The following is a 576716-nucleotide window of genomic DNA, read 5'->3' on the forward strand; positions in this document are numbered from 1 at the left end:
ATTACCTTGTTTTCTTCTAGTTTGTCTATTTCTCTTATGTAATATTGGCTACTGTATTCACAGTATGCCCCAGTAGAAACTATAAGTTCTAATTCGCTGCGTTTCTTCTCTATTTATTTAATTATTTTTGCAACAGTATTTTCGCCTACAGTGGGTTGAAACCTATACTAATTACCTTGTTTTCTTCTAGTTTGTCTATTTCTCTTATGTAATATTGGCTACTGTATTCACAGTATGCCCCAGTAGAAACTATAAGTTCTAATTCGCTGCGTTTCTTCTCTATTTATTTAATTATTTTTGCAACAGTATTTTCGCCTACAGTGGGCCGAAACCTATACTAATTACCTTGTTTTCTTTTAGTTTGTCTATTTGTCTTATGTAATATAGGCTACTGTATTCACAGTATGCCCCAGTAGAAACTATAAGTTCTAATTCGCTGCGTTTTCTCTCTATTTATTTAATTATTTTTGCAACAGTATTTTCGCCTACAGTGGGCCGAAACCTATACTAATTACCTTGTTTTCTTCTAGTTTGTCTATTTCTCTTATGTAATATAGGCTACTGTATTCACAGTATGCCCCAGTAGAAACTATAAGTTCTAATTCGCTGCGTTTCTTCTCTATTTATTTAATTATTTTTGCAACAGTATTTTCGCCTACAGTGGGTTGAAACCTATACTAATTACCTTGTTTTCTTCTAGTTTGTCTATTTCTCTTATGTTATATTGGCTACTGTATTCACAGTATGCCCAGTAGAAACTATAAGTTCTAATTCGCTGCGTTTCTTCTCTATTTATTTAATTATTTTTGCAACGGTATTTTCGCCTACAGTGGGTCGAAACCTATACTAATTACCTTGTTTTCTTCTAGTTTGTCTATTTCCCTTATGTAATATAGGCTACTGTATTCACAGTATGCCCCAGTAGAAACTATAAGTTCTAATTCGCTGCGTTTCTTCTCTATTTATTTAATTATTTTTGCAACAGTATTTTCGCCTACAGTGGGTCGAAACCTATACTAATTACCTTGTTTTCTTCTAGTTTGTCTATTTCCCTTATGTAATATAGGCTACTGTATTCACAGTATGCCCCAGTAGAAACTATAAGTTCTAATTCGCTGCGTTTCTTCTCTATTTATTTAATTATTTTTGCAACAGTATTTTCGCCTACAGTGGGTTGAAACCTATACTAATTACCTTGTTTTCTTCTAGTTTGTCTATTTCCCTTATGTAATATAGGCTACTGTATTCACAGTATGCCCCAGTAGAAACTATAAGTTCTAATTCGCTGCGTTTCTTCTCTATTTATTTAATTATTTTTGCAACAGTATTTTCGCCTACAGTGGGTTGAAACCTATACTAATTACCTTGTTTTCTTCTAGTTTGTCTATTTCTCTTATGTTATATTGGCTACTGTATTCACAGTATGCCCAGTAGAAACTATAAGTTCTAATTCGCTGCGTTTCTTCTCTATTTATTTAATTATTTTTGCAACAGTATTTTCGCCTACAGTGGGTCGAAACCTATACTAATTACCTTGTTTTCTTCTAGTTTGTCTATTTCCCTTATGTAATATAGGCTACTGTATTCACAGTATGCCCCAGTAGAAACTATAAGTCCTAATTCGCTGCGTTTCTTCTCTATTTATTTAATTATTTTTGCAACAGTATTTTCGCCTACAGTGGGTCGAAACCTATACTAATTACCTTGTTTTCTTCTAGTTTGTCTATTTCCCTTATGTAATATAGGCTACTGTATTCACAGTATGCCCCAGTAGAAACTATAAGTTCTAATATGCTGCGTTTCTTCTCTATTTATTTAATTATTTGTGCAGCAGTATTTTCGCCTGCAGTGGGCCTAAACCTATACTAATTACCTTGTTTTCTTCTATTTTGTCTATTTCTCTTATGTAATATTGGCTACTGTATTCACAGTATGCCCCAGTAGAAACTATAAGTTCTAATTCGCTGCGTTTCCTCTCTAATTATTTAATTATTTGTGCAGCAGTATTTTCGCCTGCAGTGGGCCTAAACCTATACTAATTACCTTATGTTCTTCTATTTCTATTTGTCATATGTAATATAGGCTACTGTATTCACAGTATGCCCCAGTAGAAACTATAAGTTCTAATTCGCTGCGTTTCTTCTCTATTTATTTAATTATTTTTGCAACAGTATTTTCGCCTACAGTGGGCCGAAACCTATACTAATTACCTTGTTTTCTTCTAGTTTGTCTATTTCTCTTATGTAATATAGGCTACTGTATTCACAGTATGCCCCAGTAGAAACTATAAGTTCTAATTCGCTGCGTTTCTTCTCTATTTATTTAATTATTTTTGCAACAGTATTTTCGCCTACAGTGGGCCGAAACCTATACTAATTACCTTGTTTTCTTCTAGTTTGTCTATTTCTCTTATGTAATATAGGCTACTGTATTCACAGTATGTCCCAGTAGAAACTATAAGTTCTAATTCGCTGCGTTTCTTCTCTATTTATTTAATTATTTTTGCAACAGTATTTTCGCCTGCAGTGGGCCTAAACCTATACTAATTTCCTTATGTTCTTCTATTTCTATTTGTCATATGTAATATAGGCTACTGTATTCACAGGATGCCCCAGTAAAAACTATAAGTTCTAATTCGCTGCGTTTCTTCTCTATTTATTTAATTATTTGTGCAGCAGTATTTTCGCCTGCAGTGGGCCTAAACCTATGCTAATTTCCTTATGTTCTTCTATTTCTATTTGTCATATGTAATATAGGCTACTGTATTCACAGTATGCCCCAGTAGAAACTATAAGTTCTAATTCACTGCGTTTCTTCTCTATTTATTTAATTATTTGTGCAGCAGTATTTTCGCCTGCAGTGGGCCTAAACCTATACTAATTTCCTTATGTTCTTCTATTTCTATTTGTCATATGTAATATAGGCTACTGTATTCACAGGATGCCCCAGTAAAAACTATAAGTTCTAATTCACTGCGTTTCTTCTCTATTTATTTAATTATTTGTGCAGCAGTATTTTCGCCTGCAGTGGGCCTAAACCTATACTAATTTCCTTATGTTCTTCTATTTCTATTTGTCATATGTAATATAGGCTACTGTATTCACAGTATGCCCCAGTAGAAACTGTAAGTTCTAATTCACTGCGTTTCTTCTCAATTTTTTAAATTATTTGTGCAGCAGTATTTTCGCCTGCAGTGGGCCTAAACCTATACTAATTTCCTTATGTTCTTCTATTTCTATTTGTCATATGTAATATAGGCTACTGTATTCACAGTATGCCCAAGTAGAAACTATAAGTTCTAATTCACTGCGTTTCTTCTCTATTTATTTAATTATTTGTGCAGCAGTATTTTCGCCTGCAGTGGGCCTAAACCTATACTAATTTCCTTATGTTCTTCTATTTCTATTTGTCATATGTAATATAGGCTACTGTATTTACAGTATGCCCCAGTAGAAACTATAAGTTCTAATTCACTGCGTTTCTTCTCTATTTATTTAATTATTTGTGCAGCAGTATTTTCGCCTGCAGTGGGCCTAAACCTATGCTAATTTCCTTATGTTCTTCTATTTCTATTTGTCATATGTAATATAGGCTACTGTATTCACAGTATGCCCCAGTAGAAACTATAAGTTCTAATTCACTGCGTTTCTTCTCTATTTATTTAATTATTTGTGCAGCAGTATTTTCGCCTGCAGTGGGCCTAAACCTATGCTAATTTCCTTATGTTCTTCTATTTCTATTTGTCATATGTAATATAGGCTACTGTATTCACAGTATGCCCCAGTAGAAACTATAAGTTCTAATTCACTGCGTTTCTTCTCTATTTATTTAATTATTTGTGCAGCAGTATTTTCGCCTGCAGTGGGCCTAAACCTATGCTAATTTCCTTATGTTCTTCTATTTCTATTTGTCATATGTAATATAGGCTACTGTATTCACAGTATGCCCCAGTAGAAACTGTAAGTTCTAATTCACTGCGTTTCTTCTCTATTTATTAAATTATTTGTGCAGCAGTATTTTCGCCTGCAGTGGGCCTAAACCTATACTAATTTCCTTATGTTCTTCTATTTCTATTTGTCATATGTAATATAGGCTACTGTATTTACAGTATGCCCCAGTAGAAACTATAAGTTCTAATTCACTGCGTTTCTTCTCTATTTATTTAATTATTTGTGCAGCAGTATTTTCGCCTGCAGTGGGCCTAAACCTATGCTAATTTCCTTATGTTCTTCTATTTCTATTTGTCATATGTAATATAGGCTACTGTATTCACAGTATGCCCCAGTAGAAACTATAAGTTCTAATTCACTGCGTTTCTTCTCTATTTATTTAATTATTTGTGCAGCAGTATTTTCGCCTGCAGTGGGCCTAAACCTATGCTAATTTCCTTATGTTCTTCTATTTCTATTTGTCATATGTAATATAGGCTACTGTATTCACAGTATGCCCCAGTAGAAACTATAAGTTCTAATTCACTGCGTTTCTTCTCTATTTATTAAATTATTTGTGCAGCAGTATTTTCGCCTGCAGTGGGCCTAAACCTATACTAATTTCCTTATGTTCTTCTATTTCTATTTGTCATATGTAATATAGGCTACTGTATTCACAGTATGCCCCAGTAGAAACTATAAGTTCTAATTCACTGCGTTTCTTCTCTATTTATTTAATTATTTGTGCAGCAGTATTTTCGCCTGCAGTGGGCCTAAACCTATACTAATTTCCTTATGTTCTTCTATTTCTATTTGTCATATGTAATATAGGCTACTGTATTCACAGGATGCCCCAGTAAAAACTATAAGTTCTAATTCACTGCGTTTCTTCTCTATTTATTTAATTATTTGTGAAGCAGTATTTTCGCCTGCAGTGGGCCTAAACCTATACTAATTTCCTTATGTTCTTCTATTTCTATTTGTCATATGTAATATAGGCTACTGTATTCACAGTATGCCTCAGTAGAAACTATAAGTTCTAATTCACTGCGTTTCTTCTCTATTTATTTAATTATTTGTGCAGCAGTATTTTCGCCTGCAGTGGGCCTAAACCTATGCTAATTTCCTTATGTTCTTCTATTTCTATTTGTCATATGTAATATAGGCTACTGTATTCACAGTATGCCCCAGTAGAAACTATAAGTTCCAATTCACTGCGTTTCTTCTCTATTTATTTAATTATTTGTGCAGCAGTATTTTCGCCTGCAGTGGGCCTAAACCTATGCTAATTTCCTTATGTTCTTCTATTTCTATTTGTCATATGTAATATAGGCTACTGTATTCACAGGATGCCCCAGTAAAAACTATAAGTTCTAATTCGCTGCGTTTCTTCTCTATTTATTTAATTATTTGTGCAGCAGTATTTTCGCCTGCAGTGGGCCTAAACCTATACTAATTTCCTTATGTTCTTCTATTTCTATTTGTCATATGTAATATAGGCTACTGTATTCACAGTATGCCCCAGTAGAAACTATAAGTTCTAATTCACTGCGTTTCTTCTCTATTTATTTAATTATTTGTGCAGCAGTATTTTCGCCTGCAGTGGGCCTAAACCTATGCTAATTTCCTTATGTTCTTCTATTTCTATTTGTCATATGTAATATAGGCTACTGTATTCACAGTATGCCCCAGTAGAAACTATAAGTTCTAATTCACTGCGTTTCTTCTCTATTTATTTAATTATTTGTGCAGCAGTATTTTCGCCTGCAGTGGGCCTAAACCTATGCTAATTTCCTTATGTTCTTCTATTTCTATTTGTCATATGTAATATAGGCTACTGTATTCACTGTATGCCCCAGTAGAAACTATAAGTTCTAATTCGCTGCGTTTCTTCTCTATTTATTTAATTATTTTTGCAACAGTATTTTCGCCTACAGTGGGCCGAAACCTATACTAATTGCCTTGTTTTCTTCTAGTTTGTCTATTTCTCTTAAGTAATATTGGCATACTGTATTCACAGTATGCCCCAGTAGCAACTATAAGTTCTAATTCGCTGCGTTTCTTCTCTATTTATTTAATTATTTTTGCAACAGTATTTTCGCCTACAGTGGGCCGAAACCTATACTAATTACCTTGTTTTCTTCTAGTTTGTCTATTTCTCTTATGTAATATAGGCTACTGTATTCACAGTGTGCCCCAGTAGCAACTATAAGTTCTAATTCGCTGCGTTTCTTCTCTATTTATTTAATTATTTTTGCAACAGTATTTTCGCCTACAGTGGGTCGAAACCTATACTAATTACCTTGTTTTCTTCTAGTTTGTCTATTTCTCTTATGTAATATTGGCTACTGTATTCACAGTATGCCCCAGTAGAAACTATAAGTTCTAATTCGCTGCGTTTCTTCTCTATTTATTTAATTATTTTTGCAACAGTATTTTCGCCTACAGTGGGTTGAAACCTATACTAATTACCTTGTTTTCTTCTAGTTTGTCTATTTCTCTTATGTAATATTGGCTACTGTATTCACAGTATGCCCCAGTAGAAACTATAAGTTCTAATTCGCTGCGTTTCTTCTCTATTTATTTAATTATTTTTGCAACAGTATTTTCGCCTACAGTGGGCCGAAACCTATACTAATTACCTTGTTTTCTTTTAGTTTGTCTATTTGTCTTATGTAATATAGGCTACTGTATTCACAGTATGCCCCAGTAGAAACTATAAGTTCTAATTCGCTGCGTTTTCTCTCTATTTATTTAATTATTTTTGCTACAGTATTTTCGCCTACAGTGGGCCGAAACCTATACTAATTACCTTGTTTTCTTCTAGTTTGTCTATTTCTCTTATGTAATATAGGCTACTGTATTCACAGTATGCCCCAGTAGCAACTATAAGTTCTAATTCGCTGCGTTTCTTCTCTATTTATTTAATTATTTTTGCAACAGTATTTTCGCCTACAGTGGGTTGAAACCTATACTAATTACCTTGTTTTCTTCTAGTTTGTCTATTTCTCTTATGTAATATTGGCTACTGTATTCACAGTATGCCCCAGTAGAAACTATAAGTTCTAATTCGCTGCGTTTCTTCTCTATTTATTTAATTATTTTTGCAACAGTATTTTCGCCTACAGTCGGTTGAAACCTATACTAATTACCTTGTTTTCTTCTAGTTTGTCTATTTCTCTTATGTTATATTGGCTACTGTATTCACAGTATGCCCAGTAGAAACTATAAGTTCTAATTCGCTGCGTTTCTTCTCTATTTATTTAATTATTTTTGCAACGGTATTTTCGCCTACAGTGGGTCGAAACCTATACTAATTACCTTGTTTTCTTCTAGTTTGTCTATTTCCCTTATGTAATATAGGCTACTGTATTCACAGTATGCCCCAGTAGAAACTATAAGTTCTAATTCGCTGCGTTTCTTCTCTATTTATTTAATTTTTTTTGCAACAGTATTTTCGCCTACAGTGGGCCGAAACCTATACTAATTGCCTTGTTTTCTTCTAGTTTGTCTATTTCTCTTAAGTAATATTGGCTACTGTATTCACAGTATGCCCCAGTAGAAACTATAAGTTCTAATTCGCTGCGTTTCTTCTCTATTTATTTAATTATTTTTGCAACAGTATTTTCGCCTACAGTGGGCCGAAACCTATACTAATCGCCTTGTTTTCTTCTAGTTTGTCTATTTATTTCTCTTAAGTAATATTGGCTACTGTATTCACAGTATGCCCCAGTAGAAACTATAAGTTCTAATTCGCTGCGTTTCTTCTCTATTTATTTAATTATTTTTGCAACAGTATTTTCGCCTACAGTGGGCCGAAACCTATACTAATTACCTTGTTTTCTTCTAGTTTGTCTATTTGTCTTATGTAATATAGGCTACTGTATTCACAGTATGCCCCAGTAGAAACTATAAGTTCTAATTCGCTGCGTTTCTTCTCTATTTATTTAATTATTTTTGCAACAGTATTTTCGCCTACAGTGGGCCGAAACCTATACTAATTACCTTGTTTTCTTCTAGTTTGTCTATTTGTCTTATGTAATATAGGCTACTGTATTCACAGTGTGCCCCAGTAGAAACTATAAGTTCTAATTCGCTGCGTTTCTTCTCTATTTATTTAATTATTTTTGCAACAGTATTTTCGCCTACAGTGGGCCGAAACCTATACTAATTACCTTGTTTTCTTCTAGTTTGTCTATTTCTCTTATGTAATATAGGCTACTGTATTCACAGTATGCCCCAGTAGAAACTATAAGTTCTAATTCGCTGCGTTTCTTCTCTATTTATTTAATTATTTTTGCAACAGTATTTTCGCCTACAGTGGGCCGAAACCTATACTAATTACCTTGTTTTCTTCTAGTTTGTCTATTTCTCTTATGTAATATAGGCTACTGTATTCACAGTATGCCCCAGTAGCAACTATAAGTTCTAATTCGCTGCGTTTCTTCTCTATTTATTTAATTATTTTTGCAACAGTATTTTCGCCTACAGTGGGTCGAAACCTATACTAATTACCTTGTTTTCTTCTAGTTTGTCTATTTCTCTTATGTAATATTGGCTACTGTATTCACAGTATGCCCCAGTAGAAACTATAAGTTCTAATTCGCTGCGTTTCTTCTCTATTTATTTAATTATTTTTGCAACAGTATTTTCGCCTACAGTGGGTTGAAACCTATACTAATTACCTTGTTTTCTTCTAGTTTGTCTATTTCTCTTATGTAATATTGGCTACTGTATTCACAGTATGCCCCAGTAGAAACTATAAGTTCTAATTCGCTGCGTTTCTTCTCTATTTATTTAATTATTTTTGCAACAGTATTTTCGCCTACAGTGGGCCGAAACCTATACTAATTACCTTGTTTTCTTTTAGTTTGTCTATTTGTCTTATGTAATATAGGCTACTGTATTCACAGTATGCCCCAGTAGAAACTATAAGTTCTAATTCGCTGCGTTTTATCTCTATTTATTTAATTATTTTTGCAACAGTATTTTCGCCTACAGTGGGCCGAAACCTATACTAATTACCTTGTTTTCTTCTAGTTTGTCTATTTCTCTTATGTAATATAGGCTACTGTATTCACAGTATGCCCCAGTAGAAACTATAAGTTCTAATTCGCTGCGTTTCTTCTCTATTTATTTAATTATTTTTGCAACAGTATTTTCGCCTACAGTGGGTCGAAACCTATACTAATTACCTTGTTTTCTTCTAGTTTGTCTATTTCCCTTATGTAATATAGGCTACTGTATTCACAGTATGCCCCAGTAGAAACTATAAGTTCTAATTCGCTGCGTTTCTTCTCTATTTATTTAATTATTTTTGCAACAGTATTTTCGCCTACAGTGGGTTGAAACCTATACTAATTACCTTGTTTTCTTCTAGTTTGTCTATTTCCCTTATGTAATATAGGCTACTGTATTCACAGTATGCCCCAGTAGAAACTATAAGTTCTAATTCGCTGCGTTTCTTCTCTATTTATTTAATTATTTTTGCAACAGTATTTTCGCCTACAGTGGGTTGAAACCTATACTAATTACCTTGTTTTCTTCTAGTTTGTCTATTTCTCTTATGTTATATTGGCTACTGTATTCACAGTATGCCCAGTAGAAACTATAAGTTCTAATTCGCTGCGTTTCTTCTCTATTTATTTAATTATTTTTGCAACAGTATTTTCGCCTACAGTGGGTCGAAACCTATACTAATTACCTTGTTTTCTTCTAGTTTGTCTATTTCCCTTATGTAATATAGGCTACTGTATTCACAGTATGCCCCAGTAGAAACTATAAGTTCTAATATGCTGCGTTTCTTCTCTATTTATTTAATTATTTGTGCAGCAGTATTTTCGCCTGCAGTGGGCCTAAACCTATACTAATTACCTTGTTTTCTTCTATTTTGTCTATTTCTCTTATGTAATATTGGCTACTGTATTCACAGTATGCCCCAGTAGAAACTATAAGTTCTAATTCGCTGCGTTTCCTCTCTAATTATTTAATTATTTGTGCAGCAGTATTTTCGCCTGCAGTGGGCCTAAACCTATACTAATTACCTTATGTTCTTCTATTTCTATTTGTCATATGTAATATAGGCTACTGTATTCACAGTATGCCCCAGTAGAAACTATAAGTTCTAATTCGCTGCGTTTCTTCTCTATTTATTTAATTATTTTTGCAACAGTATTTTCGCCTACAGTGGGCCGAAACCTATACTAATTACCTTGTTTTCTTCTAGTTTGTCTATTTCTCTTATGTAATATAGGCTACTGTATTCACAGTATGCCCCAGTAGAAACTATAAGTTCTAATTCGCTGCGTTTCTTCTCTATTTATTTAATTATTTTTGCAACAGTATTTTCGCCTGCAGTGGGCCTAAACCTATACTAATTTCCTTATGTTCTTCTATTTCTATTTGTCATATGTAATATAGGCTACTGTATTCACAGGATGCCCCAGTAAAAACTGTAAGTTCTAATTCGCTGCGTTTCTTCTCTATTTATTTAATTATTTGTGCAGCAGTATTTTCGCCTGCAGTGGGCCTAAACCTATGCTAATTTCCTTATGTTCTTCTATTTCTATTTGTCATATGTAATATAGGCTACTGTATTCACAGTATGCCCCAGTAGAAACTATAAGTTCTAATTCACTGCGTTTCTTCTCTATTTATTTAATTATTTGTGCAGCAGTATTTTCGCCTGCAGTGGGCCTAAACCTATACTAATTTCCTTATGTTCTTCTATTTCTATTTGTCATATGTAATATAGGCTACTGTATTCACAGGATGCCCCAGTAAAAACTATAAGTTCTAATTCACTGCGTTTCTTCTCTATTTATTTAATTATTTGTGCAGCAGTATTTTCGCCTGCAGTGGGCCTAAACCTATACTAATTTCCTTATGTTCTTCTATTTCTATTTGTCATATGTAATATAGGCTACTGTATTCACAGTATGCCCCAGTAGAAACTGTAAGTTCTAATTCACTGCGTTTCTTCTCAATTTTTTAAATTATTTGTGCAGCAGTATTTTCGCCTGCAGTGGGCCTAAACCTATACTAATTTCCTTATGTTCTTCTATTTCTATTTGTCATATGTAATATAGGCTACTGTATTCACAGTATGCCCAAGTCTATAAGTTCTAATTCACTGCGTTTCTTCTCTATTTATTTAATTATTTGTGCAGCAGTATTTTCGCCTGCAGTGGGCCTAAACCTATGCTAATTTCCTTATGTTCTTCTATTTCTATTTGTCATATGTAATATAGGCTACTGTATTCACAGTATGCCCCAGTAGAAACTATAAGTTCTAATTCACTGCGTTTCTTCTCTATTTATTTAATTATTTGTGCAGCAGTATTTTCGCCTGCAGTGGGCCTAAACCTATGCTAATTTCCTTATGTTCTTCTATTTCTATTTGTCATATGTAATATAGGCTACTGTATTCACAGTATGCCCCAGTAGAAACTATAAGTTCTAATTCACTGCGTTTCTTCTCTATTTATTTAATTATTTGTGCAGCAGTATTTTCGCCTGCAGTGGGCCTAAACCTATGCTAATTTCCTTATGTTCTTCTATTTCTATTTGTCATATGTAATATAGGCTACTGTATTCACAGTATGCCCCAGTAGAAACTATAAGTTCTAATTCACTGCGTTTCTTCTCTATTTATTTAATTATTTGTGCAGCAGTATTTTCGCCTGCAGTGGGCCTAAACCTATGCTAATTTCCTTATGTTCTTCTATTTCTATTTGTCATATGTAATATAGGCTACTGTATTCACAGTATGCCCCAGTAGAAACTATAAGTTCTAGTTCACTGCGTTTCTTCTCTATTTATTTAATTATTTGTGCAGCAGTATTTTCGCCTGCAGTGGGCCTAAACCTATGCTAATTTCCTTATGTTCTTCTATTTCTATTTGTCATATGTAATATAGGCTACTGTATTCACAGTATGCCCCAGTAGAAACTATAAGTTCTAATTCACTGCGTTTCTTCTCTATTTATTAAATTATTTGTGCAGCAGTATTTTCGCCTGCAGTGGGCCTAAACCTATACTAATTTCCTTATGTTCTTCTATTTCTATTTGTCATATGTAATATAGGCTACTGTATTCACAGGATGCCCCAGTAAAAACTATAAGTTCTAATTCACTGCGTTTCTTCTCTATTTATTTAATTATTTGTGAAGCAGTATTTTCGCCTGCAGTGGGCCTAAACCTATACTAATTTCCTTATGTTCTTCTATTTCTATTTGTCATATGTAATATAGGCTACTGTATTCACAGTATGCCTCAGTAGAAACTATAAGTTCTAATTCACTGCGTTTCTTCTCTATTTATTTAATTATTTGTGCAGCAGTATTTTCGCCTGCAGTGGGCCTAAACCTATGCTAATTTCCTTATGTTCTTCTATTTCTATTTGTCATATGTAATATAGGCTACTGTATTCACAGTATGCCCCAGTAGAAACTATAAGTTCTAATTCACTGCGTTTCTTCTCTATTTATTTAATTATTTGTGCAGCAGTATTTTCGCCTGCAGTGGGCCTAAACCTATGCTAATTTCCTTATGTTCTTCTATTTCTATTTGTCATATGTAATATAGGCTACTGTATTCACAGGATGCCCCAGTAAAAACTATAAGTTCTAATTCGCTGCGTTTCTTCTCTATTTATTTAATTATTTGTGCAGCAGTATTTTCGCCTGCAGTGGGCCTAAACCTATACTAATTTCCTTATGTTCTTCTATTTCTATTTGTCATATGTAATATAGGCTACTGTATTCACAGTATGCCCCAGTAGAAACTATAAGTTCTAATTCACTGCGTTTCTTCTCTATTTATTTAATTATTTGTGCAGCAGTATTTTCGCCTGCAGTGGGCCTAAACCTATGCTAATTTCCTTATGTTCTTCTATTTCTATTTGTCATATGTAATATAGGCTACTGTATTCACAGTATGCCCCAGTAGAAACTATAAGTTCTAATTCACTGCGTTTCTTCTCTATTTATTTAATTATTTGTGCCGCAGTATTTTCGCCTGCAGTGGGCCTAAACCTATGCTAATTTCCTTATGTTCTTCTATTTCTATTTGTCATATGTAATATAGGCTACTGTATTCACTGTATGCCCCAGTAGAAACTATAAGTTCTAATTCACTGCGTTTCTTCTCTATTTATTTAATTATTTGTGCAGCAGTATTTTCGCCTGCAGTGGGCCTAAACCTATACTAATTTCCTTATGTTCTTCTATTTCTATTTGTCATATGTAATATAGGCTACTGTATTCACTGTATGCCCCAGTAGAAACTATAAGTTCTAATTCACTGCGTTTCTTCTCTATTTATTTAATTATTTGTGCAGCAGTATTTTCGCCTGCAGTGGGCCTAAACCTATGCTAATTTCCTTATGTTCTTCTATTTCTATTTGTCATATGTAATATAGGCTACTGTATTCACAGTATGCCCCAGTAGAAACTATAAGTTCTAATTCACTGCGTTTCTTCTCTATTTATTTAATTATTTGTGCAGCAGTATTTTCGCCTGCAGTGGGCCTAAACCTATACTAATTTCCTTATGTTCTTCTATTTCTATTTGTCATATGTAATATAGGCTACTGTATTCACTGTATGCCCAGTAGAAACTATAAGTTCTAATTCACTGCGTTTCTTCTCTATTTATTTAATTATTTGTGCAGCAGTATTTTCGCCTGCAGTGGGCCTAAACCTATGCTAATTTCCTTATGTTCTTCTATTTCTATTTGTCATATGTAATATAGGCTACTGTATTCACAGTATGCCCCAGTAGAAACTATAAGTTCTAATTCACTGCGTTTCTTCTCTATTTATTTAATTATTTGTGCAGCAGTATTTTCGCCTGCAGTGGGCCTAAACCTATACTAATTTCCTTATGTTCTTCTATTTCTATTTGTCATATGTAATATAGGCTACTGTATTCACAGGATGCCCCAGTAAAAACTATAAGTTCTAATTCACTGCGTTTCTTCTCTATTTATTTAATTATTTGTGAAGCAGTATTTTCGCCTGCAGTGGGCCTAAACCTATACTAATTTCCTTATGTTCTTCTATTTCTATTTGTCATATGTAATATAGGCTACTGTATTCACAGTATGCCTCAGTAGAAACTATAAGTTCTAATTCACTGCGTTTCTTCTCTATTTATTTAATTATTTGTGCAGCAGTATTTTCGCCTGCAGTGGGCCTAAACCTATGCTAATTTCCTTATGTTCTTCTATTTCTATTTGTCATATGTAATATAGGCTACTGTATTCACAGTATGCCCCAGTAGAAACTATAAGTTCTAATTCACTGCGTTTCTTCTCTATTTATTTAATTATTTGTGCAGCAGTATTTTCGCCTGCAGTGGGCCTAAACCTATGCTAATTTCCTTATGTTCTTCTATTTCTATTTGTCATATGGAATATAGGCTACTGTATTCACAGGATGCCCCAGTAAAAACTATAAGTTCTAATTCGCTGCGTTTCTTCTCTATTTATTTAATTATTTGTGCAGCAGTATTTTCGCCTGCAGTGGGCCTAAACCTATACTAATTTCCTTATGTTCTTCTATTTCTATTTGTCATATGTAATATAGGCTACTGTATTCACAGTATGCCCCAGTAGAAACTATAAGTTCTAATTCACTGCGTTTCTTCTCTATTTATTTAATTATTTGTGCAGCAGTATTTTCGCCTGCAGTGGGCCTAAACCTATGCTAATTTCCTTATGTTCTTCTATTTCTATTTGTCATATGTAACATAGGCTACTGTATTCACAGTATGCCCCAGTAGAAACTATAAGTTCTAATTCACTGCCTTTCTTCTCTATTTATTTAATTATTTGTGCAGCAGTATTTTCGCCTGCAGTGGGCCTAAACCTATGCTAATTTCCTTATGTTCTTCTATTTCTATTTGTCATATGTAATATAGGCTACTGTATTCACTGTATGCCCCAGTAGAATCTATAAGTTCTAATTCACTGCGTTTCTTCTCTATTTATTTAATTATTTGTGCAGCAGTATTTTCGCCTGCAGTGGGCCTAAACCTATACTAATTTCCTTATGTTCTTCTATTTCTATTTGTCATATGTAATATAGGCTACTGTATTCACTGTATGCCCCAGTAGAAACTATAAGTTCTAATTCACTGCGTTTCTTCTCTATTTATTTAATTATTTGTGCAGCAGTATTTTCGCCTGCAGTGGGCCTAAACCTATGCTAATTTCCTTATGTTCTTCTATTTCTATTTGTCATATGTAATATAGGCTACTGTATTCACTGTATGCCCCAGTAAAAACTATAAGTTCTAATTCACTGCGTTTCTTCTCTATTTATTTAATTATTTGTGCAGCAGTATTTTCGCCTGCAGTGGGCCTAAACCTATGCTAATTTCCTTATGTTCTTCTATTTCTATTTGTCATATGTAATATAGGCTACTGTATTCACTGTATGCCCCAGTAGAAACTATAAGTTCTAATTCACTGCGTTTCTTCTCTATTTATTTAATTATTTTTGCAACAGTATTTTCGCCTACAGTGGGCCGAAACCTATACTAATTACCTTGTTTTCTTTTAGTTTGTCTATTTGTCTTATGTAATATAGGCTACTGTATTCACAGTATGCCCCAGTAGAAACTATAAGTTCTAATTCGCTGCGTTTTCTCTCTATTTATTTAATTATTTTTGCTACAGTATTTTCGCCTACAGTGGGCCGAAACCTATACTAATTACCTTGTTTTCTTCTAGTTTGTCTATTTCTCTTATGTAATATAGGCTACTGTATTCACAGTATGCCCCAGTAGCAACTATAAGTTCTAATTCGCTGCGTTTCTTCTCTATTTATTTAATTATTTTTGCAACAGTATTTTCGCCTACAGTGGGTTGAAACCTATACTAATTACCTTGTTTTCTTCTAGTTTGTCTATTTCTCTTATGTAATATTGGCTACTGTATTCACAGTATGCCCCAGTAGAAACTATAAGTTCTAATTCGCTGCGTTTCTTCTCTATTTATTTAATTATTTTTGCAACAGTATTTTCGCCTACAGTCGGTTGAAACCTATACTAATTACCTTGTTTTCTTCTAGTTTGTCTATTTCTCTTATGTTATATTGGCTACTGTATTCACAGTATGCCCAGTAGAAACTATAAGTTCTAATTCGCTGCGTTTCTTCTCTATTTATTTAATTATTTTTGCAACGGTATTTTCGCCTACAGTGGGTCGAAACCTATACTAATTACCTTGTTTTCTTCTAGTTTGTCTATTTCCCTTATGTAATATAGGCTACTGTATTCACAGTATGCCCCAGTAGAAACTATAAGTTCTAATTCGCTGCGTTTCTTCTCTATTTATTTAATTTTTTTTGCAACAGTATTTTCGCCTACAGTGGGCCGAAACCTATACTAATTGCCTTGTTTTCTTCTAGTTTGTCTATTTCTCTTAAGTAATATTGGCTACTGTATTCACAGTATGCCCCAGTAGAAACTATAAGTTCTAATTCGCTGCGTTTCTTCTCTATTTATTTAATTATTTTTGCAACAGTATTTTCGCCTACAGTGGGCCGAAACCTATACTAATCGCCTTGTTTTCTTCTAGTTTGTCTATTTCTCTTAAGTAATATTGGCTACTGTATTCACAGTATGCCCCAGTAGAAACTATAAGTTCTAATTCGCTGCGTTTCTTCTCTATTTATTTAATTATTTTTGCAACAGTATTTTCGCCTACAGTGGGCCGAAACCTATACTAATTACCTTGTTTTCTTCTAGTTTGTCTATTTGTCTTATGTAATATAGGCTACTGTATTCACAGTATGCCCCAGTAGAAACTATAAGTTCTAATTCGCTGCGTTTCTTCTCTATTTATTTAATTATTTTTGCAACAGTATTTTCGCCTACAGTGGGCCGAAACCTATACTAATTACCTTGTTTTCTTCTAGTTTGTCTATTTGTCTTATGTAATATAGGCTACTGTATTCACAGTGTGCCCCAGTAGAAACTATAAGTTCTAATTCGCTGCGTTTCTTCTCTATTTATTTAATTATTTTTGCAACAGTATTTTCGCCTACAGTGGGCCGAAACCTATACTAATTACCTTGTTTTCTTCTAGTTTGTCTATTTCTCTTATGTAATATAGGCTACTGTATTCACAGTATGCCCCAGTAGAAACTATAAGTTCTAATTCGCTGCGTTTCTTCTCTATTTATTTAATTATTTTTGCAACAGTATTTTCGCCTACAGTGGGCCGAAACCTATACTAATTACCTTGTTTTCTTCTAGTTTGTCTATTTCTCTTATGTAATATAGGCTACTGTATTCACAGTATGCCCCAGTAGCAACTATAAGTTCTAATTCGCTGCGTTTCTTCTCTATTTATTTAATTATTTTTGCAACAGTATTTTCGCCTACAGTGGGTCGAAACCTATACTAATTACCTTGTTTTCTTCTAGTTTGTCTATTTCTCTTATGTAATATTGGCTACTGTATTCACAGTATGCCCCAGTAGAAACTATAAGTTCTAATTCGCTGCGTTTCTTCTCTATTTATTTAATTATTTTTGCAACAGTATTTTCGCCTACAGTGGGTTGAAACCTATACTAATTACCTTGTTTTCTTCTAGTTTGTCTATTTCTCTTATGTAATATTGGCTACTGTATTCACAGTATGCCCCAGTAGAAACTATAAGTTCTAATTCGCTGCGTTTCTTCTCTATTTATTTAATTATTTTTGCAACAGTATTTTCGCCTACAGTGGGCCGAAACCTATACTAATTACCTTGTTTTCTTTTAGTTTGTCTATTTGTCTTATGTAATATAGGCTACTGTATTCACAGTATGCCCCAGTAGAAACTATAAGTTCTAATTCGCTGCGTTTTATCTCTATTTATTTAATTATTTTTGCAACAGTATTTTCGCCTACAGTGGGCCGAAACCTATACTAATTACCTTGTTTTCTTCTAGTTTGTCTATTTCTCTTATGTAATATAGGCTACTGTATTCACAGTATGCCCCAGTAGAAACTATAAGTTCTAATTCGCTGCGTTTCTTCTCTATTTATTTAATTATTTTTGCAACAGTATTTTCGCCTACAGTGGGTCGAAACCTATACTAATTACCTTGTTTTCTTCTAGTTTGTCTATTTCCCTTATGTAATATAGGCTACTGTATTCACAGTATGCCCCAGTAGAAACTATAAGTTCTAATTCGCTGCGTTTCTTCTCTATTTATTTAATTATTTTTGCAACAGTATTTTCGCCTACAGTGGGTTGAAACCTATACTAATTACCTTGTTTTCTTCTAGTTTGTCTATTTCCCTTATGTAATATAGGCTACTGTATTCACAGTATGCCCCAGTAGAAACTATAAGTTCTAATTCGCTGCGTTTCTTCTCTATTTATTTAATTATTTTTGCAACAGTATTTTCGCCTACAGTGGGTTGAAACCTATACTAATTACCTTGTTTTCTTCTAGTTTGTCTATTTCTCTTATGTTATATTGGCTACTGTATTCACAGTATGCCCAGTAGAAACTATAAGTTCTAATTCGCTGCGTTTCTTCTCTATTTATTTAATTATTTTTGCAACAGTATTTTCGCCTACAGTGGGTCGAAACCTATACTAATTACCTTGTTTTCTTCTAGTTTGTCTATTTCCCTTATGTAATATAGGCTACTGTATTCACAGTATGCCCCAGTAGAAACTATAAGTTCTAATATGCTGCGTTTCTTCTCTATTTATTTAATTATTTGTGCAGCAGTATTTTCGCCTGCAGTGGGCCTAAACCTATACTAATTACCTTGTTTTCTTCTATTTTGTCTATTTCTCTTATGTAATATTGGCTACTGTATTCACAGTATGCCCCAGTAGAAACTATAAGTTCTAATTCGCTGCGTTTCCTCTCTAATTATTTAATTATTTGTGCAGCAGTATTTTCGCCTGCAGTGGGCCTAAACCTATACTAATTACCTTATGTTCTTCTATTTCTATTTGTCATATGTAATATAGGCTACTGTATTCACAGTATGCCCCAGTAGAAACTATAAGTTCTAATTCGCTGCGTTTCTTCTCTATTTATTTAATTATTTTTGCAACAGTATTTTCGCCTACAGTGGGCCGAAACCTATACTAATTACCTTGTTTTCTTCTAGTTTGTCTATTTCTCTTATGTAATATAGGCTACTGTATTCACAGTATGCCCCAGTAGAAACTATAAGTTCTAATTCGCTGCGTTTCTTCTCTATTTATTTAATTATTTTTGCAACAGTATTTTCGCCTGCAGTGGGCCTAAACCTATACTAATTTCCTTATGTTCTTCTATTTCTATTTGTCATATGTAATATAGGCTACTGTATTCACAGGATGCCCCAGTAAAAACTGTAAGTTCTAATTCGCTGCGTTTCTTCTCTATTTATTTAATTATTTGTGCAGCAGTATTTTCGCCTGCAGTGGGCCTAAACCTATGCTAATTTCCTTATGTTCTTCTATTTCTATTTGTCATATGTAATATAGGCTACTGTATTCACAGTATGCCCCAGTAGAAACTATAAGTTCTAATTCACTGCGTTTCTTCTCTATTTATTTAATTATTTGTGCAGCAGTATTTTCGCCTGCAGTGGGCCTAAACCTATACTAATTTCCTTATGTTCTTCTATTTCTATTTGTCATATGTAATATAGGCTACTGTATTCACAGGATGCCCCAGTAAAAACTATAAGTTCTAATTCACTGCGTTTCTTCTCTATTTATTTAATTATTTGTGCAGCAGTATTTTCGCCTGCAGTGGGCCTAAACCTATACTAATTTCCTTATGTTCTTCTATTTCTATTTGTCATATGTAATATAGGCTACTGTATTCACAGTATGCCCCAGTAGAAACTGTAAGTTCTAATTCACTGCGTTTCTTCTCAATTTTTTAAATTATTTGTGCAGCAGTATTTTCGCCTGCAGTGGGCCTAAACCTATACTAATTTCCTTATGTTCTTCTATTTCTATTTGTCATATGTAATATAGGCTACTGTATTCACAGTATGCCCAAGTCTATAAGTTCTAATTCACTGCGTTTCTTCTCTATTTATTTAATTATTTGTGCAGCAGTATTTTCGCCTGCAGTGGGCCTAAACCTATGCTAATTTCCTTATGTTCTTCTATTTCTATTTGTCATATGTAATATAGGCTACTGTATTCACAGTATGCCCCAGTAGAAACTATAAGTTCTAATTCACTGCGTTTCTTCTCTATTTATTTAATTATTTGTGCAGCAGTATTTTCGCCTGCAGTGGGCCTAAACCTATGCTAATTTCCTTATGTTCTTCTATTTCTATTTGTCATATGTAATATAGGCTACTGTATTCACAGTATGCCCCAGTAGAAACTATAAGTTCTAATTCACTGCGTTTCTTCTCTATTTATTTAATTATTTGTGCAGCAGTATTTTCGCCTGCAGTGGGCCTAAACCTATGCTAATTTCCTTATGTTCTTCTATTTCTATTTGTCATATGTAATATAGGCTACTGTATTCACAGTATGCCCCAGTAGAAACTATAAGTTCTAATTCACTGCGTTTCTTCTCTATTTATTTAATTATTTGTGCAGCAGTATTTTCGCCTGCAGTGGGCCTAAACCTATGCTAATTTCCTTATGTTCTTCTATTTCTATTTGTCATATGTAATATAGGCTACTGTATTCACAGTATGCCCCAGTAGAAACTATAAGTTCTAGTTCACTGCGTTTCTTCTCTATTTATTTAATTATTTGTGCAGCAGTATTTTCGCCTGCAGTGGGCCTAAACCTATGCTAATTTCCTTATGTTCTTCTATTTCTATTTGTCATATGTAATATAGGCTACTGTATTCACAGTATGCCCCAGTAGAAACTATAAGTTCTAATTCACTGCGTTTCTTCTCTATTTATTAAATTATTTGTGCAGCAGTATTTTCGCCTGCAGTGGGCCTAAACCTATACTAATTTCCTTATGTTCTTCTATTTCTATTTGTCATATGTAATATAGGCTACTGTATTCACAGGATGCCCCAGTAAAAACTATAAGTTCTAATTCACTGCGTTTCTTCTCTATTTATTTAATTATTTGTGAAGCAGTATTTTCGCCTGCAGTGGGCCTAAACCTATACTAATTTCCTTATGTTCTTCTATTTCTATTTGTCATATGTAATATAGGCTACTGTATTCACAGTATGCCTCAGTAGAAACTATAAGTTCTAATTCACTGCGTTTCTTCTCTATTTATTTAATTATTTGTGCAGCAGTATTTTCGCCTGCAGTGGGCCTAAACCTATGCTAATTTCCTTATGTTCTTCTATTTCTATTTGTCATATGTAATATAGGCTACTGTATTCACAGTATGCCCCAGTAGAAACTATAAGTTCTAATTCACTGCGTTTCTTCTCTATTTATTTAATTATTTGTGCAGCAGTATTTTCGCCTGCAGTGGGCCTAAACCTATGCTAATTTCCTTATGTTCTTCTATTTCTATTTGTCATATGTAATATAGGCTACTGTATTCACAGGATGCCCCAGTAAAAACTATAAGTTCTAATTCGCTGCGTTTCTTCTCTATTTATTTAATTATTTGTGCAGCAGTATTTTCGCCTGCAGTGGGCCTAAACCTATACTAATTTCCTTATGTTCTTCTATTTCTATTTGTCATATGTAATATAGGCTACTGTATTCACAGTATGCCCCAGTAGAAACTATAAGTTCTAATTCACTGCGTTTCTTCTCTATTTATTTAATTATTTGTGCAGCAGTATTTTCGCCTGCAGTGGGCCTAAACCTATGCTAATTTCCTTATGTTCTTCTATTTCTATTTGTCATATGTAATATAGGCTACTGTATTCACAGTATGCCCCAGTAGAAACTATAAGTTCTAATTCACTGCGTTTCTTCTCTATTTATTTAATTATTTGTGCCGCAGTATTTTCGCCTGCAGTGGGCCTAAACCTATGCTAATTTCCTTATGTTCTTCTATTTCTATTTGTCATATGTAATATAGGCTACTGTATTCACTGTATGCCCCAGTAGAAACTATAAGTTCTAATTCACTGCGTTTCTTCTCTATTTATTTAATTATTTGTGCAGCAGTATTTTCGCCTGCAGTGGGCCTAAACCTATACTAATTTCCTTATGTTCTTCTATTTCTATTTGTCATATGTAATATAGGCTACTGTATTCACTGTATGCCCCAGTAGAAACTATAAGTTCTAATTCACTGCGTTTCTTCTCTATTTATTTAATTATTTGTGCAGCAGTATTTTCGCCTGCAGTGGGCCTAAACCTATGCTAATTTCCTTATGTTCTTCTATTTCTATTTGTCATATGTAATATAGGCTACTGTATTCACAGTATGCCCCAGTAGAAACTATAAGTTCTAATTCACTGCGTTTCTTCTCTATTTATTTAATTATTTGTGCAGCAGTATTTTCGCCTGCAGTGGGCCTAAACCTATACTAATTTCCTTATGTTCTTCTATTTCTATTTGTCATATGTAATATAGGCTACTGTATTCACTGTATGCCCAGTAGAAACTATAAGTTCTAATCCACTGCGTTTCTTCTCTATTTATTTAATTATTTGTGCAGCAGTATTTTCGCCTGCAGTGGGCCTAAACCTATGCTAATTTCCTTATGTTCTTCTATTTCTATTTGTCATATGTAATATAGGCTACTGTATTCACAGTATGCCCCAGTAGAAACTATAAGTTCTAATTCACTGCGTTTCTTCTCTATTTATTTAATTATTTGTGCAGCAGTATTTTCGCCTGCAGTGGGCCTAAACCTATACTAATTTCCTTATGTTCTTCTATTTCTATTTGTCATATGTAATATAGGCTACTGTATTCACAGGATGCCCCAGTAAAAACTATAAGTTCTAATTCACTGCGTTTCTTCTCTATTTATTTAATTATTTGTGAAGCAGTATTTTCGCCTGCAGTGGGCCTAAACCTATACTAATTTCCTTATGTTCTTCTATTTCTATTTGTCATATGTAATATAGGCTACTGTATTCACAGTATGCCTCAGTAGAAACTATAAGTTCTAATTCACTGCGTTTCTTCTCTATTTATTTAATTATTTGTGCAGCAGTATTTTCGCCTGCAGTGGGCCTAAACCTATGCTAATTTCCTTATGTTCTTCTATTTCTATTTGTCATATGTAATATAGGCTACTGTATTCACAGTATGCCCCAGTAGAAACTATAAGTTCTAATTCACTGCGTTTCTTCTCTATTTATTTAATTATTTGTGCAGCAGTATTTTCGCCTGCAGTGGGCCTAAACCTATGCTAATTTCCTTATGTTCTTCTATTTCTATTTGTCATATGGAATATAGGCTACTGTATTCACAGGATGCCCCAGTAAAAACTATAAGTTCTAATTCGCTGCGTTTCTTCTCTATTTATTTAATTATTTGTGCAGCAGTATTTTCGCCTGCAGTGGGCCTAAACCTATACTAATTTCCTTATGTTCTTCTATTTCTATTTGTCATATGTAATATAGGCTACTGTATTCACAGTATGCCCCAGTAGAAACTATAAGTTCTAATTCACTGCGTTTCTTCTCTATTTATTTAATTATTTGTGCAGCAGTATTTTCGCCTGCAGTGGGCCTAAACCTATGCTAATTTCCTTATGTTCTTCTATTTCTATTTGTCATATGTAACATAGGCTACTGTATTCACAGTATGCCCCAGTAGAAACTATAAGTTCTAATTCACTGCCTTTCTTCTCTATTTATTTAATTATTTGTGCAGCAGTATTTTCGCCTGCAGTGGGCCTAAACCTATGCTAATTTCCTTATGTTCTTCTATTTCTATTTGTCATATGTAATATAGGCTACTGTATTCACTGTATGCCCCAGTAGAATCTATAAGTTCTAATTCACTGCGTTTCTTCTCTATTTATTTAATTATTTGTGCAGCAGTATTTTCGCCTGCAGTGGGCCTAAACCTATACTAATTTCCTTATGTTCTTCTATTTCTATTTGTCATATGTAATATAGGCTACTGTATTCACTGTATGCCCCAGTAGAAACTATAAGTTCTAATTCACTGCGTTTCTTCTCTATTTATTTAATTATTTGTGCAGCAGTATTTTCGCCTGCAGTGGGCCTAAACCTATGCTAATTTCCTTATGTTCTTCTATTTCTATTTGTCATATGTAATATAGGCTACTGTATTCACTGTATGCCCCAGTAGAAACTATAAGTTCTAATTCACTGCGTTTCTTCTCTATTTATTTAATTATTTGTGCAGCAGTATTTTCGCCTGCAGTGGGCCTAAACCTATGCTAATTTCCTTATGTTCTTCTATTTCTATTTGTCATATGTAATATAGGCTACTGTATTCACAGTATGCCCCAGTAGAAACTATAAGTTCTAATTCACTGCGTTTCTTCTCTATTTATTTAATTATTTGTGCAGCAGTATTTTCACCTGCAGTGGGCCTAAACCTATACTAATTTCCTTATGTTCTTCTATTTCTATTTGTCATATGTAATATAGGCTACTGTATTCACAGGATGCCCCAGTAAAAACTATAAGTTCTAATTCGCTGCGTTTCTCCTCTATTTATTTAATTATTTGTGCAGCAGTATTTTCGCCTGCAGTGGGCCTAAACCTATACTAATTTCCTTATGTTCTTCTATTTCTATTTGTCATATGTAATATAGGCTACTGTATTCACAGGATGCCCCAGTAAAAACTATAAGTTCTAATTCGCTGCGTTTCTCCTCTATTTATTTAATTATTTGTGCAGCAGTATTTTCGCCTGCAGTTTGCCTAAACCTATACTAATTTCCTTATGTTCCTCTATTTCTATTTGTCATATGTAATATAGGCTACTGTATTCACTGTATGCCCCAGTAGAAACTATAAGTTCTAATTCACTGCGTTTCTTCTCTATTTATTTAATTATTTGTGCAGCAGTATTTTCGCCTGCAGTGGGCCTAAACCTATGCTAATTTCCTTATGTTCTTCTATTTCTATTTGTCATATGTAATATAGGCTACTGTATTCACTGTATGCCCCAGTAAAAACTATAAGTTCTAATTCACTGCGTTTCTTCTCTATTTATTTAATTATTTGTGCAGCAGTATTTTCGCCTGCAGTGGGCCTAAACCTATGCTAATTTCCTTATGTTCTTCTATTTCTATTTGTCATATGTAATATAGGCTACTGTATTCACTGTATGCCCCAGTAAAAACTATAAGTTCTAATTCACTGCGTTTCTTCTCTATTTATTTAATTATTTGTGCAGCAGTATTTTCGCCTGCAGTGGGCCTAAACCTATACTAATTCCCTTGTTTTCTTCTATTTTGTCTATTTCTCTTATGTAATATAGGCTACTGTATTCACAGGATGCCCCAGTAAAAACTATAAGTTCTAATTCACTGCGTTTCTTCTCTATTTATTTAATTATTTGTGCAGCAGTATTTTCGCCTGCAGTGGGCCTAAACCTATACTAATTCCCTTGTTTTCTTCTATTTTGTCTATTTCTCTTATGTAATATAGGCTACTGTATTCACAGGATGCCCCAGTAAAAACTATAAGTTCTAATTCACTGCGTTTCTTCTCTATTTATTTAATTATTTGTGCAGCAGTATTTTCGCCTGCAGTGGGCCTAAACCTATACTAATTTCCTTATGTTCTTCTATTTCTATTTGTCATATGTAATATAGGCTACTGTATTCACAGTATGCCCCAGTAAAAACTATAACTTCTAATTCGCTGCGTTTCTTCTCTATTTATTTAATTATTTGTGCAGCAGTATTTTCGCCTGCAGTGGGCCTAAACCTATACTAATTCCCTTGTTTTCTTCTATTTTGTCTATTTCTCTTATGTAATATAGGCTACTGTATTCACAGGATGCCCCAGTAAAAACTATAAGTTCTAATTCACTGCGTTTCTTCTCTATTTATTTAATTATTTGTGCAGCAGTATTTTCGCCTGCAGTGGGCCTAAACCTATACTAATTCCCTTGTTTTCTTCTATTTTGTCTATTTCTATTATGTAATACTGGCTACTGTATCCACAGGATGCCTCGGTAAAAATTATATCTCGTAATTCGTCGTGTTTCTTCGCTTATTATTTAATTATTTTTACATCGGTATTTTTGCTAACAGTAAACTGAAACCTACACTACTTTCGTTGGGTTCTTCTGTTCCCTCTAGTTCTATTATGTAATACTGGCTACTGTATCCAGGGGATGCCTCGGTAAAAATTATATCTCGTAATTCGTCGCGTTTCTTCGCTTATTTTTTAATTATTTTTACATCGGTATTTTTGCTAACAGTAAACCGAAACCTACACTACTTTCGTTGGGTTCTTCTGTTCCCTCTAGTTCTATTATGTAATACTGGCTACTGTATCCACAGGATGCCTCGGTAAAAATTATATCTCGTAATTCGTCGCGTTTCTTCGCTTATTATTTAAATATTTTTACATCGGTATTTTTGCTAACAGTAAACTGAAACTTACACTACTTTCGTTGGGTTCTTCTGTTCCCTCTAGTTCTATTATGTAATGCTGGCTACTGTATCCACAGGATGCCTCGGTAAAAATTATATCTCGTAATTCGTCGCGTTTGTTCGCTTATTATTTAAATATTTTTACATCGGTATTTTTGCTAACAGTAAACTGAAACCTACACTACTTTCGTTGGGTTCTTCTGTTCCCTCTAGTTCTATTATGTAATACTGGCTACTGTATCCACAGGATGCCTCGGTAAAAATTATATCTCGTAATTCGTCGCGTTTGTTCGCTTATTATTTAAATATTTTTACATTGTTACTTTTGCTAACAGTAAACCGAAACCAACACTACTTTCGTTGGGTTCTTCTGTTCCCTCTAGTTCTATTATGTAATACTGGCTACTGTATCCACAGGATGCCTCGGTAAAAATTATATCTCGTAATTCGTCGCGTTTCTTCGCTTATTATTTAAATATTTTTACATCGGTATTTTTGCTAACAGTAAACTGAAACCTACACTACTTTCGTTGGGTTCTTCTGTTCCCTCTAGTGCTATTATGTAATACTGGCCACTGTATCCACAGGATGCCTCGGTAAAAATTATATCTCGTAATTCGTGGCGTTTCTTCGCTTATTATTTAAATATTTTTACATCGGTATTTTTGCTAACAGTAAACTGAAACCTACACTACTTTCGTTTGGTTCTTCTGTTCCCTCTAGTTCTATTATGTAATACTGGCTACTGTATCCACAGGATGCCTCGGTAAAAATTATATCTCGTAATTCGTCGCGTTTCTTCGCTTATTATTTAATTATTTTTACATCGGTATTTTTGCTAACAGTAACTGAAACCTACACTACTTTCGTTGGGTTCTTCTGTTCCCTCTAGTTCTATTATGTAATACTGGCTACTGTATCCACAGGATGCCTCGGTAAAAATTATATCTCGTAATTCGTCGCGTTTCTTCGCTTATTATTTAAATATTTTTACATCGGTATTTTTGCTAACAGTAAACTGAAACATACACTACTTTCGTTGGGTTCTTCTGTTCCCTCTACTTCTATTATGTAATACTGGCTACTGTATCCACAGGATGCCTCGGTAAAAATTATATCTCGTAATTCGTCGCGTTTCTTCGCTTATTATTTAAATATTTTTACATCGGTATTTTTGCTAACAGTAAACTGAAACCTACACTACTTTCGTTGGGTTCTTCTGTTCCCTCTAGTTCTATTATGTAATACTGGCTACTGTATCCACAGGATGCCTCGGTAAAAATTATATCTTGTAATTCGTCGCGTTTGTTCGCTTATTTTTTAAATATTTTTACATCGGTATTTTTGCTAACAGTAAACTGAAACCTACACTACTTTCGTTGGGTTCTTCTGTTCCCTCTAGTTCTATTATGTAATACTGGCTACTGTATCCACAGGATGCCTCGGTAAAAATTATATCTCGTAATTCGTCGCGTTTCTTCGCTTATTATTTAATTATTTTTACATCGGTATTTTTGCTAACAGTAAACCGAAACCTACACTACTTTCGTTGGGTTCTTCTGTTCCCTCTAGATCTATTATGTAATACTGGCTACTGTATCCACAGGATGCCTCGGTAAAAATTATATCTCGTAATTCGTCGCGTTTATTCGCTTATTATTTAAATATTTTTACATCGGTATTTTTGCTAACAGTAAACTGAAACCTACACTACTTTCGTTGGGTTCTACTGTTCCCTCTAGTTCTATTATGTAATACTGGCTACTGTATCCACAGGATGCCTCTGCAAAAATTATATCTCGTAATTCGTCGCGTTTCTTCGCTTATTATTTAATTATTTTTACATCGGTATTTTTGCTAACAGTAACTGAAACCTACACTACTTTCGTTGGGTTCTTCTGTTCCCTCTAGTTCTATTATGTAATACTGGCTACTGTATCCACAGGATGCCTCGGTAAAAATTATATCTCGTAATTCGTCGCGTTTCTTCGCTTATTATTTAAATATTTTTACATCGGTATTTTTGCTAACAGTAAACTGAAACATACACTACTTTCGTTGGGTTCTTCTGTTCCCTCTACTTCTATTATGTAATACTGGCTACTGTATCCACAGGATGCCTCGGTAAAAATTATATCTCGTAATTCGTCGCGTTTCTTCGCTTATTATTTAAATATTTTTACATCGGTATTTTTGCTAACAGTAAACTGAAACCTACACTACTTTCGTTGGGTTCTTCTGTTCCCTCTAGTTCTATTATGTAATACTGGCTACTGTATCCACAGGATGCCTCGGTAAAAATTATATCTCGTAATTCGTCGCGTTTCTTCGCTTATTATTTAAACATTTTTACATCGGTATTTTTGCTAACAGTAAACTGAAACCTACACTACTTTCGTTGGGTTCTTCTGTTCCCTCTAGTTCTATTATGTAATACTGGCTACTGTATCCACAGGATGCCTCGGTAAAAATTATATCATGTAATTCGTCGCGTTTGTTCGCTTATTTTTTAAATATTTTTACATCGGTATTTTTGCTAACAGTAAACTGAAACCTACACTACTTTCGTTGGGTTCTTTTGTTCCCTCTAGTTCTATTATGTAATACTGGCTACTGTATCCACAGGATGCCTCGGTAAAAATTATATCTTGTAATTCGTCGCGTTTGTTCGCTTATTTTTTAAATATTTTTACATCGGTATTTTTGCTAACAGTAAACTGAAACCTACACTACTTTCGTTGGGTTCTTCTGTTCCCTCTAGTTCTATTATGTAATACTGGCTACTGTATCCACAGGATGCCTCGGTAAAAATTATATCTCGTAATTCGTCGCGTTTCTTCGCTTATTATTTAATTATTTTTACATCGGTATTTTTGCTAACAGTAAACCGAAACCTACACTACTTTCGTTGGGTTCTTCTGTTCCCTCTAGATCAATTATGTAATACTGGCTACTGTATCCACAGGATGCCTCGGTAAAAATTATATCTCGTAATTCGTCGCGTTTATTCGCTTATTATTTAAATATTTTTACATCGGTATTTTTGCTAACAGTAAACTGAAACCTACACTACTTTCGTTGGGTTCTACTGTTCCCTCTAGTTCTATTATGTAATACTGGCTACTGTATCCACAGGATGCCTCTGCAAAAATTATATATCGTAATTCGTCGCGTTTCTTCGCTTATTATTTAATTATTTTTACATCGGTATTTTTGCTAACAGTAAACCGAAACCTACACTACTTTCGTTGGGTTCTTCTGTTCCCTCTAGATCTATTATGTAATACTGGCTACTGTATCCACAGGATGCCTCTCCAAAAATTATATCTCGTAATTCGTCGCTTTTCTTCGCTTATTATTTAATTATTTTTACATCGGTATTTTTGCTAACAGTAATCCGAAACCTGCACTACTTTCGTTGAGTTCTTCTGTTCCCTCTAGTTCTATTATGTAATACTGGTTACTGTATCCACAGGATGCCTCGGTAAAAATTATATCTCTTAATTCGTCGCGTTTCTTCGCTTATTATTTAATTATTTTTACCTCGGTATTTTTGCTAACAGTAAACTGAAACCTACACTACTTTCGTTGGGTTCTTCTGTTCCCTCTAGTTCTATTATGTAATACTGGCTACTGTATCCACAGGATGCCTCGGTAAAAATTATATCTCGTAATTCGTCGCGTTTCTTCGCTTATTATTTAAATATTTTTACATCGGTATTTTTGCTAACAGTAATCCGAAACCTGCACTACTTTCGTTGGGTTCTTCTGTTCCCTCTAGTTCTATTATGTAATACTGGCTACTGTATCCACAGGATGCCTCGGTAAAAATTATATCTCGTAATTCGTCGCGTTTCTTCGCTTATTATTTAATTATTTTTACATCGGTATTTTTGCTAACAGTATTCCGAAACCTGCACTACTTTCGTTGGGTTCTTCTGTTCCCTCTAGTTCTATTATGTAATACTGGCTACTGTATCCACAGGATGCCTCGGTAAAAATTATATCTCGTAATTCGTCGCGTTTCTTCGCTTATTATTTAATTATTTTTACATCGGTATTTTTGCTAACAGTAATCCGAAACCTGCACTACTTTCGTTGGGTTCTTCTGTTCCCTCTAGTTCTATTATGTAATACTGGCTACTGTATCCACAGGATGCCTCGGTAAAAATTATATCTCGTAATTCGTCGCGTTTATTCGCTTGTTATTTAATTATTTTTACATCGGTATTTTTGCTAACAGTAATCCGAAACCTGCACTACTTTCGTTGGGTTCTTCTGTTCCCTCTAGTTCTATTATGTAATACTGTCTACTGTATCCACAGGATGCCTCGGTAAAAATTATATCTCGTAATTCGTCGCGTTTATTCGCTTATTATTTAATTATTTTTACATCGTTATTTTTGCTAACAGTAATCCGAAACCTGCACTACTTTCGTTGGGTTCTTCTGTTCCCTCTAGTTCTATTATGTAATAATGGCTACTGTATCCACAGGATGCCTCGGTAAAAATTATATCTCGTAATTCGTCGCGTTTCTTCGCTTATTATTTAATTATTTTTACATCGGTATTTTTGCTAATAGTAATCCGAAACCTGCACTACTTTCGTTGGGTTCTTCTGTTCCCTCTAGTTCTATTATGTAATACTGGCTACTGTATCCACAGGATGCCTCGGTAAAAATTATATCTCGTAATTCGTCGCGTTTCTTCGCTTATTATTTAATTATTTTTACATCGTTATTTTTGCTAACAGTAATCCGAAACCTGCACTACTTTCGTTGGGTTCTTCTGTTCCCTCTAGTTCTATTATGTAATAATGGCTACTGTATCCACAGGATGCCTCGGTAAAAATTATATCTCGTAATTCGTCGCGTTTCTTCGCTTATTATTTAATTATTTTTACATCGGTATTTTTGCTAATAGTAATCCGAAACCTGCACTACTTTCGTTGGGTTCTTCTGTTCCCTCTAGTTCTATTATGTAATACTGGCTACTGTATCCACAGGATGCCTCGGTAAAAATTATATCTCGTAATTCGTCGCGTTTCTTCGCTTATTATTTAATTATTTTTACATCGGTATTTTTGCTAACAGTAATCCGAAACCTGCACTACTTTCGTTGGGTTCTTCTGTTCGCTCTAGTTCTATTATGTAATACTGGCTATTGTATCCACAGGATGCCTCGGTTAAAATTATATCTCGTAATTCGTCGCGTTTCTTCGCTTATTATTTAATTATTTTTACATCGGTATTTTTGCTAACAGTAATACGAAACCTGCACTACTTTCGTTGGGTTCTTCTGTTCCCTCTAGTTCTATTATGTAATACTGGCTACTGTATTCACAGGATGCCTCGGTAAAAATTATATCTCGTAATTCGTCGCGTTTCTTCGCTTATTATTTAATTATTTTTACATCGGTATTTTTGCTAACAGTAAACTGAAACCTACACTACTTTCGTTGGGTTCTTCTGTTCCCTCTAGTTCTATTATGTAATACTGGCTACTGTATCCACAGGATGCCTTGGTAAAAATTATATCTCGTAATTCGTCGCGTTTCTTCGCTTATTATTTAAATATTTTTACATCGGTATTTTTGCTAACAGTAAACTGAAACCTACACTACTTTCGGTGGGTTCTTCTGTTCCCTGTAGTTCTATTATGTAATACTGGCTACTGTATCCACAGGATGCCTCGGTAAAAATTATATCTCGTAATTCGTCGCGTTTCTTCGCTTATTATTTAAATATTTTTACATCGGTATTTTTGCTAACAGTAAACTGAAACCTACACTACTTTCGGTGGGTTCTTCTGTTCCCTCTAGTTCTATTATGTAATACTGGCTACTGTATCCACAGGATGCCTCGGTAAAAATTATATCTCGTAATTCGTAGCGTTTCTTCGCTTATTATTTAAATATTTTTACATCGGTATTTTTGCTAACAGTAAACTGAAACCTACACTACTTTCGTTGGGTTCTTCTGTTCCGTCTAGTTCTATTATGTAATACTGGCTACTGTATCCACAGGATGCCTCGGTAAAAATTATATCTCGTAATTCGTCGCGTTTCTTCGCTTATTATTTAAATATTTTTACATCGGTATTTTTGCTAACAGTAAACTGAAACCTACACTACTTTCCTTGGGTTCTTCTGTTCCCTCTAGTTCTATTATGAAATACTGGCTACTGTATCCACAGGATGCCTCGGTAAAAATTATTTCTAGTAATTCGTCGCGTTTCTTCGCTTATTATTTAATTATTTTTACACCGGTATTTTTGCTAACAGTAAACCGAAACCTACACTACTTTTCTTGGGTTCTTCTGTTCCCTCTAGTTCTATTATGTAATACTGGCTACTGTATCCACAGGATGCCTCGGCAAAAATTGTATCTCGTAATTCGTCGCGTTTTTTCGATTATTATTTAATTATTTTTACATCGGTATTTTTGCTAAGGGTAAACCGAAACCTACACTACTTTTCTTGGGTTCTTCTGTTCCCTCTAGTTCTATTATGTAATACTGGCTACTGTATCCACAGGATGCCTCGGCAAAAATTATATATCCTAATTCGTCGCGTTTCTTTGCTTATTATTTGAATATTTTTACATCGGTATTTTTGCTAACAGTAAACCGAAACCTACACTACTTTCCTTGGGTTCTTCTGTTCCCTCTAGTTCTATTATGTAATACTGGCTACTGTATCCACAGGATGCTTCGGCAAAAATTATATATCCTAATTCGTCGCGTTTCTTTGCTTATTATTTGAATATTTTTACGCAGGTATTTTTGCTAATAGTAAACCGAAACCTACACTACTTTCCCAGGGTTCTTCTTTTTCTTTAGTTCTGTTATGTAATACTGCCTACTGTGCCCACAGGATGCCTTGGCGAAAACTCTATATCCTAATTCGTCGCGTTCCTTCCATTATTATTTAATTATTTTTACAGCGGTATTTTTGCTAACAGTAAACCGCAACCTACACTACTTTCCTTGGGTTCTTCTGTTCTCTCTAGTTCTATTATATAATACTGTCTACTGTATCTACAGGATGCCTCGACAGAAACTATATCTCCTAATTAGTCGCGTTTCTTCCATTATTATTTAATTATTTTTACGGCGGTATTTTTGCTAACAGTAAACCGAAATTTACACTACTTTCGTTGGGTTCTTCTGTTCCCTCTAGTTCTATTATGTAATACTGGCTACTGTAAACCGAAAACTACACTACTTTAATAGGGTTCTTCTTTCTCTTTAGTTCTGTTATGTAATACAGCCTACTGTATCCACAGGATGCCTCGGCGAAATCTATATATCCTAATTCGTCGTGTTTCTTCCATTATTATTTAATTATTTTTACAGCTGTATTTTTGCTAACAGTACACCTAAACCTACGCTACTTTCCTTGGTTTCTTCTGTTCTCTCTATTCCTATTATGCAATGCTGTCTACTGTATGCATAGGATGCCTCTGCAAATACTATATCTCTTAGTTCGTTGCGTTTATTCGCTTATTATTTAACTATTTTTACAGCGGTATTTTTGCTAATAGTAAACCGAAACCTACACTACTTTCGTTGGGTTCTTCTGTTCCCTCTAGTTCTATTATGTAATACTGGCTACTGTATCCACAGGATGCCTCGGCAAAAATTGTATCTCGTAATTCGTCGCGTTTTTTCGATTATTATTTAATTATTTTTACATCGGTATTTTTGCTAAGAGTAAACCGAAACTTACACTACTTTCCTTGGGTTCTTCTGTTCCCTCTAGTTATGTAATACTGGCTACTGTATCCATAGCATGCTTCGGTAGAAACTATATATCCTAATTTGTCGCGTTTCTTCCATTATTATTTAATTATTTTTACAGCGATATTTTTGCTGACAATAAACCGAAGCCTACACTGCCTTCCTTGGGTTCTTCTATTCTATCTAGTTCTATTATGTAATATTGTCTACTGTATTCACAGGATGCTTCGGCAGAAACTATATCTCCTAATTAGTTATTTTAGCTCTATTATGTAATACTGTCTACTGTATCCATATGATGCCTCGGCATAAACTATATCTCCTAATTCGTCGCGTTTCTTCCATTATTATTTAATTATTTTTACAGCGGTATTTTTGCTAACAGTAAACAGCAACCTACACTACTTTCCTTGGGTTCTTCTGTTCTCTCTAGTTCTATTATCTAATACGGTCTACTGTATCTACAGGATGCCTCGACACAAACTTTATCTCCTAATTCGTCGCTTTTCTTCCATTATTATTTAGTTATGTTTACAGCGGTATTTTTGCTAATAGTAAACCGAAATCTACACTACTTTCCCAGGGTTCTTCTTTTTCTTTAGTTCTGTTATGTAATACTGTCTACTGTATACACATGATGCCTCGGCATATACTATATCTCCTAATTCATCGCGTTTCTTCCATTATTATTTAATTATTTTTACGGCGGTATTTTTACTAAAAGTAAACCGAAAACTACACTACTTTAATAGGGTTCTTCTTTCTCTTTAGTTCTGTTATGTAATACAGCCTACTGTATCCACAGGATGCCTCGGCGAAAACTATATATCCTAATTCGTCACGTTTCTTCCATTATTATTTAATTATTTTTACAGCTGTATTTTTGCTAACAGTACACCGAATCCTAAGCTACTTTCCTTGGTTTCTTCTGTTCTCTCTATTCCTATTATGCAATGCTGTCTACTGTATCCATAGGATGCCTCTGCAAAAACTATATCTCTTAGTTCGTTGCGTTTATTTGCTTATTATTTAATTATTTTTACAGCGGTATTTTTGCTAATAGTAAACCGAAACCTACACTACTTTCCTAGGGTTCTTACTTTTCTTTAGTTCTGTTATGTAATACTGCCTACTGTATCCACAGAATGCCTCGGCGGAAATTATATATTCTAATTCGTCGCGTTTCTTCCATTATTATTTAATTATTTTTATAGCGGTATTTTTGCTAACAGTACACCGAAACCTACACTACTTTCCTTGGGATCTTCTGTTCTCTCTAGTTCTATTATCTAATACTGTCTACTGTATCTACAGGATGCCTCGACCCAAACTATATCTCCTAATTCGTCGCGTTTCTTCCATTATTATTTAATTATCTTTACAGCGGTATTTTTGCTAACAGTAAACCGAAACCTACAGTACTTTCCCAGGGTTCTTCTTTTTCTTTAGTTCTGTTATGTAATACTGTCTACTGTATCCACATGATGCCTCGGCATAAATTATATCTCCTAATTCATCGCGTTTCTTTCATTATTATTTAATTATTTGTACAGCGGTATTTTTGCTAACAGTAAACAGCAACCTACACTACTTTCCTTGGGTTCTTCTGTTCTCTCTAGTTCTATTATCTAATACGGTCTACTGTATCTACAGGATGCCTCGACACAAACTATATCTCCTAATTCGTCGCTTTTCTTCCATTATTATTTAATTATCTTTACAGCGGTATTTTTGCTAACAGTAAACCGAAACCTACAGTACATTCCCAGGGTTCTTCTTTTTCTTTAGTTCTGTTATGTAATACTGTCTACTGTGTCCACATGATGCCTCGGCATAAACTATATCTCCTAATTCATCGCGTTTCTTTCATTATTATTGAATTATTTTTACAGCGGTATTTTTGCTAACAGTAAACCGAAGCCTACACTACTTTCCTTGGGATCTTCTGTTCTCTCTGGTTCTATTATCTAATACGGTCTACTGTATCTACAGGATGCCTCGACACAAACTATATCTCCTAATTCGTCGCGTTTCTTCCATTATTATTTAATTGTTTTTACAGCGGTATTTCTGCTAACAGTAAACCGAAACTTATACTACTTTCCTAGGGTGCTTGTTTTTCTTTAGTTCTGTTATGTAATACTGCCTACCTGTATGCACAGGATGCCTCGGCGGAAACTATATATCCTAATTCGTCGCGTTTCTTCCGTTATTATTTAATTATTTTTACAGCTGTATTTTTGCTAACAGTACACCGAAACCTACACTACTTTCCTTGAGTTCTTCTGTTCCTTCTAGTTCGATTATGTAATACTGGCTACTGTATCCACAGGATGCCTCGGCGAGAACTATATATTCTAATTCGTCGCGTTTGTTCGCTTGTTATTTAAATATTTTTACAGCGGTGTATTTGCTAACAGCAAACCGAAACCTACACTACTCTCCGTGGGTTCTCCTGCTCTCTAGAGTTCTATTATGTAATACTGGCTACTGTATCCACAGGATGCCTCGGCGAGAACTATATATTCTAATTCGTCGCGTTTGTTCGCTTGTTATTTAAATATTTTTACAGCGGTATATTTGCTAACAGCAAACCGAAACCTACACTACTCTCCGTGGGTTCTCCTGCTCTCTAGAGTTCTATTATGTAATACTGGCTACTGTATCCACAGGATGCCTCGGCGAGAACTATATATTCTAATTCGTCGCGTTTGTTCGCTTGTTATTTAAATATTTTTACAGCGGTATATTTGCTAACAGCAAACCGAAACCTACACTACTCTCCGTGGGTTCTCTTGCTCTCTAGAGTTCTATTATGTAATACTGGCTACTGTATCCACAGGATGCCTCGGCGAGAACTATATATTCTAATTCGTCGCGTTTGTTCGCTTATTATTTAAATATTTTTACAGCGGTATATTTGCTAACAGCAAACCGAAACCTACACTACTCTCCGTGGGTTCTCCTGCTCTCTAGAGTTCTATTATGTAATACTGGCTACTGTATCCACAGGATGCCTCGGCGAGAACTATATATTCTAATTCGTCGCCTTTGTTCGCTTATTATTTAAATATTTTTACAGCAGTATATTTGCTAACAGCAAACCGAAACCTACACTACTCTCCGTGGGTTCTCCTGCTCTCTAGAGTTCTATTATGTAATACTGGCTACTGTATCCACAGGATGCCTCGACGATAACTATATATTCTAATTCGTCGCGTTTGTTCGCTTATTATTCAAATATTTTTACAGCGGTATATTTGTTAACAGCAAACCGAAACCTACACTACCCTCCGTGGGTTCTCCTGCTCTCTAGAGTTCTATTATGTAATACTGGCTACTGTATCCACAGGATGCCTCGGCGAAAACTATATATTCTTATTCGTCGCGTTTCTTTGCTTATTGTTTTAATATTTTTACAGCGGTATTTTTGCTAACGGTAAACCGAAACGAACACTACTTTCCTTGGGTTTTTCTGTTCTTACTAGTTCTATTATGTAATACTGGCTACTGTATCCTCAGGTTGCCTCGGCAAAAACTATATCTCCTAATTCGTCGCGTTTGTTCGCTTATTATTTAAATATTTTTACAGCGGTATTTTTGCTAACGGTAAACCGAAACGAACACTACTTTCCTTGGGTTTTTCTGTTCTTACTAGTTCTATTATGTAATACTGGTTACTGTTTCCACAGGTTGCCTCGGCAAAAACTATATCTCCTAAATCGTCGCGTTTGTTCGCTTATTATTTAAATATTTTTACAACGGTATATTTGCTAACAGCAAACCGAAACCTACACTACTCTCCGTGGGTTCTCCTGCTCTCTAGATTTCTATTATGTAATACTGGCTACTGTATCCTCAGGTTGCCTCGGCAAAAACTATATCTCCTAATTCGTCGCGTTTGTTCGCTTATTATTTAAATATTTTTACAGCGGTATTTTTGCTAACGGTAAACCGAAACGAACACTACTTTCCTTGGGTTTTTCTGTTCTTACTAGTTCTATTATGTAATACTGGTTACTGTTTCCACAGGTTGCCTCGGCAAAAACTATATCTCCTAATTCGTCGCGTTTGTTCGCTTATTATTTAAATATTTTTACAGCGGTATTTTTGCTAACGGTAAACCGAAACGAATACTACTTTCCTTGGGTTTTTCTGTTCTTACTAGTTCTATTATGTAATACTGGTTACTGTTTCCACAGGTTGCCTCGGCAAAAACTATATCTCCTAATTCGTCGCGTTTGTTCGCTTATTATTTAAATATTTTTACAGCGGTATTTTTGCTAACGGTAAACCGAAACGAACGCTACTTTCCTTGGGTTTTTCTGTTCTTACTAGTTCTATTATGTAATACTGGTTACTGTTTCCACAGGTTGCCTCGGCAACAACTATATCTCCTAATTCGTCGCGTTTGTTTGCTTATTATTTAAATATTTTTACAGCGGTATTTTTGCTAACGGTAAACCGAAACAAACACTACTTTCCTTGGGTTTTTCTGTTCTTACTAGTTCTATTATGTAATACTGGTTACTGTTTCCACAGGTTGCCTCGGCAAAAACTATATCTCCTAATTCGTCGCGTTTGTTCGCTTATTATTTAAATATTTTTACAACGGTATATCTGCTAACAGCAAACCGAAACCTACACTACTCTCCGTGGGTTCTCCTGCTCTCTAGATTTCTATTATGTAATACTGGCTACTGTATCCTCAGGTTGCCTCGGCAAAAACTATATCTCCTAATTCGTCGCGTTTGTTCGCTTATTATTTAAATATTTTTACAGCGGTATTTTTGCTAACGGTAAACCGAAACGAACACTACTTTCCTTGGGTTTTTCTGTTCTTACTAGTTCTATTATGTAATACTGGTTACTGTTTCCACAGGTTGCCTCGGCAAAAACTATATCTCCTAATTCGTCGCGTTTGTTCGCTTATTATTTAAATATTTTTACAGCGGTATTTTTGCTAACGGTAAACCGAAACGAACACTACTTTCCTTGGGTTTTTCTGTTCTTACTAGATCTATTATGTAATACTGGTTACTGTTTCCACAGGTTGCCTCGGCAAAAACTATATCTCCTAATTCGTCGCGTTTGTTCGCTTATTATTTAAATATTTTTACAGCGGTATTTTTGCTAACGGTAAACCGAAACGAACACTACTTTCCTTGGGTTTTTCTGTTCTTACTAGTTCTATTATGTAATACTGGTTACTGTTTCCACAGGTTGCCTCGGCAAAAACTATATCTCCTAATTCGTCGCGTTTGTTCGCTTATTATTTAAATATTTTTACAGCGGTATATTTGCTAACAGCAAACCGAAACCTACACTACTCTCCGTGGGTTCCCCTGCTCTCTAGTGTTCTATTATGTAATACTGGCTACTGTATCCTCAGGTTGCCTCGGCAAAAACTATATCTCCTAATTCGTCGCGTTTGTTCGCTTATTATTTAAATATTTTTACAGCGGTATATTTGCTAACAGCAAACCGAAACCTACACTACTCTCCGTGGGTTCTCCTGCTCTCTAGTGTTCTATTATGTAATACTGGCTACTGTATCCTCAGGATGCCTCGGCGAAAACTATATATTCTAATTCGTCGCGTTTCTTTGCTTATTGTTTTAATATTTTTACAGCGGTATTTTTGCTAACGGTAAACCGAAACGAACACTACTTTCCTTGGGTTTTTCTGTTCTTACTAGTTCTATTATGTAATACTGGTTACTGTTTCCACAGGTTGCCTCGGCAAAAACTATATCTCCTAATTCGTCGCGTTTGTTCGCTTATTATTTAAATATTTTTACAGCGGTATATTTGCTAACAGCAAACCGAAACCTACACTACTCTCCGTGGGTTCTCCTGCTCTCTAGTGTTCTATTATGTTATACTGGCTACTGTATCCTCAGGTTGCCTCGGCAAAAACTATATATCCTAATTCGTCGCGTTTGTTCGCTTATTATTTAAATATTTTTACAGCGGTATATTTGCTAACAGCAAACCGAAACCTACACTACTCTCCGTGGGTTCTCCTGCTCTCTAGTGTTCTATTATGTAATACTGGCTACTGTATCCTCAGGATGCCTCGGCGAAAACTATATATTCTAATTCGTCGCGTTTCTTTGCTTATTGTTTTAATATTTTTACAGCGGTATTTTTGCTAACGGCAAACCGAAACCAACACTACTTTCCTTGGGTTTTTCTGTTCTGGCTACTGTATCCACAGGATGCCTCGGCGAAAACTATATATTCTAATTAATCGCGTTTGTTCGCTTATTTAAATATTTTTACAGCGGTATATTTGCTAACAGCAAACCGAAACCTATACTACCCTCCGTGGGTTCTCCTGCTTTCTAGAGTTCTATTATGTAATACTGGCGACTGTATCCACAGGATGCCTCGGCGAAAACTATATATTCTAATTCATCGCGTTTGTTCGCTTATTTAAATATTTTTACAGCGGTATATTTGCTAACAGCAAACCGAAACCTATACTACCCTCCGTGGGTTCTCCTGCTTTCTAGGGTTCTATTATGTAATACTGGCTACTGTATCCACAGGATGCCTCGGCGAAATCTATATATTCTAATTCATCGCGTTTGTTCGCTTATTTAAATATTTTTACAGCGGTATATTTGCTAACAGCAAACCGAAACCTATATTACCCTCCGTGGGTTCTCCTGCTTTCTAGAGTTCTATTATGTAATACTGGCTACTGTATCCACAGGATGCCTCGGCGAAAACTATATATTCTAATTCATCGCGTTTGTTCGCTTATTTAAATATTTTTACAGCGGTATATTTGCTAACAGCAAACCGAAACCTATACTACCCTCCGTGGGTTCTCCTGCTTTCTAGAGTTCTATTATGTAATACTGGCTACTGTATCCACAGGATGCCTCGGCGAAAACTATATATTCTAATTCATCGCGTTTGTTCGCTTATTTAAATATTTTTACAGCGGTATATTTGCTAACAGCAAACCGAAACCTATACTACCCTCCGTGGGTTCTCCTGCTTTCTAGAGTTCTATTATGTAATACTGGCTACTGTATCCACAGGATGCCTCGGCGAAAACTATATATTCTAATTCATCGCGTTTGTTCGCTTATTTAAATATTTTTACAGCGGTATATTTGCTAACAGCAAACCGAAACCTATACTACCCTCCGTGGGTTCTCCTGCTTTCTAGAGTTCTATTATGTAATACTGGCTACTGTATCCACAGGATGCCTCGGCGAAAACTATATATTCCAATTCATCGCGTTTGTTCGCTTATTTAAATATTTTTACAGCGGTTTATTTGCTAACAGCAAACCGAAACCTATACTACCCTCCGTGGGTTCTCCTGCTTTCTAGAGTTCTATTATGTAATACTGGCTACTGTATCCACAGGATGCCTCGGCGAAAACTATATATTCTAATTCATCGCGTTTGTTCGCTTATTTAAATATTTTTACAGCGGTATATTTGCTAACAGCAAACCGGAACCTATACTACCCTCCGTGGGTTCTCCTGCTTTCTAGAGTTCTATTATGTAATACTGGCTACTGTATCCACAGGATGCCTCGGCGAAAACTATATATTCTAATTCATAGCGTTTGTTCGCTTATTTAAATATTTTTACAGCGGTATATTTGCTAACAGCAAACCGAATCCTATACTACCCTCCGTGGGTTCTCCTGCTTTCTAGAGTTCTATTATGTAATACTGGCTACTGTATCCACAGGATGCCTCGGCGAAAACTATATATTCTAATTCATCGCGTTTGTTCGCTTATTTAAATATTTTTACAGCGGTATATTTGCTAACAGCAAACCGAAAACTATACTACCCTCCGTGGGTTCTCCTGCTTTCTAGAGTTCTATTATGTAATACTGGCTACTGTATCCACAGGATGCCTCGGCGAAAACTATATATTCTAATTCATCGCGTTTGTTCGCTTATTTAAATATTTTTACAGCGGTATATTTGCTAACAGCAAACCGAAACCTATACTACCCTCCGTGGGTTCTCCTGCTTTCTAGAGTTCTATTATGTAATACTGGCTACTGTATCCACAGGATGCCTCGGCGAAAACTATATATTCTAATTCATCGCGTTTGTTCGCTTATTTAAATATTTTTACAGCGGTATATTTGCTAACAGCAAACCGAAACCTATACTACCCTCCGTGGATTCTCCTGCTTTCTAGAGTTCTATTATGTAATACTGGCTACTGTATCCACAGGATGCCTCGGCGAAAACTATATATTCTAATTCATCGCGTTTGTTCGCTTATTTAAATATTCTTACAGCGGTATATTTGCTAACAGCAAACCGAAACCTATACTACCCTCCGTGGGTTCTCCTGCTTTCTAGAGTTCTATTATGTAATACTGGCTACTGTATCCACAGGATGCCTCGGCGAAAACTATATATTCTAATTCATCGCGTTTGTTCGCTTATTTAAATATTTTTACAGCGGTATATTTGCTAACAGCAAACCGAAACCTATACTACCCTCCGTGGGTTCTCCTGCTTTCTAGAGTTCTATTATGTAATACTGGCTACTGTATCCACAGGATGCCTCGGCGAAAACTATATATTCTAATTCATCGCGTTTGTTCGCTTATTTAAATATTTTTACAGCGGTATATTTGCTAACAGCAAACCGAAACCTATACTACCCTCCGTGGGTTCTCCTGCTTTCTAGAGTTCTATTATGTAATACTGGCTACTGTATCCACAGGATGCCTCGGCGAAAACTATATATTCTAATTCATCGCGTTTGTTCGCTTATTTAAATATTTTTACAGCGGTATATTTGCTAACAGCAAACCGAAACCTATACTACCCTCCGTGGGTTCTCCTGCTTTCTAGAGTTCTATTATGTAATACTGGCTACTGTATCCACAGGATGCCTCGGCGAAAACTATATATTCTAATTCATCGCGTTTGTTCGCTTATTTAAATATTTTTACAGCGGTATATTTGCTAACAGCAAACCGAAACCTATACTACCCTCCGTGGGTTCTCCTGCTTTCTAGAGTTCTATTATGTAATACTGGCTACTGTATCCACAGGATGCCTCGGCGAAAACTATATATTCTAATTCATCGCGTTTGTTCGCTTATTTAAATATTTTTACAGCGGTATATTTGCTAACAGCAAACCGAAACCTATACTACCCTCCGTGGGTTCTCCTGCTTTCTAGAGTTCTATTATGTAATACTGGCTACTGTATCCACAGGATGCCTCGGCGAAAACTATATATTCTAATTCATCGCGTTTGTTCGCTTATTTAAATATTTTTACAGCGGTATATTTGCTAACAGCAAACCGAAACCTATACTACCCTCCGTGGGTTCTCCTGCTTTCTAGAGTTCTATTATGTAATACTGGCTACTGTATCCACAGGATGCCTCGGCGAAAACTATATATTCTAATTCATCGCGTTTGTTCGCTTATTTAAATATTTTTACAGCGGTATATTTGCTAACAGCAAACCGAAACCTATACTACCCTCCGTGGGTTCTCCTGCTTTCTAGAGTTCTATTATGTAATACTGGCTACTGTATCCACAGGATGCCTCAGCGAAAACTATATATTCTAATTCATCGCGTTTGTTCGCTTATTTAAATATTTTTACAGCGGTATATTTGCTAACAGCAAACCGAAACCTATACTACCCTCCGTGGGTTCTCCTGCTTTCTAGAGTTCTATTATGTAATACTGGCTACTGTATCCACAGGATGCCTCGGCGAAAACTATATATTCTAATTCATCGCGTTTGTTCGCTTATTTAAATATTTTTACAGCGGTATATTTGCTAACAGCAAACCGAAACCTATACTACCCTCCGTGGGTTCTCCTGCTTTCTAGAGTTCTATTATGTAATACTGGCTACTGTATCCACAGGATGCCTCGGCGAAAACTATATATTCTAATTCATCGCGTTTGTTCGCTTATTTAAATATTTTTACAGCGGTATATTTGCTAACAGCAAACCGAAACCTATACTACCCTCCGTGGGTTCTCCTGCTTTCTAGAGTTCTATTATGTAATACTGGCTACTGTATCCACAGGATGCCTCGGCGAAAACTATATATTCTAATTCATCGCGTTTGTTCGCTTATTTAAATATTTTTACAGCGGTATATTTGCTAACAGCAAACCGAAACCTATACTACCCTCCGTGGGTTCTCCTGCTTTCTAGAGTTCTATTATGTAATACTGGCTACTGTATCCACAGGATGCCTCGGCGAAAACTATATATTCTAATTCATCGCGTTTGTTCGCTTATTTAAATATTTTTACAGCGGTATATTTGCTAACAGCAAACCGAAACCTATACTACCCTCCGTGGGTTCTCCTGCTTTCTAGAGTTCTATTATGTAATACTGGCTACTGTATCCACAGGATGCCTCGGCGAAAACTATATATTCTAATTCATCGCGTTTGTTCGCTTATTTAAATATTTTTACAGCGGTATATTTGCTAACAGCAAACCGAAACCTATACTACCCTCCGTGGGTTCTCCTGCTTTCTAGAGTTCTATTATGTAATACTGGCTACTGTATCCACAGGATGCCTCGGCGAAAACTATATATTCTAATTCATCGCGTTTGTTCGCTTATTTAAATATTTTTACAGCGGTATATTTGCTAACAGCAAACCGAAACCTATACTACCCTCCGTGGGTTCTCCTGCTTTCTAGAGTTCTATTATGTAATACTGGCTACTGTATCCACAGGATGCCTCGGCGAAAACTATATATTCTAATTCATCGCGTTTGTTCGCTTATTTAAATATTTTTACAGCGGTATATTTGCTAACAGCAAACCGAAACCTATACTACCCTCCGTGGGTTCTCCTGCTTTCTAGAGTTCTATTATGTAATACTGGCTACTGTATCCACAGGATGCCTCAGCGAAAACTATATATTCTAATTCATCGCGTTTGTTCGCTTATTTAAATATTTTTACAGCGGTATATTTGCTAACAGCAAACCGAAACCTATACTACCCTCCGTGGGTTCTCCTGCTTTCTAGAGTTCTATTATGTAATACTGGCTACTGTATCCACAGGATGCCTCGGCGAAAACTATATATTCTAATTCATCGCGTTTGTTCGCTTATTTAAATATTTTTACAGCGGTATATTTGCTAACAGCAAACCGAAACCTATACTACCCTCCGTGGGTTCTCCTGCTTTCTAGAGTTCTATTATGTAATACTGGCTACTGTATCCACAGGATGCCTCGGCGAAAACTATATATTCTAATTCATCGCGTTTGTTCGCTTATTTAAATATTTTTACAGCGGTATATTTGCTAACAGCAAACCGAAATCTATACTACCCTCCGTGGGTTCTCCTGCTTTTTAGAGTTCTATTATGTAATACTGGCTACCGTATCCACAGGATGCCTCGGCGAAAACTATATATTCTAATTCATCGCGTTTGTTCGCTTATTTAAATATTTTTACAGCGGTATATTTGCTAACAGCAAACCGAAACCTATACTACCCTCCGTGGGTTCTCCTGCTTTTTAGAGTTCTATTATGTAATACTGGCTACTGTACACACAGGATGCCTCGGCGAAAACTATATATTCTAATTCATCGCGTTTGTTCGCTTATTTAAATATTTTTACAGCGGTATATTTGCTAACAGCAAACCGAAACCTATACTACCCTCCGTGGGTTCTCCTGCTTTTTAGAGTTCTATTATGTAATACTGGCTACTGTATCCACAGGATGCCTCGGCGAAAACTATATATTCTAATTCATCGCGTTTGTTCGCTTATTTAAATATTTTTACAGCGGTATATTTGCGAACAGCAAACCGAAATCTATACTGCCCTCCGTGGGTTCTCCTGCTTTCTAGAGTTCTATTATGTAATACTGGCTACTGTATCCACAGGATGCCTCGGCGAAAACTATATATTCTAATTCATCGCGTTTGTTCGCTTATTTAAATATTTTTACAGCGGTATATTTGCTAACAGCAAACCGAAACCTATACTACCCTCCGTGGGTTCTCCTGCTTTTTAGAGTTCTATTATGTAATACTGGCTACTGTATCCACAGGATGCCTCGGCGAAAACTATATATTCTAATTCATCGCGTTTGTTCGCTTATTTAAATATTTTTACAGCGGTATATTTGCTAACAGCAAACCGAAACCTATACTACCCTCCGTGGGTTCTCCTGCTTTTTAGAGTTCTATTATGTAATACTGGCTACTGTATCCACAGGATGCCTCGGCGAAAACTATGTATTCTAATTCATCGCGTTTGTTCGCTTATTTAAATATTTTTACAGCGGTATATTTGCGAACAGCAAACCGAAATCTATACTACCCTCCGTGGGTTCTCCTGCTTTCTAGAGTTCTATTATGTAATACTGGCTACTGTATCCACAGGATGCCTCGGCGAAAACTATATATTCTAATTCATCGCGTTTGTTCGCTTATTTAAATATTTTTACAGCGGTATATTTGCTAACAGCAAACCGAAACCTATACTACCCTCCGTGGGTTCTCCTGCTTTTTAGAGTTCTATTATGTAATACTGGCTACTGTATCTACAGGATGCCTCGGCGAAAACTATATATTCTAATTCATTGCGTTTGTTCGCTTATTTAAATATTTTTACAGCGGTATATTTGCTAACAGCAAACCGAAACCTATACTACCCTCTGTGGGTTCTCCTGCTTTTTAGAGTTCTATTATGTAATACTGGCTACTGTATCCACAGGATGCCTCGGCGAAAACTATATATTCTAATTCATCGCGTTTGTTCGCTTATTTAAATATTTTTACAGCGGTATATTTGCTAACAGCAAACCGAAATCTATACTGCCCTCCGTGGGTTCTCCTGCTTTCTAGAGTTCTATTATGTAATACTGGCTACTGTATCCACAGAATGCCTCGGCGAAAACTATATATTCTAATTCATCGCGTTTGTTCGCTTATTTAAATATTTTACAGCGGTATATTTGCTAACAGCAAACCGAAATCTATACTGCCCTCCGTGAGTTCTCCTGCTTTCTAGAGTTCTATTATGTAATACTGGCTACTGTATCCACAGGATGCCTCGGCGAAAACTATATATTCTAATTCATCGCGTTTGTTCGCTTATTTAAATATTTTTACAGCGGTATATTTGCTAACAGCAAACCGAAATCTATACTGCCCTCCGTGGGTTCTCCTGCTTTCTAGAGTTCTATTATGTAATACTGGCTACTGTATCCACAGAATGCCTCGGCGAAAACTATATATTCTAATTCATCACGTTTGTTAGCTTATTTAAATATTTTACAGCGGTATATTTGCTAACAGCAAACCGAAATCTATACTGCCCTCCGTGGGTTCTCCTGCTTTCTAGAGTTCTATTATGTAATACTGGCTACTGTATCCACAGAATGCCTCGGCGAAAACTATATATTCTAATTCATCGCGTTTGTTCGCTTATTTAAATATTTTTACAGCGGTATATTTGCTAACAGCAAACCGAAATCTATACTGCCCTCCGTGGGTTCTCCTGCTTTCTAGAGTTCTATTATGTAATACTGGCTACTGTATCCACAGGATGCCTCGGCGAAAACTATATATTCTAATTCATCGCGTTTGTTCGCTTATTTAAATATTTTTACAGCGGTATATTTGCTAACAGCAAACCGAAATCTATACTGCCCTCCGTGGGTTCTCCTGCTTTCTAGAGTTCTATTATGTAATACTGGCTACTGTATCCACAGGATGCCTCGGCGAAAACTATATATTCTAATTCATCGCGTTTGTTCGCTTATTTAAATATTTTTACAGCGGTATATTTGCTAACAGCAAACCGAAATCTATACTGCCCTCCGTGGGTTCTCCTGCTTTCTAGAGTTCTATTATGTAATACTGGCTACTGTATCCACAGGATGCCTCGGCGAAAACTATATATTCTAATTCATCGCGTTTGTTCGCTTATTTAAATATTTTTACAGCGGTATATTTGCTAACAGCAAACCGAAATCTATACTGCCCTCCGTGGGTTCTCCTGCTTTCTAGAGTTCTATTATGTAATACTGGCTACTGTATCCACAGGATGCCTCGGCGAAAACTATATATTCTAATTCATCGCGTTTGTTCGCTTATTTAAATATTTTTACAGCGGTATATTTGCTAACAGCAAACCGAGATCTATACTGCCCTCCGTGGGTTCTCCTGCTTTCTAGAGTTCTATTATGTAATACTGGCTACTGTATCCACAGGATGCCTCGGCGAAAACTATATATTCTAATTCATCGCGTTTGTTCGCTTATTTAAATATTTTTACAGCGGTATATTTGCTAACAGCAAACCGAAATCTATACTGCCCTCCGTGGGTTCTCCTGCTTTCTAGAGTTCTATTATGTAATACTGGCTACTGTATCCACAGGATGCCTCGGCGAAAACTATATATTCTAATTCATCGCGTTTGTTCGCTTATTTAAATATTTTTACAGCGGTATATTTGCTAACAGCAAACCGAAATCTATACTGCCCTCCGTGGGTTCTCCTGCTTTCTAGAGTTCTATTATGTAATACTGGCTACTGTATCCACAGGATGCCTTGGCGAAAACTATATATTCTAATTCATCGCGTTTGTTCGCTTATTTAAATATTTTTACAGCGGTATATTTGCTAACAGCAAACCGAAATCTATACTGCCCTCCGTGGGTTCTCCTGCTTTCTAGAGTTCTATTATGTAATACTGGCTACTGTATCCACAGGATGCCTCGGCGAAAACTATATATTCTAATTCGTCGCGTTTTTTCGTTTATTACTAACAGTGAACCGAAACCCGCACTACTTTCCTTGGGTTCTTCTGTTCCCTCTAGTTCTATTATGTAATACTGGCTACTGTATCCGCAGGATCTCTTGGCAGAGAATATATGACTAATTCGCTGCGTTTCTTCTCTTATTATTTTATTATGTATACAGCAGTATATTGGCCTGCTGTGGGTTGAAACTTACACTACTTTCCTTAGCTTCCTCATTTCTCTCTATCTCTTTTATATAATATTGGCTACTGTATCCACAGGATGCCTCGGCAGAAAATATAACTCCTTATTCACTGCGGTTCTTCTCTTGCTATTGAACTATTTACACAGAAGTATTTTCGGCTGCAGTAGGTCGAAACCTATGTTACTTTCCTTAGGTTCCTCTGTTCTCTCCAGTTCTTTTATGTAAAATTGTCTACTTTATCCAGAGAATGCCTCAACAGAAACTCGATTTCTTAATTTGCTGCGTTTTTTTTTCTTATTTTTGGAGTATTTTTGCGGGGTTATTTTCGCCCGCAATGGGCCGAAACCTATATTACATTCCTTATATTAAAAATATATCGCCTAATTTTATGCGTTTTTTGTCTTATTATTGAATTATTTTTACAGCAATTTTAGCACACAGTGGCCCGAAAACTACACTACTTTCCTTGGGCACATTTATTCCCTCTAGTTCTGTTATGTAATATTGTCTACTGTATCCACAGGATGCCTCGGCAGGAACTATATCTCCTAATTCGCTGCGTTTCTTCTCTTATTATTTAATTATCTATACAGCAGTATATTGGCCTGCAGTAGGTAGAAACCTACATTACTTTCCTTAGGTTCCTCTGTTTTCTCTAGCTTTTTTATATAATATTGATATCTCTATCTACATGATGCCTCGGCAGAAAATATATCTCCTGATTTGCTGCGTTTTTCTCTTGTCGTTTAATCAATTTTACAGCAATTTTAGCACGCAGTGGTCCGAAATCTATATTACTTTCATTGGGTTCTTCTTTTTTTCTCTAATTCTCTTTTGTAATATTGGCTACTGTATCCACGGGATGCTTCGGCAGAAACTATATCTCTCACTTCGCTACCTTTATTCTATTATTATTTATTTAGTTATACAGCAGTGTATTCGCTTGCAGTATGTCCAAATCTATACTACTTTCTTTGGGTCCTTCTGTTGAAATTATATCTCCTAATTAGCTGCTTTTTTTAACTTATTATTCAATTATTTTTATAGCCGTATTAGCGCCTGTAGTGGGCCGGGACCTACATTACTTTCTTTGGGTTCTTCTCTTTTCTCTATTTCTCTTATGTAACATTGGCTACTGTATCCACATAATGCCTCGGCAGAAACTATATCTCCTAATTCACTGCGTTTCTTCTCATATTATTTAATTATTATCAATTTTACAGCAATTTTAGCACGCAGTGATCCAAAACATATATTACTTTTATTGTGTTCTTCTTTTTTCTCTGATTCTCTTATGGCTACTGTATCCACATAATGCCTCGGCAGAAACTATATCTCCTAATTCACTGCGTTTCTTCTCATATTATTTAATTATTATCAATTTTACAGCAATTTTAGCACGCAGTGATCCAAAACATATATTACTTTTATTGTGTTCTTCTTTTTTCTCTGATTCTCTTATGGCTACTGTATCCACAGGATGTCTCGGCAGAAACTGTATCTCCTAATTCGCTGTTTTTATTCTATTATTATTTAATTATTTATACAGCAGTATATTCGCTTGCAGTGTATCCAAACCCATACTACTTTCCTTGGGTTCTTTTGTTAATTATATCTCCTATTTTCGCATTGATTATTTTTACAGCAACTTTTTCGCCTGCAGTGGGCCGAAACCTATATTACTTTCCTTAGGTTATTCTGTTTTCTCTACCTGTAACATGTAATATTATCTACTGTATCCACAGGATATCTCAGCAGAAATTATATCTCTTAATCGGCTGTATTTCTGCTTTTATCATTTTTATATCTACATCAGTATTTTCGCCCGCAATTAGCCAACACCTGCGTTGATTTCCTTAGGTTCTTCATTATTCTATAGTTTTATTGAGTATTATTATGCATTGTACCCTCAGAAGGTCTCAGCAGAAACTATATTTCACAATAAGCCGCATTTATTATTTTATGATTTTATCATACTTGCAGCGCTATTGTCAATTTGAGTTGACCGGATCTCACACTATTTTTTTATCTTCTTCTGGTTTATCCGGTCTTAATTTCTCTCGATTCTACTCTTTGTATTTTTACTCTTTATATTATTTCGAAGGCCATAAAAGTAAATGAATAAATCAATTTTTATTTCATACTCCTGCGTCTGTTTTGTTTGTGTTATTCCGCAGATCACCCCTGTTGATTTTACTTCTAATTAGCCATACTACGATAACTTTTCATTTTCGTATGATTTAAACTTCATTGTCCTATTATCTATATCATTATGGAGGCCGCCTTCACTAGTATTTTTTCCATGTAATTTTTCCCCCAGGAGGTCCTCTTAGCTTTGGCTCAGAGGATACGGGTGTGACAATCCCGGGGCTCCAGTCTTCCAAGGGATGTTCTTGATATCTGTCAAGAAGATGTGGGTGTGACTATCCCAGAACCCCTATCCAACCTGATCTATTTATTGTATCTTCTTATATTTTTGTGGACCGAAACCTTCACTACTTTTCTTAACTTCTTCTGTATTCTCTAGTCCTATTATGTAATGTTATCTACTGCGTTTCCTATTATTTAATTATGTTTGCAGTAGTTTTTGTAGTAGTTCTAATAAATTATATTGGCTTACTGTATCCACAGTAGTGCTGGGAGCGCAGATTATATCTCGAAATTTAATGCGCTTGTTTTGGTACTATATAATTTCATCTGCTGCTGTATTATCATTAGCATCATTATCGTTAGCAGTGAAACTGAGTGTGAATTATCTTCAGTGGCTTCTTGCGTTTTATCTTCCCCTGCCCTATTTTTGTCTTTACGGAGTTATCATCTATAGTGTCAGGTGTCAGTTTAAAGTACGTTATTTAGTTTCTATTTTTGGTGTAGCTATTGGGGATATTAAATGTATTTTAAAATCATTTGATCGATTTCAGAACGATGTGCTGTCTATTAATATCCAAAAGAGGTAAAATCAAGGTAAGCTAATTATTCTGAATTATATTTTTTAAATACCGTTAATTAAATAATGATTTAACTGATTAATTAAACCTTATTTCGAATTTTATATTAAAGATATAATATCGTTAAGGACATATCTTTAAAATTGATCTAATAACTCTCCAACTCGTACGTATAGTACGAATATTGTCATTTTCTATTGGTCTTATTAAAACGTAGATTCCTTTAGATTATTATTTTTTGAATTAAATTTCTGTCAAGCAAGCACGTGACTATTTTGTCACTGTATTCCTAATATAAATCCTTATATATCTTCCTCTTTGTTTCAGGTTTATCCGCATGATTTTATTGCCGTTGTTATCGTGTTAACAATTGTCTTCGGGAGTGATGAATGCGATCTATTCGAGACGGATTTAGGACAAGGTTTTTCAGTTATAGTGTTGCAAATTTCGGTTTGCTTCACTATAACATAGGAAAGTAAGGCCTGAGCTGCATAACCACCTGGAGTTCACTCCTTGTGGAGGTGCAGTCCGTTCATTTCGAATAGATTTGCTATAATCGTAGTGATTCGGTTTATTTACAAGTGAAATAGTTGTCGTTAGTTCGCGGTTCGGGATACGCGAGTGATATGAACAATTAGTGAACTATTGTAGTGCCTTTACAGTTAAGCTACTTTCGTGTGGTAAGTTAATTTTACCAAATATATATAAAGATATTTTAAGTGGTGTTATCTGTTTTGATTCAGGGATATCAACTTTCCACATGATTTGAGCAATAGTGATTCGATATAGTGTATGGTAAGTATCATTATATATCATTACCTATTATTAGTTGGCTTTAAGTCGTATAAAACATATTTACGGTTAATTTATTGGTTTTAGAGTGATGGTGTTGGTGGAGAACAAGTGACGGGAGTATATGAGAAGAAATGCTTCATTGAATTTGAACTAAGGTATGATTTAAGATATTTAAAAAGATTTATATTGAAGATATTTAAGAAGATTTATTGTGATGATATTTATGATGATTTGTTTTTCTATTCTAGGTAGGTACGAAGATCGTCGAGGGATAATCAGGGGTGGCTAACGTCCACCCTTGGCACAGATTCGTCATGCTTTGAGTGGCGAAGAAAGTGCACCAGAGGCCTTTGCCATCAGGAGCGGCTAACGTCCGCTCTTGAGGCCGATTCTTCATGCTTTTGGTGCTGAAGCAAACCCATTCGAGGCCATACTATCAGGGGTGGCTAACGTCCACCCTTGACGCAGATTCGTCGAACCTTGAGTGCTGAAGAAAATGCACCCAAGGCCCTTGCCATCAGGAGCGGCTAACGTCCGTTCTTGAGACCGATTCTTCACGCTTTGGGTGCTGAAGCAAATGCGCTCGAGGCCTTACATATCAGGGGTGGCTAACGTCCACCTTTGACACAGATTCGTCCTGGATTGTTGAAGAAAGTGCACCTGAGGCTTTAGCCATCAGGGGCGACTAATGTTCGCCCTTGAGGCCGATTCGTCGTGCTTTAGGTGCTGAAGAATATACTTTCATATTATCAAGTAACTACTTAAAATATATTTATAAATCATATAAGTATCAAAGTCAGTCTTTAATTGTTATTATTTTATTTTTAGGAAGAAATTACAAGCCACTTTTTGTTTGAATACCATCTGGCAATTATAAGGAAGAAAAACATATTAATATATTTTTTAGGTTACTAAGAATCGGTCCAGAGATATACCGGATGTATCTTTTGAATAGTAGTATCCTTTGAATAATATATTTCAAGAAATATTAATTAAAATGTTATAATTCAACATTTCTTGCAGCTTGCCATATTGAAATACAAGAGATATAATTTCGAACGACAAAAAAAGAAATAAATCCACACTGAAGACATTGAAGAGAGAAATAATTCTATAAAGTAGTCATTTCTTCTTCATTTACTATTCTCTTCTTTAACTTTAAAATTATTTAGCCATTGACTGTTTCAGACAGAGGTACATTCAAAAAGTCCGTACAAGGTAATAAAAAGGTAAGTTTAACAACGCATATATTTTAAATAACAGCAAATTATCAAAACATAAGCCTGATGAGTTGAAATGGATTTGATATTATATAATTATAAATTTATTTCAATAACATATGTTCTAATTCTTATATAATGTATAATTTGTATATTTTGACGTAGAAATAATTCAAATTAAAGAGAGATTGTACGAGTAGAAAAATCGATTTTAACATTCAGGAATGTTTTAGTTTTCTGTTATATCTTTTTTTTACATTTCTTTTGCAGTAAATGTCGTGGTGTGTATACTGAAGTCGTCTTTTCTGTTTCAGGTACGTGAACTCGCTTTTCCGTTGTCGTTATCATTATGTAAGAAACCTTTTTCGGGAGTGATGAATGCGATCTATTCGGGACGGATTTAGGACAAGGTTTTTCAGTTATAGTGTTGCAAATTTCGGTTTGCTTCACTATAACATAGAAAAGTAAGGCCTGAGCTGCATAACCACCTGGAGTTCACTCCTTGTGGAGGTGCAGTCCGTTCATTTCGAATAGATTTGCTATAATCGTAGTGATTCGGTTTATTTACAAGTGAAATAGTTCTCGTTAGTTCGCGGTTCGGGATACGCGAGTGATATGAACAATTAATGAACTATTGTAGTGCCTTTACAGTAAAGCTATTTTGGGTGGTAAGTCAATTTTACCAAATATATATCAAGATATTTTAAGTGGTGTTATTTATTTTGATTCAGGGATATCAACTTTCCACACGATTTGAGCAATAGTGATACGGTATAGTGCATGGTAAGTATCATTATATATCATTATGTATTATTAGTTGGCTTTAAGTCGTATAAAAGATATTTACGGTTCATTTATTGGTTTTAGAGTGATTGTGTTGGTGGAGAACAAGTGACGGGAGTATATGAGAAGAAATGCTTCATTGAATTTGAACCAAGGTATGATTTAAGATATTTAAGAAGATTTATTGTGATCATATTTATGATGATTTGTTTTTCTATTCTAGGTAGGTACGAAGATCGTCGAGGGATAATCAGGGGTGGCTAACGTCCACCCTTGGCACAGATTCGTCATGCTTTGAGTGGCGAAGAAAGTGCACCAGAGGCCTTTGCCATCAGGAGCGGCTAACGTCCGCTCTTGAGGCCGATTCTTCATGCTTTTGGTGCTGAAGCAAACCCACTCGAGGCCATACTATCAGGGGTGGCTAACGTCCACCCTTGACACAGATTCGTCGAACCTTGAGTGCTGAAGAAAATGCACCCAAGGCCCTTGCCATCAGGAGCGGCTAACGTCCGCTCTTGAGGCCGATTCTTCACGCTTTGGGTGCTGAAGCAAATGCGCTCGAGGCCTTACATATCAGGGGTGGCTAACGTCCACCTTTGACACAGATTCGTCCTGGATTGTTGAAGAAAGTGCACCTGAGGCTTTAGGCATCAGGGGCGACTAATGTTCGCCCTTGAGGCCGATTCGTCGTGCTTTAGGTGCTGAAGAATATACTTTCATATTATCAAGTAACTACTTCAAATATATTTATAAATCATATAAGTATCAAAATCAGTCTTTAATTGTTATTATTTTATTTTTAGGAAGAAATTACAAGCCACTCTTTGTTTGAATACCATCTGGCAATTATAAGGAAGAAAAACATATTAATATATTTTTTAGGTTACTAAGAATCGGTCCAGAGATATACCGGATGTATCTTTTGAATAGTAGTATCCTTTGAACAATATATATCAAGAAACATTAATTAAAACGTTATAATTCAAGATTTCTTGCAGCTTGCCATATTGAAATACAAGAGATATAATTTCGAACGACAAAAAAAGAAATAAATCCACACTGAAGACATTGAAGAGAGAAATAATTCTCTAAAGTAGTCACTTCTTCTTCATTTACTATTCTCTACTTTAACTTTAAAATTATTTAGTCATTGACTGTTTCAGACAGAGGTACATTCAAAAAGTCCGTACAAGGTAATATAAAGGTAAGTTTAACAACGCATATATTTTAAATAACAGCAATTTATCAAAACATAAGCCTGATGAGTTGAAATGGATTTTATATTATATAATTATAAATTTATTTCAATAACATAGGTTCTAATTCTTATATAATGTATAATGCGTATATTTTGACGTAGAAATAATTCAAATTAAAGAGAGATTGTACGAGTAGAAAAGTCGATTTTAACATACAGGAATGTTTTAGTTTTCTGTTATACCTTTTTTAAACATTTCTTTTACAGTAAGTGTCGTGGTGTGTACACTGAAGTTGTCTTTTCTGTTTCAGGTACGTGAACTCGCTTTTCCGTTGTCGTTATCATTATGTAAGAAACCTTTTTCGGGAGTGATGAATGCGATCTATTCGGGACGGATTTAGGACAAGGTTTTTCAGTTATAGTGTTGCAAATTTCGGTTTGCTTCACTATAACATAGAAAAGTAAGGCCTGAGCTGCATAACCACCTGGAGTTCACTCCTTGTGGAGGTGCAGTCCGTTCATTTCGAATAGATTTGCTATAATCGTAGTGATTCGGTTTATTTACAAGTGAAATAGTTCTCGTTAGTTCGCGGTTCGGGATACGCGAGTGATATGAACAATTAGTGAACTATTGTAGTGCCTTTACAGTTAAGCTACTTTCGTGTGGTAAGTTAATTTTACCAAAAATATATCGAGATATTTTAAGTGATGTTAATTATTTTGATTCAGGGATATCAACTTTCCACGCGATTTGAGCAATAGTGATACGGTATAGTGCATGGTAAGTATCATTATATATCATTATGTATTATTAGTTGGCTTTAAGTCGTATAAAAGATATTTAAGGTTCATTTATTGGTTTTAGAGTGATTGTGTCGGTGGAGAACAAGTGACGGGAGTATATGAGAAGAAATGCTTCATTGAATTTGAACTAAGGTAAGATTTAAGATATTTAAGAAGATTTATTGTGATGATATTTATGATGATTTGTTTTTCTATTCTAGGTAGGTACGAAGATCGTCGAGGGATAATCAGGGGTGGCTAACGTCCACCCTTGGCACAGATTCGTCATGCTTTGAGTGGCGAAGAAAGTGCACCAGAGGCCTTTGCCATCAGGAGCGGCTAACGTCCGCTCTTGAGGCCGATTCTTCATGCTTTTGGTGCTGAAGCAAACCCATTCGAGGCCATACTATCAGGGGTGGCTAACGTCCACCCTTGACGCAGATTCGTCGAACCTTGAGTGCTGAAGAAAATGCACCCAAGGCCCTTGCCATCAGGAGCGGCTAACGTCCGTTCTTGAGACCGATTCTTCACGCTTTGGGTGCTGAAGCAAATGCGCTCGAGGCCTTACATATCAGGGGTGGCTAACGTCCACCTTTGACACAGATTCGTCCTGGATTGTTGAAGAAAGTGCACCTGAGGCTTTAGCCATCAGGGGCGACTAATGTTCGCCCTTGAGGCCGATTCGTCGTGCTTTAGGTGCTGAAGAATATACTTTCATATTATCAAGTAACTACTTAAAATATATTTATAAATCATATAAGTATCAAAGTCAGTCTTTAATTGTTATTATTTTATTTTTAGGAAGAAATTACAAGCCACTTTTTGTTTGAATACCATCTGGCAATTATAAGGAAGAAAAACATATTAATATATTTTTTAGGTTACTAAGAATCGGTCCAGAGATATACCGGATGTATCTTTTGAATAGTAGTATCCTTTGAATAATATATTTCAAGAAATATTAATTAAAATGTTATAATTCAACATTTCTTGCAGCTTGCCATATTGAAATACAAGAGATATAATTTCGAACGACAAAAAAAGAAATAAATCCACACTGAAGACATTGAAGAGAGAAATAATTCTATAAAGTAGTCATTTCTTCTTCATTTACTATTCTCTTCTTTAACTTTAAAATTATTTAGCCATTGACTGTTTCAGACAGAGGTACATTCAAAAAGTCCGTACAAGGTAATAAAAAGGTAAGTTTAACAACGCATATATTTTAAATAACAGCAAATTATCAAAACATAAGCCTGATGAGTTGAAATGGATTTGATATTATATAATTATAAATTTATTTCAATAACATATGTTCTAATTCTTATATAATGTATAATTTGTATATTTTGACGTAGAAATAATTCAAATTAAAGAGAGATTGTACGAGTAGAAAAATCGATTTTAACATTCAGGAATGTTTTAGTTTTCTGTTATATCTTTTTTTTACATTTCTTTTGCAGTAAATGTCGTGGTGTGTATACTGAAGTCGTCTTTTCTGTTTCAGGTACGTGAACTCGCTTTTCCGTTGTCGTTATCATTATGTAAGAAACCTTTTTCGGGAGTGATGAATGCGATCTATTCGGGACGGATTTAGGACAAGGTTTTTCAGTTATAGTGTTGCAAATTTCGGTTTGCTTCACTATAACATAGAAAAGTAAGGCCTGAGCTGCATAACCACCTGGAGTTCACTCCTTGTGGAGGTGCAGTCCGTTCATTTCGAATAGATTTGCTATAATCGTAGTGATTCGGTTTATTTACAAGTGAAATAGTTCTCGTTAGTTCGCGGTTCGGGATACGCGAGTGATATGAACAATTAATGAACTATTGTAGTGCCTTTACAGTAAAGCTATTTTGGGTGGTAAGTCAATTTTACCAAATATATATCAAGATATTTTAAGTGGTGTTATTTATTTTGATTCAGGGATATCAACTTTCCACACGATTTGAGCAATAGTGATACGGTATAGTGCATGGTAAGTATCATTATATATCATTATGTATTATTAGTTGGCTTTAAGTCGTATAAAAGATATTTACGGTTCATTTATTGGTTTTAGAGTGATTGTGTTGGTGGAGAACAAGTGACGGGAGTATATGAGAAGAAATGCTTCATTGAATTTGAACCAAGGTATGATTTAAGATATTTAAGAAGATTTATTGTGATGATATTTATGATGATTTGTTTTTCTATTCTAGGTAGGTACGAAGATCGTCGAGGGATAATCAGGGGTGGCTAACGTCCACCCTTGGCACAGATTCGTCATGCTTTGAGTGGCGAAGAAAGTGCACCAGAGGCCTTTGCCATCAGGAGCGGCTAACGTCCGCTCTTGAGGCCGATTCTTCATGCTTTTGGTGCTGAAGCAAACCCACTCGAGGCCATACTATCAGGGGTGGCTAACGTCCACCCTTGACACAGATTCGTCGAACCTTGAGTGCTGAAGAAAATGCACCCAAGGCCCTTGCCATCAGGAGCGGCTAACGTCCGCTCTTGAGGCCGATTCTTCACGCTTTGGGTGCTGAAGCAAATGCGCTCGAGGCCTTACATATCAGGGGTGGCTAACGTCCACCTTTGACACAGATTCGTCCTGGATTGTTGAAGAAAGTGCACCTGAGGCTTTAGGCATCAGGGGCGACTAATGTTCGCCCTTGAGGCCGATTCGTCGTGCTTTAGGTGCTGAAGAATATACTTTCATATTATCAAGTAACTACTTCAAATATATTTATAAATCATATAAGTATCAAAATCAGTCTTTAATTGTTATTATTTTATTTTTAGGAAGAAATTACAAGCCACTCTTTGTTTGAATACCATCTGGCAATTATAAGGAAGAAAAACATATTAATATATTTTTTAGGTTACTAAGAATCGGTCCAGAGATATACCGGATGTATCTTTTGAATAGTAGTATCCTTTGAACAATATATATCAAGAAACATTAATTAAAACGTTATAATTCAAGATTTCTTGCAGCTTGCCATATTGAAATACAAGAGATATAATTTCGAACGACAAAAAAAGAAATAAATCCACACTGAAGACATTGAAGAGAGAAATAATTCTCTAAAGTAGTCACTTCTTCTTCATTTACTATTCTCTACTTTAACTTTAAAATTATTTAGTCATTGACTGTTTCAGACAGAGGTACATTCAAAAAGTCCGTACAAGGTAATATAAAGGTAAGTTTAACAACGCATATATTTTAAATAACAGCAATTTATCAAAACATAAGCCTGATGAGTTGAAATGGATTTTATATTATATAATTATAAATTTATTTCAATAACATAGGTTCTAATTCTTATATAATGTATAATGCGTATATTTTGACGTAGAAATAATTCAAATTAAAGAGAGATTGTACGAGTAGAAAAGTCGATTTTAACATACAGGAATGTTTTAGTTTTCTGTTATACCTTTTTTAAACATTTCTTTTACAGTAAGTGTCGTGGTGTGTACACTGAAGTTGTCTTTTCTGTTTCAGGTACGTGAACTCGCTTTTCCGTTGTCGTTATCATTATGTAAGAAACCTTTTTCGGGAGTGATGAATGCGATCTATTCGGGACGGATTTAGGACAAGGTTTTTCAGTTATAGTGTTGCAAATTTCGGTTTGCTTCACTATAACATAGAAAAGTAAGGCCTGAGCTGCATAACCACCTGGAGTTCACTCCTTGTGGAGGTGCGGTCCGTTCATTTCGAATAGATTTGCTATAATCGTAGTGATTCGGTTTATTTACAAGTGAAATAGTTCTCGTTAGTTCGCGGTTCGGGATACGCGAGTGATATGAACAATTAGTGAACTATTGTAGTGCCTTTACAGTTAAGCTACTTTCGTGTGGTAAGTTAATTTTACCAAAAATATATCGAGATATTTTAAGTGATGTTAATTATTTTGATTCAGGGATATCAACTTTCCACGCGATTTGAGCAATAGTGATACGGTATAGTGCATGGTAAGTATCATTATATATCATTATGTATTATTAGTTGGCTTTAAGTCGTATAAAAGATATTTAAGGTTCATTTATTGGTTTTAGAGTGATTGTGTCGGTGGAGAACAAGTGACGGGAGTATATGAGAAGAAATGCTTCATTGAATTTGAACTAAGGTAAGATTTAAGATATTTAAGAAGATTTATTGTGATGATATTTATGATGATTTGTTTTTCTATTCTAGGTAGGTACGAAGATCGTCGAGGGATAATCAGGGGTGGCTAACGTCCACCCTTGGCACAGATTCGTCATGCTTTGAGTGGCGAAGAAAGTGCACCAGAGGCCTTTGCCATCAGGAGCGGCTAACGTCCGCTCTTGAGGCCGATTCTTCATGCTTTTGGTGCTGAAGCAAACCCACTCGAGGCCATACTATCAGGGGTGGCTAACGTCCACCCTTGACACAGATTCGTCGAACCTTGAGTGCTGAAGAAAATGCACCCAAGGCCCTTGCCATCAGGAGCGGCTAACGTCCGCTCTTGAGGCCGATTCTTCACGCTTTGGGTGCTGAAGCAAATGCGCTCGAGGCCTTACATCTCAGGGGTGACTAACGTCCACCTTTGACACAGATTCGTCCTGCATTGTTGAAGAAAGTGCACCTGAGGCTTTAGGCATCAGGGGCGACTAATGTTCGCCCTTGAGGCCGATTCGTCGTGCTTTAGGTGCTGAAGAATATACTTTCATATTATCAAGTAACTACTTCAAATATATTTATAAATCATATAAGTATCAAAGTCAGTCTTTAATTGTTATTATTTTATTTTTAGGAAGAAATTACAATACACTCTTTGTTTGAATGCCATCTGGCAATTATAAGGAAGAAAAACATATTAATATATTTTTTAGGTTACTAAGAATCGGTCCAGAGATATACCGGATGTATCTTTTGAATAGTAGTATCCTTTGAATAATATATTTCAAGAAACATTAATTAAAACGTTATAATTCAAGATTTCTTGCAGCTTGCCATATTGAATTACAAGAGATATAATTTCGAACGACAAAAAAAGAAATAAATCCACACTGAAGACATTGAAGAGAGAAATAATTCTATAAAGTAGTCACTTCTTCTTCATTTACTATTCTCTACTTTAACTTTAAAATTATTTAGTCATTGACTGTTTCAGACAGAGGTACATTCAAAAAGTCCGTACAAGGTAATATAAAGGTAAGTTTAACAACGCATATATTTTAAATAACAGCAAATTATCAAAACATAAGTCTAACATAAGCGTGATGAGTTGAAATGGATTTAATATTATATAATTATAAATTTATTTCAATAACATATGTTCTAATTCTTATATAATGTATAATTTGTATATTTTGACGTAGAAATAATTCAAATTAAGGAGAGATTGTACGAGTAGAAAAATCGATTTTAACATTCAGGAATGTTTTAGTTTTCTGTTATATCTTTTTTTTACATTTCTTTTGCAGTAAGTGTCGTGGTGTGTATACTGAAGTCGTCTTTTCTGTTTCAGGTACGTGATCTCGCTTTTCCGTTGTCGTTATCATTATGTAAGAAACCTTTTTCGGGAGTGATGAATGCGATCTATTCGGGACGGATTTAGGACAAGGTTTTTCAGTTATAGTGTTGCAAATTTCGGTTTGCTTCACTATAACATAGGAAAGTAAGGCCTGAGCTGCATAACCACCTGGAGTTCACTCCTTGTGGAGGTGCAGTCCGTTCATTTCGAATAGATTTGCTATAATCGTAGTGATTCGGTTTATTTACAAGTGATATAGTTCTCGTTAGTTCGCGGTTCGGGATACGCGAGTGATATGAACAATTAGTGAACTATTGTAGTGCCTTTACAGTTAAGCTACTTTCGTGTGGTAAGTTAATTTTACCAAAAATATATCGAGATATTTTAAGTGATGTTATTTATTTTGATTCAGGGATATCATCTTTCCACGCGATTTGAGCAATAGTGATATGGTATAGTGCATGGTAAGTATCATTATATATCATTATGTATTATTAGTTGGCTTTAAGTCGTATAAAAGATATTTACGGTTCATTTATTGGTTTTAGAGTGATTGTGTTGGTGGAGAACAAGTGACGGGAGTATATGAGAAGAAATGCTTCATTGAATTTGAACTAAGGTAAGATTTAAGATATTTAAGAAGATTTATTGTGATGATATTTATGATGATTTGTTTTTCTCTTCTAGGTAGGTACGAAGATCGTCGAGGGATAATCAGGGGTGGCTAACGTCCACCCTTGGCACAGATTCGTCATGCTTTGAGTGGCGAAGAAAGTGCACCAGAGGCCTTTGCCATCAGGAGCGGCTAACGTCCGCTCTTGAGGCCGATTCTTCATGCTTTTGGTGCTGAAGCAAACCCACTCGAGGCCATACTATCAGGGGTGGCTAACGTCCACCCTTGACACAGATTCGTCGAACCTTGAGTGCTGAAGAAAATGCACCCAAGGCCCTTGCCATCAGGAGCGGCTAACGTCCGCTCTTGAGGCCGATTCTTCACGCTTTGGGTGCTGAAGCAAATGCGCTCGAGGCCTTACATCTCAGGGATGGCTAACGTCCACCTTTGACACAGATTCGTCCTGGATTGTTGAAGAAAGTGCACCTGAGGCTTTAGCCATCAGGGGCGACTAATGTTCGCCCTTGAGGCCGATTCGTCGTGCTTTAGGTGCTGAAGAATATACTTTCATATTATCAAGTAACTACTTCAAATATATTTATAAATCATATAAGTATCAAAATCAGTCTTTAATTGTTATTATTTTATTTTTAGGAAGAAATTACAAGCCACTCTTTGTTTGAATACCATCTGGCAATTATAAGGAAGAAAAACATATTAATATATTTTTTAGGTTACTAAGAATCGGTCCAGAGATATACCGGATGTATCTTTTGAATAGTAGTATCCTTTGAACAATATATATCAAGAAACATTAATTAAAACGTTATAATTCAAGATTTCTTGCAGCTTGCCATATTGAAATACAAGAGATATAATTTCGAACGACAAAAAAAGAAATAAATCCACACTGAAGACATTGAAGAGAGAAATAATTCTATAAAGTAGTCACTTCTTCTTCATTTACTATTCTCTACTTTAACTTTAAAATTATTTAGTCATTGACTGTTTCAGACAGAGGTACATTCAAAAAGTCCGTACAAGGTAATATAAAGGTAAGTTTAACAACGCATATATTTTAAATAACAGCAAATTATCAAAACATAAGCCTGATGAGTTGAAATGGATTTGATATTATATAATTATAAATTTATTTCAATAACATAGGTTCTAATTCTTATATAATGTATAATGCGTATATTTTGACGTAGAAATAATTCAAATTAAAAAGAGATTGTACGAGTAGAAAAGTCGATTTTAACATTCAGGAATGTTTTAGTTTTCTGTTATACCTTTTTTAAACATTTCTTTTGGAGTAAGTGTCGTGGTGTGTACACTGAAGTCGTCTTTTCTGTTTCAGGTATGTGAACTCGTTTTTCCGTTATCGTTATCATTGTCTTAGAAACCTTTTTCGGGAGTGATGAATGCGATCTATTCGAGACGGATTTAGGACAAGGTTTTTCAGTTATAGTGTTGCAAATTTCGGTTTGCTTCACTATAACATAGGAAAGTAAGGCCTGAGCTGCATAACCACCTGGAGTTTACTCCTTGTGGAGGTGCAGTCCGTTCATTTCGAATAGATTTGCTATAATCGTAGTGATTCGGTTTATTTACAAGTGAAATAGTTGTCGTTAGTTCGCGGTTCGGGATACGCGAGTGATATGAACAATTAGTGAACTATTGTAGTGCCTTTACAGTTAAGCTACTTTCGTGTGGTAAGTTAATTTTACCAAAAATATATCGAGATATTTTAAGTGATGTTATTTATTTTGATTCAGGGATATCAACTTTCCACGCGATTTGAGCAATAGTGATATGGTATAGTGCATGGTAAGTATCATTATATATCATTATGTATTATTAGTTGGCTTTAAGTCGTATAAAAGATATTTACGGTTCATTTATTGGTTTTAGAGTGATTGTGTTGGTGGAGAACAAGTGACGGGAGTATATGAGAAGAAATGCTTCATTGAATTTGAACTAAGGTAAGATTTAAGATATTTAAGAAGATTTATTGTGATGATATTTATGATGATTTGTTTTTCTATTCTAGGTAGGTACGAAGATCGTCGAGGGATAATCAGGGGTGGCTAACGTCCACCCTTGGGACAGATTCGTCATGCTTTGAGTGGCGAAGAAAGTGCACCAGAGGCCTTTGCCATCAGGAGCGGCTAACGTCCGCTCTTGAGGCCGATTCTTCATGCTTTTGGTGCTGAAGCAAACCCACTCGAGGCCATACTATCAGGGGTGGCTAACGTCCACCCTTGACACAGATTCGTCGAACCTCGAGTGCTGAAGAAAATGCACCCAAGGCCCTTGCCATCAGGAGCGGCTAACGTCCACTCTTGAGGCCGATTCTTCACGCTTTGGGTGCTGAAGCAAATGCGCTCGAGGCCTTACATATCAGGGGTGACTAACGTCCACCTTTGACACAGATTCGTCCTGTTGAAGAAAGTGCACCTGAGGCTTTAGCCATCAGGGGCGACTAATGTTCGCCCTTGAGGCCGATTCGTCGTGCTTTAGGTGCTGAAGAATATACTTTCATATTATCAAGTAACTACTTCATATATATTTATAAATCATATAAGTATCAAAATCAGTCTTTAATTGTTATTATTTTATTTTTAGGAAGAAATTACAAGCCACTCTTTGTTTGAATACCATCTGGCAATTATAAGGAAGAAAAACATATTAATATATTTTTTAGGTTACTAAGAATCGGTCCAGAGATATACCGGATGTATCTTTTGAATAGTAGTATCCTTTGAACAATATATATCAAGAAACATTAATTAAAACGTTATAATTCAAGATTTCTTGCAGCTTGCCATATTGAAATACAAGAGATATAATTTCGAACGACAAAAAAAGAAATAAATCCACACTGAAGACATTGAAGAGAGAAATAATTCTATAAAGTAGTCACTTCTTCTTCATTTACTATTCTCTACTTTAACTTTAAAATTATTTAGTCATTGACTGTTTCAGACAGAGGTACATTCAAAAAGTCCGTACAAGGTAATATAAAGGTAAGTTTAACAACGCATATAATATAAATAACAGCAAATTATCAAAACATAAGCCTGATGAATTGAAATGGATTTGATATTATATAATTATAAATTTATTTCAATAACATAGGTTCTAATTCTTATATAATGTATAATGTATATAATTTGACGTAGAAATAATTCAAATTAAAGAGAGATTGTACGAGTAGAAAAATCGATTTTAACATTCAGGAATGTTTTAGTTTTCTGTAATATCTTTTTTAAACATTTCTTTTGCAGTAAGTGTCGTGGTGTGTATACTGAAGTCGTCTTTTCTGTTTCAGGTATGTGAACTCGTTTTTCCGTTGTCGTTATCATTGTGTTAGAAACCTTTTTCGGGAGTGATGAATGCGATCTATTCGAGACGGATTTAGGACAAGGTTTTTCAGTTATAGTGTTGCAAATTTCGGTTTGCTTCACTATAACATAGGAAAGTAAGGCCTGAGCTGCATAACCACCTGGAGTTCACTCCTTGTGGAGGTGCAGTCCGTTCATTTCGAATAGATTTGCTATAATCGTAGTGATTCGGTTTATTTACAAGTGAAATAGTTCTCGTTAGTTCGCGGTTCGGGATACGCGAGTGATATGAACAATTAGTGAACTATTGTAGTGCCTTTACAGTTAAGCTACTTTCGTGTGGTAAGTCAATTTTACCAAAAATATATCAAGATATTTTAAGTGGTGTTATTTATTTTGATTCAGGGATATCAACTTTCCACACGATTTGAGCAATAGTGATACGGTATAGTGCATGGTAAGTATCATTATATATCATTATGTATTATTAGTTGGCTTTAAGTCGTATAAAAGATATTTACGGTTCATTTATTGGTTTTAGAGTGATTGTGTTGGTGGAGAACAAGTGACGGGAGTATATGAGAAGAAATGCTTCATTGAATTTGAACTAAGGTATGATTTAAGATATTTAAGAAGTTTTATTGTGATGATATTTATGATGATTTGTTTTTCTATTCTAGGTAGGTACGAAGATCGTCGAGGGATAATCAGGGGTGGCTAACGTCCACCCTTGGCACAGATTCGTCATGCTTTGAGTGGCGAAGAAAGTGCACCAGAGGCCTTTGCCATCAGGAGCGGCTAACGTCCGCTCTTGAGGCCGATACTTCATGCTTTTGGTGCTGAAGCAAAACCACTCGAGGCCATACTATCAGGGGTGGCTAACGTCCACCCTTGACGCAGATTCGTCGAACCTTGAGTGCTGAAGAAAATGCACCCAAGGCCCTTGCCATTAGGAGCGGCTAACGTCCGCTCTTGAGGCCGATTCTTCACGCTTTGGGTGCTGAAGCAAATGCGCTCGAGGCTTTACATATCAGGGGTGGCTAACGTCCACCTTTGACACAGATTCGTCCTGGGTTGTTGAAGAAAGTGCACATGAGGCTTTAGCCACTAGGGGCGACTAATGTTCGCCCTTGAGGCCGATTCGTCGTGCTTTAGGTGCTTAAGTAAATGTAAATAAGGTATTCGTGATTAAGTATATTAGTAATTCAATTCAATTCATTTTTTAGCTAAACTTAAAATTGTAGTCTGTTTCGAATCTGCTATGGAGATTGCCTTGTATCCTTTTGATATATCCTTTAAATGTATCCTTTGAATGATTCAGGCAAATTTAGTAGCTTTTCGTCTAACTTTATACATTGTAATTGTATGTATTTCGCTGTTTAGCTGTTCCTGATTTTCAAGACAAATTAAAAGCTGTTGAGAAGAGAATAATTTTTTTATAGAAGAAGTTGCAGGTTTAATAGTAAGACGACAATAATATACAAACTCGCTGGTTTTATACTTACTTATAATAATAATTTCAGATTTTATTTGGTTCGACCGGTTCAGAATGAAATATAGAAGGAGGGAAGATGAAGTGTTTTCTGCGGATTCTTGCCGTTCTCAGTTAATCATTAACAAACTAACAATTAGTGTGAGTAATTATTCTGTTATATTGAAATATACTTTAAGTTTGAAGTATATTATTTCAAGAGGAATATACCAGTATATCCAATATTGAATTTAGTTGTATTAGTCATTTTCCGTAACATTAATTTAACTTCTTGCGAATCTAAGTGCCCTTCTTACACAGCTACCAAGCTAGCTACCTTCTATTATCTACACACTTCTTCGTGGAGAGAATGAAAATAACTAACCTCGTGTTTTTCATAATTTATAATGTCTATCAATCTAAACAATGTTATGTTAATGTTACAATATATATATATATATATATATATATATATATATATATATATATATATATATATATATATATATATATAAATGTATTCTGATATATCCATATCTCATAAAAATATACGAATTGACAAACCCCTTGGTGAGTTATCTTTACTTAAAACCCCAAATAGCTGCATATCTTTCAGCTTTTTATGGATACTTTCCAGACTAACAGTTTTCTCTGAAATAATTGTATTAAATTATGTTTCGATTGAAAAGAACTACTTATCATTTTTATAAATGTCATATATTTCATCTCTAATACAGCTAACATCAAGCTGATCGTCACTAGTCACCCGTTTCGGTTTATTTTTGATGAATTTGAGGTTATATTGTTTTTTTATTTCTTGAGATATTGTAATGACTGTGTTCATACTAATATTCAGTGCAGCTTCAACGGACCAAAGAATATGTTCAATAAAAACCGCGGCAATTCATAGTTAACAGAAAAAATGCTTACCTCCTTAACGCATTGTAGTGGCAAGAAGGGATCTCCACGAGAGCGTTTCTGTTCGATATAACTGATTACAGACGCAGTCAGTTTTTGACCCTGACTGGTTAACGGCTTCGACATTTTAAACTAGAGTAATAACAAGCGGCGATTTGAACGTTATTAAAAAAAGTTTTTTTATAACGAATTTACAATTTTCGACAGGCACATATTGATGACGCGAATTCACTGACGTTTTAAATGTTTTAAATACTGTATATATATATATATATATATATATATATATATATATATATAGAAATATATATATATATATATATATAGAAATATATATATATATATATATATATATATATATATATATATATATATATTTCTATATATATATATATATATATATATATATATATATATATTTCCATATATATATATATATATATTTCTATATATATATATATATATATATATATATATATATATATATTTCTATATATATATATATATATATATATATATATATATATAATCTTGCTTTTTAAAATTAACCTATACTTTTAAAATGTTAAGTTTTCAAAATATTTTATGTGTAGGTACACGGGGCGTTGGTAGTGATCCTGGATGCGTCAAGAGCGTTATCGTTGGGGGAACATCGGAGAAATGTGCACAAGATGAAGGACAATGATCCAGACCTGCTTCCAGAGAGCGTAGTAATTGAAAAGGTACGTTAGTATAGAGAATGAAACGGAACTATTTGTGGTAATTAACATTCAGGTACTTTTAGGAATGGTTGTAGTGGTGGTGGTGATGGTTTTTTAGTGCGGAAACGCTTTTTCCATCGAAGTATAACCCCTCCGCTTGTTTCCCATATTCCTTGCTTGGCATGTATTGTGACAATTTGGCGTGTTATGTAGCATTGCTTCTAGTTTTTATGTGTTAAAACTTTTTGTAATAGTTCTGTAGACTACAGCTTACCTTGTAATTTCTTCATGTTATTATTATTGTTATTGTTGTTTCAATATATTCAGTACATTTTGTAATAAATGCTCTGTTAAATTTTGTAATAAAATCTTTTATTCCACATTATATTTTGTTTTATTCACGTCATCTTATTTTCAATAATATATAGATGCCCCACATAAAAACGATATTTTATATGTACGAGTATATATATCTAGAGGAGTACAATTATACAACTGACTATTAAGTGTCCAATCAAGTTAGTTATGTTAGTTTTGTTTCAAGATCTGTTAACGGTACGTAACCATTCACAAGAAAGGAGCAAAATCATCTCCATTTGATTACAGGTCCATCAGCCTTCTCAATGCCATTCCGAGGTTTGCCGAGAGTGCAATACTCCACCCTCTCAACTCTTTCACTCTTTTCGCGCTCACCACTCATCCGTCCATCAGGCTATCCGTCTGGCTGCACACATCCGTCACGCTTTTGACCAATGTAAAAAGCTTGGAGCAGTCATTCTGGGCCTAACCAAAGCCTTCGATAAGGTCTGGCACGATGGTTTGATCGCAAAGTGCGTGCGGTTAGGCCTCCCAGCAGACCTGACTACTCTCATCAAGTCCTACCTATCCGACAGGTCTTTCCAGGTCAAGATCAGGTAAACACTTTTCAGTTGAAAATAATATGATGCTGGTGTAGCTGTGGGCTCCCCGCTGGTCTCAGCCTTATTTAACCTCTTTATTTCAGATCTGCCGAGAAAAGAGCGTCGCAGTGACATCGTGTTTTACGCTGACGATATTGCTTTCTTCGCGGTCACCAGGTTCGAGATTACAACTCAAGGACGTTTACAGAAGCAGCTCGATCATGCGGTCAAGTGGTTCAAATTCTGGAGGTTGCAAATCAACCCCTGAAAACCCAGGCCATCATTTTCCATAAGAAGCGTTACGCAGCTTAAGATCGACACCGCAAGAATTCCATGGTTGGATAACGTACCTAGGTCTCCACTTGGACCGACCGACGAAAAGGTTCGGGGCTAGTAAACTTGCTATCTTCTCTGATCTGCCCTTCTAGTAGACATCTCATCCCCATCAAGTGTTTATTTTACAAGATGTTAATTCGGTTCGTACTCCTCAACTGAACTAATGTCTACTTCAAATCTGTTACATCTAACCAGGTGAAGCGGCTTCAAGTCTTCCAAAATAAGCTTCTCAGGAGAAGGTATGCGTCATGCATTCTACCACCTGGTTTTAGGCCAGAACAAAAAAAAATGAATTCCTGAACTTATATTTTCCAGCAACGTTACTGAATTAGTATATTATTCATATTTGCTTGTGTATGTTTACTGGCATATTTACTGAATATGTCTGAATCCTCTTGTTTATTCATTATGGTCTTTGGAAAGTACCGCGCTGTTATCACAAATGTAGTCATGGTAGTATCTTGCACCTGAAGTTTAGGAGTTTAAATGTTCTGTGGATTGGTACGCTAAAAAATTTTCTAAGGCATCTCATATTAAACATTGTTGGGGAATTGTACTGTAGCCAAGTCTATAGTATTTTTTACTATTTATTTATTAAACGTTATTAGTCGTTGCCGACTAACCTACAATTTTCCAGTCTTCTATCATGTTCGACAACAACGGTGTTATCCACAAGAACTGTAATACTGTCATTGATATTGACATAAGAATGGAGTCTCTCCTCATGTCTCCTCACTATTCTCTTGGTTTCCTGAGTGACAGTCGGTATCTGGAAGTCTCGATGTCCTTCTTGAACTATCTCGGTGCACCTATAATGCTTCTCGGGATTTTATTCTAGAAAACTTTTCGCGGAACATCCCCAAAATTCCATATGCCCATATAGGTTTCAATACTTTTATAACAGCAATTTAATACGTAATGAATTGGTCTAATTTATTGCTATTGGTGCTTGCGCGATCTGATTATATGTGAGCTGAACATACACAAAGTTACTATTTTTTCCGACACCAAAAATCCTAGTATCGTAGTCATCGTGAAATGTTTCATTTGTAGTGTCACATCTATAGAGTAAATAATTTGACCTATAAACTTCCTTGTGGTACACCTAGTTTAGCTTCTTTTATTATGTACTAGGCTTACTCTTGTTTAACTCTAAACGTTAACGATCTTAATAGTTCAGTGTGTTATTTCGGTAAGATTTTCTGTAGTTTAGCCATGTCATGGCTTGTGCTAACACATGGGCTGCAAAGTCCCTATACTAATACATAGATCGCGCTAGTTTTCTTGCATTTACCGCTTGTTCAGTTAGTACTAACATTCAAAAGAAATCTGTTAAAATGTCATGATATTCTCCTCATAATTGTGAGTTATCGTGTTAAAAGTGACACTACTTTTGTTACTTGGGTTGCTGACTTGTTATACCGATGATGTAGATGACAGAGGACGTGGGATGAGGTGGTAACGCCAGAAAAGATCAAAATAATGAACAAAATCATTTTGAATGATCGAGAAACGAAGTTGCGTGAGTTAGCTATCAAAAGAACGTGTTGCTTTTATATTGCATGAACATTTGATTATGAGATCGCTCTATTCTAAATGGGGCTGCGATTGCTCACTGTTGACCAAAAACTATAACGTGTTCATCATTCTTAGCAGTTTTTGGCCATGTTAAAACGTAATAAACCGGTGTTTTTGCATCGATATGTGACTCCGGAATAAAAATTATCGTCACTTGAGTGGACAGCACAAAAGATAAATCGTTCTACAATAGTGGTATTGAAATGTTAGAGGTGTGCTGGAATGATTATGTGGCTCTTGATGGAGATTTCGTTGATGAATAAAGCCAATTTCAACAAAAAAAGTGTTACATGAAATAATATAGCCGAACATACCTTTTTACCTTCATTTACTTTTTAAATTACATCTGTTAGTCTATGCACTTGGTCATTTGCTTGTTGAATGGTTGTTAATAATCCCAATAATCCCAAATTAGTGTTTAGTTATTATGTTTTTTCCTTGTAAGTATATAGTTGCGAAAACTTTTTTACGTGCATTGTTGTAGTCCTTTAAAATAAAAAAATTTTCGCTTTTTGAACTTTGTCAAGTGTCCCTTATAACCTGTCGCGTCCTATTCGTATCCATTTCGGTAACGCATGTTTATCTCGAAAATCGTTCTTCATCCGCCTGATAGGGATCGCACACCCCATCGGGTGTGGGTCTAATGGTATCTTAAAGAACCTCTCGGCCATTATTCGTACACAATAAGATTTTAAAGACCATGGAGGCGCTGTGAAAACGATACGGGGTCGCCCTGAAATTGGGATTGGCATCAGCCTCGGGTACTGGTTAAAATTCATTAAGGTTTAAGAGACCTACCTAGCGAATGTATATACCAGGGAAGAATATATGGAAGCGGATAAAATAAGTTTTAAATTAATAAAGAAACTGCTTATATACTTTATTATAATATTTCGATCGGCTATACACTACACCAAATTGGATAATCCTCTTTTTTTTCTTATGTTTGTTATTGTCAGGACAAAGTTCCAGTGTGTTACACAAAGTCTATCCTAACTTATTCTAAAAACTATTCTAGCCTATTCTAGAGATTATTAAATCTCTAGAATAGGCTAGAATGGGGATGTCTTTCAGAGTACTTCGCACTAACACTCCGAATCACACTATTCTATGGGGATATCGCGCTGAATCAGTTTGTTGAATACGTAATGTGGGGCATCGACGATGATTCACAACACTTTTGGAGTATTTATATATAGACAACTTACGAAGTAAAAACCTCGTTTTCGTTGAAAGGTTTAAGAAATGGTAAACATTCTCTCTGAGTTCCTGCTAAATAAAAATAGAGCTGTCAATAATACATTCATTGCTTTCAAAAATGTAAAATTTTTTCTTAGGTTCTTAGGAAAGCAAAATGTATATTTATGGCTTCAAATTTACATGAAAATAACTGTATTCATCTTGATAAAGGAGAGACCGAATAGAAGGTCATGCATTAGTTTTATCTCCGATGGCTGGACGAAGTTTACTGAAATCAAGGATTTACACCGGACTGCAACAACGTCTGATAATTATCAATTTACGGCTGATCAAGACCGACCAATTCAACAAACTGGAAATGTAGGCAATAGCAAAATATATCATATTTGAATATGAAAGTGATATCCTCGATTGTTCATACTCGACCATAAACACGAATCAGAGACCAAGAAACAAAGAAAACAGTGGGTTTCTCCAGATAAACGCGTAGCAAGGAAAATCAAATTGTGTTTGACTGTTGGTCACAGTTTTGCCGAATATTAGTCAAAAGTTTTGCTTGATCGTGTTTTATATTGTTCTGAACCAAAAACGATCGCATCTGTTGAAGGAAAAAATGGTGTTTCATCAAAACATTGTCCGGATGTATACATGTGTAGTCATCATGACAGAAATCAATAAATTGGGCCACAAACTGCTGTCCAAATACAATTCCTGAGTCTTAAGAAAGATTGTTGTGAATTATGCTGTTCAATCTTTCTGTTTTTTTGGTTTGTAAATAAATTTTGAGGTATTTAACATTTTTGAATTGTTTTATTATTTATTTATCAACAATTAAATGTTTTTCTTTGGTTTTTCTTAACATCCTAAAGAAATTACAAAGAAACAACACGTATAATTAGTAATTTCCATACAGCTGAGCAGAAATGTTTTAGTCGACCAAGAATCTAATAGATGCATATAATTAAATAATTAAGAAATATACTTCCAAAACATATATCTTCGAGGAATCGTCTGTTTTAACGATGATGCCTATCTGTGTGACAAGATAAAGACCCATGTCACCCATTGAACGCTGCGGAATTTATGCTAGTTTTCTGGTTTTCGAGTAGTCCGTTACTCGCCGGATCTAATCCTAATTGAGAAACGATGATAAATCTATTTCCAAGAAGTGTCAAAAAAGAGGCTTAGGATTACGATTTGGGAAGCGTGATGGACTCTGTCACAGTGTATAATATTGTGCGATCAAGCTACATTATTTTCTACTTTAACACCACTAAGAGGTCTTAAGAGCCAGTGCTTTTGAAGATACGACATGTTTATCTTCAGTAGAACGTACGAATTAGGATAGTTCTTGAATAATTAAAAGATTAGTCGTTTCATATTGAATATATTAAATTATATATGTTAAGCAACCAAAATAATATAAAGCGTAAACAATATCGGAATATTTCAGTATCAGTGCATAAAAACAAACAAATATGAATATAAAATGGTATAAAACTAATTATTATTAACTAATTATTAACAAGTTTTCATCACTTAAAATTAAGAGAATAAAATCGATTTTGTAATTTTACAAAAATTTAGAGTAAAATTTATTTTCACTACTAAGCGTTATTATAACATTACCTGGGTAATTGTTGCTGAGTAACCCATGAGACCTTGTGCTTTCGACCATTGTGAAATTGTGCAGTTGCAGAACAGATTGCAACAATTAGTTGTAATAGTTAGTTATTTATGAAAATTGAAAAATACAAGTTAAGCTATAATGAGTTTTAAAATGTTGCTGGTGTTGTTTTGGTCTTAATTGGCAGCAGAAATATATCAATAAATTAATTGTATCTTGTCTTTTGTTTTGGGTTTTAAGATTTTTTATATATAAAAATACTTATATTATTTGTTGGGTTGATTTTTGAAGTTATGGGCCAGTTTTTCAAGAATCTAAAACCAGAGGAAATACAGACTCTTCGGATTTCTACGAGAAATAGATTATCTCCATAGAGTCTAGTCTATGCTGAGGTAAATTTCGCTGACCAAATAACCATTGCCACTTCGGTATAGGTGGTAGGATATGCTGTCCGGATAGGGTCTCTACTTCGTTATGGTTGTGTTTATTGACTAGTATTCGTGTGCATTTTTAAATTGTATATACACTATTTAAATTTTTAGTCCCTCTTGTTTGTGTTATTAATATTATTTTATTTATTCATTTATCCTTTTATATACATACACATTATGTCTGTCCCTGTCCCCTCTATGTCAACACCATACTGTGATATAGTCCTGAAATGACGACGTTAAAGCGAAAAAATCTAGAGAAAATATAATCAAATATAACCCGCTATTACATGTATGATATTAATAAATATGACAAATGATGAAATGAAAATGCTACCCGTTGACCTAATGAAAACTGGAAAACTTTTACTACACTATTATTATGTAAAACTGTTTTTGGGGAATACCTATCCACATCCAGTTATCTGCATATTTTGTGACAAGTTCAGAGCGCAATCTCAACACATGGACTGAAAAGTCTCGGGTGTAACAAGAAAACGCGTTTTCTTTTCAAAATTGTCTTTATTCATCAATGTAGTGTCCATCAAGAGCCACTCTAACATTTCAATACCACTTTTGTAGAACGATTTATCTTTTGCCTCAAAATAGCCCTCAATCGGTTTCCGTCTACTCAGATGACGATCATTTTGATTCCAGAGTGAAGTGATGGATCCATGGTTTGTTACACACGTTCTTGTTTTTGGTTAATAGTGAGCAAAAGCGGTACTCACTTTGAATAGAGCTTTTTCATAGTCAGATGCTCATTCAATATAAAACCAACTCGTTCTTTTGATATCTCCAGATGTTAATCTTTAGCCTCAAAATAGCCCTGAGTCGGTTTCCGTCTACTCAGATGACGATCATTTTGATTCCGGAGTGAAGTGATGGACCAATGTTTCATTTATTGTCACATATCGATGCAAAAATTTCGGTTTGTTACACACGTTCTTGTTTTTGGCCAATTGTGAGCAAAAGCGGCACCCACTTTGAACAGAGCTTTTTCATAGTCAGATGCTCATTCAATATAAAACCAACACGTTCTTTTGATATCTCCAGATGTTAGTTAACTCATGCAACCTCACTTTTCGATCATTCAAAACGATTTTGTGAATTTTTTTATGTTTTCTGTTGTTACCAGCTCATTTGGACGCCCACTGCGTTCTGTATCATCGATGTCTCTACGACCACCTTTGGACTCAGCAAACCAACGTTTTGTTGTTGTTTCTGATGGAGCGGAGCCCTTATAACACTTTTAAAGCCATTGCTTGACTTGAACCGTAATTTTCCCATCAACAAGTAATGTAAAATTAAAACACGAAGTTGTTTTTGATGCATTGCTTTGAAAATAACAAAATTAGTGTCACTCAAAGCACAATAAGTCATAAACTTATCAGTAGAATATCATGAAATCTCAACAGGTTTCTTTTGAAGATTATAACTAACTGAAAAAGCGACGAACGCAATAAAACTAGCGCCAGCTATGTGTTATGCTCGGGATTTTTCAGCCCATGTCTTAAGAATTTACGTAATTCCAGACCTAATTTTAACTATATGTACGAAACCGCCTTCACCTTGTACGGATTTTTATTTATAACCGAGACATCGTAGACGACAACCAAGAGCAATTGTTCCTCGATGATATTATATATATAGTTCGCGATTAGAACGGTGCTCGACTCATGTCTCGTAGAAAATTATCAACGCCGTATCACTCCGCTCAAACACCGGAGGTCAATAACGATCCACACACAGTGTGTGCACAGACGGAGCCGCCGTAAACAAGCCCCGCTTCGTTATCGACAGTTCGGGCCCGACTTTTTCTTTTCTCCGGTCAATTTTTCTCGGGATTACTCTTACGTACCACCGTTCAAAGATCGAGCAATTCGTTTCTCCGATTCGCATCATTCCGACGCTTGTTGCTCGTTTATTTTTTCCTGTGCGGCTTATTGGGTTGTTATACCCGGCAGGGGTGTTTCATTACGTTGAGATATTTGTATTGGTTGAAGGTTACCATTAAGGAGACTTATTTTGTTAGTACTGTAAGAAATACTGTTATTTATTGGTAAATAAAATACAAATATTCAACAAAATATTACGATAGTCACTATCTCGACAATATGCAAGGCATTATAATGGTAATTACAGTAATATATAGTATTCGCCATATATTTGTTAATCTTTGCTGTAAATGTACTTCGATCGCTGTCAGTTATTAACTAATACTATCAGCAGCAAAACTACCATTGAGTAACACTAAATAACTATACCTGTTACCAAAACCCTCTTGAGCGTATTTTCATTATAATCCCACTTCGGACTTGTACGAAATTATTTATTGGTAAATAAAATATAACAATATTACGATTTACGCTAACATTCGTCTATAAACTATGTGAACAAGATGCTCTTTGAGATACTCAAAGAAACTATATTTTCCAGTCAAGGCGTCGGCCTTTTTATACAAAAATTGTTGTTGTTGGCTTAATATAATTACTTAATACAGTTGATCCAGAAAAAACTACTCTGGAAGGCATCCATAAAAACCTAAGGGATATTCAGCTCTTTGTTTTTTTAAGTTTATGGAAAAAGGTAAAGATGTATTGTTCTTCAGTTTGGATGAACTGGATCAGATACATTGAACCATGAACGACGAACAAATGTTAGATAGATTGAAAATTACCAGTTTGCTTGTTCACTTGAATCAAATTTTCTGAATATGGGACTATGACCCAACGCTGACAATTTCCAAGACAGGGTGATGAGAGTGGAAACATCTCAAGGTGAGTATATAATTAATATATGATATGGAAAATATGTATATGCATAGATATGTGCGTAATTGTTTAGAATGTATATAACCATTTGATGAAAATGTGTGATGGGAGAAAGTATATTAACTGTTTTGCAGATATGGCGAATACATTTGGGAGAATGCAATGATTAAATCTAGTTTTATGTATGCAGGATATATTTTAGGGATTAGATTAGAACAAATTTAGGAAAAATAAAGTGATATCACAATGACTTTAAAAGGAAACGCTGTACCAAAAGAAACAAGAACTAAACGTATCAAATATGCATTAAAATGAAAGTAAAATATGTTAGTTGGAGATGCAATTGTTAAATAGGTGGACCTCCAGGGCATAGTATTACATAAAAACCGCGTACGGTGTGAAAGAGTTCAATGTAAATATAATAACACACAACCATAACCTACAAACTATCGTTACTGTATAATTAGTTGCAGTCCTCCGCTAATATATGATTTAGATATAAAGAGAGATATAATTAGACTATAACGTTAAAATAAATAATATTTGATGTTGTTTGGTTTCTAATGTTTGCTTCATTATTTTATTTAGAATAGAATTTTGTGATGTCAGAAAAGTGAACTGAAACTCAGAGTTAATGCGGCAACATTGCGTTGTTTTGACGTCATCAATTTATATAAGGGAGTTCGCTGTTTTATTGGACGCACTATAACAGGTTAATTGAAAACCCGGTCAACCATAGTAAAACACATTTTTTTGGCAAAATTAGTTCGTCGTAGAAGTTTTTCTTAAATACATAATTCCCTTTAAGGATGATACACTGATTATAGCGACCGTCCAACTTTTTGATACCATTTTTGTAGTATGATGTGTCCTTTGCTTCAAAATAGGCCTGAGTTTCGGCGATCATTTTTCTTCCCAGCGAGCATTATTTTGAGATCTGAGAACAGGAAATAGTCGCTGGAGGGCAGATCTGGAGAATACGGTGGATGAGGAAGCAATTCGAAGCTCAATTCATGGATTTTTGCCATCGTTTTCACTGACTTGCGACACGGTGCATCGTCTTGGGGAACCAGCACTTTTTTTCTTCAAAGGCGGCCGTTTTTCGGCGATTTCGTCCTTCAAACGGCCCAATAACGCTATGTAAGAGTCGCTGTTGATGATCCTTCCTCTACCAAGGTAGCCAATGAAAGTTATTCCATGCGTATCTCAAAATACGAGACCTTGCCAGCCAAGCGGGTTCTTCGTGTGCACTCCACTCGGATGACTGAACCAGTGGAGCCATGTTTCATCCATTGTCACATATGTACGCCAAAACTCGAGTTTATTACGCTTGATCATCTTCAAACACTGCTCCGAATCATCGCGGTACCCACTCTGCGCAGAGCTGTCTCATAGAAATATTTGTGAATGATATGATGTACACGTTCAGTTTATATCTTTAGAATGTCTGCTATTTTATTCATTTTCAATTTACGGTCATTCAAAATCATTTTGTGGCTTTTTAAAATGTTTTCGTCGGTAACAACCTCTTTTGGGCGCCCACTGCGTTCACCGGCTTCGATACTCACTTCACCACGTCTACACTTAGCATACCAATCCGTGATGGTTGATTTTTCTGGGGCAGTGTCCGGAAGAGACGCTTCAACTATATTTTTCCCTTCAAAAGGCAATATTTTATCAACACGCGAAATTCCTTTTTATCCATTTTTTTCGCAATAACAAAAGTTACTTCACTCAAAATGCTATAATTCACAACCTAATGATCCGACAGCTGTCCAATTCATACACGCACCTTTCGAGGGTTACGGCGAACTGAAAAACGTCTGGATTTAATTCTACTAGCGCCATCTATGTGTCAGGCCGGGGACTTTTAAATTGACCTGTTATGTACCTCTTTAGATATATTTTGGGGGAGACCATAGATCCATATAATCCATAAACCCACTTTACAGTGTCTGCATATATTTAATGTTCGTGCCACTGTGTAGCAGAACACGATTGGAAATATCATTAAGTTCGCTTTATCAACTTAGCTTGTAGATTTAATTACAAACACTACATGTTCGACATCTAAAAATACATTAATTATCTCTCTTTCTTAAACATATTTGAAACGTGATATATTTCGCCGAACACGAAAGCCTAATCACAACTCGACCAAAGGCACGTACCACACACACACACACTCACTCGCGGGGTACAAAACAAATCGGCGCTCTCGCTCTCTCTTCGTGCTCTGACTCATTCTCTATCCGCGACGGCCGATACATTCGTAAAAACTAGTAATAAGCGACACTAATTTATACGGGAAAATAAAAGAGAGACAAAGGAGCATCGGCGGTCAGTTCCGCCGCCCGGTTACAAATTGCCGTGTATGTTAATGATACGTCCGTTCGAATTATAAAAATTAACTCGGACAAAGGCCGGACAACAATAAACGAATGGAGTTTTTCTACGCATTACCGTTCGTGATGAGCGGCCAATGAGAAACGAGCATTTTAACGAATACGCTTTAAGTTATTACTCATATGTACATAACCGAGGCTTCATAGGAAAGGCTGTAGAATCACAATTATTGTAATTACGTGCTAGTAGGTATTCTGAACATTTTTTTCGTCTTAAAAATCTCACAATATATCAAATCAAAATGTAAGAGCATATTGCGCTCTATTGCTGGTCTTTTTTTCAATAATACTTTGGTAGATATCTGTAGTAATAATTTAATTTGATTTTAACAACTTTTAATACACTACAACATGCTGATTTCACCATCTGCACCGCAAAAATTTATGACCATGATTATTTTGCTTTGGTGTCTGTGGTGTATATTTGTGGAACATGCTGAACATGAAAAAACCAAAGACCACACCCTAGATACGTTGCCACAATGCTTCAAGTTATCCATAGATCATCATTACACATCAGCAACTTTGGCGATGGTTCCTGGTTTATAAAACAGTTACAACTTATATTTACATTTGCAACAATAAAACTATTGACTCTATTTTACCATAATCTAAGAACTGCGGGGAATGTACAATTCGAAGAAGATATGTGAATAAATAAATACATAAGTAGGGTATATTGAATAGAGAATAACAAATAGAAAATAGTAAATAGAGGATAATAATTGGAGATTTAATAAATAATAAATGAGAATTATATAGAGAAAACTGGAATATTCTCTGAACAAACTCGCCATTTGATGAAACTCAGGTTGGGCCACACAAAACACAATAAAACAAACTGAATAGACAAAGAAAAAAGTAGTGACTCTGAGCGTGGCGTCTTCAGAAATGAATTCTTATCATGTTCTAACGTCCCTTGGACGCGATAAGATATCACATCTGTCAAATAGAGTTCCCGAAGAAGCATCAACAATGTTGTCTTTCGTGATAATATTTTCTGTTGCCAAGTAGTTGAAGAGTTAGTTCTAGGTCCTTTACGTTATCGTTCGTTAAATTAAAAGATATAAAATGTCAAATTACCATATGGAAGTACAATAGATATTCCAACCGATTTATGATTTCCTTGAATGATACATGTCTTTGTATTTTAAGAAAAGAAATATTGCGAAAATATAAATAAATAAAACTGCCTTAACTACTAGAAACTACATTAATCGTTTTGTCGACTTTGTGTAACCCAGTTAGGCAATCTCTTTGATTTTAGTTCAGATTCGGGGAATCTTCCGACTAATCAGTACAGTTTTGAATAAGTATTTGAGTTTAGTTTTTGCCTAACAAGATATTACTCACCATTAGCGTTGGCAACTATCAAAACAGTTGAAACTGTCGATAGTCGCAAAACAGTCGAAACAGTCGAAACAGTCGATAGTCCAAAAACTAGCGACTGAAATAGTAACTACTACTACTTACTCAAATGCACGGTTCATCATAGAGAGAAAACCCTTAATACCAGCACACGAGTTTGGGTTTATTTACAAGCATTCAACAATTGTCCACATAATAACGGATGTTATTGAAAAAGCCTACGAAAGCAAAGAAGTATGCTCAGCTATATTCTTAGATGTAGCACAAGCCTTCGATAAGGTTTGGCATGAAGGCCTTGATCATAAACTACAGAAAATGCTATCAAAACAACACACCGAACTATTAAAATCGTGCAGTACAACCGGAATGTTTAGAGTCAAACAAGAAGCAGGTGTACCACAAGGATGAGTACCAATGTTTTCTCTATTCTACACTTGTGATATACCACAAATGACTTTCGGAGACAATAGTGAAGAAGCCTCACGAAAATTACAAGAGTGACAATATAAATAATTGGACACAGGCTTGGAAAATAAGAATTAATGAAAGTAAATCTGTACATGTGCAGTTCACCTATAAACAGACGACCGTACAAGCATCAATAACATTAAATAATATTATCATTCCATATAGCAACAACGCTAAATATCTCGGAATGAATCTTGATGTAAAACTTCGCTGGATGGAATATAAAAAGAAGAAAATGAAAGAAAAGGAATATAGGAAAATGTACTGGCTAATTGGAAGAAAATCACAATTATCAGTACATAATAAATTGCTATTATATAAGCAAATACCGAAACGTATATAGACATACGGAGATCAATTATCGAGATGTTCTGCAAAGAGTAACATAAATAAAATAAAAATTTTTCAGAACAAAGTCCTGAGAGGTATTGTGGACGCATCCAAATACTATAGGTCTGATTACCTACATCGAGACCCACAGTCAGTCAAGAAATCATGATAATTGGAAGGGGGCATAAGGAAAGATTCCATTCTTAGTAGAATATTGAAGTATTGGATACCACCAGAACTGGTCACTGACTCAAAAGAATCAAACCATCTGATCTTGTGTAGTGTTGAGGTGCATATAATAAAAAATACAACAGTGACATGTATAAACATTATTTCACCAGAGACTGAGATAGGGCCGATGGGTCCTCCTAGTTATATACCTGGCTTTAAGTTATCATAAAGACAAATTGTAGGTTAGACGGAAACGACTAGTTACAATGTAATAATTAGTAATAAAAAAATACATGTTTTTTTCAATTCGTGATGTCAGACGAAGATGTACGAGCCCTTTCCTGCATAAATTATGAGAGAGCAAAGGACGGAGATAATTGCCTGGAGCGGTTAATTTTAATATGTTTATATTTCCCAACGGTAGCATAAGCGAGACGGAGATGTACATATTCCTTCACGTACTAATTTTAAAAGAGATATGAAATAAAAATTAAAGATATATCTAATCATAGAAAAAAAATTAATCCAAGTCATAATTAAAAATGATCGCACAATAACTACTAGAGCTTTTGTAAATAAAGTAAATGCTTTATTTATTATTGAAGGGAAATATTTTTTAACAAACGTCGAGAGAGTAATCGAAATACTACTTATTATTGCCTTAAAACAGTCAAAAGTATTTTACTATTTATCATTCACAATTTTAATCTTTTTATTCTTACTAACAATGTTGAAAAATATCCTTCCAAAATGCTGCTATATTAATATACGATATATTGTTCTTTGCAACCAAACTACCAAAAATATCATAAAACCATATATATTACGTATAAATCTATGTAAGCATAAATTGGGTACATTTTTGTCAAGGATGCGACTAGGACGGCAGAGCCAGAACGTTAAAAATCAGTCGGATGAAACTAGTAGAACCAAAAATAGTAACTAAAAGTACACGACTGAAACAGTCGATAGTAAAAAGTAGTCAATTAGTAAACAGTCGATAGTTCCAGACGCTACAGACAACATATATGAAAATTAATCGAAGCGCCCCGGTACCGATACGTTCAGCGCTTTCTGGTGTCTCATTTCTTTGTTCTGCGAATTCAATTGAGTCTTGCAGTTAGGTCACTCACACTCGTTGCACAATATTTATTGCCGTTCGCGACTACTACAACGCAGAATTTGAGCGAATAAATGAATCATATTTAGCCGTAACCTTTTATGATGTTGTTCTAAATGAACACTGGCGGAATCAGTAGCGTAGATGAATCACGGCCTCCTCCGTTATGGATTGTTATCGATCTGCGCGGACGAGCCAATCGCACTGTTACTGTGATAATACGTCCGACGAAGTTTTTATTAAAAAAAAAAATAACGAAATTTTATTTTCCGAATCTGTTCTAATTAACCATAAATCAGTAACGTGATTGTTTAACGTTTTTATCTCTCGGTTTATTTGTCGGACGTTGATGTACAACCGGGGATGAGTAATTTTCTATTTTCATACAAAGGAGATTATTAGTTTATATATAAAAAAATTTATTTATCGGAGATAGAAACGAATTGAATTCATTAAAGTTACTGAGGCGTGACCGTGCACTTGGTTGTTTGCTATTTCTGTTCGGGCGATTTTCGAATTACTAGTTTTGGGACTCGTAATGGACGTAACAGGAAAAAATATAATTGATAATATATTTTGTAATAGTAGTATTTTGTTTCTTACGTTGTTATTTGCTGTAAATTATCTTTTGTGTGGGAAATACTTTAATTTTTTTTGGTAATATATATGTCAGCATACTGTAAGAAAATATAAAACGGCATTGTTGTGTAATTACGTAAAGGGCACCTGATGACTCACTCGTTAATCAAGGCGGACGTGCTCTCGGGACAGGGCGATGGGAATGCTGAGATGTACACTTTTTGGATACTAAGGCCGGCGCCTTGACTGGGAATCATATAGTTTCTAACAGACTTTCGAAGAGTATCTTGTTGACGTTATTGATAGCTGAATGTTATTGCAATCACCGTTGTAATACCTTGTATATTATCAAAATAGTGACCATTATAACGCTTTGTTGAATATTTGTATTTTATTTACATTTATTGGCCGTAGGTAGTGTGTGAAGAAATACGGAGACCCCACCACAGCTAATGACATGTGGAACGGCCGCAAGATCAGGGCAGTCTTGGCAGGGGTCTGGCTTGAGAAAGAAGGAAAAGTCCTAATTTAATCTAATTAATTTGGTCGACGGTTTCATAGGCATCACGTGACTAACCTCTGACGTCACATTCTACTGGCTAATTAAATTTCAAATTAAACCAAAATGCAATTTTTCAAAACCATTTATTAATATAACATTCCATATAAATACAAATATTATACAATAACAAAAAGCTAAAATATAAGTATATAAATAAATAATAATTAAATGTGGATATAAACATGTCTGAAATTTAATTAAAAACATAGCTCCTGGCAAATATAATTAAAATTTTCTATAGCTCTTTTTCCTTATTTTATATTACTTTACTGCTATCAGTTCAAATAGGATGTATTAAAGTTTCTATCTTTTTGTTCCCTCATACTGATAGCAGAACAGCACAGCTGAAAGCCCGTGTCTGTTAATATTTTACTTACTTGTTCAACAGAAAAATCTTTTGTGACAAAATATAGCAAAATCTTTTCATATAGTACAGTCACATACCTTCAATGTCATTTTACCATCGCCCCATTTGGACACATTTTGTGTTTAAACTGTGTAATATTTTTATGATTTCTTCTGTTATATTCGAATTATGGACGAGATATGTACACAAATGCTTTATATAAATAACTGTATACGTATCAGGTACAATCAAGTCACACTCACGTCCTTAATCTAGCTAATTTGGGTTGTTTCTTCCAAGGAAAACTACGTCTGGTTTTTTATTTCCGCACATGCACTGGATACACAACACTTTTGAGGAAGAAGATACGTTATAATCAAATAATAGTGATTAAATTTAAGACCCAAAATGCTAATTCTATTTTATGTCAGACACGCAAAAAAGGCGTGGTAAACAAACTGAAACAAAGAATCGCGTTATCGAAATGAGCCAATCAAATGCCTTTGTAGGCCAATTTAAATGAACCAATAAAAAAGTGGCCTGAGAACCAGCATTGAACGGACTACGCAAAACATTTCCTTGGTTTCGCCTATTTAAGTAAAACCTCCATATATACTCTATGGTGCCAGCTTAGTGTACATCTCAGCATTTCTATCGTCTGGTCTCTATACCACGTCCGTCTCGATTAGTGAAAACAAATGCTCAAAAGTTAATCATTGGAACTTCTTCAAAATTCCAATCAAATTCTATACAACTGCTAATAGTACACTGCCGAAACACTGGCCATGACGTTACCATCTTTGTCCATTCGTATGTCCTGGACTATCTAATCTGTTCTGGTGTTATCCAAGAGTTATAACACTCCTATATTGACATGAAAATGGCGTCTCTTCTCATTTCTCTTTACATCAGTAACGACAGACCATCCATCTTCATCGGAAAGCAACCTTCAGCGGTTCCATATCCGGTTAGTGGTTAGGTAGTGTAGGAATATTCGTCTGATCGGTCGGTCGGAATGTCTGGCTGTCGATGCGATTGTTTGTCCGAACACTCACTACTATTTTTGGAAGGAATTTGCGCGAAAACAGAAAACATTGGTTGCAGAATTTATTTATTTTATAACTGATACATGTGGTCGACGGGAGAATTGACAGGATATTAGGTTAGGTACAGGAAGTACGGTAGCGCTGTCATAGTGGTACTATTACAAGGGGGTAGATAAAAGAAAAGAGAAGAGAAGAGAGTGAGACATCGTCGTGATGGTCTTTTATAGCCTGGAACTGCATGGTACCAATCCACCGGCATTGTCAACCTTTGTACTTGTACGTGAATGCGTGATGGCCCAAGGGGTCGTGGCGGTCGCCTCAGTAGTATTTTTTAGGTTAATTTTATTTTTCCATTATTCTTCAGTCATATCCTCTATGTTCCAAATACTACTAAATATTGTAAATAACTATTATTGTGAGATATAATTAACTACATAATGTGATTTCTACTTGTTAATAGTTTTACTACGATATGTTTAAGATTAAACAAATCACTTACTCATTATCTTCTTACGTGATTATGTTCCTTATTAATACTTGTATTTATCATACTTATTTGTATAGTAATGGTAATGAACATTTATCAAATAAGCGGGTGGTAATAGTACAGACACCTTAATTATCAGATATTATACATTTGTTCATAATTCTTTCGGTAAACGTATAAAGTATTGTTAGTCCTGCCATGATTTTGAATTATCATTATATATCAGTTACCGGGCTCCACTATTATTTTCTTTTTTTGTATCTCTAACAAAAGATCGGGATAGTGCGGAACAATCATCAGTCACTTCTTTATTACCCATGAAATTCTGCCAGGCCATCTAAACATTTTCTTGCCTAATTGTCTGGGTGCCATATTGTCCGATTTATGTGTTTTTATCCTTGCACTTAGATCGGCGCCTAACCTGGAAGAAGCACATACTCTCTAAACGGAAACAACTGGGACTAAAATTATATCAAATGTATTGGCTCATCGGGCGCAAATCCAAGTTATCATTAGATAACAAGGTATTGCTGTATGAGTCTATAGTCAAGCTCATTTGGGCATATGGAATCCAACTATGGGGTACCGCTAGCAGATCTAATATTTCCATCATTCAACGGTTCCAAAATAAGGCGTTGCGTGCCATTGTTGATGTTCCGTACTATATTTCATATAAAGTGATACAACGCGATATTCCCCTAGAACCTATAACGAGTGTAATTCAACGTGTTTTTGTGAAGTAATTCGAAAGTGTGTCAGTGCATCTCAACATACTCGCTAACCAGCTAAATATGCGACGTGATAGTGAAGTGCGTAGACTAAAACGTTTAACACCACCTGATCTGATTACTGGACATATGTAGACTTTAGAATAAGCTTTAGAATAAAACTAATTAATTAAGATAATATTTTATACAGAAGATTGCTTAATGAAGTGATTTTCTACATGCCATGTATATATAACATAGACCTAAGAAATACTTATTGCCAATAGGGCAGATTGTGTACTCACGAAGAGTAATAAAAAAAATTGAATCAAAATAGTTTTTAAATTTTCCGCTTATCACGTCCTTTGGTGATTTTGAGGCGCAAAACTTGGTTAACAATTTTATATAGGGGAAATAGCCAATTATCACTCATCATTTCATGATTCAGTTTAGATTAATCTGTCGAAGACAGCATGTTTTGCTTTGAATATTACACTTTTTAAAATTAATGACTTCTTATATTAGATACGCTTAGTACAATATTAATTTACAAATTAATTTATTTCTATTGTTCTGTTGTACTCTCATTCATTAATTCACAAGTAAGGTGGGTACGGGATTAATCCATCAGTATGTGTTTGCCAAATTAAAAATTAGACTAATCTATTTAAGCTATAGTTAAGAATACGCTTATACACTGATTAGTAGCTGTATTGCTTCAACATTGCTGTGATTTAGCAACCTTTTTTCATGTTTTAAGGCGAAATCTTGGATCACTCCATGTATCCATTTGATCTTGTTGACCGTTACTTGTACTTTTTCTACAGCCTTAGACAGAGATACACCTTTTGCCATGATAACTGTGTCGTCGACAAATGTTCCAAATCATGAAATAATGTTTGAGAGTAACACTAGTAGAAGCACTAATGAAAAAGATGATGATTATATTGTTTTTGGGGACTGGGCCAGCGATTAACCACATATATCAAAAATGGAATTATTCGAATCGATCGGTACGGTCGGGTTTGATCTGATTCAAAACAACAAAAAGATCTAGAATATTTAGATTTTGTGTTACATTAATAACTCTATAGTAATAATAATATTGGTGGTCTAACATACATTGGTTTTAAAATATGGAAGACCAAGGCAAACAGAATCAATTTTATTGACAGTGGGAATTTTAGGTACCAAATTTATAACACCATGGAATAGGTATTAATATATAACAAAATGTAATGATAACAAGAACAGAGACGAAAATTATTCTTGTTGTGCTAAAAGTGGTCAAGTCAATAATGAGGCTTGAGGTAACTGGTAATAATTAGATATTTTTTTATTAGTTAATAATTTAATTTTATTTTATAGCTAAGATGTAACATAGCTAAAATTTGTTGAGAGTAAAAGTCGAGAATGTGAAATTCAGAGAATCAAAGAAGAAGAAATTAGACAGCATTTTGAACGGTGTACAAGATGTAAGAACAGTGTACAGTGATACTATGAAATAATTAAATTTGCTAATAAAAGTAGACCTGGATCAAATAAATAAAATATAAAACTATCACCGACGCTCTAATGATCTAATGACAAGGAAAAGACAATGCATTATTTTATAAGATAAGTAAATAAATTAATGTTTTGTAAAAATAATGATGTATTGACTGAGATGTCTTTTAGCTTAAGTGTACGATCATCAACTCATTTTGGACTAGTAACTGTACAATATGTTAATAGAAAGCTCGAGGTAGTCAATTCATTAATGGAGTTTGAGGATCAAGAATAGTAGCGATAATATTTGGAGATTTTTAGGAGAATTTTCTGCGTTCATAACTTATATAGTGGTGGCTTTTTCGTTTGGTTTTAGCTATATCGGCTGTGTTCGATCTAAACGATTTTGGTCTTCTATATGGTAATGTTTATTTATATGGTTTTTGCAGTTCTTGTTAATTTAGATATGGTGTTTTTTAATTTTGTTTTTGTTTTCATTTTGTTCAATAATTTTTTAAATAAAATGTTTTATTTCAAAAAATTTTCAATGTTTATTTCCCGCCTTATATATAGTTTCAACATTAAATCAATTATTTATCATATTTGTGTATTTTTATAAATAAAAAATAATGATGATGTGTAATATGATGTTTTTATAAAAATAGAATAGCTGGACATTCAATACTTTTTAAATAACATGTGTTATTTCCAAAATTCTATCATTTTTATTTACCTTCTGAACCTATTTCCTTCCTAGAACCTTCTAAACTCGGATTAATCTCTGTTTTCAAATTAAATGGAGCCAATATGCACATGTGCCAAAATCGGAGATGTTGTGTAGTAACATATTCTCGCATATCTTCGTCTGTTATCACGAATAAAAAAATCTGAAACTGAAATAGTAATTACTATTTTAATTTTTTGACTATCGTCTGTTTTCAGTTCTAGCTAAACATATTTTGCCCAGCTATGACAACTACCACATTATGGCCATAGGATTCAGTCGAAGGAAAATTAAATACTCGTTAATATTAACAGGAAAGTTACCACCGTCTTATGCACAGATGATGTTACTGATTAGTCAGTGTCCGTAACTGGAACACGATACGAATTCTCTAGCCGGTTGGACTTTGACGACCGACTCGAACCGAAACAACAATGGCCGGGAGAGGCGCGTATCATCTTTTTTTCGCGTTCTAGACGCGCCACGAGAGACCCACATAAACAATTGCGATTTTTTAAGTTCGCCGCTCGTCATTTCCTGGAATCATATCTGGTTCTGGCGAAGTAATTAAGGCGAATGCAATAAATTAAGCTGTAATTGTATTCGGTCGACGGATAATTTACTATTATATTAGCGTTTTTAGCGTTGGGATTTCCCGGAACGGCCGTTGGTACACACAGATACATACTCGCATAAACACGGCCGCCGTTAATTTAGAGATGGTTTTTTTGCGATTAACACTTTTTAACTCAAAATTCGGCCCCGGATAGTTTACCATTCTGAGCTCATTTATATTTATGTGCCGGGTTCTCAGATGCGAAATTGATAACGGGACGTTTACAAGGCGTAAATGAACGATTTACCTACATGGTGTTTATACATCTAATCGCAATAGGTGGCTTTATACCGTTAGATTTTTATCGAACTTAGATTTTTAACAAAAAAAAAAACGTTTCAAAATAAAATATTTACATAATTATCGTTGTAATAACTAAATAAGAATAAACAAAGTTATTTAATTACTATACGTATTTTATATTCTACTATATACACACAATTTAGCTTAATACCTACCTAAACCTATTTATCTATTTAACAGATTAACTAAAAAGTTCCTGGTCTGCCATAGTAAAACACATATTTTGGGCAAAATTAGTTTTTTTTTTATTTAACATAATTCCCTTCAAGAGTGATACACTGATTATAGCGACACTCCAACATTTCGTTACCATTTTTATGGTACGATTTGTTCTTTGCTTCCAAATAGGTTTCAATTTCGGCGATCACGTCTTCATTCGACGAAAATTTCTTCCCAGCGAGCATTCTTTTGAGATCTGAGAACAGGAAATAGTCGCTGGGAGCCGGATCTGGAGAATACGGTGGATGAAATGGAAACAACTGGAAGCTCCATTCATGGAATTTTGCCATCGTTTTCACTGACTCGTGACAGGGTGCGGTGTCTTGGTGAAGTAGCACTTTCTTTTTTTGAAATGGGGCCGTTTTTCGGCGATTTTGTCCTTCAAACGGTCCAATAATGCTATGTAATAGTCGCTGTTGATGGTCCTTTCTTTTTCAAGGTAGTCAATGAAAATTATTCCATGCGCATCCCTAAATACAAACGCCTTAACCTTGCCGGCCGACTGTTGCGTTTTCCCACGCTTTGGAGCGGTTTCATCGTGCGCACTCCACTCGGATGGCCGTCAATTGGATTTCGGAGTGAAATGATGAAGCCATGTTTCATCCACTGTCACATATCGACGGAAAAACTAGGGTTTACTACGTTTGGTCGCCTTACAATCTTCAAACACTGCTCGGAATCATAAACTCTTCATTGTTTTTGGTCAAAAATGAGCTCGCGCGTCACCCACTTTGCAGAGAGCTTTCTCATACCCAAATATTCGTAAATTATATGATCCACACGTTCAGTTGATATCTTTAGAGTGTCTGCTATTTCTGTCCTTCAAAATCATTTTGTGGATTTTTACAATGTTTTCGTCGGTAACAACCTTTTTTGGACGTCCACTGCATTCACCGTCTTCGGTGCTCATTTCATCACTTCTAAACTTAGCATACCAATCCTTGATGGTTGGTTTTCATGGGGTAGTATCCGGAAACTCGGCATCAAGCCAAGTTTTTGCTTGAACAGTATTTTTTCCCTTCACAAAACCAATATTTTATCAACACGCGAAATTTCTTTTTATCCGTTTATTTCACAATAACAAAAGTTGCTTCACTCAAAATGCTATAATAGACAAACTAATGATCCGGCGGCTGTCAACTTAATACACGCATCTGTTAACGATTAGTGCTAACTAAAAACATATGGATTTAATTCTAGTAGCCCCATCTATGTGTCAGGCCGGGGACTTTTTAATTGACCTGTTAGATACATTTTTAGGCGGTCATAACGATGAACAAATTGTGAACAAATGCTTAACTACAATCTTTAGGTTGCATAATGAATCTAAAACTACATTGTCTTCATTCCTACCTCGACTACTGTGCCATAGCTTTTTGTAATTTGTACCGCTCTGTATGTGGGGCCTCTCGTTAACTGTACTTCTCAATTTAGAAAATTGTTAATACAATATTTCTTTAAAATATGCTTTAATATAATTAATATATATATATATATATATATATATATATATATATATATATATAGATATATATATATATATATATATATATATATATATATATATATATATATATATATATATATATATATATATATATATATATAAAGAAATGTTGAAATGGTAACGAGAATGTGAAAGTTTCTTTTAAATTGCCATCAATGGTACAATAAAACGAATATTGCAGATCAAGCGAAAAAAAGTAAAATAGTAAATGGTACAATTGTCCAATATGTTAAGCAACCAGAGTAGCAAAAAGTTTAAACAATAGTTCAGTATCAATGAATAAAAACAAACAAATACGAATAAGAAATAGTTTAAAACTAATTATTAGATTGTAACCATTTTTTGTGACTTAAAGTTAAGAGAATAAAATCGATTTTGTAGATTTGCAAAAATTTAGAGTAAAATTGAATTTAACTACTATACGTTATTATAATATTACCGGGGTAATTGTTGCTGAGTAATTATCCATGAGACCTTGTTCTTTCGAGCATTGTGAAATTGTGCAGTTACAGAACAGATTGCAACAATTAGTTGTAATAGTTTGTTATTTATGGAAATTGAAAAATACAAGTTAAGGTATAATGAGTTAAAATGTTGCTGGTAGTGTTGTGTTCTTAATTGGAAGCAGCAATATATCAATAAAATAATTGTCTCAGTGATGTGGCCATTCAATTGGTTTTTTTTTCATATATATATATATATATATATATATATATATATATATATATATATATATATATATATATGCTTTATAATGCTTTATCTACTTTACACTTGTGATATACCACAAATGGAAAATATCACAATGGCTACATTTGCTGATGATACTGCAAGCTGTCGGAGACAATAGTGAAAAAGCCTTACGAAAATTACAACAGGCAAGTGACAATATAAATAATTGGACACAAGCTGGAAAATAAGAATTAATGAAAGTAAATCTCTACATGTACAGTTCACCTATAAACAGACCGTACAAGCACCAATAACATTAAATAACATTATCATTCCATATAGCAACAACGCTAAATATCTCGGAATGAATCTCGATGCAAAACTTCGCTGGAAGGAACGTATAAAGAAGAAAAGAAAAGAACTGGAATTGAAATATAGGAAAATGTACTGGCTAATTGGAAGAAAATCACAATTATCAGTACATAACAAATTGCTATTATATAAGCAAATATTGAAACCTTTATGGACATACGGAGTTCAATTATGGGGATGTTCTGCAAAGAGTAACATTAATAAAATACAAATTTTTTAGAACAAAGTCCTGAGAGGTATTGTGGGTGCACCCAAATACTATAGGACTGATTACCTACATCGAGACTTTCAGATACCCACAGTCAGTCAAGACAACAACATTTCAATAACACTTTTGTAGCATGATTTATATTTTGTCTCAAAATAGGCTTCAGTTTCAACGATAATCTCTTCATTCGAGCGATATTTCTTACAGGTGAGCATTTTTTGAGGCCTGCAAACAGTCGTTAGTCGCTGGGAGGCAAATGTGGTGAATACGGTGAATGTTGAAGTAATTCGAAGTTCAATTCATGTTGTTTTGCCATTGTTTTGATTGGCTTGTGATACGGTACGTTGTCTTGAGGAAACAAGATATTTTTCTTTGCCATATCGACCAATAATGCTATAGAATATTCACTGTTAGTCGATGAATATTACACCACGCATATAGCAAAATACCGAGACCATAACCTTTCCAGCCGATTGTTGTGCTTTCTGATGCGTTTTGATTACATAGTGAAGTGATGGATCCATGTTTCACCTATTATCACATTTCGATGCAAAAATTCGGGTTTATTACGCTTGATCATCTTCAAGTACTGCTCCAAATCATCAGCTCGTCGTTATTTTTAGTCAAAAGTAAGCTCGCGCGGCATCCAGTTTGCACAGGGCTTTCTAATACCCAAATATTCGTGAATGATATGATGTACACCTTCAGTTGATATCTTTAGAGTGTCTGGTATTTCATTCAATTTCAATTTACAGTCATCCAAAATCATTTTGCGGAATTTTTAAATGTTTTCGTCGGTAATGACCTATTTTGGGCGTCTACTGCGTTCACCGTCATCGGTGCTCATTTCACCACGTCTAAACTTAGCATACCAATCCTTGATGATTGATTTTCCTGGGGCTGTGCCCGGAATCTTAGCATCAGGCCAAATTTCTTTTCATCCATTTTTTTCACAATAACAAAAGTTGCTTCACTCAAAATGCTATAATTTGCAAACTAATAATCCTACAGCTGTCAAATTTATACACTCAGCTTTTGAGGGTTAGGGCTAACTAAAAAACATATCAATTTAATTCTGGTAGCGCCATCTATATGTAAGGCCGGGGCCTTTTCGATTGACCTGTTATTGATCTTTTAACGACTTGTTTGATATTTTAGAATTTACGGTTTACACTTATAATAATATTAAAATTGTAATAATTTTTTGAAAACTGGTATATTGGCTCTTTATTATGGACGCTATTTAGTTGATCGTTTAAATCGCGACACCAAATACTCCAGGTTCTACCCTGGTAACGTTCCGCCGCCAACGTCGTCGTCGTTCGACAGCCTCTCCTCTGGCAGGGCCCTCCTCGCGCTCTCCCCCTTGCACGGGCCTGGCAAACGGCCTGCTCGTTCCTGACATCGGCGGCCGGACGACCGCCACCGCCGCCAACATGGCCGACTGGCCGTAGTAGTAGTCCCCCCCACCCGGGGCGCGTAGTAACGTAACGTAGTAACGAACAACGTCGAGATCCCAGGCAGCGTACGCAAGGTTGACTTGATCGTCGCGTGTTTGTTTTGTCGCGGCCGCCCCACTCTACGCTACGCGCGCCCATACGAATTCGCGCGCGCCAGTGTTTTGTTTTGGACGTTCGTCGTTTTTCTTCGCTTTCTTCTTCTTCTTCTTCTTGCCGTTGTTCCGTTCGCGTTTTCGCGCGGAATGGGGCTCGGGTCCTGACCGGATCGACCTGAAGAATAGCCGGCGTCGCTCGGACCTTCGGGCACGACCAACCGGAGGTTGTTGTTAAATGACATTATACCCTCGGAAAGAAAACACCAACAAAAAAGCTCTCTGGTCGCTTGCAACACGGTAAGATATGAAGAATTTGGTTTGTCTCAGTGAAGAATCCACACTAAAAATAATTTTAATTACGGGGGTATTCTAGTCTAGTGGCATATTTTTAGAACTTTACCAAAAAATTTACCATCCACTTTTCACTAGATGTTTATGAATGCTTAAAGAATATATGACTTATAGATCAGTTTCAACTGATATACAACAGATGGTGTCATTCTGTATTATATCACATCGGGTACATTTGTAACCAACTTCATGTGCCTCACATAGTGAATGTATCATTTCGTCCAAATGTGAACAACACATGTTTCCCGAGCATTGAAATTTGCGGTATTGTTTACTTAATTACTTCAGTTTGAATAAAACGGGGACTGAAGGACATCGAATGCTGTGCGATGCTTATGACAACTAGCTTTACCGATTTCAACATGTGAATGCCGTTTCGCAAAGTCGCGTTTTTCACACCGAAAACAAAGAGATTTCTGGACAGGCAAAAAAAATACGATGAGAATTTGAAGGCATCACTCAATGAAACGGTCATTGGGGACCACTCTCAACTACAACTAATGTGTTTGATGCGAAAAACTGACCAAAGGCACAGCAATGTTATTCTTCAGCATTACAACGCTCGACGTTCAAGCAACATGCAACATCAGTAAAAACAAACTTGGAACACACCGTATTCTGCAAATCTTTCTACTACTGATCATTACTTGATTCAACATATGAGTTGGGACCTGTCATCTTATGAAGTTACTAAAGAATGCGTACATTCCCTGAGAGATGGGAAAGAGTAACGTCTATCAATGGACAATACTTTTAATGAAATATATTGCACTGATCATTCACAATAAAGCGAAAAAGTGAAAAAAAGGTAATTTATGGGCCTAATACATCAAAGAAAATAAAGCTAAAAAATTCAAAATTCAAAAAGCTACACACTGATAAAATAAGGAGTGTCTCCAAAAAGTGAAATACAATCGACCTTTCATAGTTGATACCTTCTTAGTCATCTGAAACAAAGGAAAAAGTCCAACAGTCGTAATCTAGAGAATTGGTGTTATCGTGCATTATGCACCAAAAATGTCAAACACATTTTTTTCACCAAGTTACGGCTGTTTGAAAAACCAACAAATGTTTTTGTTTGGTTATGTTTTTAAATATAGTAAAAATCCAAATTTTGTAATTATAGAGTAAATCGTTTCAGTAGAACTTGAGATACCATGTCAACCGTCTCGAAAAAAGTACTTTCGAGCAACACACGTTTAAAGTTTCGTTTTTAGATGTCGCGTTACTAAAACATTTATACCTCCGAAAATAATTTTAATATTAAACAAATAATGTTAGCGGTATATTCCCGAATGTGTTAAGTAAGGGAAAATTATAAAAAAATCGATTTTTTAAAATTCGTAGACTAGAATAAGGCCCCCTTAAGCCGCAAGTCATTGTTAAAATAAAAGAAAATCGACTTATGTCGTTAATAATAGAACAATGATCGCTATTGTTCTAGTTTCTGTTTTATTATTATTCGTTTATTTATTTGAACTGACTTGATCTGGCTCTGACTAGAGTCGATCTAGATCTCTGTAAATTATTTGAGATATAACTCGAGTTCTAATAGAGTAACGAGATGTTGTTGTGTGACCAAAGAGCGGACAGTGTTTCGTCTATTAATCGTAGTTTTTGGGACATAATGAATGTTATTAAATTTCATTTAAATTTGCGACATTATTATCTAGAATATGATGATTTAAATACTCAGTTCAAGACAATTTTATCAGTATATTATACTTGCAACTCTACGAAAAATGGATTCGTAGAGTGTCGAAGTTTTCAACGGAATGTTCCAACGGATGAAATGCATTGTACTGACCAGGGAAGGTTATTGCGATATTTTATATGTATGGGCGCATTATCATCTTGGAAAATCGTAGGATTTTGCCAACAATATGCTAATCATACTAAGAACTTCATCATTGATCATGTAGAGATATTAACTCTCTGTCAGTGATGTGAATAAGAAGACCAGTTGACTACGTTACTGTCATTCACGTATCACTTGTTCCATATAATGACGGAACCTTCCCCATGCTTGACTGTAGGAAGCAGGCAGTCTGAAACAGTATCAAGATAGACTATTTTTTTATCTTGTGATAAATATATAAACATTATAGGCGATATATTCACTACGTATTGGTATATTGTTGTATTCAGTATCGGTAAAATATATTACGACTTTTAACTTTATCAAATTGGTGAGCATTTTCTGATTGTATCATCTCTATCTTTAGTATGTTAAAGACTTCATAGATTATTAATTTATAATTGACTAATTTCTTGTGGTCTTAAATGGTAAGGATAATGTAAGTCAGTTCGGTGTTCAGTACGAAGCATCTATCGTACGTCTTCACGTATCCATTTATCAATTTTCAAATAATAATGAATAGTTTTTCTAGTATTGCCATTGGTAATACACAGATATATATACAAGATATATAAACAAAAACAAAATTAATGTAACTATTTTAACGTTAATTAATGGTATAATGCTTTATATTGTTATGCTTTAACTTTTGAAGCAATTTTGTTGTATTGACATTGATGTAGCTGAACAGGATTCATCATGCTTTAGTTTCTTAATCCTAGTATTAGGTGCTTGCATGCATTTTGATCAGTGATATCTATTGGCGAAACTGATTGAATATTATTGATGTAAACAACTGTTAAACTACTTAAAATGATATTTTTTCATTTAGTTTTATATAGTTGTTCGGAGACAATGAATTCGAAGACTGATTGGACGAAAAGTCAGCTCGAACTCTTGAATAACTGTCAGACAGCATAGCAGTTGGTGAACCAACTGTTTTCAGACGTTTACGTAGGATGCCAATAGCATCTACTTCAGCAAATTGACTGAAACTGCAATTTCGATCCGTCTCGGCATCGCGCTTTCATTCCTTTCCAGGCAACAAACTGTGAATATAAATGCTTTCAAGAAATATCAGAAATAACGAACAACAGGCGTAAAGTCTTCATTTTGCATTACAGCGTTCAGTATGTGGTTGCAAGAGTTGTCAAGGATCAGCGTACTCACCAGACTAGATTAGTGTGGCGGACACACGCTAGATGCTGAAGAAGTACTAAAATTGATGTCACTGTTAAACCTAGTTCGTTCTTTCGACGCCAGACGGTCAGAATGAAGGGAAAGAATTGTTGAAAATGATGAGCATATTTTGATTAATGTCTAGTATGGAAATGTTTCTCAATAAATACCTTTTTAAAGCCAAAAAACTGACAGGATACATGCAAGCACCTCTTATCCCCGAAAGGAAATTGATTTATCATATAATCTTTGAAAGTATTGGTAACTTTTCGATACTGTAATAACTCTCGCGTATTCTCTATTTACGTATTAAACCGTTCGATATATATTATTGTAATCTACTACAATCAGGATCGTTGCTCGATCAGCAGGAAGTCAACGATGAACCTGCCGTTGGATTTGGTCAAACGAAAGTCGCAATTAGACGCGGAAAAGTAATGGGATGTATACATTATGCATTTATGAAATTAATGAGAACGGCCCAATCAACTGGAAATACGCTTATTACGATTTACTGGTGGAAAACGTAATGCAATAATGGACGCAAACTAGTTTTTCTACTCTAGAAATGTACGCACAATGTTTATTAGTTGTTTCCTTTTTTCTGCATGGGTGGCTTTTTAGTAATCGTTAGCTAACGTCCTGATCGGGTGGTTTAACATACTAAACGATTTCATTTTTACGCTCGGACATAATTAATCGGCGTCTATTGGACGTTCTTGCGAAACGAGAACTTTGAAATCTGCCACTTTTTATTTGGATTTCTGGGATTTTTAACGTCGATCTTTTATTCCCACATTATTTTCATATGCCATGTTAGTTATGCCTTCAGCTGTCATTATTTACTCATATAAATTACACAGGTCTGCAACCAAAATGCTTTGAGTATTTTCAGCTAAGTATGTTGGAAACGAAAATAATATGGAAAAAGTGCAAAATGCAAAATTATTGTAGATATAAGGATTTTTTTAGTTTTTTATTACATGTTTATGCTTGTCGTCTTCGCTCACAGAGGAAATAAGGGATTTTATTTTATACTAACTCTTAGTCAGAATTTATATGTGCTTTCATTAATGCTTTTACAATTTTAAAATCCTAAGTAGTATTTTCTTCCCAATAAAGACAGATTACAAGCCAAGACAACAAGCATAAACATGTAATCTGCTCAGGTTGCATGCGCTCACCAGAAGTCAAAGGGTGTTTAATATATTTTTTGCCTACAGGACTGATATAACTCGAAACTCTTTCACATTGACTTTGAAAATACGTATTCCAACCGAATGATATAGAATCTATAATACGTGTAAATTCTGTCTATCAGCCCGATGAAGCTGTAAATCTTTTATCTCTAATGGAAGTTATCACAGAAATTGACAACAATCTCAAACCTAAAAAGGCTCTTGGGATTGATGATATTTCACCTGGCTTATTGAAAGAGCTGCTACGAAAAGCAATAATCATGTTGACATATATATTTATTGCCTTATGAGACTGAAACGTGTTCCGAAATGATTTAAGGTTGCTCGAACAATTTATACTTAAAAAACCTGACAAATCGGCAGAACAAGTTCGATCTTACAGGTCTGTTTCGCTGCTATCAAAGATATTTGGGAAACTGCTGTTAAAATGTATTAAACTATTTACAGAAGTACCGGATTTCTAGTTTGGATTTCGAAATAATCACTCGACAATCGACCAAGTACACAGAGTAATAGCGGTTGTCGAAAAGGCATCCGAAGAAAAGAAATACTGCCCTGTAATATTCCTGGAAGTCCCACAAGCTTTTGACCGGGTGTGGCATTTGGGAATAATCTACAAAATGACTGCTAACGGGGAATTTCTGTCGACTACTGGAATTATATCCTTTCGAAAGAACATTTAGGGTCTTGTATAAAGGGGCACTCTCAATAGTTAATCCTATTTCGTCTGGAGGTCCACAGGGTAGTGTCTTGGGACCACTCCTGCATACTGCTGATATCCCAACGACAAAAGAAACAGTACTCGGAATATTTGCCGACGATACAGTTATCGTGGCAAAAGATGTCTCTCTGTCTAACTGTAGAACAAGTACTACAGCTGAATATATCGGAATACATCTCGATAGTAGGTTAAATTGGAAACATCATCATCATCACAGGGTTAGACAAAAAGCAGAGAAGAACTTTAACTAAAATCGAAGAGATTGGTTTATCAGTCGATCATAAAGCCAATTAGGACCTTCGAAATTATGGGGTTGTATTAAAACATCAAACCAACTAGCGATCCAACGCACCCAAATAATGTTCTACGATTAATTATCAATGCTTATCGATACGTAACCAACGAAGAGCTACGCGATGACCTCGAAATCGAATGGATATACGAAGTTATCCAACAATTCCTCTTAAAGCATGAAATGAGTTTGTTAAGTCACAGTGAAAGCAATACAGCTACTAAGTTTGAAGCGAGCGAAACCACACGAACTTGTTTAGTTTATAAGTGTACTCTTAACTTAGCTCTTAATTCTTAACTATAGCTTAAGTGGTTTAGTTTTATTTTAATTTGGGAAATACATAATGATGTACTATTACTAATTGTACTAATTTGTAAATTAAGATTATACTAAGCGTGTCTATTGTAAGATGTAATTAATAAAAAGAGAATGAAAGATGAATTTTTCTTTTGTCATAAATCAATTGAAAAACTTTAGATGTTTTCAGAATTATATAAAAGGCCCAATTGATTTAATTGGAATAAGAATTTATTGCAAGCTTTTATATGCTTTCGGGGTAAGTTATATGGCTCGGTGAATGGAGGTAAAACGAAATGAAACTGTGATGTTTACATTATGTGACCGTTATTTATTGAGTAATATAAAAAATGTAGAAAATACAACATAGATAAAACGGATGGCAGCATTGTTACCTGTTGGCGAGGCTTGGCCAGTCGATGGTGGCATGTCTAAACCAAACGATGGGCGAGTACTGAATGATTGGAAATACCCTTCAATAACATCCCAGATAAACGTCTTGGGGTTGCCAGCTATTCGTTATCGGGTTCTAGTTAGCGCTGCTGGCAACCCGCCCATGTTCAACATCTGGGATTATATTTCTGGGTACATTGTTGACCGTTATTCCACGATGAAAAATTTGACATATCTCAAGGTTGCTACAAGCTCTTAGTTAACACAAATAAGATGGATGGCTATTGATTTGCTAGGATAGCTTTGTGAGCTTTATGGGTATTATATTTTTTATATTATATTTAACATTTAGGACAATACTGGGAGAAGTAATGGGTCATAATTAATAAAGCAATGTTGTTTCCTTTTTGGAGCTTTTTGTAATCGAATATAATGACGATCCTTAAGCGATTCTTCAATTTTTAAGAATAAGGTATTTTTGTGCTTAGCAATAATATTGTATTTATATATTTTGTGTTTTTGGTGTTATATTATGCAATTGGGTGCTTAGGTTCTTTATAATTGTTTTCAGGACTACGATTTAAATAAAAATTGTAAATATTGATATAGATATAACAAAAATATTCCTTTTCCAAATTCTTATTTAAACTACAGTCAATAATAGTAATATTAGATTCAAAATATCAAATCCATTTTCATTCTTCTTGTTCTTTTCTGTTGTGGATATTAAAATTCAGTATAATATAACATATTTATAAATTAATCATTTCTGAACCATATGTAATAACGAGGGTTACCAATAATTGACGTGTTTAATATGTTAAATTATTTAAAATATATATTTTAAATGTTAATAATATAATATAATTCAATAATATTATGAAATATATTTATATTGTTTCTAATATAAATAAATTCTTATTCACTAGACATTTTTATATTGGATTAATTAATTATATGCAAATTTATGTAGGAAATATATTTGTATGTTAACATAACATTTTATATGTTTATATATAGCAATAATCTAACAATTGTTATTTTTTAGTCGCAATTCTTGGAGTTTTAAAATACAAAACCAAAAAAAGACCATATATGTTTCCTGTGGTTTTTTATACGTTTTATGTAACAAAAAATACCTGATTACTAGAATCGTAGATTAAAAGAAACATTAACTGTTTCTAAACAATGTTATTATTTAAAAATAGCGCCTATTAATAGTCAAATAGTCACCATTGTTCTACGTCCTAGACTATTCCTAGATTATTATGAATTTTTCACTTTATAATTAAGTGGATTATACATAATTTTAATAGGTGAGATCTTATGCATATGCATATTTGGACGGTAATTGTTTAAAAAATAACAAGGAAGGGGGCATACATTATTCAGATTTTATTGTAGATTTAAATGTAGTAGGGAACTTTGAATGTTTTGAATTAAATAATGAAACTTTACGTTATTGTTATATCATTTTATTTGCTGTTACCACTGGTTTTACGGTTCCACATCATATTAAAAACAGGTCAATTAATAAGTTTTTTTTTATTGAATATAATTCCCTTCAAGGATGATACACTGCTTTTAGCGACCCTCCAACTTTTCGATATCATTTTTGTAGTACGATTTGTCCTTTGCTTCAAAATAGCCCTCAGTTTCGGCGTTCACCTATTTATTCGACGAACATTTCTTCCCAGCGAGCATCCTTTTGAGATCTGAGAACAGGAAATAGACGCAGGGGGCCAGATCTGGAGAATACGGATGATGAGGAAGCAATTCGAAGCCCATGGATTCATGAAGCTGTTGCATGCATAGATTTTTGCCATTGTTTTCAGTGACTTGTGACACGGTACATTCTCTTGGTGAAGCAGCACTTTCTTTTTCTTCAAATGCGACCGTTTTTCGGCGATTTCGTCCTTCAAACGGTCCAATAACGTTATGTAATAGTCGCTGTTGATAGTCCTTCCTTTTTCAGGGTAGCCAATGAAAATGATTCCATTGGCATCCCAAAATACAGACGCCATAACCTTGCTAGCCGACTGTTGCGTTTTCCCACACTTGTCCATCGGGAAATTTATATAAGAGAACATCCCACAAAATGCAAAATATTTGGGTCTTTTTCCTTGGATCTTAATTTAATTCGGTAGAAATACACCTGGACCAGGCGTAGATAACTCGCAGCAAAGTCTGTAGTTTGAATTGCCTATCTGGGGATATGGTATTTAATTTTGAATCACAGAAAGCAACAGTAATACAGAAATATTGGAAAGCATCAGCAATAGAAATATGTATCTGGATCGTGGTGTATGAAGAATAAAGCAGGAAATACTACATTATAACATAAAGTACCAGAGGCGGTAACATACAAACGGGCTGGCATTGACACCGAGTGTAATAAGTGGACAAGACAAGATAAGACGGACAAGTGAAGCTCAAGACATACGACATCCCCAGGCTCAGCACATATTCTTGTAGAGTGATGGGAGCTACACCCATAATTCGAAGCTGACTCATTAAAAAAAATGCAGTAACAAACAATTTATAAGATGGACAAGATAGGGGTTTGTTGTTCTGAAACAAATTACCATCAGAGAAGGCAAAAAAGAGAAGCTCAAAGCTGTTTTAATAAATTTACCCTATTTACCTTGGTCATATCTATAGTAGTACCACTTAATCTATCAGCTCTTGATTTAGTGATTCTATTACCAGGTATTTCATTTACTATTACTGTAAATATCAGTTATTAGGAAATTAGGAATGAAGAATTCCTGAAAGCGCTTGTCAAACCACTTTATAAAAACGTTTTTTTATGATATCAATATTTATGCAATATTTTAATTATCTATTGATGTAGTATTTATCCCGTACTTGTGGGTTGATGAAAGCACAACACTGTAAATTAAGTATTTACAATTAATTAAAAGAAATACGCTGGTATATAGTGTTCTGCCACCAATTCCTTTAATTTATTAATAGTTAAGTACAATATATTTCAAATTAAATAAACCCTGATATATGTATTTGCATATAATAATATATTCAACGCAAAACTGCATATATTAACACTGTTAATGGTAAATGGTAAATTAAGGTCAACATTGTAGGTATCTTATTAATAAATCAGTTTTATTTCAGCCGTTTATTATAATATAATCTTTTGTTGGGCCGATAATATATTACCTCGTAATAGATGGTAAAAATACAAGTCACTGTATATATGTATACCGTTTATTGAGATTTATTCACGATGAATCTCCGACTAAGTACAGATGTTTGACATTTGATCGGGGATGTCAAAACAACCACGATGAGCGCCGCCGCGGAAATTACGATTCTAACTAAATTCAATTCCGCGTCCCAGGTTTGCGATTTATTTAAAAGTTCGCCTGCTGTTTTATCGTTTTGTTTAATAGAACATTACTTTGGCTGTTAAGTAGTTAGTTAATTGGAAGTAACGTAAGTTATGTAGACATAACGAGACATTTTGGTTGCGATTTTAATGATTTTTAACCGACCTCAAAAAAGGAGGAAGTTCTTCGTTCAGATTTATGTATATGTCTATTATGTACAGTCTATTCGAAGTTTTTTGTACATCATCAAAATGTTTAATGTATTACCTGCCTCAATTTGTAAATTCGTTTTGGAATCAGACAATATTTTCCTTCTCATTTTATTCTAGTTAAAAAGAGACACAATGCTGTCTGATTATTTCTAAGAGGTAAACGAATGAGCCTGTCAAAGTCGTCCGCTTGTCATACGTATGCAAAATTCTTGAAAGCAGTTGTGATGAGAGGTTATAACTCTAACCGATAGACTATTGTGGCTGTATATCTAGCTGTAGTTTTTAAATATACTATAATGTTAAAATAAATTTTATTTGATAAAATTTTTGTTCAATTATTTTATTTAGATTAGAATTTTATTCTATGTCAAAGCCAAACTGAACTAAAACTCAGAGTTGATGCGACAATATTGCGACGTTTTGATGTCACCAATTTAGATGATGTATGATTTTCGAAATAATTTTTTATTCGAAAGAGTGCACTTCCAAGGTGGCCCTATTGAAACCACCCACATCAGGATCTGGTTGGGGCAGGGGGGAAATGGAAACCTCAAATTCTTCAGGCACGTACACAGTTTTCCCATATTTTTTTTATCTGAAATATATTTTTGTATGATGTTATTGCTGAACTGATATGACGGAAAATCGGAAGTGGTTCAGTGTAAGAGCCATTCAGTTTGTTTTTTAAGCACTAACTATATTCTATAAGAAGGCGTAGAAATATGGCCGGCAACTGTTTCACATGCGGAGGTCGCGGGTTCGATTCTCGACGGCGGCAACAACCTTTTGTTGTTCTAGTTTGATTAGAACATTTATCAAATCACCTAGACCACTAGGTAGCTGATACCGGGGTCTGAAGCGTTCCTTATTTTCAATCATTGTTTTTTATTCCTATTTTTTCTCATACGGGCTGCACCTTTACTTGGCCCACCCATTGTAATACCTAATAAAACAACTGCCTAAGTTATTGAGTAAATATGTAACACTAAAACGAGAAAAATAAAATATTTTTAACAAAAAAATCGAACTGGCTTCAAAAAAGTAAATAAAGACCTTACACAAATTTAAAATATAATCAAACTTAGTTTTTCAATACAAAAAAAAAACGTTTTAAAACAAAATATATATAGAACGTTCGTAATAACTAAATAAAAATAAATATAATACTTGTTTCACCTATCTACTATTTAATTTTATATTCTATTATATACACACAATTTAGCTTAATACCTACCTACACCTATTTATTTATTTACAATATTATTTTAACTACTACGAACTGATCATTCTAAAGTCGGTGCCAAGCTCAAACAATACAAAAATAATAATATAATTTTGTTACATATACACAAAATTAAATTACGAACCAAACAAAATCCGTTGCTATTAAAATGCAGACTCAAAAGAACCTAACAGTGTGATATCATGTATAGTTACGTAGTAAGTGGTTAAAACACTGAAAAGTACTACTAAATTTTATTTTATTTTATTATAGACTAACTAAGGTCAATAGGTCCTGGATAAGTACCTAGTTTTAAGTCATCTTAGAGTCAAGAGGTAAGTTGGTCGGAAACGACTTGTAATAATACATTGATACATTTAAGAAAAATGAAAAAAAACTATTATTTCTTTCTTTCACTATTAATTAGGCCGGCTTGGTTGGCGCAATGGTAAACGCGATCTGACGGTCTTCCTGTTGTGGACATCGTCATGGGTTCGAATCCTACTGGTGCCTAGTCGTAAATTAATGTTTGTGATTGTTTTTAAGGCAAAAGTGCCAAATCCGACAAGTAAAATGATCCCATTCAAGCTGGTAAACAGGCTGGGTAAGTCCGGATGTCTTCTAGGATTACTCCCAAGTTGGCAGCTTTCCAGCCGGTAGGCTTAATGCTTAATATACCCTACTTGCTGAATAAGAGACTCTAAAATATATTTAAAAACCTCTTAACTTTATCTTTACAAAGGTAATTGAGTTTATTCCTTTTGTCTTGTTTATTCCGTTCCATTAAACTTTATTGATATTACCCAAAACGAATGTTTTTGTATATTTATATTGTGCTAAAGTATGTTTAATGTAAGTTTGCAGTTAAATAAAGTATTTTTTATTAATCAAATTGTAATGAATTATTTATTTCTTCAATATATTGTTATTTTTATTCTCTTATTTTCCAGTTTCATATGAATTATAGTATTTTAAACTTATATAACTATTATTAACTAAATACAACTTCTTAATTTCGTAAAATGCTTATTGTTTAAGAAAAAAGACTATTTCATTAATCCAAAATCGTATTGTAATAATATACGGCTGTTTTTCTAAAAACTACGTCTTGACAGAGAAAAAAATCGTTTTAAGTGGTCTTACGTAAACGTACGACGAACAGTTCTGTGTATGAATAAAATATTAGTGCCGGCGAAAATGTTTTATTGTCATTATGTAAACCAAAACGGAGAGAAAAGGAAGACGCTACCGTAAAATATTGAAATCCTGGCATGATTTCAAACCCATTCAAGTAAACAGCTGTCTCGTCTCGAACAAATAACAGGTCAATTGAAAAGTCCCCGTCTTACCATAGTAAAACGCATTTTTTTGGCAAAATTAGGTTTTTTTATTCAACATAATTCCCTTCGAGGGTGATACACTGATTATAACAACCCTCCAACTTTTCGATATCATTTGTGTAGTACGATTTGTTCTTTGCTTCAACATAGGCCTCAGTTTCGGCGACCACCTCTTTATTCGACGAACATTTCTTCCCAGCGAGCATCCTTTTGAGATCTGAGAACAGGAAATAGTCGCTGGGGGCCAGATCTGGAGAATACGGTTGATGAGGAAGCAATTCGAAGCCCATGGATTCATGAAGCTATAGAATTAATAGATTTTTGCCATTGTTTTCACTGGCTTGTGACACGGTATATTCTCTTGGTGAAGCAGCACTTTCTTTTTCTTCAAATGCGGCCGTTTTTCGGTGGTTTCGTCCTTCAAACGGTCCAATAACGCTATGTAATAGTCGCTTTTGATGGTCCTTGCTTTTCAAGGTAGTGAATTAAAATTATTCCATGCACATCCCAAAATACAGACGCCTATAACCTTGCCAGCCGACTGTTGCCTTTTCCCACGCTTTGGAGCGGATTCATCGTCTGCAGTCCACTCGGATAACTGTCGATTGGGCTTCGGAGTGAAATGATGGAGCTATGTTTCATCCATTGTCGCATATCGACGCAAAAATTCGGGTTTATTACGCTTGATCATCTTCAAGCACTGCTCCGTCATAAGTGAGCTCAGGCCGGGGACTTTTCAATTGACTTGTTACTATCGACTTTAAAGGGATACGACTAGAATGTGTGTGTTTTTTTAATCGGTTCTGTTTTATAATCGCGTAACATGTGAATAAGAATGTTGTAAATTTTTAATTAAAAACGCGGAATAATGAAACCGAGCTGCTACGAAATTCTTTGGCGCTGAATTGTCCGTGTTCGGATATGGAAAAAAATCGAAACGTAACTTTTGCGCGACCTTGCCTTGTCGCCGAACAAGATATTGCAAAAGGTGTGTTTTTATTGAATGACATGCTTTATTCATTGGGAAACGTTGGGAGGAAATACTTCTGTAATTTATGCTAAAAGGAAATGTAAACATTTAATGTACAAGTTCATTATTTTTTCGTTTATTTTAACGTGTTAGTTAGCAAGTAAAACAATCGTTTTTTCTATAAAATACTTTTAACAGAAAAATTGAACCGACTTCAAAAAATAAATAAGGAACTCACTAAAAATTTAATAAATAATATAACTTTTATTTTTAACACAAAAAAAGGTTTTAAAATAAAACATGTACATAGTAATCGTTGTAATAACTAAATAAAAATAAACAAAGAATTTATTTAACATACGTACTATAGGTATTTTATATTCTACTATATACACACAATTTAGCTTAATACCTAGATAAACCTGTTTATCTATTTACAATATTATTTTAACTACTACCAACTGATCAGTTTGAAGACGGTGCCGAGCCTAAACAATTTTTTAACAAACAAATTTAAGTTTTTTTTAATAAAACTTTTTAAAATTAGTTTTTATTAAATAAGTAAGATGAAAATAATTATATAATTCTAGCTTATTTATGAATGAGTTATGAATTAGATCTAGAATATGTATGAAACTAATCTGCAGATGAGTTAAGAATTTTTTTGATAACATCTTTACTACATACGCTTAGTAGAATGTTAATTATAAATTAATTTATTACTACATTTCATTTGTACTTGGATTAATTTACAAGCAAGATGTATGCGAGAAAATACATCAGTATGTATTCCTCAAATATTATAAATTATAATAACTTAAACTATAGTTTGCACTAAAGGTATACACTTTATATAAGTTCGCATGGTTTGGTTCGCGTCAATCTTCTGATATCTTGCGCGTTGTCCAGTAGTTGTATTGTTCTTCGTTAGTATGATTTAGTAATCTTCTTTCGTGTTTCAAGGCAAAATTTTGGATAACTTTGCAAATCCATTTGATTTACAGGTCACCGTGCAGTTCTTCGTTGGTTACGTAGCGATAAGCATTGGTAATTAATAGAAACATTTTTTGTCAGCGTCGGATTACTAGTAGGTTTGATGTCTTAGTGCAACCCCATATGTGCCATAGGCAAAATTGGTTTTATAATTGTATTATAGATCAACCTCTTTGATTTTAGATCAAGTTGAGAGTATCTTCCGACTAACAAGTATAGTTGTTTTATTTTTGTTCTAATGTGTTTTGCTTTTTGTGTAACATTATGTTTTCAATTTAATCTACCGTCAACATGGATTCCGAGGTATTTTGCTGATTCTGCTTGAAAAATCGGGAATCCATTGAGTGATATAATTAAGTTTTTATTATTTCGCCGCAATGCAATATTAACATAAACAGATTTGGAATAATTAAGTTGAATTTTCCAATCTTTCGTCCATTTGTAGATTTTGTTGACTGCCACTTACACTTTTTCTACTACCCTAGGCAGAGAGATGTTGTTTGCCATAATAATTGTGTCGTCAGCAAAGGTTGCAGGTAGTATTTATTTTGTTGTTGGGATTGGGTTGTTGGATGTTGTTATGCAAATTACTTCATATTCTGATTTCTGTCTTGCTATTGGAATTTATTTAATTATATTTTTGGTTTGTTGCTGAAGATCATCTATACTTTTAAGTCTTACTTTTAAACTGATTTGCTCCTGTAGTTTTTATCTGAATTTGTCCCAATCAGTATATTTGTTAGAGGTAAGATGAGGCTTTTTTGTTTTTCTTATGATTGTTGCGGAGTTAGGATTTGATTAATCAGTGTAAGGAAGGAGTACTGCATAAACTATCTGCGGATACCATTTCAAATTGATTCCTCATCGTTCTGAGACAACACAGAACGAAAATAGGCGGTTGGTCCTGACGAAATTTTATAAGTTTTCTGTTGTCAATGTTTTTTTCCAAAACGTACACTAATTATAAATCAAAACCGAAACAATCTGGCAGAGAGGCGTTTTAACCGGTTCCAGTTTGTCGATTTGGCTTACTACCGTATGGATCCTCGTTACTCTACGTTTGCGACTTGTTAACGACGAGGTTTTGACGCAACCGTTTGCCTGTGAATCGCCGATGAACGTAAAACCGGCACGTAACGGGACGATTTACGTTATGTCCCGGGTCCCGATAAACATTCGACGGGGAGTTATAAAATCATTTACGCCTTGGGCACGGATCCGATTGGGTCTCGCTCGTCGTGTCGTACGGACGGGAACCCCCGCCCCTCTCCACCCCCCTCGTTCGTTATTTATATATGGCGCCAATGACCTCTCGCCGGTGCGCCGGTCCACAATCCGCACGCGGCCGTTAAAAATAGAGTTTGCGCTGCAATTAGCGACTATCGCCGAAATAGCTGCGCGCCTTCATCATCGGTAGCGCCCCGGCTTGCGCAACCGCGACGTACGATCGCAGGAATGCGATTCGTTTTTGTTTGTTGTCGTTTGTTTTATTCCGTTTATCCTTTCGGGTTTCGCTCTTCGTTCTTCGTTTTAACGTGCCGCGAGCGTCGGTATTTAGAGAAACGTCCCGGCGTGGAATCCGACGTACTGAGTTGTTTATTTGAACGATGCGCGATGCGCAGTTTGTCAAAAAAGTACAGGGAATTGGCGTATCCCCCTCAAAGTACGACTCTTTTGTTTAGACCTTCGAAATAATACAATTATCCCAACGATTTATCCGATATTCGTAACAGTTAACAGGTTAATAGAAAAGTCTGACAAATAGACGCTACTAGAATTAAATCCATATGTTTTTTAGTTAGCCCTAACCCTCAAAAGATGCGTGTATAAATTTGACAGCTGTCGGATCATTAGTTTGTGAATTATGACATTTTGAATGAAGCAACTTTTGTTATTGTGAAAAAATTAATAAGAATGAATTTCGCGTGTTGATAAAATATTGATTTTTATAGGAAAATAATACAGTTGAAGCAAAAATTTGGCTTGATGCCAAGTTTCCGGATACTGCCCCAGGAAAATCAATCATCAAGGATTGATATGCTAAGTTTAGACGTGGTGAAATGAGCACCGAAGACGGTGAACGCAAAAGAGGTTGTTACCGACGAAAAGATTTAAAGCATCCACAAAATGATTTTGAGTGGCCGTAAATTGAAATTGAATGAATAGCAGACAGTCTAAAGATATCAACTGAACGTGTACATCATATCATTCACGAATATTTTGGTATTAGAAAGATCTGTGCAAAGTGGGTGTCGCGCGAGCTCACTTTTGACCAAAAACAACGACGAACTGATGATTCGGAGCAGTGTTTGGAGATGATCAATGTGACAATGGATGAAACATGGCTCCATCATTTCAGTCCGAAGTCCAATCGACAGTCATCCAGTCCAATCGACAGACAGACCTTGTAAAAGGAAGGACCATCAACAGCTACTATTACGTAGCGTTATTGGACCGTTTGAGGGATGAAATCGCCTAAAAGCGGCCATATTTGAAGAAAAAAAAGTGCTGCTTCATCAAGACAATGCACCGTATCACAAGTCAGTGAAAACGATGGCAAAAATCCATGAATTGGGCTTCGAATTGCTTCCTCATCCACCGCATATTGCAGATCTGGCCCCCACCGACTATTTTCTGTTCTCAAATCTCAAAAGAATGCTCGATTTGCTCTGCTTCGGGACATTTCGTCGAATGAGTAGGTGATCGACGAAACTGAGGCCTATTTTGAAGCAAAGGACAAATCATACTACAAGAATGGTATCGAAAAGTTGGAGGGTCGCTATAATCAGTGTATCACCCTTGAAGGGAATTATGTTGAAAAAAAAATGTGTATTAACTATACTAGGCCGGGGAATTTTCAGTTGAATTTGGAACATATTTTGCGGAATCTGCAGGAGACAGCCGAAATAATATAACATATGGACTGAAAAGTCCCCCATCATGCAATTTCACTTTTCTATCATTCAAAGCGATTTTGTGGATTTTTTTATATTTTCTGGTGTTACCACCTCATTTGGACCTGCGTTCACACTGTGTTATGCATCATCGGTGTATCTACGACCACGTTTGAAGTCAGAAAACCCACCTTTTATTGTTGTATATGGCGGAGCGGTGTCGTTATAACACATCTCAAGTAATTGCTTCCCTTGAATGGTATTTTATCCCATCAAGAAGCAGTGTAACATTAGAACATGAAATTGTTTTTGGTCCGTTGCCTTGAAAAGAAAGAAAGTAGTGTCGCTCTAAGCCCAATAACTCACAAATTTATGAGTATAATATCACGTTTAAGTTTTAATAGCTTTCTTTTGAAAATTAGTATACTAACTGAAAAAGCGGCGAATGCAATAAAATTAGCGCTATCTATGTGTTAGGCTCGGGGCTTCCGCCCGTGTGCTATATTGTAGCAGTGGATTCACGTCATCGTAATTTATGATGTGAAAAGTGTGCAATGTTGTTGCATTTTATTTTGACACTGTGGGCATTTTATCTTCGACATATAATAACATTCTAATATAAATAAAATAATAAAATAAAAAGGTTGTAAGATATAATTTATTTCAGCATTATAGTACAACTAACGCATCGACGAACTTAAACTACAGTTAGTTAAACAGTCACAATAGTTTGTAGTCAATTGAACTCTTTTCTACACCACCTATGGTATCTCCTGGAGGCTTAATCCACCTAATTAATTTTACATATAACTAATGTATTTTATGTTCATTAATGAACATATTTACGTTTACATGTTTAGTTTTTGTTTCCTTCGTTACTGTGTTTTCTAGTCAAATCATTCTGACATCACTGTATTTCTCCTTAATTTTTTCTATGACTAACCTGTGTACATTTTTCTTGATAAAATTACATTTAGTCACTGCATTTTCCCTAATGCAATTTCAATATCTGCAAAAAGTTATTATTCACCCTCTCCTTGTAAATTTTATCCAAATGCTCATATATATTCTAACAAATTACACACATATCCATTTTACTACATTTATCGTGTATTAATAATATACTCACCGTTAGTTGTTTCCACTCTCATTTTCCTAACTTGGTATTGTCAGTATTAAATTATTATTATCTCATATACAGAAAGTTTCATTCACTCACTGTTATATTCTGAGCAACTATTCAAGTCAATAACTAAGCTCTTAATTTTGAATATAACACTACTTGCAACCAAACCGAAAAGTGTTTAGGGTGAATGATGTGGCTCGGTGAATGGAGGTAAAACGAAACGAAACAGTGGTGTCTACATTATGTGACCGTTATTTATTGAAGTAATATAAAAATGTAAAAATACAAATGTTAAAAGAAGGCTGGCAGCGGTGTTACCTGGAGACGAGGCTTGGACAGTCTATGGTGGCACGTCTAAAGCAAACGATGGTCGGTTACTGAATGGTCGGAAATACCCTTCAATAACATCCCAGATAAACGTCTCGGAGTTGCCAGCTATTCGTTATCGTGTTCTAGTTGGCGCTGCTGGCACCCCGCCCTTGTCAACATCTGGGATTATATTTCTGGGTATTTTGTAGACCGTTATTCCATTAAGATGTAAAATTCGACCTGCCTCAAGATCGCTACAACTACAAGGAATGGTTCGCGTTACTTCGGAACTACTGCAAACCCATCAACTTGATAATTTATTCGATGCAAATAGAGAATAGCCTTATGATCTTCATTTACTAAATTTGTAAGGATTTAAAACATAAAATCTGTTAATTCACTTTAAAATACTATTTTAATTTAGAGAAAAAAATGTCGCTATGTTGAACGGCTATATAAAACGATACTCACAGAGTTTAAAGCTACTCTTAAGATAAAACACGCAACAAACATTTTGTTTGAAACCTTATGCTTCAAGAATGAAATATGTAAATATACTATTTTATGTCTAAATGGATTTTGCTGTTCTGACGACTATTTACGCTCGACCAGTCAATTTAAATTAAATGAGCCACTGCGGTTGATGTAAATTAAGTACCTACCAGTATCCCACTTAAGAAACTCTAAAAAATTAATTGTATGCCCTTTGTGAAACCAACAGTTATTTAAATAGTTAATTATGTTGTGTACGTAATCTGATGTTAGCGGTTATGCGAGGAAGTTTTTTTTGTATTTTAGAATAGTCATTGTTATTTTTTGTTCATGATTTTTTGTATTTTAATACAATGTTTTTTTTTCGACAATTTTCAAGTCACTGTAAACAACAAAAACATGGGGCTTTAGTGCAGGAAATGGTATTTGAAAAGTTGTGTCTTAGATAAGATGAACCTGGCATTTACTGCTAAAGAAATAAGTCTGCAGGAGCTTTTGCTTCTCTAAATATTTTGCAATCAAAACTAAAATTCGCCTCTTTCGAATGTTTTTCTTGCCACTCCTTTTGTATGGCTCTGAAACCTGGATATTGTTACAGTCTAACATCTGCAAGCCTAAAGTTTTTTATATGGTTGAAATCATTTGAGAGACATATGACTTTAGTTTTTTTTGGTGCTTCAGCAATATTGTGAAGGACTCTTGTTTTGTTAAGTTTCACTCAGGTTGATATTATATTTTTTCGTGCTTCCTTATAGTCCCTCGCTGTAGATCCTAATTGGCTTCAAGATTTTTTCTATAATGATAGTTTATTGTGAAGAGTTAATTTGGATTGTCGTTCAAGCAACCACAATATTTTTTGAGCCTCTCTTTTTTTTGTCTTTTTAACATGGTCATTCCCAAGTATTTAGCTGTGTTCGCGTACCAAATTACTCAAAAAAAAAAATCACTGGAGTGTAGTTTACTGTTTTATATGTGGAATCCACATGTGTAGATTTCGTACTCAGTAATATTATTGATAGCTGTTTATACTCAATATTGTTAATTGTAGCGAGTTACTACTCTGTACTCAGTATCATAAGCAAGTATGATCATTGTTATCCCTTTGAAATCATGTTAGACAAGAAGCAAAACGCATTAGAACCAAAATAAAACAACTATACTGGTTAGTCGGAAGATAATCTCAACTTGATCTAAAATCAAAGAGATTAATTTTTCAGACAATCATAAAGTCAATTTGGACCTATGGGGTGCAAATATGGGGCTGCACTAAAAATTCAAATCAACTAGTCATCCAACGCTGCCAAAACAAAAATCTTCAAAAATCTCGCTACATAGACGCAATTTCCGCTGAATGGCAATAATGGAACGATTATTTTCAATACATATTGTCACTATTTCTGCTCGTTCTTGTGATGTAGATTTATCCCTAATAAAATTTGGACATCTGCACAACACAATGGTTAAAGCGAAACTGAGCTAAACGTCATCTAACCCAGATGGGCGGCAATCGAAATGGTAGCGGGACTTTTGCCCGCCCCCTATACTTGACCATTGATTATATCATACTTTGTAGATTTTTTGATATTGAATTTTTTTGAATTTCGTTAAAAAATTCTTTTGGAGTTGTCTTTGGCTTTATAACGCTATTGGGCTTCAGTGAAGCAAGCACGGTAAATTTTAACAAATCAGAAATTTTGACGAATGTTGTGCTCAAATATGAAATTAGGAACTTTTGTCCTACTACACTCAGTGTCAAGATATTATATTTTCTAAATGATGTTACGTTTGGTACTTTTTATTTTTTTTTTTCGTTATTTTTCATAATTCATTTATTTTAAAAGAAACAGATCAATTCCATTAAGCGCGTTCTATTTATGACGATTGTGTCTCTCCCCGAAATCGCGTAGGCCATGAATAATCTTCAAAGAAAAATCGCAATGCTAAATATATCAGGTGAAAGTGTCGAAAATATCTTAGATCGGCGGGGGTCTAAACTGACGCTCGACACCAAACCACGGCGTGTGGTACTGAATTTTAATTACGCGACCTCCGTGGTGATCTTCACCTACGAAATAAATTGATGGTTTTTATCTTGACTAGTGATCGCGCAGTGGTCGAAATTCGACCGCAGTTTATTAATTTATCGTGTTTCTCTCATAATAGGAGTAAGGGCTTAAAAATGATATGTAACTAAAATTTGTTTCCACAGTATTTTAAATTATAAAATCAAGAAGGTATTTCAAATATAAATTAATGTCTCTATATTGGAACATATTAAAGAACTATCTCAAGAACTAACACTCGTTAATCTTTTGTAAATTACATTTAATTAAATCCATCTATCTATTTCCATTATGTTTCAACCCTACAAAGTATTGATAAGTTTAAACTACTACACCATTGAATATTGAAACACAGTATCATAGGTAAGATTATTTCTAGAACTGTAAGAACTACAGAGAATCAAATGTAAGTATATATAGTCTTTATTTACTTTTAATTTATGAATGTATGGACAATCATTAAATGAACTATTGATAGGAAGTTCAAGGAATAAAATATTGTATAATTATAAATCTTATTACATTAATCGTTAAGCACCTTTATATATAACAATGCCTTTAAATGTTTACAAATTTACTGTTAATAATTCATAATTTCTTTTATTTGTCCTATGTGTTCTAACTAAGCAAATTATGTAGTTGGTTTCATTTTAACCGCTGCAAATTTTCATTACTTTATTTGTGTATTCATCTAGTCTTTATCTTTTGTCCATATTTCTCTAAATTTTTATTTTTTTTTTAATGTTTTGGGCGTATTTTGTTCTATTGACAGTCATTTATTTGTAGGGAATATTATACAAATATTTTAGGCTTCACAAAAACATTTTTTCTTCACAAAGGGAGGCAAGTCGATTAATAAATAACATATGGGCTCAAAAGGTCCGGGCCTAACGCATAGATGGCTCTAGTTTTATTATATTCGCCGCTTTTACAGTTAGTACTTATCTTTAAAGAAAGTTGTTAACATTTTATGATATTCTACTCATAAGTTTGTGAGTTATTGTGCTAAGAGTGATACTGTTTTTGTTATTTTCAAACAATGGATCAAACACAATTTCGTGTTTTAATTTTACACTGCTTCTTGATGGGAAAAAATACCGTTCAAGCGAAGCAATAGATTGAAGAGTGTTATAAGGACTTCCGCTCCATCAGAAATAACAATAAAAGGTTGGTTTGCTGACTTAACTACGTGGTCGTAGAGACACCGATGATGCAACCCCAGAAGTGATGAAAAAAACATCCACAAAATCGTTTCGAATGATCGAAAAGTGAAGTTGCGTAAGTTAGCGAACATCGTAAGGATATAACAATGTATAGGTTTTATAATGCATGAGTATTTGAGGAAGATCTGTTCAAAGTGGGTGCCGCGTTTGCTCTCTGTTGGCCAAAGAACAAGGACGTGTTGATGATTCTGGGCAGTGTTTGGATATGTTACAATGAATGAAACAGGTATCCATCACTTCACTCCGGAATCAAAAGGATCGTCATCTGAGTAGACAGCGACTGGTGACAGGCCTATTTTGAGGCAAAATATCAATCATTTCAAAAAGTGATATTGATATGTCAGAGCGGCGCTGGAATGATGGTGTGGCTTTTAAACGCGTTTTCTTTGTTACATCCGGGACTTTTCAGCTCATGTGTTAGTTACCACGAACTTAATTGGATACTCAGCTATTTGGGCTTTTAATTAATCTTTCCTGTCCACTTTTTATGAAAAAATATCATTAAAACTATTTGGTAAACATTAACTGATATTTAATCTTTATTTTAACCGTTTATTTTTAGTCTTTCGCTTACATTGGATGGAAAATATAATACATATTCACAATATTTATTTATTAATGGTTGTATTAAGCTGTTGAGCTACCGTTGGCTTTTAAAACAGCTGCAACTCTTGTGCTGAAACGTCCGTCAATTACTTTGATGATGGTGGATATTTAAATGTAAAAGTTTAAGACATCGCAGAATGGTTCAATTATGTTAAGGTCTGGCGATTGTGTTTGTGTTTTGCCTGTTCTGTATAGGTCAATGCAAGTGATAAGCTGCGACTAATATTGCCACATTTGTTTTAATCTACATATTTTAAAGTCTCCTTTTACCAACTATGGGTTTATCTGGACTGGAGCTACTATTTAACGTGAGTTCCGAACTACGGTCCTCGGCATTAAGCCTACCGACTGACGAGTGACCAACATGGAAGACATCCGGTCTAATCCAGCCTGGTTACGGGCGTGACTGGGATCATTTTCCTTGTCGGATTATACACTCTTACCTAGGACAATCACAAATATGAATTTACGACCATGCCCCAGCAGGATTCGAACCCGCGGTTATCGTAACAGTAGGAAGACCGTCTTGTTGCCTTTACAAGTGTACCACCAAGCCGGCTCCACATTTGTTTTGACTAAATAATAACAATAACGTGTTTTAAAGATGTTTCTTGGTTGATTTGGTTTTGGTTTTATTCAAGATCTGTTCACTATTTAAAGACACATTAATGAAATTATGGGAACTTCAATTCCGTATCAAATTTGTTGATAAAATGAATGTTTTGTATTTATGTACCACACACGTTATATAAAATTTCAATCAATAGCATTTTAGTCATCAATTCCAGGAAAAAACTCCGCAGTTCATTCAGTCTCTGTTTATTTTTCTGGTACGAGTACATTTATTAAGTACTACGTTGATTGTTTGTAGTCATATGTGTTTTACTTCGAACCAGTGAGTAATTTATATTATATATAGCATAATATATTTCTGAAATATGGCTACGGTATTGTTACAATTTATATCAGTATATTTTTAAGTACGCCTGCGTTTCAAGGCTGCCGTTTCTATACAGATTCTTGGGCGGGAGGGGGCCTGTCAAACACGATACGAACATTAGTTATACGTATAGTGACATTTTTATTATTTCGGAGATAGATAACGCCCTACGGAACGTCGTTCGTTAATAAATGATCAGCATATTTTCGGCGTTTTTTCCGCCGTTCCGTTCGCGAAGTTTTGACTTGTTTTTGTGCGTTCTGGTTCTTGACGGGCGCTGTGTCGGTTACCGGAGTAATTTTATTACATTTTTCGCTGCGTCACGTGTCCGTTTTTCTTCTGCGAATAATGAGATCATACGAGGAATTGACTGGGTTTTCGATGAACGTCCTGAGTGTGCTTTCTTTTCGAAATCATAGGAAGCCTGCGGGGGTTTGATCAGGATCAGAATGATTCGTCTCATGGGAAACACGTCTCTCGTTTATAGGAACTCTGGGGCTCAAGTAGCTTTTTAACATTTGGCAATATCATACCAAATATAATTATAAGACACCACTTTATATCAAATTGAGTGAGCTCTGAACCACGGTCCTCGGCATTAAGCCTACCGACTGGCGAGTGACCTACTTAGAAATTATCCCAGAGGACATCCGGTCTTACCCAGCCTGGTTACTGGCGTGACTGGCATCATTTTCCTTGTCGGATTTTACACTCTTGCCCAGGACAATAACAAACATAAATGTAGGACCATGCCCCAGCAGAATTCGAACCCGCGACTAACGCAACAGTAGGAGGACCGTCCTGTCGCCTTTACCACTGCGCCAACCAAGCCCGTTTTAACCATGTTTATTCAAAATACAAATTACAAAATACAGTCAGCTGTTATAGGTTATGTAAATAGAATAGAACTATTCCAGCCTCGCCTGTTAATCGGTGACAGAAGAATTTCCTTTCCTAAACGCTAGATTTTTATATCCATATGAGCACAAACTTATGTTATATCGTATTAACACATTTTTTATATTTGGATAGCATACAAGTATGATAAACTGTTTGGTTCGTCGTTATGGCGCCAACCAACTTTAACTATTTTAATGTTTGTTATTTATCATTTTGGCCATCTTCTTTACTAGTAGTTACTAAAAATTTTAAAGATCTTGATAGGAATTGCAAGCAGTGTCTTGAGTCGAATGATAAGGTTTAAGAGTACTGCGTACAAGATTACATTCAAATACAACTTTCTTGACAACTTCTGGAGCTATTGCAGAAAAGATAAAAATAAGTTGGGACATTGTTTTATCGTGCTTCAACATTGTTTGTTTTTTTGAAATGCAAAAGGATTTTTTTTACCTTAAATCAGCTAAAACATTATATCCATATTTCTATTGATTTAGAATAAAAATGAAAAATAGGACTAACGTATGAATTATTGTAGTACTATCTATTTGCTAAGTTTGATGTATGTATACGTACATTGTATAAATATATTCGTATATTTTAGGGATAGAAGAATATATATTAAAAGACAATCAGAATCAGTATATTATAAATATATATTTAGATTTACATTAAGCGATATAGTATTATCTTTGTCATCAATATAAACAGTTTATGTATACCAGACCGATAAATGATCAACACGTGCTACCTATAAGACACCGAATACCTTTTCGTCACACGCACATTTTACGAAACCCAATAGTTCACCCGATTCCAGCCATTTCCATATTCAATTTTCCGGATAGTATAATTTGTAAGCGTGGAGCAATGAATAATTTATCTTGTTAATAGCCTATCAACGGAGCATCATCTCTCTCGCGTTTGGTCCTTTAAAACGTCCTACATCCCCCCCGGAGTTGCTGTCCGAGTCTCCCGTCTTGATTTTTCGTTTCCTATTGACTTTATTATGAGGCTATCGAGACAATTTCTGTGATTGTATATTCGATTTTTGGAAAGAATGTTCATTAGCATATGATTGTATATTAAATATGTTAAAGAGCTTTGATGGGTGATAGATTTTGGATGTAGAGTGACGGGGATTGTCATGTTTGAGCAACGAGATGTTCATACATTATTACTGTACGCTTCTATTTTATTCATTCGAGATTTTAGAACATGGCGTAAAGATATGTAAGTCAATGTTTATTTCCTTTTCAAGCAGTTTCTTATATACGTAAAAATGAAATACCTCAAGTTAAATGTTCTTAACAGTTAGACATAACAACACGAGAATGAAAGTCCAATGGAACAGTGACCAAAGATGGTTTGATCTAACATGTATTGGGTTTGATGATTTAAACGTTTTGGAGAAGTGAACAGGATTGTTTGATTTAGCATAATGTATTGATTTTGATGTCAATGGCAAAGAATGGCCTGCAAAGTGCATCCACATCGACACCGAAGTTCCGTGTTCAGATAGATGCAGCATGATTTGGTTGACACACTGTCTGGAGATGCTGAAGATATGGATCTTCATATTCATTTATTTATTATTCTTATTAAGTCCAGTTTTCATAATAATTTATTCCTTCTTCATGATACTTTATTCATCGCAAATGAATGTAGTGGGAATATATAAACATGAGACCAAGTTTTGGGCTTTTGTGCTATTGAATCAAAGACTCTCAAAACACATAAAAACCATTATCTAACTTCACGTTTTATATGTTTACTAAATATGGATAACTATTGTGTTAACACAATAATATAATTTTAAATATCCTACTCCTGGGTAGATGGATGCTCCAGATAAATTCATTATATCAAAAATATTCTCATTTACCCATAAAATATTATTGAGAATCTTGGTTAAATTAGGTGTATAATAAATAAAAAATGTAGATAGAGCATCATTCACTAATAAATTAAAATAGTTTACTCGTACCGTTAAATAACCTTTAGATAACGTAACATAATAGCAATAGCAGAATAATAAAGAGGTTTAAAGTACAACAATCAGGACTTATTCAGTGTATAAATATAAGTAATAAATAACAGTTCTCGCTTGCAATATTATTACATATACACTTAGTTCTTGGTCTTTTTGAAGTTGTATTGCCTGGTTTCTATCTATCGGTGTTAAAACCTCTGAGTTTACTTCCGTTGAAAATCTTTTTTTTAATTTTTAGTAATTACATTTCAGCTAAGCAAAGCTTGTTTACATTGTTTACTTCTTGTTAAAACAATTTTTTGGGCAAAGGTAGGATCCTTTGGAATTATGTATGATGGACTATGGTATGACGCAGCCAACTTACACGAATCTACAATGATATATTTTTTAATAACAATTAGTAATTGCAACTCGGTTAAGCAAAGCTTGTTTACTTTCTATTAAAACAATTTCTTGTCTAGGGCAGGATCCTTTGGAACATAATGTTTTTGTCACATGATGAACTACGGTATAATGCAGCAAATTTGCACGAATCCATAATGAACTATTTGTTAATTATTTTTAATAATTGCATCTCGGTTAAGCAAAGTTTGTTTACATTGTTTACTTTTTGTTAAAACAGTTTCTAGGCTATGGCAGGATCCTTTAGAACATAAAGTTTTTGTCATATTACGTACTATGGTATGATGCAGCCAATTTACACGAATCCATAATGAAATATTTGTTAATTATTTTTAATAATTGCATCTCGGTTAAGCAAAGCTTGTTTACATTGTTTACTTTTGTTAAAACGGTTTCTGAGCAAGGGCAGGATCCTTTAGAACATAAAGTTTTTGTCACATTACGTACTATGGTATGATGCAGCCAATTTACACGAATCCATAATGAAATATTTGTTAATTATTTTTAATAATTGCATCTCGGTTAAGCAAAGCTTGTTTACATTGTTTACTTTTGTTAAAACGGTTTCTGAGCAAGGGCAGGATCCTTTGGAACATAATGTTTTTGTGACATTATGAACTATGGTATGATGCAGTGAATTTGCATGAAACCATAATGAAATATTTGTTAATAAATTTTAGTAATTGCCTCTTGGTCAAGCAAAGCTTGGTTACATTGTTTACTTTTTGTTAAAACAGTTTCTAGGCTAGGGCAGGATCCTTTGGAACATAATGTTTTTGTGACATTATGAACTATGGTATAATGCAGCAAATTTGCACGAATCCATAATGAAATATTTGTTAATTATTTTTAATAATTGCATCTCGGTTAAGCAAAGCTTGTTTACATTGTTTACTTTTGTTAAAACGGTTTCTGAGCAAGGGCAGGATCCTTTGGAACATAATGTTTTTGTGACATTATGAACTATGGTATAATGCAGCAAATTTGCACGAATCCATAATGAAATATTTGTTAATTATTTTTAATAATTGCATCTCGGTTAAGCAAAGCTTGTTTACATTGTTTACTTTTGTTAAAACGGTTTCTGAGCAAGGGCAGGATCCTTTGGAACATAATGTTTTTGTGACATTATGAACTATGGTATAATGCAGCAAATTTGCTCGAATCCATAATGAAATATTTGTTAATTATTTTTAATAATTGCATCTCGGTTAAGCAAAGCTTGTTTACATTGTTTACTTTTGTTAAAACGGTTTCTGAGCAAGGGCAGGATCCTTTGGAACATAATGTTTTTGTGACATTATGAACTATGGTATAATGATGCAAATTTGCACGAATCCATAATGAAATATTTGTTAATTATTTTTAATAATTGCATCTCGGTTACGCAAAGCTTGTTTACATTGTTTACTTTTTGTTAAAACGGTTTCTGGATAAGAGCAGGATCCTTTGGAACATACTGTAATTGGGACATTATGGACTATGGTATGTTGCAGCCGACTTACGCGAATCGTCACCATTTAAATGACGGCAAGAAAGCGATCGGATCCTGGTACGGAAATGCAAAAACCACCGGACCGGTTTATTAATAACACCCGTTTTCTCTCTCTCTCTCTCTTTCGATTGTTATTATTTTTTCTTATATTTTTTTTTCGTTTAATTTGGACCCGGGTCGTGGGCGAAACCTGTCCGGCCCAAAATAACGCATCCGCAACGCCCACACGGTCCTCAGCCGGGTACGTTTCTCTTCGACCGATTTTTCGCTCTCTTCTGCGTGTTTGCATTTTGTGCGTGTCCCGTGTCGCGCTAAAGGGCGACGCACACGACGTCGTTTGTCGGCCGTTCGTGCGCGTGAATTTATCGACAGTCGCCGGCGACGCGCATAAATCACGCACGTGCACCGTCACGGAGATGGTGACTTTACCTTTCGTAAGTCGATACTAACATTAATAGGGGACGTATCGTTGGAGGTTATGGGACGAAACTTATATAATATTAAAAACAACGGTTTACATTTTAGGATTTATCGCTTTGTTTATTGGAATTGTAGTAGTATAAAAATAAACAAGCATTAATAAAACGTCAGTAGAATATATTGTTAGGCACATGCATGTATTATAATCATTATTTCACTTTAAAAGGGCATTTATTGAGAAAAATTGGTATAATATATATTAATCTGAAATTTGTGTGAAGGAAGAGAACCCGCGCTGTGCGATGGGGCTACGTCCTTAGAAACCTACGATTCTATAGTAGATATTACAGACCTACCTTGTCGATGTAGCAAATTCACACGTCGTTTGCTACCAGTAACTCTTAATTTTCTGAATACAGTCTCTCTCAATAAAGTTAGTTTTTGTGAAACTATGATTTCTGACTATCAAAAGAAAGGGCATTATTGCAAACATTCCTCTAATTCCCACCTGTTAATTTACAAATTATAATAGTTTTAGGGAAAAAACTTGTTATTTTCAACACAAGGATCAAGAAGTATCTCGTGTGTTAGTTGTAGGAATGTTCGTCAGGTCGGTCAGTCGGTCGAGATGTATGGCTGCCGCTGCGATTATTTGTCAGAACACTCACTACTATTTTCGGAATTAATTTGCCCGAAAACTGAAAACACTGGTTGAAGAAATACTGTTTATTTTTAATATTAAATTATACATGTGGTCGACGGGAGAATTAACAGGATATTAGGTTAGGTAGAGGAAGTACGGTAGCGCTGTGGAAGTGGTACTATTACAAGGAGACGGAGCTTTTATAACCTGAACCGGCGTTGCCAACCTTTGTACTTGTTGATGAATTCGTGGTGGCCTAAAGGGTCGTGGCGGTCGCCACATAGCTCCCCTCCTAGTGGAACTGCTGTGGAACGTACGTCTATGTGGTGCAAGTTCCGGAGTGCACTCGCAATCACGCAAACAAACGCCCGAGGACTGCTGATGAGATGGAGATCCCAACCTGAGCGAGACGTTTTACGGGATCAGCTGCCATCGGAGTTGTAGCAGGACGTCGTTCGTCTTGGGGCGTTTAGCTTTGTTTGACGGTACCTATAAGTATGTTACGTGTCCCGTTTCGTGATGCGAGGGTTTTCATGTGTTGATGGTATACATGATGGGCTTCTGTGGTTTTCGTCCATCAGGCTAGTCTCGTTGGATGTCGTCGACCATGTGATGTTGATGGGTTCCGTTCCTCGTGCTATCCTTCCATGCACGTGTCAAGCACCTGTCAAGTGGCTTACGTTCAGTTGATTTACCTGTTGGTCACTTTGATTACGTCGGGGTCACCAATTGTAGGAATTGTTCGTCAGATCGGTCAGTCGGTCGAAATGTGTGGCTGCCGCTGCGATTATTTGTCAGAACACTCACTACTATTTTCGGAAGGAATTTGCACGAGAACTGAGAACACCGGTTGAAGAAATACTGTTTATTTTTAATATTAAATTATACATGGGGGAGGGGGGCGGGGTTAGTATCATTCCACGACTTACCAGGAGCAGCTCTTGACACCCATAATCGTTGCTGATTTTAATTTCGCCACAGTTATCCAAAAGAAACTTAAAACCACATTCATGTGGTATAAAAAAGGCGTGTATACACCTTCCTAAGTTTCCCCCAAAAACCTGATAAAAATTAAGCGATCTGTCCACTCGATCCAAACAAAAAACTCTTTAACGGATAGTACGCATCAGCCGTCGCATCGAACAGCGTGTCTTGGGCATGTTGTTTGTTGTCGACAGTCTATTTTCGTTTAATTACCGACGGTGTTAATTGACAATAAAATTTTATAGCGCATCAAATGGTTCCGTCTCTGTCTGGTTGCTAAGTGGTCGCTCGGAACTATGTAAATAAACCAAGCTCGAGTCGGATGAATGTTTATGTTCTAACTATCCAAACTTGCGATGGGATAACCGGTAGCAGCACGGAACAAGTACTTGGTTTCTTGGTTCGATCTTAACTGATAAAAATTTTTAACCTTTGCTTATCCGAGATTCAATTATTAAAAATAATTAACAAATATTTCATTATGGATTCGTGCAAATTTGCTGTATTATACCATAGTTCATAATGTTACAAAAACATTATGTTCCGAAGGATCCTTCCCTAGCCTAGAAACTGTTTTTAAAAAAAAATAAGCAAGCTTTGCTTAACCGAGTTGCAATTACTAATTGTTAATAAAAAATATATCATTATAGATTCGTGTAAGTTGGCTGCATCATACCATAGTTCATAATATCTCAAAACCATTATGTTCCAAAGGATCCTACCTTTCCGCAAAAAATTGTTTTAACAAGAAGTAAGCTTTGCTTAACCGAGATGCAATTATTAAAAATAATTAACTAATATTTCATTATGGATTCGTGCAAATTTGCTGTACATTATGTTCCAAGGGATCCTTCCCTAGCCTAGAAACTATTTTAACACAAAATGAACAAGCTTTGCTTAACCGAGACGAAATTACTAAAATTTACTAACAAATATTTCATTATGGATTCGTGCAAATAGGGTGCATCATACCATTGTACGTAATATCACAAAAACATTATGTTCTAAAGGATCCTGCCCTGCAATAGAAAACAGAAAGTAAACAAGCTTTGCTTAACCGAGTTGCAATTACTAATTGTTAATAAAAAATATATCATTATAGATTCGTGTAAGTTGGCTGCATCATACCATAGTCCATAATATCTCAAAAACATTATGTTCCAAAGGATCCTACCTTTCCCAAAAAATTGTTTTAACAAGAACTAAATTAAATAATTATTAACCAATTATTAAAAATAATTAACTAATATTTCATTATGGATTCGTGCAAATTTGCTGCATTGTACCATAGTTCATAATGTTACAAAAATATTATGTTCCAAAGGATCCTTCCCTAGCCTAGAAACTCTTTTAACAAAAAATGAACAAGCTTTGCTTAACCGAGATGAAATTACTAAAATTTACTAACAAATATTTCATTATGGATTCGTGCAAATTGGCTGCATCATATCATTGTACGTAATGTCACAAAAACATTGTGTTCTAAAGGATCCTGCCCTACAAAAGAAAACAGAAAGTAAACAAGCTTTGCTTAACCGAGTTGCAATTACTAATTGTTAATAAAAACTATATCATTATAGATTCGTGTAAGTTGGCTGCATCATACCATAGTCCATAATATCTCAAAACCTACCTTTTCCCAAAAAATTATTTTAATAAGAAGTAAACAATGTAAACAAGCTTTGCTTAGCCGAAATGCAATTACTAAAAATTTAAAAAAAATGAATTCGTGAATGCTGGCTGCATCATACCATAGTCTATAATGTCCCAAACACATTATGTTAGAAAAGATCGTGCGCTACCCAGACATTATCTCTTTTGATTGATTGAAACAGAAATTACTGTTTTCAATCCCTAGATTTTTACTATTGGTTGGCGACTGTCAACTGTTTCTACCTTTTTCAGTCGATAGTTCCTAACTCTAATAAATAGCTTTTGTTTGTGTATATGTTCATTATCGACTGAAAAATGTAGAAACAGTCGATAGTCGCAAACCAATAGTAAAAATCTAGGGATTGAAAACAGTAATTTCTATTTCAATCAAATGCATACTTGGAGATGTACGAATTGCTTCCCGTGTAAGTTTTAGAGAGCGAAAAGACTGAGATAATTGTTTGGTTCTCTGTGCTGTATTGATCAGTTCATTTCAAATAATTTTAAATTGGCAAGGGGTTAGTATGGAAAAAGTAGTCGAATAGTGATCCCAAATGTATTTAAACGTATCAAAATATATACAAGCCCGCTAATGTATACAATGCGGTCTGTGGAAAAGAGATAATTAGGCCCAAGACATATCAATACCATCATTTTTCTATTACAAAAGATATCGTGATTTTTTGCAGATAAAGACAAATTGTGGAACAAAGTGGTAGAAATTAATTCTTGCTCTATAAAAACTTATTTTACAATTTTGTGAAAGAACATCAGAGAAATAGAAAAAAGCAACTAATTTTGATACTATGAATAATGCAGGATAATTCATGTAATCGACAATTTCATTCTCGTTATTTAACTCTTAGGCAAATGCCGCAAGCGCTACGACAAGAAGTGGAAGATCCGTTAAATCTTTTACATAACGTTTATTATACCTAAATAATAATTCGATTAATTGCAATTGAAATCACGATAATTTCACGCTGCATAATCGAGACAAGACGGTTGCATTACTGTCGCGTTAATTGTAAATCGAAACTATATTAAGCAAACGAGCAAAAACTGTTAAAATCCATTCATTTTGCCGCGATTTAATCGACGTCTTTGTTGCGAAACGCTCGACCGCTTCATGTTTACATTGTCGCCAAAACGCTTAATAGAATTAGATTACAATTCTCGTACGATTTCGAGAAAAATCACCCGGTAAAAAACCAGACGCCTTTCAAAACATCTACGGTAGCGGCGAGCCTTCACGAAACTGAACTGTCACTGTTGCGATAGTGGCGAATTGTCTAATTCTCGTCTAACGTAATTCGTATTTGGCGTCCGATTTTTTTTTATATACACGTCCGGGGTCTATTTCTACGGGTCGCAGGTAAACATTACGAGTCGATTTTCAACGCACCAATTCAACGTTGAAAGTTTTACGTTGTAAAGATTACGCTGAAAAAATTGCCAATATTATTTCAAACATCAAAGTATATCGGGTTTGGCCTGTTTCTTAATAGCCTTATATATATGTATATATATATATATATATATATATATATATATATATATATATATATATATATATATATATATATATATATATAGTAAAAATATGAAACAAAAATGTTATCAAATATAATTTATTTTAACATTATAGTACATCTACTAAGTTAGAGTCCTAGTCCACCTAATTAGCAAATGTAGATCCAAGTAATATATTTTACTTTCATTAGAGAGCATATTTACCTTTTACATTTAGTTCTTGTTTCCTTCGGTACAGTGTTTCCTTGTAAAATCATATTCATATCACTCTATTTCTCCTTAGTTTGTTCTGTTACTACTACTTGTATTCGCCCACATCACCTTGTCTTGATAGTTATTAGCAGTGGATCATAATCGCATATCCCGAAAGTTTCATGCAGTAACTGTCACTTTCTGAGTCACTTCTCAGCTGCGTGTTCATTGTATCCTTTGCTACACCCCAAATCAGTTTGATTGGACTTGATATATACTTGACAGTTTTGACGGCCAGTACTGTACTGGTGAAGTGTTGCCAACATTAAAGATACAAAATGTGTGGTCGCCATTTGCTCACTTGTCGGGTGTTATTTTCTGCAGAACACATCCATTAATGAGATCGCTAAATGAATTGTATGAATGTATTTTGAAGCCATACGTTTTTCATACACTAACTACAAAATACCTCAGAGTCAGGTATTTGAAGTACCAGTTACAAATTTCATTTTAAAGAAATAATTGAAATACAAACACCAAACAACTATTTTCTGTCTTATAAAGAGTTTTTATTTATACATTATAGTTGTAGCCATAAAACTGTTAGGTGTTATCTTTAATTTAAAGTAATATAAAAATTACACAAAAGACAAATAGATAAAATTGAAAATAACAAATACAATGGAATTACGTATAGAAAACTGGAATACTTCGCGAACAAAAAATCGCCAGGTTTCGACGGAATATCGATACCCAATTAAAAAAGCTCGCGCATAAGCAGCTCGCGGAATTGGCGAAGAAACATCATTAACTCCATCATGAGGCTGCAACATTTCCCCGCGTCTTGGAAACACGCACATGTAGCGGTTATTCCCAAGAAAAGAGCAGAGACATCTCCATCTGACTACTCAGTGCCAGTTCGAAGCTTGCCGAGAGGGCAATACTCTACGCTCTCAACTCTTTCACAAAGGAAAACAACATCATTCGTGATGAACAATTCGTTATTCGCGTTCACCACTCATCCGTCCATCAGGCTACCCGTCTGGATGCATACATCCATCACGCTCCCAGTTAGGCCTCCCAGGACCAGGTCAAGATCAGGAAAACACTTTCCTATCGAAAAGAAATTGACGCTGGCGTATCTCAAGGTTCCCGGTTCTTTGTTTCAGATCTGAGAAAAGAGCACGTTGACGTCTCGTTTTACGCTGACGACACTGCTTTCTTCATTGCCTCCAGGTCAGAGGTTACAATTCGAGAACGTCTACAGAACAATGGTTAAAATTCTGTAGGTTGCAAATCAACCCCCTGAAAACCCAGGCCATCATTTTCCATAAGAAGCGGTACACAATGAGCGTCGCAACTTGAGATCGACACCGCAAGAATTCGATGGCTGGATAACGTCACGTACCTAGGTCTCCACTTCGACCGACGGTTCGATTGGCATTCCCAAATCCAAAAAGCAATTCAAAAAGTATATAGCAATAGCAAACCTACAATCTTCTCTGATCTGCCCTTATAGCAGTCATCCCATATCTATCAAATGCTTATTTTGCAAGATGTTAATTCGGTCCGTACTCCTCTACGGATCTAATGTCTACTTCAAGTTTGTTACACCCAACCGGGTGAAATGGCTTCAAGTTTTCGAAAATAAGCTCCTCAAGAGAATCTTAAACGCTCCATGGTTTGTCAGAAATAATCAAATTCATAGGGAAACTGACACTCCAGAGATCAGGCACTTCATATGTCAATCATTCCACAAACAACAACTCAGCTCAAGTTCTTCTGAAAACGCGTTTGTTCGTGAGCTGGTCGTCATGATGGGAGCTTAACACAACAGAGCAGACTGAGATGACCTCATCCGTCACTGCAACTTTTTCCCGCATATGACAGTATGCAGTCGTATGTTGACTCAAGTTCAACTCAACTATGAAATAGTTAGTTTCACAATTTTCACTATGTTTTAGCCTATTTCGTCGGGTCCTCATGCCCAATAACGGGTGCCATGTCCCCAAATTTAATACAGTATCAACTACAGGTATCAACTGTAAGGCGGTTTCGGTTTAGTGTATTGGTAAGCCCAGAGGCAGCCCCACATAACCTGGTCCAACTTCTCATTTCAGGGCAACTCTCCGTGACCAGGTATGCGTCATGTATTTCCACTATCTGATTTTAGGCCGGAACAAAAAAAATATTTTGCGAACAAGTTCGCCATTCGATGAGCCGAAACCTGGACAAGACAAGGATACACTAGAAACAAACACATAAAGGGAGGTACTAACTCTGGTCAGGGTTGTTTCCATGGTGATTGGTAGAACCAACGGGAAACACATTACTATTGACACTTTCTTAGTAATTTTAAATGTTCATTTTTTAATGTTCTGGAAGGAAACTTTGGTACTGGTACTGGAGTTGAACTACTGTTCATCTTGAACTGCAAGCTTGTGTCCACTTCCCATTATGCTTTGTTTGTTCACAGCAACTTCAGTCGGCCGTTGGTGATCTTACACTCAGAATTGCGATACTTGTGCTGGGAATCCGTGGGTCAGCTGTGTTTTCCAAAGTTTGAGTATTTCTTAATTGGAATAGCGGTCTTTGAGAACCTTCAATCCACCTTTTGTGTTACTGCTTCAGCTGTGCTTTTTGTCCGAACTCCGCTTAACTATACCAAGGAATGCTTCGAGTATATGTGGAACGATTACCAATCCAACCTGTCTTATTTTCTTGATAATTATTTTGATCTCAATTGGAATCAAACCGGGACTGAAAAGAGAACAACCTGATGGTCTCCAGGGAATCCTACCGAATGTACCAGTTAAAAATGCTAAACGTTTCCAAAATTCAAAAACCATTATTTTAATTAAATAGTTTTCATAAAACTTAGTGAGTGATGATTTTAAATAGAAAACACATCAAAATCTTAAAAACCGAAGTCACTTCAGAACTTCACGAATATTATATTATACTGTACGTAATAAATTATTAAGACTGTGGACTTGTTACGTGGAAAATACAGAAATTCGTAGATGTAAACTATTGTAAGAAGATTTTTATTGGATGATTTTCTTGTCGCTGTGATTCTTTTCGACGCTAACACTGACTCAACGAATGTTAATACAGCCCAACAAAAAAAAACAACTTATTCGGTGAGTAGTTTTCGTGCATGTGAAAGAAAATTCTAAACGAACGAAATCCACAAGACACGATGGCCTATTGCTAAGGTCAATATTTACCTTCGTCCACTGTTTGTTTGACTCTCGACGAGTTTGCTTTACCTCAGCTAAGGCGCAATATATTTTCTTAATCAAATTTAAAAATATCCACGCTCAACAATAACGAGTACGTCCAGCAGCGAGAGCAAAATATAAGAAACGCTATTCAGTTTTTAATATTTGAGTGCTAATTATTTTTACCTTCCGTCGCACTCGCTGAATGACTCGACACTGTGAAATGACGGAATTGGTTTATTGAGAATTTTAATGTGGTTAATAAACAAACATTCCGAACAAGAGTAGAACGATGTATCGGCGTTATTAACGACCGGATCGGTAATGGTTTTTTTCTGTAATATTGAGGATATAAATCTTCATCAAACAGAAATGTTCCGTTTTATTTTCGAGCAATTTGCGTGGAATTAATTCATTAAGGTCTTGGTCTTTTGAACATTTTGTTGTGTTGAACAAGATTTTCGTGCAAATAATTGTTAAAATTGCGACAGTAATAAATTATATTAAAGGCATTATGGCATACAATGAGAAACCATATATATAAATAGGATGCACTATATATTCTAACTATTCTCATATTGTGACTTGGACATTGAAACTTTGGAATTATAGTGTAGTGTAAGTGTAATGAAATATTACATAAATTAGCAGAAGTGGAAAATCGAATCTTCCTTCTGTTCTTGTAAGTAGAGTTAATTAACGTTAGCTGTAGTATGTTTTTATATAAACTGGGTGAAAGTAATGTCGGTGTTTCCCAATACATGGTTTTTGAAAATCGTACATCTCATCACATAGCATTCCAAATCTAAAGGTAGTGTCTGTCGTGTATGCAGTCAAAAGTTATTGCGCTTTTAGAACGTAGAAATTTCTTAAAAAAATATTTTTTTATATCTAACTCACACATTTTGTTAACGTGTTTATAAAAATAAGGACACTTTTTTATTGAAAGAAGGAATAGGCATGATTGAATAGGAATCTCTAAATTTGAAGCACTAACAGTTTTTTAATATTTTTGCATTCGCATTCGGATTATTGTCATTATTAGCTTAATTCAATGAAGCCTACATTTACATATGATATCTGTTAGGCCAAAACCAAAGTGCCTGTGTTTTTATCAGTGATATCTGCTGCTGAAAATGAAATTATCAATGTAAACAATTATTAAACAGCCTATCCTAAATGTCATACTCGATTCACATCGACATTCATTACTTTTGTTGATTGATTTGTAGACATTTTTCATAAAACATTTTCAGAAACTTATGGTGACGCTGCTTCGTCATATCATAATTAATTTTAATGATTTAAAAGTGGTGATTTTGATATCAAAGACAAGGGGTGGGGAATGTCAATTATTTGCAAGATTTATTGCAAGATAGTTCAGAAGGATACCCATATTGAAACCGAAGCGAAATATTCACGGCCAGAAGTTTCGCTATATGATGGGTTCAGCAAGGTGTAATATTACGAGCTAATAAAACTACCAACCAACATCAATTGACCAAATCGAACAACGTATTGTTACAAAAAAGTCCAACAATAGCAAGTAACACACATGTTACTTGAGCAAGAGCTGTGAAGGATAAACTGTTGCAGCTCGAAAGGAAAGTTCTACTGTACCTATCATACTCACCAAACATAACTTCTTTTGATTACTACTTATTCAGAGCGATGCAATTTGGCTAACATACGGTCTAACATATGTTAAAAAATTGTGAAAATGGATCGATGATTGACTCGTCGTTTTACTAAAAAAGTCAGGAAAATAGGAAAATAAAACATGATGGAAAGTATTTTTATGGATATATATTGTACCAGTTATCAAAAGAAGTTGGAGATTATTTTAATTAGGTATATATCTCAGCGGTTTTTCCACTATTCGAAAGGAGCAAATTCTACGTCGATTTCTTTCTCCTCGATGGATCCAAATTTGTCGCAATTAAATCGGACAGATTGGTAGCTCTGCAATTGAATTTTTGAAGAAAAGTTTTTGTATTAAGATGCATTATTAGATTTAACAAACTAATCTTTATCGACCTATGACTCAAAGATTTCCAAACAAATAGATATACTTTTTATCTTTTGATTAGTAATAGTATATAAGAATAAAGTTCAGTTGTTATGATACAGGGGATAGGCAAACTAATATGAATCCAATGTGATATAGTATATGTAGTTAAATGTTGGCAACACTGCTTCTGCATAAGTAATGCGACGCATATGTATTGCTGAGTCTTGTGGATTATATTTTACTGTATTATATATTTTGCTCGATGGTGGTTTAATCAAGCGATCGGTGAAATGTGTGATCTCTCAGACTTCTTGTAGGTTAATGACAGCTTATACAAAACATGGTAAAATACCATCGGCGAAGACGAGTAGTGGGAGAAATCCAATGTTTACTGACAAAGACAGACGGACATTAGAAGGAATTCTGGTCAGACAACATAAAACCACCTCGGCAAGAGTGATCGCAGAACTCAACACTCACTTAAGTAATACTGTTTCGAGGAAAGCAGTACGGCGTGAGTTCTATTGAAGCTGATTACTTAACCAAGAAGATGGAATCATCACTTACTGAACATTTCCTATTCTGGAGCAGAGCTATGAAGCACCACTCTTTTAGAATCTTTAGACATCTACTCAGATGGGATCTGACAGAGAATAACAAGCTTTGGGCATATTATTAGGGCCTTAACACCATTAGCATCAGCATATGCAACTTAAGCTTATTCTCGCGCCTCAAATTGGGTCACTACAAACTGACCTATGAGTTTTTCTTTAAGGGAAGAAGTCCACCACTGTACATCGAATGTGGTTCCTCAATGTCTACCAAACAGTACTAATCGGTAGCCGAAGATACAACTCGCAAAGACGGTGGTCAATTTGGGAGAGACGATGGAGCAGTCATTATCTTAGGCTGGAGAACCTGGACAAGCTGATTAGTTTTCTAACCGTAACAGGACGACTTCTAGAATTATAATAGTGATCATAAATAGTTCTATAGATAGTAGATGCGCCTATAATATATAAATAAATAAATACACAGACTGCATGCTTCCTTCGGTTATGATTTGGATGGTAATATCATGGTATTCGGCTCTCAATAAGATCATAGACTTGAAGTTCTATAACTATAATAAAGTTCCTATAATATGTCTCTAACATATTCTTGCTAAACGTTATAAGATGATAATGCGGTCATACCCATAGTGAAATAAGATTGGCCTTGGTTTGAGGATCATCAGGATACATTTGCTCCATTTATCCATGGCTCCATCCATGCGTATATACAGCTTTATTTACTTGCTTTTTTATCGTGATTATCAGATTTAATGTCGAATATATTAAGAAGGTAAATAGGTTCAGGAAGTAAATAGAAATGGTAAAATTTTGGAAATAACACATTTTATTTAAAAAATTGTTGAATACAATTCTTTTCTATTTTTACAAAAAAAAAACATAATAAAATAATAAATTTACATATTTGAACAATTAACAAGAACTCCAACTCCAAATTTAATTATTTCAAAGTATCACTGTTTACTGTTCTTATATCTTGGCAGAATGCTGTCGAATTTCTTCTTCACTGATTCTCTGAATTTCACATTCTTCGACATTTACTCTCAACAAATTCTAGCTACACCTTAGCTATAAAATAAAATTTAAATCAATACTAAAATATATTATGTTTGAAATAAATGAATGTCTTATTATTGTCAGTTACTACAGTTTTTGCTGCTATTCTTGACGGACAAACCTCATTAATGACTTGACTACTTCCAACACAGCTAGAATGATTTTCTTCTCTGTTCTTGTTATCTCAATGTATGTTAAGCCACCAAAAATAATACAACAATTTAATTATTTTTATTATTGAATTATTAATGTAACAAAAAATCTAAATATTCTAGATTTTTTTGTTGTTTTGATCTGACGGACCATACCGATCCATTCAAAAAGAATGGACCGCCATTAGAAAAGGAAGACGATATAGATTCATATAGTCTATTCTTTTCTGTGGTTTTTTCTATTCAGAGGAGTGCGCAAGCCAAATCCGGAGAAGCTGAGTAGCAATGTAGTACTAGGATGTATCATCAAATATCTTCAACGATGAGCACAATGTCTCTAGCATCATTGAAGTTATTGGTGGATGTTTTGGTGCAAGAATGGGACGACCTTCCGTTGGAAACTATTCAGACACTCTACGAATGTATTCCGCGAATAACTGCAGCCCCTTTAAAGATGAATGATGGTTTAACACCTTATTAATAAATATTGTGTATGTGACAAGTGTTCATATTATTTTGTCTATCCCTTGTAGCTCCTTGAAATGCGCGAGGAATATCCGACCTCACCACATTCGAATTTGTTCTCCAGTCATTTAAAACCAACTCAAACTTACACGGTATCCTGTTTCAGGTTCCCGTTAATCGCCACCACACCAGCCCGCAACTTCTTCGGCGACCACGTAAGTCGATATTAACTAACCACCTTACGGAGAGCGAGATGACGGTCAAACGACAGAGCATAAAAAAACACGATCACAACCATACCGATATCGGGTGGAACGCTCGTCCGCCACTGGCGGCTCGTAGATGTACGTGCGCGGCCTTGAATTTGACCTTGTGTGACACCTAAAAGAACTTTCTTTACCGGTTACGGTGTAAAAATCCATCGCGCCAAGAACCCGGCTGACTGTTATGCCGTGGAATTTGATCTGTTGGCCGTCGGTGGGACGCCGGGTTCTTTCTATCTGTGTGTGTGTGTACGAGGTGCCTCCACGGAAGCCGTAGTAGCCGCGGCTAATGATAATTTCTCTATTATGTCGGCGGGTTCACTTGTTTCTGTTTGGAGATTTTGTTTCGGCGAGGAATTTTAATGCCGGTGCCGCTCTGTGCACAAGAAGCTGTTAAAATTAATTGGATGATTTCAGGGCCGTATATATATATATATATATATATATATATATATATAACATGAAAACATACTAAAATATAACTAATATAAAATGTGAGCAAATCATATATTTTCGAAAGAAACTGTACTGTCTCTCATGAAGAAGCATTCTGAACACTTAAACCTATTTCGGCTGGAGTTCCACAGGGTAATGTCTTGGGACGATTCCTATATCTGCACTCTACTGCTGATATCCCAACAACAAACGAAATAGTACGTTTGTCGACGACACAGTTATCATGACAGAAAATATATAATTTCATATATTACATCTAATAACTTCTTATCACTATTGCTTTCAAGAATTTTGCATACGTTTGACAACCGGGCCACTTTAACAGGCTCATTCGTTTACGTGTTCGCACTAATCAGACAGCATTGTATCTCTTTTTAACTGTAATAAAATGAGATGGAATATATTGTCTAATTCTAAGGCGAATTTACAAAAATTTTTGAATAGACTATATGTAACATTTATTTCCATGGAAATTCATGATGAAATGTTCTAGTCGTCGATATTCCTTCGGGGGTTGAAAGAACTTGCCATCAGATTTTATTAATATGCCACGAGCTTAGAGAACGAAGTAATTGAGTACAATTTTAGGAGTATCTCTCAAATTACCTATTGAATTAATGTTTTCAGACTTCAAAAAATAATTTGCTTCAATAGTTTTGTGAGAACTCATATTATTATGGTGGAAAATGGCGACAATCTTTTTTTTTTCAGTATTTTAATTATTCCAGTCTCTTACTGTGATGATAAATTACATCATACTCTTATTCTACTCCCATTATCCATCAATTTGATACAATACATTCATAAATAGCAACTCTCGGTGGTGCTTCATCGTTCAAATATATTTTACTTAGAATTTTAGTAATAATACGTCAAAAAGTCTTAAAGACTTGTGGAGCCAAACCGATGAAGATATCAGTTGCCTAATGGAAATACTGTCTCGTCACAATCTCAAAATATAAAAGGCAACTATTGTATACACAATTGAACAGACATCAACATTAATTTTGATAGCATATATGTACCATTACAGAAAGTAGAATTAGAGTTACTTTTACTTTAAGTTACCAAATATCTTGAGAAATTCTTAAATAGTGTAGAATTATAATTATTTATATTTTGAGGTATAACTGTTCTGATGTACCCGATGATGAAAAAAACATATAAATTAGGAATTTTGCAAAACAGTAACTAATCATATATGATAATAAAAAATTCTTCCAATTCAGTTAAAATTGAAGAACAATATGTTTATATACTTTAGTAGTTTAGAAGAAATATTAGAAACAGGCTAGTATAACTAACTAATCTGATAATCTGATGACCAGAATAAAATATAAAAGTAGGTGTATTGAAAAATAGTAACTAATAATTTTTAATGATTTATAATGACAAAGTTGACAGACATAACCTTCAGATCATTTTCAATAAATTATCACAAGTTGAAATAATTTAATAACATTATATATAATATTTTACTTATATATTTGAATTTTTGAACACACCCTGAATATTAACCGTTAACTAGATGCATTTACAAGATGTTAAAAATATATAAGACTTAATTAGATTCTGATTGAATGGTTAAAAAAAACGATGTTGCTACCTGGACCAATACCAATACTGGTCAGTTTTCGAGACATTATACAATTTCTATAAATATTTTATAGATTATAAAACTATTCAGAACGTAAACACGCTTTGGAACTAACAACTTATTTATGTTCTAGTATCTATTGGTAAACCTACCAGTTTATAAGATCCTAAACAAACATATTTTGGTAATAGCTTTATTTGGACGTAGAATGTTTACAACATTGTGTATCTCATCCCATGCATGTCGTAGTACAAATCAATAGCAAAACATGCATCTTATTTACCACACAATCAAATTCCTTTCGGTGAATAAATAATGTTTTTTTCTCTACTGATAATTTCACCAATATATAATAGCTAGAGGTGATTGATCAACAAGCAATGGATTTTTTTATAAGAAAAAATATAGTATAATAATATAGTAAATAAGAAAATTGCTATAATAATTTCGTGAAAGACGGTTTTTGTATTTCAGTTTTTGTTTTTGTATTCAATTTTTAGCTGTAGTACCTTTTATTACATATAGCAACAATAATTTTAAGTAATGATGGTATTTAATAAAGCAACTTCTAAAATATTGTGTAAAAATCTTGGTGTTTCCTCTCAAAAGAGGTACCTTTCGCTTAACATAGCTATTATAGTTTCTCCTATGTAATCTCTTCCACGCTTACATGGGACTTTGTACCTTTGTATGTGTCACATATATAGTGTATATACGTAGTAATATAATAAATATAATAAAAAGATTTCGAAAAGTCATTGTGAGTTATTTATAAAAAATCCAGGATGTCGACCAAGGTCATAAATGATAGAGATATACGAGCAATTTTGGGAGTTGCTTGAAATTCTATGTTAAGAACAGCAGCTGGTGGAAGAACAAATGTATGAAATGTTCAACGCTTCCTACATGATGCTAGGCATTTAAGAAGAAAAAAGTTTCATCGAAACCATCTTCATAGAAATGAAAGAAAAGAAGAAACGCTTACAATTTGCCGAAGAACATATCTTATGCAAAAAAGTAGCATATAATCTGTTCAAAGGTATTTTGAATATACGTCATTTAAATTTGTGATATCAACCTCGCAGTGTTGCCGCATCAACTCTGAGTTTTAGTTTAGTTTGGCTTTGACACAAAATTCCGATCTAAATAAAATAATTGAACAAAAATGTTATCAAATATAATTTATTTTAACATTATAGTACATCTAAAAACTACAGTTAATTATATAGCCTCAATAGTTTATATGTTAGAGTTATAACCTCTTACCACTATCGTTATCTAAATATTACATATATATATATATATATATATATATATATATATATATATATATATATATATATATATATATATATATATATATATATATGTAATATTTAGAGACCAAAACAATTTCAATGGATGATCGTGATAAATATAAACATTATTGTCATGATTTAAGAATAGATCGTACGATTTTAAGTTGCAGACAGTTGGGTGGAGGAATTTTCATGTGTTAGGATGCTGTAGGTTCTGAAATAATTGATTTGGTTGATAATGCTGCTGTTCATCTTGTTAATACTATTGTTCAGAACATAATACACAAATTTTAAGGTAACCAGTATACATCTCTGGTTGAATATTTTTTTGAAAATTCTTGAGGTAAGCCAGCACGTACTGTGTACTCAAATGGTAAAACAATTTAACAAAGGTGAATAACTAAAAATGAGATGGGTCGCAAAAATTAGATCAAGATTATGTTAAAAACCGATATAAAACGACTGAAATCAAAATTATTGATCTGTTTTAACTGTGCTACAGTTTTGTCGCGTTCTTGGAACAGTAACATTTTACAAGGAACTTATAAGCAAACAGTAACTCTCTTTGTAATTTTTACATGAATATCGTGACTAGCCATCTTCAATTAATGTTTAAAGTTGTGTCGCGAACTGTAAGTACAATAGACCAATAATAATAAATTAAGATTGTACATTTTCAGTAATAATTTCTCCATCTCTTTTAGTTAGTTTGTATAAATAACAATGATAAATACATTTTACTCCTAAAAAATCAAAAATGTTAGATGTGTACAAAATGAGAAAATTCTCCCATTCTCAAGACTTAAACTTACTTCGGGTGTAGTTCCACAGGGTAGTGTCTTGGGACGACTCCTATATCTGCTCTATACATTTGCCGACGACACAGTTATCATAACTGTACAAAAAGTGCAAATAGCGGTAAACAACATCTACAAATGGACTAGAGACCGGAAAATACAGCTTAATAGCTTCAAATCTGTCCATCTTAATTTCGCGTTGCGGCGAAATGACAAAAATCCAATTATGTCACTTAACGATAGCCCGATTTCTCAAGCCCAATCAGTTATATATCTTGGAATACATTTATATATTGATGGTAGATTAAACTGTGTAAATGTTAGACAAAAAGCAGAGCAGATTAGACTCAAAGTCAAGCAAATGTACAGGTTAGTCGGAAGATACTCTCAACTTGACTTAATATCAAAGATATTGGTTTATCAGTCAATCATAAAGTCAATTTAGGCCTATGGGGTGCAATTATGGGGTTGCACTAAGACATCAAAGTAACTAGTAATCCAACGTACCCAAAACAAAGTTCTACGATTGATTACCAATGCTTATCGCTACGTAATCAATGAAGAACTGCACGATGACCTGCAAATTAAATGGATACACGAAGTGATCCGAGATTTCGCCTTTAAACATGAAATAAGTTTGCTAAATCACAAATACAATAGAACAATAGTAATAAATTAAGATTGTACCTTTTCAGTAATACTTTCACCATTTTAATTAGTTTGTATAAATAATAATAGTAAATTCATTTTGATCGTAGAAACTTCCAAAAAATGCTAGATGTTGAACGATGACCATCACCAGCGCCTTTGTTTTCGTTTTACTGTTGTCTTTCGACAAATTTCGAACTGGGCGCGCGGTACGAGGAGCGCTCATCCCATTCGACCATTTACCAACATTCCAAACTCCGATCGTCAGCCCGATCCCGGCTCTTTTTCTAAGAAGCCGTCCGCGATGACGCTGAAGAATGTCTCTCCGCTTTTTTCTGGCCGCGTTCGATTTTTTTTTCGTGACTGACTCTCGTCGTCGTCGTCATCATCATCGTCCTCTTCTACTATTCTTTGACGTAGCCGGCGGCCCTTACCAAATTCCTGTCCGATTTTTAAGACGATACGGAAATTCTGCTATTACCAGAACTGATAGAGCGGGAACGATTGACAGAGCAGCCGCGTGATTGGAATATTAATAATATTATTTTAACTACTACCAACTGACTACTTTCAAGTCGCTGCCAAACCCAAACAATTAAATTAATTTAGATTTGTTTTGTGGATAATTTAATTTTTTGTATATGTCACCAAATTATATTATTATTTTTGTATTTTTTGGGCTCAGTTAAAATAATATTGTAAATAGATAAATAGATCTAAGTAGGTATTAAGCTAAATTATGTGTATGTAGTAGAATATAAAATACGTGTAGTAGATAGGTTAAATAAGGTTTTTGATTATTTTTATTTAGTTGTCACAAGTATTACGTATATGTTTTATTTCGGTTGAATTTTTTTATTATATTTTTTTCTCCTTTTAGTGTTAGATATTTACTCAAAAAATTACGCAGTTATTTTATTTAATATTGCAATGGGTAAGCCAAGTAAAGGTGCAGCCCGTATGAGGAAAAATAGGGATAAAGAAACAATGATTGAAAATAAGGAGCGCTTCAGGCCTAGGTGATTTCACAAATGTTCTAACGGGATTCCGGGAAGATCATAAGATGTTCTCTTTGGAATTCATTCAATTAACCGAAATCAAGTTAATTATCAAGAAAAGAAGACAGCAATAGTTCCGCAGTTAGTTGAAGTTTTTCTTGGCGTAGTTAAGTGGAGTCATGGTAAAAGCATTGCAGCTGCAGCTGTAAGCACCAAAAGGTAGATTGTAGGCGCACAAAGACCCTTAGCCATAAACTATTCCAAGTAAGGAACATTCAAGCTTTAAACACCTTTTGCCCGTGGATCTCCGGCAAACCAAAGGCCGATTGTAGTACCTTTTCTAGTGGTTTCTTAGCCCTAAACTATCGGAATATGCAGTAGCCAAGACTTGGAAACCCATTCAATTTGGAGTGGACCCATTCCACGTGGAGGGACTCCTTGGAAATTTAGGTAGAAACAGTACCATATCGAAGATCTCCAAAGGAAAACTGGCGGGTGAATCTACAGACGAGCATAACTATAACATAACTCAAGCATAATTTTATTTTAACTATAAAGCTTTCCAGACCGGACAATGAACACTTTTACTTAGAAAGAATGTGTTACATTATACGTTACATAGTGGACTGCATGGGCTGAATATCGCACTGTGATCTGATATGCCGACGTACCTCAAGGTTCCCCGCTCTCCCCAACCTTATTTAACCTCTTTATTTCAGTTTTCCCAAGAAAAGAGCACAGTGACGTCGCGTTTTACGCTGACGACACTGCTTTCTTCACGGCCGCCACGTTCGAAGTTACAATTCATGAACCTTGACAGAAGCAGCTTGATCATGCGGTCAAGTGGTTCAAATTCTGGAGGTGGCAAATCAACCCCCTGAAAACCCAGTCCGTCATTTTCTATAAGAAGCGTTAAGCATTGCGCGTCTCGCAACTTAAAATCCATACCGCAGCAATTCCAGGGCTGGATAACGTCACGTACAGTTGACATTTCCAAATCCCGAAAGCAATCCTAAATGGTTCGGAGATAGCAAACCAGCTATCTTCTCTCATGCCCTTAAATGCTTATTTTACAAGATATTAATAGGGACCATACTCCTCTATCTAATGTCTACTTCAAACTTGTTATACCTAACCAGGTGAAACGGCTTAAATTTTTCCAAAATAAGCTTCCCACGAGAATCTTAAACGCCCCATGGTTTATTCATAGGGAAACTGACACTCCAGAAATCAAGCACTTCATACATTCAATCATTCATTCCTCAAACGACAACTTAGCTCAAGTTCTTCTGAAAACGCGCTTGTTCGCGAGCTGGTCGACATGCTGGGAGCTTAGCACCACGTCATCGCTAACTTACCACCTTTTCCAGGCTGAAAGCACCTCATCCGTCGCTGCAGTCATAACTTCTGCCCCCATACAAGTTCGCGAATCAATAGAATCGCCGAGTTTTCGTGCCCAATAACGGCCGACCGATCAGCGGGTGCCATATCCCCAAATTTAATGCAGTAGTAGTAGCGACCCACAGAGGTCAACGGTGAGGCGATTTCGGTTTAGTGTACTGGTAAGTCGAGAGGCAGTCCCACATAACCCAGTCCAACTCCAAGGCAAGCTTCCGCGACCAGGTATGCGTATGCGTTTCAGGCCGTATTGAATGGTGTTACGAGTGAGATATCTGAAAATAGACGTCTGGATGATTTCTACCTGATTTTATCCACTCTATCAGCTTTAAACCAGTTTCGAAACTGAACATGCTTAATATATACCAGTGAGGAATCGGTAAGTTCGAATTTTCCTTCCATTTTATACTCTCTATGTTTTGTGGTGTTACGTTGTCCCTCGCCAGAATTCCGACCGATTCTTATCGGATCGGCGGTCGATCGAGACGTCGTCGTCTCCGCGACGTCGGCCGAGAACGGTCCCGTCCGTCCCGCAGGAAACGGGTCGGCCGCGCATCGTCCTGGCAACTCGCCGCGGTGCCGGGAGTAAATCTCGCGGCGCGTGCACGACCTTCACCTTTTTTCCGGCCGCTCGTCGACGGCGCGTCGTGCCTGCGACTTGTTTTCGTCTCCCGTCCCTTCGTTTCGCTTTCCCGCGGCCCGATCCTCGGCTTTTCCCGTAAGTCGTGCGCGTCGCCTCTTCCCCGTAATTGTTGTTGTTGTGGTTGTCATCGTCCTCGTCATCGTCATTAAGCCGAACATGAGACGGTTTCCTTGAAGAGAACGATCCAGCTGTATAATTGCGTTTGTTCAGGGCTTCAGGACGAGATGGGTTTCCGATATGAAAAACACGATGTTATGCTTCGACACACTTTGTGTTATTCGTGAGGTCATTGCATGTACCCCGATCATTTTTTACTTTAAAACGGCATTTATTAAGAAATTTTGTAGGCCTATAAATTAATTTTAAAGTATTTTCATCTCTCCTTAGGCCACTACTAACCTGGAATACCCACGCTGGATTATAATGGTGGCAACGCTAGGCCTTACGACATCTCTGTCTCTTTGCTCTTGGTTATATTCTAATATCCTGTCCACCTTCCCGTCGTCCACATGTCTTTAACATCGAAATAAACCAATTTTAAATCAATCAAGTTGTAGGAATGTCCGTCTGGTCGGTCGGAATTTATAGCTGTGGATGGGGTTGTTTATCCGAACACTCACTACCATTTTGTGGAAGGAATTCGCACGAGAACTGAAAACACTGGTTGAATAAAAACTTGTTTATTGCGATATTAAATGATACATATGGTCGACGGCAGAATTGACGGGATATTAGGTGAGGTAAAGGATGTACGGTGGCCCTGTGGAAATGTACAATTACAAGTAGGTAGAGAAGAAAAGAGAGCGAGACGTCATCGTGGTGGTCTTTTATAGCCGGGAACCGCTTGGTAACAATCCACCAGCGTTGCCAACCTTTGACTTTGAAGTAGGTGAATGCGTGGTGGTCTAAGAGGTTGTAGTGGTTGCTACAGAGTGTTTTCTGTACCGGTGCAAATTGTGTGCTTTTACTAAATAGAAAGAATAAACATACAAAACCAATACATTAGCAACAAACGCACATTTTGAGAAAATGGCATCGGGTACATTTGTAAACAACTTCATGTTGAAGCCACACTGATAGAATTCATTTTTCTGTATGTATCATTTCATCTGGGTGGGAAACAAATTGAGTGCGTTGAAAATCGCGACTCAATATATGAATTCTGGTTTAGACGTTTTAAAAGCAATGATTTTGATACCGAAGACAAAGACATTACTGAGTGAAAATCCCTGTACAATGCAAGAGAAATATGCACAATTATTCGGAATAACACAATTAACCATTTCGAATCGCTTGGGGAACATTGGAAGGATCCACTAGCTTGGATATTTTGTGTCGTATGAATTTACGCCAACATATTTTGAAAGGCCTTTGGTCATGTTTGAAATGTCGCTTCAGCGGCAAAATCAGAATGGTTTCTTTACATAGTATTATTACTGATGATGGGGGTCACTATCAACGACAAGCAACAACGGTCAACAATTCGGTGAAAATGTACTTCCAACTGCCGTATTATATAGACCTTGCTCCTTCTTACTACTTGTTCCGACATGTGAGTCGTGACCTATCTGAGCAGCATTTCGCGTCTTATGAAGATACTAAAAAATAGGTCGATTCGTGGATACCCTCAGGAGATACATCGTTTTTTCGAGATGGAATGCGTAAATTACCTGAAAGATGGGGAAAGGTAGCGACTATCGATGGATGATACTTTGAATAAAATATATTGTACGGTACTAAGGTATTGTTGTTCATCTTTCTGGCAACTGTGTCGAAAGAACGATGTTAGTTAATACTGACCTATAACCCTCATGACCCTCACGTACTGGGCCTTTAATCTATATTAAGTATATATAGAATGTAACTGTTTATGAAGTAAGCATACTTTTTTCAAACAACAAAACTTGTATTTTACCGCATAACGTATTTTATTCAACCGAGAGAAGAGGCGACAGGTTCAACGGCGATAGAAAATGATGCTGAGGGTTGAAAGCTGTTTCAATAAAAACCAGATTATTAGTCCTCGTATCTAGAGTTGAATTGGTCGAGCGATATAACACTCCTTAAAAAATAACTAAAGGGATCTACGTGGTTCTTGCTCCGTCTGGACATATTATCTTTGTAGTAAAATTATTTGAGTATCGTCTGTACCCTCATCCACCACTTTATTTAGTTAATAGACTTCTGAATAGCACAGTTTTTATCCAAGTCTCCATGCTGTATGCGTCCACGTTCCAGTCAACTGTTAGTTCATAGCAGCTTTGTTGTTTTTTTTGTTCAGGCCTAAAACCAGACGGTGGAATGCATGGCGTACCTGCGAAGACTTGCCCTGGAGTAACAAGTTGGACAGCGTTATGTGGGACTGCCTCTCAGCTCAATACACTAAACTGAAACCGCTTCACCGTTGATCTTTCTGGGTCGCTACTGCTACTGCATTAAATTTGGGGATATGGCACCCGCTGATTGGGTAGCCGTTATTGAACACGAGTACCCGGCTTGAGTTGATTCGCGAACTTGAGTTAACACACGACTGGATATTATCGGGGGCAAAATTTATGACTGCAGCGACGGATGAGATCGTTTCAGCATGAAAAAGGGGAGGTTACCGGTGACGTGGTGCTAAGCTCCATGTCCATCAGCTCGCGAACAAGCCCGTTTTCAGAACTTGAGCTGAGTTGTTGTTTCTGGAAGGATTGAGATATGAGTGGATGAGAGTTTCTGGAGTGTCAGTTTCCCTGTGAATTTGATTCTTTTCTTCTTTTTCTGACAAACCATGTATCTTTCTGAGATTCTCTTGAGGAGCTTGTTTTGTAACACTTGAAGCCGTTTCATCTAGTGGGGTGTAACAAGCAAACATTCAATAAATACTTTTGTATTATGTCTTGCAATCAAACCATGCGACCTTTACTGATCTTACAGTTTTAGTTGCTATACTTTTGGTCGAACTCCATTCTCCACCACTCCATCAAGGAATTCTTCGGGTAACTAAGGGACGATTGGCAGGTCAACATCAAACTGTCTTTTTCAATTTTCATAGCAAAATTTTATTTTTATATATATAATTTTCTATCATTATATGTTATTATAAAGGTATCAACCTATACGAACTTGTTGGCTTTATGATGTGCCGAGATGTTTTATTAAAGAGAATCCCACAAAACAAAAACGACGGAGCTGAAATTGGCGATTTAACATCGGCCACCCAACACATAATGATTGCAGTTCGGCGTTCGTTTACACCCTAAAAAGCGTCCCGTCGGACCCGCGGGGAATTTTAACGACGCGTGTGCATGACCTCGGCGTCAGTTTTTTTTTCTCGTTTCTTTCTTTTTCGACATTTCCAAATCGTACCGAAACTTGTTCGGCCGTCCGTCTGGTTCCCACCTTCGTATCGTATCGTTAGGTAACACTTTTCGCGGAGGCGGCCTTTTATTTATTATTAAAACAACGCGAGAGCGTAATGGGGAACTTCCTGATAAAAATAACTTTATGGTAAGCGCGTTAAGCACAAACACATTTCTCTTTTTTTGACTTGCCGTCCCAACAAGACGGGACGAGATCTACCGGAAAATGTGGCGTGAAAAATGAAACAAAACAAAAAATGTTTGTTTTCGTTTCGTTACGAAACACTTACGTGGAGGATGATAAGGAAAATTTGAACGTCGGGCTTCGGGGTGACAAGGGTGCTTCGTTAATTCTACCTTTGAACAGAATATAATTTTATTATTTATATCAAACAGTATAATCAATATTCTTCCAAAGAGTATTTCTCAGAGTGTACAAGTTAAGGTACTAGTTAAGGTAGAGTTAGTTTTTTTATTATTTAATTATTACATTTTTACTAGTCGTTTCCGACTAACCTACAATTTGTCTTTATGATAACTTAAAACTAGGTATATAACTAGGAGGACCCATCGGCCCTATCTCAGTCTCTGGTGAAATAATGTTTATACATGTCACTGCTGTATTTTTTATTATATGCACCTCACTACACAACACTACACAAGATCTGATGGTCGGATTCTTTTGAGTCTGTGTCCTTTACTAGTGGTATCCAAAAGCTGTAATATTTCAATATTCTCGTGAGAATGGAGTCTTTCCTCATGCCCCCTGTGGGCCCCCTCAATTCTCTTGATTTCTTGACTTACTGTGGGTATCTCGATGTCTCGATGTACGTAATCAATCCTATAGTATTTTGGTGCGCCCACAATACCTCTCAGGACCGAAAAATTTGTATTTTGTTTATGTTACTCGATGCAGAACATCCCCATAATTGAACTCTGTATGTCCATATAGGTTTCAGTATTTGCTTATATAATAACACTTTATTATGTACTGATAATTGTGATTTTCTTCCAATTAGCCATTACATTTTTCTATATTTAAATTCCAGTTCTTTTCTTTTCTTCTTTATATGTTTCTTCCAGCGAATTTTTGCATTAAAGTTCATTCCGAGATATTTAGCGTTGTTGCTATATGGTACGGTCTGATTGTAGGTTAACTGCACCTGCACAGATTTACTTTCGTTAATTTTCATTTTCCAAGCTTGTGTCCAATTATTTATATTGTCACTTTCCTGTCGTAATGTTCGGGAGGCTTCTCCACTATTGTCTCCGACAGCTATAATCGCAGTATCATCAGCAAATGCAGCCATCGTAATATTCTCCATTTGTGGTATATCACAAGTGTAGAGTAGATAAAACATTGGTCCCAGTACACTTCCTTGTGGTACACCTGCGTTAGCGTCTTTTATTGCAGAGTAAGCTTCTTTGTAAGCTTGTTTGACTCTAAACATTCTGGTTGTAATGTACGATTTTAATTGTTTGGTGTGTTCTTTTGGTAACATTTTCTGTTGTTAATGAACAAAGCCTTTATGCCAGACCTTATCGAAGGCTTGTGTTACATCTAAGAATAAAGCTGAGCATATTTTTTTACTTTCGTAGGCTTTTTCAATAACATCTGTTATTCTATGGACCTGGTCAATTGTTGAATGCTTGTTAATAAACCTAAACTGGCGTGTTGGTATTAGGTTTTCTCTCTATGATACTAGAATTGAGATGTGATATTTGTTAGAATCAAATCCAGGGATGTAAATTACAATGATCGACGTTACTGACATTGACATAAATTATTAATTTTTAAAAAATAACAATCAACAAGATCTACAGATAGACTGGCATGCAGCAATACTAAAAATACAGCTTAATAGCTCCAAATATGTCAATGTTAATTTTTCGTTGCAGTAAAATGACTACAATCTATTTATATCATTCGACGGATGACCGATTCCTCAAGCAGAATCAGCCAAATACCTCGGAATATATCTCGATGGTAGATTAAACTGAAAACATCATGTTAGACAAAAAGCAGAGCAGATTAGACACAAAGTCAAGCAAATGTACTGGTTAGTCAGAAGATACTCTCAACTTGACGTTCATCAGTCAATCATAAGGACAATGGGTTGAAGATATCGGGTTGCACTAAGACAGCAAACAAACTAGTAATCCAACGTACCTAAAAGAAAGTTCTACGATGAATTACCAATGCTTGTCGCTACGTAATCAAAGAAGAGCTGCACGAATTCAAATGGAAACCCGAAGTGATCCAAGATGTCGCCTTAAGATATGAAATAAGGTTGCTAATATAAATCGCAGCAACGTGGAAACAACACGACTATTGCACAACACGCAGGAAAAGAGAAGATTGAAGTGAACCAAACCACACAAACTTGCTGAGTGTATAAGCGTATTCTTAACTTTAGTGTATTCTTAACTATTTCGACTATTTTGCGACTATCGACTGTTTCAGTCAGTTCACAACGCTAGTTTTTTTGCACTTTAATTGGGCTCCTTTTCTTTTTGTTCCCCTAGATAATGTTAGCGATATCGAACTTTTATTAAATTACTTAAAATCTGAATGAGAATGAAACCCCTGATGTAACCCATCAAATATACAAACGACTTTCGAGAACATTCTTCGGCGAAATCGGCTTTCAACGGACGAAAAGACGCCTTTCCGGGAAATTCAAAGGGTATCGCTTTACAGGCGGCCATTCCGTTGTTTTATGTTATCCATTTTGAATCGATAATATCAACGATATAAATACTCTTCCTTTTTATATTCGTTTACGCCCTCGAACCGTGTTACACCCGATCGTTATCTTCTCCACAACAAAAGTATTTTAAAATATGACCGCATTAATTATACCGGCGCGTCTGTCTCAGTTCGCGACGTCGAGTGAGAAACTTTAAAACGAATAGTTTGTTTTAAAACAAATCGAATAAAACGAATCTGGGTTTTTTTCCGCGTAGAACTCCGCGTCATACCTGTTTAGTTTCAGTAAGATTTCGTTTGAGATTCGCTCAAGTTCGATGTCATCAATTTTGTATATTATATTTTAGCAAATAGCATTTATTTACATATGTTAGTATCTAAAACCTAGATATTGCCTTTTACAACAACCAGAAGACCCAATATTGGTTTTTCTAACAGGTGTCGCTAGGCTTAAATGTGCTCTGATGTGATTTGAGACGTATGTCGTCGAGTCAAGTCAAGACGTATGTCAAGTTTCGTGCCTGAAAACGCGCATTTCCATATTTTTCTTATTTAATCAAAAGAAAAAATCCGCTGAATGTTATCGTCTGCTGGTGGAAAAGCGAAAAAAATCATGCCAAAGGGCTCCAATGCCAAATCTTTTTGATTGCAAGACAATGCTCTGTGTTTGATGGGACCAGAGTCGCGTGGTATATTACGACGAACTGTTGGAACCTGCCAAAACAGTTAATAGTGATCGCTACCGACAACAAATGATCAATTTGCACTATGCGTTAATCGAAAAACGTCCACTATAGACCCGAAGACATGATAAAGTGATATTACATCACCATAGGTCAAGAAATCACGGTCAAGAAAGCGTTGAAAGTACTAGGATGTGACATATCTTCACTTCTGACTTTGCCCCATCCATCTAAGAACTTGTCGTATCAATGGGATACGCGCTTGCAGAGCAGCACTTGGCCAATTTCGAAAAAGTCAGAAAATGGCCCGGTGAATGGCTTTGCACAAAAGACAAACAGTTTTTTTGGGATGGCATCCATAGATAGCCTGAAAAACCTGATAGCCTGGCAGAGATGTATAGAATAAATATTTTGAATAAATAGAAATTTTCGTTTTCTCGAAAATTATCTAATTTTTTTTCGAAAGAAAAAATGGTATTTTCCAGTACACCTAATAAATCAACGTGGTCGTCAGCACGTAATATTTCCGGAACAGTTTCCCTTGGTTCATTGATTGGAACACATTACCTATCGTACCAATAATCCACTATTTTTGTCATTTACCTTATTCGACGCAGTTGAAACACATATCTTTCTTGTTTACTAAAATGAGTTAATCCCTTTTTGTTGGTTTCACGTACATTCCCAGGATTTTGCATTCGTATTGCCGCTTGAGCTTTGAAATGCCTATTCAATCGTACTTAGAGTGCTCAAACCAGGATCGTTGTGAAAAAATAATCATGTGGACTTTTCCATAACCACTAAGAGATGGACAGTCTCCATTTCGTAGAGTTACTGCGTTATAGGTAAGTTGACCCTGATTTTATTTATAAGCAAATTCTTTCCATGTTCGTTGTTTGTACACCGGAAGCATCAGATGAAGAAATTCTCCACGCCGTACTGAATTTCTTATACCAATTCAGTTATTTCTAGCTGCTATCCCTGATAAGATAATAAGCAAAGCTTCTGCACAGTCGGTTTTTACCATTTTTAGAGCGGGAGTTCCATCGACTTTTTTGTCGCTGTCACAACTTGTGTCCATAGGGTAATTCTTATTTATTTAACTATTATTCTTCATTTCAGTCTGCAAACATGCTCTAGCATTTACCCCTTATTAAAAAGGCCATATTTGTTTAAATAAGATGCCTTTATTCTACAAAATTATTGGTTCAATGAGACTACAGATAAGGCAACGTAAATCAATGAGCTAAAAGAAAATGTTCATGAATGTTTGCTGTAATAATTTCTCCATCTGATCATTAATTAAGCCCTGTCAAATCAACTTCACAACTTCATTATATATATATATATATATATATATATATATATATATATATATATGCATATATATATATATATATATATATATATATATATATATATATACATATATATGCATATATATATATGCAAGATATATATAAGTTTAAAGCAAAACAAGAGAGATAAAATCTAGACTATTTAGGGGAATTTATTATTTCTGTGAAATAATTGAATCTATCTAATAAATATACAAATAAAACATATGTAATAAGAGCTAATGAATTAGTAGTTTGTGAATCATTATTGCGCAAATAAATTTATATATGGTGCAATATCTGAAAGTCTTGCAAATGTAAATCTAAAATGCAAATGCAAAATTAAAGTTATAAAATTGAGTATAAAAATAACACATAAAAATCTCATTACAAGCTTGCGAAGATCTAAATATAGCTAAAAAATACAACCGCATTTTTCCAATTCTAATATTTTCTTCTCCAAATGATTCGACTTAACATATATGTTATATGTATTTGTATGCATCACAGTATACGATTAAAATACTAGTTAATAAACAAAATATTACAATGTTGCTTACTGCGGTATCGATGTGAATGCCACAATACTATAATTGCCCTTTGCATTGCATCATAGAGCAATTTGACATTTCTGCATCGAACGTAACGGTTTTCGTTTTGCGAAACAAACAATAACAATAAGGATGTCATTTCTGAAACTAATATTCATGCGATATTAACGGTTGATTCATAGAAATCCAATTACCACAGTGAGATTACCAGTTTCAGAAAGTTAAAATGGATGAAACTGTGTTAAATGTTAATTGACAAAAAACAATTCATGTAGTCTATTCAAAACAGTTGTGACACGGGAGATGTCGCTATGTTACAGTAGCAACTCTGAGTTTTAGTACATTTTGGCGCTGACATATAACAAAATTTTAATATAAATAAACTAATGAAACAAAAATGTTATGTATTATAATTTATTTTAATATTATAGTTGATCGAATTTCTCCAACAGAATTCTATCTCTTTTTATATAGAATAAAATTAGAAGGATAATATTGTCTGACTGTAAAACGAATTTATAACTCCAGAGAGACACATATTGACACACGTGCCACTACTGGTTTGAATTGACTATATATTTCATTAAATGAATATTATGATATAATATGATGATAATGATATGTATGATGTATATGATATATATATATGATAATATATATATAATCATTTGACATATATGGAAATACTTAAATAGAATGTCCCGGCTCGCCCTTTGTATTCACCAGGTTCTGGTCCTTAATGACAACTCAGTTTCGGTTTAATAAATAAATAAATAATTAAGATGATTCGTAAATGTCTTTAAGAAAAGAATAGTGGAGAATAATAAACAATACTAACTGCATGTTTATCCATAAGTGTCTACAATACAGCCTGAAATTTCTTGAAAAATTATACAATTAAAATGAATTAATAGGTTATTATGAATTCTTGTAGTAAATTGTTTCATTATGCACAATTTTAACTTCATTAAAGATGATTTACATATAATATTAATAAAAAATAACCAAATTAATGCCAACAATATGATGAAAATATTATATAAATAATTCTTCAGTGAATATATAAATTGGGTTGAGTAAAACAATATATATTATTTATATATATTTACAAATTACAAAAAATATATGTAATATTTTATCAAATATTACATATATTTTAATGGAGAGTACACATTATGACTTCAATTTTCTTGTTTTTCAATATTTATGTCCCATTTCTAACATGTCCTTTCATAATGGGCCATTAAAAGACACAAAAGAAGTAAGGATCTCTCTATGCTCTACAAAATCATTATAATCATTAATTAGGTGGTTTTAAAAGCAAATAACCTTGTATTATTGATTATGCCGAATAAATAATGGTCTTAATCGCTATAAGGGCAAGTTACAAAACGACCCGATGAAAAATGTGAAAAATATCATTTATTTCTGTTTAGATCAATTTATTTTCTCTAGCAACATGTTTGTCTGTCAACGTCTAGCGTCGTGGCTTATTAGAACATATTTGTAAGTGAAATAACGTGTATTTGTATGTGAAGATAATTGTATATCCAAGTAATTGTATCCATTTAAATTCTATATTCCCCAAAAGTAAATATTAACAAAATCTCTAAGCTTTCTATTGACATTTTCCAGACTAACAGTTTCCTTTGAAATAATTGTATTAAATTATGTATATATTGAAAAAGCTACTGTCTTTTACATTTTATCTATTTGATTCCTGAAGAGCTAACATTAAGCTGATCTTGATTCGTCACCTGCTTCGTATGAGGACGGCTTAAGAAATACAATTTTAAATTTATTCAAACAAGCAAAGCGCTAAAACAATGTTTGCCGGTCTATAAACTGTAGCGTTATTATTACTAATATTTTGAAGAATTTTGCGGGCTTTTGACAACCAGGCGACTTTTGTAAGCTGATTTTAGCTGAAGGAAAATATTCTCTGATTTTAAAATGAATTTACCAATTGCGACAGGCAATATATTAAACACCTTGATGACTGATCGGTTGAGTGAAGGGGGGAAATCAGGGCCTAAAACGTTCCTTATTTTCAACCATTGTATCTTTATTCCTATTTTTACTCATACCGGCTGTACTTTTATTTGGGCTATCCATTGTAATACTTAATAAACTAACTGCGTAATATATTGAGTAAATATCTAAAACTAAAAAGAGAAAAATAAGATATTTTAACAAAAAAATTGAACTTAAAAAAATTTTAGTTAAAATAATATTGTAAATAGCTATATAGGCTTAGGTAGGTATTAAGCTAAATTGTGTGTATATAGTAGAATATAACATACGTGTAGTAGATAGCTTAAATAAGGTTTTTGTTTATTTTTATTTAGTTACACAACGATTATTATGTACATGTCGTTTTTTTTTGTGTTGAAACCTAATTTTGATTAGTTTTTAATTTTTAGTGAGTTGCTTAATTAATTTTTGGAAGTCGGTTCAATTTTTTTGTTAAAAATATATTATGAATAGATATAATATTATGGTGCCATATCAGATGTTAAAATTTGATTCCATTTTATTTAACAGAAGTCTATTGACATCAATGGATCAATATCAAGCGAATAGAGCGACGAGTCGAATTATCGATGAAGATGTCACGAAGAACCAAAACATTTGGGTACTATTTTGATGCATTTATTATTTTTCATAAATCGTGGATCAGGACAACTATTTCCATCCAAGTGCTGCCACCAACAACGAGCGACACCTACCACAAGCCGGTTCATCAACATTCCCGCTAATAACGTGAAACATAATCGATACCGTTACCCGATACAAATATAATAATAGAACGGCAGAAGCGCGAATTATTGAATCGAATTAAGTCCTAATTAGCCACAGGCTCTTAACACAGGCCGAGAATGGTATGCAACTCGATTAATTAATCAGTTCTAAAAATAAACTTGTTTCTGTTGGGTAAAAAAAGAACTGGTCGTAGTATGTTGTAGACGGGAGGCCGCGAATTCGTCGTAAAAAATAGGAATTCGCATGGAAAAAGTGGTAGGAGGGTGGTCGCTCGCGGTGGATATTATCACGTATGCCGTGTATTAGAGAAACAGTTGAAGAGGTTGCAAAAAAATGAAAAGATATAGTAATTGGGACGGGATGACTAAAACACAGCTGGTAAGTGGAATTTCCGTGTGGTTTTGTTAGGGATTATGTAATATTTACTATATTACGTTTGTTTTCTTATTAATTATATCTTACATTAGATAATGCTTAGTACAATATTAATTTATAAGTTAATTTAGTACTACTGTTCTGTTGTACTTGCATTGATACTGAAGCAAGGCGAGTACGGGATTAATACGTCAATATGTATTTCCCATTTTAAAATTAAACTATACCACTTAAGCTCAAGTTAAGAATACACTTATGCACTAAAGAAGTTCTTGTGGTTTGGTTCAATATTGTAATTTCCTGTGTGTTGGCAACCTTATTTCATGTTTCAAGGCGAAATATTGGATCACTTCGTATATCCATTTGATTTCGAGGTCATCCTGCAGCTCTTCGTTGGTTACGTAGCGATAAGCATTGATAATTAATCGTGAAACTATGTTTTTCGGTGCGTTGGATTACTAGTTGGTTTGATGTTTTACTGTAACCCAATATTTGCACACCATGGGTCCAAATTGGCTTTATGATTGACTGATAATCTAATCTCTTTAAGTTTGGGCTAGGTTGAGAATATCTTCCGACTAAGCAGTACAGTTGCTTGACTATGAGTCTAATCTGCATGCTGATGTTTCCAATCTAACATATCCTCATTCTGCTAGACTAATATATATATATATATATATATATATATATATATATATATATATATATATATATATATATATATGTATGTAACATTTGTAAGTTTGTTATTTATCAATATATTTTTACTAGTGTTTATAAATTGATGGATATATATATATATATATATATATATATATATATATATATATATATATATAGCGAGAGAATATTTCAATAGTGTTAGAATATTTTAATTATCCTAACTACCTGACCCATAACGATAAACCTTTGCCATTATGAATTAGTAGTCTATTTCAGTTCTTGTATTATCTTCTGATACTTCTAGTGTATTTAAAACACGCAAACACTATACCCATACAAATAATATACAATTATTAATAATTGTAATAATTAAGTATATGATTATATACATTTATGATAGAAAATTAGTTTTAACACCAGTTTCTCAAAATTTATATGAAATTTTACTAAAATAACAATGTATAATATTTTAATTAACAATAAAAACAATATTTAGTTTTTTCTAAGGCTTCTCTTTAATACAAATCTATATTATCAACCTTCTTCCCACAAATTGCTTCATGAGGAACACGTAGATGTCACATGATGCAGGACGTGAATATAGCTAGGATATTATGTTTGGCTGTCGACATTTTGAATCACTATTCTCAAACACATTTACTACAATTTAAAATCAATTTTTCAATTCCATTTTTCGAAAAGTCTTTTTTTGAGATTTTGACGATAATTTCGGTTCAGGTATCATGGTCAGCATCTTCTCGCAATCTTTAAAACGTTCGAAACATCCAAAGTCTCATCTAAATAATATTCATTCACTGTCCTAACAGGTCAATTGAAAACTCCCCGACCTAACACATAGATGGCGCTACTAGAATTAAATGCATATGTTTTTAGTTAGCCCTAACCCTCAAAAGATGCGTGTATAAATTTGAGAGCTGTGGGAATATTAGTTTGTGAATTATAGCATTTTGAGTGAAGTACCTTTAGTTATTGTGAAGGAAATTGATAAGAAGGAATTTCGCGTGTTGAAAAAATATTGCTTTTTGAAGGAAAAAAATACAGTTGAAGATAAAACTTGGCTTGATGCCGAGTTTACGGACACTATCCCAGGAAAATCAAGCATCAAGGATTGGTGAAAAAGGAAGGACCATCAACAGCGACTATTACATAGTGTTATTGGACCGTTTGAAGGACGACATCGCCGAAAAACGGCTGCATTTGAAGAAAACGAAAGTGCTGCTTCACCAAGATATGCACCATGTCACAAGTCAGTGAAAACGATGGAAAATATCCATGAATTGGTCTTCGAATTGCTTTCTCATCCACTGTATTCGCTAGATGTCGCCCCCAGCGACTATTTCCTATTCTCAGATCTCAAAAGAATGCTCGCTGGGAATAAATTTTCGTCGAATGAGGTGATGATCGCCGAAAGTGAGGCCTATTTTGAAGCAAAGGGCAAATCGTACTACAAAAATGGTATCGAAAAGTTGGAGGGTGGCTATAATCAGTGTAGCACCCTTGAAGGGAATATTGAATAAAAAAACTAATTTTGCCAAAAAAATGTGTTTTACTATGGTTGGCCGGGGACTTTTCAATTGACCTGTTATTCTAATATAAAAAGTGGCAGTTTCTCCAAAGATTATATGAAATTTTATGAAAATTACAACGTTAACAAAAGGCAGTATGCTTTAAATACAAGAAGAATATTCACGAAACATATTGAATCAGCGAATGAAATAATCATATTAAATTATAAGTGTAATACAAACGTATTCCAGCTAAATACATGTATCTACATAAGCAAATAATAAATATTTTATTGATTTTGTTGATTTATAAGAACAAAAAAAAAGAACGCTTAATAATAAACATATGTTATATCGAGTTACCATTTCTGATGGCTAAATTTAAATAACAGATGTTAGATCGTTTTAATACCGGATATAATACATTATGAACATAAAATACCCGGCATTTATAGTGTGAATAGAACGAAAACTGTTCATTCGAAGGTAAATTCCTCAGGCAATATACACAGATTTTGAAATAATTCTCAGGTTTTTTTCTGTGTATTCCCCTATAGAGCTTCAACTACCTTAACCTATAACTTTAGTCGTGGAATCAGGAAAAAAATCACACGGCACCATGTCAGGCGGATCAATAATCTTGGTCAGTCATTTTTCTTTAGTTTATTGTTGATACTCTTTTTACATCATTTCATGATGAAATATCGGTTTAAGTGACATATTTCCGGCTCTGTTTGGTCGCATGGCATGTTGCGACACGGAATGATGGACGAGAGAAAGAAAGAAGCAGGAATTCCATTTGAAAATCGTATTTTCGACGTTGGTTCCGTTGTGGAGTGGTGAAAGTGCCATAACCGCCAACGCCAACCCAAAACGGAGCGTTGAAGTCATAAAACGAGTATCCAATCAATTTTGATTTCTAAAAATATTTCCGCTTGTTTAAGTGTTTTTCAGTTTTTTTTTTGGTCGATATATTTTATCTTCAACTATTTTACATATGTTGATTGTTGTTTGTTTTTAATTATTTGGTGCTCTCGTGTTTTTCTCTGTTAATTTAATTATTTTTGATTAAGCAATTTCTTACCACTTATACTTCTTGTAAGCATATAGTCTGGTCAAAGTTATTTTGTACATACGTCATTTAAATTTGTGATATTGAAACATCGCAAAGTTGGAAGAGCAAGGACTAGAGGACATGTGGTTTCACCAAGATGGGGCCACAGCACACACCGCTCGTTCAACAATTCAATTATTGAATGACGTTTTTGCACGAAGTCTAATTTCGCGTGGTGGTTTGAACTGGCGATTTAGCATGGCCAGTCAGATCTCCGGATTTATCAGCACCAGTCTTTTTCAAAATCAAATCCGGTTTTTGAAATCAAAAGTTTATGTGAATAAGTCCTAAACGATTTAACATCTTAAAGACAATATTCGTCACGAAATTGAAGAAATTCAGCCTCAGATCATGAAAAACGCCTTAAAAAGAGCCGAAAGTTGCATAGCGAATCGCGGTCACCATTTAGCCGATATAATTTTTCACTCATAACGAAAAAAAAATGTAAAGACCAAGTAAACTTTCTATGTAAATCAAACTTACTTATCTTTTCTTTGAGCAAAATGGTAGCGGAACTTTTGCCCCATGTAGGTCACAAGAGTGGGACAACATTACGTTACATTCACACACTATTTCGCCAAGAATTATAGTTATTTTAAAAGCAAATGGCAACTCAACATCTCATGAATAAATAAATATTCTGTATACGTTAGCTGGTATTATTTTGTCCATCCGCTGTAGCTTATGATGTCTTGTTTTGTAGCACGTACATTACTTATTTATACGCCTACTAGATTCCTATAAAGAAAATTAATTGCTTCTTATACTCTCTTCATCTTAAACTCCTTTTTAAACCATACTATTTACATTATACCTTCAGTTCGAAAAAACTACATCTACATAAAATTCAATTAAAATAACCACGAATTTAATACAGATCATAGCGTATTATCCCAGTAACTTTTTTGCTCTATCGTCAGTATGATTCTGTTAAAACGTCGAAAGAACGCGGCATTCAACAATTTTCATATTACCAACGGGTCTTCGTTTTTTCCCCCTTCTTCTTCATCTTCTTTCCGCGTTCGAGTTTTTTTTTCGGTCCAATTCAATTATAGAACCTTTTAGCGAACTATTATGTTTCGGATTTTTTCCCTCCGTTCCGGATTCGTTAAGATCGCAATTTAATACGTGCGTCAAGATCTTACTACTTGGACGATTGATTCTTTTCGAACTCGGTGGAAGTTTTTGTAATTTTTTTCTTTGTTATTTGACGGTTATTATTCGATTTTGTTTCGAGATTTATATTTGTGTTATTAGCTAAAATATATCACAGTTTAATCTGTAATAAATAATACTAGTGATAGACCAGTGGCAGGAATACGGCCACAATTCATTAATTGTTATATTCCTAAAATGTTTCGATAACATTTTCAAAATAAGATGAGAAATATATTTGAAATATAATGTTAATTAAAGTGGTATATGTTTGTAGACAGTTTTTTTCTCATTTTAAAATATACGACGTTTATTAAAGAAACGGATTTATAATTATTAAAAGACCTATTAACTTGTTTATTAATAAACAATTGATTAATGGCTAAAGTACAATTACATTTATAAAATAGTTGCATATTTCATTCATAAGAAGCGAGGCGGCCCTCAAACAGGTCACCACTCCTATGTCGAGAAAAGTAGTAATCAGAAGGAGCAAGATCTGGAGAATAGGGCGGGTGGGGAGCTCTTCCAACTTTAATGTATTCAAGTATTTTTTCACCGGTTCCGCAACATGTGGTCGAAAGTTGTCATGCAGAATAATAACATCGTTGTGTCTTTACTCGTATTTCGGTCGTTTTCGGTTCAAGAGCCGCAATCGATGTGATCCTAACTGATGGTTTTATTAGGTTTTAGCAACTCATAGTATTGTAGGCTGTCTAGATTACAAAATAACCACTTATAGAATGTCGAAACATGTTGAAATCGCTGGATTAAGCTTCACAAAGCATTTGGTAACCTTTAGCCTTTTAACCTTTTTGATTTATTCCACACTTCCTATGGCAGGCCCTTTCATATTTTATTATGATATTTATTTCCTACTGATGAGAAGTGTATTCATTTCATGTTATTATTATATATAATATTCTTAAGCTTAGCCTTTGCAGATGGCTCATTTTTAATTTGTTTTGTATGACTTTCGTTAATATACTGCTTTCTACTTTATCTTGTGTCCTACGCGAAAACTAATAACTCACCAACAAATGAGAAATTAAGATTCTATGAAGGTATTTTATAATTGTGAATCAGAAGGAATCAGACTATTCTTGTTATTCTCGAATTTTTAAATATATATTAGGAAGATATATTCCTATATGTCGTATCGTGCTTTCACAGCTGAATATTCCTTCCTATATAGCGGACACATTAACTTGTTGTCTCTAAAAAAAATGTAAAAGGTAACTTTTTATGATATAATATAGAGAGCCCATCTATATAGAGAACTATTACGATGTAACAATGGGGTCAATTAAACTTTCCAACATATACTGGCAACACGATTGTATAAATATTGTTTTGTTAAAATTAAACTAATAAAGTTGGAGATATTTTTGATGACACAGTTATTTTTTGACCAGATTCAGAAATAATATTTATAAACAGTATTTATATAATATATGATAAAATAAAAACAACTGGCTTAAATATAGCTTTCGGAATAGCCGAGTCAAAAGTTCAAGTTCACGAAACAAAAATACACGACAGAACCAAGATAGCTATTGAATAAATACCGCTTAATACAATGTATCATCGATATCATGGGTCCACTGTAAACAAAGAAGTTTCGTGTTTCTGAAGATTAATCATATCAATACAGTTTTATTCTATAGTACTAGAGATATAACCATATTAGTTCTTATAGGTTTATTGATGATCCAAACACGTTAAGAATTTTTCTCAAAAAAATCTTATTTTTATAGTACACATCTTTTGAAATTCATAAACATAATTCATAATCATATATCATAAATTCGTGTTCATTATAATTTGAATTATGAATAGAAGGCATAATTGATACATATTTCCTTAACAGTACTATTAATAAATCTGTATTCTAGTCTAGAAATTTGTTAAACAATTTTCTTTCGCCAAATTACTTAACAACTTTTACTTTGATACGATAGAATATATTAAAATCGATTCATATGTCAGCCATTTCGAACAAACACGTTTAAAGTTTTGTTTTTACATGCCGCAACCTAAAACAACTATTTCTTCGAAAGTAATTTAAATTTTAAAAAATTCTCTTAAGAGCATATTCCTAAAGGGACAAAAATAGATTTTTTCAAATTTCTAGATTATTTCTAAATGTCCCTTAACATTATATCTGGATTTTCTTGGTTAGAATTTTGGTTTGACTTGAATTGAGAACATTGATCTGAAGAATATTAAGAATTTGTTAATGAATAGTTGTATTACTGATCACTCAAAATATATGTGAATTAAGGACATCGTACTTGTTTGTTTGGGGTTTCATAAAAGTTGGTCTATAAGACTTGCATTCTGAACTAAAGAAAATAACTTTTTCTGTAAAACAAAACTAACTTAACTACTCAAGTAATCTGTAATTAATACATATGGATAACGTCCTTGAAGCCTTCAGAATATAATCCATTGGCAAATATTGTCTTTCGTAATTTCTATAAATTATACATAACACATGGGCTGGAGAGTCTTCGCCTAACACACAGATGGCTCTAGTTTTATTGCATTCGCAGCTTTTTGCGTTACTAACTTTCAAAAGAAACCTGTTAAAATTTAATAATATTCTACTCATAGGTTTATGAGTTTTGTGCTAAGAGTGAGACTACTTTTGTTATTTTCAAAACAATTCATCAAAAACAATTTCGTTTTTTAATTTTACACTGCTTCTTGATGGTATACCGTTCAAGCAAATCAATAGTTTGAAAAGTATTATAAGGACCCCGCTCCAATAGCGATAGAAGCAACAATAAAACGTTGGTTTGCTGATTTCAAACGTGGTCGTAGAGACACCGATGATGCAGAACGCAGTGGTCGTCAAATAGGGTGGTGAACAGCTGAAAATATTTTAAAAATGCACAAAATCGTTTTGAATGATCGAAAAGTGAAGTTCCATGAGTTAGCTCACATCGTAAAGATATCAAAAAACGTGTTGGTTTTATATTGCATGAGCATTTAAGCAGCTCTGTGCCGCGTTTGCTTACTGTTGGCCAAAAACAAACACCTGTTAATGATTTTGAGCAGTGTTTGGACATGTTTAATGAAATGACACAAGTCGATCAAAATAATGACCACATTACATGTATTGAACTTTGAGTCGCTCCCACATCCTCCATATTCACCAGATTTGGCTCCCAGCGACTACTGGCTGTTCGCAGACCTCAAAAAATTCCTCGCCGGTAAAAGAATTTGCTCAAATGAAGAGGTTATCGTTGAATATGAAGCCTACTTGGATACAAAAGATAAATTGGAACGATTTAAAAAGTGGTATTGAAATGTTAGAGCGGGGATTATTGTCTGGCTCTTGATGGGAATTTCGTTGATGAATAAAGCCATTTTTAAACCAAAAGGGCGTTTTCTTATTAAAACTAAATTAATTCTGTCAATCTGTTTTTACAATAACTTTAAAATTAGTTATATAACTTCTTCTTCCACCCATCCTTGGTTAATCATTATTATTAGTGATAATGTTCATGGAACAACATATTGTTAATTTTTAACAGTTAACATACTGTTATAATTTTCCATCTGCTTCTTCGCTTTTATCTACAACATTAAGTATCGTTTTATCATCAGCAAAGGAAGCCATTGTAATATTTTCGATCTATGGTATATCATATGTGTAAAATAGGTAAAGGATCCAATACTCCAAGCACCTCCTTGTGGGGCTTCCATATTTTTAGCTTTTTTTATTGTAGAATAGTCTTCCTCTTATTTGACTCTAAATATACTGGCTGACGTGTAAGAATTTAGGGGTCATTGTTCTGTTTGATAACATTTTCTGAAGTTTTTGGATGAGTTCTGTGCGCTAAACATTATCGAAGGCTTAGAGTATATCTAGGAATATGGATTTAATACCTTTTCAACACCAAAACTATTTGAATATTCTTTGAGAATGCAAACTGGGTTTTGGTTTAATAAGTCTTCAGTTCACTGTTCACTTCTTTGTTTTTTCAAAGTTCGTTCTCCGTCATTAACATCAAAATCGCCAGCTTTAAACAGTTGAAACCAAAACCGACGATTCCGATGTGACGGAGCATCATTATCATAAGTTATAAAATATTAAGAAAATACAAATAGATGGAAGGTATGGTAGCGGTGTTACCTGATGACGAGGCTTGGACAGTTGATGGTGGCACGTCTGAACTGAACGACGGTGAGTGGCTGAATCATCCAAGGTATCCTTCAATAATATCTGAAATCAACATCTACGTACGTACGCATGTACGTTTGTTTTTGTTCTGGTCTAAAACCAGGCGGTAGAAAGCATGACGCATACCTGGTCGCGGAGACTTGCCCTGGAGTGACAAGTTGGGCCGGGTTATGTGGGACTGCCGCACAGTTGATAGCTGGTGGTCGCTACAGCTACTGCATTAAAGCCGTTACAATGCACGACGACCCTGCGAAGAAGCAGATAGTGGAACTAACTATAGACTAACTATAGATTCGCGAACTTGACTTGACAGGCGACTGGGTGCTGTCGTACGTGGGCAAAAGTTATGAGATCCTTTGAGCCTGGAAATAGGGAGGTTAGCGGTGACGCGCTGCTAAGCTCCTAGCATGTGGACCAGCTCGCGAAAAAGCGCGTTTTTAAAAGAACTTGAACTGAGTTGCTCTTTGTGGAAGGATTGAGATATGACGTGCTTGATTTCTGGAGTTTCAGTTTCTCTATGAATTTGATTATTTCTGACAAACCTTGGAGCGTTTAAGATTCTCCCGCGGGGTTTACTTTGGAAAACATGAAGCCATTTCACCTGGTTGGGTGTACGTGTCCAACATCTGGGTTTATATTTTCTGGGTATTCCGTAGGCCGCTGTTTTAAAATGTAAAACTCGACATGCCTCAAGGTCGCTACACACTGAACAACTCAATAGAACTAAAAGGAAAACCGTTATTTTTGTAACTGTCGAATTTAACAATCAGTCACATTAGCAAATGCTCTAAACTAATGCTGTATTTGCTGATTAACTTGCTGAAGGAATAGTGAAATAAATACTTACATTTTTGAAATCAACATCTTCTATAACTCAACATTAATGTTTAGTTGTATTCGTAAGACTATATTTAGAATTTTAATATACTTATTGATAAAACAACTTCGTATAGCTCCTGATATTTATTAGTTTCAATACGATAACTCATTTCGCTAGAAAAACAAATTGTTTACTTCTTCGCCGAAGCACACATCGACTACACGTGGATAATTCATTCTCTGTTTTCCGCTAACTCTATTATTGAAACTTTAATTTTCCGTTTCCGATTACTGCACGGCTTGGAACGAGTTCGTATCCCGGCTTTTTTCTCCCGATATTTACCGCGTGCCCGGACGAAGGCAGGATGACATTTGCGAGACGCGATGGCCGATTGTTTACCGTCAAGGGAATAGGTGGATATTTCTCGTTTCAAATGTTCTAATGTCGATAAAACTGAACGCTACTACCGATTTTAATCGAATTTTTTGCATCACCAGGCGAAGTATTGAATTATTTTCGGACATGTGGATTCTTGCCTGTGGGAAAAAGTCCAATATTTAGAATAATAATTCTTTGATTTTTGAAAATTCCACCCTTAGATGTATACGTATGTTTTTATGGCGTAACTTATATGAAATAAATGTCATATGTTATAATATGACTGATTTCTACACAAGCATGCCACTCAAAATCGCGAAGCATATGAAACTTACGCAGTTTTCCTTTCATATCTTGGATTCGATATTATGCTGCTATGGACATATTCCAACGGATGGCAGTGCTAACGTATTTCTAATTGAATTGTGTAATTTAAAACTATTTATTTCTTGGTTTAAGTTATACGTTATACGTCTTATTTGTTCGACTCTGTCCCGGGCATCTTTGATTACATCTATGTTAGTGTAGTTCCGCTTTACTGTAGTTTTATCATTCTTTATTTTCAGTTTTTTCTTTGATATATATTAAAGTCTCCTCTTAACTCACGAAGGTTTATCTGGACTTACTGTTTAACGTAGACTCCGAACCACGGTCCTCGGCATGAAGCCTACCGGCTGGCTAGTGATCAATTTAGAGCATCCCAGAAGACATCCCGTTTTGTCCAGTCTAGTTACCCAGTCATACCCCAGCAGAATTCGAACCTGCAACTATCACAACACCAGGAAGACCGTCCTATCGCCTTTGCCACTGCGTCAACCAAGCCGACGATATTCTTTTTTGATAGCTTATTTTCTCTAATAAGTAAATGAAAGGTGCTACTTTGGTTCAGTATTTGTTTCTATTACCTTAGGATTTTCTGTTATTTTTCATCCCTAACCTGATGAAAACATATATTCCGATATATTATCGACTGAACAGAAGTATAAGAAAAAATCTGTGACACGTTCGAAACCTCCGGTATCTCGTTAATACGATATGTGCGTATCGGGGGTACACAAGGAGGGAGGGCGAACCGACCGACCATCGACCGAGCCGAGGGGGCCGTCTTCGCACACAACCCCCGTCCCCGTAGTCCGAGCAACAAGTAGCGAACTTGCGTAGTGTCCCGCCACCATCAGCGTCTCGATTCCTGCCAGTTCGCGTCCGGCTTCCTGCCACACCGAGCGCTTGTTCCCTCCGCAGTGGTTGACGTCGCTGTCGCCGTCCCCGTCGCCATAAACGACGTGCAATCGTGCGGGACGCCCGACCGGGATCTTTTCCAGTGACCGGCGACTCACCACCTCGCACAGGTACATGGATCCTGCGAGCGGGCTCATGCACCAGGTAATTAGATACCTCTCCACCTTGGCGGAATCAATGTCACTGTCACGGCGATTGTGGTGCGCTATTTTTAGACGATGTCGTCGATAAAACGCCGATCGCTCCGGGTCCGAGTGGGACTTTCACAGTTGGGAAGCGTGGCGTAATTATGGCGTAAAAAATCAGGACAGAATTGATCCTATTCGGGCCATTTTCGTCGTTGAACATTCGATCAGATACGTAATAAAATTTACCTATAAAATCTCCATCCAACCCATTTTCCTCCTCTATAAACACAAGTACTTATTGATCAAATAATATGCTGTATAAATACTAATTTTATTGCTGACTTACTGTTGAAATTATCCATTACATTCATTCATCCAATAAAAAATAAAATAATAATATATTTACATTAAATAACTATGTCTAGATTGAAATTTTCAATTCTTTTTTATTTAGTTTTATAGAAATCACTAATGGCATATTGAGTTTCAAAAAAGAACAATTTTAATTTTAATTACAATGTTTTCCTTAACATCTAATTCTCATCAAATAATAACTGGAAAATTCATTCATTCTATTAAAATTATTCGTTATATTTATCAATTCAATGAATACTAAAACATTAATATGTCTACATTAAACCACTATGTCTACGTTGAAATCTGCAATACTTTTTTTTTAATTTTATTTTATAGAAATCGTCAGCATATTGAGAGTATCGTTCTGTAGGTATCATCTGTTACATAAAACAACTATGTCTACAATTAGAATTGAATTTTATAGAAATAACCAGTAAAATCAAGACAGTATCAAGAAATAAAAATAATATCTAAAATTTGTATTCAATTAAATTGAAAAAAATTTAATTGAAGATAATACAGAACATTGTAAGGGAAGGACGGCGAGTGTAGATCCAGAAAAAATCACCTGGTCATGTTGATCAGGGTTGTTAAAAAAACTAGGAACTTTACGCCTGAAACCAAGGAACAGTGAAAACATTAAGATTGAGAGTGAAAAATCGACCCAAAAGAAAGCGAGGACAGTTTCACTTGCTGCAAGGGTCATGGGGTCAGATTTTTTGGAATGTGCGCAGAATAACTCTCATTGGTAATGTTAAAAAATGGGAATATGAACTCGAGAGCAATTACCTCGTTATAGTACTTCAAGAATTGTGAATTAAGAAAAGAAATAATCAAAAATCAACTTCAAATACTTTATGCTCGCCATCGAAACTTTCCAGATATGTTGACGCAGTGATCAAGGCCACGGAACGGTCCTCCACTGTTGGGATAACAGTATCCTCCAGTAGTGTCATCCTATTCACGTCAGTAACCAGGCTGAGTAATACCGGATGTCTTCTGGGTTGGTAGCTAAGTTGGTTGGTCGGTACTTTTAATGCCGAGTAGTTCTACTCCAGATAAACCATAGTTGGTAAAAAGGAGACCTCATTTTCCCCTTGACAGAGTTGATGATAGATTAAAAAAATTTTAAGTAAATATTCAGTTTTATTGTTATTAAATAAAACATCTATACAAAATTATCTAATTTTCCTAAAATAATTAGTGGCTTGTTATTATTCTGGTGAAATGATCCATAATAGCATGTTACGAGTTAAAATAAGATATTCTGAAAATATTCCTATTAATCATTAATATTAAAGAATAATTATAAAAATAACTATGTCCACAATAAAATTTGGCGTGTAATATTGTATACTTTAGTTTTGGTATGAGAATACTATTGTAATTATAAATTAATGAATATCGTTGCTAATTTATTCTATGTTAATCAGGTAAAATCATAATTATGTTTTGGTTAAATTGTCCAGCAGATGGTACTATAAATTCTTGTTTGTTCCTACTTTGGCGAACAAAGTAAGAATGCTATAAACTAGCGAGTTAATTTAAAATTATTTTCAAGCATGCATAAATATTGAACCAAATATATGTTGTGTTTTGAAACACATACATACATACGTATTGTACATTATACATATTTTAAAACGGTACATACTTATTTGTATATATATATATATATATATATATATATATATATATATTTATATATATATATATATATATATATATATATATATATTTATATATATATATATATATATATATATATATATATATATATATTGTCTTTATGATAACTTGCTAATTTATTATGCCCTCTTGACTGTGGGTATCTGAAAGTCTCGATGTAGGTAACTAGTCCTATAGTATTTGAATGCGCCCACAATACCTCTCAGGACATTGTTCTGAAAAAGTTGTATTTTATTTATGTTATTCTTTGCAGAACATCCCCATAATTGAACTCCGTATGTTATATAGGTTTCAGTATTTGCTTATATAATAGCAATTTATTATGTACTGATAATAGTGATTTTCTTCCAATTAGCCAATACATTTTCCTATATTTCAATTCCAGTTCTGTTCTTTTCTTTTCTTCTTTATAAGTTCCTTCCAGCGAAGATTTGTATCAAGAGTACATATATATGTGCACCATTATGCTATTTATTTAAAATAATTGTTATTCCATATAATAATTGAAAATTGACAGCTTCTTATTGGTGTTGTAGAAATACAGTAGTTAAAATGTTGATTTTTCCCAACAAAGATAAAACCAGTTTAATTTGCTGCTTCTAATTGAAGACGCTGAATATAATTAAAAATCAATAACAATACTGTGGAAAAATGACTTCAAGATGAATACAACAAAACTTGCATAAGATTTCCTAACAATTCTCTAAAGAATACTCTGGTCAAAATTTTCTATAAGAACCCATCGGTCCTTACTTAGTCTCTAATAGTAATGTTCATGTATTATTTAATACTGCTGTTGTTTACAAGCATTGCAAGCTCAAAGGGTTTGATTATTTTCTCAGATGGAGCAGGACACCTGTTTAAAATACAAAAATAATAATATAATTTTGTGACATATACAAAAAATTAAATTAGCAATAAAACAAATCTAAATTCATATTACTGTTTGGGTTCGGCATCGACTTCAAAGTAGTCATTTAGTAGTAGTTAAAATAATATTGTAAATAGATAAATAGGGTTAGTTAGTTATTAAGCTAAATTGTGTGTATGTAGTAGAATATAAAATACGTGTAGTAGATAGGTTAAATATGGTTTTTGTTTATTTTTATTTACTTATTACAACTATTATTATGTACATATTTTATTTTAAAATGTTTTTTTGTGTTAAAAATCTAAGTTTGATTTTTTTTTTTATTGAAGTCGGTTCAATTTTTTTGTTAAAAATATTGTTAAATATATATCTTGCTCGATTGTTTTATAAGAGCTAAAATACTTTGCTATTAACAAGAGAATAAAGTTTCTCCTAATGTCTCTTTTGAGATTGTTTTGAATTCCTGAAGTAACAGTCATTATCATTAGGTCATATTTAAGTGTACTTGCGATACCTCTTTAGGAATTAGAATAGAATTCTTTTATACAACAGCAATTTATTATAATCTTTATACGAAAATATATTTTGCACATTTGAGTAACTATAGTCCATAGTTTCCTCATATGTAAGATAATGTTTATTGTTTTATTACTGTGTTTAGATCCAGACTAACACTTCATAGATAACTGTTATTTGCCATAACATTATTTATTGTTATTTTGATTTTGCTATTGATACTATAGACCAGTCAACAAATAAAATAAATACGTCTGCTATCGTATTGCCAATATTTAATTTGATATTTACCGAACTCGGGTGGTTGGATAAAAGTGTAAACACAGCTGCAGTGTGTGAAATAATATATCATAGCGTTGGGATAATTCATTTCAAATAACATGCTGTTTGGGTCGTTCGGAACTGTACATAAGTCGTTGCGTTAGAGCAACGATCGAGATACGCGAGATGCAGAGATAAGGCGAGAAATATCATTTCTATGTACAATCTGCAGTACGTATAATAATAATAGTACGACAGATGATTACAGATACACAAGCAGATATCCTTGATTAAATAATAGTCACAGTTTAAAATACTTTTTCCGACAGAATAGGAATCATATCATTTATTTCTCTTGAATATCTTTTTTGTAGATTTCTAAATACGATGGATCCCTTTTATATTTAGGGATTAAGCTATGTTATAGCTACCATTAAAGCCACTAGCAACACCTAAAAAACAGATACACATTTTGTTCCAATATAATGGCAATCAAATTGTTTGTTTCTCCTTAATATATTCTCTCTAGTTTTCTATATACAATAGATACCTTTTATATTTCGGGATTGGGCACAACGGAAATCAAATTTTTTTGCCTAATGTATTTTTCCAGGTGTCTATGTATGATAGACGTATTTTATAGTTCAGAATTAAATACTGCGGGAATTATGTGTAACATAACAAGTATAATGCCTCCTTAATGTATTTTTTGTAATGGATTCTTATATATATGGAATTTTGGGATTGAATTAAACTACTCTAACACTATATTTTCGATTTTTATAAAAAAATATACAACCGAACATAACTAGACATCCTCGTTTAAAAACCTTATAATAAGTTGTTGTTGTATAAAGAAAATCTAAACCTAAAGTCCTAAGGGGTATCATAAATGCACCTAATTAGGACTTGATGATACTGACTGACTCAGGAATACAAACAATCTCAAAGAGACATAAGGAGAAACTCTACTCTCTTGTTAATAGCAAAGTATTTTAGCTATTGTATAACTGTTAACCAAGATACATATTTAAAAATATTGAACCGACGATTGACCGATTTTAAAAGATTGAACCGACTTCAATAAATAAATAAGGAACTCACTGAAAATTAAAAAGATGATCAAACTTAAAATTATAACACAAAAAAACATATATATATATATATATATATATATATATATATATATATATATATATATATATATATATATTGACTGCAGACCGACAACTGCCTCATTTAGTGAAAAACAGGTTTCAAATGTATTCTTTACGGAAGAAGCCATGCCAAGCGACAAACATAATCAATGTGAATCACTGTCATTAGTATTATTGTAGATTCGTGTATCCATAATCATTTATATTAGTTTTAAATCATCGTTATAGTACCAATAGAATGATGAATGGCCATTGTTACTGACTTAATTTTTCGATGATAAGAAATACGGACAGTATGTGGATTCTATCGTAAATCACCATTTGTTTTATCTGTTCTATATAACTGTATTTTCCGGATAACTAAGTGAAAAAGATATATCTTAACTGACTCACCGGGATATATTTTAGCCCATTGTTTTATAAAGGTGTCACAGTGATAATTTTTTAAAAATAGCTTATCTCTCTCTCTCTCTCCCCCCCAATATATGCCGCAATTTGTAAATTCGTTTTAGATTCAGACAATATTTTCCTTCTCATTTTATTCTAGTTAAAAAGAGACACATTGCTGTCTGATTAGCTCGAACACGTAAAGGAATAAGCCTGTCAAAGTCGATCGGTTGTCAGACGTATGCGAACTTTTTGAAAGCAATAGTGATAAGAGTTTATAACTCTAACCTATAAACTGTTGTGGCTCTATAATTAACTGTAGTTTTTGGTACACTATAATGTTAAAATTATATTTGATAACATTTTTGTTCAATTATCTTATTTATATTAGAATTTTGTGGTATGTCAATGACAAACTGAACTAAAATTCAGAGTTGATGATGCAACATTGCGAGGTTTTGACGTCACAAATTTCTATGACGTATGTACAAAATAAGTTTGAGCAGGCTATATATTATTTCATTCATTTTTATATATGAAGGAAAATACTGAGAAATTATAGATAATTTATATTCCAATTATTTCGATCAAGAGCATATTTTATAGCAATTCTAAAGACTTTTTTTCTATAAGACTGTGAAGATAAATCATGTATTTTTTATAATACCTATTCAGATATTTTTTTATTGCTATTTTCAATACAATTACCTGCAATAATGTATTTTATACTAGTATTCTATACTTCTTTAAATCTTCTCACCATTTTTCTCCATTAAGATCTATTCTGAGCTGCTACTCTCCAGTCTGTCACGCCAGCATATTTTAAATGAACAAAAATTGTACCTAACTATCTTCTTTCTCTTCTCTTATCAACACTCTGTTTCTATGTTCTACATTGATGTCCCAACCATCCCACTTCTTATGTTTTTACATATTGCACTATGTTTTCATATTTATATTTCACTTTAATTTGTTCTTTTTGGAGCCTTTCTCTTCCTTCTATTATTCCTTCTATCATCATTCTTTGTTAATACGCATAATTTACTATTATACACCCTTCTGATCTGTTCTAGTTCAATCTGGAAACTTCTTTGCTATTTAACCTTTATATAGGTTTATATTATACACACCTGATAACTTTTATATTCGTTGATGCGCTCTAATTTACCAATATGTGGTTCTAGAATTTACATTTACAATTATTTCAATCATCAATTTTCAAGATCAAGTCCGCCAATAGCTCCAAAATCACCTTCCTGTTGATCGAGGAAGGAAGAACGCGTCCGGTCCTGGGCATCGGGCCGGTCGATGGGGGGCGCTTAGACTGTGACCCCGTCGCGGGGCACATTCTTTCCGCGGCGTGTGCCGACTGTTATTCTCCATCTCCGTTCGATACACCCGCCTCGTCTTCGCGATTCCAGTTGGCCGTGGCCGCCTGGGCGAGTGCCGGGCCCGTCTGGATTCGGTCCACCCTCCCCCGCCCCCTCGCCGCGCGGCGTTCCGGGTCCCAGCGGGAGAGTTGCCGGGCATTCATCGGCTGAATGAACTTTTGCCACTATGTTTATCGATCGTCTCCCTCGAACTTAATGATATAAACTTTGTTCATTTATTGGATACCGAACGGAGGGGATCTGGTAAATCGGGGCTCGGGCTTTTTCGTCGAAAACATTCCGCTATTAGGTCGGAGGATAATACGGAGGGAATTATTTCGTTCCCTTTTCCCTGATTGAATCGAATATTTAAATTATTTCTGTTGATTAACAGCTCTTGATTAAGTATTATTGTAAATAATTTATTTGAATGCGTGTTAAGGATGCCAGAATGGTAAATGGGTAAAATTTTTGATGGTGTTTATAATCCGCATTCATAGCTTATTAGTATTTTTAGTCTGTCTGACAGAAGGTTTATTTGAAATATGGAAAAACTTTTACAATTGGCCGTTGATTAGAGGAGAAGGTCTTTCAAGGTGGGCTTAACATACCTTAAATAGGGCGAACTAGCAGATTCTAATTCGTTTAGTAAATTCATAATTTACGATATTTCGTAATTCAGCCTCATTGTAACTAGTGCCCGTAACGTAAGTAGTGCAAAGCAAAAGTGTTTCTTTAATTCGCAAGAAAGTCTACTGAAATCGTCAGCTGTGAGCAGCCAGGGTACAAAGTGAATTAACAACAATAAACGAATAAAAAAGCTTCAAAGGCAGTTTGCTACGAGAACTAGTTTTTTTTTTATTAAAAACTAGCGACCCGCCCCGGCTTCGCACGGGTGCAATGCTGATACTAAATTAAATACACTACAGAAAAAATATGAACGTTGTATATAAAAACATAGCGGCCCGCTCCGACTTTGCACGGGCATAAAATATATATGCCTATGTCACTCAATGAAAACATGATTAAAATCGATCCAGTATTTTTGGTTCATTCATTTCTGCCCTTGGCCTGCACGCATTAAATTTGGAGTAAAACAATTCCTCTTCCCCTATACTTACTATGAAGATTTCCTGCTATCTTTGGAATATCTAAATTCATACAATTTTTATTACATTACACATTTTTAAACACAAATTTTAAATTTGTAATATCTCCGAAAATATTTGTTTAATTTACATGCTGTAAGGAACCATATTGATCTATATTAATTGCACACTGTATTTAAGGTACTTAATTCGATATGGATTAATGCCGTATTGCTTAAAATAGCTTCGTAAATAAGCCATTTTCTCACGTAAAAAGTAAACAATAAAAATGGTTAATGTGGGTTATCCCTAAAAGATAAACATATACCATCGCGGACTTTTTTGTAGACCTTTTCATGGTGTACAATACTGTAGTACATTAATTTGATCTAACTCGTAGGGTTAGGCAGCGTTTTTGCTAATTGCTAAATAAGCCTAAAAAAATAGGTTAATTTACGACATCACGTTAGAAACCTCTAAAATTAGCAATGTTGCCTTAGTATATTATGCATGTATTATACATATAAACCTTCCTCTTGAATCACTCTATCTATTGAAAAAAACCGCATCAAAATCCGTTGCGTAGTTTAAAAGATTTAAGCGCACATAGGGATATAGGGACAGAAAAGGCGACTTCGTTTTGTACTATGTAGTGATGTGTCCTAATATTTATTATATTACATCTTACATTAGATATAATTACAATGCTGGATAGAAAACTGGCGCATCAAAATGAATCAAAATAAACCAGTGCATGTTAATATCACGAACAAAATCATGAAGCACTGGCCAGTATATACAAATCAGCAAGTAGTCCAGTACGGAAATACAGCCAAATAGCGTTGATTAGTGTTGGGAACTATCGGCTGAAATCGACTATCGACTGTTTAGTAATTGACTGCTTTTTACTATCGACTGTTTTAGTCGCTGTTTTTGGTTTGACTGATTTTACTACTCTGTACCAGTGACTGTTGGCTCTACTTGTTTCATTCGCTGATTTTTAACTGGCTTTTTCTGGCTCTGTCGTCCTAGCCACAACCTTGACAAAAATGTACCCAATTTTTGCTTAGATAGATTTATATAATATATATATATATATATATATATATATATATATATATATATATATATATATATATATATATATATGTACATTTTGCAACGATATTTTTCAAGATTGTTAATGTAATAAGGTAAAAAGACTAAAATTGTGAATGATAAATAGTAAAATACTTTTGACTGTTGTAGGTTTGGCAATAATAGGTAAAATTTCCATTACTCCCTCGATTTTTCTTAAAAAATATTACCGTTCAACAATAAATAAAGCATTTACCTTATTTTTAAAAGCTCTAGTAGTTAATATGCGATCATTTTTAATTATATCACGGATTAGTTTTTTTTCTTTCATTAGGTATATGTTTAATTTTTATTTAGTATTTATGGTTATTGTACATCTTTAGTTGTATTCGTCACCAAGCGCTGAAAGTCATTGTGGCGAACACTGAAACTAAGCAAAGTGCGTGCGCACTACGACATTGAACCAATTTTGAAACCTGTTCATCACGAATGTTCGCCGAATTCAGTTCTGCCCATGCGCATTGTATCCACCATAAATTCTACAAATTCTCCAAAACCAATTTTAGATTTTAAGATTCTTTGTTCTTTATGATATTCATTTGTTTTCAAATTAAGTGTCCGTTCTTCTCGTTCTCTCTCTAAATCGATCGCCTTCCAAAGCCATAAAATCGAGAGGCGAAGATATTCGCGATCGGGCGACACGGGGAGGTGTCCGGGCTGATTGTTCGTCGTTTGTCTCGTACGTGCCGGTGCAGTCGGAATGAATTCCCCGTGTCGTCGCGGCGGCCTTGAACGGAACAATGGACGATCGGGGGAACGCGCGTGCATTCCAAGAATGCAACCGAAGACGGACGCCGAATCCGCGTCGCGGCCGCGCCCATTACCATCGCGATATGGACTCGATGGACTGGCGTGACGCGCATCCGAAAACCGCGCCGAGAAGGCCCATCCGCGAGAGTACCAGAGAAAAAAAACGAATAAACGGGCCCGGGCTCGGGTTCTTGAACCGAAAGGGTAGCTGCCAATCGATTTCGGACGAGATTTATTAAAAAAACGATTTTTTTCCTCTCGGTTCGGAGTATCTTCCATTGAATTATTCAACGCCAGAGATATTGGCTCGTTATGTAACTTTTCAGGAATTGTCTCGATGAAATTTCAGCTTCATTTTCCCTATTCTTCTTCGTTGTTACGGTACGTTATAGAAAATACATTGTAATTAGACTTAGATTGATGTCTTCAGACTCTGTTGGTAGTTAATATCCTCTGCTTTTATTTAATTCCTTCTTATATGTTTACTTTATATATATCTATAAATTAATTTTAAGGAATTTACAATATTGGTGTAACTATTTACAAGGTGGTGATTCTAGTAGCTCAGTTCCTTAACCGTAGACTATCGGAATCTGTAGGAACCTTACGAAACGTTGACGTCACTTGAGATTTGCTATTCATCATTTTCGCATTCTAACATTCGATTTTTTTACCGCACTTCGCTAAAAAATCGAGTTTGTGCTATCAAAGATTAAAAATTACAAACGAAAAAATGAAATCAAGGCAAGTGACCTAAGTTTTCCCAGAAACGATATGTTGTTGGTGATTGAAACTGAAATAATAATATTAGAAAAAAATTTAAAACTAACTTTTATCGAACTAAAGTAAGTGAGTATTGCAGACATATTAACCATGAAATGTTGTAGAATGTTGAAGAGCATTAATTACACATAATATCAGTATAACATTTAGCAATAAAATTAATTGATTGGATTAGTCACGTCGAAAGAGCTAGCCAAAGTTATTAAAACTCACATTACCCCCAGTAAATCACCAGGCTACGATTTGGTAACAGGAGAATTACTGCAAAAATTATCAGGAAAGGGAATTAAACTCACCAAATTGATGAATACGGCATTTAGATTAAAACATGTCCCAGGAATTTGGAAGAGGGCAGAAGTTATAATGATATCAAAACCTGGGAAGTAACCAAACGAAATAAAAACCTATAGACCTATATCATTGCTGCCAGTAATATCTAAGGTTTTTGAGAAATTCCTGTTGAAAAGAATAAAACCGATCATAGAGAGAAAAAACCTAATACCAACACACTAGTTTGTTAACAAGCACTCAACAATTGACAAGGTCCACAGAATAACAGATGTTACTGAAGAACTCTACGAAAGTAAAAAAGTATGTTCAGCTATCTTTTTGGATGTAGCACAAGCCTTCGATAAGGTTTGGCATGAAGGCCTTGTTCATAAACTACAGAAAATGCTACCAAAACAACACACCGAACTGTTAAAATCATACATTACAACCAGAATGTTTAGAGTCAAAACCTTGTTATCTAATGATAATTTAGATTTTCGCCCTATCATCCAATACATTTGGTTTAGCTTAACCCTAAGCTGTTTGTGTTTTGTCACTATATGTTTTTTTCAAGTCAGACGTCGATCAAACTGCATTCCCAGATATTTAACATTGTCTGCTTTAACAAATTTATTAGGGAGTCATATACAGAATATAATTAAAAGAAATTATGCCTAATCCCAAATATTAACTTACATTATTTCAAACGTCAATTGTTTTTTCAAATCAATGTTTTTGCAAAAATAACTATTATTCCGTCTATAGTAAATTTCCACAGAAATGAAAATTTATATAATTGATAATGAATTAATGATATATACATTATAATACGAGACATATATCATTTTAAGAATATACATATCTGGGTATCCAAAGTTCTTCCAACGGAAGATCCCAATAGATATTATTTACGTATAATATATGTATTTTTCACTTACTGCACCATGAACAGTTGGTAAATGGGCGAGAGATCATTGAATCACTGATCGATACGTCGTAATTCCGCGAAAAAGAAAGAAACAGAAGAGGGTTCAACGAACCGGATCCGATCCTTACGATTTGTGAATGATTCAACAAGATCATATAACCGCGCGATTGAAAAATGAGCATCCACATATAGCGCCGTCCATTTACATGTTGGAACCGACTAATTACCGCTCGAATACGACCGGGGTACGTGATGACTTTTTAATTTAATCGACTCCGGATCGTGTTCTTTGCAAGAAATTTAACATGCAGCTAATTTGCTTCTGCCACTAATTATTCGAAGATTATATTTGCAGATCGAGGCTACTTTTAACCGACTTCGAAAAAGGAGGAGGTTCTATGTTCTGCTGTATATATATATGTGAGATGGAGGGTGAGCACGTGGTTTTTATAATAAAACTACTGGATTCTATTATGGTTTATTCGAGAAGCCAGCTCAGAAGATCATTCAATTGCCCTTTAATTAGGACTCTTGCTTCTTCCTCAGGCCATACTCGTACCAAGACTGCCCTGATTTGGCGGCCGCTCAACATTACTAGGTGTGGGGAGGGGATCTCCATATTTCTTGGAATATTCAAAGGAGCCCACTGCTTACGGCCAATAAACGGCGTATGCTCACAGGGCCATTGTGAAAATTATATTCGCTCTCGAATTATCCGATTTTCCAGTTTGGCTACGAAACAAAAAGGAGTAAAAGAATCTCTGGCGAAACATACTTTTGCCTTAAGACAGACTTTAGACATAACATCAAATTCATATTAATCAGAATCGTCATTTCAGTAATTCAGAAATGATTTCAATAAATTTTAACATTGTAATTTTAGCAACGTTATTCAATTTCAATACTTCGAGATACTGAGGTAGGCTTTAATTATTTTTATTTTGACAGGATGGGGTGGAGACAAAAACATTTCAACTTTGACAAATTTTTTCTTTTTTTGGTTCAATGGCAAAACAAAACAAATTGCCGTCGCCCACGTACTATAGAGGAGTAGTGGCAAATCGAGCTGCCATCGGCCACGTTCAAGAAATCAGTGGCAAAGCAAATTGCCATAAGTCACAGTGCTGAAATGTTTTTAGCCACGCAAGGACATTTATTTTATTTTATTTTTTTGTTTTTTCTTATTACTTTTTTAATTTTTTTATTATTTTTTATATTCAACCTTTTTTTTATTTATTTAATTTTTATCACATTTTAATCGTACATGCTAAACCCAACTTCAAACATTACCTCTTCAATATTTCAATTTTTTATTTATTTATTTTTTCTTATTTTATTTATCTTTAATCATATGCTAAAATATTGCTTTATCCTTGATGTTTTTTTTTAATCGGAATTACTTTTTTCTATTTAAACAGAATTCTTCTTTTTTTTATTTCAACGGAATATATTTTGTTTCATTTAAATGGAATTTCCTTTTTATATTTAGACGGAATCTCTTTTTTTTTTCAACGGATTTTTTTTCTAACGGGTTTTTCCTTTTTTTATTATTTAAACGGAATCTTTTTTCTTTCCTTTTATGCTCACAGGCCTAGAAAATTAGATGTACTCACGCGATATAATAACTCTTTAAGATGTGATCAAGATTAGGGTCTAACTGTAACAACTCTCCTATAATTGCAATCGGTAACTGACATATTCGACCTCTTTTCATACGACATTCATTTAACAAGAAGTTGGTCAGATGTCTTCTACAAATTACAATTTAATAAATTTTCAAGTTTAAAAATAAATCCATAAAAATAATCATATAATAATCACTATGATTACAAATATAGACAATATAGCAAAATAAGCTCAAGGGATCTTAGAATTTAAATTTGATTCCAATTCCATAATTCCAATGACATCCGTTTTCTTGAAATTTGACAAGTCCATCGCGGATAAGCGATGTGGCAAATGGTAATCATCAATGAAAACTAAAAATGAAATAATAATTAACTATTAAAGTCACAATAAACCGCTCGGTGATTCTAACAACAAGTTTAGAGCCCGTCAACCTTGTAATAATGAAAGTAATTAATATTAGTAAAAAGGACAAAAGTCTATTAATTTAAGTATGCTTCTCTTGACATGACCAAGTCTCCAAATGACCAAGTTACTTTTCGATTTTGTTCCTTTTTAGAAGTTTCAGTAAAAAGTTCTATCTTTACATGTTATAATTTAATCATATTATCTAGGAAAGTCTACAAAAATATAAATGACAAGAAATCTAGTAAAACTCGATAATCCCATACAATTTTAAATTCAATAGAGACTTTTATTTTAAATCTAGAACTGATTATAAACGAAATATCGCTTTGATTTACTATAGGGAGATTCATTTATGACGGGACTATTAAAAGTTTCTTTTAACCCCGTTAACGGCGTTCGACTAATATGAAATTAGAAAGAAAAACTCAAAACATGTTCAGTAACCTTTAAGATCCTTTTATTGTCTCCAAGAAAACAAACTCAAATAACGTGCTTAGTTTTGCAACTAACTTAATAATTTATTACCTCAGATTTCCAAACAATCCAATTTTATTTTAATCCAAATTACTTTAATATTTAAGAATTATCTACGAGTAACTCTGCAAGTGTAATTTAATATTTTGCATGGAATTTAACCTCAGAAGTCCATGAAATATTATAAACTAAATATCTATGATTTTATTACATTAATGCCTTTCTGATGAACAAATAATTTAGTCAAAATTATCTCAATGTACCTAAAATGATTATTAGGCAACAAATCTGTTTCAAATTATTTATCCGGTATGGTATTTAGTTATCAAGAATCTTTGCATGGGAGTAATACCCAGAAAGTAAACAAACTACTAAATTTCAAGAATGCATAGTAGCAATTTTAATAAGATTTGAATATACTAAGAAAAGCGTCTAGGCGATGATTTCATCTGGTGAGGCAAATTGGCCACTCAATCGAAGCTTTGTTTGAAGTAAAAAAAAAACAAACTAAGAAGGCATCGGATTATACTTCCCGTATGTCGCCAGCCGCTTATCACTCATAAAATACTTAATAAGAGAATACAGAGCGATTGAAATAGAATTTTGAATATTGTTAGTTTTTAACAAACAGCTTTTGTTTTTATAGGACAAGCTGACACATTTTCGGAAATTCTAAATATTATTTATGATTCAAATTTTAAACTATTTAAATCATACGGTAAAAGAGAAAATTATCAGATTAGCTATCTGAATGTTTTAAAACAATAAGAGATTCGATATCAAAACTAGATGATACTTAGATCTGTTTTTTTATTGTTTCTTAATTCTCTAATAAGTTATCAGCGATTTACAATGTTTCAAAACCTAAAGCACAAATAATTACTGTTTGTTAGAGAACATTACTTCAACAATTAATTCTACAGAAGCTACAGAAAATATTACTAATTGTTGAATTTAAAACAATTTAACTAAGATTGAAAAACGATAATAGTTGAAGTTAAATAAATAACCTCATATGATCTACCAACCACAAATTTATGTCATAATACTTTCGACAATAAAATCGTGACCTTACTTAGAATTTACTGACGAGTTTAAGGAATTTCAAATCATAGATTTGAATTAATATTACTCTTATAAACATTTAATTTTAATTTGCGTTATATTTCTACGAAAATTAAGCAATAAAAATTATTATTATTTAAATAATCTTACATACCCTGCAAACTCAATAATATAATGCAAAACAATGAAAACAAATAATTATCGCCTAATATAAGTTTTCTTCACTAACGACAAACAAACAGATAAACAGGATCAATAAAAATATAATTAATTAAAGCAAACTTAGATTTTTAACATAAAAAACCTTTTAATATAAAATATGTACCTTATAATCGTTGTAGTAACTTTATAAAATTATAACTATATAAACAAAAACCTTATTTAACCTATCTACTACACATATTTTATATTCTACTATATACACACAATTTAGCTTAATACATACCTAAACCTATTTATCTATTTGCAATATTATTTTAACTACTACTAACTGATCGTAATAGTGAACATCAAAATATGTAAAGATTTTATCCATCTACTGAACTCCATCTATATATATGTTCAGTTTCATTTATTTTGTCAAATAATAATTTCTAATATATCTATGCCATTAATTCCTAATTTATACCTGTTACAAATCTCCCGGAAAATCTTACTTTATATATATATATATATATATATATATATATATATATATATATATATATATATATATATATATATAGTAACATAAATGTTCATCATAATAATTAAAAAATGCTTGGCCCAACCATAATTTAGCAGCCAGAACATGATGAAGTTACATGTTACAAAATCACTTGTTTAAATACCGATAGCAGAAGGAAAAATAGCTGAAAATTATGGACAAAAGTAAGAGCAAAACTGAAATGTTAATATGTTTTATATATTAACAAAATGCTAATACTACTGAAGAATAATACATTTTCATCCTGGTGAAAAATCTAGTAATATTTTGGCTGTATCTACAACATATGGATAAGAATGTGATAAAAACTATGGAATTTAAGTTGATACAAACTTATAAAATCTTCATTCTAAACTCTTTTTTAGTTGTGATGCAATAACAATTATACACCTCAAATTACAATGCTGCAATCGATATCATTTTGGTTCGGTACTTTTTTGGTTTTGGTTCAATACTCCAACAAACTTTTCTAATTATTTTAATTACATGGCCGAGAAAGTGCTAGTCTTATCCAATTTATGAAATAGGTTATTTAATTTTGATTTACTGATAAGTTCTCATGTTCTTATAAGTTGCGCTATAGAATCGTAAAGTTCCATCTCGCAAGACAAGTATATACAAATGTATTTGGAAGCCATTAGAAGTATTTGAAATATTAACTACAAAATACCTCAGCTTCGAATAATTGAAATACCAATTACAACTTACATTTTAAAGAAGTAATGGAATTACAAATACCAGTATGTATTTGTATTTTCATTACCAGTAATTCAAGTACTGCACAAGCCTGATTGTCACACATTGCAAAGAATATCAAAACAATCATTTAAAATGTTAATTGTTGCTTTTTCGCCAGATTTTTCTCTGTAACTTGTGACAATATATTTTAATTAATTATTTTTCGTTAAATAATGTTAGAAATTTAGTAATGATCCATGTATAGGTCACACAATTAATTTATAAACAAGAACAACACGACTGTTCTATACCATCATTTTCTACTACTACGTAAATATTTTTCTTCGATTAAGGCATTCCAACAATTCGATTCGTAAAAACCTCGAAAGAATTCACGACACGGCCGGTATTCGAACTTAGAAAATTCCACATTTCATATTGCGGGTGCCCGTGTCCATACCAAATCGAATTCGTTTGATAAAACGGCCACTCCGTGAATAAAATGCCCGCGGTCGCCCACGCCATCGTCGCATTTTCTGAAATTCCATTCAAAATAGCTACATTAACCGATATATCACCTTGTATATGATCAGTCAGGCTAGTCTGAGCGGCAGGCGTACGTTCGCCGAATGGCAATCGACGCCGTACCGCGTAAACAAATGTTCGATGGGTCCCATAGAGTGCAGCGTTTCGATCGCTTAAAATACGTGATATCTATTTTTAGTGGTTGGACGGGAGAAAGACGAGTTATCGAAAGAAACCCATTAAATGTTGTTTTAATAGTCGATAATGACCGGCAACAAATTTTAGGTTCCATTAGTAGTTTTTAGCTCCCTTATTCTCGTTCTATCTGGGTATTTCGTATGGTTTTTAAATGAATCATCGTTAGGCCTTATATATTTGGTTTGATGACTCCTTACCAGCCTGATGATAACTTACAATGTAGTTTTTTTGAACCCATGTACCGAACTAGTAAGATAAGCTTGCTATTTTTGCAAAAAAAGGAGGCTGCAACAAAGGAATAAGGTTTTCATCGATTTCTCCGAAAGAGTGCACATCAGAGGTGGTCATATTGCATCTAAGTCAGGATCTGATGGTCGAATCCCGGGAAATCGAGGGAAATACTCAAATTTCACTGGAACATACAACGTTTTCACACATATTTTATCTAAAATAATCAAATATTTGTGTATAATGTTCTTGCTGTGCTGATGTAAGGGAAAACACAACTCCTCAGTAGTTAGAAGTTTGAGGATGTTTCTTTAAATATTAGTAATTGTATATTTTGAAGTTATTTAGGTTAGCTGATGATGAAAGCAGGGACCGGACCGCTATACCCTTCAGGGGTTTTTAGTAAGGGTTTGCCCACCAAAGTCGCTCAGTGGAAAAGCCGTTCAGTTAACTTTTTAACCACTGATCATATCATATGGGACCCCGTAGATATATTGCGGGTAACAGCATCTATGGTGTAGTGGTTAGAACGTTCAGGTCACACGCGGAGTTCGTGGGTTTGATTCCCGGCGGGGGTAACGACTTATTGTTGTTGTTCTAGTTTCGTTAGAACATTCGTCAAAGCACCTCTATTCGTTCTTTATTTTCCATAATTGTTTCTTTATTCCTATTATTCCTCATACCTTTACTTGGCCTACCCATTGTAATACTTAATAAAATAATTGCGCAAATTATTGAGAAAATATCTAACAGTTAAATTAAATTAGATTTGTTTTGTTCCTAATATTTAATAATTATTTTTGTATTGTTTGGATTAGGCACATCCTTCGGTGTGATCAGTTGGTAGTAGTTAAAATAATATAGTAAATAGATACATAGGTTTAGGTAGGTATTAAGCTATATTGCCCAGTATATTACACCATATGCCCAGTAAAACTTATAGTAAGACTTTGCCAGGAAAACTCCGCTAGGGTGTCGATTTAACTAATCCAAAAATAATGTAATTTAAACGTCTGGGAACAGTTGATTCATGAACTACTAAGTTGTCTGCCAGTTCACTGGGAGCTTGAGCTAGGTTTTCGTCTAATAAGTCCTGCAATTTATCATTCTCGAACTTTTTTGACATGAATATATATATATATATATATATATATATATATATATATATATATATATACTATATAAGTTTCTGTAAGTGTTAAAATCAAACGAAAAAAGTAATGATTGACGAGTAATGTTTTATAGAGAAATGTCAATACCATCGAATTTAACAGTTGTTTAAATTGATCTGTTTAGCAACAGATATCGCTGACAAAATACATGCAAGCATTTAATGAATTTCGAAATATATGATGCTGAATTTTTACAAAATGACCAAAATTTCAATTGTTTTCGGCAATTGTACAGAAATTAAAAGAAGTTGGAGATTCATTTACACCACAAGATTCGCCATCTTTTTCCTATTGTTTATTTTAGTTTCATTACTTCTCGACCATTTTTGAACATTTTATATAATACCCTTTTTGACGATTTTTGAACAAAATAAACAATTTTTTAAGAATATGTGGCTTATTTTCCTATATTACTATAACACTGTGAGCTATAGTCTATTCAAAGTTTTTTTGTACGTACGTCATCAATATGTTTAATTTATTGCTTGCCGCAATTTGTAAATTCGTTTTAGAATTAGACATTATTTTCCTTCTCATTTTATTCTAGTTAAAAAGAGACACAATGTTGTCTGATTAGTTCAAACATGTAAATGATTGAGCCTGTCAAAGTCGTCCGCTTGTCAGACATATGCAAAATTCTTGAAAGCAATAGTGATAAGAGGTTCTCCAACCTATAACTATTGTGGCTGCATAATTAACTGTAATTTTTAGATGTACTATAATGTTAAAATAAATTGTATTTGGTAACATTTTTGTTCAATTATTTTATTTTGATTAGAATTTTTTTGTAAGTCAACGCCAAACTGAACTAAAACTCAGAGTTGATGCGGCGACATTACGACGTTTTGATGTCACAAATTTAAATGACATATGTACAAAATAACTTTGAACAGACTGTATAGTGCTTATATAAACATTTGCTTTTGTTCTATGTCCGAAATAGAAAATGATCAATGCCAATTAATCGAAGTGACACATTTAATGATCTCGTTTCTAGTTATTTATCACAAAATCCTTGAAATTATTGGCTTTAGGTGATTCTCATTATAGTACCATTGAGTGGATAGTAAACAAAGTAGTAGTATGTAAGTTCTAGCCTTTCTCTATATTCTTTTTGTCATGCACATCATATTTTTTCTCATATATTTTTAGCTTGTTTTATACGGATTCTTACTATTTATTTCTCTTTAATTTTTTATATTTTCTATTATTTATAAAGTTCATTATATATTACACTTTTTAAACTAAGATTGCATCTTGATCAATCTGCGCATAAATAATAATTTACGAAATTATAAAAACTATTTGCTCTGGAAGGTTACTGCCCTTCAGAGGTTCATATCATTAATATTAAAATATTTTCAGAGGTCTCTGATGGATAAAATCTAAACATTGGAGACAATTTTAATTCATTAATTATTAATCTAATAAATATGTATAAGAATCAAGATATTTTTTCAACAATAACAGCCAGCTGTTAAGATAATTTTTAGATCTTTTTATAGAGTATAAAGACCCATCTCTTTATCTGACCACCTTGGGAACGCCTTCTAATTAGATGGAGATGAACTATTGGAAAACCCTTGAAAATACAAACATGAGAAATACCTTTCCGATAAAAATAAAAAAGGACAAATACTGAAGAAAATATGTAATGCCAGGATGCTAGAAATGCTTCAAATTATTAACTTATTTTACTAATTTATTTAACTTACTTCAGTCTAGCTTCAGTGATACATTAAATTAAAGCTTCAAGCCAAGAAGAGATATCATTTTAGGGTAAATGATGTGGCTCGGTGAATGGAGGTAAAACGAAAGGAAACAGCAGTGTTTACATTATGTGACCGTTATTTATTGGCTATATAAAATGTGAAAAATACAATTAGATCGGATGGCAGCGTCTCGTCTACATCATCATTTAAGCTATAGTTTTGTTGTATTAAAGAGCTGGTTCTTAGTATTTTAAGTAAGTATTATCTATGTAAGTATTTTTTTCGGAATGATTTTAAGAAAATCGCCCGAAAAAGCGTTGGGTTTTTGCTGGTTTTACGTAACGAGCTCTGCTACAGAAATAGCATATCGCTGACTAATATTTTTTTCCTTTTAGAAAGCTTTAAATAGGATTATTGTAGGTACAATGAGTATCTCAAAACGTACGTAGAACTGACTTGAACGCCGTTGTATGACTGTTGAAGAAAAAGACAGCAAAACGTAACACTTGACTTGTTATTGGATTATTCGATTTGTCTTGGTAATTAATTTTATCACGACAAATATATTAGTTACATTTTGTGGGCTCAAGAGAACAAAGGCAAATATTTTCGGGCACAATTACTAAACTAATACTGATTAGGAAATAATAATTAGATGTCCACGGGTTATAAAGGGGCCAATTAATGATACAAATACAAACACAGATATGGTATTAACATAAACTTTAAATAAATAAACAAAACATTCTTATTTTTATACACTGTTTCTATATATCTAGTATATTTATTAAGTTTATATTATGTTATATATTTTATCTAACAGTTATACGGGCTTGCAGCTTAAACTAAAGAAATTTCTCCCTCATCCGGATCAGTTACTAAAATCGTATTTCACTGATAGACATGTTATTGTAAATCAAGGCGATGAACATACAGAATGAAATCCCATATATTCAGGAGTTCCGCAAGGTAGTTTTTTTTTATAATTATATACATTGTTACTAGTCGTTGCCGACTAACCTACAATTTGTCCTTATAATAGCTTAAATCTAGGTATATATCTAATAGGACTCATCAGTCCTACATAGTCTCTAACATAATAATAATTGTTTTAACACTTTGAGTTTTTTCTAATGCACCTCACTGCACTACACTACAACACACTACACAAGTTCAAATGGTTTGGTCCTTTTGAGTCTGCGTCCGGTTTTGGTGTTGTCCAAGAGTTGTAATACTTCGAAATTAACATGAGAGTGAAGTCTCTCCTCATGTCTCTTTGCAATTCTTTTAATTTCTTGATTGACAGTCGGTATCTGAAGATCTCGATGTAAATAAATGGTCCGGTAATATCTGGGTGCACCTACGATGCTTCTTAGGACTTTGTTCTGGAAAACTTGTATTAGATTTATGTTGCTTTTTGCGGAACATCCCCATAATTGTATTCCGTATGTCCATATAGGTTTTAATATTTGTTTATATAGAAGTAATTTATTATGTATAGTTAATTGAGATTTTCTTCCAATTAGCCAATACATTTTTCTATATTTTAACTCAAGTTCTTTTCTTTTCTTTTTGACATGTTCCTTCCACCGTAGTTTTGCATCAAGTGTCATTCCGAGATACTTAGCATTATTGCTGTATGGTATGACAGTGTGGTTTATGGTCAATGGTGTAAGCGCGGCCTGTTTATAGGTGAATTGAACATGCACAGATTTGTTTTGGTTAATTTGTATTTTCCAGATTTGGGTCCATTTATTTATAGCGTCAGTAGCCTGTTGTAGGTTTCGGGTTGCTTCTTCGCTATTGTTTCCGACAGCAAGAATAGCAGTATCATCAGCAAATGTAGCCATTGTAATGTTTTCGATTTGTGGTATATCACATGTATAAAGTAGGTACAGAATTGGCCCCAGTACACTTCCTTGTGGTACACCTGCTTTAGCTTCTTTTATTGTAGAGTAAGCTTCCTCTTGTTTCACTCTAAACATTCTGGCTGTGATGTAAGATTTTAATAGTTCGGTGTGTTGCTTCGGTAATATTTTCTGTAGCTTATGGACGAGGCCTTTGTGCCATACCTTGTCGAAAGCTTGTGCTACATCTAAGAATACAGCTGAGCATACTTTATTATCTTCATAGGCTTTTTCAATAACATCTGTTATTCTATGCACTTGATCAATCGTTGAATGTTTGGTAATAAACCCAAACTGGTGTGTTGGTATTAGGTTTTTTCTCTCTATAATTGGTTTTAATCTTTTCAAGAGGAGCTTTTCAAATACCTTAGCTATCATCGGTAACAGTGAGATAGGTCGATAAGCTTTTATATCATTTGGTGATTTTCCAGGTTTTGGAACCATTATTATTTCAGCCATTTTCCAAACGTCTGGGACATATTTCAGTCGAAATGCTGCATTGATTAAGTTAGTGAGCTTTATAATACCCTTTCTTGGCAGATTGTGCAGCAATTGCCCTGTTATTAAATCATAGCCTGGTGATTTATTTGGCTTGATGTTAGTTTTAATAACGTTGGTGACTTCTTTCGGATTTGTTAATTGAATTGTCGAATTTTCGCCGTCTATGTCCGGTAAAGTATGTTCAATTTCACTTTCGTTTGGTTTGAAAGTTTTCTCTAAATGGTCAGCGAATGCTTCTGCTTTCTCCAGGTTGCTGCGTGCCCAACTTCCATGCATGTTTCTTATCGGAGGACTATGTAGACAGGAACGTTTTAGGTATTTAGTGGCTTTCCAGAGCGAATAGTCTGTGTTCTTGTCGTCTGTTAAATTTCGTAGATAGTTATTTATGGAATTGTTTTTAATTTCCAAAATTTCCCTCTTCAACCTTTGTGTTATGTTGTTTAAGATATTCTTATTTTCAGGTGTTCTATTTTGCTGCCATTTTTTCCGTAGTTTTCGTTTTTCAGCTACCATTTCCTTGATTTCTTTCGGGTAATTTATTCCTTTGGTTGAAGTTTTAATTTCTGGAGTGTTATTCCAAGCAGCCTGTTGGATGTCTGCAACGAATTTTTCGGTTTCATAATTTAATTGGTCTTCTGTCTTAAGGGGAACATTTAGTTGAATTCGATTGTTTATTTCTTCAACAAATCCTTCCCAGTCTGTCCTCTTGTTGGTTAATGTTGGATTTTGTTGTTTTCTTATAATGTTTTCACTCAGCGTCAAAATCACAGGTGTGTGATCTGAACTTAAGTCAAAATTTTCTTCAACTTCCATGTAGTTAGTGGTTATGTTTCTAGCTATAAAGAAGTCTAACAGGTCTGGAGTTTTCTCTGGATCGGTAGGCCAATAAGTTGGTTTTCCTGTCGACATGTAACTGCACCCTAGCTCAGCAGCTGCTTTATGTAATTCATTACCTTTAGTTGTCGTCATTCTAGATCCCCATCTTGTATTTTTAGCGTTGAAATCACCACCGATTATAAATTTTTCTCCTAGGTTGTTTAGAACATTCAAGTAATTTTCTTTTTTTTGGTTGTATCTTGGAGGGCTATATATGGAAGCTAATGTAACCCTGTATTTGCTAGATATAACAGTTACTGCCGTTACCTGATTTTCTGCTAAACTGAGTCCGGGTTCTTGATGATGGCATATATTATTTTTTATTATTATTGCACTTCCTCCTCTTGCTGTGTTAGCTGGATGAATGGTGTGGTAAAAGTAATATCCTCTAAATTTAATAAAGGATTCCTTTGTCAAATGGGTTTCAGATATTAAGCAAATATCTATTTTTTGCAATTCTAGGAATACTTGTAGGTCAGCGTGATGTTTCTGAATCCCATTAGCATTCCAAATTGCGATGCGGATGTCTTTACTTGCCATTTTTAGTTCTTGAGGCCACCGCCCTATTGTTTTCGAGTTTAAGTAATCTTTCAGAAAACGATTCAATAATCTTTTCCTGGTTGTCCAGCTTTGCTATAAGTTTCAATAGCAGTTCGTTGGTTGTAACGTCTTCTTTTTTTGTTTCTTTTTGAGCGGTTTGGTTTATGCTTTGAGCATAGGTCATTTCATCGTTGACTTCGTTGTACATTTTTGGTTGTTTATTTTGAGTCACTGTTTTTTGCTCTTTAGCCTGACTGATTTTATTTCTTCTCTCTTGGAATGTTTTCGCAACTACGCATCCTCTGTAGCTTGCTGGATGCGCTTCATTGCAATTCGCACATTTCGCTTTTGTTCCTTTGGGTTTTTTGCATTCTCCCGTGATGTGTTTTCCTGAGCATTTTACACACCTTGGTTCCCTTTTACAGAATTTTTGTGTGTGTCCATGTAATTGGCATCTCTTGCACTGTGGCACAAGATTTGCCTTTCTAAGAGGTTCTATTTTTACTTCGACTCCTAGAATTTGTTTAATTTCATAAATTGCTTTTATGTCCGTGTTATGTTGGAATGATAACATAAACAGTGGTAAAGGCTTCTTCTGGACAACTATTTCTCCATTGTTATTTTTATTTCGTTCTTTTTTCAGGATATTTGTGACGTCAGTACATTTAAGTCCATTTTTTATTAACTCTTCCACTATTTTAGTAGTTTTAGCTGTCGGTGGAAGCCCTCTTGCCATTACTTTAATGTCTCTGGTTTGCTTATCTTCATACGAGTGCCATTGTAATTTTAGGAATTCCAAGCACTCAGCAATTTTCGTAAAAGTTTTACGACATTCGGCGTTTAATTTGATTTGTCCATTGTTTAATGTTGTTGCTCTAAATAGTATATTATTTGTTTTCATTGTTTCATATAGCAAGTCAAAGTCTGTGACATTACTTACTATAATTGGAGGTGGTCTCGGCACTTTTATTTCTTTATTCAATTCTTGTGCTTTAATGGTTTTTGGTTGTTGTGGTGAAGCTTCAGGTGTATAGTTTGCTTTTCGTTTCTTATTTCTTTTAACTGTTATCCAGCCTACTTCTTTTTGCAATTCTTCCTCGTCTGTTTCATAGTTTACAGGCAATTTGTTTTCAGTGCACTGGTTCACTACGGGAATGCTAGTTGGATTGTATGTGTTTTGGTTTTTTATTAGGAGTTGTAGTGCATCTAATTGTTTTTGCATATTTGTTAGTGCAATTTCCAGATTCCGTCGGGCTGTTTTTTCGTTAATATACGCATTATAGAGAGCTTGCTCATTTTGCGTTCTCTTATGGTTTTCTTGACAAAAGATTTGATTCTGTTGTGCCAGATAAGCTTCACCTGACGTTGAGGATTGTGTTTCCATCTCATTTAGTCTCTGGTTTTCTCTATTAATCATTTTTATTTAATGAATAGTTTAATTCACGTTTTTACAAAAATTTCAGTACCGGTATTTGTTTCAGAACCGTTATAACGCCGCATTTGTGGTACAGATGATGCACCTCCGACCCTTAACAGCCCCCAAAATTTTACCTTTGTTACTTTATTGCAGTGACCATCGTTTTAAACACATTTTCACTAAACATTTAACGCGCAGTTTTAACACTGTTATTGTCGTCACGGTTTTTACTTATTTTTTAAAATCGCATTTGTGGCACAGGTAGTACACTTTCAAATTTATTACACTGACCGTCGCTCCAAACACGTCTTTACTCTACGAAGGTCGAACGACAACTCATCCCGCAAGGTAGTGTACTATATCTTCTGTATACGACTGATCTACCCACCACAAAAATATCTGTTGTGGCAACATATGCAGACGACACAGCAATCTTAGCATCCCATGAAGATCCAGTCACAGCATCAATAAACCTACAAATCCACCTGGAACAAATACAATTATGGTTGAAGACATGGCGCATTAAAGCCAATGAAACGAAATCCACGCATATAACGGTTACCCTGCGTAGAAGAGCATGTCCGCCAGTAAATATCAATCATCGTCAACTCCCCCAAGCAGAGCATGTTAAATATATTGGTATGCACTTAGATCGACGCCTAACCTGGAAGAAACACATACTCTCTAAACGGAAACAAGTGGGACTAAAATTATATCAAATGTATTGGCTCATTGGGCGCAAATCCAAGTTATCATTAGATAACAAGGTATTGCTGTATGAGTCTATACTCAAGCCCATTTGGACATATGGAATTCAACTATGGGGTACCGCTAGCAAATCTAATATATCCATCATTCAACGGTTCCAAAATAAGGTGTTGCGTGCCATTGTTGATGCTCCGTACTATATTTCAAATAAAGTGATACAACGCGATATTCCTCTAGAACCTATAACGAGTGTAATCCAACGTGTTTGTGTGAAGTACTTCGAAAGAGTGTCAGTGCATCCCAATGTACTCGCTAATCAGCTTTAGAATAAGCTTTAGAATAAGACTGATTAATTAAAATAAGATTTTCTACATGCCATGTATATATAATATAGACATAAGAAATACTTATTACCTATAGGGCAGATTGTGGAATCACAAAGAGTAAAAAAATTAACAGTTTTGTTTTAATGAAAATATTAGATGCTTGCATGTATCCCGATCAGTTTTTTTCTTAAAGAAGCATTTATTTAGAAAGATTAATATTAATCAAAATATTTTCATAATAATAATTTCCATTCATAAAATTCATAATAATTTCCTGCAACTTTTTGAAGACTTTCTAGTAATATGGCGATACCGTGTCGCAAAAGCTATATTTATTTGAGAGCATCCATTTTAGCACTTCTTATTCTAACCCATACAGCATTATTGTCAACAATTGGTTCTGTACGTCGCTCTACGTACATTCGTCTCTACATTCTAGCTGCAAAATCTTATCCTACAGAACTTTTGTAGCTGCTGTTATTCACTATTGCTGGTGTTTTTCAACAATATGTCGTTTAATTTATTCAATAGGAGTCTGCAGTAACAGTACATTTGATTTTAGCAGTTCGTATTGCACTACACCTTGGCTATAAATATTTCGTTACACTCTCGATGTGGATGGCTCTTCCCGACTAACCCATGATCTGAGATTGTTGTAGTATATCCATTTTTCATCGCTAGTCACAATATCTGATAGAAAGTTTCTATTTCTTATCTGACAAGCAATGGCAAATGATATTGAAACAGTTAGAAATGGTATTGTCAGTCAATTAAAGTGGCAGCTATTTCCCATGGCTTCTAAATGTCTAGAAATAGTTGAATCCAATTTCAGTACACGTAACAAGTAAATGCAGCAGCGATATCCAATGTTAAATGAGACAATACTATTCCAAGTTAATCCATTTTTTTTAATACAAGGGCAATTAAATGCTGATTTTAATGAAGGACACTGTAGCAAATGATTGCTGTTAACAAAACCCAACGAGGTAAAACTCACCAATTAATTTTAAGGGGAACAAGTCGTGAGAATATATAGGCCCACATGAATAGGATGTCAGGTACCACAAGACCAAATATAAAGTTACAAAAGTACGGATGAACTGGAATTAATAAGAGAAACAGATGATAACGGAAATAACATAACTATCATCTCCAATAAATTTAATAAACATAAAAAGTTATGGAACTATGCATAATATATTACAAAATCCAAAAAAATCATACAGTAACATCTAACAGTTGGGTAGGTAACTTTTGACCAACATATACAGATGATCAATATACATGCAAAGACCTAATAATATTCTAATCTATTAGGTTTAAGTCAGAGAGAGGATTGAGATTTAAGTAATTAATGTCAGATATTTGCTTTTACTTGCCAGTATTTCCTATTATATTGGAACAAAGGAACGGAGATGTTTAGTCGATTGCTATAGCATTTTCACTAAATTTGGGTGATTTGAGCTTATTTTCTTCTTTAGGATTTTTGCAATTCCTTTTCAAATATTTAATACTACCAATCAACTTTTTCTCTTAAAGTTCATCTTTGTGCAGTTGAATGAATTGTCTTCAAATATTGTTATCATGGAAGTCATGACTTATCATATGAAATATTTAACAAGAACAAACGAGAGTATTATTCATGAACATGGCCTAGGAATGCGAACAGTCTTAAAGCAAATTAAGAGATTCCCAACAAGATATGAGGAAAGACTCTGCTCCCATGTTAACATCAAAGTGTTGCAACTTCTGGACAACACTGAACTAGGGCATACATTCAACGGAACCAAACTGTATGACCTTGTGTAGTTATGAGGTAGAGTTAGCGCTAAAAATAAAGGCATTGCAAAGTGCTACTAACTTTTATTCCATTAAATACTAAGTAAAAGTCAACGGGTTTTCCTAGATAAGTAGTCTCTGTAGAGACAAATTGTAAGTTAGTCGACAACGACTGGTAATAATCGTTACCAAATATCGAACGTTGCCTAATATAATATAAGAGTGATAATTTTATTTACGATTCTTTAGGAAGTAAATAATTTTAATTATATGCACGTTTATATATATATAGAAGTCTGAGAACGACCGCAGTCAGCGAAACAATGGCTACACGTAAAACAGCTCAAGCAAGCAAGCAGAGTCCACTTCATTCAAATGAATACCTTCATTGTCGAGCACGACAGAAAAGGAAACTATTCCCGTACATTACGAAACAATCACGATACAGACGCCGATACATAAATATTCGACCATCCATCAGAGGCGGCCGCGGAGCCTCGGAAGTGTCCATTTACCATTTCAGATCGACGACGACCCGGGCAGCTTTATACTTTTAAAACGTGACATTTTCGAGCCAGATTTGCATCAGATTCGATATTTTGTTCAAGGTCCCGTCTAATGGGGACTTCAGACTCGTAGTGTTCGGCCCGAACGTGGTTTTCGAATTCGAAAAGTTGCAATACGCATGCGCTTCGTGTAGTTGCAGCGTTCGCCGCATTAATTTCAGCGCCGACCGGCGAACCGAATCTTGGCGACAAGAGTCTATTCCTAGGGACGCCTGGTTTTAACACGTTGCCAGTTCTTGTCAATTATATGTTTATTTCATGAATTTATACGGAATATTGTAAACAATTCGGTATACTGGCGATGGCCATATGGTTTATTTACTGGGTGCTATCTCATTCTAGTTTCTAGAAAAACGGATATATACCGAGTCGTTTACAGATTGAAACACGAGAGGGCTGTTTAGTGGTTTTAAGAATAACGCCTGTCTAGGCCGTTCCAAATAGTTATTTTAGTCAGTGATTCATTATAATTGATACTATGAATATTGATATTTTTGGTACAACAGTTGTACTATTTGTTAATGTAACTTATTTTAATTCTGAACATATCACTTGTTATTGTTACTATATTTTCTTGAATTCAAAAATTAACCTAAAATATCCCTTTATATTGAATTTCAAATTTCGATAAATTTATTGGAGCAAATATCATATTCTGTATTGTGAAAAAGTAACACCAACAACTTTTCATAAAAATATTTGGTATGCTTAAAATAACATTTCAAAATAGTATGTTCTTAGATGGACTGTGCTTCTTCCATCCTTTATCTTTTTCATACTACTTGACCTTTGAGTGTAACATATATTTCAACACAGTTAACAAACAGTAATGAATTGTTTGCTAAAATACAATCATACACCAAGTAATAACAATAAGTTCGTGCCAGTCTATATGGCATTTGTTTCTATATTAGACGGTTAAATTACGGATGACTATTTATAAATTGTATACCGCTAAAAGATAATATTTTGTTTATTTATGAATTTCTTTTCATCTACCTCATAGTGAAATTTCCACATGTATTCAGAAAGTTAAAAAATGGGAAAGGGCTTTACAGGGAAAACTATTCATTTATTATTTACTATCTATTTATTTGAAAACTGTTTTATTCATTTTCCTTTGAATATCTTCGAAATATATTAATTTACTCAAATTTCTCTGGTGTTCCTCTACGAAATGATTTTTCCAAACTTTGGTCTCTGCAATTCCAATAGTCTACGACTAAGAAACTGAGCTTCTAAAATACGCCCTTTAGTAGCTGCTCATCCTGAACTGCAAGCTTCTGTTCAAATTCCGGTAACAGGTCAATTGAAAAGTCCTCGGCCTACCATAATAAAATACTTTTTTTAGCAAAATTAATTTTTTTTATTCAACATAATTCCTGTCAAGGGTGATACACTGGTTCTAGCGACCCTCCAACTTTTCGATACCATTTTTGTAGTACGATTTGTCCTTCCCAGCGCGCATTCTTTTGAGATCTGAGAACAGGAAATGGTCGCTGGGGGCCAGATCTGAAGAATATAGTGGATGAGGAAGCAATTCGAAGCCTAATTCATGGTTTTTTGCCATCGTTTTCACTCTTGTGAAGTGCTTGTTGAAAGTGCTGCGTCACCGGACACACACGGTGCATTGTCTTGGTAACGCAGTACTTTCTTTTTCTTCAAATGCGGCCGTTTTTCGGCGATTTCGTCCTTCAGAGGGTTCAATAACGCTATGTAATAGTTCCCCATGCGGGTTTGTCACTTTGCACAGAGCTTTCTCATACTCATATATTCGTGAATGATATGATATACACGTTCAGCTGATATTTTTAGAGAGTCTAAATTTATTTTAAATATCTAAATATTTTGTTGATTTTTTTAATATTTTTGTAGGTAACAACCTCTTTTGGGCGTCCACTGCATTCACCATCTTCAGTCCTCATTTCACCACGTCTAAACTTAGCATAAACCTTATATTTTCCTGGGGTAGTGTCCGGATTCCCCTCAAAAAGCAATATTTTATCAACACGCGAAATTCCTTTTTATCAATTTTTTTCACAGTAATAAAAGTTGCTTCACTCAAGATGCTATAATTCACAAACTATTGATCCAGCAGCTGTCAAATTTATATACGCATCAAAAAACATATATGTCAGGCCGGGAACTTTTCAGTTGATCTGTTTGATTATGTTAATTCACAGCAACTTTGGTGGCATTACACCTTAACCACGGGAATTCAAGTAATATGGGCTTTTTTTGAAGCTTATATGTTCCTTACTTGGAACAGTTTATGGCTAAGGGTCTTTGAGCACTTTTGATCCATCTTTTGTGACCTTACAGCTTCAGCTCCAATACTTTTGCTCTACGTTTTTATCTACACCAAGAAGTACCAGAGCAACTATGAAACGTTTGCCTATATAACGTCAACCTCTCTTCTTTTCTTGATAATTAATTTCAATCCGGTTGATCGCATGAATTCAAAAGAGAACAGACTTATGATCTTCTCGGAGTTCCACCAACTACGCCAGTTATAATATTTGAAACTGTTTTTATCTAAAGAAAAGAAGAGGCGACTTTTTAACGGATATACAGAGCGATACTAAGGGTTTATGTTGATTAGAAAACAGACGAAATCGTCACCAGACCAAACATCTCACTCGTTCACCATTCAGGGAGTCTTAAAACAGATGGTCCTAGCACATGGCCACTATTTTATCCTTATTTTGTCATTAAAATATTATAAATGTTTGAAAATCTCCTCAGAAATCTATAAGTAGAACGCGAAAGTTTTATGAGGTTTGCTTACCATAATCTTCATACGAGTTATATTTTAATCTTGTTGGAATTTTAATCTTTATCATGATATATGTTACTGATCATAATTACAATAATTTAATATATAATCAAGAAAAGGTAGTATGGTACATAATATTTTAGCGATAAGCGTTCGCCGATCTTCGCCGAATATCGGCCTATATTCGCGAACACGGCCGAATGCTCGCCTCGTTCAAGTCCGTACTGATCATAAGGCGCTACCGTTTCTATTCACGTTATGTAATTTTTTCCAATTATATATCGGTCCGACCGGAGAGATCCGACCCGCGAATGAAAAAATCGATCGGATCGGATCGAAGATGGCTCTGGGATGGGCACTGCCCAAGGATATTTCTCACGCTTGAACAGAGAGAGAATACGTTTCACACCGGGGCTATAATCGGTTTGACGGACGGTAGACGGTTTAGTTTATCGAAAATATTTTAATAGTCGGGAGTTTTTTTTTTCGGACAGAAGGATTGAGCCGACCACTTGCGGTATACGGGGCGCGCTAATTATGTTTTGACCCTCGGCGGAGATTTTGGACGGACTGTCTGAGAAACATTCTGCTAAAAATCGTTCGTTAGTCTCGCTAAAACTCAGGAATGACTGGACCAATTTGGCTAACAATGGTATTAAAATACCTGTGGAAATGCAAGGTTTTTATGGCGAGAAAACATGGAATAATTGCGACGGAAATAACAAAAACTGATACTTTTGTTTTCACATACGGTGTCGACATTTTTGATGGTTTTTGTTGCTTGTGCCAACGTTCGAAAATTTATTTTGTGACTAAAACAACTAGGTACTGTTTAAAATTACTGGCCACTAATTTGATATATGAACCATATATTTGATATTGGTTTGGTATATATACATATAGACGACCTGAAATTAAGACGACCTCTCTTCTCTCGCTTTATTCCTGATATTTGCCTCTTTTCTTTAGACATGTCCTGGTTAATATATTATTTTATAATAATAAAGCATATAGAGGCTCAGTTACAATCCTACGCGAAGACCTAAAGCACTATAAAAGAGAAGGATTTCGTAAATATTGTCTACAAACAGCAGCCTTTAACCTATAGAAGTTCTTGAAGCCATAGTAATGCCCGCTATATATTATCCTACAAAACACAACAACAAGGTTCAAGGCTCATAACATCAAAGGGCAGTTTTGGTCGAAAATTTTAGTAAAAAATAACTAGTCAATGTAGAATTATTATTTTATTATTACAAAAGCAATGAAGCCAGAAAACTTACAACACATATCTCTCTACTGGCGAATCAATAACTCCTAACAGCAAAAATTGCAGCTACAAAAAAGTGACAACAGGTATGAATGGAAGAAGGCTGATGTATAACGAACGAAATCATGAACTGAAAAAAAAATCCAGAAAATCTGACACCAACTGAGGCAGAGGAATTAGCACAATTCTTTCGAAATAGGCGTTATCAAAACAATGAAAACTGTTTTAGGTTGTTAATATTATTGAAAACATGTGGCCTAAGTGAGTTGATTGAAATGATTGCGAATATTTTGTTTCATACTTTATTTATTAATAAAGATTTATTCTCTACTATTTCTCATGGCAGTAAATATGTAAAGTAAACATAATAACTCGAAAAACACAGGTCCAACAACGTGTTATATCCCTATATCCGAAAGAAACCCTGACATCCAACAAGTTGAAAAATCCGTTCCCTATCCCTTGGGAAATAGAATTTTTAACTTCGTACAGAGATCCCTGATATTATATTTATTCAATCTTTACACGTTTACATTATTTACACAATAAAACCTGTCTGTTTCATACTTTTTCTTACTTTTGTTTTTAAATAAATACAATATTGTGTTCCTATCAAAATTGCTCGACTGATTTGAGAGAAAACAAAAACAAATATCCAAAACGGCTTCCATAGCAACCGTGCGAAAACTGAAAAATTAAAAGAACATAAAGAATCCGAGAACTATATATTTAGACTATTATCTCATCGGACGTGTCTCATGGATGCTTAAACATTGTGATATGTATCATTCGGTCATTTTGTGGCAAAATACTTGAAATTTAATTTAGTGCTTTTAATGGTTGGTGTAATGAATTATTGTATTGTTTCCAGTTAACGTTAACAAATCGTGACTTTGTCGTGATCGTAATTTTGTTATTTTTATTTATGTAATGTATTTGCTATGATTATTTTACTTTAATTTCCTAGGATGATGTTTATATTAAACCTGTAATTAATTTTAAAGGTTTTACATCAGATGGTGGATGATCCATTGTTGTCATTTGTAGTCAACTTCATGTTAAATTCTCACTTCTTAGACTTCACTTTTCAGTATGTGTCATTTCGTTGAAGTCTAATTCACAGTTCAATTTGAAGGTCATAAAATGTTGTCTGAACGTTTTAACATACTGATACTTGACCGTCAAAAAAATGAAGACGGGGATTTGAATGGATTTCTCGATGATGATCCATGTAAAACGCAGCAAGAATATATAGAATTCTTGGAAGTAACATAAGAAACCATTCATTTACTTAGAGAAGATGGAACTGATCCAAAAGCTTGGATATATTGAGCCGTATGAATTAACACCAAGAGACATTAAAAGACGTTTGGTCATGTGAGAAGTACAGCTTCGACAGCAAAATCGGGAATGTTTTTGCATCGTATTGTTACCGGTGATGAAAAGTGGATTCATAAAAATCATGGTCACGCATCAGTATTAACAGCAAAGCCGAATATCCATGACTCCAAGCTAATGCTCTATTATGGGTAGGATCAGTTCGGTATGGTATACTGTGAGTTACTAAAAACCTAATGAAACTATCAATGGGGATCGCTGTCGACTACAATTGATGAATACAGACCTAATATCTTATTCTTTAGTGTGACAACGCTCGACCACGTTTTAAAAAACCGGTTAAAACATACTTGGTAACATTGAAATGAGAGGTGCTACCCCACCCACCGTATTCTCCAGATCTTGCTCCTTCTGATTACCTTGCTTCCTTCTACTTGATGCGGCATGAGCAGTACTTCACTTCTTATAAAGATACTAAAAAAATGTTCTTTTGAGGTAGAATTCGTTGACAATACTTTGAATAAAATAGATTAAATTTTTCATAATAGAGCTTCGAATAAAAAAAAACCCTTTAAAACTAATTTATAAGCCCGATATATGAAAATATATACTTGCCATTTAGTCTGGTTATATAGGATATTTTCTAATAATCAGCTAATTCATCCAAATTCTTAAATTATATTTCCAAGACAAGTATTTTAGTCCTCAAACTCATCTAGCACTTGATGCGAGTCCAATTATAGATTTGGAAATATATAAAGTTATGGTCAGAATAGCTGGAGAGCAGTTCGCGGAATGTTGTTGTAAGGAAACAAGAAGAATGGTTCTTCATCGACTAGATGTGCAATGATCTATCGATTGTCAAATTGAGAAATGCCCTGGGTGGTAAATTTTGAGGGGATTAGGTAAGAGTTTGAAATGCTGGAGGAGGTTACCGAACATGACTTATGTTCTTCTTATATTCTTTAGTTGGGGCTCGTTATGGGAGCTCTTAAAAGATGAGAAATGAAACTTAAGCATTGCTAGGTAATTTCATCTAAAATGTAGTGGCATTGTAGTGGGGAGAGTATGATTTTACAGGTTGATTTGGTTATCGTTTGGACTATTGAATATTTGGACTATATAAATGTTTTTTATGATATCCGTTATAGTTGGGTAAAGAATTATGATATGAGACAATATATAATATAGTCTTGTAGGAGTCCTTAGCGCACATATTCAGCCCCTATTCCCCGCCCCGATAATTTTTACGAATCGAGGTGTAAGAAAGGGTTTCTTGAAACAACCTTCCCAGCCACCATTAAGAACCCAAGGGAAGATAAACCGATAAAATATCGCAATAAAAAGTCGATGCATCAACAGTGAAAAGTAAGATTATCCGGAAGATTGAACCAGAAATAAGAGAAGCAGAATAAGACAGAACTAAGAATCAGACCGGAAGTCCGAACAGAACAGAACTGGAAAAGTAAGGGAAAGTTAGAACTAAAGAAACAAGAATTAATTGAGAAAAAGAGGTATCGAGGGTAAGAACAGACAAGTCAGAGGATTAAGATCAGAACACTAGAATTCTTGGGTTGTGTGTATAAATATCGCTAGGGTCGATATGTGACAATGGATAAAACATGGCTTCATCATTTCACTCCGAAGTCCAATCGACAGTCATCCGAGTGGACTGCACACGATGAACCCGCTCCAAAGCGTGGAAAAACGCAACAGTCGGTTGGCAAGTTTATGGCGTCTGTATTTTGGGATGCGCATGGAATAATTTCCATTAACTACCTTGAAAAATTAAGGACCATCAACAGCGACTATTGCATAGCGTTATTGGACCGTTTGAAGGATGAAATAGCCGGAAAACCGCCGCATTTGCGAAAAAAGAAAGTGCTGCTTCACGAAGACAATGCACCGAGTCACAAGTCAGTGAAAACGACGGCAAAAATCAATGAATTGGGCTTCGAATTGCTTTCTCATCCACCGTATTCTCCAGATCTGGCCCCCAGCCACTATTTCCTGTTCTCAGATCTCAAAAAAATGCTAGCTGGGAAGAAATTTTCGTCGAATGAAGAGGTGATCGCCGAAACGGAGGCCTATTTTGAAGCAAAGGACAAATCGTACTACAAAAATGGTATCGAAATGTTGGAGGGTCGCTATAATCAGTGTATCACCCTTGAAGGGAATTATGTTGAATAAAAAAAACTAATTTTGGCAATAAAATGTGTTTTACTATGATAGGCCGCGGACTTTTCAATTGACCTGTTATATAATTCGTATATTATTTACTTAAATAAATAAATTCCTTTTTGTGCACTAATTTACGAAAAGTAGAGAGGAAATAAATTGTATTTCATTTGCAACATTGTTTCCTCTCTAATAACAACTCAACAGACAGCTTTGTATCTTTTTTTACTGATCTAAAATAGGAATGGAGAAATGCGCTATGACTTCAGATCGAATTTACAAAACTGCAATAGAAAATACATTATATTCACTATTATTCTGGATATATCCTCGAATATCCACTAACTAGGAGACGATTTCGTCGGAATGTCAATCGGCGATAACAAACGCGCGCCATAGCGCCAATATCAAACGTATAGAAAAAACGACGGCAGAAAAAAAAACGGCGAGAGGCATAATGGGCATTGTTCTCGTTCCCAAACGGACGCATCGTATTGTTTTTGTCATGCTTTTGTCATGTAGCTTTTATGGGATGCAAATGACGGCGACCGTTTGAATATTAATGACGGATTAAATTGCGATCGGGCCCGTGCCGGCCATATATACGTGTATATGTCAAAACGCGACAAAACTGAAGCATCAAACGCCGAAAAGTCGTCGGTTCGACATTGCGAAACAGAAATCTGACCGGCCTAAATTTGGCCGCGTGTTTTTCGCACTCTATGTCCGGAAACTCGTCGTCTTGTCCATGTTTATGTTTTGGCGTTTTAGTATGCGAAAAGTGTCACCAATGCTGATTTCGTGATTTAAACATTGCTCTTAATATTAAGGGACAGAACTCATTAGGACGAAGAATTAATGGTTTCTAGTGATCGCCCTGTGATCGAAATTCGACTACAATTTATAGAGTTAATCATGCTTCTTTCATAATAGAGGGAAGAGATTAACTTAAAAATGATGTATTAATGTTACTAAAACTTATTTTGATAATATTTTCGATATAAAATCAGAAATGTATTTGATACATAACATTAATTACAATAACAAATGTCTTCATATTAAAGTACACGCAAGCTATCTCAAGAACTAACATTCGCTAACTTTTTTTAAATAACATTTAATTAAATTTAACTTCCATTGATTTTTAATAAACAACAAAATATTTTATTATTTAATTAATATATTGTTACTAGTCATTTCCGTCTAACCTACAATTTGTCTTTATGATAACTTAAATCTAGGTATATAAGTAGGAGAACCCATCGGCCCTATCTCAGTCTCTGGTGAAATAATGTTTGTACATATCACTGCTGTATTTTTTAATGTATGTACCTCACTACACAACACTACACAAGATCAGATGGTTTGATTCTTTTGAGTCTGTGTCCTGTTCTGGTGGTATCCAAAAATTGCAATATTTCAATATTCGTGTGAGAATGGAGTCTTTCCTCGTGCCCCCTTGCAATTCTCTAGATTTCTTGACTGACTGTAGGTATCTGAAGGTCTCCATGTAAGTAATAAGTCCTATAGTATTTGGGTGCACCCACAATACCTCTCAGGACTTTGTTCTGAAAAATTTGTATTTTATTTATGTTACTCTTTGCAGAACATCCCCATAATTGAACTCCGTATGTCCATACAGGTTTCAGTATTTGCTTATATAATAGCAATTTATTATGTACAGATAATTGTGAGTTTCTTTAGTTATTTTCTTTTCCTCTTTATATGTTCCTTCCAGCGAAGTTTTGCATCGAGATTCATTCCGAGATATTTAGCGTTGTTACTATATGTAATGACAGTATTATTTAATGTTATGGGTGCTTGTACGGTCTGTTTATAGTTGAACTGCACATGTACAGATTTACCTTCATTAATACAACAAGGTATTAATACGGTTAAATTACTACGCCACTGAAAATAATAACAAAGTATCATAAGTAATAACTTTAGAGCATGAAATAAACTCTCTTTTACTCTTGTTTTATAAACATATACATTGAATATTAAATGAAGTAATACATATTTGTATATTAATTAAAACAATAACAAACTAAAATATATTAAAGTAATATATTCATAATCATTAAATAAATTATTGACTTTTCTAAAATTTAAGACTATATAGCAAATTACTAATACAATTTATGAAAAGTTCAAAGGATAAATTGCCAAATAGTTACATCTTTCATTGCATTAATCATTAACCATCTAAATATTTGTCAGCGGTTTAAAATATTTACCAAATTACTGTTAATAATTCATAATTTCTTATATTTGTCCCATGTGTTCCATCTAGGAAAATTATGTCATGGGTTTCACTTTATCTACATATTTTCATCACTTCATTTATGTATTTCGACACATTTTTCACCTAAAATATATATTCAAAAACACTAAATTGGATAAAAAATATACAGGCTTATTTGAAAAAAAATTATATCTTTACCTACATTTAATTAAATAAAATTACATTGTTCTTAACTTATTCATTCCACAATTCAATCTTTAAAACAGTAGCTTTCATATTATTTTATAAATTGTCTTTAATTTATCTTCTATTGCTTCTTTAATTAATCTACTGTTTTATGCTTTGCCTTTATACTTTTCGCTCTTAATGCGAAAAATCTAAAATAGATTAAATGGCAATACCAATAAAATTTACCCCAAACGGTCCTAATCTCCGTTCGTACAGACATTGCGATAAGTAAAAGTCCGCATTAGTAAGAATTGTTGTCTTAACTAGTGAGGACATTCGTACTAATTATCTTACCAACTTTAAACATTGACATACTCAGCAGTCACCATTTTGCTTACGAAAGCTATCCAGCATTATCTTTTGCAGAAGACGCCTATTAAATACTATTAACGTGCAATTAATAATTTCATTTTAAGCGAAGTAGAATAACTGTTGAATGAATGTTCTGTGGATCTGTAAAAAGGAATGGAATTTTTCTAATACCCCTAAAATGTTTTATCGTATTTTCATATGTTAATTGTTATTTTTAGATAATATACTAATAAATAGAGACAATACAATAGAACTTAAAAAAAACGTAAAAACTAAAGATATACAATAACCATAAATACTAATCTATCAAAAGAATCATAAAACTATATATATTATATATAAATCTATGTAAGTAAATTGGATACATTTTTATCAAGGTCGCGGCTAGGACGACAGAGCCAGAACGTTAAAAATCAGTCGAATGAAACTAGGAGAACCAAAAATAGTAACTAAAATTTCACGACTGAAACAGTCGATAGTAAAGAGTAATAAAATCAGTCGGGCCGAAAAAAGCTACTGAAACAGTCGATAGTAAAAAGGAGTCAATTACTAAGCAGTCCAGAGTCGATTTCAGTCGATAGTCAATTTCAGTCGATAGTCGATTTCAGTCGATAGTTCCCAACATTAGTATTGAGGTATTATCCTTTCATTCGCCAAAAAAATTTGTTGTGTTCATATTTAACTTATTTCTCTATGTGTTTTTTTCGGTAAACAATCAAATTAAAACGAAATAACCAATATAGATCCAGCAAAATTATGACTTCTCTTATAGGACTTCGTGAAGCTTTCGTATATAATTTTAATAAGGAAATAACTTTCGTATAAGTCAAAGAGACTATATAATATAGATGGACCAATAAGATAACGCTCGGTCCGATATCGAATATGTTTATCCGGAGAATCGTTGGCATAGTTCGAAACACTGGGGAAGTTCCGGGATTCTTAGAAATATAACTTCGTTCTTATAATAAACATATTGGATTTCCTACAAACTTGAGATCCTACGCGTGTTTTAAATAAATAAATATGGAAATTTAAAAGTGGAGGTTTTATTAGTCGATCAAAATCATATAGTACAAAACTTATATTATGAAGCTTAGCGATATACGCTGTCAAATTCGATCTATTTGATCATTATCTATAAGGATTGATATTTTAACCATAATTGTTAGTATTATATGATGTTAGTTAAAAAGCAGAACAGATCTCTCAATCTACTCTTATCGTCCTATAAACCTGTTACCTACAATCTCTAAACTTTTTGAAAAACTATAGATTAAGAAACTCAAAATAATCGCAGAGGAGAGAACTATTATTCCAGACCATCAATTTGGCTTCCGTAATAAACACGGAACAAGAGAATAAAAGCATAGGTTAGTCAACCAAATTATTCTCTGCATTTCTCGATATATCTCACGCCTTTGACACGGTGTGGTACACTGGACTGTATGTTAAATTGAAAAAGCTTTTGCCCCATACGCACTTTCAACTGTTGAAATCATACCGCACAGACAGACATTTTACTGTCAACTAGGGTGACGAATACACTGACCTACACCCAATATATTCGGGTGTTCCGTAGGGCAGTGTTCTTGTCTCATGAAGTTGAACATGTCCCTCAGTAAAATTGAATAATGATGAACTTCCTCAAGCAAACAACATTAAATATCTGGAAATGCATTTTGATTGACGTTCGACATGGAAAAAACATATAGTGACAAAACGCAAACAGCTTGGGCTTAAACTAAACCAAATGTATTGGCTTATACGGCGTAAATCTATATTATCATTAGATAACAAGGTTGTGCTGTATAAGTCAAGGCTTAGGCCCATTTGGACTTATAGTATTGAATATACTTATAGTATTGAATTGTGGGGTAGCAAATCTAACATAGCTATCCTCCAGAGGTTCCAGAATAACGTGTTACGAGTCATCGTCGACGTCCCATATTAACATACGTTTCCAACGAACTAATTCAGCGCGATATCTCCTTAGAACCTATAACGAGTGCGATTCGAACTACTGGTGCAAAGTACTCTGAAAGACTATTAGTGCATCCCAATGCACTCGCCAAAGAGTTAAATGTGCGCGATAACAGTGTAGTGCATTGGCTCAAACTACCACACAAACTGATTAATAGACATATAGAGTGAGATTTAATAATCCCTAGAATAAGTTAGAGTAGTTTTTAGAATAAGTTAGGATAGACTTCTAGAATAAGATTTAGATTATAAGTTGTACAGCAGATAATATACTGAAGCAATCATCTATATGTCAGTAGTCAGTAGTGTCAGTATCAGCAATTGTATAACGGAAATTATATGATTATAATATTATAATACTTATTGAGTATTTGTGTATAAGCATCGGAGATGTACATAATGAGACTTCACGAAGATACGAAAGAGACCACACCTCTTTGGCGAGCAGCAGCTCGTATCTCAAATTAATTTAGCGTACTCATACACGACTAATGGAAATTAAGTCTCCGCAATACCAATTGTTGGCGGAATTACTAAACCTTGTGGTGGGTTATGGTGCATCGCTGGAGATGCACATAATGCGGGTTTACGAAGATTCCTTTTGTTTTCTGAATGTAGTCGTTGATCTATCGCTGAAACTCCCGAGTTTTTTAGGTTCAACGTCCGATATTCACGTTCCAAATCGGCGACCACGTCATTCAGGTGTTTTAGAGAATTTGGTTTGCCTTGGTAATTTGGCGCATGTGTACATTGGGCTGCATTTAACATACTTAAAGGGAACACAGCATATTTCGATTTTGGCGCATACAAATTTACAGATTCATTTGCTTTAGAATCTGAATATATAGTTATATACACTACTTCAATTTTGATGGACAAACTCCATTAATAAATTGATTAACTCAATGCATTTACAAGCCTAAAACGAATTGATGGTTAATTGCAACAAAATATGTCTAAAAGTAATAATTATAATTAGTATTACTTCCAGTAGAATTGTATATAGCATTTTCTTATTTTCTTCTTCACTAAATTTTCTTCTCTGCTTCTTGTTATCGTTTTGAGATCTGCAACTATTCCCGGGGTGAAATGTTGATATAAGTTGCTATGTATTGCTAAATGTTTTGTTATAAATTTGGCAGCTAACATTCCCACTATAAACAAAATTGATGCTGTTTGAATTTTATAACTTTTAAACATCTAATCTTAATCTTCCATATTTTAAAACCAATGTATGTTAAACCACCAAGAATAATACACAATTTAACTATTATTCATATAGAATTATTATTATTATTATGCAGCACAAAATCTAGATATTTTTGTCGTTTTCTTGTCTTTTGAGATCGATTAGTTTTGCTTGTTTTCGTTCTTCCACATTCCGTAGACATTCACCAGTCATCCAGGGCAGTATTATATATTCAGCCAGTGCACACATTTTTGTGACACACTCATTATCTTGATATATACATTAGATTTGCGGTTACATCTGTATCGTTTATGTGCACTAGTACCTGGAATTTAATTATTGTTTCAATATGAAGTTCCTTCTGATGTTTCGGATTATGCCGTGATTGTCCCACTGTAACTTGCTCCGTGTTTGAAAAGTATTTTCCTTGAATGCGAATGTCACCAAAATGATATCATACACCTTATAGTACACTAATTTGTTATACGCAGATAATTATTTTGATGCTAATTGAATATTGATTGATGCTCCCCAATAGAATCGAAACCTAAATCTACAGGTACAACGTCCGGATGTTCCCAAACCACATACGTCCGGTCGCATGAACAGATACAACATCTTCATTAGTATTTAAGGGGTGTCGCGGAATACGCAAATTCGTCGTTTACGATAACCTTATCCGTTACATAATCGGTAACCCAGCGATTTTCGGCCGATGATTGAAACGACACAAATTTGGCGGAGGAAAACCGCAAAAAAACAGACGCCGTGCGTTATGTACGGACCCGTCGGGATCTGGACGTATCGCACGGAGTGGCGCCATTGATTAACAAACCGAGCAGGGAGACCATTAGCTATAGTCCAATAAAAACCCAAGCAGCTTAATACTTAATATTATAAATACTTACATCTACAGAAAGTAATCCGAGTTTGTCGCATGCGTACGTACATCTTTATGTACTTTTTTTTAAGGTGATTATTATATTAAATGTCGAAAATATATTTCAGTAGGTATATAAAGGTCCAGTAGGTAAATAAAAATGGAAAAATTTGGAAATAACACATTTTATTTAAAAAAGTATTGAATAAAGAGAAATAATAAAAATAATAGGCCTTTCTAATTCTATAAAAACACCATATTTATATTACTTTACATATTTGAACAATTAACAAGATCTCCAAGAACCGTATAATTAAACATTACCATAAAAACGACCAAAAGCGTTTAGCAAACCCAGCCAATATATATGAAAACTATGAAATTCCCCTAAAAATCTTCAAATATGATCAATTATGATCGCTATTATTCTTGATCCACAAACCCCATTAATGAGTTGACTACCTCGAGCTTTCGATTAACATATTGTACTTTTACTAGCCTAAAATTAATGGATTATCGTAGTTTTAAGCTAAAAGAAATCTCAGCTGATACTGATTATTCTCTTATATAATAATGCATTGTATTTTCCTTGTCATTAGATCATTAGGGTCTCGTTGATACTTTTATATTTTGTTTATAACAAGAATCATTTTCTTCTCTGTTCTGGTTATCATTAAATTTTGGCATATCTTGATACCTATTCGATATCGTTGAAAATGATGTGTTATAAATTTGGCGACTAACATTTCCACTGTAAATAAAATTAATGCTGTTTGGATTTTATAACTTTTAAAAATATAACCTTACATTCTGCATTTATCCTCGTTCTTTCATATTTTAAAACCAATGTATGTTAAACCATCAAGTATAACACAACAATTTAATTATTATTACTATAAAATTATTGATGTAACAACAAATATCCTATATTTTGTTGTTGTTTTGACTTAATCCACTGTACCGATTGACTCGAAAAGAATGTACCGCCATTAGAAAAGGATGGCAATATAGTTTATTCTTTTCTATGGTTTATTTTATGCAGGAAAGTACGCATGTGCCAAATCTGGAGATAAATGTGGAGTAATGTATTATCTCTTTAATGCATTTTACTGATTAGTTACCTCCTCCTTTTTCGAAGTTACTGATTAAAGACGTCTGTTTCTGACTGAACAATTATTTGGCTTTCGCAGTTTCAACCAGAGTAATCACAAATATTATGCAGCAATTTCAAAAATAACGAAACAAGCACAGCGCCAAAGCAACATTTGCCGGTTTATAACCTCTTATTATCACTAGTTTTGAAGAATTTACAAACTACAATACGAAATACATTATGGATCTCGATGATACTACATATCTTGTTCGTTCCCCTGTAGTCTATTGAAACGACGCAAATTTAGCGGTTAAAACCGCAAAAAGCCTACGCCGTGAGTCATGTACGGACCCGTCGGGAACGGGACGTATTGCACGGAGCGTAGCCATCGATTAAAAACCGGGCAGGGAAACCACTAACATACAATCAGCGTTGCCAACTTGTGCCAACGAGGCCGGGGACGTATTGCACGAAGCGATGCGGCCATTAATTATGGCGATCCGACAAAAATGAATCAGCCGGCACCATTGTTCTCGCCATTTTCAACTCCATTCCGCGATTATGTCGAGTATAAGCGGTCGGTTGCGTAATCACGATCGAAAAACTGTTTCATTCATGTCGAAATGTATTGGTTTTCTCGGGAACTCGGAATCCCACGCGCATATTTTTTTCGCGAAAACGAAAAACAGATCGGAAGGTGGGTTAGATGTAAATCAATCAAAACCATCTGGTCGAAACGCGTGGATAATCTATCGATATGCATATTTCGTTTCATACCTCTTTTTATTACACATACACAAAGTGTTTAATCAATCGTTTGCAGTTAAAATGTTGCTTGAAAAGTAATTTGTGTTATTGAATCTTACAATAGATACACTTAGTACAATTCTTATTTCCAAATTAATGTACTACTGTCCTTTGTCGCTTTGAGGGTCGCCGTTTCGCGACTATACAATAGTACGGTGATGATATAAAGAGTATAGAGTGTATATATAAAATAATAAATTAATAAATCAATAAAATTAATAACACAAAGACGAGAGCTAAAATTATGAAAAGTGTATACACAATTTAAAAATGAACGCAAATACAGGACTACAAACATAACCATAACGAAGTAGAGGTTCTATCCAGACAGCACAAATCAGCACCCATACCGAAGTGGTAATGGTCATTTGGTCAGTAATACTAAACTTGGCATAGGCTATATTCTATGGAGGAAATCGATTTCTCGTAAAAATCCGAGGAGTGTGTCTGCATTTTCTCTTTTTAAGGCATTTCTAAATTTTTGCTGCCCATACTTAGTTCTAATCTGGATGTATGTATGATCGTTCAGTATGTAGTAGGCTGAAATAGGGGCACGGTGACAAAAGTCACAGTGAGAAGGCGGATTCGAAATCATCAAGTGACTGTGCGAGAAACGACAGTGGCCCAACCTCAGTCACTTCAAAGCTACGGCATGGTGACGAGGGGAGGGAATTCTGAAGAGAGTAGAAAAAATCAGCTTTAATCTCACAGAGCCTGTTGTGGTTAGCCTCCTGGACAGGTATTTGCTGGTATTTATGAAAGAAGAAATAGGATAAGGATAAGGCCAGTATGGACACAAACATCCGTGATGGGGAGGGGTGAGGAAGCTGCCGATTTACTGAACCCTGTTCAGGGAGCTTGAAACGGAATGTCCGGTTGTCCGCCACAAATGCACTGCCACGCCCGCTATGCGAATTGGAGCTATCGGTGTATGTTATATGTGCTTGCGGCCAGTGCAAGAGTGGAGAAGTTCACAGAACTTGGACCGAATAATGTAAGGACAATGTTCTCTTTGATCAAATTGACATAAAGATATATTTATGAAGGTCCAAGGGGAAAAATTGTGGTAGTGGACAAGTAAGTGATGCAACAAACCAATTCCAGCTCTGGAAAGAGGATCAGCAATTATATAAGAAGTACGAGTGGAGTAGTTAGGGTTAAGACGGTCCAGGACGAATGGATAACTTCAAGTAGAGGTCATATTTAAGAAAGCGATCTCACAGTGAACAATGTATTACTATTATTCTGTTGTACTTGCATCAATGCATAAGCAAGCCAAGTGCGAGGTAAACACATCAGTATATATTTTCCAAATTAAAATTACATTAGGCCACTTATGCTAAAGTTAAAAGTAACACTTCACAACATAAAAGTTCGTGTGGTTTGGTTCGCTTCAGTCTTCTGATTTCCTGCTGTATTGCTTCTACATCACCGCGATTTAGTAACCTTATTTCATGTTTTAAAGCCAAATCTTGAATAACTCCGTAGAAGAACTTTGTTTGGGCAGCGTTGGATAAGTAGTCACTTTTATATCTTATTGCAATCCTGTATTTCAACCCCATAAATCAAAATAGGCTTTAAAATTAACTGATAAACTATCTTTGATCTTAGATCAAGCTACGAATATCTTTCGACTAACCAGTATAGTTCTTTGACTTAAGTCTAACATAATATTGAGAAAGTAATGAACCTCCGGTGATTTTTTTACAGAAAGAGGTGTGCTGTTATGAAACTGCTGGAAAAGTGACATTTACTGACAGATATCGTCGTTTAAAGGCTGTTCGTGATGCATGCGTTATTAAGACAAGCCATAATTGTGGATAAAATCCGTGGCGGACCTCTAATCGCAAATTCATTGACGATTACATTCGAACCGCAGATTTCAATGGTTATGATTCAACTGCATTCATACCTACGAATCACCTAAAGCGAATTGCCAGAGCCTTTAGGAAAGTTAAATAAGTATAAATCATTCTCAGTTTGGTTTAGTTAACATAGATTTGTAAGGATATAAGATATATTTATCAACTTATTTATTTTTTTATGTCCTTAAATATTTATTTATGAAGCAGCTCAAAGTATTCCATGTGAATTAGTGGAATAGGTGTATGAATGGGCATGATAACAGTAACAAAGAATCACAAAAACGTTGATTTCTAATAATACAGGATAGATAGATACTAAAAGAAACTTTTTTAAAATTTACCAGTCTGTTTACTAAGATTATAGTAACAACTAAAATACAAAATTAAAATAAAACAACATATTCAGCCAAACAATAATCACAAGACAATTCATACAAATCTCACTTTATTCTTAGCATCAAACGCTGAGTACTATTTGGTTGAATCTGTGTTTAGACAACATGAATTCTCAAACCAGGGCTGTGCTTATATTATTTTACTCTACAGACTTGATATAATCAAAGTGTTCAACCTAGCGTATATCACTTATCCGTATATCAGTTAGCGTTCTTCAATCTAATCTAAGTTTTCACCAGTTCTTCTGTCTGATGTGCATTCAAGAATGAATGAATGTGAATTCTTGAATGTAGAAATATTATGCCCAAACAAGTAAACCAATCATATGATTTTAAATATAATTTTCCATATTGGTTGGTAACTAAAACAATAATAAAGTTATTGAGGACTTATATATACAAAAACAAAATAAATGTGACACGCTAGACATTAGTAAAGGTATCAAAAATAGTAAATACTTACGTCAAGAAGGTCATGAAGATGTTGAAACTATATCTGTTGATTATTGTGCTATACCTCCAAAGAACCACATACCATCGATACGCAGTGCAATGCATAATTATAACACAAAATTGAAATTTATAAATCTGAATAATTTAAATAATGTATCTATAAAACATCATAACCTTAGAGACCGTCAAGTGGGACCAAAACACTTACGTCAAACACAAATTTTAAACGTTTTTGGTGCGAATTTAATATTGTACTAATCCAAAAATGAGTTCCTTTTCCAAATAGTTTGAAGATACTTTGTAGAATTGTCGCAGAACAGTTTTTCAAAATCATTTGGATTTAATTTATTCACAAAAATCGAATGAAATAAAAATTAAATTCGTCTATTTCGTCAAGACTATAACATTATTCATATATTGTTATGGTATTTATGTATATCAATTCACATGTCAGAGGTCACGTGATCATAACACACATCTCATTAAATCGTCCTCATATGATACCATATGTTGATGACTGATTTATACGTAAGACACCTTTCGAATTTCGTTTTTGCGCTATACGCGTGGGATCCGGTCTATTAGAAAACCAATATGATTTTTTCTAATAAATATTTCGAAATGGCAACATTATTCGACATAATCGAACGATCCCAATATTGTTTCTTATTCCGGCGAAATCGACTGTCAAGATAAGATCTTTTTAGTATTCGTTTCTGATTACGGAATCAAAATTCAAATTCGCGGATTCGAGTAGACTAATAATGGCTCTATAATTACCGGGATGACTATTTAAGGAGCGTGAATAAATAAGAAGCCGATTTTATCTTGATCGGTGCTTGTTGTACGAATATTTTCAAAACCACACTTAAGTCAGTGCCTAATAAAATATAAATTAAATTGTTCTTGATATGTAGTTGTTACAATAGTTCTTCTTCATATGATCTTCTCGCTCTTCACATGATTCTTTATTTATTCATGTATTTATGTGTTAGAAATGTTATGAAACGATTTCCAGTTCTTCATAAATCTGTGGCAGCAGCAGCATTAGATGACGAATGGTGAGATCATGATGACGAGTGCTGGATTTTGATCAACATGGACTTGAAGTTCATGAAGATAACATTGCTGGTGAACGTTACTTGTTCCCAAACATAAGAACTGTAATGTTTTTAACACTGATACTGACATTTTCTAACCCAACAGTCAAGCGAAAATTTAGTGTCCTTTTTGGTGATTTTAAAAGCTAGTAATACATTACACCTCGCTAATACCATCATATGCATACCAATACTTATCATCCTTACAAATTTATACTTTATTTGTTTAATCTTACGATTTTGTATATTTTCGAAACATTAACGAAATATATCGTAAACTATTTTTTGTTCCAGGCTAGACTACGGACCAAATCACCTCAAAATATGCGACTCTTTACAGATATTTTCGCAGCAATTTTAGATGGTGTCTGTTCATTCACTTTATTTGATTTGGCTAAAAATATGTTTTTTAATAGTATTTCTTCACACTTATTATATCTGTTATTAATATTTTAAGAAAATAATAAAAAGAAAATAACTCTTTTTATTCGATGAAAATTATTTATTGAAAGAAAACATGTTCAAAACTGGTGACCTGAAGTAATGAACAATTATTTCGAGGAGAAAAAATGACTTTTTACTGATTTTTAGCGAAAAAACAAATGATAAAAAGGTGTAATATTTAGTTACGTTAGCCTTTTCTGGGTTTTGGTGATTGTCTCTTTTTCTAAGATTTCCCCTTCATCATTAGCCAAAATACGTCATAGAAAACCTTTCTTTTTTTAAAGCAAAGCAATAAAACTCTTATGTTGAAACAGTTTCAAATGACATTTTCACTCAATTCGTGTGGGAGCTAATTTTCCTCTTTTGGATCTTTTCCATGGCCTTTAAACGTCTAGAAACAGTTGATTGGTATTGATATAAGTTGCCTGACAGTTCTTTTCATGTTTGAGATAGGTTTACACGCAAAATGTCTTGAAATACTCTGTCTTCGAACTTGATTAGTGCTCCAGACCGTTCTATAGCACTGATGGCAAGACAATAATATTAAAAACATGGAATTTAATAGTTAGATTTGGTTGTTTCAAAGTTGTTTACATTTTTCACCAATAGATATACTGACCGAAATGCAGGCAACTTTATAATCAACATTGTTAATATATCTTATGATAAAAAAATACGCTAAGACACTTACAATTTTATCACGGTTAATGTACAGCCAGCTAAATTAAACTGTCGAATATCCCGACAGCTCCCAACAGTTTCCTTTAAAATTACCGAGAAAATCGCGATCCTGACTCACACATCTGAGAAGACGAGCCTTGTCTATTATTGCGATTAAAAATATAATTGTATGCAAAAAAACGATCTATTTGTTATTATTGAGTTAGATTATACGTTATATATTTAGATTTCGAACAATATGTGTAAACGCAGGATATCCTGTGTACAAACTTTGCTGAAACTGTGTTGGTTAAGGCTCCGTTAGATTATAGTGAGACTGAGTTTATTTATGAAGTGTTGAAATATACAGCGCGTTTAGCGATAACGACCCAGTGAAATATTATTTCCTGATGGGAAAATGCCTTTATGTTGATGATTCGTTTTGTTTGTTGATATCTCTGCTAAATTTTCATCATTAAATATTATGTAACTTGAAGGAAAACAAAAGCAAAGTCGTCAATTAGTTAATAACGACGTGATGTGTGTGATATCTGAAGTTTTTTTTTTGAATAAATAAGATATCATGGCACTGCTGTTAAAGTTTATTCCAAAATCGATAAATAGAATGTACTGGTAATGATTTTAAGTACTTGTAAATAACCAAAAGAAGGGAAATTTCGATCATTTCGAACCATTTTCAGTTATTGAAACCGAACCTCTCAAATAGACATTTCACGATGAAATAAGATGATGATTTCACTGAATTACATCCAATATATTCAGAATTACAAGGCAGTGTACTGTGTTCGATACTGTATCTCCTATATACGGCCGATCAACCAACTACAAAAATCACTACTGTGGCCACATATGCAGACGACACAGCCATCTGAACTTCCCATGAAGATATAATAATAACATCAAGGAATCTCCAAACACACCTTGATGAAATACAACTGTGACTGAAGACAAGGCGTTTTAAAGAAGAAGAAACAAACTCTACCCATTTAACATTCAGTCTGCGTAGAAGAACATTGTCAAATTCCCCAAGCTAAGTATGCTAAATATATCAGTATGCATCTAAACCAACATATAACCTGGAAGGAGCACATAGTTCCTGAACAAAAACAACTAGGACTTAAGCTATATCAAATACATTGGCTTATCGGGCTCAAATCCAACGTATCATTAAATAACAAAGTGTTGGAATAGGAATGGGTGCTTCCAGCAAGTCTAATTTAGCCATTATACAACAGGTCCAAAACATAGTATTGTGTAACATTGTCGATACTCTATACTATGTCTCTAATGAAGTCTACAACGCGATATTCCTCCAGAACCCATAACGAATGTAATTCAAAATGTTTATGTTAAGTACTTTAAAAGAATGTTAGTGCACCCTAATATGCTCGCTGATCAGCTAAATTATTCAGATAGGGTTTAAATCAATTAAAAAACCGATGAACGTCAGTACAATGCCTTTGAATAGCATTTTCGAGAATTGATGGAAAATTGAATAGCTGGCGTCATTGTTCTTTCTAGGGCTACATTTAATATACTAACATACTAACAACATACTAAATTCTCTTAAATATCTAATTATTGTATCACCTTGAATTCTTAAACTATGTATCTGTTTGATTTATGTTATTTTACTTGGCTTCAGGGTATACTATCATACGTAAGTACTACAATCTTTTAATTCCAATCAAAGGTTCTATAAATGCTATCGGCCAAAACAAGCGTCAGTGAAGCATACAAAAAAAATACTATACTAACGTATCAGAGAAAGTATATTTTATCAAAGATATGACGTTTCCGAACTGATACTTCAACCATAAACATTATTTTGTTAGTATTTGATAATAAAGTGATTAGAATACTTAAAAAATATTTTTAACAAAATATTTTAATCGACTTCAAAAAATAAAGAAGGAACTCACTAAAAACGAAAAGATAATCAAACATTTTAAAATAAAATATGTACATAATATGTTTGTAATAACTAAATAAAAATAAACAAAAACTTTATTTAACCTATCTACTACACGTATTTTATATTCCACTATATACACACAATTTAGCTTAATACCTACCTAAATTTCCATATTGATTTACCTACTACCAACTTATCACTTTCAAATCAGTGCCGAGCAACAAATTTGATTTTTTTTGTTGAAAATTTAATTATGTTTAGATGTAACAAAATTATATTATTGTTTTTATATTATTTGGGCTTGGCACCGACTTCAAACTGATCAGTCGGTAGTAGTTAAAATAACAATGAAATAGTTAAATAGGTTTAAGTAGGTATTAAGCTAAATTGTGTGTATGTAGTAGAATATAAAATATGTGTAGTAGATAGGATAAATAAGGTTTTTGTTTATTTTTATTTAGTTATTACAACGATTATTTTGTACATATTTTATTTTCAAACGATTTTTTTGTTAAAAATATATTATTTTTCTATTTTTAGTGTTACAATGAGTTGGCCAAGTAAAGGTGCAGCCTTTATGAAGAAAAATAGGAATAAAAAAAAACATAATGATTGAAAATAAGGAACGCTACAGGGTCCCTAGGGGTCAGCTACTTAACCTAGGTGATTTGACGTTGAATGCTCTAACCTAACTAGAAGAACAATGAAAAGTCGTTGCCCCCGCCGGGAATCGAACCCGTCATCTCCGCATATCAGTTGAACGCTCTAACTACTACACTATAGAGGCAGTTGTCTGTAATATTTCTACGGCTTCTCATATGATATAGTTAGTGTTTAGATAGCAAACTGAACGCCTTTTGCATTGAAAGACTTCCGGCCTTTTGTTAGATCAGTTCAGCAGTAACATTATATAGTCTATTTAAAATAGCAGTGAACATTGAACTATGATGTTAAAGTAAATTATAGTTTTTTGTTTTTTTTTTGTTGTTTTTATTTTGCGATCTTGTTTCTGTTTCATTATCTTATTTGCATTTTAAGGTTGTTATATATAAAAGCTAATATAAACTAAAAGTCAAAGTTAATTATTGACGTGTAGACGTCTTAGATCGAGATGACTCGAGTTCCCTGCTACTTTGAATAGACTATGCACAAATATCGATTATTTTATATAAAAAAATATGTCGAAACTTTGTCGTTGTCTGTGAAATTTGAAGGTTTCCCTCGATTTCCCCCTTTCTCTTTATCAGATCCTGACTTGGTTCCAATGGGACCACCTCGAAGTGCACTCTTTCGAATAAAAAAAAACATTTGATAATCGGGCCATAATTGATGGAATGACAGTCAGATATGAATGAATGAATGAATGTCAGATAATATGACAGTATATGTAAAATAACGATAAAATATGAATAACACACAATACGAAGATGAGGCGGAAACTGCCGAAATTTACCGAATTACCGGCTGAGCGTCACTCAGAGTAGAAACACATTAGTATCATTTTATGCTTAACATATGACCTGATACCTTTTTTTCATTTAAAATTTAGATAATGGACGATGCTTCCATATGCCTGTGGGTTAATAGATCGTCGCAGAACGATAGTCATCTTTTTATCCTTCCAGAGCTTGTTTCGCGTTTCTCGGTAAATGCTCGTAGAATATCTGCGATTTTCTGCGAAATTTATGTTGTGAAACGCACGATTTTCCGCGCTAAGTGAGGCTGGTCACGCATGCTGACGTCTTTTTGGCGTGAGAAACGAGAAACTCGACAAATAACCACTCGAGAGGTGTGACAAATCACTTTTTTTTCGACAACTGTCTATTTTTTACTCCAGATGCTCGAGACCTTTGAAAAAAATACTTCAATCGTTCGACAAGCAAATATCTTTTTTTTTTTTTTAAATAAACACGGACTGTCAATCGGATTTTATTATTCTTACGTAATATTTGTATTATAAGTCAGATGTTTCAGATATTTTGAGTATGTGTGCGATATTTTATATTATTATATTAAAGGGTGGCCCAAAATAAACTAGGAGCGTCGCGGAAAGCATTCGTTGCATGGATTATTGCATACCAATAAAAGTATTTCAATGTTTCTAGGATAAATAGGTTCCCTTTGATTGCTTGAAGGCTATAAAACACTTTTAAAAACGTGTGGTAATGCTGCCCCGTCATATTTTTTGTTTTTAGTTTTTGCATTCAACGATTTAAACGTGGAATAGAAACTTAGAAGCGCATGTCCCTTGTTAAAATTGGTTCTAAGTTACGCTCGGAATCCCCGTGTGAGGGCGCTTACGCATGCGCCCTATAACAGTTAGGTACGGCGGGATATTTAAAAATGTTTAGCGGAAATTTGAAAAAGTGTAGTAGAAAATTTTAGCGGTAAATTTTAAAAAATTCCTATAATTTTATTGAAAAATCAAAAAAATCTATTTGGACATATTTTATTAAAATATTACAATTACACTAATTTTCCTTGACAATAAAAGACACTAACGTAATCACACTACTGATATTATCTTTTTATATTTATTTATTATCTTGCCTCTAATATTTAAAACAAACATTAAAATAAGACGATATATACTATTAATATTTCTGTTGTTTTATCCTTTAGAATCAAATAAATTAACAAACTACCTAAATTTGGGGACATTTCATCAAATATGACAACAGTAGATCCGTCTATTCAGTCAAGTCTCTGAGCGGTAACCACTAACGACCAAAATCAGAGGTACTACTCCAGCAGCAAAAAGGAACCTTATTCAGAATCTGCATTAATGTTCTTCTAGAAGGCAAGCAGAGTATCTTCGATAACAGCTTATATCCTCTGCCATTGCATTTCAATAAGGATAAAGCCATCAGTTTTTCATCCAACTTGAAACGAAACTGATGGGACAAGCTGAGTTATCCGCAAATTATCTGTAAAGGAACATATAAAGGTAATTTCCAGTTTAGAACCTCCATTCTCTAATAATAAACATCCCTTTCTTATTATATACTTCTGGGTCTTGTTGAGGTAGAAGTATCTCCTATATATCTATCAGGTGTTGAAGGCTCAACCTCAATAGCCTCAAAAAACTTCTGTGATTGTAATATTACCATATGGGGCATATTTTCCTTGTCTTGTGAAGGTAAAGAATCTGTCAATAAATACTACTTAATTATTTCAATGCAATAAATCATAACAAAATACTTACAAAGACAAAAGACGGCCTGGACGACTAACAATGTTGAAATACCTATCCTAGTCCTACCAAACATTGACAGTCACTGTCACATGACATCGTAACTTCATTGACTTGTTTTCTGGACGTTATGTGATTTCAACAACATAGTCTCTTTATGGGATTATTTGAAGTTAAATATTTAGTTGTTTCTGATATATGATGTTCAATCAGAATCTTTACACCTTATTTTCGAACACTTGTTTTTTGATTTTAGTCGGTTCGAATAATCGTGCCAATATTGGCAAACCATATATGATATACAAGTCGATCTCCACAAGTGATCAGTGATGTCTATACTCGACCTATCAACCACCTATGTAGTAAACGGCATTGGAGTTAGTAGGGAATCCTTTGGAACACCAAACCGGATGAATCTCGTAGTCTAAAATGAATAACCGATTTTAACTTGGAATGATATATTTTCTAAGTAGACGTATACTAATTTTACAAGATTACTGGGTACAGCAAACTGTAGTGCCTTGAAAAATAGACTATGATGCCATGCTTTGCCTTGCTGGGAATATTGCCCTCTCATCTTGTTTTACGTTATGATTCAATCAAAAAAATCGGATTTTGAAAAACAGCTATGTTCCCTATCAATTTAGATTTGGTTATAACATTTAGGTTACTATATATATCGTACAAAGTCATCATATATATGATCTGTCAGGGAAGTTTTAAAATTATATCCCCTAAACTCTTTTAATATTATTTAGGAAATACTAACATAATATTAAGGGATACTATAAGATATTATCATATTACATCTTGCTCTTGATTATCCTGAGGGATATAGTTCATTTGCTTTTTATACGGTTGACTATATTTACAAATTATTAATAATAATTTAATTTTATTAATTAAAAAAAGTTGTCCCCTATAGGGGTTATTAATTTCCGAAATTTTAGAAACTCAAAATTTGTTTATTATAAGATGATAATGTGGAATTTATTATTTTAATTATTACTACAGGGCAAAATCCATGGTTGCTCAGGTGTGTAATATATTAAACCTTATGATTACATTAGTTATGCCATTTTTTTTCAAAAATATGAATATCAAAATCATATATATACATGATTATAGATTCGTAGGTCTTTAAAATCAATTATTGATTATTGCCAAGTATTCTGCAGGATAACAACTTAGTAACATTAAGATCGTTGGCTGTTTTGATTTAAGTCCTTCAATATATTCTTCCCAGGAGCGATAATAGTCCATTCTGAGGCCCAATACTTTTCGTTTAACATACATCGTTTAACTGGTATGAAATTATTATTAAAATCAATGTAGTTTCTAACACGACAAAAATTAGCTGGTTAAGAGTGTAAAAATTATTCAGAAGATTATACACATACTGGGAGAATGACCACAAAATTTGGTAATACATTTTAGCCAATTGTTATTTTATAAATGTCAATAGCCAATAGACACCATCCGCTATTGTATTCATATTCCAAACTACACCTCAGACTTTTAAACCGACTTAAAAAAATGTGAGGGAGGTTCCATGTTCGACTGTATATTTTTTAAATGTATGTTCGCCAATTTCTCCGTCAATTGTGGGCCGATTTTCTAAATTCTTTTTTTATACGAGTGCACTTCCGAGCACTTCCGTTGGAAAGAAATTATGATCTATTGGGGGGAGAGGGGTAAATCGAGGGAAGCTCTAAAATTTCAAAGGTACGTACAAAATATTCACATATTTTTTATCTAAAATAATCAGGTATTTGGGTGTAATATTACTAATGAGCTGGTGTGACGGAAAATCGAAAGTCGTTCAGCGCAAAAGCTATTCAGTTCAGCACTAAACATAGTGTATAATACCTCGTAGAAATATTATACACAACTTAACTTACCTCCCAACCGGAGGTCGCGGGTTCGATTCGCAGCGTCGACAATTATGTACATAATAAAATATGTACATCATAATCGTTCTAAATAAAAATAACCAAAATCCTTATTTCACTTATCTACTACACGTATTTTATATTCTACTATATACAAAATTTAGCTTAATACCTACCTAAACCTATCTATCTATTTGCAATGTCATTTCAATTATTACCAACTGACACTTTGAAGTCGGTACGGAAGTAAAACAATACAAAAATTAATAATATAATTTTGTGACATATACTTCAAAGTAGTCAGTTGGTGTTAGTTAATATAATATTGTAAATTGATAAATAGGTTTAGGTATGTATTAAGCTAAACTGTGTGTATATAGTAGAATATAAAATACGTGTCGTTGATAGGTGAAATAAGTTTTTTGTTTATTTATATTTAATTATTACAACGATTATTATATACATATTTTATTTTTAAATGTTTTTTTTGTTAAAAATTTAAGTTCGATTATTCTTTCATTCTTAGTAAGTTCTTTATATATATTTTTTCATTTCTCATCGTATTTCAATTTTTTTCTTAAAAATATTTTTTCTTAAATATGTTTGTTATCAAATGTCTGGTGTGTTTGGTGTATTGTCGATACTCTTTTTATTTCTTGAGTTTAAAGATATTTTCAGTTGGTGTATTTAAAACATATCTATTTATATAAAACAACTATACGAGTTCGTCCTCAGAAACCTTTAATTATCATAAATACAACTGTATATTTCTAGAATTAATGAAGAATTAGACCATATTATTATTTAATTATACAAGAGTTAATAATACTTAAATAATGATAGGTTTTTCCAATCGCTTATATCGTTAAAACAAATAATTTACCGTATAAATAGATAACTGATTTTATTAAGTTATTGACTATTTTAGAACGTCCATTAATAGTATTTCCAATAATAGTTTATATTACTCACTGCCTTATTTAGTTGTTATACATATATAGACACACATTCAGCAAACGTGTTTAATGGTGGTGTTTTTTTTTGTTTTTTCGATTTAATTATCGTGAAAGATAGAAAGAACAAAGGTCACCTTTTTCATTTAATATTTATTTGGTTTCAATTAATGAGCAAATATTACAAAACCAAATAATTGTATTGTAATTAGTTGTGTGTGTATGTTCTAGGTTACAGGGTAGTTGGGTTGAAAAATTCTCGATCTGTAACCAATAAGGAAACAGTTTTTGTGTGAAGAAATAGTATTTCTGCACTATTCTATATAGTTTCTTATTGGAGATCTATTCAGTGTGCCTATACCTGACAATTTAGAATAATTAAACTTAGCATTCATAATATTTTTTGAACCTGGTATTTGTTGCTGTCACTGTAAGAATTTTCCTTAATTTATCAGGTCAATTGAAAAGTCCCCGGCCTATCAAATCTAAAGAAATTTTTCGGCAAAATTAGTTTTTTTTATTCAACATAATTCTCTTCAAGGGTGATATACTGATTATAGTGACCCTCCAACTTTTCGATACCATTTTTGTAGCACGATTTGTCCTTTGCTTCAGAATACGCCTCAGTTTCCGTGATCACCTCTTCATTCGACGAAAATGTCTTCCCAGCGATCATTCTTTTGAGATCTGAGAGCAGGAAATAGTCGCTGGCGGCCAGATCTGGTTACGGTGGATTTTGCCATCCTTTTCACTGACTTGTGACACGGTGCATTGTCTTGGTGAAGCAGTACTTTCTTTTTCTTCAAATGCGGCAATTTTTCGGCAATTTCGTCCTTCAAACGGTCCAATAACGCTATGTAATAGTCGCTGTTGATGGTCCTTCCTTTTTCAAGGTAGTCAATGAAAATTATTCCATGCGCATCCCAAAATATAGACGCCATAACCTTGCCAGCTGACTGTTGCGTTTTCCTATGCTTTGGGGCGGGTTCATCTTGTGCAGTCCACTCGGATGACTGTCGATTGGACTTCGGAGTGAAATGATGGAGCCGTGTTTCATCCATTGTCACATATGGATGCCAAAACTCGGGTTTATTACGCTTGATCATCTTCAAACACTGCTCCGAATCATCAACTCGTCATGGTTTTTGGTCAAAAGTGAGCTCGCGCGTTCAGTTGATATATTTTATTTCATTCAGTTTCAATTTACGGTCATTCTAAATCATTTTGTATTTTTTTAATGTGTTTGTCGGTCACAACAACCTCTTTTGCGCGTCCACTGCGTTCACCGTCTTCGGTGCTCATTTCACCATTTCTAAACTTAGCATACCAATCCTTGATGGTTGATTTTCCTGGGCCAATTTCCGAAACTCGGCATCAAGTCAAGCTTTTTCTTCAACTGTATAATTTTGCCTTCAAAAAGCAATATTTTATCAACACGCGAAATTCCTTTTTATCAATTTTTTTACAATAACAAAAAGTTGCTTCAGTCAAAATGCTATAATTCACAAACTAATGAGCCGACAGGTGTTAAAGTTATACACGCATCTTTTGAGGGTTGGGTCTAACTAAAAAACATGTGGAATTAATTCTACTAGCGCCATCTATGTGTCAGGCCGTGGACTTTTCAATTGATATGTAAATTATGGTGGCCTAAAGGGTTGTAGCGGTCGCCACAGAGGCTTATTAAATGATGTGTTACAATGTTTTAAGAAAACTTATTTTTATCTTTAAATAAAATAAAATATACTCTAAATGACAACCTATATTGATATATTAAAATAAATGTTTATATGATTTTCTTGATTTTTTTTTCGCTGCGTCTTATATGCTGTATATTAACTCAAGCGTACACATTATTAAATAAAAAACGTTTCCTGGAATTCTAATATCGCTATTTTTAGCCGTTTATATATTTTTCCGTATCTATCAGATGTGCCGATTTATGTGGATTTATTTTAGTTCGCCCCTGCGATAACCTTAGCACGTGGCGAAGGGTATGTCTAGTCGGCCGATCAATACTAGCAAAAGTTCATTCAGTAGTCCATATTGGTAACTTGTACGGAAGCCCGGATGTAATTTTCTCGATTTTTATTTCCCTTCCATCGTTATTTTATTGTCTCCTTTATATAAGCGACAGCTTGTGAATTATCTGCGTGATAAAATCGCCTACTTTATCGTTGTGTCAGTCTTTTTTTTGTTTCCTCTCTTTATTTACTGCAATATTGTGTCGTTTATGAAAAATCATAAAATTTTCATTTAAAATTTTGTTTTTGTTTTTCATTCGTACACTTTTGGAGGTTTAGCCAAAAATGGGTTTAAGCTCTTGGGTAAAAACAAATATAAAAAGATATCTTGATATAAGAGAAGTTTGTGCTCATCAGAAATTGTCGAAAGGTTGTTTTCTTTAGCTTCTCATTATTCCCCAACAAGAGCCATTTTGCCTGATAGTACATTTAAAAATCTAGTGTTCATGAAAGGAAATTCTTCCGCTATTATGATAGATTAATAGACTGAGCTGGATTACTAACCTGCGCTTGGCTAAGCTGACTGTATTTTGTTATCTATATTTAGAATTTTAAATAAAAATAGTTAAAATATAGTAGTTTGTATTTAATGGCTTAAACATGTTTTGTATTTCGTACTTTAGACATATGCGAGATGATCAAATAATTGAAGAATAATTGAATTTTGCCCATATTTGTCAGTACCCATTTACTACCCATGCATTATTCATATTTTATGGATATTGTCACATCTAGAATATATCATAATTTTTATTCCTATTTTGTTTTTATTAAGGATTTTGTACTAGTAATACATAATGTACAATATACATAATTGACAGCAAGTGTTTTGTATTTTCTTCTGAATTTCATCGAATTTTTATAATATCTTAATATAACATAATTAAAAATATTCTAAAACATAACCATAGACTGAACAAATAATAAACATAACCAAAATTAGGCTTAATAAACTAAACTACTTTAGCTGATGTTAAGACTAACACTTATACACTGTACAACTTCGTGTGGTTTCGCTCGCTTCAATATTCTGATTTACTGCGTGTTGTCCAGTAGCTGTATTGGTGTGATTTAGCAACCTTATTTCATGTTTTAAGGCAATGTCTTGAATCACTTCGTAAATCCATTTGATTTGGAGGTAATCGTGCAGCTCTTCTTTGTTGGTTACGTAGTGATACGCATTCGTAAATAATCGTTGAACTTTGTTTTTGATTACTTGCTTGATTACTAGGCTTGAGGTTTTAGTGTTTAGGGATCGCTCTGCGGAGGTAGGACGAAATAAAACAGTGATAGTTACATTTTCTTATTATTTAATTATTACATTGTTATTAGTCGTTTCCGACTAACCTGCAATTCTAACCTCTGGTGAAATAATGTTTATACATGTCACTGCTGTATTTTTTATTATATGCACCTCACTACACAACACTACACAAGATCCATGGTTTTATTCTTTTGAGTCTGTGTCCTGTTCTGGTTGTATCCAAAAGCTGCAATACTTTGGATCATTATAATTTCCATCATCTTCCAAATGCCTAGGGCATGTTTTAATCTAAATGTTGTATTGATCAAGTTAGTGAGTTTTATAATTCCTTTCTTGGTAGTTTTTGCCGTAATTCTCCTGTTATTAAATCGTAGCCTGGATGGTTACATGGTGTGACCGTTATTTATTGGTGTTACAAAAAATACAAGAAATATAACAGAGAAAAAGAAATAATAGCGCAGTGCTACCTGAGGGACGCTTGAACTATGGTGACTGAATGATCCAGCACCCTTCAGTGATATCCGAGATCAACATCTCAGGGTTACCAAATCTTGGTTGTCGTTTTCTGGATGTCACTAATGGCAACCCGCACGTCTTCAACATCCGAGATAATATCTTCTAGGTATTTTGTATGCTACTATTCTAAGATGTAAAATTCGACGTGCCTCAAGGTCGCTATAAGTGCAACCTGAGTTTGGCACCACATAGGTCCAAATATCTTTGAATTTAGGTCAAGTTGGGAATATCTTCCGACTAACCATCACGGTAGCTTGATTCTGTCTGAAAATAGCCATCACTGGCTGCTGGCTCTTCTTCCAAAATAAATTTGGCGTCGAATTTTCAGTTCAGAACGAAACCGCGTTATGTCTCCGACACTCTTTCAATTCAACTCGGGTCCGAGGCTTGCTTTTAATTTATATTCGTGCCGATCACACTCGTAACTTTTTATTGCCCGAGCCTCTGACCTCACCAGGCCCCGAGTCCGGATCGGTTTGGCAGCGGGCTCATCGACCACGACCCACTATGATGTAAGCGCACGTGTAACATGCACCGAAACATAATTTATTTATTTTTTCGGCCGAGTATTATTATTCCTCCGACTATTTTCGGAATACTATCAAACCGCGGAATAATATGAATAATGCTAATGCTAATGAGCATAAAGAACGACGACATCCGCTCTCCATATCAGATAGGAACGATAAGGCCGACGAAAAAAAAAACTGGCGACCGATCATTAACAATACGACCATTCTCATATTTATTCTGTTCTCTAATTAGCAAGTAATTAGCAATAAATATCGGAGATAAAGCATTTTATTACATTCCGCGAAACTAATAATAACTGTATTATTCTGTATATATATCGTTTTCATCCGCAGTCGATCGTTATCCAGCGTAACTCAAGCGACGGACGAATAGGAGTTACGAAACATGACCGAGAGAGAAGAGAGAGATGTTTTTCTGGGAGAGATGGACGTTGCGATTTCCTTTCTCACCGAAATTAATCACATTCGACTGATTAATATGTGTCTCGAGTGTGGAAACTGAAAATATAAATACGAGGCGTTAAAAAAATGCGCATCCTCTTCCTCAGCTTTCTAGGCTTACCTACATTTTATTAGTTCTTTGATAACTTCCGTTGATATACGTAGTGATATAACTGTGACGCCCCCATTAACTGCGAACCATCGAACCAAAAGGTTATTTATAAAATGACACTAAAGCAGATATGTTAAAGATATGTAGATATGCAGAAAGTTAATTAAATATATTTACGACAAATCAAACAAATTGAACGTATTTTTCATTACATTTTGAGCACGCTTATTTTTAGTTACTTATTTCCATATTTCACTCGTTCTTTTTATAACATTATTTAAGTGGTATAGTCTATTCAAAGTTATTTTGTACATACGTCATCTAAATTTGTGACGACAAAACGTCGCAATGTTACCGCATCAACTCTGAGTTTTAGTTCAGTTTGGCTTTGACATACAACAAAATTCTAATCTAAATATAATAATTGAACAAAAATGTTATCAAATATATTTTATTTTAACATTATGGTACGTAATGTTACTAAACTACAGTTAATTATACAGCCACAATAGTTTATAGGTTAGAGTTTATAGTAGACAACCGAGTCTGACAACCGGACGACTTTGACAGGCTCATTCGTTTACGCGTTTGAACTAATCAAACATCATTGTGTCTCTTTTTAACTAGAATAACATGAGAAGGATAATATTGTCTGATTCTAAAACGAATTTACAAATTGCGGTAGGCAATTCATTAAACATCTTGATAACCTACAAAAGTCCAGTGTCTTTCATTTGCTTTGTCACTATTCTCACAGCAGTACTGAATACTGAGCTTGATGGGCATCATTTCTTCAATTTTCTATTGATCATTCCTAAGTTTATATTCGATGGAAAAGATCGATTCGATGCCCATTTAATTATTTCGCAAATATTCCTGGTTACATTTTTGTTCTAGGAATATTTGACCTAATTTTGACGAAAGTTTAGCCGGAAATTTCTTTTAGGGGTAGAACAATAATATTTCTTGCAGTATATATGTAAGGATGTATCGATAGACAGTTTTGGAAATGTCCAGGCTGGGAAGTTCGTAGAGTAAATGTAATGGGAAGTTGTAAAGCGAATAATTAAGATGATCTTATCGCAAACTGAAATGGTTTAGTAGTGTTTAGTGATATTGTAGTAGAAAATTTACAGAGGCTGATGGATGGGGAAAATATGAATGCACCTAAAAAGTGCGTATTGCTGTGTTTTGAACAAGTTCTATGGAATGAAGGTTGGTGGAGGCAGTATTGACATTGACAAAAACTGGACAACCTTAGTCGAGCTTCGATAATATGATGTATTGGTACATTTTAAGAAAGGTGTTCTACTTAGCTCCACGCCATCTCATCATCTATAAGTCCTTGTTTTAACGGTTCTTCGTCGTTGAGATGTGGTTTCCGAGAAAGTCTGTTTAGGATTTTAGGAAAGATGTTTAGATTTAATAGCAAGGTGATTAAAATGAGTCTCTATTGTTGACCAGTGTCATACAAAGAGCTTTTCAAAACTAAATGCTAAGTTTGCTGTTACCGTATACTAATGGATTTACCCGAACTTTTCTAAAGCCAAATGGTTGAGCGGCGATCTACCAATCCGGGCTATAAACGAAAAAAAAACTGCTAAAATATAAAAGGGTAGAGCAACCGAACATTTCGATTTCAGAGTCCGTTTATGTGATGCGGTGGCGAAGCCAAATCCCGGCTTTCCCTCCCGGCTTACGAATTCTACATTCCGACGATGGCGGCGGCGGCGGCACCGTCGCCGCCTCCCGAATATCATCGCGGCATCGAAAGGCGGACAGACGAAACGAAAACAATTCGGATATAAATCCCCGACGTGGAACAACCGGCACGTCGGGCAGTCAAACGTTGCTCTTTCTCGCCTCCCCTTCTCCTCCTCCTGACCCCCTTCCCCGCCCCGCGATCTGTACGTGACCACATGTCCGAAAAAAAAGTTGATCTCGCTCCACGTCTGCCTTTGATGTTCGTTGCCGGGAATTATCGAATTAATTTATCGTTTAGCCGCGGAAATCGAAGATGTAAAGCGTCTCCGTCGGAAAGAAAAAACGTAAAACTGTTGATATCATCGGTAGTAAATTTAATTCTGCTCCGGATCGGAAACGATTGATTCCGAACGAATTATTTGGAATTGTGACGTGAAAGACTATAAAAGAGTTGCGTATTGCCCTAGTATTAAATTGGTCTATTAATATCTATATAACGTATTTTAATTTTCATTTCATAATAACCTTTAGTCATAGTCGTTAGTCTTGCTAAAACTCGAAAACCACTTGACCGAATTCTTACAAATTTATTTCAATCCCATTCGGAATTGTCTTAATCAAGAACCTTTGTGGAGTCTCTTTCATTTTATATAGTACAACAATATATAACGAAATATCTACAATAGATCGGGCTTCCACATCTTATTTAGTGCCTTGTTGAAAACGCTTGCTCAAGTAACAATTTCAGGGAAGCTAAAGCTGACTTGTACATAACCTGTTGTAATACGGATAACAAAATAGTAACAAAATAAAAGTGTCAGGTGCAAAAGTGAACTTAGAGATAGACTCTGGAGTAATAATAATGGAGAAATAACTCGCTGCACTAAAAGAGAATAACATACCTACGAGACAAAACAACAAATAAATCGGACATAACAGATAATATTACAGATAATATTTAGTAATGAAACAATGAATGATTATGGGGAATTACAAGAAATACAACAAATGTAATGTTAAAGGCAACAAAATACACTACTTGAAAAGAGAGAAACACTTCCAATATCAACAAGGACTCAAGCAATGTTGTTTTTAGATTTTTGGAATAACTATATTTTAAGTATTAAGTGCTTAAATATCCTTTGATCAACGATATCTATTGGAAAATACGAATTATTAATTTAAGCCAGTATTAAACAACGTAGCCTAAGTATTAATTTCGATGGTTTTGATCTAACATAACACCCCCCAAATTGTATTTTCGTTATTACGTTCATTACTTAGTTCGAAGTTCAACGTCTTCAGATAGGAATTTGGTTTATTTGGAATCCATGTCGTTTTATATCGCTATTCAACAACCTTATTAGTCACTTATTGTCTTAAAATTAAATAGTATTTTAAAGTAAATATAGAAAGATACATCCTGTTATATGCAAGGGTAATTATGATTATGAACAATTAATATAAAGTAATTATGAACAATTAATATAAACAAAGTATTACAACAAACCTTAAACTCTTTTATAAAAATTTCTTCTGTATAAGTTTTTACTACAGGTATAACAGTATTTAATGTTAAAAATTATATAAACAATCGTGAAACTAACGAAATAAATATAAAATAAAATAACTACATGAGTATAAAATATAAACAATGGCACATGATGGATAGGCACATGAGGCATAGGATTTTTGTAAGTGTTATAGGTCTATAGATGTATAGATACTAGAATTTGTATATTTTTCAAATGCTCAAGTCTACTACTAAGGTTAGTCTTTTGTCTATACGAGGCGTACCAACAAGTCTTTTACAGTGAGTCTTATATTACTTACTGAACAGATACAAGGGCGTTCACGGTTGAGACGAGAAAATTTTCCAACCTTAGGATGAGCTCCCAAGAGCAATAGGTGGTTTTCTTTATCTCCCACAATTTATTTTCTTCCCTCATACCAATCAAGCTGATTTTGCTTTTTGTGGCTGTTAACAGCATGAGTATTAAGGTCATTGATTGAAAAAAAAGAGTACCGTTCAGAAAATAACTTTCCTGACAGCCTGCCAGAATATCCGCTCGCCATTACCAATGATACCAACATGAGGGGGAAGTCACAGAAAGGAGAGACGCCTTTCCATGCTGTAACTTATGTTATTGTTTCGTAGACGAAAATAAAAGATTTCTGTGAGGCACTGTAACTAGCGATCAAAAGTGGATTTACTACTACTATCTCAAGAACAAAGTTCGTGGTTAATCCAAGAAAGCCGTCCACATCGATACCGAAGCGAAATTTTAATGCTATAAGCTCTTGCTATGCATACAGTATGATGCCAAGGTATGGTGTAGAATGAACTGCTACAACTGAACGGTACTGTTACTACAGATGCCTACGGACGTTAATTGAAAGAGTTAATTTTCTTATTACCACTTTCTAAACCGATCCAGTATGGCTTAGCTGGCACACGGTTTCAAAATTCTGAACAAGTGCTGAAATATGGCAAAATCAACAGAAATATAGCCAGAAAGTTTGAAAAGAGGACGTAGGACTTAATATATATTATTCTTGTTATTTGTATCTTAAGATAAAAGTGCTAATCTAGGGTGCTATGTAAAAATGTGTTATAAATTACGAAAAAAACAACAGGCATAGAAAACAATAGCCCAATTAATTACGTGCAGTGTTGTCGGTTTGTCTACGAATTCCTAAGCAAATATTTACCTAGAAACGAGAAAAAAAAACACAATCGACGAACGTATGACGACACGACGTTTCATTCAATCGTAACGATCGTGGTGGGTTCCGTATTAGCGCTATCTAAAGTCAAACAACCGAAATTTAGACATTGAAAACAGTCGGTTTATTTATATCAGCGCCACCAGCTGATAAACCATCTCGTATCACCCGGTTCGTCCAAGTTCTATCTCCGGCAACGGCCAGCCAGCGTGTGTATGTGTGTGTGTTTACGATATCTGCCGTAATTTTTTCTCATTGTTGTTATTTTCTGTAATAGTTTTTTTCCTACATCGATAACCGACTCGAGTGTTTCGTGTGTGTGTGTGTATGCGAGTGCGTTTGTTGCTACGTTACGTCGAGTGGATAAAATCGGATAATACCGAACCGATTTGGTGAATGAACGGTGCAACAGGTACGACTCGAGATTTCTCAGAAAGGTACTTTAGTTTTCATTAGTATGCCTAGTTTAGGAACTATAACTCGTTAAATTTTATAATACCCGAACGATGGTTACGTAATATCGCGTGGTGTTGTCGTTTCTAGTCTCGCCAGGCCATCGAGCATGCGCAGATCATTGAAATTTGACAGTTGACACTGGCATTCTAAAAAGCAATCGATAATAAAAGTAAAAATCCCTTCACTTTTTCAATAATTCTTCTGATTTCAAGAAAAAAGGAGGTTCTATGTTCGACTGTATAACAGGTCGATTAAAATGTCCCCGGCCTGACACATAGATGGCGATACTAGAATTAAATTCATATGTTTTTTGGTTAGCCCTAAACCTCAAAAGATGCGTGTATAAACTTGACAGCTGTCGGATCATTAGTTTGTGAACTATAGCGTTTTGAGTGAAGCAACTTTTGTTATTGTGAAAAAATGGATAAAAACGATTTTCGCCTGGTGAAATAAGCACCGAAGACGGTGAATGCAGTGGACGCCCAAAAGAGGTTGTTACCGACGAAAACACGACGAGTTGATGATTCGGAGTAGTGCTTGAGGAGGATCAAGCGTAATAAACCCGTATTTCTCCGTCGATATGTGACAATGGATGAAACATGGCGTCATCATTTCATTCCGAAGTCTAATCGACAGTTACTCGAGTGGACTGAACACGATGAACCCGCTCCAAAGCGTGGGAAAATGCAACAGTCGGCTGGCAAGGTTATGGTCTCTTTATTTTGGGATGCGCATAGAATAATTCTGATTGTCTACCTTGATAAAGGAAGGACCATCAACAGCGACTATTACATAACGTTATTGGACCGTTTGAAGGATCAAATCGCCTAAAAACGGCCGCATTTGAAGAAAAAGACAATGCACTGTGTCAAAAATCCATGAATTGCACCCCGAATTGCTTCCTTGTCAACCGTATTCTTCAGATCTAGCCCCCACCGACTATTTCCAGTTCTCAGATCTCAAGATAATGTTCTCTGGGAAAAAAATTTGCGACGAATGAATAGGTGATCGCCGAAACTGTGGCCTATTTTGAAGCAAAGGACAAATCGTACTACAAAAATATTATCGAAAAGTTGGAGGGTCGTTATAATCAGTGTATCACCCTTGAATTATGTTGAATAAAAAAATCATAATTTTGCCAAAACAATGTATTTTACTTTGGTAGGCCCGGGACTTTTCAATTGACCTGTTACATATATCTTTATAATGCCTAATAACTATAAAATCGTAGTTGATTCTGTGGAAGGGAAATCCTCACATTCAGAATTTTCTTAAATGTAAGGTATTTTAAATACGTGCAGTTATTATCTGCAGTAAGTAAAAGTGGGTGAAAAATATATGCCATAATATATTAAAACCAGGGGGCAACATTTTCTCAGAACATTACAGGGATTACTAAACAAATAAAGCTTTTATTATATAAATGTAACTATGGATTACATATTTTTTTACAACAATCACATGTCTTGTTTGTCTTATTTATCTTAAAATAATCTATACTTCAAGTTTGTTTTCTTTGCACTGAGCGCGATGAGCTTGGCAGATTCATCGATTTTTTAAACTCGTAATATAACATATAATTGCTGGGATAACCAAATCCTGTTATCTGGTTTTATTTTAACACTCGTCTTTGGTAGCCCCAATATGTTCAGGAACTTCTCATGTTCTTGTATTTTTTCGCAGGTTTATCATGTGTCATTATCTTTCTTAAGTCCCATCAAACTAAGATGTTAATTTGGCTTGGTATATTTTTATTATTATTTCCATATATATGCTTTTTGGTAGGTACTGTTACAAGATTGACTTGACATATTACTGACCCTTCTTTTATAGTATTGTATATATTTTATACAAGTTCATGTGATTTCATTCACTTCAATCTTCATAGAACTTTCCACAGCTTATTAGTTGATGAACCAACTGTTTCCAGGCATTTACATGCATTGAAAAAGATCCAAAAAGAACGGCTACCACACAAATATCACTAAGAATACATGCAAGCATCTAACATCTACTAATAATTATACCAGTATATCATTAAGTAATCTTAATTAAATACTTGATAAAATAAATGATAATTTAAATGTCTGAAATAAAAAAACTCCTTTATTTCATAACATTCAGATAAACATATTACGTACAATAAATGAACAATAGTTATATAATACGTTAGAATGTTATCGTGTAGTACTATTTCTAGGTAGGCTATTTATTATTATAAAACAGATTTATGACAATTGATAATACAAGATAATTAAGAATTTTGATATTTATCTCGATTTTATATATTTGATTTAGCATCATCTAGCATATTAATAACAAAATATAGTCCTTAAGAGGTATATATTTTAAATTTTTTCCTGCTAATTTGTTATATATATGACATCTGATAATATTTCAAGTATTATTTTACTTTTACATATACACACATATATTTTACTATCTATTTGTTTAGATAAAAAGAAATTCCATCCATTCCTGCATTTTCTGTTATTATTAACGGAGCCTCATACCACAGAGGCTTTTATTGTCGACAATATATTGGGTGGATGAATTTTTGCGTATTTTTCAGTAAATTTATTTTTAATACATAATGTAAGTTAGTCTTGGAAGTATTACCCATTGTTTTCTATGATCCTGTCCTATCGTGATTACATAAAGTATATACTACTATAGATACTGTACTCAGAGGATAAAACCATGCATAAATTTAAATATATTTTCCAGTGTTTTGAGCTCTTTATCTACTAAGGTGTGCCGCATTGATAGGAAAGATAAATAGTCACATGGAGCAAAATCTGGAAAATATCCGTGCCAAAAAACCATTCCAAACTTAAGAGAATCTTCTGACACTTCTTCGTTTCATTTTTGATACGATCAACATGATGTTCAGCGTTGTTTCAGCAGTAGCTTACGCCTGCTGTACGTTTTTTGCTCAGTTTGTTCGACTGTGAGAAGTCATCACCATTTACGGAAGTTCGTAATAAATCTCTTCATATCCTCAGATACATATAATAACCGTCTTTAAAATTATGTTTTGGCGTCGAGGCGCTGAGTCGCCTGTGATATGTCCACGATTTTTAATATTTTTTTAAACAATTTTCCACACTATACAAGTCATGTGCTCGAATGACCTGCAATCAACACGTGTAGGACACACGTTCGAACTTCGTCTTGCGTTGAAAATATTTGTATTTCAAACATCATTTTATGCTCAAAGGAAAACAAATCAGTAAACTATATATTAGTGTATATAATATATATCTTCCTGTCTACAACAGTTTGATGCTTGTATCAAAAACCAAGACAGTCAGGAGCATAGAAATTAAGCTAAAATGAATGCTAAAGTCTTTTAACATAACATAATAAAGAAAAAGTATAATTATTTTGAGAAAATATTATTGTTATTGCTTGCTTCCTCATCTACATAGATATATATAAAATATCTCTTAATTAAATGAATATCAATTTTTTACTAATTATATATTACTTTAGATATTAGTATAATTTTAATTTACAAATTAATTTATTATTAGTGTTCTGTTGTACTTGTATTAATACAAGGCAAGTACTAAAGTTAAGAATACACTTATACACTAAACAACTTCGTGTAGTTTGGTTCGCTTCAATCTTCTGATTTCCTGCTTGTTGTCCAGTAGTTTTAAGGTGAAATATTGGATCACTTCGTGTATCTATTTGTTGTTACGTTGGTTACGTAGCGATAGGCATTGCTAATTAATAGTAAAACTTTGTTTTGGACACGTTGGATTACTAGTTGGTTTGATGTCTTAGTGCAACCCCATTGACCCAAATTGGCTTTATGGTTGATTGAAAAACCAATCTCTTTGATTTTAGGTGAAGTTGAGAGTATCATCCGACTAACCAGTACACTGCTCGAGTTTGTGTATAATCTGCTCTATTTTTTGTCTAACATGATGTTTCTAGTCACCATCGAGATATATTCCGAGGTATTTAGCCGATTCTGTTTGAAGATTCGGGCATCCGTCAAGTGATACAATTGTTTTTTTGTTATTTCGCCGCAACGCGAAATTAACATGGACTGATTTGGAGCTATTAGGCTGTTTGTTCCAGTCTCTAGTCTATTTGTAGGTACTGCTTAGGCAAATATATATTTGCCATGATAACTATGTCATCAGCAAATGTTCCAAGTACTGTTTTCTTTGTTGTTGGATTATGAGCAGTAGAACAGTTATAGGAGGGGTCCCAAGATACTGCGCTGGAGATCTCCAATCGAAATAGGTTAAAGTGTTGAGAATGCCCCGTCATGGCGAGACTCCCAAAATGCTAGATTAATCCCAAATGCCATACCCGGTCTGTTTTGGTACAATTAACGAAATAAATAATAGTTCTAACTTATTTTAATACAAATATCGTCGAAATAAAAAGTTCCAGACACTAAATTGATTGAAATAGTGTAGTTGCAATAGATATTTTGACAAACAATAAAGGAATATGCACTAAATGAACATGTTTCATCCATAATAATTGAGACAGTATTAGGGATTGTTACTAGGGAACAAATCATGATGAGTGTCGGAATAAATCCCCTTTCTTGGTCGCCATAGATAAAAAAGCGATATCAACGAACGGGTTTAACGATCTCTGGCCATACGAACAAAGCTTTTATTTTTTCTAACGTCCCTGAGAACAAATACACACACAATTCGGAACGCTGCTATTATTTCGTGCATCAATCGTGTATATCATTAGGTCTGACGTATTGTTTGTTGTTAGATAACGGATAAGGCTCGATAATAAAGACGGTCTGTCTAAAATACTGATAAACGGTGAATTTATACTTTTATTTATTATATGGTGTACATCCTGTAACTGCATCTTTAATACAGCATGAATTATGGCGTGGATTTAATTTAAATGGGTAGGTAAAGCATTCTAGTCAAATTTGTACGGAATATAAAGAAGAAATCTAGAATGGTGCGATATTTTTTCATCCCTGGTATGGTTCTAATTAAAAAAAAAGTCAAGATGGTTGTTCAAGAACCTCAAAAAGTGGACTTTAAGACTCATCAGGAAATCAAGCTTGTATCACATTAGCTATGCCAGTTAGGCATTTTCCCATTGCCCAAAAACATAGCCATATATCTTTGAACGATTTGCAACGCTCTTTTTCTTAATTTACGAATATCAGAACCAATGTTTTCTTTTGGTTTCTTTTTAGGTCCACTATTATATGCAGTTGTAGTAAAATACAATTTTTGGTTTACTAAAGTTTTGTACAAAATGTTCGTCTAATTAGATGCGAAAGTTCTTTAGACGCCATTGTTCTTTAAACCAGTGTTGATCCTTAGTCCACTTATATATAAAACCTGAAAACTTCGTAAATCATTTTTGCTTACCCTCACAGCATTCAATCATGAATTGCTATTTGAATAACTTACTATAAAGTTCAAAGACAATTGATTGTAATACTTATTAGACGAATATTCAGCTAAAACTTTTAAAAAACTCTCGGACAGCTTAGCAAGTGATTAGTCAACTGTTACCAGAAGTTTATATAGAATGGGAAAGGCCCAAGAAGAGATAAAATGGCTGTAAATCCTACTTCGAACCATTCAATCACAGTCTCACGCTTCCTGGTATAATTGCTACTGCGACCCATATCGACACCAAAGTGTAATATTGAGTAGGCATAAAACGTTGCTATGCTATTAACATTACGAACTATTAACTTATTGTCAACATCAACTGAACAAATTAAATAACGTATTGTTACAAAAAAGACCAACATTGGCGAATATCTGATACGAATATATACTGTTGTACAGCAAACCTGGAAGACAGGAAGCAAAATTTCGGTAATATGCACTGTTGCAGCTTACCTTACCCGCCAGACATAGCGCCATTTGATTACCACTTGCTCAGATCGATGCAGCTTAGTTTGGCTAGCATTAATTTTCATATTCAAATGCCGAAGAGCTGCAAAAATTGATCCACGATATGGATTATAACCAAACCAACATCGTTCTTTTCGTTCTTCAACATATATTATGTCCATTTTTCTCAATAAATGCCCTTTTAATGAGAAAACTGATCACAAAGATGCAAACACCTAATAATTAACAATATATTGAAGACTAGTCGTAAGTTGAGTGTGATTTCAGTTATGAAACAGCGTGGTCTGTGATTTATTTGTATGAATGTGCAACGATCACGGAACGGACGTTGAGGTTTACGACACTTGTTTCTGTGCGGTTTTATTCTATTATCTCCTTTAGTTTCAGTATTGGGCACTTGATTTTTTATGCTGTCTAATAAATAACAATGATTTCGCTTACAGATAAATATCAATGGTTGTATTAACAATCTGAGAAATGTTAGGTTAAGTTATTTATTTGATTAAGGGGCATTATGTAAATTATTAAATGTACAGTGACAATATAAATAATCGAACCCAAACCTGGAAAATAAAAATTAACGATTAACCGCACAAGCACCAATAACAATAAATTATATATATATATATATATATATATATATATATATATATATATATATATATATATATATATATATATATATATATATATATGTAATTATCAGTACATAACAAATCAAACCTACGAAATTTAACAATGGGTCAAATTATATTGGAGATTATATAGGACCGATTACTCAGAAAATCAAAGAATTGCAAGGAGATATGGGGACATATTGCATTATCATGCCAATATTGAAGTAATGCAACTCTTGTATAATACTAGAACAGGACACAGATTCAAAAGAATCAAACCATTGATCTTGTGTAGTGTAGTGTAGCAAGGTGCATTTAATAAAAAAATAGGAGTATTAATACATAATAATTATTACACTAGCGACTTAGAGGATGCCCTAGATATTGAAGGCATATCGTTGGTTAGTCGTTGTTCTTAACGAACAGTAACAATCAAATAATTACAACAAAAATCTTGCCAGAGTTGCTTTGACCTCGGCCTATTTGATTTTCATTTTCAATTATTTTGATCCATGTCTTTTCGGAGTTGTTCGCTGTATCTTCCAACCAAAGTCTGCAGGAATTCGTTCACTTTTCATTCGATAGACCTCTCCACTGTAATCTTCATCCCTGAATTTGTTCTTTAATCGTTTACTGGTGGTCGCATCTTAAACCTATCTCCCCAGTTCTAATATGATCATCTGAAAGATAAACATGTAAAATTTACATTAAACTTCGCATTTGAAAGAGCTCAAGACTGTAATAGTGTCCAAGCCTCGGAACCATACTGGCCAGATAAACGTTCGAAAGGGATGGATTTTAGTCTTGATTGAAACATTTTCTCTCTTCCACACGCATCATCTTAGATAAGCAAGATTCAAGTTGTTATTTGAATCAAACATTCTGATTCAAACTGGTGATAATATCTCACATACCATGGCAAGACTCAAAATATAAATAACAATAATGGAGTAGAAATAATTGGAATACTAATTCGAAGAACTTGAGAATCAAGTACAATTTCTAATCCTTTACATTCCCATTGCGATACTTCTACTCGGGTGGCTCTACACACCTTTACTACAAACTTCACCGCCACCGTAAGTCGGGCAAGTTCATAAAAACCCAAAATCTCCCCCCTTCCCGACTCTCCCCAACCCCAGCCCTCGCCCCATTGACACACGCGTCGGACGGAGTATCGAACCCAGCGGCCGCTGCCGCCACCACAGCCACAACCTTGGCTGGAAAATCAATTCAGCCTTGCCTAACTCGATCTCCATAGCGACAGCGCCCATTCATCCCGTACGGGCCGCCCCTCGGCGGTGGGACCGCCGCCCTTCAGCGTACAACTGCCTCCGGTGCGGTGTTGCCACGGTTACGTCGACGACGAGCTATTTTTAACCGCGGCCCAGGGGCTGCGGGCCGTCCGCCGATCGGTTCGAGATTCGGCGATTTCATCCTCGTATCTCCGTGTTTTTTTTTTCGTGGAGAAAATATGGATCGGTTCGGTGATATAGAAAATTTTTAGTATTATATCTTAATCACAACAGTGCTTTAGGAACATTACTACAATTGTTTCATGTTATATTTCACCCAATAGCTATTGCAAACCTTTAAACAAGCTTCTGAAAATACCATATCCTGTGGTGCTTCTTCTAGTCCAGACAATTAACATTCCTCCTAAGTTCCAAACAGAGATGAAAGCTTGTCTCTCTGAGATCGTATTGGAAATTAAGTCATTTGTTCAAGATGCGACAGTCAGAACAAAGTTAGAAAGAAATTACAATGGTTGGGCCATCTCTATCTTATGAATAATGGACCTCTCTCAACATAGTATTTTAACTACTACAATGCTCGAAGAACGTTACTACAAATGTTTAATCTGTATATTTTTTCATTTCATTTAATGTTCTAACCGCATAGAGATTGTAAACATCAATCCGTAGGCTTTTGGATATATCGTAAATTATTGTTCTTCTAGTCCAGACAATTCTCCAACAGACATTCTCCCTAAGTTCCGTACACAAAAAAGCTTGTTTCTTCAAGATTATAATATGAATGAAGTCATTCGTTCAAGATGCAACAATCAGGACAAAATTCAGAGACATATATTACAATAGTTCGGAGATGTCTATCGTATGAAAGGCAGATGAATCCCTCACAGACTTCTATGGCGAATCGCCCTTTTGGATGGAAGATTCAGCGAGTAGAACAATATTGAAGAGGTACTGCGTTGAACTTGAAAATTAAGTACAATTTTTAATGCCTTTTATTGCCATTATAATATTTTGACTCTGGTTACACCTTTATCAAATATGGACTCTCGGTATGATATTTTAATCTCGAGAATCTTTAAAGAACATTACAACAAATATTTTTGTCTATGTTTTTGGCTTATTGTAATTTCTTAGCCCATAGAGATTTCAAACATTAAATCGTAAGCTTCTGAAAATACCACAAAGTCTAGAACGGTTGTCCTTAACAATCCTTAACAGTAGCGAGATTTAGTGAAGAATTTCTATGACATCAACACAAGCGTATTGTATAAAAATCATACACTGTTCCCAAACAGTAGTTATAGATTTGTTGTTGATGTAGGTGGACGATCCAGCATCCAACCCCTTCAGTGTCTTCAAAATTTAATGAACACTTGTTGTTCTTTCAATTACCGACAGAAACTAATCCAATATGGCTGAAAATAGATTAAATATAATAAATGCTTTCTTGACATGCTTCCTAACACTATGGCAAAAGGATCATGCCAATTGGAGCAATATATAACGAAAATATCAAAATTTCAGTTACTTTTTGAACACACCCCTTATATTAGAATACATATATAATCTATATCGAATGTCGATATTTTTGCTTTTCGTTATTCTTAAGTAACTAACTTACAATTTGTCTTTACAATAGCTTAAATCTAACTATATCCCATTATCATACTTGTGTATTAACACTGCTATTTATTCTATTAGAAGTATCTCACTACACTACACCACACAAGATCAAATGGTTTGGTTCTTTTAAGCCTCTGTCCTATTCTGTTGTTATCCAAGACTTGTATCACTTCGATATTAACATGAGAATTGTGACTCTTGAAAATCATTATCTTGGTTACTAAACTTATCGAACACTTAAAAATTATTATTTTTAACATTTTTTACTTAACAAATTAAAGAGAACAATATTCTTGAATATAAATGGGTAACATCCTTCAAGGACTACAACAGGCACTACTGGATCGATTTTTTTACTTAAAACTGATGGAATATCATCGTAAGTAAATGTCATAAACATATTTCAAACTAAAACAATAATTATCTTAACATATTTATTATTATTTATTTATATATACAATAATCAAACTATAAATACAATCAAATACAGATGTTTTACTGGAGTTTGAGAAATTGGCATCACCGTTGTATGTATTATTGCCCAGTCTTGTTAAGGTTTTACTTATTGCCTCGCAACTTCTTCCGTAAATAACGTAATAATGGTGATGATTTTACCATATCGGGCGTCTGGTGGATGATTCATGATGGGAAAGGTCTAGTTCAAGCCGGTACAGCTAAATACCCACGTCCCATTGATAATTTCATATTAACGAAGCTTTCTCACCTCTGTTTCTGTAAGTCTTGGAACATATTTCTTGAATAAATTTGTTTATTTTATAAAAACAGTGACATATTGAAAACTAATTTATTAATTTAAACATTGTTCTTATTCTTATTCAAGAATATTTAGTGAACACCATCTGTCTTTTTTCTATTAACTACTTTTCACTACACAGACTCAAATGGTTTGATCCTCTAGAGTCAGAGTATTAATTAACAGTGTAAATATGGAGGAAGAGCTTTTTCGTGGCGCATATGTAAGAAAAAAATGGGAAAAGGTTTGAAAAATAAAGACGTAAAATGGCGATACAAAGCGACACTGAGGGCAAAACCAGGTTGAAATTATCCCGACGTCTATTTTTAGATACCTCACTCGTTACACCCTTCAAAACAGATGGTCCTTCAGACCACAGTGCAGTCCTTAGCCAGTGCAGCACTAGTCGTATATACAACATTTTCTATATCCAAAATAGGAGTGAAATCACGCCCTCTCAAATATATGACGTCAAAACGTCGCAAAGTTGCCTCATTTAACTTTATGTTTTAGCTGTGATATCGAGGGGCTAGTAGGTTAGAGTTATTTTATTATATTTACATTGAACTCTTTTCTAAACCTATTATGGTATCCACTGGAGACTTAATCTATCCATCTAATAATTGAACAAGTATGTAATGTATTTTATTTTCATTAGAGAATATATTTAGCTTTATATGTTTAGTTCTTGTTTTCTTCGTTGCTTTGCTTCTTTTTCGAACCATTTTGGTAGGACTGTATTACTTCTTATATTACCGTATTCGCCCAAATTCCATACTATATCTGTAAAGTAATATTTATTCTCTCCTCGTACATTTTAGGCAAATGCTCATATATATTCTGAACAACTACACACATATCTATGCAAATAAATATTTACAGTATAATCTACAATACAATTTTTTATGGTTATCCTATATTTATTATTTACCCATATTTAGTTCTTTCCACTCTCATCACTCAAACTTGGTACTGTCAGCATTGGAATTATAACCCCACATCCAGTAAGTTGCATTCACTCACTGGCACATTCTGAGCCACTATTCAATAGCTAAGCTGATAATTTTCAATCTAACACTAGTTTGAAGTACCTTTTTGTACACAAATGGAAAGTATATATATATATATATATATATATATATATATATATATATATATATATATATATGTATGTATGTATGTATGTATGTATGTAGATACTTTATTTTCGGTGAATTCATAATTATATTGTTTTTCTTTTTTTTTGAGAAATTTTAGTCATAGTGTCCATACTAATATTCAATGCAAATGTAATACAAATATAAGAACCTCGTCCCTGTTCGAAGTTAGTGATTAAAAACGTAATTTGATTCTAACTAACTATTTATTGGTCTCTGCATTTTCATGAAACAAATTAGTTTATTGCGGTACAATACTATATATAGTCTGTTCAAAGTTATTTTGTACCTACGTCATTTAAATTTGTGACATCAAAACGTCGCAGTGTTGCCGCATCAACTGTGAGTTTTAGTCCAGTTTGGCTTTGACATGGAACAAAATTCTAATCTAAATAAAATAATTGAACAAAAATGTTATCAAATATAATTTATTTAACATTATAGTACATCTAAAAACTACAGTTAATTATACAGCTCCAACAGTTTATAGGTTAGAGTTATAACCTATTAGCACTATTGTTTTCAAGAATTTTGTATACGTTTGACTACCGGACTGCTTTGACAGGCTCATTCGTTAACATGTTCGAACCAATCAGACAGCATTGTGTGTCTTTTTAACTAGAATAAAATGAGAAGGAAAATATTGTCTGGTATTGAAACGAATTTACAAATTGCAATAGGCCATATATTATATATCTTGATGAAGATGACTGCTATTCTGGGCAGACTATACATTTGTCTGGCATCCTAAATAAGGCTAGCAAGCAAAAAACAAACAGGCAAAGCTAGTAAAAGTTAGAATAGAGTCGACATATCGAGAACCCGATGAAACAAACTAATTTAGTACTTATTTGATACAAACTATCGCAACATAACGTGCCCTAATCGACCTGTCATTCATTCGTTTCGTCTTCCTTGCACTACAAATGGAAAAACTATTGGCGAAGGTCGTAAGGGCCCGCGGCAGATATGGCAACGGCGCCGCGCAACGGCAAGGGTTCGGTAGTAAAGCGTGCGGAAGGGTGAATATTTTGGTCGTTGCGTCGGAGTAAAGAAAGAAAGGGAACATTTCATTCATACCGGCAACGTTCCGTAAGACTGTCGGCGGTGTGGAGTTTCCCATTCGGAAAAGTGACCGAAAACGATGCCGCCGCAACCGAAACGATGTAAATCGCGGCAGGCCGCGGCCGATCCACCCGATTAATGTTTATTTTTTTAATTTGTTTCAGGTATAACAAACGACACTGTCGCATTTGGATTCGCGTGTTCGCAGGTAACGTAGACATTTGACATACTTATATTTTAAGCTGTTGCAACAATAATTTGTTGGTAAATTCTCGCTTCATTAAATTAGATAATGATAATTGGACAGTAATTAAATGTTGATCCGAGCTGGGTGTTTTACGGTCTCGCCTATTATAATTATTTAGTTAACTATCAAATAGCAATTACGATTTTTATAAGACTGTTAAATATTGTTGAATGTACAGCAGTTGCTCAGTACAATCTTATTTTACCAATTAATGTATTACTATGATTATGTTGAATTTGCATCAATAAACAAGTAAGATACAAATTTAGACTACTTAAGTTAAAGTTAAACGTAACACTTAAACACTATACAAAATCGGCTGGTTTGATTTCTTTCAATATTTGGATATCCTGTACGTTGTCCAGTAGCTGTATTGATTCCACTTTGCTATCATTTAGTAACCTTATTTCATGCTTTAAGGTGAACTTTGTAACAGGTGGGGCTAAAGTCCCGCTACGATTTAACTCAGTTTCGCTTTAACCATTATACTTTGTGGACGTCCAAATTTTATTATGGATTTATGGATAAATGCGCCGCAAGAACGAGCAGAAATAGTGACAATATTTATTGAAAATAATCGTTCCATTTTCGTCTAAACTGATAATGAGCGATGAAGCCCATTTTCTTCTCATTGGCCACGTCAATAAGCAGAACAGTGGGTTTTGGGGAACACAGAATCCTCAATTAATTCACGAAACATCATTGGATGCAGTAAAACAACTGTATGGTGTGGTATTCATGCTGAAAACATCATTGGTTCCTTTTTTTAAATGGCCAAGGTGTTGCAGTTACTGTTACTACCGAATGATACCAAGACATGATTCGAAACTTTCTTGTGCCTGAAGGATTAGAGGACACGTGGTTTCAGCATGATGGGGCCACAGCACACACAGCTTGTTCAACAATTCAATTATTGAATGACGTTCTTTAGCATGGCCAGCCAGATCTTCGGATTTAAAAGCACCAGACTTTCTTATGGGTTTTTTAAATACTCTTTTTTTAATAATACTTCTGCTTTTCATACTACTGGTATCTGCACTTGCTTTATCTGGATCCCGTTGAAATTTACAATAGCAGGTGATATCCCGTTAGTTGTCACTGATTTGGCATTTTCTTCATTGGTTCTCACAATATTTGGCTCTGCAATGCGAAATATATCATATAGAATACTAGATGATCAGTATCAGTGAATATTGCTTTCACGAGTGAACATCAGTTTGATTAACGATTTTTCATATAATTGCTACCAATGATGTATTTAAAAGCAGTCGAGGGACATCTCATTGGCCTTTTAATTGGAAATACTTTTATTATGGTGATGTTTTCAATTTCCTGTATCTGAAAATTGGATAAAGAATTGGTCTCAAAACACTTCCTTATGGTATAACTGCTTTAGTTTTTTTTTATTGTGGGTTAAGCTTCCTCTTATTTAGTTTCCTAAACAATCTCTCTGGGACCTAAAAGTGTAACAATTCACTATGATGCTTCGGTAACATTTTCTGAAGTTTGTGAAAGAGTTCGGCATGCCAAACGTTGCCGAAAACTCGGGAAGAATCCTTGGGATCACAGGAATAGGTGAAAAGGTAACTATTTTCCTAAAATACTGCTGCATTGGTGAATAAAGTGCAATGCGATTATGTAATGGTAAATATATGAGTATTACGCCCCGACCTTGGAATTACATAACCTAACAAGCTAGTTTAACATTTCAGTAAACGTTTAACAATATTATTGTAATTTGTAGAACGTGTAGCATTTTAATTTAATGACAAACTAATGTATTAATAACCGTTTACAGTAATACGCAATACACATACATATATTATATAAACATTGTCATACGAGCTGCTATTTAAAGAAATGAATAAACAGCTACACACCTACGGTTTTCAACATTTTTTCTTCTTTCTCTTCCACATCGACCGCACTGGAGGCATAAAACCGAAGAGAAGGAAAAAAAACGCGAAGATATCGTATCGTTAGTAACTAGTGTTGTGAACTATCGACTTTTTAGTAATGGACTGCCCTTTACTATCGACTGTTTTCAGTCGTGTGTTTAGTCGTGTACTTTTAGTTACTATTTTCGGATCTACTAGTTTCATTCGACTGATTTTTAACGTTTTGGCTCTGCCGTCCTAGCAAGGATCATAAAAATAATGTGTCGAATGTATAGTTTTGACAGAATTTATGTTATCTTGGCAACTATTGGATCTTTTTATTGACTCTTTCTAATTTATTAACTAAGTCTCTTGATGTTTGTTCAATTCTTTTGGATGTTAAAACTTCATTCATTCAAATTTCAATTAACAACAATATTCCTAATAATAATATATTCCTTATTAACTTCTTGAGAAAATACGATACAAATATTTAGGTTATTACTCCATTCCTCTGTACAGTCAAATATAAAAATAATTGTACATCATTCAAAACGGAACTGTTATTTTAGATTATTTGATAAATCACAGCAATTATCTCTTTCCTTTTCTTATATTATGTTATCCTTATTTTCTGAATATTAGAATACGATTAAATATATTTAGGATCATTATTCAAATCTTTTTTTCAAACTACCACTTGCAAATTTAAAAATACTTAAAATTACTAATCTGTACTGCATGGACAATCAAACCGTTCCGTAACCGTAAATTATCTCCTTCCTATCCTCTTTCAAACCACTTCACTATTTTCTACTATTTTCAGTCGATAGTTCCCAACGCTAGTGGTAACACGAGGTACGAGCTAGGCGTAGTCGCGAACGACCGACGTGTGAAATGTAGCCGTTTCGAGAACAATGCGGCCCTTGTAATCCGTATCAAGCGAATAAATTAAACGCCGAAGGGCGGCGAAGGGGGGAGGGGGTGGCGAGAACACGCGATCGACCGCGGCGGCCTTGGCAATGCAACCGAAAAATCGAAATTCTACCCCCGTCCGATGTCGGTTTTCTTTCATAATCGCGCTCCGTTTCGGTCTTTGTTTTCCTTTTTATTTACGCGGTTGTTTGCGGTTAACTGCTACTGATACCGATCGCTGATTCTGAATGGGAGATTTTCGGGTTTGGCGGTGTCGGTAAATTAAGCGATGAAAAATCCATATTATGTAACAATTAGAAGCGTGTCACTGAATACTAGATTTATCGCATTTCTGTGTTAATTATTCCACATCTCTTCTTCATTACATCACCAATTTTGACCCTAGACACTTTAAGATTGTGAGCCTTGATAAAACATTATTTTGCCAAAAATTTTATATATATATTTTTCGATTCTAAGATTCGATTAATTGAGCCAAGAATCGATCTTTTCGATTTTAATCGATTCTAAATCGAAAGATTAATAATTTTTGTAGTTAATGAATTTATTTTTGTTTTGAATCGAAATACTATGAACGAATAACTTTAATTTATTAAATAAATCAGGTTTATAAAGAGGCTGTAATTCTTTAGAAATTATTCTGAAGCCTGTGCACAGAGGAGGTCTTACCAACTGCCGTCATATACATGAAAGCAATTGTTACATCGTTATAATAAGCCCACTAAAAGCTTCTTCCAACTCAAAGCTGTTAAATAACTAGCCATTATGTGATATGTTGTTCTGAACGATATATTTGACAATATATATATATATTCCCATTTTATATGTATATTTTTCGATTCTAAGATTCGATTAATTGAGCCAAGAATCGATCTTTTCGATTTTAATCGATTCTAAATCGAAAGATTAATAATTTTTGTGGTTAATTAATTTATTTATTTTTTGAATCGCAATGCTGTGAACGAATAGCTCAAATTCATTAAATAAATCAGGTTTATAAAGAGGCTGTAATTCTTTAGAAAACATTCTGAAGCCTTTTTTTCAGGAGTGCACAGAGGAGATCTTACCAACAGCAGTCATATACATGAAAGCAAGTCTTACATCATTATAACAAGCCCACTAATAGCTTTTTCCAACTCAAAGCTGTTAAATAACTAACCATTATGTGATATGTTGTTCTGAACGATATATTTGACATTATATATATATATATATATATATATATATATATATATATATATATATATATATATATATATATATATATATATATATCTAGGTCTTACCAACAGTAGTCATATACATGAAGGCAATTGAAGGCAATTGTTACATCATTATAACAAGCCCACTAATAGCTTTTTCCTACGATTAATTGAACCAAGAATCGATTTTTTCGATTTTAATCGATTCTCAATCGAAAGATTAATAATTTTTGTAGTTAATGAATTTATTTTTGTTTTGAATCGAAATACTATGAACGAATAACTTTAATTTATTAAATAAATCAGCTTTATAAAGAGGCTGTGTAATTCTTTAGAAAACATTCTGAAGCCTTTTTTTCAGGAGTGCGCAGAGGAGATCTTACCAACAGCAGTCATATACATAAAAGCAATTGTTACATCATTATAACAAGCCCACTAAAAGCTTCTTCCAACTCAAAGCTGTTAAATAACTAACCATTATTGCATATGTTGTTCTGAACGATATATTTGGTCGATAAAAAAATTTCAATAAAATTATAATATATTTACTGTTTTTTGTAGCGTGAAATTATATCTTACAGTCAATATAAATCAGATTTTACAGAAATGAAGAAGTACACAATCGAGATTTCCTCTCGTATATCCAATCCATATTTTAATATTTAAGATTCAATTTCCTTCCTTACTTTTTATATGTTATCCTCAACTTGTTCGATATAATACTGTCCATGGATAGTACGTATTGATATTTTTCAATTCAATATAGTCGAGATATTTTGCTCTTTCGACACAATGGAAGGAAACAATTCCTTCAGAGGTTGTCGGTTGTCATTCCCTACAAATTCCATTCAATTGTGTTTCTATTGATATGTGTTACTGTACGAGAATTACGGGTATTTACAGTATTTTTATCAATAGTGAATAAGTCGACAGTAATTATTTTCGCTTGTATTTTACATTATTTAATTTTAAATTAACTTTATATAAATATGAATCAATTAGAGTGATAATTGCTTAATGTATACATTGGTATATTGGTAAATGACATCTAACTAAATATTTGCAGTGGGTGACATTGTAAAGCGCTTAAAGCAGATCAATAGTTATTAAGATTTAATAAAACAAATGTTGAAAAAATATATTTTTTTATCGATACTTTATTAAGGCATGATGTAAGAATTTAATTTGTGAGTTCATCGCTGGTTTTGGTTCATAATCACTGTCTTATCTCGACTAACTTATTTTAATAACTGTTTGTCAATTTTATTAACTAAAAAACTATAGTTAAAGGCCACGTTTTCACTAATCAGATATTGGATTGATTTACTCAACGAGTCTTTAAAGTTGTCCCATTGTTTCGTGACTTTTTCAGAATAGCGTTGCTGTGGAACGTTTTAGGCAGGGATAGTAAGAAGTTACATAATTAATTTCTTTTTAGAATTATATTAACTATATTAACTTGTCCTTAATTTCCTCATTCAGAAAGAATCCTTTATGTTAGTTATATATAATTACTGTGTATGTTTGTCTTGCAATAGAACCTTCCAATAAAAGTGCTGTTATTGTTACTGTTAAATAACGCACCTAGTGGTCCTCCAGAACAGCAACTGGGAAGCAAGGATGGGAGACTATTTTTGTCATGTATCTTTCACCGAATGTAACTCCATTGAACTAATCAATGGGCCAGAACGTAATGTGAGTTACCAAACTATGGTACCGAAAGTTTCTACTTTCATCTGTCCAATCAAAGAATCCTGAAGACATATATAATGCCTTGAAATATTATTATGCTTTTATGCAACAATGATGAAGATGACGATGTTCCCTTTAGTATAATTACCGATCAATTGCTCGATGAGGATATTTTTGTCAGTGAATCCTTGGATATTGTTAATTTATTGAAAATGGTGAATCCCAATATTGCTTGTATTAATACATTATAATGATAATAATTTAGGAAACGAATACAAGCTGACGAATGATAATAGGTAGGAGGATATAAGTCATCATTATCTAGGGCTAGATAATCTCAACATTGATGTAGTGATGGGTTTTTAATGAACTGAATGTTTTTGGGTATGGTCCTTAATAACGTTATCTTCAGCTCTTTATGCAGGTTGTCATCATGATGAATGTACTGTGTATCATAAACAATTTTGGTATCTTGCTATGATGCTCGTATTTCGATTGTTTTGGCTGGCACAAACCCATAACTGAACACCATAAGTCCACACTAGTTGAAAGACTTGCTGGTTAAGCAAAAAATTGTTATATACTGCTGGTTAAGCAAAAAATTGTTATATACTGACGGAGCTGAATATCAACCCAATAACCCATACATTTTTTGTACTTCGGGTTTTTTGTCAACATGTTGGCTTTCAGTTGAGTGTGACATAAAGCGTCATGCCAAGATATTTGGCTGCATTTTCATACAAGACTACTTGCTGATTCGCTATCTTGTGTTTCTTTCTTGCGTTGGTATTATCAGTATGCACTGATTTATTTTGATTCATCTTAATTCGTTATTCTTTCTGTCCAGCATTGTATTTCGGCAATAGTTGTTTACAACTTTTTAGAAGAAACAATATTTTCATTAAAGGACTTGTCCTAATACACTTCCCTGTGGTACACCTGCTTGTAATTTGCTCAAGATTCTAACTTCATCTAAGGCTCAATCATATTGTTTGGCTCTAAAATATCTGTCAGTTGCAAAATATCAACCTAAGCAATGTTGAAATATCATAACGCATATAAAAATTAAAAAACAATAAGATAATTAAACACGAAAATTAAGCGGATAATTTATAAACTATTACTAGCGTGGGAACCATCGACTGAAAACAATCAAAAGAGTCGATAGTTGCAAAACAGTCGACAGGCGCAAAACAGTCGATAGTCAAAAAACTAGCAACTGAAACAGTCACTAGTAAAAAGTAGTAAAATTAGTCGAACCAAAAATAGTGACTGAAACAATCGATAGTAGAATGTAGTCAACACTAGTTATATATGTTATATGTAATTCGAAATGAATATATTTTATATGTAGGGTTAGATGATGTAACCCTTATTTATTGACGTTATAAAATCTTAAGGAAGTACAAACAGATAGAAGGGAGAGCAATCCAATTTTACCCGAGGGACGCTTAAGCATTCGATGGTGGCACGTATGAACTTACCGATGGTCAGTGACGAAACGATACAAAGTACCTTTCAGTGATATCCAGGATCAACCTCTCGGGGTTGCCAAATCTTCAGTTTTGTTTATTGTTTACTTAAATCAATTTTCTAAAATAGGGCAGGTCTGATACCTAATATCTATTGGGTTATATGTACAATATTCTATGCAGTATTACCTTCCAAGCGCACTACAGAATGGATTTATTGGATAAGTTATCTATTAGGAAAATGGGAGATTTCATTATATCCAATCTTTTGCAAGAATTTCGATTTCTGTTGTCCACAAAGACAAAGCGTTGTGGAATTTGCTCATATTTTTCTGCCGAACTTTTACGGAAACATAATTTATCATGCTATTTACTAGCCGATCACGCCAAGAAGTTCTTCAACATCGTCGCCGTTAGCGTCCACATCCACCCGTTGATTTAAGCCCGACCGATGCGAAGATTAATGGCCGTCCGCTTTTTCCGTTTATGCACGGAAAAATATTGAATCTCTCCCCGAAATAGAACGGGAATTATTATCGCACTCTCCCTAATAACGCGCGGCGAGCGATGGAACTTCCGCCGCCGGTGCATTTCCCGGAAAAACCATTCGTCATTCGGGAGGACAAACACGAGAGAGCGGAAGAGAATTCGGGTCGCGCACGAACCGACCTAGAAAACTCCCTTCCGGTGAATTACGATGTTTTCCCGGCGAGTTTTCTCTCTCGCCCGCCATGTTTTCGCCTCGTGGTGGATAGGCGATCAAGGTCGCGGGTGGGTTTGCGGGTTTTTCAGCTCGACGCGGCCAATTAGATGGCATGGGAACTTTATCGCTTCCACGGGTCGGGTTTCGGTTTGATTTAGATGCCCGTTTTAACACCGTTTCACGTGTCTTGTTGTTGAAAACTTGTTTGTTATTCAATGGGACCCGTATAATAACAAATGGATTGGCAGGAAAACCTTTTCCTCTTTCTAGGATGAAATAAAACCCAATTTTTTGTATTAGTCCTTTTCTTTTTTCACTTTTTCAATATAAGATGGCATCTTTTGAGAAAAATTGGTACAACGTATCTATAACAATTCTAATAACGATACAAAAATAATGTTATCAAATATAATTTATTTCAACATTATAGTAGCACATGGACTGAAAAGTCCCGGTCCTAACACATAGATATCGCCATCGCTTTTTTAACATTCCCCGTTTTTTTCAATTAGTACTGACCCTCAAAAAAAATCTGTTAAATTTTCATGATATTCTACTCCTATGTTTGTGAGTTATTATGCTAAAACACTACTTTTGTTATTTTAAAAACAATGGATCAAAAACGTTATCGTGTTTTAATTTTATACTACTTCTTGATGGAAAAAATACCATTCCAGCAAACCAATGGCTTGAAAAGTCTCAAGGACTCCGCTTCATCAGAAACATCAATGAAACGTTGGTTTTCTGACTTCAAACGTGGTCGTAGAGACATCGATGATGCAGAACGCAGTGGACGTCCAAATGATGTGGTAACACCAGAAAACATCACAAAATTCACATGAGTCAAAGTCGCGTGAGTTGGCTAACATAGTAGAGATATCAAAAGAACATATTGATTTTATATTGCTTGAGCACTTAACTATAAGAAAACTCTGTTCAAAGTCGGTCGTGTTTGCTCATTGTTGACCAAAAACAAGAACGTGTTGATGATTCTGGGCAATGTTTGACCATTTTTAAACGTAACAAACTCGAATTTTTACGTTTATATGTGACAATGTATGAAACATGGATCCATCCCTTCACTCCAGAATCAAAACGATAGTACATCTGAGTGGACAGCAACTGGTGATAGGCCTATTTTCAGACAAAAGTTAAATCGTTCTACAAAAGCGGTATTGAAATGATAGAGCGGCGCTGGATTGATTGTGTGGCTCTTGATAGAGACTACGTTGATGAATAAAGCGAATTTTAAAATTATTTATTGTTTTTGGTGCCTGTGCGGTCTGATTATACGTGAACTGCACATGTAAAGATTTACTTTCGTTGATCTTTATTTTCCAGGTTTGAGTTCAATTAGCTTTAGCTTCTTTTATTATAGAGTAGGTTTTCTCTTATTCGACTCTAAACATTGTGGCTTTAATGTAAAATTTCTATAGCTCACTGTGTTGTTTTGATAGCATTTCCTGTAGCTTGTGAACAAGGCCGTTATGCCATATTTTATTAGAGGCTACATATAGCTGAACATACCTTCTTACTTTCATACAGGTTTTTTCAAGTGTATCTATTACTCTATGCACCTGGTCAATCTTCGAGTATTTTTAACAAACACAAAAGGTTGTGTAGGTATTAGTCTTTATTAGTCGGGTTTTGGGATCATGAAATTAGTTCGTTTTATAATTCTCTTTCTTGGTGGTTTTTGTAGAAATTGCCCTGATTTCCTTGGTCGAAAATAGTAACGGATGAAACCTTCGAATTCGAATCCTTCGATGGTAAACAGTAGTCAGTCAACTCAACAGTCGATGCGCCAACGGGGAGTAACAAGCGAATAGTCCTGCTTTATGCAAACCTGATCCGAAACGCATATCATAAAGCGCAATTAGGGATATTTGTAGAGTCGAGCTCGTCGACAAACCCCCTCTAGCGTACTTCTAACGGAACCAATTATGACGCTTATCGATCCGCTTTTTATATCGTCCTAATACATTCGAGCCGTTCATAAATCCCCATTCACGATTTAATTTCAATTCGTGGTATTGAATGAAACGGTAGACCGAATAACACAAGCCCTCCGTAGCGGTGGTAGTAATGAATTCGTTATGGCTTTGATATGTTGTCATGTTGCCAACTTATTACCTTTGATTTTCCGAGAAATGTGTATTAATATGTATGATACGGTATGAAATAAGTATTATTCTGGACTAGGAGACAGTATTAACGACGTTAGAATAAAATAATACAAGAACATCGACTAGATATAATATTTTTAACAAAAAAAAAATTACTTCAATAACCGACTTCAAAGTAATCAGTTGGTAATGGTTAAAATAATATTGTAAATAGATAGATTTACGGAGGTATTAAGCTAAATTGTGTGGATATAGTAGAATATAAAATACGTGTAGTAGATAGGTTAACATAAATAAGGATTTCGTTTATTTTTATTTAGTTATTACAACTATTATTATGTACATATTTTATATTAAAATGTTCCTTTTGTGTTAAAAATCTATTGTTATTTTTTAAAAATCTATTGTTATTTTTTACTTTTTAGTGAGTTCCTTATTTATTTTTTGAAGTTGGTTCATTTTTTATGTTACGTAGAGATGAGTATCGATAATTAATCAAAGAATTTTGTTTTGCCATCATTCAATTATAAGTTGGTTTGATGTTTTAGTACAACCCTATAATTGTAACCTAGTAAGTCCAAATAGGCTTTATAACAGCCTGATAAAGCAATTTCTTCCATTCTAGGTCAAGTTGGGAATATCTTCCAACTAACCAATACAGTTCTTAATTTTGACACAGGCCTGAGTTTTATTAACTAAAGTAATGGATCAATATATATGGATATATCATAAATTAACGAGGTTATATTTTATTTACCTTCATTCACTACAATTCAAACAATTGGATCTATCCAAGGCAGCAAATTTCGATAAATTTATTACAATTTTCTATGGGTCTTTTTACTGACAGGAATATATGAACAAGGAATTTAATATGTAAAAGTACAGTAATTAATCAAAATCAAATCAAATTACAAGTGATAAATAGATAAAACAAAAGATAAATAAGTAAATAAATAAGACATATATATCCAACTAGAAGCCAAATGGTCTTTGATTTTAAATATGAATAAGTTGTCAGCTTTCTAATGTTGGAGATTGCCTTTCAGACCGAACTGAAGCCTTAGACAGGTCAATTGAAAAGTCCCCGGCCTACCATAGTAAAACACATTTTTTTGGCAAAATTAGTTTTTTTTATTCAACATAAATCCCTTCAAGGGTGATACATTGATTATAGCGACCCTCCAACTTTTCAATACCATTTTTGTAATACGATTTGTCCTTTGCCTCAAAACAGGCCTCAGTTTCATGCATCACCTTTTCATTCGACAAAAATTTCTCTCCTGTCAGCATTCTTTTGAGATCTGAGAACAGGAAATAGTCGCTGGGGCCAGATCTGGAGAATACGGTGGACGAGGAAGCAATTCGGAGCCCAATTCATCGATTTTTGACATGGTGCATTGTCTTGGTGAAGCATCACTTCATCACATCATATTTTTCTTCGTCGGTAATTTCGTCCTTCAAACGGTCTAATAACGCTTGCAATGCAATGGTCGCTGTTGATGGTTCTTCCTTCTTAACCTTGCCATAACCTTGCCAGCCGACTATTTCATTTTCCCACGCTTTGGAGCGGATTCATCGGGTGCAGTCCTCTCGGATGACTGTCGATTAGACTTCGAAGTGAAATGATGAAGCCATATTTCGTCCAGTGTCACATATCGTCGCAAAAACTGGGGTTTATTACACTTGATCATCTTCAAACATTGCTCCGAATCACAATTCGTCGTTGTTTTTGGTCAAAAGTGAGCTCGCGCGGCACCCACTTTGCGCAAAACTTTACCCAAATATCCGTGAATAATATGATGTACACGTTCAGTTGATATCTTTAGATTGTGTGATATTTCATTCAGTTTCAATTTACGGGCATTCAAAATCATTTTGTGGAATGTTTTTCAATATTTTATCAACGCGCGAAATTCCTTTTTGTCCATTTTCTTCATAATAACAAGTTACTTCACTCAAAATGCTATAATTCACAAACTAATAATACGACAGCTGTCAAATTTATACACGCATCTTTTGAGGGTTAGAGCTAACTAAAAAAACATATGGATTTAATTCTAGTAGCGCCATCTATGTGTCAATCGGGGGACTTTTCACTTAACCTGTTATATATCACAAGTAGGTTGTAATTTCCGATCAGCGAACATTTTTTTATAATCTTCTAAGATTATATTTTTTTCTTTATATTTACTTGATTTGTGGATTGAAATGTGTTATATCTATATAAATAATTTAAACCAATATTAAGATTGTTTACTTACCAACTATAAAAATCAGAGTCTATTCCAAGCTTTACGGTTATTTTTACTATCATTTATTCATAGTTGTACTACAGGCCTATTTACAAAGCATTAAATTATGTATTTTAAAGTCACATAATGCAATGATTCGTTCTGAGACAAGTCACGGTTTACTTTAAATGAATCAAGTAAAAAGAGATAACAGTTAAATATATCTATTAAAAAAAAAGCATTTAAACCCATTAAGCTAATTTTTATTGGCTAATAAATCGCTCAGTAGGCTGGACCTTACCAATAAGAAAATACCAAGTAAACATTGTATTTGGCATATTAGTTAAGGATGGCATAGTACTTAATATCGTATCATAGGTTTTAAATATTGTTCGTTATTTACGGGACCATATTTATTGGACCAACGACGTATATTCACGCAGTGTTGTTTATCTGGACATTTGGAAACCTATTTTGATAAAATAAAATCGGCAACTAATAAAAAATATTTAGGAGTTATTTCAGATAAAACAATAAAAAAATATCTGACACAGACATCATACTGTAATAGGTGTTTGGTAAATAGCCTGAAATTTGTTAATCAGCAGGAATTACTGACTGGCTTTTGCAGTTTGATGTTCACGTTCATTTAAATAGGTTTGATAAGAAAGGAAAAGGAACTAAAGAACAACATATTTTATTTATAAACTATTAAGGATATATGTGTCCACTAGCACATTTTCTTTTTTCTAGTGAGATTATTTCCTTAGAAAAACTGATCAGTTGGTAGTAGTTAACATAATATCGTAAATAGATTTATGTAGGTATTAAGCTAAATTGCGTGTATGTAGCAGAATATAAAATACGTGTAGTAGATAGGTTAAATAAGTTTTTTGTTTATTTTTATTTAGCTACTACAACGATTATTACGTACATATTTTATTTTAAAACTTTTTTTTTGTATTAAAAATCTAAGTTTGGTTATTTTTGACTTTTTATTGAGTTCCTTATTTATTTTTTGAAGTCAGTTCAATTTTTTTGTTTAATATTTTATTTATGTCTTTTTAGTGTTAGATATTTACTCAATAAATTACTCGCCTATTGTATGAAGTATTAAATAGAAATACAGCCCGTATAAGGAAAAATAGGAATAAAGAAGCAATGACTGAAAATAAGGAACGTTAACAAAAAAAGTTGCTGCCTTGTTGGGGATCGAATCGGCGACCTCCGCGTGTCATCTCAACATTCTAACCACTATACCGCAGAAACAGTTGCCTATAGTGTTTCGACGTCTCATATGATATAATTAGTGCTATATATATATATATATGTAGATCGTTACTAAACCAACATCGTTCTTTCAAAATAATGAGAAATGATATAGAAAATGAGGGAAAATATTTTATTAATATATATTGTATCAATTTTCTTCAAAAAAAGGCATTTTAGAGTAAAATAACGGTAACAATACATGGCAGCACCTAACATAACCCCAATTTCTGATAAGAACTATAGATTTAAAGCTCAACAGGGTACAGTGAAAATATTTGGATAACGCGAAATGCCCTTAACGATGAAGCAACGTCATGGTGTCACTAATTCTCGCCGAAAATATTCGTTTCTAAGAAAACACCGTAAACTTCTCGCCTGTATAACGACCCATTAAAACTTTCGACCGAATATTTACAGATGTATAATTTTACGTTCGCAAGATGATGAATGTTACCAGCTTTCGAGCGGGGATCCCCACCCACATTATCATTAAGAACTTCGTAATGATCATCCCTAAACAATGGGGTTACAAAAGCTTAAATGACACTCTCGCTACCCGAACTACCATCTACCTGACGTCGTGACGACCCACCAACCAACCCTCAAGGTATATACGCTTCAGTTTACGACCGTTAAACATCTCCGAAGTGCCGTCCGTTTGATGTTCCTTTCAGCATAACAAAGGTCGTAATTAAAGAATAAAATTTCAGTAGAAAGTTGTAGGATCTAGCGGTGATATTTTTCTGCGAATTCCTCATAATTCTCGTAATAAATATCTACGGGTCTTTTTTTCAAACAAAAACGTCTTCATAATTTATACTCTCATCACTATTGTGTGGATAATGGAGGCTAGTATTTAGATTAGAATCTTAATAAATCAAAAAGAAAAAAACCGATGTTGTATGAAAACCTTCCAGGACTTGACAGATCGGACCCATTGTCAGTGAAATGAGTTGCCTTCAGAGCGATATTAAAATATGATCCCCCGTATTCTTGGTTTTTTGTTAAATCTGAATTAATCGAAGTACCTTTAAAACCTGTAAAACTTTATAACATATTATTTGAAAAACACACTATTTATAACGTTCAAACTTTTTAAGAATATGTATAAGAAATGTTGATGTCTCATGTCTATAGCCCTCTGTGTAATAAAAAATTGCTATATAGTCTACCGAAAGAAGTTTTGTATATATGTCATCTAAATTTGTGACGTTAAACCGTCGCAATGTTGCCGTATCAATTCCGAGTTTTACTTCAGTTTGGCTTTGACATAGGACAAAATTCTAATCTACATAAAATAATTAATCAATAATATTGTTATCAAATACAATTTATTCTAACATTATAAAAGATCTAATGCATATATTATCGAAGCACTTAAAACTACAATTAAGTACAGTTATAATAAATTTGTAGCTTAGGGTTGTGTTTGATTATATTTACGCTGAACTCTTTTCCATTCTTCCCCGCGTTTTTTTCTGTAGTTGTATCCACTGGAAGCCTAATTTACCTAATTAACAATTGTATGTCCAAGTAATATATTTTACTTTCATTAGAGAGCATATTTACCATTTACACTTAGTTCTTGTGTCCATTAGTACAAAGTTCCTTGTTAAGACATTTTAATATCACTGTATTCTCCTTAATTTGTTGTGTAAATACCTATATACATCTTTCTTGATAGAACTAGATTTTTTAACAGTAAAAATGCTTACCTCTCTAACGAATTTTACTGACAAGAGGGGGCCTCCATTATCTCGTTCCTGTTCTGCCTGTCTTCGGAATCAGGGTAATAATAAGCAGTGATTTGAAATGTATTAAAACAAGCAAAGCATTAAAATAGCCTTTGCCAGTTTATAACGTCTTATTCGGTTATACGTTCGAACTTATCAGACAGTATTTTGTCTCTTTTTAACTAGAATAAAATGAGAAGGATTTTCTAATTCTAAAACGAATTTAGAAATTGCGACAGGCAATAAATTAAACAAAACTTCTTTGGATAGACTATATATAAGCCAGTAAATACATTAGGGGGTCAATAACAACAATATTAATGAACATTATGGTGCTTATATTCTGATGATTTTTTCATTTCAAAAAGGCATTCATTGAAGGAAATTGGCTACATTGAGATACATTAATTAAATTATTTTAATTTCATTATTTCAAACCAAAACTAGCAATTGAGATCAACGCTTTCATGAGTTTCTGAAAATGTTTGACGATCTTTGGCAAGAGGTACTGTCGTTTTATGTAGAAAAACGTCAAACCCATCGTATTGAATAGTTAGGTCAGTTTGTTTAATAGTTGTTTCCGTTGATGCTTTACATTTTCACCTATAGATATCGCTAATGGGTCCAATAAGTCACGATATAAGATCTTGTATAGTTCGTCTGTGTGTTAAAAAGTAGTGATCAAAAGGAACAATGTCTGGCCTCTGAACAGGTGGTCCCCCAAAAAGCTCGAGTCTCTATTCCAAGAATATCTTTTAAAACAATTCAAAAATTAAAATTAAATCAAGTAATACCAGATCAGGGCTGTTTGGAGGTCGCAGCATCGCCTAGCAAGATTTAATATCGATTTACAGTGTGCTAGTGTTCTATATTCGTCACTTTCTCACTATCAACAATCCTATCTCTTTTTTGATGCTGATTGTTGACCTTGACGTTTGTTATCAGGGTAATTGTTTTAACTTATATTCTAAAGTCTCCTTTTTACCAGCTAAAGTTTATCTGGACTAGATACTACTGCTTGACGTAGACTTCGAACCACGGCACTCACCATTAAGCCTACCGACTGACCGGTGACCAACTTAGAGACCATCCCAGAAGATATCCAGTCTTACACGGCGTGGTCACTGGCTGGATGACTTTGATGGTCGGATCTTACAATGTTGTCTAGAGACATCTACAACCACAAACATAAAGTACTTGCGGGATTCGAACCCGTAACTATATCAGCAGTAGGAGGACCCATCCTGTCTCAATTTAACCACTGCGGCTACCAAGCCAACAAATTTAAAATTGATTAAAAATTATGGCTGAGTTATTACGGCTTTGCATTTCTTGATATATTCAGTTGTTGTGAATTCGTCTTAGCATAATCTGAACATACTCACTAACGTATTATATATATATATATATATATATATATATATATATATATATAGCAATTTAAGTATATTAGCAATCACATCTAGCTGCTTTAAAGTTTGCCATATATAAATATACGCAATCAAAAGCTTAGAAATAGGTCTTAAGATTTCCTTCACTTGAATCAATTTTCTGATAATCATCAGACCTTCTTTACAAGAAGTTGACTTCAACAGAGTAGTTATGACATGAATGAACAAGTCGTTAACACCTCATTTTTCAAATAATCTCCAATCATCGCATTTAGCGATCGTTGGATCTGTTCTGCATAACATTTTGATTAAATAACTTTGGTTCTTAGTTGGTGAAAACTTATAGACCGTTTTTGTATCGAAATAATATTTCGATACGAATAATTCGATTACCTAACAATAACATTCTATTCGATCATTGTTGTTATATTTCTGTTATTATGCGATTTAATTACACGTTCCATGCGATATTATTAATAGTTACTGATCAATTAACAAGAAACTACCGGAGAACAAAGTGTTTCGAACTTTATCGTAAATTTTTTATTCGGCAAATGAGCGTTCGGAACTACTTCAGACGTAAATTACGCCAGACATTTTATGTGAAGTAATTACCCCATAATTCGATTAATTTATTATTTAGTAAAGATAGTTAAATGTCTTTATTATTGTAATTTATAGCTACATGTCAACTTCATCAATATTTTCAAGATTTTTTTTGTTATCTCAAGGCAAGTCACATTAATTATATAACACAGCATTTCGCGGAACTATATCAGAACTTATTTCTTAAAAAAAAGATACATCAATGACTAATGTTTTTAATATGGTACATTGGATGTTACTTGAACATCATTGATCATCCTTTATAGCAGTTACTATATTGATGAGCTCTATTTGGTCTTCTTTACTGAGATCTTGGATATTTTATTCAAAATATTCATGAGAGTTCAATTTTGTAACTTAGGAAAAATATTCATTTTGATATTGGGGCTATAAATTATTTTTAAAGGATTTACAACAGATGCTGTTACTATGTGTTAAATTGTATCGAGTACATTTGTATCAAGCTTCATGTTGAAGGCTTCGCTTTTCAGTATGTATAATTTCGTTGAAGTGTGAAGAAACATGTTTTCAGTGCCGTGTTTCAGTGAAACATGTCCGAAACATTTATATATTTATATACGTTTTTACTTCAATTTCAAGAAAAAGAGGACTGAAGATCATCGATTGCTGGGTGAAGCTTATGGCTCAGAGCTTTAAGCTTATTTAAAATAAAATATGTACGTAATAATCGTTATAATAACTAAGCAAATATAAACAAAAACTTAATTTAACCTATCTACTACACTTATTTTATATTCTACAATATACACACAATTTAGCTTAATACCTACTACCTTAAACCTATTTCTTTAAGAGCTATTTCCTATTTTCCTATTTCTTAGAGCTTTAAGCTTATTTAAAATAAAATATGTACGTTATACTCGTTGTAATAACTAAGTAAATATAAACAAAAAGTTAATTTAACCTATCTACTACACGTATTTTATATTATACAATATACACACAATTTAGCTTAATACCTACTACCTTAAACCTATTTCTCTATTACAATATTATTTTAACTACTACCAACTGATCGTTTAAAACATTTTTGTTTGATTAAAATTGTAAGTTTGATTATCTTTTACTTTTTAGTGGGTTCCTTATTTATTTTTTGAAGTCAATTTACTTTTTTGTTAAAAATATATTATTTTTCTCTTTTTAGTGTTAGATATTTACTAAATAAATTACACAGTTATTTTATTAAGTATTACAATGTATGGCCCAAGTAAATATACATCCCGTATGAGGAAAAATAGAACATTTCATGCATCGGGGTCCGCTACCTAGTCTAGCTGATTTGACAAATATTCCAATCAAACTAGAACAAAAAAAGGTTCTGCCCTGTTGGGAATTGAAACATCGACTTCCGCCTGTGAGCTCAACTTTCTAACCAATCAGCGAACATACATTAATAAAAATATATATAACCCAACATAGAACCTCCTCCTTTTTTGAAGTAGGGGACCATTTTAAATAGGTTGAGCACATAAATTGCAAAATATCTACAAAGGAGCATACAATATGCAAAATAGGGCATGACAATGAACAAAAGAGGAATTGCCCATTAACAGAATGTTCCATATGCTAGAGCTCAGTAGCAAATTATGTTCGAAATATTTGTCTATCACTGTCTGTCTGTAAGTCTTTCAAGTAGACTTGAGTGGCCTTATTCCAAATTTCGGGTTATCAAAAGAGAAACTAAAACATCAGAAAGTCACATTACAATGACAGAACAACATAACAAAATAGCATATAGCAGATAACGTTTTTATGAAGTTAACACATGACTCTTTTCAGATATTCTTCCATATATTGAGTGTATCAACCATATTTTATATTCTCTTCAATAATTTTTTTTTATAACATCTTTATTACATACGCTTAATACAATCTTAATTATTATTATTATTACAATTAATTTATTACTACTTTTCCTATGTGTTTGGATTAATTAACAAGCAAGACGAGTACGAGAAAAAACATCAGTATGTATTCCTCAATTATAAAATTATAATTATTTATTAATTATTAACTTATAGCTATAGTTTACACTAATAATACACACTAAATGTTCACACAAGCTCGTATGGTTTTGTTCGTTTCAATCTCCTGACATCCTGTGCGCTGTCCAGCAGTTGTATTGCTTCCACGTTAGAATGATTTAGTAATCTTCTTTCGTGTTTTAAGGCGAAATCCTGCACAACTTCGCAAATCCATTTGATTTCCAGGTCATCGTGCAGTTCTTCATTGGTTACATAGCGATAGGCATTGGTAATCAATCGAAGAATCTTGTTTTGACAGCGCTGTATGACTAACTGATTTGAATTTTTAGTGCAACCCCATATTTGCACCCCATAGGTCCAAATTGGCTTTATAATTGTATTATAGATCAATCTCTTTGATTTTAAATCAAGTTGAGAGTATCTTCCGACTAAGCAGTATAGTTGTTTTATTTTGGTTCTAATGTGTTTTGCTTTTTGTCTAACGTGATGCTTCCAATTTAATCTACCGTCAAGATGGATTTCAAGGTATTTTGCTGATTCTGCTTGAGGAATCGGGCATCCATTGAGTGATATAATTAAGTTTTTATTATTTCGCCTTGATGCAAAATTTAATTGGAAATTATTATTAATTTGGAAATAATTTAAAAATTATGATTAAATTGGAAACATCACGTTAGACAAAAAGCAAGACACATTAGAACTAAAATAAAACAACTATACTGATTAGTCGGAAGATACTCTCAACTTGATTTAAAATCAAAATGGTTGATCTATAATACAATTATAAAGCCAATTTGGACCTATTGGGTGCAAATATGGGGTTGCATTAAAAATTCAAATCAACTAGTCGCCCAACGCTGTCAAAACAAGGTTCTTCGATTGATTACCAATTCCTATCGCTACGTAACCGAGGAAGAACTGCATGATGACCTGGCAATCAAATGGATATGCGAAGTTATATAAGATTTCGGCTTGAAACACGAAAGAAGATTACTAAATCATACTAATGTGGAAGCAATGATGTATTTTCTCGCACTCGCGTCTTGTTTATGAATTAGTCCAAGTACAAATGAAATGTAGTAATAAATTAATGTATAATTAAGATTGTACTAAGCGTATCTAATAAAGACGTTATAAAAGAACTCTTTCAATACGTATTTTTAAAATCAATTCTTGTTTTAGAATATGTCTCTCATATATTATGGTTGTAAATCAAAATTTTTGTGATTCCTATTACAGTTGTCATGCCTATTATTATCAAAATATGATCGCCACTCCTAAACATGTCAATCCAGCGGACTACACCCGGTGCGGCAACGACATATCTCCGTACAACGAGCCCGTTCTGTTGACTCGTCTTATAAAGTTTTGATTGTGTTGTTTTTCTACGATACTACGGAACCGGTATAGTATATTTACGGTGCAGTACAATTTCGGAGAGAAAGAAAAAGATAAGGTAGGTAGTTGGAAGGTCGTGTCGAATCAAACCGCCGCATTTTTCGGGGAATCGAGATCTCGGTGTGTCGATGGCCGCCGCCGCCGCCGCAGCAGCAGTCCGACTGCACACAAAAGGCATCTCTGAAAGAATGCGTTAATGGCGCTGTTTGTTGTTTTTAGATGGAAAGTCGAAAGGGGACCACTTCAAACATTTTTCGACGGTCGTAAAAATGCTACTCCGCCCGGCCGGACTGGGCTCGCGAAGCCCTCGGTCACTCCGACGTAGTTCAGGTAGATCCCTGGCCGACCATTGGAGGCTTCGGCTTCATTTAGGTTCGCTAAGCGCTCGGCATTCGCCGTAATGCTCATTAAGAATTTTCGACTGAAGACGATTCATCGTTTTCTTTAATCAAATCAGCAGTATCTCCCATGTAACTGTATAAAAATGAACTACTGTTCGTTCGTCTCGCTAAAACTCGAGTTAATTCAATTTAGTTAATTTTCCAGAGATCCAGGGAAAGTATTTATAGTGAGAAAATATGAAGTCATTGTGAGGAAAACAGTAAAAATAACAATTTTGTTTGGCTACATAACAGGTCATTGACAAGTCGCTGCCTAACACATAGATGGCGCTACTAGAATTAAATCCATGTTTTTCAGTTAGCTCTAACCCTCAAAAGATGCGTATATAAATTTTTTGTCGGGTATAAATTTGACAGCAGAGTGATCATTAGTTTGTGAATTATAGCATTTTGAGTGAAGCAACTTTTGTTATTGTGAAAAAAAATGGATAAAAAGGAATTTCGCGTGTTGATAAAATATTCCTTTTTAAAGAGAAAAATAAAGTTGAAGCAAAGACTTGGCTTGATGCCGAGTTTCTGGACACTGTTCCTGGAAGATCAGCCATCAAGGCTATTGATATTCTCAGTTAAGACGTGGTGAAATGAGCACCGAAGACGATGAACGCAGTGGACGCCCAAAAGAGGTTATTATCGACGAAAACTTTTAAAAAATCCACAAAATGATTTTGAATGACCGTAAATTGAAATTGAATGAAATTTGAATTGAAGCACACTCTAAAGATATCAACAGAACGTGTACATCATAACATTTACGAATATTTTGGTATGAGAAAGTTCTATGCAAAGTGGGTGCCGCGCGAATTCACTTTTAACCAAAAACAACGACGAGTTGATGAATCCGAGTAGTGTTTGAAGATGATCAAGCGTAATAAACCCAAGTTTTTGCGTCGATAAGTGACAGTGGTTGAAACATGGCTCCATCATTTCACTCCGAAGTTCAATCGACAATCGTCCGAGTGGACTGCATACGATGAATCCACTCCAAAGCGTGGGAAAACGCAACAGAAACGCAGCTGGCAAGATTATGGCGTCTGTATTTTGTATTTGGGATGCGCATGGAATAATTTTCATTGACTACCTTGAAAAAGGAAGAATCATCAACAGCGACTATTACATAGCGTTATTGGGCCGTTCGAAGGAAGAAATCGCCGAAAAACGGCCGTATTTGAAGAAAAAGAAAGTGTTGCTTCACCAAGACAATGCACCGTGTTAAAAATCCATGAGTTGGGCTTCGAATTCCTTCCTCATCCGCCTTATTTTCGAGATTTGGTCCCCAGCGACTAATTCCTGTTCACAAATCTCAAAAAAATGCTCGCTGGGAAGAAATTTTCCTCGAATAAAGCGGTAATCGCGGTAACTGAGGCCTATTTTGAACTAAAGGACAAATAGTACTACAAAAATGGTATCGAAAAGTTGGAGGGTCGCTATAATCAGTTTAGAACCCTTGAAGGGAACTATTTTGAATAAAAAAATTAATTTTTCCAAAAACATGTGTTTTACTATGGTAGGCCGGGAACTCAATTCAGTTCTGTTATAGTGTCATTCAGGTTCACTAAGCGCTCGGCATTCACCGTAATCCTCATTAAAAATATTCGAGTGAAGACTATTCATGGTTTTCTTTAATAAAATCAACATTATGTCCTATGTAACTGTATAAAAATTAATTGATGCTCGTTAGTCTCGCTAAAACTCAAGAACGTCTGGACGGATTTAACTAATTTTGGTTTTTGTAATATTTGTGCAAGCCCAGACAAAGTTTATGTGATAAGAAAATATGGAATCATTGTAGGGAAAACAGTAAAAACAATAAATTTGTTTTCCCGTATAAAGTGTAACTGTCACAAGGTATCGACATTTTTGTTGATTGTCAAATATGTATGGATGCGTTCATAAATTTATTTGGCGACTGAAAATATCGAAAACTGATTTAAACTACCGGCCACTAGTATCTAACCAATATTAGAATATCTAACGTATTAAACATTTAAGATAATTTCTCGGCACTGACGTTTTAATACCTTTCCAGGATTCATATTTCATATAAATATGGGTATTTTTTCAATGTTTATTGTTCCATCGTAATGTAAAGGACAGACTACTTATGGGATTATGGTAAAGTATGTTCGAATAAAGCACATAGATTGTGTAGAACAATTACTTTCACAGGCTCAATTTTGTCTAAATTTCAATAGCAAAATTCAAATATATTATGGAATACTCATCAAGATGGAATATCCTGAAAGGATTTTTCAGATTCGAAATACTCTAGTAGGTGTCTTTACAATATTCGTAGTTAAATGACTTATATGTGACTTATCTGGTTTTTCTATGGATCATAGTGATGAGTGTTGAAGAGATACAATTTTCTTCATTATAACGTTGATCATATAAAATTCGAAAAGTATTTTTACTTTGCATTTTTTTAAGACTGAATTTTGCTAATATTTTTATAATTTTTAGGGCAGTGCCCTTAACAAAAGATAACATTAGATATAATATGTTATTTTCTTAATATAAGGGCATCCTTTCTTATAAAATATGTTATATACATACATATTTTTAACATTTTATTTTCTTGTAATATTGATGTGTATAGTGACTGATATCAACCAACTAATAAATCCTCAAGTACTCAAATATAATTATTTTACCACAGGTGTCGACGTAATAATCATGTATAAACATATAATTATTGGCGACAGTCTAAAATCGAAATCTTTAGAAGGAAAATTGAGAGTTCTGGCTAAAATACCAAGTTGTTATTTATTATTTTACAACAAATGCAGATTCTTTAAAATGATTATTTGGAACTATCCTTCTTGGAAGATTCTAAATCTACCAAAGCAATATAAAAATCAAAACGGTTAATTTAATACACAACACATTTAGAATATGGTGTAATATAGCTAATTTCTCAGAAGGTTATCGTATCGTTGAGACAACATGTTGTTTGACTGATGAAAGGAAGAGAATCCTATGGAATTCCCTGCAGAACAATACCAAGGTGATTCAATGAAATTACCAACACCTGTTTACCAAAGAATTAAGATAAAGAAATCCTATAACCGGTATGTATATAGGTATATGTATAAACATATACCTATATCTATACATGTATATGTGTACCTATATCGTTCTTTCAAAAGGATGAGAAAATATATAGAAAATGAGGAAAATATTTTTATTTACATATATTGCATCAATTTTCTTAGAAAAAAGGACTTTATACCTATATATATCTATATACATATATTTCTATATACATATATATTCTATATCCAAAATAGCAGTGAAATCACGCCCTCTCAAATATATGACGTCAAAACTTCTCAAAGTTGTCTCATTTAACTTTATATTTTAGCTGTGATATCGAGGGGCTAGTAGGTTAGAGTTATTTTATTATATTTACATTGAACTCTTTTCTAAACCAACTATGGTATCTCCTGGGGGCTTAATCTATCCATCTAATAATTGAACAAGTATGTAATGTATTTTATTTTCATTAGAGAATATATTTAGCTTTATATGTTTAGTTCTTGTTTTCTTCGTTGCTTTGCTTCTTTTTCGAATCATTTTGGTAGGACTGTATTACTTCTTATATTACTGTATTCGCCCAAATTCCATACTATATCTGCAAAGTAATATTTATTCTCTCCTCGTACATTTTAGGCAAATGCTCATATATATTCTGAACAACTACACACATATCTATGCAAATATATATGTACAGTATAATCTACAATACAATTTTTATGGTTATCCTATATTTATTATTTACTCATATTTAGTTCTCTCCACTCTCATCACTCAAACTTGGTACTGTCAGTAACACTAGTTTTGAAATACCTTTTTGTACACAAATTGAAATTAAGTGGTAACAAATTGAAAGTATATATATATATATATATATATATATATATATATATATATATATATAGTGAAATCATAAACAAGCCTGCGGGGGTTTGATCAGGATCAGAATGATTCGTCTCATGGGAAACATGTCTCTCGTTTATAGAAACTGTGATTTTACGTCTCTTGGACCTTTTCTCATTTGGAAATATCATTCCACGTTTATTTATGAGACACCCTTTATAGCAAATTGAAATATGGCTATGCTTGTTTAAATAAAATGCGGCAGAATTTTTGCGGCCTATGTATTCTGATTATTAATGGACAAAGGAATTATCGTTTCCTACAAACTTATACGTATTTTCTTGTTGAAGGGTGATTAGTAAAATGCACATATTCACTGGTTCACGTACCAACCCATCTGATTGTTGAGTTATTTTATTGCTACGAATGATTACTAAAAGAGAGCTTAGAAAGATGATTTGATTAAAATTATTATTAAAACTTAAGTAAACTGTCCATACTACAGCCCTAGTAGCAAAAAGCGTTGCCTGTCGGAGACCACAATAACAGGAGAGAGGTAAATAATACAAAATCTTACAGTTCATGTCTTAGAAGCACATTACAGAGAACATAAAAATGCCTGAGAGTTATAGATGTTGCAATACTAGTAAAGATGATTTTTCATTATGTTGGCGAACAGGGACAGTGATCAGTCAAAGGCATCAAATTGAATTAGAGTTAGTCAACTTTCTAAACGGTAAAAGCAAAAAAAGTACAGATAAACATTGATTTTTTTTTAAAGTAACACATTTCATTTAAAAAGTTATTCAATAAAATGAAATAATAAAAATAATTTTTATATGCCTTTCTATTTTTATAATAAACACCATATTTAAATAAATTTACATCTTTGAACAATTAACAAGAACTCCAAAAACCATATAAATAAACAATACCATAAAAAAGACAGCCGATATAGTTAAAATATAACGAAATAGCTACCACTATATATGAAAGCATATAATAATACTTTTGCGCACGGACAGATTGTTGACGTTCTAGGAGATTAATAAAAAAAAGTAAAATTTTAAATTCAGGGACAAATCTGTAAAAATATAAAGCAACACAAGTAATCTATACATCTAACGTCATTTCCAAAATAAATTAACGAAACAAATGACCGACCACTTGACTATCCATCTTTATCCGATTTAGTTCTCCGAGACGTTCTCGAACCTTTTGTTCGGACGTAGAAATACAGAAAAAAAATTGACGGGGTGTCAATGATTCGAGAGGACCTTCTCGAGGACCTGCGAAAGGGATTTTACGACGTCTTTGTTATCTCGAGTGCACTAGCCGGGCTCGAAGACGGGCAGTTTTACCAACGAAACCAAACCAAACAATCGGAACGAAGCGAGGGCCTGATAAAAACTCAACTTATTTATTGGCGTGGTGGTAAAAATGTTTGTACACTTCACGCCCCATGTCGTTGTTTGGTGTGTTAGCGTGTATAAAGGAGAGACGGTCGTTAGAAGCCCACCGAAATGGTTTTATCCAAATCGCGACGTGAAGATCGTGGATTGTTATCGGCGAGAGAACTGACTGAATTTTTTACAGAAATTTGGATATATATATATGCTCTGTTTACCTTTTATATCATTAAACAATAATCCATTTCAAATGATTAAAAATCTAGTGCAGCATATTCTAGGTGATTTAGCCAAGATTTTAGCCAAGAATATATTTGTCTTACAATTTTTTTTATTATTATTACTCTCGGTAGTTCCGCAATCTACCCAGGAGTATGTTTATCATTATGTTTATACGAAACATCCCGTTAGACAAAAAGCAAAACACATTAGAACCAAAATAAAACAACTATACTGGTTAGTCGGAGGATACTCTCAACTTGATCTAAAATCAATGAGGTTGATCTATAATACCATTATAAAGCCAATTTGGACCTACGGGGTGCAAATATGGGGTTGCACTAAACATTCAATTCAACTAGTCATACAACGCTGTCAAAACAAGGTTCTTTGATTAATTACCAATGCCTATCGCTATGTAACCAACGAAGAACTGCACGATGACCTGGAAATCAAAAGGATTTGCTAAGTTATCCAAGATTTCGCCTTGATAAACGAAAGAAGATTACTAAATCATACTAACGTGGAAGCAATACAACTGCTGGAAAGAGCGCAGGATGTCAGGAGATTGAATCGAACAAAACCATACCAACTTATATAAAGTGTGTATAAATTTAGTGTAAACTGTAGCTATAAGTTATAATTTTATAATTGAGGAATACATATTGATGTATTTTCTCGCGAGGAATTCCTTGGGCAACTCGGAGAGCCATGTGCGTACGAACTCTTCTACCTCGTCGTTGGTGTTGAATCTTTGACCCCCGAGGATTTCTTTCAGTGGTCCAAACAGGTGGTAGTTGCAGGGTGATAAATTAGAACTATACTATTGTTGGAAATATATATAGAACATATAAAATTAACTGTTCTAAGCAATTATCTCTGTCTCATCTCTCACAATTTATACCATAAATGGTTCGATCATCTTCGTCTGACATCACGAATTGAAAAAAACATAGTAATTACTATTTCAGTGGCTAAGTTTTTTTACTATCTACTGTTTCGACTGTTTTGCGACTATCGACTGTTTCGACTGTTTTCAGTCGATAGTTCCCAACGCTGATAATAATTCATAAATTATCCGTTTAATTGTCGTTTTTAATTATCTTATTGTTTCCTAATTTTTTATATGCGTTATAGTGCGTACGATATTTCAACATTGCTTAGGTTTGCATCATCAATGAATTAAAAATAATTTAGTAGGTTAATCAAAAAGATAACAGGCATCTTCCAGTAATCATCCTATCTTGGGATTTTCCAAAATTCCCCCTATGTCATTATTTTAATTACACTCAACGTCGTCAATGAATAAATTAGTAGCGCTTTCAAATCGTTCTATAGTATCGCCATAGTACAACAAATTAACAACAACAGAAAAAAGTCGAAACAACATCCGGATCATCTGTGATTGATTCTCTTTTTTTTTTCGTAATACTGATGATCGATATGCGTAGGGGAATTTTGATAAAAAACAACGGTCGATTGAACTTGAGAAACAAAGGCATTGACGTTGGTTACAAAAATATATCAAACAGTTGCTGGTCGTAGATAAGATAAGCGCGATAATGTGAGTGAATGATTCGTGTATGTTCGCGAGCGTGTATGTGTATGTGTTTTTTAAGTGAGAATGAGATAATGCCATGTAATTTAGCTGTTAATTGTTGATTATATATTTATAAAACTACAATGCTTGCGGTTGTTTTCAGTGTTTCTTTTCAGTACGTTCATCCAAATGTTATTGTTTTCAATTATTTGTACATTATATGATTTTTTCGTTGAAACAATGATTTTCTTTATACCCTGTGGACTCTGAATATTATCTACAGTAGAACAAAAAATCTATTTTTTTCTAAGAGCAATCAAAGTCATGATTAAGTTATATATTTTCATTACCCTCGGTGATTTAACAATCTGCCCACTGGACAATAAGTAAATCTTGATCTTTAAACGATCGATTTATTAATTTTTAAATTTCAAATCTTGCTCTAATGTTTATTGCTGTCCATTAATCAGACTAAATGGTAATAAACGTTTTGGTCTACGAAATTCACTGTTGTCACTTACATTTAACTAATGGGCAAGTACATTATACTCGTTCGAAGTGCTTAACACTAAACAGGTATAACAATTTTTTTTTTAATTCAGAAATATTTTTTTCGAAAGACCGTAATTTGGCTAAAAAAAATTGTTAACATCAATACGATAGAAGGATATATAGAGAAGACTTACACCAAATGTCAAGTCCATCGGTTGTTCAGTAGAACTTGAGATATCAATCATGTCAACTTTCTCGAAAAAAGAATTAGATGCCATGTAATTTAGCTGTAAATTGTTGATTATATATTTATAAAACTACAATGCTTGCGGTTGTTGAGTGTTTCTTTTCAGTACGCTCATCCAAATGTTATTGTTTTCAATTATTTGTACATTATATGATTTTTTCGTTGAAACAATGATTTTCTTTATACCCTGTGGACTCTGAATATTATCTACAGTAGAACAAAAAATCTATTTTTTTCTAAGAGCAATCAAAGTCATGATTAAGTTATATATTTTCATTACCCTCGGTGATTTAACAATCTGCCCACTGGACAATAAGTAAATCTTGATCTTTAAACGATCGATTTATTAATTTTTAAATTTCAAATCTTGCTCTAATGTTTATTGCTGTCCATTAATCAGACTAAATGGTAATAAACGTTTTGGTCTACGAAATTCACTGTTGTCACTTACATTTAACTAATGGGCAAGTACATTATACTCGTTCGAAGTGCTTAACACTAAACAGGTATAACAATTTTTTTTTTAATTCAGAAATATTTTTTTCGAAAGACCGTAATTTGGCTAAAAAAAATTGTTAACATCAATACGATAGAAGGATATATAGAGAAGACTTACACCAAATGTCAAGTCCATCGGTTGTTCAGTAGAACTTGAGATATCAATCATGTCAACTTTCTCGAAAAAAGAATTAGATGCCATGTAATTTAGCTGTAAATTGTTGATTATATATTTATAAAACTACAATGCTTGCGGTTGTTGAGTGTTTCTTTTCAGTACGCTCATCCAAATGTTATTGTTTTCAATTGTTTGTACATTATATGATTTTTTCGTTGAAACAATGATTTTCTTTATACCCTGTGGACTCTGAATATTATCTACAGTAGAACAAAAAATCTATTTTTTTCTAAGAGCAATCAAACTCATGATTAAGTTATATATTTTCATTATCCTCGGTGATTTAACAATCTGCCCACTGGACAATAAGTAAATCTTGATCTCTAAACGATCGCTTCTATTTATTAATTTTTAAATTTCAAATCTTGCTCTAATGTTTATTGCTGTCCATTAATCAGACTAAATGGTAATAAACATTTCGGTCTACGAAATTCACTGTTGTCACTCACATTTAACTAATGGGCAAGTACATTATACTCAAAGTGCTTAACAGTAACAGGTATAACAATTTTTTTTAAATTCAGAAATATTTTTTCGAAAGTCCGTAATTTGGCTAAAAAAATTGTTAACATCGATACGATAGAAGGATATATAGAGAAGACTCACACCAAATGTCAAGTCCATCGGTTGTTCAGTAGAACTTGAGATATCAATCATGTCAACTGTCTCGAAAAAAAATTAGATGCCTTGTCAGTAAAAGGGCTATGTCTCGGAAAATAATTTCAATTTTGCAAAATCCCCTTAAGGGCGTATTCTCAAATTTGGAAATATGGAAAAATCGATTTTTTTTTCAAATTTATACACCAGAATACCTATATGAACATAAATGACGAGATATTTATAATTAAGTACCGAATCGAATACGCTATTAAAGAAATTATATGCACCTTGTATTAAGAAACTATAACAATATTCGGTAAACATAATACTAATTTGAGATGTACTTAAACTTGTAAATATATGATAAATCACTACATAGTATAAAACAAAGTCGCCTTTTCTGTCCCTATATCCCTATGTGCGCTTAAATCTTTAAAACTACGCAACGGATTTTGATGCGGTTTTTTTCAATAGATAGAGTGATTCAAGAGGAAGGTTTATTTGTATAATACATGCATAATATACTAAGGCAACATTGCTAATTTTAGCGGTTTCTAACGTGATGTCGTAAATTAATCTATTTTTTTAGGCTTATTTAGCAATTAGCAAAAACGCTGCCTAACCCTACGAGTTAGATCAAATTAATGTACTACAGTATTGTACACCATAAAAAGGTCTACAAAAAGTCCGCGATGGTATATGTTTATTTTTTAGGGATAACCCACATTAACCATTTTTATTGTTTACTTTTTACGTGAGAAAATGGCTTATTTACGAAGCTATTTTAAGCAATACGGCATTAATCCTTATCGAATTAAGTACCTTAAATACAGTGTGCAATTAATATAGATCAATATGGTTCCTTACAGCATGTAAATTAAACAAATATTTTCGGAGATATTACAAATTTAAAATTTGCGTTTAAAAATGTGTAATGTAATAAAAATTGTATGAATTTAGATATTCCAAAGATAGCAGGAAATCTTCATAGTAAGTATAGGGGAAGAGGAATTGTTTTACTCTAAATTTAATGCGTGCAGTCCAAGGGCAGTAATGAATGAACCAAAATACTGGATAGATTTTAATCATGTTTTCATTGAGTGACATAGGCATATATATTTTATGCCCGTGCAAAGTCGGAGCGGGCCGCTATGTTTTTATATACAACGTTGATATTTTTTCTGTAGTGTATTTAATTTAGTATCAGCATTGCACCCGTGCGAAGCCGAGGCGGGTCGCTAGTTTCGTATAAACTTTGAAATAGCTGAGCAAAAGTTATAGAAAATTATATTTATGACAAAATTAAGGGAATTGTTTAAAGCTACACATGATTAGTTAACTAACACTATTTCATTTCATTGGTTATTTTGATTATTTTTTCGGATTTTCGTGGTTATAATTAATATACAGCAAGAGAGTTTTGTAATACATTACGTCAGCCAAAAAGCAGAGGACATAAGACTGAAAATCAAAGATTGTACTATAGTGATTAGTCAGAGGGATACCTTCATCTTGACCTAAGGTCAAAGAGATTATTTTATAAATGAATTAAAAAGTCTGTTTCGACTTAGTGCAAATATGGGTTTACACTAAAACATCAAGATGACATCAAGTAATCAAAAGCTAATACTTTTCGCTACGTTATCAACAAAAAGTGAACGATGATCTCGAAATCAAATGGTTCGTCGCGGTCATCTAATATTTCGCACTAAAACTGAAAAATGTTACGAAATCATAGTAACATAGAAGCAATAGACACTGGACTGGACCACTGGACAACATTCAGGAAATCAGAAGATTGAAACTAACCAAACCACATGAACTTTTATAGTATATAAGTACCTCTTAAATTTAGCTTCAATAGCTTAATTTAATTTCAATTTGGAAAAGTCATGTATTTACAACAAGAGTAATAAATTATTTTGTAAATTAAAATTTTGCTAGACATGTCTAATAAAATATGTAATAAAAAAATGATACAATGGATTAATGTTTACAATACACATATCAGCTGCTAACAATATATTATCATCATCACATCACCATATAAACTCAATATATCTAGTATTTCACAATATAGTAGTCCACACATTTGTCTGCAACAGCAATGGAAATATTTGGTACAGTTTTTAGTAAACATTCAAGGAGTCCAATATAGTGTTAAGATTTAGAAAAAAAACCACACTTAATCAAACAAAGTAACAAAAAAACATCTGAAATAGTCCAGATGGGCCTAGAAAAATGACCAATGGCAAGATTGTCCTATATACGATATCTACTTACAAATATTAATTACTACAAATTGTTCTAGTCCAGACATTTAAAACCCCATGATGAAATATAATACAGAGCGTCGGACGCTTATTTGATCTGCGAAAATATGACGAACGTTAACGAAATGTTGATATTTTTTTAGGATTTCTCGTCAGACCATATGCTGTGAAAATGATTTACAACCATATTTTTATATTAGAATAGAAGCGTCTCTGTAATTTTAGGCAAAATATTTTTTGTTTTATATTCACAAGTCTTAAAATTTATTGGTATTATATAATCCATTCGAAAAAGATTTATGTACCTGAGTTTTCTGTGCAAAAGTCCAAATATCACAAGATATTGTATTAATCGATGATCAAGCCTACAATGAAGTATATAAAAATACAGAAAAAGTCAAGGGCTCTAAGTATTTAGAGCTGGAAATAAAGTCAAGGATCTTCAGGTAAAAATATATACAATAGAATAGCAGTTATTACAAAATTAAAGCATGACAGGAATATTTGAGATCTCAAAAAGATTTTTCTATCGCCACACAGAAAGTTGGGTTGTAATGAAACAATTTCTAAAAGCTTTTTGTGCTTATTGTTTTAAATATTTAGATCTAAAAATGTCTAGCTTAATGGTCGTTTAAAAAAGGATAATGTGTTAAAAATAAAGTGAGTGTGTTGAAAGTCGGTAAATAACACAACAGTGTTGGGCCGACTGTGAATAAATAAATTAAAAAATAAAATAATAATAGAATGTCTCCTGAACTTTTTGGGTAATGTGATTATCTATAAACTTATTGTTGCTAATAGAATAGCTAGGGGCCATCTTAACTTTACTAATAACTAGTTTTACTTATAAATCTCTTTAATCTACAATCTTTAATCCACTGACCAAGCCATCATTATCTAGGTACTGGAGAACCTCAACATTAATATGCTGAAGTAGCCTCTCTTAATGTCTTTGTGCATAGTCCTTGATAACCTTATCGACACTTCCTACCTTTCGGTCCTTATGCAGATAGTCGTTACGAATGTACTATGTAGCATTAACAATACTTCGTAGTACCTTGTTAGAATCTTTGTATAATATTTCTATTGTTTTGACTGGTACAACCCCATAGTTGAACACATAAGTCCACACTGCTTTGTACCTCAGCTTGAGTTTTTCACATTTCTTTCTTAACATGTGGCTTCCGCCGGAGGATTTTAGGTCAAATCAGTATACACTGATATATTTTGATTAAAACTACAATAAAAATAGGCGAAAAAGTTTTAATTAAATTGACTTAAATCATTTTTACACCCATTAGTTCATCCCACAAGAGGAAATAAAAATAATAAAATTAGATACCAAAGAAAGAAAACTACAGACTACTAAACACTAAAATTGCATGACGTAAAATGAGGAAGAATTTTGGTATAAAATAGTTTACGAAAATTTTATAACAACTAAGAAAAAATATATCAAGGTCACAATAAAATGAAGACCTTATTGTCTTTGTAAATATTGTATTGTAAATGAAATATTTCTATAACTTTAGCATTGGTGATCGTAGTACTTTCTATATTTTGATTCAAACATCATTTCGTAATTTATGACATCCATACACACAGGCAGATGTTTTATTCATTACTTCCATCGGTTGCGTCGAGTTTACCTACGCCTGAATCATGCTAGTAGTGTTATGTCATTTAAACGACTACTTGATTTATTATTCCAATTTTCGATGAATATCATTCACTGCATAAAATGAGGATATTATTTCAGGCTACGGCAAAGTAAAATTAAGTTGAATCATCTTACATCCCGACTGAGACATGAAATTAAACAGTGAAAAATGACGCCGTGGGTGACTTTTTGCTTGGACTTGCTAATAATGATTGCTGGTGCTGAGTATTCGCTGCGGATAGCTACCTGAAACTTAAAAGGATCTATCACGCAACCGTCTCCAATAAAAAATGAGGGTATGGAGGAATGAGAGCTGAGCTAGAGATAATTAGGAAAAGGTTACAAGATTCGCATACCACATCGAGCGAATGTTTCAGCTCCATCCAGTGGATGACGTTAAATCATTACCAATGGACAGGGAAGTATGAAAGTTGCCTTTGTCACTTTAAGTGTAGTTAAAAATGAAATAAAAAATAATATTAGCGCAATAAAAGCTTGACCTTTTATTACCGGGAAAATATTAAAATAAACCTCCAAGGAAAGATCATCAACCTAATAAATGTTTCATTCATGACTACATTATGAACCACAATTGTGCAGGGCGCCTGAAGATAAATACGATTCCTAAACCAGGAAAGCCACCTCATGATAAAGCGTATTACCGGGCAATGTCACTACTATCGATAATGTTCAAATTATTTTAATAACTTCTATCGAAAATGTTGATACTAATCATTGAGGAAAAACATCTTAATTTCAGGAAACAACATTTCAATTTTGATCAGGCTTACAGAATGTAATAAATATTTGATGATTGAAAAATTGGGAGCAAAAATATGGCAGTTGGTTGGTAATCTTTATAACTATATAAAATCCAAGTTTTCGTCAATTTTTTTTAATTTTCTGACTTTATTTTAATATTTTAGTGATTCGCTAGTCTTTATGATGTTTTTTTAGGTAACATCAACTTTATATACATATTCAGTTAGAATGAATTAAATTCAACAAATATTCAGTTTTAGGTTACTCTAAGAACATGTAAACTACAACATTTTTAAATTGTTAATTCTTATTAGCGTTCTTGTTAGCTTATTATTTATTAGTAAGTGTATTGTGACCAGCCCTCTATCTGCTATACACTACGAACTTATATTCAATGAAAATGTTATTGTTACATCTGCGGATGACACTGTAGTCTTAGGCATTGGAGATGACAATAATGAATGAAAAAGTGACACAAAAGTACTATTGCCGAAAAACAATGGTGGATAATAAAGTGGTGTATCAAAATGAATCAAAACAAATCAGTTTATATTAATTTCACCAACAAAATAGTCAAACACAAGCCGGTCAAATCATATGGAAATGGAAATACAACCAAATATCCTGGCATGATCCTTGACGTTAAGCTCAGATGGAAGCCACGTCTTAAGAAGATATATGAAGAACATAAGCAGAAGTACAAAGAATAAACCGGTTATTGGGTAGATATTCAGCCCTGTGAGTATATAGTTCTTTTTTACTTTACCAACAAGCCTTCAAGCCAGTCAAGAAAGTAAATTCATTTGATCTAGTCATCAGTAAAAACAGTGACATAGATGTCAAGACCAAAGTGTCTATCGTAGAATAAGTACTTTGTAATTAATTAAAACCTCAGCAAATTAGGATAAAAACAAATAACAGGTGGGGTAAAAGTCCCGCTACCATTTCGATTGCACGCCATTTTGGTCTTGTGACGTTTAGCTCAGTTTCGCTTTAACGATTGTATAGTGTAGACATTCAAATTTTATTATGGATAAATACACGCCACAAGAATGAACAATAATAGTGACAATATTTATTGAAAATAATCGTTTCCAGTTACACATTTCTGCACGCAGTTTAAGGCGCATTTTGAAAACTGATTTGAAAATGTTCCCAACAAAATTCAATTAGTCCAAACATTGCTACCGAGAGATGCTGATCAACGAGTTGAGTCAGTAATGCAACCCTAAGAATGCCTGGTGAAATTGAAGATTTTTCGTCTAAATTGATAATGAGCGATGAAGCCCATTTTATTCGCAGTGGTCACGTCAATAAACAGAACAGTAGGTTTTGGAGAACACGGAATTCTTAATTAATTCATGAAACATTATTGTATCCACTAAAAACAACCTTATGGTGTGGTTTTCATACTGGAAACATCATTGGTCCCTATTTTTTTGACTGTGACTGCTGAACGGTACTAAGATATGACTCGAAATTTGCTTGTGCCTGAAATGCAAGAGCAAGTACTAGAAGGTACGTGGTTTCAGCAAGATAGGGCCACAGCACACAGCTCGTTCAACAATTCAATTATTGAATGACGTTCTTCCACGAAGACTAATTTTGCGAAGTGGCGATTTAGCATGTTTAACAGCACCAGACTTTTGCTTATAGGGTTTTTTTAAAATCAAAAGTGTATGTGAATAAGCCCCAAACGATTCAACATCTTAAAGACAATAGTCGTCACGAATTTAAAGAAATTTAGCCTCAGATATTGCAGGATGTCATGAAAAATGCCTTAAAAAGAGCCGAAAGTTGCATAGCAAATCGCGGTCACCATTTAGCCGATATAGTCTTTCAATCATTACGAAAAAACATTTTATAAAAACCAAACTTACTTATCTTTTCTTTAAGCAAATGTTGTAGCTTATTAGTGTCAAGTTATGTTATATAAAAAAATATGTTAAAGTCTCTTTTCAAAAATATACGCTACGAACATTTCTGAGACCTTATATGTGGTTTCGTAGTTTTTAGGGTTAGTTCAATTAAAAAATATTTAGGGAGGTGTTAGGACGAGACGAATTTGGAGAGAAAAAAGGGAACAATATGCGATGGTACTTCAGAGAAGAAGAAGACGTCGATCGCCTGAATAGCAACCACCTGTCGACCCGTTGTGGAACGGTCGAAGTCACGGGTACCCGAAACGGCACCATTCCGAGATCCACACAGAAAGAGCTAGATCATAAACACGACCGTCATCGTATTGTTATCTCGAGAGGTCCCATTACCGGGCCTGAAGTGGTTCCATTGTCGGTTTCTTGGAAGTATCGGCCGATTTTCGGCGCTACCACCCGCCGCCCGAAGGCCCGTCCGTCGCCCAGTCGTTCCCGGCAGTCGTACCAGTCGTACAGCTTCGTCGCGTCAGTCACAGGTTGTTGCGCACGCTAGTCCGAGGCGTCCCGGTGGTCGTGAGTCGATCGCGCTCAGTCAGTGTGTGCGTCTCGTCACGGAACGTTCGCCCGCCCGCGTCGTACCGTCGATGTTCCGCCGCGTTCATCGCCTCTGAGTGTTTGTCTCTTGTGTGTGATGCCCATTTTCGGATTAACAACAGCCAGCGATCAGGAGCAGTTCGAATCTAGCCCCCCGACGACGATCCCACGCCAAGTTAGTATTTCGCTCGTCTCCGTGGAGCGGGCCACGGTTTCATTCAATGAACGCCCCAGTGCGGCGGCCCGTTCAAGGCTGAACACGTCCATTTCAAGCTCGGCGTGAATGAGAATTCGAATGCTGCGCTCGCAGCATTCCATAGTAACAGCGACAAATCAAAAACTCCGATCGCAGTGTTGCCAACCGATCCGACTCATTGCGCTCTATGCGGGACCGTGTGTTTGCAGGAATAGCAAGGGTTTCCGCGAAAAGGCGACGAAAAATAACGCGTATTAGTCCGAATTATCGTTCATCAGGGTCGATTTTCGCGTAATAAGAGAAGAAACCTGCACCAACTCGTCTTCATTCACGAATAAACAACACAAAAAGAACACACAAACTAGTAATACGTACAGAAACTTAATTTTAACAACATATGTTCGAAATAACATCAAAATTATCGATATTGAAATATAAAAGAACAAAAATGTTCCAAAATATACCAGAAACCGAAATGTCCTGTGACAAAGTGATGATAGCCAAAACATATGGTACTACTTATTCACTATATTCATTTTTGCTAAGTAATATGTGTTTTAATTTATTTTTCGCGAAAATTAACACCCAACTTCAAAAATCGGATTATAGTTTTATTATGGTGAACCTAATTAATGACCTTGATACATCAATATTATACCAAGTGATTTGAAAATGTGTTTCAATAAAATTGTATTTTCTAGAGGAAATCAATTATAAATCGACATGTACGGATGCTATGTCTGAATAAGGATTTCTGGGAATAAGACGAAATCAAATAAAAATCACGAATTAATTGATATTATTAGCGAATTTGTTTGTAACCAAAGAACTTAGTGTGTATAGCAAATTAACAGACAACCTGGAAGTATATCTATATCAACAAATATTTAAATATGAAGACTTGTTACAGGCACTTGTACTGGTTGTTAAACAATGCCGCTTTTTCTCTCGCGAAAATTGATCGCAAATACTTTCTTACCAAGTTAGAAGTGACCATTTTTTGATTATTTCAATATAAAGGAACATTAAATTGGAAAACACTAGGTATTAATTCTCATAATAGTACCTGAAATAGTAAAAGATTAAAAAGTTTCTTGTTTAACAAAGAATTGTAATTCTATAACACTACACACTGACTATTTCATCTAAGCTCATCTATTTTTTTGTTCTAAAACATAATACACTACTAAAATTCGTTAAAAAAGTCATCTTCACTCTATTTTTACATGTTTATTCGAATTATTGGTAAGAAGAACCAATTCTCACGTAATAAGAGAGGAAACCTGCCCCGACTCGTCTACATTCGCAAATTAACAACAGAAAAAGAACAAACAAACATCTAGTCGTTCGTACAGAAACTTATTTCTAACAACATTTGTTCGAAAAAACATCAAAATTATACAGATTAAAAGATAAAAGAGAACTAGAAATGTTCCAAAATATACCAGAAACCGAGATGTCGTATGACAACGTGATGATACCTAAAACATATGGTACTACTTACTTACTATATTCATTTTTGAAAGCAATATGTTTTGAATTTTTTTCGCGAAAGTTAACACCAAACTTCATAAATAATTGTTCATGGATCATTGTTTTTATTTTGCCGTGTCCAATTAATGACCTTAATATACCAATATTATACCAAGTGATATTGAAACAGTTTTTCGGTGAAATTAGTGCTTTCCACAGAATATTAAGAGGTCTTATATATTAACAGCAATAGATCGAAACATAAGAATACTAAGTCTAGTCTAGAGAATTTCTGGGAATAATACGAAACCAAACAAGGAATCAATAATTAATTTATATTATTAGCGACTTTTTGTATTGTGTAACAAAAGTTTATTACACGAAAGTTTATACGGGAATTTAAATAGTGTTCAAAGAAGAACCAGTATATTCTAGTGCTATAGAATTAATCCTGACCGAAAAATTATTTCCAGGAACATATGCCCGAAAAAACATCAAAAAAAAGTAGATAAAGGAAAACAAATGTGTTATAAATTATCACAGAATGCGAGATCCCATGACAAAGTGATGAATACTCAAACCATATGGTACTACATATTTACTATATTCTTTATTATTAAGCAAACTGACTTTTGAATTTTGTCGCGAAAATTAACGCTAAACTGAAAATTACGTTTTTGCCAACCTAATTAATGACCTTGATAATTTCAAAACCTTTATTTTTGTTTATGTTATACCAAGTGTTTCGATGAATATTGTGTTTTCTAGGGGAAATCAGAAGAGTGCTTTCATATTAACAGTGACAAATAAAAAAATACGAATACTGAAGTCATAAGAATCATTGTGATTGTTATAGTTATTGCATAACATAAGACCTTAGTTTATATAGCAAGTTAAAAAATGTCTGGCAGTATATACGGGAATTTAAATAGTGTTTGAAGAAGTACCAGTATATTCTAGTACTTTAGAATTAATCCTGATTAAAGAAAAACATTATATTCTGATTTGTATATAAATTCTTCAAGATATAGTCTTATTGCGAAGTGGTACTACTGGTTTTTAGTCACTCTCGCTTTTGTTTTTTTGTCTCACGAAAATTAATCACAAAACTACAGATCGGAAAATATTTTCTTGCCAGAGTAAAAGTGATGACTGCCCCTATTTCTTAATTATTTCAGTATTACGAAATATTAACATAGGTATTAATTGATAATACCAAGAATAGTGCTGAATTACTAAATTTATTGCTCATCAAAAAATAATAATCATTCGATACTGCTCATTGACGATTTCATCTAATCTCATCTGTTTTTTGTTCTAAAACGTAATATACTACAAACAATAGAAAAAATTCATTAAAAACTCATTTAATAATCTTATCTTCACTGTTATTTTGTTTCTATATATAAATATATTGGATAATGATACGTGAACAAAATTATTTCAAAATATTTTCTTATATTTTAACAGTGCCAAGTGAAGTCATAATGCAATTATATATATTAGTATGAATTTAATTATGTTCAAATTAATTATGGTGGATGAAATTTAGATAATCCATAAGTCCTATTTCATAAATTTCAGACGGCCACAGATTAATTAATGGTAATCTAAGCTAAATACTGACCATTTTATGTAGAAAAAGTTAGGTGGTTTGATGAAGTCAAAACTTATAAAAAAGCAAATAATCCGAAATAATAGAATTAAATTAGCCGAATTCAATTAATTATATATTTTAATATGGTTCATAGTGTTAGAGCGAGCCTTGCCTCCGACACAGGTACAATAACCATCTCGTTTCATCAGTTTTTTGTTTTATAAATGAAACAATGAAAAAATAATTCAAAAAATCGTTTAGTTATCTTATGTTTTCTGATAATTTGTTTTTAAATATTAGTATATTGTTAGAGAATGATATACATGGTACCTGAGGCATACGTTACAAATTGGTATCTGAATTTTCTTTCAACTCCAAAATATTTTCAGTTGTTCTCTATTAAAATAATTGACATTAGCGACAACAATTGTTCGTTTGCTTATAAGAAACAGTTATCAAGATTTAAAATATAATTTAGTATTGATAACAACGAATTAGCAATGACTCTACGTCAAATATTTATCGTTTCAGTGAAACTATGGTGGGTTGATGAAATCAAAACTTCGAAAAATTTATAACGATGAAAATTTAAAATAATTTGCATAAATCCAATTTTACTAAAGAATATTAGACCTATCAAATGTAGTCGAAATTAATAATATCCAGATGTTTTATAGACTAAAAATATGTCAAGGCAATTAAGTATGTGCGCTATCTGAATAAAACATAAAGTCGATCTTTACAAAGAAACTCAAGAGACTAGAAAAATTTTACCCCAAAATCAATGAGTTTTACAATAATTTTAAATGAAACAACGTAAATTGATCAAGCATAGTTAAAAATAGTGTAAAATCAATTTATAACACTAATTACTGATAAATACTGAATTCATGCTAAATATTTACCAATCTTTTGAAAAGTAAGGTGGGGTGATGAATTAATTTAATTGATAGTATGTGATAAATAAGGAAACCTATAGAGTAGTGTCTGAACTTTGTTTATCACTACATAGTATAAAACAAAGTCGCCTTTTCTGTCCCTATATCTCTATGTGCGCTTAAATCTTTAAAACTACGCAACGGATTTTGATGCGGTTTTTTTCAGTAGATAGAGTGATTCAAGAGGAAGGTTTATATGTATAATACATGCATAATATACTAAGGCAACATTGCTAATTTTAGAGGTTTCTAACGTGATGTCGTAAATTAACCTATTTTTTTAGGCTTATTTAGCAATTAGCAAAAATGCTGCCTAACCCTACGAGTTAGATCAAATTAATGTACTACAGTATTGTACACCATAAAAAGGTCTACAAAAAAGTCCGCGATGGTATATGTTTATCTTTTAGGGATAACCAACATTAACCATTTTTATTGTTTACTTTTTACGTGAGAAAATGGCTTATTTACGAAGCTATTTTAAGCAATACGGCATTAATCCTTATCGAATTAAGTACCTTAAATACAGTGTGCAATTAATATAGATCAATATGGTTCCTTACAGCATGTAAATTAAACAAATATTTTCGGAGATATTACAAATTTAAAATTTGCGTTTAAAAATGTGTAATGTAATAAAAATTGTATGAATTTAGATATTCCAAAGATAGCAGGAAATCTTCATAGTAAGTATAGGGGAAGAGGAATTGTTTTACTCCAAATTTAATGCGTGCAGGCCAAGGGCAGTAATGAATGAACCAAAAATACTGGATCGATTTTAATCATGTTTTCATTGAGTGACATAGGCATATATATTTTATGCCCGTGCAAAGTCGGAGCGGGCCGCTATGTTTTTATATACAACGTTCATATTTTTTCTGTAGTGTATTTAATTTAGAATCAGCATTGCACCCGTGCGAAGCCGGGGCGGGTCGTTAGTGTGTTTATAAATATTATTTCAACTCAATTAAATCGGCATTTCTTCATCCTTAGTAGATATTTAAAATAAAATTAAAATCATAATTTATTATTACACACCACGTCATTTATTTATTTCTTTCACACACAAGGAATACAAACCCTATCAAGTTAATTTTAAACAATGTTTTACGACGATTTAGAACAAATATCATTCACTACTTAACTATTTTTATATGGTGATATGTATTCAAGTATTTCTTTGTTCCCTGCATCAAGTGTGATCGTCACATGTCGCAATATGTCGCAAGTACATGAAACAAACTCGGTTCCAGAGAATCTCCCGCGCTAATATAAAAATATGAGGTTGATTAATGTCGCTAACATGTGGCGGAGACAGTTCACGAAGAATAGCCGGTGTTTTCGCCATTATTTTCGAGTGCTTGATCTCATTAGATCACCGAGAGTTATAAAATAAAATAAGCAAACACAAGACGTGAAAATATGACTTCGGTAAAATCGAAATGTCGTCTCCTCCGTCTTCGAACTGGTTTCGGATATGTAAATGACTATTGCAACGTTGCATATCGTCATGCAAATAGATTCGTCGGTCGTGGAAACAAACTGCATCGAAAGTCAAGTGATTTTTAAGAAGGCGATCTTGAAAAAACACGCTTATAAATTCGATTTTCGCTTCGCTGAACTATAAATAGTATAACATTATGGATTTCGCAGTCGGCCGACCTTAACGGACCGATTTTTAAGGCATCCGTTGTGGCAATAATACGTTAATAATATCGTACAAATTATACAACGCTTACTTTCTTCGTATATCTACGGAGTGGGTCGAAAGTAAGGTCGTTCGATGACATAAAACATTTTTAAATGCTGTGATATAGTTTATTTTCATTAATACATACGTAATACTTCAAGAACTTATATCTAGGACGACAATAGATTAATAATGACACGAAGTCAAATACTGATTGTTTATATAACAGTTCAATACATCATTATGTATTTCCAGAAATTAAATTAAATTAAATTCTTAAGCTGAAGTTAAGTAGCGATAAGCATTGCTAATTAATCGAGGATCGTGGTAGCGTTGGATTACTATTCGATAGTTATACAGAATGAACTGAAAGTAAAGTCTATAAAATGTTCTTACTAAGAGTTCTAAGTAAACTCGTATAAATCCGAAAATTCTAAAATCAGAAATATATGAAAATTTTATACCTAAGTTGATCGATGAAGTCGATTTTTAAAAAGAAACTCAAGAAAGTGTGCAAATATTGTACTCCAAGATAGTTAACAATAGTGCAAACTATATTTAGAAGACTAATTACTGATTACTAATGCCCATAAGATAAAGAATTGCTAAATATCAGTTCAATGAAAAGTAAGGTGGGGTGATGAAATCAAAACACAATATTTAGATAACAATCAAAACATTTATAAAGATCTGTGAAGATATAAGTAACAAAATTTAAATGAAAAATCGTTACAAATCAGAAAGAAAATACAGTTACATGAATTTAGGGATACAGTAAATATTTTATTGAATGGATAAAGTGTAAAAGTTAAAATAAGCGAATTGTCAAATATATTTCATATTTTACTTCAAAATAAATTTGTTTTCGATATACTTCGATATAATGAACTTAAAATTCAATGTTCAGAAGAAAATTTATCTGGTGATTTCTGAAAATATTAAAAAAGTTAGAATTTTTAAAACAAATATTTTGATGAAATATCATCATAAATGGGGAGCAAAAAAAACACGATTAAAATAAGGTGGGTCGATGCAACAACATATAATATCAGAACAAGAAAATCCAGAAATATCATCGTAAATCGGGATGAAAATACAATTAGAGGACCTAAGTAAGGTGGGTTGATGAAGTCAAATTTAAAGATAACCTAGAAATGATCCGAAATGAACGATATGTTGTATATATAATATTTTACACCCAATTGAATTAATTATACGTTATATTTAATTGAATTAACTTAAATTAAATATTTAGCAAGAATATAATCATTTATCTGATGATTTGTGAAAAATATTATTACAAAAGTTAGAAGTAACAAAAATATTGATGAAATATCATAATAAATGGCGAAGAAATTGTAATCTACTAATGATTTGTGACAAATATTATCAAAAAAGTTAGAAGTAACAATAATTTTGATGAAATATAATAAATAGGGTAGAAAATAAATTCGACTAAACTAAGGTGGGTCGATGAATTAACTTAATTACTCGATAAGAACTTGAAGAAGTTGGTTTAAACACAATAATGACCGATAAAATGTAAGTTAACAATGCAATCGTAGAGAATTAATAATACATGTCAGTTTCATTAACATTGTTATCAAAATACGCACACGATAATTAATTCGAAATATATATAAATTAAACATGCTTCATTGTCCTAACCGCAATTTTTAAATTAAAATATGCCAACGGAAACAGAAATAGCATATTGCTATTAGCACATTGTAATTACCAGCCATAATCAGTAATATATATTTTAGAGTAGAACTTAAAAATTAGTCATTTACAAATAACTTCACGATATTAAAACTTTTATTTTTACCATTAAATTAGTATAACTATATCATGTTATTATATATGTTATTCATATTGAACTAAATAAAGCTGATAATTTTTTTGTATTAGATTAATTTTAGAATTAATTGAAGTATAATTAAATCTGAATTGGCACGTCTATATTTATAATGGAAGTGTATGTTGAAGTTTAAGGATATTCAAGTGAAGTTGAATTTATGTGTTTATGCGAAAATCTGTAACACTAATATGAAAAGAATGATGATACGACATGATGAAATACAGTATTTAAAAAGTTTACGATTCTGTTTCATTATTTAACCAAATCCCGTCGTAATCTTCATGCGCTGTATTGTATTTTGTTTATTTTCGTAAAACCGCAAAACCGCTGGATATATACAGCGATAAATTCGATATTTAGAAAATTCATTAGGTCGTGAATCAGTGAATGTAGTTATCAAAATACCCGAAAACTATGCGCTATGTTACTCAGATCAAGACTTTCATCGATGAGTAAATACAATACTTTTTTGATTAAAAATATAATACGCTGATACCACTCTGGGTCTTTTCTTTGCACTATTACAATATCTACGTGATGTTCCATGGGATTCTGAAACTGTCATTTAAGTAATTCAGCAATCTTTACGTCTTCAGGTTTAATTTTTGATTAGCACTGATGATGATCTGGATTTCTTTTACACATATGTACCAGTAAAAATCGTTGGTAGTGAGTTTTCACAAATCTTGTAATAGTAGGGACCAAAAACCTGTTAATTATATTTGATGAAAATATAATCTGGATTAGAGTCAGATCAAACACTTCATGGATGACTAAATTTACTCCAATACTTTTTGTTTTTTAATAATTAAAATTGTCCTTGCCAATATATCTCAGGACCTGATAGTTGTTTTTCAATATTACAAAATTTAGGTGATGTTCCATCAGATTCTGAAACTGCTTAATTCAACGAGTTTTACCTCTTTGCTGGATTTTTTTAACATATATACTGGCAAAATCATTGATAGTGGATTTTCAGATGTTTTGTAATACTTTTTAATAAGACTTTTTCAAAATTCAAATAAAATCTTATATTTTTGGTACAAGTTCTCAGTTTTCACCAATACGTTACAATTTTTGCTTACAATGATTACCAAAATTTGAATGTTAGGTGTTTGTTGTTTGTATTTCCTTTACCTTTCCTCTGTAAATTTTTAACCATCCTGGTATCTCTCTCTTTACCTCTTTTATTCTATAATGAAACAACAAGAAAGTAAATTGCCCAAAAACTTTGTGACAGTCACATACCAAAGAGACAACTTTTAAATCTCAACGCTGCCACGAATATTGAGCTCTATAGTTAACTTTCTGTAAAATTGTGTTAAGATTTTCATAAACTTCCTATATATGAAGCTAATAAGCAACATGCAATGAAGCATAATGATTTCCATTATGTAATAATGCACATTTTAAACTCGTTTTATAATATTGCGGCATTAAAATCTGAGAAATTGGTGTGTGATCAATGGTGTGTGTAGTTGTTAATTTTTTTTATTTGTTATTATTCTGGGTCTTCGGTCTTTGACTTTAAATTTGTTGTTTTTATACTTTCGAAACCACTCAAGGCAAGTAATTTCATTTAAGGCATCATTCTAATCTACATATTTGAAAAAAAAACTTTTTCTACCATATTCTCAAAGCTTCAGCCTTTAAGAATGAGCCTTTAAGAAGATTCTTCCCAATCTACATCCTTTTTAGAGATGTAGCTGTTTCAGTATTTAAGAAATTTTAAAAGCCTTCTTTTCGATTTTTTTTTGGAGACAATTGACATGATATGCAATGCTTCCGATGGTTTTGTTACTGAAGATTTTATATGAAAAAGTAATCTATTAAATCACATATTCACTCATCATAATTTTTAAGCGATTTGACGAATTTATCGAAGGGTTTGAAACAAAATACTCCGTTATCATTTATCCCAACTCAATGCAGTCTTATCTCCGACCGTAAATCCATGGCTGAACAATAGGGAATAACGATACGCTACATTTGGCTGTCTTTTGAAGCACAACAGAAAGTCACCAGACGCAATAGCATTACATGTGCGCGCTATCTCCGTCCGCCTATGGTGGTTTTTCGTTCGCTCGTCTTCGACATACAAAAAGTCGACTGCTTATCTGCCTCGCTGGCGACATTAAATGCATCATAAAGACAACATACGTACATTCGATAACTGTCTATCGCCCACCATCATGTTTCCCGCTTTATATTAGACAAACAAGCTTGCAACGATTGAAAAAATCGTCCGCCCACCCAGGCAACGGTCGGTCCAATAATGGCATTTCGCGGAGACAATAACACAACTACGTCGTTCGTAACGTCGATGGACGAGAAATGATCCGTCACGACACAGATAATTTTAATATTTTAACAAGTACTTTCGTTTTTGTATCATAATCGATTCATATTTTCACAATTCATAGTATCTCCGGTATCTTATCTAACATTTTTTTAAATTAATTACTTCTTACGCTACAAGTTAATTTATTACTACTGTTCTGTTTTATTTTCTTCAATACTCAAGCGATACAACTACAGAATAACATCTATATGTAAAGCTAAGCCAAAGTTGTAACACTTCAGAACTTATACAAGTTCGTGTGGTTTGGTTCGCTACAATCTTTTGATTTCCTACGTGTTGTCTAGTAGCTATATTGCTTCCATGTTTCTGTGATTTACTAACCTTTCTTCATGTTTTAAGGCGAAATCGTTGATAACTTAGTAAATTCGTTTGATTTTGATGTCATCGTGCTGTTCCTTTGTCGGTTACGTTTCAATTACTATTAGTAATTAATTGAAGAACTTTGTTTTGGTAGCGTTGCATTACTAAATTGTTTGATGTTTTAGTGCAATATCGTATTTAGACCCTATAGGTTCAAATTGGCTTTATGCTTGACTACTAAACCAATCTCTTTTGATTTTAGGCCAAGTTGAGAGTATCTTCCCAATAATTAGTACAGTTCCTTGATTTTAACGTGCCACCGTCGACTGCCAAAGCATCATTTGTATTTTTATATTTTATATTACTTCAATAAATAACGGTCACATAATGTAAACACCACTAGTTCATTTCGTTTTACCTCCATTCACCGAGCCATAAAATGTACCCTAAAGTTATTATTATATTAATATTATATATTAATTATTAAATTATATCTATTATATTATTGTTGAGTAAAATAAATAATAATATAGAATCATAAGTAATATTTCTATCATTTGTGTAAAATTTTGACAAAATACTGTTATATGATATCGTGTTGATTATATGTTACATAATGAACAAGCTAGAAGTCATTACAAGACAGAAGTAAAGTCAAATATTATTTTGGATAAAATTTTTACCTATGTACATAATGGTTGATTCTAAAACAAATGCTATGTATTTCAATAGAATCATTTCATTTATTGTTATTATAACCTCAAAGTTTATTTTGAAATATTGTAATATAATATACACTACTCCTATGCCATACATCATATATACTATACCTGTATAAATTAATATTTGAAATGATTGAATAAGTATTGGTTCTAACATATATCTGAGAATTATAGTACCAGAAAATGGAGGTAAAAGATAAAATTAGAAGAACAAACAGAGAACTTTTCTAAGATCATTAAATATAACCGCAAAAATAATAATATATAACGCTTTTACAAGAAAAAGTGAGGTTTCGTTTTCGATAATAAATTATTTTAAGTATATGCAATCATGAACGCACTGTATATAGAATAACCTAAAATAAATATACATTATTTGTAGTAAAATAATTTAAGATAGTACATGTAAACATTTTATAAATTATTCGAATACTGAAATAATATAAAATTATATGACCGCATATAAAAATGTAACACCAAATTATTTTCAGAAAAGCTATGTCACCTTTTGTAAGATACGAGAAACTTTTACTATGTGAACCAATACATAATATTATTTACTATGAACATTTCATGTTACATCATCATATTTATTGTATAGTAAATCTTTAAGAGATAAAACCAACGAAAAACAATAAAAATATCAAAATTATCTGTAATAAATACTGATTAACTGTCAATATACACGTTTTATTTCATACACTTGTGACATGTACGTAAATTAATACATTAATTATTGAACGAACATCTTTATTAATCATATTAAATAATTCCGCAGTACCGTGTACATAGCTTCGAACCGTGTAGGAACGTTTTACGTTTAATTTAGCTTCATTTCTGTCCTCATTCAGTAAACTTTCACGTCATAGCGCCATGAAATATCGTAGAGTGAATAGTAAGCAATCAACAACAAAACAAAAAACGCATAGAAATTACTTTATTAGAGATAAACTGACATTTTGCATCGTGGCGTAGGCAGTGGCAAGCTCGGATACAAGCTGATTATGTAAGAACGCTGGTTGCATACTCCATATTTTAATTGCTCGTTAGCGTACACGCGGATCCGCTCATTTTATGATCTAATACTGGAAGTTGTCTTAACAAGGAATTAATAATTATTTACCAGGAGAATGTTCCAACGAAAATAATGAGGGAACCGTCTATGAAACTTTTTCGAAGAATTCTGTTAATATGTACAAGTTTTCATTATTGGAAAGTGGATGGCTCTGGCACTCCTGAAGCCTTTTCGAAAATAAAAGACGAAATTTACGAGATTAAGCAGTCTTGAATCGTTATTTGTCTCAGAACTTATTATGAAGATTGTCTTTAATAACGATCAAATGTAAAAAATGAAATTGTGCTAATTTTCGGTACAATATTGGTAGATAAAAGTGTTATTTTCCACTCTTGAACATTCATCCTCAATTATATTGATAAATAACTAACCCTAATTAGGCCTGTTTAGTTGATTTACCAAAAACTCTAATTATTTTATTAATACAGTAACAGTATTATAGTTATTAGAAAGTAATTTGAAGATACTTTTCCTTCACACAGTAAGAAGCGGTCGTAATGTCTAAAACTACTTATTATTGTTAATATTTAACTGTTAATATATCTGTTGTTGATTCCAACAACGTTCTATTTTTAATGCTTTATTTATATCACTATACAATTAACTTTCACACAATTATCAGCAAAATTATGTCATGGATGTTCAAGGAATTTTAAATGCATTAAAATATTTGGTATTATTTGAATTACTAACAAAATAAAGCAATATAGAAAGTATATTCTTGCCAAAAAATTCAACAAACATCTATAATTCTGGTAAAATGTCTTACTTATAAAGATCTTATTTATATACTACTATATGTTTAAGGTTTTATGTACGTCATCATTTAGTAAACTTTCGTGTAATTGTTAGTAGAATTATGTCATAAAATGTACACAATTCACTAGAAATTTAGCCCACCCAAACATATTTATCAAACAAAACTGATCCGACGTAGCTTATCTGAGAGTTTGATTTAATTTAGGAGACTTTATTTTCATCAACCCACCTTATTTCTGACCCAACTATTAAATATAGTATAAGGACAGAGCTATTTTTAACCATTATTTGTCTTCATTCGGAGTTAGAAGCCAATAACTTCTTATAATTCTTTATAATTATACTTTCTTCTAAATTCTTTTCAGGTTTTATTGTATCTAATTGTGTAATTTTAATGAATATAAGTGAATATTAACTTAAGCCAGAACAAAACTTTTATAGGAACTGATATAAGTGCTCTATGCATGGTCTTGGCTATGATCAATTTCATTTAGATGTACCAAAATGATATAAAATGTATTAAATTAAAATTGAAATGAGAAAGAGTTTCTTTTCATCACCCCACCTTGCTTTGAGATAAATGTTATAGCATAGTACAAGGTTAAAATCTGCATTTTTAACAATAACGACAACTATGTTCTTCGGTAGATTTGGTTTAGCTTATTTCTTATCTTCAGTGAAATGACTTATAATAAACGTAACGTCTAATTCTACATAAATGTTTGTTACATTAAGTTAGAAGACTTTTATATCCGACTAAATAGTCGCAGTATTGCTAGAGCTGTAATTTCATTCACCAAACAACCGTAATTTTACCTAAATGATCTTCATCATTATCATTATCCTCAGAATTTTCTTTTAAATAATGGTGTCAAAGCTTTTGAATTTGTGAAAAGGGAGATCGAGAATCAAGACATGTTATTGAGAATATAATTATATATAGCAAGAAATATTCAATTAAATTCAAAACCACTCAAGACTTATTTCTAATTTTTTTTTCAGCAAATAAAAACAGTGCATTTTCATCAACCCACTTTACTTTTGGTTCATTTTTATATTTAGACATTTTTACTTATTCCATCGTCTAAAGTGATGCTCAGGTCAATTAAATTGAAGAATATTACTCAGTACTTGTTTCTAATCACTCATTTTTATTGACTCTGTTTTAATAAATATATTATAGAAACTTTTCTCATCATAACTATTAACTCATCAGCAATATTTATGTAGAGATTTAGAGAATTAATTCAATGTATTTAATGTAGAGAATCATAATTTAATGTCATCAACCCTCATTACTTTTATTAATTGTATTTATTTAATTTTTATTCAAATATAGTACCTTTCCTCAACTCCTAACTTTCGTCTGTTATTACAAAGTAATACACTGCACTCAGACCAGTCTAAATATAAATAAAATTACTAAGGATAGTTATGTAGGGGTTTATAAAATTAAAAAGTCTACGTTCATCAACCCACCTTACTATTAATTTTGTATTACTTTTATCATTTATACGTATTCCGTCATATAAAACTTTTATGGGGAACTAAAACATGTAGAGCAAGAATTATATTCCATTAAATTCAAGAATCTTACTCAATACTTGTTTATAATTACTGTTTTTTATTTGTTTTATTTTAATACCTATATTGTACTAACTTATATCTGTTATTACGAGATAATAAAATATACCCAGGCCATTCTAAGTATGAAGTAACGTATCAGGAATAGTTATGGAGATATTTGTTAAATCATGAAAGACTACGTTCATCAACCCACCTTACTATGCATTCAGTATTAGTTCTATCATTTATACGTATTTCGTCATATAAAACTTTTATTAGAACCTAAAGCATATAGAGCAAGAATTATATTCCATTAAATTCAAGAATATTACTCTGTACTTGTTTCTAATTACTGTTTGTTATATGTTTTATTTTAATACCTATATTGTACTAACTTATATCTGTTATTACGAGATAATAAAATATACCCAGGCCATTCTAAGTATGAAGTAACGTATCAGGAATAGTTATGAAAAGATTTATTAAATTATGAATGACTACGTTCATCAACCCACCTTACTATTCATTCAGTATTAGTTCTATCATTTATACGTATTTCGTCATATAAAACTTTTATTAGAACCTAAAGCATATAGAGCAAGAATTATATTCCATTAAATTCAAGATTCTTACTCAATACTTGTTTCTAATTACTGTTTTTTATTTGTTTTATTTTAATACCTGTATTGTACGAACTTTCATCTTTTATTACGAGATAATACAATGTACCCAGACCAGTCTAAGAATGAAGTAACGTATCAGGAATAGTTATGGAGAGATTTGTTAAATCATGAATGACTACGTTCATCAACCCACCTTTACTATTCATTCAGTATTAGTTGTATTCCATTAAATTCAAGATTCTTACTCAATACTTGTTTCTAATTACTGTTTTTTATTTGTTTTATTTTAATACCTGTATTGTACGAACTTTCATCTTTTATTACGAGATAATACAATGTACCCAGACCAGTCTAAGAATGAAGTAACGTATCAGGAATAGTTATGGAGAGATTTGTTGAATCATGAAAGACTACGTTCATCAACCCACCTTACTGTTAATTCAGTATTAGTTGTATTCCATTAAATTCAAGATTCTTACTCAATACTTGTTTCTAATTACCGTTTTTTATTTATTTTATTTTAATACCTATATTGTACTAACTTTCCTCTCTTACTACAAGATAACACAATGTACTCAGACCAGTCGTAAGTGTGAATAAACTCGCCGGCAATAGCGAATACGAAAACAACTCGACAAAATAAAAGGAAATTACGAGAGGAAATCGACTAACCGGTCTCGATAATTGTTCTTCAATCAAGTCGTTACCTCTCCGAGTGCCGGGTTACGTAACACCGGGGATTGATATTAATACGCACAGGTGTTTCTGTTTACTATTAAAAGTTGCGATTCATTGCAGAACTACCTATCTCGCCACTTCGCGCTTTTACGTAACTTTTCCCATTGTTGTTGTTTGGTTGTTGCTGCGAAAACACGAACCCATTATCGATCGAGCTCGGAACGCTTGGAGTACGGCGAAATATCGTCCATAGTCATCAGACTAATATAAAACAAAGAAGAGTGAAAATGAAAATGAAATGAGAAGGAAAATATTGTTTAATTCTAAAATGAATTTACAATTTGTGGCAGGTTTTGTGACGTATGTACAAAAAACTTTGAAGGGAATAAAATTTGCTAAAGAAAACGATCCTTCTACTGATCCTGATGGGCACAAACTTGTCTTAGATTGTATAAAGGTATTTTTTATACTTGGATGGCATTCAAGGATGGTAAACTTTTTTTTGTTTTCATTATTTAGAAAGTTGACTAATTCTAATTCCATTTTTTATAACTGTAGTTGGACAGTATCTGTGTTCGCAAAAACAATAAAATCATCATCTTTACTCGTACTACTTACAGGTTAGAAACCTTCTTTCTAAGCTCTCTTTTAGTAGTGATGCAATAACAGTAAAATGACTCGAAGTGCAATCCTGCAGTCGATCTAATCAGGTTCTTAGAGACATTACGATAGGCCGAAGTTTGCTATAGTTACAATTGTTACCCTAACTAGTGACAACATTCGTACTAATTAAATTTAATCAATACGCAGAAGTCGTGAAAAAAACATTTAATAATGATAATGACGATTGACAAGATAATTCATGCGAAATTGTAAATTTTCTTTCTTTTGAAAGTAAGATTCCAACAAGTGGCGGTAGTTCCATGACAACAATTTATCCATCTTGTTTATCAGTCCCAAAAATTTTATACCCAGTAAAAAGCTAGTCAACATCTAGGTATATAGCAGGGCGATATTTTAATTCTTCAAACGCCTTTTCAATAACCGCTGCTGCTCTAGTGTCGATTATTGACTTATTGTACCAGTATTTATAGATATATTGGTGTTATTCCAACAAGCTTACGATTTCTAGGTTTTTTTTTATGTTTTCGTACCCAACTCTATTATATACTAACTCTAGACTGACGTCATATGATACTAGGACCTGTTTTGGTGTGAATTTAAGTCCTAAACATTTTAAAATGAATTTATTTAAACCAAATATGAGGCGGCAAGGACTGCAACAAATGTTAATCAAAGCTGCTATATCTGCATTATACTTTGGTGAATTTTTGACTGATCATCAAAGAAGTGTAGGGTTTACGTTATCATGATGGAAGATGATTCTATTCGAGCAGCTTCTTTTCATTGGTCTGAGTAATCTCTCTAGTTGTCTTCAATGTAATTTTCGAGAAACTGCACCAATTTTTATGTTCACAGCCTAACTCTTTGTATCTGTTTTTCCTACTATATTTTTATATATACTCGGAATAACGTTGATCATTTTATTCAGGTTTTTTTTTTGTTTTTCTATATAGATGTTCGAATTTTCAGTTAAACCTGTTATGCTATTACCAGCGTTCAAGGTGGACCATACTTTTTTCTGAATTAATTTTCTTTTCACGTGTAGAATTAATTTATCTTGATAGTACATATTTAAAATATTAGATTTCTGTCATCGACATCCTTGCCTCATTGATATTTATGAGTAATTTCCGTTAGCCTACTATGTTCATTAACTAAAATGGTTCCAGTCTCGTCAAGATTCTGTAGTTGTCGGTGTCGCTTCGTCTTGTTTTCTTTTTCAACCATTTTAGCGTGTAACTTGTTAAACTAAACATATTAGGTAGAATGTATTTAATATATTCAAATATAAAATTCAAATATTATTTATTTGTGTTGCATCAAAATATATTTTTAGTTATTTCTGTTTCGTTTTACTCGCTTTCCTATCTCATTCCGTATGATTAGGAGATTTTTGAATCTGCTTGATCTTTATAGTTTTCTCAGTACCAATCAGTGCTCTGTTCCTGTTAATAAATTGCTGCAGATACTTTTTTTTTGGATCTGTCATTATATTTTACCTGTTGAGCCTTTAATATAAAAGGTTTCTTATTCTCGTATTTGTTAAGCTGAATACAAATGCACCATATTTTTTATCTTCGTTAATTCAGAGGAAATCCTTGCTATTTGTAGAGGTAAGGTTCGATATCTTTGCTAATTTTAAGTAGCAAGGCCCATTTAATAACGTGGATGTAAGTGACCATAAATCCACAAGTGCTAAATACGCCTACATTTTGTTAAGAAGTATTTGGACTATTTGGGAAACAAAATGGAGGGTAAAAAACAATTTCAACACAGATCCTTTTGCTTTCTCAGACCTTTGAAAATAAATAATTGGTCTTGCCCATCAAGTGTTAGAACTTAACGATTGTAGATGTTATTCATGCCATTAAAGTAATGTTTTGTGTGGCACTTTTAAGAAATAACGAGGACTAAAATGTTCTCTGAAAATTATATTGTACCTTCTGACGTCCATACACACCCATATATTACTGAAAATGACTTTATAATGTACTTTTAAGAACTATTTAAAAACTTTTGAAACATATATACCTTAAACACGCGATGGTGGAGATCTTGAACGTAATCACTATGTAACAATATTTTTAAGACTGACCAGAACATAATAAAACCAGTGTTTTAGTTAGTGTTGATGACGACAACCGACTGAAATCGATTATCGACTGTTCAGTAATTGACTACTTTTTACTATCGACTGTTTCAGTCGCTATTTTCGGTCCGACTGATTTTATTACCATTTACTATAGACTGTTTCAGTCATTTACTTTTAGTTACTATTTTCGGTTCTACTAGTTCATTCGACTGATTTTTAACATTCTGGCCTTCCGTCCTAGCCTCGACCTTGAAAGTAATGCGCCGAATTTATGCTTATATAGATTTATATGTAATATATGTGGTTTTATGTTTTTTTTGTAGTTTGCTTGTGAATAACTATATATTGTAAATTAATATAACAGCATTTTGGAACGCTGGTTTTCGAGGACAAAAAAATTAATTTGTAAATGATAAATAGTAAGATACTTTTTTGACTGGCATAATAGGTAATACTTTGGACTGGTATAATAGGTAATACTTTTTTAATAAACTTTCACGATTTTTGTCCAAGCCTCTTGTTTGTCGAAACTTTTTTCCTAAAATCTTGAAAACTAAAATTAGGTTCCAAAGGTTTCAGAAATTACATAGATCCAAAAGATTTGAAGAATTTTTTACAGTAGCAGTAGCAAAAATTTTAGTCGTAAAGAGGTGAATAAAGTATGTTAATATTTGTAATAAATACATTTTCTGATAGGGAAACTCTACTTTAATATTAAACAGTTTATTTTGTTGACTAGTAAGAAGAGCAAAACAGTTTTTATTTCTTAGCGAATGGACTATCGTAACAGAATGTGTTCAACTTTTAAAGCCCATTGAAATAATGACCATCGAGTTATCTGGTGAAAGATATCCCAACGATGTCTTTAATTATACAGTTAATAAGAGTTAATCTGTTCTTGCTGGTCAATTCCAGTTTTTCCATTCACAAAGTTAATATATTTTGATATTTAAATTTCAAACAAGAACATTATCACAGCCCACTCTGTATATGGTAATTACGATATCCAAGAACGAGGATTGAGCGCAATAAAAATCGTTCTGTAAATATCGTCGCTTTTATTACATACTTCCACCTCCCCTTCTGCGCTAAAACATCCCGTCCTGAAACCACGTACACGTAAAAACGGAATTTGGTCGACAATGGTGATGTAAATGTCAACATCCATCGACCATCGCAACACCATCGACCAATAAAGGCAGGAATGGAAAACAAAGGCGCAGCCTTTAATATTACATGCTTAATTTCATTATTATAATGATCCGAGGTGGCCGCGGTGGATTTAATTTAAATAATTCGCGGGCGCACCCGCCCGCCGCGTTTATTCCTGTATTTGTCCCGTCCTGTTTGGGTTCGGAGCTTTTTCGTTAGCTTTTTTCCGCGTTTACTTTGATTAATTGGTTTTTTGTTCGGTAAGGTTCGAGGATAATTCGCGACAACCGGCAACATTGCACGGATATTAAGTAAAATATTATATATTCGGAAAAAATATTTGATAAGTATTCATAAGTCAGAAGTCAGTACAAGAATAAAACACAGTTTTTATAATAAAAAATGTACCGGGTCGTTATTCCGGCTGGAAAGCTTGTAGTTGTTGTAAAATTGTTTATCATAGTATCGGTTGTATCTTCGCCCGCCAGTTTGCCTTTGAGGATCTTCGAAATTCAACTGTTTCTATCCAAATTTCAATGATGTCCCCCTATGAAATGATTTTCCAAATTTTGGTGACAGTTCTCCCCGAACTGAACCAACTTCCAGTAGACTATATTAATTCACAGCAACTAAAGTCCACCTTCTGTGATCTCACAGCTTCAGCTACGATAATTTGGCCGGAATATCACCTCACTACTCCAAGGAATGCTTGAAGTAACTGTGGAACGATTCCAATTCAACTTTAACCAGTCTTATTGTTCTTGATAATGAATTTGATTTCGGTTTATTGATTAAAATCCTACCGACTGCATCAATTATATGATGTAAAAGACTTTAGAATACAAGAACTATTAATGTTCTGGTTTAAGTACAAGAGATTGATGATACTTATATCGAAATGCAATCGAGTGCAATGGAAATTATTCGTTTTGCATAAATGTTTTAGACTGTATCCATTAGTACAGTTGATATAAGAATGGTAATTGTACTAAAATGATATTTTAATACGAGTTCTGTTTAAAAATAACGAGAATGGGTATTTGTTCTTCTCGATTCTGCACCATGACAATCTGCTTCAAAACAATAAGCCACTTTGTGGTTCAACTTATAAATTGTTTGTTTGCTGGACACAGCTGTGTCCAGCAAACAAACAGTTTATAAGTTGGACTAACAAACAGAGGGAGCTTCCATCTGTGAGCATCCTTGAAATATCTCATCTCACACCCTCACATGCTTGTCCTCCTGCTGCATTCAGTGCTAGTGCCAAGTCTCTCTGATATTTTATGCCGTGCTGACATATTTCCTGCTTCATTGTTCTTGTATTGAAATCTAGATACATATACCTGTTGCTCATGCTTTGAGGTATATTGAGCACAATTATTTGGCCTGTAGGATTGGTAAACATGTCCAGAAAAAATCTATACATTTTCAGCGATATTGGTCATTTGCGTTTTCGTCAACAATTAAGGTAATAACATTATCTTAACACTATTCTTTTTTTGTAAAAAATGGAGCAGAAAATTAGCAGAGCAGAATATATATATATATATATACATATATATATATATATATATATATATATATATATATACATGTATATATATATATATATAACAACTTCCTTATTTCTCTAGCCGTAGCCCCTATATTTCTTAGGAGCTCAAGGCTTTCCCGAAGAATGAATCGCAGAGATGTTTTGGACTTTGGGAGAAGTTTTGGCATAAGTGCAAATATTTGAAATCTATGGAGCCCACTCTACTAAGGAGGACAATAATTTATGTTTACAGAAGTCTTCCCAACACGTCAACAAACCCAGAGCAAAATGAAACAATTGGCTATGATAATATGAACAAATAATTCATCGCTTTTGCACGAGGATAATTCATCTGCTCATATCTCATCATTTATTCGTGAGTCTTTACCAAAAACAACTTCGTTATTCGCGAGACGTAGCCCCTATAATTTTTTTCTGTACCCAAGAAAAACTCAGATTTGATTGTAAATCAATTTCTTAGGAGCTCAAGGCTTTCCCGAAGAATGAATCCCTGAGATGTTTTGGAGATTAAGAGAAGTTTTGGCATAAGTGCAAGTATTTGAAATCTATGGAGTCCACTTATACAATAAATTGAATATACAATTAAATATTCAAGGAAGCAAATCATGGAAATTAGTTTTATTAGAACAACTGCATTAAAAGTTATTTTAAGATATATTTACTGGTAATAATTCATTTATCAATAACTGTCTCTATCCGTGATAAATCATAGAATATCGATCCTGCAATTAAACTTGCAACGTTGATAGTTTTATTTTAAGGTACTTGCTGATTTCTTTCTTAGTTATTAGACATATGACTTAATTTCTACAGCTGGTAATTGTAATAACTCCACCATTCTAAACATATTAAAGGTTACGAAACTAACCTAAATAAAAATTATAGCCAGTAAACATTAAATATAACGTCAGACTTAATATTTTATTTTACTGATTTTTTACCACACTTTTTATCTTGTATAGTTTTTAACATTGCAAAATAGTTGAAGATCTAGTGTACCGTTCCTAAAACAGTTCAGCACTAAGTTTACATTTACTCACTTCTCATATCTGGCGATATAAATCATTGATAATATTATTTGTATAATTAATTTCGTTACGATTTTGAGTATTTCTTTTATTCCACGAAATTATTGCGTCTTCCAGTTAAAATTTCCTGAGCGGATTCGATAAGACTCAGAACAGATTACGCTACTACGGTTAGATTAGATTTTTAACTGCGTACCGTCTTATTTATTATGCAAATAAAAGATAATTATACTATTTGGAGTAGCTTGTTCATTAACGCGAGACATGTGCATGATACAAAACACAATAGAAACCGACTGTATGTATGTGAGTGAGTGATATCGCCGTAAAAAAATACTGATGGCATCATTGGGATTATATTTCGAGTAAATGCAGAGAATTCCCGAGGCCCAGTCTCATCCATCTTGAGGCGCAATTAAAACCATAGATTAATAGAGAGACAACTCAATAGGGGACTCTGGAGAAAAGTTTTGCTTTGCCCAACATCCAGATGGAGCTATAATAGGCCATTCACGTAATTTGATTGGTCAATTTAAATCTCCATTATAGGCACCAGTGAGGAAAACATTTTGCTGTGAAGGCATTTGATTGGCTCTGTGATAAAGTTTGGCACGTGACTACCTTGACGTCACGTTTAATTGACCAATAAAATTTAATTTCTGAAATAAATTTATTAAACAAACGTCTATGAATGAAATAAATATAATTTGTAAAACTACAAATTATGTATAAAATATAAATATTATCCGTTAAAATTCTGTTTACCTGTTTTATCCAAAAGTATATGGTGCATATTATTTTTAGCATTCTATCTGGAAGATCATTAAATTCTGTACAAATAAAAGGTTTTAAATTTATAGTTTGTTAAAGACGTTTGATAAAAAACATGTTATATTATCGACGTGGCAATATCGTGAGAAAAAATAAGAAGGATAGCTCAAAGAACTACTGACAATATTATAAAACAATTTTCTGGGGCATGTGATGTTGCCTTGCCTCGTTTGTTCATATAGGAACATCTGCTATTGAAGCTATAAAGTGAAGTTGCAATTTCTCAACTCCTGATAATACATCCCTCCTTTTGGTTCACTTTAACAAATTTGTTCTTATTCTTTGTTAAAATTTAAGCACTAATTCATTCCTGAATCGCTTTGCACCAAAATGCCCAGTGTATATTGTTGGCAGCTGTGTAAAAATCTTATAAAATAACTATTGCACTCGATTACTAATTGTGATTATATAATAATAAGTTTATTCATATATATCAATTAACGTGTAGCCAACTTGAGGAAAATAAATTGTCTTATTGAACAGACTGAACGAGTAAAGGAAATTTTCCCTGGAGAGAGATCAATTGATATTTACCGGAGTTCCATTAGTTCATACAAAATTGACCCCTGATTTTCTTCTAAAGGATGTTCCTACTTTGTAGATAAAAAATAAGAAATAAGAGTTAATATGGAGATTAGTTACAAAAACTGGATTAATTGCGAATGTAGCGAATTATTTCATTCACTCATAATGTGTCTTCAGAAGTTCGAGGAATGATTAGAAACTTAAGATTCTCTGCAAGTAAAATAGCTTCTTCTGCAGAATTACATTTCTCGTTTAAAAAAGTTAATTTGTCAACGGTATCTTAATTATTTGATCATTCTTTTTTTTAAATTTTGATTCTTATTTCTTTTTTCTTTTCTTTTTTAACTTTGGCTAATCCTCTCTTAAAAAGATTGCATTCAGGAGCTATTATTTTAGTGTAGTTTCAACTATCAAATAATTGATCCAAGATTAAAAGTATATGGCCGTTTGTGTAGCTTCTTTCGGAAAGGATTTAATTTCTAAATTAAAAAAATAAATATTTGATATTTTATATGATTATTAACATGAAAAAACATAACTTACAACAACAAAACACGCTGTAACGATTATAAATTTATTCGATGGTTAATCCAGTCAGTTTAGAATTCTCAACATTATCAACTAAATGCTTCTTCGAAATAAAACGATTCTACATTTATCTACTATCTGTGCATCCGGATACACAACACTTTCTAGATCCGGAATTCACTTTACCTATTGTACTACCGACTTATTGATTGATAACTAATGAACTAATAACTTAATCTCTAAAAATTATAAAATTCCAAATGCACTGTTCCTTAAATTAGGCATATAAATGCCGCCCGAAACATTTTTTTTGCGCTATAGAGACGTAGTGAACCGATCGGATCCCGTCGCGACTCATAGCATAACGATTACAACAATAAGTTAAAAGTAGCGACATCTACTTGTTTAGCGTCGCGAAACATTTCCCCAAAATTTCCTATAAAGTCATATCTCTATTTCTCTATGATTAAAACCAGCACAAAGGGGGTGCAAGAGAGCGAGAACCTGAAAGACGATCAGAAGGTGGAGGCAAAAAAACACGGAGTGATACAACGCGATCCCACACAGCTTGAAACAATAGACGGTCGACTACCGTGTGTCAATTATCATAATAAAAAAATAAATATGATTTATCGTGGTCGGCCAGGACCGCGTAAAGGATCGCTGATGGAAAATTCCGCGTTTTTTTCTCTGTGCTTGGCGTGCTTGCATGGCGGGACTTGAGGATCGCGTATTCTACACTGTGTCATCACCATGTGACCGGTTAATTACGGATTTTTTTTTAGTCATGGTGCTTGATAAATATTGTGCGATAAAAATAATATACTACGAAAGCCACATGCTTGACATTTATAAACACTGGTTAACGTGTTTGTTGGCATTCTTCATAATAAATAGACAAAACTTCATTGATTTTTTTTATATTAACCTATCATATACGGACTGAGATTTAGTTTTTTTTTTTAATATAAGTCATAGGCACATTATTACTTTCAGAGCATTGTACAGCCTTAGCCACGGGCCTTTCTGTTATTTCTGTTTAATATATTTAGAGGAAAATTACACAGAACCATCTCTTTAAACTTTCCAGTACAAACCGAAATTGATATAGTAACAGCAGTAATATTACTAAAAATATACAGGACGCCGCATATTTTGCGACTTCTAAGTGTGAAATATTTCCAAAAAAAACATACAAACAACATCAAGTACAATTTGAAATAATTGCAGAAAAAATAAAATTGCGAAACAAATGGCGACAGCTAAGAATTGAAGAAAATAAAAGAACATTTAATAAAGCAATAAAAGATCTGAACGAGTTGATCCAAAATGAACAAAACCAAGCCATTCAGGTATACTTAGAAAATCTGACACCAACTGACACTACACATTATTCATTGTGAATATATATAACAGCATAACCATCCTATTAAAATAGATGAAAATAATTGGGCTCGTAGTAATAAAGAAAAGGCCAACATCTCAAGAGTATTTCAAAAATTTATTTTTTTGCATACCTCGGTCGAAAGTACGTACTTTCATCCCTGGATCATTTCATACAGGGAAGAAAGTTAAGCATTTACTCCCTGTGAGAAGTACACCCGCCTCCTCTATAACGGCGGGAGGAAAGAATTTCTAATGCGTATTTATACTTTTAACTAGGGACTAGTTAAGAGTATAAATTTAAAAGTTATTATTCTGTCGCTACAACAAATGATTTACCGCTGTCAACGTTGCTACCTCTAACCTCAAAAATAATCATCAATAATCATCATGTTGTTAATAACGTAATTTCCACCTCCTCTAAAAAAATCGTATACACCACACGGGCCAAAAGTTGAAATCTCGGCCCCGCTCGTTATGATTCCTTCGGCTTCGCCTCGGGTCTCGGGCCCTTGCGGTGTAATATACTATTAAACCCTTCCCATCTGTGCTATCTCAAGATGACGAAAATAAAATTACTAGCTTCCTAAGTTCGCCATTTCAAAGAAGCTCAACAAATTATAATCAGAGAGATTAATTGCCAAAGAGCACCTGGATATGATCTAATAATCGGAAATGTAAAATTACTAACGTTCATATTTAATGCTATATTACGAACTATTTATTTTCCTAGCATCTGGAAAATAGCACAAATAATAATGATTCTCAACCCAGGGAAAACATCAGAAGATGTCACCACCTTTTGCCGGCCTATAAGTTTATTAACGATAATCTCAAAAGTTTTTGAGAAACTGGACATAAAGAAACGCAATTGTACAATAAAAAAAAAAGATCATTCCAGAACACCAATTTCGATTTCGCAATAAGCATGGAACAAAACAATATAAATATGGCCTTAAATGCCAAAAGATATTGTTCAGCTTCATTCCTAGACATATATTAGACCTTTGATAAAATATAACATACGGGATGCAGGTTAAATTAAAGAGACTTCTTCCCCATCGGGATTATGAGCTATTAAAATTTTACCTCACAGATTGTCGTATTCACTGTAAAAAAAGGGCCATGAACATACCGAATTACATGCAATATATTCGGGGAGCAAGATAGTGTACTGGGTCCAGCACTATATCTTCTGTCCTCAGCTGATCTACTTTCAACAAAAATAACTACGGTGGCAAGTCTTCGCCTCTCATGGAGATCCAGCCATTGTAATTGGAGAAGATCTACTATTAAAATGATAACGTTGATGACATTAAAATGATGACTGGTGATGATTGGTGATGACGTTGAACGATGACACCATCAGGGCATTTGAAACTGGTACAGTATATATAACTTGATATTCAGAAAATTTAAAAATCCTTTTAAAGGCAAGCTATTTAAGAAAATATCATGAAGTTTATTTTTTCGAGTTAAGATTGCTTTCTGTTTATTATACGTAAGAACGTCTATGAACGGATAATGATATGAATCGACGAACTAACACTATCCATGAATAGACTGTGAAATTTGATGTAGTTGTCTTAACAAAGTTAATTATGGTAATTAATGAATTTTATTTGGACGACCATGGAAGCACCCATTAATATCTGTTTTTAATTCATGGATTTTTGGAAATGTGAGAGCAGGCAGAAGTTGTAGGATACTAAATCTAGCGAATGAAGTAAATATTGAACCAAAGTGCATTTTAATGTTTTTCGAAACTGCCTTATTTTAGCTGACGTATTATTTTTGTAAACCAACCAAACCAAACAATTTGTATTCCTAGGTGATCTAGAAGTTTTTCAATAATAATGTTAGTTTATAGCTTCACACCTTTGGAGATTATCCAGGAACAAAAGCCTCCTATTCCCTAGATACTGACGTTAACTTAAAAATTAATATACTATACTCATTTCGCTTTTTAGATTCTTGCTTTAATTGAGAATAGTATCATTTATAGTGGTGAAACCGCGCACTAAATCATTTTAATTCTATTTGAACTAGAAGCTGTAGAATAGGCTTTTGTTGTATTGTTAACGAATGTAACCTACTACAATCTTTGCTTCTACTAATACTGAATTTGTTGAAAAACTAGACTAATTTAAACCAAAACTAATGGTAACACTTCTTGGTTGGTTATATTTTTGTTTTGGCGGTGTTGGGTTACTGGAGGATTTAATGATTTTGATGTTATTTAATAAAGAAAAAGTCGTTTTGATAGAACACATAATAGAACAGATATAGATTTCAAGTTGTCAAACTTTACTATCTAGTTTCTGCTACGTTTGTGCAACTTCTTAACTGTCTCTTGTAGATTTTTTATAGCCCTAGGGAGAGATGCATGTTTTGCTATAGAGATTTTATATTTTAGTTAATTGTCCTAGTTAATACATGCTAAGATCGACTGAAAAAACTATATTAATACAATCTTTGTTTCTACTAATACTGAATTTGTTGAAAAACTAGACTAATTTAAACCATAACTAATGGTAACACTTCTTGATTTAATGATTTTGATGTTGTTTAATAAAGAAGAAGTCGTTTTGATAGAACACAAAATAGAACAGACTTTATTATCTAGTTTTTGGTACTTTTGTGTAAGTTCTTGGCTACCTCTTGTAGATTTTTTATAGCCCTAGGGAGAGATGCATGTTTTGCTATAGAGATTTTATATTTTAGTTAATTGTCCTAGTTAATACATGCTAAGATCGACTGAAAAAACTATATTTCTAAACTATAATGTATACACGGTACCTATTTTTTTAACTTTGTGACGTCTTCTCGATTACAAATCCTTCGTTTAGCTCGAAGCCTTGTTTCTATCGAATGGAACCAACCATCATTCATCCAAAAACAATTCAAAAAACTCGCGTTCGAACCGAACGGGAAAAAAACCCGTTGCCATTAAATTTAATCGATTATGTAATAAAAATAATGGAAACCATATTAAAATAAATAACCTATTAATTTATGAATCGCTATAATGTCGGCTTTTTTGCGGCGATTTTAAAAATAACCGACACAAGAAGAGAACGACCGCGAGAGAGAGAGAGAGAGAGAGAGATTAAGAAAAAAAAACAATTGTTATCTGTTGATGTTGGTCATGCGAAAATTACCAAAACTAGAGCCACGCTAGCTACAGATGACCGAGCAGTCGCTGCCCAAGGTCGAAAGCATTGTTGCCAATTGAATATTTCGTATTAATTCGGACCACCATATCATTCGGCGCTAATTGCACTCATTCCTTTATTACTGGAACGGCTCGAAAAGTTTTTGCAACGTTACGGCACCGAATCGCCTTCGATTGGATTCGTCTAGATGCTGTTTTTAAAAGCGGACTGATTAGATAACCGGCGCTCTACAGGGAATTATTACGATGTTAATGAAATTATTAGGAATATTTCTTCAAACGCGGTTCTAGGAACCGCAGCATCGGAAAAAAGTGTCTTATTAAAATAGTAGTCATGATTAATTTGTTCTTGATTTAGAAACATTATTAATATCTCGTTAATAACTTGGCAGGGCAATAATTATTTGTTATAATAGTAGGCATAATAACTAATAAAGAATAAGAATCACTACATAGTATAAAACAAAGTCGCCTTTTCTGTCCCTATATCCCTATGTGCGCTTAAATCTTTAAAACTACGCAACGGATTTTGATGCGTTTTTTTTCAATAGATAGAGTGATTCAAGAGGAAGGTTTATATGTATAATACATGCATAATATACTAAGGCAACATTGCTAATTTTAGAGGTTTCTAACGTGATGTCGTAAATTAACCTGTTTTTTTAGGCTTATTTAGCAATTAGCAAAAACGCTGCCTAACCCTACGAGTTAGATCAAATTAATGTACTACAGTATTGTACACCATAAAAAGGTCTACAAAAAAGTCCGCGATGGTATATGTTTATCTTTTAGGGATAACCCACATTAACCATTTTTATTGTTTACTTTTTACGTGAGAAAATGGCTTATTTACGAAGCTATTTTAAGCAATACGGCATTAATCCTTATCGAATTAAGTACCTTAAATACAGTGTGCAATTAATATAGATCAATATGGTTCCTTACAGCATGTAAATTAAACAAATATTACAAATTTAAAATTTGCGTTTAAAAATGTGTAATTTAATAAAAATTGTATGAATTTAGATATTCCAAAGATAGCAGGAAATCTTCATAGTAAGTATAGGGGAAGAGGAATTGTTTTACTCCAAATTTAATGCGTGCAGGCCAAGGGCAGTAATGAATGAACCAAAAATACTGGATCGATTTTAATCATGTTTTCATTGAGTGACATAGGCATATATATTTTATGCCCGTGCAAAGTCGGAGCGGGACGCTATGTTTTTATATACAACGTTCATATTTTTTCTGTAGTGTATTTAATTTAGTATCAGCATCGCACCCGTGCGAAGCCGGGGCGGGTCGCTAGTAATGGATATTTTAGATTTATTTCTAAATTATAAGCGTTATAAAGTCAAATGATCTAAATTGACTCAGAATCTATTCGTAGATAGTTTTTTTTATTATTCCATGATGACCAGCTAGAACCAAAGGGTCTTTTGCTGATGTCGCTTCGGGTTCGGAATACTGAGTGTTTTGGCGAGCGACAGAGACCCTGGGCTACGACTGGGATTGTCGTAGTTGGTTTACTACCGAGATTTGTGAGAGTTGGTTTACTACACTGAGCATGTTCGTGAAATTCTTCACAAACGGGATGTCTGATGGTGAGTTTTGACGTTCCTCACAAACCATGGGGCATTGAGTAACGCGCGGACTTTTTTGGGTTGGAACACTTGGAGAAGTTCAATTTGTCTCTCAGAGACATACCTGTACCACACCTGTGTTCCGTAGAGGCAGACTGGACGGACTAGCTTTGTACAGGGTCGCTTTCTGGGGGATTGGAAGTGTACTTTTTCTGCAGAGTGGGAATGGACGGCTGTACACGCCATTGCCTTTGCAAATAGCTTGCTGTATTTGAGCTGTCCATTGGAATCTGCGGTCGAAGTTCGTCGATAGTGTGTGGTAGTGACTAAAATAATAATTTTAGAAAGAATACTGGAACTTTTATAGAATTGAAGTGAGTGTGTATTCCAGACACACTTAAACATGATATGTGGTAGAAAATTATTGAAACCCAGTGCCCTACATGGCCCCAAGACAAATCCTAAATATATCGATGACAAACCTACTGGTAGTTTGCGTTTGAGCCTATGCACTACACTCTCGTCCGCACATTTAACTATTTGGCGAGTGCATTGGGACGCACTAATAATCTTTCTGAGTACTTAGCACTAACACTTCGAATCATACTCGTTATAGGTTCTAAGAGGATATCATGCTGAATCAGTTTATTGGACACGTAATATGGGGCATCTAGGATGACGATGAAACTTTATTCTGGAGCCTCTGGAGGATAGATATGTTAAATTTGATAGTTATACCCCACAGTTCAATACATTAGGTCCAAGTGGGCCTAAGTATCGACTTATATAGCCAAACCATGTTATCTTACGATAATTTAGATTTACACCCTTTATCAGCCAATACATTTGGTTTTGTTTAAACCCAACCTGTTTGCGTTTCGTCGCTATATGTTTTTCCATGTCAAACGTCGATCAGAATGCATTCCCAGATATTTAACGTTGTCTGCCTGCGGAAGTCCATGATTATTCAATTTTACTGTGGGACATGTTATTCTACAAATTCGTCACCGTGTTTGACAATAAAATGTCTGTTTGTGAGGCATGATTTCAACAGTTGAAAGTGCGTAACAAAACCTCTTTTTTTGTTACAAATACAAGCATACAATCTCAGCAAAACTCAATTGCGTATACAGAAGCTGTATCAATAAAATATCGAAAATCTTAGGAAATGTGATTGTATCCGAACAATAGTTTTCATGTTTATATGTTGATGCTGGGAATTAAAGAGATTTAGAATGATTGGAATGGAATGATTTAATGATGATAAGAATTAAACTTAGAGATAATGTGACATCGAAAATTGGTAATACAAAAGGAACATCTAGTTACGTAGGCGACGGATTAGTGAAGGTTCTCAATGATACGCGTCAAATACAATTGATCCTCTATAAAAATTTACGAATGACTTATTTTAAAGATATTTTCTTGATAATACATATATAGTAATCTTTATAAACCTTTGTAAAATCTTGATAAGTTCTTTATCAACCATAAAATATACATGAATTTATTAAATTATAACAATCTTTTAAACAGGGTAAACCTATTCTATACATTCTTCTATTATGTCAAAATAAAACTATATACTATGATATGTATTAATTATGTCTAGGGAAGGTTTGCACCTGAGATATCATTTTTATCGTTTCGAAAAAATATTAGCCTATCAATTAGTCAGTAGTTGAAGTCGATGCCGAGCCCAAACAATATAAAAATAATACATTTTGTGACATATAGACAAAATTAAATTACGAACAAAACAAATTTATTTTGTTGCTAGGAACCTACTTCAAAATGATCAGTTAGTAGTAGTTATAATATGTTATAATTAGTAGTAGTAGTAGTAAAATAATATTGTAGATAGATAAATAGGTTTAGGTAGGTATTAAGCTAAATTGTATGTATTTAGTAATAACATAAAATACGTATGGTAGATAGGTTAAATAAGTTTTTTTTATTTAGTTGTTACAGCGATTATGTACGTATTTTATTTTAAAACGTTTTTTTTTTGTGCTAAAAATTTAAATTTGATGATTTTTTAATTTTTAGTCAGTTTCTTATTTATTTTTTGAAGTCGGTTCAATTTTTTTGTTAAAAATACTTAATTAAATTCATACATCATAACAGTTACTGTACATATATAATATTTTAATCTTCGAGAGACCTTTATATCTTTATATGTATGTCGGAGAATTTTCTTAATTTTATAACCTAAATTACCATTGCTAACTGATAATTATTCTTGATATTCTAATCAATTCTATTCTTGATATTCATCAGCCTACTACCCGCATAACCCCCGTATCCTCCCATATCATCAACATTGAAAACACCAAACATTCTCCTGATTAAGATTCAAAACAAAATACGAACGGAACGGGTGGCTCGAAAGAAAAAAAAAAGCGCGATTAGTCCAATTCATGACCTCGCCGATGGTTTCTTGGAAATTCCGATTCGGGGTTTCGTCATGTTCTTATGCAACCAAATATTTTAATGGCGTTCAAACGGTATTTACTTTCCTTACTACCGCGTAAAAGACTAAATATGTTTTTGTTTTGCACGCTGGCCGGCTTGAAAGTCTAATAATATCCATTGATTTCGTTCGAATTAGTTCGGTTGATATGATGTTTTTTTTTCTGTTTACTATTATACACCAAGAAATGTTCAATCGTATCTCGTTTAACATCACACGTAGTGATTTTGTTTGCAGTTGTTGGTTTAAGGTCAATCTTTATAAAACCTTAATAGAGATTCTTGCTAACTAGTTATAATAACATTGTTATATAATATTATTTATGAAATAATTTGATAAAGTGGTTATTTAGGTTTTTGAGAACATTTTGTAATTATGTATACGAATATGATGAATGTACGAAAATATATTTATAGTAATATAATTAAAAATGTTTCTGTATTATATCTTGCATGAAATATGCTTAGTACAATCTTAACGTATGTATTCCTGAAATGAAAATTAAATTAATCTACTTAAGCTATAGTTAAGAGTGACTTATATACATCAAAAGTCTAATAGTATGCATTGATTTCGATCGAATTAGTTCTGTTGGTGTGATGTATTTTTTCTGTTTACTATTATACACCAAGAAATGTTCAATCGTATCTCGTTTAACATCACACGTAGTGATTTTGTTTGCAGTTGTTGGTTTAAGGTCAATCTTTATAAAACCTTAATCTAGTCTCTTGCTAACTAGTTATAATAAGATTGTTAGATAATATTATCTATGAAATAATTTGATAAAATAGTGGTTATTTAAATTTTTGAGAACATTTTGTAATTATATATACAAATATGATGAATGTACGAAAATATATTTATAGTAATATAATTAAAAATGTTTGTGTATTATATCTTGCATGAAATATGCTTGGTACAATCTTAATGTATGTATTCCTCAAATGAAAATTAAATTAATCTACTTAAGCTACAGTTAAGAGTAACTTATATACTTCAAAAGTCTAATAGTATGCATTGATTTCGATCGAATTAGTTCTGTTGGTATGATGTTTTTTTTCTGTTTACTATTATACACCAAGAAATGTTCAATCGTATCTCGTTTAACATCACACGTAATGATTTTGTTTGCAGTTGTTGGTTTAAGGTCAATCTTTATAAAACCTTAATAGAGATTCTTGCTAACTAGTTATAATAACATTGTTATATAATATTATTTATGAAATAATTTGATAAAGTGGTTATTTAGATTTTTGTTAAGATTTTGTAATTATATATACAAATATGATGAATGTACAAAAATATATTTGTAATAATATAATTAAAAATGTTTCTGTATTATATCTTGCATGCAATATGCTTAGTTCAATCTTAACGTATGTATTCCTCAAATGAAAATTAAATTAATCTACTTAAGCTACAGTTAAGAATAACTTATATACATCAAAAGTCTAATAGTATGCATTGATTTCGATCGAATTAGTTCTGTTGGTATGATGTTTTTTTTTCTGTTTACTATTATACACCAAGAAATGTTCAATCGTATCTCGTTTAACATCACACGTAGTGATTTTGTTTGCAGTTGTTGGTTTAAGGTCAATCTTTATAAAACCTTAATAGAGATTCTTACTAACTAGTTATAATAACATTGTTATATAATATTATTTATGAATTAATTTGATAAAGTGGTTATTTTGATTTTTGTTAAGATTTTGTAATTATATATACAAATATGATGAATGTACAAAAATATATTTGTAATAATATAATTAAAAATGTTTCTGTATTATATCTTGCATGAAATATGCTTAGTTCAATCTTAACGTATGTATTCCTCAAATGAAAATTAAATTAATCTACTTAAGCTACAGTTAAGAATAACTTATATACATCAAAAGTCTAATAGTATGCATTGATTTCGATCGAATTAGTTCTGTTGGTATGATGTTTTTTTTTCTATTTACTATTATACACCAAGAAATGTTCAATCGTATCTCGTTTAACATCACACGTAGTGATTTTGTTTGCAGTTGTTGGTTTAAGGTCAATCTTTATAAAACCTTAATAGAGATTCTTGCTAACTAGTTATAATAACATTGTTATATAATATTATTTATGAATTAATTTGATAAAGTGGTTATTTAGGTTTTTGAGAACATTTTGTAATTATATATACAAATATGATGAATGTACGAAAATATATTTATAGTAATATAATTAAAAATGTTTCTGTATTATATCCTGCATGAAATATGCTTAGTACAATCTTAATGTATGTATTTCTCAAATGAAAATTAAATTAATCTACTTAAGCTACAGTTATGAGTAACTTATATACATCAAAAGTCTAATAATATGCATTCATTTCGATGGAATTAGTTCTTTTGGTATGATGCTTTTTTTTTTCTATTTACTATTATACACCAAGAAATGTTCAATCGTATCTCGTTTAACATCACACGTAGTGATTTTGTTTACACTTGTTGGTTTAAGGTCAATCTTTATAAAACCTTAATCTAGTCTCTTGCTAACTAGTTATAATAATATTGTTAGATAATATTATCTATGAAATAATTTGATAAAATATTAGTGGTTACTAATTAGTGGTTATTTAGATAGATTTTTGGGAACATTTTGTTATTGTATATACATGTATGATGAATTTATAAAAAAATATCTGCAGTTATATAATTAAAAACGTGTTTTAAACGATCCTATTTCTAGATCTTCTTGATTACTACTTGTACTTTTTCGACAGCATTACGCAGATACAGTTTTTGCCATGATACATAACAAGAATGATGTTGAAAATTACTTGTAGGTACCATAAATATTAAACAGCTTTGACTGGTACATGTCTTTGACTGTATTTTAAGCACTGTTTCTTTTGTTGTGTGATATTAGCAGTGTAGATCAAATACAAGAATGGTTTCAAGACTCTATCCTGTGGAGCTCTAGTCGGAAAAGGTTTAAGTGCTGAAAATGTTCCTTCACGCGAAACTCTTGATTTTCTTTCAAAAAGATACCATTCGAGCATGTATTTGAGTGTATTTTAAGCTGATTTCTGCTGAGACGAAGCTGAAGACGATTTCTGGCTTCATCACTAATTTCAGGCACACAATAGCTACAAACATCTTAAAACAGATACGAAAAAGTGATAAGATCGAGAGTTGAAGCCGCCCGATTCCCAGAAAGCCCTCTCTACGAGGACGTCGACTTTTCTAACGAACAAAGCCCCTATTCTGGCGGGCGGAAAAAGACGGACGTACTTCAAAGGCCGCGAGACGAAGCAACAAACGAATCGGTTACGAGACTCCTAAAAACAAACAGAACGAAATGTTATTTCACTCGTTACGGCGGGAGAGGCTGCGTTTAATTGGAAAAACCGAAAAATTCCCACTGCGATCGGTAAAATCGTTGATTGATTCGCTGTATAATTCTGTAGTGGTGATTGTTTTGTTCTAATTAACAGGTCAATTGAAAAGTCCCCGTCCTGCCATAGTGAAACACATTTTTTTGGCAAAATTAGTTTTTTTTAATTCATCATAATTCCCTTCAAGGATGACACACGGATTATAGCGACCCTCCAACTTTTTGATACCATTTTTGTAGTACGATTTGTCCTTTGCTTCATAATAGGCATCAATTTCGGCGATCACTTCTTCGATTCATTCATTTCACCTCTTTTTCTTCAAATGTGGCCGTTTTTAGGGGATGTTTTCCTTCGAGCGGTCCAATAACGCTATGTAATAGTCGCTATTGATGGTCCTTCTTTTTTCAAGGTAGTCAATGCTAACTATTCCATGCGCATCCTAAAATACAGACGCCATTGCCAGCCGACTGTTTTTCCCACGCTTTGGAGGAGGTTCTTCGTATGCAGTTCACTCGGATGACTGTCGATTGGACTTCGGAGTGAAATAATGGAACCATGTTTCATCCATTGTCACATATCGATGCAAAAACTTAGGTTTATTATGCTTGATCATCTTCAAACACTGCTCCGAATCATCAACTCGTCGTTGTTTTTGGTCAAAAGTGAGCTGGCGCGGCACCCATTTTGCACAGAGCTTTCTCACACAAAAATATTCGTAAATGATATGATGTACACATTCAGTTGATATCTTTAGAGTGTCTGCTATTTCATTCAATTTCAATTTACGGTCATTCAAAATCATTTTGTGGGGTTTTTTAATGTTTTCGTCGGTAACAACCAGGCGTCCACTGCGTTCACCGTCTTCGCTGCTAATTTCACCAAGTCTAGACTTAGCATACCAATCGTTGATGGTTGATTTTTCTGGGGCTGTGTCCGGAAACTCGGCATCATGCCAAGTTTTTGCTTCAACTGTATTTTTTCCCTTCAAAAAGCAATATTTTATCAACAGGTGAATTCCTTTTTATCAATTTTTTTCACAATAACAAAAGTTACTTTAGTTAACTCCGACTGCTGTCAAATTTATACACGCATTTTTTGAGGGTCAGGGCTAACAAAAACATATGGAATTCTAGTAGTGCCATCTATGTGTCAGGCCGGGGACTTTTCAATTGACCTTTTAAATTTTTGTTATGTTGTTTTCTTCCTACTAAAGTAAAACTTCTATATTTTAGAGTAATTTAAAAGATGTGTTATTATTACAATAATTACAAAGATCTAATACTTTTCATCATTTTTAATATGCATATTTTTTTCACTTTTCACCGAGTTTTGTCACGCAAGAGGACGATTTTGCATCTGTTACTACCTATTTCTAGTCTCTTTTGCAACGATACGTCATTTGTTCTATTGACGTCAATAAATACGTGCAGCAACATGGGTATCCACCAAATGATACAATTCCATTTATATCATTTCACCGCAACGCAAAATGAATATGGACAGATTTGGAGCTACTAAGTAGTATTTCCCAGTATCAAGCTCATTTGTGGATCTTGTTGACTACCACTGGTACTTTTTCAGAGCAGATATACGTCTTTAGCCATAATGATGGTGTCGTCTAAAATTTTCCAAGCACTGTTTCTTTTGTTGTGTGATATTAGCAGTGTAGATCAAATACAAGAGTAGTTTCAAGACTCTACCCTGCGAAGCTCTACTCGGAAAAGGTTTAAATGTTGAAAATGTTCCTTCACGCGAAACTCTTGATTTTCTTTCAAAAAGATACCATTACAGCAATTGACCATGGTTCAGTGGTATCAATTTAAAAGCTTATGAGACTTTTTACGTTTAAAAATATTAAAATACAGTATTATTTTTATTCAAATGCCTTTTCAATAACTGTTGTTACTCTGTTTGTTCGATTTTAGGGTGGTAATAGGCACAAATATGATAAATATAACCTAAAAATGGCCATTCTCTATTTTCTTGACGCTTATACGCTTATTTATCATGAGTTAATCGAAGATACCAAGAATCCAAGCATAAAGTCAGAATTAAACGGTCTATTACCTTTATTCTAAAAAGTAGAGTACAACCTGAGACACTTCAAGGTATCCAATTATCAATAATGCAACTTTCGATATCAGTTTCACTCAAAACTAGGTAAATAATATTATTGTTGAATTAGGACGTTCGTTTTAACTGATAAATCGGCAAACACTAACGATATATTTACACATGATAGAACAGATTAAGTGTTGGCTTGTACCATAGTAAGCCTAGAGATAACGAGGCTTGAACTTTAAGTAAATTTAAAACCGCAACCATGGATATCGTTACATCGGCTCGTAAATAATCCTTTATGCTTTATTTATCTCCGGCCATTATGTAAAAATAATTATTCAGTCGAATTTATCGATTATTTATCGGTATCTTTAGAATATGTGGCTTTTTATACACAGCTAATGCGTTTTGTCAGAGTTAACAAGTAATATATATTTTATTTGGTTTTTTAATCGTTCTATCAATATTGTCATTCAGATTATTAGTGATGATGGGCACTGTCATTTATTTTTGTAGATGATACATTAGTAATGCAACTGTTTTATTAAATTAATATATCATTACTAGTCGTTATCACCAGGTCACAATTTAATAACAGGAGAATTACTGCAAAAACTACCGAGAAAGGGAATTATAAAACTCACCAACTTGATCAATACAACATTTAGATTAAAACATGTCCCAAGCATTTGGAAGATGGCGGAAATGTATGATCCCAAAACCTAGGAAGTCAGCAAACGAAATAAAAGCCTATAGACCTATATCACGACTGCCAGTAATATTTAAGGTTTTTGAAAAATTCCTGTTGAAAAGAATAAAACCAATCATAGAGAGAAAAAACCTAATACTAATACACCAGTTTGGGTTTATTAACAAGCACTCAACAATTGACCAGGTCCACAGATTAACAGATGTTATTGAAAAAGCCTACGAAAATAAAAAAGTATGCTCAGCTATATTCTTAGATGTAGCACAAGCCTTCCATAAGGTTTGGCATAAAGGCCTTGTTCATAAACTACAGAAAATGCTACCAAAACAACACACCGAACTATTAAAATCATACATTACAACCAGAATGTTTGGAATCAAATAAGAAGAAGCTTACTCTACAATAAAAGAAGCTAAAGCAGGCGTACCACAAGGAAGTGTACTGGGTTCAATGCTTTATCTACTCTCCACTTGTGATATACCACAAATGAAAAATATTACGATGACTACATTTGCTGATGATGCTGCAATTATAGCTGTCGGAGACAATAGTGAAGAAGCCCCACGAAAATTACAACAGTCAAGCGACTATATAAATAATTTGGCCAAAGCTTGAGAAATAAGAAATTAATGAAAGTTAATCTGTACATATGCATTTCACCTATAAACAGACCGTACAAGCACCAATAACATTAAATAATACTATAATTCCATATAGCAACAACGCTAAGTATCTCGGAATGAATCTTGATGCAAAACTTTGCTGAAAGGAACATATAAAGAAGAAAAGAAAAGAACTGGAATTGAAATATAGGAAAATGTACTGGCTAATTGGAAGAAAATCACAATTATCACTACATAATAAATTGCTATTATATAAGCAAATACTGAAACCTATATGGACATACGGAGTTCAATCATAGGCCCACATAGGCTTTATTATTACAATTTAATATTGATTTTATATCAGCAACTTATTATGTACGGAAAATTTAGAATTTCTTTCAAATAACCTATATATTTTTAGTATTCTAATTCGAATTTTGCACGAAGATTCTTCTCACAATGCTTAGCGTTATTACTGTTTAGGGTAATAATATTATTCATATTTATCTAGACTGTATGGACAATTTGGTTGTAGGTCAATTCAATATGCACTGATTTACGCTCGTTGGTTGTTATTCTCCTTGTCTGAGTCCACTTAATTATGTTATTACTTGCGTGTTACAATTTTCTGGTTCTTTCTTCATTAGTAACATGTAACCATAGTAACATTTTCTATTTTTAGTATGTCACATGTATAAAATAGGTAAAGAAGGGAATAATAACACTTTGCGTTGCTTCTTACTTCTTACTCTAAACATCCTTACTCAGATGTAGGAGTTTAAGAGTTCAATGTATTGCTTCGGTAACCTTTTATAGTGTTTATACATTACTAATCATTAATCCTTTATGCCAGACTTTATCGAAGGCTTTTTCAACAACATATTTGAATAAATTATGACTGAGACTAAGAATGAACAAAAAGAAAAACACAAAGAGTAGAAGAACAGTAACAAAACGACGGTTTCAACAAGTACAAGGAAACAGAACAAAATCAGAGAAATTTAATGAAGTGGTACATAACATCCTAGATATACGAATAAGATAGGAAAGAACTTTCTTCCTCAAATACAGGGCGACATGGGGTACAGTGAGTTACAAGTAATATAGCGTGATCTGAAATCAACCAACTTAAAAAATTTGAGGATGAAATCATAAACAATAACATATTTAATGCATCTTTTGACAAATGAGTCGTAGATGAAATTAGGTGTTTTCAAAATACAATACCCACTACAAAACATTCAATAGGATTTGTCTTTTCAATTGATAAATACTTTCATTATTGTTAAATAATGATGTTAATTCGATTTTTCTATGAATTCCCATAGAAGTCAATACTTAATCTCATCTTGCCGAATCGCTAAGATACCTCAGCCACACCAAGAAACATAACCCCAAATTTCCATCGATCTATATTCAATTTTAACTTGAGGGTTTTTAATATGTTATCATTAATATTCTTATCATTTTTATATCTATACAGGAAACAATGCATCTATATTTAGCGGCATAAATGTCGTAATATTTAAAACAATCATAAATCATATAAATATATCATAAATAACAATAAAACAACAATAAAATTGCATGTCATTGAAGGAACATGAAAGATTAACGTAAATGTTTTAGAAGTGAATAATAAATAAACCAAGAAAAGAAAATTCTGTAAGCTTATATAACATTGATGGCAATGGCAATATGGCCATAAATGATTCATAAACAATAAAGAAATCACAAAAATTAACGACGATAGATAATTTAGCTGTGAATCATGCGTTATAGCGAAGGAAACAAAAGATTAATATACCAGTTGTAGATATGATACATCTTAGAGGGTCCAGCAAGTTACAAAGAGAAACAGAATCAGAAAAAAAGTAAAATTAAAGCATATAAACGCAATCAATAATATTAGCGTAAAAATCATAAATAAATTTGTCTATTAAGTCGATTTTATCACTTCATTTCAAGAGTGTTGATTTTTGCTATGAGTAAAAACATCTAACAAGGAATTTGTTTTAAAAATGTGCCTTTAAATAAAATCTAAAATGATGCGGAAGCCTTACAGTGAACCGAAAACATATGCATAAGATTGTCAACGTCTTCAACTTCCAAACTAACATATCCAAACTTAAGGAAAAAACAATAAATTCAGCAAGACCTGAGAAATTTAATGAAGTGCTACATAACATCCTGGATATAGGAATAAGAGAGGAGGGCCTTTTCTTCCTCGATTATAGAGCGACATGGCGTACAGTGTGTTACAAGTAAAATAGCTTATATATTCAGATCAACCAGTAAGGTACACTTAAAACATTTGAGGTAGAAATCATAAACAATAACATATTAAATGCATCTTTCAACAAATCAGTCGTAGGCGAAATTAGGTGTTTTCAAAATATAATACCCACTACAAAACATTCAAAAGGTAACCTTATAACACACGAGACATAAATGATTCATAAACAATAAAGAAATCACTAAAATTAACGACGATAGATAGTTTAGCTGTGAATCATGCGTTATAGCGAATGAAACAAAAGAATAATATACCAGTTGTAGATATGGTACATCTTAGAGGGTCCAGCAAGTTACAAAGAGAAACAGAATCAGAAGAAAAGCAAAATTAAAGCATATAAACGCAATCAATAATATTAGCGTAAAAAATCACTAATAAATTATCATAAAAATAATAAAAAAAAACCCTATAGACTTGATATATTTCCGCTCGACCTCTTTCTCTTCTCGAAACAAAGATTATCATTGCCAACTCTGGTCTTCAGTCACCAGTTGACAATTCAGTTATTTATGTATTCACCAATTGAATAAAAAGTTCAGATGACATATTTCACTAAATATAAATATGCAGTGAGTATTTAGTATAATGATTCATAAGCCATAAATACGGTTAAATTTAATGTCAATAAAGTGTTCAAAAAATCAACGTCCTGGTGATGCAACTTCACTCACCGTGTAAATATCGATAATATCGAATGGAGATATTAAATTTTGACTGATAATATATACCGTATTAATGATAGCTTGACACAAGATAGAACAGATTAAAACTCAGCTTGTACAACAGCAGTAAATCGAGATAAGTTGCACCATTGATGTGTATTTTAAATAATAAATAACCTGATACATTCGGTACTTATATCGGCAATGTAATTACAGCCATGTGTAAATAAACCATTATAATTTATCTAATCGTTGTACAAGAGCAATAAATCGGTTTCAATTTGGTAGTACGTTAAGTGATTTTTGGTAAGTAAAGCGATTTTAAGCGTCACTCAATGAGTATAACATTTCTTGAAGGTTTACGTTACTACACAGTAGACTCTGGTTCTGAAAAACAGTTTTAAGTATTTCTTTAGACATTACGAAGCAACAGTATAAAATCCAACACGGTATAACCATTCCAGTCACGCCTGTAACCAGCGTGGGTAAGACCGGATCTCTTCGGGGATGGTCTTGGTCACCGGTCATATGAATCATATGATATTATTTTAGTTGAACATTTTTATTTTTAAATAGCAGAACATTAATTGAAACCTCTTTGAACATAATTTTCAAACAGTCTGTTAGTTTAAATATAGTTGTTTGTTTCTCTTTTCGAAATCCATATTGGTTGAGTGATAAACATTGTTGTTGTCATTGTTGACTTTTCCCAAAAGATGTTCATACTGGTCGAAATAATCATGGATCTTCTAAGAACTTTTGGAGGAAGCAAATGTTTTCCTCTCTTCTACACATCTGGGAATTCATTCCTAGAGGCAAGGATTAAAGACAGGTAAGATACAATCTGGTCGAGCTTTAACGACAGCTCTGATAATGTTTGATGGAATATTGTTCTGACCAGACTAGTTGGACCTATTTCCAGCTATTTCTACTAAAATTTAAAAACTTATAACTAATATCGCAGATAAATTAAGGTTCAATAAATTATTACCATCCACTTCAGTAAATCTTTTCATTGAGGTGTTTGTTTAGATTTGGTGAAAATCCAAATTTCCTCACATTTCCTCATATTTCGGCTTTCGCAATTTTTGCTACTTTTAATAACCTTTATTTTCAACGAAATGTTCCCAGATATGTTTTGGAACGTGATTATTAATTTCTTTCTCACTCTCCATGTATGTTTAAATTTTAGGCCACATATATAACGATAAAGAATAAGGAATATTAATTCATGGAAAAATGTGTATGTTATTATTTTTAAACCACTTCTTGCTTTTTTAAAATGTTTTATTACAAGTAATTTCATCATCTTACAAATGTCCTTCAATTATCTAGTAAGTTTAATTGGTTGTCTCCATTTTCTTCTTTCAACATTTATAACATAGCGCGTACATTTAGCATATTTGTATTGGCAAGACTGATCAGAAATTAAACTAAGTTAAAAGCTAGGAGTACAATAAATACTGGGTACTATATATAAAAATGTTGAAGTAGAAAACACTTGAACACGCTTCTAAACTCTTATTTTATCATTTCATCTCAAGTATGTTAAGAAAGGTACATCACAGAGTGACCAGCAAGTTATTAAGAGAAAGATAATCAGAAATCGAACAAAATAAAAGCGAGAAATACAATAAGTAATAGGTGCTGGAAAAGAGACTGAAGTTGAAAAATAAACTACAGTCAAATAACTAGCGTTGAAAAACAGTCGGAACAATCGATAGTCAAAAAACTAACCACTGAAAGTAGTAATTACTATTTTTAGTCGAATGCACGGTCGACTGTTATTTTAATTCGTGATGTCAGACGAAGATGAACGAATGCGTTCTTGTGAGAGAGGAAAAGACGGAGATAATTGCTTGGGACAGTTAATTTTATTTGTGCTTATATTTTCCAACGGTAGTATATGCGATACTACTAACTTTAAAAAAGAAAAGGAAAAATATAATTACTGAATTTTATTAACATGCAATTAATAATATCATTTTAAAGAAATACAATTACTTTTATATTTGAATGTTCTGGGATCTGTAAAAAGGAATAGAATAGTAACCCACAAATGTTTCATCGTATTTTAATATGTTAATTGGTATTTTTAAATAATATACTATAATAAATATATACAATACAATAAAACTTGAACAAAACCTAAAAACTGAAGATGTACTATAACCATAAATACTAAATAAAAATTAAACATATACCTAATCATAGAAAAAAAAACTAATCCACGAAATCTTGAAAAATATCGTTCCAAAATGCTGCTATATTAATATAGAATATATTGTTATTTACAAAAAAATATCAAAAAAATCATAAAACTATATATCACTACATAGTATAAAACAAAGTCGCCTTTTCTGTCCCTATATCCCTATGTGCGCTTAAATCTTTAAAACTACGCAACGGATTTTGATGCGGTTTTTTTCAATAGATAGAGTGATTCAAGAGGAAGGTTTATATGTATAATACATGCATAATATACTAAGGCCACATTGCTAATTTTAGAGGTTTCTAACGTGATGTCGTAAATTAACCTATTTTTTTAGGCTTATTTAGCAATTAGCAAAAACGCTGCCTAACCCTACGAGTTAGATCAAATTAATGTACTACAGTATTGTACACCATAAAAAGGTCTACAAAAAAGTCCGCGATGGTATATGTTTATCTTTTAGGGATAACCCACATTAACCATTTTTATTGTTTACTTTTTACGTGAGAAAATGGCTTATTTACGAAGCTATTTTAAGCAATACGGCATTAATCCTTATCGAATTAAGTACCTTAAATACAGTGTGCAATTAATATAGATCAATATGGTTCCTTACGGCATGTAAATTAAACAAATATTTTCGGAGATATTACAAATTTAAAATTTGCGTTTAAAAATGTGTAATGTAATAAAAATTGTATGAATTTAGATATTCCAAAGATAGCAGGAAATCTTAGTAGACAGTAACAAAATCATTCGGACCGAAAATAGCCACTGAAAACAGTCACTGGTAAAAAGTAGTAAAATCGAACCAAACATAGGGACGATAGTAAGAAGTAGTCAGTTACTAAACAGTCGATAGTCGAAAGTTCCCAAAACGCTAAAAATGACATATAACTTGGACAAACTCTAGACTCGACTTTTTCAGTACAAAGAAAGATAAAACTGAATAAGAACCATTTAACGACATATATATAATTGCGAATATCATTGCAATCATTCCAAGATCTAATTTTCCTTTTTTTAGGAAAATGCCTAGAACTCGATGGAAATAGAAATTAATAAATAATAAAAAAATAAATAATAAAATGTTCTGTCAGTTTTACGAGAATATTGGTTGTTTTGACAACTAACAAAGGTTCATTAATCCTACTGAAGGTTCTTTGTATAAGGTATCAATGGCTCAACGGCCCCTTGGAACATTTTCTTCACTACTGTGATCTTGATATACTTGATCCAATTTTCGGAATTACGTTCGTTGACCAACGAGTTCGAAAGACTAGAGTGGCACCCGTCTTACTTATAAATCCCGATCCGAACTAAAATTAACCGCCGCGATATTTGATTGAACCGTTTTTACGACATGTTCGGCTCCTAATTGGCCGAAACCCGGTTTTAACCTTCGCCTTGTACCCGGCCGGTCTGGTGCGGATCGCGCCGTTGTCAGACAGCACGACTTTTCCGTTTCCGTCGACGCGTCGCCTCCTCTTTCGGATCTCGATCGACGGGGACCAGACGACGATCTCGTAATTGCGTACGTATCGGCGCTCGTTATCGCAAATTCCAGAAAAGTAAACAATGCCCGTGAGTTCGTTTCGGTTTGGTTTAGGTTCGGCCATCGACGAGGTCGTCAAACGAGCTTGCAAATCGTTTATTTCCCGATAAATTGTGTGTGGTTTTTGTTGTCTGCCGATCGGTTTCCAAACTGTTTCGATTGTATCATCGGATGGCGGGACGAGTCTTTTTTGACTTGACTATTAAGACAACCGATCCGGCGATGTCATAACGTTGTAATTAGCTTCCACAGTTGATTGAACCGGGTTGACAAATTAATCGAGTTAATTAACAGGAATTACAAAAAAAATAATTAATTTTGTTTGCCGCTAATGTCTCAATTACATTTCTTTGAGATTTCCAATAAATTCACTTTATTACAGTCAGAATCCCAAAGATATTGATTTACAATAATAGTTGACGATATTTTTAAATTAGGAATGTGATTTATTGAAGATTTTAGTAGAAATAGAGGTAGAAGACTTAAAGATTTGCCATATTACCAATCGTTACGAAACAATGACGTCACTTCACGTTTCCCAACCATTATTTCCGCGATTTTGTGTGCTGCCAAGAGCAAGGAAAATTAAATGAAAGAATAAACAGCGATGTGACCGAGATCTGGCCAGAATGGTTTCGTCGATAGTGACTAATGTGCAACTGCGACTGATTGAACTCCTGAATCTAAGTGTGCATTCGTACTAGATGTGAAATGGTTCAGTTCAGTACATTTGCTTGACTTTTAGTCTAATCTGCTCTATGTTTGCTAACATGATATTTCTAGGTGAATCTACCATCGAGATATATTCTGAGGTCTCTAGTCCATTTGCAGATCTTGTTGATCGCGACTTGTACTATTTCTATAGTCGTAAACAGATATACAGCTTTTTCTATGATAACTGTATCATTGGCAAATGTTTCAAGTTCTCTTTCTTTTGATAATAATAATAATTGAGGATATGTTTAAATGACGAATATGATTACTTGAAGATTTTAGTAGAAATAGAAGAATAAAATTTAAACATTCACAGTCAAACACTAGTCTGAAGTGTTACAGAACAGACTAATTCCCCTAATTATCAACTGCATCTCCTAATAATGTATTTTATTTTTGCTAGAGAGCATACTTACCATTTTACGTTTAATTCTTGTTTCCTTGTCAAGTCATTTTGATATCACTGTATTTCTTCTTAGTTTTTTTTTCGGTTACTACCTATGTACATTTTTCTTAATAAAATTAGATTTATTACATCTTTAGCTGTTTGCAGATTATATTCAGGTCAAACGAGTCACTATTCAAATCAATAAATAAACTATTAACATTAACATTAACAAACATTAACTTTGCTCCAGGAATAAAACCATTCCTGTTTTCAACATATTCATGTCTGCCAATATATCTGCAATGAATTGTTAAAAACATTATGATTAACAAAACCTAATCAAATGTTATAACCTTTATCTTTTTTCATCCACTTCTGTTGTCTTTACACTATTTTTATTATCGTCTTGCCAAGAGTACCAGAATGTTCTATTTTGAAATGTGCATGTCTCGTCTTGAGACACAAATAGAAATAACAATTTTTCCTTAATTTTATTATATGCTTTTACGACGCCTGGTAGTTCCATTGTACCTCTTCATGGGTTATCTGTACGTCATTTAAATCATATTTCCTAACAGTGTATAAAGGGAAGTCTTATATTCCTCAAAGAGCTCCATATCTCTAAGTTTTCTACGGATAGTGTTCTCTGAGAAAATTGTTTTAAATTATGTTTATATCGAAAAAATTACTTATTTTTTTTACAACAGATTTAAAATCAAGGTGATTTTAATTCGTTACCCTCTTCTTATAAAACTTTCTTTCGGAAAATCCAACATTATATCGCAATGCATTTTTTGAGAGGTTTTAGTCTATATATTAGTCTATACCAATATTCAGTGCAGCTGCAATGCGCTAAAAGGTACTTCCAGTAAAAATCCCAACAACTTAATATAACTCTAACGCATTTTATTGGCGGAAAGATGCCTCCATTAATTGGTTCGTGTTCGAAGCAACTGACTAGAGACGCAGTCTGTTTCTGACTCTAACTATCAAATAGCTTCGGCAGTTTTAGTCAGAGTATTCACAAATATTATGCAGCAATTTGAAATATATCAAAACAAGCAAAGAACGGTTGATGGTTTATAGTTTCTAATTATTATCAGTAATGTTTTGATTTTGCAGGATTTTGCAGATAATCAGGCGAATTTTATAGGCTGGTCTCTTTTTAACTAGAGCAAAATGAGAATCATCCACTTCTGTTGTTTTTACACTATTTTTATTATCGTCTTGCCAAGAGTACCAGAATGTTTTATTTTGAAATGTGTATGTCTCGTCTTGAGACACAAATAGAAATAACAAATCTTCCTTAATTTTATTATATGCTTTTACGACGCCTGGTAGTTCCATTGTACCTCTTCATGGGTTATCTGTACGCCATTTAAATCATGTTTCCTAACAATGTATAAAGGGAAGTCTTAAATTCCTGAAAGAGCTCCATATCTCTAAGTTTTCTACGGATAGTTTTCAGATTAACAGTGTTCTCTGAGAAAATTGTTTTAAATTATGTTTATATCGAAAAAACTACTTATTGTTTTTATATATTGCACAAATTTGACCTCGAACAGATTTAACATCAAGGTGATTTTAATTCGTCACCCGCTTCTTATAAAACTTTCTTTCGGAAAATCCAACATTATATCGTAATGCATTTTTTGAGAGGTTTTAGTCTATATATTAGTCTATACTAATATTCCGTGCAGCTGTAATACGCTAAAAGGTACTTCCAATAAAAATCCCAACAACTTAATATAACTGTAACGCATTTTACTGGCGGAAAGATGCCCCCCTTAATTGGTTCGTGTTCGAAGCAACTGACTAGAGACGCAGTCTGTTTCTGACTCTAACTATCAAATAGCTTCGGCAGTTTCAGTCAGAGTATTCACAAATATTATGCAGCAATTTGAAATATATCAAAACAAGCAATGAACGGTTGATAGTTTATAGTTTCTAATTATTATCAGTAGTGTTTTGAAGGATTTTGCAGACAATCAGGCGAATTTTATAGGCTGGTCTCTTTTTAACTAGAGCAAAATGAGACAAATGAAGCAAAATGTATGACCTCGATGTTAAACATCCTGATGACGTCATTTCACTATTATTTCGAATAGACTATATAATAGTGATAACACACCCATTGACCTCGTTGTTGTTAAAAAACAATTCCCCTGAAACGAAATTTAAGCCATAAAGTGCAGGGGCGTAGACAGGTATCCGGATTCCGTCCGATACGGCGTACTTCCACGGAAAATAGAGCGTCGGGAAATAGAGCGGGCTCGACACAACAGAACGAAATAAAATCGGACAATTCCGCTGGATCGATCTGGCCATTATCGAGCCGAATCAGCTCGTTGTTGGCGAATTGATCGGCATTCATTGAGAGCCCCACTGCTGCCACTTTCTTTATTAGGGCACCGATCAGATACGAAGAATTCCGTTGGTGAAATATGGGCTCAATTACGAAGCAACATCGAGAAGAAGTCGAATAAATTTGTTTTAAAGTAGGAATAATGGACGTTTTTATTGACGGGCCAGATATTTATTTAATATTGATGTTGTTTGACCTTTCTTAGTGTTCTGACTTTCCCGATACTTATTTTGGTTAGTTCCTGTGCCTGACAAAATGTATTTTCGTGAAGGAATTACTTGACACTTTGATGATATGGTAAACAAGAGAACTGTGACTTTCCTGTCGACATATTGTATGCTTCTAATTTGATTTAACATTAAACAGATCGGTTTATCAGTTCATTATTAAGCCTATTTGGACTTATGGGTTTGCACTGATGTCAAACTGACTAGTAATCCAACGCTGCTAAGACAAGGCTTTTAAACGAATTAGCTATGTTTATCGCTACCTAACCAACAAAGAGCTAAATAGCTATACTAGATTACAAAGATTACAGTATAGGGGGAATAAAAACAACAATAATAATAATAATAAAGGAAAGAAGAAGGGGGAACAAGGATATAAAAACTAGATGAAGAGCAGCTCTATCATAAAAAATATAAAATGAAGGCCATGGACATAATAGAAGAGAATACTTAGAGTATAATTAAAGAGTAATTGTACTTGGTAGTACTCACTTTGTTTTACTCAAGGTACTCCTAAAGCCACCTGACATAGCATCAATGGTAATCTGATGAGGTAGAACTCAGACAGCCAGTCAATAAGTCCTTAGTAGTAACTGTAATTTAGTTGTAACCTGGTGATTTCGATATATGTTTTGGTATCATCGTTCTCAATGTATTTTCTTGCAAAAGCTTCCACATCAACGATGTAACATTTACCCCAAGATTTAGGGCATTCCATATAAAAGAAACAAGATATATTTGAGTGTACAAAACAATCACTACCTTTTCTCGATTTCTGCTTTTAGTTGTTCCCTTTCAAGTTCTTTATTGGTTTGTGATGTTCTTGATGAGTCGAGTTTGTGTTTGTTGGGTGTAAGAAATGAATCATTTAAATTTTAAACAACATTGAACATTTTTGCTAAAATATCATTATATTGAGGTAATGGATCTGGAAAAATTGCAAATTGCAGGTTACCAAAGTTGCAGTGAAAGTGCTTATAGTCCAGTAGCCGTCAAAGTATTCGGAAATATTCATTTCTGAAAAATCACCGTTGCAGACGTAAGGCCACCAAAGGCAGACTGCAGTTGTTGTTAATTAACATAGTCTACTGGAATTTGGATAGCGGCTTACAATTCAGGGTGTACGTCAACCAAAGATTCAATAGAGTAGCTCAGTTGTGTAGACTATTGGAATGTGGAGTGGCTAAAGCTAAGGAATCCACTCCATACAAACTATTCTATAGAAATTTAGGTAGAAACAGTGCGATGCTGAAAATCATCAAAGGCAAATTACAGTACAGGCGATTTTCGCAAATGATTAACCACAAAATCAAGCCGTCCAGACTTATTAAGCTTCAGGAGGAGGTGTTATATGGCGCGATTAATACGTCACTAGATATTTTAAGAAATCGGTCGGGTGACGAAATGTGACGAATGCTGTGATTGCATTATAAGGATATTTTGAAGGGTTCTAACGATTTCGAAACATAATACAACGTAAACAAATAAAGAATATCCTTATATTGTTGCTTTTATTGCCTTATATCTGAGATTTTTCTTGTTCTAGCAGGAGAACTGCAAGAAAATTATAAGTTATTTGGTTTTTTACTTGAATTTATTGAGACTTCCTTTGGATCTGTGTAATAACGGATTCCATTTCTGTTACAGAGAGGCTGTAAGAGGCCATTAGGCCGATGATTTCCGCCGGTGTAGAAGGACGAATGCCCTACATGACCTACTCCGAACAGTGGAGCCGGAACCCTTCCAAACCACCGCACGAGGTGTTCCTCAGGCCGGCGCCGAAGCTGCTGCCACCTACAGCCGCCTCCAGGTAATATCCCCGGCTAATATATTAGGCCTACAAATTAGTTTTAAAGGATTTTTTTAAATTCGAAGCCTTATTGTGAAAGGTCGGTACAGTATATTTTATTCGAACTATTTTCTTCCATCTTTCGGACAATTTACTGGTTGAGTCTCGAAAGGACGATGAATCGAAACATTTTTTGGTATCTTGATGAGAGGTGAAGCGCTGCTCAGACAGATCGCGACTCATATTATTTCGAAACATATAGTAATCGGAAGGAAAAAGGTCTAGAGGATACGGCGGGTGGGGTATCACTGTACATTTTAAGGTTTCCAAGCCTGTTTTCACCGGTGTTATAACATGTGGTCGAGCATTACATGCTGAGGAATAACTTTGTTATGTCCTTGCTTGTATTCCGGCCGTTTTCGCGTAGTTCTAGGCTCAAAGGCATCAATTCGTTAGGTTTTTTGCAGCTCATAGTATCTAACATCAATCTAATCCCATCAAATACGATAGCTATGGATATTCGGCTTTGTCGTTGATGTTGATGCATGACCAGGTGGTACCCATGATTTTTTTCGCCTTTGACAATACGATGCAAAACTGGTTTTCCGCTGAAGCATCATTTCACACATAACCGAACTACTTTTCAAGTCTCTTGGCTTTAATCCAGACCGTACAAAATGTTCAAATTTTTGGATCACTCCCATGTTCTTCAAACGATTAGAAATGATTTCTTGAATTACTCACCACAATTCCGCATATTCTCCTTACCGATTCAGACCGATTATCATCAAGTAATGCCTTCAAATCCTCGTCTTCATATCTTTTTTAGCTGTCCGTAACGTTCTTTGCCTTCGATGTCAGAATCTCAACTTTCAACACATTTCCACGTGTTGAATCGGATGAAGCATGGTTGTCATAGGCTTCGAGCAGCATTCGATGATGTTCAGCCGTCATTTTCTTCGCATTTAAGTAATAAAGTAGAACTTCCCGCAAATGCCATTTACTCGATTTTCAGCGCACCGAAAAAACATTTCGTTCACACTTGGATGAAGTGTGTGAGGCTTCAGCTTGAAGTGTCTTGGGTTTTACACCGATCATCGTGGAGTAATGCTTTCAAATTCTTTCAGCTTCTAACTTTTAAAACGTTGAAACCAGTATTCGCATGTTGAAATCGATGGAGCATGGCCCTTATAAGATTCAATCGGCATTCGATATTTAAAATTAATGTTAAAGTGTTAAAGAAAAGAGTTAAATAGTTCGCATTTCGACGAAGTCAGCGATTTAGTAAACAGTAACGCCATCAATTGTAGATCCTTTAAAATTAATTTACAGGCCTGGTTGAACTAACACCATCACTCCCCTCACCCTCATCACGTCCAACAACATTTCTGGTAACGATCGCCAGCTACACACGCCGTCTTTCTTTCTCTTCCTCAGATGTACAGAAGAACCCGTACCGTTTATTCATTACAGAAGTTATAATGGATCGGGCAGCGCCGCCACATTCCCGAACGGGACTCGGATCGCTCCCACGCGCCCCCTCGGCAAGTACATGTCGTCGCCGCCGTCCACCTCGCTCCCGGTCAACCTCACGCAACCCAAGGAGGAATGCAACGACACCATAGCGCCCTTCTCGCCCCTCAGACTCTTCCCCCATAGCCCCCAGTACACCTCCTACCCGTATCCCGGCCTGTGCCCGCAGCCCTACATCATACGCGGCACGCCGCCATTCCCGCCCACTCCCCTCAGCCCCCAGGAGACGTTCTCGCCGGGTACCCCGACGGCCAGCACCACGGCCACCTTCATGTCGCCGTCGGCCACATTCAGTCCCCCCTCGACCATCGTGAAACCGCCCTACAGCATGAACGCGATCAGGGACAAACGGACGCCGCCCCTGACGCCCACCTCGCTGCCGGCCAGTCCCGGGTTCAAGGTGCCGTCGGGTAAGGAGGGTTCCATGAAGCACCGGCTGCTCATCAGGCCGGAGGACGGGCCGAGGAACGCGCCCCTCGACCTGCAGAAACCGCCCGAGGGTAGGAAGAGGCTGGCGGCGGCCGCGTCGCCCCCGCGATCTCCGAAACGCGCGCTGAACAACAACGCGGTGCCGGCCAACTTCCAGAAGGGCCAGCTGATCCAGCTGGCGAGCGGCGAGTTCAAGCGGATCGAGGACATGCGGACGGAGGACTTCATACAGTCGGCGGAGGAGACGCCGGCGCTGCGATTGGCCGAGAGCACCGTGCTGAAGATCGAGGACAGGAGGGAGGGTCACGTGACAATCACCCTTACGTACGACAAGAGGAGAGCCCAGGTGAGTGTCCCCTTTCCGGTACCTGCGGTAAAAAAGACCGCGCGAGGAAGTTAACGAGACGTGGCATATGATTGGTGCTTTTTACCCGGTTCCATTGCGGTAATCTATCTCTGGTTTTGTTTATTATATGTTCATCTTTTCACTTACTAGTTAATTTCTTATATATGGTTGTGAAAATTTGATAAAATTCAGAAAAAAATAATGAAAACACCAGTTTTTTAATGACAATAGACGATATCAACAAATTATAACGAAGATGAGGCGAAACTGAGTTTATGAATATGTATATATATATATATATATATATATATATATATATATATATATATATATATAGGAATCAAATATTAACGATAATTTTACCACTTAGCTTAGCAGCCTCCTTATAGCCCCGACTTGTCAGTTTGTTATATGTTTTAAAGTCTCCTGTTAGCAACTAGCGGTTTATCTGGACTGGACCTACAGTTTAACGTGGGTACCGAACCACAGTCCTCAGAATCATGCCTACAACCTGGTTACTGGCCTGACTGGGATCATTTTCCTTGTCTGATTTTGCACTCTTGTCTAAGACAATCACAAATATTAAACAATCACAAACATAAATTTACGACCATGGCTTAACAGAATTCGAACCCCCGACTATCGCGACAGTAGGTGGATCATCCTGTCGCCTTTACCACTGCGCCGCCAAGCCGGCTCTTGTCACTTTTGTTTACGCTCTTGAATGAATAACTTGGAGGCAAAATATTTGAAAGTAATGAAGCAGTAGAGGAGTATGTGGGCGATTGACTGACAACTCGCCCTAAAATTTTCACTTTTGTTATCTTTGCACTCTTTATTAGCATTTTATCAAGAGTTTCCCAATATTCCATTAGAAAATATCAATGTTTCGTCTAGATACATAAATTAAAATAAGAAATCTTATGTCTGTCTGTCTGTAAATGTCTTAAAGTTCCATGAGATCTCTTTGTGGGTTATCTTCACGACATTTAAATCCTATGTCTCCTAATAGTGCATAAAAGAACGACCTACATCTCTCAAAGATCCGCACATCACTAAGTTTTCTATGGATACTTCCTAGACTAACAGTTTTTTCTCAAATAATCGTGTTAAGTTATGTTCATATCGAAAAAACGACTCACTGTTTTTATACAATTCGAAAATTTTATCTCGAATAGAGCTAACAATAAAGTAGTATTGATACATCGCCCGTTTTGTACGTGAACGATTTGTTTTCGATGAATCCAACATTATATTGCTTTTTATTTTCTGAGAAATGTTTAACCAGAATGTATATATTAATATTGAGTAAAACTACAACACATTAAGCATTTCCAATAAAACTGTAGCAGCTTAATATTTAAAAGTGTTAATACTTATCTCTCTAACGCATGTGTTTACTGGCAAGAAGGCCCCCTCTTAACTCGTTCTTATTCGAAGATTTGAACTGATTAGAGACACAAGCAGTTACTGACGTTTTCGTTCATGTTTTGAATAATTTCGTAGAAATATGACAACATTGTCGACCAGTACTTGTACCAGACAGAATTCTGTCTCTTTTTAACTGGAGTATTACAAACCAGTAAAATGAGAAGGAAAAATCCGCCCTGAGTTTAAAACGAGTCTTACGTTTTTGTTTAACTGAATTTTACAGCACATTCAACGCTATCTACGATGTGTTTTATTAAAAGGACTGTAGTTATCCAACATGCTTTGGTAGGGTATGTTAAATTTGTATATATCAATGTTAATATTATGGTTCCTAGTGGTTATTGCAAAAATGTCTACACAATCGATAAGAATCGACATATACAGGATATATTTATAGGAAATACATCATACTATATGAATATACATAATAATACTAATAATAATATACTTCAGTGTTGAAATATGCCATTTTTGTATACACCAACTTTGTTTTGTTTCTTTCGTTTTTGTTAATGTTCTCAATACCTTATTTAAATTTACTTCTCCAACGAAATACGAGTATTTTAACAATGAAAACGTCATAATCATAACTAAAATAACTCCTCTAGCCAATCATATACTACATCTTGTTAATTTTCCTGTAGTCTCGATAAGAACGGCGCTGGAGTAATAAATAAACGCGTTTTATTATTATCTCATTAACTTAAAACTTTAGTTAATTACTCTTTATTATTGTTTTACATATTAATTAACCTTTTCATTTATCTCAATCAACATTTTAATATAGCTCATCTACTAATGAGTACTGCAATGATAAAGACAAGTGGTAGTTGAATGATACTAAATCTGGTGAATATGCGGGACTGGGGTTACGACTATCGATATCATCATTTGTGAAACGCAATTATAATTACTTGTTCCATAAGACAATGATGGCCTCATCTAGAATGCTTTAAATGTTTGGAGTGCTTTAAAAATTTAAATCAGTTGCAATCATAAACTGTTGTTCTGAGAAATAAATATATATTGAATTCAATGAAAGAGTGCATAAAAATTAAATCAACCTAATATTTAACTGTTGATATATTGCCGCAAGTGTTTCTGGATATCATTTCATTTAATTTGATATCAGAGTTACTACAGAAAATGACAGTATTTCACGACAGTATAGTAGAATTAACTTCAATATAGCATACCTATCATTCATCATTCGTATCAAGTTTAATACTCATAGAGAATTGAATATTAACATTAAACCAACATAAATAATTTTTCATATATAAGTCATGGCGATATTGAGCAGGACTTGTTCATTCATTTATCTCTAATATTTAACTGTTGATATATTGCCGTAAGTATTTCTGGATATCATTTCATTTAATTTGATATCAGAGTTCTCAGAAAATGAACTGTATTTACTACAGAAACTTTAAATGCTCGTTGGTTATTCAATATATTTAATAATTACAGAGTAGTGGCATATTAATTTCAGATATCGGGTATTTTTCGAATTTTCACCTGTACTTCAATAGTATTTCACGACAGTATAGTAGAATTAACTTCAATATAGCATACCTATCATTCATCATTCGTATCAAGTTTATTACTCATAGAGAATTGAATATTAACATTAAACCAACATAAATAATTTTTCATATATAAGTCATGGCGATATTGAGCAGGACCTGTTCATTCATTTATCTGCGTGTTTATCGTAATTTGCCCTGGTACTGTTTGTTTTTTAAACAAGTTTGCACGCCCAAGTAATATTAAACATAGTTTCTGGCACCGAAACTTGGCTACGGTTAAGGAATGTATGACTCTAAAATATCGTCGGGAAAAAACATCGAATATCTCGAATAGTTTACTTTTCGTTGAAGTATGTAGTATTTAGTTGTATATGTAATTTCATTGTTTTATATCTAAATAAAATATAATGGTTTTTGTTTTGGAAGATCTTCATTTAGCTGCCTGTAAGGTATTAACAACATTATTTTATACCACAATGCCATAATTGCAGATGAGCAAATTGTTATCGCAGTCAAACAGTCATATCTTTTTAAAAGAATATATAGAGTATCGTATGAAGGGGTATTCTCAACACAAATCTATTTTCTTTAGTGGTCCCCAGGGTATTGTCTTGGAACTACTCCTATATCTGCTCTACAATGCTTATATTACAACAACAAAGAAATTATCATGGCAAAATATATATCAATGCCTAAGGTTGTAGAAAAAGTACAAGTAACAGTGAACAATATCTATAAATAATAGCTTAATAGTTCCAAATCTGTCCATGTTAATTTTGCGTTGCGGCGAAATGACAAAAACCTAATCATATCACTTGACAGATGCCCGATTCCTCAAGCAGAATCAGCCAAATACTTGGGAAAATATCTCGATTGTAAGTTAAAGAAGATTGAAGCGAACCTAACCACATGAACTTGTTGAGTGTATTCTTAACTTTACGTTAAATAGATTAACAGGTCAATTGAAAAGTCCCCGGCCTGTCACATAGATGGCGCTAATAGATTAAATCCATATATTTTTTAGTTAGTCCTAACCCTCGAAAGATGCGCGTATAAATTTGACAGCTGTCGAATCATTAGTTTGTGAATTATAGCATTTTGAGTGAAACAACTTTTGTTATTGTTAAAAGAAAATGGATAAAAAGTAATTTCGCGTGTTGATAAAATATTGCGTTTTGAAGGGAAAAAAATACAGTTGAAGCAAAAACTTGGCTTGGTGCCGAGTTTCCGGACACCGCCCTAAGATAATCAACCATCAAATATTGGTATGCTAAGTTTAGACGTGCTGAAATGAGCACCGAAGACGGTGAACGCAGTGGACGCGCAAAAGAGGTTGTTACCGACGAAAACATTAAAAAATCCACAGAATGATTTTGAATGACCGTAAATTGAAATTGAATGAAGTAGCAGACACTCTATAGATATCAACTGAACGTGAACATCATAGCATTCACGAATATTTGGGTATGAGAAAGCTCTGTGCAAGTGGGTGCCGTGCGAGCTCACTTTTGACCAAAAACCACGACGAGTTGATGATTCGGAGCAGTGTTTGAAGATGATCAACCCTAATGAACCCGAGTTTTTGCGTCGATATGTGACAATGGATTAAACATGGCCCCATCGTTTCAATCCGAAGTCCAATCGACAGTCATCCGAATGGACTGCACGCGATGAACCTGCTCCAAAGCGTGGATGAAGCAATGAAGAGGTGATCGCCGAAACTGAGGCCTATTTTGAAGCAAAAGACAAATCGTACTACAAAAATAGTATCGAAAAGTTGGAGGGTCGCTGTAATCAGTGTATCACCCTTGAAAGGAATTATGTTGAATAAAAAAAATAATTTTGCCAAAAATATGTATTTTACTATGGTAGGCCGGGGACTTTTCAATTGATCTGTTAAATCCGCATGAGCTGTTATTTTACTGTCGTCTGAAGCGATAGCTCTGCTTTTAAGTTTCTCGTCCTTATTTGAAATTGAAGGTTCCAAGTATCCTCGATCTACATGTGTTTTTATGTTCGTTTTATCCAGAACAATTTTTAAAATAGTGCGTTAAAATAATTGACCTTTACAGTTTTCATAGGGACTAGGGACAACTTTTGAATTCGACCAGGTAGCCGCGAACATACGCTGACTGATAATGAAATATAAATTAAATGGCGACGAGAGTAACGTCAGTTGGGCAACCTGCCGCTACCGGGCGGCGAAGAAAGAAACGCCGGCGCCTAAATCTGACCGTGAATCGAACGCCGAACAAACGTGCCGTGTTACGCAATTTAGATAAATCAGCGGACCCGTTTTATACCGGTTCTTGCTACACCTAACTCGTTCGTTCCGTCCCAGCTCCAAAAATTCCGAATCGCGTCCTCGCGGGAATTCGAAAGGACGTGTTAGAATACGCACTCAGCATCTTCTTGTTTGATTTGACACCTAGTAGGTGATAGATTGTTGTCGTGTTATGCGACCTCCGGTAGTAAACTCTCTCTCCCCTCTTCGCTGTTCGCTGCTTTTCTTTAGTGTTAAGCTGTGTTGCCTCGCTGTTACTCGCTTTATTACTGTTACCTACAATTTGTCTTTACAATAACTGAAATCTAGGAATATTACTACTAGGATCCATCGGCCCTAATTTTAACCGACTTCAGAAAAGGAGGAAGTTCTATGTTCAACTATATATATATTTTTTAATGTATGTTTCCGATTTCTCCGTCAATTATGGACCGATTTTCAAAATTCTTTTTTTATTCGAAACAGTGCACTTCCGAGGTGGTCCCATTGGAACCAAGTCAGGACATGATGAGGGGAAGGGAGAAAATCGAGGGAAAACCTCAAATTTCAGAGGCACTCACAATATTTCACATATTTTTTATGTAAAATAATCAGATATTGATATATAATATTATAGCTGAAGCGACGTAACGAAATATCGAAAGTAGTTCAGTGTAAAAATCAGTCAGTTTGCTTTTTAAACAATATCCATATCGTATGAGACGTCGTAGAAACATTGTAGGCAACTGTTTCACTGGTGTAATGGTTAAAACGTTGAGCTGATACGCGGAGGTCGATGATTCAATTCCCAAAGGACAGCTGTCTTTTTTTGTTCTAGTTTGATTGGAACATTTAGACTAGACTAGGTAGGGGACCCCGGGGCCTGAAACGTTCCTTATTATCAATCATTGTTTCTTTATTCCTATTTTTCCTCATTCGGGCTGTATTTTAATTATTACTTTAATTAGCGTAAATACTTTAGAAAATAAATAAGGAGTTCACTAAAAAGTAAAAAATAATCAAACTAACATTTTTAATACAAAAAAAAAACGTTTTAAAATATAATATGTGCATAATAATCGCTGTAGTAAGTTAATATAAATAAACACAAACTTTATTTAACCTATCTACTACACGTATTTATATTCTACTATATACACACAATTTAGCTTAATATCTACCTAAACCCATTTTCTATTTACATTATTTTTTTAACTACTACCAACTGATCAGTTTCAGCTGTTTAACTACTTGGTAACTTAGATTATATTCGTTAAACTTTTTACTTTTTGCTACTTCTTCCATACATTGTCCATTATTTGATAATATTTGCGATCTAATTTTTAAAACTACAGTTACTTCAGGATATTTCAATTATTACTGTTTTTTTTTAAATTTATTACCAATATATTATCGTCTCTGTAGTACATGAAATTATATAACTAAACGAAACTATATCATTTAACATAACCATCTGAAAATAAGTAGTGACCGAACAGTTTGCGGAAAAAATCCCATTGTTTTCTATTGAAATTCCGCAAAATAACCGCCGCATCACAGTATAATTCATCATAAAATCGACATAGCATTAGCAATTATAAGTCGGCTAATTCTAAACGAAACGCTTCATTAATATTTATGCCGCGAAAATTACACCATTAAAGGAAAAAAATCATTAACTGTGATTTTTAAACTCACACCTGTACGATACACATTATTTGTAAAACAGGTATTTTATGGGACGCTAATGATATGAGCTGAGAGTGAGATTACAGGGGTTTGTTGATAAGTAGTGATTACTTAAGATTATATAAGATTATAATCAAAACGAAGCTTCACCTGTTGACCAGGAAATGGTACTATGGGTTTATACTCGAAACTCATTCAGATGTACCCTACATCAGAAATACTGATTTCTAGCCATTTTCTTCTAGCGTTTACTGAAGTATAGAGACCGATTTTTATTCTGGAATATATACCTGTTCATCGATTTCCTGGTGTAACTGCAGCTTAAATAACTTTAGGTCCATACTTGTTTTATTAATTTATTTATTTAAAATAGTAGTCTGTGTTTTTTTTTTGAATTCCCGCTTAAATTTACGTAAAATTATAATTATTGCTTCAGATTTCAAATAATGTCTAGATAATTTGCATTATTGACGTATAATTTTCGTCGCTCCTTAATTATAACACCATTGAGGGAATGTCATTTGGTTTTGTCACCATCAAATAATTTTAGAAACATATAGCGATGCCGCTTCATCATATCCCAATTGTCAAAGTTAAGATTTTGATATCAATGTTAAAGAACACCCTGGAGAATGATAAAACATTACATTTTAACACTTGTTAACACTTAGAGAACTTCCAGACGTTTACAGGTGATACGGAAGATCCAAAAGAAGAGAAGAGATAATAAAATAGAGAAAGTAGGTTATGTAAAAATTTAATATCAATATTTGTATCATTGTTCTTAGTGGTTATAAGAATATATGATGAGTAAGCCTGTAGGTTTGACAAGGGTATGCAAAGTATGGGTGAATGTAAAATAATGTTACAAAAGAGGTATCTAAACATACAAGGTACATTTAGAGTACATTGGTGGCGTGGAAGAACCAAATGCAAAAGAAAATATTGAAATATACTATAATTGACATTGCCTTTGTTTTGTTTCTTTCGTTTTCATTAATGATTTCACTAACTCAGTTTAGAAAGTTTTGAGTTAACCTTGCCGGTTTTTTCAGGTTTTTTAAGCATAATTATTCGAGCAACCTTAAAACCTTCCGGAACATACTTCAGTCTTAAACAGGCATTGAATACGTAGGAAACTGATGTAATATAATAGAAATAATTGCTTTATTTCTATTTCATTCCAACGAGTGATTACGAATGTTTTTTTTTCTCAGCTCAACTGATATAATATTTGTAATTTCAGCCGGTTTTTACATACCGGTTTCGAAATAGTGAAAACGTCATACATAACCTAATTAAATTGAAACGTTATTCATTTTATTTAAGTGCGAATGGTCACAAACTCACCTCAACGGTCTTACGACTACGTGTTTCAAGTACAGTAAAAACTCTTACATCTTGCGATGGATCGATTGCGAGAACCAAGATCGATACCAGTTTTTGTTTCCGGAAAACCCAAACAAAAAATCTTGCTAGATAATAATATAATTTTAAATTAGAATATACTTTTTTTCCATTCTACAACAAAATATTTAATAAACATACGTGTAAAAATGTCCTTTGAAATCCTAGTGAAATTTCTCATCCGTCAAAACAAACAACATTTATTCGTCTTGTTGAAGATACACCAGACAATTAGTTGCACTAAAAATACTGGCATTTGCTGACGTAGAATATGATTGAGAATCGTATTTATGTAAGGTCTGTACGTAATTTTGGTAATAAATCAAAAGTCCAGATATAGCGTCATTCACAGATGAATTAAAATAGATTCCTGGCACCGTTAAATAACATTTAGATAATATAACATAACGACAATACTAGAATGATAAAGATGTATGTAAATAACATCAAAGTATATAAAAATCTATTCAATGTAACGTCTTTTTGGTATTGTACTGCCTGGTTTGTATCTACCTGAAGTTTTGTCTGTTTCAAAATAATCTCTGGATAAACATCGTGTTATAATTTTCAGTTTTTAACTTCTCAATATACTTCCGTTGATAAAAATATTGTTTGTACTTAGTTACGTAATTTTTTTCGAAGATTGCAATATAGACTGTAGTCTGAACAACTTCTGCTGATTCCAATATTGAACCTGAGGTTATATATTTTTCTTCCGTAAGCCAGGGTAGACGATTTGTGATTAAAGTCACCTGTTATGTATTCAACCATACATAACCAAATTTAATTGAAATGTTATTAATTTTATTTAAGTACGAATGATCTCAACCAGCCAATCGTATACGGTCACTATTTATATTTCGGAAATTGGCAACACTGTTGTCATGTGACTCCATCTGACGGCTTCATCGTAAAATTTGACATTTTTGACGATATACGTACTCAGAACATTTTGTCGCACGGACGCTATTGTTTATTTTATATTTAGTTGAAAGTTTCGTCTCGGCAAAAAATGGAACTGAATCCTGAACATTTTCATGCGATGATTTTTTACGATTTTCGACGTGGATTATGACAACAAGAGTGCGTCAATTAACTTAATTTGACTTTTGGCGATAAAGCTCCATCCCAAACCACCGTGTATCGCTGGTTTAGTGAATTCAATCGCGGTCGTAGTTCGCTTGTCCGACGAGTTTCGTGAAGATCGTCCAAAATCGGCTGTTGTGCCAGCAAATATCGATGCTGTATGCGAAATGATTAAGCCAGATTAGCTGTGCGAAAGTTATGTTCGCGTTGGACCCCACACAATTTGACAATCGCTCAAAAAAAGGCTCGTCTCGATTGGTGCAAAGAAATACTTAAGAAGTTCAATTGCGGTGCTTCGAAAGACGTTTATAAAATCGTGACAGGTGACGAATAATAGATATATTCATATGGGCCCGAAAGTAAGCAGCAGTCGAATGTTTGGGTGTTTCAAGATGAACCAAATCCAACAAAAGTTGTTGGCGCACGAAGCACTTGAAAGAAAATGGTGGCCTGTTTCTTCGGGAAAACTGGTCATATTGCAACAGTGCCTCTAGATCGTAGAACAGTAAATTCTGATTGATATACAATTATTTATTTGCCAGAAGTCTTCTGTGAAATAAGGAAAGCAAACAAAAGACGCCGGATTGGTCTTCATCATGACAGTGCCAGCTCTCACACATCCGCTCAAACAAGAGACTATTTGAGCACTCAAAACATCTAATTGATGGGTTATCCGCCGTACAGCTCTGATTTGGCACCCAATGACTTCTTTTTGTTCCCATCCGTGAAAAATAAACTGCGTGGTCTACGATTTTCATCGGCCGAAGAAGCTATTGAAGCGTTCAAAAATCATGTTTTGAATATAGCTCATTCGGAATGGAACAAATGCTTTGAAAATTGGTTTAAGCGTATGCAAAAGTATATCGATACTTTGAAAAACAATAAAAATATATTCGCAGCTTAACTATTTGTTTTTTTTTCTATTCCCGAATTATAAATAGTGACCCTCGTACTACATCTTCCCTGTCGTCTGATTTTAGTGCAGTCTCAGTAAAAACTTTTTCATCTTGCGATGAATCGACAGCGAGAACCGAGATCGATTCCAGTTTTTGTTTCCTGAACACCCAAACCAAAAATCGCGCTAGAATCCGTGGAATAGTGTTTATATTGAACAGCTGCTGCTGGTTCGTACATTACAACACCTACTATATTTACTCGTTAAGACGCCTCTCCTTGTCTTTCTCTCACTCTCTCCCTCTCTCTCTCCCGAGACCGAGACTGCCCGGTATCTTTCGCATGGAACGCCCAGGAGAGAAAAAAAAACACGTCCTTATACCGGTCCTGCTATTTAAAGAACACCATAATCACCGGGTTATTTTTTTCCTACCCGCCGTATTCAGAGTGTTTGCATAGTACCGGCCGTCGGATCTGCGTTAATACCATTGGCAAACGCTCGCTCGCCTTTCTCGAAATAACCTGTCCATTTCCTTTGTTTATTTTCGCCTCGGAAAATAAACAATCTCCGCGCCATCGCGAGCTCTCGTAGTACGATCCGTTCAACTTCGATTGTTTTTTTGTTCTCTACTTTGGTGCGTATGATACCCGCCGTCTCGATTCTCGTTACGTAAACAGTATACTTTGTAGAACATAAATAATCTAAGGAAACGGCTACTACCACCAGTCCACACAACACTAGAAAAACTAACATTGGATTAGTGTTCGATAACATTAGGTTTGAGAACTATCGACTGAAAGCAATCGAAACAGTCGACAGTCGCAAAACAGTTGAATTAGTCGATAGTAAAAAATCTAGCCCCGCCTACGATTTTGATTGTCTATAACTATCTCAAAGAAAAGATAAGCAGTTTGGTTTTCATATAAAGTTTATTTGGTCTTTACGTTTGTTTTTTCGTTATGATTGAAAAATTATATCGACTAAATGATGACCGCGATTCGGTTACAACTTTCGGCTCTTTTTAAGGCATTTTTCATGACATCCTGCAACATCAGAAGGTGAATTTCTTCGATTTCGTGACGAATATTGTCTTTAAGATGTTGAATCGTTTTAGGCTTATTCACATAAACTTTTGATTTGAAAAAAACCCATAAGAAAAAGTCTGGTGCTGTTAAATCCAGAGATCTGGCTGGCCATACTAAATCGCCACTTCGCGAAATTAGTCTTCGTGGAAAAACGTCATTCAATAATTGAATTGTTGAACGAACTGTGTATGAAGTGGCCCCATCTTGCTGAAACCACATGTCCTCTAGTCCTTGTTCTTCCATTTCAGACACAAAAGAATTTCTAATCATGTCTTGGTATTGTTCAGCAGTAACAGTAAGTGCAACACCTTGGTCATTTTCAAAAAAATAGGGACCATGATGATTCCAGCATGAATACCACACCATACAGTTCTTTTTAGTGGATGCAATGATGTTTTATAAATTAATTGAAGACTCTATGTTCCCCAAAACCGACTGTTCTGTTTATTGACGTGGCCACTGAGATGAAAATGGGCTTCATCACTCATTTATCTACCACCAACTCATAAAGTACTAATTAGGAACCTTTAAGGATTTCTCTTAAAATTGTAGGTAACAAGTAGTTGCAAATTTCAAATATACCTTCGTAACTAAATCATTTGCTGAGGACTTCTTCTTCTTAGAGTTTTGGACTAGTCGATCTGATAGATGTTTCTCTCTAGATTGTTTTTGCCTTCTTTTATAATATCTGGATTTGTTTGAAATATATTAATGAATATTTCAAATATATTTTTTTAATAAAAGAACCCTTTGTTAGTAACTACAAAAGATGGATTCGATAGCATCGACCGAGTACATTTTATAATGCATGCTAAAGGTGCCGGCCATATAAAACAATTATGTCATAAAACAGAAATTTGCAGGTAATGCGAACGCAATAAATAGAACAGTGTGTGTGTGCATGCTTGAGCAGCAGATAATGTTATATAAAACCGCCTTGAATACGAAATTTCAATAATTACAATTCCACCGGGGTCTATGTTTTAAATTAACGTTAAATAAATTTATTTCATTACATGTTGGTGAACACGGCGATATATGTAACAAGAAATTATGACGCCTTGTTAAAAAACCTTTTAATTATTTATGTTTTTTAAATATATTTCTTCTACTACATTAAAAAATACAAAATACTAATACAAGCAAATACTAAAACCCATATGGTCCTACAGAATTCAGTTACGAAAATATTCTGCGAGAAATGTATTTAGAATAAATTCCTTGAAGTATTACGGATGCGCCTACCATAAAAAACATATTTTTTTGGCAAAATTAGTTTTTTTATTCAACAAAATTCCCTTTAAGGGTGATACCCTGATTATAGTGACTCTCCAACTTTTCGATACCATTTTTGTAGAACTATTTGTCCTTTGCTTCAAAATAGGCCTCAGTTTTGGCGATCAGCTCTTCATTTGACGAAAATAGTCATTGGGGGGCAGATCTGGAGAATACGGTGGATGGATGGATTTTTGCCATCGCTTTCACTGACTTGTGACACGGTGCGTTGTCTTGGTGAAGCAGCACTTTCTTTTTCTTCAAATGCGGCCGTTTTTCGGCGATTACGTCTTTCACATGATCCAATAACGCTATGTAATAGTCACTATTGATGGTCCTTCCTTTTTCAAGGTAGTCAATGAAAATTATTCCATGCGCATTCCAAAATACAGACGCCATACCCTTGCCAGCCGACAGTTGCATTTTTCCACGGTTTGGAGCGCGTTCATCGTGTGTAGTAAGCTCTGATGATTTTTGATTGGACTTCGGAGTGAAATGATGGAGCCATGTTTCATCCATTGTCATCTATCGGTACAAAAAGTCGGGTTTATTACGCTTGATCATCTTCAAGCACTGCTCCGAATCATCAACTCGCACCTATTTTGCACCCACGGCACCCACTTTGCACAGAGCTTTCTTATACCCAAATATTAATGAATGATATGATATACACGTTCAGTTGATATCTTTAGAGTGTCTGCTATTTCATTCAATTTCAATTTCAATATTCATTATTTTCAATATTCAATTTCAATTTACGGTCATTCGAAATCATTTCCTTTTTTTTAATATTTTCGTTGGTTACAACCTCTTTTGGGCGTCCACTGCGTTAACCGTCTTCGATGCTCATTTCACGTTTAAACGTTACGTTTGAACTTAGCATACCCATCTTTGATGGTTGAGTTTCTGATTTGTACTGTCTTCCCAAAGATTCATGAAATAGTTTCTACGAAATTTCCATAGCTGAACAACTGAGCTACTACAGTCCACCTTTGCTGACCATACTCCCTGACCTCCGATAGGAGGCAACACCATTACGTATTTAAGATAATTTGATAACCTCCGATTTATTCACATTAAAACAGAACTTTTAAACAAAAAGGAGACAACATCCATTACGTATTTAAGATAATGGCCTGTTTAAGAAAATGGTAGAACCAAACTTATACACCTTCAAGCCCTGTTCTGCATCGTTGGATTACCGGAGACTAGTTTTTCTTCGAATTTGATTAATTCAATTCCATTTCTTCAGTTCAGATTCAGTTCTTTTTTCATTGTATTCGACAAAATTTCATATGAACTGTAAAATAATTTAGAATGTTGGCGACATCATGTAGAAAAATGAACAACGCGTACGCTGAATGGATTCTGTACTGCTATATGCTTTGACGATACGAAAATAACCGTTGCCTGGTCGAGATGGGTTGTTTTTATCGAGTGAAATTATTATCTAGGCTGCGTTTTTTTCCTTGGAACAGCTGCAGCCGTGAAGGTGACAAATCTGGCGAGTATGCTGAATGAACGGGGTTCTAGTCACCTTTATAACAGCCTTCTCAAATATCATGTTTGTTGACATAGATTTTTTTTAAATTATGATTTATTGTTGGTTTTTTTTCACCTAAATAACTTCATATAGTCCTGATGTAAATAAGAAAAACATTTTTTCGGGATTATTTATCAGTACACTATCCTTCAAGTAGCTTGTCTTTGTTCACTGTGTTTTTAATAACATCTTTCCAGTTTCAATTCTTGAACAAGTAAAATATGTAATAAATGAACTTTCCGACACTTTTGGTAGAAATAGCACCTACTGTTCGTTGGGTTTGGTTTGGTTCTGGTACAGTATTAAAAAAATCACCATTCGGTGATAAAGAAGAATTTTTGAAATGCCTCTCTTTAGATTAATGTTTCAACAAAATCTGCGCTGCTGGGCTAGGTAATATGCTTTGCTTTTTGTTGATGTTTCCTATTTAACCTACTATTGAGAAGTATGCCGAGGTATTTAGTTGATTCTGCTTGAGGAATGGAGCATCCATCAAGTGATATAATTAGGTTTTTATTATTTCGCCGCAATGCAAAATTAGCATGGACACATTTGAGGGTATTAAGCTGTATTTTCTAATCCATTTGTAGATCTTGTTGACTACTACTTCTACTTTTTCTACACAATTAGCCAGAGATGTATCTTCTACCGTAATAATTGTGTCGTCGGCAAATGTTTCACGCACTGTTTATCTTGTTTTTGGGATATTACCAGTATAAAGCAAGTGGCCTCAAGATCCTATGGAATGCTACCCTATGAAACTCCACCCGAAATAGGTCTAAGTGTTGAGACCCCTTCATATCACAGCTTGGTCGATTGTCGAGTGGTGATTTGGAAATCAAAACTTGAAATCTGCTAATAAACATAATTATTCGAGCAACTGTAAGACATTCCGGAAGATGCTTCAGTGTCAAACAGTCATTGAATATATATATATATATATATATATATATATATATATATATATATATATACATATATATATATATATATATATATATATATATATATATATATATACATATATATATATATATATATATACATTTATATATATATACATATATATATATATACATATATATATATATATATATATATACATTTATATATATATACATATACATATATATACATATATATATATATATATATATACATTTATATATCATATATATATATATATATATATATATACATATATATATATATATATATACATTTATATATATATATATATATATATATATATACATAATATATATATATATACATTTATATATATATATATATATATATATATATATATATATATATATATATATATATATATATATATATATATATACATTTATATATATATACATATATATATATATATATATATATACATATATATATATATATATATATATATACATATATATATATATGTATATATATATACATTTATATATATATATATATATATATATATTATAATATATACATTTATATATATATATATATATATATATATATATATAACATATATATATATATACATATATATATATATATATATATATATATATATACATACATATATATATATATATATATATAATATATATATATATATACATTTTATATATATATATATATATATATATATATATATATATATATATAATACATATATATATATATATATATATATATACATATATATATATATATATATATATACATATATATATATATATATATATATATACATATATATATATATATATATATATTATACATATACATATATATATATATATATATATATATATTATATATATATATATATATACATATATATATATATATATATATACATATATATATATATAATATATATATATATATATACATATACATATATATATTATATATATATATATATATAATATATATATATATATATATATATACATATACATATACATATATATATATATATATATATATATATATATATATATATATACAATATATATATATATATATATATATATATATATATACATATACATATATATATATATATATATATATATATATATATATATATATATATATACATATATATATATATATATATATATATATTACATATACATATATATATATATATATATATATATATATATATATATATATATATACATAATATATATATAATATATATATATATATATATATATATATATATATATATATATATATATATATATATATTTACATGATATATATTACAATAATACATATGAAATATCATCAATTCCAGGAGCCGTTTTAGGATTGAGGTTGTCAGTCTCTATGGCAACTTCCATTGGATAAATCAGATTTACCACTACAAGGGGGTGGTAAACAGGATTTGTATTTATTCTAGTTTCTGTATCATTCAATTGGAATACGTTAGCTAAATGTTCTCCGAATAATTAAGCTTTTTCATCGTTGCGTCGAACCCATTTATTTATTATATTTAATTCATATATTATATTTAATAGGTGGTAATATATAACCAAAGAAAGTATAAACAAATAAAACTGCTACTTTTACCTAGCTTGTTGCAATAATGTTATGATGCTGTAAGATAATTATTTGAATTATGTAAGAAACATTGCACTAAACCTAAAAAGCCCGTGGGCCTGACGAGTCTCTAATTGTTAAACAAATATCGATAGCACTAGCGTCAGGAACTATCGACTGAAAACAGTCGAAATAGTCGATAGTCCCGAAACGGTCGATAGTCCCGAAACGGTCGATAGTCAAAAAAATAGCTATAGTAATTACTATTTTCGGTCAAATGCACCTTTCGACTGTTTTTTTTTCAATTCGTGATGTCAGTATAAAATGTGAGATAGGAAAGGACGGAGATGAATGCTAGCAGCAGTTAATTTTAAATGTCTTTATGTTCTCCAATGGTAGTATAAGCGAGACAGATCTAAAAATGTGGATTTCCCGCATATCGTATTCATTTCTAAAATTGCCAGTCTTTTATTGATGACATCTAATAGACAATTTTGTCATTTTTTCCCCATTCACTTGTTAAAATCCTGGATTTGATGGAATATTGCAGTCCTCTTATTAACCGTATAATTAAAGACATCGTTGGAATATCTTTCACCAGATACCTCGGTGGTCATTATTTCAATGAGCTTTAAAAGTTGAACACATTCTGTTATGATAGTCCATTCGTTAACAAATAAAAAATGTGGTGCTCTTTTTAATAGCCAACTGTTGAATATTAAAGTAGAGTTTTCCTATCAGAAAATGTATTTATTACAAATATTTAATATACTTTATTCACCCCTTTACGGTTAATATTTTTAAAAGAAATTTACTGCTACTGTAAAAAATTCTTCAAATCTTTTGGATCTATGCAATTTCTGAAACCTTTGGAACCTAATTTTAGTTTTCAAGATTTTAGGGAAAAAGTTTCGACAAACAAGACGCTTGGACAAAAACCGTGAAAGTTTATCAAAAAAGTATTACCTATCATGCCAGTCAAAAGTATCTTACTATTTGTCATTTACAATTTAATTTTTTTGCCCTCGAAAACTAGCGTTCCAAAATGCTGCTATATTAATTTACAATATATTGTTATTCACAAGTAAACTACAAAAAAAACATAAAACCACATATATTACATATAAATCTATATAAGCATAAATTCGGTGCATTACTTTCAAGGTCGCGGCTAGGACGGAGGGCCATAACGTTAAAAATCAGTCGAATGAACTAGTAGAACCGAAAATAGTAACTAAAAGTACACGACTGAAGCAGTCGATAGTAAAAAGTAGTCAATTACTAAACAGTCGATAGGCGAGTTCAGTCGATAGTTGCCAACGCTAGATACAACCTTATGAGATTGATAATGTCAAATATATGAAGCCCTTATCGACCGCAATAAAACGGTAGCAAAGCGAACGGTACTTGTGGCCATACGATATCGTTGCGTCGTAAACTCGCCGAAAATATGCCTCGAAGAAAATTAACAGAGTGGGCGCGTATTTTTCCGAACCGTTTCCGCTTCGTTCTCATTCAGTTCGTCGCGGGAGGCTATAAAAAGAATGCGGCGGGTGCCAGGAGAAAGCCCCCGTACTCTGCTGCCAACAATCCTCAATAATATAGTAAACATTTACACCTACTCCGTTCCCCGTGGCTACATAAATATTTTAATCGGCTCGGTCGTCCATGTCTGCGCGGAAAAACAACACCGAGACTCGCGAAACTTTCAAGGTTCCGGCGGTTTCTCGGATCGCCCGTGTTATCCAACAGGAGAGACCATCATCTGCGAACGTCGGGCGAGCGGATCGTCAATTGTTTTCAACGCGCCGAATAGTTTTCGGTCTAGTCGGTTGCCAAGTGTCGGGCGTCTTGAACCCGATCGCTAGATTTGTCTAGGCGGATTCGGTGAATTAACAGAATCGTCCTATTCCAAATATTTGTGAACATGTCATTCATCTCGACAACGAAGTTACATACAGTACAGATCATAACAACATGAAGAAGACTTCACAATTAAGTGAATCCTTTAACATAAGAGTGCCTAAAATGGCTAAATGTTTAAGAACGTTTAATCATAACAGCTTTTCCTGGTCGGCCAATGAACCCCAGACGAAACTAAACTAAACTTCCGAAAATATGAGAAAATATGGCCGATGAAAACAAGAAATAATGCTGTACAGCTAAAAGCCTACATACAACGTGGGGCAAAAGTCCCGCTACCCTTTTGATCGCCTATAACTTTGTTCAAAAGAAAAGATAAGTAAGTTCGGTTTTCATAAAAAATTTATGAAGTCTTTACATTTTTTTTTTCATTATAATTGAAAAATTATTTCGGCTTAATGGTGACCGCGATTCGCATGACATCCTGCAACGTCTTAGGCTGAGTTTCTTCAATTTCGCGAATGGCTTGGCTTCGCCTCGGAAATCATACTAGCAGGGCCGAAAATTCAACTTTCGGCCTTTGTGGTGTTATATAATATTACAATTTTATCGTGGAAATTGTAGAACGGATAATTAAAACCGTTAAATTGTATAATTTACGTCAGAATGTAGACTGTACTGCTGTGTTCTTATTATGGTAACATCGAGGAGTTAAAGAGACAGCCCAAGGATCTATTAACAATATAATAAAACAATGATGAACGTCTCTTGTCTATAAAATCAAGCTCATCTTGTTGGTCTACAAATTGTATTATTTTATTTTGTATTAATATATTTTTTAACCTCCTTGTTGAAAGGGTTATCTCGGATAAGGAGCCTTAAGCATATTTTGGCCTGGCGTAATTATAAGTATCTTAACCAATACAAATTTGTTATTTGATGGTACTTTACAAACAATTTTTTAAAGGATAACAAAAAATTTTCATGTAGTATAATCACATTTTACCACCGCCCAATTTGGAAACATTTTGGTTTTAAAGTGTGGGTAATATTTTCATTTCTTCTGTTGCATTTCTGTAAATAACAATATATATAACACACACATCCTTGATCTAGCTAACTTGGGCTGTTTCTTCCAATGCAAAACGACGTCTGGTTTTTTTATTTCCCCACATACGCTGCATACACAACGAGAATGAAGATATATTATAATCAAATAATAATGATTATAATTAAGACACAAAAATGCTGATTGAAACAAACAATCTCAAACAATATAGAAATGAGCCAATCAAATGTCTTTGTAGACCAATTCAAACGAACCAATCAGAAAATTGGTCTCAGAGCCAGCATTGGTCGGACCCCACAATACATTTCCTTGGTTTCACCTATTTAAGAAATACCTCTATAGATACTCTATGGTTTTCGTTCAGTAACGTTTCTAATAGTATTTGATAGGTTTCGGCAGCAAATGTCATCAAATTTGGCAATAACAATAAAAATGTTTTTTGTAAGATGCAATTTTGTTGTATTTTGTCGAAAACTCATCAGCACTAAACGAAAAGCGATTATTTAATGCAGTTTTGTTTAACAGTTGTTTACGTTGATAGTTCGAATTCTGACCGACAGATATCGCTGACCACTTAATAGTTATAACAACAAGTGACTAATTATTTTTTTATTCTCAATACCGGATATAATCTGTTTTTACTTATTGTGTACTATATATTATATAAATTACCATTTATTTAGCATTATTATACCATTTAAAACCGAATAATTACAAACCAAATTAGAGTGGTTCAACAAAATCCAACGTTGTCGAAACGGAAACGTAATATGGCGGATTGCACAACAACAATTATAAATTCTAATGAAGACGACGGACGTCCCAGCAGCAAAAGCATTAAAATAGATGTAGTTCGAGCGTCCCCATGCTATAACACACACAATATGTGTATGTACAGAGAAAAAAAACAGTCCAACGTAGTTAGAACGGAATACTTTTACCAGTGTTTTCTGCGTAGTCTGCAAAATTCCTTATTGTTTATCCGTCGAAACCCACGAGAGGTCATCGACACCGGTGCCTCGAAAGGCAGGCGATGTCGTCGTATTCCTTGTGATTCGTGATTTTTTTTCTTTTGGGATAACATAAAGAAAACGAACGCCTTCACATATGTCTTTTAATCGAATCAGCGAGGCAGCATAGGTGTGTTTGTGCCCGTGTCTGCGTGTGTGTGAGTCTATACGGTGAGAGAGTGTGTGTAAGGACGTGGGCTGTTGTTCGATTTCAAGATGTGTCTTGTAAAAATAGAAATTTAATCCTATAGGGCGTAGTAAAAGAACTGGTCCATCTAGATCCGAAGACGGGCGGCTATAAAAGCTTCTTTCTTGGGCGCTTATTCTCGAACCATCGATAATATTTACGAATCACGTGTGGTACTTAGTTCTGAAGGATTTTTCATACATCATACTACTTATGTTTAGTAACGTTATACTGAAAACCATCTACACGAAAATAAACTATATGTCGAACTTCTCTCGTCTTCCAAGCTGTTCTCTGGTTCATATATACCGATGGCTCCAAATCTCGCACAGGGCTTGCCAGTGTTTTGTGAGGGATAACCGGGCATTCTGTTTTAAGTTCCCTGAACAAGGTTCAGTATTGACCGCTGAACTCTTCGCGATATTCAAAGTTTTATCATACATCTCAACACAATCCTTCAAAGAATGGCTAATTCTGACCGACTCCCCAAATGCTCCCGAATGTTTCCTGGAACAGAAGTTCAACCACCCCCTGGTCCCCGACTCACTGCCAATTATCCGTACCGTCTATCTGAATGGGATCAGGACAAGTTTACTGTGGATCTCTTCTCAAGTTGGTATACCGGGAAATAAGCGCGCGGATAGTGCGGTTAAATCGGCAGCCTCCTTTCCCCTCCCCTTCACGGATGTTTGCGTCCATACCGGCCTTATACCATTCGTTTCTTGTTTCATATATATCCAAGTACAACGGCGTTGGGTCCAGGAGGCCAACCACAACAGGCTCTTAGAGCTTAAAGCTGATTTTTTCTCCTCTTTTCGCGTTCCTTCCCTTCATCACCATGCTGTAGCTTTGAATCGACTAAGATTGAGCCACTGGCGTTTCTCGCACAGTCACTTGATGATTTCGAGCCGGCTACTCACTGTGAGTTTTATCACCGTGCCCCTATTTCAGTCTACCACATATTGAACGAGTGTCTACGGCTCACCCAGATTAGAACTAAGTATGGGCTGCAAAATTTTAAAAATACCTTAACAGGAGAAAATACAGACAGACTTTTCGGATTTCTATGAGAGATCGATTTTCTCCATAGAATCTAGCCTAAGCCAAGTTTATTATTACTGTAGTGTATTTAGTCTGTATTTTTAAATTGTATATAGGCTATTTATTCTTTTAACCCCCCTATTTGGGTTATTAATTTTATTTATTTATTAATTTATTATGTATTTATACATTTTTTGTACTATTTATTGTATAGTCGCGAAATTACGACACCCGTCAAAGGAAAAAAACACCACCACAATTGCCAGAGCAGCGTTATCATAAGTTTCTAAACGTATATTGTATATATTAAGTAACTGATATTATTACTAGTCATTGCCGACTAACTTACAAATTATCTCTACAGTAACTTAAAATTAGGTAGTCATCTATGAAATCCTTTTGCCCTTCCTTAGTTTCTAATAAAATAAAAGTTAGTAGCTCTTTTCAGTTTTCTTATTATTTAGTGCATTTTACTACACAATTATACAAAAGATCACACGATTTGGTTTTCTTGAATCTGCGTCCTACTTCAGTGTTCTCTGAGAGTTGCAGCACTTGAACGTTAGCATGAGAGCAAAGTCTTTCCTCTGGTGGTGTCTTGTTGCGAATCTCTTAATTTCCTCTATGACATTTGGAATCCGAAGATTTCAGTATCGGTAATTGTTTCTATAGTATCTGAGCACTTTCACTCAGCACTTTCTTCTAAAATATCTATATTATGTTGATATTACTTCTCGCAAAATATACTCATAAATGAATTCTATTGCCCCATATAGTTGTTAGTATCTGCTTGTACCACAGCAACTTGTACGAGTGTACGAATAATTTAGATTTACGCATGTTATAACCAATACAGAACAAGAATAAATTATGATATAGAGTAAGTATAGTAAGAAAAATAAAACAAAAGAGAATAAAGCGATAAATTACCTACAACAACTGTAATAGCAGAATGAATAAGCAGCAGATAAAACGAGATAATCACGACAGATGATTTCATAATGTTAAACATAATTAATTGGAGATAGAAATAAGATAGGATACAATTAAGAAGAAAATCAAGGAACAAGTGAAATAAAATACAGACGGAAACTGATCCATACCAAAATATCCAGAGAACTTCTTTCTTTTCATGGAGTGTGTTATGCCATCAATTCGTTCACGATGTATACATAAACCAACTTTGGTTGATCCACTGTCAAAAAATAATTGATACCCTTATAGAGAACATCCATGAATATATAAGCACTAGCTATCGATATTATACGTTGAACCATCCCAAAAATGTTTGATTCGAGACGTTGAAAGACTGTGACATGTTTTGATTTCGAGGTCATCGCGCAGTTCTTCGTTGGTTACGTAGCGATAAGCATTGGTAATTAATCGTAGAACTTTGTTTCGGTTGCGTTGGGTCACTAGTAGTTGGTTTGATGTTGAAGCAAGGTGAGTACGGCATCAATACATCGATATGTATTTCCCAAATTAACTGAAGAATACACTTAAACACTATACAAGTTGGTGTGGTTTGGTTCACTTCAATCTGCAGATTTCCTGTGTATTGTCTAGTAGCTTCCACGTTTCTGTAATTTAGCAATCTTATTTCCTGTGTATTGTCTAGTAGCTTCCACGTTTCTGTAATTTAGCAATCTTAAACTGCGTAAAACCTTTGATTTCGAAGTCATCGTGCAGTTCTTCGATGGTTACGTAGCGACAAACATTGGTAATTAATCATTGAACTTTGTTTTGGGTGCGTTGGAAGCATTGTTTTAGTGATTATTGGTTACAATCGTTGTTGTTATTTTACAGAGAAGATTATCTCTATGAAGACAACTAATTTTTATCTTTTCAAGCTCGTTACGTCCAACGCAACATCTAGGTTAAAGCCCCGACTATCGCATCACTGTTGTATTTAAGTCACGATTCCGGAATTCATAATATATCGACGTCATATCGAGCTAGATGCCAGCAAGAGAACCCGACACGGTAAATAAGATGGAATCTCGTAAATTTATTGTTATTCATGCTAATTTATAGTCCGTGTCAACGTTGTCGTACCATAAATAAAACATTATCTATACGCCGATGAAATCAGCTTCGAAAATACGGATTAGAACATCTATTCCGCGTCGCCATCCTCGGGTACCGACCGGGTCTCTCTTCGTCTCGGTTCCGGGAATAGCCGCCCCGTAATATCTTCGTCGTAAGGCCCGGAATATCTGGCCGGGACCGTACCACGTGGAATGCCGCTCGTCGTAGTACTACGGGGGGCGTGGCGGGACGGGAGATGGAAGGGTACCGGGTACCATCGGTTCCGGAACGTCGTTGTCCTTGAGCGACCAAGGCCCACTCGTATTTACGGCCGAGTTCATTGACAACGAGATTTAAATGAACTGCTGGTTGCATACCAGACCGTAATCGCTTCGACGGGTCGTTCGTGACATGCGGTTGACGTGCGAGGATTGGCGTGCGTAGTCTCGGGAGGGCGAGGAATTTTACCATTGTCTGCGTTTTGAAGCGTCGAACGAACAAGAAATTTTAACAAAAAAATTTAACCGACTTCAAAAAATAAATAAGGATTTCACTAAAATGTAAAAAATACTGAAACTTTAATTTTTAACAGAAAGAAACATTTTAAACTAATATATGCGTATAATGATCCTTGTAACAACTAAATAAAACTAAACAAAAACCTTATTTAACCTATCTACTACACGTATTTTATATTCGACTATATACACTCAATTTAGCTTAATACCTACCTAAACCTACTTACCTACCTACTTCACCATAGCCAGTTCAGTTTTACTTTGATGAGCATTCAACAATTTGCGTTGGAAACTATTCAAGCACTCTATAAGTGTGTACGGCGAAGAATGGTGAAGAAAAAAAATTCAGTCTTAGTTTGATGGACATTCTAATGATATTCTGGACATCATGAAACATCTTTCCTGGTCAGCTCAATCGCCAGACCTCAACATAATTGAAGCAATTAGCGGATGTTTTATCCGTTCGAACATTCTCTTAGAAACTATTCAGATACTTTATAAATCTATTCCCCAAAGAATGGTGAAGAAGAAATATTCAGTCTTAGTTTGATAAGCATTCTTATGATATTCTGGACATCGTGAAACATATTCCCTGATCAGTTCAATCGCCAGACCTTGGCGAATGTTTTATCCGTTGGAACATTCCATTGGAAACTATTCAAACACTATAAATATTTTTCGCAAAGAATAGTGAGTAAAGTGTGTATACGTCAGCTGTTTATACTATTTTGTCCACACCCTGTATGTCTTAAAAATTAAATAACATATTAATTAGGGTGTGTGGTTATATAATTGGCAACTGACTCAGTACTATATATATGTGTGTGGATTTTCTGGGAACAAACGTCGATATCAAGGCCGAAAATTATTCACCCGACGCAAATTAAGAATCATAATACGTCGAGGAATTAATGACGGCCAATTTACCGTATTATCATTAATTGTCGCTAATCAAAAAGTTATAATTGATGGCGTGACGACAACTGCACGACCGTCGATGCGACGCGAGAGAGCCACGGACCATCCGATAACGTTAAAACGCCGGTGTGTATGTAACGCGCTCTACGTAAGATTAATTTATTGCCAACATCATATTGATAAAACAGAAACGGACCCGGTAATATACGTATAAATATCTCCGACATGTGCCAAAATCGTTTTTAAATAATGTCGATGTAATCGATTGCAGTTGCCGATGATGAGGCATCGTCATTTAAAACCAATTGTAGCCTCCGTAGTTTATTAATATTTCATTAATTGCCATAAAAGTGACCTGGAAGCATCTGCCGTTTGAAATTTAAGGCCGCGTTCATCATAAAATAACGTTGTGTAGTGTTTCCTTAGAAACAACAATCTAATTGTGAATAATTATAGCAGGCGCACAAGGGTTTGAATTTGCAACGTTTCTGGTTATTGCAAATACACTTAGAATATAATATATATTCGAATAGAAGAACATAATATAAATAGAATTGAGAGACTGAACTTAAAATTTCTTGATGCATTAACAAGTATAATATAAAGAACCTTTTATACGTCTTTCATTTGAAAAAGGAAAAAGAATATGTAAAACAATATGCAACTGATTAACAATATATAAATATTACAATAACAAACCAAAATTGTAGTTCTTCTAAATGTAATTGTTATTCGTATATTTGAAGAGTATAATTAAATAGTATAGAGTATAATTAATAGTATAGAGTATAATTAATAATTTAACTCACTAAAATCCAAACTTATTACGTTTTAAAATAAAATTTGTACATAATAATCGTTGTAGTAACTAAACAAAAAATAACCAAAAACTTATTTAACCTATCACGTATTTTATATTCTACTATATACACACAATCTAGCTTAATACCCACCTAAACCTATTTATCTGTTTACAATATTATTGTAACTACTCCCAACTGATCACTGTCATGTTCCACGCTACTTAAAAATACCTTCATTGTTTCTTCTTCAGATCTGTTCGATATGCCAAAACAACATGGAAACCGTGTGTAGAATCTACATGCATAGAGTCATAGCTATATTCCTTTAACATATCATAACAGGTCAATTGAAAAGTCCCAGGCCTGACACATAAATGGCACTACTAGAATAAAATCCATATGTCTTTAGTTAGCCCTAACCCTCAAAAGATGCGTGTATAAATTTGACAGCTGCCGGATCATTAGTTTGTGAATTATAGCATTTTGAGTAAAGCAAATTTTGTTATTGTGAAAAATTGATAAAAAAGAAGGTCGCGTGTTGATAAAATATTGCTTTTTGAAGGGAAAAAATACAGTTGAAGCAAAAACTAGGCTTGATGCCGAGTTTCCAGACACTGTCCAAGGAAAATCAACCGCCAAAGATCAGTAGGCTAAGTTTAGACGTGGTGAAATGAGCACCGAAGACGGTGAGCGCAGTGGACGCCTAAAAGAAGTTGTTACCGATGAAAACATTTTAAAAATCCACAAAATGGTTCTGAATGACCGTAAATTGAAATTGAATGAAATAGCAGGCATTCTAAAGATATCAATTGAACGTGTACATCTTATAATTCACGAATATTTGGGTATGAGAACGCTCTGTGCAAAATGGGTGCCGCGCGAGCTCACTTTTGACCAAAAACAATGACAAGTTGATGATTCGGAGCGGTGTTTGAACATGATCAAGCGTAATAAACCAGAGTTTTTGCATCGATATGTGACAATGGATGAAGCATGGCTCCATCATTTCACTCCGAAGTCCAATCACAGTCATCCGAGTGGACTGCACACGATGAACCCTGTCAGAAAACGCAACAGTCGGCAAACAAGGTTATGGCGTCTGCATTTTGGGATCAGACCATTTGAATGCTCGCTGAGAAGAAATTTTCGTCGAATGAAGACGTGTTCGCCGAAACTGAGGCCTATTTTGAGGAAAAGGAGAAATCGTACTACAAAAATGGTATCCAAAAGTTGGAGGATCGCTATCATCAGTGTATCACCCTTGAAGGGAATGTTGTTGAATAAAAAAACTAATTTTGCACAAAAAATGTGTTTTTGTATGGTAGGCCAGCGACTTATCAATTGACCTGTTATTGACCTACAGTTATGATTAACATAAAATGTTCTATCTTTAAAGTAGGGTAGATATCTAGAAACTGAGATGGTGGCAATAACAACATCCTGTATTTTTTACTTCATTTATCTATGCGTCAACACTTATAGCAACACTTTTATGCTTTGTACCTGTGGAATTCAGGTTTTCTTACATAATATTCTTTATTGCTGCTGGTCTTTATGAGTCAATAAATTTAGTCTTTCCAAATTGCCACTGCTTAAATATCTCAATTAAATATGCAATCATATCTCATTTTCTCCCACCTCTCCCTTTTTGTTACACTCTTATGTTTTCTTGATCGATAACACTCAAATTTAGAGTTTTTTACCACTTGTGAAGAGGTAAAAATAAAAATAGGATAGTCAATATATTTATTTTGCACGATTTAAGTACTTCATTGCTTTGCACCAAAATTCCTCATGTATTGAACTTACCGTTAAAAAAACTAAACACACTCTTACGTAACGATACTGACAAACGCACCATAGAAATGAAATAGGCCACTCAAATGCCTTCTCGGCTCTTAGCAAGTAATACGTTCAATGTAGTAACATCTAGAGATTGGATATCGCGAAACATTTCTCCAAAATTGTTTATAAAGTTAAATCTCTATGATTCTCTGTGACTTGATAAATTAACATTTTTTCAAACGTCAAATATTTATTTCAAATCTTTTTTGCGTAGAGATGCCATAATAACATATAAAATAATATAACGATAACCTGGTTGCCTATATATGCCATTTCTTTGGATCAGATATTGAATAATTGTATTAATGTCGCTCTGTGTTTTTATAGGTTGAAGTGGATACAACTCCGGAGCATCCCTACTTCGTCATGGGACACGGTTGGGCCAGTTTCAATCCTGAAAAGACCCAGCAATGTTACGGTCTCAAAGTCCACAAATTACAAGTGAGTAGACGTTGTGTATGTGTGCGTGCGTATGTTAGCTCTTCTAGCTAAAACGCGTTGTTGTTTAATTACCTCGTCAAGCTTATTATCCGCTCAAGGGTGGCTGTTATTTAAACAGCTGCCGTTGGCTGCCATTTTAGCGCTTGAAGTTGTTGGTGCTTCTAGTTAAGATTTTTTTTCACCGATGATGCCCATAATGTTATAGTCTATTCAAAGTTTTTATGTACATACGTCATCTAAATTTGTCAAAACATAGTGTTGCCACATCAATTCTGAGTTTTAGTTTATTTTGTCTTATCTATAACAAAATTCTAATCTAAATAAAATAATGAAACAAAAATGTTATCAATTATAATTTATTTTAACATTATAGTACATCTAAAACTACAATTAATTATACAGCCACAATAGTTTATAGGTTAGAATTATAACTTCCTATTACTATTGTTTTCGAGAATTTTGCATACGTTTGACACTCGGACTACTTTGACAGGCTCATTCGCTTACGCGTTCGAACTAATCAAACATCATTGTGTCTCATTTTAACTAGAATAAAACGAGAAGGAAAATATTGTCTGATTCTAAAACTAATTTACAAATTGCTGTAGGCAACACATTAAACATCTTGATGACGTATGTGCAAAAAAAACTTTGAATAAACTATATGTATATGTTTATCTCAGAGATGAAAATTTATTAAGCTTAAATCTATTATATAAATAAAAATGAAACGCCGAGGCCCTTAACTTCAGGAGCACTGCTCCAAATTGGATGATATTTTTTTGTTGTGTTCCTTATTGTCAGAACAGTGTTCGTATATCTATTATAGAGAGAAAAAACATTCAACAATTGACCAGGGGCGTAGAATAACCGATGTAAAAGAAGAAGCCTATGAAGTTAAATAGAAATGTTCAGGAATTACATGATGGCCTTGTTCATAAGATACAGAAAATGTCACTGAAGCAACACATTGAACTTTATAAATCTTACATTACACCCAGAATGTTTAAGAGCCAAACAAGGGGAAGCGTACTCTAAGCTGAAGCCGGTGTATCACAAGGAAATGTTTTAAATGTTAAATGCAAAACTTCGTTGAACCAAACATGTGAAAGAGGAAAGGAAAGAACTGAAGTTCAAATATAGGAAAATGTATTGGTTAATTGGAACAAAATCACAAATATCAAGTACATAATAAATTGCTATTATACAAGCAAGTATTGTACCCACATATAGACTATTCAAAGTTTTATTGTACATACGTCATCAAGATGTTTAATCTATTGCCTGCCGCAGTTTGTAAATTCGTTCTAGAATCAAACAATATTTTCTTTCTCATTTTATTATAGTTAGAAAGAGACACAATGCTGTCTGATTAGTTCGAGCACGTAAACGAATGAGCCTGTCAAATTCGTCCGGTTGTCAGACGTATACAAAATTCTTGAAAGTAATAGTGATAAGAGCTCATAACTAACCTATAAATTATTGCGGCTGTATAATTGACGATAGTTTTCAGACGTACTATTATGTTAAGATAAATTATATTTGATAATATTTTTGTTCGAGTATTTTATTTAGATTAAAATTTTGTGATATATCAAAGCCAAACCGAACTAAAACTCAGAGTTGATGCGGCAACATTGCGACCTTTTGACGTCACAAATTTAAATGATGTATATACGAATAAACTTTGAATAGACTATATATCTTGTGCTCAGCGAAGAAGGCGAGTTTCAGCTAGCAATATAATAAATAATAATAATAAATACTTACTTTAGTTAGTGATATTACAGAAAATTAATAACTTAATTAAATTCTAGCGCTTTTTTAGGAGCTCTGTGGTCACTGATGATTATGTCGTATATATATACTGGAAAAATTCAATACTTTCTGGTATGACTAACGTTTTCTATCATATGTTCGCTCATCATTGACCTTCGTCTTTTTATTCTACACATTTTTCGAACAGGACCATCGGACCCAGCGTCCGAAACAAACAAATCATCCGTTCTGTCATCTCTATCTTTAGACTTTCCTAATATACCTTCGTAATTTATTTGCAATATTCATGAACTAGCGCTAGATTTATATATCGAAAATATTTAATGCCGCCTATGACGTCCGCCAGCCATCTCTCGTCCGATATTTAAATCGACTTCTTTTTTCGTACATCTTCGAAACATTTATGCAAATATCAAGTTCAATGTCGTTTCTGTTCAGTATCAACAGTGTGTGTGTTTTGTTTCTTTTTGAAAACGAAAAAAACTAAACACATTATGTTTTTTAAAACTAGATAATACTGAATTATATATTTGCTGCAATAGTCCCAAATAATATTTGGTTGCATATATCCAAGAGTTGAGTTGTAATATTATATAAATGATGTGTATTTTGTGAGTTTATGCAACCTGAATGTTTAGTATACTAATATAATAGTTTAGTATTAGTTTATTTCTACGTATTAATATTTTGCTATTTATCATTAGTAAAATCTATTATATTAATATATTGTTCTTGAATTTGGTTGTAACAAAATTATTTTAGGAATTTAATTTAGGTTTTCATTCAAGTTATTAGCTACCAAAAGATAATTAGCAACCAATCAAATTTCTGGGTAACAAAACCTTTTCACGCCCCTCTAATACAAATTTAAACTAATCAATCAGAGGTCCTGAAAAGAACAGGATTTCAGCGTCTCAAGTGTTCAGGTTATGCCTAAAATCATCAAATCTAGGGAATTTATATGTTTTGTAATCATAGACATACAGTGTTACTCTAAAATGTCAAATCAATAGATGACTGTAATATAGATGTAATATGTTTGGTTGAATAGTTCAAGCACTAATATTCCTGAAATCCTTTTTTCAGGAATTTTGATTGCTTACTTAAAATTGCATTAGATGATTATTTGATAGAATAATATGGCATGACTAGTGGATTTATAAAAATGTATTTATTATCATATTTCGTTCAATTTGCTAATTTTTTTGATAAACCTTAACCAGAAAATACAGTAATCCACCATGACAAGTTGAACACCATCCAACCAAGAGCAAAAAGCTTCAGTGTGTAGTGCCAGATACGGATATAGTGATTTCGTAAATAAACGATGCAATTGTCATTTTATTCACAGTTGTGTATTTCATAGTATTCATTAGTATAATTTAAACACTTGAACACCTTATATACTTCAAATTAAGACACAAAATAAATTATTTTGATGCTTTGGCGTTGTACTGACATCATATGATACCAGCGTTTTGGCCCAATTTCGAACTTTAGAATTTAAAAATTGGTGTTTTTTCCTTTAAAATCTTTATTTCCTACAGGAATAATATGCTTTTAAGAAATAATGGTGATATTATAGAACGTTTTTCAATGTTATTAATTATTTTGATTATAATTAAGAATGGTCATCACCCCAATTATTCAAGGTCATTTAAAAAGTGACCAACACAACTTTTTCAAGTACTTCAACACCTTCAACAGAAAAAAAGCCACGAATAGTTTTTGTAATAGCACTTTTTTGCGTTCTAGGTCGGAGATGTCTTGGTATCTTTGACACCTCGGGAGACGCCATCCACCACCAGCACCGCCATGTCGACGTCCAACCGAGGAACCACCATTATGACAACCGCAACCACCACCACGATGTCCACGAGGCAGTATTCCATCAATACCTCCAGCAGCACCAGCATCAGCAACAGTAGCGCCCTCTATAACCCTCCAGCGAGCAATGCCCAGCCGATGAGCTTGTCCAATCACAGGCCTTTGTCCCACTCGCCGCCCAAATCAATCAGGTCGCAGGATTACGCGCTGGCCGTTAGCCAGGGCATGCATTTCTACGGTCCCGCCATCAGCGCGGAGTCCAAGGTGGCGCCGCAGACGACGCCGCTGCCCCTCGACGTCGACAGCAGGAAGAGACGGTGGAGCGCCCCCGACGCCATAGACGAGGAGGAGAGGGCTCAGCGAAATCGCGTGGTGGACGTGGTCAGCTTCGACGGTACCAAAGAGTGATGATAGGTCTGGGGAGGGTGCCGTTGATGGGTAGCGACCGGCGAGAGGTTCATCTAACAAGCGTGGTATCTGAAAAACCTTCGGAAATTAATAGTTGTTCCTATTTCTGACAATACACATCCGTTTTACGAAGAAAATTGAACAGATTCTAACTCACATGGCCTTACTAGCTATTAACACCTCTCCAGCTTCCATTTACAAGACTACGGGGAAGTAAACGAGATGTAGTATATGCTTAGTTGGTTAATTGGGTTATGTATAACATTTTCATTGTTGACAAGCATATATTTCGATGAGAATTAAATTTAACTATATGGTTAAACACTTACCTCAATATAAAATCAAACACCTCTAAATGGATTCTTATTATGTTACCTACATTTACTAATATACTATATATATTCATATATTCATGTATATATATACACACACACATATATATATATATATATATATATATATATATATATATATATATATATATATATATATATATATATATATATATAGTAATTATATATTACAGTAATATATAAAATTATCAAACAACTATATAGTTACATTTTACATTCTTGGCTATTATGTGAATTTTGAAAATTACCCTATCCTAGTATTTTTATTTCTATTGTCACATATAAAACATTATAATTTTTATTCATCGTTTAATTTTCAAATAAATTTGGTCCCATTAATACAAACAAATACTTAATGGGATTATCATATATATTAACTCAATTTGTTGTTTTAGCTTTACCATAATTTATTCATGTCATCGATTACTAATAGCAAAATCTAGTGTTTTGTTTTTTTTTTGTGTGAATTTCATTATTATATATTTATGTATAAGAAATTAATGAATACCAGAAAACATAACCTTTTAATTAGCTTAAATAAAACAATCAAATATAGATCACTGTAATGCGCATACTCAGAACTAACCTATCAAATACCACGTCTTGTTTACTTTTCTACAGCCTCTATTTACACGTCAATTTCGTAATCAGGACCTGAGAACCTTACCCGGCTCGCCAGTCATCAACGGTTCACCGCCGTTGTTTTACGGACAAATTGTGGATTATATTCTTTTTGTAGATAATATTATATATACATATACAACCTGCGTATCTATTGAGGTTTTTATAACGATATTAATTTGTGGTAATAAGAGAAGAGATCCCACAAGATTTTTAACAATTGTGCAATGAAGTTACATGTAGATCATGACAATATGTAAAAAAATATATATATACTGAGTTAGGGCAAGATGCGTCAGCAACAATAAAAAAGAAACATGTTGTGCTTGATGAAAATGTACATATTAAAGAAAAATGAATGTATTATTAAGAGTGATATATAGTAGGACTGTAAAGTAAGGATGTTTATCTTGTTAAGGAAGGAGTTATAGTGGAGCAGCGCGGCGCAGAACGATACCCGGAGAACAAATAGACGCGGGCATCCCTCTGCGCCGACCTCCAGCCGATCTCAGTCTTTAAAAAAATCGCCGTGTGATATAGAACTGCTTTTATACATGTTCATAGAGATCTGTATTTGATTTTTTTTGTATGAATAATACCAAAAACTAGGGAGTCCGCTCAACGATCGAGATCCCCCTCACGGACACGAACAAGAAACGTGTACTTAATGCAATAAACGGGGAACCAAGACACCAGATATCATGAAAAAATCGCGTGTTACTAGGATAGGAATCGGGGAGGTGGTTTCGGTTGGTGTATATTTTTGTTGTCTTGGGTCCTTCGACAGGCTTCGGTTTGTTCTTCGGATCTTGAGCGGTTCCTGATTTTTAACAGGTGTAGGTTTAGATGTCTCTAAAAACTAGAATTATATAGAGCAACTATAAGCAGTCAGTGTGACGGTGTGTCCCATTTCCCACCCCCTCAGGCCAGAGTCCCGTCCGCGTCCCCCAGTCCCACTCTGTCGACCCCCCCCCCTCCCCCCTCCCTCCCCCCAAGCCGGAAACTGGACACGTCTTGTTGCTTTTTTCGTAATTATAATTTTTTCCATGTGAATTCTTGGCTGTGATACAGTAAAGTATGTGGAAAGAGAACACTTCCCTCCAATAGAAGAGATGTCCGATGATATGAAGCTGGACCGGGAACAAGCGGTGGCCGAGTTCGGGAACCCGTGTGAAAATTTTTGGTCTGCACAGTATCCGGAGCTTAGCGCTTGCAAAAGATCCTAACCAAGTGTCAACTTCTGCATAATAACGTAAAATACCTCACTCTGTGCTTTTTTGTTATAAATAATGTATAGGAATAAAAACGAAGAAAAAAAAAACATACAACAGAAGAAATTGTTTGTGAATTGATCAAAATATTGAAGAAAATGTAACAAAAAAATATATTCTATTTCATTATATTGCCCTGGCGACTTTTTTAACGTAGTTTTATAGTAGCCGGCGGTGGCTCCGTCTAGCGACGCCCACCCCAGATATAACTTACGCGTTAGTCATCGTATCAATGCCAACACCAAAAGATGCAAACAAAAATGGCAACAATTAGATAGACGATTTAACAAAAACCCAGAAAAAAAGAGAACATTGTGATTATTTTTTTAATTATATCGTAACTTGTTATTTCACATTCTGTGATACCCTTTCTTATTGAAACGTGAATTGTTTGACAGTATTTTTATTATTACTACGTTTTTTTTTTGTTTTTTTCTTTCGTTCGATAGTTTCTTTCTCAAAATTGACGTTACTGATAATCGCATACCCGAAAAACGAAGGTACCTACCCAAAACCAGCGAAAATTCTAGCTTTTTTTCTTTCGTAGAAAAGGGATGATCTATATATATATAAATATACAGACAATGATTTCTGAAGTGCCTTGACGTGCGTGGTGACGGCCTATATATAGGCCGTCACGAGAAGAGAATTATATTTATAATAGGACGTGTAAAAAAATCCTGTTTAATAATGAAACGATAATATTAGATGCAAAATTGTTGTACAGACAATTATATATTATGTTAAAGATGTATGTTTATGGTGTGCCATTTGTTGAAACGTAATGCCCCCGAGGAGGTGGCACGGTCAAAAATCAATAAAATCAATATCTATGTTCAAACATGTTTTATTTTCCAACAAAATAATTATTCCTGAAGTTCGGTTGGTTTGCTACGATAAGGCGGGTGCGCCGGGATTTGTTACTTGAGTTGCCGAACTACAAAATAACTTTAATTATAATATATTAGGAACAGAAAATCAAAGAGGTTCAGCTAGTTTTTGCTATAAAAAATGTTATATTTACTTCAACCAAAGTGAACTGTTGCTGAAAAGCCATCTACTGGTGCTGTTGTCAACTATACACAGTTGTGACGCTGAATAATAGAGTTTTCTTTACTGAGAGCTTTCAAAAGCTGTTTCATGGAGTCCAACTACTAGATAGCACCAGGATCTACGACATCTCCATGCCTTTCCTTGATTTGTTTGATGCTACCCATGAAGAAATTTCATTGGTTTATTTGAATTGCTATAAATCCTTTTATTAGTCCCAAATTACAATGCCCTATATGATTGTTTTTGTTAAAGTACCATTAATTTAATTATTTCATTAAGCTATTAAAATTTTACAGAAAATTTATTTTGGCTTTGTATCCCTATCTGTATATTGCGTTTTTGTTTTTAGATTTACTGTTATATTTATTTATATATCTGCACACCTATTAACTTAATTACGTTTATATATTGTTATACACGTTTATACTTTATATTTTACATTTTTATGGAAGATTAATAAATAACCTAAATAAATTCGTTTCAGAAACATTTTTTTTGGATTTAAATTGTGTACCCCGTTATTCCTATTATTTTTGGTGGATTAAAATTATATTTGTCTTAAAATCAAATATCATGGCAGCAAATTAATTTTTTTAAAGTTATCTATAATATATCATTAAACTAACCAATTAAATTCATTTGTTCCGAAGTGATCATATTGCCATCTAGCAATTGGACGCCTGAATACAATTCTATATACTGTGATAGGGAATATAGAAAGACAATATCCTCTACGTTTTGTCTATCTTAACTTATGTGTCATTTTGGTATTAACTAGGTTATATTTATTTATTGTCAGATTTTTTTTAGTAAATATTTCCAACATGTTTTCGATGCCAGATAAAAATATTCAGTTTGGCATGGCGAAGCAGCAAGAAATGCAACAGCAACAAGCTCAGCAGGCTCAACAACAACTGCAGCAGGCTCAACAATTACAGCAACAAGCCCAGCAGCAACAACCACAACAACAACAGTCACAACAAATTCAACACCTTGACAATATCTCAAAAATAAAGAGTTTGGTGGTTCCGCTAAGGGAAACCCTTGCAGTAAGTTTGATTCTTCAGAATATTAATTTGTTATATGTTTGTTATTCATTTTTAGCTTACAATTAAAACTGCTGCTCAAACATTGAATCAAAATAGCCAAATTGACTCAGGATCTCAGTATGCATAGTGTAGCAATAAAGTTTGATAGTTCCTAACTAGTAGTTGTTGTAGGAAAACCCCAGATGTACAGATACCAAGGTTTGATAAGAATTTGGAAGAGTTTTATTCTATATGTGATCAAATTGAACTGCATCTGGTAACATACTATAATTTAATATAAGAGATTATGTTAACATCATTATTTTGTCACAGAAAACATCTATCAAGTGCTTAATGCAAGCAGAGAGTAGCAACAGATACTTAAGTTTACAAGTAACTCCAACTCGCAATGAAACCCTCGGTTTGAGTGAGTCTACTTTAACTTATCCACAATTTCTTGCTACAGTTGGAGCACAAGTATCATACACCAAGGAAATTCACGAAACACTTTTAGCAGCAGCTCAAAATATATCTCCTTCTGAATGACATTTTCAGTATTAATTATGAAGTGCTAAATAAGCTATTTATATAATTAGAATAACTTTACTATAAATTATTTGATCAATAAAGTTAAATGACAAATCTATAGATCTGATATTACTCGACTTAATTTTTCTGTTGAAATAAGCATAAGACTGATGTATTGACCGTTTCCTTATTTTAAATATTATTATACATTTAATTACAAAGTTTATTGTATTACCAACTAAGACTATTAATCTTATTTTAGTGTAAATCATCTTCATCTTTTAGTGTAAATGATTACTTTAAAATATTACCAAAGTTATTAATAAATAGAAGATAAAACTATTTAATCCGATATGTGAATGATGTGAGGATCGCCCGAAATTTGATTTTATCTCTATAATACAAAAAAACCTTTTGACTAAAATATACACATGTGTCCGCTCTATGTAATTTTAAATTATAGGGGTTATTATTTTATTATATAAGCTTAATACAAATTAAAGTATTTTTTATATACTAAATTTCACATTCATCTGAATTCGGCCTAAGAACACATAAATTCTGCTCATGCGTGGCGACGTGTCATCAGTCAACATAAACGTTGTTTTTCCAGTTTGTGTGTCACATTTACAGTTCGTTACAAGACGTAGTGGACGTGTCCCAGGACAGTCGCCAGCGTTTTTCGTATTTAAACTTCTAAACATTTTAAGTAAGTTCTAGTAAACATGGCCCCAAAACAAAGGATGCGTATTGCCAACGAGAAAGCCAGCAAAATGGTTACGATGAGAGGAAACGTACCAAAATCATCGGTAAGCACTTCAAAACTTAACCATATTGTTCATTTAGTACACAATTTTTAATAGAATAAAATATTTGCGACTTTCCACGTTTGCGTACTTATTGTGTTAATAATGTTGTTAAAGTATATTTTTTTGCGTATTTATGATTTTATATTTTAATTTATTGATATAATAAAATCGGAATTTAAGACGCTAATTTTCTTATCTTGCTATAATATGATTTAATGATAAAGTTAATTTTATTCTAGAAACAAGACAAAGATCAATCTCCCGTGGGTCCATGGTTACTGGCGCTGTTTATTTTTGTTGTTTGTGGCTCTGCAGTGTTCCAAATAATCCAATCTATCCGTATGGCATAAAAGAGACTTAACTTTTCTTACAATAAAGGTGTAATCATCAGACAAATTTTTGTTTATATAAAATGTCCTATAATTCTGTAATACATTAGTGCAATTATTTTTATTACTTTTTGTAAATTTATATTAACAATTGTATGTAATATGTTTTTTGTAATCGTAATTTACAACAATGTACAATAAAATATAGAATTTATATTAAAGTATAACGCATTTAGGATGCAGGCACTACCTAAGAGATTCATATTTATGTAAAAAGTAAATCATTCCAGTACATTTGAATTTCTGTAGAGTTATTTGAGATTCAATAAATTATTATTATAATGACATAATTTCATTTATGATGGTATTGTGCTACCCTTTTTTTATGAAGTTTAGAAACAACTTGAATCAAGGGCAGCAATTTTGTTGAAAATGAAAGAACATTATATATTTTTAAAGATTACTTGATGTAAATGGTAAACATGAATAATTAAAAGTGCAACAACCACAAAAGCTAAAATTCTGTTATCTATAAGTACTTTGTGCTTATTTATTCATGCATTAACATTTTATTTGTGAGATAGCTTATAGCTTCATCATCAGTTTTGTCTTAATCTTTTTTCAATTATATTGCAATAAATATTACTATAAGCTGTTAGGCAATTTCCTATTGCATATTAAGAACTCTGAATCAACATTCTCTAGAGTATTATTTACTAATGCTTTTATGTTCTCCAATTAAGTTTATGACAGTGAAAGTGAATCGGAAAAAAATTACCTTCAATCTTTATGTATTATAGAAACAAAATTTTCTCCTAAAATAATAAGATAAATAATTTTTCATAAATCAACTTACATTTCTAGAGTATAATTCAATTTTTTAATACAGCCTTTGTAGGGTGAATACTGGTTAAAATGTATCTTGATTATGTTTGTTCCTAGATTGGTTCTCAATTTTTTATATATTATAATATATATATTATAATATATATTATAATGTTAGAGATATTATTTTACTATTCAGCATATGTCCAAGAGGTTTGTTACCAGAATGTCAAATGAATACAATAGTTTGAGATGAACGGAAAAACAGCTGCCTTTGATTTGTTTAATTTTGCGTTTTTTATTTTAATCTAGAACTAATATGGTAATCATTTTTTTATGTTATTGTTAATTGCTAATAAGTGGTTATTATATATTTTTTGAGAACTACAGATAATGTGTTGTATAAAGTTGCAGTGGCTAATCAGAGCAGCCACCAGTGATTCTGACTCCGAGTGAAGACAATAAAAAAAGAAAAAAATCCAACCTGAACAAATTGGAAAGCATTTTCAAATAAACCGAATAGACGCTTTCGCCTAAATATTTCTCTTAAGACAACTAGACAATTAAAAGTGGAAGCAGAAAAGCTCATTATGAACATTTTGGAAGCTGATTCAAATTATACATATGAATTTAAGAGAAAAATCAATTATCCTAAGGAAATTAAGGAAATGGTAGTTGTAAAACAAGAACTACGAAAGAATTTGACCAAAATAGAACACTTGAAAGTGAAACTAGATTAGATATCAGATAGGTAGAGGAGCAGAATAATAACAAAATTGGGAAGAAGTTAAGGTTACTCAAAAGAAATTTTAAAATATGTAGACAAAAAACTAAGTAATTCTAGATAAGATATATATATATATATATATATATATATATATATATATATATATATATATATATATATATATATATATATATATATATATATATATACGAACATTAATACTTCAGAAACAATCAAACAACTTCCGACTGCAGACAAGTTATTATTAATAATGTATTAATAAATCTCTCTATAATATATCAATAATATAATAAATCGATCTTTTCATTGTTTTATCTGAGTGAATGTGAATGGTTGATAGAGGAGGAAAGCCGTGTTAAACTAAAAACAATCAAAGCTTTGATGAGTTTTATTTAACCAATGCCGATAGCTGTTCGTTGTTCCTAATTTCTGGTTTTAATGAATGAATCACAATTACATTTGGTCGAAACGGAACGTTTTTTAATAGAAGCTAGTAAAGTGAAACAATCAAAGCCCTGAAGATCTTTATTGAACCGCCAATACAGGCACGTCACTATTTCTTTAAAGAAATGCGGTACACCTCGGGAACGTCGTTGAAAGTAACAGACCTCCTAGTCTTGATGTTATTGTCAGGTACGTCCAGGTGTATCTTGTTGGATATCAAGCTGAACTTGCGAAGGCTGTTCCGGAAACTGCTCATCCTGGAAAACGGCTGTTGGGGTTCCTGGGCTTGCTTCAGGAAGTTGGCGGTGATGAAGTCATTCAGGTAGTGCAGGGTCACCTCGGGTACTTTGCTGGGACTGGAATTGGGGTTTCGGTCGAGGTAGGTGAGCACCATCTTCAGTACTTTAATTTCTTGTTCTTGAGATATCTATAAATTAACATTATTTTCATTAGTCAGTAGGTTACGGAGCTCTCTGACCGATTTAGAGTATTATTATTATTATTATTTATTAATTACATTTTACATTCGATATTCTTAGTACAATCTTAATTCACAAATTAATTTATTACTACTGTTCTTTTGTACTTGCATTAATACACAAACAAGACGTGTACGGGATTAATACATCAGTATGTATTTCTCAAATAAGAATAAAACTAATCTACTTAAGCTAAACTTAAAAATACACTTATACACTAAACTACTTCGTGTGGTTTGGTTCGCGTCAATCTTCTTATTTCTTGCGTGCTGTCTACTAGCTATATTGCTTCCACGTTGCTGTGATTTAGCAACCTTGTTTCATGTTTTAGGGCGAAATCTTGAATCACTTTGTGTATCCCTTTTATTCCGAGATCATCGTGTAGCTCTTCGTTGGTTACGTAGCGATAAGCATTGGTAATTAATCGTAAAACTTTGTTTTGGGTGCTAGTTGGATTACTAGTTGGTTTGATGTTTTTGTGCGACCCCATATTTGCGCCCCATAGGTCCTAATAGGCTTTAAGATTAACTGATAAACAAGATAAGACAAATGAGAGTATCTTCCGACTAACCAGTACAGTTGCTTGATTTTGAATCTACTTTGCTCTGTTTTTTGTCTCACATGATGTTTCCAGTTTCACCAACCATCGAGATATATTACGAGGAATTTAGCTGATTCTGCTTGAGGAATCGGGAATCCGTCAAGTGATATAATTAAGTTTTTGTCTGTCTATTAAGATGTATTTTCCAGTCTCTAGTCCATTTGTAGATCTTGCTAACCGCTATTTGTACTTGTTCTATAGCCTTAGACAGAGATACATCTTTTGCCATTATAACCGTGTCGACAGCAAATGTTCCAGGTACTGTTTCTTTTGTTGTTGGGATATCAGCAGTATAGAGCAAATATAGAAATGGTCCCAAGATACTACCTTGTGAAACTCGAGCTGAAATAGGTTTAAGTGTTGAGAAAGCCCCTTCATGCAAGACTCTAAATTTTCTTTCGAAAAGTCGATGGTAATTCCGCGGTAGAAATTGATCATTTTGTAGATTAATTCCAAATGCCATACTCGCTCAAAAGCTTGTGAGACGTCCATGAGAGTAGATTTGATTAAAAAAGCTTTGAGCGCTCTAGTTATTGTACCCCAGCGCTATTTCATTTTTATATTGCAAATTTTTCCTACTTTAAGTTTATATTATTTGCTTATGTATATAGATAACAATAATGTGCGAAAAAGATGAGAAGATGCTTCACAACAGGCTGCAAAACCTGGACTGACGCTAAGAAAGACTCCAAGAGTTTGGTAGGAATGGGAAGGAGCTGTTCGTTATCAGTTACTAAATGGTGCTAAATTGATGCGATTGGAACGGACTAATAAAAAACGGCCAGAATCGATCGGCAGGAAGAGTGCCCTGTTGATACGATAATATCAACGATGAAACCACAGACATCTTTAGTGAATTAGCTGCAAAAGTTTGCAGTTTGCACCGTATAGTGCGAACCTGGTACCGTCCGACCGTCCATTGTCGCGGTCTCTGTAAGACGCTCTTCATGGTGCAAAAGCTGGCTTCACAACATACTTACAAAAATCAGCTTTTCATACAAAAATCTTTGAAAATCGACGGAATTGTGGCTTTGCCAGAAGAGCGTTAAAAGGTCATGGATCAAACACACATATATCATCGAGTACTATCTGAAATTTAAATGAATAAATTCGAAATAATAAAAACGAAATTACTTTCTACCCAACTCAATATATGAAATTTTGAAATAAAAAAAGAAATTTCGTAGTACCTCCTACACAACTTGATTGTTGTGCTAGATAACACACAGAAAAGTACGTTAAATGTTCAAATGTCTGCAGTGTTAAGATAAGATGTTTTTGACTATATGTATTATTCGAAATTTAAGGTTTTCGTCAAATATGTTAATACATTTTGATATATTGGGTAATTAAAGTCAATAGTGCTCCAAACTGAATTATAACAAAAAATAAAACAATACAATCTTTTAGTAATTTCAATGTACAATTATTTTTATGCTACCCATAATCTACGATATATCTAGTAGGCCAGTATTAATTAAATACCCTGGATCAGAAGACGACTCAGAAGCAACACTTACTTTTGTCAAACACTGGCGAATTTTGATCTCATCTTTGGTGGACATCCAGTAAACCATGTGGGGCTTCTTGCTGCAGAGCCACATATAATTATTGGGTTTGCCAAACAACGTCTCCGTATATTTAATATGCTGCGTTTCCATTAAAAGTTGCACCTGAAAAAACGGTTTATTTTGAAATTCCAGAAGGAAAAAAACGCGCCACTATTTTTTACCTGTTCAATAAATTGCGATTTCATTGCTGACTGTTGTTGCTTTATGCCTCGTCTGATAAAGAGTAATAAAATCGAAAACACGACTTTCCTAAATATTATTTGATAAGGCTGCCGCAATAATTAGAATCAAAGAGTGAAGAAAAATAATATATACGGTGAGCGAATTGTATCGGAAGCGATCCCATGGCCGTATTCAGGCCTTGAAACGACCATTTACTGGATACATGCCGTATAATGAGGAAAATAATCTATAATTGTTAACGTAAGAAACTTCATAACATGTTGTTTGGTAGTCTGTTTTGCGGTGAAGCGAGCTGAAAGGCCCCCCCGGTTGATAAACTGAACAAAATTAATATATATTGGATTGGATATTAATATAGAAACTAATTGCAAATTTATTTGCCCACACACTGATAAAAAGCTGATATTACCAGAAATATTATTCGCAATAGCATTCAGATCTGAGATGTTATAATAAATATCTTACGTTATCCAATTTTATTCAATTTTCTAATACATCGAAAAACAACAAAAAAATTTAACGACAAATTTAACAATCATAGTGCAAACAAATAGTTATATTAAATTATATTTCACATACACATGTGATATTTTGGTTGCATAACCAGCTGAAAAGAGTATAAAATGACAAAACGTCATTTCTCAATAACCTCCAATTAGTTCATGTATATACGTTTATTTTGTAGCTCAATTTATTATTCCAAATCGAAAATGCCGAAATCTATTTCACGGGAACGCCATGAGCATTCTTCTCGATCGAAACATAGATATAGGAGTACGTCTAGATCACCAAGTAGAAAACACAGTAAATCATCTAAACATAAAAGTAAAAAGAAATCGGATAATCGTTCCAGTCCGCCCAGGAGTTCACGGAGGAGAAATAGGAGTAGCAGTGTTGAAAAACGTCGTAGATCGCGAAGGAAATATGAATCGGACAGCGATTCTAGCAGTGGTAGGAGTTCATCTAGTGATTCCAGTAGTTCGCATGATTCATTTAAGTTATTACAAAAACTGGAAAAAGAGAGATTAAGGTCAGCAGAGGATAAAAAAGCACAAAAGGAACTGTTAAAAGCTACTGAAACTGCCGAGGAAAAGAGACTGCGTAGATTGAAGAAGAAAGAAGAAAAGGAACGTAGGAGAAAAGAGAGAATGGGTTGGGACAATGAATATTTGCATTATACAAACAGTGATAACCCATTTGGTGATGGTAATTTGTTATCGAGTTTTGTATGGACAAAAAAGCTAGCAAAAGAAGGTTTAACAAATGCCAGTCATGAAGAGCTTGAAGCCAGGAACAGATTCAAACAGGAGGAAAACAGAAGGGAGTTAGAGAAAGTAAAAAAACGTCGACTAGAGCGGGAATTAGAAAGACAGAGAAGGGAAGATGAAAATCAGTTGTTACAAAGGAGTAAGGAAGCTGCACAGTTTGAGGAATGGGAAAGACAGGAGGATCAGTTTCATTTAGAACAGGCTAGATTGAGGAGTCATATTAGGATACAGGTATGTGCGCAAAACTTCTTCATATGAGAATATTATTTTAATTTTAACTACTTTAAGGATGGTAGAGCAAAACCTATAGATTTGTTAGCTAAATATATCAGTGCTGAAGAAGAAGTTGACGCTGTTGAAATGCATGAGCCTTACACATACCTCAATGGTCTTCATATTAAAGATTTAGAGGACTTGGTTGAAGATATTAAGGTTTACAAGGAACTAGAGAGGGGTAAGAACTTGGATTATTGGAATGATATAACTGTTATTGTGGAGGATGAGCTTCAAAAAATGAGGAAGATTCAGAAGGAACAGGACTTTGATGCTGGGGTAAGTCTCAGTATAATAATATTAGTAAAATTATAATAACCACATTATTTTTAGGTGGGCAGACGTGAAGGTATTAATCAGGCTGTAGCGCAAGATGTTACTTCAGTCTTTAAGGGTAAAACTGCAGTACAACTTGCCGCCCTTCAAAAACAAATAGAAAGTAAAATCAATGGTAAATCAGATGGCATTGATATTGGTTACTGGGAGTCTCTTTTATCACAATTGAAAGCACACATGGCTAGAGCTCGGTTAAGAGACAGACACCAGGAAAGTTTGAAGAGGAAGTTACAAGTATTAAAAGCTGAGCAAGCAGTATCAGTGCCAGAAACAGTGGCAGAATCTCAGAGTTCTACTTCCACTAATAAACAGCTATCTGCAATTAAAGCTGGTGCCTCACAAGATACAGATGATAACAGTCAAAGTGACGAAGAGAATAATGAAGAGCATGAAGCCAATGATATCTTAAATGAATGCTTTATGGCTTATCAAAATGGAGCCTATAGTCCTAAATTGTTAAGTCCAGATCAGATTGAACCAGGTTTGTACTTATTTATTTATTTGTTTGTTTCTGAGCTTAAACATCAGCACATTCACTGAGGAATATTCTCAAAAATTGGCCCTAGATCTTCAAATAGAACTCTAAGGTAGGCTTGTACTTACGTACATGTCACAAATAAACTTTGATATTTTGTTGTACATGAAGAGAGTTATAAACTGTTTCATACATTGTTATTATATAGTTTGAAGAAGTATTTTTTTCTGATATTATGTTGATAACACTGTTTGACTTTTGGGTGGGCTTATTAATCTCTTCTAAGAACTAGCCTGAAGTCACTCTACTATTTTCATTTGTTCAAGCTCTATTAATGAAACTTCTGTATGGGGTCATGAACTGGTTCAATATTTTGTTAATTAATGGTTGTATTTCTGATATTTTCAAATTCTACATGGAATTTGAAAGGTTAGTCTATGCTTTGAGATAAGCTGGAACCAAAATTTGAGCATTGACCTGTAAGATATAAATATTTAGCTATTGTTCTTTTACTGTGGCTTGCTTCGATGAGTGTTCTACAAAGACTGTCACTAAAATATCAATATTTCCAAAAAATAAATAGAAATTCCAAAAATCCTTATCCTGAAAGATTTGAATATTGAAAATATGTATAAACGATTCGATTATCGTCAAAATTCTGGCCCAGAACGTCTCCCTAATCTTCGTTGTTGTTTCAGGTACTCTGGTGGTGAATGAGGAAGACGACAACAAGCGCCTGGAGTTCGCCAGAATGCAGGTGACTGACAAAGGGAAGAAGGTCGAGAACGTGATAACGAAAGAAGAGCTCTTACTCCAGAAGGAGGCTCGCAAGGGGATGGGCGAGGACGAAGCCCAGTTCAGCGTGGAACAGGCCCTGGACAGCCAAGTCTATCTCTGGTCGGATAAGTATCGACCTCGCAAACCTAGATACTTCAATCGCGTCCACACTGGATTCGAATGGAACAAATACAATCAGACTCACTACGACATGGACAATCCTCCGCCAAAAATCGTTCAAGGATACAAATTCAATATTTTCTATCCCGATCTGATCGACAAAAACTGTACTCCCGAATATTTTCTTACCCCCTGTCCGGACAACAAGGAGTTCGCAATTTTGAAGTTCCACGCTGGACCGCCCTACGAAGATATTGCCTTCAAGATCGTCAACAGAGAATGGGAATACTCTTACAAACGCGGCTTTAGATGTCAGTTTCATAATAACATATTTCAGTTGTGGTTCCATTTCAAAAGGTACAGGTACAGAAGATAAGATGTGGTATATTATATTAATCTTTTTATTTCTCCAATAAATATAAGTTTATTCTTATTTTGTATTTTAGTATCTTCCCTTCTATTTGGTAATATCTAAAACTCCTTTAGTTAGAATAATTTAGTATATATAAAAGTACATTTCTTTTTATATAAGAATTAAATTATTTTAAAAAATTATAAATAAATTAATAAATATACAATTAAAACACTACTTTATTATATCATATTGATAAAAAAAATAAATACAAAACCATTCCTTGTACTAAAGGGAGTCTATATAAAAAATATTATAAAAACATAGTCGACTTTGCTGTCGTCGTGTGACGCTCTATACTCTGAGTACCGTTAGTTCAGCGGCAAATAATTTCAGTTTCCCTATTTTTTCTTTAAATTCGGGACTATACCAATACATATATATGTATCCAATATTACAAGACGTATTCTTAAACTAAATTAAGGCAATAAGAAAAAAGTATATTTTTTTAGATCAAAGAAAAAATGTGAAACAGCAATAAACTCATGTTATAAAATAGCGTCCATAAAAACATAGTTAGCTTTGCTCGATTGTCATGACGCATTCCGCCCCTTTCGTGTGCAAGATGTGTTTGTGCCCTTAAGGTGTCCTTTTTGGTGAGTACTATTTATTCAAATTATACTAAAGTAGGAAAAATAGAAAAAAGGCAACTTGTTATACGATATAAATATATATTTTTAAATCCATTGTTACAACAACTTATATTATTGGCACTTAAATACTGCGCGTGGAACTCACTCTCATTGATATCTTTCGTTCTTGGGATACTTCGTCGAGCAATTTATCGGGGCGAATACTTCGTAATCCGCTACGGCAAAATTGTAATCACCCATTAATATCGAGGGCGATGCTCCGTCGCCGTCATATGTATGAGGCAGGTTAGAGTAGCTATCCATGTTGCTGTTGCAGTTACTTGATATCAGCAAGTCCGCACCAGCTCCGAAAATAGGACCGGAACTGAAATACACCCTGTTAAAATATCAGGTTTTTTATGTTCAACTAATGCTTACTCTGGATGATAACATATAGCGTATGGTTTCTTAACTAAATGGAACTGCGTTGGCGGTAGATCTTGATGATTATACAGAGTGAATAGGAAGGCTCGATCGGCAGCTACGTAGTAACTTTTTCCCATCGGTCTGCCCCATGCTGCGTCACTAAATCCTCCGCATATTTCACCGCGTGTTCCCTGAATTTTCACGTATATATTCACATGTATTATCTTAGCACATTATACCTACCAAAACAATAACGTAGGTTGGTGATATGCCATCGCACAGTCTATGAAAGGCCGACGCCGAATATCCATGGCTGCTAGCTCTGTAGATAAGCCTCCATGTCTGTTTAGCATGCCCGTACCATGCATTTAATATCCTCTGAAAGTGGCTTTTATCTTGGCCTAGAATTAATGAACCCGGAAATAGATGGGGTGAAACCCTCGGTCTCAGTCTTTGATCCTCGGAGGCTTCCGGGTATTTACTCGGCAGTGCTGCGTGTCTGTACCTTTCAAGGCTTAATTCCATCGGTACAGCACCAGTTGGTTCCACCTCCTCTGCGAAAACTTGTGAATCTGCAAATAACTCTTTAGAACCATTTGATTGCTGGTGTTGATGAATAATTAATACCAATGAGAAGTAGACGAACATGATTTATAACATAGGATAATTGCTGACAAACTCTGGCTCTTTCTTCCTCAGTCCAGTGAGCAGTTGGTTGAGTGACGCCTGCTTGATATTTCGACCAATTTAAGACGGCTCTCCATACATCTTCCTCTTCAAGGCAAAGCTGCAGCATTAGCGTTCATGATATTATTGTGTGTTAAAATAATTCATCAACTTACATAATCTGATGATATTAATTTGATAACCGCTTCTTTAGGCAAGGATAGAAAGGAATTTGTTTTCACACATTCTGCTGCGTTTTCACCTATATAAGTCACACACCTTTCAATAAATCCTGCAGTTGCTTTTCCACCTGTAGAGTCAATTATCAATGATAAAATACAATTATTTTGTTTTTTTATACAGTCCTATTGTAATGGCTACAACGTTGTTCTTATTTTAATTGTAATTTATATTCAAAACCTCCTATTTTGTTAAATATAGATAATAAAACACATATATTCATAAATACTTTTATTCTTACTCATGTTCACATATTCACTGCAAGAAACTCAAATTGCATGTATACTTATTTAACATTCTTATTGTTAATTCCTTAAATCTATGACTTATGAGCTACGTAAGATATCTTCTTGTTAATTCCCTCCTCCAGTCTCCGGTTTAACCATCTGTATCAATGTGATATTGTCGCCTTTAAGCATTATCCTACCCAGCTGTCTTCGGTTCTTCGTTTTCACGTAATATTCTTCGGCATCGTCGAGCACTAAGTTCATGTATTCGTCAAATCCAACTATGTGTCCCTCGATCCTTAACCTGACGTTTTCGTATAACCAAACCTGAACTCTAGATCGGTTTTGTAGATATCGAAATATCAAGTTGATGGGTTGGACCATCACCTTTTGCACTTTTGGTGGTTTATAAGCCATTGTTTACAACTTTTATTTAAGCTAAATGAAAATTAAACTAAAACAGAGGTTAGCCGACAACTAGCGTGACGGAAATAGCGCGCGTCACACTTATACCAACCTCGGATGTCAAAGTTACTAGATCTTTCAACAGTGTAGCCATTATAAAAGGACACTAATTTATTGATTTTTGATAGGAATTTTTCTAAATTATATTAAGTAAATGAATGATTTATAAGTATAATTTAAAATTTGAGTTTTTGGAGAAAAAAATAAAAATAAAAAGTCCTGCGATGGCCGGGAATCGAACCCGGATCAACTGCTTGGAAGGCAACTATGCTAACCATTACACCACCATCGCACATATGAGTTTGTTTAATGGTACTATATAAAATGTGCAAACCTGCTGAGCGATCTTGTATATCCATAGCTGTCGCTAGGAAAGTACAGGCCGAGGGAACAGAAAGGGTTGATGTAACATGATCCTCGCAGGTATTTCTCAACTCGTCCACGCCAAGGTCTTGAGCCAAGGCCATCATTTCGAAAACACTGCTGTCTTGTAATAATATCTAGTGAAGTTCTATACGTAAATAGTTTACTGTTTTATCTAAATATTTCCCAAAAAGAATACTTACTTTACCGGTATAAACGTACAGTAAAAATTGTTTGAAAGTGTCCGGGGGAGCTTGGGGCAGTCTGACGGGGGTGGGAGTTCCGGGCGCAGTAGGGGATACGGTGCACCCGGGTATTCTGCAAACCTCACCGCGTTTGGCCGTTTGAAAGCTCTTACATCTGGAATGAGTATTCATTACGGATTATTACGATTACGTTATAATATAAACTGAAATTGGGAGAAAATAATTAAATTTTGAAACCATACCAATATAATTCAATTTATTCCATTACGTGTTTGAACAAGTAATCCACGTTTCATAATAAAATAATTTTTTCTAAATAATTAATTTCTAAAATATTTTTGTTTTTGACTGATTTTTTATATTGAATTTCTAAGTACAATTAATAATAATAATTGTTCCTAGAAATTTTAATGATTTACAGTAATTTTGAATTACCCTTTCAAGCATGTGATTTTTATGTTTTCAATAGTTTGACATCACAGTAGGCTTTTAATATACTATTCATTCTATCTGACAATTTTTTGATGACAATTAAACATCGGCAATTGTCATAAACTTTAAATATTTTGTTGGTGTTAAGTATATTTCGGAATATTACTGTGAAAACTTTTTATTTTCTATAGTATTTTGGTAAGCAACGATGTTAATACTGTTTTTTTTAAATTATATGTAATTTATGTTATTTTCATATTTTAGTAAACGGTAGAGGCAGTTTGTTTTGTCGTTGGATAATTTAGGGTTATGTTACGTTATCCTAGACGCGGTGGTTAATAATTCTTAATTTTTAGTTAGTTACTCATTTTTGTAAATATTCTGGCAATTCTTGGTTGAATTTTCAGAATAATAACAACAAGCTATTTGTTGGATATTTGTGTGTTTTTGAACTGTTTCATAGAAACTGCGTGGGTAGGAAAAGAGGGTATTAAGTACAGAGCCCAATTTTTTCTTATAAACCTTATTCCATTCTCTTTCGCGTTTGTTTCTGTGGAATTGTTGTAGTTGTTGATCTACTAACTGTCTTCATGTTGTACAATATGATAATAAGTAGTACATCTTGTACTACTTATTGTCATATTTCTTCTTGATACTAGTGGCCGTAAAATGTCACTGCTTACTTTTTTATACATTTTATTTTTTACAAGTTTTATTTTTGTGATTTGTTCAGGGTTGTATTTAATAGACTAACAAAAACTACTTTCTACTTGCTAATTTGTTAAGTATTCAGGTTGATGTTTGATTTTCATCTGATTTTTTTCCTCCCTGATAATTTTAAGTATCATTTTGCGTACATGGCGAAGGCGAAATTCTTTCACCATTTTGTAATTATATTATTTAGTTACGTTGTATATTGTGAAAGTTTCTGCTTGGGTCGTATTTTATTTGGACAAATGATAATGTCCTTTAAACATTATAAATGTTATTACTATAATCATCATAAGACTTGTTAAATCTCCATCTTATTTGCATGCAACAGTGCTTCGGGTGATCTTTCCTCGGTGCTCGTACAAGTCGACCTAAAGTGCGTATCTTAAATTGCGTTGAACATTGTTGAGAATGTCTCTCCGCGTTCTTCTTTATGATGCGGGGAACTACACACACCCCTTACTAGAAAAAAACAAAGATATCAAAGCCTATCTATTCATTAGCGTTACATCAAAGCACGTATGGCTTTGTCTCTCGTACTTTGCGATATTGCTTCTTGTCGAGGGCCTCTCCTGCCCCGCCCTAATGACGCTAATCACGCCGGGGCTCCCATACGACCTGAACGACACTCGGTTTTAATGTCTAATTGGCTATTTTCCGAATTTTTCGCTTTGATCTCTCGCCTCGCTACGGTTCGGTTCTGGAGCGTACGCGAGCCGTATTGTTTTATGTATGAGGTCCGCGGCCCTTTTAGAACGTACGTGGGTCGGCTACGCGGAGTGGTCTATTTAGATCGGCGTTAAGTACGCCGTTTTAACGGGGTTAAGGGTTCGGGAGGAAAAATAGAAAAAATTGGGGTGCCGTTTTTCCGATTTTTATTCGAATATTTTGTCGCATCCACCATTTTTTTCATAATCCGTTTTACTATTTGTTTTATTAGTTTATTTTTATTTAGTACAGTAACTTTTTGACCGGAGGGTTTCATTGATTGTGTGACATATTGTGTATAAAAGTTTTGCGAAAATAATTGAGTAATTTTCAGTTAAAAAGATATTTTTTATCGATTGTAAGGCACATTCACCATTTCCCCTCAATATTTTTTCGTATATGTGACTTCTTTATCTTTCGCTAATTTTCCGATTTATATTATCCTCTACTATTATCATGAATCTTAATTCTCCATTTTTTTTGGTTCTGTTTATTTAACCGTAAGGTTCTGTTTATTTAACCGTAATGGGTTGAAATCTCTCCCTTTTTTTCGCTCATTTGTTTATATTTTTAGGTGATTTATTTGCTTGCTATCATAAAACGTCCTTATTAGTCGAACCTATGTTTTTGTTCATTGAAAATTATACATTACATAAAAAACCACTTAGTATTTATCATTTACATCCAGTCTGAAGGGATTGTCAAAAAATGTTAGTTGTTAAGTTGGCAACTGTACTCGGAGTCTGAACGTCATCTATTTTGTTTACAGTATTCGTTTGATCAATTTGGAGGTGATTTGAGTATTATGTGTAAATGTAATTTTTGTTTCATTAAAATTCGTAAGTAGAATAGTATTCTATTAAAAACAATGATCATATAAAATATTACGTGGACAATTTCTTTATATATATCCATTCAAAGGCATAAATTACGTTATTACATAATGGCGAAGGGGATATATCTTCACCATTTTGTAATTATTCTATTCAGTGGTGCAGTATATTGTGAAAGTTTTTGTTATAGTACTTTTTAGAGCTTTCTTTTCAACACCTTCCTCTCTTCCGCTGATTCTAATCGATTCGATGCAAACATCTATATCTGATTATCGCAAAATCTTCATATTCATCATATGATTTTTGAAGGAGGTTTCTATGTTATTAGACCAACCCAACCGACAGAAAATAAAAATGATGAGAAGGAACTGGGAAGAAAGGTCGATTGTTAAAACTACATGAAACGAATTCGGCGAAAATTTTGGTATGATTATAAAATGGCGAATGCGATATTCATTCACCATTTTGTAATTACACTATTTAGTTGTGTAGCCTCTTGAGAATGTTTCTAGTTTACTTGAGCGAACTCAATCTGATAACGTGAACAGTCATATTGCACTCAATAAAACGGAATTCATAAGACATCCCCTTTCTCCAATTTTGGATTTCATAGAGTATCTGAGATATTATCGAGACCAAAAAATTATATCAAACATCAACCAATAGTTAATAAAAATGGTTAGAGGGAAGGCTTGTCGACTGATGAAACTACATGAAATATTTTGGATAGAATTTTAGTATAATTATAAAATGGCGAATGCGAAGTCCCTTCGCCATTTTGTAATTATGCTATTCAGTTGTGTTGTCTGTTGAGAAAGTTCGCCGTTGGGTTGTATTTTACTTGAGCGAACTCAATCTGATGGCGTGAACAAATGATAATACTGTTTACAGCTCTGTAGCACTCAATAAAACGGAATTCATTAAGCATTCCCCCATCCCTCGATCAAACGTAATAAAGTGTCTCTTTTCCCTCCATCTCTATTGCCAATCACTGCACACACGCCCTCATTCCCGCCTCACGGTGGCACCGCATCGAACGGCATCCGGTAGTTAGAATCAATTTCCAATTTTAATTACGTGTCGCCTTATTTACCGTCGATCGTCGCGCCGCCTATCGTCCATCGTCGCAAGCGCCGTTATCCGCGCTCCTCGGCCGCCCCCCCGAGCCACTCCAACCCGATTAATTTCCCGTAGTCGACGGCCTTTTCCGGGGGAACCGCTCCCGAATGGACGACCGGTCACCGGGGGAGGTCCAGGAGACGGTTCTGTCGGCCGTCGTAGATTCATTGTAGTTACGTGGCTAGTGGCTTGTAAGACGTGACTGAATTTTCATTTTAGTTGCGGCTAGAGTCACGATACCCGCTTCAAATTTCCAGTACGGAATTCCGAGTTGACGTATGGGCTTGGTTACTACGCAGAACTGTTCTGTATTATAGGATGGGGATGGTTAAAATTCCTTGTTAAAGTCATTCTTGTAAAATTTGATGTTTTTTTATAATTAACGGCCATTTATTGAATTAAAAAGTTTAAATCAGAAATAAAAAAACAGAGGTTCAACTGAGTCTTTTTATACCGATTGGGATCTGTTCTACGCGTTATGGTCCAACAATTATCGTTCATCATGCCTTCGATCCTACTCCAGAAATTAAGAGTCTACAATTATAGGAATTAACTATCGAAAAGAAGTGAAGAAAATGGTGACTGAAAAACGAAAATTAGGAAAAAAAAGCAAAACAGAACACCTGAAAATAAAAATACTTTATAATAACATAAACCAAAGACTGAAATGGGAAATACTGGAAATTAAAAACAAATCCATGTGATAAAGAAACTGATTATTCATTGTGGGAAGCCACGAAATATCTAAAGCGCTCATGTCTACACAGTCTCTATAAGAGACTTATATGGGAATTGGGCACCTGACAATCACCAAAAAGCAGAAGCATTTGCTGAATATCTAGAAAAAAATTTCAAACCAAACGAAACTAATATTTAATATAATTTGCCGGATACAGAAGCTGAAAATTCGATGACTGAATTAGTTACTCCGAAAGAGCTAACCAAAGTGATTAAAACTGACATTAATCCCAGGAAATCACCAGGCTATGATTTAATAACAGGAGAATTACTCCAAAGACTACCAAGAATGGGAATTATAAAACTCACCAACTTGATCAATACATTACATTTAGATTAAAACATGTTCCAGGCATTTGGAAGATGGCGGAAATTATAATGATCCCAAAACCTGGAAAGTCACCAAACGGAATAAAAGGCTATAGACCAATATCACTGCTGCCAGTAATATCTAAGGTTTTTGGAAAACTCCTGTTGAAAAGAATAAAACCGATCATAAAGAGAAAAAACCTAATGCCAACACACCCGTTTGGTTTTATTAACAAGCATTCAACAATTGACCGGGTCCACAGAATAACAGATGTTATTGAAAAAGCCTACGAAAGTAAAAAATTATGCTCAACCATGTTCTTAGATGTAACACAAGCTTTCGATAAGGTTTGGCATTAAGGCCTTGTTCATAAACTACAGAAAATGTTACCAAAACAACACACCAAACCAGTAAAATCGTACATTACCACCAGAATGTCTAGAGTTAAACAAGAAGAAGTTACTCTACAATAAAAGAAGCTAAAGCAGGTGTACCTACACTTGTGAAGTACAATAAATGGAGAATATTACGATGGCTACATTTGCTGTTGTTAGTGCGATTATAGTTGACGGAGACAGTAGTGAAGAAGCCACACGAAAATTACAACGGGCAAGTGACAATCTAAATAATTGGACACAAGCTTGGAAAACAAAAATTAACGGAAGTAAATTTCTTAGTTACACGATTGGTTACTAAATGTTTGTAGTCCTGGGGAATTTCTACTTTTTTGTCTTTGAAGCTTATTCAGTCTGTCAACTATTCAGCCTGTTTCTTTGCGACAATCACTATGACCATTCAGGGGTTATTAAAATGTTTAATTCTCTTGAGATTTCTTTTTTAATGAAGCTACAGGAAAACTTTATTATTCAGTTTGTTTTTCAGTCATGTTTTCTTGTAAATCGGGTTTATTTTAACGAATGTATGTACAAAATTGGTTTAAAATGTTTAAACCCCAATATCTGACAATGCAAAATGACCAGAAGGAAGAGTGTTACACTGTTTTCAGATTTGTCCAAATTAAAAAACTTACTATTTCGTTGTTGACAGACAGATGATTTAAAATACATTACTTAACTTCCGGGACTCTTTTATGTTAAATATAAAAGATTTATTCGTACATCTAATAAAATTTTCTTCCATTTATCCAAATTATATCTAATATCTTAGACATAACATATCTGCCAAACAAAGATCGGATACATTTTGGCTTGACCTAATATAACGTTCGAAACGGTAATGAAGTATAGTTTATGGAAACACCCAAACGACGACGTCATATTTCATGCATAATTAGATCATTTTCTCCATAAAAAACCTCGTGTTTTATCTTCCGTTTCGAGCTTCGCGTTTAACATGATTTATGTGTTGCGCGAAAAATAACAAGGATCATTTTTTTCGAGAATAAAACACAATGAAAAATAATTTTAGTCTTGTTATTAGGGATGCGAAATGGTTCGTGAACGACATGGAGTATTGGCGGAGCGCCGAGTTCTTTTATTTTTTCTTCGTTGGAAATCTACTGCGTCTTGCCCGCTGTTCGTGGTTTTTATCTTGGATGCGTTCCAGCACTCTTGATGAGGGTTTCTCTGATGAGCGATATGTATAAATAAAGTTTATATAATTGAATGACTAAATGACTTGTCCTAAGAGTAAAACTTGAGAAAGGATCTTATGAAAGAGATATTTCAGTGAGAAATGTAAAAACTATTTTTCTTTTAACTATTCTTTAACTTTCTATTTTGACATTTTCACTTTCAAATTGTTCCAAGCTGTTAATTCTTAGGATGGTGTCTGAGGTAGAATAATCGATGAATTAAATTTTTGCTATTATAAAGATTAGTTCGAACAAAAAATCGATATTAGATTACGTAAAATCGATTTTAAATTCATTTATTCATACAATTATATGCAGTATTTCACTATGTAATGTTTATCCTTTGTTGAGCTTATCCTTCTTGCAATTCAGTAAGTATAGCTACTATGACAATGTTCTATAGCATCTATGACTATCTAGAAGTTCGTGTGGTTTGGTTCACTTCAATTTTCTGGCTTCCTGCTTGTTGTCCATTTGATATCGAAATAATAGTGCAACTTTTTGTTGGTATCTAGCGATAAACATGACTAATTAATCGAAGAACGTTCTTTTAGCAGCATTAGATTAGTAGTCTGTTTGATGTCTTGTGCAACCCCATATTTGCACTCTATAGGTCATCGAATAATGTAATAATGTCTTAGATCTGAAGTCACGAAGTATCTTCCGACTGACCAGTTCTTTAATATCCAGTCTGATCGGCTCACACATTTCGCTGATTCTGCTTGAGAAATTGAACATCTCTCAGCTAGGTTCCTGTCTCTTGGATTTTAAATAACTTTGAACTTTAAATGCCATTAAACTGTATTTTCCAGTCTCTAGTCCATTAGAGTATCTTATTGGATAACACCTTCTTTATAGCTCTAAGCAGAGATATATATTTTGCCGTAATGATGATGTATTCAAATGCTCCAAGTATGTACAAAACTGGTTCAAAATGTTTAAACCCCAAAATCTGAAAGAAATCCAAAATGACCAGGAAGAAGAGTGCTACACTGATGATGTTAGGAAGGCACTACATAACTCCAACTTAAAGATATAAAAATAGATTAAATAATAAATATATAATTATATATTATCATATAAAGATCTACTACTTTCAAAGTTTATATTACAATATTTTAAAGACTGAGATATTATGAGTATATACTACCAATAGGCTTTTGAAGTAATGTTGGACGTGTACAAAGGACAATAAAAAGTCTCCATTTTCTCGTTCTTGTGATATGTAGTAGTAGTAGTATGTTCTTTGTTCTTGTAGATCACCATCGTTGGTTAAATAACTAGTAAAAAATCTTCTTGGCTAGTACGAAAATATTAAGTCTAACACAGATTTTGATAGTCCCAAATCTCAGACAAGATTATTCAAATCAGTTTTTCTAGATTCTTTTGATAGACTGGATGACCCAGATAGTGTATAATAAGGAGGAAGTATTTGTAGATGGGGCTGTAAACGGGCTTAGTTTCATTATCTACCTCCGCATTATTTGTTGAAAGTAGTACACTTCTACTTTACAACATACGAGTTCTTTCATGGAAACAAATTTAGATTTAGCAGCTAGCATTTTGAAAGAATTCTAATCATATTAAAGAAACTTTGGAGTATAGATGATCAGGAAATAACCTAGTTTGTAAATGATACTTGAAATATCTTGTTTTTTTACAAAATGAGTAATATTGTATTTAATTTTAATTATCTTAGATTAGTTTTGATTTTGTGATAATGTCGTTTTAGTGATTTCAATTCTTCGACTTTTTTATATTAATTTTTACACCTATTATATTGTATTCGATAGAATTTATCGCAGTCTAATGGGTTACGCGTCCCCCATACAGCGCATAAAAACCTTTATACCCAGTCAAAAAATGTTTTAAAATGGCAAAAATCCAGAGGCAAATTTTCGTGCATTTGCTTCGAATTTTTTCGCAACCAAAGCGCCCTTTTGTCCTCCAGGAAAATGATTACGCTCGCTTTATTCGTTTTTGCGGAGAAAAAGCGGTCGGGAAAGCCCAGAAGGGGGTGTAGATTAGCCCCCCTAATGAGCACAGTCACAATTAAGGGATTCTGAACAAAAAAAGAATAAATTAATGCAAAAAATAATGTATCAAGCAAATTACATGCATTTGAATTAACTTTTTGGATGTTTCTGGGAATGTGCTTTTGTGGAAATAACTAGTAAAAGTGGTGAACGTAGGTATATTGGCGGCTAATGAACAGGGCAAGGTAAAGCAGATTTCGGACGAAGGAAACAAAAAAAAATATTAACGAGTCTAAACGTGCTTCTCGTTTTATTTTGTTCCATAAACTTTGTTATATTTCTTACAATATATCGTTTTATAAGACATTTAACATGTTTTTATTTTTGTATTTATCATATTTGTTTTAAAATTATATTATCATCTTAACCAGAAATGTTTGATATTTCATGACATCGTAGTTGATATAGTTTAGAAAGTCTTGAGGTTTGTCTGATATGGAAGACGTTTAGAGGACGTTTCTGAAGAAGTAGTTATAATTCGTAACTCTGGAGTAGTGGTGTCGTTCACCAGGAAAAATATCAATATAATATATAAAACCCTTATAGTTAAGTACCAAATTATAACTTGCAGGTTCATTCTTCCAACATTGAAAACTCAGTTTCTTGCAGTAAAAACTGTATAAATTAGTAATTCAGAAGCATTACAGTGTAGGGTGGATGAAAGTAGTTTTGGAATGCAGTTTGTTAGTTTAGTTTGTTTTGATGCTGTATATTTCATAGCTGTGTAAGGACTGATAATTTCAGAAAGATATGTTTAGTTCGAAGTTTAGTTAGTATCATAAAAAAAATCTAGCAGCTCATAGGACGCTGATACTTGAGGGAGAATTCGAACGGTAAGAGGAAAGGACGTTTAATTCTAATGAGGGCACTGATAGTCTTTCAGAGTACTTCGCACTAACACTCAGAATCACACACTTTATGGGTTCTATGGGGATATCGCGCTGAATCAGTTTGTTGGACACGTAATATGGGATATCGACGATGACTCGCAACACTTTATTCTGGAACCTCTGGAGGATCTCTATGTTAGATTTGCTAGTAGTTCAATACCATAGTACCATATAACACCATATATGTTTTTCCATGTCAAACGTCGATCGAAATGCATTCCCAGATATTTAACTTTGTCTGCTTGCGGAAGTTCATGATTATTCAATTTTACTGAGGGACATGTTTTTCTACAAAGGATGAATGTCACATGGGTAGATTTTGTCTCATTTGCTTTGATACGCCACGTTTTCAACCATAATTCGATTTTGTTAAGATGAAGTTGGGGGTTTCTTGTGGTTAATATTGGATCATCGTGTGATGATAAAATCGCTGTGTCATCAATATATGTTGCAACAGTACTGTCTCTTGAGGTCGGTAGGGTAGCTCTATACAATAGATATAACAATAGGCCAAGAACACTGCCCTGCGGAACAACCGAATATATTGGGTCAGTGTATTCGTCACCTATCTGACAATGAAATGTCTGTCTGTGAGAGGTACGATTTCAGCAGTTGAAAGTGTGTATGGGGCAAATTTTTTTCAATTTAACATGCAGTCTAGTGTGCCACACCTTGTCGAAGGCCTATCGTTTAAGTTTTTGTTAATTTGGTTGACCAATCCGTTCCGTGTTTATTATGGAAGCCAAATTGATGGTTTTGAGTATCTTAATGTATAATTTTTCAAATAGTTTAGAGATCACAGGTAACAGGCTTATAGGACGATAAGGGGAGACGTCTTCCGACTTTTTTCCAGGTTTAAGAATCATAACACAATCATTTGAGCCACTTTCCAAGTGCTAGGAAAATAATTAAGTCTTAGCATGGCACTAAATATGAATGTTATTTTAGTTTGTAGTAGTTTGACGCACTTCCCTGACAGCTCTTTTAAGATTCTTCCAGTTATTAGGAAGAATATTCCAAAACCAGGAGCTTTTTTTAGAATTAATTTCTTTATGTATTGATAAACAAACAATAAACAAGTAAAACTACTTCCTTAACAGTAAATTTCTCGTATGGCAGATCCATTTGAAACGGAGTGTTAGAAAGTCAACTATGTTATTTTCTTCTGTAGCTGATATTTCAGACCGATAGGGATTAAATACTGTCTTTAAATGTTTAGGGAAAACTTCCGCTTTATCTTTATTATTTCTAGCCCAGGTATTGTTGTCAATTTTGATGGGTGGATTATGCTGTTGAAGTTTTTTAATTTTTGTTTGTTACTTTCCAGAGAGAATATTCTGTTGCATCAGTTGGCGTTAAATTTTCTAAATAGTTTAGAATTCCTTGATTTTGTTCCTTATTTATTAGTACTCTCAGCTCTTTTGTGGCCTTGTTGAATTTTATTTTGTTTTCTTCTGTTCTGATTTGTTGTCCGGTTTCTTGCAGTTCTCTCTTTTCGGAAATTTTTTGTTTAATTATAGATGAAATATAATTAAAGTTTTAATATGTCGCGCTATTAGGTGTTGCGTACCACGCGGCCTCTTGTATAGATTTTGTTATATTTTTTGCTGCTATTTCTGTATCTCTTTCTGTTCTGAGAGATAAATTTAGAGATATTAAACTGTTTAATTTCTCTCTAAATAATGGCCAGTTAGTTTTGGTGTTATGCAAAGAAGGTGGTTTTGTTTTGTTGAGAATATTTTGAGGTCATTGTTATAATAACAAAGAGATCAGACGATAGATCGAAGCATGATTCAGCTTTGCACGTTTTGGTGTCAATATTTTTTGTAACACAAAAGTCTATGGTATCGGGAATTTTATTCCTATCTGACAGCCAATATATTGGCTCACCAGTAGAGATATGATGTAAGTTATGTGCCTTCATTACTTTGACCTATTCTCTGCTTTTTGCTGTTAATCTAGAACCCCACATTAGATGTTTTGCATTGTAGTCTCCTCCGGCAATGAATCTAATGCCTAGTGTGTTAGAGAAGTCAGAATTAAGTCGCCAAGGAGATTACAGGATTGAAGCGAACCAAACTACACGAACTTGAATAGTGTTTAAGTATTATTGTCATGACCGATATCATTTTGGTCAATTATAATTATAAACTATCACAAACGTAAAGTTACGACCATGGCCCAGCATGATTCGAACCCGCGACTAAGCCACAAGCGTTACTCTTAACTTTGCGCACTCAATTTAATTTGGGAAATACAGACTGATGTATTTATCCCGAACCTGTCTTGCTTGTGTGTTGATGCAAAGACAATAGAACAATAGTAATCAGGTAATTTGTAAATTAAGATACTACTAAGAAAAACACGGCTCAAGAAGCCATAAAAGTCATAGTTTCAATAACCAACTTATTCGACATACTTAGCACCCTCGGATTTCTTGTTATTTAACACACTTTCGTAAAATTTCATTTTTCGAATTTCTTGCGTATTGTGTACGAAATAATATCGGCAAATTGTTTAATTTTCATGGAACCGTCGCCTAATAAAACCGGCGAAACGTAAATGGCTTCCTCTTCGTTCGAAATACGCGTTCCCCGTTTCTATTCATTAGCCCCTCCTTCACCTACGCCGACGATTGTCCTCGACGGCCCGCCACAAAGGAAAACTTACGTAACCGTTTTCTGGTCGGACAAAAGGCATCTCGAACGGAGAGCTTAGACGGCGCGTAGTTCTGGAAAAACTTCAGCCTAAAACGCCGGGTAATTTACATCGGGATTTTTCTCCCTTTGGAACGGGTTACTGTTGCTGCTTCGGTCTGTGTTGGGAATTGGAGGTTTATGATTTTGCTCCCATTTTTATTATTCGTTTTAAAATATGTCTATTTTTCATATAAATGAGTCAATATTGTTTTCGATATAATTGTTCTTAACCTTGCCAGAGATTGATAGGCCTTTAATTGTCATAATCATCGTCATCATCATCCATAGCCGGCCTTCAGGGAATTTGCATATTTTATTAGCATATTAGGGAACCAGGTGGGACTGGGAATAATGATCCTGCAGCTTCGCCAATTCCATTTATTAATATTAATTTTATTATAATTCAGCAATAGATGCCAGTTTCTACACTTGCTCTAACTGGACAATACTTTGATATTTTCTTCATTAATTTTCAAACCATATGGTTTGTAGCATTGTAAGCTGAATATATCATGAAGGGTGCTGGAGGCTTCAGCATCTGTACCAGTGCATATAGAATTTGACATCCCATACCATCATAACATGATGAAGTGTGGTTTATTAAGTTTAATGTGAAGACTGGAATATGCAGTCGAAAGCACAAAGAAGACCAATAGAAATGATAATGGTACACTTCATAAACTGCCATATATGTCAGAAAGCCATAGCTCGGATTCCATTTCGACTATAGGTTCTAGTGGTGATCCTAAATCCAGTACGCCATCCGCAAAGGCAATGGTGCATACAACATCCTATTTCCACTACTCCACAGATAAAGCAAATTCCTAATCCCACATAAAGCATCGCTGTGAGGGTCAACTTGCATTACTTTAAAAGCGTTCCAATTCAAAAAAGTCCTCGAGTTACTCAATGCCCCATGTTTTTAAACTTTTTTTTTAGTATAGGAACAATTATTGCTTTCCTTCTGCTGGGCCTTGTCTTCTTTTGACTCCTTCTTCTGAGTTCTCAATTAACTCATGAAACATCATTGCATCTACTAAAAACAAATGTACGGTGAGGTATTCATGCTGGAAACATCATTGGTCCCTTTTTTTGAAAATGATCAAGGTGTTGCAGTTATTGTTACTACTGAACGACAAGACTTGATTCGAAATTCTTGTGCCTGAAATGGAAGAACAAGGACTAGAGGGCATGTGGTTTTAGCAAGATGACTCCACAGCACACACAACTCATTCAAAAATTCAATTATTGAATAACTTTTTTCTACGAAGATTAATTTCGCGAAGTGGCGATTTAGGATGGCCAAATAGTTTTCCGGATTTAACAGCACCATAATTTTTCTTATAGGGTTTTTTAAAATCAAAAGTTTATGTGAATCAGCCCCAAACGATTCAACATCTTAAGGACAATATGCGTTATGCCTCAGATATTACAGGGTGTTATGAAAAATGCATTAAAAAGAGCCGAAAGTTGCATAGCGGTCTCCATTTAACCGATATAATTTTTCAATCATAACGAACGAAAAATGTAAAGATCAAATAAACTTTTATGGAAAAACAAACTGCCTTACTTATAGACAATCAAAATGGTTGCGGGGCTTTTGCCCCACGTTGTACTTTCAAGTCATGTATTTGAAATAAATAATACAAAATACAGTATACAGGTGTTAGATGATGTAAATAGAATAGAACTAACACAGTCCAGCCAATTCAACAAAAGAAGAATATCCATCATTCGTTTCATGAACGCTAGATTTCTTGTCTCACCCAGCTTAAGGCTTATAGGGGCTGCATCATCAAGAATTCCTTCAGGATCCAAGAATTCTAGGATATTTTTTAGAAACAGGCGTAAATGTGTTGTTTTCCTTAAAGGAATTTGTTACAAATCTTCTGTAATTTATGCTACGTGATCTGTTCACAGACAAGTACGAATATAATTTACGAAATGTCCTTTGATATACCACATTTCATCGAAGTAAACGCGATTAAAATGAAAAACGGTTAATAAAAATATCAAAACGGCCACGTTATATTTCATGCATAACAATATTCGTTTTTTTCCGTTATCATAAAAAACGTGTTTCATCCATCTTACATAACCTGTAAGTTTAACGTGATTTGTGTGTTGCGTGCGATATAATAAAGAACGATTTAAAAAATAACGTTCGCCTCGCTAATAAAAATGCGAAATGGTTCATGAATGATGTGGGAGAATACCATTTTGTTCCTCTTTTCGCTTTTAGCGGAATGTACTCACTCTGATGTTTATTAACTTCTATTTCGGTCGTGTTTTCGATTTTCTCAACTGTCTTCTACAAAAGGTCTTTCGTGTTGTTAAAAAATACATCGCGTTAGACAAAAAGCAGGGCAGGTCAGACTCAAAATTAAAGAAATGTACTGGTAACCAACCAGGAATATAATCCCAAATTGACTTAAATTTCTATTATGGGACTATAACAAATAGTAATCCGACGATGCCAAAACAAATTTATTCGATTAATTAGTTAAACTAAGAACTACCTCTAAATCAAATTGATTTACGAACTTATCTAAGATTTTGCTTTGAAACGTGAAAATAAATTACTAAATCACAGCAACGTAGAAGTTACACTGCTAATTAACAATACGTAAGACTGAAAGCGAATCAAATCACATGAACTTATATAGTGTAAAAGTGTTTAATATTAGCTGTAACTTAAGTAGTCCAATTTAATTTTAATTTGGGAAATACGTACTGATTCTACATTCGTTCTGCTTGTGTATTGATACAACCACAATGCAACAATAGTAATAAATTAATTTGTAAAATAAGATGGTACTAAATATATCTACCGCAAGATGTAATTAAAGAAATATTACTAAAGGTTTTTTCCAAAGAGCACATTAAATGGAACTTGGAAAATATTTAATTCACTCGTTTTCCAGTAGTAGTTTCCAGTTTTTTCATATATTAGAAATTCAGTAGCCTACATTAATATCAAGTCCACAGAAAATAACAGAAATACCAAATTTATAGATTCGAATAAAATCTTGATTAGTACCAATCAGTTTTAACTATTTAAATCAAACATATTCGGTAGTATTATTTAGGTTTTTATCCGTATAATATAATGTTTTTTTTAATCTATTGTGTCATATCTGTATATAAGTTATAATATGTGAATGGCTTTAGAAAAACTATTAATATTCTTAAAAATATTATTTTATTTAACGGATAGAAGAAGCGAGTTCTTGACCGGGAATACTAAGCGACATTGAGGGCAAAAACAAACCAATTCGTTCATCATTCAGGTAGCAAGAACAGATGGCCCGATAATCTGGGCCGTATTACATAACATATATATGTGCACATATGTGTTATAACAAATTTGATTCATTTTTGACCTATTGCCTGCTAGTTCGAAAAGATCTTTAAGCTTGAACTCTTTAATATAGTTATGGTAAATTTAAGACACTAGATCATTCTATTAAGATGCGATAATCACTGTACATTTGATAAATCCAGAAAATCAGATTACAATGGTTCAGACATGTTTGTTGAATAAATTGCTCATAGAATTTTGTGACGAAATCGACGTTTTGGAAGCGGAATGTAGCGAGCAGCTACAAAAAAAACATGACTGAAAACTTCGAAGAATATTTTCGTGATGATAATATCGAATGGGTGATTCTTCCATAATATGACAATATTTTACAAAATATTACTTTAAATTAGATTATACTTAAAAAACTGTAATATAGCAATAAAATGGACCAAAAAGTAAATTAATACTCTTTCAATATTTATCTTCGTGAATGGTATTTAACGCTTTCGATTTATGAATATTAATGTAGTAAAACGTCACGACATCTGTTTCTTCGTTAATGAATATTCATCGATTTCTATTTGATTTAAGTGCGGATGATTCAAAGACAATTCGGAAGCAGATTCGGAATGTATAATGATCATCATAAACAAGAAACATTCATAAAATAGTAATAAAATAAAATCATTATAATATTTATTAAATACGAATATTTTTCATTAGTATAATCAGTTTTATTTAGTAATATCTTTTATTACTGGAAGAGAATAGTTAATGTTTTTTGTTGTTGTTTTATTTTACTTGTTTATTTGTATAATCCAAAATATTAGCTGCTCACATATATTCATGTGGTCATATTAAAAAGGTATTTATAGAAAAATTGGTACAATGTATATTAATCAAAATCATTCTCTATAACTTTATGACCTGAACAAGTAATATCAGAAGGCGCTATGTTTGGAGAGTACGCTGGGTGCGGAAGTGTTTCATTTATTCATTCGAGCTGCAACAGTGTATCTTTCACAATTGTTGTAGCTACAGGATTATTGATATACCAGAGGATGATTTTGCTACTGGTGGTCTTTTTCCGTCAATAATTCATCGTTTAATTTCAACAACTCCTAATACACTACACCTTGACGATGTGGATAAGTCTTCTGGGCTAACCCTTGCCATTTTACGCTTGGGATTGTTGTAGATCCACTTGATGCTTTGTATTTTCATCACTAGATCTGATAAAAATGCATGCAAGCACATAATATAAACTTATCAATAATGTTTCATCTATTTACTTCAGGGTACTCTTTTACTTCCACATACTTCATAGACTTTTGGCCTACTATTTTGTTTTTTATTATTATAACCTATTCCATATAAGTTCACCATATATTCAGTTCATTTCATATAATTTTAAAGGCAATGTGCTTCAGCTGCTGATTTTTTTAAACTTCGCTAATAATATAATTAGATATATATTATTAATATTTTTGCCAGATAACTAGTCTTCGGCGGACACTTATTTCTACACTTAAAATTAGCAACGTTTTCACAATAAAGGTATTTATTTCCAAGACCTTCTTCAGAACTTCACCACCGTTGTTGCCAATGTGGCTTAATTTCAATGTTCTTCGGATATGAATCAGATGATGGTTAAATAGATAATATGTCCATTATATAGTCTATTCAAAGTTATTTCGTACATACGTCATCTAAATTTGTGACGTCAAAACGTCGCAATGTTGCCGCATCAACTCTGAGTTTTAGTTCAGTTTGGCTTTAACATGCAACAAAATTCTAATCTAAATTAAATAATTGAACAAAAATGTTATCAAATATAATTTATTTCAACATTATAGTACATCTAAAAACTACAGTTAATTATACAGCCACAATAGTTTGTAGGTTAGAGTTATAACCTCTTATCACTATTGTTTTCAAGAATTTTGCATACGTCTGACAGTGGGAAATATAGTAGTAAAGAAAATTATTATATTAGCGATGAGTATAAAATAGAAACGTAAAATAAAATAATTTTTTTTTTGGAAGTTTAAAGACTTTCGGTCAACACGATCTAATTGAAAATTGTAACTTAATTAATTATCATCAGAAAAGGAGACTGGTTGACGTTAGATTGGCAATCGTTGCGCAGTTACTGGAGGCGTTTATTGGTATAGTTAAGTGGAGTTCGGGCAAAAGTATAGCAGCTGAAGCTGTAAGGTCCCAAGAGGTGGATTGAAGATGCTCAAAGACCACTAGCTTTGAAAAACACTCCTAGTTCGTGGATTCCCGGTACGTAAGCCCTCTAAAGGCGGACTGGAGTTGCTGTGAGTTAACATAGTCTACTGAAATTTGAATAGAAGCTTGCAGTTGCAGCTGTACACTATTGGAAACTGGAGTCAAAATTTGGAAAACCATTCAGTCGAGTACCATGGAAATTTTGGTAGAAACGGTGCCATTTCGAAGATCTTCAAAAGCAAACTGGTGAGGGAAGGTCAAAAATAATTTTTCTAACAATTACAAGCTAACCAGACCGAAAACGATCACCATCATCCATCCCACCGTCATCATTAGGAGGGAGGTGTTATATAATGCCTGGTTACGGCTCTGATTATCTGGCCATTTGTTCTTTTTGACTGAGACGGGTTGGTCTGTTTTTACTGTCAGTGTCGGTTTGTATCGTCTTTTTTAAATTGTTTCTTCTTTCTTTAAATTGATCAGTTTTTAAGTAAAATAATAGTGTTTTTGTTTAATGCCCTTTCACAAAATATAACTTTCATGTAAATTATATTACTAAATAATACGTGAAATAGCCTTTATTGTAATCGGAATATCGTTCCAATTATTCCAAACGATTTTTGTTCTGGTTATCGCCAACACAACTTGATAACACATACATAGAAAAATAAATTAGAGTAGCAGGAAAGTCAATTGGCAGAAATGTGTCCCGGCTATTTTTAGCTCCAACAATAAAATACAAAACCATGTACTAACCTCGCCATCAGAATGACTCGGTGGGCGTAGACCCTTTCCTCCTCCCGGCCCAAAATGAAAATAATGTCGGCGGAATCGACGTCTTCCGAGAGCCGCTGCAGATCGTCCAAAAGTCTCGGCACCCCCGCCAGCGCCTTGTCAGCAGGCAGACCCGTAGTATTTAGACCCCCAACTCGGGAGCCCATTTTGAAACCTCTTATTATCTGAAAGGAAAATCGGATTGATCCATGTAATATCGAATATCTGTCTCTGGATCGAGTGAATATAGTTTCTACAACAAACGTAAAATAAGTTTGATATGTGATATAAAATGAAACTTGATCAATTGAAATGAAACTGTTTTACATAGGTTCTACGTTTTTATCAAGATATATTCATATCAAAATTCCTTGAAAATATCGAAAAAGTCAGAAAAAACAGTTATTTTAATATGTAATTTGCTATTATCTAAAAAAAAGTGTCCTCATCTTTTTAAACTATTTTAATTTCAAAAACAGCAATCATCACATCATTTATCTTCCCATTTTATATACTTCTTAATATTTTTTTTCAATATATTTAGTTCGCATTAGAGTTACTAAGTTCCACTTTTGAAGTATTGTTGACGATATGATTTGATAAGGTTTTGAGAAAAACATTTTTTCTACATATGTAGGCTGTTGTAAAAAGTAATTAATAATAGTTAAATTTCAAAATTAATATAAACTTTAACATAATATCAGTGGTAATAATGAAACATTCTATTATACATATATTTTAACTTTTAATTTACTGTTTCTGAAATATTTTCTAGAAAAACTATATCACCTAATATCATGTGAGAAATATGAATCTATATCATGCCATTTCTTCTTTCAATAAATGAATCAAACAACAACGAAAAGTATACATTTATTTTGATATTTAATGTACTATTTTTGAACTAAAACTAAACTGATTTTTTTTACCGAAAAAATATTTTTCCCATTTTTTAAAAAATTACCATGTTATTTGCCTTCCAATTTTGCATAGGTCTTCTTGACTTTTTCGTAAATATGATTTTCTTTGCATTAGATTTATGAAGGAATGTCTGAAAATGGTAAAGAATTGCTAATTTTCCTGATTATATTTACAGAAAATAAAGTAGTATATAAAAGATATTATTATATAAAATTAATATTGTAGAAATTACAATATAATGATAAAAATGAAAAAAACCCATAGTGATATTGCTTTTGAAGCATTGTTAACAATACACTTTAATAGTTTTTTGCTAAATATACATATCATTTAATATCAACACTAAAATCAACCAAAAATCGTATGGAAGAAATGAAAAAATATTTACATTTTAAAATTAATATAAACTTGAACATAATATTAGTGTGCACATATCAACATTTTTATTATAAATTTATGTTAATTGTTATTTTACTGTTTCTGAACTATGCTGCAAAACAATTCAAGAAATTCTAGAACAACAATATCACCATGTCATTTGTTTTGAACCTCTGATGGTGATGCTATGTTTGATACAAATTAAGTAACAAAATATTCATTCTTTTTTAATACCTATAAAACATATTATCCTCTTAATTTCTTTAACTATTTAGAAAACTTAATTCATCGTGTAAATTGCTCCAGATGGTTTTTATAAATCCTTATATTCTAGGTGCAAAGGTACAGCAGATTAGCATAGGGCATAAGGCAAACCCTTGTTTTTTTAAGTACATACATGAACCAATGCAAATCTTAGAATGATTTGTCACTTTTGCACCTTTGCAACATAGTTTGTCATAGTTTTACATTGGCCCGAAACTGTTTGGCAATATATTTTTGATTTTGTTTGTAATATGGTGCGATTTGTCGAGAAAAATATGATATTAGGCCAGACTTTTTTTTAAATATAGTTTAAAATCATCGCTGTTAAGTTTATTGACAATCATGTTAGAAAATTACCAAGCCATGACCCCCTGAGGTCTGATATCAATGTCTCAATGGTCACAGTGGTTTCATTAACAACACTCCATCAATGAACCGTACATAACCTAATTATACTTCGCGATTTCGAACGTTTAAGTCGACGATCGTGTTTACTCACCACAACTGTTAGTTACCACCGGGTCCAACGAATTAGCTGCTCTTCATTCGCACACCACCACGTCAAACATTATTTATAAACAGGAAAGATGGACAAACTTACGACGACGACTTATCGCGAACGATTCACGCTTCATGGAAGCACTCGCACGAGATAAGTGCGAAACTGACCGCGTAACACACACACATGCATACGCACGAGACGAACGAGAAAGAGTCCTGGTTCCTGGCGTCAGGACGTCGGTCGAGAAAAACAACAGCCTTTCGCGAGACCGGGTTGTTTTCAGGTAAATCCGAAGGAGGAGAGACCAGCGGACCAGGTCGAATCTTTTTCAGCCTCCGGCTATCGCTCAGGTTTAGTGGCCTCGACGTTGTCGGATCGTCGGATCGGCAACAGCGCGCGGGTACGGGCAGAGGTCAAACTGGTGTAGTGGTACGGGTTGCGGTCGGGTACCCGGCCGGCCCGTTCTGTTCCATTGGGTTTTTGGTCGATCATGAGTCACATTCGAGCGATTATAAATATGTAGGTTGTCGTGGGGCTTTTGGCGCAGAGAGAATGATCGTAAATCAATGGGTCGATGTTTGTGGTTGTTGTGAAATGGCGTCAGAATTTAAGGAATCGCTCTGTATTGTTCTGGTTGGGAGAGTTTTTGGATAGTCTTGAGAATTAGGGGCTTTGCGACTTGCCAAAATGTTAGTTTTTTTCTGCCCAGTGAGCTATAACAGGTCAATTAAAAAGTCCCCGGCCTACCAATAACGCTATGTAATAGTCGCTGTTGATGATCGTTCCTTTTTCAAGGTAGTCAATGAAAATTATTCCATGCCCATCCCAAAATACAGATGCCATAACCTTGCCAGCGGACTGTTGCGTTTTTCCACACTTTGCAGCGGATTCATCGTGTGCAGTCCACTCGGATGACTGTCGCTTGGACTTCGGAGTGAAATGATGGAGTCATGTTTCATCCATTGTCACATATCGACGCAAAAACTCGGGTTTATTACGCTTGATCATCTTCAAACACTGCTCCGAATCATCAACTAAATTTGAGTCTAAAGTCTATTAATCAGATTGGATGGTAGCCATCCAATCTGATTTCTTCGCCGTTATCTGATATCTATCTCACCTTTAACTGATTGCCAAGTACGTTGGGGTGCACTGAAACTCTTTCGAAGTACTTAATACCAACACTTTGAATTCATATATTATGTAGTATATACATATACTACCATTTCATTAGACAGGTAGTACGGGACAACCGCTATGGTCCGCAACACTTTGTTTTGGAACCCTTGAATGATTGCTATATTGATTCTGCAGGACCAAATGGGACTAAGCATTGATTTATTTGTACAGTAATATCTTATTTTCTTAAGATTCATGGATAGAAACAATCTAATACTTGTGCATAATTTAGTTTTATGAGTCGATATTCAACAGTTGACCAGATATTTAGAATTACAGGCATTATTGCAAAAGCTTACGACGAGAAATATTTTGCTCAGCTATATTCTTGGACGTAGCAATGAAGGAAGAATATAACAACACTTATTGTTAACACAACACAACATTGTCATCTTTGACGAGTGTTTTTACTGCCGAATTGCTGGCCATACACAAGGCTCTTAAATGCGTTCAAGCGTTAACTTATGACTTTTAAACTGTTCACTCTATATTATTCTCATACTTATGTTAAATTAACTATAAGCTTTTTGTCTTGTTCTTTATATTGTTTGTTCTGTAATATTAAAATGTATATAGTGCATAGGTCCTAAATAGCCCTCGAGGCTGATGGGCCTTTAATAAATAAAAGCTAAAATCTTCATAGATAGAAAAAATCTAATTTTTGTGCATCAGTTTATTTTAATGAGTCGATATTCAACAGTTGACCAGGTATATAGAATCACAAATATTATTGGAAAAGCGTAAGACGAGAAATATTTTGCTCAGCCTAGTATAACAGACTTATTTATAAACTCTATAAAATATTTAGATAACTAGGATATTTAGAGTTAAAAAGGAAGAAGCTTATTCAATACACAATGAAAGGAACAACAGCAGGTGTACCGCAAGGAAGTGTCTTGGGTCCTAGGAGGCAACACCGTAGAAGCAACCAGAAAATTGCAACACGCTAGTAATAATATAAATAAACGGATACAGACATGGAGAATAAAAACCAACGAGCATAAATCAGTGCATATTGAATTTGCTTACAGCAGAACTGTTCATATAGCAATAAATATGAATAATACTATTATTTCATATAGTAAGAACACTAATTACCTTGGGATTAATCTTAACGTAAAACTTTATAGGAAGCGTATCAAAAAAAGATGAAATGAACTCGAATTAAGATGTATTGGCAAAAAATGTATTGGTAACTGATCAATAGACATATAGAGTGAGATTTAATAATCTCTAGAATTAGTTAGGATAGACTTTAAAATAAGTTAATAAGTAAGTATCTAGAATAAGATTTAGATTATAAGTTGTACAGCAGATCACTTACTGAAGCCATCTTCTGCATGCCAGTATAGTTATATTATTTAATGAATATTATATGATAATACTTATTGCCTACGGGCAGATTCGGTTGACGCAGTGGTCTAGGCGATAGGACAGTCCCCCTACTGTTTCGAGAGTCGCGGGTTCGAATCCTGCTGGAGCATGGTCGTAAATGTATGTTTGTGATTCTAATTGTGATTGTGTGAAAAGGCAATGCAGTCATGCCAATAACCAGAATGGTAAGACCGGATGTCTTCTGGGATGGTCTCTAAATTAGTTACTGGCCAGTCGGTAGGCTTAAGGCCGAGAACCGTGGTTCGAAACCTACGTTAAGCAATAGGTGTTCAGGAGTGAGAGAGATAAATGAGTATAATTGTTAATTATCTTTATATTTTAATAGTTTTTTCTCAAGATACCGTTTTTATAATATCTACATCTTTATAGCTTCATGGCGTTAGTTTGGTTATTTCTAGTAGATCGTCGGTCAGTGTTTGATCACATTTTGTTGCCGCTACTTGGCTTATATATATTCAATATGTATATTTATATATATATATATATATATATATATATATATATATATATATATATATATATATATAAATATACATATTGAATATCACATTTAAATATTTATCATATACATAATTACATCATAACTTCCACATGGAGTAGATGATATCACTTATTTTGTATTGCTAATAAGTTAATAATATTTTTTCGTATTGTTACAGATGTTCGTTGATCTAGTTTGGCAAAAGTCTAGTCCGGTTGTTTCGGGAGTGTTGCTATCTACTGCAGCCGGGCGTACTATTTAGGTTCCTCAATTATATCGTTGAGAGTTCCTCTCCTCGTTATAATATAGGAAATAAAATCTGAGCTGCCTAATCAGCGGGTCTGTTTGTCATCGGTAGATATGCATATTCCGTATAGGCGTTTCGCGTTTTTTTTTATTGAACTTGGACATTGAACATTGGCTGTGTTGAAATGGTCTGGTAGCGAGTATTGACGCTGTAAGTAGAGTAACAAATTTATCTCCTTATGTTAGTGTTTCGTAATATGTTGTATGTATTATTAAGAACCACTATTGCCTTTAGTGCAGTTGATTTATTTTTTGATAAAAACATTTTTGAACTAAAAAAAAAGGTTGCGCCCCCGGGTGGGCTCGAACCACCAACCTTTCGGTTAACAGCCGAACGCGCTAGCCGATTGCGCCACGGAGGCTATGCGTCGACTTTTTCATATGTCGTATTTACACATGATCTATTTAGAAATGAAAGACTATTTTGAGTTTTGTCCACTGATATTCTAATTTATGGATCATCATTTAAAATCATTAACATACTATTTCGACTGCTATTATCTTTTTATTGGATGACATTTGTTTTCTATATATAAGAGCAACTTAGATAAGAAAGTGGAGTGGATGTCGCAATATTACATGCATGGAATTAACAATATTTTCAAGATAATTATGACAGTGATATTCACTATTTTACTATTTCCTTATGATATGGCTGAAGATTCAGAAAAAAAAAGATTGGACACCCTTTTTTCTTCTTTAATTAAGATAAACACCTTCAATATACTTCAAGATGATATACAACACAGAAAATTATATATCATTGTCATAATTATCCTGAATATATTGTTAATTCCTTAAAATTAGTTCACGATCCCCTTTATATGTCTTATCTCAAGGTTATTTTCATTGTTGTATGTACTATTCTATTTTAACATTGTATAGCTCTTATTCAATTAAATTCAACCACTGCATAATGTTTTTCCTCCGCTTATTATATTTCTTAACTTTTTTAGATAACTGATCCGTTAACCTCTATACATCATTTTCTTGTCATATAATATTTTGTTTATTTTATACTGTAACTTTGTTCTGTTTCCCCAGACAAGTAGCTTACCACATCAATGTTATTTGATCAGATTTTTTGTTTTTTTGTTTGTTTTGGTCATATAAAATGTAAGTTACGCTAATTGTAGAATTCTTTCGGTTCTATTGTTAGAGGGTCTAATTTACTAGACCTTTTAACTGAAGTTTTTAATATTTGTGACATGGAAAAGAATTATGACCTGATAAAAAACATAACGTTCGCAGTATATTGAACGTCTGGTAAATATAGACAATCAAAAAGATACCAAGTAAACAGAACAGACGTGTGCAACAAGGATGATTCCCATCGGCTCGTTGTTGAGTGTTTAGGAAAACGAGGGTTTAAGTATCGAGGCTAGACGAAACGTGTCGCATGGTAGACCTGGTAGAGGACTCCTTATCGCGCCTATAACCATAAATACCAAGAGGACCCGAAATTGTGGAGTTTTTATTCCTTAAGAGTCCGAAACGCACATGTTTTATCAGCGTCAGAAATTCTAATAGGAAGAGTGTTTCCCACCCAGATATTCTCAGCGAATTGCGGTACAGAAAAGGGTTTCTTGGACCAGCCTTGTCCACCACCACTAAGAACCTGTGGGAAGAGCACAAAGAGAAGACGAAAAACAAATGGAATGCCTACCTTTTAAAAAGGGAAGTGGCGCCACTCGAAACAAAAAAGTCACCAGAGAGGCCAACAATCTAGGGAAAATAGCGGCTCTCGGAATTAACCAACATCATAAATTCCATCTTGTGGCTGCAATACTTCCCAAAAAATTTGGAAACATGCACACATAGTAGTGATTCCCAAAAAAGAAGCAGATTTATCGCCTTCAGACTACAGGCCCATCAGCCTGCTCAGTTCAGTGACCAAGATTGCTGAAAGGGCGATCCTTTTTGCACTCAACCGGTTCACTGAGCAGAACTATATCATACCAGATGAACAACACGGGTTCAGAGCCAAACATTCATATGCACATCAGACCACTAGATTGGCCGCAGAAATTCACTTCGCTATGAAGAAAAAGCACAAGCTCTGCGCGGTCTTTTTAGACCTAACAAAAGCGTTTGACAAAGTTTGGCACGACGGCCTAATACACAAAGCGATCGAAGTAGGCTTACCCGAAGACCTGATAATTTTACTGCGTTTCCTTTTTGTCGGATAGATCCTTTCAAATAAGGGTCGGTAAAACACTCTTCAGTCTTAAATCAGTCAAAGCAGGAGTCTCCCAAGGTTCTCCATTAGTCCCAGCATTATTCAATCTCTTCATGTCAGACATCCCAATGAAGAAAGATGTAGAAACCGTCCAATACGCGGATGATACAGCTTTCTTCACCAGTTCCCATTCTATAGATGCCGCTCAAAGAAAACTTCAATTTCAATTAAATGCCACAGTCCAATGGTTAAATTTCTGGATGTTGCAAATCAACCCCCAAAAAACCCATGCCATACTCTTTCACAATCAGAGAGACATCCGCGCCTACCAGCTGAGAGTGGAAAAAGTCTCAATCCCGTGGCGACAAAAAGCCACATATCTCGACCTCATCTCTGACCGTAGATTCCTATGGTCATCACAGATAAATAAAGCAATCTCCAAAGGCTACGGTGTCGCCACAGTTTATCGGTTTATCAGGCCGGAACTAGTGGAAAAGCTGCAGGTAATACAAAATAAGCTTCTCAGGCAAACTCTGAACACCCCATGGTTTGTCAGAAATACCCAAATTCATCGGGAAACTAACACACCAGAAATAAGACGGTTCGTTTTCTCCTTATACATGAAATTACATGCAACCTCAGGTCCAACAATTCCCACATCAGATCCCTGTCAGGCCCAAAATAAAGCGCCTTCACGGGCAATCCTCTCTTATAAATTGAGTTAACATCAGCAAGGAAACCTTTTCAGCTGGTAAATCAAGCCCAAAAAAACAGTCTGACAGTAATTTGCATGAACACTGAGGAAAAGAGTGTTATTGAAAATGAGAAGAATAAGGTATTGCTGAGAGAAAATATTGAATTGTTTGAAGAAGAAACTATTGAATTGAATGAAGAAGAAATAATTGAATGAGTATTAATTGAAGTATGATTGAAAGCATAGATTTCCTGTCTATATTAGCCAATCTACACCTTTCGTTAATAGAAAGTACATGCGATTTGAATGAAATCCATAATCATACTTTTCCCATGTATTAATTAATATCTTTTAAGTGTATATATATATATATATATATATATATATATATATATATATATATATATATTATATAATTCGAATTTGTCTACAGTCTTAACTGCTAAGACGTAATGTCTTACTTCATCACTTACTCAACCCAAAGCTTCCGCCCAAAATTCTGGTAGACTATATTTGTTCACAGCAACTTCAGTCCGCCTTTGGTGGTCTTACACCCAGAACTGTGATACATATGTCGAGAATCTAGGGATTAGGGGGTGTTTTACAAAGCTATAATATTTCTAACTTGTAAAATTTTATAATAATTAATTTTTAATTTTTGGCGAAGGCTCTTAAATAAAGATAATAAAAATATAGATTAAGATCATATGAAAAATAGGTAAACATAGATGTTTCAAATTACAAACTTATATGTTTGTATCGAATATTTGTAAACCACTGTGTCTTTGTAAAGCTTTATATGAATGTAACGAACCAGCTCTCTATTGAATATAAAAATATCACTATACAAAATACTACTTGAAATGACCAAAGTAACTATATATAAGCCAGGTTCTGCAAAAATATAACTTCTTCATCACCTTTTCAAAGCTTCAACTCAGTTTAAAACATATGGCGAATGCGCCCAAATAAAGATAAACATATGGAATAAAGATCCGAGAATTGCATTTGTAGTATTCTACACACTCTGAACGCCAATGAAATAAAGACGTCATGGGCATAAAACTCTACCCTGTTGTAGCAGACATAACCGAAACCACGTAACAGTAAATCTTAATAAAAATAATCACATTTTCCTTTAAAATCATCGAACTAGTGTTTCCAGTATAAAAGCATACTTGCGTTTCATCAAGTCAGATATTCCTTGATATTTAGATTAAAGTTTAAATATTAAAATAGTATTGAATAATGTAATATTACACAAATTCAATAACTAACCTATATCATTGTACGAGGTGTGGTCAAAAAGTAACCTGAACTTAATTTATGTGTCTACATTTATAGCATGAGTATCTATGAGTATGAGGCAGGATATATATATATATATATATATATATATATATATATATATATATATATATATATATATAATTCGAATTTGTTTACAGTCTTAACTGCTAGGACGTAATGTCTTACAATTTCAGCTGAGATATGTATATGGCGCGAAATGCCACTTAAGGACATCGAGGAATAAATGTGGAACGGTTACCAACCTAACGTCTTCTGTTTTTTTGATAGGTAATTTGAGTTTAATTGAATGGATATTGATTAGTTTAAAATAAAAGTTATAAGAAACTGAAATCACCGTTGCATTTAAAAAAATCAGAATTTTCGGTAATTTCCGAATATAATAAAATTAGAATTACAATTTTTTATTTCCAACTAAGCAACTTCCGGCGTGGCTTCGAGGCTCGTGTTTTGTTTTTCTATTAAAGACTACTTACGTCAAATAGTTTCAAAGTTGATCACTTGAGACGTCGGTCGAGGACCACTCTAACCAAGGAATAATTTGGTAATTATATCGAAATCGTCTGTCTCAGACTCGGCGAAGAGCGCACAGTCGAGCCGAGCCAAATAGCTTTTAATTAATTGGCCGCCGTAATTCCTAATTAAAAGTTTCGAATAGTTAATTAGATGCTGACCTCCTCGCGTCTGGAAAGGCTGACTCCGTCCGCGACTCTTCGGCAATAATAACCGAACTTATTCGGCGGGTTGAAAATTAAAGTTTTAATATCCAGTCGCGGCACTAAGTTTCGGTGAGCAATTATGAGCCGTTTGTAGCAAGGAGAACGTGCAGCATTATGGTTTCGAAGCCATATAAGATTATTAGAAGGTTTTTTGTTCTTTTTAAAATCGTTTCTGAGAAGGTCCACCAAATGCAACTGTCAAACGTCTTCTCCAGCCAACACGATCGCCAGACTTCACCATTATTAAACCGATAAGGGAAGTTTTAGTCAGAGAGTGAGAAGGAAGTGGAAATATATAGTTTTTCCAAAGTTGCTGCGAACATACGTCATCAAAATGTTTAATGTATTGCATGTCGAAAGTTGTAAATTCGTTTTAGAATCAGATACTATTTTTCTTCTCATTTTATTCTAGTTAAAAAGAGACACAATGCCGTCTGAGTTCGAACACGTAAACGACTGAGTCTGTCAAAGTAGTCCGGTTGCCAAACGTATGCATAATTCTTGAAAGCAATAGTGAAAGAGGCTATAACTCTAACCTATAAACTATTGTGGCTCTATAATTAATTGTAGTTTTTAGATGTACTATAATGTTAAAATAAATTATAGTTAAACTTATTAAATTTTAGATTAGCCTTTTGTTATAGTTCAAAGACAAAATAAACTAAAACTCACAGTTGATGTAGCAACATTGCATTGTTTTAACGTTATAAATTGCGATGACGTATGTTCACAGTAAATTTAGATAGACTGTATATAACTAACATCATTGAAACAATCAGCAGATGTCGTGGTACAAGAATGATACAACACTTCCTTGCAAACTATCCGTACAGTCTACGAATCTATTCCATGAAGAATTACCGTTTCGAAAGAAAATGGTGGTTCCACACATTATTGATAAATAAATATTATGTATATTTCAGGTATGTTCTGATTATTTTGCTGATTCCCTGTAATTGTGTTTAAGGATTCTGGGTATACGAGAAGATAAGAGTTAAAGATTAGTACGTATTTTAGCTGTTGTTGTAGTGTGCCGGTTTACTTTATTGTTGGCTGTTGCAAGAATAATACTTCTATGGTACTGTTGGCGATTTTTTATTTCCTTATAAACAACGTATGAGATAATTTGAATTATATTTTGTCGTAATATTGTATGATGTGTAATGAAGCCTTACAGACCTTATATATTGCTTTTGGTTAACCTGCTAAAGGTAAAACGATACTTTAGTATGGGCGTAAGTGTTTTAAAATGATCGTCAAGATGCTGAATATGAAGGCACTATATATATATATATATATATGAAGGCACTGATATTACTAGCTAATTGAAGTTCAAGTTCATAGTTATTGTGATTATTTTTATTAAAATTTACTGTTACGTGGTTTCGGTTATGTCTGCTACAACATGGTAAAGTTTTATGCCCATGACGTCTTTATTTCATTGGTGTTCAGAGTGTGTAGAATGCTACAATTGCAATTCTCTGATCTTTATTCCATATGTTTATTTTTATTTGGGCGCCTTCGCCATATATTTTAAACTGAGTTGAAGCTTTGAAAAGGTGACGAAGAAGTTATATTTTTGCAGAACCTGGCTTATATATATATAGTTACTTTGGTCATTTCAAGTAGTATTTTGTATAGTGATATTTTTATATTTAATAGAGAGCTGATTCGTTGCAGTCATATAAAGCTTTACAAAGACACAGTGGTTTACAAATATTCAATACAAACATATGTTTGTAATTTGAAACATCTATGTTTACATATTTTTCATATGATCTTAATCTGTATTTTTATTATCTTAATTTAGGCGCCTTCGCCAAAAATTCGAAATTAATTAATAGAAAAATTATTTCATTTTTTTATATTTAAATTATAATATTAAGCCGATGTCGGTGTATATATGTATAGAAAATAACGGCGCATAGCCTCCGTGGCGCAATCGGCTAGCGCGTTCGGCTGTTAACCGAAAGGTTGGTGGTTCGAGCCCACCCGGGGGCGGTACTTTTTTTTATTAATTTACTCATTGTATCAATTTCCCAAAAATATTTATTTATTTTGCATTTCGTTTATAAAATGTCCGCAGAATTTTTATTATAACAATCATCGGACATACCTATGCAACATGTATTTATACGATTATTTCTGTAACTTGCTAACAGTGCAATGAATTACTTTTAATTTATCTTCCAGGTGAAGGTATTTAAACACAATTATTCGGGCTTTGTGTTAACGATTTTTCATTTTACTCAATAACATCACGCACCTTATACTAAATTTGCGGAGTAAGCCTTGGAATTATTTTGTGACGAAATGGCGAAGGAAATTTATTTTGAAGTTTATGTTGTGTTCCTATCTCTCATAGCGGATTACGAAATATTCTTGTAATAATTTATCAATATAATAACTAATTACGTAGGCTGAAATGCATAAAGCACTATTTGTTATGAATTTATCTAATTCATTTTAGTATTTAGGAACGCAGGATATTAAAAAAAAGTTAATAGGGTAATCAGCACATTGCCAATAAAAATGTACGTGTTTAATTGTGCAATCACGCCAACCACTATCACGCAGTGAATTCGACAGTTGTTGGATGCACTTTATAAATGTTTTCAGTCGAATGTAAACAAATATACGTGAGAGCCTGACATTTGTTCCATTAGTTTTTCGAGATCGGGTTTCCCCGTTGACCGACCACATGTGTTCCCGTTCTTACGTATCTCGAGTTTGTTTCAAAAGCACCGAACTCGCTATCAAACAAATCTCGAACTTGTAATAAAATATCGGCGTAATTTGGAACAATTGTCGCGTACAGAAAGAAATTAGTTTAGTCTAGCATAGAAAAGTACGGTTCGGAAAGTTTTAAAATACAGTTTATTTTTAGTTTAAAATGAAATAAATCCAAAAATATCCTTTGACGCGTAAATGCACACTGTTGTCAGATATGTATTATCATTATTATTACATATTATTGTTTCTTTGATTTCAGAGATATTAAGATTTCTATTAAGTCTCTTAATGTATTTCTCGTGATTATTATTAATACTCTCTCATTTCGTTAGAGCGAATAACAAAGAGATAATATATAACCAGGGATACAAAATGAAGTGGTACAGCAAAATATAAATACAGTTATAGTTTATATAATCTTAACTGTAAGACATATATAGAGAGATTTGACAATGAGACAAGAGTAAATATAAAATTCAAGATTATAGCCTATAGTAAGGTCAGTTTTTACGAGGGCCACTATTTATATTTCGGGAATTGGCCACACTAATGTCATGTCAATCTGACGGTTCTATCGTAAAGTTTGACATTTTTGACGATATACGTACCACAAGACACAGAGGAATTAGAAGTAAATCACCCATATATAACCTGTGAACAAGTTTAGCATTAGTTTGCCACCAGAGAGCGCGACCGACAATTTGAAAAGCGGGAAATTTAAAATATTCTATTAATAAAAATGCAATATAAGCTTAAAAATACATTTTATTTGAATATATGTAAAATTTACATTACAATTATGTCAAAGGAAATTTCTTAGAATTTTCTATGTTTAATGACAATATGTTGTACTAACAATATATTAAAATGTAATATAACAGATTTAACACAAAACTAATACTTTTAAATGTACAAATTAATAAACTACAGAACATTTTATATTATTTTAAATATAACTCTGCCAAATATAGAGTACAGCACAATATATATGTTGAAAACTATTGATTTTGAAATGTTTTTTTAAAATATTTTCTTTGCCAAATATTTATTGTAAGTATATAATTGTACATCATCCATATAAGCTATGTTATATTTAGATATTACAATAAAATATGTTTCATTTTTGCCTTTTTCTATTCTGCTAACTTTTCTCATCCACCGAAACAAACAACGCCTAACTATTATCTTTCTAATTATGTCTCGTTCAGAATGCTCAAAACAGTTGATGGTTTTGGAAAACACAGGCGTTTGGTGATTTCAGATATTGGACAGACTTGTTAAGTTTTGTGCATAATCAGGGAATTCAATAAAACAGTCAAGATATCATTTACCAACAAAGTAAAAAAAGTCTCTGATATGTCAAATTACATCTATCATACTACAGGCCTTTAATAACTTCACTGTTCAACTCACATTTCCTAACATATTTGGATCAATGTTTTCTTTCTTCTATGCAATAGCTAAAATGGAGGCTTGTTATATTTTACAAATCAGTTACATATAATTAACTTTATAAAAGACTCACAATGTAAATAACAACTGGAAACCATATCCCTGTTAAGCAATGCTCTTCTACATTTCGGTTTATAGTTATCTGTATGAAATGTACATTACAAACCCTTTTGCTCTAATTTAAGACCTCACAAGTGATTCCCATCAGTTTTCCATCATTTCTGACATAGAGCAGGATCCCTAGGAATGCTGGATATTGTATTTGAAATGGTACTACATCCTGGGACGCAACACTTGAGATGTCTTAAGATTTAAACAAATCATTTTAACTGAAAAAGAACCATAAAACACGGTCAACAAAATAACGCGTAAGTTCATAAGTTTTTTAAGTTTACTTTGTCAGCGATGATGAAAGAGACGCTTTCAACAAAAGCTTTGTCAAAAAAAATTAAACCAAAATTCTCTATATATAAATCAAATTGTTTCTATAGAATGCATAGAATTACCAAAAAAGTCCAAAATATCCAGTAAATTTTTTATTAATTTCAGCAGATATAAACATACGTACACTACGCCTTCTTATTTTTTAGAATAGCCTTCTGAAAGCAGAAGATGTCAAATTTCAGCTTTGCTACCAAATTTATACTTGGAGCCACCTGGCGGCAAATTATATAAATAAAACACTGTATCGCATGCGCACATTTAAGATACCCTTCTGAATTCTCAATATTTTGTGATACGTACTCAGAACATTTTGTCGCACGGACGCGATTTGTTTATTTTATATTTAGTTGAAAAGCATCACGTTAGACAAAATGCAAAATACATTAGAACCAAAATAAAACAACTATACTGGTTAGTTGGAAGATACTCTCAACTTGATCTAAAATCAAAGAGGTTGATCTATAATACAATTATAAAGCCAATTTGGACCTATGGGGTGCAAATATGGGATTGCACTAAAAATTCAAATCAGTTAATCATACAGCGCTGTCAAAACAAGGTTCTTCGATTGATTACCTATGCCTATCGCTATGTAACCAATGAAGAACTGCACGATGACCTGGAAATCAAATGGATTTGCGAAGTTGTGCAGGATTTCGGCTTGAGACACGAAAGAAGATTACTAAATCATTCTAACGTGGAAGCAATACAACTGCTGGACAGCGCACAGGATGTCAGGAGATTGAAACGAACAAAACCATACGAACTTGTGTGAACATTTAGTGTGTATTATTAGTGTAAACTATAGCTATAAGTTAATAATTAATAAATAATTATAATTTTATAATTGAGGAATACATTCTTATGTATTTTCTCGCACTCGTCTTGCTTGTTAATTAATCCAAGTACATAGGAAAAGTAGTAATAAATTAATTGTAAATTAAGATTGTACTAAGCGTATCTAATAAAGATGTTATAAAAAAAATTTAGTTGAGAGTTTCGTCTCGGCAAAATATGGAACTGAATCGTGAATATTTTCATACGATGATTTTTTACGATTTTTGACGCGGATTATCACAACAAGAGTGCCTGAATCAACTTAATTTGATTTTTGGCGATGAAGCTCCATCAAAAACCACCGTATATCGCTGGTTTAGTGATAATAATAATTTAGTAATAATAATTGTTTCTGTAACTAACATATTTTACTTAGAATAGGAACTATCAAACACATATTACTTTTGTTATTGCTAAGAAGCGTATAAAATGGTGACACCGTTTTTAATAATTCGCTCACAACTATCCAAGAATATTACAAAGCTTTCTTACAATTTTATATGTGGGAAATTTAAACTAATCAGATACACAAACTAATTTCAACATGGCAAGTTATATAACCAATTACATTTTTAGTCCACATAACGTTATACATACAAATATATGCAGGTTAAATACATCTAGATATTTAATGTTATTTCATTGACTTCCCTTCAAATATGACAAATTTAAACCAATTTCTAAGTGTTCCTATTTTCTTTTATGCCTAGTAAGCAACGAAACAGTCATGCTGAAACAGTTCTAAGTGACCTTTTCAGTCAATTTGTGTGGTAGCCATTTTTCCTTCTTTGTGATATTTCATATTATGTGTCTGTAAGTAATTAATTCATTAAGTTCGTTAGTCTTTAATCAGTTCGTATGGTAGTTTGCGTTTGAGCCTACGCACGTCATTGTAATCGCGCACATTTAACTGTTTGTCGAGTGCATTGGGATGCAGTAACAATATTTCAGAGTACTTTGTAGTAACACTTCAAATCACACTCGTTATGAGGATATCGCGCTGAATTAGGCTATTGAAGACGTAATATGGGGCATCGACGATGACTCGAAATATTTTATTCTGCAACCACTGAAAGATAACTTGTTAGATTTGCTGGTAGTACCCCACAGTTCAACACCATAGGTCCAAATGGGCCTAGGTATTGACTTATACAACAAAACCTAGATTTACGCCCTATCAACCAATACATTTGTTAAGCCCAAGCTATTTGCGTCTTGTCCCTATATGTTTTTTCCATGTTGAATGTCGATCAAAATGCATTACCTGATGTTTAACATTGTCTGCTTGAGGGAGTTCATAATTATTCAATTTTACTGCTCATTTGCTTTGACACGCCACGCTGTCAACCACAATTCGAGTTGTTTAGATGAAGTTGGAGGTTTCTTGTGGCTGAATATTAAAATATAAGTTAATATTTGATTATACATTTTTGTAGTATAATATTTTGTATATAAATCTGATTGATTTTCGAATAATACATACTTGGAATAATATCGTATGTAGTTTAAGGCAGTTTGGAGGTTCGAAAATTCGATTTACATGCCACAGATGTTAACAACTACCGTTAATTCAAGATCGGGCGGCGAACTTTGAAACCCCATCACATACCATGGGGCGTTCGCTTTAGCGGATAATTACAGTTCAACGCCGAAACGTTGTCAAACAAGCAAACAATCCGATAACCGAATCAATCAGGCCGACAATCGATAACTCCACCGCTCCCAATCTAACCCGACAATCGCGCCAAATTAAGATCCACCCCGGGGGCTTAATCGCTTACTAATTTCTACTCAGAACCCCATTAAGAAACACTACTTGTCACCGGCAGCGGAACCTTTCTGGAGGGGGGGTTGGTCCTCCCCGGTCGCCCTCTCCCTCCGTTCGCCGCTCAGCCACATCAATCGACCATCTCCACAGGTCGGTCGGTCTACAGGAGCTTTTGTTCGCTGCCGTCAACTGCAAACGCGGTCCCGATCGGGAGAGAGAGTGGGAGCGAGGGCGACCCCGGCGGATCCAATCTAGACGCCTTTCAGACCCGTAATCGTGTTAAACACTCCACGTGGATGGCGACGCGGTTTTTCCGCATTTCCTGGCCGAAGAGGGCTGGCGAGGATGAGGCCTCGGGTGAACGAGAGCGCTCACCCGTACTTTTTACACTTTTTTTTACCGGCGGAAAGGTAAACACTTGCGCCGGGATGAAGGTTGGAGGAATCGAAATTTCGTCAAATTCAATTTTGAGTCGTAATTTCGTCGAGCTGTATTTACTCGAGATGCCGATTTGATTTATATTCATCGGTTACGTCCGCACATATTGACATCGATTGGTTGTGCTGCTTAAAATTTTACGTTCTACTTCGATGGGAAGCGCGGGGAACTGTACTCTTTTTTATATCAACCGAAAGATTTTTTAAGGAACAACATTTGAACTGACTTGACTTTTATTAAATTACGCAAAATCTATATAAATAAAAATTAACCGCTGAAATGTACTTATGAGCATAACATCAGAATCACTGCATCAAATTCGATAATTGTACAAGGTTTGTATAAAAAATAATTTAAAAGGCCTACGGAAAATTGTTTACGTTTTACATTTACATAATATAAAGAGATGATTTAAAATGGAAGAACCTTGGAACTATCTCCTTATCCATTGGTATCTGCTCTCAGAATAATTTGTCATTGTTTTTTTCTGAATTTTGTTGACTATTTCTTTTAGAGTTACTAGGTTTAGAACTGTTTCTTTATTTTTATTTGGATAAGGTGGCAGCAGTTTTGGGCGTATTAAAATTTTTTATCATTATTATATTATATTATTAGAATTAGTATTAAAAACATTTATGAATCAAATTGTGTGAAGTATATTGGTAAGCATCACACTAACCTATTCAGAAAGGAACGAAATGCATATAGCAACATGTACATGCAATTGAAAAGGACACACTGACATAAAGAGTATGCAGAATACTACAAAAAATTAGAGAACTTCGGCCAAATAAAATAATAGCAGTGCAATGCTTTAGACGAGAAGTTCACAAAACGCAGAAATCTGCAAAGCCATCTGCCTGTGAAAATCAAAAACAAAAAACAAAAAGATAGTACAATGTCATCACCCAAGAGAATAAATGTTAGCACAAAAAATAGGATAGAAAAGGTGAAAAAATCCAAATCTTCCCAACACATATCAAAGTAAAACTTAAGGAATTTTGACATAAATCGAAAGCGGGCTAAAACAGTGGATCCATGCACTAGAGGGTATTTCTGACAACCAGTCACATATACAGATATAGTTCTCATATCGGGGACCCATTTTTCTTTCACCAAAATAGTCTTCACTGTAGAACTTAACAACTCACAGTTGTATAAAAATTATTGTACTACGCTTCAACTCAGTATAAAATTCTTTATAATTCCTGTAATTTTCATTAACCTGTTATTATTGGGGTGGAAATGACTAAGAAATTTGAAAATGGTCAAATTTTTACCTATCTGATGAAGATAGAACTCTCAAGATAGAAGTATTTTAGCTTTAGCTTTTATAGTATTTAAGATATACCGCATAAACTACTATTCGATTTTTGCACAATTTTTTTAACTTCCATTAACCTGAGATTATTTGAGAGGAAATGACAGCTAGAAACTGAAAAATGGCAAAAAATCACACAGAAAATATTGACAGATGTATAGTTTTTCAGTTATTTTGAGTTTATAGATATATAAACAGTCACTAATTTTTTAAAGATAGTCTTCACTGCATAACTTAAAAGCTAATAGCTGTATAAAAGTTATTAAATATCATTCGATCCAGCGCAAAATTCTTTATAATTCCTGCAATTCTAACAAAATACGAATAGAAAAAATGTAATAACAAAAAACTTGAAGACGATACAAAATCATAAATATTTACGACTATACATATGGAAGAAGTGCCCATAATTTTTTACCTCTCAGATAAAGATCACTTTCAATATTCATGTATTTTAGTGTGAAAGATACGAAAATTAATGTTGTATGTATGTATATAATCAAATTGTTGTGTTAGCATATGTAATTTTTAAGGAATGTGCCAAAAATAAATCATATTTCGAAAGTATACTTTTCATTGCATATATGTGAAGCTAAAACTGATATACAAAATGTGAGAATTCATTCTATGCAACGTAAAATTCCCTATAATCGCTGTAATGTTCATTATTTTGTAATTAGTTGAACGAAAATGGTAACAAGAAACTTGAAAATTATAAAAAATCACAAATTTTCACGATGAAAAAAAAGTTTGTCTCTCGAATCAATATAGAACTCTCAATATACATGTATTTTAGTGTGAAAGAAAAGACAATTCATGTCAAATTGCTGTAGCATTTAAATTTTTTAAGTTATATAACATAAACTGAAACCCACTAATTTTTTCAAAGTATACTTTTCATTGCATATCTTTGAGACTAAAACTTCGATACCACATGTTATACTACCATTCGATTCAACGTAAAATTATTATATAATTTATTAATATAGTAATGATATATTTTATAATTTTGATTAATCTACCCTATAATTTTGATTAATCTACGGACATTTGGGTAAAAATGATAGCAGGAATCTAGCTAGGAAAAGGTGCTAAAAATCAGACAAAGATAGACCTCTTGAAATATAAGTATTTTGGGAGTAAAAGAAACGAAACTCTACGTTAAACCGTTTTAGAATTCATGTTTTTTTTTAAACATATAATATAATCACAAATCCACTTATTTGTTCTGCATTTTTGCAGTATCCAGTAGTTATATAGTTTTCCAAGTTTCCTCTACAGTGCTTTAATTGTTATGTTGTCCCGTTGTTGTTTTTCTTATTTATTTACAGACAACTAAAGAACAACTCTTAGATTGGGAACTATTATTGCCGAATCAAATTTTTATCTCATTCGTCCTTACCGTTCCATTTATTTTTTCGTTCAGTTCTCTCATTTCCGGCACAGCCGCCATCGCGAAAACAGAATCGAATACAATTCAATATCGGCAGGCTACTCATTTTTTTTTTGTTAGATGTCTAACGATGAAACCGACACCGAAAAAAGAAACAGCGAGCTGACATCCTCGGCGTTCGTCGACAAACACTTCACCAGGCGCTTCTCGGACCTTCGGCAGTTTTAATATCAGCCGAATCGACGGCGTTTGAACCCGTGTTTGCTACATTTTCATTATGAAGTGTTATTCGTGCTTGTCTTTTGTCGCCGAGGGAGCCAATACCGGTAGTAATGTAGCGGCGACGGGAGGAGACGGATGGGGAGGCCACGAGAAGGATAGGGGGTGACCATCTCGAGATAAGATTGAACTGCGGTGTTGTAATAACAAGGTGGAGAGAGAAGTGGAACTTCTTTAATTACGGTGTTTCACTCAAATACATACAGGGGATACACGAAATAATAGGAAAACCGAACAATATACAGTACATCTTCTTACTGTTGGCAATATTGCTTCTGTGTAAGTAATTCGAAGCGTAACAGGTCAGTTGAAAAATCCCCGGCCTGACACATAGATGGCGCTACTAGAATTAAATCCATGTTTTTAGTTAGCCCTAACCATCAAAAGATGCGTGTTTATGAATTGTAACATTTTGAGTGAAGCAACTTTTGTTATTGTGAAAAAAATGGATAAAAAGGAATTTCGCGTGTTGGTAAAATATTGCTTTTTGAAGGGAAAAAATGCAATGCAGTGGACGTCCAAAAGAGGTTGTTAACGACAAGAACATTAAAAAATCCACAAAATGATTCAAATGAATCAATGATTGATTTTCAACAAAGTCATTCAAGATCGTAAAACCACTAAATATATCAACTGTACGTATACATCATATCATTCACGAATATTTGGGTATGAGAAAGCTTTGTGCAAAGCGGGTGCCGCGCGAGCTCACTTTTGACCAAAAACAACGACGATTGATGATTCGGAGCGGTGTTTGAAGATGATCAAGCGTAATAAACCCGAATATTTGCGTCGATATGTGAAAATGGATGAAATATGGCTCCGTGGTTTCACTCCGAAGTCCAATCGACAGTCATCCAAGTGGACTGCACACGATGAACTCGCTCCAAAAACGTGGGAAAACACAACACTTGGCTGGCAATGTTATGGCGTCTGTATTTTGGGATGCGCATGGAATAATTTTCATTGACTACCTGGAAAAAGGAAGGACCGTCAACAGCGACTATTACATAGCGTTGTTAGACCGTTTGAAGGATGAAATCGCTGAAAAAGTCCGCATTTGAAGAAAAGAAAGTGCTGCTTCACCAAGGCAATGCACCGTGTCACAAGTGAGTGAAAACGATGAAAAAATGCATGAATTGGGCTTCGAATTTCTTACTCATCCACCGTATTCTTCAGATCTGGCTCCCAGCGGCTATTTCCCATTCTTAGATGTCAAAAGAATGCTCGCTGGGAAGAAATGTCAATCGTCGAAAGAAAAGGTGATCGCCGAACCGAGGCCTATTTTGAAGCAAAGGACAATCAATACTTTAATCACTGTCTTTCTTATGCGACCCCACTGTTGACTGTTAAGCCCCGCTACACTCTGAATCACTCACCGTGAACTGACTCTTTGCACAGATGATGAAATCATAGATACTCTAAAATCATTTGTAGTGGATGGACTGAGAAGGATTCCTCAGATAATCACCTATACCGACTATCCTGAATTTTAAAAGAAAATCTCTACTTATTTTTTCCCTCGCCACTACTTCATTCGAATGAAACACTCCTTTTAATTTTTTTTATTATACTTGCTTTGGCAGCGTTCCATTACTAATGGGTTTAATGATTTAGAGTAACCCCATAAGCCCAAATAAGCTTTATAATTGACTGATAAGTACAAGAATGTCTTAAAAATAATTAATAGCATATTTATGCAGAGAAAAGACGTATTGTTGGATTAATTTCAGAGCTTTGTTAGAGTTTTTTTTAATACAACGTGTTCATTATCTATTCAAATAAATAAACCGTGACCTTGACGAAACGATTTCGATATTGGCTAAACAATTTCCACTCGCAACTGTCCCTCAAGTCTCGCGCTCGAGCCCGTCCAACGCACGGGAGCAAATAGTCATTGCCCTATCGCCTTAACCCGAGGGATGATCCGTCGGGTCTTATTACCGTCGGCTCACACGTGCCGCCCCCGCCGTAGGGTAGCGAAGACAAACTCGCCAAACTATGACTAATACGGTCTTATTGCCGATTTTGAGGGTAGAACCGGTAAAATAATATTCCGGAATAACGTGCATTACTTGTCTATGGGGTGCGATATGGGTTTTATTGCGAATTTGTTTGATTTTCGATAGTGATTCGGACGGCTTTATCATCGAGCCCCATCACTTGGTGGGTTTTATTGTATTTATAACGTGGCCAGTGACATATTTATTTATTTTCTAGGTTCCGGTATTTTATCATACTAAAAAATGAAGTACTACATTAGGTAATGATATTAGGTGTTTGGGTTTATTTTGATATTTGATTTGTTATTGATAAAGACCTGACCTAACTGTTTTCCATTTAGTATTATTACCGATTAAAATTTGATATAGATTTGAAGAAATCTGTTGTCGAAGGCCACCAAAAACTTTGATAAAGTTATGATGATGCTAAAGAAGCATATTATGATTTAGATGTCAATGACAAAAAACAGCATAGAGGACGAAACATCTTTGAAGACATATGTAGGCTGTGTGACAAATTTTTATTTTGTTCTATGATATTAAGTAACATTACTTTTTTTGTCAGATTGTATCTGCTGAACACAAAAACTTAAACGGATTTTTTGTAGCACGTTCCATACGTAACACGTTACGGTTATAATAAATTAAAGTAATTTAAAAATTTAAAATCATATTTATTTGTATTATTAATTTTATAAAAATAGTAATATATATTTACAAATAGACAATGACTCAAAATAGATCAGGTTTAAGTGGTCAACAGAAAAAATGAGCCATATATTCTGAAAGAAAATGACGAGATATTAACTTTTTCTGTTGTGAACAGTAGAATCCTCTTTCATTGCAAATTAGCAGTAATATGCTTACATTTTAGCATTCCATCTACCTTGATAACACTTTCATATCAGTTTTATATCCTGGTGACATATAATTACAAAACGCAAACAGCTTGGGCTTAACCTAAACCAAATGTACTGGCTGATAGGGCGTAAATCTAAATTATTATTAGATAACAATATTTTGCTGTATAAGTCAATACTTAGGCCCATTTGGACATATGGTATTGAACTGTGGGGTGCAAATCTAACATAGCTATTCTCCAGAGGTTCCAAAATAAAGTGTTGCGAGTCATCGTCGATACCCCATATTATGTGCCCAACAAACTGGTTCAGCGCGATATTCCCATAGAACCCATAACGAGTGTGATTCGGGAGTGTTGGTGCGAAGTACGCTGAAAGACTATTAGTGCACCCAACGTACTCGCCAAATAGTTAAATGTGCGCAATGACAGTGAAGTGCGTACGCTCAAACGCAAACTGTCATATGAACTGGTTAATAGAAACATAGAGTGAGATTTAATAATATCTAGAATAAGCTAGAATAGTTTTTAGAATAAGTTAGGATTTTAGCGTAAATAGATATTGCTCGGGGAATGGAGGCAAAACGAAATGAAACAGTGGTGTTTACATTATGTGACCGTTATTTATTGAAGTAATATAAAAATCTGGAAAATACAAAATAGATAAAACGGATGGCAGCGGTGTTACCTGGAGACGAGGCTTGGGCAGTCGATGGTGGCACGTCTAAACCAAACGATGGTCGAGTACTGAATGATTGGAAATACCATTCAATAACATCCCAGATAAACTTCTCGGAGTTACCAGCTATTCTTTATCGTGTTCTAGTTACCGCTGCTGTCACCCCGCCCGTGTTCAACATCTGGGATTATATTTCTGGGTACTTCATTCCATACCGTTATTCCACGATGTTAAATTCGACATACCTCAAGGTCGCTACAGAATATACTTTATAAAATAAGTTAGAATAGTATCTAGAATAACATTTAGATTATAAGTTGAACAGTAGATCACTTACTGTAGCTCCACTACATGTCAGGATGGTTTTATTACATAACTGAAATCATATAATAATACTTATTGCCCACGGACAAATTGTTGACGCTCTAGAAGATTAATAAAAAGAAATATATCCTAGTTCACCTTGTTTGTCATTCGCCGTTTCAAAATGTGGGGGGGAGCCGAAATGGGAATGCAAGAAATGTATGTACAACAAACAAGAAATCAGAAAATTTTAACGAACCAAACCACATAAACCTTTATAGTGTATTATTTTATAAGCGTTACTCTTAACTTTGGTTCAAGTAATTGAATTTAATTTTGGTTTGGATAAAACGTGTGGTGTATCTATCCTGTAGGTGTCTTTCTTGCGTATTGATACAAGTAAACGAAAACAATATCAACTATGGCAAATATATTAGACGTATTTAATATAATGTAGGATGTAGTAGAAAAAGTTACTTATAACGCAATAAGAAGGCACTCAAGTACAAAATAAGAAACGGCGGACAATCAACTAATGAGTAATGAATCCTGATACTAATTCTAAGCACCTTTTCCTCCGAACCCAAACCAGCCAGAGTATAATCAATATCACGTCATTAGATTTCGAACGGTGTGCGACTCTCCCATCCGGAGACTCATCATTTTATTGGATTTTAAGTTGCAAACAATCGACGTTACGCGAAATTTAATTTAGGATTAAATAATTAGGCGAACAGCGAACGAATCGAATTAGACAGTCATTTGCCGGAATCTTTTTTGCGGCGTTTCCCGCGCCAGAGCCGCTTTTGCAATGCTAATAATTCGGGCTTTAAGGAGAATCGTATTTCCATTAGCGCCCGATCCAGTTGCCCGCCGACCGGCAGCCAGCGAGCCTATTACGGATTCCCGGATACTGTGGCGCCATCAATATGCTAATTTGGGGAAAATTATGCGGGACGGGACGAGGGACACCCATTTAAAACGAATTTATCATCCAGGGAAGCGGGGACGCGTACTGACCGACGCTTCTTCATTACGACGTCTATTATTTGGTTATTTATGGTTCAGGCAAACTTCGTTCATCAATATTAGATATATTCGTTAAATATATTTAGATTATTCGATAAGTTCAAGGAAATGAAACTAAAATTTCTGGAAACAAAACTGGGATATTAAAACCGAAGACTTAATCTGTACATATAAAAATAAATTGCTGTTCGTTAAGTTCGCTAAAACTCGAGAACGGTTGGATCAATTTGGCTAATTTTTGTTGCGATATATTTGTGGAGATCCAAGAAAAGTTCATATGTCCATAGTTTCTTCTTGTGATATGAATATTGAGTTGGTTTTATCTCGCACTATCTAAACTGAGCTACAAGTGTCCGAAATGGTTTACAATTTTCGTCAAAACCTTAAAAATAAAGGCTATATGAAATATTTTCTATTCCAATACAATATTGTTCAAAAAATGCAAATGCAAACTGATATTTTATAATTCAACGTCGCTTAATTTATATTATCTTATTGTTACACAAACTGCCCTGTCATTTTTGGATGGCGGTTGGATTCATAATTCAATTTATTCATTCATCCTTAATGTCGAAGAGCTTAATATTTCGAAAGAGCCTATATTTTTATATATTTATTTCAAAGAAGTACCAACAGTTGTAAATTAGAATACCGAACTTTTAGTTGCCAAGTAAAAGGGTTTAAGGTTTTTGAACTTTTGTTTTTGAACATTATTATTTACAAAAAATTACAAGTTACAAAAAAGTTTAAAGTTACTATTGTTATGTTTAAAGGAACAGTTTCATTTTGAATTATGTAACAATTATTTTTATGTATTATATATTTGATTTCATTGTAAAGATGAATGGAGTAATGAGCACTGAATATTTGTATCGTATTTTCTCAATCAATCTTTGATCAACTATTATATTCTTCAATAAAATAATGATTCTATTTATCGATAACCAGGAATATTTAAAGATTATCATTTGTTCAAACGTAAGTGAACCAAATTTTGACATTCAAAAGACTTAAACAAACATTGAGACGGTTCAGAAGAAATCAGATATTGGGAAAATCGAAAAAGTCCACCAAAAAAAACCTAACTTAACATGAATGCTGTTTATCAATTAAAATGTTGTCCTTTTTACCATATTAGATAAATAATATTAAAAAATAAGAGTTGCTAAATGCTATTATTCCTATTATTGTACTTTGTTATTTACTTATCATATTATAAACGGGACATAAAACCATATATTTTCATAAAATATAAGCGTACAATCGGCACATAATTTTCAATATCGCGGTTAGTGCGGCAAAACGAGGATGTTAAAATCACTTCGATGAATATAGTTATGACTAAAATTAGTCGAAAGGAAATTATCTACTGAAATAGTCGATAGTAAAAAGTAATCAATTACTAAAGAATCGATAGTCGTTTTCAGTCGATAGTTCTCAACGCTAACTATAAGTAATAATTCGTGGATTTTGTTTGGAATCAAACGACACTGTTTACCGGCGGCACTTCGAACTGTAGATATTCTACCCTCGTTGCTGACTTCGAAAAAAAATTAAAGTATACAAGTCTAAATCCATCCACTTCTCATAAACCATACAAAACGTAAACCTCATTCCCCCGAAACCACCATAACTTAGCGGCATGTGGCTGGCTGCACAACATCCATTTTGATGAATTTCTCCCCATATTTACCTTAATGAGATTTAAGATAGTGACGCCGGAGAAATGGGCGAAATAACTCTTTGCCCGGGATAAACAAACGGGTAACTGAGATATGTCTTCTGCCTCGCTAGAGCCCACTAATTTAAGACACTCGAGCGTCGTGTATTAACAAACGACGATATTAGACAAACAAATAGCCTGGAGAAAATCGTCTTTTATATCCAATATATTATTCCAATTAATTTAATATCGTTTATTTTAGTTTAATTGTTTATTGGTCGCATAAAATCATATTTATTCTTGTTCGACACGTATCGGGATAGGTCGTCTTGTTTAATCTATATCTTCCTGTTAGTCAAAGATTTCTAAATATTGTTAACAAAGTGTTTTAAGAACAATAAATCTTCTCGTTATAATAAATTATCGTATAGAATCAATTAGCAATAAATAAATGAAATTTTTTATATTACATCTTACATTACATATTAATTTATTATTATTGTCTTCTTGTATTTGTTGTTGTGTTGCTTCCATGTTGCTGTGATTTAGCAACCTTCTCTTATGTCTTACGACGAAATCTTGGATAACTTTGTAGATTCATTTGATTTCGAAGTCATCGTGTAATTGTTCGAAGAACTTTATTTTGGCCGTGTTGGATTATTAGTTGGTTTGATGTTTTAGTACAACTTCATACTTGCACTTCATACGTCTACATGTCCTTCATTTAACGCTTGTTTTGACCAATGAATCAATTTTTTTAATCTTAGGTCAGATTGGGTACATTTTTCAACTAAACAGTATCTTTGTTTAATTTTGAGTCTGATATACTAAGTTTTCGCTGATTCTACATGATAATTTCTTAAGTGATATGTGCAACATATACAATATTAATTCGACTTGTTTGATGATTGTATAGCTTGAGTTAATGCATCCCCAAATATATAGGCAACAGTACGCCAGTTGATTGGATAAGGCTTAATGTTTTTTGGGAAGTGGATTATTCCAGATAAATGTCCAGATAGTGCCTAGTTGATAAAGAAGAGTTTTTAAAATATAACAAAAAAAACTTGCATAACTTTCAATCATTAAAAGTTAAAATAAATAATGAAATGATATGATTAATGAATGAATGAATGAATGATTATGAATGAATAAATAATGATTTCTTGTAATTTTCAAATTTGTTGCTCTGAAATAATCAAAGGATAAGGAAAATACATTTTTATACAGCCATCAGTTTTTAAATTAGAATTAAGACAATTACAGACAATTAGTGAATTTGAGTTTGTGGGGCATTTCCTTTAAATTATAAATGCTACAGAACTAATTAAAAGGGTTAATATTACATGTATTACAACGTACACTAATTTTTCCTAATATAATAACAATTTTTTAAATTTTTTTCATTTTCATTTCCATTGCATTTATTTTTTTTTCCATTTCGTTGAAATAATATCAAGTTAATGGAATTTATAGAATAAATTTTTATTGAAGCTTAGTTTTTAAGATATACAACGAAGGGCGTAAAAGCAAATACAAATTAATACATATCTTCGAGAGACTAACTTCCCCTTAGTAAAAATAAACAAAGCTTTTGACACATTGAAACTGATTTCCACGCGTTTTCTTAACATTCGTTGAAATTTGGCTACCCATTTTACCATGTTACATTGAATTATAAGTAAATTTATGATTCAGACACAAATAGATTGGTTTGTAAGGGGTAATTTTTATCTTGACCACTATTTATCATTAAAATACGAGGCAACGCGCAAGAAATCAGAAGACTGTAGCGAACCAAACCACACGGACTTATATAGTGTATAAATATTGTTTTTAACTTTATCTCAAGTAGTCTACTTAAAAATGAAATTTATTTTGATAGGTACATACTGTATGTACTTATTTCTTGTGTAAACATATCCAATGTAAGATAAAATAAAAAAAATATAGGTGTTGCCCATCATTGATCTTTTAAAATATTTTAGATGACATTTAAATACCACATGGAGGAAACGTTTTTTTAGAGGTGACCCATGAATGCGTCTAATTTGTTATTCCCTGTAGGCCTGGTTAGTCAAGTTGTCTGTCATTCATCGACACAAGTGCTAGTCAGAGCATTTTTTTGATACAGTTTACTACACATCATAGAAAAAACCTAATACCAACACACCAAATTATTAACAAGCACTCAACAGTTGAGCAGGTCCACAGAATAACAGATGTTATTGAAAAAGCCTACGAAAGTAAAAAAAATATGCTCAGCTATATACTTAGATGTAGTACAAGCCTTCGATAAAGTTTGGCATGAAGACCTTGTTCATAAACTATAGAAATTGTTACCAAAACAACACATCGAACTACTAAAATTGTACATTACAGCCAAAATGTTTAGAGTTAATCAAGAAGAAGCTTATTCTACAATTAAAGAAGCTAAAGTAGGTGTCTTACAAGGAAGTGTACTTGGGCCAATGCTTTATCTACACTACACTTGTGATATACCACAAATGGAGAATATTACGATGGCTACATTTGCTGATGATACTTCGATTATAGTTGTCGGAGACAATAGTGAAGAAGACACACGAAAATTACAACAGACAAGTGGACTAACAGGAATAACTGGACACAAACTTAAAATAAAAATTAACGAAAGTAAATCTGTGCATGTGTTCACCTACATTCAGACCGTACAAACAACAATAACATTAAATAATACTATCATTCCATATAGCAATAACCCTAAATATCTCGGAATGAAACTTGATGCAAAACTTCGCTATAAGGAACATATAAAGAATAATAGAAAAAAACTGGAATTGAAATATTGTAAAATGTATTGGCTAATTGAAAGGAAATCACAATTATCATTACATAATAGATTGCAATTATATAAGCAAATACTGAAACCTATATGGACATACGGAGTTCAATTATGGGGATGTTCTGCAAGGAGTAACCTAAACAAAATACAATTTTTTCGGAACAAAGTCCTGAGAAGTATTGTGGGCGCCCTCAAATACTACAGGACTGACCACCTACATCGAGACCTTCAGATTCCCAGAGTCAGAAAGCGGACATGAGGAAAGACTCCATTCTCATGAGAATATTGAAATATTGCAACTTTTGGATAACACCAGAGCAGGGCACAGACTGAAAAGAATCATATATAATAAAAAATGCAGCAGTGACATGCATAAACATTATTTCACGAGAGACTGAGATAGGGCCGATGGGTCCTCCTAGTTATATACCTAGGTTTACGTTATCATAAAGATAAATTGTTGGTCAGTCGGAAACGAATAGTAACAATCTAATAATTAAATAATAACAATAAAAAGTTTACTACACGTTTATTTATTGAAAACAGACTCAACTATTTGCGCTATTTGAGAATATTCGATGAGATTTCGTTTCTTCATATTGAATTGGAAAGTTAAGACCAGAATTTATTTCCCAAATTGTTATTTTTAATGGGGAATAACTTTATGGTGCAACAACATAAATCCATAAAGAGGACACATTGGCAGGAGTTATAATATACTTCAGGGTTATTTACTGTTAAAGCTACAATAATGGCGAAACTGAAGTTGTATTATTTATATAGGATTATGGTATTTAATGATTTCGTACGAGTCATTCAAGCATGGGAGAGGTTTGGTTATGATTTGAGCGACAGTAACGTGATATTCAGTCCTCTCATTCACATCATTGGCCTTCTCAATGATAAAGTTCTTACTATAATTTGCATATTGCTTCCAAAATTTGCCATATTCCAAGAGTATAATGCGCCCGGGTGCATAGAAAGGTCCAGTCATGGTTTTAGGAGGATGAGTACCATCTCTTCACTGGACAATACAATCGCCATGTGGGATTTTAGAGCTACTCTCTGCTGTCTACTGCTAGGAGTAGATTTCCGTCTTCAAAATCATTGAAGTAATTGGCGGATGTTTTGGTAAAAGATTAGACAACATTGTGTGAGAAATTATTGAGATCCTATTCCACGAAGAATTGTAGGTATTTCAAAACACCTTATTAATTTAGTAAATATTGTGTGTATGTCAGATGTTCATATTATTTTGTTCATCCCCTGTAGTCGATAAAAAAACCGAAGCCCTATCTCTAAATCGAAGCCAGTCCTTATTATTTTTTCTGCGTTCTATTACTGTCGTTTGTTTTGATTAATCGCTTTATTTACGAGATCTAGATTTAGGATATCACAAATAAAGAGTTCACTTAAAAAACTAAACGCTGCGCCTGTGTATACAACGCTGACGCGCTACCGAATACAACGATAGATTAATGGGATCCTCCCGGTCCGAAACGAACTTATTCCCATTATAATTCCTCGATGGTATTTATTTCTCCTACTCCCGGGCCGACATATTTATGTCCCGAATATGTTTATTATGAAAATAATGATTTTTTGATCGGTGTTTACGGCTTCTGTATGGAGGCGATGCTCCATGTGGGAAAAATTGTTCGGATAATTCGCCACTGATACGATCGGAATGCCGATCCGTCTTAATCGATATTTGTCGATATTTTTTCAAAAAGTATCGATAGTTTTAAAAGAGAGTATCGAACTTATAGTTGTAAGTTAAAATATCGATATTGTACTGGCTTCGGCGGTACATATACTAAAACTGAAACGATATTTAGAAGATTAGCATGGTATCTCCGCAAGAATGACACGCAAAATCGTGCAGCGTTCCACAATTTTGAACAGAAGAGAATCGTAACCTATGCTAACTCACTTTGGTTTAAACAAAACCTACTACATCATAACACATTTTCCCTAAAACACTCAGTTGATAAGCATTTAAGATCGTATCATCGGTTTTGCGACATTAGAAATAGGATAGAACTGATTTATATCCCCGCCTTCATCCCTAATAACTATCGATAGGTTTTCATAGTTGTAAATGAGAGTATGGACCTTTTATTGATTTATTTATTTATTAATGACCCGTCAGTTTTATGAGCTATATAAAATGTACAATACTTTTATTATGTATAGGTGAACTAATATAATTATTTTATATAAAATATAAAAGATCAAGTAAACCAAATTAGATATTAAGTTTAAATATAAAGTTGTATTATTAGATATATAATATAACATAAAATATAAAATAGAGAATAAAAAATGAAAGAAATACATTTTTTATTACTGTTAGTAGTTCCACAATCTGCCCATAGGGCCAGTTATGTTTATATTATATATACATGGCATGTAAAAAATCACTTCGTTAAGTGATTTCTTGTATAAAATAATAATATACTATTTTAATTAATTAGTCTTATTCTAAAGCTTATTCTAAAGTCTACAAATGTCAAATAATCAGATCGGATGGTGGTAGACCTTTAAGTCTACGCACTTCACTGTCACTTCGCATATTTAGCTGATTAGCGAGTATATTGAGATGCACTGACACTCTTTCGAAGTACGTCACATAAACACGTTGAATTATACTCGTTATTGGTTGTAGAGGAATATCGCGTTGTATCACTTCATTTGAAAAATAGCACGGAGCGTCAACAATGGCACGCAACACTTTATTTTACAACCGTTGTTGAATGTTGGATATATTAGACTTACTAGCGGTTCCCCATAGTTGGATTCCATATGACCAAATAGGCTTGAGTATAGACTCATACAGCAACACTTTGTTATCTAATGATAACTTGAATTTGCACCCGATAAGTCAATAAATTTGATGGAGTTTAAGTCCAAGTTGATTCCGTTTAGCGAATATGTGCTTCTTCCAAGTTAGGCGTCGATCTAGGTGCGTATCAAATACAAAAATACAATAAGGTAAAAACGTATAAAATAAAGCAGTATAAAGACGTAAAAATATAAGAATAGAGCAATATAAAAATATAACAAAACAAACAAACTTATAAGGGACAAATAAGATACAGTTATATGACTATTAATATAAATATTGGTTATTATATTTAAATATTTGGCAGTATTCCGGTTACGGCTGAAAAGTTCATAAGCCGATCCAGGTTCTTTAACTGAAGGCAGGGTTCCATTGTATATCCCAAGCTGAATAGTATATATTTAAGGGTCAGCGACGATTCGCATTCAGCGCATAACGGTGCATTCTTTCACTTAAGGAGAAATATACTTAGAAAACATATTAGAAAAAATATACATAGTTTGCGTCTGCTAAGGACGTGTTAAGGCCCTGGTAGAACTCTTTCTTTACTTACGCCTGGACTGGATAGAAGAAGTATCGACAGTTATAACGGTGGATTCTCTCCCTTAAGGAGAAATATACTTGGAAAATATATTTTTAAAAAAATACACAGTTTGCGTCTGCTAATGTCGACAGTGTTAAGGCTCTGGTAGAACTCTTTCTTCACTTCCCACTGGACTGGAGAGAAGAAGTATCGACGGTTATAACGATGGATTCTCTCCCTTAAGGACAAATATACTTAGAAAACATATTAGAAAAAATATACACAGTATGCGTCTGCTAATGTTAACAGTTTTAAGGCCCTGGTAGAACTCTTTCTTCACTTCCCACTGGACTGGAGAGAAGAAGTATCGACAGTTTTTGTTCGCCAACATATCAACAAGTATCGATAGTTGTAAATGAGAATATGGAACTTATAGTTGCAAATTAAAATGTCGATGTTAAAAACCTAGGGTTTTCGAAGGAGAGTATCGAACTTTTACCATGGGGTTTTGGGGACTGGAGCAAAAAAAGTTGGATAACAAAAACCTAGAGTTTTGAAGGAGAGTATCGAACTTTTGTTCTATCCTCCAGTCATTAACAGAATTTTGCGGGGAAATGTAGGGTTGGAGTTAATAATTGAGAATCGATATTGCTAAAATAAGTATCGATATTTTTTGTTCGCCGATATATCGATAGTTTTCTCCGCGGTGCGTCTGTTATGACTGCAGATATCTGTTTTTGACGGTCCCGTGTTCGTACCATGTATGTTTTCGCGCGGTTTTAATTGCTAATCGATTTTTTATGGGGTTTTGTTATCGACCGCATACTGGATTTGTTAACTGATTAACAGTCGTTGCGAGAAAATTGGCGCATAATCCACGAAAACACGATTTTTAAATAGGCGATCGTATATCAAAGTGTTTGTTTCATTTTTAATCTTTTATGAAGTACGAACGTTTTTTTGAGTATGGCATTAAATCATTACGGGGAATGAAATATTAATAAGATTTGAGAATAATGTTTGTAAAAGATCAAACAGTGAATAAAAATATGAATGGTCATTAATTTACGTTCTCTTTATACTATAACTTCCGTTCTTTCCATCTCTTATACATATATATATATATATATATATATATATATATATATATATATATATATATATATATATATATATATATATGTATGTATCAATGATTATGGCTTATCTTTATACTCTTTTATCTATCATAGAATCCTCATAACAGTATCACGACAATTATTTGGTATTTCTGTATACTTGTCTTTATAAGAGCAACGGGGCTACCTTTGTATTGTGATGCTTAGACAACGTAGGGATGTATACAACAATATTTTTATCTTCATATTATCTTTTTATCTTTATATCCTGGGCTAGCACGTCTAATATTCTATTTTCTAATGCCTGTATAAGGCATCTCCTTAGTAATAGATTCTAATTTATTCCTTCCTAGATTCTATAAGATTCTAATGCTACTTTTTCTCCCTTGAAATTATATTATTTTGTTTCTTTTGCATTCTGTGAAACAATTACTGAACTGAAAAGCATAAGAAAACCTAAAAAGGTTCAGGCATAATGCCTGCTTATATAAGTTATATGATTGTACAATTTTTTTAAAATATCTGTGATAAGATATGTATATATGTATGTATATATATATATATATACATACATATACATATATATATATATATATATATATATATATATATATATGTATATATATATAATAGATATTTTTTATATTTGTCAACTAACTTACAATTTGTTTTTACAATACCTTAAAAACTAGGAAAACCCATCTTTCCTCATAATAATTATGTTTATATATTAACACTGCTTTTTTTCTCTTAAATACATTTAACAGAGCTATGGTCAAATGGTTGATTCTTTTGAGTCTGTGTCCTGTTCGAGGGTCATCAAAGAGAGTCCATCCTTTTCTCTCTTGGCAATTATCTTGGGGACCTGAAGGCCTCGGTGTAAATAATCAGTCTTATAACATTTTAGTGTTTCTATGATATCTCTAAGGACTTTTGCTCGAATAACTGAGATTTTCTTTCGATTTACCAATACACTTTTTGTATTTAAAATTCAGTTTTGTTGTTTTTAATGTGCTCCTTTGAAAGGATCGAGATTCATCACATGATGTTTCTTCTTTATGGTATATCACTATATAAAGTAGATAAAATTAATAATATACCCCAATACACTTGTTTGTAATACACCTGCTTTAGCTTGTTTTATTGAGAAGTAGGCTTCCTCTTGTTAAACTCTTAATAATCTGGCATAGATGATATCATGAAGTTTGTGGATGAGTCCCACATTTCAGTTTTCATTGAAAGCTTGAGATATGTCTAAGAATATGGCTGAGCAGACTTTTGCTCATCTCGCGGTGTCAGCATTAATTTTAATTAATAGAGCGAATAGCTAGCATAATTTTAATAATGTCAGAAAACCCTGAATAAATTGACATCACATAAAATCGCATGATTGGCTAATATCTATTAACAAAAATGCATTTTATTCCATTCTTTCTATCTTTCCAATCGATAAGTTTCAAAGTGCTCCCCAATAAAAATAGTAACAAAGTAAATAAAAGAAAAAAAAGCACGATAGAGAATACATAAAAGGAAAAATTTCCGGTAGGGCCACAGAGAGAAAAAATTAAATTCGCCGAACGGTTACAAGCGAGGGGGGCAAATAAATTGGCAATCACCATCTCTTCTGCGCTCCTTCGATATGGAAACCCCTCCCGAGGATGCTCTTTGACGGCGCCACCCTTAAATTCCATCGCGATTCTGGTTTTTACTAAAAAATATTTTTATAAAATATACAACATATATCTACATTTATTGTAGCCTGAGATTCTGTAATAAAATTTTAACCACTGTACTATGTGTCTATTGGAGAGTTGTAGATTGATGATTAAATTATTCTTTAGAAGAAAAATAGGTAATTTCTTTCCGGTTTTTGAAAAGTTTTCTGCTTACTGGTTTTTGTTTTCGAGACGTTATTTGTCTTTAATGTTGGATTTCAACACATTTGATTTATCGATAATTTTCAGCGACTTTTTTCTTTTGATGAAACAAGAAAAGTAGTGCGTACAGTTTCATGTTTTTAGACACAAAAATCAACATTTTCAAAAAAATAGGTTGAAGATAATAATAAATGAAATGCTTTGAACATGATAATAACAGTAATTGTAAGATTTATGTCACTGCATTGTTCATTATTGTACATACAGGGCGGCTCAAAAAAACCAATATATTTAGAGGCGTTTAATTTTTGAGAATACATTTTGTAAATCAAATGAGGATGAATTCTTTTGTGATCAGGATAATGCGAATCATTTTTGTTAAGACTTAAATAGGGGTCCCTAGGATATCTAGGTTAAATAGGGTTTCTGAGAAAAAAGTTTCCAGTTACTATACTTTTTGCTTTATTCACTCATAAGCTTTACTTTCCAGACTAAATTAAAGAGGTGACTGAATGCAATAGAATACTATGCAAAGCTTACAGCAAGCATGCTATACTAAAGATGATGATTTGAATACTAAAGATAAAGCTGGACAGCGAAAAATAATTTGAATACAAGGATTTGAAGAAGGGATTCCAGAACTGGTGAGGACATATTTGGAAACATTAAAATAGGAAGTGCACCACTCGTCGTATTTTTCAGGCTTTGCGGCTTCAGATTACTATTTGTTCCGACATATGATTCGTTGTTTTTCTGGGCGACGCTTCACTTCTTATAAAGATAGTGAATATAACGAGTCGTAATCTGTAAATTAGCTGAAAGATGGATATCAAAAAAAACTTTTAAAACTAACTTATAGACCTATGGATATATATTTTTAATATATATATATATATATATATATATATATATATATATTTTTTTTTTTTAATGAATTTTATTTGCTGGCTTGGTTGGTGCAGTGGTTAACGCCACAGTATGACCTTTCTATTGTTGGGATAGTTTATAGTCTTTTTATTGGTTTGAATCCTACTGGGGTATGATCGTAAATGTATGTTTGTGATTATTTATAATTGGGATGGTCTATAAGATATGAGTGCAAAATTTGACAATGAAAATGATCCCAGTTATGTCGGATGTCCATCAGTTTGATCGCTAAGTTGGTTACTGAAAAAGGTTTTGCCCCATACGCACTTTCAATTGCTGATTCAGACCGACATTTTATTGTCAGGGTGACGAATACTCTGACCTATACCCAATATTTCGGGTGTTCCGCAGGGCAATGTTCTTGGCCCATTGTATACAGCTATCCTACCAACCTCAAGAAACACTACTGTTGCAACTTATGCTGACGATACAGCGATTTTAGCATCACACAAGGATCCAATGTCAGCCACAAGAAATCTCCAACTTCACCTTAACAAAGTCGAATTGTGGTTGAAAACGTGGCATATCAAAACATGTCCCTCAGTAAAATTGAATAATCATGAACTTCCGCAAGCAGACAACGTTAAATATGTGGGAATGTATTTCGATCGACGTTTGACGTGGAAAAAACATATAGTTACAAAACGCAAACAGCTTGGGCTAAAACTAAACCAAATATATTGGCTGATAGGGCGTATATCTAGATTTTGCTGTTTAAGTCAATACTTAAGCCCATTTGGACCTATGGTATTGAACTGGGGACTACAACTAGCAATTCTAAGATAGATATCCTCCAGAGGTTTCAGAATAAAGTGTTGCGAGTCATCGTCGATGCCCCATATTACGTGTCTAACAAACTGATTCAGCGAGATATCCCTTTAGAACCCATAACGAGTGTGATTCGGAGTGTTAGTGCGAAGTACTCTGAAAGACTATTAGTGCATTCCAATGCATTCGCCGAACAGTTGAATGTGCGCGATGAAGTGCGTAGGCTCAAACTTACTTAAGTGATCTACTACATGTCAGGATTATTATATTATATAACTGAAATTAAATAATAATACTTATTGCCTATGGGCAGATTGTTGACGTTCTAGGATATTAATAAAAAAAGTTGATTACTCGCCGGTGTGTAGGGATTAGGGGCGACGATCGTAGGACAAAGTACTATGTAGGCCTTGTCCAGATAAACCGTACTTGGTAAAGAGGTGGCTCTCAAATATCAAAAAACAAAATAAATCGTACTTATTAATAAAAATACTGGACTGTCCAAGAAAATATCGAACTATTTATTTGAAGAATATCTGCGACCGAGCCCACCCAACTCGGTAATGATAACGACTGTCATCACAAAGCGATCCACCCCAAACACGTCTCTAATAAACTCGAGGCATAACTACACATATTACAATGGCAAATATACTTCTGAACGTTACGGCGACGGCACCCTCGAAAGCATTTTAGCGAAACAATCTGACCCATTCGGCGCCGTTATTGGCGCCTATCTCTCCGTTCCCAGTTTCGCGTCGGACCGAAATAGAGAGCGTTGTGTTCGAGGCGGTCGTTATCTCACCTCCCTTATTGAAATCGCACGTTCCTATTGTTTCGATTTGCTGGTAATTGTCTAAGTTGTCTCTCGCTTTCGATAAAGCGGGAGCGCCGCCACGGTTCCGGTTCGGTCCTCATTGTCTCGCGGCTCTGAATCCAGACGGAGTTATGGAATAGTTTAAATCGCTTTTCTTCGTGTCCCGTGTCGGACTGGGGGCGGGGAAGGAGTAACTGTTTCAATGGGTGGCGATATTGCGCTCGACGTATTGTCTATTATAACCTAAACTTTAGGTCTAAGTGTTTTATTAATGGAAATATATGAATTAAAATATTTTCCATCATTCTGTACGATTTTTTGGCAATCTGGCAACAATTTCATTGAGGTCTAGTAGCATTTAATACCTTAGAGGTAAATTGGCATGCCCGGCTATATTCTTAGATGTAGCACAAGTTTTTGATAAGATATGGCTACGGCTCTGTTCGTAAGTTACAGAAAATCTCACTATAATAACACGCTGAACTATTAAAATGGTAGCGGAACTTTTGCTCTACCTGTTATAATAAAAGTGGCTAAAGCAGGTGTACCATACGGAAGAGTATTGGAACTAATTCATTACTTACTTTACAAGTGGCGTTCACGTATAATCAGATCATAAATAATACTATCATGTTATATAACAAAAACGCTAAGTATCTTGATGCAAAGCTTAGCTGGAAGGAACATATAAAAAAGAAATGGAAAGAACTTAAGTTTAAACATAGATATCTGTATTAAAGGAATTCAATTATGAGTATGTTTCGCGAAAACTAATATAAATACAATACAAGTTTTGCAGAGCAAAGTCCTGAGAAGTACTGTAGGTGCACCCTGATACTCTAGGACTGATTGTTTACACCGAGACCTTCTGATTCCCACCGTCACTCAGGAAATGAAGAATCGCAAGGAGGCATTAAGGGAATCAAGGACGTTCTTTGTCATTGACTTCAAATTCGCCATATCTAACTGACGGGAACTAAAATGGACCCACAGTTTTCTTTATTTTGTGATAGATCTTTTAATGTTTAAGGTCGTTTCTCTAGTATTGTGGGTCTCTTTTTGTTCACATTTTGTTGTTTTACTTCAAAAAATGAAAATGCAAAGCGAAATAATGCTCCAGCTACGTCAGGATTACGAAAAGGTGAAATTTGCTTTGACAAAAGTTGATGAAAGTCTCTCTCGTTTATACCATATGTAATTGAGAATGTAGTAACTTCAACAAAAAAATCGTTGATGCTATTTTTACCGCTATAGTTCCCCTTAATGTAGAGCAACCAAAACGATCAATATTATGTTTGTTAGTTTGATGAATGAAATTGGTTAAATGTTATCCATAAATGCGTTTTCTAATATACATTTTAACCATAAAGGATGAAGGGGTATATATATATATATATATATATATATATATATATATATATATATATATATATATATATATATATATATATATATATTAATTAAATTAATTTTGTATACCGTTGAAGATTGTTATTCTTCCAAAAGTTGTTCATATTATTACAAAACACCAACGTATCACCATGCAGAGTATGAATTTGGATTTCCATTCATACAATTTCGCCATTAATTATTTCTGTTCGAGTATTTTTATATATTCTTCTGTCAGCTGGGTATATTTTTAGGTTGTTCTTTGAAAAAGTGTTGGATGGAATGATGGAATAGGGTTAAATAAAACAATAATGAATATGTGATGTATTATTTTTTACTGTGGATATAAATTACAAAATTAGAATTACCTAAAAGACACTTGGCCAGTTGATGAACGATTACAAAAGGTTGTAAGGTTGTGTGCGAGTGTGAGGTTGATGAGGTTCAGTTTTAGTCGGGCTTAAACCAGATTTTGGAATATTTAGTATAATCTGTACTATAGGCTCGTTACTAATTGCACAATCCACGTGAGTCGTAAATTCAAGTGCGTGAAGAAATGACGATATAGATGTTGTAAAAGAATTTTATGTTGGATGTTGGGATCCAGCGAAAGTTCGATTGAAAAACACTGTAAAGCTTCGCACGTTGTAGCTAACAAGTTTGTGGATCGGCTTATACGATGTGATCAAGGGTAGGAATCCCCTGCCGTCCTTTTTTTATAATTAAACCGTGAACGTCAACGTTAAAAGCCATCCGCTCCAGACCGGCGTCACAAAACCGCAACTTTCAGCCGGTACCCACGGCCAATGTCACTGTCACGCAATGCAATTTCCAGAATCGGGAATGGTCCAGACCGCGGACCGCCGACCGTCGCGCCGTCACCGTATCTCCTCTGGTAACGAAGTTAATGCGCAGTTCGGGCCGATGCCGATCCCGTTGCGTACATTGCCGGCATTTCATCAAAGCGAGGAGAAAATGCTTAATTAGAGGGTGCGAAATTAGATTTGTCTTGTACTTTGTATCGTGACGGGGATGCGGGGTTGGGGGGGTTGGTGCTTGGATGTCGATGGCATCGGCGTTCATCGCTTTTTAACTCGTCCCCATCCATTTTCTGTTCGAGTTGATCCGGTGAAAAATAATATCTGCTATATACAGGGTGGAAATAGTTTCCATACGTTTTTGTATTCAAAATTACTGCCGTAGCGTTTTTCTAGATGTTTCACGACTGTACCTTTTTGTTCTTGCGTTCTTTTTGTATTCAAGCCTTGTCGAAGCAGAAGTCCACTCAAGCAGATTCACTTCTGATTGATTATGAAGTTAGTTTCGATAAAAACAAGTGGAATTTTCGGGTGAACATAGATACATCGTTATTGAAGCTGGAAAAAGTAGCCGGAGAAAATATTGACAGGTTAGTTAAAGATCGCTGGTCAATAAAGAGCAACTTACTTAATTTGTTCAACTCATTCGCTCTTCACCACATTAAATCAATCTGATATAATTTGTTTAATATCCTCTCTCCTAATCATATGCTGTTCCAAAATGAAAAAATTTACTCCGTCCAATTATCAAGGGGTGAATATCAAACGTCTGTATAATGCCTTGTGATTCTCTAACGAAAAAACTATGAGATATATAAATTTATAATAAATAACTACTTGGGTATGTTATATTTCATCTGAATCAATATACTGTGAGTGGGTTTTGTGTTAAATACCCATATATACCATTAATTCATGTTGAACGCAAGCCTCGAGCTTCTTTTGGTAACCAAAATACTATTTCAAGGTCGGTATGGCGATATGAAATATGTCAATCTATCTAAATATTTTAAAGAATTTCATGGGTTTTTCAAGTATCAACGACTTTAAGTAATTATAAAATTTACGTTCACTTAATACCACAATAATACCATCTATGAGTTAAAGTTCTAGGGGCTTTCTTTCTGCAGTTGTATCCTCTGGAGGCCTAATCTTCCTAATTAACAATTGTATATCCAAGTAATTATTTTACTTTCATTAGAGAGCATATTTAGGTTTTACGCTTAGTTCTTGTGTCTGTCGGTACAATGTTTTCTTCTAAAGACATTTTTATATCACTGTATTTCTTCTTCGTTTGTTCGGTTAATATCTCTCACATATTTCTTGATAAAACAAGATTTCATCATTGAATTCTCCTTTTTTTGCCATATATGCAAAACAGTTACTATTCTTTCTCTCCTCACACATTTAAACCAAGTGCTTATGTATATTCTGAAAAATTACACACATATTTGTGCACATAAATCTTTTAACTCTACAATAATATTTCCTAGAGTTATCATATATGAATTATATACTCACCTTTAGTTGTTTCCACTCTCATCACTCTGTCTTGGTATCGTCAGCATTGAATCATAATAACTACCTTATTCAAAAATTTTCACTCAAGAGAATAATTAAGCATTTTCAATCTATAGAACATTTGTCAAATCTTCTTGTTATATCTTCATTTGTCAAACAAAGATATCATTTGTCAATATCTTCTTAAATGTGTGTGATCGAGATCATCTAAACCGAAGGTGGTATTAACCGTTCCTGTTTCTTCCATGAAGTACAATATATCTGTAATGAATTACTAATAAATGTTTTGACTACTAAAACTTGATCAGTTGTTACTCCAACGTTAACCTTTTCCCATCAACTTTTGTTGTCATACACTATTTTCATATATCATCCTGCCATGAATGACCATTTGATATATTGGTCCCATTCTGAAATATCCATGGCGGATCTAACTACATAAATTGAACTAATAAGCCTTCCTTCATTTTTTAAACACATTATCCAGAAGTTTCATTGCACCTCTTCGATACTTTTCCGACTAACTGTTTCCTTTTAAATAATTGTATTTATAATTGAGTACAATTTTTATTTAATATCTGATAGAGCTAATACCAAGCTGATCTTGACTATATTTTAAATTTTTTGATATATTTCAGTGACCGTATCCGTACTGTTACGCTACTGATATGTTCAATAAAAATCGCTGCTTATTAATATATATTTTTTTATTTAATTAATATATTGTTAGTCGTTTCCGTCTAATCTACAATTTGTCTTTATAATAACTTAAATCTAGGTATATAACTGGGAGGATCCATCGGCCCTAACTCAGTCTCTGGTGAAATAATGTTTTTATATGTCACTGCTGATTTTTTTAATATATGCACCTCACTACACAACACTATACAAGATCAGATGGTTTGATTCTTTGGTTCTGGTGGTATCCAAAAGTTGCAATATTTCAATATTCATATGAGAATGGAGTCTTTCCTCATGCCCCCTTGCAATTCTCTTGATTTCTTGACTGACTGTGGGTATCTGAAGGTCTCGATGTGGGTAATCAGTCCTATTTGGGCGCGCCCACAATACCTCTCTGGACTTTGTTCTAAAAAAAAAATATTGACTGATTCTAAAACGAATTTACAAATTGCGGCAGGCTTGATGTCGTATGTACAAAAGAACTTTGGTTAGACTGTAGTATAGATACATTGCGTAATATATATTATGACTTTAAAGCCACATATCTAACGTAATATTTTTATATTTGCTATTTTTTTCCACTAGGTCTAATAATAGTTGGTATCGCATTTCATTGATTTTTTCTTGAAAAAATTGCCTTATTGTGTTATTGTCTTAAGATGTATGGTTTTAGTGTTGTTTTATTTTTAAATCCCATTGGTATTAACGCTTTGATGTGGTTTTCCCTGTACAGGTCATTAGAATATTATAATTTTTGATCACTTTACTAAGAAATGAATCTTAATAATTAGAAGAGATACTGAAACATATTTATTTTGCTACAGGTTATAAATCAATGCAGCTGATCCAGTGGTAAGTAGAGGTACATCTTTCACACCCTTTTAGTAAGTTTTAATAAGCCTTTCAAAATACTAAATAATAACATATAATTTTCTAACTTATTTGAATATAATTATACATAAACGTAGTATACATTATTATTGCTATGTTTTTTAATTACATTTTTTCCGTCATATCAGTCACTATCATATTAGCTGAGTACTTGTTTTGATAGTAAAACCTTCTAAAATTAGGACACTTTCGGGTCCCCATTTTACCATTTGAATGAAAAGCGTTCGACAAAAGATTCATACAGAGTGAGACTATATAAGAATAATGTAAACGACATCGTTGTTTAAAATATTAGGATTAAGTATGATATTTTAAAAAGAAACTTGTGAATTCAACTACATACCTTATAATACTCCCGTTACTGGAGCTTTGCCTTTAAAATTTGATAAGGCTTAAAGGATACAGCGTTGCAGCGCGCAAACGCCCTGCCTCGCAGGTTGATATACGATGCATATAGTATTAGAGCGCGAATTTCTTTTCCCTGCACCGTAATTTCGCAAAAGCTTCTGCAGCGAAAATTGTAAATTTTCTTCGACAGATTGCTTGTACTATTTACCGTGATATATAGTTCCATTAACAGAAACTTAAAATTTCTTCCAAATAGAATACAGCAGGAGTTTTATGTTAATAATTTAACGTTTTTACATAATGAAACTGCGGTAAATGAAGTTTTGTACTCTAAGACTAGTTTCCGTTTCGCTTTTTAAAATATCTCGTTTAGTTGACGATATATGAGCACTAAAATTTTGGATTCTCGAATAAAAATAATATTTACAGAACATTTGTATAATAACTATAATTTTTAAGATTTTCTGATTGAAAAAAAAACGAGTCTATTTTGAAAATACACTTTCCAGTCTATATATTAAGAACTAAATGTTATAAAAACTCATTGTACCACTTCAATTCATCGCAAAATTCTTTATAACATCTCTACTTTCATTAACCTGCGATTACTTAAACAGAAATGACAGAAATAAAAATCACGGTACTATTATTCTTTAAATTCTTTAACCAAAAACTTGAAAATTCAGTTTTTATCTCTTGAATAAGGATAAACCTTACATAAACACTTATGAATTTTGATGATAATTACAAAATATAATAGAATACGTAAAAATAATTATAATGTCTCATAATTTTTCTCTTTTTCATAATTTTCTTCTCCTCTCGTGTTTTCAAAACAGGTTCGCTGATAACCGCTCTGGAAGTAGGTTTGGACGGAGCCTTTAGTAACCATTTTATGACAGACCAACGAAAGTCGTAAATTGGAATACTATTGCCTGGATAATTATCGTAAAGTTAGGGCACGTTTCATACCTATTTTTCCACGTTTAGGACGGGAGGGCCCTGCCATATCGATATTTTTTCCCGCTATATGCAATTTTGTAATAGATATGAATCAAAAAGGAAAAATCGAAACCAAGCATGTAAATGACTTACGTATAGTTTTCAGATAATGCCAATGCAACTGTACGGGCACACTGCTAATGCAGAACTAAATACAAGGCTAAGAAAGACTACCGCACATATAACGCGCTGGAGCCTAATTGGGGTCCAATAAAAGCTACACATTACGCGCTAGGGCGTTATTGGCAGCGAATGTGTTAAAACTACATTACATGTCAAGGCTTCATTTTCGGCTTGGTGGCGCAGTGGTAAAGGCGACAGGACGGTCCTCCTATTGTTGCGATAGCCGCGGATTCGAATCCTGCTGGGGCATGCTCGTAAAATCTATGTTTGTGATTGTTTAATATTTGTGATTGTCCTAGGCAAGAGTGTAAAATCCGACAAGAAAAATGATCACAGTCACGCCAGTAACCAGGCTGGGTTAAACCGGATGTCTTCTGGGATGATTTCTAACGTTGGTCACTCGCCAGTCGGTAGGCGTAATGCCGAGGACCGTGGTTCGTAGTCCACGTTAAGCGGTAGGTCCAGTCACTAAAGAATCCAAGGGTTTAATGTGACTAAAAACAATATTACATTTAGCATTTTTTTAAACTAAATCAAATAAGGTGGTTAAAATAAGTTGAAATACTTAAAAATTTAATTTGAATCTTTCATAGCCATTTTTCATATTTTTCTTATTTTATAATTTAAATTACCACTGCGGACTACTGGCTTCAGTACGAAGTTGGTTACTTATGTACCTGATGCTATTAAGACACAGGAACCCCGATATTTCTAGAATTTCTTTGTTTTTTTTTCTGAAATTTTCTGTAAAAGTTTGTAATAATCGAATTGATAATCTCGGCAGGAAAGATTTATTCCTTTTTCGTTCTAACACTTGGCGGTGATCATTCGATATGGCGTCAAAACAAAAGACCGAAATCGTTGGGGGGCATATGCAGTCAACGAGGCCACTCCAACCGTTCGAGTTTCTCAGGTCCTCGGGACCGTGCCGACGACCAGGATTTGTCTGGCCTGCCGTAAAATACGTCGGCGTATCGATCCTTCAGCGTCTCGACGCGTCGTAATTGAATAGCGCTGTTGCCGCGTCCTAGCGATCCGCGTCCAAACATCGGATATCCGCTCTCGTACAGTTTGTTCTTTCCGAGTTTTGCTTGACGCGATTTTTATTAAATTTTATTTGAATTATTCGTGAATTTTCTGAGCCGATGTTGTTTGATGATGATCCCGTTGACTTCAGTGGACTGGATATAGCGTTGAGTCTTCCCGTCCGCTGATGAGGGAAATTATTGGAAAACTGCGTGGAAATTAACGGCAACCGCGTTTTCCATTCCGCCATTTCCTATGTTTACTGTATTTAGTGTCTCGGTTTTTTCGAGTGATATTTTCGCGTAGCCAAGTTTTCGTCTGTGATATTTTCCTGCCCGCCTAATCGAGGAAAAATCGGTTTTCCGTTGTGTTTTTTCCGTTTGGTTCTTGTTCTGTTGGTGCCGTCGTTTTTTACAACGAAGAAACATCGGCGAGGTAAGTTTTCCATTATGAGAGGTTATGACAACCGAAGCCGGCTGATTTGAACAAACTGTATCAGCGTTAATTTTTCATTAAAATTGTTACTATATGTTTCTATATTGTTTATGTGTTTTATGAATTATTACCGTAAAATAATCAAATTTTTAGTTTTTTTATAATGTTTATATTTATTACAATGTAAACTCCCAGATCCAAAAGTTACATGTTCCTTATAGCCGCGTTCTTTAATGCATGGACATCCTCAACATTAACATGCTTTCGCGACATTTTTAACTTGTATTCTGGCTGTTTACTCTTGAAATTTTAGTATTACTAAGATTATGGTTTACTAAATCTGGACATATAGTTATGCCTGACTATATGTCTGAAGAATTTGTTGTTAAATGATCACATTATGAACAAAAACTTACAAGAACTTTTATTGAACTTCAAAACTTATTTTATTTTACCAAAACGATACAGATCAAATATTAATAATTCTAATCTAATATATAGTAAACCACCATCACATCATTTCTAACGTAAACACGTATCAGTCGCGCGATATAACACCTCTCTCATGAAGGAACGATCAAAGGGATATACGTGGCCGTTGGTGCGTCTGGACAGCTTATAGCTGTAGCTTAGTGCGTCAATTTACCTTTGATGATCTTCGAATAGCACTGTTTTTACTCAAATTTCTATGGTAACCCTGTATAAAATAGCTTCCTATGTCTTGGTGACTCCAATTCCCAATAGTGTACGGCTGAACTCCTTGAGCTACTGCAATCCGCCTTGGTGGTCGTGCATCCTGAACTGTAATTTATAATTCCAGTAGATCATGTTAGTTTACAGCCGCTTTTGGTGGCGTTACACCCTGAACAGTGATGCTTGTTTCCGGCATCCATGCACTAAGGGTGTTTTTCAAAGCTTGGATGTTTCCTTATTGGAATAATTATAGGATGTAGATGGTCTTTGAGCACCTTCAATCCAATGTATATATTAACTCTGTGAATGTTTAGCACTAGTAGTTATTTGATTGTTAGATATGAAAGATTCTAAATCCTAACCACTGAGCTGAACAATTGTAACGCTTATTTATTTATTAAAATTCACTTCATCTTTATTTTTAGTTGGCAGAGTATAAATATATTGTTTGTTGTATATACTATGTTTACTTGTATATACGTAATAAGGAAAGTCTGTTGATTAATTATGAAGTACCCTGAAGCCGATTCATACTACTATACTCGTATCTAAGGTCTACTTATTCTGTTTTTTTTTAAACTTTGAATACAATGCTCCAACAATATATTTAACTGCATTTAAACATTTGTATAAGGTGGGGCAAAAGTATTGCCACCCAGCGGAAATTGCGTCAATATATATATATATATATATATATATATATATATATATATATATATATATATATATATATATATATATATAATTTTTTACATTATATATACAACAATATTTTTATTGAAAATTTTGCTGTTGTTGCTACAAAAGTATTTTTATTAATATAACACTGTAGCTGCTCGCGATAATATCAGTAAAATATCCATTTTTTTCATTTGGTAGAACGCTACGTTTGATATATTTTTAATAATTTATTAATGACCTGCCTGGTTCTTTACCAGTCACGCACCTGCAGCATTTCCCTCAAAAGCTTCGCATGTTTTCACCAATTTTCCTCGTCGGAAAATGAGGTCTTTTCGGTTATAATAATTGCTTGTTGTTTTTTTTTTCATGATAAAACGTATAATCAACGATATGTCCTGTACATCAGCTATTGTTAATGCTGTTTTGTTTGTTTTATATTTTCGTAGGAATAACGCAATTTCTTTGTTATATCGGGAAAAATCAAAAATTGGTAATAGAATAATATAATACGATTATTTTGCCATTAAAATCAAGATAGATGTAAAGAACAAGTGGCTAAAGGATATCATCATCAATAGAAAACAACTGGCTTGAAAATATTTATCTCACAACAGTTCTAGTTTGATTTGGCGTGATGCTAGTGGATTCTTCTTTTTGGGCCATGTTGCACTATATTGGTGACTGTTTACGATCAGATTTACAATAAATTGGTTACCAATTGTTTACTATCTTGCAGATTATGACAATTTTTAACGTCACTTCTTTCGAAGATTGGCGTCATTTTAGCCGTGAGCGCCCATATCTGCTGTTTTTCCTTTATATTTTAAACAAGCAGGAAGCTAGATTCGATTTGGTATTTAGTAGATAAGGTCTTGAGCTTATCACTTTATCTGTTGCACCAATAAAAATCGTTTTCTGTATTTCTGCCCGACTATTCTTATTAATGATTTTTTATGTCTTCTGTAGTTTCTATGACCACAGTTTATTGCTCAGTTTTCCTTGGTAACAGGACAGGCGAACTGCTCATTCTGTTGCCGTAAGTCTTTAGAGTACATACTCGGTATCGAAGTTTACTAACTCGCCGATTTATATTTCCACAAAGTAATATTTTTGCTATTGTTTTTTTTTTAATTTAACAGGGAAATAATATATCAGTCGCGCGGTAACCCCTCACTCTTTTTATCAGCAACGAACAAGGATATGTACATGGTCTTAAGTATCGTCTGTACCGGCGTCTGTTGGCCTGTCATTTATGGTATTCTGAATAACACTGGTTTAACCTACATATCTATGATATAACCTGTATGCAATGATTTTCCAAGTTTTGTTTACTCCATATTCTAATAGTACATGGCTGAGAAACTGATCTATTGTAAATCGATTTTGATTGTAGTACAGCTTGAATTGCAAGTTTTTGTTCTTCTTCTCTTTGTTATTATTTTTTTTCGGCATCCCTAGTTCACAGCAACTTCAGTTTGTCTTTGGTAGCCATACACCCTGAACTGCGATGCTTGTTACAGAAATACATGGATGATTAATTGTGATCGTTTATGGCTAGGGGTTTTTGAGTACCTTCAAACAACGTTTGGTGACCTTACAGCTACGACAGCTATTACAGACAAAATAAGTCTGAATACTACTTAATTATGCCAAAAAATGTTTCGAGTAACCTCGGAACGATTACCAATTCAAAACCAACCATTTCTTCTTTATAAATAAGCCATTCAATTAAGAAATATAAAAAAACAGCTTTATGGACATAAAGAATATATAATTATATAAAATTTTAAATTATATAAAGGTAAATTTAAGGTAAAATAAAAAATAAATTGAGAAAGTATATTGTATTCTTTATTTAAACAAACTAATTTTTACTTTTACACAAAACAATACACGTAATATATTCACTATATAACTTAAGTTAATCCTACGTACAAAAAATTGGTATAATTATAAGTATATTGTTTATGTTTGTACGTTCAAAAGGAAATTATATATTTCTATAAATAAAGTGAGATAAATAATAGATGATTCAAGCAGTTTCGGGCCGTTTGATGATAAACCATTCCTAAGTTGGTTTTTCGAGTTTGTCGGTTTGCATAGGGGCTCGATGGTGATATTCGTCAGACATTTTCCGTTGGCTATTAAGTGTTTAACGGCTTTCAATGGTATGGAGCACTTGTGACACAGATTCGAATATTTCTCGTCTATCACCTTATCGTAGAAAGCCTTCAGTTTAGAATTACCCGGTCCATGCCCCAGTTCGTTGTTCTTAAACATCATCTCGGTCTGCACGTTCACGTACGAGGGGTAGTCAGGATGCAGGCCACCGCTGTCGACGTATTTGATGACGTTTTTACTGAAATCGTAGAAAAATTTCAACTTTCCGAAATTCCGCCCGGAGTCCTGGATCAATCCGGGACTGATCTTTTCCAGCGCCCCGCTCTTCATGTACGTAAATGTGTTGCCGATCATGGCATATTATGAAAGATTATGCCTAAGTTATTTAACCTTTTAGAAATATAGTTAATTTAAAAAATAAAAAGGGAAAACAAAAGAACTTGTAAAGTAACAAATATAATTTATTTTTCAATATATAAAAACACAAGCATCCATATATCTTTAAGGTTACTCAATAATATATCATGCACGGCACTAAAAAAATCCTTCATTGTTATCTGTTAGTGAATCTCTTCCATATACAAAAACAGCATGGAAAACTTTTTCACAATTCATTCAATAAAATAAACAAATGCAATTCAAATCCATTTGTTCGTATAGCATATTAATTTACTACAACAACAAACAACATAACATCTTCTTTCATTGTAGAAGGATAGGTACTCAGAAACTAAGATTGTGGTTTATACAACAGACATCCTGCACTTTTGATCTCAATTCCTCATGTTTTAACACTTGTAGAATCACTTTTATGTTCTGTGCCTATGGAATTAAATTGATTTGCTTACTGAAGATTTTATAAATCTTTATGAGACAATACGTCTAGTTATTTTCAAATTGCCACTATCCATCGACATCCATTGCAGAGTTGTAACAGCTAGTTTGGCTGTAATCATATTTTAGTTTACTTTGGCTTTCATAATAATTTGATATGATTTTAATAATTCCCATCTCTTGCGTTTTGACACATTCTTATGAATTCCCGATCGTTTATGCTCAAATTTAGAAGTAGTAATGTTTTTACCCCTAACCTTTTAAATCTTCAAGCGAGCTAGAACTTTAAAACATTTTAAACAATTAAAATAAAAATTGAATGATACCTGGATGGAATGTTCTCATATGTCTGTTTAGATTAAAAGTGTGATTAATAGCTTTTTTAACAATATTCTCAAACCGTTGATTTATAGATTACTGTCTGCCATATATAACACTATGAGTACAATCTATGTTAAATAACTGAATAACTAAGTCCCTATTTGGCTTTTACTTGTAGGTTTTCCTTAGTTCTAGGGAGAAACGGTTGCAATAAAAATAATTATCTATATTATATTCTTTATTAATAAAAATTAACTTTACTATATACAATATACTATGCATTATATCAAATATCTCATGAAATTATATTACCGACTCAAAACGTTATATAACATTTAAAACGAAGAATGTGAATAGTTGAACAAGAATTGCGGAAGGAATATCATTAGTTTGGACGCGTCTCGACCGGCCTTATAATAAACAGGGCTTAGAAATCTGTTCAGTGTACTTTTGGAGATAAGAAGATTCGCTTTTCCATTCTTTTGTTTCTGTACTGTAAGAAAATAGAGAACGGCATTGTTGAGGAATTACGTAAAGGGTACCTGATTACTCATTCGCTACAGTTTTGGATATTAAGACAGGCGCCTCGACTAGAAATGGTGTAGTTTCTAAGACTTTCTCGAAGAGTATGAAGTTATGTTATCAAGAAATGAAAGTATTTCTTGCTATACTTGTCTCCACACGACCTCTAACCTCTAACAGTCTTCAAAGGTATGAATACAATCATAGAGGCACACGTTCAGATAGTTCTCGATAATTACCGTAACACCTTATCGTAAAAAGTCCTGAGATGTAAACTCGTCGGTCCGTATCTCGAATCGGAAAAGAGCCAGCCTAAATTCTCACAGTAGCAGAGCACTTCGTTCATACTGATCAGCACCCCAGTGTTTACGTTTTCGTACATTGACTTTGGCGGTGCAGGTGTAACTTATATCTTTCGTTCGATCAGCATTCGTGATATATGCAAATCCGTCGTTTTTGCATTTTAAAAAAATAACTTTGGCAGTGCCGGTGCAAACACTAAAAAAAGAGGACCAGACCAGCAATAACTTCATATCAATCATGTTGTATTATTGGTATAGTTGACATTCAAGCTAATCTATATCCAAACTGGGAAACAGATATACCAACATCGTGGTTTTGTGTATATCTATTGTATTGTTATTTATTGTGATAACAAGAAGAGATAGGAAATAGATTCGGTACTTTTTTTATTGTTTTTGCCAGATCGTTGATAAATTATTTTTGTTTCAATATATACAAGGAAGTTGTTATACAGGCTTTACACACAAGTAATTTCATATATTTTCTCTGTATAATTATAGATATGAGTGTGATTGTTTGATTGACCACAATATCATTAGATTATGATGGTTGTTAGATGGACGGAAATGTGGGGTTTCACTATATAAGTATAATTGTGGTAAATATTTATTTTGTCGAAAATTATTTTGGAAATATTAAATATTATACAAATCTGCAACGAAAAAGTTGTTTCAGTGTTTTCAACCGATTTCTATTTATTTTTGTATGCTGAAAACGAAAATAATGTGGAAAAACTTCATGGCGTCAGGATATAGAGTTTCAGTGCTTAAAGCCCCTGCGATGTTGGCCGAGATTCCTGGCGAAGATGGTATCGTACCTGAACCCGATGACGTGTCAATTTCTGAACTGGAAGACGATCAAAGTTCCAACTTGTTTTCCTAGCGCGGGCTAAATGATTTGGGAGACTCCACAGTGTTGCTGCTGAGTTGCTTGACTCAAGGCTCAAGAACCGGAACTGGAATGTCTACTGCTACACACAAGGAATGTCTTCTTCCTGGGATAGATATCGTGAGAAATTAAAGGTTTGATGGATGTATATACAATTCAATATGATACAGCACAATGACGTTTTTTTTATAAATTCACCAAAAAATCATTAAAGCTGTGCTTTTCCACTCAAAGACAATGTAAAGCCTTGGAAATGGTTCTTCGCAAATTAAAATATGTAAAATCGTGATGGGCAGGTGTGCGTCGATTTAAAAATTTGTGCATTTTGCTCGAGTAACAAGCTGGATTTGCCAGAAACTGATTAAGAATCAATTAAATGCCTTCACAACAAAATATTTTTTATACAGATGTCTATAATATATACCGAAGAAATCATTTAGCGATTTGCACACAAACGAATTTCACAGTGTGTTGTCTTTTGTCTTTTGTAAGCCCTGTTCTTCCCACCAGTCAACACCGTGCACTTCGCTGGAACCAACGTGACGACAGAGTGATGGATTTACGCTTATTAGAGTCTTTATGTGCTTTTTGCTATTTTGTATTTATTTTTTAAGTATATATGTATCAAATCCAATCAATCCAAACAGGTTAGGGTACCGCAGTGGTAAAGACGACAGGACGGTCCCCCTACTATTGCGATGTCGCGAGTTCGAAGCTTGCTGGTGCATGGTCGCACATTTATGTTTGTTATTATTTAACATCTGTGATTGTCCTTAGGCAAGAGTGTAAGATCCGACAAGGAAAATTATCCCAGTCACGCCAATAACCAGGCTGAATAAGACCAGATGTCTTCTGAGACGATTTCTAAGTTGGTCATTCGCCAGTCGGCAGGCTTAATGCCGAGGACCGTGGTTCGGAGGTCACGTTAAACTGTAGGTCCAGTCCAGATAAACCCTGGTTGGTAAAAAGGAAAAATTGTTAGGGTCTCTATCCCTACTATAAGGGATAGATGCCCCAGTTTTTGTGAGTATGGATGCTCTTAAACAACATAGGAAACAAAACAAATAGGTCAAGCTTTCAATCAAAGGTATAAAACGTTTATATGTATATGATGTGTATAGAATGATTTATTTGTACACTGAACATGACAAACTTACAACACTTAATATTATAAAAGGTTTTTTTTATTATATATTAAAAGTATTTTAACTTTTTATTTGTATTATACATCATAAAATGATATATTTCAATTTCAATTATTTAACAACCCGAGCATGGAAATAATCAGTACAATGAGAATGATACTAACACATTTAGCTTCAGCCTCACTAAGTGCCGTTGATGGAACATCAGTCGTTGTAGACTGAATGGAATTGATCTGATCATTCCTTTTCGCATTACTGCCCGTGGAAATGTCCACTTCGGTGGATTCTTTTGTTAGTGTATCTATTTCCACCTGCGTGTTGCATATCGAATCGATTGTTATATTTCTCAAACATTTTCCGTTGACAATTAACCTCTGAACAGTCTTCAGAGGTATGACACAATTATGGAAGCATACGTTCAGATTGTTTTCGTCCAACACCTTACCATAGAAAGTCTTCAGCTGTAAACTATTCGGTCCGTATCCCAGTTCCGAGAAGAGCCATCCTATATTTTCGCAGCTGCAGAACAGTTTGTTCTTCCTGAATACCATCTCCGTCTGAACGTTCTCGTACGAGACGTAGTCCGGATTCAAGCCGGCGGCATCCACGAAGTTAATGACGTTTTTGCTGAAATCGTAGACGAACTTCAACCTTCCGAAATTGCGTCCCGAGTCCTGGATCAATCCGGGACTGATCCTTTCCAGGGCCCCACTGTGCATATGTATAAATGTATTGTTCATGATGAAGACGTTAGTGGCCAGTAAGCTGAAACCGCACGCCAGCGTTGTTTCTACCGTGTTGTTCACGAAGTAAAAGTCGCCGATGGTACCATTAATGGCACTTGCAGATAGCTCGGTGAAGTTGTTACCCGAAAAAATTGCTCTGCGCGTGTTTACAAGTTGGAACCCCAAATGTTCCACGTAATCTATGCTGGAATTCTCAAACTTGAACTCGCCAGGTAAGTCCATCTTCAACTTGACGCCGGATGTTTGCAACCTTCTTATTTTGACGTTAACGAAGACGGCGTTCTTGAATTTCGCCGTGGCGACGATAGCTCCCGATTGAATCTCGCCGATATTCACGTTGATCATAGTCAGACTTTCGAAGCTTGATTTTGACAATGCGCAGCCGGCGGAGTAGTGGGCTGGTTCGATCTGAGCGAACGTGTGGTATGGTATGACGTCGATATACCCGATGTTTTCGAGATGGACCGTCGAAGGAACCATTGGTTCGTATTGGTAGCGCGGAAGGGTGAGATATTTGACGTTGACGATGCCCAGATAGGACGGAAATCTGCTTTCTGAAGAGCATCTTGTTGCTAGAGTCACTCTCTGGCAATTTCTTACCAAGACTTGGTCTATGTCTGTTGGTGCTCCCATCATGTTAATATAGAGCAGAATATCCTAAAACAGAAACAGTTTGTGAGTCGTAAATTTACGCACGCTGTGAAACGATGATATCGACGATCTAGCAGAAATTAATCAGCTGCAACTAATTATTTTCGAAGACGCGATCCGGTGGAGGTTCGAATGAAACGAACCAAGTACAATTTAAAAGATAGGAACGAAAAATATAGTCAGGGTTGGGTGTTACTTGAATTACTTTTAATTAAAATACGTAATTGAAATACCAATACATATTTGGTATTTAAAATTCAGTTATTTCTTTAAAATGTGTATAATATATATATATATATATATATATATATATATATATATATATATATATATATATATATATATCTATATATATATATATATATATATATATATATGTATTGTAATTAGTATTTTAAATATTTATGGCTTCAAAATACATTTAAAAATATCATTTAGCCCATGTCATAAAATACACTCTTGGATATCAGTTTCTTTAGTATCAGAGTCTTCATGATTCTGTGTTTCTATTCTATATTATTTGATAATTTGGATAACACTAACATTTTCATTACCATACAAATTAAATGCTTGGAGAAATCCATTGAAGTATTGAGACCAATTGTTACATCTTTAGTTACTTCTGCCTATTTTAACGGATGTAAGAACCAGATTATATCGGCTGCAATTTGTAATATGAAGAATTTTACTGTTATTGCATCACAACTAAAAGGAAATCTTAGAATTTTTTAAAATTATTTAACTATTACATTGTTACTAGTCGTTTCCTACTAACCTACAATCTGTTTTTATGATCACTTAAATCTAGGTATAAAACTAGGAGGACCCATCAGTCTCAGTTTCTGGTGAAATAATGTTTATACATGCCACTGCTGTATTTTTTATTATATGCGTGACGTGCATGCCTAAACAACACTACACAGATGGTTTGATTCTTTTGAGTCTGTGTCCTGCTCTGGTGGTATCCAAGTTACAATACTTCAATATACTCATGAGGACGGAGTTTTTCTTCATGCCTCCTTGCAATTCTCTTGTTTTCTTGACTGACTGTAGGTATCTGGGGGTTTCGATGTAGGTAGTCAGTCCTGTAGTTTTTGGGTGCGCCCACAATACTTCTCAGGACTTTGTCCTGAAAAATTTGTATTTTTTTATGTTACTCTTTGCAGAACATCCCCATATTTGAACTCCGTATGTCCATATAGGTATCAGTGTTTGCTTATGTAATAGCAATTTATTATGTTACGATAATTGTGATTTTTTTCCATTTAGTCAATACATTTGCCTATATTTGAATTCCAGTTCTTTTCTTTTTTTCTTTATATGTTTCTTCCAGCGAAGTTTTGCCTTTTGTAATTTTCGTGTGGCTTCTTCACTATTGTCTCTGATAGCTATAATCGCAGTATCATCAGCAAATGTAACCATCGTAATATTCTCCATTTGTGGTATATCACAAGTGTAGAGTAGATCAAGCATTGGTTCAAGTACACTTCCTTGTAGTACACCTGCATTAGCATCTTTTATTGTTGAGTAAGCTTCTTCTTGTTTGACTCTAAAATTTCTGGTTGTAATGTATGATTTTAATAGTTCGGTGCATTGTTTTGGTAGCATTTTCTGTAGCTTATGAAGAAGGCCTTCATGACAAACCTTATCAAAGGCTTGAGCTACATCTAAGAATACAGCTGAACATAGTTACTTTCGTAGGCGGAAAAAAATATTTGATAAGTATTTTAGTGTCATCTGAAATAAAAGCAGCCATATTGACCTGCCGCTCTCCTAGTTACAAAATGCGATGGTTGCCAGAAAGAACAGCAGAGAGACGAAAAATAAAAATCTTGCAATGCATTACATAGGTCCCAATTATCAAAAACATGAAATAATGCCTTGGAGTGACAGGATACTAGCTGATAACTGTACTAATAAAGATGAATATACTTTTATAGTTTTTGCGACCTAAGTAACCTAAAGACGAAAGCCATTTTGGACGTTACCCAAATATAAAACACATTTTTTACGTCTTTTACTGATTAATAGTCTGGGCTGGATTAGTTCTATTGTATTTGTATAATCCTGCTTTGTTTTGTATTTTAAATGAAAGTAGTTAAAATACTGTATTCTGGCATGTAACCTTACGAATAAGCTGTCTAATTTAGGAGATTAAGAAGAATATTTTTCTATAAAAAGAATTACACACTTGTTATACAATTTTGCTTCAAAATAAAAAGGGTAATAATATATTATTCACTATTTATTGAATACCATATTGTGAATGTTGCAGGAAGTTACAGATGATAACGGAGAAATAAAATAAAATGAATACAATTAAAATTATTCCCATTATATATAACGGTTATTTAATGTTAAGGAATTTTAATACTCTATTATTTTTCAGTTAGTAAAACACTTAACAAAAAAAAGAGAATACTTACGTTGACTTGTGCAGTACAGGTGTAAATTAAGTTTCTTTTTTTATTCGCGTTTGTGACACAGGAAAATCCATCGTAGTTACATTTTCTATAAGTTATTTTAGTACTGCCTATACAGACACTAAACATGGAGAATAGAAACAACAATGACTTCATACAAGTCATAACTGATTTCAAGTACTCGCAGGCTTGATATTAATTCAAACGGACCGCTGTAGAAGGTTCTGATTCAAACTGGTGATTGATTACAAGTCCAGAAATATTGTGGTTTTATATATTACCAATACCGAGTAATTTATTCTGACGACTGACAAAGTGGATGACAGTGAAAAATAAACTCGGTGTTTTTTAATTATCTTGGTCATGTCCTGGATAAAACGTTCTTTATCTTTGTGTACTGGGAAGTTGTTATCCAGGCTTCGCTCTCAACTAAATGAATTGCGTCATTTTCTTCGTCCGGGCCTGATACGACGTAAATAATATAACCTTGCCATTATAATTATCATTTGTATGTATACAATGATATTTCACGATATTCCAGAATACTGAGGCTATGTATAATTAATTCCCTCATTGTGTTATGATTATCTCACTTGTATATCTATAACTGTTATCTTGATTCCCAATGTATGTTAAGACTTTCGTTTGATGCATATAGAATGTATGAGAGCAATCTTCTGGTACTGTTCATTAATCTTCTTCTTATTAAATTTGATCAATGATGTTTTGAGAAACATCACATTGTCTCGAGCGAAGAAAAGTTTTTTTATGAAAATTTCTGATGTAAAAAGTTCTAGTTAGGCCCTAGGTAACTAGTATATTGGTGTTAAAATCGGGCATCCACTTAAGGAGGAAATATTACATTAGACTAGAATCAGAGCAGTTTGGGTTTAAAATAAAAAAGGATTATTAGTTATCAGTCAATTGTATAGTCTATTTGGGCTAATAGGTTTCAAATTGGTTGCGGTTGCACTTAAAGATCAAAGCAAATAGCAATTCAAAGTTCCAAAATAAAAGCTATCGATTAATTACTAATGCTTAACGCTACGTAACCAACGAAGAACCAACAAGGTGGCCTCGAAATTAAACGATATTATTATCAGGATATTATCCGAAGGCTTTTTTAAAATGTATTTATTACACTGCAATCTGGGTATATATCTAGGAGGACCCATCGGCCCGATTTAGGTATCTGGTGCAATAATTTGTTAACACTGCTGTTTTTCTGTTAAGGGCTCCTCGCTACCATTACACTACACAAGATCAAATGGTTTTGATTCTTTTGAGTCTGTATCCTGTGCTGGTGTTAGTCAAGAGATATTACTTCGATATTGACATAATAATTGAGTGTGTTCCCATGTGTCCTTACAATTCTCTTGATTTGATTAGTGACCGTTGGTATCTGAAGGTTTCTGTGTAAGTAATCAGTCCTGTAGTATTTGGGTGCACCTACAATATTTCTCAGAACTTTGCTCTGGAAAAATTGTACAATATTTATATTAGTTTTCGTACCTAATTCATATAACAATAATTTTTGGTAGCAATTGTCCTTTTATAAAGTTATAGCCTGGTGATTTATTTAGATTAATGGCAACTTTACTTACTTATTTCGGCATGATTATTGTCATATTTTCACATTCGATATCCGACAAATTATAGTCACTGTCAGTTTCGTTTGTTTTTTTTCTAGATGGTCAGATGGTCATGTATGCCTTCCCAGTTTCCATACAAGCCTCTTATTGTAAGGTTGTGTAGGCATGAAGAATAATTTGTTTTCTATCTGAAGATTTAGGCGACTTGTGTGTTAATAAATGGTAATAAATTAATATTTTAGTAAGCATATTTAATGTAAGACTTTATTACTTCAAATGGGATCCTTAAGAAAATATTTTTTCTATTTTAAGTTTTAAATTTGCACTAAGAAATTAACTATCATGTGATATTAAGGTATCATATGACAGTCCTATGTCAATAAACTATAAACGTCAAGAGCCAGATCATCATTTCAAACATCAGAGTGATATATTTTACTTGTATTTACATGTTAATTATGCATTTCAATGTGCATTAGTGATGTGCGGTTATACACCCTAATCACACGTCAATAGCATAAACACGACACAATGAGAAAATGCCATTAAGTGATTCAACATTGTATTATGAGGTTACAGTTGTAGGTCTAAATTCTTCAGCTTATTTGTATGACGAACATTTTGATGTAAATTTGTTTTTAGTGCATTCTAAAATGATGCTTGACTTTATTCAATTTAATTTTAAGTAAATTCCCACATATTTGATGTTAGATTTATAGATTTGTAGGTTTAATCACTTTCCATTTTTTCTAAAATCATTTTATGGAATATCACTGTGTTCTAACTAAATATTAATATTGGTCAATTGAAGAACGCGAATGAAGAATCGCGGTTTCATTTCAAGTCTAAACAAACATACTTTTTCTTTTGATGCACCTTGTATACCAATTATTATAATAAATAGTTAAAGTTAGTCATAATCATATAATCATAAAATTGGTAGCACAATTTATCGTTAACGATTTATCGAACGTTATTTAAATTCAGACTATTTATACATCACGAATTTATTTTTATTCTATTTTGTTACATTGCACTCTTAACTAATTACGTAGTAATAGGTGGGGATTTAGCTCAATTCGAGTAATTAAGAAATATGTTAAAAGCAATAAAATAGGGGATATACATAACCCTTAATAATATATTTGAGTGTTTATGGGATCCCATTAAATTTGTGCCAAATCGCCTTGAAATAAATTGGTTTATATAGTCAATTAGCGATAAAATTACCAATTTATTGGCGTATGGGCTATAGAAAATATTGATCAGGTTTTATACAGGGGTTGCACTTAATAACACACCAGAAATATTTGTTAAATAGTCATTGTGATAATAAAATCACATATATGTTTATTATATTTGCTATATATTATACAATTACTATATATTATATATAGTAATTGTTATATAGATAGATAGATAGATAGATAAGTAGATAGATAGACAAATAGATAAATAAATAAATAGATAAATAGATAAGTAGATAGATAGATAGATAGGTAGATAGATAGATAGATAGATAGATAGATAGATAAATAGATATCACCATGATGTATAGATTTATTAATTGACATACAAAGAGGCTCTTCTTTATCGTTATTTTTCTCCTTTATAAATATGAAAGAGGATGAATAGACTTTCGTAAAATATTTTAAATTCTACTTTTTTTAAGTAGCAATTTGCAGATATTCAAAAAAGGGTAAAATTTTTATAAAAATAGTGATCGTGGGGGAGTTAGTGTGTTAGCACGGTGGCAACATAATTGACTGATTTTTTATGTTACTTGAATAAAGTTATTTTAAAAAGTTATTTATTATTAAGTATGTTTTTACCGGTTTTATCGTAATATTCTCCATTTGTGGTATATCACAAGTGTAGAGTAGATAAAGCGTTGGCCCCAGTACACTTCCTTGTGGTACACCTGCTTTAGCTTCTTTTATTGTAGACTAAGCTTCTTCTTGTTTAACTGTAAACATTCTGTAATGTACGATAAACGAATGTTTTTAGTTCGGTGTGTTGTTTTGGTAGCATTTTCTGTAGTTTATGAACAAGGCCTTCATGCAAAACGTTATCGAAAGCTTGTGTTACATCTAAGAATATAGCTGAGCATACTTTTTTACTTTCGTAGGCTTTTTCAATAACATCTGTTATTCTGTGGACCTGGTCAATTTTTGAATGCTTTGTTAATAAAGACAGACTGGTGTGTTGGTGTTACATTTTTCTTCTCTATGAAGCGCATCAATTGTAGTCGATAGCATTGATAGTTTTATTGGGGTTTTAGCAACTCATAGTTAACACATCAAGTTAACCTTACCAAATGCAGAGACTTTGCTGCTGATGTTGATGCGTGACCAGGTGGTCCCCATGATTTTATTTCACTTTGGATTATCCTTTTTATAGGGATCCACTTTTTATCATCAGTAATAATAAATTGCAAAAAAACTTTCCGATTTTGCCGTGGAAGCAGAATTTCACATAGGACCACACACCTTTCAATGTCTCTTGACTTTAATTCATACAGCACAATGTCTCCAAGTTTTTCGATCATTCCATTATTCTTCAAACGATTGGAAATGAGTTCGTGTGTCACTCCCAGTAATTCTGCATATTTTGCTTATGCTTTACACGAATCGTCATCTAGAAATGCCTTCAAATTCCCTTCAATTTTTTAATTGTAGTTTAGAACTGTCTTTGCCTACGTGTCAAAATTACCACGTTTGAAAAAATTTGTTTAAAACATCAAAGTCAGTATTGAAATTGAAAAAAATTTCACGTTAAGCTTCGCACTGAATTTGATGACCTTCAGCTGCCTTTTTCTTCAAACCGAATTGAAAAAGGAAAACTTCCTGCAAATACTATTTACGCAGTGCAGATTCAGATTCAATGCATTGAAAGCAAATTCTGTTCACACTTCAAGGAAATGACTATTATAAATCCTTTAATATTAATTTATAGGCCTGACCAATAAAACTTGTTTTGAAGGAAATACAATTGATATTATATTTTACATTTAGGCTTTAAAAACGGTAAGAAATATTTCAAAAATAGTCTGTAACGAAAAAAATAATTTTCAGGATTGCTACTCTCTGTTTATCACACTCAGTGTTTTATTCTTATCATTTGGTTTATAAATAGAGCATTAGAATTCGTTATCGAACCTCACTATTTGCGTACACCCACTCTAATACAAGAGTGATATATTATCTTAAATAGAAATCCTGTTGAAGAATCAAAAATCGATCCAATTTTAAACCGACACCAGTTATGCACCCTCAAAAACCGCCCTCTTCAGTGGGTGGTTGCTTTCGTTTGATATTAAAATGTTCTCATTTAAATACCCTCCGAGTTCGGGACATGATTGAAATAACTTTTTTCTTCTTGTTCTCTTTTTGGTATAAGCGCATACAATTTACATTTAAATTACCCTGGAGGGGGTATATTTTAAAAAAATCATTCTGCTTGATGGTTATGGTCATCTTACAGCTCATGCTGTCAGTACCGATGTGATTGAGTTATATACAGTCTTTTCGGTTTGTTATTGGCTCAACTAGATTAATAATAACATTTAGCAGATAATTTTTTAAAAATATTTTAGATTAATATTTAGATACTTAAATATTTATAAATTATTTTCAAATTATTTAGTATATTAATATAACAGGTCAATTGAAAAATCCCCGGCCTACCATAGTAAAACCAATGTTTTTGGTAAAATTAGTTTTTTTTATTCAACACAATTCCCTTCAAGGGTGATACACTGATTATAGCGACCTTCCAACTTTTCGATGCCATTCTTGTAGTACGATTTGTCCTTTTCATTCGACAAAAATTTCTTCCCAGCGAGCATTCTTTTGAGATCTGGAAATAAAACAGGAAATAGTCGTGGACGAGGAAGCAATTCGAAGTCCAATTAATGGATGTTTGCCAACGTTTTCACTGACTTGTGATGCGGTGCATTGTCTTGGTGAAGTAGCACTTTCTTTTTATTCAAATGCCGCCATTTTTTCGTCCTTCACACGGTCCAATAACGCTATGTAATACTCGCTGTTGTTTCTTGTCTCTTGACATTCATGCAGCATTCAAAATTATTGCATACGCATCCCAAAATACACACACCATAACCTTGGCAACCGGCTGTTGCCTTTTCCCACTCTTCGGAGCGATTTCATCGTATGCGGTCCACTCGGATCATTGTCGATTGGATTTCTTAGTGAAATGATGGAGGGTCCTTCGTCTCATCTATTGTCACATATCGATTCAAAAACTTGGATTTATTACGCTTGATCATCTTCAAACACTGCTCCGAATTATCAACTCGTCGTTGTTTTTGGTCAAAAATGAGCTCGCGCTGCACCCGCTTTACACAGAGCTTTCTCATACCCAAATATTCGTGAATGATATATATTATGGACACGTTCACTTGATATCTTTAGAGTATCTGCTATTTCATTCAATTTTAATTTACGGTCGAACCAAATCATTTTGTGTATTTTTTGAATGGTTTCGTCGGTAACAATCTCTTTTGGGCGGTTGATTGTTGAATTTCCTGGAGCAGTGTCCGGAAACTCGGCATCAAGCTAAGTTTTTGCTTCAACTGTTTTTTCCCCTCAAAAAGCAATATTTCTTCAACATGCGAAATTCCTTTTTTCCATTTTTTTCAGAATAACAAAAGTCGCTTCACTTCAAATTCTATAATTCACAAACTAATGATCCGACACCTCTTAAATTTATACATGCATTTTTTGAGCGTTAGGGCTAACTAAAAAACATGTGGAATTAATTCTAGTAGCGCCATCTATGTGCCAGGCCGGAGACTTTTCAATTGACTTGTGTTTTTTAAATTTATTATTATATTATTTCTATTATTTATATTATTACATTTCCAACTAACTACAGCAACTTACTGTAGACTATGTGTTTATCTAGTAAGTTCTATAAGTCCTTATGTAATCTGATAAATGTAAAAGTTAGTAGCATTTTTCAGTATTTTTACCATTTGGTAAACTTTACTACATAACCATATAAGATCATATGGATTGGTTCTTTTGAGTCTACACCCTAGTAAAATTATAATATGACATATGTTCAAATATTACAAAATACATAGCATATTGTTAAATTGGTAATATTTATTAACTCAATGTCGCCTCCTTGATTAGTGTTGTGTGGCAATTTTTGTTGTTATTGTTATTCAATCAACTATGATTTTTATTGTTTAATACTGTTATACTGATCACCATTGTATCAGGAAGACACGGGTAAAATAATATGTATCTAAAAGGGCGGGATTTCTTACAATACTTCATTGTTTTAAAACAAATTAAATTAGTTTAGATTTAATATAAGAAGAATAATACATGCAGTCAAAAAAATCTTTTTTTTAAGCATTTTGATTTTTGTAGAGTATTTAGTTTCTCTGGGAATTGAAATATGATCCATCTTATTGATAGTCGTTAATCGTAGCTCGTTTATCTTTTTTTATATGGTAACAAAATCGGGTCTCTCGTTCTTTGCCTGCATCACCTATATTTTCACGAGAAATGTGTAAATCAAGATCACGGAAGAAATGGATTTAAAGTGCATGTTTCGTCAGACAATCATAATATTTGTACTTGTTTATCATATTAGCTACGATAACTCTATAATTAGGGGTTTTCAGATTGTCCAATAATTTGTTAAGTGACGTCCAACTCTCCTTTTCCCTTTTACTCAATATATCAAGAATCAAAGTCAAATTTACATTATATCTATTATAAATAACTGTTTTATTGGGTGTCCTGTCTAATATGATATTTTTGTATTGTCATATTTCGATTAATTGTTAATCCTCTACAATTTATAAAGCCTTTGATTCAGCAGCTTCACAAACTTTCTTTTAAACGTCTACTTTGACAATAAGTTAAAGTTAACACTTACAGGTTTTTATAAATGATGTATTTTCACTGTGTTGTTCAAGGCGAGTTTAAAATTAAAAATTATCTTTCCGAGCCTTCAAAATTTTAAAAATTTAAATCTTTTTTCCTCTAGAATATTCCGTTTTCACTTTCATTCATCAATGATTTTAACTGATTAAACTTCATCGTTTATGCTACTAATTATCTGTTATTGTCTTTTGTATTATCGTCATAATATAGAGCGGAAATCCAGTTAGGTTTTATGAACTAGCTAATAAATCTGACTTAAATAGACCGAATTTCAGTCGCAACACGCACGAGCTTGTGGTTGGGTCATATAGAATCGATGTTTATTTTCGTTTCCTTCATAAGGCGAACGTGTATACGTGCAGATCCATTGATTGTGGTTTCTGGTTGCTTCATTACAATTCGTTTGTTATGTATGAGGATATTGTGTCGATCATTACAGCCAGTAATGGGTGATATATTATATTTTACCACCATATTATCACAACATCATTAATAGATTAAGGAAAATGGTGCTTTTCACCTTGTTTTCCCACCCATATTTTCCCGTTTTCTTTTCTTTTTCTGTTTGACAATTATTCTTCGGAATATGTTTTCTATCCCTATCATTCTGCTTATCCCTACTCGTTGCTTCCTCAAATACATTAGTTGTACTTACAAGTTTGATTTAGAGATTGGATATTTTGAAACCGATTTTACAATATACTATATTATACATGAATATTATATACATTGTTTCATATATTGAAGATTTATACACATTAAGGTATACAAAAATATTGGTCAATATCATACCCATCATTTTGTTAGCAAAAAACTTGTATTGGTTAGTTGGTGGGTAAATGCTCCAAACTTGACCTGAAATGAAAGAGATTGGTTTATCTGCCTATTATAAGGCCTATTTGGACTTATTGGGTGCATATTATTGGGTCCAAATATGGGGTTACACTAAAATATCAAACATGCTAGTAATACAACTGCGATAACCTCGAAAGCAAATTGATCTACAAAGTTATCCAAGATTTCGCTTAAACATGAAATTTACTTACCAAATCACATCAATTTGTACAGTGGATAAGTGTTACTGTTAAGTAGTTTAGCTTATCCCACACTCATTTTCCTTGTCTATTGATTGATTTTTGTCAATTAAATTTCTACTAAAAATTTCTAATATGGGATGTAATAATTTAAAAAATATATTATGCCCAATAACTCCTCACAATTTCTGTAACTGACCTACTTCTTTTATCATTGTTTCTGATTTTTGATGTGAAACTAAAGATAGTTTAGTGAGGCATTGACAAAATAATATGTAATATGTATCAAAAAATGGAAAAAATTTCATACATATTTAATTTATTTTGGTTTAATATTTTCATAAGTCTTTTGATATTTTTGCTGCCTACTTCCGCTGGAAAGGGGCTTTATTAACTGTATTAATTTGCATATGAGCTCTTTAAATGATTTATGATTTTTTGAACTGTATTACATTAGGATATAGAAACAGGTAGCAAAGTACAATCTTTAATTATATCTCTAGTTCTAGTTTGTTTCTATTGTTTGCATAAAATTAATAGATCTAGTCTAGATAAACCATTTTCATAATAAAGCAATATTATTTTTTTCGAATAAAAACAATGTTAAAATTCAAATTCCATTTCAGTTTTCAAGATTATGACTCTATTTAATTTATTAAGCCTCTATTCTTGACAGTTTGGTGAAAACTTTAATTTTTCTAAATAATACAAAATATAAAAGGTATATATTATTATAAATTATATTACTTGCATAATTTTGTTGACTATACTATTATTGGCATTTATGAGATATCTTAAGGAGCTTTTAATAGGATTTTTTTTATTTTACGAGTTTATTTTACGCTATTCTTTTTCTAAACTCATAAATTGATAATTAACAACTGCGACTCTTTCTTCCGGATAGATAATAGGGCGTTGGTAGTTTGATTTATATTTTTCAATTTCACAAATTGCTACTAAATTTGATATATTTGTGACATATTTGCCCTAGATGGGGATATATACACAGAAAGCGGTATAGATAGCCGCATTGTGTTAGGTTGGACAAGAAGTAATTTCTGTTTTTTTCTAATAAATGGTTTTAATGTCCCCAATTAGCAATACTTATAAGTCATATTATTGTGTTTGAAAAGTAACAATCTATAGAACATCTAGATATAAAGTATATAGAGCAAGATGGATAGCATCATTCATTTACTCAGTTAAAATTTATTACACGTTCAAATGGCGATTTTCCTCATATTACTCTTTTATTTCAGGAAAGGGAAAAAATGCTATACAGGCTCATCAACATTTTTGTGGTCTTCTTGGTGGAAATTCTTGACTGCGTAGTCACTGATCATCATCGAGTAATGCCTTCAAATGATCGTCTTCAAATTTGTTTGTATGTTCAGAATGTTCTTTGTCTTCGATTTCAAAAACACCAAACTTTTAAAATATTGAAACCAGTATTCGTATGTTGAAATCGATGGAGCCATAAGATTCACACTGCACTCGATGACCTTCGGCTGTCTTTTTAACCGATTTCGGAAAAGGAGGAGGTTCTATGTTCGGCTGTATATATACATATATATATATATATATATATATATATATATATATATATATATATATATATATATATATATATATATATTAATGTATGTCCGCCGATTTCTCTGTCAATTGTCGGCCGATATTCAAAATTGTTTTTTTATTCAAAGGAGTGCACTTTCAAGGTGCTCCCATAGGAACCAAGTTATGATCTGATGGAGAAAAGGGGGGAAATCAAGGCAAAACCTCAAATTTAAAAGGCACGAACAAAGTTTTCAAATATTTTTTAACTTTAATAATCAGATATTTGTATATAATGTTATTGCTGAGCTGATGTGAGGAAAAAATAATGTCATAAACACAAAATTAAAAAGGAACAAAATAAATCTAACTTAATATAACTATTTGGGTACGGTACAAAACGGTTGGGTTACAATAATTATTACGTACATATGTTATTTGAAAACTTTTTTTGTGTTGAAAGTTTAAGTTTTATTATTTTTTATATTTTAGTGAGTTTCTTATTTATTTTTTGAAGTCGGTTCAATTTGAAGTAAAGGTAATTGAAGTAAAAAGTAAAACTTTCCGCAAATACTGTTTACTCTATGAAAATTCAGACATATTCAACGTATGGGAAACGTTTTTTGTAGTCACTTTGACGAAGTGATACATACTCAGTGTGGCTTCAACATGATGTTGGTTACAAATGTACCCTATACGATTTAATACACAGTAACGGCCAGTCTGTATTTTTATTTTGTTACTCGAATAATCTTAAAAACACGTAACATAAAAAGATCACCTTATTTACACAGTGTCATCAGTTCAAGTCCGTATAAGCACTCACCTCCAACTATAAACAAATGGACGAGGAAAAGATCGTAAATTCACCCCGTTGAAAAATTGGATTATACGTCAATCTAGGTGGGAGTAAAAGAAAAAACGGAAATTATGGGTCCTTTTATGTCATTTTTGATGGTGGGACATCACGCGCGTACGCTGCTCGTGAATTTTTCCGTATTTTCCCTTAACTGAATTTTCTCGGTCTGGCAGACTCGCCGTCGAGAAATATGTTTCGTTGTGGACTCGGTGATTTATTGGAAGTTTACTGGATTTTTAAAACGGAACGATTTTTCTCGGCAGACAAATTATATACATGTTTTGTTGTTGTTGTTTTTATTATGATACATTGTAGTACCAATTTTATACAACGGCAGTTTGATAAGTTAAGCAGTAAGATACAAGTGATTTTTTGGGTTTTAAATGCCGTCACTGCTTTCCTCAACTGCCATCTGTTAATAGACTGCTATGAGATTTTGGGCAAGCTGCATCATTTAGTTTGGGTTTTGCTTTAGTTAGATTGAGTTTAAAAATAATTGGAGATAATAAGGGTTGCCTCTACTCTATTAGATTTTTATATATAGGTGGTCAGTACGGGTAGTCAGAATAGAACTCGAACAGAATAGAATAGAACTTGTTATGCTGGAAAAACTGTTGAATTAGTGGCAATAGAAAGACCCGTAAGAAAAAGAGCAAACGCTCAATTATACTTGGGTATGTTGAGTAAAGATCTTCTATTTCGCAGATATCGGAATTGATTAATAATTCTTATAAGGCGTCAAATACAAGAGTTCCAACAACTGATGAGCGAATATACTGTATTCTGAAATGCACTTGCTGTATTCCTATACTCTGAATAAGAGTTTAATCAAGCTGATTATTACCATCATCATCATCATCGTTATCAACCCATACCTATCGCTTGGGGTGTCTACTTCTTAACCAATACGCAGCAGTTAGTGTCGTAGGACTTTAGGAATATTATTCCCTAAATTTCGTCGCAGTTGGTAGTTGGCTGCAGCTGTTCTGGCCTCGAACAACGTTAGTCTCCTATTTTTTAGATAGTCATCTGCATAAGCTATTGGAGAGCATAATCAACAATAGACAAATTTCATTCAAAAATACAAATTGTTGAGTGATCGCTAATTGGGTTTCATCAGAGGCTTCTCCACTTCGAATCATTTAGTGGGGTTTGAAAGCGATTTAGTTAAGGGATTTAATAACAGGCATCATGCCGCAGTAGCCTTTTTAGACCTGTAGAAAGCATTCGACTCCATCAAGGTGTCCAAAATCTTGAATAAACCTTCTCTCCCGATAGATCTAATAACTTCCAATTCTAATTCAGTCTAATTCATACTAATTCATACTTCAATTGCTGTGGTTTAGTAACTTTATTTCATGTTTATGTTTTAAGGTGAAATCTTGGAGAACTTTCTTTGATTTCGAGATCATCGTGTTGTTCTTCGTTTGTGACGTAAGCGAAGCATTAATCGAAGAACTTTGGTTTGGATCGTTGGAATAGTTTTGTAGCCAAATGGACTGCATCTTTGATTTTAGGCCAAAGTGGTGGCATCTTCCTATGAAGCAATATATTGGATTTTGAGTCTCATCTGTTCTGTCTGGCATATCACTTCAGCGGTAGATGCCACTTTCTTCTCCTGCATTGAATTCATACCTTCGACTCTTTCAGTTGCATACGTAATAAATCACTGTTTATAGAGTTTTTTTAGAATAAATTCTCGATTTTATGAACAAAAATACATCGGAAGCAATGTTGTACACCTCCAAAAATGATATTTCACGAAATTCCACCTGAACAAGCCTGGCGACACAATTATGGCTGGTGAGAGGCTTATTACACTCAAATAAATACTACAAATAAAAAGAGAGGTCAACTTAAAAGAAGGAGGAGGAACACGCCAAATCCTCGCTTATTCCATTCGGAAACATCCTAATTATATTCACGTATTTCGAAAACGTTCCACATTCACTGGTTAATTTCCATTCGGACGAAGACATCGCTGCTACCGCCATCAACAGAACGTACATCGGTTTTTATTCGACTTCGGGCCCATTCAGCCGGTTTGTAAAACACGCCGCGCAAAAACGTCCCCAATCTTTTATTTATGCACCAAGAAAACCAGACTGACTGCGTCGGCAGAGGGACGAGAGACCTCCGGAATTTCCCTCACGTTTTCCAGTTACTGAATTGTTAAAAGCCGAGGGAATTTCGGCAGCTTTCCCCGTCCTCGTACGGTCACGGTCTTTGTATCAAAAGCGGGAGATGTCAGAAACGGACATGGTTTTATTTTCTCCCGGCATATATTTTGATGTTGTTGTTTATCTTCGTCGTGTAGTTTGTTAATATATGATTTAGCATTTTTTTAGCCCGTTCGAGAATTTTTGACGGTAATATTTCCACTATTTATTTAGTTTGCTGTTCTTCATAACATGTACATAGGTTGGAGAATTTTGTTTTTGCACAATTGTTGAATTTCGAACATTTTTGTTTCATGCAACTTTTTCCACCACCTCTTTTACTATTTATTATTAATAGTATTATTACTGATTTTGGCTAGTGTTGCGCGTCATTGGCTGTTCGAAAGAAAAAAGGGCATGTTTTACGTTTGACTACCACTAATAGTCCCTATTGTCCGTGGATTCCGTCCCATCAAGAGCGCAAATTTTAGCAGAAACATTATGATTTTAAAAGTCATCAAGGGGTATACTGGAGACGACAGTAAAAGGACTCTAGCGTGTGTACGGATTGTCCCTAACTGCTCATGTGCATTTATTCTAAACTAGCTTGACATATTTCACAAGCACAAGTTCTTGTTTCGGAGGGTTGTGGCTAAGAAGTTATTTTTAGATTAATTTTATCTTTACAAAAGTTTGTTGAGGTAACATTATTATAGGTAGGTAATATTAGGTAACACACATATATATATATATATATATATATATATATATATATATATATATATATATAACAGTACGATAATAAGTGTTTGTCGCTGTTAGTCTTGGTTTAACAGCTACTTCTTGGTCTTGCATCTTCTCTCATAATACAGAAAAAGATGTTAATTATGAGCGTTTAACATGTGTATTAGGAACCTATCGTATATAACGTATATGATAAATATTTCAACATTGTTTGATATTTATTGACTTTATACACTCATCATTTGTTTAAACTTTTTCTGTCTTTTGTTCTTTTTGTCATGACTTTGTGTTAATACCTATAGGCTGATGTGTTTGTAGTGTAATAGTGCCGTTTGTAATAAATCGTTATAAATCTTGTAATATCCTATTTGTTATATGTATTTATGGTGTGTAGATTTGGTAGTGTTTATTTGAATAATGTCATTTTTGAAATTTAAATTATTAACATAGTTTTCTTAGAATTGTTTCTAATATGAGTATGCCTAGAGCCTGTCAAGGTCTAATTTGGATTTTAGTATCTAACCAGTATATTTTCTTGGATTTTCGATAAGTTTGTTGATAACTTTGTGGGCAAATATTCGATGATCAGAATTCGACACATATATTAAGTGATTTAACACTAGTTGATATTTGTTTCTGATGTTATTTGAAGTCCGAGATCTTTACTAACAACCCTACAATTATTGATGTGTTGATTGAATTGAGAGACAACTTTTTAAAGTACATCTTACATTAGATATGATAGAATATTAATTTATAAAAATAATTGTACTATAGTTTGGCAGTATTTACATCAGTATACAAACAGTACCAGTGCGGATATGAGTATGCATAGTATGTAAGCTAAAATTAAGAATATACTTATACACTATATAGGTTCTTGTGGTTTGGTTCGTTTCAATCGTTTGATTTCCTGTGTATTATCCTGTGCTAGTAACTCTATTTTACATAAGGTGAAATCGTAGATAGCTTCGTAAATTATTTAGTTTTCGAGATCATAGTGTTGTTTTTCTTTAGTGACGTAAGCGATAAGCATTACCCGAAGAAATTTGGTTTGGCATTGTTGGATTACTAATTGTTTTAGTGTTTTTAGGTAACCAAATGGACTGTAAATCCATCTCTTTGATTTTAGGTCATTTTGGTGGTATCTTCCGACTAACCCGTATATTTCTTTGATTTTGGGACTGAGATTCAACGACTGGTCATTGAAAATCAGCAAAGTTGTTGGTATGTGTCAAGAGAGTTGTGAAGTAAGGCTTTTTCTCTGATATGCTATTTGATGTATAACCCTATGCAGGCGTTTTGAAATTAAAGTATGCAATTTATTTAGGCCATGGAGTCTTACACAACAAGCTTAAGTAGATTTTAATAATATCGGCCTACAATTTAGTCATTTATCGAAATACATTAACATAAAATCGCTGTAGTAATGAAATTAGTTCATTTTAAGGGGTTCCAACTACCAAGATAATTACTTTCTTGGAATCGCAGAAATAATGACTTATAATCCAAATTGACTGAGCTCCAGTTTTCAACAAGTAGGCAGGAAACACCAGTCCTTTCAATTACGGACGTTTTACGTCTTTTTAACGTCTACGTTAACATTTTTACAGGGCCTTTTAATTGAATAAGACGTTTATTATCGTAATAAAACGCGGGAATGGGCCACGTGCATATACGACGTGCGTACACCGCGCGCGACCCTCTCGCGCCCCCCCCCAACCCCACCACATAAACCCATAAAACACCTCGTAAAACCATCAAACGGTTCAAAATCGTATAAAAAAGAAACATCGGATTATAAAAAAGGACCGTTGCTTTACGGCCGTGGAAAATTGGGCATTAAGGGGTTGAGAATGCGGCGATAAGAGGTCGTTTTCGATTTAGGTCGGGTAATTTTGAGGAAATTGGCTGGGGAAATCGCCGGGCTTAGGTCACGGCGTTATTATTTGTTGGCCGATAGGTAATGAGTTCGCGAGGAAGTGTCTCGGTTCGATGATGTTATGGTTTAAGATCCTGTTAATGTCGTCGATCCGTTTAGGGAGAAAGGTAGTCTCGTACAGTGTCAGATTATGATATGCCATTGCCCGATATTAACGCTCTTTGATTCTAACTTTTCTTTTTTTTTATCTTTTTCCAGCTCTTTTATATTTTTCTTCTTAGTTATCAAAAACAATATTTAATCTGCGCACATTTCTCTTATTTTTGTAATTGAAAATAACAAGAGGAAGAATGACTTTCATTAACTGTGGAGCCACCTATTTTGCTTGAATGATGTATCGTCCATCAATGTACAAGACTGTATGCTTATTAAGTCATACTGTTTTTGCATAAGAAACTAAGATCTATCTAACTAGCCAATCTTTAAATTATGTTATAGTTTAAAAAATTGTAGTATTTCCAAAGCAAGAGTGAACTCGCCTCATCAAAATGACCTGTGACTTCTACTTTATTTAGGCTTATATTATTTATGTTACTCTTTGCAGAACATCCCCATAATTGAACTCCGTGTGTCCATATAGGTTTTTTGCTTAGATAATAGCAATTTATTATGTACTGATAATTTTGATTTTCTTACAATTAGCCAGTACATTTTCCTATATTTCAATTCCAGTTCCTTTCTTTTTTTCTTTATATGTTCCTTCCAGCGAAGTTTTGCATCAAGATTCATTCCGAGATATTTAGCGTTGTTGCTATATGTTATTATTTATGTTATTGGTGCTTAATGTCAGGTCTGTTTATAGGTGAACTGCACATGTACAGATCTATTTTCATTAATTGTTATTTTCCAAGCTTATGTCCAATTATTTATATTGTCATTTGCCTGTTGAATATTAAGTAGCCATCGCAATATTCTCCAATTGTGGTATATCATAAGTCTAGAGTAGATAAAGCATTGGTTCCAGTACACTTCCTTCTGATATACCTGCCTTAGCTTCTTTTATTGTAAAGTAAGCTTCTTCTTGTTAGACTCTAAACATTCTGGTTGTAATATGCAATTTTAATAGTTCGGTATGTTGTTTTGGTAGCATTTCCTGTAGTTTATGAATAAGGCCTTCATGCCAAACCTTATGGAAGACTTGTGTTACATCTAAGATTATAGCTCAGCATACTTTTTACTTTTGTAGGCTTTTTCAATAACGTCTGTCATTCTGTGGAAATAAGACAATGAAACAAAATAATAGCTTTTTACATTTAGTTCTTGTTTCCATTGTCGCTGTGTTTCCATGTCACGTTTCCTTATCAGGTCATTTTAATGTGAGTATACTGCTGTTTATTTTTTATGGTACTATTTGTGTACTTTTCTTGTCGAATTCCACCGATTTTCACTATATCTTTTTATTCCTTCTAATGCATTGTCATGTCATCTCTAAAAAGTTAGTATCCATTCTCTCCTCATGTATTCGAACCAAATGCTCATGTATATTCTGAACAATTACACACATATCTAAGCACATAGATCTTATCAGCACTGTCACTTTCACTATCAGAATCTCTGTTCAATTGCTATACTGCTATATTTTACGGATCCACCATTTGTACATTTCTTCTTCTGTATGTCTGATGGAATTTATCCAAGCCGCTGATGTTATTGTAATGTAAATAGTGCTTCTTTGCATAAGTCCAAGTCCCAACAGTTCTTCCTTGTATATCCCTCTCTACCAGAAGTCCATTATAATAATTATTTGCCAACCTACCAACCCCCCCCCCCATATCAATTCAACAAGATTAAACATAGCAAAGAAAGAATAAATAATACTCTGTGACCATATTTTTCTGACATTTGATATACAGTGTATCTTTTTTCAGGCTTGTTACTAAAGTATTTAATTTATTTTAACTTGTGAGAATTTGAAACAGTTCTCCGCCAAACAAAGAGCCGCATATTTCTAAGTTTTGTGAAAATAGTTTTCAGATGAGCAGTTTCATTTCAAATCATTGTATTAAATTATGACTATATCGAGAGTATAATATGTTTGATTCTGAATAGAGCCAATATTTTTACATTTCAAATCCGACTTTTTTCTTTTTAATGTGTTCCAAATAGAGTTTATAAATTCTAAAAATAATTTTATCCTTATTATGTTTTACCTATTTGAATTTTTGATAACATTTATATTTATTGTTGTACTTTAAGGTATTTTTTCTGTATATTATTTGTATATAATATCTGTGGCAAGGATAATATTTGGTTTCGAACTTATATAGTCATCACGTTCCGTAATTAAGTAAAAGATTCTACTTAAAATGGCGGTAAGCCTGGCAAAATGCTTCACGGTTGGAGTGGTAATTAAATATAAGTAATTAGCATTTATGTAGTTAATTTCTCATACTAATTAGTATATAATTACGCCTCCGACTACATTTTATGCCTATGCGTTTATATGTTTTATGGCTTTTAATTGCAACTTTTTATGGCATGTGCGAGAATAAGAAAAAGAAGAGAAAAACCATTTAGTTTTCTTTCGATTCTGCTTATATTAATGACTGTTAGTGCATAATTTTAATTAGTTTTATAACATATATTGTTGGAGCAAAAATAAATCCCGTTTTCCCTAATAGATTTATAGTATTACTTATACACTTGTATAAAAAAAAACTATTTTTAACAAAAAAATTGAACCGACTTAAACTAAATTGTGTGTATATAGTAGAATATAAAATAGGTGTATTAGATTGGTTAAATTAGATTTTGTTTATTTTACTATGTGTTTATTATTTAGTTGTTATAACGATTGTTATGTACATATTTTACTTTAGAACGTTTTGTTTTGTGTTTAAAATCTAAGTTTGATTATTTTTTAATTTTTAGTGACGACAAAAAATAAATAAGGAATTATTTTTTGTCGGTTCAATTTTTTGTTAAAAATATTTTATTTTTCCCTTTTTAGTATTAGATATTTACTGAATAAATTATACAGTTATTTTACAATATTTATTTAAGTATTACAATGGATCGCCCAATTAAAAGTGCCCGAAGAAAAGTGGTAGTAAGGAAAAGAAAAAGCAAACTAAATTTTTTTACACTAAATTACTTCCAATTTTTCGTCACATCAGCTTAGCAATAACATTGTAAACAAATATCTGATTATTTTTGATAAAAAAATATGTGAAAACTTTGTACGTGCCTTTGAAATTTGAGCGTTTCCGTCGATTTCCCTCCTTCTCCTCCAATGATTCGGTTTCAGTGGGACCACGTCAAAACTGCACTATTTCGAATGAAAAAAGAATTTTGAAAATTGGTCCATACATGGCGGAGAAATCGGCGAACATACATTAGAAAGGAAAATTATATATATATATATATATATATATATATATATATATATATATATATATATATATATATATATATATATATATATATATATATATATATATATATATATATATATATATATATATATATATATATATATATATATATATATATAGCCGAACATAGAACATCCTCTTTGTTCGAAGTCGGTTAATAATAATATATGTACCATTTCAGTGGCGTGTTAGAATTGGTTTGCTCGTTTTCGTTTCAGTAATTTCTATCTTAAAGATAACTGAAAATGAATGATAAATGAAAGTGCTGTTCATATCGATGCACATCGATATATTTCACGCCTGATATTTTTAACGAATTTAAACATCGATCATAAAATAGTTTTGATTCACTTGAATTAGACTGGGCACCAAAAAAAGCTCGATAGTTGGGTGCTACACGGGCTAGCAGTAAAAAATGAAAGGACACCGATTTCCATTTGTGAATTGCTGGTGAAATAAAGCAAAATAAAATCATTTTAAAACGATTACAGGCAATGAGAAGTGGACATATGACAATAATGTGTTACAAATATTGTAGTCAAAGCTTGCAAAGAGTGGCAAAGTCGTATTGAGACAAGAGAATAATATACTAAGTATTTGGTGGGACTGGAGAGGAATTATTCACTATAAGTTCCTTAAACCTGATCAAACCATTAATTCAAATATCTTCTGTAAACAACAAATACGATTAAAATGTGTGATTTAAAAAAATGTCAGATTTAATCAATAGTAAAGGGCTTGTCTTCTACCACCACAACTCTGAACCTTACGCATCTTATGATTCAAAATACGTTTGTGAAAATATCTTGGTCCATTTTTTCCCTCAGAAATCTTAGGAGTCCTATACTGGCGGAATTATGTTTTGATCGGGGATGTGATAAGAGTCATCGATCGAAATATCACATTTACCCTTCAGTAGAGTTAAATATTTATATGAAAAAAATTCGCTTTAACAAGCTTGAATATTTCAACTTGCCTTGCCCATTATATGTTTTTATTTTATCTCCCAAATTAACAACAAGAAATAAACATCCCAAAGCTGTTTACAAGCTTTCAAATTTGAACGTGTCTTAGCGAAAGATTATAACCATCGGTGGTCTTATAGACGATAAATTCTCCGACCGGTAACATATTTTTCTCTTATCCGCTTGCGTAATAAAAAATTTAAATCTGACAACGGGCGTAGATCATTTTGACGCCGTACCGCACCGGATAAATGATAAAACATTAGGACATGGCACTGAAATTCAGCCAGGTCATTGCAGTGACCCTTATCGACCCCCCGGTCTCATCAATCACGCGGCTATACGTTCCTTTAAGCTTCCGAACACGAAATATAGCACATGTTCAATAGAGGAGCGCTACCACGTAATTTTTATCTTTTCGCTTACCTTTAGAGATTAATAATAACTAGTGATTGTGTAGTGGTCGAAATTTGATCGTATTATATTAACTTAGCCGTGTTTAACAGGTCAATTGAAAAGTCCCCGGCCTGACACTTAGATGGCGCTACTAGAATTAAATCCATATGTTTTTTTGTTATCCCTAACCCTCAAAAGATGCGTATATAAATATGACAGCTGTCGGATCATTAGTTTGTGAATTATAGCATTTTCAGTGAAGCGAAATGAAAGTGAACTAAGAAAAAAATTGATAAAAAGGAATTTCGCGTGTTGATAAAATATTGCTTTTTGAAGGGAAAAAATACAGTTGAAGCAAAAACTTGGCTTGATGCAGAGCTTCCGGACACTGCCCCAGGAAAACAACCATCAATGATTGGTATGTTAAGTTTAGACGTGGTGAAATGAGCACCGAAAATGGTGAACGCAGTGGACAACCAAAAGGGGTTGTTAAAAAAATTCACAAAATGATTTTGGATGACCGTAAATTGAAATTGAATGAAATAGCAGACACTTTAACGATATTAACTGAATGTGTACATCATATCATTCACGAATATTTGGGCATGAGAAAGCTCTGTGTAAAGCGAGCTCACTTCTGACCAAAAACAACGACGAGTTGATGATTCGGAGTAATACATTAAACATCTTGATGACATATGTATAAAAAAACTATATAAACTAATAGACTATATGTAGTATATTTCAGTGTTAACATTTTACTAATAATTCACACCTCACACACATATTTTCGTATTGTCTGAAACAAATTCTTTCTCTCAACATATTTAATAATTATATATACCAATTGACGAATAATCTAAACATATTCACCTAAGAAAGGTGATAACCTAATCACTACTCTCATAAGCAATGACGTGTGAGTACTAGGCACTGAAATGGCAGATATGAATAGGGGAAATTAGGAAATATTTCTTGAAGATATATGTTGCTGCAAAATTTCTTCTGAAACCTATTAAATTTTGAGTTTTTAAATAAGAAAAATTCAACTTTGCCTGGGGAACCTGAGATGAATTAATTTGAAATTATTTTTAAACATTTTAAGAACCTCTTATACTGTGTCACCAGAACCATTTTGATTACTATCACTTCTTTTGCAAGAATACTTTTTCTTTGCTGTACTTTGTTTTCTACATATCAAATTCAATAAATTTCTTACAAATTTTAATAGGATTTTTTATAAGCATGAGAAAACCGTTTCCAGAAATTGAAATGACTGAGAAAGTTGGTTCTTGCGAAAAAAAGAAGCCAGATGATTCTTTTAAGCTTATGCTGAAATTTTCGTAAAATAATATACTTTCTGATAAATCACTCACATTACAGTCACTACTAATATAAAAGGTAGTAGTCTTAAGTTTCTTTGTAGTCTAAAACTATTCATGATACCTTTTTTTTTATAGATTTTAAAGTCTCCTTTTACCAACTATGGGTTTATCTGGACTGGACCTACAGTTTAACGTGGGCTCCGAACCACGGTTCATGATACCTTTTGATCCTAACTTTTGCTTTTTGATTGAGGAAATAATTAACAATTTAATTCTTCACATTCAGTTAACATCCCATTAACATTAGGGAAAGAAAGCAAAGCTGATTTTAGTTCTTCTTAGGTTTTGTGGTGCTGATATATTCATCGAATAAGCTTTTTCTGTGTACTTCGCTTAATTGAAAGTTTTTTCGCTACGACGTTAAAATAAAAAAAAAAAAACCTGCCACAGCACCTCACCGTCCGCGATAACTAATAGAGGCGATGTGCCGGTTCAATCTTTAATCTCTTTCACCCACTACCTGTCCGTATCCGGAATCCATTTATTTTGCCTCGGGAAATGGATTTTCCGGAGGTTTTCCCATCAACAGGTAAAAAAAACAACCGAATTGCCGGACGGAATTTTCTTTTTTCCGTGCCGGTCATCGGCCAGCGGGAGGGGGTGGATTTAGATCGATCGAGAGTCGGGGGGCGGAAAGTTGGGAAACAAAGGACGTTCGGGAAAATTGTGCCCGTACTCCGGCCCAACTTTGATTTAGTGAAATGACAAAGCAACTTGCCATCGGTGATTAATTACTTTCCAATCTTGCTTTTTGCGGTTTTTACTGTTAACTGTTTCGATGGACATGTTTGCTGCTATATATATATATATATATATATATATATATATATATATATATATATATATATATATGAATAGCTTCTCCTAGGGAACAATGAATGAATTGATGGTCAATGTGACTTTATCTTCACCCTGTGGAACATTATGTACAACAATCTCCATCGCCTAACCATATGTCTAGTGGAGTAAAAAAATTGATTGTTGTAGCTCCAACTGAGATAGCATTAACGAGCATAGGCTACACAACAATACATTGTCCAAACAAATCAGAAAGAGAAAGGTAGATCCTTTGGGTTTTAAAATTAGAACTACTACTGTAAAACCAAGATTTGATAACCCCATGGTGAAGACCACTGAAAAAGCGGAGCGGGTAGTTAAGTTCCTTAATGTCTAATACAGGAGGTCCAAGAGCAAGGAAGATGGGACTAATTTGGAGTTAGAGTTATACTTCTCGTGGTTTGCGACTTGAAGATCTATATGATTGTTATTGAGGCAAAGAAGGGGCGAATACAAGCGTAAAGGCCAAATGGCAAGAGGAGTGGGATAATGAAGGTTAAACTCACATACTTCTTCTTGTCAAATTTTCAGGAGGACAAGCAGGAGAGTATGAGGTCTATCTTTCTTGTCTATAAAGTCTGAGTCTTGATAGAGTCTGAGTCGCGACTATTGAAACCAAGGATAAGAAAGTTCGAGGTATCAACCAATTCGAGGTAAAGTCGAGGAAGTGGGATTTGGACAAAAGTATTGCAGCTAAAGCTGTAGGATCACAAAAGGTAGATTGAAGGTGCTTAAAGATCCCTTTGAAAGATTTCTAGCACAATAATCATAGTTTAATATGTAAGGGCACCATGAGCGGTCTGAAATTGGTGTGTATTAACAAGGTCTAATGTAATTTGGACAGAAGCTTGTAGTTCAGGACTAAAGGCCACGAAGGGCGGATTGTAGTATTTCAATTTCTCAGTCTTGGACTATTGGGACCTGGAGTCACCAGAGCTTAGGAAACCATTCTATACAGGACATACCATGGAAATTTTCACAAAAAATAGTGTTATTTAGGTGATCAAAAAAGGCAAACCGGCGGATAGAGATACAGGCGATAGTCATAATAATAATTTTTAGAGCTAGACTGCTTATATGGAGGCTGAGTACAAACCCCACCTTAGCAGCTTACTGATCCTTCTTACTGTTGATAAGGAGGCTTACAGGTAACGCCGTTAAGAGACACGAGGGTCAGACAAGAACATGGCGTAGTTATCACACCATGCAGAAAAAGGAAGCCTGCTGGCCCGATTGATGAGCGTGGGCGGCAGATTGACAGAATCTTGACCTTTCTGGAGGGACCTTTGAATGTGAGAATTCCACCTAAAATTCTGATTGAAGAGAAGACCGAGATAGGTGGCTTCTTCTGACCATGGAATTTGGGCGATATGGATTTTAAGACGCGAAATGCCCGGTACCAAACGCGTCGTGTGGAAGAAGATTGCCTGGGTTTTCTGCGGGTTGACTCGTAACCTCCATAAATGTAACCAGTGAACCAAGTAGACAGTTTGGTTTATGTTTAAATAGATTCAAATCCTTAATATCGCCTTTCAGCAAGTGGCTTACTCTTTTCTTAATTAAAATAGTGTTTTAAGGTAAATTAGTAGTTTTTGCCTTCCAAACTCTTTTCGATTATATCTATATATCCACGAATATAAATCGAATTATACGAGAATCAAACTTCTTAAACGACATTCGCCCTTCCTTTACAACATATCTATAGCCAAGCATTATTCCCCTTGAATTTCACCCTTCAGTCTTTATCCTAATAATTTATTCTAGACAATAGATCAATCCCGAAACTGCCTCCGAAGAGGACTATTGCCCTACACACCCCCGCTTCTCCTCCAACGTACACACGTTCCATCCCTCTTTCTCGCAATTACTGTATTGTTGCCCACGGCAAATACGGGGGAAAACGAAATTTTATCAGTCTCTATCGGATGGGGGCAGCGACGTCTCAACGTCTTTGACGAAAATGAGTTAAGATTTGCACATCGAAGGACTCCTCGGGGCCCCGGGGAGGCACTCGAGGCTGCACCCCGCGGAAACTACAGGAAACCGGTATTAACATACAAATTGTCGGTTTTATTGAACAGGCGCGAAAAAAATTGACAGGGAACAAATATTATCAGGGGATTTCAGCGATTGACGGCTGAACTAACGCTGTTCGAAATCTAATTTGTGACCATATTAGCTTGAAAGATGATCACATTTGACGAGGAACATAATATAGTTAAAACCACAAAGAAAATAGATAAATAGATTTTTAAAATAAAACTTTTTATTATATTTACATTAGATTGCGTAATTAATTTATTACTATTTCTGTTTCATTAAAGCACAAGCATTATTTAACTATATATAACTATTAACTATAATAACTAAGGTAAGTAAAGACTATGGAGTACTTATTAGTGTTTTATTTTATTAGCGTTTTGTTACAGCTTTTCGTCAGTATAAAATATAATATTTTATTTGTATTTACTAACAACGCAGATATAAGAAAATTTAGTTTAAATTATATGGTAAAATTAACCAAACATGAATTGATATATTTATTGGTTTTTGTTTAATAAATTTGAACCGGCGCAGAGTATAGAAAAAAAAACATGTGGGCTTTATTTTCGTTGGAAACAGTACCACGGTGACCTATTAAGCCATCATCGCGTCGATTATTCATAAGGGTAGGTCCCGGAGGCCATGACAAATAGCAGATGTCAATCCCTATAGGGTAAAATTCTGGCGGACATGTTTAGATCGAAATAAATCTTTTAAGAGCAGAAGAGGCGGCTATTATATTTCCAAACAGTCGTCAGCCGTACGAAAATATGGTTTTGTTTAGATGATTCGGTTCCGAAAACCAAAATATTTTTGTTTAAACTAATTTAAGATGCGGTACTTCGGTAGGACCCGCGGAGAAGAAAGGTAACCAGAAGCTTCAATGATATATGACGGCGAAAAATGTGTCTAGACGTTGAAATATAAATAAGTTTTTAAAAGACCGATTCTAATTTTCGTTGGTTGTATTAAAGAATCTCTGGAACTATAACAAAATACCGGCTAATAAAAATTCAGAATAATCATGATATTATTTTGTAATTGAAATTCATACACTACTCTGGTTTAATTTGAATCTCTATCGTATTTATGACAAATTCTTTTTAACAGGTGATAGAACTCAACGTAGATAGTTTTGATACTTATCTGCAATGGATCACATTTCATCCGCCATTAATGGTGTTTTATTTATTATCTAAGCATGAATAATGAATTATTTAATTACATTTCACTATAAATTCTGCGATTAGATGAAATCGTAGGTCAAAGTTCATTAAATACTCGTAAAAGTATAGGTCAGTGGTCAAGATCTTGGGCTTGATTATAATGTTTGAAATGTGGAAACTTTGAGGTCGGTATTAAATAATTAACGACGAAGAATGAGGTATTTGAAGACAAGGGATTCAATGTCGTAAAAAACTTGCTGGAGGTCCAGCGGTTGATGAATAAATTGTTGAAAAGGAACGAACTGGAGTTAATATATAGGAAAATGTATTGGTTAATTGGAAGAAAATCACAATTATCAGTACGTAATATGTTGCTATTATACAACAAAGTGTTGAAACCGATGTGGGCATACGGAATTCAATTATGGGGATATTTCGCGGAAAGTAATATAAATAGAATACAAGTTTTCTAGAACAAAGTCCCCACTTATACTACATGATAGATTACTTACACCGAGACCTTCATATATCGACGAGAATCAAGAATCAAGAGAATTGCAACGAAACATGAGGACAGACTCCATTCTCATGTCAATATCGAAGTAATACAACTCTTAGATAACACCAGAACACAAACCATTTGTTCTTCTGCAGTGTAGTATAGTGAGGTTCATTTAATAGAAGAACAGCAGTGTTAATACTGTAAACATTATTACACCAGGGACAAATTGTAGGTTAGTCGGCAATAACTTGTAACAATGTAATAAATAAATCATGAAAAATAATAAGGCTTGATGGTTGATGAATTAATTTAATGTTTTGGTACAATACATGATAAACGAGAGTTATTCGAAATTATTCTCATTCCAACGAACTGAAACAGACATCAAAGACAAATTGTTGAACGGCTTACCAAACCGAATTAGTCCTCGTGTCAACGCCGCCATAAACCGAACGCATCCAGATGGAAACGAACCCGCCATCGACGGCATTCAGCAGCAGCACGACGATGTTTTGGCGAAACCCGAATCTGTCGACGTACGAACGATCTCGTATTTATTTTCGACTTCCTTTCGGGACGGAACTTCTTTATCGCGAAACGATGCTTAACTATGGCGTTTTGGACCGGTCTTAAAAACGTCAACGCAATCATGACACTCCGGCCGTGTATTTTCTCTCTTTTTCTTGGCAAAGGGAGAACGAACAGGCAATTTTAGCGGCGATCTCAATTCCGGGAAGGCGATGTCGAAGAAATCAATCTTATTCTGACAGTCACATTATGAATGGTTGCTACTAGAATTGTATTTTTTTCTTTAGGTCTATCCTTAATAGCATTAATCGATTTTCAAAATAGAGAAGGAAAGTCGAATTATAGTACAAAAAAAAATTGGTTATTTGGAAGAACATCTAAGTTAAAGCTGCTACTGTACAAGCAAATACTAAAACCTATATTGACCTATGGAATTCAGTTATGGGGAAGCTATACGAGAAGTAGTATCAACATAATACAAGTATTTCACAATAAAATCCTGAGAATTATTGTGGATGCACCCAGATACTATAGGAATAATTACTTACATCGAGAACTTCGGATTCTAAACGTTACAGAGAAAATTAAGAGATTCCCAACAAGATATGAGGCCTTTTCTCCACTCCCATATTAATACCGAAATGATGCAACTGTTAGATAATACTGAACTAAGACACAGGCTCAAAGAAACCAAATCGTGTAATGTGTGTAGTTGTACTTAATAAACCCGAGTTTTTGCGTGGATATGTGACAATGGATGAAACATGGCTCCATCATTTTGCTCCAAAGTCCAATCGACAGTCACCTGAGTGGATTGCACACGATGAACGCGCTCCAAAGCATGGGAAAACGAAACAGTTGGCTGGCAAGGTATTTTGTGTATTTTAGGATGCGCATGGAATAATTTTCATTGACTACCTTGAAAGAGGAAGGACCATCAACAGCGACTATTACATAGTTTTATTGGACCGTTTGAAGGACGAAATCGCCGAAAATCGGCCGCATTAAAAAAAAAAAGAAAGTGCTGTTTCACCAAGATAATGCACCGTATCGCATGTCAATGAAAACTATGAATTGGGCTTCGAATTGCTTCCTCATCCACTGTATTCTCCAGATCTGGCCCCCAGACTATTTTCTGTTCTTAAATCTCAAAAAAATGCTTGCTGAAAAGAAATTTTCGTCGAATGAAGAGGTCATCGACGAAACTGAGGCCTATTTTGAAGCAAAGGACAAACTGGAGGGTCGCTATAATCAACGTATCACCCTTGAAGGGAATTATGTTGAATAAAAAAAAACTAATTTTTCCAAAAAAATATGTTTTACTATGGTAGGCCGGATACTTTTCAATTGACCTGTTATCACTTACCTCAATCTTGCCAATGTTCTCAAGATTTATTTAACTTATTTCTTATCCAAGTTTAAATGGTACCAAAAAACTTTTTTGGTATAATACCTTGAAAGTGGATATGAAATTTTGAACTATTATATTTTTTAATGTTTAATGATTTAAGAAGTGGTTAGAGTAATTTCTCAGGTCTTAAAAACTAATGAACTTAATGGATTTGTTGGTGGGGTCGATTGTGGCAATTTGACTTTTCTATCGGAACGAAATAACCCAACAGATTCACCGCTATTTTTTTGGCGTACAATGTTGACACAAGAGTACTGCTCTCAATCGCTCCATTTAATTGTGTCGTGTTCTGTGTTGTGTTTAATGTGAACGAACGCAATGCATTCTAAGCTTATCCACTTCGTTTCCAGTCATTCTCGAACTTACATGTGAAGTACCAATACGACTATTATGATTTTCTGTCTCTCGTTGCTCTTGGTTTACCCTAAATACCCACTACATATATCAGCTCTATTCTTGATGAATGTTTACTCGGCCTTTATTAGAATACGATACTAATTACTTACAATTGTATGAAATATAAATCGTGATAAAGTATTAAATAATAGTGGCCTGTAGTTTAAATCAGTCTCAAAAATGTTTGTTCACAAAATACATTTCCGAAAATACCTTATATAGTGACGGTAAAACTTGGACTGGGGAAATTGTTGTTTTTAGTGTCTTTCTCATAATTATTCCATATTTTCTCAGTACATAAACATTCTCTGAACTTTCTAAAGTATTTTAAAACCAACATTATAATAATAGCACCAAAGAAATATGAAAAACGGAAATCCCTATGGATATAGACAATTTTGATTATATTATATTTGCCAGGAGATTATATTTGCCATATATATATATATATATATATATATATATATATATATATATATATATATATATATATATATATATATATATATATATATGGCTTCTACATATATGATTATATATGTAGAAGATAATAAAAAAATATTGTTATTTATTCGTTTGTGCCATATTATATTAATATATATAGTTCCTTCATCCAATTCATATGCTTCTGGTCTCATATATATATCATTTATTTTCTGAAACCAAGAAAAAATACACGATATGACAAAGAACCCGTTCCAAATAACAACATAATATATGTGGACATGTAAATGGAAATAAATTTACTTCCGATGTTCTTGAGTTTATTTTATTTGATGCCACCCTTCTGGCAACGGTCCAATGTGTCTCTAAAAATGCAACCCACCCCATCGTCGGCATTAAATATAGACTTGTTTACTCAATTATATCCCCATCTATACAAATGATTATAGCGCCCCCCTGGTGCCTGACATTTTGTGTTTACGACTCTCGGACATTTTTCCTTTTTCATGTCCAATTATGTCGATGCTTATCATTTACAGATGCTATCGGCCATTTTATTGTTGCTACCTTTGTTTTAGTACTTTTGGTTTATAACGTTTTTGTTTTTCTTTTCAGGGTCAGCCAGTGTCTACCAGGTTTCGACAATGCTGATCAGGTAAGTTATCTTAAGTCTTTTAACACAATCTTAATTATAAATTAATTTATTATTATATTTCTCTTATTCTTGCATCAATATTCAAACAAAGATGAGTGCAGGATAAATATCTTAGTGTCGATGTCCCAAATTAACATTAAATTTAACTAACTTATGATAAAGTTCATAGTTCTTATATATTTTATATAAGTTAATGGACTTCGATTTGTTAGACATTAGTTACACATACGTTAACATCTAAAATATAGTTTTATATTAATATAATAGTTAAAAATTAAAATTGAAATTAAATAAAAAATTAATTAAGCAATTTTATATAGATGCATTTCCATTTATATTGTCATTACATTTTATATTGTATAACTTTTTTTTTTGAATTAAATATTTACGGGAAACTGGCATTTACCAATGTCGTAGTTGTTTTTATTCACATATTACAATTAAAATATCATTAATCAATCATTTATTATATATGGTTGTTATACAAAAATATTTTAACTCATTGTCAGTATTGAAGGTTTTCTGTTGACTAAAAAATATTGAGCATATTTTTTAAAATTGTATTGAATTGATTATAACTTGGAGATATCTATATTCCCATTATTTTAATAAATTCTATTTAACAGTTATAGAGAATCCTAAAAATCCCTCAAAATATAGATATATTAGATTTATTAGTTCAAAGGAAATGGTTACGGCATAAAAGAAAACTCTTAATGTTTTCTAGCTCTCTTTTCTGGCTCTGTGTTGTGTTTTAATTAGAAGAAAGGAAAATTCTAATAGATAGATCAGTATTATGCAGATCAGTTATATCTATCAAACATCTATTATTGTCTATAGATCAATCTATTAATCAATTTTCTATTAATAATATGGCAAAATTCAACTTTACTCATTAAAAAACTCTCTTTCGAAAGCGATACACTTATTTCAGCCTTCTTATGTTTTTTAATACCCTTTTAGTAGAAAGATTTATCTCCAAAATAGGCTTGAACTTTAGTAACCGCTTCTTCATTTGAGCCAAGCTCAATGCTCTTTTCCTGGAGCATTTTTTGATGTCTGCAAACAACCAATAGGCACTGGGGACCAGATATGTACTATACGGTGGGTGGTAAAACATTTCGTTTGATTTGACTATACTTTTCGTCGATTTATAACATGGAGCGTTGCTTTTTAGCACAAAGTGTTTTACTAAAACTACTCTAACTTTTAAAATAAACTTTGATCCTTGTCATTTGAACCTTGTATTAGACCTAAATTAGATTTAGAATGGTTAGGATGTGTGGATTGTTATTCCTATTTTGTTAGCTGCTCTTTGTATAGAGGGCGGTTTATAATATTATTTTGTATTGAAGTTTTGTTTATAATTGTTAAAACATTTTATTTTATTTATTGGTTCGCTTCAATCTCCTGACATCCTGCGTGCTGTCCAGCAGTTGTATTGCTTCCACGTTAGTATGATTTAGTAATCTTCTTTCGTGTTTCAAGGCGAAATCTTGGACAACTTCGCAAATATATTTTATTTCCAGGTTATCGTGCAGTTCTTCGTTGGTTACGTAGCGATAAGCATTGGTAATCAATCGAAGAACCTTGTTTTGACAGCTTGCATTTAAATTTTTAGTGCAACCCTATATTTACACCCCATAGGTCCAAATTGGCTTTATGATTGTCTTATAAATCAACCTCTTTGATTTTAGATCAATTTGAGAGTATCTTCCGACTAACCAGTATAGTTGTTTTATTTTGGTTCTAAAGTGTCAGTTGTAAGCTTTTTGTCTAACTTGATTCTGCTTGAAGAATCGGGCATCCATTGAGTGATATAATTAAATTTTTATTATTTCGCCGCAATGTAAAATTGACGTGAACAGATTTGGAGGTATTGGGTTGAATTTTCCAATCTTTTGTCCATTTGTAGATCTTGTTGACTGCCACTTGTACTTTTTCTATTGCCCTGAACAGATATATATCGTTTACCATAATAATAGTGTCGTCAGCAAAGGTTCCAAGTAGTGTTTCTTTTGTTGTTGTAATGTCAGCAGTGTAGAACAGATATAGGTGAGGTCCTAAGACACTACCTTGTAAAACTACAGCCGAAAGGGTTTTAAATATCGAGAACGCCATTTCGTGCGAGGGTCCAAATTTTCTTCTGGAAAGATATGACTCCAGCAATTAACAATAGTTACGCGGTAACAATTTGCTCATCTTACAAATTAATCTCAAATACCAAACCCCATCAAAAACTTGTGAGACATCCAGGAGTATTGCAGGGAAGTATTTCTTTTCCTAAAACGCTTTTTCAAGAGCCGCAGTTACTCTGTGCACTTGATCGATTGTTGAACGGTCATTTCGAAAACCAAACTGGAAATCTGGTATTATTTTTAACACGTTTAAATATTAGTTTCTCAAATAGTTTTGATATTGCAGGTAGCAGCGAAATAGCCCTATAAGATTCGACTTGTGCTGCAGGTTTTTCAGTTTTTTTAAGAATAATTATTTGTGCCAACTTAAAGCATTCCGGAACATGCTTCAGTCTTAAACAGGCATTAAATATATATCTCAACATGATTATTGCTTTTCGTGGTAGTTCTTTCAATAATCCAGATGAAATGTCATCTATACTAGGTGCCTTTTTAGGATCGAGGTTATCAATATCCGTGGCAACTTCGAATTGATAAATTAGATTTAGATGTACATCGGGTTGATAAACAGGAGATGTATCCATGGTAGATTCTATATCGTTAGGTTGAAATATGTTAGCTAAGTATTGTGCGAACAATTCAGCTTTTTCATTGTCGCGTCGAACCCATTCATTTCGATTATTTTTAATTGGCGGTATTCGAATAATTGGTCATTTTAAAAGAAATTTTTTAAAATTATTACTAGTCGTTGCCGAATAAATTACAATTTTTCTTTAGTGTTTTAAAACTTGGTACTTGACTAGGTAGGCTCATTGGCTTTTACCTAATCTCTAATAAAATAAAAGTTAGTAGCACTTTTCAGAGTTTTTACCATTTAGTACACTTCACTAAATAACTACACAAGATCGCGCAGTTTGGTTCTCTTGAGTATGCATCCTAGTTCAGTGTTGTCCAAGAATTGCAGCACTCCGGTGTTAACATGGGAGGGTTGTTGTTGCTAATCTCTTAATTTTCTCTGTGACTGTTGGAATTCGAAGGTCTAGATGTAATTTATTGTTCCTATAGTATCTGCAATACTAGTCAGGGCTCTGAATTCCATGTTTCTTTCAAATAACTAATACTTTTTTTGTATTCTATTTCGAATTATTTTCTTTTCTTTTTGGTATGCCAACTAATTTTTGCAATGAGATTCTTTCCGAGGTTGTTATTGGAAAATTAACAGTTTGGTTGTATCTACTGGGTGCACTTTAATTTATTTAATTACTTAGATGTTATACTTTTCTGATTACTTCTTCGCTGCAGTGTCCAGCAAATATAGCCATACTAATTAATTAATATATACCTGCTGCTTTAGTTAAAATAAACAAAATAAAGAAAGGAATGGACGTAAATATTGCTGGCATGATTTTTATAATTTCTTTAGTTGCTTTTTCGTCAATAGGTATGGATATTTAGTATTAAGTAAACAGGGTTTCCTTTTGGCTTAAAAACTTTTCAGTATACGTCTACCGTACTAGAACAATCTACTGCCTTATTGCCCCCAACACGTCCCCCTCTTGCGTCAATCAAAACTTAAACCAACATTTCGATGACGCGACCAGTAATTGGATTTTGAGCGAGAAACATCGGCATTTGTCGATCCATCACCCTCGTTTCGTTTCGGATTCAATTCGTAATTCGGTCTATTGCTATAGAAATATTTTCGATCGGCAAGGGACGACACAGTAAAAATTGCCACTCCCTCCGCGGGGTTGCGAGTAGTGTAGGGGTGGGGTTCACTTGTGGTCGTCCTTAATTTCGGGCGAGGACGCGTTGGTAGAGGAGTGAGAATTAATAGAGCGATCTGGATGCACAATGGGCCGTTCGAAATTGGATTTGGTGCGAATCGAGACAAACAAAAAACGGTCCAACTGTTGCCCCGCGTCGGGCTGCCAGCATGGTGTGACAACAAGATAGCGCCGATCGACTTAATTGAAATCAGGCCGGGATAAGTTTTCGAATATGTTTGTGATGGAAAGTCTTTAAGTGCTCGTCTGGAAGATAAAATCGTTTTATATTACAAATAAGTGGAAAGTCAAGGGTAGATTCGTAAAACATTGTCATTATTATTTATTTTTCTATGTTGATTTTGTAGTTATCTTAAATATTTAGATCTACTATGTCACCTAATTAACAGGAGTTCGAATTAATTTATAGCGGATTTTTTTTTTATAAAAATATTATACATTTTTAAAATATTGTTAAGTAACTTTTGCAAGTCCTAATACGGCATGTCCTGTTTTAATAAAAAATTAGTCGGGTGAACCAACATCTGGAGAATGTGGGAATTGGGTACAATTTTTCATTTGATGTGTTTGATTCAGAAGGTCTTCGTTTCCAATCCAAAGTTTTTGACGAATTTTGAGATGTGTGATACTTCTGACTGATAAAAGGACAGTCTCCCATGAAGTATTATTGGATTAATCAGTTTATACGCTAATCGTGGAATGCTTAAAATAGTATTTTTGGTATTCATTAGCTCTATTGTTTGATTTGAATAAATCTGCTGCGGAAGTCTATCAAATACATTTAAAAACTTATGGTAAAGCTGCTCCATCATGTCCCAATTGTTGGTTTTGGTTTCAATGATGGTTGGTAATTTTGATGTATAAGACAAAGAATGACTTAGAGGGCCAAAACAGTTCGAAGGCGATGAATTGCTTACTCAAAAGACTTATGTAACAACAATCTAGCTTAAGATCTTAAGGAACTTTCACGCAGCTTAACAGTTGATTAGGCAATTATTTGTAAACCTTTACATACGATGGGAAAGATCCAAAAGGAGAGAAAATGGATATCACATTGATTTAAAAATTCATCTTGAGTCTGTCTATTCAACATTGCGGTTTAATTTTTCTTGCCATACAAAAAAAAGAGTTTTTTGTAGCTTATTGTGATACCGATAAAAAGTGGAATAACTTCTTTGAAGGACTTTGTAGATTGTGAACAAGTAATGTTTTTTTATTATTTAATTAATATATTGTTACTAGTCGTTTCCGTCTAACCTACAATTTGTCTTTATGGATAACTTAAATCTAGGTATATAACTAGGAGGACCCATCGGCCCTATCTCAGTCTCTGGTGAAATAATGTTTATACATGTCACTGCTCTATTTTTTATTATATGCACCTCACTACACAACACTACACAAGATCAAAGGTTTGATTCTTTTGAATCTGTGTCCTGTTCTGGTGGTATCCAATAGTTGTAATATTTCAATATTCCTGTGAGAATGGAGTCTTTCCTCATGTCCCGTTGCAATTCTCTTGATTTGACTAACTGTGGGTATCTGAAGGTCTCGATATAGGTAATCAATCCTATAGTATTTGGGTGCACTCACAATTTCTCTCAGGACTTTATTCTGAAAAATAATTTCATTTATGTTACTCTTTGCAGAACATCCCCATAATTGAACTCCGTATGTCCATATAGGTTTCCATATTTGCTCATATAATAGCAGTTTATTATGTACTGATAATTGTGATTTTCTTCCAATTAGCCAGAACATTTTCCTATATTTAAATTCCAGTTCTTTTCTTTTATTCTTTATATGTTCCTTCCAGCTAAGTTTTGCATCGAAATTCATTCTGAGATATTTAGCGCTGGAATGATAGTATTATTTAATGTTATGGTTTAATGTTACTACACGTGTTCAGATTTACTTTCATTAATTCTTATTTTCCAAGCTTGTGTCCAATTATTTATATTGTCACTTGCCTATTGTAATTTTCGTGAGGCTTCTTCACTATTTTCTCCGACAGCTATAATCGCAGTATCATCAGCAAATGTAGCCATCGTAATATTTTCCGTTTGTGGTATATCACAAGTATAGAGTAGATAAAGCAATGGTCCCAGGACACTTCCTTGTGGTACACCTGCTTTAGCGTCTTTTATTGTACAGTAAGCTTCTTCTTGTTTGGCTCTAAACATTCTGGCTGTAATGTATGATTTTAATAGTTCGGTGTGTTGTTTTGGTAGCATTTTCTGTAGTCTGTGAATAAGGCCTTCATGCCAAACCTTATCGAAAGCTTGTGCTTCATCTAAAAATATAGCTGAGCATACTTTTTTACTTTTTACTCGTAGGCTTTTTCAATAACATCTGTTATTCTGTGGACCTGGTCAATTGTTGAGTGCTTATTAATAAACACAAACTGGTGTGATCTTTTTTTTCTCTCTATGATCGGTTTTATTCTTTTCAACAGGAGTTTTTCAAAAACCTTAGATATTACTGGCAGCAGTGATATAGGTCTATAGGCTTTTATTTCGCTTGTTGACTTCCCAGGTTTTGGGATCATTATAATTTCCGTTAATTATTCTTCCAAATGTCTGGGACATATTTTGATCTAAATGCTCTATTGATCAATTGGGTGAGTTTTATAATTCCCTTTCTTGTTAGTTTTTGCAGTAATTCTCCTGTTATTAAATCATAGTCTGGTGATTGCCTGGGATTAATGTCAGTTTTAATAACTTTGGTTAGCTCTTTCGGCGTGACTAATTCAATCATCGAATTTTCAGCTTCTATGTCCGGCAAATTATGTTCAATATTAGTTTTGTTTGGTTTGAAAGTTATTTTCTAGATATTCAGCAAATGCTTCTGTTTTTTGGCGATTGTTACGTGCCCAATTCCCACATAGGTCTCTTATAGGTGAACTGTGTAGACGTGAGCGCTTTAGATATTTTGTGGCTTTCCAGAGTGAGTAATCAGTTTCTTTATCACCTGTTAAATTTCTCAGATATTCATTTATGGTTTTCTTTTTAATTTCCCATATATCTCTTTTCAGTCTTTGGGTTATATTGTTTACACTATTTTCATTTTCAGGTATTCTGTTTTGTTGTAATTTTTTTCGTAATTTACGTTTTTCAACTACCATTTCCTTCACTTCCTTTGGCTAATTAATTCCTTTAGTTGTACCCTTAATTTCTGGAGTATTATTCCAAGCAGCTTGTTGAATATCTACTATGAATTTTTATGCTTCAAAATTTAATTGTTCACTTGTCTTGAAGGGTACATTTAGTTGAATTCGTTTGTTGAATTCTTCAGCAAATCCTTCCCAGTCTATTCTCTTGTTTGTTAACGTTGGGTTTCTTTCTTTTCTTATTATATTTTCGCTCAACGTCAGAATCACTGGTGTATGATCTGAACTTAGCTCAAAATTTTCTTCAACTTTTATATAGTTGGATGTTATGTTTCTTACTATGAAGAAATCTAACAGGTCTGGGATTTTGTCTTGATCAGTCGGCCTTCAGCTTATCTTACTTCAGATCATCTTACTTCAGCAGTTACTTTATGCAGTTTATTGCGTTTAGTTGTTGTCATTCTGGATCCCCATCTGAACAAGTAAAGTGCTACTGAAAAATGATTTTGTCATTCTCGTATCTTGGTATTCCAGTCGTTTCTTGACTGTTTCGACTACGAGTTACAGTTGACAACACAGCTAGTCGAGGTAACCTGGAGAAAAAGAGAGTGTCGAGTATCTGTGTCAGGTTTTTTTTATAAGTCAAACTCCATCCTTGGGTCCTTGATTGAGGGTGAGACCGGGATATTTTTTGTCTTTTAGTGTTGAGAATTCTGTAATTGTGTAAAAACCCTTTGTCTCCTGAGGAACAGCATACTATTTGCAAAGACCAAGTCAGAATTTTTGTTATCGCTATTTGTTCTGATACAGGATGGATGCTCACATATACACAAATTATTTACATAATAATCCTTGTAGAGTAGCCGTAGCTATATAGAAGGTGCCTTTTAAAGCGCGGAAAAAATCCGGAAAGATGATTTGCAAGGCGAGAAAAAAGCGTACACATTTCGGAAAAGCAAAACGACGATCCGCCATCAATTATTCATGACGGTTCGGCCGCCCGGCGCCCCCCCACACTTCCATCGACTTAAAATTCGTCGCCCGGTCCGCGCGCCCGATCCTCCGAAGGAGCGCCAGAAAAAATAACAATCTGCGATCCTTAATTAAAATCAACAATAATTAAAATTCTGATCGAGTGGTCGAAATTAAATTTTCCGAGAGCGCTTAAGAGGCGGAAAATGTTTACCGGGTGGCTCGACCAATAAATTAAAAAAACATTAAATGTAAATAGGGCGGGATCTTGGACGCGGTCCCGGACGATTTCGACTAAATTAGGGCGTCGATCGATCGCGTTCTTAACGTTCTTCTGCCGCTTTGATTGCTAATGATTTCGGCTGCGTTCTCGGATTTTTTGACCTAATTAGGATGCTTTTTAGACACTGTAATTATATCTTCTGTAATGGACAAGTATGGCAGGACTTCCTTCCCTTTTACTTATTTCATATAGGGTTTAGAGGGTTTTCACATCTTAAAATCACTGCTATGGTGTTTCTGCTATGACATTTTTTTTATATGAATACTCGATTCAGACACTTTAGTCGCTGTTTTAAAATATCTGAAGTCATTCGTGGTAACTGCAAATTTCCCGCAGATAGCGTATTTTTGCATCAAAATTTAAAATTATTATATGATGCTGATACAAAATCGCAAATATTATATTAATGCAATGTTGTTGATAAATAATCTAATCGTGAAATATTACCTTTTACATCAGACAATTTTAGATTTTATCAGTATAAAAATATGCCAAATCACAAGGTTTTCCCCAAACCATCAAATATCAAATAAGTAAAAACGTGCTTGTGCGTTTTGATCAGTGATATCTATTGGTGAATATGCGAAGTATAAATGTAAACAAGTGCTAAACAATCTAACCGAACACTTAAATTCATTGAGGTATTCAGTGTGTATATATAGACGCTAATCAGGGAACGTTGAAAACTACATTTTCGCGATTCATTACATTTGTTGTTTAATTTGAGGAAATTTGCTGCCCATAAAACATTTGAGGATGAACCAAAAAAGTTCGAAAACAATTAATTGCAAAACTTCTTGGACGAAAATTTAGTTTAAACTCCGAAAGGACCTTCAGACAGTTTATTAGTTGATGAATCAATTATTTCCAGATATTTTGCATCCAATTGAAAATATTTGAAGGAAGTGTAGGAATGTTCGTTGGGTCGGTCGGTCGATCGGTCGATCGGTCGAAATGTGCGGTTGGCGATGCGATTGTTTGTCCGAACACTCAGTACTATTTTTGGAAGGAATTTGCACGAGAACTAAAAACATTGACTGAAGAAATACTGGTTTATTTCGATATTAAATGATACATGTGGTCGACGGGAGAATTGACAGGATGTTAGGTTAAGGTGAAGGAAGTACGGTAGCGCTGTGGAAGTGGTACTGTTACAAGGGGGTGGAGAAAAGAAAAAGAGAGCGACACATCGTCGTGATGGTCTTTTATAGCCTGGAACTGCATGGTACCAATCCACCGGCGTTGCCAACCATTGAACTTGTTGTAGGTGAATGCGTGATAGCCTAAAGGGTCGTGGCGGTTGCCACAGATGTAGAAATGGCTATCACATAAATTGACTGAAAATCCTATTTGAAACCGTTTCAAAATCACAGTTTCCTTACTTGCCAGGCAATAAATGAAGAGATTTCTGAGCAGTCTTGTGACTGTTCATCGCCAGTGCATCTACTACGACAAGGAGAGTAATCGACATCTGTACTCAAAATCGGTATAAAAGCACTGATCACTGTTTCTACCAAAATTTCCATAGTGTCCCTATATGGAATGGTTTTCCAAGTTTTGGTGATTTCCCATTCCTGTCAATGGGCCAATAGTCTATGGCTTAAAACGCTTTTGATGGTCGTTCATCCTCAACTGATAGCATACTAATATGAGCACTGAACACTTTCGACCCATCTGTTGTGGCCTTACAGCTTCCGCTGCGATACTTTCGCTTGAAATCCTCCACTTAGCGATAGTAGCTCCAGTAACTGTGGAACAATTACCAATCCAACGTTAATCTGTCTTCCGTTTTTTATAATTAATTTGGTTGCGGTGAATAGAATAAATTCAAAAAAGAACAGCATAAACGGTCATAAAGGTGCAAGTCCCAATCGATGAAGTCATAACGGCGACGTAACGATGCAGGACGAATTGACCATCGACCTCATCGACCGCGACCAGTCCAAACCGCCGACGCCGAATCCGTTCTTCCCCCCTACGAGGTCGGCGTCGCGATGCCAACGAACGACGCCGTTCCCCGACGTCGTTTTGGCCTGCGCGACGCATACCAGCCAGGGAAGCTTATCTCCAATATATTTTATCAAGCAAAAGGGACTCTGATCAGTCTGAATGCGGTCGTTTCCCCGTTATCAGCGACGATAATATGGCGAAATAACTTCCGATATCGAAGTTCTCTGTGAATCGGGCGAGGCGGTGAATATCCTCGGACGATTCGTGACCAGCACTGACTGGATGTGTCCGTAAACGAGCCGATAATCCGTAAAACTCCGCACATAAACGGTGTTGTACTAGGACTTTCTCTCACGATATACATAAGACGAACTTGGAACTTTTCGATTTTTTTTCCGGTCGAACAGGACGGTTTTCATATTGTGACAACGACGCCAATGCGAGACAGACTTTAAGCGCGAACCTATATAATAAGCCCGTGGGATTAGTAATCTGAATTGTTATCTTATCGGTGGGCTACCGAACCGAGGTATTCCTTTACATAAACAGGTACGGTCTATATTTGTATGATTGATTTGACAGTGGTTGTGTGACAGCTTGAAGTGGTATTTAAACAGTTGACGAAAGTTGATTAAGTTGGTGTGAATGTTTCGATGTTGGAAATAAACGTTTGACATCCTTTGTTGTAATTTATCATTCTGGTTGGCGTACCGAAATGAGGAAAAGCAGGAAATAGTTCACTGTAGGACATGTGTTCTAGTTTCTGTTTTGTATTTACTGTCACTGTTCATTCACACATTCCTTTTTATGTCTCTTGTTTTATCTTGTTAATATTATAATTTATGTTATTTAACTTGTGATGGATAACAATCATTTTTCGTGTTTGTATAATTGTCAGCCATCATTAAAAAGACAGCAATTTATGTTCTAGAATTAATTAACCCATTGTCTCTTGTTTCTTTAATTTAATTTATTTTTTATTACGAAATAAATATAATATTTAATTATAAAATTAAATAAATTGTGTAAAACTTCGTTCTATTTAAAAATTTATACTCTAAAATCTGTGATATATATGACATAAAAGGATAACAAAGAAAAGAAATTGATTAATATGGGTGTAATTTTGTTATTATTTCCATGGAATAGATCTTAGAATAGCAGAAATTACTTACGGATTATTTTAAGAGGTTAACTAAAAATAGTAAATACAGTCAATGATTGACCACTTCTATACCAACAATAGAGGACAGTTTACTGTAGGACATTCATGTTCTAGTTTTTTTTTATTTACTGTTACTTTTCGTTCACACGTTTTATTATTTACGTCCCTTGATTTCTTTTTTTGTCAATTATTTCTGTTATCAATACAATATCAATCACAAGAAACTGGTTAAAATATAGAAATATTGTTTTATATCTCAATTAGTCTGTTTATTTTTTGGTTATTAGTTGATGATCTGTATTTTTATATTACGATTACATTGATACTGCCGTTAAAAAAGTAAATTTTTTAAAGCAAACAAAATTAAATTGAATACTAATATTTAGAAATACACATTTGGTATTATATATTGACTATATGTTGTATTTTTTCATTTTTATCAACTCTATGATTGATGAAGTCATTGTTTCTTTTTCTGATCCACGTCTTTTTTGAAGTTTATCGATAATACTTTTCTTTCAAGACTCTCTTGATAAATATGTCTAAATCATTGTAACCTACGTTTTTGTTTAAATCAATTTTCAACTATGTGACTGTTGATAGCATGTCTGTTAAAATATTTCCTTTATATGTAACATCTGATTAGTTTAATCACCATCGGCTTTTTTCTATTTGGTGTACATACGTACAATAGAGTCTCGTTAAGTGATTTTGCAGCAAAGAAATGTTCCAAAATCCAAGAAAATATGTCTAGCAATATTGAAACAAAAAATCTAAAGACATTGTTCTTTCCAACTAGTGCTTGCTCCTCAATGGTTGACTGTTTAGCTGAGTAGAGGAGGAAAACTAAATATTGGTCTCGTATTCTCGTAATTTCTTAGGATAAAGGTTCAAGGTTTTAAAACATTCTAATAAACTTTTTAATGAATTATTATTAAAAATAAATTAGAAGCAGTTTTCTTGGACAAATATCCACGGTTATTTATTGCGTATATCACATAGTTGGAATTGATGGTACCTAAGAATGATCAATATTTTAATATTTATCTTATTCATTCGTAGGCTATATACCTGACCGAAATGGTCAAAGGCGACCATTTTTGTCGTCCACGAAAGAAAGAAATTTCGTTTGTCCACAAAAGGTTTTTTTGACGCGAATTTATATATATTGACACATACATACATAGTATTTTCTTTACACTATATTACTTAACATATTTTAAAAGTTAATATATTAAATATTTCAGAAAGTTAATTCTTTTAAATATTTGGTAATGTTACTACTTATATAATTATTATTAAAATTGTAATAATATTTGCTATTTATCGCATGTTTCATTATTCTTTTCTTGTATTTCAAATTTAATAATATATATATATATATATATATATATATATATATATATATATATATATCAAGTGTTTTTAAAACCAATGTTTCCTTTTAGATGATTTTAATTACGGCTACTAGATATTCGGTAGCTTTAATACAACCCCCCTACTTTACAACCGACAACAATAGCTTTTCGTGTTTATATACAGTTACAGTAGCCTTCATCATAACTATTAATATAGTCTGAATAGGTAGAATACAAAGCAAGAATAGTCATTTATTTAACATTGAACTTTTGTATGTTCTTTAACTGATTCGTTTATTTTTACGATAAAATTACATCTAATTTATTTTTAACAATAATGAGTTATTTAATTGTGTAAAACGCGAAAGACGACATTTTAAGAAGTTAACTAGAAATGATTGTATCTTTCAGTCATTAACCATTTCTAAATTAACTACAGTGAGGCTGATGGAAAAGAACAAGTGGCAGTAAATAAAATCTACAAATGGACGAAAGATTGGAAAATTCAACTTAATAGCTCCAAATCTGTCCAATGGATGCCCGATTTCTCAAGCAGAATCAGCTAAATAGCTTGGAGTCCATCTTAACGGTAGATTAAATTGGAAACATTACGTTAGACAAAAGGCAAAACACATTATAACCAAAATAAAACAACTCTATTGGTTAGTCGGAAGATACTCTCAACTTGATCTAAAATCAAAAAGGTTGATCTATAATAAAATTATAAGGCCAATTTGGACCTATGGGGTGCAAAAATGGGGTTACACTAAGAATTCAAATCAACTAGTCATCCAACGCTGTCAAAACAAGGTTCTTCGACTGATTACCAATGCCTATCGCTACCTAACCAACGAAAAACTGCACGATAACCTGGAAATCAAATAGATGTGCGAAGATATCCAAGATTTCGCCTTGAAACACCAAAGAAGATTACTAAATCATACTAACGTGGAAGCAATACAACTGCTGGACAGCGCGCAGTATCTCAGAAGATTGAAGCGAACCAAACCATACGAACTTATTAAAGTGTATACCTTTAGTGTAAACTATAGCTATAAGTTATTATAATTTTATAATTTAGGAATACATATTGATGTATTCTCTCGCACTCGTCTTGCTTGTGAATTAATAAAAGTACAAATGAAATGTAGTAATAAATTAATTTATATTTTAGATTGCACTAAGCGTATGCAATAAAGATATTATATATAAAAAAATGAGGCTGATGGAGACTATCAAAAATTTCTTTGTACATGACAAATAGCTGGTAAAAGAAGGCACCATTTTTTGGTTTGTTAATTTTCGATAAAAACGAAATGAATGATGAACATAATTCGTTTTCTGCCTTTTTATTGTCGAACGGTATGAATACGGAACATCTCCTTCACACCACGACGCCCTCTACCTATCGAATATATATAACAAATGATATCGAGGTAGGAACGCGCCCGTACACATGTCGATTTCCATTTCTTCGGCTTCATCGCCTTCGGCTAGAAAAATATGCCGATGTCACATCGGATATGTGGAAAAATCGGCCGTCTCTACTGGAAAACATGTGTTTTTCCTTTCCCCCGTGAAAAACACCATTAGGCCGGGAAATTCTCATTGAAAAGTCGATATGTTAGTTCCCGTGACGTGCCTTTGGTGCCTGTGGCTTATTTGTTTTTCTTTCTTTCCCTTTTTTATTTTTGCTAGGGTAACATTTTTTAAATAAATATCCGTGACTGGTAATAATGAAAATAAATATACTAGTTTATTCAGTATATAAGAAAAGATCTTCTTATTTGTTTAGTTAGTAAAGTAGTTTTTGTTATAGTAAGGCTTCTGTCTTCTTGAGGGCGAAATGCTTCATTCGCGAATTGCTTCAATTATATTGCTCTAAATCTCTCCCTAGTGGTTCATTTATGTTGAGATCTGGAAATTATGCTGGCCAGGGAGAATGTTTGATGATGAATTCTGATGCTCATCAAATCAAATCAATCAATCAAATAAAATCAATCAAATCTAAACTTTTTGGCTAAGTGTAGCGCGGTATCGTCTTGAAATATGGCAGCAATATGCTAGACATAGTAAAATCGTCATCACTGACGCAGCAGTCGTCCAAATTACAACAGAACCTCCCTCAAATTTCATTGTATATACATTTTTACGTTTGTAGGAAACAGTTCCAATCAAATATCCAGCTTTTATGATATAGCACAACTTCTTTTGCAGCTTTTAATTGACTTCCATTATAAAAGGTTTCGCAATAGTAACTCTTCCATGAATGCTAGAGAAATGAGTGTTGAACTTTCAAGACTTGGCATGTAAACTGAGTAATACATACGCGCTGAATTATCTACATGGAAGCAGTGCTGTCAACATGCAAGATATAATAAGATGTGCTATATTGCAAGGTGTTCATATTATTTTGTCTATCCCCTGTAGGGACATTCAGCTGTCTAAGAAGTTCGTAGAATGTTTTCTGAAAATCTATATTCTTACAATTGCTTATGTCAAGTGTTTGCTAAACAATTTGCAAATACGACTTGAAACCAAGGATTACAGAAAGACAAGAGAGTTAAATATTTAGATGTGAAAAATATATAAGAAAAATATAAATATTTGCGAGACTTAAATGTTTAAAGTTGTAAGGAAAGAGGATATGCCGAAAAATATAGCCAAAAGAATAGACAATATAATGCACTTATAATAAGTGATGAACAAATGCTTTATGTACGAAAAAAGTAATAACAAAAACATACTAACAGCACTACTACAATAAAGTGGTAGAAAACAAAATAAAAAAGGGTATGAGTAAACGTTAGTAGACAGATTAGAAGAAATTATAGCAACAAAAGAAGATCTACAAATACAGTAAATATTGGGGATGATAGTAAAAATATAATTATGTTAGTGACACCATCTCCATAAGAGACCTAGAAAGGGAAGTTTGGAAAGGATTGAGCAGTATTTCAATTACATGTGATTAAAATAGGTAACTGAGATAAAAATTCTTATTTTGTATTCATGAAAGTAATTGAACGAGGAATTTAAAAAGGGTCTAATGTCTTCGTAGTTTGAACCCGATATTAATAACACTGGTAACTAGTTGATCATACGCTATAAAAACTTCAATGGGTCTCATCTAAGAAATAAAGCCTCATGTAGGTTTTCTTTTCCAGAAATATTAACGAATTGGATGATTGAAAAGGGGTATAGATCAATCATCAATTCAGGATAAGACTGACATTTTCTCGGTCATAGAACGAGAATACTTGGAGGAATTCATTGGAGTATTGAGACTAGTTGCTGCAACTATATATATTATATATAAGTCCAAACAAATGTTACTATGGCGAACTTCTGTCTATTTTGTCTGTCCGTTTTGATGTCTGTACGATTCAATTAGATCAACTGCAGGATTGGAATTTGAGGTTTTTTTAAGCTGTCACCTGAAGTAAATTGAGATATATTGCCCTCATTCTACGATCCTTGTATTGCGTTGATTGCCGAAAAGTATCTCAACGGTCAAATAATTACAAATCTTACAATTAATGGCAAATTACAAACAACCAGTAGTAACAATATTAGTAAAGAAGATGATGATTTTATTTTTTTTTCTGACAGAGGCTGTGAACAGTCACAGACATCAAAGACGGATTTAGAGTTAGTCAGCTTCCTAAGCGAGAAGATAAAAATGCTTACGAACGTTTTACGCTATCCAAATATAAAAATATGTATTCATACGAGTTCATAAAACCCAAGTTTGTGTTCATCAGGATCTGTAGAAGATTATTTTTTTAGTGGATTGTTTTTCATCCACTAATAAGAAGCTGTTTGTATAATAGTGCATTTAAAAATGTAGAGTTGTGCATTTAAAAATGTAGAGTTGAAATGGAAATTCTTCGTGCACTGATTAATAGGCTGACTACTGTTTTTTAATTTCTCTTAGTAGTCCCACAATTTGCCCAACTCTAACCATAATCATATGTTACATCATGTCTGAACAATATTAAAAAATAGGTGTTATTGTACACGATTTGTAGTTATTATAAGTGCGATATATCAGCAATGAATGTTACAAATTCATTTTTGGTATTGAGTTTTAATCGCAATCGTCGATAAGAAGACCTCAGACTTCCCGTTATCTAATCGGTGGAAAACTTGTACGTACGCAGCCTGTGTAAATACGGGATCCAGTTCAAACAGTGACTGTTCGAAATCAGCCGGCTATCGAAACTGTAATTTACAACATTTTATTACAATATAACATGGCTACCGTGATTTTATTTTATGATTTATATCGGCTGAATGGCTTTATGACTGCTGTTTTGTGTACGTCACGTCGAATATCCAGAGATAATGGTAATCTCTTGCGGTGACGCTGTTTTTTTCATTCCGTTCCGTAGGGGAGGACGGATGTAGATAATGATATTATTTTGTTAAATTTAGAGTTGATGCGTGGTGTTTATCTCTAATTACTTATTTGCAAATTACATTTCGTTGGAGTAAATTCCGTATTGCTTGATTATATCAGTTACATACTTTTTCACTATATTTTAATTAATTAATATAACTAACTAACTAATTTTGTTAATATTATATGATTAAATACATAATTTAACTAGTACATAGCTAGTTTGCTATTTTAGGAAAGTTATATAACAGGTCAATTGAAATGTCCCCCGCCTGACACATAGATGGCGAGACTAGAATTAAATCCATATGTTTTTTAGTTAGCTCTAACCCTCAAAAGGTGCGTATATAAATTTGACAGCTGTCGGATCATTAGTTTGTGAATTATAGTATTTTAATTGAAGCAATATTTGTCATTGTGAAAAATATGGTTAAAAAGGAATTTCGCGTGTTTTAAAATATTGCTTGTTGAAGGGGAGAAATACAGTTGAAGGAAAAACTTGACTTGATGCCGAGTTTCCGGACACTGCCCCAGGAAAATCAACCATCAAGGGTATGCTAAGTGTAGACGTGGTGAAATGACTACCGAAGACGGTGAACGCAGTGGACGCCCAAAAGAGGTTGTTACCGACGAAAACATTTAAAAAATTCACAAAATAATTTTGAATGACCGTAAATTGAAATTGAATGAAATAGCTGACACTCTAAAGATATCAACTGAACGTGTACATCATATCATTCACGAATATTTGGGTATTCGTGAAAGCTCTGTGTAAAGCGCGAGCTCACTTTTGACCTGAAACAAAGACGAGACAATGCACCGTGTCCCAAGTCCCAAACGATGGCCAATATCCCTTAATTGGGCTTCAAATTGCTTCCTCATCCACCATATTCTCCAGATCTGGCCCCCAGCGACTATTTCCTGTTCTCAGATCTCAAAAGAATGCTCGCTGGGAAGACATTTTCGTCGAATGAAGAGGTGATCACCGAAACTGAGGCCTATTTTGAAGCAAAGGACAAATCGTACAAAATGGTACAAAGTGCTACAAAAATGGTATCGAATAGTTGGAGGGTCGTTACAATCAGTGTATCACCCTTCAAGGGAATTATGTTGAATAAAAAAATAATTTTGCCAAAAAAATGTGTTTTACTATGGTAGGTCGTGTGGCTACTTTTCAATTGACATGTTATGCTTATTTTGATATACATTATATCACGATATACAAATGTAGAAATGTTCGTGTGGTCGGTCGATATGTGTGGCTATCGGTGCGGTCGTTTATCCGAACACTCATTAGTATTGTAAGGAATTCGCAAGGGAACTGAAAACACTAATTGAATAAATACTTGTTTATTGGAATATTATTTGCGTGGTGGTCTTTTGTATCCGGAAACCTCATGATACCTATCCACCAGCGTTGGCAGCTTTTGAACTTGGTGTAGGTGAATACGTGGTGGCCTAAAGGATTGTTGCGGTCGCTACAGAAGAAAATTGCAGAAAAGAAAGTGATACAAACATACTACCTTGTTCCATAGAATAACCAGAGCAGTATCAGCCACGCTCTTCACAACTCTTTCCTAGAGAAACAACCAAAGGGCATACGTGGTCGTTGTCTTATCTGGACAGCTTATGGCTGCACTGGAATTATTTGTATGTATCACCTGTGCCTACTTTCTTTGTTTATTGTCTGAATAGCACTGTTTTCCAACTTTTGACGACTCCAAATTAGTCTATGGCTAAGAAAGTGAGCTAGTGCAACATATTTTCGTTAAAACTCATTGGTTACTTCTTTATGTTTTTTTGGTTTTGCTTTTTAGATAAATATGTGAAACTAGCTGAAGAATATAGAGGGGAGAACCAGGATAGAACGATAGTTTACATTAATAAATTGGCAGTATATTTATCATGATATGGTAGACATGAAATAATTTATATATGATATATTCAAATATTATAGAATTGTTCTACAGTTAATTATACAGCCACAATAGTTTATGGTTGGTTAGAGTTATAACCTCTTATTAGTATTGACTTCAAGAATTTAGCATACGTCTGAAAAGGACAGGACAGGTGTGATAAGAAGATTGAAGACCTAATTTTCTCATTTTTGAAACATTTTAAATGAATTGTTGTTGAATGCTTCTTCTTTAATGATTTTGGTTCCTCAGTCTTTGAACTCTTTTGATTGCACAGCTAAGAGAACATAAGATTTTAAAAAAACAGTTGGTAGGCACAATCTGTGCTGTGGTAAAGTTTTGTCCTAGAGTATTATTAGTAAGAATAAATTAGGCCTGTACAAAACCATCGAAATCGTCCTATCTCCCCTGTCAATCAAGCGGCGCAACGGCACCACAGTTTCGGACTAGATAAATGACGATTTCATCGCCGCCCGCTTAATATTCACCGCGCATCGACATATTCCGAAAGCCGCTCCATTCCTGTCACGCGCCATTCTTTGAATTCGTATTAAATCGGCGCGCCCGGGGTTGCTTCCCCTCGCGCGAAGAAGGGCCCGCCAATGCCCTTTCTGTTCGCGACAAACCACTCCACAGAAGTCCTTCCGTGGGGTGGTTTATTTTCACGCGCGGGCACGAGAGCTCCTCTCTTCCTAGGAGCGTCTGGACCGTATTCGACGCTTTTCTCCCTGCTTGTTTTTTTTATCCTCATCCTTATATTCCGTAAATGAAATTTCGATATTGCTGAGAGTTCGAGCACTTTGGAGATTATCGTCAGTGTTTTGCTGTAAGAGTTTTTCGATACTAAATTCAATTTGTGAGTTTGTGTTTTGAATCGTAGTCTTAATAAAAAAAATAATATGAAGCAGTTTCTCATATACTGATAGAGTTTGTACGAACAAATAACCTGCTGTAAATAATTTTCTTTAATACCGTTAGTTTAATTTTAATACCGTTAGAACATTCATGACTATAAGGAATCAGCAACGTATAGTATATTACGAATTGCAAAAATTTAAACTGTTACTAATGTGTACCGATGTCAGCTGAACTAATTGAATGGCATATTGTTGCAAAGAGAAACATCTACAGCAAGTAAAAGTGGGCATGCAAGAAATTGTTTCAGCTCGAAGAGGAAGTTCTTTCGTACACAGTTTACTCACCGAACCAACGAAATCTCCAAAAACCTCATCAAATGGTTATCAGAAAGATCCGAAAAAGTTGTAGAATATGATTGAAAATATACTTATTAACTTATTAGCTAGTATACAAATACGCAGAAAATCGCTATTCTAATGGAGAATTGGTTTTATTGACTTTACTACGCCATATTTGATTAAGTCTTCACTCGCCGATTTATTTTACTAGGATGTGTTTGGGTTTTTTTTCTAATATGGAATCATCTCGAGTTGTTCAAACCACCATGTGGCCCCCATATATTGTTACAGTAGTAAATTTTGTAATCGGTATCACAGGAAACACCCTATTGTTTCCATTACACTGACTTCTTTAATATATTGGATGTAGTTCCGCATTTTGATTTTTTTAAATCTTTTTATCTATAAGATAGACAGACACATTGTATAAAACAGAAGCTACCTTAGTTTAATACTAAAATACTACTCTTAAAATGTGGATATTTGTTAGACCAGCTTGGATCAATTTCCAATATTTATTCTCTTAATATATTCTCTAAAAGTTTGCTCTTTCGTCTATATTTATGGTATATTGAATGTCATAATGTAAACATGGTCACAAATACTTATTGCAATGATCGATCAAATAATATTACCATGCCAGAAATGGTGAGGAAAAATTATAAAATGGTATTGGATAATCGTTAACTAGAAATTCCCTTCGCATAGTGAACTAAAGCTGTAGAGAATATGGGTATCTCATTTGCTTGCAATGAAATATGAATATCCCTGGGAAAGCATGAAGTCAATTTATTATACCTCACACCAAGGAATTGTGCATTCGTTGGACTAAAAGTGGATAATTCATTATTGAGAAATTCATAAAGAAGTTTAAAGATGAAAATTAATTTGATTAAAATCGTCACGAATATTATGCGCCACTTTTGTATCCTTTGATTAATTTTTCTTACAGAATTTAAAAAATAATCACTTGGTGACAAAATATTTACGAGCAAGAATCAGCTATCCCCACTATGAACACTGTATGGAAATTAATAAGCGTTGATGGAAAAAGTCTATTGAACAATACGTCGAGAACTAATGTGTTTTTTTTTCATTATTTTTTCAATGTTTTGCTCATCTGAATTTATTTTTGTGAACGTAATGTAAAATTATTGATAAAATATTTGTCACCAAGTATCAGCTATTCTCACTATGAACACTACATGGAAATTAATGGACATTGATGGAAAAGTCTATCGAACTGTATGTTGAGAACTAATGATATGTTTTTATCAATATTTCAATGTTTTGCTTATATACGAATTTATTTTTGGGAAGATAATGTAAAATTATTGATAAAATATTTGTCAACAAGAATCAGTTACTTTTACTAAGGACAATGTATGGAAATTAATGCTCATTGATGGAAATAGTCTATGGAGCATTATACCGAGAACTAATGATATATCTTTCTCAATTTTTATTTTTGCTCACATACGACTTTTTTGGGAACATAGTATAAAATGAATTCGCCAGTAACGATCGAACAAACGTGAACGTAGTTTCCGAGGTTTCGTGTAATTTAAAAGTAAAATTTAATCTTAATATCGCCCTAATATCATGGGGGGAAGTGTTCGGTAGCACTCGGCTAACCGTGAAGGGTAGGGGAAACCAGGGCGGCAGTCGGTGCAGGCAAGGTGTGTAGAGTTATGGACTAAAGCTTGTGCGCATATATTCTGAATTATCAATCGTAGGTGGTTGTTAATTCAAAATTTAATATTATTTCCATCGTTGGTCAGGCTAGTTTCGATACATGGAGTTTGGAGGATTTGGATTTATATGTTTGGAAATTTGAAAAAATCTTTTGTTTGCCAAAAATTATAATACATTTCTTCTTGATACTTAGTATAGTACTTAGCCAATAAAAAAACGAAAGAAAACCAATATACCTGGTAATTATATCGATTAATGTTTTTTTATTAATCTCTTAAAACTTCAACAATCCACCCGTGGGTAATAAGTATTATAATATGATTGCCATTATACAATATAACTCTACTGACATGTAGAATATCGCTTCAGTAAGTGATCTGCTGTACAAACTTATAATCTAAATCTTATTCTAGATACTATCCTAAGTTATTCTAACGACTATTCTAATTTATTCTAGAGATTATTATATCTCACTTATGTGTCTGTTAATCAGTTCGTATGGTAGTATACGTTTGAGCCTAAGCACTTCACTGTTAATACCGATTAAGGTAACATACAAATTGATAATGGGAACGCTATTCAATCCACGAGGAAATAAGAGTAGGTATTAGAAAATATATCGATATATAGACTTCGATATTTCTTTTGAAAATATCAATATTTATTTTAAATATATCTATATTATTTGAGCATACAGAAAGCATACCGATATTTAAAAAAAGATAACAGAAAACAAAAATTAAATATATTAAATGACAAACCTTTAAAATTAAGTACAAGAAAACGTCATAATTCTGTAAAATTAAATACCAAATCTGCCCTGCCTTAATCTTAAAGGTTTTTATATACTATACTTAACAAGTCAATTGAAAAGTCCTCGGCCTGACACATAGACGGCGTTGCTAGAATTAAATCCATAGTTTTTTTAGTTAGCTCTAGCCCTCAAAAGATGCGTGTATAAATTTGACAACTGTCTGATCATTAGTTTGTAAATTATAGCATTTTGAGTGAAGCAACTTTTGTTTTTGTGAAAAAACTTGATAAATAGGAATTTCGTGTGTTGACAAAATATTGCTTTTTAAAGGGAAAAAATAAAATTGAAGCAAAAACTTGGCTTAATGCCGAGTTTCCGGACACTGCCCCAGGAAAATCAACCATCAAGGATTGGTATGAGAAGTTTAGACGTGGTGAAATGAGCACCGAAAACGGTGAGCGCAGTGGACGCCCAAAAGAAGTTGTTACCGACGAAAACATTAAAAAAATCCACAAAATGATTTTGAATGATCGTAAATTGAACCTGAATGAAATAGCGGATACTCTAATGATATCAACTGAACGTGTATATAATGTCATTCACGAATATTTGGGTATGGGAAAGCTCTGTCCAAAGTGGGTGTCGCGCGAGTTCATTTTTGACCAAGAACAACGACGAGTTGATGATTCGGAGCAGTGTTTGAAGAAGATCAAGCGTAATTAACCCGGGTTTTTGCATCGATATGTGACAATGGATGAAACATGTCTCCATTTCTCTTCGAAGTCCAATCGACAGTCATCTGAGTGGACTGCACACAATGAACCCGCTCCAAAGCGTGGGAAAATGCAACAGTCGGCTGGCAAGGTTATGGCGTCTGTATTTTGGGATGCGCATGGAATAATTTTCCTTGAAAAAGAAGGGCCATCAACAGCGACTATTACATAGTGTTATTGAACAGTTTGAAGGATAAAATCACCGAAAAACAGCCGGATTTGAGGAAAAAGAGAGTGCAGCTTCAGCAAGACAATGCACCGTATCACAAGCCAGTGAAAACATTGGCAAAACTCTATGAATTGGGCTTCCAATTGCTTCCTCATCCACCGTGTTCTCCAGGATCTGCACTCCTATTCACTAAGCACTGCGATGACAGTATTTTCAGAACACCCAAAACAATTCTATCGACTCCATGCCTAAGGGGGGGGGGATTATCCGAACCGCATCGCCGAAGAATGAATTTCGAGTTATTGGTCCGCGTTCCTCGCATTCGCCGAATTTCGCATGCGGATCACGAGGCGACCGCTCGCGCTCTGGCGGCGACGTAACAAAAGCCCTTCTCGCACGTTTTGGGCTCTTTTAAGGGCGCGTTCACACAACCGCCTCGCTTTTTTTTTAATAAACCCCAGGCCTGTCGGTATTCCTTTTTCGCGATTTTTTTCAGTGATTTCGGCAGTCTCGCGAAAGGAAAAATGAGTGCGGAGGTGGGGGTTGGTAAATAAGAGCCGCTAACTTTATTTATAGTGATTTTTTTTTCTTTCTTTTTTTTAGTTCCAAAAATATTTGGATATTGATCATTTTTGTGAATGTTTGATAAAATATACGCCAGAATACTCTTAGGATACAGTAATTGCGTTAGGCTGATAAAATTTTAAGGGATTATACTCCCTTGGTACCCATAATGCTCGTCTTCACTATTTACAGAAATCTTGATACCAGGCAACGTAAATACATATTTTTTTCGGCGTTAAGGGAGTCCAGTCCCCCCAAATGCATTTAAGTCCTGCCATTACTCTAATTTAACTATTTAGAAAGTTGTACATTTCTTGCAGCACAATATTCAACAATGATCCTTAATTTAACAAGTATTTAAAGGATTATTCACGATATTTACAATGTTTAATTACAATACACTTAGGATAAACAATAATAATAAATAATCAAAAGCTGTATCAATCAAATCAAAATCTGTTCAGTAAAAAACAATATTTATTTTGATTTTATCTTCTTTTGAAATTAATGTCCTACTCCATACTGGAGCCTCATAAATTATTTCGGTAATGGTTACCGTCACTGCTAAAGACGTTAGCATATCTATGAGAATAAATCGATTTCTTTCTATGGGAATGACGGTGTACTTTTTTGTTTCAAGTGGTCCGTAAATATTTCAGCCAGAACGAAACTCAAGAGGCTTCCCATTCAACCCTTTTCTGGAAGATGAATTAATCCCGACTTTGGAAAGAGTTCTGGTCATTAGATAACGTCTCGACTACAGTATGTTTGTTTTTGATTTATATACTAGTCTCTATATTGTCTAGAGTATTGTAGATAAAATATAAAAGGATAAAATAGAAAAAATGAAATATAAATTGTTAAATATTTATATATAATATAATATATAAAGTGTGATCCTTATTAATCTATAGTCGGCATTCGAAGAAAGTATATACTTCTCAAACAATACGCTGCTGCTCATGTCGCAGGACTTCAGTAATTCTGGCGATAGTTGGCGATCTGTCACCTCTATTCTGGCTTCGGACAATGTCAGTTTCCTATTTTTCATATCGCTTTCTACGGTCTCTGAAAAGGGTCGATTTCTATCGATTCTCGAACTAAGATCATGCATGAATTATTTTGAAATGTAGAACCTTTAAACTGCTTGCAATCTCAGGCCATATGTTTGTATTAATTAACTAATATTCTATTATAAGATATCACCAATATTTAAAGAATCTGGATAATTTTACATTAGTTCATTAGATTCATCTTCTATCAAAATATTTAATATATAAATCATATCCATTCTAACACTTTATTAATTTCTTTTCTTTTTGTAAATACCTTTAGAATTTGATTAAAAACTTTTAGTATTATATTTCTATCCCAAATAATTCTGTAGTGTATTTGCCATCAAATGACTGAAATTTGGTAAGTTTTCTTCTTAGAATAATCATTTTCCTAATACGTATTATTTTGATAAGCATTCTGGCATCTTTCTTTATTTGAAGTAATGCTACAAATAAATGAGATGTGATCTTTGTGTTTTACTAGTATACTTATTTATAAGGAATTACAAGATCAGTCAATAAGTTTCCTCTATAAAATACTACCACTGTTTATTGTTCTTTAAGCTTACGTAAAAAGAATTACTGGTTAAGTTTCTACTAAATAATTTGGTTATAAAGTAGACATAACAAACGGAATAATACACAAGAAATAGCATTAAGGCGTAGGCTAAGAAAACTAAGGAATCACAATAGAAATAGACGTTGGGTATTAATGGGATTTTTGTATTAGTTCATAATAGTATACGCAGGTTTTTAGTTGCCTAATTAGTCAGAATCAGAATAAGCATTCTCGATAGACTTGTGTTCTTTGTAACTTCACAAGTTATAGTAATTTTAGTGCAATAGCTTTTGCTATGTTGAAAATATCGGTAGAAAGTTGTTGACGAGACTCGTTACTTAAGACTGTTGATGCTAAGCAGTGTTAATAATGTTAATTGGTAGGTATACCTTGTCAAATGCAATTTAAGTATATATTTTTTATTATTATTGTCATGAAATAAATGCAAAGAGTTACAAAAGTAATGCATATAAGTTAAGAATTAGTTTTTGTTTTGCCACTGGTTTATTGTTGACTTTAGTTGTGATTATTGAGAATGATTTTGTTCTCTTTAGGGTTTTGATTCAAAACTGTTTAATATCGGTGTAAAATAGAGCATATTGCAGTGACGACTGTGATGATCTTGGTTCCTATTTCTCATTGAATGTGTATTTGAATGTCATAATTTAAAGTATATTGTGAAATTTGATACAATTGATGAATTATTAGCATAAAAATAAAATTACTGAATATATAATAGAATATATTTTCGGATAACTTCAAACTCAATACAAGAAGAATAATAAATCAATTTCCTCAGGAACCACGTAATTTATATTAAAGACTTTCAAGGCGAACGTTTGAAAATATCGAAATAGAAAGAAAAACGACCGTAGGGACATGTTTTTATTCATTTTCTCCGTTTTCGCCGGCCCCCATTACCAATTCCGAACAGATCTGCTTGTTTATCAACATGGTTAATTCAAAAGCGGTATTTTTATTGGAATTATGGCGAAATCGATCACGGCGATCAATCGAGGCCGTCCACGCGAGCCCGGTTTGGTTTAGTGATGATATAAAATTTACTAAAAGATCCTCTTGTGGCTTTTTAACGTCCACTAGATGTTTTTCCTTGAAAACAAAGTATCGGTGATGCCTACTTCATTAGAAAGGAACATCTATCGACTGTTTTCGTTTTTATCGGGTGCGTTGGAAAGGAATACCAACTATTCTACTTTCCTTCCTTTCATAGTATTAGCATTACATATATTAACAGAGAAAGCTTGATTTTCTCTAGTTTTTTTTCCGAACGATTTTACGTTAAATCAGTTTAACTTAGTATTAAATAATTCTTTCATTATTTGCTAATGCTTATATCATGTAGATAACTTCGATAAATCAATATATTTGTCTTAATTTAATCAATTAGTCTTTGTTTTCCAAATATATATTTACTCCATGTGGGACATAGATCTCAATTTAGCAATTGTTGGATATTCAGTGAAAAAAAAACACATTAAGTGAATTTACTGGACCCTATTGGGTTATATTGAAAATATTGGGGGTGATGATAACTTATATTGGTTATTAATCTGAATTAGAACTTGTTAATTTGAACTGAATTCAAATATATTATAATTTGTTACATTTCTGAATATAATTGTTGGAAAATTCATTAATATATGGTTATTAAGAATATTACTGTAAATGTCTTTATAGTCAACAGTGGAAAATCCAACAAGGAATAACCATCCCAATCACGCCCGTAACCACGCTGGGTAATATGTCTTCTGGAATGGTCTTTAAGTTGGTCACTGGCCAGGCCATTATACATATTATCATCATATCACCTATAAAAATAAATAATTAATATTGTAGTTGTTTTAAAAATATGTATCATATCCTAAATATAAGTATATCTATATCTAGCATTATCCTAAATTATTTTAGCTAAATACAATCGTATATTTATGTTAGATTAGGCATTGACACTTATATTTGATTATTTTGCAATTGATGATAAAATCGTTTACCTATTTAAGAAATTGGGTTTTGATAATCGCGATTACCTATTTAAGAAATTGGGTTTTGATAATCGCGATTCGAAATATATTAGTGTAAAATATTTTTTTTATAAAAATTATTTTATTTGTACATGCGTCATCAAGGTGTTTAATGTATTGTCTGTCGCAGTTTATAAATTCGTTTTAGAATCAGACAATATTTTTCTTCTCATTGTATTCTAGTTAAAAAGAGACACAGTGCTGTCTGATTAGTTCGAACACATAAAATAATGAGCCTGCCAAAGTCGTAGAGTTGTCAGACGTATGGAAAATTCTTGCAAGCAATAGTGACCAGAGGTTATAACTATAACCTATAAACTATAGTGGCTGTATAATTAACTGCAGTTTTTAGATATACTATAATGTTATAATTACATTTGATAACGTTTTTGTTCAATTACTTTATTTAGATTAGAATTTTGCTGTATGCTAAAGTCAAACTGAACAAAAACTATGAGTTTACGCGGCAACATTGCGACGTTTTGACGTCACAAATTTGGATGACATATACCAGTAAACTTTCAATAGACTATGTTTCATATATTGTGCATTGCGGATGATTGCACATAAAATAAACGTAAACGTATATATATATAATATAATTTCATATTTTATTCAAATTATTGACTGTCGATAGTTGCTAATTTTTCCCATCTTTCGGATAATTTACAGATTCCATTCCATTTTTGATATGTTTATAAGAAATGTAGAGCTGCTCAGATATGTCACGACTCAAATGTAGAAAGATGTAGTAACCAGAAGGAGCAAGGTCTAGATAATACGGTGGTTGGGGTAGCACTTCCCATTTTAATGTTTCGGAATATGTTTTCTATGGTCTTCAATGGAAGAATAACATTCTGGTGTCTTTACTCGCATTCCGGCCGTTTTCGCGCAGCGCTCATCTCAAATGTATTAATTCCAGTAGATAGAAGTCCCCATTGATGGTTTCATTGATTAATGCCTTCAGATCCTCGTCTTAAAATATATTGGCTGTTCAGAGCGTTCTTCGTCTTTGGTTTTAAATTCTCTACTTTTATAATAATGCCTGGAGCATGATCGATGAAGCATGGTCTCCTTAAGCTTCACATATCATTTAATGACCTTCAATCGCCTTTTTTGTGCGATTTGCTCGGTACAAATTCAGACATTTTCAAGGCACTCTAATCATTTTTTGTTCACACTTCGACGAAATGCCACAGAGTGAAAAATGAAGCCAGTGGAGTTTGAATATGAAGTTGGTTAAAAGTGTACCCGATACTTCAGTGATACATAATGATAATGCATTTATTGTGCCTTCTTTTGTAGAATGATAGAAACTTATTTGTATACATAATAAGAGTTTGTAGTGTTCGTATATACTTTTATATCCATTGCGCTACGTTATATACTAATAAAATAAATTATCCACTATTTTTATAGTCTCAAATCTACACCAAGTAAACCCAGTCATCCATATCTTTTCGAAATTACCCCACGGCGTAGCCTCGACAAAATAAAAACAATATAATATGGAAGTAAATTTGAATAATTGTCAATAAACCGTCGGGGATCCCGTGGCAGTGCGCAAAGACGCAAACCGAAGAACAAAAAGGAAGCGTCGCAACGCCACGGATCCAGGACTGACGGATGGCGGTTCTTTCAGCTCGTCCGGGCAAACTATTTATCTCCTTTATGAGGCTCCGCGCCAGATGCGCTAAAAAGGAGAAGCGGGCGCGGCGTAGAGGAAGGTTTTTTTTTCGCTAATTATCCGTGAGTTATGGAGTTTTTGTCGGGTGGTGATTATACCGCTCACGCCACGTTAGGTGGCAACGACAGAGAACGGATTGTTTTCGAAATTGGCTACCGTGGATTCCTCCGAAATGACGAAAACGTTCGGTGTTAAATAACGATTGATATGATGAGGTTTAACTTTACGAGAAGACGTAATTGATTACCTAATATTATTTCGGTTAATTACTTTAATGCTGTTTTCAATTTAACTTGCGGAATGGTACTAGCAGGAAACAGGTCTTGTTAATGCTAATGTGAACCTTTGCAGAATGGATAGACTAATTAATACAGTCTTAATTAACTTTTTATTGTCGCTTTTCGATAATCTTAACAGGATGATAACTTTTTCTCTGAATGGAGAAGTGATTGTTGCGTTCATGTTTGTACATGTTACGGAGCTATCTGTTGAAGATTATACAACTAGTACTACACTGGCCTGCACTGTGATCTGAGGGGTTTTCATTTCTTTTGAATGATGTTATGAGTGAGATATCTAAAGATGGACCTCGGGAGGTTTTTAACCAGTCGCCTCTTCTTTGTCTTGTAAATAAAAAAGGCAGATTGAATGGTTAAGAACTATTTGTTTATGACTCCAGTGTCTATTTCCAAATATTTATGAAGATAACTATTTGTTAAGTACCACAGGGTACTAACGGCAATAACTATTTTGTGCTTAAACCGCTGAATGTCTTTTTGATACAACCCAATTTTTGGATTCGGTTTTGCTTTACAGAAGTACCCTATTGTATGTTGATAGCGCAGAATTTCTTCCAAATAGTCACATGTCCTTTTTTCCAATATATATACTCTTATGAATTTCATATCCAAATTTTTTCTTGTTTAAAAGAGCGCGCTGTATTAGCATATGACCCTTGGATATCATTTACTCTGATAGAAACTGAACAGATTGCTTGAGCCAATTGTCCATTTTGTGTACTGACGTTTGCAACTTCATTACCGTTTCCGTATGGTCTTAGCTACAATCACTATGGCAATACCGTCAGCAGAGTAGCTATTGGACTACGTTTAAATTAAATATTACTAATAAAAATTAATAATATTCAAGATTCAAGAGGAAAGAACATGGAAAAATAAGAGATATTTTAAGAGGAATGGAGGATGTAAAGTTATAAATGGTACCACTTTACTTCCAAATAATATATATAGGAAAAAGTAGTATTTCATAATAAATCTCGAAATATAGAACCACAATTACGTAATATTTTTCTCACTGTATGTAATATACTTATGACAATTGAGGGATGGGCAAATGGTGACCATTAAAAGAAACTAACGGGTTTATTTATGATTAAAAATTTACGTACTCTCTTCAAAGGTCAATTCAGATTGTTGTTATCGGTAATTGTTCTGATACAGGGTGGATGCTCACATACTGTTCGTCTCATGTGCGTATATATATAGGGAAAAGTAGTATTTGATATTAAATCTCGAAATATAGAACCACAATTACGTAATAATTTTTTCCAGGTTGTAATATGTTGTTTGTCTCATGTGGGTGGTTGTCTCCTTGTTTCTCATTCTGCAATTAGAATAGAATCTACAATTTGGATCTAGACTCATAGTCTCTGTTCTCATATGAGTAAGCACATTTTCAGTATCAGTACATTCTGGATGGCTGGACATCCATAAAAGATAACAGAAGAAACGAAAAAAAAAACATCAATCCGTCAGTCACCCGGACGCCGATATTAAAAATTAATAACCCGAATTTTGTTACGGCCAAATGGACACACAGTTTCCAGTCGCGCCCCGTGACCATTTTTCATCCCCTTTGTGTTTTATTTGGAGCTCCGGCGAAAGAATGGGAGAGGAGAGGCCGCCCCGGTACCCGGCGAAAAAAAAACCGACGGGGAAAAGGGATTTTTCATCAGGATGATGGATGGCGATCTGGTGTGCCGGCGCCGAGGAACGACGGCCCCGTCCTTTATGTCGGCTTTGCGGTATTGCGCGACAGATGGCGCTCGCGATACGGGCGGCGGGGATCTGGCGCTAATGAATTGTCTGGTCGCTTTTGTTTCGGTTGCGGGATGATGCTCCTGCAAAATAATTAACAGGAAGGATATCGGTGGGGTCGTTCTTATTGACTCCGGCGTTGAAGCAAGCATTCTCGTTCTGCTAGTTGGTTTTCGGTGTTATTTTGATTGGTGCTATTGACATTTCTTTGTTTCATTATTAAGAAAAACCTGTTGATGCGCTAATTGAAATTTTGATTCAATATTTATACCGTCCATTCATTTCCATAACCTAGTACCTAGTCAACCTAGTCCAGTACTTGTATACACATTTCGTCCACGAAATCTCTTTCAAATAACTCTAGCTTTAGCCTTAGTGTATTTAAAAAGTTATGCTATTGTTTTATAGACATTTTTTAAGAATAAGTAAACAGATTTCTAAAAAAGATTCTAAGAGTTTAGGTTTCGTGATGTAATCTTTATGTTTTCAGGTGTAGTTCCTTTTTGTCATAGAGTGGCACGTTTCTTTACAATTTGGATAGCCATGTTAAACGAGTTATAACATTCAAATAAAATGGAATGGACTTGACAACATTAACAATACATTTTTTTTATGGTCATGAAATTACTTTCTTTTAAATTTATCTGTAAAATTTTTATTAGATATAGTATTTGTTTTTCATTTTTTTGCTTGCATAGTCGTATATAAAACACTGAAACGTATCCGATACCAGGTTCAGAAACTCTTTGTGATGGTGTGACTTCTTGCAAATCCATAACTCCAACCAGCAATGCCAGTGCCTGTCATCTTTACAGTGTGCTTTATACAGTGTAGAATCTTTAGACAACCTGTCCAATTATTATGAAATTTATTGGTGGAAAAAACATCTGAGAGATTAAGAAAACATTTTATCAGCGTTCTGATTTAAGTTCATCAGATACGTAAATATTTTACATAAGGCAAAAATTATATTCCCACTCCACATTTTAATCATTAAATTAATACAACAATGTATGTAAAGGTATGATGCATATATTATTTAAAGATCAAGAAATGGCTTCATCTGAAAGAAATTTTTATACATAACAAGAAAATCTGGACAAGGCATTCAGTCAGAATCAAATTTTCACCGACTTGTTCATGTATTAATTAAAAATGCAGTTTTTCCTGTTAAATGCACTTCTCTCCACTATAAGATCAAGTTGTTGGGTTCTTTCGAATTTTGTCTCCTGCTCAAGTATTATCGAAGATTTGCAATACTTTGGTATTAAGATGATAATCTCTCCTCATGTATCTTTGTAATTCTCTTGATTTCTTGATTAACAGTTTGTATCTGAAATATCTGAAGGTTTAGGTGTATGAGGAATCATCCCTAAAGTATATGTATACATCTACAAGAAGATCCCGTACGTCCATATCGATTTTAGTATTTACTTATACAATAGCAACTTATTGTTATGAATAAATCGGATTATATTTCAATTAATCAATTTATTTTTTATATTACGAATCCAGTTCTTTAATATTCTTTTTAAAATGTTCTCCTTGTTATTGTCATATGGTTTTATTATATGTAAATTCAATATGCACCGATTAGCTTTGGTTAACTTTTATTCTCCAAGTGATAGTTCAGTTACCTGTTCTTTACAAGTATCACAGTATCAGCAAATGTAACCAAGGTGATTTTTCATTCGTGATTGTCACTAACTGTATCAAAAATTTTCAGTGTTGGGCTATTTTATATCCCTGAATTATGTGGCTAGATAAATATTATCATCATTAATAAAAAAAATAGATGGATACTGTTTCTGGAGCTTTGATCGTAAAAATAAGGCGTGTTATAGAGGGTATTTCGAAAGAGGTAAAAATAACAGGCGCACGACGAAAGTCTAAAAATAATCGGCAAAAAATGACTGTTATTAATGATTTTGGGACAGGTCTGAACTTTCATAGGCATTTTTTAAACGCCTAAAAAATGATATAGATGGAACCTTTCTCTGAATGCCGATATTATACAGTGACAGTTCATTAACTTTCTGTAACGTCGGGCTTAGATGTTGGAGTTAATGATTGGCCAAAGATGAATTATATTTAGTTCCTTTTAGAGCCAAATGTGTATTTACTGCAGATGCTTTTATTTGTCTGTACTATAATGGTACGATTTTTAAAATGTGATGCCATTGTCAGCTAAACATTTTCATATAGATTTAGTTAACGGTTTTGTCCTTTCTCCATCTTTTATGGAAATTATTATTTTATAACATTTTCTTACTTTACTAGTTGGTTGTTATAGATATTTACTCAGTACATTGAATAAAATTATAAAATTGTAAAATATATAGTTATATCAGGAAATATGTAGGTCTCTCATTAAAAAGTGAAATACGAGACCGCCAGTATAAACATTTAAGCAGTTTTAAACAGACCCAAACAGAAATCAAGTAATTTTTGGAAAATATACTTTTTATTATATATCTAAGGTACCGAAGTCTGCATTAAAATTAGTATACTACAATTCCATTCAGCCCAAAATTCTTTAAAATGTAATTGTAATTTTCATTAACGTGTGATTATTTGAACTGAAATAAAAGCCACAAATTTGAAATAGTGCTAAAAATTATAAACTCTCGGATCTGATAAAGCTTTGAAAACATGTATGACTCTTTATGATACTTGTAATATGAGATACGTTGAGATAAACTTTATGTAGTCTTGGGTACTTGATGAATCATAAATTAACTGATTGACATTTGCTCCTGTACATTAGAGAAACTGATATTTTACAATTATTAAGCCAGTTATGCACAATTCTTGAAAATTGGTACCTATTTTCCTGCTGGTCTCCTTCTTCGTAATCTTAAGTTAGTACGAAAGGCTAAGATTGTTCGTTTGAATGAGAACTTCTACCTGTATCCGTAGGCAATAAATGTCCACGGCCACCAAGAAGGTTTATTTATGGTGAATTTCTCATTATTGAAAAGGTTAACCCAGATTGTTTTCCACAATACCTCTGACTATCTGTCTGAAATCGTATTCATATATATGAGAATTGAGGGTTGACACGTGGTGAAGTTAATAGAAACTAACGGATTTATTTATGATTTATTCGAGTGATTGACTGACAATTTACAGTTAACAACATATCTACGCGAGGGAGTCCGGAGAAAGAAGAGACCATCGAGTATCTGTGTCGGGGTTTTTGTAGGTCCACTTCCATCGTTGGGTCCTTTTTTTAAATTTAATTTAACTAAGATTATGAATGCTTCGAGGAACTGCGGAACGATTGTCAGTGCAATGTTAACCTGTCTTCTTTTATTTATAATTTATTTCGTTCTGGTCAATTGAATTAATTAAAAAGATTACATATATTTAAAAAAGTCGTACTGACATAAAACTAAAAAATTTTATTTTCCGTGTATATTTAATAAAAACTATCTTAAGCTACATTTTATCCACTATTATGTTACCTCGTGTTATTTGAACTGGCAATCTCTAGCCATAATACTTAGTCCGTTCGAGCCCTTTAGATCCTCCGCCATTATATCACATTTTTCTTGTTCGCCGTCGACTTGTAATAAGACCGGACCCGTGCATTTGATCGAGAGTACGGTTCTTGTTAATCCGAAATAGCTTCGCCGAGGAAGGAAATTAGTGCCAAAGTTCCAGGACCGACGGACGACCTCTGCCTGCCTCTTTCTCTCTCTAAAAGGATAAAATAATTATCTTAATCTCGACTTTCCGGGCCCGGCCGTATAATTTCGCCATCGCCCCCGCCGTAACTGTCGTTTTTTCGCCGTTGAGACATCGTCGACGCCGGTAATCGTATCGGGCGAACGGTGTTGCCTCGATAAAATTATAATATCGGGAAGTTTAGATAATAGATTTGGCGTTTTTTTGTTTTCGGGCACTTGGACGTGCTTTTGTGTATGTTATGTTCTTAATGGGAATTCAATTTCTTCAGCTTTTCATCAATATATTAAGTATAGATTTTTTAAAATATATTAATATGTTATTACTGTCGTTGTCAATTATGCATTATGTTGATATTGTTTCTCTTAGAACATCCCCATAACTGATTTCTGTTCTATGTAGTAGCTTGAGTAGCAGCAATTTATTATGTACGGATGGTTTAAATTTTCTTCCAAATAACCAACCAATGCTTTTAGGGATTCGGTACGGTCAGAGAAAGACGAATATTTGGAATATTTATTGTCAGAGGTATCGGGGTAACGGATTTTTATTTTATACAAGTGAATAACAAAAACGAGCGCGCCAAAATTATATGAACAGAATAATCGCATAAAAACAGAAAATTTGAAGAAGAAAGCGCGAATCACTATATGGAAATTTGTAGTGAAATTGGCAGAGTTACCTTCAGTTGCTGCGAATAGCAGAACCTCGAGGCCTCGCGTCATCCCTTCACTATCTGAGGTTGCCACATCGTACTCTATGTCAGTGTCACTCTATGTCAAATCCAAACATCTGAAGGTCGCTCCTTTCAACACATTTTTATATGAAGATTCATCCCAATCTATGTAGTTTCGATTTTGCTAAAAATAAAAGTTATCGGACATTTTTGAAAGGGTTTATTACGGGCGATGATTGGTGAAGCACGTTTGGCAATAATGTGTTAAGAATAATAAAGGACTGGAGTAAACTTACTCTCTTACTCTCTTACTCTCTTACTGGAGTAAAACTGTCCGCAAAAAGTTGTAAACTCGAAAGTTGCAAAGTGATGGAATAATAGTTTAGCTAGAAAAGTGGAAAACGAAATTACTTTGTCTCCGACGCATTATATTAAATTATTTCCAATTAACTGAGGTAAACAACAATCGGACCATCATTCAGTGACCACACGACCTTGGGACCCAAGAACTTAATAAACATACAGTAATTATTTTCCTACGTTATGTTCAGATGGCGGGTACGGCACTCGAGTACCACCTCTCGGCGAAAACAAACACTTACGAGGCATTCTCGAGGAGCGTTCACAGCGTCGAGGAGACGCCCGAACGGATAAAAGAAAGAGAATGAATTGCGAGTATGAATATCTCACGTTTTACGCTGCTCAAAATAAATATTTCGATGAATATTGTTTTTAATTATTGAACGTATCGTAAAAATACACAACAAATATTGATTTGCGTTCAAGGATGTGTAGCATGATTTAAAATCGTGTTGTTTGCGATATGTATATTTTTATGAGTGTTATATCGCAAAGAACACAAAGAATCTGCATAAAATTAACAGTAGTACGAAGGTCAATTTACAACTATTAAGAATATAAATGTTGATATAAGATTTTCAGAATCGTTCTGTTAAATATGTTCAAAGTAATTAAATAATAGGAATATTATACGACCAATACGACATTATTCTCGAATATGTTAGTACAATTACCATTAAAACGATGCCTTTTACTAACTAGGGTTTATCAAAACTAAACGTGGGCTCCGAAGAATATCCTCTCTTGGGATTTTACCATCGTCGCTGTACCCCAAATCCTAGTTATTTTCTCAGAGTGGACTTGTATGCCCACCACGTTACGATGTAACCAAAAAAGTCGAACTAGAGTGACCCCAATCATAAATAGTTCAGTTAATAAATTAGTAGTAAGTGCAGTGAGTGTTTTATAGTTTATATCCAAGTCTAGCTGAAATCGTCAGCTGTGAGTAATCAAGGTAATTTTTTTATACCTTTTAAAGTCTCCTTTTACCAACGATGGTTTTATCTGGACTGGACCTACAGATTAACGTGGGCTCCGAACCACGGTCCTCGACATTAAGCCTACTGATTGGCCAGTAACCAACTTAGAGACCATCCCAGAAGGCATTCGGTCTTACCCAGCCTGGTTATTAGCCTGACTGGGATGGTTATTCTTTGTCAGATGTTCCACTCTTGCCTATAAAGACATTTAAAGTTACAATAATAAACATAAAGTACATCCATGCTCTAACAGGAATCGAACCCGCGACTATCGCAACATCCGGATGACCCCCCTGTCGTCTTAGCCATTTCGCCACCAAGCCAGTTCAAGGTAAATTGAAGTTAGCGTGCTAAAAATACAAACAGAAACGGTCCACGCAGCAGTTACACTAGAAGTTCTCCAATTTGTTCTCGGAGACAGATAAAGAATTGAAGAAGAAAATTTATATACAATAACTGTTCCTCAAATTTATATTTCTCTCAAAAAGTTCTACTTAGTTATCCAAGAATAATGTTTGGTTCTTGTCGTGTATAAAACTATATTTATTTAGTCATGTACGAGAAAAATGTGAGTCAATTTAAATAAAGCTTTTTTCCTCTTTTTCGGGAAAGTTCTCGAGCGACGCGAGAGCTTACGTAACAAGGGGCCTTTCTTGAACCGAACATAAAAAGTGGGACATGAAATATTCAGGAAATAATTCTGGACGGCCGGCCCCATATTTCTCCAACAATGCGTGAGATTTAAATGCATCGCTCCGAATCTGGAGTATCCGCTGCCGCGATTTCGAGTATGGAAAAAATATCCGGCGCGTACGTACTACGAGCGCCAGCCATCGACAATGCGGACCATCTCACGCGGAAAGAATCCCATCCGGTGCTTTCAGCGTTTCACTAGAATTTTTTCCAGGTATTGTTGTGGCTGTTCATTTCCGTTCCGCTGAAACGTCGGCCTTTCAGGCTTTATCGCCCATTTTCAGTTGAGCGGGTCTTTTCGAATAAAAAATCGATTATCGCGCGTTTCGGCGACCGGTTTGTGCGTGTGTGTGTGTGTGGAACGGTGGCGGCGCATCCCCCTTCGGCCGGCCGGGAATAGGGACCGCTTTCCAGCTAATTGAAATTTTAATAAAACCTCGGATATTGGACTTTTTCTGGCTTTTTTGGTTGTTTTTTTTGGTAACGTGATTGTATCATTTCCAGCTTTTGTATAAAAGTTAAAATATATGAAAGGTATTTAAACAAAAAGACTATTAATTCACTTGAAGATATTATTTTATTTAACGAGAGAAAAGATGGCTGATTGAACGTCCATACAAAGCGGCACTGGGGGTAATAACAGACCAACACGTCTGACTCGTTCACTATTCGGGTAGTTAATAAAAAAACATATCGCCGGACAGAGCATATCTCCCCTAAAGAAACGGCCACAGGGAAGTACGTGGTTGTTATTCCCTCTGGGCAACTTCGTTCTCCAGTTTAAATATGAAGATCTTCGAAATGGCGCTGTCCGTATCCAAATTTCCATGGTATCCCTCTATAGAATAGTTTTCGAATAGTAGCTTTGGTGACTCCGTATTTCAATAGTCTACGGCTAAGACTAACTAAGCTCATCCGGAACTGCAAGTTTCTGTTCAAATTTCAGTAAACTATGTTAATTCACAGCAGCTTCAGTCGGCCTTCAGTGACCTTACACCTTGAACAGTGCTGCATGTGCTAGGATCTTCTAATAGTTTGTGGCTAGGGATCGTCGAGCACCTTCTGTGACACATTTTGTGACCTTTTAGCGTCAGCCGCGATGTTTTTGCCTGGACTTTACTTTACTACACCTAAAAGCGCTTCGATTAACCGCGGAACGATTGCCAATCCAACGTCAACCTGTCTATTAGTACTTGAATTAATTCAACAAAAGCCTTATAATCTCCCCGGAATCCTACCGACTGCGCTAATTATAATATCTGAAAAGGTGTAAAAAATAAAAACTATTAATTTACTTGTAAGTTTTGTTTTATTTAACGAACAATTGACGTGTTAAGCGGCGATAAAAGGCGACACTGAGGGTTCTTGTGTAGAAAACAGACACCTACATCTCACTCATTCACCATTCAGGTAGTTTTTACACCTAGATGGCCGTATAGTTAGGACCTCTACCACAGAGATCTTACTGCCACCATTAAAAGACATATTATAACATATAACAGCACCCTTCAATGCCACTGGTCAAACCTCTCTGATAGATTTCTTTACTAACCTACTCACATCGTTACTTAGGTCTCACGCTGTTATAGTCAATCGACTCAGACTTGATCGTTGTCGGTTCACGCACCATTATCTAATGAACATAGATAGTCCACCACACTATGAGTTTTGTTCACAATCGCAATTAACTACGGTTTGACATATAATGTGCGGCAAAAGTGCCGCTACCATTTTATATATATATATATATATATGTAAATATATATATATATGTATGTATATATGTATATATATATGTATATATATATATATATACGTCACAAGAACAAGCAGAAATATTGGCAATATTTGTTTAAAACAATCATTCCATTATTTCTATTCAGCGGAAATTGCCTCAAAAATATCCTAATCGTCCAGTACCTCACAAAACAACAATTTATCGTTTACATACGAATTTTCGACAGTACGGTACGACAGCAGACAGGCCTCGTTCTGGAAGACAACCGACGTCTCATAACACTGAAAATGTGGTTCTGGTGCGCAATAGTGTTGCATAGTCTCCCGAAATATCAATTCCGAGACGTGGTTCCCGGTTACACATTTCTGCACTCAGTTTTGAAGGCGAATTTTGAAAACTGATTTGAAAATGTTCCCGTACAAAATTCAATTAGTCCAAAAATTGCTACCGAGAGATCTTGATCAACGAGTTGAGTACAGCAATGCAATCCTAAGGGAAAAAAAGGTCTAAAGGTCTGGTAAAATTGGAGATTATTCGTCTATATTGATAATGAGCGATGAAGCCCATTTTCTTCTCAGTGACCACGTCAATAAAGATAACAGTCGGTTTTAGGAAACATAGAATCCTCAATTAATTCATGAAACATCATTGCATCCACTAAAAACAACTGTATAGTGTGGTATTCATGCTGGAAGCATCATTGGTCCTTTTTTTAATTAAGATGAATTTAAGATGGGACCACAGCACACACAGCTCGTTCAACAATTCAATTATTGAATGACATTTTTCCACGAAGACTAATTTCGCGAAGTGACCATTTAGCATGGCCAGTCAGATCTCTGGATTTAACGGCACCAGACTTTTTCTTATAGTTTTTTTTTAAATCAAGTTTATGTGAATAAATTCAGTTTCAGATGTTGCAGGATGTTATGAAAAATGACTTAAAAAGAGCCGATAGTGGCATAGCGATATAATTTTTAAATCATAACTAAAAGAAATTGTAAAGACAAAATAAACTTTTTATGAAAACCAAACTTACTTATCTTTTCTTTGAGCAAGTTTATAGGCAATCAAAATGATAGCAGGACTTTTGCCCCACGTTGTATATTATAAAACAGACCCCTCCGTCTCACTCGTTCACCATTCTGGTAGTGGTTATACAGATGGCCGCATAGTCAGGGCCGTATTATATAACATATACCCTGCTATCATAGAGATCTCACTTACCATTAAAAGATCTATTAACAAACCCCTTTAATGCCAGTGGTCAAACCTCATAGACTGGTCAAACCTATGAGTTTTGTTCACACTCGCCAACAATCTTCTCAGCGAATGTTGCCAATGCTAGAGCAATTAACATATAGAAATGCTCTTACCGGAGACAGTAAGGATAACTATAATATAAGGATAAACTAAGGATTTCTCCAGGATATAAATTACATTCTTAGAATTCGAGGCTTTTAAGATTAATTGTTGATCTACGGTGTCTATTACCAAATTTATTTTATCTAATAACTTAGTCGATTATGGGACATAATATGCGAAAGTAATTTACCCAGGCAATGATAGATAATACCATTTATTGCATTTGTTTGTTTCATATTACCTAATATATTTTCATTATATTTGATATCTTTCCATACTTTTAATATTTTATACTTTAAATACCTATATAATAATCACATAGAATTGGTGATATTGTAAATAGATGATATAACAAATATTATAAACAATTACTTCTGTTTTATAGCCCAATTTGGTTTATTCACATATTCTTGATAATTTTTAACGCATGTGAATTAATTTTCTCGGCTTTTTGTATTCGCCAAGCAACAATTGTTGAGGCTGCGATGGTTCTTCACGATATAATTCGCATCGCAGATCCATATGATCCTCCTGGATTAATCGATGACATTTTCTTACTTGGGATTGTTGTAGTAGGTGCGTGGCCGATTTCACTCGTTTTTGATCTTTCACGCCGCATGTAAAGTTTAAAATAATGTTATTTTGAATAATTTTAGAATGATCTATTTAGTTATTATAAATATTATGATATATTGTTAATAGTTAAATAACTAAGTGTTATAAAATATCGTAGTTTTATCGAAATTCAGTAATAATATATTTTATTTTGTTACAGGTACATCCCGTTTTCATTACCGATTGAATATAAATGGTAAGATAAAAAATATATTTTTCTTTATGTAAATATCCACGAAGTACTCGATAAAAAAAACAATAGATCAAAATTAAATTCGTCCAAGTACATCCATTAGATTTCCACCTGCGCCTCATCCATCTCGAGACGAGGACGTCGTCGCCGCCATATTTGAGTCGCCTCGATCGCCGGCGGTACTCGAACCCTAGTCAAAGACGCCAACTTAACGAAAACAAACAGCCGAACGTATTTATTCGATACGTGAATTGGGCCGGGTTCCCATTAGATGGCGGGCCTCGTGTGTGTGTGTGTGTGTGTGCGTTTCACGCCAACCGACGAAACGCAGTCCCGTCGACGGATTTATGGAGGATAATGAAAACAGAAAGATCGGGGCCCCGTTGTAAAAACAAACGAGCGTCGGGCTCGGGAAAACCTCCTCTTCGATTCGGAGATACGGTACGATCGGAATAAAGATCGTCCACGAAAAGAAAATCGAGAGAAAATAGAATAATTGCATATCGTACGATTGGGGAAACGTTAGGGATTGTTTGTGGTCTCGATCGTTCGTTCCTATTGTAATCCTGAAGGTCCAAATTGTTTTATTTCTTAGATTTTCGGAATATTAAAAATATTCTGCTTTAACTTTTATTTCATGTTTTGGGTCTTATTATATATGGTGAGCTATCTATTGACTATTCCTCATAAAACTATTGAAACTATACTTAGAAAATATTTTTAAATGTGTCTTTTTGTCTAGAAAACATAATTTCTTATCTACAGGGAATACCACCATTATCTCAATCAAAGTGACGATGAAAAATCTCTAATATACCATATTTGTTTGTTTATTGTGGGGTTGTTTTTGAATCCATGGCGTGACATAATAAAACAATATGAAATAATCCATCATCTTAAACAAATAAAATCAGAGATCGAAATAAAGGATATAACAGTTACTTAACTCAATAAATACCAAAATATGATTGATGTCAAGGTGGTAGGGTGTGTACTACTTAATAAATATGTACTTAATAATAATAATCATTGTAATAACTAAATAATAATAAGCAAAACCTGATTTTACCTATCTACTACACGTATTTTATATTTTACTATATACACACAATTTAGCTTAATACCTACCAAAGCCTATTCATCTATTTATAACATTATTTTAACTACAACCGAGTGTAGTTTGGTGCCGAGCAACAAATTAGATTTGTTTTGTTCGTGATTTAATTTTGTGTATATGTCGCAAGATTATATTATTATTTTTGTATTGCTTGTTGATGAGAAATGAGGAAATGAGGAAAAATAGGAATAAAGCGATTGAAAATAAGGTACGTTTCAGGCCCAGGGGTCTACTACCTAGTCTAGGTGATTTGACAAATGTACCAATCAAACTAGAACAAAAAAGCTGCTGCCCTGTTGGGAATTGAATCATCAACTTCCGCGTGTGAGCTCAACGTTCCTACCACTGCACCGCAGAAACAGTTTCCTACATTTCTAGGACGTCTCATATGATATGGTTATTGTTTAAAAAGCAAACTAACTTACTTTTACACTGAACTACTTCCGATTTTTCTTCATATCAGTTCAGCAATAACATTATACACCAATATCTGATTATTTTAGATAAATATTATGTGAAAACATTGTGCGTGCGTTTAACATTTGAGGTTTTCCTTCGATTTCCCCCTTGCCCCCATCAGATCCTGATTTGGTTCCAATGGGACTAGCTCGGAAATGCACTGTTTCGAATAAGAAAAGAATAGAAAGAAAAGAACATACATAAACATATATACAGCCGAATATAGGACCTCCTCATTTTTATGACATCAAAACAAAACATTGATCAAGCACTTAACATTGGTATCTCTTTTTTGCTATTTAATTGCTCTATATATCAAATATTTCTAATTAATCTCTCTATATCTCTATAAAATTATGACGAACTCTTTTTTAAAATAATCTGTGTAAGTTTTAGTAATTTTTCGTACTATTATTGAAATAAAAGTAAAACATGGCCAATGAAATCTCTCAATCAATGTAGCATGCTTGTATTCGCTGTAAGATAATCAAAACTGAACACAAAACAGCAACGTTATTTTTTTCGAAATTAGAACGGTTTTCCTCGGAGCGTTGTTTCATTTGGTTCGGTAAAAACGTGACGTCGTACCCCCGATCGATAGAACGCCATTATTCTCCCTTACGGGAGAGGGGGGGAGAGCCCCGCGTCGACCTTTCGCAAGGGACAAAAATGCGAATTCGACGTGCGTGACCGAGATCGCTCCATCAGAGAGAGGGACCGCATCGGCGCCCCCAAAGGGCCCAGACAGTCGATCTTGGTCGGCCCCTAATGAACGGTCCCCCCGCACGAAACTTGCCCATCGGAACGATGCCGGCGAGCAATAGGTACATTAAAAATCATCGTGGTCCGATAGATTGAATATACCGCTCTGGCGCGTGCGTCCACACTGTTAGAAATATTTGAACATTCTCAGTGTTGCTTGGGACGTCGTGGGTGACTCTGTGTCTTAATTATAACCAAACTTCTGATATCGTTTTTTTAAATATATATATATATATACATATATATATATATATATATATATATATATATATATATATATATATATATATATATATATATATATATTATATATATATATTATTGCAATAGAACATTTCTCCAAATAAAGACAAGGTTAATATATTTCATGGAATGGTTTACTCTCTCTTCTTTGATATTTTGGCAGATTACTCTTCGTCATCGGCCAATCATACAGCTGTAGCAAGTACAATAGTTTCCGGAATAACTACCTTTTCAGGATTAATGGTATGCAATCTTTTCCTGCACTTCTGCAATGCCTATAAACCGGATGATTAATTGATATTATTTAAATATATAATTCTCTATTACCTTGTCAATATTCAGTGATGAGAGAGTCTTCTGAGATTCGTATTGGTTACTTCTACTTCTACTTCAATATTGAGTCTTATATCATCCTTGAGAAGAAAAAAAATACTTGTATAGACAGACCCAAATTAATTTTTTGCCCATAACTCTTCTTTTCTTATCTTCTACCTAAAATTCATTCATAAGATAATAATCACATCAATATTCTTATACAAATTACTACCTTGACAATTACTTCTTATACAGTTGTATATTAAGCTTCTTAACTTCTTGTTCCCTGAAAAATTCTTTAAGCCATATTTTTTCTTTATCGTCGTGTGCCTTCCAACTTTCAAAGCCTTACAAATTCTTAAAATAAAGATTAAATTGTTTAACATCTATATTATGGACCCGACAAAGATGATATCCGATCTAAGTTGAGGACACAGATAAGGCAGATGATCCTTTTTGTCATCGGCTTTAGTTGTGCAGCAAGCTCAGGGTGAAATGTCTGTTTCTTTCTCTTGCTACTAAGTATGTCTTATCACAAACTTGACATATTAATTTCCTTACATTACAAGATTTAAGTACATTACAAGATTTAAGTCATTTAATTAGATTATCCTATTTGCAACAACTGAAACTAAACTTACCTTTGACTATCCATTTTTGTAATTCTATTAAAATGCTAAAATGTTAAAATAAATGCCTTCTTTTTAAGTAAAAAAGGAACGTTAAAATATAACTTTATAAAAAACCATATCAAACGCTTTAATAGTTAAACAAATAGATGCCCAACGTTTAATCAGAGCAATTTCTTTTAAGGAATGCTTGGTTTGCAATACCATGCAGTGTTTCCAAATCTAAAGGCAAGAACTATATATTGTACTAAATACTAAAAAAATATATCTATTCTATTATTATTTGTTGTTTGAAAACAGAATATAAAAGTTAATGTCAGAAAGTCTTGTTAAATATATTATTTTTCTTAAATAAAATACGTCCATAAAGTAAATAGCCTAGCTATAATTTTGGCAACATCGACTTTCATCATTTCGGCTTGCGGCGAGTAGATTGCGCCGACGAATATACGAATAGATCCTAAAGTAGCCGAATCTTCGGACCACGATAATTTTTAATGTATACTGCGAGCAATCGCCCTGTTACAGTCGCTGCTGAACCGGCCTGGATCGAATGTGGCGTTGGAAGGGGATGAGGAGGTGGAGCTCCATTACATTTTCCTCGTTAATTGAGCGTTGCTAATTTTTGGTAATTTCCAAAGTAAATATGATGATACATGTTTATCGTGGTTACTGTAGAATAAACTTATGGGGGTATGCTTGCTTAATGAACATATTGGATGAGGGTAAACCCGAAGGGATTTGAGGAAATTCAATCAGATATCAAGGTAATTTGATTTAAAAGAAAACAAGAAGTGAATTCGATTTCATCGAATACATTATTACATAGTCATTTATTTTGCACTATTTGATTGATCCGTTGTCCTACTGAGTTCTAGTAGTAGCAGATTTAATTATTTTCTCATTTATTATATGTGGATGGTTATCTATACTCTCGTAGTTCATCAAATTTAATAATTTATATCATTATATGGTTCATGCCATATCTCGTATTAGATATTCGAGAGAAATACTGTTCTTTTGAAGTTCTATTGATATTTTCATGTACGTTAAGTGGGTATCTCTAATAACTACAGTTTTATCATTATTTTATTCTATGTTTGTGTGTATGCTGGTTGTTTTTACAATTACTAAAATAGTACAATTGTATACCGTGATATTGCATTCCAATTTAGAGAGAAAAACTGTTGGTATTTTTTATATATTATAAATATATGCATAAAGAAAGATTTAACACAAGAAAATTCTCCAAAATGTTATAACTAAACCTTTCATCTATTCTATCTAGCATCTATAAGGTCCTTTAAACTACCGGAGATAGATTGTTATCTATTTGGTAGCAGTATAACTTCATAATTAATGAATATTAATTATAATTAATAATTAATAACAGGTGGGGCAAATGTCCCGCTACCATTTTGATAACGCGCAATCTTGGTTATGTGTCGTTTAATTCAGTTTCGCTTTAACCATTGTGTTGTGTAGACGTCCAAATTTTATTATGGATAAATATACGCCACAAGAACGAGCAGAAATAGTGACAATGTTTATTGAAAATAATCGTTCCTTTGTTGCCACTCAGCGGAAATTGCGTCAAAAATATCTTAATCGTCTAGTGCCTCACAAAACCACAATTTATCGTCTACATGCGAATTTTCCACAGTACAGTACGACAGCAAACAGGCCTCGTCCTTCAAGACAACGGACGTCTCGTATCGCTGAAAATGTGGCTCTGGTGCCTGATAGTATTGCAGAGTCTCCAGAAACATCAATTCGGAGATGCGGTTCCCAGTTACACATTTTTGCAAGCAATTTAAGGCGAATTTTGAAAACTTGAAAATGTTCCAGTATAAAATTCAATTAGTCCAACAATTGCTACCGAGAGATCTTGATCAACGAGTTGAATACAGTAATGCAATCCTAAGGCAATCATTGCATCTACTAAAAACAACTGTATGATGTGGTATTCTTGCTGGAAAGTTATTGGTTCATATTTTTTTTTTTGAAAATGACCGAAGTGTTGCTGTTTCTGTTACTGCTGCACGGTACCAAGATATGATTCTCAAAATTTTCTTGTGCCTGAAATGGAAGAACAAGGATTAAAGGACATGCGGTTTCAGCAAGATGGGACTAACTTTGCGAAGTGGCGATTTAGTATAGCCAGCCAGATCTCCGGATTTAACAGCACCAGACTGTTTCTTATGGGGTTTTTTGAATCAAATGTTTATGTGAATAAGCCCCAAACGATTCAGCATATCTTAAAGACAATACGCGTCACGAAATTGGAGAAATTCAGCGTCAGATGTTGCAGGATGTCATGAAAAAGACCTTAAAGAGAGCCGAATGTTGCCTAGCGAATCGCGGTCACCATTTAGCCGATATAATTGGTCTCTTGGCTTCAGTTCATACGCCACAAAATAGCCAAGCTCTTGGATCGTTCCCATGATATTCCAGAGATTGGAAATTGAAACACTCCTTGTCTTCCGTGCCAATACGTCGAATACAATATTCACATGTTGGAATCGATGGAGCATGGTTGTTAAAGTTTCACATAGCATTCGGTGACCTTCAGCCTCCTTTTTCTTCAAAATGAAGTAAAAAACCAAAGCTTCTCACTAATACGGCTTACTCGGTACAAATTCAGACTTTTTCAAGGTATTGAACAAATTTTTTGTTCAGACCTCGACGAAACGACACATACTGAAAATTGAAGCCTGTCAGTGATGCTAGATAGAAAGATAGATAGTAGATAACTACTAGAGCTTTTTTAAATAAAGTAAATGCTTTATTATTGAACGGAAATATTTTTTAACGCAAATCGAGAGAGTAATCTAAGTATTACCTTACTATTATTGTCATAAAAACAGTCAAATGTATTTTACTATTTTTCATTCACAATTTTAATCTTTTTGCCCCATTACATTAACAATCTTGAAAAATATTGTTACAAACAAAATACCAAAAAAAAACCATAAAACTATATATATTACATATAAATCTAGGAAAGCATAAATTGAGAACATTTTTGTCAAGTTCGCGGCTAGGACGACAGAGCCAGAACATTAAGAATCAGTCGAATAAAACTAGTAGAACCAAAAATAGTAACTAAAATTATGACTGAAATAGTCAATAGTAAATAGTAACAAAATCAGTCGAACCGAAAATAGCCGACTGAAACAGTCACTGGTAAAATGTAGTAAAATCAGTCGAAGAAAATATAGCGATTGAAACTGTAGATAGTAGAAAATAGTCAATTACTAAACAGTCGATAGTTTTTTTCAGTCGATAGTTCCCAACACTAAAATTATTGGTATCCTCTAAAATTAAGTACGATTCTAAAACATACAAAATACATGACTTTAACATGAGTACGCTCGAAGCACACCAACCGAAAGGAATATTTCGCCAGGATAAACAGATTGCAGATAATTCATCGCGCACCATTCGAAATTCCGCAAATTTCCATGTCGCTACCAAAACAAACACGCGCCGAATGAACAAACAGCCAGCGCATCAACTGTCACCATCAATCCGATCGATCCATCTTTCGCGCAAAATATTCATGAGCAGGACCGGTCGAGATTTTCCAGTCTAAGAATAACAAGACGCAGTGATAGAGTGTTCATGGTAATGAGCCGGGCTGGTCTTATTGGCGAGCGATTTCCAGTAGCGTTGTTCGAGTGTTTGATTAGCACTCGATGGGCCGGTACTCGCGGCCGTTTCTTTTCTCCCGTTTATTTCGCCTTAAAGTACGTCGTTGAGGGTGTGTAAGTATGCAGACCGAGAGGAACTCCTTACGTTTTTATTATTTTGTATTTATACTGAATGTTTTGTTTACAAATGTCTGTATAAAAAGAAACATTAGTGGAGTAAATATTTGCTAGGATTGTGAATTAATTTTAGGGTTTTTCTAAATTACCATCTGCAGATATCTTACGTGATAATGTTCAAGAAATTCCATTACCAAAACCTGATTGATTATCTAAGCTTATTAAAAAGTAGATGATTATACAATACCTTCCACACAGACATTTTAGTCTATTCAGATTGTACTTTGTACTGAAACATTTAAGTATATTTAATGATGCATTGATGAATACCTAAAGTAATATGTTTACATGCATACAAGCATAGTTATAGCAACATTTGTCTGAAATTAAAGTGACTAAACATCGTTTCTTGTGCGGTAAGCTCGAGTGGCATAAACGAAACAAAAATTATTGAATATGAAATTGATATATGAAGATTTCAACGGGTTTTATTTTTGTACAAAATGTCCTCCAAGTATTTGGCATTCATTCTTTAACACTCACATAGTTCAGCTTTGGACATCATGTATTAAATGATCGTATGATCGATAAATGGAGATGTGCTTCGTCAGACATTACGTTATTAAGTCCACATATACCAAGAAGCTTTCAACGCAAGCTTTTCTTAAAACAATTATTTTCCTTTAAACTTATACTAATTTACTGTTGAAAAAATGGAAATTTTGTATAATCAGGTCAATTTAAAAGTCCCCAGCCTGATACATAGATGTCGTTACTAGAATTAAGTCCATACGTTTTTTAGTTAGCCCCAAGCCTCCAAAGATGCGTGTATAAATTTGAAAACTGCCGGATCATTAGTGTGTGAATTATAGCATTTTGAGTGAAGCAACTTTTGATATTGTGAAAAAAATGGATAAAAAAGAAAAAGATCCTGTCGCATGTTCGCAAGGATTGGTATGCTAACTTTAGACGTGGTGAAATGAGCACCGAAGACGGTTAACGCAGTGGACGCAAAAGAGGTTGTTCTTGACGAAAACGAAAGCAACATTTGTTATTGTGAAAAAATGGATAAAAAGGAATTTCGCGTGTTGATAAAATATTGCTTTTTGAAGGGAAAAATATAGTTGAAGCAAGAACTTGTCTTAATGCCGAGTCTCCGGACACTGCTCCAGGAAAATCAACCATCAAGGATTGGAATGACCGTCAATTGAATTTGAATGAATAGCAGACACTCTAAAGATATCAACTAAACGTGTACATCATATAATTTACGAATATTTGGGTATAAGAAAGCTCTGTGCAAAGTGGGTGCCGCGCGAGCTCACTCTTCACCAAAAACAACGAGTTGATAATTCGGAGCAGTGTTTGAAGATGATCAGGCATAATAAACCCTGAAAAGAGTTTTTGCGTCGATATGTAACAATGGATGAAACATGGCTCCATCATTTCTCTCCGAAGTCCAATTGGCAGTCATCCGAGTGGACTGCACACGATGAACCCACTCCAAAGCCCTCCGAAGCCACTTTGGGATGCGTATGGAATAATTTTCATTCACTACCATGAAAAAGGAAGGACCATCAACAGCGACTATTACAAAGCGTTATTGGACCGCTTGAAGGACCAAATCAGCGAAAAACGGGGCCGCATTTGAAGAAAAAGAAAGTGCTGCTTCACCAAGACAATGCACCGTGTCACAAATCTTGCTTCCTCATCTACTGTATTCTCCAGATCTGGCTCCCAGCGACTATTTCCTGTTCTCAGATCTCTAAAGAATGTTCGCTGGGAAGAAAGTTTCGTCGAATGAAGAGGTGATCGCCGAAACTGAGGCCTATTTTGAAGCAAAGGACAAATCATACTAGAAAAATGGTATCGAAAAGTTGGAGGATTGCTATAATCAGTATATCACCCTTGAAGGGAATTATGTTGAGTAAAAACAACTAATTTTACCAAAAAAATATTTTTAGTATGGTAGGCCGGGGACTTTTCAATTGACCTGTTAATAGTAGTCTTTTAAAACAATTGTGTTTATATTTTAACACTGAAACAACCTCCGGTTGATCCAACAAAAGATCTTGTTCATATATAGACCATAAAATAATAATATATTTCAGCTCTTTTACCATATTTTTATTTTATGAAAAAAGATTGAATTAACATGTGTTTATCAAAAGAGCCATAATCCTGACTTACCAGTGATGGAATGAAGCCGTTCTTGAGCCGTTTTGAAAAAAAAAATTGGAGATTATGTCATATTTCCTCGTCGATTTCAATTTATTTTTTCGCGGATTTTCCTTCTCTCGCCGACCGGGGGAGAGAGAAGCGACGCCGGAATATCCTGGATGCTTTTCTGGGCGAGATATTCAATCTACGGGAGATGGAACATAAATACCCGTCTCGGGGGAAGCGTTTGCCTTTTTTCTTATCCCCGGCTGAAGCCAGAAAAAGACGTCGCAAATACCATCGGTTTTAATAATAAATATAACACGGAATGAGGAGAAGAATGAATACGACACGGTCTTACATGACACTGGATCTTTTTAAAATAATATCTTTACAATTTAATTTAATATCAAAACATTAATACATAGATGATGATATTTATTTTACTTATTTTGTGCAAATAATATTTTACTTTTCTCTTTTTACTCGTATTGTGGTCCAACATATTAGAGACATTCCTTTTTTCAGTCCAGTTTTTTGTTACCTTTTATTTATTCTCACCTCAATCAAACGTGGCCCAAAATATACTTTTATATTGTTTTTATTACTTCAGTCGAAATCACTGTTATTATCTTGGAACTTTAGATACTAATATTTAAGTATACAGGCATTCCTCGGAGATGTTTACACCTTTTAAATTAAAAATAAGCAACAAACACAGAAAATGGTTCTAACTAACGTTGGGAACTATCCACTGAAAACAGTCGAAACAGTCGATAGCCGCAAAACAGTCGAAACAGCCGATAGTCAAAAAAATAGCAATGTCAGACGAAGATGTACGAATTCTTGTCTGTATAAAATGTGAGATAGGAAAGGACGGAGATAAATCCTTGGAGCAGTTAATTTTAAATGTCTTTATGTTCTCCAATGGTAGTATAAGCGAGACAGATCTAAAAATGTGGATTTCCCGCATATCGTATTCATTTCTAAAATTGCCAGTCTTTTATTGATGACATCTAATAGACAATTTTGTAATTTTTTCCCCATTCACTTGTTAAAATTCTGGATTTGATGGAATGTTGCAGTCCTCTTATTAACCGTATAATTAAAGACATCGTTGGGATATCTTTCACCAGATAACTCGGTGGTCATTATTTCAATGGGGTTTAAAAGTTGAACAAATTCTGTTAAGATAATCCATTCGTTAACAAATAAAAACTGTGGTGCTCTTCTTAATAGTCAACAAAATATGAAAGTAGAGATTTCCTATCAGAAAATGTATTTATTACAAATATTTAATATACTTTATTCACCTCTTTATCTTTAATATTTTTAAAAGAAATTTAACAACTGCTACTGTAAAAAAACTCTTCAAATCTTTTGGATCTATGCAATTTCTGAAACCCTTGGAACCAAATTTTAGTTTTCAAGATTTTAGGAAAAAAGTTTCGACAAACAAGAGGCTTTACAATATATAGTTATTCGCAAGCAAACTACAAGAAAAGCATAAAACCACATATATTACATATAAATCTATATAAGCATAAATTCGGCAAATTACTTTCAAGGTCGCGGCTAGGAGGGAAGGTCAAAACGTTAAAAATTAGTCGAATGAACTAGTAGAGCCGAAAATAGTAACTAAAAGTAAACGACTGAAACAGTCGATAGTAAATAGTAATAAAATGAGCCGGACCGAAAATAGCAACTGAAAACAGTTACTAGTAAAGACAGTCGAACCAAAAATAGCGACTGAAATAGTCGATAGTAAAAAGCAGTCAATTACTGAACAGTCGATAGTCGATTTCAGTCGATTGTTCCCAACACTAGTTCTAACCGTTGACGACAAAAGTTGACGTGAAAATGGCTAATAAGCTCATATTTAAAACGTTGAGTTATTATTTCTTGAAATACGTATTTCTTAAACTTAATTCTTGCGATTGTGGCTGTGAGGTATATTATATATGTTCAAGATATTTCAGGATTTATAAATTGAATGGGATGACGAAGAAACGTTTATATCAAAATTTCAATATATGTTTCTTTTAGTTATTTATCATTATAGCAGTCTAGTAAATTAATACTAATAAGATGTTTGTTTTTTCTAATTTCCTACGGTTTTAAAATTACAAAGTACTAATTCTACTATAGACACTTAGCTTAATGTGCTTAACATCTATGTCACTGTTTTTAATGTGCACTGAGCTTTACTAATAACTTCACTAAATTAGATCAAATAATTGTGTTCTCCTTAATCTTCTGTCTAAGCCATCTTTATTTACGAGCTGGGAAAGCTCAACATTGACCTGCTGATAGAGCCTCTCTTCAAGACTTTGGGCATAGTCCTCGATAGCGTTATCGACGAGTGGCTTCCACCTGAGATTAACATCAAGGGTCATGTCAAGATATTTGCCTGTATTTCCATACAGGACTACTTGCTCTTTTATATAAACGGCCTCAGGTTTTTGCCAAATGTTACAACTATTGTAAGTATTACTTGAACCAGCACAATTTTGTTACAAAAATAAGGAATCAAGATAAGCGGTCAATATAGTCTAATTAGGTTTCAAAAATTGAATGTTAATATTTTGAGAATGGCTGAAAAATTGCTTTTGCTATCATTTGGTGGGTGTCTACAAAGCATGATATATTCCAATTCCAATCGAAATACGATTTGAAAACAAACGAGAATTATCTATTCCTTATTATATATTTATATATTATTTTATAGAAAACTGAAAAGCGTAAACCAAGACGTTGGTTGGTTTCGATTTTGAGGCAAAATATTGCAAACTACGCTGACTGAGCCAAGTAGAATTGATTGACCTCATTGCAGGTTTATAAAGCGCCAAAACATCGAATTGGCCTATAAATCCTGCTATAAACACATTTTAAATTTTCAAAAACTTTGCTGCTCCAAAAATTCTTGATAGTTTCACTAACCTAATAGATACAATTTTACTTATCCCAGTAATGTTATATTAACTAATATTCTTAACAAAGAATAAAATTGAAAACATTTTCTCTAACCACACGTCTAAATAAAATATTTAGAATGTAATTATTTATGAATGAAGAATTAACTTTAATTCCTTTAATCTTTTCTATTAATTTTATGTTAAAGCAATATTGTTATATCGCTATAAATAATTTAAAAAATTGGTTTTTATTGGGTCAGCATCATTGAAAATATACTTTAAAAGGAAATGAAGAATGTTATAATGACAAGAATATTTATACGAATTATTGCTATGTTAAAAAAATACTATACTATGTTTTGAACCTCTACTGGATGTCAAACAGGTGCTTATTACAATATCCGTGTTTCCGAGTAACAACGACTTCTTTCGTGGTTTAACATCAAAAACATACGAAAAAATAAAACGAATGCCGTATTAATCCACCTTGTATTTTTAAATTACTTATCCATTATTGTCAGGTGATTGATTGATGGCTGACTTGGAACGCTTTGAACACGCTATGCCGCCATTATGTTACACTGACAGTGGCGTAGCATAAACATTATATATATATACTACATACTACTACTATACTACTATAATTTTTTGAATAAAATATATTTTACTTAGGCTTAGCTTAGCTTATATACTTGTATACGTTCTTTCATCAACGATGTATACAATTTTAGATAATGCTAAGCATGGAGAGTATGAGAGATGTTTTATAAATTATTTCTATAATTATAAATATGTAGGAATGTCGTCGGACAGGTCGGTCGGTCGAAATGTGTGGCTGTCGATGCGATTGTTTGTCCGAACACTCACTACTATTTTTGGAAGGAATTTGCACGAGAACTAAAAACACTGATTGAAGAAATACCTGTTTATTGCGATATTAAACTGATACATGTGGTCGACGGGAGAATTGACAGGATATTAGGTTAAGGTAAAGGAAGTACGGTAGCGCTGTGGAAGTGGTACTGTTACAAGGGGATAGAGAGAAGAAAAGAGAGCGAGACCATAGAAAAAATAGAAATTTCACGGAATAGGCGACCTTGGGGAAATGCTTTGTTTAGTTCAATCAACGGTAGCGCTGCGATCGCAAATTGTGATTGGCTAGTTAAATTCCTGGTGCCGCCACTAACATGGGACGTGATTGGTCGATCAAATTGTGTGAAGTCAGGATTTTCTATGGGCGTCCATTTTTATATTTGTTGTTTGAAGGTTTTGGTTTTTGTTTAGATCAAGAAATCTTCGTTTTACGTTGTGCATATTTTTTGTTTTACATTAATTATTATGGAGTAATAATATAAAAACTGACAATGCGTCAGTGTACTAAAAGATGTAGTGTACCGGGGTAAAAATCTACTACGGAAATTAAATATCGTTTCCCAAAGAATGATCTCGCTCCTTTCCAAAAACGGGTGATCAACAAAGTAAATAGTAGTAAGTTACCTGGATAAACCACAATGCAAACATATCAACGTCATGGTGTCTGTCACGGGCATTTTAGTGAAAAATTTAGAATTACCCTTCCTTCACGAACAGGTATTAGGGTAAATGCATATCCAACATTGTTTTTATCAGGTACTTATAAAATTATCTATCTACTACATGTCTATTTATATATTGTTTGTTTACAGAAAATCAAAACTTACTTATGAAGATGTTAGTAGTAATAAAATTCAATTAATCTACTAAGTTGTTCGTATGCAGTGTCAGTATGATGTCTCTATATAAAGAAGTCTTACAAGAAGGTAATAATTAAGATAACTGGATAATTAGTAGTAATAAATACTACTTTTAATTGTAAAATATCCCTAAAATATTTGTAATACTTTAATTATTTAGAACAATCAGTGTTCAATAATTTTATAGTAGAGCTATTGTATATTTAAATTTGATTGCCTTGTTAAGAAAATATTTGTTACGGTGCCATCAATTAAAAATTTAATTGCTACTTTTAGGGGATTTGTTACCTTAAAGAAGAAATCTATTTTGTCTAAATAACTATCATTCAGTTCTTATCCTTAATCTTTGCTGTTATTGCTCTTATACAAGTACTAAATCACAGTCTTGGTGGAATTGAAAATTCGAAGAACTTGATATTTGATTAACACGAAGCGTTCATATAAAATATTTATTGTATTGCTATGGTTTTGAGTTACAATTTTACCTACAATTAACCTTTGCTATGTAAGAATGTTGTGTTTGGACAATACCGGCTATTGAATATTTAACGACTCGATCAATAGAATGAGAAACGGACGTGGAATTGTGGATTTTTGTTTCGAGAAACTGACTTAAGAAATAGGAGGTTTATCATTATGTTATGCATCATTACGGTAGACGATACTACATCTTCTAGCTTGTACAAGGAGTTCAATTATAACTTTCCACTAACATTACGTTATTTGTTTATTTTTCTTCAGTGTTTATCCTAGCCTTATTTGCTTATTCGATGAGATTTTTTAGGTAGGTCAGCTCACTGCCCAGTTAATTATTAGAATATCTGATTCAACAATAATTATCCTGATAGTGTTGACGCCCACACTTAATCTTAAGGAAAATTATCTTTTCAAAGAGCTCTTACAACGAACAGACAGTTGTTTATTAGAAATTCATCATGCAGGTTGATTTGTTGTGAAATATTATTACCATATAACAATAAGAGATGATTGTGAAACCGACAGAAGCGTATTTCTTTCCGAATTTCTGGCATCTTCTTTAAATCCTGTCGTAACAGTGCTAGTGACGTTTTCATTTAATTTTTGAACATGTTATTTTTTTCGGCAAATGATTCTAAAAAATCTCGGAATAACAACTATAAGCTGTGCAAACAGAATAACGACCACATAGATCCCTGTGGCAGTTTCTTTAGGAGACAGGTGTTATGTAATATGGTCCTGACTATCTAGTCATCTGTGTAAAAAATATCTGAATGGTGAACAAGTGAGACGGGTTTGTCTGTTTCCTAATAGATGAGAACCCCCAATGTCGCTTTGTATAGCCTTTCAACCAGTCGCCTCTTCTTTTCGTTAAATATCACAGTTTTTAAAGTAAATTAATAGCTTTTTTGTGATTAAAACCCTTTCTCATTTTGTAACTTATTTATTACGATTATTCTTGTTAATGGTAAAATAATGGCAACCGAGCAAAACAAACATCAAAACTTCCAATGGCGTGTTAATGATAATAACGACACCGATCGATATTTTTCGATATTAAAAAAAATATATCCATAATTTTAGTGATTTTTTGTCGTTGTCAATTTTGTTTTGTGAAGAAAGTATCGATATTAAAACCCATGGTTTCTGAAGTAGAAAACCGAACTTTTTCTGAGAATTCCTCCCCCATCGCCAAAAGAATATTTTGTGAAAAACCGAGGTTCGAGCGAAGAAATATTGATAGTGTTTTAAATATTCTAATGAACTGTTAAAATTAAGTACCAAAAATCTTATTTCGTCATAGAGCCTCGAAAATATTAGGACCGTTAGACAAATATCGATATCGTTAATGAGAAGTATCGATACTTTTCTCCGCGGCCGTCGTCCCTGCGACATGGCTCGTCTAGGAACGAATAATATTTTTAGAGGCGAAACGGCCGAGGCAAAATGAAATATTCCCCGTCAGATGAAAAGATCCGAATCGGCGGCAGATCGCGTTACAAAAATTCGGTTGGTTTATGGCGCGGTCGGCCGATTTAGACGTCGATCATAAATCCGTGGCCGTGGCGATGTCGCCCGTTTTATGGTGGTGCCCTCTCGCGGTGGGCCCCTTGCGGCGGATGAAGAGATTTCCAAGATAAAGTAGCACCGGTCGGGTACCGAGGCGTGAGTCCGGAACGACCCGGGCGTTATTTAATGACGCCTTCGCTCTTGTGGCCCCCATATATATATATATATATATATATATATATATATATATATATATATATATATATATATATATATATATATATATATATAGATATAGATATAGATATAGATATTCGAGGTTTTCGAAAAATTATCTGTTGTGAATTCGGAATGGTTAAGTAGTTACAAATCTAGCTAAACACTGTGGTTCAGTAGCTAAAGTCTAGCTTCTAGAAGTTATAAATTAGCTGCAAAGGTACACAGATCATCGGAAGGTCACTAAGACCTCTAAAATCTATGCCACTATACTAATTAATGGATCGATTCGATGCCGAATTACACAAGCAAAAAGGCTTCATTTGGTGAAGAAAAAAGTGCTCTTCCATCAGTTCCGCACACGCCACGTCCAAATTGATCGAATTGGACTACGAATTGCTGCCCTATCCGCCGTATTCTTCAGATTTGGCCCCGTGCGATTTCTTTTTGTTTCCGAAAGAGGAGGTCATCGCCGCTATGATGGCCCACTTTGTAGATCTCGAGAAAACGTATTTTTCAGACGGGTTAAAGACGTTGGAGCACGGTCAAGAGTATGGAGCTAAAAGGAGACTATGTTGAGAAATAAATCACTACTTTTCCAAGATTGTCGTTGTTCTTTTGTAGACTAAGTACTTATCGGATCAGCCACGTATCAGTCAGATCGGATGCTAGTAAATGCTTTAGTCTACTCACTTCACTCTTATCACTGAAATTCCGCTTATTGGTAAGTACGTTGGGATGCATTTGTTCCTTCCCTGTTGTGCGCTCTGCTTTCTTGAGAACAATAAGCCAGTGTGTTGGTCGTTTTCCAAACTCTTGTCATCTCCGTTTGTTGTATTTTTAACGAGAAAGCTTCTAGCTGGGCGCAACCCCCATCCCTCTACATTATTCTCTCGCTGAGACTGAGGATGTCGCATGTCTTGAGTCTCACGTGCTGTTGTCCTTATTCCGTTCAGCGCCAAGTCAATGACGTTATACTATAACGTATTATTTCCTGCCTTACTGTTCACACATTGAGATTCGAATATATCTATATTTTGCAATTGAATATTGAACATATTCCTTAAAGTCTTGCTCCGGAGTCTTTCCAATATTGCTGTTGCTTGCTCTGCCGCATAGTTAAGTGCCGTAGCATATATCCAGACTGGCTTAATGCAGGATTTGTATCACTGCTTAAATGGAACTGGCGAACTGTTGACAAGTTCACACTACGTAGCCTGGTATCGAGTTGTGTTGGGATGCAATAATGCTCTTTCGAAATAGTATGGTTCTAGAGGTATATCATTTCAAGCTTTATCACTTCATTGGAGTCGTAGTCCGGATCATCGACTATAGTAGAAAAAGCTGAAAAGCAATACAGAGGCCATATGCAGGAAATTATTATGTCGGAATGTTTGTCGGGTCGGTCAGTCGGTCGAAATGTGTGGCTGCCGCTGCGATTATTTGTCAGAACGCTCACTACTATTTTTGGAAGGAATTTGAACGAGAACTGAAAACATTGGTTGAAACAATGCTGTTTATTTTAATATTAAATTATACATGTGGTCGACGGGAGAATTGACAGGATATTAGGTTAGGTAGAGGAAGTACGGTAGCGCTGTGGAAGTGGTACTATTACAAGGGGATGGAGAAAAGAAAAGAGAACGAGACGTCGTCGTGATCGTCTTTTATCGCCTGGAACTGCATGGTACCAATCCACCGGTGTTGCCAACCTTTGTACTTGTTGGTGAATTCGTGGTGGCCTAAAGGGTCGTGGCGATCGCCACATAACTCTCCTCCTAGTGGAGCTGCCGTGGAACGTACCTCTATGTGGTGCAGGTTCCGGAGTGCACCCGCAATCACGCAAACAAACGCCCGGGGACTGCTGATGAGATGGGGATCCCAACCTGAGCGAGGAGTTTTACGGGATCAGCTGCCATCGGAGCTGTAGCAGGACGTCGTTCGTCTTGGGGCGTTTAGCTTTGTTTGAGGGTGCCTATAAGTGTGTTACGTGTCCCGTTTCGTGATGCGAGGGTGTTCATGTGGTGATGGTATACATGATGGACTTCTGTGGTTTTCGTCCATCAGTCAAGTCTCGTGGGATGTCGTCGACCATGTGATGTTGATGCGTTCCGTTCCTCGTGCTATCCTTCCATGCACGTATCAAGCACCTGTCAAGTGCCTTATGTTGAGTTGATTTACCTGTTGGTCACTTTGATCACGTCGGGGTCACCAATGGTAGGAATGTTTGTCGGGTCGGTCAGTCGGTCGAAATGTGTGGCTGCCGCTGCGATTATTTGTCAGAACATTCACTACTTTTTTTGGAAGGAATTTGCACGAGAACTGAAAACACTGGTTGAAGCAGTATTGTTTAGTTTAATATTAAATTATACATGTGGTCGACGGGAGAATTGACAGGATATTAGGTTAGGTAGAGGAAGTACGGTAGCGCTGTGGAAGTGGTACTATTACAAGGGGATGGAGAAAAGAAAAGAGAACGAGACGTCGTCGTGATCGTCTTTTATCGCCTGGAACTGCATGGTACCAATCCACCGGTGTTGCCAACCTTTGTACTTGTTGGTGAATTCGTGGTGGCCAAAGGGTCGTGGCGGTCGCCACAATTATATCAGTACACTCTTACAGACGTTGTACTAACAGATTGAGTATAGAGGTTACTAAAAGGGACGCCGCGTTAGGAAAAATAAAATTTTGTGTGCTTTATTAGTACCTTAATGAACTTTAACCAGAGACAAAATGCAACCGGAATAATCAGAGTGACAGGACAGTTTGGTCTAATTAACCTAACTAGTAAACTTATACTGGTCGAGATACGATTGTATCCACTAAGTTTAATTACAATAATAGATGAACCATTGATATATAATACTATTTCGATTTGCGTCCAACCATAGTAAAGCTTGTTTTTCAAGATATAAGTTATACATTTTATATTGGAAAGTTAAATTGAAACTGTGTGTCTTGAGAGTTATAGATTTGATTCCAAATTATACAATTGAAGAGTCTATGTATGTTTCTATGGGTTTTTACATGTGAAACTATTTTATTTTTTTTCAGGAAAGATATTTTATCAAATATGTGTTTTAATAATTAATTGATAGTCTTAATTTCTATTAATCTTTGTTTAATTAGTTTTTCTATTATACTTTGTGAGTAGATTTCAGTTTTCACAGTGAAATAATTGTTTTATTTGGTATTACATTAGTCAATATAATTAATTTTTGGCCTGTCTACAGAATTCAGATCGAGGACATCACTCAGAGTTTAGGTTTCAACTCAATTTTACTGAAAAACAGAAAAATAATCCTTATAAAATGAATCATAAGAAAACTCCGAAAGGATACATTGAAAACGACTCTGCCTCCACCGGTAACTTTGGTATTCCCGCCTCACGTGGATTACTTTCTGGATTAACTGTTATTCAAGGTTTCCATCTTCTGCCAGTATCGGATTATTTGGATTACGTAAGTCGACTTCGTATAGGTTGGGATTCGAGCAAGAAAATCTTCTTATCCGGGTATCTTTTGACGAATACGAGACGCATCTCGGCCAGAGAAAAGGTAAAAATGAATAGACGCGTGATTGACCGTATTCTACTAATGAAAATTTCGTTCCAATATGCAATCTCGTGGACTTGGGCTGTGTAACAATGTATAGAAAATGGTTTTAAATTAGATTATTGTGTATATGTGATTCATATTTTCTGTTAATGCATTTTTTTTGATGATTTGACTTCTAAAGTAATGTTCTGGTTGCGTAATGGATCACTCTCTGCCTAATTGTTATTTTGAGCTTCCGATATAGTTAAATTCCATGTGCTTATTTTAATTGTGCTTCTTTTTTTTTCCACAATGTATCAAAGTTTTGGGCAAGGTAACGTGGATGACAGTCCAATCTTTTCGAGCTTTCTTATGATTACTTTTATTAGTGTTAGTTTCCTGTTATTTTCTTCAATAAAATTGAGTTTAAATCTAAAATAAAACTTTTAATATATGCTTCGTTTCACGTCGTTTTCGTTTTTGTTATTTAAGTTCATCCTTTATATTTGATTGTTGATTTTTTATTAAAATCTCTTTTGTGTTCTCTAGTCTTTTACTTTTATTGTATCTTAAATGTACCATAAATAGAATGAACATGTTGCTGTATTTTTTTGGTTTTAAGTATACTGTGTAACCATTTTTTGTTTTTTAATCTTCTATATTTATTGTTTGTGTTTCATGTCTTTTTAAAGCTTTCTCTCCTGATTACTAATAATTATAATATTTGTTTATTTATGGCTGTTACAACAATATTGCCAGTGGGAGAGCATTCTAGCTCATCTGCATACTGCACCGGATAGGTATAGTACAAAAATACATGATAAGATAGATATTGAAAGGTCCAAAGGAGAACAATGTTGTGTAATGGTAAGAATCTCTCCTTCCATATATATATATATATATATATATATATATATATATATATATATATATATATATATATATATGTATATATATATATATATATATATATATATATATATATATATTTATATATATATATATATATATATATATATATATATATATATATATATATATATAGAAGGTGTAAGATTAGAAAATATATTCATTTTGCTTGGGAACTCTTTTGTTTTAAAAGAAAGAGGTGGTAACTTATTGAATTGGCTGAAGATTTTCTTTTTTTTTAGAATTAGTTAAGCTTTTAGCTCTTCCTGAAGAAGCGACCAACGCTGTACGTCAGCTTACGGTTGTAATTAAATTACGTGTGAGTATCTCCTATGCCTTCGGTCGTAAGAGTATTTTTAATGATCTTCTCAATTGCTTTGTTTTTACCCAACATACCATGGCATAGGCTGGAGTGTCTTCCCAAGTTTCGGTGTCTTCAAATGCCAATAGTCTACAGATGAGAAATTGCCTTTGGTGACGATACACGCTAAACTGCAAGTGTCTCTTCAAAATCCAGTAGACCTGTTCGTTCTTAGCAACTTCAGTACACCACTGATAAGCCACCAAAGATATGCAGTTATTATACCAGGAATGCTGTAAATATCCCAGCAGTAGGAGGATCGTGATTTGGCATTGACTACTACAGCTACACAGCCTGTAGAACGTGCAGAGTTAGATGAGTGAGAATTCACGTAGCGAAATCATCAATCCCCAGTGATGACAAATAAATAATTTGGTAGTCTCCAACTTACATTGGCGTAATATTATTTTTGCAGTGGTAAAGTACTTACGTATTCATAGACGTTTCTAAGGTCACAATTTTTTAAGGTCATAGTTAATGTTGTTTCATTAAAAGTTACTTGAAATAATTTATTTGGTTTGTGAATATTTGAGAAAACTACCAAGTTCACCTAGTACAAGATATACACCACTCGTTTGAAGGTGGATAAATCCATTTTCATAATAACATGTAATATTTTTGGATAAAAATAACCATATAAACTTATAAATAAATAAAGTATATAAAAATAACTCAAGAATACTGTAACTTTCACACTAGACACAGCTCTAGATTATTTTCAGTGTTTAGTTGGTATGCACTGCACTCGATTAGTAGATGTTTGATTGTGAGTCTCTCGCCAGCATATAGGGAGGTTCAATTTCCTAGTCTTAAGGGAGTAACAACGAACATTTTGCTCTTGTCATCTTAGGAATGTCCATATTTAGGTAAAATAATTTCCAGATTTAACATCCCAGAGCATATTCCTTTCCATTCACAGATCCCATAATGATGCTTGCTAATCTAACCACCTGGTCATTATCATATATACCAACATTCTCATGGGAATGCGGGGAAGTTTATGTCATGGAATACTATTGTACTGTTGTACCTACAAAGTTTGTTCGTATTTTTTATCCAATATAATCAGATATTTGTGCATAATGTTATTGCTGAGCAGATGTGACGGAAAATCCGAAGTCGTTCAGTGCAAAAGCTATTATAATTTTGTGATGTATACGAAAAATTAAATTACCAACAAAATAAGTCTTATATCATATTTACAAGATAAATTAATATAACTGTTTGGGTTCGGCACTGACTGAAAGTAGTCCGTTGGTAGCAGTTAAAATAATATTGAAAAGCGATAAATAGGTTTAGGTAAGTCTTAGACCAAATTGTATGTATATAGTCGAATACAAATTAAGTGTAGTAGATAGGTTAAATAAAGTTTTTGTTTATTTTTATTTATTTATTGCAACGATTAATATGTACATATTTTATTTTAAAATGTTTTCTTTGTGTTAAAAATCTAAGTTTGATTACTTTTTAATTTTTGGTGAGTTCTTTATTTATTTTTTGAAATCGGTTAAATTTTTTTGTTAAAAATATTTTATTATACAAATTTATAATATATTTAATAAAGATAATGTTTTTTGAGTTGGAATTTTTCGGACACGTCTCGTAGATGAACTAGAAAAACTACTTTTTTGATCATCGACAGTAGAAAGGCTGGAAAGGCAGTAGATAAGCTGGCGCACGCACTCGCATACCTACACAAACTCATACAGGTCGAATCCGTAAACATATCATCGACGGAAAACAAATCGCGAACGCGCTTAACCGGCTCTTTGATTAACCAATTGAAAATAAATCGACCGCGTCTCTATAAGCTCTTCGGGAGATATTTATTTGATTGCGAACGACGTAAATAACGATCCGCAGCCAGTCTGTCTGCTTTTTCTACTGTTTGGTGTTTTACGGGCTTGTCAAAATAAACGGACAACTGACGCAGTACGAGGTCCGTATGGGAGATCTCCCCGGGTCTCTAATGTACCGACACAGTGGTTCGTATCGAGAATTATGGCGAATAGGATCGTTTTACCGGGGATGTTCTTAATGTGTGTCGAGTTATTTTATTTATATATAGTATTATTTAAAAACTATGCGATAATGATGATATGTTATTATATTTGATCGGTGTTAAGCCACAGGTGTTGTTTAACGATTGATAAATACATAGGGATTAAATTTTATCAGGATTATTTATTTAATAAAATTATAAAATCAGCATTAAAATATTTCAAGAATTTCCAATACTTTTTATATTCTCTTAAAAATTTCATACACAAAAATAGGACGTATGATAATAATGGTTATTACTAGCGCTGGGAACTATCGACTGAAACAGTCGAAACAGTCGATAGTCAAAAAACTAGCGACTGAAAATAGTAATTACTATTTCGATTGTTTTTTTCAATTCCTAATGCCAGACGAAGATGTACGAACCCTTTCCTGTACAAATTGTGAGAGAGGAAAGGACGGAGATACTTGCTGGGAACAGTTAATTTTGTTTGTGCTTATATTTTCCAACGAAGTATAAGCGACACGGAGATGTACATATTTCCTCACGTACTAACTTTAAAAAAGAAAAGGAAAAAATAATTACTGAATACTATTAACATGCAATTAATAATTTAATTTTAAAGGAAGTAGAATTACTTTTATATTTGAATGTTCTGTGAAAAAAGGAATGGAATTTTTCTATGGAATGGAATAATACCCCACAAATGTCATGTTAATTGCTATTTTTAAATAATATACTATAATAAATACAGACAATACAATAGAAAACCTAAAAACTAAAGTTGTACAATAACCATAAATACTATAAAAAATTAAACATACACCTAATCATAGAGAAAAAACTAATACATGACATAATTAAAAATTGATCGCACAATAACTACTAGACATTTTTAAATAATGTAAATGCTTTATCTATTATTGAACCGAAATATTTTTAACGTCATAAGTATTTTACTATTTATCATTCACAATTTTAATCTTTTTAGCTTTTATATTAACCATCTTGAAAAATATCTTGAAAATGCTGCTATATTAATATACAATATATTGTTATTAACAAATAAACTACCAAAAAAAGCATAAAACTATATATATTACATATAAATCGATGAATTAGGTGAATAAATTAGGTACATTTTTGTCAAGGTCGCGGCTAGGACGACAGGATAACCAAAAATAGTAACTAAAAGTACCCGACTGAAACAGTCGATAGAAAATAGTAACAAAATCAGTCGGACCGAAAATAGCGACTGAAATAGACAGGTAGTAAAAAGTAGTCAATTACTAAACAGTCGATAGTTCCCAATACTAGTTATTACTATAACTTTTCTTATTTAACATCACTAGTTTCCTCGTTTTCCTCTACACTGTCAGTTAAGATATTTTTGGAACTTTATTTCTATCTTAAAATATTTTTAAAATGTTGTTTCTTAAATTTCCATATTCGTCCTCGGAGTTTAGTTTATACAATTTAACATAAAATCATCTCACTCATATAGGCATGTAAGGCAAGGGTGTATCTAGCAAGCAAGGTGACCTCTAATATTTATCTAAAAAAAACCCAATAAAAACTTCAAAAATCAGTGGTATCCTCACTTCATGAGTCAGCCACTATTTAACTAGAGTTAAGATAAACAATTATAACAAAAATGTACTTTTATTACCTCAAGATTTGTAATTTTTAAATCACTTTAATATTATTTACGTACCTTTAAAGTGTGCTTCTTCTTTTTTTAATTATATTTCCATTCTAAATTATTTAGAAAACATGATTTTCAAATTCCAACTCATATTTTGGGGTACAGTAAAACCTGTCGGAATATATAATAGCTGAAATAGCAGATGGTTGGTGCTTGATTCATTAACAATCATTATTTTATAGGTAGACTGAGGCAAAATCAAGTCCTCTAGGTAGTTTGTAGCCTTTCGTGAAACCATAAGCACAGCAAAATCCATTAAACTTTCAGCGATTTTCGTAATTTAATTGAGTATCATTTACAAGCTACCTTGCCGTCATACAAAAATATACACTTCAAGCAGTTATATTATTTCTATTTTTAGAGGTAAAAGTCAAAAATCGAATTTTCGGGCAACTGAAAATAGGGAATCTAGAAAATTAAAACTAAAACTAGAGTTAATTTCTACTTTTTATGATGATTCTTAAATTCAACAGATGAAAATTCAAGAACATGAACAGGCTGTTTTTCAGCCCCAAGCATTTTCATGATCTTTTCGTCTTATGTTTTTTTTTTTTTGGAACATAGGTATTCAAAATTTAGGGTTTTTTTCTTTTTTTTTAACAATTACGAGCAAATAAGTGACTTAGTTATCATCAATTTTGTTAGTACTATTAGATGTTATAGGAATAGAGCGACAACATATTATTAGTCAAGTAATTATTATTCAATTATTTATGTTTTTTTACATAGATTCTATTAAATTTCGTTTAATAATATATGAAGTAAAGAAAAACAATGAATGAATTATACACATACTGTATTATGTTGTGAAAAACACAATTAACGTTTTTCTTTTAACCATTCCCAAGCTTTTTGATCGATGGCACCATATTTTATAAAACGACAGACTTCATTATGAATGAATATCATTATGATGTCTACAGTAGTTTAATCATTTCCATAGAATGGTTGATGAGAAGAAAATTGAAAACGGAGATCATAACTGATACCGTGGACTGTTTGAAGAGGATGTTCATTATGATTCATTGATAACAATCCGATGTAAGATTTAATGGTGCTGTTAACCTTCATTAAAACGTATTATCTAATTTCTACGTTTCCAATTCAGTTTATTTCATAATAACTTTATCTAGAGCATTCGTATACCAATCGAACATGAACATATAATTCCTTATCGCTGTATCATCATTAAAATTGTTAAAAGTCGTTCATTGTCAATAATCATGTCGACCAAGAAGGAAGTAAGGCCGATATTGGTTCGTTTGATTTAGATAAACCACCATACTAAAATCATTAAAAGGAATTATTAATATTTTATCGTTCTCTTTCAAGAATATATTACCGTGGAACGCACCCATCGATTCGACAAACAAGAATATCTGAAATGATATTTTATTATCGCCTTACGGCATATAAATAACAATATTCTCGTTCGAGGATTGAAAGATGGCCGACATACGACCGATCGCTTTTTAATTGAATCCTTATCGGCGATTTTAAAGGTCCCCAATGTCAATGCTCGAGAATCGACGAGAGGGCGTACCGCTGATGACCGTGTAGGCGTCAGAACCGCGTCGTTCTAAACAGAACGGCCCTCTCGAGCTTATTCCAGGTGATGTCTGAGATCAATTTGTTGTACACTCGTCGATCCTATTAGGAAATAGGACGATTAAGATAACGGAGACGGTTTAAATGAGAGTCGGGCTGAACGGTCGGGTGCGGGATGACGCGGGGAAATGCGTCCCCCAAAAAGTGAAGAGCCAGAGACGGCAAGACGTTTTCTGATAGCTCGATATGGTAATCGGTAAGCGACAGTAACATATGAAGGGGTTTTATCTGGTATTAATATTAAGAAATATTCAAATTACGATAGAATTTTAATTGGTACCGACAGCGACGGTTGTAACGAAAATTTCGGCTCGTTTATAATTATAATTGTTTCAGTTATGTGGACTGTGGTTATCTCAATAACGTTTAACAACGAAATTGATATTTATTAGGTCTGATGGCGATTCTGTGTTCTCTGATGTTGATGTTAAGTTTATATTAACAATACTATTATAGTTTAATTTTAACCCTTAACTGATACTAGAGACCCAAACTTGCACCAAAAGTATAGCATCATATGTGTTGCGCGTTGTTTTCCTCTCGAATGTAAATGAGAAAAACTGACAAAGTTAGAACTATTTTACTTAAAATACAATTAATTTATAAAGTAATAGACGGGTATAATAAATGGTTAATGACGACAATTTTCACACTGTCAAGTGAAACATACTGTAGGCTTCCTTGACTAGATATTTGAATGTTCTTGAGACACGTGAAGAATGTCGAAGAACTTGTGTAGGACTATGTAGAGTTTTTTTTTGTTTGAACCAGATTATCCAGCTAGTACCAATTAGTCTTTTGCTGATGTTGCTTCTGATTAAAAGGACTTACTGGGACTTACCAAGGGAGAACTTTGCACGGAGCATATTCGTAAAGTTTTTCACGTGAAAATATTATATTATTTATCGGAAAGAAGGAGTGACAGCGATTCAGAGCGATGCTGAGGGTAAAAAAAGACCAACCCGTCTCCCTCGTTCACCATTCAGGTAGTCAAAAAAACAGAAGTCCGGATAGTCTGGACCGTATTACATAACATCTAGCTCTTAAAGAAACGACCACAGTGATGTACGTAGTCGTTATTCCGTCTGTACAGTTTATAGTTATTGTAAAATTATATTTGAGTATTGCCTGTACATTCGCCCGACAGTTTGTCTTTGAAGATCTTTTAAATGGAACTCTTTCTATCCAAATTTCCATGGTATTCCATGGATTCCCTCTTTGGTAACTTCAGAGTCCAATAGTCTACGGCTAAGAACCTGAGCTACAGCCAATAGCATTTGGTGGCAGTGCAAGCTTTTGTTCAAATTCCCGTAAACTATGTTAATTCACAGCAACTTCAGTCCTCCTTTGGTGGCTTTATACCTTGAAGTGTGTTGCATCTACCGGGAATCCACTGACTGGGGGTGTTTTTAAAGCTTCAATGTTTCTTACTTGGAATAGTTTATGGCTATGGTTCGTTAAGAATCTTCAATCAACCTTTTGCAACCTTACAGCTTCGGTTGCGATATTTTTGCCCGAACTTCACCTAACTACAACAAAAAACGCTTGAAGTAACTGCGGAACGATTGCCAATCCAACGTTAACCTGTTTTATTTTCTAAAAAGAGAACAGCCTTATGACCTCCCTGGAATCCTATCGACTGCGCCAGTTATATTGTGTGAAAGGGTTTAGAAAACAAAAATTGTTAATAACTTAGTTATCGTCTATATTGCTGGTACTATTAGATGTTATAGGAATAGAGCGACAATACATTTACGTGACCTAGTAAAAAAAAACACATGGCCAGATGGTCTGAACCGTATGCGTACCATCCCTATGCTCCGTGGAGGCAGACTGATTGAACCAGCATTTTATACCTCAATTTCTGAGGAATGGAAGAATGTTTGCTATTTCTGCTACTTTGCGGAATATACACATCATAGCCTTTGCAGGTAGTGTGGTAGATTTGTGAGGACCACTGATACCTTCGATCGAAATGAAGACCGAGGTATGTGGATTTTCGATTGGAAGGACGTACGCGCGGAACTAGCTCCAACGATGGAGCAGAAGAGCCTGAACTTTGTTCGGGTTAATCTGCGGTCGCCAAAACTTGTACCACTGGACCGCATGTTTGGCTTGAAGACGGTTTTGAGTGGCCTGGAATAGAATCCTATGGTGAAGAAGGTGGTGTCGCCTGCATTTGAACACGTCATTTTGTATTCAACTGCCACAGGAGGGGAAAATCGGCCATGTACAGGTTGAATAGGACCAGTGGAGGTTTGTTTTCGAGAGGAAATTGCGTTGGAGGAAATTTTTACTTGGAAACCGTATCTTTAAAACAGGATTTTTAATCAAGAAGTCTCGGTCCAGCGCTCCTGTAATGTGTTTGTACTTTTTCCTTTTTCAAAATAGAATTCAACTTTACCAATACGTCCTTTTTGAATCACATCTTTTTCCTTGTTATAGGCACATTTTTGAGAAATTCAAGTAATCAGTGGTGAGTAGGATGGATGTCAAAGAAATTCAAGGCGCATGTTCATAGATTCATTGATTTATTCCATAGAGTAACAACTCCTTTATTCAAGCAACTCGAGTTTTAATGCATTTTATCTTTATTACTTCACCTAGTCAATGAAACACTACAAAATAATATTCATTATTAGTGGTCCTTATTTTGTCATTTTTCTCTATATCTTTTAGTCTGAGTAAGTTAGAATATCAGTTCCAACTTATAACCAATATAAACATGTTAATAGTTTTAATATGATTATGCGAGAAAATACTATTTATACTGTTTCATTATTAAATTACACCGATTACTACAAAGTTTATCGGATAAAAAATTCTCTCGAAATTTTAATCCAGTCTAGATGTGCATACGATGGCTTACGATGGCACCACATAAATTTTAATTTCGCAAACGGCACGAGTCCCAACGTTCAATCTTCGAAAATTATCCGCAATTACATTAGGGCGTTGTGGTATTTTTACGGGCTATTAAGTCAACAAAGACGACGGTAGTAGTAGTTTTTTTGACCTGCGGTTGATCGACGAGTTCGCAGGGATGGAGACCGTTTTTTTTAATTCAGCAAATATGTGTATTAAATTAAGCTAATTGGAATTATTTCTAGCTTTTTGTACATTTAATTTTAAAAAATAACAGTACATCATAGCTTGCTCGGACTTAGCCTTTTGTGAACGTAATCTCCGAGAAATGAATGAAAGGATCGATAGAGAAAATAATAAACAAAGATATCAGTTAATAAAATCTGCGGATAAAAAAGAGCACGGAGCGACGGCCTCGCGGCCACGAAAACAACTCCCGAAGCTCGAAAGCCGAGCGGCAATTTTTCGAGAGGTATTAGGCCGAGAAGATAGCATCAAAAAGGAGAGATAAGTCGCGTGACAGTGACGAAGTGGGCATAACATCGGGATTGAGATAAATTGGCGGTCGCTAGTTCCGAATGCCAAGAGCGGACTGTGCGGTGAGCGACTGGTCGACGAGCTCCCACCGTTAGAGATCACGATCGATGTTTTTTATTTCTGTCAGTTCCTATAGTTTATTTGTTATTGTTGTTTATATTATTAGTTGGATAAAAGACGAATTCACGTCCTCTAAGTTATATTTTTATGGTAGTTTTCCATCCACAATATTTTTATAGAAATTATGTAAATTTGCTTCAAATTTCTTTCCCTCGGGTGTACTTTGGAGTGCCCAGTGGTCACTGGGGATCAAACCTGGGCAGTTCTTTCAACTTGGCATCATTTTCATCGACTTGCGTACGATTCATTAAGTTTCAACAAGTTGTTTAGTCATCTACTTTTACCCTTTGCACTTATACTGAGTCACTTACAATTTCAGCTTTCTTTCGTCACTATAAAATATTTTCATTCCTTCCAACCTAGATAGTATTTTTGGGTTCCTCAACGAAAGCTTCTACTATAGAATTTATCTATATTTAGATCGTTTTGTATATGTTATATCGTGGTACTGATACGGGCCTGGTTACGAAGACTGGCTACGAGAAGTTATTCTATGGAACAAGGCCGTGTGTTTATGTATTATTGCAATGCATTCCAATGGACATGTTGATGAATCCTTTGTGTTATTAATAATAATATATTGAATAATTTTAAAAAATGCTAGCGCTTTACAATCGACTTTATTCCAAATATTAACCAGTCGATCACCTCACAGGTTTCCAAAGTTCAGACAGTGTTCATGATTTGATCCTCGTTGATCCTAAGAACTGGGTGTTGTTGCTTCATCTGGTAGCTGAATGATTTCTGTGTCTTCGTTAAGATAATGCCTAGGTTAGGAATTACTGTTTCGGAGAACCTAGTTAGGGAAAAGGAGATTATATATTACATTTGACTTGCCGAACCCCAGTAGTTATATACGGTATCTCTACACTGGTTTCATTAAATAATTGTTGAGTTGAGAAGATCAATGTCTTGATCTGCGCATTGACATTTTAGACTATTTTCTTCCAAGAAGTCAGTAGAGCTGTCTCTATTCTATATATCTAAGGTCATCCTTCTGAACCACCAGATTCTTACAATAATACTAACACTTTCTCGACCATAGAACTAGAATACTTTGCAGTATCGAAACACACGTTTTTGCAGTACTTTAATGTCTCTGCGAACCAGATTAGATCGATAGGAGGATTACAATTTGAGGAATTTTACTGTTATGTTTATATTTAACAAAGAGAGAGATTAGAAAGAACATTTGATGAGTATCTTAAAGTGTCACCTAAAATAAATGAACCCATATTGGCGTCATGCAGCACTAGTAATCAAATGCGCTGGTTATAAAAGAACATCGCAGTTGACAGTCAAATAACTCAAATTCTAAAATAACCAAAAGATAAAATAATTCCTGGATACTGTTACACTTGTGACCAGTTCTACTATAAAATGTCATGATTTTGTAGTCAACCACATACATAAAAACCATCAGCTTACTAAATGATAAAAGCAAAATACTTACCGTCCTTGAACGCTTCCCAAATATAAAGGATGTTTTTGCTCATCGTGACCTTGTTAAAAGATTGTTTCCTTTACCGAATATTGGTGATGCTCCAACAAGGAGCTGTTAATATATTTGAAAGTCTATCATCGTTCATGAAACGTTCTGTTACCGATTAATTGGCTAGACTGGAGTTATATTCTATTTACGTAACCTCAGAGCTGATTGTATTTTGTTACTTGTATTTTGAATTTTAAATAAACTTCCAACACATAACTCATTTTTAATAGTACAATTATTATTTTATATTATATATTATGACATAAAAAACAGGTATTACTTTTTCACATGTATGTCACCAATTTCTAAATCAGTTCCATTTTCATATCTTCTTCCTGGCTAGACCGTAATAAATAGGAACCACCTGCTTGCCGCTCCACGTCTGTTCATCGTTTTTACACGTTCCAGCGATGGGAACCGGTCGCTCCCTAATCCCGAGGTCGTGTCGATTTTTTCGACGACGAGAAAAACTACACGTTTTATTTCTGCATCTATAATAAGACATAATTGGGCGAAGCCTGACGCGCCAGTTGAAAGTAACAGATCTACAAAAAGAAAACTGGAGGGAAATACTAATTAGCAAACCTTCCCACGTCGCCTCCATCATCGGCTGGGCGCCGTCCCGAACAATATGACGTTGATTAAAGACCCTTCCAGAGATCGTAAGAAGCGGGTTGCCCCGAAAAGCGTCGGCGCGGCATCCGTCCAAGGGACGACGGCATCCAGATTCCAGTTTTTTTTGCGACAGAATCTCTGTTAATAATTTAGGAAATGACGATTTTACGCGGATATTCCGCGCACAGCGAGAGCAGACGAGGCCGGAGGTTTGTCGAGTTCGACTTTATGGGTTGCTTTTTTATACACCGAGGGCGCGCTAAAAGATTTACGTCCTCCTCGGGTGTGTCTCTGTGTATATTGTAGAGTATAAACTTTTTTATTCGAGGTACTTGGGTTTTCTTTAAAATATATTTGCGTCGGGTTTAATGCGAAAATATAAAAGTCAAATATCACGGAGTGGATCATATTTCGTTGCTCTTATTGCTTATTGTACGTCTTACTTTAATATTTTGAAGTGGGGGATCTCTTGTTGTCAGGATAGTGCCCTGTCGAGTAAAACCATCCTACATCACTCCAGTCCTTATTGTAATTTCGCCTCAATTAATGTCTCGTTTCTAATAATTCTCAAACTAAGCATATCCTTTAGCACTGATCTTATATTTGTAGTTCTCGATATAATCTTCTACATTCTTCCTTTCGGTATTTTTATATCTGGTTCCAAAAATACCATACTTCTCAATATTGTCGTCAAACCATTGGCCGTAATATAGGAATTTGAATATCTGTATCAATTTCCATAATATCATTAGGCAAAATTAGCATGTGACAGTATAAATATAAGAAGTATTCTTCTTATATTCTTCTTGAACTATTTCCTTTGCGAAATAAACGAATTTTTTCGGTCTCTCCGTCGATTATGTTCCTCTTGCAATAAAACCAAGCCTGTATTTTTGTTGCTTTTATTAAGTTCAATCAGCAAACAACTTGTGGGTATTATAGTAATTATATATTTATATCAAACCCTTGCCTGTTGAGTTTACTTCTTATTATGTTAATTTAACATAAGGCAAGTGTATCTAACTTTTTTTACCTTAAGTTTAGTCAAAATATGAATATTTTTTCAGAGTATTTCTGATTTCTATAAAGTAAGAAAAACGAAAATCGTGGAATATATGTACTAAGTAACTTAAGAAACGTATATATCCTTAAACTAATAAAACAAAATATATCAATATCATTTTCGACGTAGATATTTCGTTCAGGATGGAACCACATACATAGAAATAAACATACAACGATAAAAATAACAATAAATATGGGTTTACCAGAAAAAGTTGCTGCGATGTTGATGCAATGCAATAATTTGATTGTTTGAAAGTCAAAATGACTACAATAATATTAAAGCAAGAAATCTACTTAATATAAAAGAAGATCTGATCTGCTGCTTCATGAATGATATGTATGGTTCAATTTGGGCAATAAAGGTGATTAAATGATGGATTTAACGTTTGACTATTAGAGTTTTTTGGGAAATTGATATGATCATTGATCCCAAACAACGATACAAATAGGAACACGACACATAAAATGTAAATATGTGGGGGTACTTGTCGAGACTGAATACAGAATAAAGAAGTAAGTAAAGAAGATGTAAAGAATATTTAAGTGTGCTGAGCTTTTAGCTGTGATCTTAATAGGAATACGTGTTTGTATAAGTGAATGTAGAATTTTTTCCTATACTCCTATTTCCTATATTGTGTATCTCTAAAATTATAAAATATAAAGTCTTGTCGGATGTATAGATAGATATAGAAATAGTTTATTATGTTGGGCTATATAGGATTTCATACAAATAATACGTTATATTAAATAACATTGTATTTAAAAATATAATATATCTTAAAACATTAATTTTTTTAATAACATCTTTACTAGATACGTTTAGTACAATCCTAATTAAAATTAATTTATTACTACATTTCATTTGTACTTGGATTAATTTACAAACAAGACGAGTGCGAGGAAATACATCAATATGTATTCCTCAATTATAAAATTATAATAACATATAGCTATAGCTTACACTAAAGGTATACACTTTATATTAGCAGCAGTTGTATTGCTTCCACGTTAGTATGATTTAGTGATCTTCTTTCGTGTTTCAAGGCGAAATATTGGATTACTTCGCAAATCCATTTGATTTCCAGGTCATCGTGCAATTCTTCGTTGGTTACGTAGCGATAGACATTGGTAATCAACCGAAGAACTTTGTTTTGACAGCGTCGGATGACTAGTTGATTTGAATTCTTGGTGCAACCCCATATTTGCACCCCATAGGTCCAAATTGGCTTTATCATTGTCTGATAAATCAACCTCTTTGATTTTAGATCAAGTTGAGAGTATCTTCCGACTAACCAGTAGAGTTGTTTTATTTTGGTTCTAGTATGTTTTGCTTTTTGTCTAACATGATGTTTTAAACAAAACATAATCAGGTAATAATTTTGGTTATTCTGGAACTTTTAATTCTTTGAAACCTTAAAAGCCACATTTCAAAGATATTCTATTGATACTTTTTGGAAGGACCTTGAGTAACAATGTGCAAGAGAATAAATAGAAGCCAATTTATTATTTCGGTATGGTCGTTACACCTGTATTCAGTTTAACTGGAATTGGTCGCGATGGCCGCGCCATGAAGTACGTCATAAAATGTACCCATAAAACTCTGGGCCGCAATAAAAGCACAGGTCGCGCGCTAGGCGCCTTGAATGGACTTTTTATCATTTTTTTTCCACACCCGAAAACAGATGTCGCGAACGAGGCCCTGCCTCTCTCACTCCGCTGTGGCAACAAATTCGGTTGAATTAGTGTGTTTTTATTGGCCCGCGAACAGAATTACGACAACGCGCCAAGTAAAAAAAGAGCCCTCAGTAGTCCCGCTGCTGCTCCCCGGGTTAGGATACGTTGACCTCTTTATTTGCCTCGAAAAAATCTGACTAAATAATCAGTCCGTACGACAAATGCCGCGTCGGTTTTCACCACGTAACTGTTTCTTTTCGGTCCGTCATTGTTTCGAAGAATACTGGCAGAGGCGAGTTATTTTCGGATATTAAGTAATGCTACTTCTTATTTAAATATAAACAAATTGAAAATAATAAAAAAAATTAAAAGTAATAATAACATCATGAAATTAAACTAGTTCTTCAGTAGTTCTGAAGTTAATGATGAAGCATTTAATGCTCGAAATGTAATCAAGAGGTTTTTTTTTTATTAACGTGATTAAATGTGTAGTACCTGCTCGGTTTTGGCTTCATATCAGTACGAGGGTCACTATTTATATTTCGGTAATAGGAAAAGAAAACAAATAGTTAAGCTGTGAATATATTTTTATTGTTTTTCAATTGTACTCGCCACGATGATCGATAGACTTTTGCATACACTTAAACCAATTTTCAAAGCATTTATTCCATTCCGAATGAGGTATATTCAAAACATGATTTTTGAACGCTTCAATAGCTTCTTCGGGTGATTAAAATCGTTGACCACGCAGTTCTTTCTTCACGGATGGGAACAAAAAGAAGTCATTGGGTGCCAAATCAGGGCTGTACGGCGGAGTGCTCAGATAGTCTCTTGTTTGAGCCGATTTGTGAGAGCTCCCTTTGTCATGATGAAAAACAATCCGGCGTCTCTTGTTTGTTTTCCTTATTTTACCGAAGACTTCTGGCAAACAAATGGTTGTGTACCAATCAGAATTTATTGTTCTACAATCCTCTAGAGGCACTGTCCCAATATGACCAGTTTTCCCGAAGAAACAGGCCACCATTTTCTTTGAAATGCTTCGTGCGCGAACAACTTTTGTTGGATTTGGTTCATCTTGGAATACCCATACATTCAACTGCTACTTAATTTCGGGCTCATACGAATATATCCATGATTCGTTACCTATCCCGATCCTATAAACGTCTTTCGAAGCACCGCGATTGAATTTCTTAAGCATTTATTTGCACCAATCGACACGAGCCTTTTTTTGACCGATTGTCAAATTGTGTCGGATCCAGCGCGAACATAACTTTCGCACAGCTAAGTGTTCATATAAAATCGTGTATATGGTGGTGGAACTAATGCTTAGGGATGCCTCAATCTAACAATAGGTGACATGCCGATCATGCTTAATCATTTCGCACACAGCATCGATGTTTTCTGGCACAACAGCCGATTTGGACGACCTTCACGAAACTCGTCGGACAGCGAACTACGACCACGATAGAAAAACTTCAAACAGCATTCAGAATTGTCGATGCTTTATTGTTTTTGTTCTAGGGTGCCTTAAAATTTTATAAAATTCTAAATAACTATCTTTTGATATCTTTAAAATGAAAACACTTTACGTTTTTCCAAAAATTGCATGGGATTGTTCGTTTTAAATGCATGGTATTACTATAAATATGTCTTATACTCACTTAGCTCTAGCTCAATATTTATATTGGCCTAAGGAAGTTTGAAAACATATTTATGATGTCGTATTCCTGCAGATATTGAGTTTTTTACGTAAACGAAACTCATGCATTAGTAAAATTAAACAGGATAGAAAGAAGATAAAGGAAGGATAAGTAACAGAAAAACCATTTAAAATAATACGTTTTATTTCAGAAATTAGATGCGGAAAAACCACATTTTGTTTTATATTCTACAAAAGATTACTGAAACTAAAACAAATCCTCAATTAACTACGATGTCTTACTTATTATATTGAAACTATCACAAACAGCATAGAAACTATCATCTCTATTCATATTTCGACTTAATAAAGTAGCAGAAATGGGGAAAATAGAGAAGATAGAAATAATAAGAAAAAATGAACGTCTTTCGCTATAATTTGGATAGAGATTGTTCGTAAGTATCTTTCCTCGATGTCCCAGTTTCAAGTCATTTTTCGATATTGTAAAGAGAGTCTTAAAAGATTTCCTTCAATAGCTAACTATCGAATCGAATGCTATCGTAAAATGACGTTGCAATTCCAATTTCTCCATTTTAAGTCTACTTTATATCATTATGTGCCGTTTCTGTTTGTTTATTTGTCAATTAATAGTTTTACGGGAGCAGATATCAATCTATAATATTGAATCTAAAAATACTGGAGTAACAAATCATTAAAAATTGATAAACGGAAAGGAGGAAAGTGAAAATACTTAAGTAGCATCGCTCCCAATCCAGAAAAACGCATATTAATTACACCGTATAATTTACCGGACGACAAGGAACGATTTGTTAAGCTCCTTTTGCCAGAGGCACAGCCATGATCTAATTATAAACTCGGTAATTCACCTTTATTTTAGAAACTCCAGCTCCATCTGACCGGAATATCCGTATAATTTTGTCTGGAAATAAAAAAAATACACCGCGAGAG

The 576716-nt window shown here is 33.8% G+C and overlaps 10 protein-coding genes, 8 long non-coding RNA genes and 4 other non-coding genes across 28 annotated transcripts; 15 read left to right on the forward strand and 7 right to left on the reverse strand.

The window, feature by feature from the left end:
* Window positions 1-52592: 52592 nt before the first annotated feature.
* LOC143203677 (uncharacterized) lies at window positions 52593-53219 on the forward strand. The gene is made up of 4 exons (XR_013007400.1): window positions 52593-52727; window positions 52791-52842; window positions 52927-52997; window positions 53091-53219. It is a non-coding gene; the product is annotated as an uncharacterized LOC143203677 (long non-coding RNA).
* Window positions 53220-54607: 1388 nt separating this feature from the next.
* On the forward strand, window positions 54608-55206 carry LOC143203678 (uncharacterized). The gene is made up of 4 exons (XR_013007401.1): window positions 54608-54730; window positions 54794-54845; window positions 54930-55000; window positions 55069-55206. It is a non-coding gene; the product is annotated as an uncharacterized LOC143203678 (long non-coding RNA).
* A 1373-nt stretch (window positions 55207-56579) lies between these two features.
* On the forward strand, window positions 56580-57176 carry LOC143203680 (uncharacterized). Its single transcript, XR_013007403.1, has 4 exons — window positions 56580-56709; window positions 56773-56824; window positions 56909-56979; window positions 57048-57176. It is a non-coding gene; the product is annotated as an uncharacterized LOC143203680 (long non-coding RNA).
* Window positions 57177-58564: 1388 nt separating this feature from the next.
* Window positions 58565-59163, forward strand: LOC143203679 (uncharacterized). Its single transcript, XR_013007402.1, has 4 exons — window positions 58565-58687; window positions 58751-58802; window positions 58887-58957; window positions 59026-59163. It is a non-coding gene; the product is annotated as an uncharacterized LOC143203679 (long non-coding RNA).
* Window positions 59164-60526: 1363 nt separating this feature from the next.
* LOC143203685 (uncharacterized) lies at window positions 60527-61578 on the forward strand. Its single transcript, XR_013007407.1, has 4 exons — window positions 60527-60666; window positions 60730-60781; window positions 60866-60936; window positions 61005-61578. It is a non-coding gene; the product is annotated as an uncharacterized LOC143203685 (long non-coding RNA).
* A 4908-nt stretch (window positions 61579-66486) lies between these two features.
* LOC143203688 (uncharacterized) lies at window positions 66487-67076 on the forward strand. Its single transcript, XR_013007409.1, has 4 exons — window positions 66487-66609; window positions 66673-66724; window positions 66809-66879; window positions 66948-67076. It is a non-coding gene; the product is annotated as an uncharacterized LOC143203688 (long non-coding RNA).
* Window positions 67077-67596: 520 nt separating this feature from the next.
* On the forward strand, window positions 67597-69583 carry LOC143203687 (uncharacterized). Its single transcript, XR_013007408.1, has 4 exons — window positions 67597-67729; window positions 67791-67900; window positions 69250-69378; window positions 69441-69583. It is a non-coding gene; the product is annotated as an uncharacterized LOC143203687 (long non-coding RNA).
* Window positions 69584-87244: 17661 nt separating this feature from the next.
* LOC143203704 (uncharacterized) lies at window positions 87245-90145 on the reverse strand. Its single transcript, XR_013007411.1, has 3 exons — window positions 90013-90145; window positions 87400-87505; window positions 87245-87347 (listed from the first exon to the last, which is right to left on the reverse strand). It is a non-coding gene; the product is annotated as an uncharacterized LOC143203704 (long non-coding RNA).
* Window positions 90146-95410: 5265 nt separating this feature from the next.
* Atx-1 (Ataxin 1) lies at window positions 95411-375709 on the forward strand. 5 transcript variants are annotated; one of them, XM_076415944.1, is made up of 7 exons: window positions 95411-95752; window positions 137344-137392; window positions 248712-248755; window positions 337672-337834; window positions 339251-340121; window positions 368496-368609; window positions 372144-374999. In XM_076415944.1, exons 4-7 carry the CDS (start codon window positions 337698-337700, stop codon window positions 372621-372623), a joined length of 1602 nt encoding a protein of 533 aa, XP_076272059.1. In that variant the 5' UTR covers window positions 95411-95752; window positions 137344-137392; window positions 248712-248755; window positions 337672-337697; the 3' UTR covers window positions 372624-374999. The 5 variants fall into 5 exon arrangements, 4 of the variants coding, with proteins under 4 accessions (XP_076272059.1, XP_076272060.1, XP_076272061.1 ...); XM_076415945.1 differs by lacking the exon at window positions 248712-248755; XR_013007410.1 differs by lacking the exons at window positions 95411-95752; window positions 137344-137392; window positions 248712-248755 and adding an exon at window positions 286002-286243 and having other exon boundaries at window positions 372144-373179; window positions 373372-374999.
* LOC143203701 (uncharacterized) lies at window positions 285601-288218 on the forward strand. Of its 2 annotated transcripts, none has more exons than XM_076415951.1 (2): window positions 285601-287943; window positions 287985-288218. In XM_076415951.1, the coding sequence occupies exon 1, from the start codon at window positions 285686-285688 to the stop codon at window positions 286025-286027; it is 342 nt and encodes a 113-aa protein (XP_076272066.1). In that variant the 5' UTR covers window positions 285601-285685; the 3' UTR covers window positions 286028-287943; window positions 287985-288218. The 2 variants fall into 2 exon arrangements, with proteins under 2 accessions (XP_076272066.1, XP_076272067.1); XM_076415952.1 differs by having other exon boundaries at window positions 285601-287934.
* Window positions 307535-311436, forward strand: LOC143204329 (uncharacterized). The gene is made up of 2 exons (XM_076416919.1): window positions 307535-310571; window positions 310625-311436. Exons 1-2 carry the CDS (start codon window positions 310533-310535, stop codon window positions 310964-310966), a joined length of 381 nt encoding a protein of 126 aa, XP_076273034.1. The 5' UTR covers window positions 307535-310532; the 3' UTR covers window positions 310967-311436.
* A 958-nt stretch (window positions 375710-376667) lies between the features above and the next one.
* On the forward strand, window positions 376668-377595 carry ix (mediator complex subunit intersex). The gene is made up of 4 exons (XM_076415950.1): window positions 376668-376970; window positions 377026-377087; window positions 377142-377226; window positions 377283-377595. The coding sequence occupies exons 1-4, from the start codon at window positions 376746-376748 to the stop codon at window positions 377493-377495; spliced, it is 585 nt and encodes a 194-aa protein (XP_076272065.1). The 5' UTR covers window positions 376668-376745; the 3' UTR covers window positions 377496-377595.
* A 495-nt stretch (window positions 377596-378090) lies between these two features.
* Window positions 378091-378957, forward strand: LOC143203703 (stress-associated endoplasmic reticulum protein 2). The gene is made up of 2 exons (XM_076415955.1): window positions 378091-378286; window positions 378526-378957. The coding sequence occupies exons 1-2, from the start codon at window positions 378203-378205 to the stop codon at window positions 378634-378636; spliced, it is 195 nt and encodes a 64-aa protein (XP_076272070.1). The 5' UTR covers window positions 378091-378202; the 3' UTR covers window positions 378637-378957.
* A 1604-nt stretch (window positions 378958-380561) lies between these two features.
* Window positions 380562-383602, reverse strand: LOC143204195 (uncharacterized). Its single transcript, XM_076416681.1, has 3 exons — window positions 383445-383602; window positions 383233-383385; window positions 380562-381059 (listed from the first exon to the last, which is right to left on the reverse strand). Exons 1-3 carry the CDS (start codon window positions 383466-383468, stop codon window positions 380742-380744), a joined length of 495 nt encoding a protein of 164 aa, XP_076272796.1. The 5' UTR covers window positions 383469-383602; the 3' UTR covers window positions 380562-380741.
* Window positions 383603-384105: 503 nt separating this feature from the next.
* Window positions 384106-387148, forward strand: cactin (cactin, spliceosome C complex subunit). The gene is made up of 4 exons (XM_076416679.1): window positions 384106-384965; window positions 385023-385286; window positions 385341-385824; window positions 386517-387148. The coding sequence occupies exons 1-4, from the start codon at window positions 384129-384131 to the stop codon at window positions 387089-387091; spliced, it is 2160 nt and encodes a 719-aa protein (XP_076272794.1). The 5' UTR covers window positions 384106-384128; the 3' UTR covers window positions 387092-387148.
* A 636-nt stretch (window positions 387149-387784) lies between these two features.
* LOC143203698 (kelch-like protein 2) lies at window positions 387785-411025 on the reverse strand. Of its 2 annotated transcripts, XM_076415948.1 has the most exons (10): window positions 410738-410872; window positions 409640-409726; window positions 408658-408860; window positions 390290-390446; window positions 390058-390223; window positions 388968-389101; window positions 388753-388912; window positions 388369-388697; window positions 388138-388316; window positions 387785-388084 (listed from the first exon to the last, which is right to left on the reverse strand). In XM_076415948.1, exons 2-10 carry the CDS (start codon window positions 409664-409666, stop codon window positions 387868-387870), a joined length of 1572 nt encoding a protein of 523 aa, XP_076272063.1. In that variant the 5' UTR covers window positions 409667-409726; window positions 410738-410872; the 3' UTR covers window positions 387785-387867. The 2 variants fall into 2 exon arrangements, with proteins under 2 accessions (XP_076272063.1, XP_076272064.1); XM_076415949.1 differs by lacking the exon at window positions 409640-409726 and having other exon boundaries at window positions 410738-411025.
* On the reverse strand, window positions 389250-389764 carry SmE (Small ribonucleoprotein particle protein SmE). Its single transcript, XM_076415953.1, has one exon. The coding sequence runs from the start codon at window positions 389673-389675 to the stop codon at window positions 389385-389387; it is 291 nt and encodes a 96-aa protein (XP_076272068.1). The 5' UTR covers window positions 389676-389764; the 3' UTR covers window positions 389250-389384.
* Window positions 389944-390015, reverse strand: TRNAG-UCC (transfer RNA glycine (anticodon UCC)). Its single transcript has one exon. It is a non-coding gene; the product is annotated as a tRNA-Gly (tRNA).
* Window positions 411026-414389: 3364 nt separating the features above from the next.
* On the reverse strand, window positions 414390-414463 carry TRNAN-GUU (transfer RNA asparagine (anticodon GUU)). Its single transcript has one exon. It is a non-coding gene; the product is annotated as a tRNA-Asn (tRNA).
* Window positions 414464-420928: 6465 nt separating this feature from the next.
* TRNAN-GUU (transfer RNA asparagine (anticodon GUU)) lies at window positions 420929-421002 on the forward strand. Its single transcript has one exon. It is a non-coding gene; the product is annotated as a tRNA-Asn (tRNA).
* A 19816-nt stretch (window positions 421003-440818) lies between these two features.
* Window positions 440819-440925, forward strand: LOC143204363 (U6 spliceosomal RNA). The gene has a single exon (XR_013007591.1). It is a non-coding gene; the product is annotated as a U6 spliceosomal RNA (small nuclear RNA).
* Window positions 440926-463610: 22685 nt separating this feature from the next.
* LOC143203710 (uncharacterized) lies at window positions 463611-467781 on the reverse strand. The gene is made up of 2 exons (XM_076415968.1): window positions 467467-467781; window positions 463611-465046 (listed from the first exon to the last, which is right to left on the reverse strand). Exons 1-2 carry the CDS (start codon window positions 467626-467628, stop codon window positions 463751-463753), a joined length of 1458 nt encoding a protein of 485 aa, XP_076272083.1. The 5' UTR covers window positions 467629-467781; the 3' UTR covers window positions 463611-463750.
* Between the last annotated feature and the right edge of the window lie 108935 nt (window positions 467782-576716).

This window comes from Rhynchophorus ferrugineus, unplaced genomic scaffold, assembly GCF_030347505.1.
Source record: "Rhynchophorus ferrugineus isolate W39M unplaced genomic scaffold, kcgeb_rfMv2 rfM10, whole genome shotgun sequence".
NCBI lineage: Eukaryota > Metazoa > Arthropoda > Insecta > Coleoptera > Curculionidae > Rhynchophorus > Rhynchophorus ferrugineus.

Coding starts and splice junctions, on each gene's coding strand:
- cactin (XM_076416679.1), top strand. CDS start 384,129: ATGTATATACGTTTATTTTGTAGCTCAATTTATTATTCCAAATCGAAA. Junction 384,966..385,022: donor GGAGTCATATTAGGATACAG/GTATGTGCGCAA, acceptor AACTACTTTAAG/GATGGTAGAGCAAAACCTAT. Junction 385,825..386,516: donor TCCAGATCAGATTGAACCAG/GTTTGTACTTAT, acceptor TTGTTGTTTCAG/GTACTCTGGTGGTGAATGAG.
- LOC143204195 (XM_076416681.1), bottom strand. CDS start 383,468: ATGAAATCGCAATTTATTGAACAG. Junction 383,386..383,444: donor AATCGCAATTTATTGAACAG/GTAAAAAATAGT, acceptor CCGTTTTTTCAG/GTGCAACTTTTAATGGAAAC. Junction 381,060..383,232: donor TTCGCCAGTGTTTGACAAAA/GTAAGTGTTGCT, acceptor GTTAATTTATAG/ATATCTCAAGAACAAGAAAT.
- LOC143203710 (XM_076415968.1), bottom strand. CDS start 467,628: ATGACTTGTATGAAGTCATTGTTGTTTCTATTCTCCATGTTTAGTGTC. Junction 465,047..467,466: donor CCTGTACTGCACAAGTCAAC/GTAAGTATTCTC, acceptor TTTCTGTTTTAG/GATATTCTGCTCTATATTAA.
- LOC143203703 (XM_076415955.1), top strand. CDS start 378,203: ATGGCCCCAAAACAAAGGATGCGTATTGCCAACGAGAAAGCCAGCAAA. Junction 378,287..378,525: donor GAAACGTACCAAAATCATCG/GTAAGCACTTCA, acceptor ATTTTATTCTAG/AAACAAGACAAAGATCAATC.
- Atx-1 (XM_076415944.1), top strand. CDS start 337,698: ATGATTTCCGCCGGTGTAGAAGGACGAATGCCCTACATGACCTACTCC. Junction 337,835..339,250: donor CCACCTACAGCCGCCTCCAG/GTAATATCCCCG, acceptor TCTCTTCCTCAG/ATGTACAGAAGAACCCGTAC. Junction 340,122..368,495: donor ACGACAAGAGGAGAGCCCAG/GTGAGTGTCCCC, acceptor GTGTTTTTATAG/GTTGAAGTGGATACAACTCC.
- ix (XM_076415950.1), top strand. CDS start 376,746: ATGTTTTCGATGCCAGATAAAAATATTCAGTTTGGCATGGCGAAGCAG. Junction 376,971..377,025: donor CGCTAAGGGAAACCCTTGCA/GTAAGTTTGATT, acceptor ATTCATTTTTAG/CTTACAATTAAAACTGCTGC. Junction 377,088..377,141: donor CAAATTGACTCAGGATCTCA/GTATGCATAGTG, acceptor TAGTTGTTGTAG/GAAAACCCCAGATGTACAGA.
- LOC143203701 (XM_076415951.1), top strand. CDS start 285,686: ATGCGATGGTACTTCAGAGAAGAAGAAGACGTCGATCGCCTGAATAGC.
- LOC143204329 (XM_076416919.1), top strand. CDS start 310,533: ATGCCGCCCGAAACATTTTTTTTGCGCTATAGAGACGTA. Junction 310,572..310,624: donor TTTTGCGCTATAGAGACGTA/GTGAACCGATCG, acceptor TACAACAATAAG/TTAAAAGTAGCGACATCTAC.
- SmE (XM_076415953.1), bottom strand. CDS start 389,675: ATGGCTTATAAACCACCAAAAGTGCAAAAGGTGATGGTCCAACCCATC.
- LOC143203698 (XM_076415948.1), bottom strand. CDS start 409,666: ATGCAAAATTGGAAGGCAAATAACATG. Junction 390,447..408,657: donor CGAGTCATTCTGATGGCGAG/GTTAGTACATGG, acceptor TACTCATTCCAG/ATGTAAGAGCTTTCAAACGG. Junction 388,085..388,137: donor GCTATATGTTATCATCCAGA/GTAAGCATTAGT, acceptor GGTGTATTTCAG/TTCCGGTCCTATTTTCGGAG.